At 38.1% G+C, this 576,716-nt stretch overlaps 8 protein-coding genes and 1 long non-coding RNA gene across 33 annotated transcripts; 4 read left to right on the top strand and 5 right to left on the bottom strand.

Moving 5' to 3' along the window:
- Nucleotides 1-14,549: 14,549 nt before the first annotated feature.
- TTC6 (tetratricopeptide repeat domain 6) lies at nucleotides 14,550-74,413 on the bottom strand. 8 transcript variants are annotated; one of them, XM_090141355.1, is made up of 32 exons: nucleotides 74,299-74,413; nucleotides 73,063-73,947; nucleotides 67,075-67,158; nucleotides 66,181-66,270; nucleotides 63,105-63,244; nucleotides 59,594-59,803; nucleotides 53,389-53,545; nucleotides 52,830-52,934; nucleotides 51,770-51,871; nucleotides 50,928-50,990; nucleotides 48,990-49,417; nucleotides 47,169-47,652; nucleotides 45,751-45,880; nucleotides 42,953-43,128; nucleotides 42,437-42,573; nucleotides 41,089-41,276; nucleotides 40,529-40,649; nucleotides 39,068-39,218; nucleotides 37,739-37,821; nucleotides 37,196-37,272; nucleotides 36,184-36,338; nucleotides 34,921-35,055; nucleotides 33,523-33,672; nucleotides 33,164-33,304; nucleotides 31,925-32,038; nucleotides 31,376-31,495; nucleotides 28,631-28,704; nucleotides 27,047-27,257; nucleotides 20,710-20,862; nucleotides 20,346-20,516; nucleotides 18,172-18,397; nucleotides 14,551-16,057 (listed from the first exon to the last, which is right to left on the bottom strand). In XM_090141355.1, exons 2-32 carry the CDS (start codon nucleotides 73,621-73,623, stop codon nucleotides 15,921-15,923), a joined length of 5,274 nt encoding a protein of 1,757 aa, XP_089997481.1. In that variant the 5' UTR covers nucleotides 73,624-73,947; nucleotides 74,299-74,413; the 3' UTR covers nucleotides 14,551-15,920. The 8 variants fall into 8 exon arrangements, with proteins under 8 accessions (XP_089997486.1, XP_089997481.1, XP_089997480.1 ...); XM_090141354.1 differs by having other exon boundaries at nucleotides 73,063-73,940; XM_090141356.1 differs by having other exon boundaries at nucleotides 14,552-16,057; nucleotides 41,107-41,276; nucleotides 73,063-73,940.
- On the bottom strand, nucleotides 25,404-26,514 carry LOC149917865 (uncharacterized). Its single transcript, XM_090141353.1, has one exon. It carries the CDS (start codon nucleotides 26,478-26,480, stop codon nucleotides 25,404-25,406), a length of 1,077 nt encoding a protein of 358 aa, XP_089997479.1. The 5' UTR covers nucleotides 26,481-26,514.
- A 5,300-nt stretch (nucleotides 74,414-79,713) lies between the features above and the next one.
- Nucleotides 79,714-84,403, bottom strand: LOC149917864 (uncharacterized). Of its 3 annotated transcripts, none has more exons than XM_090141352.1 (8): nucleotides 84,311-84,403; nucleotides 83,625-83,734; nucleotides 82,128-82,534; nucleotides 81,818-82,022; nucleotides 81,611-81,703; nucleotides 81,321-81,474; nucleotides 80,662-80,832; nucleotides 79,714-80,253 (listed from the first exon to the last, which is right to left on the bottom strand). In XM_090141352.1, exons 4-7 carry the CDS (start codon nucleotides 81,931-81,933, stop codon nucleotides 80,734-80,736), a joined length of 462 nt encoding a protein of 153 aa, XP_089997478.1. In that variant the 5' UTR covers nucleotides 81,934-82,022; nucleotides 82,128-82,534; nucleotides 83,625-83,734; nucleotides 84,311-84,403; the 3' UTR covers nucleotides 79,714-80,253; nucleotides 80,662-80,733. The 3 variants fall into 3 exon arrangements, 2 of the variants coding, with proteins under 2 accessions (XP_089997478.1, XP_089997477.1); XM_090141351.1 differs by lacking the exon at nucleotides 84,311-84,403 and adding an exon at nucleotides 84,012-84,144; XR_016466973.1 differs by lacking the exon at nucleotides 84,311-84,403 and having other exon boundaries at nucleotides 80,974-81,703; nucleotides 83,625-83,959.
- Nucleotides 84,404-84,459: 56 nt separating this feature from the next.
- On the top strand, nucleotides 84,460-88,007 carry FOXA1 (forkhead box A1). 2 transcript variants are annotated; one of them, XM_090141349.1, is made up of 3 exons: nucleotides 84,460-84,592; nucleotides 86,492-87,715; nucleotides 87,948-88,007. In XM_090141349.1, exons 1-3 carry the CDS (start codon nucleotides 84,521-84,523, stop codon nucleotides 88,005-88,007), a joined length of 1,356 nt encoding a protein of 451 aa, XP_089997475.1. In that variant the 5' UTR covers nucleotides 84,460-84,520. The 2 variants fall into 2 exon arrangements, with proteins under 2 accessions (XP_089997475.1, XP_031449105.1); XM_031593245.2 differs by having other exon boundaries at nucleotides 86,492-87,957.
- A 2,068-nt stretch (nucleotides 88,008-90,075) lies between these two features.
- Nucleotides 90,076-91,876, top strand: LOC149917863 (uncharacterized). Its single transcript, XM_090141350.1, has 2 exons — nucleotides 90,076-91,037; nucleotides 91,636-91,876. Exons 1-2 carry the CDS (start codon nucleotides 90,415-90,417, stop codon nucleotides 91,769-91,771), a joined length of 759 nt encoding a protein of 252 aa, XP_089997476.1. The 5' UTR covers nucleotides 90,076-90,414; the 3' UTR covers nucleotides 91,772-91,876.
- Nucleotides 91,877-107,657: 15,781 nt separating this feature from the next.
- Nucleotides 107,658-288,208, bottom strand: MIPOL1 (mirror-image polydactyly 1). Of its 8 annotated transcripts, none has more exons than XR_016466972.1 (13): nucleotides 284,826-284,959; nucleotides 257,943-258,022; nucleotides 243,349-243,541; nucleotides 240,009-240,141; nucleotides 238,369-238,474; nucleotides 226,207-226,336; nucleotides 221,949-221,982; nucleotides 221,519-221,689; nucleotides 199,772-199,879; nucleotides 157,212-157,306; nucleotides 130,077-130,307; nucleotides 111,304-112,444; nucleotides 107,658-110,297 (listed from the first exon to the last, which is right to left on the bottom strand). XR_016466972.1 is itself a non-coding variant. In XM_090141337.1 (13 exons), exons 3-13 carry the CDS (start codon nucleotides 257,959-257,961, stop codon nucleotides 112,378-112,380), a joined length of 1,287 nt encoding a protein of 428 aa, XP_089997463.1. In that variant the 5' UTR covers nucleotides 257,962-258,022; nucleotides 267,692-267,791; nucleotides 284,826-284,959; the 3' UTR covers nucleotides 107,658-112,377. The 8 variants fall into 8 exon arrangements, 7 of the variants coding, with proteins under 7 accessions (XP_089997463.1, XP_089997464.1, XP_089997465.1 ...); XM_090141337.1 differs by adding an exon at nucleotides 267,692-267,791 and having other exon boundaries at nucleotides 107,658-112,444; XM_090141338.1 differs by adding an exon at nucleotides 267,698-267,791 and having other exon boundaries at nucleotides 107,658-112,444.
- SLC25A21 (solute carrier family 25 member 21) lies at nucleotides 287,532-518,874 on the top strand. Of its 7 annotated transcripts, XM_090141346.1 has the most exons (11): nucleotides 287,975-288,097; nucleotides 322,665-322,762; nucleotides 419,226-419,274; nucleotides 462,009-462,092; nucleotides 495,635-495,701; nucleotides 500,395-500,454; nucleotides 502,098-502,205; nucleotides 505,831-505,995; nucleotides 515,189-515,370; nucleotides 516,149-516,201; nucleotides 518,730-518,874. In XM_090141346.1, exons 3-11 carry the CDS (start codon nucleotides 419,246-419,248, stop codon nucleotides 518,798-518,800), a joined length of 819 nt encoding a protein of 272 aa, XP_089997472.1. In that variant the 5' UTR covers nucleotides 287,975-288,097; nucleotides 322,665-322,762; nucleotides 419,226-419,245; the 3' UTR covers nucleotides 518,801-518,874. The 7 variants fall into 7 exon arrangements, with proteins under 7 accessions (XP_089997473.1, XP_089997471.1, XP_089997469.1 ...); XM_031593833.2 differs by lacking the exon at nucleotides 322,665-322,762 and having other exon boundaries at nucleotides 287,912-288,097; XM_090141343.1 differs by lacking the exons at nucleotides 322,665-322,762; nucleotides 419,226-419,274 and having other exon boundaries at nucleotides 287,538-288,097; nucleotides 505,858-505,995.
- A 4,472-nt stretch (nucleotides 518,875-523,346) lies between these two features.
- PAX9 (paired box 9) lies at nucleotides 523,347-541,064 on the bottom strand. 2 transcript variants are annotated; one of them, XM_090141348.1, is made up of 5 exons: nucleotides 540,895-541,064; nucleotides 539,405-540,031; nucleotides 537,320-537,459; nucleotides 532,432-532,584; nucleotides 523,347-523,601 (listed from the first exon to the last, which is right to left on the bottom strand). In XM_090141348.1, exons 1-5 carry the CDS (start codon nucleotides 540,896-540,898, stop codon nucleotides 523,347-523,349), a joined length of 1,179 nt encoding a protein of 392 aa, XP_089997474.1. In that variant the 5' UTR covers nucleotides 540,899-541,064. The 2 variants fall into 2 exon arrangements, with proteins under 2 accessions (XP_089997474.1, XP_031449692.2); XM_031593832.2 differs by lacking the exon at nucleotides 532,432-532,584.
- Nucleotides 541,065-541,207: 143 nt separating this feature from the next.
- On the top strand, nucleotides 541,208-542,612 carry LOC149917862 (uncharacterized). The gene is made up of 3 exons (XR_016467304.1): nucleotides 541,208-541,507; nucleotides 541,998-542,104; nucleotides 542,398-542,612. It is a non-coding gene; the product is annotated as an uncharacterized LOC149917862 (long non-coding RNA).
- The last annotated feature ends 34,104 nt before the right edge of the window (nucleotides 542,613-576,716 follow it).

Genomic DNA, 576,716 nt, shown 5'->3' with positions numbered 1-576,716 from the left:
CTGTATCAACAAACCTCTTCTGAGCCATGCAGATGATGCTAGCTGAGTTGGGCTTTGTTAGGATATTTAGTATTTACAGCTCAGATTTTCCACTTCTTGTTCTTTTTAACATTAAACATCATCTATGATGAAATTTAGTTTTACTTTAGGTACTATTTCACTCTGCTTCCTGATACTCCTTGGTGAGTACAATTTCCAAGAAGTATGCATCTCCATTTGTCATTTCTATTTCTGTACAAACCACTATGTAATTTCTCTAACTTGCCATGTATTTCTACATTAGGCATATCTGCGAATACATTTAACCCTTGAAGGATAAGACAAATGAGCATGTTTACAAACAACAGTGCAGGAAAATGCCAAACAAGTTCCTGTGTCCCCAGCCAATCCTTAAATAGCCGAGGATGTTTACAAAGCACAGCATAGGCACAGTGGAAGGATACTTGAACCATGAAATACCCATGTGCCTCTTGTCCTATGACTAATTAAACAGAGCACACTGTTGCCTGGAGGAAACTTGTCCAATGTTTACTCAGGGAGCTCAAGATCCTGCTGCAGAGCCTTAGCCCAGTTGTAGCTCATGGCCATAAGAAAACAGAGGAAATATTTGCACTTACTGAATAACATTCACACTTACTGCCATCTGCTTTTTATGGGTCATGCTGAATTTCACAAGAAAAAAGAATTTATGCTGGTAGGAATAGTACAAATTTTTACTTTGTGGTTTCATGTTCTATGAGAAGTACAGTAGAAAAACATTGCCACAGGCTGCAAACAACTCTAAAAAGCAATGCCATTCTAAATCAAAATTGGCGAAGTAGCTGAAACAATGTGCCCTGCAGTGGAGTCCTCATGGCTACATATTTGGTTGATCACTAAGGTGGATGCCATCACCCACAAGTTTGACCCAAGAGAGAATGGAGATGGCACTAAGTGGGAAACATATCAACTGAAAAGCCAAGAGTGAAACCATGCAATGATAATGAATGCACTCAGAAGGCAAAGTTTATGGATCTGAGGTCAGAGCTTCATTTTAAAAGTTCCAGACAAAGAAAAGTGCATGAGGAAATGGACAGCTCCATTGTGAAAAATAAAGGTTTTTCACTTTAGGCCATGCTGGAACTCACATTTTGCAGGAGGTCAGCACATCCATGTGAGCAATTGAAGCACTTTGCTGTTCATTGTTAAATTCACAGACTGTCAAAGAATTTGATGCGAATGTCTGCACTTCAAAGTGCTTTACACACTAAGTTTATCTCCCAGAGAAGTACTAGTTTTACCCTACTCTGAGCTAGGTTTTGTTACTGAGTTTCAAAATACCTACTTTTTTTCCTGTCCTTTTTTTCCCCAGCCAAAACCATCTTTGGCATAGTTGAAGGCCAATTGATTTGCTATCTCACAAAAAGAAGCATGTTCCACTGAAAGGTTTTTGTGGGGTACAGTTTACTAATGACACTTCTAGGGAGTAATTGCCTAAACATCTTCACCACTAAAACTATTAAGAACATGAGTAAAGGCAATTTTACTCATGCTGCTATGTGTAGCTAATTGCAAATAGAAAAAGGTTCTTCACACCACAACTCAGGTCTCTGTTTTAGAAGTGAAAATAAAATGGGGAAAGTGTGTTAATCTCATATAGAGCAGTGCCACTCTAGCAGCTCCATAGCAACCCTTTTCCTAGGTCCTATGTGGGGAAAAATGAACAACTCAGTATGGATCTGTATGAAGGAATAAGTCTCTGGCTGGCTGCTATATGCAAAAGCTTTTCAAAGACAACAGCTCTAAATGTGCAGCTAGAACAGTCCATTATTGCTTATATGCACTTTTACTGAACATTTATGATTTGTGTTATGGAGGATGTTAACTAATGTCATGCCAGTTTTGGTGTTTCAGTTGAAAATTCTATTATATATTAAGCTAACCTAGAAAAGATGGCTACTGGCTTCCCAAGAAGGATAGCTAATGACATAAAACCAAGTAAAAGGCTGCTTTACAGTGGAAGTAGTTTCAGTCATACCGATGGCAAAGAATTAAGAACCAGAAAAGAGACACACAGGAACAATTGCTCAGTTGATGCCAAGTAAATCTGCACTTACCTCTGCAGAATATAAAATATTTTCCAGGAGAACTAACAATTTTAACTTGAAACTTGTGTAATTCTTGTGTTCTACATGATCATCCACAGGATGATATAGAACAGGATGGCTTACTAATTCTTGGTTAGTTCCTTGCCTGTTAATGACTTCACGCTTTTCCCTCCCTCAAAAAGATTATTACAATAACTTTTACCTATATATTAACTTTTTATTTATATTAGCTCTATTTCCTGTGCTGGTTCTGCACAATAATTATCTGTAGGGTAATTCATAACAGTTCTAAGTCTACAGCGTAGCAATGGATATCGATCTGGACACCTCCATCTGTCTGCCTTAATCCCCCCTCTGGATCAAACACACTTAATCGGTCCCCCTTTATAGCTCATAATCCTTCAGCACTGGGCAAATACAACTCTCCAAATTTGCTTATAAAAAATATCCTGAGTCCTGATCCTGTGAGGACACCTAGTGAGCAATTTCATACCAAAACAAAAAATAACTTCCTATAGCATATGTTACGAATGCACACTCAAACCTTTTACTGCAGACATAATTACTGTTGAATTGCAGCAGCTTCTACAGCCAGGCAGTAGTTGCAGTTTCCCTATTAATTGCACATAAAAGAAAAAGTTATGTCCCAAAAGCTTACAGACTAATCTAGCTCACACATTTTTGCAAATACTTATACTGTCTCCAAAATGATAAATTCACTCTGTTTTAAATATCCTAATCTTAGGACTGTTGGCTTCAGCTGGAGCAGGAGCCTTCTGGAGGGGCGCTGCAGTGGCAGATGGCGGTGTTGGCTCCACACTCCCAAGAGCATGGCCCCAAGCTCTGCTCTACCATGGGTGCCTCAGGCAACAGGAGTCCTCTGTGCAGACACAGTAGGGAGAAGAGGTGACATGAAGAAACAGGTCACATATGTTTCACACATACTACATGAGATTTCATAGAATGGTTTGGGTTGGAAGGAACAAGTTTCTGTTTATGGAGGGAAGGAAAACGCAAGTGAGACCCAGAGCTTAACGGAGTAACCCTCTGGGTTCAATCAACAGCAAGGCATGGTACAAAGAAAGGCTCGCTCTCGCTGTCTGGTTTGGCTTGTTTTACTTTGCTCCTGGGTAAATTGATTCTCCCACTCACTGCCGTGCTGTAATTTGTTCACAGTATTTCAGTATGATTGCAATCGCTATTAGACTGAAAAAGTGAAAAAGACTGAAAAAAAAAAAAAAAAACCTGTCAAAGCTTGCAGAAATTTGATTAATCATTCTGATGATTGTCCTTTATCCAAAATATGTGCCAAATTTTTTATCAGAATAGAAATAAAGAAATGATTAGCAATAGATAACTTTAACTAGAAAATATTCCATAATAACTCAGTGAAGTTTTAATGAAAGGAAATCCACATTTCAAGGAAGATCTATTATAATGTGTCTAATTATAACATCTGAAAATTTAGAAAAGGCTCTGGAGAGACTGGAGGTAACCTTTCAATATCTAAAGCGGGGCTATAAGTAAGAAGCAGTCTCCTTAGAGGGGTCTGTTGTGATAGGAAAAGGGGAAATTGTTTCAATCTAAGAGAGTCCCCTCAGATATAGACTGGATATAAGGAAGAAATTTTTTTTTACAATAACGTGAGTGAGTGCTACGGAACAAGTTGCCCAGAGAGGTGGTGGATGTTCCATTCCTGGTGACAGTTAAGGCCAGGCTGGACCAGGCTCTGAGCAGCCTGATTTAGCTGTGGATGTCCCTGTTCATTGCAAGGGATTTGGACTAGATGACCTTTAAGTGTCCCTTCCATTTCAAATGATCTCAAACAATCTCAAACGATGATTCTATGATTTTAACTGGCAAGATTTAGAAGAATATCACATTCAGCTTCCAAAGACAAAATTTCCTCTTGTACAGCACAGCACACAAATAATATTTATTGAATTGTACATTGTACTTCCCCAGGGTTTGTTTTGTTCTCTATAAAGGTAGTGACTCTCCCCTGGAAAGATGTAAATAAAAGACAGAGGCTATGAATCAGCAATGCCCTAAACACTGTTTATGGCAGATGTATTAAGCACTAAGACTGCCAATTTTCACCTAATTAGTGCACTAGTGGATTTCCCCAGATCCTCACCATTGTGTAAGAAGCTGCCACGTAATACAATAAGCTTAACGAAAAACACAAATTAACCTCTGGAAGAATTTTAGCTACATCTCATGGCATAAGCGTAGGGAATCCAAAAAGAAAAAAAGACTGAAAATCTTGCGAAAAGAAGAGCACAAGTAGATAAAAGCTGTGGTAAATTAATTAGTCCTGACTCATGCCAAGGTTTTGTATGCCTGCCCTTTTTGAGTCATCCAGACAAATTTACACTTTCAAGAATCTTCCAGTCTACTCTGTGGTAACTCTGTCTTTCCACTGAAAATCACCCTCCTATGTTAGCAGAGTTGTCAGAGATCATACAAATTAATTTCATATATTTCAAAAAGGCAATTAGGTATTGTAAGAGAAATACATTTCTTAGTCTTTTGTGAAAGCCATTCACAGAATAAACATTGAAGTCTGTATATTCAAGTAAGCAAGATTTTAGAATGGGCATGGAAATTCAGAAAGTACACTTTTTTTCTTTTATATAGGCATTGAATATTGAGTAGTTCTTACTGAAGTGATGGACAGAAAATATTCTCAGAAACTTCAGAAGGAAGACTCGATGCTGACCTGATTTGTGGAGTTATGTTAAACATCTAGTAACAATTGCCATGTTATTTGATCAGTTATTTTGCAAGCAACAAAAAAAAAGCTTATTGTTTCTGGTTTTTTTTTGTATGTTTGTTTGTTTGTTTTTTGTTTGTTTTTTTTTTTTAATTATCTATGAACGATTTGTCGTTCCTTGAGAAAACTAACACTTGGGAAATAAAAGCATCTACAAAAATTGCCACAAGGGTATCTTGGGCACGAATTTCTGTGCTAGTGGTTGTGAAGAGTGAGACCACCTAGAAATGGTAATATTATATTAACTCAAGTGAGTAAAAAGCAAACAGTAAGAAGAATGGTGGAGACAAAGTCAATTAATTCAAATAAATCTCCAGTACCCAACATCTGCTTGTGGGAGGAAGTCAAATCACTGGCAATCACCAAAGCGCTGTTCATTCTGGCTTTTGCAAAACCTACAGCACCCAAAAGGAATCTCCCAGCCTTGATCAGTTACTCAAGACAAGAACAACACTCATAAAATTCATGTCTCCTAAATGGCTTTGAAAATCTTACCCTGGACAATTGTTATACAAAATGCATAAAATGCAAAGAGCTGCACATAAAAACGATAATGACTTATTTTATTCTACAGGAAAGGTTAAAATATGACCTCTCATGTAGCATAACATCATTCTCAAAACTGTTATTTGATTAAAGGACTACTTAACATTGTCTGCGTCCAATTTAGCGGCAGTGCCAGAGCAGATCCCAGAAACTCTGTGCAGTTCAGTGCTCAGAGCTCTTGGAGTGCTGGGAAGCACGGTGTGGGAGGTCGGCATCAGGTGCCCGAGGTCAGCTGGGGGTTCTAAAATCAGCCACCTCACTTCTCAGGTGGGGGCTTTCAAAGCTTCTGGTTCTTCATGCTGTTCCTTTACAGTCCTGATCCAAGGGTTTACCAAAGCAGGTGGGAACCCGTATGTCTGGTTTTCGACATCTGGTGTTCTGCTTTCATTTATTTTGCTGTTTCCCCAGATTTCACTTGAGTTTAAAAAAAGACCATAAAAAACCCCATGCATTTACCATTATGGTACCAAAGACAATTAGGCTCCTTTTAACTCTTTTTTGTGCAATCATAGAAATGCATCATTTCCATACTATAAATCTTACTAAATTATGGCACAAGTAAAATGAGGGGCAAAACCAACATTCAGTGGTCTTTGCAATCATCATTTATGTGTATAATGATCTTAGATTTTCATTAATTTAAACAAAAATAACTTCCACTGAGGAAACAAAAGCTATACAGAAACTTTAAATTGTTCATTGCCAAGTCCTAATCAGATCTTAATATGAACTGCAGCTGAAATTAAGCATGCAAAATTCAATTAAGAAGGAAAATAGCCATGCTATATTCTGAAGTATTTTTTCTAATGTTCATAAATAAAAATATTTTCATTACCATAAAAATGTAACGGGTTTATCTCAACTTAATTAGTTTGTTTTTATTCTCTTATGGATATTTCTCCCTATGAAGTGAGATTCTCACTGTTTGATTTGTTTCTGTTACTACGTCTTTTCTTTTACTTTTTTCTCCAGAAAACTAATGTAAGAATTTTTTTTGCCTCACTACAATTTCTTATCTTTCTTAGCTTACAGTTTTGTTTATGCTTGTAGTTTTAGACAAAAATCTGCCTCACAAGTCCAGAGAAACAAAATATGAGGATGAAAGGGAAAAACTATGAGCTTTCTGAAACTTCACACAGGGTCTTACTTTACTTTTTTTCCACCAAAGCTACCTTCTGCTGCAGAGAAACAAAATGCACAGAGAAAAACAGAAATGATAAGAACACAGAATTTTAAACATTACAAATAGATTCCAAAGCATACAAAAAACATTCAGAAAACAGAGTCAGGAAACCTAAGCCTTCTGTTACTGACTGGAAATATAGAACAAGAAAGATCTCAAGTTTGGTTTAAATTTTCAAAAGTTAGTATTCTCACACTGACTGGGAAGAGAATTAGACTTTTTTGGTATTAGAGAAAGTAAAATGAGTCTGAAATCTTTATATGGTTCAGAGAGGAAGTGTAAGTCCCCTCTGGAACTAATACTCCAGACGAAATTTCATTTTTGGTAGACTAAGATTTTCTTTGGGGCTAATTAAAATGTTATCAACTCATATATATTCCTTTCAACCTTATTAGTAAAGCAAATACAGCTTTTCAAAAAAGAAAAGCATTGTTTTGAAGCAAAAGTCAAAGATGTAAACATCAAAATAGAAAGTCAAAGGGGTATTTTATTTCAACGGGCTTCCATCTAAACAAGAATACTGAGACAGGGACATGCTTTCAAAGACTATCTAAGTTGTGACAGAAAAACCTTCTGTCAAAAAACACTAGTCATACAGTCTTTCAACAAATGTTAAAGTAGCATCACTGATTTTCAGATTTATGTGGGCACCTAAACATGCAGATAGTTCTTAACTGGAATATTTTAGAGTGCCGGAATATATATACATCACTTTTGAAAATGAGAAATAAACTTCTGACACATTTGGGTATTTTTGGAAAATTGATTTAAATCTAATTTTATTATCACATTTTGAATTACCCTTGTTTCCTTCTCTTTCAGAGAACATACAGAAAATAGTCATTTTAAGCTCAACTGTTTAATTTTGTAATTATATTTTGCTGAAAAAAAAAAAATGTTTTGGGAAATCCTGGCCACTGCGCTCCAGAACAGAAGGCAGGAAAGCTCCACCATTCATGTTGGACTGTGTTTTGTAATTTCCTGCTCGACAACACAAAGTCACATCAGTCGCAGGACTAATGGATCATTAGGGAACGATTAGGATACCAGCACAGTTGGCTCTGCTCTACTGTTGGCTTTCTTGTGTGTTCTAAACAAGTAATCCATCTGTTGTTATTTTCCAGAAGTTAAAGGAGAAACTAATAACCGGAACTTGAGAGCTATGGTAGCTGTGTGCCCTCCAACTGGACTGAGCTGGCAGCTCTGCAAGTCATCCTCATTCCTGGCAACTGATGGAGGATACTGCCAGCATTTCTAGAACAGTGAGCTCTGTTCATCTATCCAGGTCCAGCTCTCATTTCCGCAGTGTTTGAGATTACCTCAGTACTTTTGAATGCTGTAAGAGGACACTACCTTACACAAAACCTTTGCTACAGCATAATGAATATCAGAGAAATCAGCACAGAACAGCAGAACAGGGGAAAGAAAGAAGTGTTCATCCACTACAACCAAGTTGCAGGAAGAAGCAGCCTCCTGCAACTGAACGGGCACGATTACCTCACTGACCTGTATATCTTACAATACATACATACTGTTCACAAAAAATTGTCTTCCTTTTCGTTCTGCTGGTCTGTCCAGCCTCATGGTACGGGCAGTCTTGTTCCAGATAGTCACAGTAGTGCACTTATTAACACACACACCAACCTTTGTAACCCAATATTTCTGCACAGAGCCTGCACAATTTTATCAGAGGAATGTTACCACCTCAAGATGACACTCCACTTGGGTGCTTTCCTTGGCATTCACTTGCCTTTCTGAAGATAAGAGGTATACTGTCTCCAGCAATAGGAATAAGCCTTCTGTGCATCTCTTCTATTTGGGGCAGAATCTTTGAATTGCCACACCTTGCTGTGCCATGCCAGAAAGACTTCTGTTTACTGAATTCATGAATTCATTCATGTACTGAATCACTTCTGCAAATGGGCTAGCAATGGACAGCTGTTCTTCCAGAATGCGCTGTTAAATATTTCAATGAGAAAGACTGCTAAAGAAGTGCTAAGGACTGCATTTCCATTGTGAATGCACTTCCACCCTTATGGCTCAATACTGCAGATGCTCACTCTCCCAAAGCCCATGTAATAATATAGCAAGGAGAGTAAAAAACAGTTTGCCAGAAATTATGAGTTATAACTTGGGCATTAAAAGCTGGCTGTAACCACTAGAAGCCTTCAAGTGCCATGGGGATGTCTGCGAGGCTGCGCGGTTTCATCTCCAACTGGCTGCAACCACTTCCTTATCTTAGTACACCAGCTACACCAGGACCTGCAGACCATTTAAGCCTTTAGAAGATAGTACCAGCTCTCCTCTACATCTGCAGCCAAGAGTAGCCTCTCCTTGTCAGAAATAGGGCTGCTAGGTTGCCTTTGCACAGACCCAGTCCTTTTGCACAAAACGCTGCAAAGCCAGAACCCCATACTGTGACTAACAGCTGAAGAAGGGTTTATTGCATAAATACTGCACAGTCATACCCACATTGCTTAGGGCGATTAATTTATCATGGGATTTATATCTCCAAAAAGCCAATTCTCTATCTTCTACCCTTTTCTATACTCACATCCTGCTTACTGTTTTGTTGTTGCTTTTTAAATGCACATACCAAATGTTTCACATGTATGTTTTAACACCTGAAAATTGGCAGTGTCCCCTGATACAGAAATAACACTATTACTTAATAAGATTAAGCAAGGCAGCAAGTTTACAACACTGTTAGAAAATAAAATGTACTTTCTCCCCACGAGCTCATGAAAACAACCAGAAGGGAAGGCTGGCATATTAGATAATGCTACTATTAGAAAAAAAGGCTGATGGCTCTTGAGTTAATTAGCTCCCTATTGATACTACCTTAGCACATTAGATACTAAAGTATCAAGTAGAACCAAAGAGCTAATCTTTAATGATGCAGGTTTTTTCTTTCTTCATGGCTTCTGAATAACACTAATCAGAGTTAAAATACTATTTGGAGGGCCTGAAAATAGGTGAAAATTACTTACCTAAAGACAACTGGTTATTTAAAAACACGCATAAGCATTTCACATTAAAACCCAGCTTACAGTTGCTAACTGTATGGACAGGCTTTCTCAGATTCAACATGTTAACTAGGGCCAAGCAAAAGCCTTACTAAACACACAAATAAGATACTATTCCCACTTTTTAAGTAAGTGAAAATGTGACTTAGTTGGATTTTTTGAGTTGTCCTGATAGAGACTGGCTGTGAAGACTATGTAGACTCCTTCCAGTGTAATTAATATTCCACACTGGCTGTCATAGTTTTATGAAATAAGGCACTGGAGGAATACATTACAGATTTCATTTTGCAAGCAATAAATTAGAATTTATCTCACTGTGAACAAGCAGATCAGAAAGGGCAATGCTATAAACACAAAGCTTAGAAGAATTTGTGTGAAAGAACTCTGATATGAAGTCTGGGAAAGTGCTGCCACATGACCTACATCAAGTCTGCTTACTACACGGATTTTCAAAATAAGTAACATCACCATGACAAATAATTTTCTTAAAGCTTTATCACTCATTGTACCACTGTTGTATTCAGTTAGCGTTCTCCCAAAGGCAGTTTCATCGCCCGGAGCGCACAAAGAGATACTGATTTATTCCAAATTTGCACAAGTTTTAGTTTTAGGTTGTCTCCCAAAGCGTTAGCACAAACTAAGATTTTCACAGTGCTTTTTAATCAGTTAATAAACTTTCATCTCCTGATCATTTCTCCAATACAGCCTCCAGCCGGTCTGTTAAAGACAGGGCTCTTCTCTCTCCCTGCAGGCCAACTAGGCATTCTAATTAACTGCATGTTGTCTCAAGATGCTTCTGTCTTCAAAGACAAGCTTAGTCATAGCATTGCGGGTAAGGATTCCTCTAGTTAACTGCTTTCTCAATTTTAAGGATGATCATCTCAACATGGAAAAAGGTACATACTTGCTATATCTAAGGATACACATATAAACACTTACTAGCTCTTCCTCGACTGACAACGTTAGGATAGAAGATCACTGGAAAAGGGTCTGTGACTAGGCATATGGATGAAGGATACACAGAATAGCTCCCACACTCATTGCCACCTGGTATTTTTGAGGAAAAGGGATCTCTAAGAGTAGCAGAAGCCCAATTTGCTATGTCCAATACAAGCTTTTCATCAGTTTCTACCAGACTTCTCTTTTTAGCAAGACTAGAGTTAAATCACAGCATCACAGAATCAGGGGTTGGAAGGGACCTCCAGAGATCGAGTCCAACCCCCCTGCCAAAGCAGGTTCCCTACACCAGGTCCTTTTCAAATTGAACAATTCCATGAATCTACCACTGAGACAAGACACTGAGGTGCAAACGCATCTTCTGTCATGCATTCCACTGCAATCTGAGACCCCATTTGGTTTCCAACCCACATCATGCTTCCCACAACTTTGCCAGCATCCGTCACTCCCATTCTGCAACAACCAGCCCCTACTCCAGAACATGGTGACATCCTTTACACTACAGCAGCCTGCCTGGGGAAGCTACTCTCAAGTAATATGGCATATGCATTTCCAGTGCATTTTTTGCACTGCAGACTTTGCACATTATCTCCCCATGTGAACAAAGTCAGTAAACAGTATGCTTAAGAGACTGCAAAATGAAGTTGCACACACTACTTGATAAAACTATTTTGCACAATATAAGCTTGTTTATACACTAAAATGTAAATTTATAGGAGTTGTAAATAAGCTGTTTGCCACACTGCTGTTAAACTTGTCTGTTGCATTGTTGGTTTTGTTTGTTGGTTGGTTTGGTTGGGCTTGGCTTTTGTTTTTCTTTCAGGGAGAAAGCACTTCATTTTCACTTTCTGCAAATGAAACGTTGTGCTCATTTTGAGAATGAAAAAAAAAAAGAGAGAGAGAGAGAAAGAGAGAGTCTCACGAAGGTCACTTTTCCCTTTGCAACAAAACTAAATTACAGACTTGGTATAGCAAATAAGAAGTGACATACAATCCAAAGCAACCTGCTGTAAAATATAACAGCTGGGAGCAGTTAAAAGCTTCCACGCTGTTTCCCTTTCTTTTCTGAATACCTCATTTTGTAGAAATGCATCTCAAAATTGGAGAGAAAAAAACAGCACACAAATGGAGCTGTTATTCAAGACTTGTGCTGTTTATTGCTTGCATTACTCTCTATGTCTGCATACAGGCATGCACACATGTAAATATATGTTTAAACTCTAAATATTATGTTATTATAATATATAACTAATGCAGAACATTAACATTGTATATTATTTAAAATCTTGCGAGGTAGTTATTTTATTGTAAAATAACTGTATATAGCATTTCAAAAAGGAAGAGAATGATACTGTCAATTAAGCAGTAGACCCAGCACACATCAATCAGTTATACAGTAATCCCTCCTCAGAACAAGGGGCAGCAGATGCCAGTATAACTAATCTGTCCTCGCTCTCCCATTCCCAGCAAAGTTCTCCCACTTAAGATTACAGGCTGCCATCTGCTGGTGCTCTTACATAAATTCTTCTTTTGAAAAAAGGTTACTTAAGACATCGTCTTTTTCGCAGTTTCTTTCAGAGCACATAGGATCACAGAAAGGCTTGGGTTGGAAGTGACCTTGAAGCCCACCCAGTCCCACCCCCTGCCATGTGCAGGGCTGCCCCCCACCAGCTCAGGCTGCCGAGGGCCCCATCCAGCCTGGCCTTCAGCACCTCCAGGGATGGGGAACCCACAGCTTCTGGGCAGCTGTGCCAGGGTCTCAGCACTCAAGACTGAAAATTTTTCTCCTAACATCTAACCTTAAGCCATTTCCCCTTCTGCTATCACTATTAGACTGTGCAAAAGACACCACAATTTCCCCAAATATAATCTCCCATTTTATTTCAGAAAGTATTTATTATACTTTCCATTACTTTTCAATGGATATAATGAATGATCCATTTGATGACCATTATCAAATGTATCCCATTAACAACAAAGAGAGATAGAATGGATCTCTGTTCTTCTGCCCTCCTTTTTTGATTAAAAAAAAAAAAAAAACTGAATGTTTTTTCTAACACAACAATCAAATAATTATCAAAGCAAGTCAAGTTTCCTTGAAATAGTATTTCTTATTTGAAATAATTACCAGTGCCTGAATTACTTAAATAACTTGTATATAAAATGGTCATTCTGTATATGGGAAGACATGAATAGGAAGACTGATATTACAGCTAAACTAGTTCAGCAAAGCAGAGCTCTGTTGGATCACAGGTAGTGCAATCCTTAACAGTAAAGCATAACACATACAAATGCAATACGAAAGCAAGAGAGATGTTCCATTCCTTATGTATTTTGTCCTTCATTACATAAACCTGATCTAGCAGTGCACATCCCTGTTCATGGCAGGGAGATGGAAAAGATGGCTTTTCTATGTCCCTTCAAGTAAGGATTCTATGGTAAAATGGATTTGTTTGGGGCAAAATAAAAAAAATACAGAAAAAAATTAAGCTCCATTGAAAATATTGTAAACACAAGAAGAACTATTACTGCTATATAACAACGGATAAGAACTTCTCTTAAAATGAGTTTGGAAAGCAAATTTGCTTTGGTAGTACCAAGTATTAAAATTCACTGGATCTATTATTAGCAGTGGAAGAAATCTCAGACTTCAGTAACTGTCCCACTTTGAATTGGGCAAATCTAGGCTGCAGCAATCCTATCATAGTGCCTTCCAACATAGAAGCTCAAGTGTTACTGTTCAGCCTGCAAAATACAATTGTAATTTAGGGGAACAGTGGTCTTTAGAATCACTATTATCCTTACCAGCAACTTTATTTTAAATGACAAGGAAGTACTATTACACAAAACACTTCCACTGACTTTTAGAAAGGTTTAGAAAATATTTTTTGTTATAAAGAAAACTTAGAAGAACTATTTGAAGAAAAGAGATAGTGATACATTTTTCAAAGAAATTACATTTTTTTTTTATCATGCAACTTGAACCCTTCTTATTATATTGTGCAAATATATTTTTCATCCACAGCATCTTTCACATGCATCTAGCACGCTCCCTGAGTTGTGAATGAGTGTGATGCTAAATTATGAAATCAGAAATACAGTGGGTCACCACCAAGCATTGTGCAACAGATGAAAAACTCTGAAAAAAACCCCAAACCTCCATGCAGCCACCCACAGAATTACACAATTTTTTACATTTTAAGAATTGGAAATACCATCCAGAATATAAAATCAGAACAAATAGAAGAGAGAAAACAATAGCTCGTGTCATTTAAGTTATTCTGCCAATAGTGAGTCATAACTGATTGTCCTTGGTTTCAGGTTTTAAATGTGAAGATAAAAATCTTATAAATGTCCATTTATGTTTGACATTCAAGAGGGGTTAAGCTAAAGAAAATCGGCACTAAATACTGCAAGAAAAGGATCTAAGGGAAAAGTTTGACCTCTTCATTCTGATTTAACTTTGATGATGTTCTATACATGATGAGGGCATTGCTATCTCACAACCCATCAGCAGGTAATTCATAAGGAGATCAAAGAAAGGAAAATGCCATAGAATCATGCATAATTTAACAATTTCATCAATAAACAATTCTTTAGATAATAAAGGGAACTGAGAGAAATGTGGAGAAGGAGAAAGGGAAAGGAGACCCTATTTTTGCATCACATTGAAACCACTTTGCAAGAAAACTCTGGATTTGTGCACATACAGGAAATGAGGTAAATAGTTTCCCAATTTCCATCAACAACCACGATAATCATGCACTTAAATATAGATATATGTAAATGTATACACTGTAAATTATACTTGATCTTCTTGTGTAGGTCGCAATACCCCACGTTATAATACCAAACAAATATTAATGTATCATCATAGAACATCTGTACCTGTTTTAATTTAGCTTATAAACATCTGTTTTTAAACGAAGACTAATCACAAATAAAGAAAAATTAAATATAGAATGCTTGGGGATTCTTTTTTTCTCAACTTCTATGCATTTTAATTTTGCTTCATCTATTCCAGTCTACCATAGCATAAGAGATCTTACAAAGGACAAAGTCTCATCACTGTAGGTGTTAAGCAGCAAGATAAGAGGGCAATCAAGGAGAGCAGGGATAGAGTCAAATGCTTTTCTGAATTAAGACATTAGTTGTGATACTCAATTTCCAGTACTTCTTTTTTTCCAGCCTAAACATCATAAGTATGACAAGTATAAAAATGTTTACAATGTAATGTGATATTACAAATGCAAAATTTAGCTGCCAGAACAAAGCTAAACTTCTTGTCTATTATATTGACGACATAATTACCACATAGGTATTAAGAACAGGGACTATACAAAAAGAGTGTAAAGCATTGGTTAAGAACTCAGAAAATAAAATGTGATTTATTATTTTTTTTTTTAATGAAAAATCAATGACAATGTTTTTTACTTTCATCTCAACAATACAACTTAAAAATCACTTTTGGAGTGAAAAAAAAGGTTAATTCTTCACTTTTCTAGGGAAAGACAACTATTTAGCTCCATCCTTTCACTGTCTTCTCCACAGTATGCCAAAACTGGGGGCTTTAATTTAGCGCGTGAGTAGAGCCTGGCAGTTTTTTAATGTTGATCACACTGATTCATACTTACATCTCCATATTCAGATGAGGTGATTCTTACAAGTTTAGAACAAAACCATAGTCTATTACTCGGGCTTTTTATATGCCTCTTCAAAGCTGATACATTGTACCACATTTACACAGAAGAAAGTGACCTCAACATTTGCTCTCAGGATGAATTACACCTTCCTCTCCAATTCAAGTTCTTGGAGTAGTTCTCATGCACCTCAATGGCGTATGTTGCACATTGTCCACTGCCAGTGGCAGGGAACAGGGAATATTATGAAGAGGTGTAGAAGGACAATAAGGTAAAAAGTGAGGCCTAGCTAGCAGTTACCAGCATTTGATAGCCATCGACCTTAAAGCTATTTCTTCTTAGATGGTCCAGGCAACATATAACTCCCATCACTGTAAGCATTTATACTGTTTGGTAGCATGTATCTCTCATCCTTCAGTCATCACTATCTTCCAAGCTTTTTGTTTATCATTACTACTACTTTCATTTACCAAATGGTTCAATCTGTTTTTTCAACACTAAGAAATAAAGAACAATTTATAACTCATAACAATTAAAATATGGCATTCTGCTCTCATAACTTTGGCTAGTTCAGGACTGAAACAAAGTAATTATATTAGTTAGGAAAATACAATGTGTATAAAATATATTAAGATAAAGATATTTCTTGCACATTGGACTTTTTAATTAAAGTGTGAGAAATGTGTAAATAGAACCAATATCTTTTCACATGTAGTCAGTCTGTTCTTGTATGCTGATTGCTTGCTTGTAGTCTTCTACAGCTTCTCTACTGAAACCCAATTTAGCACGAATATCAGCTCTAAGTCTGTACATCGTGGCATCATTAGGCTGAATTGACAATGCTGTAAAAATCAGAAATAGAATGTTAGGTAAAGAGAATCACAGAATTGCAGGGATTGGAAGGGACCTCAGAGATCGTTGAGTCCAACCCCCTGCTAATGTAGGCAAAAAAAACATTATCAAAAAGTTTGTCTGTGTTCTCATTCTTCTCCAAGCATGTTTTCATAACAGAAAACATTACCTGTACTAAAGTTCCATGCAAAGGTAGGCAACTTTGTCACAACACTTATTTCTTAGATTTTATTTTCTTTTTGATGCAACCTATACATCTCACCTTCAACACTGCCCCAATAGCAGAAACTATGCTGTCCTCTGTAAAATGAGCAAAATCTAAAAAAGGAAACACTCTCAGCATCCACATTCTACAACATGGCAAGGAAACCAATATCCTACTCAGTTTCTCTATTATATAAGAAATACTTGGGAAATTGATGGGAAGTTTCATCTACTGTTTTAAAATTCTGCTTTAAAGAGAAAATTAGTAGTCTAGTCAATTTTCATTATCAAAACACTATGAAATAGTCATTAAAGCCAAGATGTAATTATTATTAGTCACAAAAACCAAGATAATTTTGATAAATCTTACTGTAAAAATAACTGATTTTTCAAAAAGAAAATCTACAACTTGCAGTTATTCTTTCTGAAAAGTTCACTTTTTGTGCAAACAAACGTTGTCAAATTAAAGTCTATTATTAAATTTTGTTCCATAAAATTAATACAAACTAAATATAGCTTCAGTTTCCTGGAAGAAGTGGCCTGTGTGTCCAGAGTTGCTGGATTTCTGGTTAGTACCCAGGATAGCAGTAGCAAGGGAGTAATATGGTTCAGCTGTTCTGAACCTAAACAAAATGTTTCTATTTTATAAAGATCAAGATAAATCATAGAATGATTTGGGTTGGAAGGGACCTTTAAGATCTATTTCCAACCCCCTTGGTATAGGCAGAGACATCTTCCTCTAGACTAGGTTGCTCAAAGCCCCATCCAGCCTGGTCTTGAATGCTTCCAGGGAGGTGGCATCCACAACCTTGCTGAGCAACCCATCCCAGTGTCTCATAGGCCTCACAGTAAAGAATTTCTTCCTAATACCTAGTCTGAATCTACCCTCTTCCAGATTAGAACTATTTCCCCTTGTCCTGTCACTACATGACCTTATAAGAAGTCCCTCACAAGCTTTCCTGTAGGCCCCGTTCAGGTACTGGAAGGCTGCCATAAGGTCCCGTAGGAGCCTTCTCTTCTTCAGTCTGATGTTCTCTCAGTTTGTCCTCAAAGGGAAGGTGCTCCAGCCCTTCGATCATTTTCATGGCTTTCCTCTGGATCTGCTCCACATCTCCATGTCCTTCTTCTGTTGGGGTCCCCAGAAGTGGACTGAGGTGGGGTCTCACAAGAGCAGAGTAAAGGGGTAGAATCACCTCCCTCAACCTGCTGGTCACACTTCTCTTGATGTAACCCAGGATACAGTTGGCTTTCGGGGCTGCAAGTGCACATTGCCATTTCACATTGAATCTTTCATCAACCAGCACGCCCCAGAAATCCTTCTTCTCAGGGCTGCTCTCAAGCCGTTCTCCACCTAACCTGTATCTGTGCTTGAAATTGCCCCAAGCCAGGTGCTGGACCTTGATAAAAACTTGATTCAGCTCCTCTTCTCTATGAACCATGCTATTCTCCCACAAAATCTTATGGAAGACTAATACCATTTCAAAACTTGGTCTAGGATAAGCACATACTGAATTTCTTGCTAATACATGAAATAAGATACATGAAACCCTTGTTCATGTCACCTAGATTCCTCATCACATACAAAACTTTTGGTATATACAGTATTTTCCTGCACTTCTTCCAGCAATTTTGTTTAGAACAGGGTTCCGAACAGGTTCAGCTGCTATGACACAATATGAAACAGTTTTTCCTTCTAATCTACATAATTCTTTTAGTTATAAGATTGGAAGAAAGTCTGAAAATAATCAGTCTTCCTCTTTCTAGTCATGTCATAATACCTGATCAAATTAGTTAGAAAGCATTAGCAAAAATACATATGCAGTTGCTGAGTTATGAAATAAAACCAAGTTGCTTATCTTAATTTTTAGTATGCTACTATACAGTAGGTAAAAAAGATTACCTGTTGAAATGTCTTTCTCAGCTAGTTCATACTGCTTTAATGCATTATAGAAATTTGCCCTGTTAAAATACACTGCTGCAGATAATGGACAGAGGCAAACTGCCTTCTCAAAGTCTTCTTTTGCCTCTTCAAAATTTTTTAATATTGTATTTGTAACAGCACGATTCATGATAGCAGATTCATTTCTTGGTTCAAGCTTTAGTACCTCTGAATAATAGCAATAAGCCTATAAAAAACATGAATTGGAGATGAAATAGACTGAATAAACATTCCTCAAATTTTAACATTCTGTTTAGCATTATTTGCACATAGAATAGAAGCACACACAGTACCCACACATCCAGAACAGCTGGCCCTAACTGATCAAAGTGATATTTCACACCATGTTTGGCATGGTGGTGGTGAGTAGATGGTTGGACTAGATGCTCTTTGTGGTCTTTTCCAACCTTAATGATTCTGTACAACATCGAGCTCGTCAAAATCTGGGAGAAAGAACTAGGGAGGAGATAAATTTAAACTGATGGTGTCTGTCTTGTCAATGTATGTACAATGAAGCTATGTTTTCCTGAAAACAGTTAAATATATGCATGTTAATGGGAAGTAGTGAATTAATCCCTTGTTTTGCTTTGCTTGTACACACAGCCTTTGGTTTACATATTAAACTGTCTTTATCTCAACTCACAGGTTTTCTCACTTTTCCCCATCGCACCGGTAGGGACAGAGTGAATGGCTACATGGAGCTTAGCTGCCTACCAGTGTTAACCTACAACATCCAACGTGGGGTCAACAGCCACCTAGACAGACTTCTGAAAAAGAAACAGCTGGCTTCACTAAATTTTAAGTATAGCACAGAAGAAATGAACCACACACTAGGGACAGTTTGGATTAACATACAAAGTAGTTTATAGTCCAACTCCTTGTTTCTCCATAAAGAAACAGCTTCTGGGAGACAGAGTAAGGAATCACAGAAATATAGAAAAGATTAAGAACAACCCTTCCAAGACCAGTCTTGGTGAATTATTCCAGATGCAGATAAAGAGTACAAGATCACAGAAGAAGCCACATGCAGGACACTGGCCTTGTAGTCTTAAGGAATTTATTATCTAAGTCTGACTAATTCTATTGACTGAGCAACAGGGAGTCTAACTCAGAGAAACAAACAGAAACATTAAATTGCTTTCGGACATCATTGATTTCTTGTGCTGTATGAAGTACAACTTCAAACCATATGCCACGTCTGTACTATACATGATGAATTTCTCAACATGTGAATTACAAGCTGAAGTGTTTACAGATGCAATTCTAGCAGGGGATTAATTCAAGTCGATCAGAAGTGCTGAAGCATCTTTACTGGTTCTGCATTCCTACAGCAGCTGGACTATAACGTTCTAATCAAAAGCCTGATTTTGCCCATGAAATGTGATAAGCAGCATAACAGGAAGCCAAAAGGGGAAGAAAAAAAAAAAAAAAATCAGTGTAAGGGCCCTCCTCAGAGAGAGAAAAATAAATGGTTCTTGCCTTCAAGTTTTGAATACTCTCAAGAGGAATTTAAATATTTCCTCTGTATTTGGAAGACACATACTGTATTTTAGCAGAAATAGGTGATTTAAAGTTCTTAAGTTTCTGTAGTAACAGATGTAAGATCTGACTTCTTGATCAAAACTCATCAGCAGAAGATTCTCTTTATTTTACTCCTAATGGTGTTATGGTGAATCTGGGCGAGTTATTTAACACACAGCAATTAGGCTTGAGGGAGCTTACTTAACATCAGTGAGATTTTGGTACCATGCTCCATCACAAGTTTTTGTGACGGGTGTCATGGTTTTATGTTTTTTGATTTTCAGCATTCCACATCAAAACATCATGTACTGGAATTAAAGTGCCCCCTGTCACGGGCATAAACTGATCTAGTTAACTCCGTGACAGACAGATATCTTACTGTCATGAATCTCAGTTCATATCAATGCTGCAATAAATAGTAGTAGGGCAATTATTACTAATTACTACAGCATAATTAATCCTCCTGTTAGAGGATCATTAAAAAAACAGTGTAAAAAAGTTTCAAGTTAAGCATATTAGAAGACATTAATAAATATTGTGGGTACAAAGATAAGTCAAATAAAAAAGTTTTCTGAAGACACCATAGAGACAGTACAAATTTTCTGAAGACTTACCTGTGAAAACTGATGATTATGGAAGTAGATATTTGCTGCACTGAAATAAGCTAATGCGTAGGTGGGGTCAACAGAAATTGCTTGTTGATAGTCCTTCATGGCACAGGACAAGTACCCCATTAACTGATTGATGACACCCCGATTTGTTAGCAGTGGAGCAGTAGTAGTGAGCTAGAAGGAAACAGCAGAAGCATCCTTATTCAGGGAAAATTTACACTTACATAGTAATTCATTGCTTTTTAAAAATACTTTTATTTAAAGTAGAATAGCACTTTCTAATCCAAATCAATTGCTCGTGTGCAGTATTGGCTGGCTTCATAGAAGCAGGTTAATCTTAGTGAAACCACTTTAATCTAAGACCTACCTTTAATGCGGCATTTATGTCTTGAAGCGCAGAAAAAATTTCACCCATCTGAAGAGAGATCGAAGCTCGTCCTTCATATGCAGCATCACATTTTGTATCAATAGCAATGACAACTGTTAACTGGTTCCAAGCACTCTGAAGCTTTCCAAGGGTCTAAAATGAATTGCAATATGCCCGCAATAAGAAATCTACAAAATATCAAAAACCCTACTAATGGTCCAACTTAAAAAAACTACAGTAGAATATGGAAGCATGCTTATATTTACTAAAGCAGTTACCTAAATTGAAAAAAAAAAAAAAAAAAAAAATTACAAGGCTTTGTTAATTATGCAATAATCATTGGCTTTATAACTATGCAATATATCAGCCATACATGTTTTACCTGCAAGTATTTTCCCTTTTTTTATCATAGATTAACTGAATAGTTGAGGTTGGAAGGCTATTCTAACTCCTTGCTGAAAACAGGATCACTCAGTATCATGTCCAGCTGTGTTTTGAACAACTCCAAGGATGGAGATTTCACAGCCTGTGTGTAATTACTCTCAGCGTTTGGTCATCCTCACAGTAAAAATAATAATGATAATCTGATTAAATCTTTTCAATTGAATTTTCTCTATTTTAGTTACTGCCCTTTTATTCCTGTCCTATCGCTAGGCACCATTAAGAAAATCAGACTCCTCTTTCCTCTGTGCTCCTCCATTATGTATTTATATACATTGATTAAAAAAAAAAAACCCTTATACTTTCAGATCTCCCTTTCCCTGTGGCAATAATATGGACTAATTATGTAAAGGTGGAAAACTAAATATCTAGTTCCCCACATCAAAATACTCGCACATGTGTATGTTTAAGTTCTACAGGTATGATCAGGCTGAAGAAAAGGCATTTAGTGAGATTTAGGCCTCTTAAAATTAAGCACCTACCATTACATGAACTTTCTGGGTTTCCTCCTGCCTCTGAGATATCTAATTTCTAACTGTGTAGTCCTCCCAAGTTTTTTCTCACACAGTATTTCACAGAGCACTGTGAAAGTATTAGTTACAAGTCAACTGTACTAGTAAATCTGTATGGTAAAGGAAATTTTTGACAGTTGTGCCAAAAGATCTGACCCAAGCAATTAGTCCCTCAGCTACATTGGTAAAAATAACTCCCAGCAAGATTCATGACAGTTCAAGACATTTCAGATAAGTGGATATAATAAATCAGAGTACGTAAATCACAGGAATTAGACCCAGAGGAAGGAAAACTGTCAAGTCATATTTTATATCCCTTTGCTAATATAGAATTACATTTTCTATGTAGTTAAGTATCTTTCAGTGATCATAAGTTCTTTTCCAAGGGATATTAGTAGATTTGCTAACACTATTATAGATAACTGGAAAGATAAGATTGTTTTACACTGATTTCCTTTTTTGCCACTACTTAAATCTGTAAACAGCTCATACACACAAAATATACAAGTTCTTAATGTTCATTTATTAGATAATCAAATATGCAAGTCAAAGGTAAGGTTACTTGCTATTTCATTAAGAAGAGATGTACAAGATGACTAGGTACAAATGTGGGGAAAAGAGTGGCCTATCCATTGATTTAAAAAGAAAACACACTACAATCTGTCTTAAGTACAGATTGTTCTATTTTTCGCATGGACAGGGTTGCCAGTCTAGGGTTGGAACTAGGTGATATTTAAGGTCCCTTTCAACATAAGCCATTCTATGATTCTATAGAAATAAGACACAATATTACAGAATCACAGAATCACACAGAATCACTAAGGTTGGAAAAGACCTATAAGATCATCCAGTCCAACCATCCACCTGTCACCAATGGTTCTCATTAAACCATATCCCTCAACACAACATCCAAACGTTCTTTGAACACCTCCAGGGTCGGTGACTCCACCACCTCCCTGGGCAGCCCATTCCAGTGCCTGACCACCCTTTCAGAGAAGTAGTATTTCCTAATATCCAGCCTGAATCTTCCCTGGCGAAGCTTGAAACCATTCCCTCTAGTCCTATCACCAGTTACACGAGAGAAGAGGCCGACCCCCAGCTCGTTACAACCTCCCTTCAGGTAGTTATAGAGAGCAATAAGGTCTCCCCTGAGCCTCCTCTTCTCCAGACTGAACAATCCCAGCTCCCTCAGCCGCTCCTCATAAGGCCTGTGCTCCAGACCCCTCACCAGCTTTGTTGCCCTTCTTTGAACACGCTCCAGGGCCTCAATGTCTTTCTTGCAGTGAGGGGCCCAGAACTGGACACAATACTCAAGGTGCGGCCTCACCAGAGCTGAGTACAGGGGAACAATTACTTCCCTACTCCTGCTGGTCACACTGCTTCTGATACAAGCCAGAATGCCATTGGCCTTCTTGGCCACCCGGGCACACTGCTGGCTCATGTTTAGCCGAGCGTCAACCAACACCCCCAGGTCCATTTCCTCTACACAGTCTTCAAGCCATTCCACCCCAAGCCTGTAGCGTTGCTTGGGGTTGCTGTGGCCAAAGTGTAGAACCCGGCATTTGGTCTTATTAAACCTCATCCCATTGGCTTCAGCCCAGCTCTCCAGCCTGTCCAGATCTCTCTGTAGGGCCTCGCTACCCCCAGGCAGATCGACACTTCCAGCCAACTTGGTGTCATCTGCAAACTTACTGAGGGTGCACTCAATGCCCTCATCCAGGTCATCAATAAAAATATTGAAAAGGACAGGCCCCAGCACCGACCCCTGGGGAACACCACTCGTGACCGGTCGCCAGCTGGATTTAGCTCCATTGACCACCACTCTCTGGGCTCGACCCTCCAGCCAGTTCCTTACCCAGCCAAGAGTGTACCTGTCCAAGCCACGGGCTGCCAGCTTCTGCAGGAGAATACTGTGGGAGACAGTGTCAAAGGCCTTGCTGAAGTCTAGGTAGACTACATCAACAGCCTTTCCCTCATCCACCAGGCGGGTCACTAGATCATAGAAGGAGATCAGGTTGGTCAAGCAGGACCTACCCTTCGTGAACCCATGCTGGCTAGACCTGATGCTCCAGTTGTCCCGCACTTGCCGCGTGATCTCCCTCAAGACAATCTGCTCCATAACCTTCCCTGGCACCGAGGTCAGGCTAACAGGCCTGTAGTTCCCCGGGTCCTCCTTACAGCCCTTCTTGTAGATGGGAGTCACATTGGCAAGCCTCCAGTCTTCTGGTACCTCACCAGTCAACAAGGAGCGCTGATAGATGATGGAAAGCGGCTCGGCTATCACCTCCGCCAGTTCCCTCAGCACTCTCGGGTGAATCTCATCCGGCCCCATGGACTTGTGACAGTCCAGTTGGAGTAGAAGGTCTCTGACCGTTTCCTTCTGAATCATGGGTGGTTTAGTCTGGTCTCCAGCCGAGACCACCTGGTCGAAAAGTGGAATATCCTGAGGATAACTGGTCTGACCTTTAAAGACAGACGTAAAGAAGGCATTCAGGACCTCTGCCTTTTCTTTATCCTCAGTAGTCACATTCCCGGCTTCATCCAGTAAAGAATGGAGATTCTCCTTAGTCCTCCTCTTACTGTTGATATATTTGTAAAAGGATTTCTTGTTTCTTTTTATTCCAGTGGCCAGGTCGAGCTCGAGCTGGGCTTTCGCCTTTCTGATTTTCTCCCTGCATATTTTAACAACTTCTCTGTATTCTTTCTGAGTTGCCCGTCCCTTCTTCCACAGGAGGTAGATTCTCTTTTTCTCCCGGAGCTTCAAGAATAGTTGCTTATTCATCCACGCCGGTCTCCTTCCCCGCCGGCTCATTTTGCAGCTCAGGGGGACAGCCCGCTCCTGCGCCTGTAAGACTACCTTCTTGAAGAGCAACCAGTTGTCTTGGACCCCTTTACCCTCTAAGACTGAATCCCAGGGGACTCCCCCTACTAGTCTTCTAAACAGTTCAAAGTCCGCCCTCCGGAAGTCCAAGGTAACAGTTTTGCTGTTCTTCCTCCTGGCTCCACCAAGAATCGAGAACTCTACCATCTCATGGTCACTCTGTCCAAGACAGCCCCCAACCTCCACATCTTCCACCAGACCTTCTCTGTTTGTGAACAGCAGGTCTAGCGGGGCAGCTCCTCTCGTAGGCTCTCTCACCAGCTGCATCAGAAAGTTATCCTCTATACACTCCAGAAACCTCCTAGACTGCTTCTTCTGCGCTGCGTTGAATTCCCAGCATATGTCAGGGAAGTTGAAGTCCCCCATGAGGACAAGGGCTGGCGACCTCGCAGCTTCTGCCAGCTGCTCATAGAACACCTCATCTGTCTCCTCATCCTGGTTCGGCGGTCTATAGCAGACACCCACCAATACATCTGCCTTGTCAGCCCTTCCCCTGATCTTTACCCATAGGGATTCAACCTTATCATCCCCAGCCACAAGCTCAGTAACATCAAAACACTCCCTAACATACAGAGCCACACCACCACCCCTTCTTTCTTGCCTATCCTTCCTGAAGAGCTTGTAGCCATCCATTGCAGCACTCCAGTCATGGGAGCAGTCCCACCATGTTTCCGTAATGGCGACTAGGTCATAGTTTGCCTGCCGCACCATGGCTTCCAACTCTTCTTGTTTGTTGCCCATGCTGCGTGCATTGGTGTAGATGCACTTCAGCCGAGCCCCTCGCCTCATCCCTAATCCCATTGCCGCTCCCCCAGGCTCATCTCTAGCAGGCCTGGTTTTATCCCCTACCCCCTTCATATCTAGTTTAAAGCCCTCTCTACAAGTCCTGCCAGCTCTTGGGCAAGGATCCGTTTCCCCCTTCGAGACAGGTGAGACCCATCAGCAGACCCCAGGCCAGGAGCCGAGTAGACCGCCCCATGATCAAAGAACCCAAAATTCTTACTTTTGCACCATCCTTTCAGCCATGTGTTTATAAGGTGTGTTCTTCTGGTCGTCTCAGCGTCCTTCCCTGCCACTGTAGGAATACAGGCAAATACTACCTGTACGCCTGTTCCTTCAACTAACCTCCCCAGTCTCCTGAAGTCATTTTTCATAGTTCTCAGGCTTCCGTCAGTGACCTCATCACTGCCAGCCTGGACTATCAATAAGGGATAATAATCGGAGTTGCGAATCAAACTAGGAAGTTTCCTGGAAATATCCCTGACTCGGGCCCCAGGGAGGCAGCACACTTCCCTGCGGGTGGGGGCAGGCCGACATATTGGGCCTTCTGTTCCTTCTAGAAGGGAGTCTCCTATGACTATTACCCTCCTTTCTTTTCTGGAGGAGGCAGTTATTAAGCGTGGAGCTGGATGCCTCCTCTTGGGAACACTTGGAGGCAGTTCTCCCACTTCACCCTCAACCACCGCACCCTCCAGTTTCAGGGCTTCAAACCTATTACATAGAGGCACCTGGGGAACCGAGGTAGGTCGGGATGGGGGTCGCCCGCATCGCCGAGCTGGGACCTGATGCCATTCCTCCTCTGCCCTCAAATTAGCTCTCTCATTTCGATCGTGGCAAGGGAGAGGGTCCACTGCTGTTTGGGGGGTGCAATCTCTCTGTCTTTCACGCAGAGAGTCACACCACCAGTCTATCTCCCGCTCGCACTCTCTGATGGCTCTTAATCTCCCTACCTCCTCCCTAAGCTCCACCACCAGGCTGAGAAGCTCGTCCACCTGCTCGCACCTTGCACAAGTGGCATCCTTCCCATTCTCCCCTGGCAGCAGCAGGCTCAGGCACTCCCTACAGCCAGAGACCTGAACTGCTACATTTCTTGGCAGGCCCTCTGTCTGGGTCGCCACAGTCCTCTTGGGGGAAGCCCGCCGCCTGGTAGAGACCATGTTTGAACCTGCGGTCTCGATGTCTGTCAGTAGGAGAGCTGATCACCTGAACAAAGACAAGGACAAGGCACTGATGTGTCCTGCCACAAGTCACAACTCCCACACCAGCTACTGCAGTAACGTATGAGCAGTGTGGGCTGCGTTCACACTCTGACCACCCTCTCCGGTGTCAAAGGCGGGTAACACCTCGTTCTCACCTGGAGCGATATGTGGGCAGGAGCCGGCTCCTGCCCTCCCAAGAGCTGCTTTTAAATTCCCAATGAGCAGTCAAGGTCAGGTACAAGAGATAAGGGCCAGCTGTTTAAATTATACCGCGATTTGGGCCAGCTCCACCCCTGCTGCCTCAGCAGCCCGCCCACAAGCTGCCAGCTCCCGGCGCCGACCACGTGCTTTTTGCTGCCTTCAAAACCAGCCCTAAAAAGAGCTTTTTCGTCGGCTTCTTTGCTATAGATCCCTTCCCCAGCGCAGTCTTACCTGCTCTGAAGCTGGTCTCCTCAGCAATGACCTAATATTAATTTATTATGTTAGATTATATATCATATTGACAATTAATTTTGGTGTGTTACCTGCAAGTTGTATCCTAAGCAAATTCTGGCTTTCATACACATTGGATTCAGGTGAATTGCTTTCAAGAAATCTTTCTGTGCTTGTTCAAGATCAGCCTCATGTCCTTTTTTCATATATGAATTTCCTCGTCCAATATAGGCTTCCACAGAAATGGGTTCTAGTCTGAGAACCTGATTAAATGACCTCACAGCATCTTCAAACTCATTAAGTCTAAAAAAAGATTAATATTAACTCTGTTTAATGCTTAGAAAATTCATAAACAAGACTGCCATCATGCCTTCAAAAAGTAGTTCAGCTCTGACTGAAGGGAATATTCTATTTCTTAACTTTGCTTTCTATATGTGCACCTTCATGGTTATTATAAACAGAAGATAGTAAACAGTTTAGATGGTAATCAGTTTAAATTCCCTGACGTGAAGAAGAAAGCAGCAAAACTCATTAAACTTTTGCTGGGCAAAGATTTCACTTTTCACTGTTTGTACTGAGCAGAGTCTAATACAGACTTCATCTGAGTCATTCATGCTATCCAAATCTCATGACCAAACATACTTTTGGCATTCTGCTCAGGCAGAGCTTTTTCAGTCATAAATCATCTACATCTGATATAAGATTATCTGGCTTTCCTCATATCGATTCTTAAAACTATCCAAACTATGTTAAAATGGCAGGGCAAAAAAGAGCCAATACTCAGGCTATTGACAACAGCCAATTCTAATTTTAGGAGTAGGCCAAATGTGGAATTCCACTGTTAAATAACATTTGATATATCTGGGGAGTATTCCAAGTAGAAACAGAATTCCAGAAATGCCTGACATGTCAACGAGTGCTAGTAGATGTCTTTACATAAAAAGCAAAAATTTCAACGTGTCAAAATAACCATTTCACTGAGACAAAACTGAAAGATGCTCTTTGATTATAAGCTACCTGTTTTGAATCTACCTGAAGAACAGCCTGAAAAAAAAGGTAAGATTAGACAAAGATAACAAAGAAACATAGGGATATAGACCAAATGTTGTGGATTTTCTTTCAAGTAGAACAACTGGTGCAAAAACAAACTTTTGCTTCATCTCAACCCTGTTTGATAGGATCCCAAATGCATCTTAAACGTTTATAATAGACAACTTGCCAGTGAATCTTTTTGGTAGTTATATATAAACACAACAAAAAAAATTCATTTAGAAACAGGACTCAGCACTGTTAATTCAGCATCATTCAGACACGGAAAGATGGAGCCAGCAGTGCTTTAACTACAAGCACAGTAACACAAGAAGTTCTAATGCTACATGTCCACTTCCAGACTACCTCAGAAGAAATAAGGTTATACAGTGATAGATGACAGAGTAACCTTAGGGGAAAAAAAATTGACTAATAGGCAGAGAATTGTGAAAATTTCCTTTTTACCCTAGGTGATATTTGTGTGAAATGGGAATGACTGACTCCATGTGTCACTATGATAAGCAGTCCTCTCTACCACTTTTCCTTCTCTCCATTCTCAGTGCCCTCAATATGAAAAAAGTACAAGCAAAAGTAAATTCTAGGAATTATTTCATTTTTCTACTCTGCACCAAAGTTATGTACCTTACCGATAATGGCAGGTTCCAATAGCTTGAAAGATCTGGCTGTCACCTGGACTAAGCAGCGCTGCTTCTTTCAAGTCCTGAAATGAACAGATTCAAAATGAAATTTACATTGTTTCACATCATCTACAACTGTGGTCTCAATTGAACAGTTCTACACCACCACAGGAAAAGGGAGATAACTTCTGATGTTGGTGCATATCAGAAGTACTGCATAACTATTTAACTGTCTTGTTTTATGACTCATGCTCTGATAGAATGAAGCATCATATCATGGTATTTCTCATAAAGCTGGAAGTAGTTACTTCCCAGGGGACGGAAAAAAGCTTCCCAGAGGGATATTGTTTTTAATAGAAATGATAGCAATTCTTAAATACATATATATATTGAAAGTATGTTTTGCTACATGCATTTTCAACAGATAATCTTTTCTTCTTTTAGTAAGAAAATTATTAAATTACTACTTTTTCAAGTTACAGTAAACCAAATTCATATTTGCATTTCTACTCACAATGTTCTAGTGAAGGACATTCTATAAATTATTATAAGTCATTGTTCCAGGGCTTTTAACTTTTCCTTTTTACTAAAACTCAGAGCATTGACAAAATGCTTGTGGTTTTCATAGACCATAGAATCACTAACACTGGAAAAGCCCTCTAAAATCTCATATTGTCATCCCCCTACCTCCCATGTAGCCCACTAAACCAGTTTCCTTAGTACTCACTGCTTAGTGAGTTCAACTGTACAATTGAACTATAATGTACTCAATTGTAAAAACTGTACAAGTGATTTAAAAATCAAATGCAATCATTTTGGTTATGATATAAGGAAGCACTTCAGGACTTTTTACAGGAAAGAAATCAGTAGGCCATAAGAGTGGTTTAGCTGATGTATCCACTGAATTACAAGTCAGAAAGCATTTTCTAGCAAATTTAAGAATGTGGAAGATTTCAGTACTATTAGAATTACAAAAGTGGCAAAATACTTTATATATATGGAAATATATATATATGGAAATATACATATATATATATATATACATATACATACATATATATATATATATATACACATATGTATGTCAGTTCTTTGTTAAAATAAAACCTTTCTTTCAGTAAACATGAAATGCTATCATAAAATTATATCACAAAAACTCTAAAAAATAAAAAATCACTATTGAGCAGCAATGTTCCAACCTACCAAGCCCTCTCAGTGAATTCCCAACAAAGCTAACGTGATTCTCTTCGTGTGTATAGTTTGAACTTTACACTCTGCTGCATTCATGGAGCACAGCAAATGCAGGATCATTCCAAGGACTAGGTTTGGCTTACTTAAACCAGAAGTCCTACCCTCAAACATCACCACACACTCTTCATAGAATCATGTAGAAAAGACAGACACTTCTATGCATCAATTCAGATCTTTCATAAACTGAATTGCAACTTTTTGTCTTTCTTCCAGTGTACATAATTCAGAAATACATTCACTTTGAGTAGAGGTAAAATAATTACATCTTATTTCAGCATTATTTCACTATACATGTATACAGGTATACCTGCAATGAAATGACAGAAGTGATACAGCTCTAACACATTTATAATCACTGATTCTTCTCTTAAATTAGCTAATGTAATTTTGTGCCTGTTTTTCAATTGCCTTTTTAAGATTCGTCTTTCCTATAATCAAATAACTTTTTGCTCATCCTGCTGGTTCTGATCCATTTCCCAATCTCCTTTTACTCTCAGCATCTTTCCTGAACTACATTGATCAATTTCATCCTGAAGCATGAGACCAATTATGCAATGTTTCTACTTATTTCTAAATAAGGTCCAAGGTCCACCAACTGAAAAGAGCTTTTGGCAGACACTTCCAGATATTTTTGGCTTAATTGAAAGGGATTCATATTCTTTCCTCAATATCTGTTTGGAAATAAGAAATGTTACTCATTACTCAATTTTTAGAATGCTTATGTTGACATCATTGCTATCATGTGACAAAGATAATGAAGTTTAAAGCTAACGGTCCACAACAGAGTCAATGAATGCACCAACTACTGCTGAAAAAAATACATATACATATATTACTTCACATGCATAAAAAAAAGTTTTAGAAAACTTGCAAACTATCTAGAATTCAAAAATAAAAGCCTCGTGTTTGAAAGAGTAATTTTTAATACTTAGGTTTTAAGCCTGCTACTACAATACCAGGTGGAGTCCCACTGAATGAGTCATCTGCGCTGTGTCAGATATTTCTTTCTTACATGAGATCTGACCCTCCCTGTCTTTCAATAAAAGTCATTTACACCCAAACATAGAGGAAGAGAAAACAAGCTCACACAGTCAGATCCCTCCATTTACTTAGGATTCTGCAATCAATCAGTACTCATTTAGACCCAAAATAAATGACAAAGTTGCACTTTGTTTTTTTTTTTTGTTGGTGGTTTGGTTTTTTGTTTTTGTTTTTGTTTTTTTACAAAAAGGACAAGTCAGTTCTCATTACATTAATTTTGTACAACTTTTATGCTCAACTCCAGGCTGTATAAAATTGTAAAATGGCTAGAACTGCCTTTTATTTGCAAATTCATTTCCCAGTTTGGTATTAGATGCTATGCAAATTTTAAAAAGGGAACCTTAACTATTTTAGAAATACTAAACCTGGCAAATTAATCTTTATGTAACCAAGGGCTCATAATTAAGAGAAACTCTAGATTTGGTCTACACAAAGGGGGATTCATTTATTTATTTATTTTACCTCACAGGCATTAGCATAATCACCAAGTTCCATGTAGAGTAGCCCACGATTGATGAACACTTTTAAAACTATTTCCTTACTCTCCTCATATAGAAGAAAAATTCCGTAATCTTTCAAGGCCTGTTAAAAAAAGGCATTTTACTCAACTATTTATTCAGAGAGATATATACATTGCCTTCCATAATTACATAGATATCCAAACCCAGAGTAGAAAATCAAAGACAATATAGATATATTAAACAGGCTTCATTAAAACTCATTTTGTTATTTCAATTTTTTTTATTTTACCAACTGAAATTCATAATGGCTACTACTACTGAATTTTTTGTCCATATTCTTATTTTATTTTTAATACTATAAATGCAATATTCTTGATTTATTATTGAAATAAGGTACTTTTAAAACTATTTTCAAATAGTTTTATTTTTACTGAAAAGACTAAGCACTACTTGCATTAAGTGAATTTTTCTTTTAATTCTGTGAAGTAGTGTTATGACTAGGCATTAACAACAGAGTGATCGTGTGATGTTGTAAAATTGTGTATTGTACCTTTCTGAAATTCTTTATTTGATGATAACAGATTGCTCTGTTATAATATGCCAAAATACAGGTATTGTCAAGGCCAATCGTTTTTGAGAGATCTTCAATTGCAGCTTTAAATGTCTGGAAATGAAAAAACATCATGTACAAATTATAATTCACAGCATCATATATTCCTCCTGAAATAGAATTTGATTTCATAGTTTTCCATACTTGTTTCTTCATTAGTACTGGAAAGTATCATTTCATCAGAAATGAGTTTATGTAAAGGGAATGCTTCTTCAGAAGCTCTATATGGACAGTCAGGACATCCAAATATTTTTTACTGATTGCTTAGAAAATATTAATATGTTGCAACACATAATCAACCTTTAGTTTTTCTGGTTTATCTTTTGTTTCTAACACTAACCTAAAAAGTATATATTGTGCCTATTACCAAGTGAGAATCTATGCCGTAGAACTTAAGAGAATATGCAGATAGATGCCCAGTAGCTTGCTCAATTCATCATTAAAACTACACAGATCAGAGTGGCTTCAAGCAGGAAAGCAACATAATCATCAGGTTCCGTATGCAACACTGGTTTCCAAAAGTTTTACCATTATTTTACCATTATAAAGTGATAAGTAATATATGAGGGCTACTCCAAAAGTAATGCCTCCTATCTTTTTCCATGAATATTACAACAGTGTTATAGTGCTCTCCATAGCTATTTCATTAACAAAAATCTGATTTACAAAACACTTTTTTTTTTCCCCCCAACATAAGCACCACCATTAGCTGTGCATTTTTGCCAGCATTGTACAAGAGCTTGAATGCCACACTCACAGCAGTCTGCCTGCCTGTCTGGACATGGGTATTCTTTCATATAAACATTGCCACTGCTGAAGCATACCACTCACTGCCTCACTGTGCACACATCCTCTCTTTGGTCTCTTCAACAAGAATTGATGATTGTCAACAAATGCAATTTTTTTCCACACGGAAGTATTCAATTCCACACCTTTTCTTCATACACACTTTCATGTCAGACATCACTGTGTCAGAGTTCCCCTCTGCTGCTACCTGTCACACAGCGACAACATGTAATGAATACTGGCAGAGGGTTCAACCTCTACTGCCATACCACTAACAGCTGCCTCTGATTTTGTGGCCCACCATAATAAAATAGGAAGGATTACTTCCAGCATGGCGCTCATACACTACGTTCTAAGGGAGAAAGCAGCAGTACAGCAACAAGAGATACCTACCTTATTTTGATACTTGAGTATTCCTCGGTAAAAATAAGCTTTTACACTGTTAGGATGAATTTTGATTGCCTCATTACAATTCATAATTGCCTTAGAATATCTGCCTTTACTTCCATAGTAAGCAGCACGACCCATATATGCCTACAGAGTTGAAGACAGAATAATGCTAAAAGAAAAAAAAGCTACTTATTTAAGACAAGGGTTAAATAAAAGAAATAACAAAGCTTTATAAAAATATCCATCATTGTGCTTGCTGGCAGATTACAAGGCAACACATCCATAAATGCAGAACCAGTCATACTCTGAACCCATCCTAAACATGCCTCAAGGAAACAAACCATCAGGAGTTTTTATATTACCTGGAAATGTGATGGACAAAGTTCAAGTGTATGATTGAAGTCTTGGATGCACTTTGTTTGTCTGAGTTGCATTCGACACAGCCCTCGTTGATAAAAAGCATCAGGGTAACTTGAATGTAGTCTGATAGCCATATTAAAAGCATCACAGGCCTAAAAGAATTACATATCATCCGACTTAAACAGTTGGTTTGTACAGCCGAAACCACAGGCTGTACATAGCAATTAACTGATTCATTTTTACAGGGAGATTATATTCCAAATGCATAAATAATTTATATACATATCCACTTTTTTATTGTTTTTGTCCACTGCAACTTAAAATGTCCTAATAGTACAATCATAACCACAGGGAGGTACAATCTAACTCATTTTATGATCTTCAGTAAAACTTATAAAGCATATGGTCTTCTGTCTGTAAAAGCTGAAACTGTACAGTTATTTATGACAGTGGTTGACATGACACTCCTTCATAATTCATCCACGCATTTTTTTCTTCCACATTGCTCTGTACACAGTCATGGGCTTTTCCAGGATGTACAGCTATAGTATCAGATGTGCAATGGCATAGTTAACTTCATCAGTTGTCTGAATTATCTGGTGTGGTAACATATGACAATTTTGAAAGCCTTCTACCAAAAGAATATCACTTTGACTTACAACAATTCAGATCAGAGGCAGACATGAAAAGACACTGTGTCCTGTGAAAATTTGATGTTTCAAATGATCCTAGTTCAGTCTTGAGCCTTTAGTAAATTAGCTACTGACACATATTTACTAAAATATCAACACAGAAAACATTTTCAAGAACCCACCCTAAGCCTGCTGCAAAGCTCACAGATAGACTTTAATACCATTACTGCTTTTTTCAGGAAGACTTTAATTTTTTTTTTTCAATACCTCTAATGTGTGGCATTGATTTTATTGAAAAAGTTTATTATCACTATTTGTTTTGTTAAGTATCATATATAAGTTAAGTGCCAAACAGAACCATCTAGGGGGTGTTTTGAGGTACAGTAATACAAAAAAAAAACAGACAAAATACAAACTCCATAATTAATAGAATAATCTAGGATTTCCTTTGTCTAAGTTCAGTACCTACTGACAAAGCCACTAATTGCTACATGAGTATTTGTAAGATCTGTGAAAGTATTGATTAGCAGGTAAGAAATTAGTGTCACTTTTCAATGACATCAGAATATGATTTTCATACATTAAAAATCAGAACATTAACACTGAAAAATGATTCACAAGTTCACAAGACAATCTAATGTACATCATAAGTTAAAAAAAATTAAGGCAGTTAAGGCTGTTGAAAATACTGAAGTTACTCATTTAGTTATCACTTTTGTCTATAGGCACTGGAGCCAAAGGAGTCAAATATATATAACTAATACCAACCTCTAATAGATTTTTTTGTTCCATATAACACAGGCCCATGAGATAATACATTTCTGCAGCCTCAAATGTAGGAGGCAGGATTTTTTCTGAGGTCATCAGGAGATTTATAGCTTGTTTAAAACTTCCCACAGCATCCTACAATACAGGGAATATTAAGAATTTTAAAGTAATCGAGTGAAATTTTGAAATGTTTTAGTCTTTGAAACATAAATGCAAAAATGAGAAGTACAGAGTTCCTTAATGCTGGAGCAGCATAGCCTGATGTCTGGTTATTTACTCATATTAGAAGAATTATCTAATTCCTGTCCAGCAGTGAGGCCCCCTCCCTCGGACTAATACTCTGAGGAATCAGGGTAGGACTCTAACATACATTTCTTAACTGTGACAGCTGAAATGAATTGGATCAGATGGTACGAACAATTGCCATCTTTCATCAGCATTCTATCAAAGACAGCAGAAATAATATTGCTCCATTATGATTTGAGACTAACAGAACACAAAAGCTTAAAAAAAGTTGAATGTGTCAAGATGTTTCAATTGATACAAGCACGGAGAACAGGACTGCAGTCTTTGCATAGAGTATACCTAACATTCATTTAAAAAAAAAATGCACAAACAAACCTAAAATGAAACAGGAGGACCATGCACGTCAAATAGAGAACTCAATAGATAGGTAGATTCAAGGCACTCTTGAGCTACCTGTTGCTTGCCACTTTCATTTAAGGAAACAAGACTCTGTACATTCTGCATAAATAAATAGTACTGTACAAAAAGAAATTGTATATCCATACTGCTGATTTCAACAATTCTGCAGGCCTCAAGCATTAGCTAACTACATGAGCCAGAGAAGTGACAGTATTAGTTAAATCCTATGACATATAAGTATTCAAAAAGTTGAAAAACACTTGCAATAAAATATATTTACTTCATGTACATTAACGAAATATTTGTACAGTAATTAGAGAACACAAGATATTATAGTTATTTCACAAAAAAGAAAAATTGATACATACAGTTATAGACTAAGATCAGTTGTATCTTTTAACTTATTTATTTTAACAAAAATGTGTTAAAATTCAAATTGCCAAAATTATGCTGAACTGCAGTTTTGCTGTTGTTGAAAAGTTTTACACAGGTCTTCTTGAATTTTAAGCAATAAGGTGCACCAAAGATTTATTTATATATTAAGATATAAAATATTAAAAGAATAAAGAAAAAACATTGTCTTGCTTCACATAGATGTATAACGTAAATGTTTCTAACCTCTGTTTTCTCAGCTTTCATTTGTATTTTTCCTAAGAGAACAAACACTGAAGGCTCAGGTTGAGTTGTAGCAGCTTCATGTAAGCACTCTATGGCTTTACTGTGATTTTGACAAAATGACTGTATGAGTGCTTGCTGAACTGGCTGAAACGACACTGGAAGAAAACCACCACAGAAAATTATAATCTTTTACTTCAACATGTGTTTTCCAGTATAAAATCTCTTTAAATTATATGCAAATTTCAGAATGCTGTTAAAATATTTTGTTTCAAAAAGACCAAACAAAATTCCATATAAAAATCTCAAGCTGAACAACTATCAGTAAGTGTAGCTCAACGGCTAAACACCCCAAATGTGGGGGGAGGAGGGTTTGTAGAAGTCTGTGCTATGCTGAAGTATCACCACACGCTTGCATTGTTTCTATATTATTATACTCTGTGCGTCCACAGTTCATCCCTACTAGAGACAGATAGTTCATCTTGAGCAAAATAGGTATTCATATGGATTCATGAATAACTGTAAGGATGCATTGTACACTGCCACTTTATGCTCATCACATAAAAAGGAACTTCTATACTGCAACATTTTTACTGTTCAAATGTGTTGCAAAGGCTCAGACCTGGAACTCTGTAGTATTTTATTAGGAAGGACTGTAAAGAAGCACAGTACAGAATCCTTATTCAATATTCCTTTTAAAGCAGAAGTTACTAAAATTGAATGGAAGAAAAAGCACCACAAAAAACAACAACAACAAAAAAAAAAAAAAAAAAAAAAAAAAAAACACCACTCAAATTCAAAACTCAAAAAAACCCAGAACTCAAAAGAAAGAAATTCTGAAATCACAAGTGGTGATCAGGAAATAATGTAGACTTAGCATCTTTAAAAGTTATCCTATATATTGTAGCTGATTCATGGTAACTAACTTAGTAGAGTACTTGAACATTTTTTTTTAACGTAAACTTGAAATTCCTTGATTAGAGATCACACAACAACACAGGCAAATTGACATTACCTTCATTCATTTTTGCAAGTTGGTGAATACATAAGCTTGCCAGCTCATATTTCTTCAATTCCATTAAATACTGTCCCCTGTAAGGAAATATTTGTTGGATGCAATTAGTAAAGTTCTTCCCAGGTATTTCTGTCAAAATGCAAATGCTTCTGCAATTTATTTTCTTTTATAGAAAAGGAGAAAAACAATGAAAAACAATGCATTCCAATAAAAACATTTGAATTTTTTCCTCTTTATGACCATCAGAAGTATATATTCAATTTTATTTTTTTTTCTCTAACATAAAAGCACCAAGAATCAATATGCTTACTTCTTTGCAGATTGTAGGAATTATAAAACTACATTTCCTTTGAGATTATATTAATAGGATGACATTATACAGATATAAAGTTCCTATGGTTTGAAAATGCCATTAAAGTACATTTTTTTAAACCTATTGAGAGCAAGGTTCAAAGCATACGAAGCATCTACCAAAATATTTCCAATGGGAAATGCTATTGAGAATAAGGTACATGTGAAGACTTCCACTAAACACTTTCCTACCTTAGTATCTGTAGCTCTGACTTATCTGGATAAAGATGAATGGCTCGATTTATATCTTTCACAGCATTTGATAAATTATGAATCTGTAATTTAAAACAAACAAAAAACCTACTATTTAACTGGTATTATGAACACAATTTGGAGACAATTATTTCTGTAAATGTGGTCCTACAGGACATAGTACCCACATAATAACAACTCATGAGGGACACACATTCTAAAGGGCTCAACACTTTTAAATTAAAAGGTCTGCCACCTACAGATTTCCATACTCTCCCACAGGGCAGACTTGAACAGCAGACATTTTCGTTATTTTTCGAAAATCCAAATAAGATTCTGGACTACTGGGAAGAAGAGTAGGTCATGAGATCCCCATGCACATATGTCCTGATTAATTTTAAATGCAAATCATTACAGCAATGATTTGTCAAGATTGTGTCTGTGGTCCAATTCACTGTTTTTCAGAAGGGGAGGAGAAATGGCAGGAATCATTGCAGAGAAGATCCCAAGGACCGATCTATCCAGATGGCTAGGAGTCAGCTGGAACTGCCATCAAATAGTAGTGCTGGAATTCACATACTAACCTTACCTTAGCTACTCTACATATTTCAAAAAACTACAGAAGCAACCTGAGCATTAGTAGAAGACATTCCATGTCAACTATCAGACAAGTCAGTATCGTATCTTTAAATTTTAATTTTTTAATAAGAGTCCATCCAAATGAATTGATGAGTTAAAAGTAGTTTTCTTCAGACAAATACAATGAACAGTGTTAAATAATCTCTCAAAACACTTAAATGAGAAATAATTCTTTCCATCTTTGCAATGACAGTCCACAGAAATTAAGTCACACTACATTCCTCAAGCTCCTGAGAAGTCCACAAAAAACAACTGCTAGCAGAAGCTATTCTCTCATCTACACAGATGTAAAATATATTCATGGGAAATTAAAACTTTAAAACAGCTCCCAGTTTCCTGAAAAACAAAAGTTTCAGGAATCCTATGTCTAGAAAAAAAAAAAGTATTTCATTTTCTTTTTATTTATTTCAAATATATTTTATTAAAGCCCAGGCTAAATGAACACTGATATAGAAAAAAAAAAAATTGAATGAAATTTGGAATATTTTATGTTGTTGCATCACATGCCAGTTTTGTTTAATAGTATTTGAAATGTATGTAATTCTATTATGGTGATGAGGACTACTTGAAGTGTATAGCTAGAAACAGGTTATAACAATGTAACATCAAGGTGTAAGTATTAAAATACTTGCAACAATGCCAAATATAGAGCTTTATAAGTGACAATCAAAAACTAAAGGGGGGTATTACCTTGTGATATGCCTGTGCTCTACACAAGTAGGCTTGAACATTGAGAGGATCAATTTTTATAGCATTAGTAAACTGTTGAATAGCTTCATAGTATTGATCCAGATGCAACAGCAGTATCAAACCAATATTTAGGTAAGCAAAGATGATAGAGCTAAAAAAAAAAAAAATTTTCTCTTTTGTTATTTCATGAAATACATAACTGTATAAATTCTGCAACAGACTTAATTCGCTATTATGACATTTACAACATATTGTGATCACACTGAGCAAAATAATATTGATTTCCAGCTGAGGAGATAGCTGCTATGCATAGAATAGATTAGCAATAGACCTAGATGGTAATTCAAATATACTGAATACACCAAGAAACACTGAACTCTCCAACACAAAAGCATAAAAGTTCACTTATAAAAGACTCCAACAAAACATACATGTCTCCCATTTAGCCTGCTCCTTTACTTTTTTGGCTAGCAGTGTGAAAGATCAGAGATTCCAGGATTTACAATATCTTGTGCAGCCATCTCTTGGAGAAACTTCCTAGGCATGTTCTAGATTCCCAACAAAAGAGCCAAAAAAAAGAAAAGGAGAGCTGCGAGGTACATCTGCCCAAGACTGGAATGGAAGCCTTTGCTCAAAACAAGACTGTTGAAATATTTTATGTCGTTGCATCACATGCCAATTTTGTTTTATAGTATTTGAAATGTATATAATTCTATTATGGTGATGACTGTACTGAAAGAACTCTATCTTAAAAGAATGGGTAACTAATCTAAATAACTGGAATAGGAAGCTTTGTTCAATTTGCAAGACTGTCTGCAGAAGCCCTACCATGCAAACAGCCTGTTTATAGAGTACAGGCGGCAGGAAGAAGTCCTATTCACAAAAACAGGATGAGCTTTAGTCACCAACTGTAACAGATCACAAGCAGTTTTGTTTCATTTTGTGTTATCAGGAATTTTTTGTTTTAATTTATTTCATGGACACTACCGATTTTGCTAAGCAAAATATTGTGGCATAGCTTTTTTGGAGAAAAAGGTGCTTTCACCTGCATTGTACGCAAAATTTCCTTTCAGAAGATCTGTGAAATAATTCTGGCAAGAATGATCACCTTAATTAAGATTTCAATTTCATTTGCCAAATAGCAATTTGTTTGCCAAGTTGCCATGTAAAGTAAAATAAAATTTAAATCCAAAACAAATAAATAATTATTTTTATTATATTTGTGCTAGGGTAAAAGAGAAGGAAGATACTGTGAAAAGACAACATTGTGTTTCAGTATGTCTTAATTTCAATCTCTTTTCTGATTAAGTAGTGACTCCCCACTTTCCTTTATTAGTACTTATTTCCTTGTTTGTTTTTTGTTTGTTTGTGGGTTTTTTTGTTTGTTTTTTTTTAGTATTTTTATGCTTTCAAGTAATACGAATATAAACAAAATATGTTGAAATTCTCAAGTCCAATTACCTGTCCAAAGCTATGACGCTTTCAAAATCACGGACTGCAAATGACCATTGCTGCTGCTTTGAGTAAATGATCCCACGATGAAGAAAAGAAGAAAAATTCTCCTGAGTGTCATTGATGAGTACTGTGAGAAAGAAGAAATGAGAAATCAGTAGTTCAAATATTCTCATTTACTTCTGTTACTCCACTCAACTTACCTGCAGTTCACTCTTTACTCTGGCTTTCCAAGAGTTTCATAAAATATAATTGTTTAACAAGTTCGTAACATAACATATTACATATGGTTTTAATAGTGCTTCAAATATGTATAGAATTCTCATTTACATTCAAACTGTTAGAATTAAAATCAAAAAGGCATAGGAATCAGAGTGAAAATACCTGAGGAGTAGCAACAGCAGCAACAGTTGATGTAATGAACTTAATAGAAATGAAAAGGAACAAATTATTAGCATATACTGAAAAACAACTATATTTTTCAGAAACTGAACAGGAAATAATTTTGCTGTACTATAATATAGTAATTAATGGCTGATGATCATTTCTCTTTTTAAACAAACGTGCACCTTTAGAAGTAACAATACCAGAAACACTGAAGTCCTGCAAAGCTCTTTTTGGATCGATCTCCCGTAAGATGCAACCTCTATAGTAGAATGCTAACCAACAAGAGGGGTCTAGACGAATTGCTGCTGCCAAGTCTTGTATTGCATTTCTATACTGCTTCTGTTTAGCATATGCTCTTCCTCGATATAGCCTAATAAAGAAGAAACAATTTGAGTCAACTTAATACCAACTATTCTTCCTTTAATGCCACGCAAATTTGAAGCACTTACTTAGGAGGAAAAATGTTGAAGAATAAAAGAAAATGGTTATTCTGTTTCTCAGTGCATTAAAACAAGCCTAAAGGAAGAAGGTCCTACAACCTATTCCATATAGGCAGATTATTGCACTTCAATAATCCAAGCTCAATATAACACAGCACTGTCAGTTTAGAGATGAGTTGAATGGGAGACTCTGAGTTCCACAGTGTATTGGTGCAGCAGTTTGAGTACGGAAAATGCTAATTTTCCTCAACTCTTACATAAACAAGAAATAAAAGCAGTCTCATTAGTATGTTAAAGCTTTCTGAAAACATCCATCCTATTCTTCAATATTTCTTTAAAGCAGCCAAGTTTACAGTCTATTATACTACTCCTCAACAAAATTCAAAATTCTGCATCCCAAGGAAACAGCACTTGCATCTAAATTCAAGTGGCATCATATGGCATTGCACCTTTGTAATTATTTCACAGGTTACAGTATAGAAATAATGTAAAACTTGGTAGGAACTTGAATAAAAATTGGACGTTTTCCAATGAAAAAACAAGAAAAAAAAATCAGTCTTTTAAAGTCAAAACTCAAATACATTGTTGTAATTTAAAAATAAAGATTATTCTCATTCATATATTTGGATTTTTTTCCCCTGCAGAAAGCATTAACTAAGCATAATGCTAAGAAGTGTCAAGAAAACAAATTGAAATTCAGCATAGATCTACGCAATACTGAAGATACTCTTCACTTTAAGCATTTATTTAAATCCAGTTCTTTACAGAAGAGCACAATCCAACCTACTCTATATTTGCAATACTTCAGATGACACTGAATACATGGTTCTATGCTTAGTTAAATTAAGTTTTAAGTACTAATACAAAGTCACTAAAGCAATACAAAGATTCTCCAATGAGTATCATGGCCTAATAGTCTTACTCTATTTCTGACATACACCTCTTTGAAAATGCAATTGCTTTATTACTGTATAATACATTTTAATTGGATTATTAAAACATTAATATGCAAAAGATATTAATGTTTGCATATTAATGTTTTAATAATCCAATTAAAATCCAAATTCTTATGTCATATTCTATATTATACCTTGCTTGAGCATTGCTAGGGTCTTCTCTAATCACAGCTGTAAAATCCTGAATAGCTGTAGTCAAAATTGAATGATCAAAGAAATATATTCCATGTTTCATAAGTGCATCTGTTCTTTTCGGGTTATATTGAAAACACTATAATAAAAAAATAAAGAATTACATAATGCTATAAAAATAATGTTATAAAATTACATTTCATCATTCTCTTTTTTTTTTTTTTTTTCCTAATTCTCTTCTCTGCTATCATTTCCATTAATGGCACAGTGAGATAGAGAAGCAGTGATGCAAACTTATCAGTGCTTGAGAACATGTAGACATTCAGTAATTTACTGAATTACCAGACAGGAATGACAGAAATAAGTAATTTTTATGACACTGATTTCTTTTAAAACATCATTCATCAGAAAGAATATCTGTGCTCAAAGCTACTTTCCAGATATATCCACATACAATTTACTTTCAAAGTTAACAAGAACTACAACATTATTGCAACAATACAAAAAAGTTAACTTACTTTGGCATAATCATCTACAGCCAACAACAATTGATTTTCTTCAAAATACAACTCAGCTCTTCTGAAATAAATGTCATCATCTGTAGAGTTGCATTGTATTGCAGAGCTGTAATTGATGATTGCCATTGTATTATCACCTTGCTTTCTGTAAATTTCAGCCTTTGACAGGTATGCATCTGAAATAATCCCACAGAACAGAAAAGGCACTATTTAGCAGTCCAAAATAACGTCATCTCCTTCTTACATAATATTAGAAACAAGCAGTAGAAATTAAACCAAAAAGTCTAGAAGTTGTTTGAGCTGAGCAAGAGATCTCAGAAATTTAGAGCTGTGTGCTCTGTCCTCAAGCCCATATAGATGGAAACTGATAGTACCCGTGAATCCCACAAGAGCTATAGAATTTCTTCGCTCTCTTCAGAGCTCAGTAGAAATGTCCCATCAAGCCATTTGAATTAGTCCTGTTGACCACAAACAGACAAAGAATAGATTTGCTTTTCAATAACTGTAAATAGTTACTGATCCTGGTTGAAATAGAGGTAGCTTTCTTCTTAACTGCCCATGTGGTGCTATGTTTTGAATTTGGGCTAAAAGTAGGGGTATCAATCCTGCATGTGTGAAGTGGTGAGTGATTGTATCTTTCCTTTTTGTTTGTTAAAGTGTCAGCACCTCGAGTTTTCTCTCTTTTGATCTACCTATTTTCTCCCGTCCTGCCAGGCGTGGGGTAGAGCAAGGGAGCATCTATGCAGATCCTTAGGCGCTGGTTTGAGTCAACTCACCCCAAATGTTCACTTCCATGCCACAAATGACTGAACAGTTCCCACTGCCTTATAATAAATTCTAGTGAAAAAAATTCGAGGAAAAAATTGTAATAGAGCACAGAGGACAGTGGCACCAGAGCAGCAGAAAACAAAGGCACCAATAATCTTTTAAGCCTCCACACTAGCAAGTAATACAAAACTTCCAAACGATCCTCAGAAGTACAATGTTCTCATTTTTGTGTTCTGCAGCAGACCTCAACCACAATACCAAATATAACAAAACAGAACTCTCCAGTAGACACTGACAACCTGATGAAGGAGTAAAATAGCTTCTCCTAGCCTTAAGCACGGCTGGCCTCTGATCAGTTAAAACTGATCACAAGTAGAGTATAAGCAAGATATTTGAATGTGAGGGTGGAGAAAAAAAAAAGAAAAAAGAAAACCACACCACCCCCTCGTCCTTACAGATAGCTTAGCTAAAGCTCTGAGTAACACGTAATAGATGTAATGCAAAAAACAGCAAGTCACCTTTCCCTCACTTCCAATAAAGTAAAGGACCTGACAACCAAAGACCAGTATGAATTTACATCTCTATAACCACTGTTAAATACTGTTATAAAATTCATTTCACTTTATCGAGCTCTGCTTTAAAATCCTCACTGAACTACATTACTCAATTTAGAAAGCAACTCCAGAGCTTCACTCCTAAGATGGTTAGAAATCCCCTCTAATTCACAACTCAACATTTATCCATGAAAAGTGTACAATTACCTATCTTGCACTGTTATCCTTCAATTTAAAGCTTTTCTCCTCATGAAAATTACTTCCCACACCTACTTGCAGTATAAATACAGATGTTTATCATCAAATGTAGACAGTTGTTGATCAACTCTAACAATTTAAACTACACAATGAGATCATATAATGAATGTATTGTGTTCAAAACAACAATACAGTGACTTTAAAATTTAGCATATTTCTTACCTATCCTTTCGATGTTCTGCACAGAGAAATAGTTTCAGCAAATTAAAATCATCTGAGTTATTTGAAGAAGCATTAAAGAAAGAAAAAAAAAAAGGGTAGATCACAAAGGAGCTTTCAACTCCCCTAGTCCAGGGGCTTAATTCAGGGCTAAGTTTTAAGTCAAGCAATGCAGGGCCTTGTCCAGGTTTTAAATCTCCAAGAAGTATCTGCTTCAATATTTCACCATTCCTACAGTGAATATTATCATGCCCAAAGATCTCCGTTGTTGCAACTTATGCATAGTATCTCCCATTTGACTGAGCATCTCAAAGAAAAGTCTGATTCTGTTTGCTCTATTACTACGCATCACATAGCTGAGGATATATTTACCTATTAGCCTCACTTTCTCAAGGCTAAATCAGCTTCCTCAGCCTTTCTGTACAAAAGGGTATGTTTCAGGCACCTGACCATCTTAAAAGATTTCCAAAGGACTCTCCAGTTTCCCTCTCTCATATCAAGCACAGTACTGGAGATGCAACACCACAATCAGGCAGGGGAGAATCACTTTACCTCACCTGCAGGGCCACACTCTCTCAATGCATAGCTAGCCTCCCCTGCTGCAAGGCTGCACTGATGATTCACATAATTTGTTCTGGAGAGCTGCTACTCAGCCACCAGTATTCCCAATCCATACAGATTACATGCACTTAAAAAACTTATGCCAATTCTTCCTTAGAACACACAGACCAAACTTGACTCTTTATTCTTCTGGCCAACACGTGACACATTTTCCTTTTAAGGTCCTCCTTCATAGTATAAAGCTCACAGTAGAACAAGTCTGGTTGAATGCACAATAGCATGTTTTTTTGTTTTTTTTTGTTTTTGTTTTTAAGTACAATAAAATTAAGTACTTATTTTTTTTCTTAGAAATCAATTTCCTGTCCCAAATACTTGAAGATGTCAGCTTCATAGTTTTCCTATTACAGGAATAAAGAATAAACCAACAGAAGTTAGTTAAATATCTACTTTGGATGAAAAGTGAGCTGCTTAGAAAGTTACACTTCAGTAGATACTTACCTGCTTTATTTTTGTTCCATTTAGTTATGAAATTCAGGTCATTTAAAGCAGCAGAAAATTTGTCTTGAAAGAGGTAAATCAAATGTCTATGCCAGTAAGCATCAAGTAGTAGCGGTTCTAAGCTTATAGCCTACAAACAAAATAAGAATAATATTTTGTTTTGCAGAAGAAACTTCTCAAATGTGCTAACAATAGCATATGGGAAATGAAATCTTTTTGTACCAAACTGATTTTTAATAAATTTTAGACAACTTCTATTTAACCCATAAATCTGAAGAGTTTGACTGATGCACCCATTTAAAAGCAATATATGCTTACAAATATGCAGAATCAGAAATCAGACTACCAGAATTCAGTATAAAACAGATCAGTTGTGATATTACCATATTTATTTCTTTCGTAGTTACCTAAACTATTTCTAAAACCTAAATTATTTCTAAAAACTCTGAATGCTTAGAAACATTGCTCATGTATTTGAAAGTAAGAAATAAACATGTCTCTGTGAAAAAGGTATCCGTTTTTCAAACTACACTGTCATGATTCCTATAAAAGTACTTTACATTTCCTAATACATCCTAATATTCCTATATTCCTAATATCCTAAGATATTATTTGATAGATATATATATGGATAATATCTATCAAATTTTTTTTTTTTCATTGTACAGATAATACAAACTTAACAGCCATATGGAAATAAATATAGAGACAGATACACATCCAAGACTGGTCTGCTACAAAAACAATTCTCAGATTTGGGTCTGTAAGCCATTTCTATGATCCATTAACTACACAGAGATTGCATTTGTGTACCATGAAAATAATAATCAATGTTTTCACTAAATTATGCAGTAGCTTAGCAAGCAGTTAATAGGGGCCCACTGGTCAATGGGTCATTCTGTCAGTGTGGAATTTTTGGCCTTTTCAGACACTTGACTGCCCATTTCTGAAGTTCAAGGTAAAAATTCTTTTCTTTTTTTTTCCTTTTTGTCAGTGTTTTTATTCTGTTGGATTACTTCTGACTAGTTGTGCAGGGTATTTAGCAGAATTAACAGCAGGTTTTGTAGCCCTATAGAGGAAACAAAGGTATATAAAACAAATATGCATAGAAAGCCACTAATACTACTGTATAAAACATCAGTGTTAAACAATAGCTCAATCATAAAAAGAAAGTGCATTACTTTCCATTTCAATTTCTCACTATGCTTTTGCAGAAATTAAAAATGTTTGTCAGCAGCATTACTTAAAGCAAATAGCCTCTGTCCTTTCCATCTATCCACTCTCCAACATACATCATATCACTTCAGGTCTTAAGTGCTGTATCCTGAGCAAGGGTCATAAGTTCAGTTTAAAAAAAAATGTAGGGGGGGTGGGCAAGGGGGTTCTGACACAGTAGGAAAGCTTGGCATTAAGCTTACTTTTTCCAAGTCATCCATAGCTGATTTTAGCTTGCCTAACTTTCTTCGTATTGCTCCACGCCTGCAATATTGAAAAGCTGAAGGATGCTCAACTTTTTCTATCTGATCAGTCAGTCTTCTTACTTCTTCTTCTAAATCTTCAGTACTAACTACTGCATCATCAAGCAGAACAGGTTGTACTGAGTCAACTAGTTCTATTTGTAGATTTGTTTCTTTAGAGCCCACTGCCTTAGCTCCTTCTAGCAACTCAGTACCCTTCTCAGGAACAGTCCCACAAGCAGGGAATGTTTCATCAAACCAGCAGCTCCAGATTCCACTGACCCACGCACGAGCAGAAGTTTCTTTTGGAATTCCACCCCTCACTTTAGCAAACTTTTCAAAATCCAACAAACAAGGCATGCTTGGGCTCTGATATAGTTTGATCGCTGGCGACACCTTGATAATGAATTTATTATGAATAAGAAGTCTTCCTAGAGACACAGACCTAAGGAAAGAAATATATTAAAATTAACTAAATATTTCCAGCTATATTAATAATACTAAATTACAGTCCGCCAGTCAATAATTAACAAGAGAGTTGACAATACATTTATGAATAATAATGACTTTTAAACATCAGCCACTTATAAAGAATACTATTGAATTTATGAGGTAAGCAGAATCCTGAATGATCCACGATCCCAAGTAGTTCAGTGCTTATTCGCAATTTCATGCTAACTTCTTCAAAAAAGCTTCTAACTTCAGTTTACAATGAGAGTGCTAAATTTAAGAAAGGACAATATTTCAGTTTGGCTAAATATGCAGATGACAAACCCTAGATGGATGAATATATTGATGATAGATAAATATGATACAGATATATCTCTATCTATATGGATGATAGAAATTCAAAGGAGGCCATGAAAATATAAGAATTAGCAATCAAAGTTAAGCAACTACAAGACCACGTGAACTTGAAAAGACACTTCCAAAATTGTAAGCTAAGAAAACTTGTCTGTTCTAAAAAGAGCCTCCACAAAGGATCACAATTAACATCTGCTTGGGAACTTGAAGTAAAAGAAACAAATCTTTAACAGACACATTTAATATTTTTCACAAAGAATACTAGCCTTGCTAACACAGAATGAAATACTAGGAGAGAATCCTAAGAAACTATAATGCTTTTATATAAAAAGATATGTAATTATAATATTCATAATATTTTAAATTTGAAGATCCCACTGAGAAAAAGGGAAATTGAAGGAAAAATAAAGCAATCTTGTGCATGAATATGTACAATAATACAAAGATGAAAGCTCCATGGATTAAAGAAACTGATATGAAATACTTAACAACTACGTAGTACTGTCTAAAACAGAACTTTGGAGAAAGGCCACCATCTCCCTAAGTTTCCTCTTACTATAGCAGTATATCAGTCAGTAATTTCAGTATATTGATTTTCTTAACAATAAACATACAGAAAGGTGTAAAGGCAGAAAAAGGAGAACCTGAATGTGAGACTGGCCTGAAAGACCAGGCCTAAGCATTAATATAAGTTACAATGGGGACACACAACATGACTGCACACAAAACAAGAGCAACTTTGGGAGGTTTTTTCACCTTACACTTTAAGCACCTGAATTTAAAAAGTATCATTCTGCTAAAGTCAAAACTACAGCTTGGATATTTTCTAAAGGTAACCCATATATAAATAATAAGCATTCACTAGAACAATGTTTTAGATCAATACTTAATATGTAAAAAGATAAAACCTGTAATGAGATAATACAGCTAAAAATTAAAATACATTCTTTAGAACAGCAAAACAGTAAAAAAAAAAACCTTTTAAGAATTCTTGGAGGTTGATTTAATTTCTTAATCACAGCTTCTAATTTTCTAGTATTTATTGTTTTCCTTGATTTCTTCTTCTTCTTCTTTCCTTTTGGGACAATAACACATTTAATTCCAGCCTTTTGAGCTCTCTTTGCAAGTACAGTATTCTCACTATCCTCTTGTCCAGTCAAAGTAGGCATTTTTTCCACTGGTGCATTTGTCTCCTTTGAGTGGCAATCATCACAGATTTGACTCAAAAGATGCTTGGCAGGGGAGCTTTTTGCAGTCCTGGTCTCAACCTTTGGCTCAGCTATTTGTTGCTTCATAAACTCCAACTCTTTCATGCTGGTTTTGAAATTAGCTGACATCTTTAATATAGTTTCATGTTTGAAAGCAGTCATCTCCGGAGCAGAGACTGACCTTTTAATCAAATTTATCTGGTTTAAAAAAAAAAAAAAAAAAAGGAAATTTATTTTTCATTTAAATGTTCATTTGAATTAATATTTATGTATCATATTTGCTTGGTTTGAATAAACTGGATTTTATTTTGAATAGAATTATAAAGAATATCAACAAGGATATGTTGAAAAACACATAGTATTGAATGGGACAAAAGAGCCACACAACTCCAGATATGCATCAAAACAAAGACATCTGAAACATTAAGTGAAAGTTATTTGAAGCACATATAAGGCTAAAATCAATTTTCTCTAGAATGTTATCATGAGAAATTTGAAGTAGATAATCCTCTCCCTGTAGGAATGGAAATTTTAAAGAGAAAAATGTTCACCACTGATGGTAACATTAAAAAAAAGATGAACAGATATATTCATAACATTAGAACAAAAGATGGGACAACTGTAAAGTTCAGAAATACGATTGTACCATCTAGAAATAGAGTTGAAATCTGAATTGAATTAGGCATCCTTATATTTTGTGTTCCAATTTCCAAATCACCTGACAAAAATAAAAAATAAAAAAGAATAATAGTTATGATCTGGTGTTTAATTGTAGTCATTATATAACATCTGCAATTTAAAAGCATATTGCATCCTACTCTTTTAGTTAACTCCATTTCATTTGTCTTACACTATAATATAAGGCATAACACAAATTTGTTAAAGAAATTAAAATGTAATTTCATATCCACTATCTGAAAGTTAGAGAGAAAAGAAAACATTTGTTAATCTGAAAAAAACAAATGTAGCATTCAACAAGACTATCTGTATTTGAACAGGAAACTCTGATGCTTTAAAAAAAAAAAAGCATCAATGCTCAGTTCAAACTGCAGACATAGTGTTTAAGTTACTCAATTTATTATTACATACACTTTGAACTGCTACCATGCTTCCTATCCCTCTTAAAAATAAAATGGCCATAACACTTTAAGCAGGATTTTATGAGCTATCCAGAAGTTTTAAATATAGCCTCTGCAAATTCTTACTCAAAATCAAATTTCTCAATTAAACACTATCTACATAAACTATAAACCTCCTTGTTGCATAGGTGTAAAACGTGCATGATTTACTGCAGTTTAATGTATTTCATGAAACACCTAACATTACTTCAACAGACATCTCAGAAGACATCACCTTACGGATTGTAAACTTAATGTTGACATCACTATACGTCTGAAATCCAAACCAGATACTGCAAATCATTACTGGTCCACTGGCCCACTTATATCACGTTGAAGGAGTACAGACTCCTCTCACTTACCTCTCTCCAAGTGCTTGTAAAGTTAATGGGAGGTTCCCATTACAAAGCTATGTTCTCCTAATAGGAAACTGAAAGGTTTAGCTTAACCAATGCACTTGAAAAAGATCTTTGAAGTGCTCACTTTTCATTTAATATGAAAATGTTAAGTTCAGTTTAGCTCAGCATAAGAATTTCTTCTACGAATAGAAAATCACAGTTAGGGAACAAATAAAAGTAAATATAAAATACCTTTGAGTTCTCCCTGTCAGAAAAATGTGAGAAAGACTGGCATCTTCTCAGCAGATTTTCTGTCTATAAGTAAAACAAAAAGTGAAAGTAAATCATATCATAATAAACCAGGTTTCAGTTGTTTCAGATACACAAATACTCAGTTGTACCTCACATCCTTTGGTAAGGAAAGATTTTCCTGTGGGATCTGGGTAAGCTTTTACCTACTTCTGCCTCTCAGATCCATTCACTGAAATATGTTTACATAGAGTTAGCACTTTGAAGTGAATAGCATCATTTGGCACTTCAGGCTCTCTGTGAAGCTCATGGCTCTCATTGCTGCATTGCCGCCAAAGACCAAAGGCATTTAAGATGTGCATGATTTTATAAATGGACAGACTCACACTACAACTTACATTTGTAGTTCTCACGAATCACTCACCTGCACAGAATTTCTTGACTATTCTTTAACATTTATAATACCTTTGGAGAAATTCTACATAAAAAAATTCACATTTCCTCACAAGAGGAAATATTCCTCTTCCCCTGTTCTCCTCCTTGCCTCTCGCTGTTTTTTTAGATGGCTGTATGTAGTGGAACATCCAGCAACCTTCCCTGTCGTGCCCCCCAGAAATCTCTTATTTACATTATAGCTCCTACTCCTGAAGCAACTAAGAATAGACTCGGGTTCTAAAACATGAAATTTAGCATTTTCTATATATTCAAAAAATGAACCAAATTTAAATACTGTATTTCATTTGCACACATTTTAGCAGTCAACTATACATATATCGCTTTATGACTTCAAACTAAGAATTGTTTTGCTAAGCTTAATTACATTCAAAAAATACCACAATACACACCAGTAAATAATCACAGAAATCGAGATCAGCTTGCTCAGCTTCTAACTCTTCTTCATATTCAATTAAAAAGTCTTCATACGTGATATCTTCAATAACGTTGCTCTGAAATATTAATATATTCACATATTTAAATAAGTACAACATTATTATTTGTCAGCCCTGGTAACAAGTCAAGCCTATTACATATTTGAGCTAAAGAGATATGATGATCAAGATGAACATCACAGGAGCCATTTATCTTAAGCTACTGAAGGACAGGCAGTGGAACACATTTAATAAGATCAAGAATGATACGGTGCAAAAGGGGCATATAACCTGAAATAAACAATTATTGCTACCTGATTCCCTAAAGTTTTTATCTGTAGCCTTCGTAATTTATGTCAGCTCACAGCAGTCCATATAATAACTAACACATATAATAACTAACACAGCTTTCAGTTCAGGTAACAGTAAGGCTAGGAAATAGCAAATAACATCAAGTTTATTCCTGCTGTTAATTAATCCAGATGTGCATTTCATATCTTGCACAGGGGTGTGGACTGGTTGTGAAAGGCTGTTTTTTCTGTAACCTTTGCCACAGGAAGGTGCAATGTACCATGAATATGGAATTCCAGTAGGCGTGGCTAATCTCTTGCAACAGGATAACCATAGAGGAGTTTTCACATTCAAGAAATTTCAAAATTCAAAAATATTGGCAACTGACAAAATAGACTTTATATAATAGATATTGTAATTTTATTAAATTTTTATATATACCTCAGCCAGTACAGCAGAAGAAAGCCTGTGCAAAAATATCTTAACATTTATGTTGAAAGCCAGTAAGAAAGATAGAGTAGCAATTAGCAGTTAAGAACAACTACTACCAGAAACTTTCTTATTGTTAAAATGGAAATTAAATATACTATTTAGTGCATATTAATACAAACTGTACATTGAATTATATACCATAAATAGTGAAGCATTACTATAATAGCAGTTCAAAATGCAACTATGACATTTAACAAATATAACATTAGAAAATCAAATATTTTTGCAAAAGGTATATTTTCAGAATATTTACCTCATATTTAGGAAATAAAATTTCCTTCATAGAAGAAATTGGAGCAAAGAACTTTGGTGGAACAGGAGCCCAAAACATTTTCAAAGCTTCTGGATAAATGGAAACCTTCAAAACCAATGGAATTCAGTTATCAGCTAACACGAAACAAGTTTATTACTGTCAGTATTGAGTCTGAACTATTAGGTGATAAAATATGATTTTGTAAAAAAAAACACTTTAAAGTGCATCAAATACAATGAAATTTTGTGACCTACAGGGCTCTGCCACCTGAAAGAACTACACGGTTTGTAGTTTTCTTTGTTATTAGCAAATAAGCATAATATTATTACAGACGAGAACTGGGTCATGAGATTTTAGAACAACAGAATAACTCTCCCCATCAGTAAAAACTTCAAATATCGTTACACTGCAACTTGTCAAATGTCAAAAAAAAAGATCTTTACTTCTAGGCATTTCATACAACAAAAGAAAAAAGCAATTAAAAAATACTTCCAAAATATTGTGCTTCAGTTGCAGAATTGCACAATTACGTGACATAATTATTAAAATTATTTCTTACTTTCTCTCCTACCAGTTGAAGCTGTGCTTTTTTAAGACTATGATCAGCTTTTTGCCACTCAGCCAGAGTTTTTGATGTATGAGGTGGAAGAGAGCGAATCCCATCTTTCTGATTATTCTGAAACAGTTCTGATGCAGGAACTCCTTCATAACAAATTCTGCAGCAACACAGAAGAGGATTTAAGTTATTTGGATGCTGTCATGTTTGAAATAAGAAAAATAGAAAAGTAGGTAATTTTTAATCAAACTAGAAAAGCTTTTATTTTTTTCTCAGAAGGAAACAGCTGAAGTTTGAAATGACTCATTTAAGAAACCTGCTGCTAAGCCTCTAATTTTAAGACTTCCACAATTAGGTCTATGGTGGATATTACTTGTAAATGAAGTCACAATATAACAGTAACCTCCAAGTATGAAGTGCATTGTATAAAATAAGTAACTTTATGCAAATATACAATTCAATACTGTGGTTATGGTCAGAGAGACTTAAATGCCCAAGAGAAATTATTTCAGCAGGAATGTTGGGCTGGTTTTAGCAGTATTTTTAGTCATTACTTTGGGATAGGATTCTGATTATTGTTTGCTTGCCCTTTATTATTTAAAATAAGTTTACCTATGGCAACCAACTTGGAAAAAAAAATCACTTCAGAAAGTTGCTGTAGTAAGTAATTATGCATCTTAATTCCTGTCAAAGTTTCAATTTCAAAAATAGTAAACACTTAAGCAACACAATGCAACTCATACTTATCTACATAAGTCTATATATACATATGATCCTATAATAACTTATCTTTATTTCCTTTGTTTCTCACACCTGAAAAGCCAGATTTAGATCTGAAGAACATATTACTTCTAAGAAACTAGTAAAACTATTTTAGAGAATAGCAGTAATCACTATTCCAGGTCTGCTATCATTCATCACTTAAACATATATTTTATAGGATTTATGTAAAAAATGATAACATATATTTTTTAATTAAGAGTAGAAAATACATCTGTATATTTAGCTATTCTTGTTGCTTGCTTGACAGTACAATAATTACTCCTGTTGTCACTTATATAATTATTCAGTACCAGAATTACAAGCACAAAATATATTAAATGTTTCATCTATTGTAAGTACAGAGGAACAAGAAAAATATAACTACGTATATGCATGCAAACTGCATATAAAGTGCTTACAACACGAACACAATTTTTCTTAACATATTGGCACCTTGGCATATGCCAACACTGACATCTACTGGTGTTAATCAGATCTGGGGTAGTTTGCAAACACTAAATAATGAAGTCTCCTTGTGTTTTCGTGGAATTAAAGTGCTTGATTCCTGTTACCCGCAATGCCACCACCAGGTGTCTTATCTGCTGCAGTGGGCTTCATTCTCACTTAAAATAGAAATATGTTGCATTTAATTTAAGACTTATCAAAACCCTGTGTAAATGGGAGCAACAGGGAGGTCTCACTGTAACTAAGAACCAGCCATTTGATTTAGCAAACAAAATGCCTCTGAAGTACAACCCCACATTGAAAAGGAATCTTTAAAATGCAGCACTAGTGCAAAGAAAGATTGTAGACCTGAGAGTACTTCTTGAACTCTTTCTGGAATGTTCCTTTCTTGAAGTGGAAGCTTTGAAAAAAGACCTGTTTCTTGTAAAACGAACTGAAAGCCTAACTTTTGGTGAGTGTTTGGCCTTCCTAGTTTTTGTTTCCATTTAAGTAGTCAATGGTTTTGACTCTTCAAGGTGAGAGTCTGCATAAAAGGTATGTCAAGAAGTTATACAAGATAGAGAAAGGTATAAAACAATCAAAAGATTCTTTAGCATTTGACCATCTTAAGTGAACAGTGTAAGAGTTGTTACTCTTTTAGGGCACTTTCGTCATAAATAGTTCTCAATTCAGTGAGTTTATACCAAGTAATAAAATGTGAGTTAATGTGAAACAACGTTCAGGCTTCTCATTTCTGGAAGACAGCAACAACATGAAGGAAAGCAGCTCAGTGCAATAATAATAAATTCTAATAATATTCTTATTCCACCTGTTGGTTAATAAATAAGAATTCAATCAGAACATTTCCAGGAGATAAAGCATTCCTGCTTGAAGGAACTTTAACAAAGATAAGATGAAGCTAAAAACCATGTTAAAGTATTTGCAAGATTTCTGCCAGGAATGGATCTGACCATCCCCATATAATGTTCATTCTGATTAACTCTTAAGTCTTTATGGCTAGAAAATAGCATTTTTAACTCTCAAACAACTGATACTTGCAGAGTATGTCAAGATTAAGCAGGACATAGAAAGCAAGGGACCTTTGTCATATATGAAATAAACACAATGCAGTCAGTCCTAGGTTATAGCTGACCTGGAGATGTATATGTACTGATAAGTAATACTCTGCTCTGTTGTTTTCTCACAGATGTGAATGAAAAGTTTGTTGTTTTCGAAACCTCCAGATATTTTTCACAATGAAGATAAGGCTTGAAAACAAAATAATTATTGCTTTATTAATCTGATCCGCTATAAGAATCATACAATTGTAACGTGCCTGACAAAGTCATTTAAATTTCACTATGAACTGCATAGAAATCATGCTTATTCTCAGTTAGTTTATTTGTATTTGTGAAATTAGACAAGTTCCAGGAATTTGTCAGCAATAGATGTGAGCAGTGTAAATCAACTTAAATTAGTACCATATAAATGATATCTGTTATGTTCAAGGCTCACTTAAGTCAACCAGTTCTTAGAAATAGTAACAGACTGTGGCAGATTACGCCACTAGATGGCAGTGCTCCAAAGAGTTAAGTTTTCTCGTTTTTCCAGATCAAACAAATTTGAGCAAGGATTTTTTTTATATATATATATTTTTTTTTTTTAAGAAAACAGGCATCTTTTAAAATTTCTCATCTGTTGGAATATAGATCTGCATTGAAACCTTTCTTCTGACACATAAAGCTCAGGCTCATCCTTCGCTCATCAGCTACCCCTTGAAAACAAAACCATTGTCACCTTCAAGACCCACCTTCACATAGCTTCCACAGTTCTTAGTTTCATTAGCATCTCTTTACATTACAGCATCCTGTCCTCTACTCACTTCCTCTATTCCTAGTAAGGTGTACAAATAAACACATTGTACAAGTTGCCTATCCAAAGTAATGAATCAGTATGATTCATAACTATTCTGCACCAACAAAAATATCAGACTACCTACCTCCTAGAGATTCCAGTGCTAGCTCAGCAAGTCTGAAGTTCAAGGATCTTACAAGACTTTGCAGTATTCATGGTTTCCCCACTACTTGCTTTCATCACTATGGGGAGCACTCCCATCGTTCAACAGGTAACATTCACAACATACTAAAATTAAAGCTTTCTTTTCATCTCCCTAATAAGCTATTTGTCTGGTATTTAATATCATATCTCAGTTGCTGCAGCATCTGTTTCTTTAACCCAGATAAGCACCACCTTGTTCTATTCGCTCTTTTTGTTGTTCTGTTCTTTTTCATTTAAAGTGCTACTGCAAAGATCATATAGCTCCTTGCTTTGAATGTTATGCTATTCTTTGAAATAAGAAAAAAAAAAGAGTGCTAATTCAAACATGAGATGCTCCTCTGCTTTCAAAGCACTCAAAGACCTTCCTTCTTCTGTTATCTCTAGATTAGTAAAGCTGTGCCAACTGCTATTTCTACACAACTTCTGACTCTATCACTGGCTTCTTAAGGGTTTATTTTCCCCCTTTATGAACACTTTTTTTTGCCCACACTTAAATTGCCTCCCATGCTTGAGAAAAGATCACAGCCATTAGCTTATTTTCTCAGAACTTCCTTAATGACTCTTTCCTCATGACCTGCAAAACAATTAATGGCCAGGCTTCTGGCCACTCCAGCAGAAGCTGATACAAACCTATCGGAAGGATCAGGGCCTAATCTGAAGTAATGCCATACTTGATGGTTGGGACAAACTTGACTGCATCAAAAGAATTCAAGATCTAGAAGTTTTCATACAACAATTTTATGGATTCAGATTTTATGGTAAAAGAAACATCATGACAAACCCATCCTGGTCCTCCAAACAGTACAAATAATGCAACTTCCTCAATATTCCTGCTCATTAATTAAGTTCATAGTTCCCTCGGTGAAACTCAGCATACAACTTAAATAAAGTCTTGATATAAAGGCTGCAATCAGTGAGTAGTTTCATAAGGTACTTTCATTGCTATACACTGAGGTCTTACAGCTACTCTCAAATTTGTCTAGACTGAAATGTCAGCTACTGAGTCTGTTAAGTTTTCATTTATGCAAGTTCTCTTACAACAGAAACTATGCCGCTTAGATTAAAAACATCTCTTATTTCTTACACAAAGACCAACATAATGATCTTTATAAGTGTCTTCACACAGAACAGGCATTCAAGTAAGAGAGAGATCACATACAGGAATCCAGATTTCTGTTTGCTCCCCAAGAACAATATTTGGAACTCACTGCTAAGTGCATTAAGTGCACACCATTCCTACAAACCTGCATAAGGAAGAACAGCAGACACCTACAGGAAACCTATTGACCCTTTCTTAAACTTAGATTTCTCAGAGACTGCAGGCAGAAATTTTCCACCATTTCAAATCCAGAACACCGAGCCCTTTTCTCAGGGTATTCTTTTCTTTTCCCCCAATGAAGGGGAGATATAGTGGGGTTTTTTTCTTTTATAAGACAGCAATGGGAAAATATGCAACAACTGACAATTTCTATCTCTTCATGACAATTTGCTATTGAAGCATAGAGCCAGGATATGAGAATTCTCTGCTTATCTGAGGATTCAAACCTCACTCACTGTTACATGATTTGACTGTTCTGGGTGCAGGAAGCTGTGCTGCTGAACAGAGAAGAATGCAAGAATCATGTAGCCAGGAGAAAAAACAAGTGGTGACATGATTGCCTCAGTTGTAAGAGCACTTACCTGGAACAAAAAAAAAAAAAAAAAAAAAAAAGCTCTGTATAAGATTTCTAACCCCAAAACTATTACTTTCTATATATCATTCAAAATGTCTCATCTCCATTTTAACATACATGCTTGAAGGTTTGAATCTATTACATAGCCATCTTCAGTTACTTATCTTTCAAGAGTGCAAAGCTCTGCTCAGAATTACTGTTTTTCAGGATACAATCTCCCCTCCTACAAACAATTACTTCTATTCCCTATTCCTAGCCTTGTGACCTTGCATTTGGCTGCACTAAAATGCATGTTTTTCAAGGGAGCCCAAGTTAACAAGCTACACAAATTGCCCTGTAAAACTGACCTGTCCTTATCCTTATTTACCTCTCTATCATTCTTTAGATCACTACAAACTTTACAAGCAATAATTTTATATTTCTGGAACTGATGCAGTACAGAAACTCAGACACAAGTTGTCAGTCTGAAAAATCTTCAGGGAAAACTGGAGTGTAAAGGTTCTAGTTCTAAGATCTTCATCCAGAAAGACACAGAAAAAGGAAAAAAACATAACTGAAATAATATGGAATGAAAAATGAATATTCTTCATGTTGTTTGGTTTTATTTCACATTATTTTAGCGTAAAATACATTAAGAAAACAGCAAGTAAGGATTTAGTAATTCAACCAAATGTAAAAAATGATAATAGTTATCATGAGTACCTCTTACATATACAATTAGTATTGTTGACTACAGCTCTATCCAAGGTTTTATACGCGCTTAACTTTGTATGTGTTGAACTCAACAGAACTTCATTAAATTACTTGAAGTTATGCTTGATGCTAAGTGCTTGAAGAATCAGGATCAATAAGATTGCCCATTTGATAAAAGGTTAGTGACTGCACGCTTCATACACACCTCCTACTCTTGCAGAATTTTACATTCATAGGAAGCCTACTCTAAGTGCTCAACATCGCTTGTTATTTCAGTGGGACCCCTCATTAGTAGAGCTAAATATAAAAACTCATTCATAACATAAAGTGAATTTCATTCTTAAAAATTAACACCACCTTTTACATTCTAAGCAAGATAAGACTTAAGACCTTTGGGCTATATAATTTTAAGCAGACCTTACAAACAAGGTAAAAAAAAAAAAAACCATCAAGCCTTTTTATTTGCCACTTCTGTGAAACTACTAAATACTGAAACACCACTAAATTATTTCTCAAAAAATAATGCCTTAATTTACAAAATTAATTAAATCATAGTAACATCAATAATAAGTTCATACCTTTTCTTTTCAGCTTGTTCTTTCAAGTAAATATATTCAGAACATATGGATTCTTTCTGCCTATTGTCTATATCCTCTGCCGTAAACAAGATATTGTGACCTCTTCTGTCTGAAGTATGATAAATTCTTGAAGCCATTTGTAGATACGGAGGCAACATAAATCCGGGAAAAGCAGTACATAGATGATGAATGCTTGAATAATTTTGCTGTCTAGAAAGGGAAAAAAATAAAAAGTTTTAATAACCATTCTTTGAATTGTAAAAGTATGCAACTTATCTAAACATTACGTTCTGACATTACAGACCATAGGATACAAACTGCTAATATAAATACATGGCAAAATTTGCCTGGTAATCCAGATGACTTCTACTGAAAGCAGAGTTAATAACACTTGGAGTAGGGGTAGAGGTGAGGAGACCCACAGGTAAAAGCAAAAACGGTGGTAATAATCTTAAAATTAAAGAATAACTGCAGTAGTCACACTTCTACTTTCCCAAAGTAGAGCTTTCACGCTGTCTGTCCTGAAAACTTAAAGTGTCTAAGTAGCATATATTTATAGCCTAAATTGGTATTGAATAAATGTTATGTTAAAATGTTATGTGTACATTTATCTGTGCATTCTCTCTCATGACAGAACACCACGTAACTACTCTTAAATCTTGGAATTAGTTCTTTTATATGCTATCATTTGAACTTTTTTCATAAAGTTTCAATTCAGCTGTTGATTTTAGAGGAAACACGGCACCTTTGACTATCTTTAAAAAGTTAATAACTAAAAAAAAAAAAAAATCTACCATTTAAGCCTCCAATCTAAGTTGTGCTAAAAGTGATGAAAGTCTATTGACTTCTACAGGCCATGGATCAAGCTCTAAAAACAGTCTGCAGCTACTGTATGAACTCCACAAAGTTAATAAGTATCTAAAGGTGCAGACAGCTACAACGTGACAAACAATATAGAGAAAATATCTGAGCTTTGAAACGGCTCCCCAAACGCATGCTACTTTTAATTACAGTTCACAAATATCGTCGTATTTAAAAGAAATTTTTAAATGAAAATGGTTAAAACTCCACTTTGAGAAAATACTAATTAGCTTTCAGGTATAACTTTTTTTTTTTTTTAGTTCTTCAACAAGTAGTCTATTTTACTGATACCTATGGCTTTTTTTTTTTTTAATAAAGAGACTATAAAAGGGAAATTAGTAAGATCTACAAAACAGGGAAAAAAATACAAGATCAGTCTAATCATGCAATACATATTTATGCTAATATATTTTTTTATGTACTTACCATTCCTGAACAGCAATAACAGCAAAAAAGTTTAAAGAAATCACACATGTAAAAAAAACAGTGTAATATAAAATCAATTTGACTCGCAATTAAGAGATGACCACATCAGTTATATTATTCTCAACTGAGTCCTGATGTTTACAGGCTCATGACAACAAAATATAAATGAGTGGCAACGAAATAACATTTTAATTTTAATTAAAATATTTTAATATTTTTTTTGTCAAGCCATAATGTTTTATGCAATATATGTAATATATAGAAATAACATATAGAAGAAAGCCTAGCCATTTCATGCTTCAACAAGACATTTTTACCATAAACTATAATCCAAAGTTTCTACTCAAATTTGTGATTCTTTTTCCTAACAGAAAACAGGAATTGAATAAGATTTTGAAGTTAAACATTTAAAATGAAATATCGAGTTGGAAAAGCAACACAGAATATATAATACTGATTAGAATTTAAGGCTTACAGCAGTTCCATATAATGAAATTGATAGGGTTGGGTTTTTCTGGAACTAAATTCATACATTTCACAGCACAAATTTCACAGTGTGTGATACCAGAGATCAGTGTTTTAAGAAGATCGTGCTAATTTAAAATAAAAAGAAATATTCCATGATACTTTAACTGAAGAAAGAACACCTAATAAGAAATATTTTATTTCAGCATTCTCTAACAGTTCACTTGCTCTGCAAATCAATACATATTCATTTAAAAATAAAAATAGGCAAACAATTCAACTTTGAACTTAAAACAGTTGGAGTAAAGTATGTAAACAAAAGTAAGCAAAATTATTTTAAAATAATCTGGGAACTTTTTCACATAGATTTTGTAATTTATTTAAAATCAATAAAAACAGCTTGAATGATATCTTAATGTAGTATAATTACTTTTATTTTATTGAATTTATCATTTCATTGAATTATCTAACTGAATGCTTCATGAATGTAAACTAAAATATTCAGGGCATGCCTCAGGTGAAGGTGAATGTTTTTACAACACACACTCTTAAAACAGACTATTTATCATTCTTTGAAAAAGTGGACATGAAGAAACAATACTATGTGTGTGGCCTACATTACCCTCATTTAATGCACTAAATACAGGTTTTTTAGAAAATCATGCAGTTTCTGCACCATTGATAATCTGACAGTAAGTATTTATTGAAGGTAAAACACTCATTGTCTGTTGTCACTATTTGTTTTAATATATAATCTTGCTAACCAAATGATCTTTAAGCAATGCAGATAAGCAATGGCATGCAAAGGGTCACTTAAATGCCAATTTGACTGTTTCATAAACTTAAGCATTCTTTTCCCATGACTATTCTCAGCTACTTAATTGAAAGTATTATCCATTTACAAACTTCAGACCTCCCATAAAAAGGCTCTCTCTTCTGTATCCAACAGACCATTCAAGACCCTAAGAACAACAAAAGCTAATAATTAAAGCTGCTTCTCTCACTCTTAAAAAAAAAAAAACCTCAAAAGAAAGAAGTGAAGAAGCAACTTATGGTATATGTAAAAAAGCTAGCCATAAAGATCTTAGTAGTGAACACCATAAAACTGAGGAGTCTCACTCGACATGGGACAAGACGAGATCAGTTAAATCAGGACACAGGCTGTACTACTTTTGTAATCTGCACTCCTACTAGAGAATGACAGATGCCACCTATGACAACAGCAAGGTAATAAGCAGTTGTCCTTAAATTACTGCTCTGCGCAAAATCTCCTGAATTTCAGACAAGCACTGACTGTAATACAAATTCAAGTTAATGAATTTTTAATACATCTTCTCTATTTAAAGATGATGACTTACAGCTGGCACTGCTTATATTAAATTTGTGGTATGTTCCATTGTTTGTTTTTAATTATTTTGATTAGATTACGCTTGGAATTGTATGGACAAATTCAACCCTTGCATAAGCAACTTCAGTCTCTGCTGCAGTCAAGAAAAGTTTCATCTGCATACAGCAGGAATGAGCAGGCCCTCTAGATTTTAAAAACTGTAAATCAAATCCATTTCAAGGAGGTAAGTAGCAAACAAACCACCAACCTAAACTTGAGAGATCAGAAATTGCTCAGAACTGCACGTTTCAGATCCAGATTCTGGGAGGTAGCATTATTTCTTCTCCATACTTATCTGCCATTGTATGTATTTATAACTTAACACATTTTCAATATTAATTTCATTATAATGAAGTAAGATTAAAGTATTACTTGACATTTGAAGCATGAGTGGGCAGGAAAGTCAAACACTCTTGCAAGTTGTGTTCCTCTTGTAGATCTTTCTGAACCTCATCTGGTTTAATTTTTGATATCGCTTTTCCTTCCACCCATAGCACATCTGTGGATGGAGCCTAAGATGTTCACAAGCAAAAGATAAGCACAGTGTTATAGACTGTAAGCTATACAGATATTTTCATACTCCAGCGAAGAACAAGAAGCAACGGTACACAAGAAACCCTGACTAACAGAAAACAAAATTCAGTTAAATAAGAGTAGCATATAACTACTGTCACTGAGCAGATCACAGTAACACCCACAGCTATTCAGGGCATAGGATGTGCAGAAAAGTGTAGTAAAACAAAATACCCAACGTGCCCTATGATAAATAATAGAATAATCAAAAGAGCATCAGAATTGTCGCAATTCAGAACTACTACTCTTAGAAGTGCATGAGTACATCTAAAATTTGTATTTTTATGCAAATTAAGATAGACAAATGTGGTTTAAAGGATAAAACTTTTAGAAGTTTATTCAAGGTTATGCTTATTCAGTACAGCAACTTAAAAGGAATTGCTACTGTTTCCACCCACAGCTGATCATTCCAATTTATTAAGGCCAATAATTTTTTTTTTCCCACATAGTTAAAACAGACCAGATAACTGTTGAAAAAAAAAGTAAAAAGCATGCAAGGAGAAGGCAGAAATTAATCCAGATCTTTGATCCCTGTCCCACCCAAAAATTTTGTCATGGAGCAGCTCACTGAAGTCCAGGAGCAAAGGCAAACAGCAAGGGGAAGGAACCTCTTAAGATATTATTACTTCTTAAGATATTACTACTTCCAAGGCACCTACACCTTTCATAAACTTGAACTTCAAAATCTACAGAATATGCTGGAGGCCATCATAGCCTAGAAGAAACAGAAGCCCCTTCCAACCTGAAGCATTTGACAATTCTGTTTCCTGCAAGATGTTAAACATCTTCATAAAACAGACTAACTGCAACCAACAAAAAGGATTCATCTGAGCTCCCCTGAAAAGTTACCATACATAACACAGCAAAGCAGGTTCAAGAAAATTAAAAGCTATAATGAAAGCAATATGAAAGATAGAAACAGAACACTGTGGAAAACCAATTGTAAAAAAATAAAACACATTTAAATTCTGCAGTACTTACATCAAGTAGAACCAAATGTATTTTATCTTTCCAGGTGCCTATCTTGGAAACTGCTTTTTGTTGTAACCTCACTAAACATACATTTGATGGGTCTTGTTACAACAGCACTGCTAGAGCATTACAGAAGTAGCATGCTGCCCAAAATAATACTGTCTAAAAACCATCACAGTACCCCAGTACTGTTTAACTAACTGTGAAAGTACTCTGTTAGCCAACAGTATGTAAGTTAGAATATGTAATTTTAGTATTTTTTTAGATATTATAAAAATTACATTGACATTGTATTGTACATTGTTTACACATCATTCAGTAAATATTTCTGTAACAAACCGGTCTATATATATATATATATATATATATATATATATATATATATATATATATAAGGGGATGATTGTAGAGTAATTTCTTACAACTACCTATGGCAAGCATCATTGTTAATTATCTAAAGTCAAGAACAGACAGTATGAATGATTAGAAAAATTTTTGACCTATAGACAGACAAATATTCTAAGGACAATGTCAAAAGAATATTATATCTAATTTAGAAGAATTTTTTTTAATTATTGTTTTCATTCATGCTCTTCAGCAGTAGCTGAAATCTACTGTCTAAAATCTAATCTGTCTAACAGAAATTATTATGGTTCCACAAGAACTGATACAGCCAAATCCTTGGCTGTAGAAGAACGCCAGTCAACTGGAACTACTCAGACCATTTAGGGTTTTACTTCACATTCACTATAGCTCCAAAACAAAACACAGCACCAGGAATGGTGGGGAGTTTGTTATGTCCCTGTAACTCACTCTCAGAGTAGCCCATATCCTTTAGCTCTTCAGAACAGGTTCTTAGCTATCCTAAAACTGATGAGGAAAATTGATCGCTACTATTCTGGGTTCCTAAGGGTATGACTACCACTCTCTCTGCCTTTCTCCATACCTTTTGACAAGACACAACCACAGCCAAACTACAGTCAATGGGAGGAGCTGAAGAAACAGCTGACACAAGGCCCTTAGGCATGCAGAAATTTTCTCGTTTTGATTAGACCTGTCTTATGACTGGACCTAGAAACAATCTGCTCTCCAATAATATGGATTTCTTGTTGATAGGAATCTCTCTCTCTCTTGTCCCCTTTTCATTTTGTTCCCTTTTATCTCCTCCATTTCAATACCTGCATCTGTCTTCATGTACCATATCAAAACTTGTGTTCATCTCTATAAGTTTTGGCCAAGGCTACTCAGTATTTTTTGCACATAAAACTGTCTAGTGGAAACACCCCCAATCTTGGCTGTTCTTCACATAATACATTGAGCAAATGTAGTAATTTTAAGGCAAAGTAATCATTCATATAGAAGCAGCAGAAGGAAGCACATTAAGGTTCTATCCTCAAAATACCAGAATGATTAAAACTGGCAACATATGGCCAAAGACACTTTGTGGTCTTTGTAACAAATTTGTCCTGCCTCTGTAAACTTGGTATATGTTCTTTACTAGAAAAGCTGTAAGGGGTTGATATCAAATGAAAGCTCTTGTCATGTGTGAAACATCACATAACCAAAAGGATGTTGATCATTATGCTATTTTCCAGGAAGGCACACAGTTGTTAAATGTAAATGAGGATTCTATTTATACGCTGTTTCATTCCTAATCTTCTCAATCTCATAATGAAAAGCCTAACCCAACATATGACCGAATGAACCTTAATTTATTTTTTCCTCTAACGTTAAGCTGCAAGACCAGTATGGAGACCTGTATTATAGAAGAGTCTTTTAAATGGCAGGTGGTTAAAAAAAAAAAAAAAAAAAAAAGCTTACAAATCTCTATATGCTCTAAAACATCAACACCTCAAGCATAGGAAAACTAATACTATCTCACAACAGTACTAAGCCTGCTTACCTGCTTCACCTGCTTATTATATGTTAACAGCTCATCTATAGGCTGAGATTCATTTTCTGCTGCTTGAGATTCTTTTTGAACAACTGGTGTCTTTTAAGGGAAAGGGAAAATCCATTTAGGAGATGAACATACAGTATTTTCTTAAAAACATTATTATGCTCCCTGACAAATAATTTGTTACAATATTTATTATTTTCAATTATTCTTTCATTGTACATGCATTTTATGAAGCACCTGGATCACTGTATCTGTTTTATCTTAAGCCAAATATTTCTTCAATTGAGAACTGGATTTACAAAATTAGTATACTAACAGGCAAAGGGTTTACAATGATTAACACTAAATAACAACACAGAGATTTCTTCTAAAAAGCTTCTTCTACAAATTATACTTCAAAAATGTAAGAATTAATGTACATCAGAAATGTGTATCACTATATATAGATCCTTTAAAACAAATAAATTGTTAACACCTCTAAACATTAAGCAACATCTCCAAACACATCTAAACTTACAAATTTAAATTTTAAAAACAGTTTGAATGCAAGACATAAAGTGATGAGCATTAATATACATGAATATCAATGAATGCTTTGCAAGTTCATTGCCCTAATCCTCATGCTACTTAGTAAGAGGGAAATTCTGTATATCCAATAGCTAAAGAATCAAACTCCCAAAGAAAATAAAGAAAAAAAGAGACCCAAAAGGGATAGACATAAGAATAAAAGTATATTTATGATTTATGAAGTACCAAAATGTTTTCAAGCACTATTTCCTTTCCTTCCCTGTTTTATCAGTTTAAAATAAGATCTACCTATCTTAACAACTCTACAAGCAAATAGAAGTACAATTAACTTATTATATTTCAACATTCCTAGATAATGTAGAATGTTACCAGGCTTGCTTGGTGAAAACTTGGCAGGACTTCCTTGCTAGCTTGAGAATCAGTTTTTATTTCTTTACATTCAACTGGGAACTCCTGCACAAACCAGAAGGAAAAATAAATATATAGTGCAATTTTCACTACCTAATAGAATAAAACATCAAATCAATATTCATGCACAAATTAAAGGCTGGGTCTTTATTATATATATATTTGAAATATACTTGAAATCATCATACACATGCAGAAACAAACTTAGGGTGATCTTTTGAAAAGGTTTCTACACATTTCACTCCTTATTTTGTGCACTGTCCAACCAGTAATCTAAAAGTGTATTTTTAATGCCTAGGATTTTTTTGCATGCCATACTCAATTCAGTTTTAACAAAACATGTAATAAGTGTAGTGTGAGTTGCAACATTGTTTTGCTCGCTTAGTAGAAAATGAAGATGATACCAAAGGAGTTTTCAAGCAAGGAAAAAAAAAGCACCAAAAAGTGAATAGTAAAAAGGAAAAAATTTTTAGTTGCAGAATATTGCGGGCATTGGTGATTTTATTTTTAGACAAATAGCTACTTCTGACAGAAAATGCAGAGCTTAATTTAAAAAAAATCCTATTACATATACTTTTCATAACTATGAGGGTAAGAGAAAACATAAAGGAATGAAACATCCTAGATTAAAATACAGATTCAGCAATACCTTCCCAAGCTACACCAAATAATCCTTTTTTTTTTTTTTTTTTTTTTGCAACATGTGCACATTTTCAGACACAGTGACTACAATGGACTATTAATTAGACTCCATCTTACCTAAGTGGAATTCTTTCCCCACACAATTTATTATCTAATGCATGAATTCAAAAAGAATTTTTCACATATCCTTTCATTCAAACAGGCTGGATCAAAACTGATAGAATAGGTATATTAGTTTTATATACTAATTTCCTTATCAAAATTATATGAACAAAGAGTACCTTCATGCTACTTTAGACACCTGTACATGTGATGCGACTGCTTTTCTTTGCTGGGTGTGGTGTTTTCTCTTTTGTTCACTCCCCATGGGAGAACTGCAGGCACAATGCTGTTCTGGTACTTTAATGTAATGTATACCATGTATATACATACTATGGGTTGTGTGTTTGTATTAACAAAAACTAAGCCAATTTTATTTAGAAATAAAAGCATTGAGACCATGGCAACTCTTAACTCCTGTGGGTCCATTCTCAAGCATTCTGCTGATTCTTCCCGCACTGATATTTTGTGACAGAAAATGTTATTGTGCCTTTAAAAAAAACAATACTGTTTTACTGGTCATAGCCTTCCACCTCACTGTAAAAAACAGTTCATGGATTTAAGTACCTTCATAATTAACTAAAAATGTTGAAACAGTTTCCAGTGATTTTGATACGTCTTTGGTATCCTTGGTTGCTGAAAAAAACACTTTGAGACTCTTGACATACAGAAAATTAAGACTTTTTAGTGTTTTTAATAACTATCTCTAAATTCATCTTACTAAAAATTTTCAACTTCTCCTTTAATTGTTAAAGGCTTTTAAAATAAATTATTTTCATAGAATTCTAGAATGGTTTTGGTTGGAAAGTACCTTAAAGACCATCTAGTTCCAATGCCCCTGCCATGGGTAGGGGCACCTTCCACAACAGCAGGTTGCTCAAAGCCACATCTAACTTGGCCTCAAACACCTCTAGGGACAGGACATCTTTTCCAGGCAGCCTATGCTGGTGTCTCAGCACCACTATGTTAATAATTTCTATATATTTAATCTAAACTTACCCTTTTTCAGTTTAAAATTATTAGCCTTTGTCTTGTCACTACACTTTCTGATAAGGAGTTCCTTCCCATCTTTACTATAGGCTCCCTTTCAGTACTGAAAAGCTGCAATGAGGTCTCTCCAGCACTTTTTCTAGGCCAAATAACCCCAGCTCCCTCAGCCTGTCTTCACAGAAGAGGTGCTCCAACACCTTGATCATCTTCATAGCCTTGCTCTGCATTCACTGCAATTGATTCCTCTCTTTTGATGATAGAAAGCAATCACCAGTGTAGAAAAGACCCTGATAAATGGCAGAATAAATGTAGTCTTCATGTGTGATCATGCAAATATTCTAAAACATTCTTTTAGCTTGGTGAACTTGTACAGATTATTTATACAGGCATTGGTAATCATCCTGTATCCCTCTGACAAATCTTGGAACTCTATGAAATTACAGTTTATCAGATTAAAATCAGTTTGTTCTCATAACAGCAGCTCACCAGACTAATCAGGAGTATTCTCTCCTTTTGTTAGGCTTCAGGGTAAAAAGACAGTCCATGAAGCCTGCAGCATTTCTTGCAACAAGAGGTGATTATGTGGTAACTGTGCTAATAAGCATAAAGAACCAGGATACTGGAAAGCGATTGCTGAAACAAATCTCACAAATTACACAACTGGATTATTTTTAGTCAGTTACTTGTATTAGTAACTCTGAAGAGATAAACAGATTAGATTCCAGATGTTCCCACATGTATATCATATAATAAGCACTTCTCAATAGGCAGTTTCTTGTAACATCATTAAAACTGTAAATCTTAAAAAAAACACTAACATTTGAAGTAGTACAGGTCAACTATTCCACAGGAAAGAAAAAAAAAAAAAAGAAGAAAAATCAAACATCTCCAGGATCAGTAATGTCTATTGTTGAAGACTGACTCCCTTACACAAGGGTAGGCAATAACATTGCCTTTGCTATGCCATGATTAACCTTATTGAGTATAATCAATAATATGCAGTTACAGAATTAATAATACAGAAGAAAAATCATAATATAAAGCTTCATTATCATGATTCACAATCTTTTTATACAGCTAAATAAATAGAAGTCTCATTCATTTCCAAGAAAAGAACACACCTTACAGCACTTCAGAAAAATATTTTCAGTGAGTCTCCTATGTTTTAGTTAAAAAAAAAAAAAAAAATCAATACATGATCTGATGTATAATTTTCATGTCAGCTGAAATATAAAGAACCTATACAGTAAATACTTAAGATGCTATAAAGTGATGAGCAAATACTTGTTTATATTTGCTTGTAGCTAAAGCAAACAAAACTGTACTTCTGAGAGAGTACTAATACTTCACTGAGAAAGGCTCCTCAAGGCCTCACTTTCTGTTGAATAGCTGATGAGCTAGAGACATGTACAAAAGCAGAAGTATATTCTATGTTTGTTCTTTGATGACATGGTACACTGCATCGTCATCCTTTAATAGAAGCATTCAGATCTGATTCTATTTTTCCAGAGGGGAAAAAATTGTGTTTTCTTTTAGTTACCACCTTCTCATGCTCATCTGAGATACCAAACAATTGATCTGCTGAAAACAATAAGCCAACTAAAGAAGATGAGTTGCAAACTCATCACTAAGAAAGCTGAACACCAACAAAATGTATTTCCAGAATGAATATAAACACCCTCCTACGGATACTAAATCCAACATATAACTTGATAACAAGATACTTCAGGGGTAGCAACATGCCCTAAGGCAACAAAGTGACTCCAGGCATTGGAAATGATATTCTGATTATAATAAGCATTTCACTTTTTAACAGAAAACGTGGTAGGAATAATTATTTATAACCGATTTCCTGCAAGCAAACAGGGAAAAGTACTAATGTCCCACAGAGCTGGCATCCCATTTCCCATGTAATGTTCTTTGTAACACCGTGGAAAAAAAAAAAAAAAACAATGCTCAGACTCCACAGAAACAGCACAAACTATCAATAATAACCAGTCATTAATTCAAAATGAAAAATAAGATAAAGAGAGTAAAATACTTTTTTTTTTTTTAGGGAATAAAAATCACATTTAATTCTGAAAGCTTGTTTTCATTGTAGTAGTTCTGTTCCATTTCATTTAAAATAATATATTCCTTACTTCATTAGAGAAGACAAATCTTGAAGCTCAGTCTAAAGCAAACAAACCACACATAATAATAATAAAGTATTGCTAGAGTCCTCATCCTATTTGTAAGGTCACTTCAGTTCATAAGATGCCAGCTGTAAATGCCTTTGATTTAAAAAGTGCGATCAGTGAGAATCTCATTCATCTTCATTTTCCATAAATCCATATCTAAAAAAAAAAAACATTAAACAACTAACAACTGGACCAGAAAGTCATCACCAAGTTTCAACTTTTGTTTTACTTTGAATTTGATTGATATATTTAGTTATCACAGTACTCCAGAGATCACTTTCAAAGCTCAGAGCACAGTAACTCCCAACACAAACAACAGAGAACTCAGTTCACTTCAAATCAAGAACACTAGGACCTGATAGAGGCCAGATTTTGAAAATCTTACCTATAACACATAAAACATGTTTGTTAATGAGTAAGATAGGACAAGCAATGCAACACAATTACCACAACACTAATGACTTTTTTTTTTTTTTGGTAAATTGAACAAGAAATGGTTTTCCGTGTCTGGGATTTTCTTTAGTTTTCTTCATTTCCCAATCTCCTCTGATACCTTTTGGCAAACTTCAACCAGACTTAACAAGAGAACAGACTCAAATGATTACGTTCCTAAAATCAGAGTAAAGCAATGAAGAGGGATCATATCAATGCTGCCACACTGAGGAAAGGCTTCTCTTATTTCAACCCCAAATAAACACCAGAAAATATACAGAGTAAAAGACATTCTGATTACCTGAGCCACACAAACAGCTCTGAGAACAAAAGTAAATCATAGGACATAAATCTATCAGAAATGCAGTTTCAGACTATTGCTGCTCATAGACATAATTAAATTAAATCAGTTCTGCATTTTTTTTTTTTGTCTTAATTTTTTCTTAATCTAACCAATGACAATCAATCTCACATTAAAGGAACATTAAGGTACTACACTTACATTCTGTGCAAGATAATCTGTAATCATAAAAGGTAGCATTTTAATAGCTGTAGGAAACAATTTTCATCATAATTTCCTAAAACATGAACACATCAGTCTTTCATATGATTCCCTGCAATGGCAGTTCCTGCTTATAAGTATTGCATCCTTTATGGGTGCATTCATTCCACAGCACCCCTCACAAAAAAAGCTAGCATGCATACAAAGTATGACAGCCATGTTCATAACATGAGCTTCAGCCCTTGTGAAATGGCACATTCTAACAAAACCATTATTACTCTTGCTCAGAGAAGACAAAGAGCTGAGAGTAATTTACTAGTGAATCTAAGCTACTAGTTAACAAATAAACCAGCAACAACAAAAGAGGCTACCCTCTGGTGAGAATCCAGGAAAATCTTCTATGATTGATGTTACTGGTAGCTCTTATTGTAAGCGAAGGGACTCTTACAACAGCTGATACATTCTACCTAACTACAATCACGAAATTGTTTTCTTGAGACTTCATATGCCAAACTGAAATGAACAATGCTTCAGGTATACTTAGTGCACTTCATCCTCTCTTAGACTGGCATATGCCATCTTAAAAAGGGGGGAAGAGCAGAAAGAAAAAGCTGTACTAATCTATAAATAGACTAACACAATTCTCACCCCAAAGGGTTTATGTTTTAATAAATTTTGATATTGACTCATTTTCATATGTTAAGGGAATTAAAGATCTGGCAGAAGAAACAGTGAAGAATATTCTATGGTACATTAGTGTTTGTGTCTGTTTGTTTTGTCTGGCTTTTGTGTTGTAAGAGCTGGAAAAAAAATATACAACTCCTATAAAAGTAATATTTACCTAAGACAAAAATATTGCTCTTGTTCTGGTTCACCTACTTCCATTTTTATGTTGCATTTCTGGCCAAGAACACTCTCCAGGAGTTCTTTGATCGTCTGTTCTGAGGAAGATGGAGAAGTAGACTGCAGGGAAGCAATTATTTCAACAACAGACCTTGCAACCACTTTCACAGGCAATGCTGCTGTGGAAGTAGGCTCTTCAGGTTTGCTCTGCTGGAAGTTCTCATATATTTTTGAAGTGTCTAGTCTAGTCACATCTCTTACCTCTTCCAACTGTTCCTGAGCAGACCTCACACTTGGCTGCTTGCTTCCTTTTCTCAGCACTCGTCCCAATTCAACACGTAAATCTTGCTGCTTTAGTTTTGAAATCTCTTTGCTTCTCTTCTTACAGCTTTCGCTGGTTAATTTTTCCTTCCTGGGAATGTTTTCATTTCTCACTAAATCTGCAGAGCTAAACTCATCGCTATCTTTAATCACAGTACCTATTTCTTCAGCTTTATCATTCCTTAAGTTGTAGGGATTCACCTGTAGCATACGCACTCTATCCTTTACTTTACTAACAGCTTTTGTCTTTTCTAACAAGGCCGAGGAGTTACTGGTGCGAAAATTAGATCTGCCATGTCTTGGCTTCTGAGGTAGAATTTTTTTAGCAGTACCTGCAAATGATGCTATCACTGGCAGTTTTACAACGCAACTTTCATGACTACGAGTGGCATTTTCACTGTTAACTTTTTCAGAGCAACTTTGGTTTTTGTCATCACTGTCTTCTCCCAGAGTTCTATTTCTGTGGTTCATTACCCTGTGATCAGAAGCTTGTTTTTTCATTTTTCTTCAGAGGATATCCTTACTTTCAGAGCAATTAATTAATCAGGACTATTTTTATTTATACTCATGGCAGGCTTATGTGAGCTCTTTGACCTTGGAGAGGATAATATTCTTAAACAGTGCAATTGACCTGGTGTTAAATCTTGCACATGCTCACATTTCTAGGAGCAGTAACTATTGCTAATCTGATCTTCAGGCTGCCCCGCTGAGATTCCCTGCACACAGCCTGGTGTCCTGTAAGCACAGCCAGCTCTTCCAGATAACTCAGTTCAAAAAGTGCTCATGTTTTCCAGCAATTCTCTCCTGCAGTACACAGCCTGTAAACTCAAACAGAAATGAGCTTTTATACTTCATACACCAGTGCAGAACCCAAACCTTTTAAGACGACTGCATTTTGCTGAGGTCCCCGTGGATTTCATCAAGACCACCACGGATGCATATAACTAAGCACCAGTGACAGTTAGTACCATTTTACCGAGGGAAACAACTGAACTGTTGCTGTCTTTGGGAGCATAAACCAGAAGTCGCACAGAAACTCCCGGCAGAGGAAGAAATGAGGCAGGCTGAAGCTCCGCGCTTACTAAAATAACTACAAAGGCTTTCCACCTACAAAAACAAGTGACCTCAGGCCCCTGCCAGTCTCCCTCCTCCTCCCCCCCACTGCAGGAAAAGTACCTCCCGCCAGCAGTCGCGACACCTCAAACACATCCAGCAGGCACAGCGCGGCCCCCGACCCCTAAGACCCCGCCGCCCGCCTCTCCCCGTCCAGCGCCGCGGACGGGGCCACGCAGCTCCCGTCGCACGGAAGGACGCGCTCCGTAACCAAGCAACCGGGAGGCAAGAGGGCCAGCAGGGGGCGAGCGCCCCCTACCGGAGGGGAGGACACCTGCGTGTGCCACGCAGCAGCGCACACTCCTGCTGTCAGAGGCTCAGCCGGGGCGCAAAAGATAAACCCGGCTGCGTGTGCCTGGTTAACCATCGCCAATAGCTTTGTCAGTTATTAGCAGAATAGGCTCCTTGCAGATCTTACGCAGCGTTAATGTGTCTGGAAGTCTGAAACAGTTCTCTTAGGGGAATTGCGGGAATTAAAGTGTGAAAAGTACAGGTCTACAAGGTCCCCAAAGGGGCCCTTAGACAGTTCACAGCTCATAAGTAGGGAAAATGGGCTTCACAGAGCCATGGATGTCTTGGGTTGGAGGGGACCTTTAACAATCACCTCAAAGCACTGACTGCTTTTCAGAAGTCCCTGGGCTGTAACACTTCACAAAATGAAGTTTGCAACCAGTGTATGCCTTTTTTGGTGGGTAAAAAATAAAATTTTGGTTTGTTTGTTTGGATCACCAAATACCTCCATGTTAACAAGGGGATGTCACAACTATTGGCACAGATTGGATTGAAATAAGCCATGCAACTGATTAAAAGCCTCCACTGATCTAATGAAAAAAGTGTCTTCCATTGTCCTCTCCTTTGTTTGTGGCTTTCAGCTACAGCTTTTTTCCTTCTTAATTGCATTCCTGGAACCCAAGGGGGTGGCCAATGCACTTCCTGCAGACAACACGCCTTGCACCAGGTTTGGTGACCAAATTTTGGCTTCCTGAGGCAACTAAGGACTTGTTAAAGATTAAAAACTCATTAGCCAGTCACATTAAAAACAAATTAAACATAGATTTTCTTCTTTTTATAGGTAGATAACTGATGAAAGCCATGTAACACACCCTAGGAACACTGTCTATTTAGTATTACTTAGCTTCTCCTGCTCTCTAGCAGCAATACCAGAATAGCAGGAGGAGGAGTAGGTGGAATAGAAAGCAGTTGTTCTGTGTGGAAGGATTCCCACTGCCTGTCCAAGCCATTGGAGATGTTCTAAACAGGAATGAAAGTGTTTAGTTCCCTCATTGAAGATAAACCCAATCAGCAGTTTAATGTAGTTCTGAATCGAGAGAGAAGGTCAATTCCAAACTAGTTACATAGCCAGTGAAGCCCCAGCAATTTGGTTTACTGAGAGCAGCTCCTCTCTGCAGGAGTCACAGTGGGACATGGAAGGAAAAGCCCTGCATGTGAAGAGGTATTTGCATCAGGAAGTTCCAGTAAGGAGCTGCTGAATGGCAAGAAGTATTTGCATCAAAAGAAATGTTAGGAAGGAGGAAAAAATCCTTAGGCATGGATTTCTTCTTTAGGTTAATAGCTGTGGTAAAGTGGTGGTGTCCAGCTGGAAAACGAGTCTGCTGTATTATCTTACTGTGTCTGCTATTCATCAGCTCTGCTCATAGTAAAGCGTGGACTGGCTACAGGAGGATGCAGTTAAGTTGCATGAAAGGCTCAAGCAGTAGTTCAAAAATGTTTCCTGTGCTACAGCATTGAGGTTCTCAGTTTTGTAGCAAAGGGATTAGCACCCAAGGGTGGCTGATGACAAGTTATATCTAAAATGTGATGTATTTCACCTACTAAGCCCCACATGTTTCTTAGCATTCAACCCTGGAGTAAGTATATCCTCTAGACCCTCAGCTTGAGCTCTGGAGATGACAATGGGCCCCACTACAGAGGAATTCATGGAAATCTTTCTCCCATTTCCCCAGGTATTATTAGTTTTCTCCTTTCATAACCACAGTGCCACTTGAGGCCATCAGTTTCTCTTTTTTTTTTTTTTTATTAAGTATTTATTTAAACAGGTTAAGCCTCATCTATGTAGCATGCAAAGTCCAAAATTTAATGAGCAGATGCATCCTTATACTGAGCAAATGGATCTAGCTTTGGAAAACTTTGTGCAATTTTATTCCCTTGGTACACATTATTATTATTTATTTCAATTAGGCCTTACCAGATCACTAAGCTTTCTAATATCACATACATTTTGCCATCTAGGTTGTTCATCCATAAATGTTACAGGGAAGGTTTGGTTTTTTTGATGTTTTTTGTTTGTTTGTTTGTTTGTTTTTTCTAGGAAGAAAAGCAGTTATTAAAAATTGTTTTTGTTGGTTGGAAAAAGGTCAGAAAGTGCAGCTTCTTTTCTCATTTATCATCTGAGTCCACACCTTGGTGCCCATATTTGCCATGATACAATTTCAAGCTGGAGTGAGACACTGATGGCATCGTCCCCCAGGCTTTGGAAGGACGCAAACATGAAATCAGGAGTAAGCACTGTGCTCTCTGGAAGCCATCTTGATCTAGGCAGTTGTGAATCAGGGCAGCAGAAAGCACATGAAATATGCACAGCCTGGCATGTGCTGCCCTGCAATGCCAGAAAGAGTTCCTGTGAAGCTAAAGAGCAATCACTTAAAGGAAAGGCAAGTAAGGGCAGAACTACATTGTCAGTTCTGTGGCTTACACCCAGATAGCCACTAGAGGCTGAGCCTCACCTTAGCATCCAGCTGCAGCTGGCTGTGAAAACCTTTTCACCTGAAAACGTATAAATCCTCAGCAGGTCTGCTGAGTGCTCTTGATCTCCCTTTGGTACAACCAAAGCATGCCCTGCTTCAAAATAGGACTCACTCATTCAAGGCTGTTTATCAGTGTCCAGTATACCATTTCAGAGACCAGGAACTAGAACATGTAGAATTTGAATGACTTTCCAAAGTTCCCTTGTAGAACAGGTGGCTGAGCCATAACTGAGTCTGCATTTCTGATTAACTGGTAAATCAAAGGTACGTATCCTCAGATTATGGGTTATGCTTGCTCTTTAAGGGCATTAACATCTTTGTTTTAATGTTTCCGACACATATATTTATAAAATGGCCATAAATACTCAGAGAAAATCAAATGATAATCAGCTAAAATGCCGATCAGTGAAGTATTGCCACTGTGGACACAGAACGAACTTTTCTGAAAATTACACTGTGGGAACAATAATCTGCAGCAGAACAATGGAGTAAACAGGTAGGTGGCAAATAATCTCTTAGATCATACAATGTCAATACTGAAAAGGCTTTTGATTAGTTGCAAGAGTTTGATCCAGCTGAGCTGAAGAAAACACCTTTTTTTTTCCAGTGATCAATCCATGCTGAATCCCTTGAGCAGTAAGCACAAGCACAGAAAGGTTTTGCAGAATTAGTATTATAAATCATACATTCAATCCCTCTGTGAGTGTTGAAAGCATCGTCATGCTTCTAATCACTATATCCTCTCTTTGACGCATTACAAATACTCACACCCAGCCCCTACTAATCTCCATTGTGATTGTGTGATATCTGTACTTGCTGGTACTAAGCCAGAAGAAGTAGTTAAATTTTTTCTTCCTCCTATGATTTTGAGCTTTGTTTCCCCCACACAATTGAAAGACTTTATTTAAATAACGATGTTTCCCTTATAATTCAAAATAAAATGCAATAAGAAGATGGAAACAAGATGGACCCTTTTCATTTTCAACTATGCTTGAAATGATAAAATCAGGTCATCCTGAGTGATCATGAATCCCAGGTTTATTTTTTGGTAAGATGATACTGTAATATTTTCAGTTATGTGCCATTTTATTATAGAGCCCAAGAGAAATTACATGAGTTTCTTCTAGCAGCCCATCACTCACAGCCTTTATTATAGGCACAAGGTCAGAGGCACTCCTGGCTTTAAAAAGGGCTGTAAGCAATAAACGGAGAAATTACAGCAAAGCACCTGCCAAAGTCTTTGTAGGGTTCAGCCCTCTACTTGTTTTAGTTCTAAAATTTGATCATATTATCTCTGTTCTCCACTGTCTTTCAGTTAATACTAGAAAACAGCAGGTTTTCCAGTCCCCCATTCCTGTCCAACTCCTCTTTTCTCTTAGGACAGCAGCTTGACTGTGGATATATAGAAAGATACATGTCTGTGTGTTTGTAGATCTCGTAGGTTTCACAGCTGGAGTGTCAGCACTGGAGAACATAGAAATCCCATTTAATCACAAGAAAAATTTTCACATCTGCTCAGTTTCTTCAGTAAAAGGACATGTCCTGTAAGGGTTGAAAAGAGAGATCTGCAGAGGCAGAAATTTCTGTTGTGTCTAAAGGAAAGGTTAAAAAAGAACACAGAGTGAGTAGTGAACAGAATATTCCTTGGTATTGATCCTGAAAAAAAGGCAAAAGACTGTAAGTTCAACAGATAACAGGAAAGCCACCTTCATCTAGCAATGAAATTGATGGTCTGGAAGACTAAGTTTCTCTTTGGAGGAGATGAAGGAAAGCAGTGCTAGATTCTCTCCCAGTCATCTCACCTTAAGTCACTACCTAAAAAGGAGTAACCCTGAAACCACATGAACTTCAGGAATATTCAGATACCTGCCTCATTGCCTGGGGAAGGGTGGAGGAGGAATGAATTGCATCTGCCCAACCTGGCTCTCCTTGTCTCGCCAGTAGTTGCACACAGAGCAGAGTCTGTGTGGAGGCAGAAGGGAAGGCATGTGGTGAGCAAAGTGACCTTCCTGTTGCCATTCCTTTCAATCTGCTCAGCAGGGAGATTCACCCCCGAAATGCCTGAAGCAGCAGCTGAAGCTCAGACCGACTGCTGGGTGAGCCAGCCACTCTCCAAAATGCTGAACAACCGCTGCCCCTGAGGAGTCCCAAAATGCTCCTGAATCCAGATCGCCCTCTACTTTCCCACAGAAGTGAGTTGACTGTCTTATTTTACAAGTCTTGCTTTTGGTTTCAGGCTGTTTCCAGTCTCACTTTCAATGTACAATGTACAACTATGGGACATTGTTACATAGGGCCTCTGTGCATCCTTTTCCAGGATATCATGCATGTCCCATGATGGAGAAAATGGCCAAAGTGTTTCTGTATGCATGTGATCACACACTGCCACATATCCCACAGTTTCTGGGTGTCCTTGTTAATGCAGCTCAAAAAAAGTGCAGTTAATACAGATAGAATTAATTTGTGTTCTAAGAAGTGCAAGCCAAGTAACACTGCAGAACTGCTCCCTGGGGAGGACTTTAAGTAAGCCAGCCTTGATTTTATACATTTGATTCTTCAGAGCTGAAGGCAGTCAAGGAAGCTATTTATAGTGGATACTGCTCTCTATCTTCTGTAAAACTGCTGTAGACACAGAGAAGGGAAAACAATCTTTTATTTCATTTATTTATTTTTAGGTAAGGAAAACAAGGAGGAAAAAAAAAAAAATGTGGCTCTAAATCCAAGTTGCCAATTCAATCTTCTGCATAGGGAGGTCAGTTCACAGAAGAACTGATGTGTTTCTGTTGACATGAATATCCCAAGTCGCTGATCAGCTCTGCATCAGTTGACCAGTACAGCAATATTTGGCTTATATCAGGGAAACAGATATTCTCCCAGAGAACTCATTGCAGTGTTTGAAGATTCCTGGGGTATGAAAATACTTTTTGTTCAATCAGCAGATAATATTGGAAAAGCTGGACAGACAGTGGTCCACAAAGTCTCTCTCTCAGCTCTAGGTTCTACACAAAAGTGTGTCTCCTCCCAAGGTTTGTTTCTGATACTGGTTTATGTAGATTAACTGCGCAGACTTCAATTTCTTTATTCCTTATATGTGCGTTGCAGAAGTCTGTGTATGTTTTATTTTAGAAAATTATTTTAAAATTTCATTTTTCTATTCAGGTGAAACTCTACAAACTGGGTGCCACTGAAGTATATTTGTGTGTAGTCCCATCTCCTCTGGTACTGCTTCTTCTGTGCTGTATTACTGCAGTTACTGTGAAACAAAACACAGTTTTTAAAAAATTTGCTAACCAAACTTTCAAAAAGGGACAGTGGCTGCATCAGAATTGGCACACCAATTGAAATAAGCATCAGAAGCATTGCCACTCATGTTTCAGGAAATATAACATAAATAATACACCCACTAATTGAAATGCATACAATATGGCTGTTCTTGATTCAAGTGAGAAGCGTGAAATGCATTTATTTTATGAAGAGTAAAACAGACTTTGCCAACAACACACAGCAGGGTGGGCATCCTGCTGGCTCGAGTTCTGCAAGCCCACAGCCAGCCCTATTACTAAAAATGAAGTGACTGAATACACCGGGGCGTGATTTACCTGCATAAGAACTATATTGTTGCACTGAAGAAAAAGTAAACCAAACCCAGGGGCTTCCTTACTCTGATTTCTGTGGCCGTCGGACAGTAGGTTATATGTAGCTTTTCATTTCGTTATTTGTGCCTCTTTCTCTCTTAATCGGGCTGTGATATGTGAGGGTTTTCGGGTGTAGGCAACGTATTTTTTTCTGTGTCAGGAGCATAGCAAGTCGCTACCTGTGTGCTGAACGATGCCTGAAAAAAAGAAATGTAATGAATTATAAGGAAATGTAAAGAAAAATAAAAAGAGAGAGAAATGGAAAGAAATGAAATAAATTGAAACAGAGTAATAAAATAATAGATAACAAAGATAAATAAAATGAAATAAAACAAAACCCGGCAGTGTCAAGTCGCTGCTGCAAAGTCCTCGGGGCCTCATGGAAGGCTACGTGCTCCATGCATGAGACCCCGGGCGGCCCCGGTACGAGTGGGAGCTCCGTGCCGGCAGGGTTGTGGCCGGAGGGCGGCCGGAGGGCGGCCCCGCGGCTCAGGGAGGACGAAGAAGGGGAGGCAGAGCCCGGCAGGAGCTGCACGGTGCGTCTCTCGGTGCGGGGCTGCCCCCGGCCGCCGCTGACAGCGTCCCGGGGCTTCCACCCGGCTGCGGGTACCAGCGCGGCTCGCACGCGATTCCTGTGTTCAGTTTAACGTGGGGGTCAGAAACGGGTGGAATGGGAGTTTCCTACCGCCGGGAGGGATGGTTGGGCAGGAGTCAGAGCCGGGGAAATGGAAAGGCGGCCGGACAGCGATGAACAGGGAAGGCATTCTGATGCAGTCTCGCGGTTCCTTCCCGAGGTTGAAACCTGCCCCGCACGGACGCTGCCGAGAGGTTCCCGTCCACTGGAAATAATCAAACAAGACCCTACAAGTTGACCCGAACAGCTGCCTCTTCCAGAGGAAAAGGAGCTCTTACGCAGGAGCGGATTGAAGTAGCGCTGTCCCATCCGCCCCTTGAAGTCAAAATGATCGCTCTCGCCTTTTCCATCTCCCATCCCACGAGAGGGTCGGTGCCCGAGCAGCGCGGGGCCGGGGCTCCCGGTTTGTGCGGAGTTCCCGCGCGGTGCCGGCCCTGGTGCCATCCCACGGGCGAAAAAAAAGATGTAGCAGGTACAGCTTGATGAGAAACCGGCAAAACGGCACTGCTCTAACGAGATTCGGGAAAAGGCTCTGGGGCCGGGATTACCGTTCTGGTAATGGCAGAAGTCTTTCTATGTCCTCCATCCCCGCAGAGCCCTGCTCTCCTCTCCCCTCGGGGGATGCGGAAGGACACGGTCCCGTCGCTTCGGTTTCCCCGCGCATCCCTCACAGCGTTGAGCCCCGGCCCGACGGGAAGCACCGCACCGCCGCGCTCCGCCGCTGCGCACACGGGAGGCTTCCGGCCGCCGGGGCTGGAGGGGGATTTCCAGGAGCGGCTGTCAGCGACTGATCCATCTGTGCAACGAGCTGAAACGCTCTCTTCTAAGAAGATAACAGACCGCCTGCCCGAATCTCACCTTCAGGGGCAACGTTAGGAGCAGGAAGCCGCGGCCGGACAACAGGAGGCGCTGCGGCTTTGCACAACCCCGGCTTCCGCGCACCGCTCGGCACGGCTCAGCACGGCTCAGCACGGCGCTGTCAGCGCGACTCAGCGTGTGCCCCCGCATAGAGCTACGTGCCGCTCGTGGGGTCCGTGCCTGCTCCCCTCCCGGCACACGGTGAGCCCTGAGCAGGATGCCCGCGTCCCGCCGGGCGTTGCTCCCGCGGGGCCGTACTGGGAAGCGGCAGCACCACCCCGCGGTCACCCTATGGCGGGCAGCGGGCTGCCGGAGCCCTCCCTCCCTCTGGGAGGCTTTTAACGGAGCCGGAGCACCGGGCTGAGCGAGCCCGGTACCGAAGGGTCTCTGTGTTCAGATTGTTTCCACTAGGGAAAGAGAGAGGGTGCATACATAAAGACCGCAATTTGAGTATCTGTCAGATTTTCCTCTGGGTTTTGATCCAATTTCCATTTGTGTAGTTTGACCACTTGAGAGGAGAAGTTTAACTCAATGCTTTTATCTTTTTAATTTTGTTTCCTTTAAGACACATTCTCATCCCTTTTTTTTTCTCGCTGGATTATTCCAGGTTTGCGTCTGTTTCAGGGATTTGACTTAATTCTGTTCCCAGATTTAAAGAAAAAAAAAAGGGGGGGGGGGGGGGGGGGAGGGCAGGAGGGAAAGAACAAAGAAAGGGAGAGCAGAAAACTCAGAGGACAAGTTAAAACATTGTTCTCGACGAGGAGATAACCTATAACTTGGAATTTCGGTCCCGGGTCTCTGTATGATAAACTTCTTTTTAAAAAACGTTTTTGTGGCGGTGACGTCCTCGCAGAGCCTTGGAGGACACACTGGTGTGGGAGCACCGGGAGCTGGGTGATAAACACGCCAGGAACAAATTCGGATTCAGGCATTGTATTTTGTGTCATATGGTACGCCTAAGGTTTTCAAAATCCCAACAACCTTTATTTCCACTTCAAATCGCCATTCCACGAATAACTACTTGAGGTTGGGGTTTTATGTTTTGCTTCGTTGGCGTGTGTGTGTGTACATGCTTTATTTTTGTTTCTGAGTTTGTTTACTCTTTTTTTTTTTTTTTCTTTCCGCTATCAGATGATAAATGTCTCTGGGAACGAAAAAGCACAAGGCGAGAAACCCAGGAACTGTCGGCGGTCTTGGCATAAGCTCGAAGAGCCGGACAGGGCAGAATAGGAGCATGTTAGATCCGTTTGTGAACACTGAAGTTCCCTACATCCATACTTTAAAGAGCTTTGTCCAGTGTCCATTTACTTTACCTCCGCAGCCCCTTTTCGCCCTGCAGCCTATGCAGATTCTCCTTCTTCCACAAGAGAAGCTGGGAAGAAGGCAGTGGTACTTCCTGGGTGCCCGGCCCCAGAGAAGGCTCCCCAAGGCTTTCAAACAGCCTTCTGGCCTGGAGGCTTTCGCCAGAAAAGAAATAAAATGGTTCCAGTGACTCACCTGGTGTTTTTCAGGCGGAGGCTGACCTCGGTGGATCCGCATTCGAGTCTCTGTCCGCATTTATTGGGTGTCTGGAGTGTTACAGCTCAGCGCGGTGACTCATAGGGTTTCTAAAAGTAAGACACCAAGAAAGAGGTATCATCACCAACACCATCACCGTCACACTCCCGGGTGGAAGGCTCCGCGGGGCTGAGGGCTCGGGGACCCGGATCGAGCCCCGGTGCCTCGACGGGAGGAATATGGGGAGCATGCGAGGACTTCCCTGCCATTTGGTTAGAGAAGCATCTACTGGACTTCAGTAAATATGGCTCCTAATCTCGGAGTTTTAGGGCTGGATGGCCTTTAGCATTCTATTCAAACAGAGGGGGCTGCCCTTCCCTTATCTACCTCATTTCATTTCCAGTGAGCCCTCCTAGAGCTTGTCCTGTCCGTCTGCGAGGGGGGACTTCCTCCCTCCCCTCTCCCACCTCCGTCTCTCCTTCTTTCCCCGCAAGCTTAAACCAATTACGCCGCTTTGCAAATAAAGTGCCGCCCCGAGGGGAGCCGCAGGCGAGGGGAGCTGCCTCGCTGGCAGGTGCATCTCCGGCTTTGTAGGTGCGAACGCCTTTGTGAGGCGGACAAATGGGGAGAGGAGGAGGAGGGTACTTTGTGCGACGTAAGATCCACATCAGCTCAACTCCACTCACATCCCAGCCGGCACTTCCTCACTTTCTCGACTGTCTCGCCCCGCACCGCTCCCTGCCTCCTTTTTGACTTCATTATAGAGGAGATTTCGGCACTCCCGCCCCTCCTGGGAGCTGGCTTCCTGCTAGGTCGGCCTCCTGGGCTCTTTTCCTGCCACCCGTCGCTCGCTTGCAAGAGGGCTGGATGGTTACACCGGGCAGGTTGGTTCCATAATGTTAGGGACTGTGAAAATGGAAGGGCATGAGACCAGCGACTGGAACAGCTACTACGCCGACACGCAGGAGGTGAGCGAGCCCCGGGTCTGCTGTCCCTCCGAGGGGGAGGAGAGGGGCCGGGGGAGGGCCGGGGTGCGGAGGGGGGCAGCGAGAGGGGGGATCGCTTCGCGCTGCGGCTCCCGCCAGCGCCATCGTGTCTCTCCTGGCCAAGCCGCCCCGAGGAGCTCCGCACCGCCCGCAGGAGAACCGGAGGGGCCGGGGGCAGCGCGGAGCTCACCCCAGAGAACTCCTGGCTCGGAGCAGGGGACCGCCGCGTTGCCGTCCCGCTCCCCACTGCATATGGCACGGGCACAGGGCGCGCCGGGCTGAGGGCAGCACACTCCCCACGCCCCCCCCTCCCCACCCTCCCTTGGGGCCCCACGCTGCTGGCTGCCGCCGGGGCCTCACCTGTTAGAGCCGAGAGAAAAGAAAGGAAGAAAAAAAGAATAAATCGCCGTTTGTTCGGATCTTGCGAGACAGCCCGCCCGCGGTGGGCTCTGCTGCCCAGATACCGGCGGGCGGCGCTGCGGAGAGCGGCCGGGGAACCCGGAGGGGGCCCGGCCCGGCCGCCCGCCGCCGACCCGCGGCACCCGGCAGCCGCTTCCGGGCCCCCCCTGTGCTCCGGCGTGGTGCGAGAGGAGCGGCCCGAAGGCCGTTAGGAGAGGGCCGGGGTGCGCCGTGATCCAGGCCCCGATACAGCCTGGCCTCTGCGGGGGTTCGCGGGGGAAGGCAGCGGGGCACCACCGCGGAAGAACCGGGAGCGGTGCCCGGGCAGGAGCCGCTTTAAGGAAGTGCGAGAGCCGCGAGGTGCACACCGGCATTGCATCAGCGCACCCGGACACGGCGCCGTCCCCACGCCTGCAGGGCCGCACAGCGCTGTGTCACCCCACGGCCACCCCGTTGCCACGCCACTGTCACCTCGCTGCCACCCCCTCAGCGGGGAGAGCTCAGAGCAAAGGGGGGCATCCCCGTGGGGTGTCAGCACCGAGCTCGTTTTTCCTTGCCACGCTCATTGTCCACACACCTTAAGTTACACGACCTGCCCTTTTGCTGTTTTTTAGCCCCGCTCTTTTCTCCTCCAGTGCTATTGAACTGGAATCTCTGTTTGGGTGAGAGGTGGGAGCCCCGACGCTTTGAGCCCTCTCGGATAGTTACTGAGATCCTTCAAATTCAAACCGCATTGAGAAGTTCGCAGAATTTGTAGGGAATAATGGGGAATGTTACAGAGCGCTTAACCCGCGCCTAACAACCTTTCCTCGGCCGCGTTGCCTTTGTTCGAGGTGAACGGGAACGCGTTTCGCAGAGCCCTTCTCCCTCGTGTGAAATCAGATGCGGGCCCGGAACATTTTGGGGCTCCAGGTTCTGCATTTTGTGAGAGCGGTGAGGAGGGATCGGGCTGCAATACCCCACGTTGGGGGCTACAGAGAATCCCGTGCAGCGGGAGCCGGAGCTTGGCGTGCTTCGGAAAGGCTGGGGTGGTGGGTTTGAACTTTAAGCCCGACTCGGAAATGCGAACAGGGGCAGCTTTCCACAGGTACGATGTGCAGACAGAGCTGATGATTTTTTTTCCTAATATTTTTATTTTTATTTGTGACAAGACACTATCTGTAGGAACAGAAATATACATCAGCGCGGAGGGAAAGGTTCGTGCGGTTATTCCGGGAAAGTTTTCCCTGGCACACCGGCGTGCGCCTGTAGATTGCAGTAATCGGACGGATTCAAACACGGGACACGGAGCCCGCAGAGCCTCGCAGCACTCGGGGCGGCCGAGCTGGGGCTCCGCGGTGCCGGGGCTGGGCTCGGCGGCACCGAGCGGTCTCTCCCCGTTCCCGTCACGAGGATTCGGGCTCTCGGCGATCGTCCTGGGCGGGTTCGGAGGCTCTGCAGTGCCGGGCTCCATGCTAACCCTCTCTCGTCTCGCTGCCCTAGGCCTATTCCTCGGTGCCCGTGAGCAACATGAACTCGGGGCTGGGCTCCATGAACACCATGAACACCTACATGAGCATGAACACCATGACGACCAGCGGCAACATGACCTCCGGCTCCTTCAACATGTCCTACGCCAACACGGGGCTGGGAGCCGGGCTGAGCCCCGGAGCGGTGGCCGCCATGCCGGCGGGCTCTGCGGGCGCAGTGAACGGGATGACGGCCGGCGTGGCGGCCATGGGCGCGGCGCTGAGCCCCGGAGGGCTGGGTGCCATGTCGGGGCAGCCGGCCGCCATGAACGGACTGGGCCCCTACGGCGGCATGAACCCCTGCGTCAGCCCCATGGCCTACTCGCAGTCCAACCTCGGCCGCACGCGGGACGCCAAGAGCTTCAAGCGGAGCTACCCGCACGCCAAGCCGCCCTACTCGTACATCTCGCTCATCACCATGGCCATCCAGCAGGCGCCCAGCAAGATGCTGACGCTGAGCGAGATCTACCAGTGGATCATGGACCTCTTCCCCTACTACCGACAGAACCAGCAGCGCTGGCAGAATAGCATCCGCCACTCGCTCTCCTTCAACGATTGCTTCGTCAAGGTGGCCCGCTCCCCCGATAAGCCCGGCAAGGGCTCCTACTGGACCCTGCACCCCGACTCCGGCAACATGTTCGAGAACGGCTGCTACCTCCGCCGCCAGAAGCGCTTCAAGTGCGAGAAGCCGGCGGGCGGCAAGGCCCCGTCGGAGGGCCGCAAGGACCAGACGTCCGCCTCGGGCTCCGGCTCTCCCCTGCCCCGCGCCCACGGAAAAGCGGCGCAGCCCGACGCCGCCGCCTCCCTGCCCGGCCCCAACCCGGCCGCCAGCCCCCAGCCCATGGACCACAGCGGCCCGAGCGCCGAACTGAAGCCCTCGGCCCCGGCCGCCGCCTCCTCGCTCGGCTCCGTGCCCGCCCTGGCATCCGTCCCGCACCCCCCGCACTCCCTGGCCCACGAACCCCAGCTGCACCTCAAAGGGGACCCCCACTACTCTTTCAACCACCCGTTCTCCATCAACAACCTCATGTCCTCCTCGGAGCAGCAGCACAAGCTGGACTTCAAAGCCTACGAGCAGGCGCTGCAGTACTCCTCGTACGGGGCCGGCATCCCCGGCGGGCTGCCCCTGGGCGGTGGCTCCATGGCGGCCCGCGGCAGCATCGAGCCCTCGGCGCTGGAGCCCTCCTACTACCAGGGGGTGTACTCCAGACCCGTGCTCAACACCTCGTAGCTCGCTGTCTCGGGGCGCACGCCGTGCACAGGACTGTTACTTCCCGATGGCCGTGCGCTGTCCCTGTCCCGCACCCCCCCCCGCTGTACATATGCCCCGCACCCCGCAGGGTGTCATTGAAAAGGAGAAAAATGGGTGAGCTTGTAAACTACTCGTTGTGCTTTCCGCCCCCCCGCCCCGCTCTATAATCTCATGTAAGTTTACAGGTATGTGGCAATACTTTACCAATACGGAGATGAAGAAGCGAGTAGAGATTTAAGGCTTTTTTTTTTTTTTTTTTTTTTTTTTTTTTTTTTTAATTAAGAAGGCTTTGAAGGACAATACTGCTGTGAAGTAGCAACACACTAAGAGAATCTCTAAGCAACAAGAGGACTGTTTGCTCTCTCGGATCATCCTTTTGATACTTGCAAAACAAACCTCCGGCTCGGACAGCCGCACCCCGCACCCGGCCCAGCTGCAGCCCGGGGTCGGGACAGACCCCCCCCAAACCCTCCTATATTTTTTTCCAAGTGTTACCTGTCTTGGGATGTAATATAACGTTACAAGAGGTCACAGCCAGTTGGATTTTTTTCTTTCCCATCTGTTACTGAAGGTTCTCGTTCCTCAGGCACTCTCGCCGACGTGTGGATGACATGCTTATTTAATTTAAGGTCTCTTCGTCGCGTACCAGCGGAGCTATGGACTGAAAACAAGGTTATCCGCTTCCCGGGAGGCGCTGGCCCTCACACCAGCGCCAGGAACAGAGGAGAGCCCTTCCTCTCCCCTTTCCCACCTCGTTTAATACATTACACACCCATCATTTTTGTGGCCGTTTAATTATCGCCATCATTAGCTTGTTTCATCCAGTGTTAATGCACTTTCCACAGTTTTACACGGTGTTAGCATAGCCAGACGGGTTTTATTATTATTCCTGTTCGCTGTCTCAATGTTCTTAATTTATTGCATGGTTTATATTTTTTTTCTTTCTTTACAGCTGGAAATTGCTTTAAATGACAGTAAAAAGAATTACACGTGAATTTAAGAATTTTTTGTTAATTTTATAAATGTGATTGTAATTGAAAAAAAAAATATTTTGATTTAAAACGATAACTGAGAATTTAACGCGTGAAGTATGGTTTTTTGATCATTTGCAGTTAAGGACTTTAAATAAATCAAATGTTAACAATGAACAACTGCCACCGTTTCCTTCCGAAATTTCTGCTGCGGGCGCCGGAGCGCGGAGCCACGCGCGGTGCGGGCGGACGCGGCCGTGGGAGCGGGTGCGGAGGGGCACCGTCCGTGCGGGGATCGGTGCGGGCCACGGGAGCGCGAGGCTTTGCGGGACGCGCAGCTTGCGCCGGTTCGTCTGGATTTTCGAGCTCCTTTTGTAGAGCTCGCACACGCACTGGGCAGGGGGTGCGTGCGCCTGGGTTGGTATCATATATATTTATGTATACATACATATATACCTTTTGTTGTTGTTGTTGTTAACATGCCGGTGGCGGGAAGAAGGCACGGAGCTCACTGAGGGAGATGCCCCGTCGCTGTGTCGGCTCGGGCTGACCGCGGGAATCCCAACAGCAGCGCCGATCCCCCACGAGAGGCACCGCTGCAGATCTCCCTGCGCTCAGCCCCCTCGGGCCAGACGGCCCGATGAAAGCTCTGTGTCATTCTCGTAATTATCGCATAATTGCCTCCTGATGGGTTAGGGACAGCGGCGACAAACTACATTTAGAAGGTGATGTATGGAGAGGGGGGGAGGAGATGGGGAGAGAGAAGAAAAAAACAAAAGAGCAAGCTTCCCAAAAATCTCCTAAGCCAACCCAATTATTCCAACGCTGTTACTCGGCGAAAAAGGAGAGAAAATTATTTTAAAGTCCTTCTGCTTTGCTACGGTCTAGTATTAAATGGGGAGGTTGGTGGCCCCGCATGTGGCAGGGGGGTTGGAGATTCATGATCCTTGAAGTCCCTTCCAACCCTGGCCATTCTGTGATTCTGTGATACTGGCAGGCACACGAAGCGGGGGGCCCTGGCTCAGCCCTCCGCCCGGCGCGTCCCCACAGCCACGGCAGCGCGGCCCCGGATCCGGGCAGGTGGATGCTATTCAAAGTGCCAATTCTGCTGCTGCCAGGAGCTGCTCGGTGAGACACCGCGGCAGGACGGAGCCCGTCCTCGGCAGGACCTCGCTTGTCTCCCACAGACCGCTCTATGGAGAACATGCCGCTTCGAAGCGGAGACATTGATTTAATGCCTTGGGCTTGTGCACAGAAAATATCAATCGACCGACAGCGATAAGGCAGCGGGTTTCGCATATCAGCTGAGGAGCACAGACCGTGTGTAATGGAAATATTCGGGGCGTGGGTAGTAAAAGGGCTTAAGCGGAGCGCCGCGGCTCCCAGCCTCTCAGAGATAAGGAGCGGAGCCCGTCACAGAGACTGCCTGTGCCCCACCGCCACCGAGAGCTTGTTCTTTCCTTTTCTCGCTGCAGGCGAATGGTGGGCAGTGACCCGCTGACACTGCAGGCATATGGCTCCGGGCAAAAATCGGGGTCCTTGCCTCAGCGGGCACTGCAGAGTGCAGTGTAATGGTCGGGATCCAACAGAGGGAAGAAGGAGCCTCGTACTTTCTGTCCCATTTTAAGCCCATGCTCAAGTAGCACCCGGCAACAGTATGAAAATAAGCTGGAAATGTGTTCGATAAGAAATAGGGCGAATCCCGAATGCCCCCCATTCCATCAGCGTGCGAGCATCTCCCTTCGGCCGGATCGGTTCGCTGATGGAGGGAGGCGGAGGGAGGTGCGGGGATGTTTCCGTGCCAGGGGTGGGCTCGGCCATGAGCATAGCAAAGCGGGACCCACCGGGCTACAACCTCCACGGCCAGCGCCGTTCACAGGGGCTTTTCGCCTTTTGCTTCACGGCGATTACTTCTGCCACGTGCGAGGCAAAGAGACAGGCTCACGGAGTGCAGCAGAGCGGGGAGAGATGTGGGGCAGTGGGGATCGCTGCGCACCCACGCAGAGCACGGGCACTGAATGCCGCGCACAGAGCGGGGGCTGGCAGCGATCCCCGTCGTTCTGTGGGGCCGGCGCTGCCCCCCGGCTCCGCTCTCCCCCCGGGCACTACGAGGCCCCCGCGGCGCTGTCCGGGTCCCTCCGACCCGATGCTCCCCTTCCCCCCCCCACGGGGCTCGCTAGGATAAAAGCTCTTCCATCACCCAAATCGGGGATGGGAATAAAGGCACATGAACGTCTCGGTCTGGTGTCGGGGTCCGGAGGGACAATACTGGCACATACATCGGCGCACAGCCGCGGGTGTGTATTTATTGGAAAGAATTAATTTAAAATTTTCGGGACTGAAAGATGGGGAAAAATATTTCCCAGTCAGTTTTTCCCTTTGAAACTGAGTCGCGTCGATAAAAGTGACTCGTAAAGGGTCTGCGCAAGAAAACACTTCAGCCTTTGGCGTGGTTTCAGATATTGGTTTGGATGGTGGAGTTGATGCTGAAGACTTGGATGGCTAAACCAGAAATAGAGGCATCCTCTGGCTGCAACTCCAAGTCTCCTTTAAGAAGAAATAGAATTTCTTCTAATTTTACAGAGATACTGTAGCTAAAACGCTTGGTTGCGATAGTAGCGCACCTAGTATTTAATCTTCTCCGCTGGGATAAAGCGGGATCCGGACACATAGGTGTGCCTATACGTGTTCGGTCACTCTAAAAAAGAGAAAAACGGTTTTAAACAGACATTTAATGAATTGACATTTCTCGTGTGCATTCAGAGTGAGCATCTTAATTCATAGAGAAGTTAATTATCCTCATAAAACATGGGATGAAAAGTTCTCTCGGGAGGCTCATAGGTGCATATATTGAATGTATTAACATATAGATAATTAATATGTATTTGTTTCCAGGGGGACAAGTGGAAATATACACAGCACACAATGGCCGGGAGAAAATCACCGCACAAAGGGGCGCGGAGCGGCCGCGGAGAGGAATGTGGGCGCCGCACTCCCACGCTGCGGTGCCGGGTTCGGAAATGCGGGATAACGGCTAGCAGCTGAAATCAAAACGCAATTAGTTTGATTTTTTAAATGCCGAGGGCGGCACTGTGAAAAGGAGTCATTTTTTATCTTAACGCAAACCCATCCACCAGCAAATGCAGAGTAAAAGCTCATTAAAAAAAAATAATAAGAAGAAATGGAATGTGCTTTTTCTGCGCTTTGCGGATCATTACTGGGGGAGAAACAAATGAGTGAAGAGTGGAAAATGGGAGGCGATAAGAAGAAAACCTGCCTTTGTTCTCCCTGGTCATTTTCTGCTAATTATTCTGCCCATTGTGACAAAGTCGCAGTTAAGGGCAGATTAGTGTACATAACACCGCGTTTCGCCCCGCACCGCGCAGCGCCCGGCCCGAGCCGCGCCGCCGTGTTTGTGTTCCTCCCCTTCACCTCCAACAGAAACGCTTTGAGATTTCAGATCTTTGAACTTTGGACGGATCAAACTGCCAGCGCTCACCTTTGTCTCCGGGCAGTAGGATTTAAAACACATGTAGCCTCATGACGGGACCCATCGGTCTCCTCGAGAGGCAAAAATGTGCTGTTCCCCCCGCCCCAAAACTCCCACATGAACACTGAATTCCCGCATGGCGTCTCCGCTGCGGGTGTGCTGCTCGAACGGGCTGTGCCCAGGAGGGTTCTGTTAGCGGCAAACCCCTCTCTGCCTTTTATCGTTATTTTGCCACGACTGATTTACTATCGTTGCTATAATTTACCCATCAAAGCTCTTACACCTGCTCCTCATTCCAAGGGGAACCTACCAGAGAACGGAATTTTTTTTATTAATGGTGATGATGACTATTGCGTTCAGCTCCGAGCCCGAGCCTTGCCGTGCTCCCACCGCCTGGCCGATCTCCGGGGTCCCGAAGCAGGCGTGAGGTCAGACCGGGACCAGCTGCGGAGCCGCCGGGGCCGGACAGCGGCACCTTCCCACCTGCAGCGTGATCAGGGCTGGGGCTTCGCGCCCTGTGGACCAGAAAGAGCTGCGGGGGGGTGAGGGGGGACAGTATCTGTAGGCTGATCGTGCTTATGATCTGAGAGAAATCAGCTTCATTTGAACATCTCCCGGCTATGAAAGGGTGCGGGGTTGCCCGGGGGGAAGGGACGCTCCCTTCTCGGGTAGCCGGAGGGGTGCGGAGCTCCCATGCCGTCGCGCGTGGGTCCCGCGGGGATCGCCCAACGCCCGGGGAATGGTTCGGACGGTAGCTGCCACCCATCCCGCAGCACACACCGCCCCGCTGCCCTCTGCTCCGGGGGCTGCCGGCTCATCACCTCCATCTGCGAGCTACTGCGCAGAAATCTCTTTTTCCTCTTTATTCCTTCTTTACACCCAGCCTGCCCGGCAGGTTGCTAACACGCATTTCCTCCGGTTTTGACCGGCGGAAAATGTAAACAGGTCGGTAACCAGGAGGTGGGCCCCACTCTGCACACCGACATCTCTCCATTGCGATTCCCAGTAATGACCTCTTTAGCATAATAAAGACCCCGGGGCGGGGAATCTCTGAACTGAGGGGCAGGAGATGGGAATAACAGCGCGTTCGAACTCATTCGTATGTCTGCAACAAGTTTTCCAGTTCTGAGGTCATCTGATAGTACCAACAGACGTTCTCCCTCTGCCCTTTTTTCCTTGCTTGGCTGCTTTATCTGAGGAAGTACTTTGCAGACTTCAGGTATTTCATTAAGCTGTAAAAACAGAAAGGGGAAAAAAACCCAGACAAACGAGGAAACAAAAGGAAGTCTCAAGTACACATTTAGTAAAAAATTAAAAATGTTTAAAAAAGAGAGAGAGACAGAGAGAGACCCCTGTTCGGAAGGGGTGTGCCCAAGCTCAGCATCGCTCCCAGAAGCATCACCCAGGCAGAGGCTGTGGGAGAGGGGGGTGCCATGTCCTCCTCAAAGGCCCCTCCCAACCCCCCGTGCCCCAGTGCGGTGCCCGCCGCGGAGCCCCGAACGGCTTCCCCCTCCCCGCCTCTCTCCATCTCTCCCTTAAGCACAGAGGAAAGGGGAAAAGGGGCCGTGAGGCGGTGCACGGCTCTGTCCACCCCACCCCCCAGCAATTGTTCCCCCGAGTCCCTATTAATGCGGGACATATGTTATCCACAGGCAGCGGGCAGCGGTGAGGCTCCGCCATCGAACTTGTTGCTCAACTTACGAGGCGGTTCTCATCTCCTCATCAAAAGCCGCCGGGCTTTCTTCAGCCGTATGGACAAAAATGTGAACAACAATGCCCGCCTCCCCTCACTTCAAAAGCGGCCATCGCGGAGGCTACCCAGAGAATTTTCTCTCTGCCTTTCATTCCCTGTTTGAAAAAAGGCACTACAGGGCCAAGGCGCTCCTAATACTCTTTGATGGGGATTGAATTCATTATCTCCAATAACACAATTGTGCTTGGCCAACGAAAAGAGCAAAGTAATACTCATCTAGAATTAGAGAGCGGGGCTCAGAAGAAAGGGAGCGAGAGGGTGGGGGGGTGGGGGCATTTCAAAGGGAAAGGGGGGATGAGAAAACACCTATACCGAAAATCGGCTTGGAAGGACAGGGTCCCCGGCAGTTTAAATTACAGAAGTGCATTAAGTGGTGCATTGTACGGATCAAGGCGCGTTGGTGGTCCGACTGCGAATTCCTCCCTTTGCCGGCCGAGTCGGCACCCACCGAGTTAGAGACTCCTGACACGTCTCCCTCCAGGACGGCCACGGCCACCTCTGCCCTCGGCTGCCACTACCTGCCCTGCTCTGCCCTGATGTCCCCGCACTTATCCCCGCGGCGGCCGGGCTGCGGGCGGGCACGGGGCGCTCCCTGCCTTTGGACACACCGTGTGCCGTCGGGGCATCCACGGTCCCCTAAACAGCCGGGGACATCGCCTCGAATTAGTCGCAGTGAACGGGACCGGCGAGCACCAGTGGGCGAGCAGATCCCTTCGCCCAGAAGCACCTGCAGGGAGCGGGTGGACCCCCGGAGTGTATCTTAATAGGGGTCGGGGAGGAGTCTTCGGCACCGAGCGCACCCCGACGCCGGGTCCTGTCAAGTCGGTGAAGTGCGTAGGGTGGCCGGGAAGTGGGCAAGTGAACGGCAGGGTGGATGAATGAACGAGCGGAGTAGATGAATGAATAACACGCGCACAAATAAATAAATAATCGGGCGCAAAACCCGACCGATCGGAAACCCGCTGTGTTCATAGGAGAGATCAAAATATTTGCCTGCTTGGCTTCCAGCGTCAGTGTTTTCTATCGGGTGTTATCCAAACAGGCTAATTTTCAAAGCCAAGCGAAATATCCCAAGGAGCGGCTAAAGGCGTCGCACGTGGGGCGGGAGGCTGCGGGGGGCCCTGTGCTTGGGGTGCGTGAGGTCCCACGCGTGTGCGCGGTGGGCTGAGATTCGGCTCTGTGCTTCCGTCCCATCGCGGCACCCTTCACGTTTCCCGGGGGAAGGGGCCCCAAACAGCATCTCGACGACTCAGAGGACTCCTTCGGGGAGCACGAATTCTCCCACCCTGCACTGGGAGCCAGAAGACCCAAACCGGGTGTATGAGGGGTTCCCATCTGTCCGGCCCCCGAATAGGGGCGCATTGGCATTTGGGAGAAAGAAGGAGAGAGAGATGATTTCTTCCATCTCCGTGGGGATTTCCTCATGTGCAATAATGCTGACCCTGTCGCCTTTCCTTTCACAAGGCAAAGCTGACCTTGACAGCGCTGGTTTATATGGATCCTCACCGCTTTTAAACACTCCCCGGGCAGGGAGAGATTTTTTTTCCCCTAATGAGTATGGACCCAGATTGCACTGACCTCAGCAGAGTCCGAGGTTCAAGGATCTCAGAAAATGTCCCACTTTGTAAAGTGCCCTGGGGCTTAATTTTATTTGAGGATTTTGTGTGTTTCTTTACTTAAGAAATAATAATAATAATTTAAAAAATAGAGAATAATGTGGATGCTCTCAGGGAAAACAGTGGCAAAATATCTTCTGCAGAAATGGAAGCAAACCTCACTTTCTTTCTGCTGAGGTCTATGCAGACCAAGCACACATGTCAGCTAACCGAGAGCTTTGCTGTTTGTAGCTTATCTCCCTGAACTTCTCCACATTATCCATTCAATGACCACACCATGCCCAAAGATTGCTTTTTACAGCTCACCTTCCCTTAAGGATCAAGGCGCCATTTATACTTTTACACAATAGACTTTAATTGTTACAAGGGAGCTCTTTGGTCGATGAGAAATAATTTGTTCTGTGCTGCAGCACAAACAGAGGATTAGGGCTTCAGGTAAGGAATAAGCAGCAGAAACAACTTAATTCCTAGGCAACAAGGGTCCCGCTGTCACGCCGGACTCCGTCCGGGTAGGAGGAGAACCCGAACCTCTGCATCCTGCAGACACCGCTCAGCGCCATCCGCTGCCCTGAATCTGCCCTTCACACAACCCAGGGCCAAAAGCTGCGTGTAAGGCATGCAGTGCTAAGCAAAAATAAACGCAAGAGATACGCCAAATCAAACAGAATTCTCTCTCCCTCTCTCTTTTTTTCCCCCCCAAATATCACGATTTAACTGCCGAATTGAAGTGAGCTCCGTGCATTTCACTGTGCAGTCCGCATTTCCAGTGAAACAGATGCAATGGCGATTGGATTTACAGTAGCAGTTCCATTTGCGTTGATCGCCGATTTCTTCATTTCTTGCAGTTGGCGGCAATTTGGAAGAAAAGCGCAGCAACGAGCGGACCCCAAACCGCGACCCACCGCCCTCAGTCTGCCCTGAGAGCGCCGCTCCATGGGCTCGAGGATGCTCCCCCGGGTCCCCACCGCCGCCCTGGGACAGAGTGGACGCGGGGGCAGCGGCAAGGGCCCGGCCCCTTCGCCCTTTGTGCTTCAGCTTCGCCCCATCACTGCCGTTTGGCAACAATGAGGTGGGAACGGACCGTGATCTCCTAGAAGAAACAAATATCTGAACGATCGAACGAATGAATAAATGAATGGATGAATCAATCAACAAATTAACAAACAAATAAACCAAAACAGGGACATGCAAGTTGGTTCAGTAAAAATTGGGAAAAAAGATGGGTAGGAATGACAGCCCCGAGAGATATTTGCAGTGCCCCTCTACATGAAAGACATGTCCGACTGGTCCGTCTCTCCTCGAAACCATCCTGCTCTAAGCTCGAGGCCAACTGAGGTCTTAAAACCTCTAAGGAAAGACAAGGGTGCTTAAGTATGCCAGGGGCTCAGTGTTGCTGGTGGTTTCCACTTTCCCTCTCTCTGAGGGGTACCTGTAGGTGCCTGGGGGAGCGCTGGGATACACCTTGCCGCGGAGGCCCTCAGCTACAGAGCGCAGAGCAGCTCGTGTCCTATGGGAATGCCATAAGCCAGTAACGCACAGTTAAATGACAGTGATTTGGGGCGCTTCCACAAGTTGCACAGCGCTCTGCAGGACAGCCCTGCGAGGGTTTTCAAAGCTTAGAGAAATGATGTGCGTTTCCAGTCTCATCTTAATGGTCTTTCACTAAAAGTAAAAACTGGATGGGATATTATTGTGCGTATTATCTGATAATGAGATTTCTTCACATAGCAGTTCTGAACTTTGTAACAAATACATCTTTATCCGAGAAACCAGAACACCTTAGTTGTTATGCTGGCATGCCTGGTAGTATCTCCTAGTCATGGTATACATGCAAAGCTTCAACGTGCATTAATCAGTTTTCTGAGTGTAATTGGTTTCCCACTCTATGTACTGTCACCATCCTAGAAATACAGGAACAGAATAAAAGCTGCAGTGTGCATTAACCAGGACAGCCATTCATGGAAACGAGTCCTTCCTTCTCAAATTTGTCATTTCAGAGAAAGGAGTATCACTGTACCTAACCGGGTACATTGTCTGTAGCAGGGCAACAGCCAGCCAGTGTATACATGTTGGATGGAAAATTTCTAACAGCCTTCAGACTGCAGCCAGCACACAGTGCTGGGGGTGCAGTGCAGCAGTCCTCTCCATGGCGATGGGAATAGAATAGAAGTGGGGAAACTAAACACTAACGTTAATACCAAACACCCGTACCAATACCCATACAAATACCAATACCATTAAATCTTTTTCTCACTTTTTCCCTCTAAGTAGCAGTAACGACTTTCAGTACTGAGATGCCAAGCAGAGATAGAGCCTTACATAACTGGTCAATACACAGACACATGAGGACACAGAGCTCCTCAATTCCCACAGTCGTAGCCTCGAGCCTTCCATATCTGCAAGGAGCTGTGCTCCGTGGGCTCTGCGTCTCGGCGCTTGCGGCGGCGTCAGCTCAGCGGGGTACTGGAAAACGGGAGGAGGGAAAAAAAAAAAAAAGGTGAAAAGCAGGGTATACAGAATAACACCGGTTTAAATTATAAACGGATCGCTCAGGTTACTAAACACGTGGCACCTCCCAGCGATGGCATTTAGCAGGGTGCTTTGAAGGAACGGAGTGAGGCTTTGGGACCGGGAGGGGGATTCCGAACCGCAGCCCTCACCCTCTGCGGGGCACAGACACTTCCCCTCCCCCGCCCAACGAGCGCGGTGCGGGCACCGCCGAGCCCGGGAAGAGCGGGGAGGGGCAGCGGTCGGAGCGCCGCCGTACGGGGATTTCCCAACCTCCTCCTCCCGCCGCCGGCCGAGCCCCGGAGGAAGCCGTGGAAGGCGGCTCCAGGGGCTACGGTTGCTTTGCCAGGGAGCCTCCCGGCCCGCCCCCTGCAGCTCCCCTCCGGGGGACCGCCCCAGCCGCCCATCTGCCCGCACCTGTGGTTTCTTTGCTTTAAGCATAACCGTTCTTCTGATCAGCGGTTACCTTAAAACACCAAAAAACATCAACTCGTGTAAATTTGGCTGAAACATGTGCCGATGACTCCATGCTAACCACTAGACTCCGTGCCCGTGGGTTTGAAGGGTGTGAGAACGCTTCATCGAGGGTAGAAGTGAAACGTGATCTCACCCCAGGCTCAATCGAGAACCTGAAATGATTCACGCTGACCATGTCTCCCTGATATTTATTTTTTTTCCTGCTTCCTCCCTCTAACTTCCAGTGCACACTCCTTTCGAGGGGTCCTTCAAATGCTCAAAGAGCACGAGAACAATGCCACATGCCGTGTTTTCTTGAAGGGTTTTATTGCATTCGATCTGAAACAAAACCTAACAGCATTTTGCAAAACTTCCCCTTGGAAGAAAAGCAGCCGGCAGTCGTTAAAAAGGGGAGGACTCGTGGCAAAGTGCTCTGCATTGATAGGCATCCTCCTTTCCATGTGAGCTGCATGATATGGTAATAGTGGTGATGGGTCAGTGATCAGACTGGATTATATTAGTGGTCTTTTCCAACCTTAATGATTCCACGATTCTATAACTGTGATATTGGGGGTCTTTATTTTGAATAGTTACTGTGCGTGCCTGATTCTTGCCCTCACATTTAAAGCATTTGCTCCACAGAGGAAAGTGCGGGTGAGGGGAGGCAGCACTAGGCCCAAAGAGCTGTGGGACTGGAAAAGCAGAGCCTGGAGGACAGCAAGAATGAAGCAGGAGGAAGCAGGACACGGAGGGACGGATATCAAGCAGCAGGCATGCAGGGACAGGAGAGTTCCAAGGAGGAGCAGGGAGCGGGAGGTGACTGCAGGGAGCAGGTGGTTGGCAGGAGTTGTGGACGGTGTAAATGTGGACCACACCTGGAGCAGCTGCCTGCCTTCTCTAGGAAGTGAGAAGAGATAGGAAGGCAATACACGGGCTGTTCCCCCAGCCCAGACGATAGGAGACGTACAGTGGAAGTCCGCCTCTGAACAGCAAACAAGGAAGCTTGCTGGTTTATGTGTGTGCTTAAGGTTGAATTTTGACCTCGAGCTGACGTCATGCAATACAAGGGTTGTCTGCCTCTCTGAAGGCAGAAGAAATCCAAGAAGCTGGGTTAAACCCAAGAGTTACAAATGTTTTAAATCCCCTGGTTCGGGGTGCAGGCGGGGGCTGACCCCAGGCTGCATGCCCTGCTCCCAGGCCCCTGTATGCTCTCAGAGGTGCAGTGCTGTGCAGTCTGGGGATGAGCAAAATGGGATCACTCAGTGTTTCTTGCTATTGCAATGCCACCCTGTCTCCAAGCCTGCTTTAAAGCATGTAAGAGCATGTGGAGCTCCTGCTGCAGAAGTTACAAAGCTGTGGGCAATAGAGACTCAGGTTAGATAAGGGGCTGGCTGGGTGGAGCTGCCGAACAATGCACGAAAGTGCTTTTCTTTCACTGATCTTGGTTCAAATTAAGGTTAAATTCCAAGGGGAGTGTATTTTTTTCTCTCAGTCTCTCTCCCTCCCTCCCTCTCTCTCTCTCCAGGAAGAAGTTTTAAAGGACATCATTTTCAGTTCTGAAAAAAAAAAAAAAGAAAGAAAAAAAAAAGTCACAAAGGGAGATACATGTTAATACAAATGTAGCATTCCACAGAACGGAGCTCAGAGCTGTGGTGTCGCACCCACAGCCACGGCAGCAGCGGCTGCTCAGCACCTGGCAGCACCTGGCAGGAAACGCTATAGAAAGTCGGACCTTATAGAAGCCACAGGGTCTATACAGAAAAAATGCTGATGTACAGGAATGGGAGAGGGGATTATGAAAATAATATGTGGAGCTCAAGTCATTTTTCTTAAAATGTCACAGTTCTTACTTTCCAGTGCTTGAAAATCTGAAGGCAACTTAAAATCTCAACTGTACATGTATGTAACAGAAATAAATTGAATATGGAATGTGCTATTAAATCTATAACATTAGGTGCTGTATTGAAGGGAAAAAGGTAGCGAGGCTTCTAGCTGTCCCTCTGAGACAGTTTTTGTTGTGAAAAAAAAAAAAAAAAAAGTTGGATCAGCTTCTTCACAAAGAAAACCTCATGGCGTTTGTTTTGCAACCTGTCCATCACTGGTGCTCTGCTTTGAAGCAGTGTTCAGGGCACTGTAAGGAAGTGCAAGAGATTCTGTGTCTGGCTAAAATCTGCAGTCAAAATGCAGTTTCTCCTGTGATAAGAGCTCCCCAAAGTTCAGGGACAAAGGTGGCATGCATTTAATGTTGTCTTTTCTTTGGTATGAAAAGGGCTCTTGAGAAATCAAAGGGGAAATCTGTGGGCTCGATCCCTGAGGCAGTAAGGGTTTGCTGAAGGGGAGTTCCTGGCTCTCAGAGGAGCCCCAGGACCTCTGCTAGCACTGCTCTGTCAGCCAGCCCTGTTCCTACGGCTGTTTTGTCTTCTAATATGAGGCCTCTAGATATGCTGCATGCCAGCACAAACTGCCATGTCTTGCCTCTGTAATATTTGCCACATGCACAGTATATACTGCAGAAACACAAATTCATTTCAATTTTCATTTTTCTGATCAATATCAAGTATCACTGAAATGAATGCTCTTAATATTCACTGTCAGCACCTTGTTACTGTAAGAAGCCTGGAGCACAAACTGAAGGAGTGAAAGTTCAGTGCATTCTTTGCATCTTTAGAGCCCACAGTGGTTATGCCAACTATATTTCAACCAGAGTTAATGTTCCTAGGAATATGTTGGTCAAAAATTCTTGCCAATCCATGCCAGTTGACTTACATGATCTTTCTTAGAATTGTTGCAGAGCATACATTCCTGATGGCATCTCTCAATTTAGCAGCAGTCATCTATGGTTTGTCAGTGCCATAAGAATGACAGAAGGCAGCTGCTGCTGATGGACCTGGGCACTCGGTCACTCCTGGAGGCTGGGTACCCCTTCTGTTATGAAGGGCAGGCCTTGCTGTAAGCTAAAGCAAAACTCAAGAGAACTCAAGGTATGGCCTCAGATATTCTGTGTGGTGCCTGCCTGGGTTGGTGGATTCCCCATGCTGCCATTCTTGTGATATCCCTTCTCACAGCCCCGAGTCCTTCTAACTTCCTCCTAAACACTCAAACAAATCAGTGCTGTGTTTCTCCCCTGCTAAGGTCAGCACCATGTTACCATATCATCATGTCACCTGTAAGTGGCTGCCACCCCCACCACCAGCCCTGCCTGCGCCAGAGCCAATCACCCCCTTTTCATGCCATGCCCCCCTAAAAGCCTTCAGATCTTGCCTGGCAGATCCACCCCAGCACTGACACCAACACCAGCACCACTGCTGCTCATGCACATTCCACCAGCCTCTGCCCAGCCATCCTTCTTGCCATCCTTTGGCTTAGCTCAAATTACAGTGCAATTAAAATCACCATGGAACACAACTAAACCAACAAGACTAACTGCATGATCACTTCAGGTTTTCTTTTCTTTTCTTTTCTTTTCTTTTCTTTCCTTTCCTTTCCTTTCCTTTCCTTTCCTTTCCTTTCCTTTCCTTTCCTTTCCTTTCCTTTCCTTTCCTTTCCTTTCCTTTCCTTTCCTTTCCTTTCCTTTCCTTTCCTTTCCTTTCCTTTCCTTTCCTTTCCTTTCCTTCTCTTTCCTTCTCTTTCCTTCTCTTTCCTTCTCTTTCCTTCTCTTTCCTTCTCTTTCCTTTTTTCTTTTCTTTTCTCTTTTCTTTTCTCTTTTCTTTTCTTTTCTTTTCTTTTCTTTTCTTTTCTTTTCTTTTCTTTTCTTTTCTTTCTTTTCTTTTCTTTTCTTTTCTTTTCTTTTCTTTTCTTTTCTTTTCTTTTCTTTTCTTTTCTTTTCTTTTCTTTTCTTTTCTTTTCTTTTCTTTTCTTTTCTTTTCTTTTCTTTTCTTTTCTTTTCTTTTCTTTTCTTTTCTTTTCTTTTCTTTTCTTTCCTTTTCCTTTTCCTTTTCCTTTTCCTTTCTTTTCCTTTTTCCTCTCCCCTCCTCTCCCCTCCTCTCCCCTCCTCTCCCCTCCTCTCCCCTCCTCTCCCCTCCTCTCCCCTCCTCTCCTCTCCTCTCCTCTCCTCTCCTCTCCTCTCCTCTCCTCTCCTCTCCTCTCCTCTCCTCTCCTCTCCTCTCCTCTCCTCTCCTCTCCTCTCCTCTCCTCTCCTCTCCTCTCCTCTCTTTTTTTTCTCCTGTCTGGCAGCCTTATCAGACATCTTCCTGGCTTCACCTCTTGTGACTTTCAAACAGCTGTGACAGGGACTTACTTCTTATTGGGACATATTGGGACCATTCATGGCCCAGTAATAAAAATACAGGACATGCGGGGGATTGGCATCAATGACACAGTGCTTGATAACATGAACTCCTATTTCATCATATTTCCCTCAGCTTACCTTTTCACTATTGTCTTGCACCTCCATCCTCACGCAGTATCTCCCCCCTCTCTCTTTCATTGATCCGTCTTCCACCTGCTCTTCCTACAGTGTCTGCACTTTCTTCTTATTTTCCTCTTCACCTCCCTCCAACCTCACTTCCATCACAGCAGTTTAGTTTGACTACAGAGACATTCCAGCCTGAATTGAAGGCAAGTTCCTTTATCATCAAGGTCACCAAGGACACAGGACACCCAAGCAGGACCAGAGGCTGCACTGCTGGTTGGCTGTGACAGGTGATCCACCAGGCCCTGGGTGACACTGAGCCTTAGTGGTGAGCATGGTTCTGGGGTTAAGTGGAACATATGGTGAGAGAATGGGGATGGGCTCTGTACAGCCCAGGTCTGAGACAGGGAAGGAGTACTGGATTCTGCTCAAGCATCCTCACATCCAAGAGTTAGAACTCAGGAATGCTGTAATGTTTGAGCTAGTATCTAGTATCAGAAACTCTCCTTAGTCAGTTTGTCCAAGGGAAGGTTAGGCCATTCAGGGTGTCCAGTTAACAAAACAGGGAAGGATTTGAGAGATTAATTTCCTCTTTAACACCACAGGCAAAAAGCAGGATATTGAGACCTTCTGGTCTGAAGGTGACAGAAGACAGACCAGAAAGCAAGTCCAATTACAGCAGTGGGTTCTCTGTGCAGCCCTTCAGAGGGATCCAAAACTTCATGGCTGTGGTTCCATGTGAAGACCTAGGCCAGCTATAGGGTGGCCTCTTTGTGAAAAGCTGAGGGGTGGTGGGTTAACTTCAGCTCTGTAGGCAACCTGTGTTCCTGGAAAGCAACAGGAAATCAAGGAACTGGGGGGTTGACCTGTTGAACCATTCTATCAGGGTGTTTCCCACCTTTATGGAGAGTAGCAGCAATGTTTTTCCTTGAGGAGAACTATGCTACGTGGACGTTATAATCCCCAAAAACCAACATGGCAGCTAGCTAGACATGTGTTGTGCATGAATTACTTGGGTAGAAGAGAAACTGAACAGGAACCAAAGACATAATTTACAGGTTTGACAAGTGGGGGGTGGGGTGAAGTAGGGAACAGGACATGTTGGTGACAGGTGGTGGTGTAACTCCTGCACATCCTGGGTCAGGAGGGCAGTGTGCGGTGCAGCTTGCCAGGCCCTGGCTCAACTCACTGCTGGTGAGAAGTCACAGTAACTGCTCCCAGCAGGTACCTGCAGCAGGTGGCCTTAAGGAGAGAAAATGAAAACAGTGCTGAAAAAAAGAAATTGGACATTTAATGAGATAGTAGGCAGCAGGTCACCCGATAACAAATGGTCGGTGATACAGGAAATCAGTCTGTGCAAGGGTGAAGTTTTGCATGAAACACCTCGTAATGTGCAGTGTTTGTCGCCTGCAGATCAAATCTCAACGTATGGAAAATTACAAGAATACTACTGAAAATCAGAGTAGGCAGCCACCACAGGCAGCGGTGGCTTTGCTATATAGGAATGCTGAGAACAGTCCTGTGGGAACTCACAAAAACACATGTGATGAAAGCATATTTTCTTTAGGCAGAGGCAGTTCAGATTTGTAAGAGTCTTACTCTTGTGGCTGTTAGAGCTCTTGGGAAATACAGTTATCATGAACAGACAAGCAAAATGCAGAGGAAGTGGGGCATTTAGCTGCTTGGAAACCAATTGAAGTGAGTTTCACCATTATGTGATCAAAGCAGGGCAAAACTGTGAAGCTTTCTGGCCTCTCTTCCAGTGCATGCTACAGCAGCACTGCTGTACTCAGATATTTGATGCTGTATGTGTGAAGATAAGAGCTGTCTCTCACACTCTGCACACATCTCCCTGCATGCTGGTACGTCTTTGCTCAACACAGAGCACAACACAAGTTTGCACATCTCTGACCCTCTCCTGCACTTCAAGCTACCAGTACAAAATTACCACACACGGGAGCAGCACATAAGCAATGCCTCTGGGTCAGAATGGAGAACTTCTCTATGGGACAGATGAAGCTGTGATTCTGAAAGGCAGAGTGTCACCTGTTAGAAACGTGACAAAGAGCTGTGGGTGATGGCCAGAGATGGCATTTCACACACCTAAGCCACAGTAAAACTGACATATGGACACACAATACCTGCAATAGAGGTTTTAAAATCTGCTTGGAACATCCTCCATCCATTGTGACCAACTCTGATCATCGCCCATGTGAAGAAACCCATCACTGGGAGAAAGTGCTACTGTTTTTCACTTTTTTAAATATGTATGCTGGGATTTCTTAATGAAAACCTTAAGAGGGTTCAATATTTATTATTTTGGTGATATTAAATTTATGCTTGATTATAACAAAAAAGCTTTAGCGAAAGGACAGGTGTGATTTCTATTGCTCAACCTGAGAGAAGCAGGGGGGACACTGCCAACTGTACATATTAGCTACACAGTGACCAAACCAGCATTCAGTGAACAAACTGAACACAACCAAATTTCAGCGGATTTCTTATCCTCACACTCTCACATCAACTTCAGCTTCAGCGAGACACCCACATTCAAAGACTTCAGAATCCGTGTTGTGCTATCACATCATGACATTTACAACACTTCTATGTGTCTGCAAAGTGAAGTATTTCTGTTGCTTATTGTAATAAATTTTTCTCCTTTTTTTTTCCATCTGAAGCAGACTATGCTTCCACACTCACGCAATTTTTTTTTTTTTCATACCACTCCTTTCTGCTGTTCTGCTCAAAATGTAATTTCTGCCTTGCGCTTTGCTATTATGCAGCTTTAGCAATGACCAGTCCTGGTGTCCTGATGAATGCCTTCCCTGTCCCTGTAGGGAGTAGCATCCAAGTAAATCACAGCTTTTACTTGGATTCTGCTTACTTGGATTTACCTACATCTTTCTCAGTATCACACATTGAGAACTCATAACTCCAGATATGAAAATCATGATATGCTGTTTTGGAGCCCCACAGCTCCATATCCTATGACACTGATACAGAGCTCTATATTTTTGACCTGTGTGCAAGGCTGGTGTCCCCACAAGAGAGAATACAGTTAAGTGGTAGAACTGGTCTGCCAGTCTGGAGGTCATAGCTTCAAGTGTTTCATTTGCTGCACCTCCATTTCAAAGCATGCTGATATAACAAATGCCATAGCAGATCACATTCCAAATTTTATCTCTTGTGTCTTCCTCTTTTGCTTAAGTCTACCACTAACGTTTGGAAACCATGTGTTGATAGAAAATCCTACCGTTTCTTATTCTATTTCTACTCTAGTATACTTTCACATAGGCTGCATCTGAGCTGTGTATGTTCTCTCAATAATCCAAATATCCAAGTGAAGATATTAGTTAACTTTTTGAAAAGCTGATTGTCACTTAGAAGTATGTGAAGTCTTGCTTGATTTCAACTTAGACACCAGGAACCTCATTTCTCATAGACTGATTTTTGAAAACAGTTTACCTATTTGAAAAGAAAAAATTTGTGAAATAGTGGCACTACTTCAGTGAAAGTCAAAAATTGTGTGCAAAGGGCTTGAGGTTACAGACAATTAATTAGAATAGCACCAAACTAGATTTTCATTTTTGCATCTTAAGCTTTTGTATTTTTCTCTTATGAGTTTAGCTTTGGAAGTAGTTCTAGTAACATTTACTATATCAAAACCAAACCAAAACAAAAAACCTCAAACCCACAGCTTCCACCTTTTGAATTCTTTGGGAAATCATTTCATTGTTCAGTTGTATGTGAAATACAGTATTCATATTCATGTATGAGTAGTAATCATCTTAAATTCATGTAATGTATTCTGCAAGGTTTATCAGGTGTGGCGAATTCTGCCAGGCACGTTGCTATTTCACTATATGACAATGGATCTGCCATAGCACGTTCAGAAGCCATTCAAATGCTTAGGAACTCCTGTGAATGTGGCACTGTTTGGACCTTTGGCCCCAGGTAACCATGGAGGAAACACGCCAAACTCCTCCTGATGACAGCTTTGCAGAAAGGCGTGTGACCCTTTGCAGTTGGCTGTTGACTGGGCAACGCACCAAAGCACGTGTATAATTGTAGTGGTATGCTCAAGTGTTTGTTGAACTGGGAATCTGGCAGGATTTATAGAAAATACATTGTTTTCAATTGATATGTTCTCACTTTTTTAAGATTCAGTACAACTTTCAGGTTAAAACCTATGGGAAAATCAAAGGTGGAAGTTGTTTTTAAAATAAAAATTTAGGCTAAACATTGCAGCCCCTCCCCCAGCCAAGGGAGGGAAAGACCGAAACGAAAAACAACTCCATGCAAAAGGTTTTCTTTTTCCCTGAGCTATTCTATTTTATCAGTTCAGTACTCATTCAACCTGCTCTCTTTATTGTCTGGCCCTGCACCCCCAACATCAGGGTTAGTACTTATTTATCTCAGCATTCAGAATGACTAAGTGTGAAGCTCTGCAGGATTTGGCCAGAATTCCTGTATTTGACTAATTTTATAAACATGCCTTGGACACTCACATGAAGATCTAAATTCTGAAAGCATTTCTGTACTCCCATTTCTGAAGTTTAGTTGAATAGAGTTACCAGGTAAATGTTACCTTAAAAACTGATTAAGGTAAAGGCAATATTTTACAATTTAGAAAAACCAACCAAACAAAAAACCTCTCCCCAAAAAATGAACTTCTTTTGCAAAGACTATTTTAATAAAAGGATTACAAAATACAAAAGAGAGAGAGAGACAGGTAATCTGAGATGTAATTTTGGAATGCAAACTTTTTGTTGAAATGTGCAAGCTTGAACTTAACAAATGTTTAAAATATTTGAGTTTTTCAAATGGTGCCAAAATAAACTATGTCTTTTCTAAAGACTACATATTTAGCTAGGCACCAGCAATGTAAATCTTTCAACCATTTCAAGCATTTGTTTAAAAGCCTCCCAGAACACGTGTGCTCCCAACAAAACTGAAGAATGAAATGTTTAGACCAGTGAAGCTCAACAGCTGACTTATAATCAACCTAATATGAGAACACTGCTTTGTTTTTTGGACTCGTGAATGCATTTTATTTACCAATGCATGAGAAGAACAAACAAGGGAAGTCCAGCTCTGTAGACCTGATGTGAAATGGTACAATGATAAGAGTCAGCACATTAACACTGTGATCATAGTGAAATATGAGAGAAATTGTCAGTCAGAGACTTAATGCGTCTTGCAGCTTATTCCTGTATGTGACAAAAATCTTGTGGTGTACAAGTTGAAAAGAAGAAGAAAATGCTAGAATCATCAGGAAGTGTTCTAAATGAAGAAAATGATAGCACAGAAGAATCTCGACATTTAGATAGCAAGTTCATTTGTATACGTGGATTAAGAATGTTATAATTCTTGACCGTTTGATAAGAAAATTTATAAAGCCATTTAATTTGAAAATACAGGTGAATATCTGTAAAGTGTCCTGTGATTTGGAATAAATTGATAAACAAGTGCGCCAGTGACAACATATTGACATTACTAAACTATTTAAATATGATGGCTTATTCATAAGAGCTGTTTTCATGTTCCTCTATATTAATGGTTAACTAGTGAATCTTGCGTTATTGTGAATACATTTAAAGGACAATCAAACTGACTTCATCTATGGGATTCTGCAAACATGACTGATCTGGCTCTGAACTTTGCAAGTATCAGTAGTTTTCCTGGCACTCGTGCAGAAAACCACGCTATTCATTTTGGGTTATGGGCTGAATGAAAACAGTACTAATTGACTAAAGGTCCACAGTTCTTTTCTGTTAAAGTTGATTTGTCATAATATTGTTAATTAGTGTGGGCTTAGGGAAGGCTTACTATGAATATAATTACAGTGCCGAAAAGCATTAATAACGCTTTTATCCCAAGCCAACATGATGCTATTTACATATTTTAGCCTGGCATATTGCAGAAATGGCTCCCAATGCAAGCATGCTGCAGGATCATCAAGAGAAACACAGGAAATCTCACAAGGGTTGAGTATTCCTGAACATCTCAGTGCTCTTTGAAACAACAGGGACACTAATTTGACCAATAATTACAACTGTCACCATAAGCATTGCCCATGGTGAGCCACCTTTCATCACCAGGAGGAAAACAAATTGCTATTTCTGTTACTTAATCTGATGGAAGCTCATCTTTCTTCACAAGTTAGGACAGAAGTGACTTCTCCATGTCTGCTATATAGGGCAGGCTTTCTCTGCCTTCAGAGCATTTCACAGACATCAATCACTTCTCACTGAATAAACTGCACAACAAAAGCCAATTAATCTGTGTTATCATTATTGCCTATTTCTACATGCCAGATCAGAGTTCCTGCCCTCATTACACTGAAAGACAAAACTCAGACTGAGTTCACTGAGGCCAGAAATCCACCTGAAGGCACCAAGGGCTGGGCCTCTATTTCTGGAACTGCCCAACCTTTGTCATTCACTGCAGTGGGTGAAGAAGTGAAAGTGTTTTGCCATTAACCCACAGAGGTGCCTCTCGAGGGTCTTCATGCCTTTTACAACAGTCACTGCAGGATTTGCTGAGGACCACACACCAGGCTATGAGCAAGGAGGAGGTAGAGCCCAACTGCTTCAGAATCTTTGCTTGCCAGCACAGCCAATTTCTCAAGGCCTTTTCCAAAAGAAAGCAAACTTTTCTATCTGAATTTTGAAAATTGATACCTAATTTAATTATGATTCAAAGTAATATATGTGCAGGGTGATATAAAAAAAAAGCTATCTTAAAAGCTCATTACATCTCATGGTGACTTGGTACAAGATGTAAGACAGAATCAGGAAATATTTTTTTACCTTAGGTACAACATGTCAAAAAGAAAATAATGAAGGAAATCTACCACATAAATGTACAGAAACAAGTGTTACCCACAATAAGAAGTATGCTGATGCTACGTTCCTAAACAAAGCCAGCTGAAGCAAGGGGAGGGAGGGCAAACAGCTGTGCTGTACGGAGCCTGCACTCACACAGTAATTGGAGAGGAGGAAGGACTTGGGACAAGGTGAGGAATTCTGATACAAATGGGGAGGAGGAGCCTAGTACATTCATGCATGGAAAACAAGCCGTGATTAAGTAAATTTGCATTTCCCAAGCAGCAAACAAGCTCCCTCAACACAGATGCCAAAAGAGTAAGATGGAAAATCTTCACATGGAAAAACACGTAGTTAAAAGTTAGCTTAAAACAACAGCTAACAACAAATGTATCATTTTCACAGTGAAGGTAAACTACCTTACTGTCCTATAGGGATCTTTGCCAGACACCATGCTGTTCAACTTACTTCAAGGCCGTAAGAAATTGCCTTGAAAAGGGAGAGAATCTGGAGATATTTCCTGATGGTACACTGTTCCTGTAGCAGTAAGGATGAGCTGTGGAATAGGAACAAGTGGTAATCAGTCAGGGAATGTAACACAGCAGCTGAACGTCCAGAAAATGATTCTGATTTGTTCTGATCTTACACACCCCATGATGAATCCTGAACTGGATATTATAACTGAAGAATGAGATCTAAAGTTATTATTATTCTTATTAGAGAAGTACTAACTTAAAAGACATAAGCTTTCCTAAAGAAATTTTAATGCTTAAACAATTACAAATATCTTGCAGAATAAAACAGAAAACATAATTATGACATCTGTTAAAATCACAGCTTGAATACCATGCTCAAATCCTACTCTATCTTGGTAAAAACACAGAAGAACTAGAAAAAAATACATTAGCATGACAAGGCAAGTTGAAAACATGAGATAGCTCCTTTATGAGAGACTCAGGCTTCTGTCTGGAAGATGGTGAGTGAATGATGCAAAATACATAAAATCATAAGGGATGAAAAAATGGTATGAACAGGAAATGGCTGTTCAACGTTTTTGTAGTAGAAAAATTAGGTTATAGCATTTCCTGAAGCAGAACTGGCTCAACATTGCTCACAGCTCAGGTGATCTTTTCTTTCAATTAGTGATCCAAGATTCAATAAAGGCAATGGAAAAAAGAGTTGTCTGAATGCAAATTGGGAGCACTCCAGAGAGGTGGAAGGGGCTGGGTGCTGGGTTGATGGACTTCTGGTCTGGAAGCATGAAACTTTCATCCCATTGAATAAATGTTGTGGAGAGACTTCAGTCTCACTGGCTATCTCAGGATTGAACAAGGGTCAAAAAGGAGCTCATCAGGAGTTTCTGAAGTGACACTGAATAAATTTGGCTTGAAGGAATGCTACTCATTTCCCTGCAAGGGGCCAGATTTGTTGGGCAGCTGCCTTGAGCTGACTCTTCAGTTCGCCTTTAGTTGTGTGATAAAAACATGCAGAATATGTTCCCGAACATATATCTAGAGCCAACTCTCCTATATCGTTGGGTAATGTCTACAATGACTGTGTACCTGCAATTTTTTTCCCCACTCCTCTGTTTCCTCCCTCTTTGTAGGATTTTATCCTTCAACCTTCAAGTTCTCTCCCAGGGCACTTTGGGAGTCAGCAAAGCGGAGGGCTGGCATTCTGGCCCCCAATCCAACCCGGATGGTACTCCTGCACTGCAGAGCAATCAGAGGTCAAAATAAAACTGGGAAAACATCCTTGCAGAAAATGTGTGAGCCACTCACCTTATACCACATAGATGCGTTTTGACTATAAGGTGATTTCTGAACATCTAAAGGATCTACCCTATAGGGAAGGACAGAGGAGTAACCAACAACAAACCAGGAAACCTTCCCCACTGTCTGAGATACCCCACAATGTCACCAGGCTTTCACACGGCAATTTATGATTATTTATGCAGTTGTTCCTCCAGTGAAACCTAACTGTACATTTCTTTTGAAGGTATGCTGAAAATACCATGTACTTCAGTAGTTATTCAAGTGTTGTATAAAGCTATAAAAGTGCATCCTTCCTTTAGATGTAGCTACGGTTATTAGCTGCAATGGGCTATAAGTAAGGAGGAAAAAACTCTCCCACACAGTGGACAGAGCTATTTCTTGAATGTAAACTTACTTTATCAATTACTGTATTTAATATACAAATACCAGACTGTTTGCAGTTTCATAAATAACACAAAAAATTCAAATTTTGAAGCTGCTTTCCAGGATTTTGCACCTGAAGCTGGTGGTATTTAAACACACGGTCAAACTGTGCCTTGCTTGCAGCAGACTGTAGTCTAGTAACACTGATGGAACAGACTGTTAAAATAAGCATCTACATCATTTTTCACAGTACACAGAGCCACAATGCATCTGCTTAAAAACAAATATATGTTTGCAGTGAAACATTTCAACAAATCACAGAACTCAGCAGCAAAGTAGTTAAACATTTATGATTTGATTTTATCTCAGCTTGGAATGTCGCTGGAGTGTCCCACTTCTAACAACTGTTTGCTAAGTTAAGGCTTTAGTGTTTACACAGTGCTGAATGAAGCAGCCTGGTCACCAGATGTGAATGCTTCCTTAGACTGAAGCTTTCAATCAGATCACGGTCCTAATGGTCCCTGCTCCAACCTTCTTCCTCAGGACGTCCACCAGCCTTTCCAACCTGAGAGGGGGCAGGGGAGAGGGAGAGGAGAAAAAAAAGGAAGCTAATGTTAGGAATGTTCTGGCTGAAAGAGACAGTGTTTGCACTGAACCAAGCTGTCCTGGTGGTGGTCACGCTCAGAAACAAAGCACTACTGTAAAGGAGAGACATTAAGGGAAAACGCAGACAACTTACAGAAAACTTTTTAACCTAAAACCCAACCCATCTGCAGTCAGTGATACATAGCAACTTGCTTTTCTTTTATAGTATATGGAGTATGTGAATGCCCACAAGGAACAAACACAAAACTTTGTACAGCAATTGTGGCAAACATACTCTTTGGTGTTAGCACAATGTTCAGTTCTTGCACTTTTAAAAATTTGGCCAGTTCATACCTCTTCTTAAACTTAACACTTAGCTGTTGTTTCCCTTTAAAAAACACCCTGCTGTTACCCAGCAGTGCAAGATATTTTTATTGTTCAATTTATAAATTTATGCCCAAATCCCATGTGTTTTATGTCAGAAGCTTTCTCAAAGTAACGGCAAGCCAAGTCTCTGATGTGCACAATGATATTTGAAGGTGGCCTGTATGACTGTTATGGAGACTACAGAAAAATTAACAGCCAAAATAAGTGGGTCAGAGAGGCATCTAATCCTTAATTTTAATGGACAGGACATAAGCACGTCCAGCATCTTGGTGGTTTAATTTGTTCTTTTCTTTTGTAGGTAGGGAAACACAAAGAGCTATAAATGTGTTCAGGGTTTTTCCATTTGCATGCATTTATTTTCAGCATTCCAGTAATCTTGCATTTCAGCTATTTCTTCAACTTTACGGAATTCTTCCATGAAAGCTATCCCACAAATAAACTATCTATACAGAGCTAGGCACTGCAAGTAGTGGAACACTTTCAGAGCAGTAACCAGCATATTATGCACACATCTTCTATAATGGATAAAAAAGAACCACAAGTTCAAGTAGCTATATTCACTACTGCAAAGTTGACCATTGCTTCTTATCTGAAAAAGACAGGGTTTTTTTTTTTTTTTTAATATTGTATATCATAAGGAATGTAGATAGGAAGTAAAAAATAACACCACTTTATCAAAACTGTAAAACGTATTTTATCTAATGGCTGTATCAGAGCAGGAAAACTAGTTAACACATTTTGGATTGAATGCCACAAGTCGTGACTAACACGCATGGTACGTACTGAAACACTCTTGTTTTCCAGGAACCACAAAGTGACATGAAACTACACCTCTTATTGTACTCACCAGATGACTTAATTCCTGAAACTTGATTAAGAATTCACCACCCTAACGCCATTATCAGACACCAGGAAATATATGTGGAAAGTTCACCTGGTTCTAGTTGTTTCATAGGGACTTTAAAGAATCAGCTTTTAATGACTTCAATTTCACTTTTTAAGTATAGGTAAAGAGTTACTGCTTAGCCACGCCTCTCCCTCCTATTGTCCATGTATTGATTTTCCCTTTTTTAACCAATGAGTGCATTTTTTCCTGTTTTGTCACATAAATCTATGGCACTTTGTCTTTCTGAAGGTGCTACCCAGACAGTCCTAAAACACTACAGTTTGTTCACACAAGTACAAAGTCAGGGGTTTTCCAGCATATTTACTCCTTACAGTGGATGAATCTATGCTTTCTGGGTTCTAAGAGTTCTACCTCATAGTTATTTATAGGTCACACTTTCCTCAGCTCCTCCTCCTGAGATGTTTCCCTGTTAAATCAACTCTCAGTCCACGTGCAACTTGAGAAAACAATGACAGATCGTCCCTCTATATCAACAGCAACGAGGACTTTCTACCCTCTACTTTCAGAAGCACCACTGCAGCTTTCTTACCACTTTAAACATCACTGGAGGTTCCTCCCTCCCCCCACTCTCTCTCACTAAAACCTTCTTTAATATGCTTCAGGACATAAAGGAAAGGAGTAACATTTAAAACAGAAGGTTTGGATTGCCAATTGTTTCTTGATAAAGAGCAGAAACAGCAAAATCCCAAACCAGAGCTTATTAATATTTCTGCTCAGTCAAAAGGAAATCACATAGCTTACAGAAGAGGGGTAAAAATGTATTTAATGATTGAGGTTTCCTTCAGAGATGCAGGTTAGGGGTCCTACAGTCAGGCTCAGCTGTGCTCCACACTGGGATCAGCCAATGGCACTGCACATGGCAGCATGCAAGTCAGTGAGGAGCTGCCCTTGTTTGAACAGAAATGCCACTGGGATGAAAGTAGATGTCTTCTGTTTAACCTTGAAACTGTCAGGCTTCATAGAAAATAATGAGGCTTAACAAACATAGCTTCTGGTTTTCGAATGAATGATGACTGAAATCATCAAAATGAAGTATCCAGCACCAAATTCAAACGGTGCAGGGCTTATTTGCCTTTTGTTTCAGTCATGTGTGGATTTGCAAATTTATTTATTCTTTATTAGAGGAAAGAAAAAAAATGCAGCAGGGGATTAAGAAACTGTACCTTTGAAAGAGATTTAAACAATAATGTAAAAGAGAAACAGTAACAGATATTTATAAGATAAAAAAAACAGAGGGCAAAATTCACCCCTACACAGACACAAGACCCAATATACCACTGAAATCCCTCTTAAGCCTACAAAATAATGCTATGGGCTGAATCAGTGCTTAATAACTCTTGATACAGGCCTCAGGGGGCTTTTCGGAACGATAATCCTGGACTCTTTGTTCACCCAGGGCCCAACTCTGCCATTCTGACTCACACTAAGCAACATTTTTCTTTGTGAGTAATAAAAGACAGCTAATAAGGCCATTTGTGTAAGCGAGGCACTACCTGTGAGGGGTGAGGATGACAGAATCACCCCTTCTTGGCCAGGCTTTGCACCAAGCCTGGTGGATTACTGCAGGCAGCTCCTTTTGGAAAGTGAGCATCTTAATCTGCAATAAACTAAAGGAATAGCGCGATGCCTCAAAATCAAAACTAACTGAAATGTCTCAGCAGCCAAATGAGACATGCTAGGAACTACCCTGAAAGTCTAGAGGTCTGTAGAGTTTGATTCAAAATACAGAGGGCAGTGACCTGAAGAAAGCATCTTCTATTGCTTATTGCAATCATGATTCATCTACCAGTACATACTTACTATATTTTACTTCACTGAAAGCAGCACTGACTACACTTGATGGTATGCTAAGACACAGATTTAACAAATGAAGGTTTCTTTTCCTTGTGAATCAACACTTCTCGTAGTATAAGTGCAATGTGCAATATGCTGCTTGGAAGAACTGAGCAAAAATACATCATTGTGAAGAGTCTTGAAATGTTGCCTGAACATGAATATTGTCAGCTATGTTTTTCTCAAGACAGATTCTCCATCATTCTTAGCTCCTCTTTCAATGATTTTAAATTGCATTCTCTTACCATCTATGCAACTGACAAGAACCTATATAGACTGCATTATGTTACACGGAATACTCTTACATAGTTCCTAAACAGACTGACAAAATAATTTGACCTTTAGCAGACCTTCATAGAGTTTTATTCCCTTGAGTATAACCATTTTGATCCTAGAATCAGCTTCAATAAGACTTAAAATTCTTACTGCCAGAGAAGTTTGTTTAAGGAGCCCAGAAGCTGGATGTAGAGTTGAAAAAACAGTATCTACGGGTGTAACCACACTCTCTACTGCTGACTGCTGAAGAAATCCAGCTTTAAACTGGAGCTTGGGATCAGGAAAAAATCTGAAACCGTGTAAATCCACATAACTTCTCCCACACTGCTACATTTTTGACCAAAAGAACTCACTCCAAATGAAAGCAGTGGCTTTTATCCACAAGTTCTGTACAGAGTTGCATTGTCACAGAACGATCTTCCAGGGCATCGTGCCCTAGAAGTGACCAAAATGTATGTTCAAATGAAAAGAAACCCAACGAAAGCATCCTTCAAGTAGCCTATGCCCTAATCTGCAAAGCAATGTACAGACTAGCAGAAAACAATAGCTTCTACCTGCATACGGGGGGTTAAGTGATAAAAGCAAAACCCTCCTGGATTTTGAAATGCTATATAAAGGCTTATAAACCTAAACTACAACCCTTAGTTATCTTTCCAATAGATAAGATTAGGTTTAGGCTATGAAGATGGCCTTACTTGCATGACATCTGGCTTCTTCTGGAATGTGTTTTGCTAACACAAACTCCCTTTAGAAACCAAGCATTTAAAAATATATTAGATAAATACAATGCATTGGACAGAAGCACTGCAAGCAACCTAGCAGCTAAGCTCAGTGAATAACTGACTGCTCACAGAGTGGTCACACGAAAAAATTCACTTAATTTCACCTCAGTATGAAAAAAAAACCAAAACTTTTTTCTCTCCTTTCCTTTGGTTTTCCTCCTGGATATGTTTCATTGAACCCTACAGAGTATTTTTTCTCAGAAGTCAAAGAAACTAGTGACACAGAGAGGAGAGGCTGCTTTGAGACAAGCACCTTCCTCGAGCCAGGTGCTTGGTCAGTGCCTCATTTAATCTAGAGGTGAGAGGAAACTGGTTCAGATCTGGGTTTTGTAGAAGTGAGCCAGACTCCAGTGGCTTCCCTCTTCAGGAAGCAGCTCTGTGCTAACATTGGGTTCTGAAGAATTGTTTTCAGTTTCAGTTTGTGGAAGCTGTTCTCTTTGAATAAAATGTTTAAATATTTGCAGCACCAAAGCCTGGAACGTACAGGTAAGGCCTTGCAGTATGTGGCCTGCCATGTACAGAGGCATCTCTCTCTTTCCCTCTGGGTGGGTGAATGAAACTTCTACTCTTACTCCGAAATTTAAATATTATTTTTGTCACCATAAAAACCCGCCTTTAGAAAAACAGTAAGTTCCAACTGATTTACTAAAAAACATAACATGGCTGCATGTAATGGGTCATATACCAGACTGCAACAATTCCTTCGTAAACCATCATTCTGTTAACGACTACACTGCCTCAGAAGAACCAGCTTCCTAACTGCCTAACCAAGTTTCCTCTCACCTTTTGCATTGGACTCTGGGTATTCAGCAGTGGTTTTAAACCTGATGCCAGAATTACTGGATAGAATTCTGTGCCCTGTGGTAGACAGGTGGCTGGACTGACAAATATAAATAGTCTTAAAAGATAAGTTTTAGAGACTGATTTAGCAGCATCAGCAAACTCTAAACTGTGGTACACCACAGTGTTGAATCTAATTACTCCAGACACTGCAGCCAATTCCTGCCTGACCAACACTGGTTGTAATGTCACTCCAAAATGTATGTTCAATTATACTTACAGACCTTAAATTTGGCTGGACAAGCCATTCTGTCTCTGAAAAGCCCTGTCACAAAACAAGCATTCCTATTAAATCCCTTTCTCAGCTCATCTTCTCAGCTCAAAAGAGTAATTCTGTATGTGATTAAACTTAGAAGCAAATACAGCCAGTTGGGCTCCTGACAGCAGACATATTTCAAAATAAACCAGGCTTACACAGGCCTTGGCTAAAATATTAAGCCTTTATCTGTGGTCCACAATAACTAATCTTGTCACATTGTTTGCTCTCTACCTTCTGTTTGGAAGATTATGAGCTAGCTCACCATTACTATTCACCTTGTGTCATCACCAGCAGCAGGAAAAGTGAGTGATAAACACAGTTGGTCTGTTTTTACAGTATTTCACTCTACTTTGCATTAATGTAGACTGTTACACAGAATATTGTGTACAGAATGTACAGAATAATACAGAATCAGCACTTCTGCATCTGTGCCGGATTGAATGCCACCTTGTGAAAGGTATTGCTCCTTTGCTTTCAAATGCTTTCTCAGGACAGCACACACCAATTGTCTAAAATACATGAGCTTATAAGAAAGAAAAAGAAACCCTGAAATCATTATGCTATGGCAACATCTGCTTCAGTAAACTGAAATCTACAGTATACTTGCCCTTTAGACCAGAGACCTGTAGTGCTGGATCCAACTTTCAGATCTAAGCACATGCCTGGCATTAAAGAGTTAAGAAACAAAAAGTAATTGAAATAGAGAATACATTGGCATACTGCAGGCCAAATGATACTCATCACATTGTTTAATCAGATCACAGAACTTCACCTAATTAACACCAGCTTCAGTCCCACAGTTTATATACTGGTTTTATGCAAAGTTTACTACTTTTACTTGTGCAAGAAAACCCTTTTCCATACCTCCTTCCACAAGCTTGAAATACTTTTAGTACTGATAGTTATTGTTTCCACTCTCTTTGTGTGACAGTCTCTTTCTAGAAGAAATCTTGACACATAAGCCTACTCTTCACTGTGACAGCACTTCCACATAGTTTGTGCTGATATGACTAGGATCCTAGATCCTAGATCTCCTAGATTTTCTTGTGGGAACTCTCCATCATCTGCCTAAGAAAAGCTAGCAGTTTTACTTTATTGCTAATGTATCTTCACCACTGAAAGTATTCTGTCACAGTATTTATTCATCTGGAAGGAGGAAAGAAAGCTGATACTTCCTATCAACTCCTGAAGAGCACTAGTCCTGCCCTTTGGTAATAATGAAAAGTATGACTAGAGAGCCATGATTTACAGGCACGCTTATTCTGTCTCTGAACAGTTCCCCACCTTCTTTTTTCAGAGCAATACAGTCTCAAGAAAGCAAATATTCTTTCATTTGAACACTCACAATCTGGAAGGATGGTCAGAAATGTTATGTATTTAAAAGGCAGACACCAAGCCTATTTTGCATCATGCGCATTTTGCATGTGGCAAAAACAGCATGTGGACAAGGGAAATGACCTGCTGAAGCTCAGCCAGCCAAGAAGACGGAAAAGATCTGCAATTTATTTTTCTCTTTTTTTTTTCTCCTAGTTTATATACAAGTAATTTTGAGCTGGACTGGATTCCTCATGTGTGTGCATGCATGCACACACATTTAAGAAGTACGGGCATAAATGCCTGCAGAATTAAGAGTCTAAAATTGCTGGATACAGAGCATGGTTCTCTTGGCTACTTTACCCTCTTATTCCACATTCAGCTGAGACATACTTCAGTAAATGCAGATAGGACCTTCTTTGAAGCAAGTTTTTTTTTGTTGTAAATTCTTCTTCAGGAATATTAAAAAAAGGTCAAAAATCTAATGCCAAAACAACTAATATGCTCAAAACAAAGAGTTAGGATTTCTGATGCAGGAACAGTAGTTTGATAATACTTATAATAATCTATATAGGAAATGGGGTTACTAAGAGACTCTAAACTTTAAAAGGATCAGTACGAGATAAGTCACCATATTATACTGTTATGTGTATTTCTAATAAGCTTTCCTTGTAGGGCCAGGTCTAAACCTTTCAGTTGCCAGTCTCACCACTTTTGAGCATGTTCTAGTTAAGCGCTGCTTACAACGAGTTCATAAAATCTTAAACACTGATGCATTGCTCAGGCTGTTTCCCAAGTTCACCCCACCCCACAACTTTGGCCGACCCCCCTTGATATCATAAACAATGAAGACATCATTAGCTTTTCACGATTCCACAAACATTTCACAAAACCTGATGCAGACTTGCTGGCTCTAGGCAGCACTCAACTATGTTCTGTCTCCCTGAGGTGGTCCCATCCTTGTGACCAAGAGCAATCTGAAACTTGTGGCAAGAAAATTCCTTCCCATAAAATACTGTCAAATTTCTGCCCTATACATTCAAAGAATCACATTTAAATAGGTTTGATGTATTTCAATAGACATTCTCTCTTGTGTAACTCACGTGATGCTGTCCACGTTGGAAAGATTTCTGTGGAACTGGAGAGATCAAAGAACAATAGGAAAGGGGTTGGATCCAAGAAGAAAGGATTTAGTGGAGCTCCCAGTCGTGATAAGCCCTTCATAACGGGCTCAGACTGGTAGCTGAGCTTCCCACCAGTCTGTCTGAAAACAAGGATGCCCACAGACTTCTCCTGGATGCATGGCAGCTCACACTTAAGTCATCCTCCTAAAAAATATTTCTAGAGAAAATAAGAGCAGTCTTTGCTCAATAATGGATCAGCAAAAAACAAAACAAAACAAAACAAAACAAAAAAAGCCAAACACACATGAAACATCCTCTCCTTCTCTTAGTATGACAGATAGATGTAATCAGCATGAAGGTTATTGCAGTGATGTTACAATGGAGTCCTACGTGTAGGGACAAAACCAGAAAAAAAGCCTCACTGCTCATTCACACTTAAAAAATGGGATTTTAAAATATTAGCTGAGAATCAGCATCACAGACTAAAGTGTCTTCTACAAATGTGTAGTGTTCCTTAAAGCACGTCCGAGACCTTCCACCGTGTTACCAACCATATGAAGCCATGTAAAGTAAGTAAAGAAGTAAGTAAAGTAGTAAAATCAAGTCTTCCCACTTTTAAGCCTCAATAAGCTATATGCAGAAGCAGGCAACCTAAAAGGTCTCCAGCAGTCTCCTGCAAGACAATTTACGTGATATTTTTTTTGCACTGGCTTTCTAGGCCCATTTTGCTACATGTTCCATGCAACTGGAAATGAGTTTCAGTGTCACATTTCTGTTCTCCTGCTTCCGGGAGATGAGAGAATTCATGAGCGAGGATGAATTAGGAAAGAATCAGTGCTCCTGAAGCTAATTTTGAACACAGTTTTAATTTTTCTCAACTAGTGAGCTTCCAGACTCTAACCTTGCTACCAATTCTGCCTGGTGATGACATGAATGAGACTGAATTAGGAAACAAAGGCTTTTAATTTCTGCTGATGCAAGCATAAAAATTTGGCTTTACATCAAAACTTCTAAAATTCTTGAGAAGCATTAGTGTTTAAAATCAGAGTGCTTTCAAATGTCTTTTGTGTAGTTTTCTGTTTAGGATATTCCTTTCATTATGTATAGATGTGCACTTATTACATCCTTCAAATCATTTATATAATTATATTGCTAAATAAAAGTATAAGGTAATAGAAACTGATGTATGGAATAAAGTGCAAAATATAGTCATTTTATTATTCATATCTCCAATATCTGCAGTGTCTTCCATCCAAAGGATGAATTCTGATACTTTCTAGAGGTAAAAATTCCATAATCTGAAAGAGAAATGATAAAATTTGGTCCTAAAGATTTATGTCTTATGACAACTCAGTCTTTAGTGATGTGTTCTTATATTTAACCCATGTATGGCAAAAAACTAGAACAGGCAATTATGGGATTAAAGCTGTTGCTGGTGCTCATGTCTAGAAACACAATTAATATTGCATTCAAAAAAAAAAATCTTGCTTAAAAAATTAAAAGGCTTTTGAAACATCTGGCTATTACTTAGATGACTTAGTATTAGATTAGAAACATGAACAGTTTCTATATTCAAATACATATATACATACATACACACACACATATACTCATTAAAGAACTAGTACCTGCTTCAATAAAGTACACTTAATTTTAAGTAGTGGGAGAATATTCAGTGATTTCAATCTTGCTTAAAATTAAATACTTTGCTGGTTTGAGCCTTCTCCATTATTTCTATTTGATGGCGACTAATCCAGCAATTCTCCAAAAGTTTATATGTATTTCAGAAGCTTCAGTAAGCCTGGTATTTCTTGTTCAGCTTCTGCACATAGATTTACAGTATTCAGTCTTTTGCATATGTTAGGAAACAGTATGAGTATTAACAGAAAGTACCGCAAATTTATTTTTATTCCCTCAGCCAAGCCACAAATAAATGACTCTTGCAAACAAACTAAATACTATTTAGTAACGGCAATGCAAATGCCATTAATTTATTTTATTTGGATATAAAATATTAAAGAAAATGATTATTTGCTGTGATAGTCATTTTATCATCTTGGTAGAAAAGCAACTCTGAGAAAAAAATTCTCTTTCCTTTCTTCAAGGAGAACTCAATCTGTTTCTCAAAGTTATTAACTTTTTTTTTTTTTCATAGAATAGTTATCTATAAACTTACAAATACTATGTCAGAATGCTTCCTCCTATTGGGCAAAATCTAATTTGTTTGTGTTATTGGCCTTACTAAATATTGGTCTTTGCAAGTCTGGTTTATACCATTTATGTTAAATATGCCAACACTCTGATTTTGCACTGAAGTATTCCACAACAAGCTGATATTATACAATACAAACCCAAGAGCTAGCCAATCCAGTTTACTGAGAGTACTTAGTGTATTTTGCTACTGATAAATCAATAAAACCATGTTGTAATCTACAAACTTCCATCTCTGTGAAGCAGCTATAAGCAAACTGTAAATGAACACACAGGTCAAAAACTAGGATGCAGTGATTATGTTGACTCTGAAAACATTTGACTTTCATAGAATACATTTTAGTGTTTGAGAGAATGAAGTTTCAGCACTGCTTGTATTTTCCTGAAAGACAGATGATAAATATTCAAATGATGATAAATATTTGTGCTTATATTGTAACTACCCATACTTTAAGAAAAGTATTGCACTGCAATCCACAATTTACAGAGGTTAAGTAAATGTAAATCATAGCTACACGAAGAAAATAAACACTTCACTTAGACTGTACGCTCAGTTTTGTGTTCTTCATCCATGTGAAAGTCCCTGCAGTCAATGGACATCTTGGTTGTGCAAGGAATGCAGGAAAGACTTCTCTGTAATTCTATTTTGTTTAGGATTTTTTTTGCCTTTATTCTGCTAGGTGCACACTGTTCATGATCGATGCCAGGATAACGTTCAGTCAGATGCTAAAGACCTCACAATTACTTATGACACACAAAGCATCCATTAAATTCACATTCCACAACCTACTGTGGCAGTACCACAGACTATAACTTTTGGTATCGAAACCACAATACGACCTACAAAGGGCCATCCTCCAACAAAAAGGAGATGACAGAAGACATTGTGAATCATTAGTATATTCAACCTCCAGACTGCAGAGAGAGCCTGGCAATAACTTGGATGGGATTGGTAACAACAGCTATAAGGGAAGGCTGCTTCTAAACCAGCCAAAGAGTTTTTGTGTTACTCAGTCAGAAGTTTTTTACTTATGATAACAGAAGCCTTCTCTTCTCTGAGCTGGGAAGCTATCAGTATTAGAGACACTTAGAATCTGCAGCTCCCTCCATCCCAGTCTTCAAATACTAACTGGACTGCAATAGGGAACATGTAATTCAAAAACTGGCAAGAAAAGTGCCATCCAATTAAGATAGTATCATTCAATGCTGAACACACATTTCACTCCAGCTCTGCAGAAGCGATGTATTTCCTTTTGAACTGCATGAACAATACCTTAGGCACACCAAGGTAAACAAGATCCACTTGGTGATACTGAAACACAGCATATCAAGAAACGTGGAGAATATGCCATGAGTGACTGAATTTGTTCAGCTCACCTTAGATTTCACTACTAGTTCAATAATTTATTTCCTCAAAACCGAGTGAATTTTAAACTGATTTTACTCTATGCTGAATTTCTCTAAAGTTGAGCACAACCTCACTGGCTTACTAGATGGTTTTATTACAGCAAGTAGGTACCTCTATCAGACTTTTCAATTCATCATTTCACCAGGCATATTAGTGTAGTCTGAGGGGAATTTTTCTGAGAGAATTCTCTGATGTTAGTGCAGAATTCCAAGTATTTAAATAAATTCTGTCCCTGCCATGTACTGTTTTCAGTTAGATCACACATGACTTTTTAAATATGTTTCAATTAGTTTTAATTCCTCACTAAACCTAATTCCTTAAGCAGACCACTTCCAAGCCTATTACTCCTAAACCTGATAATTTCACGCTGCCTGTTTTTGCTACTCTTGTTAATGGTGATATTTTCATATAAGACATGATATGCTTGTTACTACATTTTGCATTTCAGACTCTCTTAGGTTCCTTTTCATGCCTTGCATGCTAAACAAACTTTACATCAGCTCTGCTGCACTGCAGAATTCTTTGGGGTATGTGGTAGTTTTGCGTGTCTGGGAATCTTCCATCTGGCTAGTGTGGGTTTCCTAAACACTATAAAACCCCGCCTGTGGAGATTGTATATCTCTTATGGGCCCCATGGAGTTTATAATCTGCTTTTAATCATTGCACAAAGCAGCCAACACATCAGTCCTCATCAAGCATTTTTTTCCACTCTGAATATCCTTTAATGACTTTTGATCCAGTTCTGAGAGTCCAGAGCTATTGCTGATTTTCACTGGTATCCTGACTGCTACAAGACTTTCCTCCCTCGACTCCTTCCATGCGAACTCTCATAACAATTGACTTCTACTGCTTGTTACAGTAAGCAGCAGATTCATAACACTTTACTCTCACTTACTGGTCTTTTGAATGTAGCCACCAGCATCTGTTTCACAGCAAACTAGAAGTCAGATCCCTGGTCAGGACAAATGAATGCAACTCAGTGCAACAGAGCTAAGCCCATTTACTCTAACTAAGAAACTACCTCTATGTTTACATTCTTCAACAAGTCACCAGAACTTCCTTTACCTTTCAAAATCCCAGCATCAATTAAATTCCCTATATGATATTAAAAGATTACCAACTATTCAATCCCAGCAGAAATTCACAGTAGCAGACAACGTGGTGGTTTCATTAAAAGCAAAATCATTTTTGAAACAAATCAGTGAAACTGTTAATACCTATAAAGTTGTACTTCTCATTGCCAGTAGTTGACATGATCTCACATTCACCAGAATGTATTTTTGTAAGTTAAAAAAAATAGCAGTCTAGCATGGACATGGGAGTCTGAACATCTAAATGTATCATCTTGATAAAATAAGAAATCAAATCATATTAATTCTTTTGAAGGATGAAAATAAAAGACATGTATCTTCAAAATTTAAAATAAAACCAATCAAGTTATCTGGCATTTGCTGTTACATCCAAAACAAATAGCTCTAAGTCTGGATGAATGTGCAACTTGTTTCCTTTGTGTAGCGCTTCTTCCTGCAATTTCTAATTAACTAGCTCTATTCTCATCTACAACAGGAGACTGAAAGCATACAAGCCACAATATAGACTTCAACTAAATATATGTAGGTATGATTTTAAAAGGAAGATAACTAGTTAACAACATTTGCATGTAGCAAGGAGGCTCAATTGGTATAATAAATCAGAACTGCTTGCTTTTAGCCTGCTCCCTGCATAGCTGTGCTGTACTGAATACAATCTGTACATTAAAGATACCATGTTTGCTGTTAAAAATCTCCAGGGACCTTAGACCTATACATAAAGATACTTATTTTACTCTTTTCTGAGACACTGACCTGTATCCTCATTTAAAAATGAACACTCCATCTTTATGTTATTAAATCTTTGTTTTGATCTATTAGTATTCACCAAAGTGCCATTTTACACAACCCCACACTGAATAGGCAAGGCTGGAGGTAACCATCTGCAGCTTTAGAGGCTGCGTTTGAATTGATGAAAAGAGCTTTGTGTTTTCATTGCCAAGTTTGATTCTTCCAGTCATTAGACATTCCCCTCAGATCGCATCAATGAAGCGGACTCTCTTACACCCATGTGTTAAATTCTCTTCTCCTCATGGTTTCCTTTGCCAGCTATACTCCAGAAAGACTACTGGGTCTTAGCCACATTCTTCTCACAGCTGTGTTAAAAAAGAGCATCAGAGCGTCTTCCCAAAATCCATATGTGTATCTGGTCAGTCCCCTGTCGGAAGGTCACCTCGCATTGTGGTGTGATTATTCAAATATTCATTCTTGTTCTTGAACTGCACTGCTCCGATCATTCTGGGAGAGATTAGGCCCTCCAGTGAGTACTGGAGAATGTCCTGGACATCCATGTGAAATGCACACGGCTCCTGTACTGGCAGGGCAGATTAGCTTCACTTGTAGAAGAAGGGGACTCCAATCACTTAGTAAATGCTCAGCCCTAATTTTTTCATTTTTATACTCTGGCAAATGCTGGTAAGAACTGTTTCTGCTGTCTTACTGACAGATTTATCAGCATCAGCTAAAAAGCAGAACAATGTGAATAACTCTAATAACAGAGAAATCATGTTCAGAAATGCTAGATGGAAACCCGGGACCACTCATATATGGGTGCATTCCAACAGCAATGAAAGCTAGGTGGCCATATGGCACACCTTAGGAGGTAAAGCAAATCAATTTTATTAAAGATTGTGGGTTTTTTTTGGTGAGAGGCAGTAATTTCTTTTACTAAAACCACCTGCCTATTTAGAACTCAGTTTATTTTTTTCTTGTATTCAAAATATTGATGAATTTTATCCAATCTGTAATTAACTTTCCTGAGCTCCTCCTTAAAAGGAAGAAAAAAACCCGACAGTTTCTTTAATAGTCAGTTATGGACAAAACAAGCAAGAATTTCTGCTTTATATTTTAGCACTGCACCGTTACTGCATGGTTGTGTATTTACTTTTAGAGGACTACATAGAAATTCTACACGCATACCCTCCACTGCCATCTCCTGCACACAGCTATATGAGCGTGCAAAGGCTGTGTTCACAGATGCAGAGCTGCACTTTCCTGAGCTAGAATCATTAAACTGTGAGAAAAAGAATAAAAGCCTCGATAGATAAATTGCATTAAAATTCACTCTAGCTGCAAAGCCATTGCAGAAAAATTTCCTGGAAAAAAAAATGCATCAAAAATGGCCTCAACCTTTAGTGATAATTGGCTCACATTGATTTGCTACTACACTATGGCCTCCTCTGATCTTACTGACACTGGTAGCCACTCCTCGATCCCAGAGAATCCAGTGGGAAGGGCAGTTTTAAAACACCTCTCTTCCCTTGCTGGCAGAGGCATTAATGAATTTGCCAGGTTTTATGGCCACCTTCTCCACCTTCTCCACCCACTGCTGAAGCTGCAGCAGCTGACTCCTGACTCCGGCAAGACGCACTTGCAAAGCTGTGGCACTGTGCCAGCGCTCCTGGGGGTCCTGTGCCTCTGTCCTTGTCCTTTGTAAACGTTAATGACACAGTGAAAATCAGAGTATAGCATCAGTTAAAAATCTTTAGAGTCCTGCAGATTTTTTGTAATTTCCAACTGAAAAAATATGTACTATGTTATGCGCACATAAACATGTATTTATTTACACACGCAGCACAATTCAAACGTGTATTTGATTTATAAACCAGAATAATACTTTCTTCAAAGTCTAATATATATCTTGTTAGTGTTTCAAAACCAAATACATTCAAACAAATGCTACTAAATCTGTGCAGCCGCTCTCCAACCATCACTACTTTCTGTTTCATACCACCCCTGTCTGCTTCACAGGCAAGAGCACACATCCATCACACTGCTGCGAGCTGATGGGAGATGTTTACCCTTTTTCAGTGTCAACAGAATTTGACTACATCTAAGTTCACTATAAGCAGATTCCAGTATATTCCCCTTCTGGTTCCCAGCTGCTGTTTCATGTGGGACAGGATCCAGAAATTTTTTAGATGCTTTGTGTCCTGATCACAGAAAGCCCAGGACCACTATTCTGACTTGGATCTTGCACTTAGAAAGCAACAATTGCAAGTAAGGACACAAATTAATGAAATTAAGGACCGAGAATCAATTAGCAAAGACACAGTGAGCATTAATAAATTACAGGATACAAAGATACAAAGCACACCCTTTTTCGGCATTAATTACTCTAGTTATATTCTTTTTTAGGGAAGCTCATAATTATTTTACTTGTCTAATTTTTAACTGTAGTTATTACTTATTCAGATATTTTACTTATTAACACCGAGAAACTATTGTGTATAGTTGCTAAATGTGTGTCTCATGTCAGAATTAAATGCTACTTAGGCATTTACAAGAACAAGAAGTCAGATAAACAGACATTTAAAAACCCTGCTTAGGTGATGAATTTTAGCATCACATTTCCAATTACAATAAGCATGCTCTTATGACTGCTAATAATTAATACCAGTGCAATTAATATCATGAAGCCTTTCAGCTGACAGGTTTATAAATGCTAGTTCCTTTTTGAAATGTAGAGCATCCTACATCTTGGAAATAAAAAGCTAACAAATGAGTTCCTGCCTAATTGCCAAACACTGATTTGTATGAAGCAGTTGAGGCTACAAAGGAATTGGGAATTCTCAGCCTGGTTTCCCTGCTGATGAGTAAGAACTGTCTGTGTAGTTCTCCCAGAGGTGTCAGAGGAATCTCTATAGTGTCACACAAGGGTTCTTAGCTCAAAGTAAACACACTTTCCACAAACTCAGCTGCTTAATCTGTTTGCAGGTTGAATTATAAGATGGGGGTGGATGACTCTGGGTGCTGGGAAGACGCACAGAGCATTTCCACAGTTTCTTGGTAAAAAGGGCATGCTATTGTCATCAAAAGACTTCACCCAATTGTTTAATTTTGCTATAGGCTCAGTGGCCTGATCTCAACAATAATGAAAACTAACCTGATCAAAAATTTCCCAAGTACTTGAGCATGTTAAATTGCATAAATTCTTTTCACTATAGCAGTGCATCAGTGCAACTTTAGTTCAGGTTGTGTCTGCACTTCTGCTCCATGCACTCTGGTTACACAGGATTTAATAAGACTTCTCCAAAACAAAAACAAAGCAAAAACCTTCACTTAAATGTAGATTGCCAGTAAGTATTTATAAATAAAAAGAAATGCAACAGCAACTTTAAAATTACACACTGCACAGAAAGGCACAACCACTACTCACTTTTAGGTGCTGTAGTTATTTTTCATAGGTTTATTTTCAGCAAGCACATTTAATAAATCTGTTGAAGTTTCAAATGCTTCTAAGTATTGATACTAAAGACCTGAATAATTCTCAGTCACAGGTTTTAAAGTGATGACTGAAAATAAGAATTTTCATATAAAAATTAATGAAAAATACTAATAGTAATTAATTTTTAGGTAGATAAAAATACACTAAAAATAATGATATAATTTGTATTTTTTAAAATAGGAGAACTCAGCATGATTTCTTACTTACTCAAGAAGAACTCTCATTAGGTCCCTGCAATATATTATCAGCCAATTCCTAGCTGCTCTTAAAATACACTGCAGACATGGAAGTTGAAGACAAATACAGACTGATGAGAAAATTTGCATCAGTTCAGCCTTGACAACCTTGGAAGGGTGTTTTGAGGCTAAGGAGTGGAATAAAGATAAGTGCCAGACTGTGAGGAGGCACTGCCTACACATTTTCCTGTTTCCAAGAAATCATTCTGTCAAAAACTTACTAGCAATAACTATCCTCACAATAACAACTTCAGTAGAAATGAACTTTGAGAATTACACATTGGGAAAGAGAATATCACCACTGCTCACCCATTCAGAGACTTCCTGCTGATTTCGGTGAGATTTTGAAGCCACTCCTAACCAAATCCATCACCATTTCCTGTTGAATGAATCCTTCCCCATATGTAACAGACAAGAAATCATGAGAGAGCCTTAAGATTCCACCATGCAGTTTTAAAGGTAAATGCTCTGTTGTCATAGGAGTGCCATGGGTGTAAATCAGTCAGTGGAAATGGAAACATTTTCCCTGTGCACTGCACATGCAGAAAGCAGTTTCTGTAACACAGGTGACAGGCATCCTAACTGCCACAGCACTGTTAAAATCATCAGCTTCGTTATGAGTAGCATCATACTTTCATTCAAGAAAAAATACGAGAAGAAACAATATTTTCTCTTGGTTTTCCATTGCAGTTTTTCCTGAAAGAAGGCAAGTGACTTACTTCTGGACCTTCTCATTGGCCTCCTTCAAAGCCTCCAAGGCCTTCTGAAGCTTCAGCTTGGTGTCCTGATGTTCGGACTGAGCTTGCAGCAGCTGAGCTCCCAGGTCCTTAAGCTGGCCATAGGTAATGGTCACAATGTCCTCCCTGTCTTTCAGGCCACCTTCAGAAGTAATGAAAGCACAGCGAAGCCAGTCATTCAGGCTCACTCCTTGAGACAAAGGTTTGTGTAAACTGGGGAAACAAAAGCATACACTTCCTTAGGTTTCAGCATAAGAATAGTATACTCAGTTTAATTAATATTATCACATATGAATCTAGATGCCAAATAAGTTCTGTTATGTATAAATTATATATGGATATTATCTATATATACTGAAGTAAGTTCTGCTTCAAAGGTGAAGTAAAACAAAAAGAACATTCGATTTCCACAAGGGTCTTCTAAATGTGTGTAACAATTAGCAGATGTTTAAAAAGCAAAAAGGCTATTACACAAAAACTTAAAAAGTATTTTTCAGCTGCAACATCTTCCCAATCACTTCATGACCTACAGGAACAAGTTGTTACTGTGATTTACATAAAGTTGAATTAATCAGTGAATATTACTGCTGTGTTATTAACTCATGTTGCACAGCCCTTTCTTTTAGGAGGCAGACAGATCAACTACAGAGGGTTTATTTGAGAATTGCAGGTTTTTCAATATAATGAAAGGAATAAAAGTGCTACGATGTACAAACAAATAATTAAGATAGAAGGACTATTCAGAAATATGAATCATTTGTGAATGCTAACCAATGCTAAAGCTATCAATAACTAAAGATGATAAGCAAAAAGGATGTTGGACAGGCAGGTTACATGTAAGTCAAAAAAGAAGAATGAAGAAGACTGTGTACTGGAAAAAAAATTGGGAGCCTGTTAGATTGTGAATTATTTTCCAAGGAAGCAGCAGGTGCCCAACTGCCTGAGTTATTAAGGTACAATGGCAGAAATCATATTAATAACTGATTCCTAGTGAAGAAGCCTGCACCAGAAGGCTCTTTGTGGAACTGCCAGTGATTTTTTCCCTCCTCTTCATAGTTCCATTTTTATGATGAATCTCCCACCAGTTAAAATGATAATGGTAGTACAAGAAACTCATGGAGTTTCTTGTTCTTATAACAAAAGCAATGGCAGCAGGATATCATAATGAGCACTGTGTTTAGATAAATAATGTAAGTAATTTCAAAACAACTTTACAGACATCAGAAGCTGTTGCTGTATTGATGAGTATGACCTGATATCATCCTTTTGACTAATGACCATGCACACATCAAACGATATTTCTGTGTGAATTTCTAGTAGCCATGCAGACTAATTGCACTATTTGAGACATTCTGCATGTCAGCAGCTAGTATGCAATAGCATACTTTCTTCCTTCCCAAGGTGTTCATACTGAAAACACCCTTCTTTCTGTCAATCCATAGATGAAAATCATATACAAACTAAAATATAATACACACAGACAAGCAAAATGTGAATAAGCTAATGGAAATCTAGAAGCTAAAAGGTCAGAGTGTTGGTATGTCATTACGTCTACTACCTGAGGTTGTCTGAAAATAAAGTGAAGAACCTTTTCAATTAAATGAAGACATATTGAAAATATAAATATTTATAAAGGGATATTAAAATCCCTAGAACAGCCTCACTAAAAATAAAATTACTTTTACAGTTGCACATAAAATTTATTGACTGAAGTTCTACTACAGTTGAGCACTGATCACCATGGAAAAATACAAAGATATGCAAATAATGCTGAAATCTGGGTAATGAAAAACCACTGATGTCCAATTCTTAAACACCTGGTATAAGAACAAAATGAAAACAAACAAACAAACAAAAAAATCGCTGAGAGGGTAAACCATTCAGTGAATGGATCTCTCGTTCTCTCTCTCACACACACAAAAAAAAAAAAAGAAAAAAGAAAAAAAAGAGAGAATCCAAACCTAAAAATCCTAACATTTTCACACCAAATGTGAGTTGTTTTTATTTTTTGGTTATTTTTTCCTCTTTCTAGAACATAGGAAAAAATAGAGCCTTTTATTTATATTCAAAATACTGTCTGTGTCTGACTACAACTGGGCCCCTTCTGAAAGACTGGCTTTGAGCAGTACAGCATGCATAACACAGTTACATGTTTTAACTTTTAATGTTTGCACCTGAGAGACCAATAGAGTTTGATACGTACATGATATACACATATTTTGTAAGCCAGTACGGCACCATGGTTGATAATCTTTTAAACCTTTTTTTCAAAAGCATAAACCTGTCAAATTTTCAAGAATATGTACTTTGCTAAAATGCTTTAGTCCTGGTTGATAATACTAATTTGAAATTCTTTCATTAATCTCCAGAGGATTATTTCTTCAAAAAACATTGATGTTATGAATCAAAAATAAATGAGATTTCTATGCCTGGGGGTGGTTTACAAAAGCATTCAAACAGTTACTTGATTTAAGTAATTCACATTTTGATTATACAAAACCTTTTTGCTTACTCTGACATAACTGTTCTTATTCAAGCTAGGTCTGAGAGCTTCAATTAATGGGCTGCCTTTTCTGTGTCCAGGAGGAAGAAGAAGTCAAATGTGATGCTGTCACTTACGCAACTCCAAAAGATAGCATGAGGTCCTCCCAAAGTCAGAGCAGTTTCAAGCCTGCTACAAATTGCACCAATTATAACTGTTCCCAAAGGGCCTTAATACTGGCTGAAAGTCAACGGCATGAAGTGCTGCTCTTAAAACACTTCTCTCTTTTTGCCAGGCATACTTTTGCTGCAAGGTGAGAAATGCTTTTCCACCTGAAGCAATTACTGAATAACACATAGAAACCTTCTATCTAAACGGAAAAAAAAAAAAGTAGAAACCAAACATGCTCAATTTGTCCTCTCCTTCCTCCTCATCCCCAATGATAAACATCTCTAGTGTCCCCAAGCACACGCAGATCTATCTGTGGTGTTTTCACCACAAGTATTTCTGACACTCAGGTTCTGTAGACCCCTCAGCAGCCAGCCCGCACTCAGGTTGGCTTGGAAGAGGTCTATTCATTGTGCTGCAAGCTTTCAAGGGTTGGGCAGCATAGAAATCTGGGAAATACCACCTCTGAGGTACTCATGGGAAACAATGCAATAAGACAAGATTTAAGAAGTCTATAACATCTAGAAGGACTTTGACATTTTGCTGCAAGACAGGATATAAAATGATCAAGTTTGCATAACACATGAGTCAGGAGCCTGACAGCTGGTAGACAGGTAGCTAGATGGCATTGCCCTACCATAGACAAATATTTTATCAGCCTTCCTTCCTCTGCAATTAAAAGAGTTAAGAGTACTGTTTTCTCTCCACTATAACCATCTAAACATCTTTCACTAGCTTAATCAATGGCACCAGCTTTGTTAGCACAGACCATGTTGTGCACGTTATGTACAACGCAGACTGCATTTTGTGCATTCTTATGATCCATCACAGAGTGTCACTATTTTAACTCTAGCATGAGCTCAGGCATCCTCTTTATATTACGTTTTCTCATCAAACTCAAGAATAAGCACTTGTAGGACAGAGCCCACTACTGATGTTCTTCCCTGTGTTGGCTGTTGATATAACCTTAAGTTTTACAGGATAACATCTCAACAAATTACCACTGATCATGCTTGCCCATGCCACCAAAATTAACTGCTTGTTAATCTGGATCCTAGGAGAACAGTAGGCTGAGTTTTATCCTTCTCTGCTGAATTCATCAAGAGAAACTTGTGACCTGTACAAGGGTCCAAATAATGGGGCTGCTGTATGATTGAAGTATGGGCTTGTTATCTAATGACCGCCCATCTTCGACCTTCCATTTTTTAACAAATACAAATCATTGTGCCCCCTTGGATCTCAATCTTTTCACCTTTCAGTAAGAGCAACTGCCTTAACTCGATGATCTGTGGAGGTCCCTTCCAACCCCTGCAATTCTGTGATTCATTGCTGAAAAGAGACTTGTCATTGTTGAAACTGAAGTCAGATGCAGCACAGTTTGAATTCAGGAAAAACTAAATCCAGCACAATTTGATTTTAGGAAAAGTTAAATCTTCTGAAGACATCAAGCAGCATTCTCTTTTGGATCTGATTTTCATTCTCCAGAACACCTCTAGTACCCACACCATGTCCAAGTGTAGACTAGTCTGCGAGAGGTAGCAAAGACCTAAGGCTCAAATGATTAAATAAGGTGTCCTTCTCAAGCTTGAAGGATTGCTGAGACATGTTCTCAACAAGAAATAATTGGAAGCCATACTTTCATTACAAACCCTTCATTTATGTAGTTGCATGGTAATCAGAAATCACCTCATGCAGCCAATGGGCAAACTGCTCAGATAGCACTGACTCACATGCCAGCAATATGCACATGAGATCCAATATTACCCATTATTCCTCACATTTACTATAGTATTGAATGGTCCAGGAAACCCGTAAAAAAAGCTTATGGGTGACTAATGCTTGGTTAAAACAGAATCCAAGCAAAACATCCATACATAAAGGGGTATCCATAAGCAGTAGAAAGCATTCTAAAGATTTTTGCAGACCTTCAGATAGATGCAAACCATAGTTACTAGCTTGTGTCCAAGAAATGCTCCCGAATTTCCTGAGCTCATGATGCTCTCTCGCAGCAGCACATGGAGCAGGGCCCTCTATTTTAGTGACAACTGTTGGTAATAGATGGACAGTTGGACTGTATGATCTTTTCCAACCTTGGTGATTCTATGATTATCTCTGATTGATTAATGAAAGTCTGGCAGTTGATAACTTAGCACTAGCTTTTTTCACACATACATCAAATCTCAAATAGAGTACATCTGAATTTACAGAAGAGACTTGGATATGTTCTATGCTTTAATCCTGAATATTACTTGATACATGTTAACATGAATTATACAACACCAAGATTTCACAACAAATCTGTATTAATTGCAAGACACATATCCACAGGCTATCATTTTTTTCCCCATGAATTAGGGGATTGTGTTTTCAACATAATAGCAGCAAACTACGATCTACATCAGTAGATACTCCTCAAAGTTTTATTCAGCTATATGTTATTCCTACAATCAGTCTCGCCATAAAATGCTCCTGTCATGTTTTGACAGTGAATTAGCTGCATTAGTACATTTTAGCCTTGCATTTACTGAGAGAGACTATTCATCTGTGAAGCCTAAGATCACTGTGAAATTGATCTGAAATTTTATAAATAATTTTATTCTGTATAGTGCTTAGCCATACTAGAAGTTACAAGAAATCATTTTGCTATCTTTTATCTGCTCTTTATTTCCAATTTATATGCTTTGGCCATTCTTAAATATTTGCCAATGGCTTTAGTTAACAAAATAACATTAACATTGTATTTGTAATACTGTAGTTATTCCCCACAGTAATAGATTGTTTAGGTAACACTGCAAATACAGAGGGAACCTTATCTATTAATCGAAGACAGAACTGGCATCAAGTCATCGGGAGTGACCTCAGTATTTGAATATAAAGGATGTTTAAGATGATGCCAAAAGCTCCATGCTTCACAGCATGCTGCAGAACCCTGACCACTTCCATGGCAAGTGCTCACCCCATGGTTGTGATGCACTGGGCCTGGAGGTGGGCAGAGAAGCCCCAGAGACATGAGTTGCTTTCACCCTCCCAACTCCGGGGCCCTCCAATGGCTGCTGGAGGCTGCTCCACCGGTGGCTGAAGAGGTGTGCGAGAGGTGGTACAAAGCCAGCAGTGTTGGCCAGTAGAGAAATGGCCTATGTCAGAGATTTGCACGGAACCTTGGTGGAATACGGATGGAGGATTATGGCTTAACTCCTGATTGGAGTGGTTTGCTTTTCATGCTTTGAGTTTGTTTTTGATCACGTCAGTTTTAAGAATGGTCTAATTTTCTTCCAAAGCTAGAAGTAATTAAGAAAGCAGTAATTCTGGTTACATGTAGAAATAACAGAGCTTTTGGTACCTCAACTAAAACAGGTAGAAAACAGACACAGTAGGTATTGTTTGTCTCTTTTTTGATCATCTTTGCCAAGAGCTCCATTCTGAGCACTCTCCCTTATGTGGTTTTGTGGGATAAATGGACACAGGTCTTCAGAGCAAGCCTGTCAGGACCAGCTTGTACAGCTCTGTGCATCTAACCCCAGCCAGGTCTGGCAGGCAGCCCCTGGGCTCTCGCTGACTTCACTGCACTTGGCAGAAGTGTGTGGCTGGCCTGAGCCGGCCTAAACCTCCTGTCTCCAAAATGCCAACCATGGAAATCTTTCCTATTGACAAAGAATGTGCACATTCAAGGGTCAGGCATTTCAGCTCCAAGACTTAAATAACATGCCACTATAGTTTGAATTCTGATTTGCCTGCATAACTAACAAAATCTAATAGAGATTTCTTTGTTAGGTGTTATGCATGTAGCTAGGGCTAATTTGGTTTGTGCCTTTAGTTTCCTTTACAGCTTCTCATTGGTAAGGATAATGGCTTCTGATTTCCATTTTATCTGAGTGACTACACATGTTATGTTATTTGGAATAGACAAAATCCTTCTGCAAAAAGTACTAATATTGGTGTATCCCCCTTGAATTAGATAAACTGCAGCAATTCAGATGGAACAAAACAAATAAGAATCCTGACTCTGAAAACTGACATAATCAGTGGAGCCCCCATTTAGTAGAAAGTGATACTTCATATATACATCTACCAATATACCTATAAATATATATATATACATAAAATAAATCTGATAGCACTGGTATAGACCATAACAAGGCATCGGAATCACCTGAAAACAAGCTCAGTGTAATGACTTTGTGCTGTTGACTTTTATTTTTGTCTCCAGGGAATATTGTTTACTTTGCTTTAAAATTTATATGAGTCATTTTGTTATGTGCCTTTTTTTAATTAGTTTGAAGGAAACAGTCATTTGAGAAAGAGAGCGGAAATCAATTCTGATTCGATACTGATAGCTACTGTGCGATGTAAACTGTGTGTTCTTTTTAATTAAATGTAAACACGTTCGGTTCTAAAGTCCAGCAGTGATGACAACAACTACTAGAAAGGATTGCTTAAGCCCTGGTCAACTGATTCTTGTGAACCTTTTGTTCATACCGTAGGTAAGCTTGTGCAATCTGTCGCAGAATGAACGCCAGTTGTAACTGACTTTATTTTAGGTCATCTTCAGAGAAAAGACTTGACAAGAATGTGGAGCGCTCTGTAATACCTCAAGTTACTCATTAACTATGTCCTTCTGATAGCTAATCAATAGCTCTGCATGGAGCCAAACACACTGCACCGAACTGCCCCTCTTCCAAAAGCCAAGTCTTGGTAAATATTTAATGGCAGTAAAGGTGTTTTTACTGTTATCAATCTGATATGTTAAAGAACTCTTGAAAGAAACTCTATCTTGTTTCTTTCTGCATAAATAATTTGTTCAGTTAAAATTTTAGTTTTATACAAAAGTACTTAAATGCTTTTAAATCAAGACTTCGAACACAGAATTTGTAGTTTCAATCCCCATGTCAAAAAAAAAAAAAAAAAAGAAAGAAGGAAAAATAAAAATCAAAGTTTATTTCCTTGATAAAATGCCAACTAGAAATATTCATCAAGGAACCCAGCCCTTTATACTGTAGCAGTAAATACTGCGCCAGACTCTCTCAAAACCTTTTATACTAATGCACATTTAAGATTTTCTTACAAGGCTTCAGTTTCTGTAAAATTCCTAGCTCTCGCTTACATCAAGAAGACCTTCAATTTTTAGACTCTTTTCACCAGGGAGAAACCCAGCTCTTTAAGATAGATTCAGAGACTTTTTGTTCCCCTACAGTGAATATTCCCATCTTGAAGTGGATATAGACTCAGCTAATGAGTTTTATTAGGTGTTTTTTCCATTTTGTATTTTTCTGTGCAGAGCAGCTTGTCCTGATAATAGATAAACACTTTCATCCTGATACTTTAACACCTAATGTGTGTACCCCTTACTTTAACACTTAATGTGTGTACCCCTCTGCCCCAGTCCGGGACGATCCAAATGTCTCCCAAGGGACTTAGGTAGGATTAGTCCATGCCTAATGTCACAGGACAGAGGAGTCCAGTCTTCCAGACTTTTCTGCGTGATTCAACTACACTATGAGCATAAGTATTTTGAAGAAACTGATTCAGCATTGCATCCAAGCTTTTTCTTGGAAAATAATCTGGGAATAAAACATTGATAGCATTTCAGCTTCCAAAATGTGAATCACCATAAATGTTTTCCCAGAAGTATAAGCACTATTATTTTCCCTGGTGTTTAAATGGCCTCTTTAGTGCCTATGATGCTATTCAATGGATTTTCAAAAAAAAGATCAGAAGAATAATTCCCTAATGCTGGCATGGATAAATTGGACAGCTAGGAGTTTTCAAATCAATACTACTTGTCTCTGATGAAAACAGCATTAATTAAAATCATAAAGGCAAATAAATCAATCTGAAGTAAAGTGCATGGTACCATTCAGAAATGACCAGCTGAAGAGAGCCTGTTACTAATAACATTAGGAAATATCTGTATTTAATACAATGTTATCTTCATAAATCAGACATGATTGTGAATTTTATAGCTGTCCTGATTTGCTATTGTGATCACATGGCTTAACTCCCCCACTGAACCAGAAAACTAAGATGCAAGTCTGTTTCGGACACAGGGCAGAAAGCCAGTCCTGCCTTCCAGCATAGCCAGGAACATCCAGCTGAGTAGATGGAAGAGAAGTGTCTCTCCAGGAGAAGGCAATTAAAAGAAATAAAAAGAATGGAAACGTGTTTCAAAGATGGAATAACTAAACACATTTGGAATTTGAGAGAGTGATGATCTAATGGATGAGCTGAGTAGCCCTAAAGCTAGAAACTCACACTGTAACTGACCCGGGAAGGGGACGCACACAGGGTTTGTCCTCTTATCATTACTTTTCTGGTGAATGATTCAGCTGGTGAAAGATCTTTGAATGTCATTTTAAAAAAATTGAATAAATGCATGTTTTTGCTTGTTTGTTTTTCTTTTTGTTCTGAGTATACTTCCCTGCTGCCCCAGAAAAATAGAGTGTATTTAAACAGTTTTGTCTGATTTTTCTCACAAGAGTTACTGAAAAACATGAAGCAACTCTAAACATAGCGGAACAAAACGTTCTGTGCTCCAACACATGCCTGGCTGTGGGAACCAATGTGCCAGGAAATGAAGTATGCCAATGAACTCTACATGACTGTGCCCAGCACATGGCTTCCCCACTCTCTTGGTACTTACACCTTTCTGAAATGGCTGCTGAGTCACCAGGGAACTGGTGCTGCAGGCTGAGCGCCTTCATCCAGACTGGCACTGACTGCTGTCTACCTTAAAACTATTGCAGCTTGTACAAAAATGAGATCGGTCTGGGGACAGCAATGTAGAAATACACCTAGCAAGTTTGCCTCCTGAAAGCCACATAAATGACATAACAGCAGTGTATTGCTACCCAGTAAGCCATGCCTTGCCTAGCTGCAGCTGCCAAACCCTTGTTCATGTATAAATCATATAGCTCCTTGGGCAGTCAAGAACTATGAAACAAAGCAGTTAAAACGATGGTTTAAATGATAAAGGGAACGCCTGAGAAATTTAATACAGGGGAAGTCTGCTTCTCTATTGTACCAGTGCTTACTGGGGTGATGGGGCAGGCTTGTCTGGGCCATTCCCCCTAGTACAAAACAAGGACAGGTTGTGGAATGATTTAGTAGATTGGAGATCAGAGCTCTCTTGAGTTCCCTCTTCTGTTTCACGTCTTCTGTGTGGCGCAGAACAAGTCACAACATGCTCACCTCAGTCTGCCATGTTGAAACTGGGATGTAAGTGCCTTTCCCTCACTTCTTGTCCTAGTTAAATTCTAAGCTTGTGGGCCCAGGATTGCTTCCTGTTCAGCTTCCATCTTATACATTTATGTACCACATTTGGAAACCTGATGCCTTAATCTTGGTTCAAGTCTCAGCACAAATTTACAGTATTCATGGGAAGATGCAAAAGAGCTAATTAACGCTATGTGCATGTTGGCAATGCACATCAGTCTGGTTAACCTTAGGAAACAGATCCAGGTTTGGGACCTGCACAGAGAACCTCTGCAGCTTCTCATAAGGACACAGCTCCTGCCTTCCTGTTGTGGCTTAAGCAGCCAATGCCACCATGAGGTGTGAGCAGTGACAGCAGTCTCCCATCTGCTGTGAGCCCCAAAACTGTGTTACCCAAGGATGTCTCTTGCATCCTCCCAGGTGAAAGACCATTGGCAGGGAGGGCCATCAGATGGAAACTGAACAGTGTCATTCTTGAAATGTGAGGGATGAGACTGGATGCTGCTAGAGAATGATCACTGAAGAGGAAGCTCAAAAGAGTAAGGTTTAGAAAAATACTAAAAAGTGATGCTGAGTTGATTTCTTTATCCTACAACTCTTAAATCTGCTTCCTCACTTCTCTCTTCCTCAGTCCTCACCACTGGGCTATTGAAATAAAATCTGTGAAAGAATAACATTTTTGTGCCCTTTAACTCAGTCTGAGCAAAGATGAAAACACCAGTGGTAACTTCATGAGGCAGAAGTTCATGAGAAAAACTGCAGCTTTTTCTTTTTGCCAGCATATAATTTTCCCATAGCCAGCAGGTAAAAGTGAATAATTGTAGCAGGAAACAAATTGGCTGCACTAAACCAAAGATCTAATTATTTTCTCAGGACTTGACAAGGAAAATGAATGAGTATGAAAGCTCTTGTGAAATCTAGCCAGCACTGAATTCAACAATGTTTGATTCATATTTTCATTTTTTTGGACAGGACAAGATAATGCACTATACTAATACGTGTACATTGAGTAGCCTGTTCTTCTCTGATAGGAGCAGTAACACTACTCAAGAAAGAGAACAAAATTCTTACATCCCAAAGACAGTAGTTCTTGTTTTACTGTCACAACAGTAGAAGTATATGACTCTCTTGGTTAAAGGAAGAAGAGCTAAATGGAAGAACAGGTAAAGCTTTAACTCATCCAATTGACTTTAGGCTCAGACTCTACAATCTTACAGAATCTGATTGAAATAAATAGATTGCAATTAGTTAGACAAACCTAGATAAAATAAAGATCCTGTCTAGCTCAGAAGAACAAGGAAAAAAGCCAATCTGAACAGTATTACAGTATTACCTATCCTTCTCCCCACTCCCTTTCTGTAAGGGACAAGCGAGGGAGAAATTCACAGCACTACTCCCTGGTGAGTCCTCCCACCAGTTCAATCCTTTCAGTGACAGTGGAAGTCATTAGTACATTTCCTGTTGAGGACTACGATGTAGCCTAGTAAAGAAAGACTTGAATTTATTGTATCAAGAAGCTAAAGGCTGAGGCCAACATTAAGTGCCTACACCATTCTCCACATCTATTACAAAATACTTCCTGAAAATCTTATACCTTTCTCCTAATGTACAGAAATGGAACACTAGAAGAGGAAGAACACAAGAAAATATTGCTTTGTACATTCAAAAAGAGGCCCTGAGGTGTTCAAGAAACATTTAGATGTTGTGATGAGGGACGTGGTTTAATGGGGAAATATTGGTGATGGGTGGATGATTGGACTGGATGATCTTGGAGGTCTTTTCCAACCTTGGTGACTCTGTGATTCTATGATTCTATGATTCCTTCAATAGTTAATGAAACAAACAAACAAAAAACCAACAACCACCAAAAACAAAACAAACAAAAACAAACAAGCAAGCAACAATAACAACAAGTAATCTAGATATTTGAAATTTTGGCCTGAAATTTGCTTACCTCACTGACCATGAAATAGGTATGAAACAAACCATTCACGATAAACTGTGAATGCATAGTACACAATTTTTACCTTAACGAGATACATAAGACCACAGCTTCTGAATCAAACCTATGATATGCCTCTAAGTTATTTTCTCATGGACAGTGGGTGAGAGGATGTCATTCCTCTGTTTAATCAGGAGTTAAAGCCTGTACAGTAATTCCTTATTTTCACAATATTCCTTCTGACAAAGATAACAACCGTAAGAATGGTTCCCAGCTGGCTAAACCTGACATACAGGTTTTGTTAATAAAAAAATGCATGACTTAATTAATGAAACGGATCTATTAAGACTGTCCCCCAATCTACTACAGTGGCCCCACCTACAGCTGAACTTCATATGACCTATCTTATGCAAAAAGTATTGTAATAACTTGCACAGGAAGTTGTGATAGAGGAAAGGTTGCTATGAAGAAAAACTATGACTCAGAGATGCATACAATGCCCCTGCAGGAGAAAGCTTAGTATTTCCACTTTTACTCAATGTTTTCTTTTACAATGAATAAATAATTGAAACGATTTTGTTAAGCTGTGTAAAATTATTTCATCAGGAGTAATTACGTTTGATCTATTAGCACCTGATACTATCTATTGTCTAAATTGCCTGCATTCAATCCACGAATAAAGTCAACAGTATTAACGTCCATTATTGAAGCATTAGTTGAGCAAAAATCATTTTGAAGTATTTTACATTATTGTAACCTTCCTTCTGGGTAATGTTTGGAAGAATTATCATTCTTCTCAACCTTTTTTCAGAGGCGTGTTTTAAGATTAGTTTGCAAACTCAGGATCTTTAAACTCACAGTTTACCTGTTATGTTCTGGCAAGCATAAATCTGCAGCAATCTACTCATTTTACATGCTTCTCTGTTCCTGTCTAGCTGTCCCACACTAAATGGCTATCCAAATTCAACTCCATCAACTTTGGCAGGCTCAACACCTTCTTTGCTAAACCAGTTTTTTTTTTTTTCCCTTAATCATAAAGAGCTGCAGTGTTACAAACAGAAAGAAGGAACTCTGCAACACTTCTAAAGCAAAGTTATGTATGTATATTCATTGATTTCACCAAAAAGATCCTTAAATGTGAAATAACACAACTGTATTCACCTATCTAGAAAGCAGATATATTTTTTCTGTCTTGCAGCATCATCATTTCAAAGGATTTCAAATACTTTCTGCCTTTTAGTAGAGGAAATATTATGAACTATTTGAGATCACATTCTCACTCGAAGCAATGAATGCCACAGTCTTCTCCAGAATAAAAAGCTACTTTCTCTCCTTGGAATAGTAACTTTACAGTAATTTAGAGGAAGCAGGAGAAACAGTTGGTCATTAAACATTAAATGTATTAATGAGGCACTCACAGTATATCGTTTGTCTGGAAAAGGCAGATCTGTACTTGCATTTTAGAAGGACTGCTGGAATACAATAGCTACTGTGATAAATTTAGGTTTCCCTCACTTAACTTTTAGCAGAATCTAATAAAGAAAACTTAAATCGATGTATTTTCCAAAAATGTATGAGTAGCACTATTCACATCTTACAGCTAGGGTAACCGAGAGGCAAAGAAAAAACATTCTAAAAGAGGCCCTTCATTTTCACTACCCAAAAGGAGACCTTTAGGATTTACTATTTATGGGTTTCAGGACCTGCAGCTCCAGATAAAAACAATGCTAAATCCCAAAACTCAAAACAGAATCCCCCCAAAAAACTTTGGCAGCATGTAAAAATCACCCACTACTCCAGACTCATGTCACTCTGGACGTCCTGCTCAGTTCCTGGAATTCTCAGGCCTGAGTATTTATGCACATGGAGCACTCTGAGGCATTTTCTCATTACCTTGTATTTGGAAAAAGCTCCTGTAGGGCTCAGAAAAATGATCCGAAAGTGTTCACAGGCTATGTGGGACGTTGGTTTGCTTAATACAAGGGTTCATATGATTCCCTGGAGTACAGGGAAAAGTGACCAATAAGATGTATGGTTCCCAGGAGATATGAGGGCTGCTCCAAAAGTAATGCCTCCTACTTTATTTTGTTGGTCCACAATGTCAGAGGTGGTGGTATGGCAGTAGAGGTTGAACCTTTCCACCATTACATTTTGTTGTTGTCATGTGACAGATAGCAGCGGAGGGGCAACCTGACAAAATGGCATCAGACAAGAAGCAAAGGTGTGCCACTGAATTCCTCCATGCAGAAGACATGGCACCTGTTGTCATTCACTGATACTTGCTGAAGATTTTCGGAGACCAAACAATGGATGTGAGTGCACTGTGGTGATTGGGTGGTGCATTTCAGCTGTGGTGACAGTGGCATGAAAACCAAGCCATGTTCCATACAGCCGTTAAGATTTTTATGAGTGTGGCATGCAGGCTCTTGTTCATTGCTGGTGAAAATCCACAATTAATGGTAGTGACTATGTTAAAAAACAGTAATTTATAGCTCAGAATTTGCTCTATCCATCAATATCCATCAGTGTTATTGTGCTCTTTGTATCTGCTGCAATTTCTATGGACATAAATAGGAGGTATTGCTTTTGGAGTGACCTATGTAGAAATGAGAGACAATTTCTACACAGGAAAATTAACTGTCTTCTCCCAGTGCACTATGAATCTCTTCTTTTTAGTTTCCTTTCCTAGTTCTTCAGGATCTATCAAACCTCAAAAAAAAATTTTTTTTTTTTTGATGAAGGCTTTGTGCACCTCCTTATCCTGAAGATCTGACTTGTTTAAGTGGTTAAGTCAACTCTGTAAATTTTAGGAGGCACAATCAAATAATAAGAGAAAGTATCAGAAGCGTGCCAGAACACAAAATATTGCAAGAAAGTCCAGGGTAAATATATCTGTTTTTAAGGAACTCCAGAAAGAGAGACATCAAGAGAAAGAGCTTTTAGTACGTCCTTTTGTCTTCTGTGACCTACAGAAAACGACAGGAAAAACAACCTCTTACTTTTGTCTGGAAAAAAAAAAAGTTCATACAAATTTCGAAGAAGAAAAAACTATGCCTACAACTGTATGTTTTCCAGCAAGAAAATGATTCAGTTCAGATGCTATTTCTAAGTATGTATATGATGGGATTGTTTTGACAGGCAAAAGCTTTGGAAAACACATGGCAAGTACTTTACAATAAATGGGAAAAAAAATAGCAGCCCGATAAAATAATCAGAATCCAAAATCTGCTGTATGCTTACAGAAAACAGTAACACTTTGCCTGTAGTTATGACAAGAAAAAAAAATCACTGGTTGTTAATGCTGAAGCAGAGAAAAACCTTCAGACTATGGGAATGCAAAATGGAGTATGACATTCTCCAAGTAACTGTGTGTGTCTGGGGGTAGAACTTCAGTCACCAGCCCCATCAAGTACTGACAAAAGGAATGTGAGAACTGTTCCCAAGGTGAAAGAAGACAGGCTGAACAATCTGACTAATGGGATCACACTGAAGCTAATGAGATCACTGAGACTTGCTTTGCTTCCGTTGGTGTATGTAAAAACTGACCTCCCCCCCCCAAAAAAAAATCTTTTAGCCATTAGTGGGCTAAATCTTGAGGGGTTTTTGAGAGATTGGGAAAATAAGTGTATCTTCAGATTTTCACGTAGAAAGAGTCTATGAGGGAAGAGCACTTTAAGTTCCGAAGTTTACAAATGGTGAGAGGGGTCTTTATTGGAGAGAGAGGAAAAAAAAAAGAAACAGAAGGCTTGGACTTGTTAATACCTTATTGAACAGACATTTATTGCTACTGCCCTGACATACATATGCAGAGGTTACAGACACTCTGCATTTGCACAAGCCCCCAGTTGCTCTCTCTCATAACCCTGCTGCAGACAATAGAAAAAACCCGACTGCACTGAAGCACCAAACCATCCATGGCACATTCATAATTTACAAGCACTGACAAGACTCAGGGATGCTGTAAATAATATTACTGACTTCTAGAAGCAGTAGAAAATTTGCTTAATGAATTAGTATCTTGGTTATGGCATGCTGAAGGTATCCTGGAGACAATGCTAGACCAGCTCACAAGGTTTTAAAAATAAAATAGAACAGGTCCAAATGGCCAACCATTGGTGGTGTCATTTAATCCAGTAAGTGACTGGCAATCCAAGGTAGCACTCGCAGGTCCCTTCCCAGCTTCCTAAAGGCAAACTCAGGTGCCTGAGCTTATGTATTCTACACCAAAAATTTTGGCCCCACTATTTAATACGCAGATCTGCTGGGAGGCCTCTTGTAACTGGATTTTTTTTTAAAGCCTTATATTATTGAATAGATACTGGCCCAAGTCCAATCTACAACTGCAAATCCAAAGAAACAGCTCAGAGCAAACCAGCAGCCTTATTAGCTTTTAAAGATTTCATTTTCAAGAACTCAAGACCCTTTATTGACTAATGAAAGGTTGGGTCCCCAAGCCCGCAGACTGATGTTGCTTGGAACATATTTTAATCATTTTGGAGTGCTAGCAGCCATCTGTCTAAAGAGCTTTCATTGCAGAAATGCACTCTGAACTGCAGCTTCTTCTGACTCCAAACCCTTTCTGAAAGCCAAACGGAACCCACAGGCAATGCAACTTCGAGATACAATTCAAGGCCTTGTGATGTGATAAGACTGCTTTTATTATTTAGCACATCATTCAGTTTAATGATACCACAGATAACAGATACACTAAAAAGATACTATTGTCATCTCCTATCTTGTAACAGTAAAATCCAACTGTGAGCTCTCTTTGTTTCTACCCGACACTTCTTTCTTTCTATGTTACTTTCAAAGAACAAAATGAAGGTAAATGAAATAAAAAAGTTTTTTTTAATTTTTATTTTTTCCCTGCCTCAAGCACCAAAACAAATACCTAATAACTAAATGATTAAAAAAAATCACATACAAGCACTCTTTATTTTTTCACTACTTTTCTCCTTTGTTTTGAAAAAAATATACAGAAGGGAAGCAAACATATCCCAAATAACTTACTGTATTTACAGTATTGTCTTTTGGCTTTTGGGCAGATAATATTTTCACACAGTAGTCTAGTCTGGCCAGCACTGAATACAAATTTACATGGAAAGAGAGAGATCCTCTACAGTTACAGCTTTCATGATAGCCTTTGCAAACATTTTGCACAGTTACCCTAATTATTTCTTATACAAATTCTTAAAACAATTTGGGCACCTCATAGCCTACTCTGTGGTGACCAATTTTTTCATACTGGTGTCACCAGTTGCCACAGATACATGCTGTGAACTCCACAAGCTCAGAAGCAAAAATGTCAAGCATAAAACAAAAATCTTGAAATTGTCAGAGCCAAGAAATTGTTTTCAAATACGAAAGCAGCATTCCTAAGAACTGCATAAAAATGCCTCTCCTGAAAACAGAATAGACACAGAGGTAGGTTCCGTGCGGCAGTCCATGACTTCATTTGATTTAATTATGAGCAGTGCCATTGGTTTGCACCTTGAGATTACAGGACATGCTGAGATTAGATTCTTTTACTCCCTTAGGACACAAGTCACCAGGTACCAAAAGAACATGGTGTTACCACATACTGCAATACTGTATGTCTCACTTCAGTAGCCCTAGTACTAGTTTTATTCACTGTGCCCTCAGGCTTCATAGGGGCTTTGTTTCAGTTAGTGGAGTGAAGAATGGGAAATTAAGAAACAAAGTCCCTATCAAGCCTGAGGGTGCAGTGAAAAAAATTTCTTTGTGATCCCCAAACATGCTTTCAAACCCACTGCAACTTAAAAAGTAAGTTCAATTATGTTAGCTAAAGGCAGCAAAGTTTTCAACTGCAGATGGGAGAGCAGAGCCTATGTGCTCACTGCCTGGGATTTTTCAGACTGCAGTATGACAAGACGTTGTCCTTCAACAGTTTATAGTCTCTCACCTGTTAGTGCTTGCTGCTGCTTCTGTGTCACTGTTAACTACCACATCTGTGTTGCCAGTGAATACACTTCTGGGTGGTCATGTCCAATCTGCATCATTGGTATAATACAGGTGAAGGCAAGATAAAATCAAGATATGAAGTGTCTCCAGTTGGGAAGGAAATGTAAAGTCACTTGGAAGCTGACTGTATGCTTGGCCTAACTTCCTCCTTGCCCCTGTGTTGCTCTTTTTGCCTAGCTCACAGCCCCTCTGTCAGGAGACAGTGATGCTGCATCACTGCATACATATGTTCTTGATAGTGGTGGAAAAAGCTATCAGTGTGTTCTGGGCCAGTTTTCCTTCCTCTCAAGACAGTCTGAACTGCAGCTTTGAATTGAAAAGCATTATGGATATACTGTATTTTATTCAAATATTTCAAAGGCTTAGAATTGTGCAAATCACAGCAGAGCCATTTCTTCACTGGAAAACTGACTGAAATCATCAAGTCCATCCCTATTCCTACAATTAAAAATGACAACCATCACACCTGTGCTGGAAGAATTATCTGTACTGGAGGAGCAACACAGCATTATGTAATTTTGGACACAATATTAAAAGCCTTCTATTTCCAAAGCACAGACCCCTGTCTCATTAGTTAGCAAAGCAGCTTGTGGATGGAGTGTAAAAACTGGACACCTTCTAGGGAGAATAAAACCTCTAACTTTCAACAAACAAACAAACAAACAAACAACAACAACAAAAACAAAACAAAAAAAAAACCCAGCTGAATAGAAACAATATCTTGCTCTCAGCTTCTCAGCATTGCAGGTGAGCAGTCCTGTAGCTTACATTCTGCAACAGGCAGAGAGAGCACTTCTTTTCACACCTGAATTCTGACTTGTTTCCTAAATGAAGTTTTCCACTGACTCAACTGGGAGCAGGGCTAAGCCCAAGAAGTAATGTTATGTCTAGCACTGCCTAAAAATTTTTCATGTGGAAAGTCTTCTCAACAAACAAATGTTTTTCTATTGGAAGAGGTAAATTCCAGTGAAAAAAATATGTTGGCTTCCTGTGGCAAATTTCTGAGAGAAAGTTTTCCTTTCACCTTCAGACTTCAACTTCAAATGCTATTTTGTTTCAGTTCTTCAACAGAAGAGAACTGAACCGGAACACAAGTCAAAATGATCTTTTTTTCCCACTGAATTGAAATTTTAGCATAAAAACATGTCATGTGAAAAATCAACAGAAAATTAATGGCATTTAAAGTCCTTCTGACAATGTTATGACTTTATTTCTAAATACCATATTTATAACAAAAGAAATTCCCTTTAATACACCATTTGCAGGGCAAGCTAAATTCTCTTTGTTGTAGTTTTAGATTTTTTTCTAAACTTCTCATGGGAAAATTTGTCTTCCAAACAGCTCTGACTACATATACTTTTCTGTATTTCTTGCTTTAAAGAAGGCTCTTTTTTTTTTTTTTTTAAAATATCGTGTCTGTTTTCTTTCTCTGGCTTTAAAATAAGAGCATTGATAGACTATACATATCTAAAAGTATGACAGAAAATGGTAATACTTTGTTTTGTACAAATAAAGCAGCTGAAGAAATTAGGGAGTTGGACTAGATGGTCTTTAAAGGTCCCTTCCAACCTGAACCGTTCTGTGATTCTGATTAGTGATGTGATTCATCAATATTCACCCGGTGTTTAAATTGCACAATCAGAACATTTAGCCTCCAGTCACACACCCTTTCTATCAAGGAAAAGATTTCACCATCCTACAAATGCTCTGTGTACATTTTGAACATTCTTTTTCAAGTATATACTTGAAAAGAAGTATATACTTCTGATTAACACAGAATTGATATTAACCTCACTGAGCTCAATACCCTAATTTTTACAAGTATGTCTACAGTAGTATATTTTGTATTAACAGTTAGCTCCAAACTATCAGCTGGTTGCTTGCAGATAGTTATTCCACAGCCTTTAAATCTTCCTTCCAGCAATTCCACTTTATTAAGTTTTAACAAATTTGAAAAACAATTCCTAGAAACTGCTAGTTATGCACTTATTCCAAAAAGCACAGAATGAAATTACACTTCTTTTACTTTTCAGCTCACTGCGAAACCAAGAAGGTAGAGCAGAAAACCACAGAGAACCCAGGTGAAACAGAGGGGGAAGAGAATCAGCCTGAACAAGAAGAGCTGCTAACAGAAAATCAGCCGCGCGGTGCATGCAGAGTCACAGGACCATGGCAGCGTCCACTGGCAAGGAATTCCTTTCTGTCAAGCAAATCTGTGCTCTTAGAGAACAGCAGAAAGTTGTCTAAAGAAGTCTATCATAGCAAAACTGACAAGGTAATTGTTCTTTCAGTTCAAGTTACCCCACAGAAGTAGATAGGAAGAAGTCTGTGCAAGTCTGGTGAAATACACCATAATCCAGTGTGCAGTGCTTCTAGCTTTAATGTTTTTGGCACAACATGGGGCTGATCAGTCCACAAAAAATTTAAAAACCTGGAGAAAGTTTGCCAGTATAACACACCCACTGACAGAAGCAGTAGCAGACTCAGCCCAGGGCACAATACGAGTTAAAACTGCATTAGAGAGCATGTAAAGCACTTCAGTCCATACTCATGCTGCCCACATTCCTCCTCAGATTTGCTGCTTAGTGTTTCCTATTGGCAAAGCGCCTCTGAAGGCCAAGAGCCAGCCAGTGGAAAAATAAGGCGCAAAGTTTTCATTAAATGTAGGTCAGACCAATCCATGCCTGAGTCAACAGCAGCATAAGGCAAAGCGAATGCTTGACGTCCACTCCAGGCTGCAGGGATGGCATGGGCTAACTTGTTCCACCCGCAGTGGTCATCTGTGGCAGTGCAGTGCTTCCTCTCCTTCTCCATTTTTATAAATCATGAAAGCTGAGAAGGAAATTATTTTTCCATGCTGCAACGTTTTTTCCCAGTGATGGGAAAATCTTCAAAATCATGTCAGGGAAAAAACAGAAACTCTCAAAACTTTTCTGTGTGTGCGCGCGTGTGTGTGTGTCTGAATGAATGAGAGAGCATGCTGATGGCTAAAATATTCCATTGGGAGGCAAAAAAAGAAAAACACCATCCTTCCAAACAGGCTCAGACACTGCTCTACTTTTTCACTGCCTGCCACATAGGTGCTGTAAAGACCAAGCTTATGATCCATGCTGGAGTCTCTCTTTACCATTCCTCTATTGGGCAAATGGTCAAGTGTTAAATGGAGTATACACGAGGATCTGGTCTGCCACACTTCCAAGGAACTGCTTATCTACTGATTATTAAAGTCAGACTCTCTGGCAATCATTGCTAGAAAATGAAGCAACTACAGATGGAAAGAATAACCAATTGCAGGCTAGAGAACATGAAGTCTGAGGACGAGATGAAGGGAAGAGGACAATAAACCCAATAAAATGTGAAATACATATGGATAACAAAGCAGGACTCTGTTGTCTGCTAACCTGCACCCATTCAGGTTATAGGCATCTCAGCAGCCCTGGTAACAATTTACATAACTGCTTTGTCAAAGCAGAGCAGCCAACTGATCCACTTTCCTCTCTTCAGTTATCTGATACAGTTTGTGAAACAGCCCTCTAAACTTGGGAGTTTTATTTCCTCTACCACTAACGAGAACTATGACAGCACATGCAATAAGGAGACACAGAAAAAGAAAAAAATAGAGGTTTATGAGTATGATTTTGCTTGACAAAGAACATACCAATCCCAAAGAGCAATACTTTGGGGGCTGCAGCACTCCACTGGAAAGTGGTACAATAACATAGCAGGAACTTGAACCCACAGTTCACACAGTCTAAATTCCAGCTCATAAATACCAGGGTGCTGGCTCCTCTTGCCCCTGCAAGTTGACTAAAATTCTCTGAAAGCCTCACAGGTTGCCTAGAGAAGGTGGGATTTTAACCGGTCTGATAAAAGTAATAAAAGAAAAAAAAAAAGCCAACATTCTCAACCAATTTCAGAACTCAGATTCAATAAACAGGAAGAACACACACACAAAAAAACAAAGCTAAATTGTCATTCAGTGCATATCCAAATCTCCCACAGAAATCAGTGGGACCACGTAGAGAATAAACTAAAAAATATAGCTTGGGTAGTACATGAGTTTGTTTTTTTATACAGTAACAAAAGACAAACAAAAGCTTAGCTTTCCCTTACAGAGACATTGTTTTCTGTATGTTGAGCCATATCACATTGCAGAGAGTCAGGTTTCTTCTCACAAGAAGACATACCACACTGTCCCTCACTGTACAATGCATGCAAGCATCTCATCTCTGGTATAAAGAAATAACCTCTCCTCCTCTTGGAAGTGGGAAATTTGCTTAGCTCAAGATTTACTTTTGAAGATGGATGTCTGAAACTCCTGGATAAATGGAAGTTATTGCTGCACACAGAATACTGCAAACACAACTATCATCATCTCCTCTGATCTCCCCAAAATTCCTCTGTAAAAACAACACTCTTCTTAATGACTACAGCTAGCCACATTATGACGTCTGAATCAACTAACACTGAGACTACAGTGCCAGAATAACACTGAGCAGACAGGTTGAAAAGAGCAGGAAAATGAGTCAACTAATGTAACTGAAAAAATGAGATGAAGACTAGCAATGAAAAGAGCAGTTCTTCGAGGTAAGCTGCAGTGGCAGGTGCTCAAGGTATCCTGCTTCAGCTGCAGTGGAAGAACTGAGATCACTACTCTGAGCTAACTGCTGCAGCCTCACTCATCCCAGTGTGAATGGGTTTCAGTTCATTTGGAGTGGGAAGCTGGGCAGTAGAGCAGCCCCATCTCCTGCTACACATCCTGTAAGCATGAGATAAATCCGGCCTGGATGAATCTCTGAAAAAGAGATGGCAAAACAAAGAGGCTGAAATATTTGTGCAGGGGTCATTTGAAGACTAAATAGGCAGTTGTATTCTGACTTGCCACCACAGTGCCTGTGAAGCTGAATTCTGAATATAAAAGAATGATTACTGGTGTTAGGTAGAATATTTTATAACAGCTTATAACAGACCTTATTACCTGAACAAGAAGACAGTATAATAGTAATTATTATGTCACTAACTATCCATGTGCAGAACCCATGGAAAAGTGCAAAAGAGAGGCTGTGGATGCCCCATCCCTGAAGGCATTCAAGGCCAGGCTGGATGTAGCTCTGGGCAGCCTGGTCTGCTGGTTGGCAACCCTGTCTACAATGGGGGGGGGTTGAAACTAGATGATCTTTGAGGTCCTTTTCAACCCAGGCCATTCTATGATTCTTTGATTCTAAAATGGCATCATTTAAGCACTATAATCCATTAAATTGGCCAGGAATCTATAGAATGGAAATAAATTAAACACGCACCACTGTATTCAGAACTAGAATAGGATACAGCCTTTTTTTTTTTTTCACCAGAAGTGCAGATATTGCCTTGCAAAGCAGCCTTCTTCATTTATTTCTCCTGTTATATGCTGATTTACTACTGTAATTAAAATGAAAATTGAGTTTGTGTTTATATGTCTTTTATCTGAGGAAATCATAAAAACCTCTCAATTCTCTTTCAACTCTATCAATTTCCATCTCTAAAAAGATCAACCCGCACATCAGTTTACGACACACTTTGTGAGAAAAATCTACATACCTCTGCAAAATCAATTGTTTTTTCAACTCTTTGCTTGTGCTACTTAAATCATGAATTCTAGGCTAACTGAAGGAGCCAAAGCACCAGCAGCTTTTGGATTGAAATCTTATTAAATCTCTTCAATAGTTTATAACTTCTAAAAGTGATACAACTGGTTAGGTAGCAAGAACAGCTGCCCATACTGACTGAATGCCTGATTCTGAAAGTATTTATTTCAGATCATACTACTCACTATTACAAGGGATCTCACTGAAGTTTGACTTCTATCTCATTATCGAAAATTGTCACATAATTGTAAAATAAAAAGAGTTTTCTTTCATGCTGGTTATACCTAATCAATTCTAATTACCCTTCTACATGCAACTCCCGAGACTTGCATCTACCCTTAAAACTTCAATTTTTCACAAGACAAATTATGATTTCATTTTAACATTGCGAGTTAGAAAGAAATGCCCATTCAATAGGAAACTTGCTGCAATAAATGTAAGTTTCTTCCTATTGTAACTTCCAACCTGTAGCTATTACTGCATCTTACACATTTCAACAGCAAACTGGAAGAAGCTCTGGGTAAATATTTTTTCCAAAGTTCTTCCTGTCCCTCCTCCCCTGTGAACTTAGACTTGGTAAATATATGGCTTTTAAGTGCTTGATTAAATCACAAATGAAACTCATACCTATCATTGAAATAACTACTCACACTCCTAATAGCATTCCTAAATTCTACCTTACAGCCCTAATTAACTCCTATTGCTGGACATAAGCATTATGTTCTTTAGCAGTTTCACGCAAAGGTGTGTAAACACAAGTGTGCATTTCTTACACAGCTGTGGAGCAAAAAATTACAGTTTTTCTGACCTGAGCAACCCTACATCTGACCCCAACATGAAACCTACAAAAACATACTTCTAAGCAGAGACAGTCCTATATTTATGTTTTGCTCTCTCATCTTTCTTGGCAATTGAGGTTAAATCCAATTCAAAGTCAGAGACATCATTTTGTTCTACTACTTATAATCTGTTCAAATTATTTATCTATGAAAACTCCCAGTCCCAGAGCTTTTGAGTGAAGTATTTTATTTATTTATTTATTTATTTATTAAATTTGGAAAAATATATATGTACTTCCCTCTATAGAAATATAGTCCTCATTCACAGTCATACTGCTGTATCTAATATGTGAAAAAATAATCAGTATGCAACAGCATATGTCTATGCCAGCATTTTATATGTTGGAGAAGTACACTTCTGAAGCATTACTGAAATAGAAGGAAACTGATTATAGAAACGGGTAGTCCATAACTGAAAACTATGCAAATGAAATACTTATGATGACATTCAAACAACAGAAATATGTGAGAAAGTGGCAGTGGGATTAACACTCCCACACAATTCAAAACTGATTATTTGGATATAGCCTCTTTCGGTCACTGATGATTATGATTTGCATTAATCCCCAGCTTAAAGAGCATTGTGGTGAAACAATTACCCTAGTAAGCTAGAAACTCTATACAGTTCCTAACTGTTATGCAAATTTTCATTTCTGATAAGCATTTTCAGGTTACATTCCAGAAAATTCAACTTTCCTTTTGAGACATGACATAGGAACAATATAGGAGGAGTAAACAGAAGTGCTGAACTTGCCCAACTTTACTATGAGCCAACTTCCTCTCCCTTCTCTATCTGAATTAGATTCCTCCACCTTTTCTTTTCCCTCATTTTTATTTGTCATTCTCTTCAAAGAAGATTGTAATAGTTCTGGGACCTGGTCTCTCTTTAAAAAAAGTCAGAATTCATATGAAAATCAGTATTTCATGATGTATTCCCTCAAAGTTCATTTTCATTTTAACTTTGGTTTGGATCTTGCAAATCCTGCTCCTATTTTTCTCAAAACTTCTCTTCAAGCTAGCAGTCTTCTACTTCATTAGCCCAGGTTACTCTGAACTTGGTATCAAGTCCATTGTTGGAAATGACCAACATATGAAACAGAGAATAAGTTTTCACTCATTTGAGATGGCCTGAGAAAATACATTGCTTTGCTATTTATGGTTTTTGTGACCAATCCCGTATTGGTCTGATATGGTTTTTCACATACATGCCATATATTCTTATCTTCATCTGTCTTACTTGGTATGGGAACTACTCAGTGACTCCCTAAGGACAGTGACAAGAGAGAGAAAATCATTTTTGATGTTATGAATTATCATATAACTTGAATAACTAAGTAATGAAAAAACATTCTTGTCCCAAAGGATATTCAGGTGACTACTGTCACAACTTATAAGTAAATCCTGTAGAAGATCATAACCAAATTTACAATGAAATTCTGCTTGTTCAAAGTAAGAGCCAAAAGATATTAACATGCTACATTCTAATGGTGATTCCTGCAAGTCATTATTATTTTCTGAGATTTAAATTATTTACAAGAGTAAATTGCAGCTGCTGTCTACTGCATTTGTTAAATATAGTCTCAGGCTTGCTGTAATATCTCAACTGTCAAACTCAAAAGTCAATGAAAAATCCTCTACGATGTGCAGATCAACACAAGCAAAGTCTTTATTTCTGAAATATCAATATAAAAATTGCATTTCTCTTTTAAAATTATTCTACAAATCCCATTTAAGTGAGTAATAAGGGCACTATAATAAATTCTTTCTAGCTTGGTAAATCATACCATAATTTGTGCACACACTAAATGCTGACCAAATTCATTAAAAGCAATAATCACAAATTGCTTGGGGTTTCTATTCACTATTAACAGGTTTTAAATAAATGCCTGTGAGATTTAGGAACAGAAGTTGTTTTTGAAACTTCCCTCCCAGGTTTTAATAAACTTAATGAGAAGGGGAAACTCTAAAAACCTCTGGAAACCTGAGTATTTTTCACTTGTAAATGCTGAAACACTGAGAACACAGTTCTGCAACTGCTTTTTTTTTTAGTTATAACTAACTAGTTCCCTTTATTTCCAATGAACGTAATATTCACACTACATTTATTATTTACCTCTGCAGCCCACATCCCTCATCACAGACATTCAGCCTTCAGATTCACAATTTTCTGCTGTGTTGATGCCAATTCTCCTGCCTCTAACCTGCTGGCAGCTCTGTATCCCCTCTCACATAGGAGGTCAGGATGAAATGAGAGCTGTAACCCAACATCACTCCATAAAACAACCTAACTCCTTCACTGGACCACACAGAGCTCTTCCTTAGGGATTGCCATCCACTGATCCATGCAAATGTTCAGTGCAGCCCACCTAAATTAATGAGAGAATGGCTATTTCTCTTATTCTATGTACTGCTACAGAACATAAGGGATTAAAACACATACATGATGTTGGAAGTTAGAAAACAGGCTTTAAAAATTACTGATTATTTTAAAATCTACGTTGATAAGGTTATGTATGTATGTGCAAACAGGGAAGGAATAAGCGTTTATGACTACTGGTTCTTTTGCCCTGGTATTTTTAAGTGAATGAATCGTTATTAGACAGGTTTTTCATTCTTATGAGAATTAACTGCCAGCAACCTTCCCCTTCTCTTAGAAGAAACTAATACAATATTTAGGTTACAAGAGAAGGATTTCTATTTCAAAGAGGTGGTTGGCGAGCAGCAAAGCAGAAATGCAGCTTTGATTCATTGATGTATTCACATTTCCAACAAATACCTACTTGATAAAGCTATTTCCTTACTTAGAGTCAGACACCATACAGAAAATTTCCCCTATGAGTCACCGACTTGTTTTGGTATTAATTATTTTACCTGTAATGTACACGCAATCTCTGGATTTCTTCTTCTAACTTTCTGCACTGCTGAAGAGTGGCTTCTTTTTCTTGTTGCAGGGCTATCATTTCTGCCTGCAGAATGGTAAGCAAAGGATAAACAATTTATTCAGAATATCTATAACTCCTTGAAAACACTGCAATCATGCATTCATTTCATTCGTTTTATTGTAAGACAAGTACTTAGTTATACTATTCCATAACATTGCCTATGCCATTTTTAGAAAAAATATTTATTTCTTGTAGCATTATAACTGTCTCTAATTCCTTTTCACAGCAGGATGATGTTTTGAAGGGTTTCCTTTGCATACACAGTAAACTTTTTGAATGGGTAAGGTCAGCCATACTCAGTTGAGCCAAGTGTTTCTCAAGAAACACATGTCACAGTTACATAACATTCTCACTGCAAAATTCTGTAAGCGACACACTCTGTAATGAGTGAAACAAAGTACTCAATCTTCAGCTACTGATGTGCACCCCTTGGCCAGCATGTGGCCATGTTGCAGCTCCTGCCCTAAGAGCCATCTGACGTTCCTGGTGAAGTCTGCTGTGACCGGCAGTGCTGAATTGCCCCAGGAGCTGGCTGCAATCCCATCCAGAACCTGGTTTATAGTGGGGTGAGGGACTCCCTGAGCAGCCACTGCCATCTCCCACCTGTGCATCATCCCGGATGTTCCCCTGCCTTTGTTTGCTGGCGTGGAGCTGAGCAGCCTGTGACTCACAGCCATGGTGGAGACTGCGGTGCGTGGCTGGTAGGTCAGGAAGGCAGCCAGCCCCAACATGGCGCTACGGGTAGCGAGGAGGAAGGAGAAATAGCACTCGTGCATATTTAATAAGGCTTTACAGCTTAATCACCATTAATTTTAAAATGTCCAATTTCAATAGCACTGCAGAACTCCCTTGAGGGCCCAGATACCATATAAATTACCTGATAATCATTGGATGATTAATTGTTGTAACAACAAATAAGACTGGGCTTGCACAGCAATTCCTTGACACACGAGCCTGAGCGTTGGGCTGGTTTCCAATGTTTCTAATTCATGGTGTAAGTTATTAGTTGTACAAATTGTAGAGCCTCAAACCAAGGGGTACGTGTGAGAGAAATGCTGAGGTGAATTCTGCCAACTTCTCAGGACAGTGTTGCGGAACAGTTTCTTGGTAAATTAAAGACTTGTTACATGAGCTACGAACACACTAAGGGAATGGCAGAGAATTCAGCTCTGAGCTCTGCCAGACTCACTGCATAATCATCAGCAAATCAGTCTGTGCCTCACAGTCTCTCTCTTGAAACAGGGCTCATGCTTGCTTCTGTTTCCTGATTGTCTGTTAAGACTGTAAGTCTTCAACGCAGGTGTTTTACTGTTTACTGTCAACTCCCAGTCAACTATAGACAATTTATCCTGCTGGCTGATTAATCATGTCCTGGATACATGGCTGACTACTGGCAGATTTTACTGAGCGCTGCTCTGCGCAAATGCAGCCACACAGCCAGTCAGCACTGTGCTGACCAGAGGATCACGCTGTGCCCAGGACTTTGTGTCACTGGGGTTCAGGACCCACTGCTGCAGCTGCTCCTGTAACAGACATACATAAAATTTTAACAGAGGGCTCCCTGGAGAATAAAAACAAACTTTCTTACTGTATAGAGCATTCCTGCAGCTTGAAAGGCAAAAAGCGTTAATGTTTAACCTTCAAGTGACAGTAGAATAGAGCTTCTGATATCAAAAACAATGTACTGGATGCTGGCAAGCCCTAACTCTGCCAGCAAGAGGTTAAAATCCTCTGCAGGTGAGCTGCTTGCCTGGTGCTGCTTGCTGCCTTGCAAGCAGAATGCACAGAACACAGGAATGTCAGCCAAACCAAGCTATTTTCTATAATTATACTGTACTGTAGGTGAAACAACATTCTTAAAAATTGGAAAACATGCTTGAATCAAAGTAGGTGGTTTGTTCTAGAGGCCAATAATTAAAATCCTTGCCAATTTTCAGTGTACTGTGAAGTGTGATTGAAATGGGAGACTGGAAGGAAATGTTTGCAGCTGACACACCTACTCACAGGGAGATTAACGGCTAGTCTCTTTGGAGAACTATCATAAAAAATACATCTCATGTTCCACTCACTTTTCAGGACAAAAGTCAGAAGGCATTGGAGTCTGAAGACTCTTATTTATGTCCACTTTCATCAGACAAACTGTACTGTTTTGACTGGGTTCTCATCTAATTTATGCCAGCAAAATTAACAGTAGAGAATCAGGTGCTCTGCATTAAAGATTAAAAAAGAAAGCAATACCAAAAAACACCTAAAAAAAGGAAGAAAATAAGGCATTTGCTAACCTGAGTGCGTTGATACTAGGGAGCTAAATGAGATCAACGAAAATTCCAGCACAGGTGTTTTGGTGCACAGTATGATAGCATGCAACATAATGGCCATCATTCACAGCCTGAAGAGTGGTGAACACAAACAAATGACTGAAGTATCCTTACTAGGAGGAGGAAAGCAGAACAACGCACATAACAACGTTATGCTAACTGCTAACTACAACAATGGCACTTGCACAACTATAAAATATTTGAAGACTTCTATAATGTATATTGAAATCCATCCACAGTGCACATGGCAGAAGTCCTATATGACCTCACCTCCAGTAATAACAATAGCTTTATGGGAACTTTTAAACAAAATATTATTTCTTTGGAAAATGTCACAATGTGGAAATCAGAACTTCTCACCAAAATGTATCAGTTTTGATTATTATTATTATTATTATTATTATTTTGAAAGTAGGGGAAAGAAGGAGCACTGACAACCAAAAGAATTACACTCAGATTCCTCTGGTGGAGGTTTTCCCTAAAAAAAACCCACTTAGTAGTGAAGTTGGTCACCACCTTGGTATATGGGACGCTCTCAGTGAAGTTTCTGTTAAACTCAGAAACAGTATTTGGATATGGTCTCTTTCTCAGAACTTTTGTTTGACTGCAAATTCTAAAGCTTTCATATATGGTTTAATATGGATAAATCCTTCTCTTTTCTCTGCCTCCCAGCCCAATTTCTGTCAAAAGAAAAACAGTATCCTTGTTTCCACAGTTATCCCATTTTGCATTTTAATAGTTACTTATAGAAAACCTGTATTTTCAAATTAAATTAGATCTAAAAGTTAATTGCTACATATGAAACATAAAATAGTCATGTCTTGAATAAGAAAACGCCATTAGTGATCTCACTGCTGTTGCTTTTATTTGAAAATATTTAAAGCACAATCCTATATGCAAACTAAAGCAATGGAAAAGAGAGTTTTTATCCTTTTCCTACTCCCCAAGGGCAAACACAAGCACCCTAAACTCTAATCTAAATTGAAACTTGCTATATGTAAGCTGACACAGATCTAAAGCTTCTGATGCGGTGCCACATGGAAAATTATTAATTAAAAAAATGTTGAATGTGTACGTTGTCAGAGTTCCTATGGATGGAAGATGACTTTTACAATGTTTTTCTGCAGCCAACAGAAGGAAAAAATGTTCAATGAACCCGAATAGAAAAATTTAATAGTATGACTGTCTTACTGATGGTTTCTTCTTCTCATGCACTTATAGGGAGCATTTATATTTTCACCTTTATATATTTACAGACAGAATATACATTTTCTTCATTATGTGGGTTAAACGTAGCTTCTTCTCAGCTTATGTCTCAGTCAGTAGGCTCTCCAGTCCCTCAGTCTTTCTAAACCTATCTCTCATGCATGCACTGGTGACAGTGCTACCTAACTCCAATGGACACAGTTTACCTGATATGTTCTTGCACTCCTTTTGCTCACAGTCACCATCCTATATGATCTGTCTGCCTGTCCACTGGTACGATCCAGCCAATAGTAAAAATTCTTGGTGCCACTGAACATCATCCACAGTTATTTTCTTTTTCTCCAGTACTTGAGACCATTCCAATCATTCTGCAAGACAGCCTGAACTTACTTTATACTAGTAACATCTCCTAGCTCTGCAGCATCAAGCTATTTCATTAGTACACTTCTGTTCTTCATACCAAATGTTACTAATGAAAACATTAAAGGAAATTGGTTCAGCACCAACTGGTGAGAAACTATGTAGAAACTGCACAGCAGAAATCCTTGGACTTTAACACTACTCCTTTCAAAGCCGTTTGCTGTTGCCTTTCTGCTGACTAGTTCCTTATTGCCTTTAAGTAATCTCTCACCACCTTCATGGGTGCATGATATTTTGCAGATGGAGCTCAACTTGCCCATCCTTCCAAACAAGGGATGCTAGCTGAACCCAGTTAATAGCAAGAGGATTTCCTATACTAAGCTTGTGCCTGCTTGTAAAATAACAGCATACACAAGCTCCATCTTTTTAATTAATAATTTTCCATGTGGTACCAGATCAGAAACTCTACTTTTTTGTCAGCTTATACATAACAAGTTTCCTTGTCTATTGTGTCTAAGAATTCTTGCATGAATTCACTTGAGTGAACAGTGTTCTTCAATCTACTGCTGATAGATTCTCGCTTTAAGTATTTTCCTTCCAAATTTACTCTTAAGATTCAAAATAAATACTAACTGGTGTATAACTGTCAGGATTACTTCTTGTTTGTTTGTTTTCTAAATGTAGGTGCTGCCTCCGCTAATTGTCAAATCAGATCACCCAGAGCCTCATAGGATTTATTAAAGCACTTTACTAACAGTTCTGCAATTTTAGTTTGGAGCTCTTTTGGAATTTTGGATAGAGGCAACCATTATCCCAACTTGAGCACAATAACTCACTCAACAGCAGTGATAAACTCAATTTCCATACCTGCAGTTCTCTTAACCCTTTTCCTAATATTTAACATCATCATCTCTCAGTGATGATAGAAAAACAAAGATTACAGAGTTTTGGATCTAATACAGATTATCCTTGATCTCTATGTCATTCTCAGAATGGTAGCACATTTCCTTTTTCCTTGTTCTCATTTTGGTCGTTACACTATTGTTGAACTCTCTTCCTATGGGCCAATTAACTTAACCTAGCAATCTTTATTAATTCTTATATCTTCTATTTTCTACAATTCAACTTTGTTGGTTAATAAGTACTCCTCCTTGTAGAAGCTCAGTTTATTCTCATCAAGATCATAATTCACCCAATTAGAACTGACCTCCTTTCCTCCAAACATTTTCCCCTGGTTTAATGGATAGAGTTATTAATGGGTAGGTATTACCTAAATTAAGTAATGGCTGCTACCAACTGCATTCCTTCCACTGATCGGGGATACTCCTCTGGAGTAGAGGAAGGCTAGATAATAAGTCTCAACAGTCATTTCTGCAATTTATGGGCTCAATCATTTAAATTTGTTAGAGCTGTGTAATGAGGAGAGAGAGCAGTAAAGTGCCATTCTGCTCCTTTGGTCTTATGCTACCTGGGGTCTGAGATGGAATCTAGCCATAAGTGCTCAACTGAGAATTACCCCAATTTCTCCTGGGGACAGAATTATGTTTCTGGTGATATTAGTTGGCTAGGGAAGCAGTAAAAGGTCAGTTGTGTTCTGACAGCAGGAAATGGTTAGGGCAGCAAAGATTTCTTTCACTTTGAATTAGAATGAGTAAGGAAATTTTTTTTTTTTTTAAATAAATTAAAAATATTAAGGCTTATTTATATTTTACACTTTCACATTTTACATCTCCTGTCAATTACAGTAACACGTACTGCATGACAGAGCAGGTCATGTTGTGACACATTATGACATCCAACTTCTAACCATTCTGTTATTTTTACATTAGCAGCTGCTACTTAGTGCAGATTACAACATCTCATCTTGTTTTCTATTTCAAAGTGTCAACACATCAAATTGTTCCCCGACAGAAGCAGATGATACTTTGATCTGGGAAAGAATATGAGCACTTGTCTTATTAATTAGGGGATCAGAGGTTTTCAGGGTCAAGAACAAGACTCCAGCTAACAGGAGGGAACTGAAAATGGCTGGCTCCCTACTAACAGCTAAGTGATCACCTTCCTTTTTAACTCACAGAGTTAGTGTGTCAAACCGTTTCATTACAGTGCAAACAGGGGACAGTTTGACCTAGAACATTAGATAAAATATTGCAACGTGTGTTCAAGTAGCAGCTGGCTTGGATGATTTTAAAAATGAAAAGTGAAAATTGGAACTGAACGGTGATAGATGTTATAAATTATTGACATGCCATGTAATATATAAGTAAATAAAAAATCCAAATTTAAAACAAATTAAAACTTGAAAATGCAGATGCAAAAATGAAATAATCATGAAAATTCTGGGAAATAAACTTGAGATGAAAAAGCTTGGAGTGCTAACTGAAATTTTTAGAAATTCAAGGAAGTTTAGTTTCTCAACACATCATTCTCCAGTGGAAATAGTTTTTATTAAGTTACATTAACTTGAACTAAATTAAGGAGCTGTAATACTGTTTTCTGATAGATCTGTGTTGTTCTGAAGGATCAGTACAGTTAGAAAACTACCCTAAAGAACTAACTGAGGACTGTTTGTGCACATGACTTTTGGAAGTACGGCAGTGGCAGTGAGAACCACAATAGCCTTCCAGCTACAGATTTCCGAGCACCCTGCCACACTCACATCCAGGTGGACAGTCCCTTTGTTGAATGAGATCTCACAGCAAACACAACCTTCACGAGCATCAGGACTCATTAATAATAATAAGATATTACTCCGTCATTTAATGCTATTGTTGGTCAAATTAAGTATAAGATTCTGTCTTCATCACAACAAAAACTCCCAGTAAGAATACATGATCATGTTCTAAGAATATTGCTTGCATGGTCCCTTATCCTGAGAGGTTCCGTTGCAGTTTTGAATGATAGGAACAAGCCATAACAAATATTACGCAGATTGTGCAATCAGAAAAAAAAAAAAATATTACCAAAGAACTTCTTACTGTTCTGTCAAGGAAAATTAAAGGATCCAATAACATTTTCTACTAGACTAGGCACATACCTGGTTCATTAAGTTACAAGGAGAACAAACTTAGTATCTGTGAGCTATCCCAAAGGAAAAAACATTTGAATCATTATGTCTGAGAGGTGGATATCTCATTCTTGTACTGCACGGTCACATCACACTGCTGCAGAAGAATTTGACAAGCAGTGTACTCTTTTACCTAGTGATGTGTCCACATTAGCACATAATAGACAGATTCAGTCCATTATCACATTATACAAGAAAAATTCTATATGAAATTTCAATTATATTTTTCAATGAGAATTTGCTTACCTAAACTTAGGTACTACATTTATGCAAATTTCCTCACCATTCACAGTATTATTTTGTAATACTTTCTATCTTTTTTCTTAGCAATATACAGCATACTGAAATTGCAGGAAGTATTAGCTGTTCAGAGGACAATCCTACGCACATGATGAGTCTGTAAGACTAACACCCGGAACTACTTTACTGTACAGAATGATTCACAGCGAGGAAGATTAATTGGAAAGTCTGCCCGTGAGGTTGACCCCAAACTGTAATTGACTTCATGGGGTCAAGACTTCATTTATGGTTTCCATTTGTTGGAGTACAAAGCTACAAAACACAGAGATACCATCACAGATATCTACTCCATGCTTATGGAGAACCACTATGGATACTGTGAAGTCTAAAAACTTCCAAGAATGACAGCACCAGAAATGTACATTCATAGCTGCATTAGGCTTTGCATGCAAACAATGTCATGTACAGGGATGCAGATTTTTTGGCAGGAGATATTTTAATAAGAACACAAGATGGAGGTAATTTAAAATACCAAGTAGCTGAGACTCCATATGTAGATAGGTAGATGCTTGTCTTGCTATTAAACTATGATGCACACAGTGAGAATAAAATCAAAAGAAATGACCAAGAAGCCTTCATCTTACAACAGAGCAAATAGCCATTCACAACAGTTATATTTGCAGGGTATCTATGGCTTTAGAATTAATTTATAGGAAAATGCAAATTTAAAAAATTACAGTAAATTCCTTTACTTCCCAGATTAAAGAATGCCTTCAGCTCTGGGCATGTGGAAAGGGCACATTTCTCTATGATCTGTAATTAAAGTTTGGCCATAGTGATATCACATACTTTGTTTCTGATCTAAAAATACAGTTTCAAATAATGGAGACATATGAGTAATACAGAGAAACTTGAATTTAATCACATTGCTTTGGGTAAGATGTGTTTAAAGTAGAAAATATTTTCTGTAGAATTTAAAATATACTGGTTATCTGAGGAAGCCTTCTTATGCCCCATTCATGGCTGCTTAGGTAACTGGACTAGAAAACACACATATTCCTTTCACAGACAGAGAGAATTATCAAATGTAAGTTTAAAACAAAGAAGGAAAAATCTCTCTAATCTGCTTTAATAACAGGCATCTTTCCTTCAACTCCAAGAGATCTCACTTGCTTCACATGCACCGTGAAGACTATTACACTTTATAGCAATCTTTACCAGCAGTCTACTTAGAGGAAATTAAGGAGGAAACGACCATGTAGACTACAGTAAGCTGGATAGCCTGCAAGCAGCTCTCCAGGTTGTCTACTGGCAGGCTGCTATGGGAAAGCTTCAAATGTCAGTACCCATGATAAACCCGTTGTCCACATAAATGACTTGAGCCACTAGGATATCAAGTCAATATCTGCTACAAACAGTAAGTCGTCAGCACAGGATCCAAAAGGTAGTGTTGTAATGTTGTCTCAGAAGCTTTACAATAACAAAGACCCTATTCAATAAAAAACACATTCCCCTCAGCCCCAGAAGTGTCCTATCCAGTTTGGGGCGGAACTGTGCTGGCAGAAGAACAGAAGAAAGTTCATATTACACCTAGACACATTTTAGGTGAGCTGCAGGCAGAAACAGTGTGTACTTTCAGGACTCAGTCTGGTACATTTTCAGGCTCTGCTAACAAAACCTGAACACAGCAGCACCCCTCTATTACTAAAAAGAACCACCCAGGAACCATTTTCTGCTTCGAGACCTTCTGGCATGGCTTGGGTTCATACACCAAAACTTCTTCTCCCAACCCCCAAAAAGCAGGGCTGCCAATACCAGGTTGCCTAAGGGAACAGGCCCTGGTATACAGTTATCTTTCAAAGGCTTTGTCTGGGATTACAGGTTAAAACCATGCCAGGGAGCTTTCAAACAAAAAGCATAGATGATTGTGTGACATTCTGCAAATCCATGTCCTGATCCTATTTTAGTTACTAGAGTAGACACAGATAGTCTTGCCAACTAATAGGGACTTAAACTTAGACAAGCTTGATAAGCCTTATATTTGAATTTGACTGATAAATTACTTCTCTCTCCTGGTAGGTAGATGAGGCACTCCTGATTATCAGGTCTCACCTGCAGCTCCAGAGATACAGGAGTAATTCTTGCTCCTATTTCACTACCTAGCCTTTATTGTGGACTCCACCTTACAGTAAAGTTCTTGTCTTTGACCTATGACCAGCTATTGACCATGCCCTTCCAGAACAATTTGGACTTGGTTATCCTTTGGTTTCTGCATCGAGACATTCACTTACTAGAGTTCCCTATCCTTGATTTCAGCACGACAGCAGTTCCTTAGTGAGACACTGACATTTCACAAATCCCTCTTCCGTAAGAAAATATGTACATTGAAATCATCCATGCCTCATTAAAGTGACAGAAAAAAACACACGAGGCAGTAACTTGAGCAAAAAAGCGGTTGACAATTTACGCTCGAAGGCTCATAACTGGTGCCAAGTGACAATATATCCCAAATTGTAACCTATGCAAGGAGACAGAGCGACTATTACCTCTTGACAGAAAGTACTTTTGCATGAGGCAGCAGAGTCAGAATCCGACCGCTACAATCAAACTATGAAACTTCCATAAAGGCCGTGAGTCTGTACAGGATCATAAAAATGAATTGTCCCACTGGCTACATTCTGACTGTGTCCATACTTCTTGCAGGATTTGGAATGAAAGTTAAGAAAAAGCTTGAGGTTGTATTTACTACTTCACCTTAGCTTTCATTTCTGGAAAAAAACCTAGTAGGAGGAGTACACCCTCAGATTTATCTGATATTTTCATACATACAACACAGAAACATCATGCTGAGTTTGACAGAACAGCTAAACTTAAAAAAGAATAAATAATTACTAAATAAATGTTTCTGTTGTCATGAAAGGTAGGTATAAGAAGGAATCAGTGACCATATGCCCCACACAGACTTGTCCAGACTTTAAGTAACCCAGACATTCTTAAATTGACTTTGAATCTGGCGCGTCTGTTAATATTCCTCCTTTGATACCTGAAGTTCTCAGATTACCTAGAGGAACAATTTGGGCTCTTTCTCCAGCTGGATCAGTTTTGTAGCTAGCTTTTCTGGGCAAAAGCCACATGCCTGTTCCTGAAGCCGATGGCAGCCTTTATTACCTTGAGCCGCCAGTGCATCTGGGATGGCTGTGAACTGCTGAGTCACTGTGAGCAAGACAGCACCATGTCTCCTGTGATGAGGGGATCCCCAAGAGGCACTTTAAAAGAGCTTCAATATCTGTGTAGTCCTTGGCGTGTAAAAGAGATCAGATATTCTAAATCTGAGTACCCGGTACTGATTTTGATCATATTTATACAGAACAAGTCCTTGAATCTTTTTTTTTCCCACATTCTCACAAAAGTAGAACTTCGACTCAGGAATTTAAATTATATTAACAAAGGCAAATATAGGCGTTTGTGAGAACATACATATACATTCAAGTCGTATAGGAACGACTGATCTGCTGGAAAAAATGCAGGAGAGAATTCAATAGATAGCACTTTCCCATGGAATTAGCAGGGGACAGACATCTCCACTGACTGTTAAGAATTGTATACTTTTGGATGAGACCTTTTGATGTAGGTAAGTTACATTAAATCAGAACTCAAAAGCTTGATAAAAAGATGTCTGATCCTTTCTACTAAATGAATCTATTTACTACATTTTATATGAGGTAATTATGCTTGTCACTATTGCATGTCTACTTGATTTGATTCTATCAAATCTCTGCCTCAGGCAAAAGCATTCATTTCATTTTCTACTGAAGTTTAGGTGCACGGTTGCAGAACACTTCAAAATTCTGTCACAGTTCACTCAGACTCAACCACATTTCACCTGGAAAAAAAAAATGGGGCTCCTGCGTTTCTCACAATACTTGAAATAATTTGAGGAAGGAAAATGGAAGGGAAGGAGAAGCATATGCATCATCTGCAGTCATGTTCTTTAAAATCATAGTTGGCAAAATGAAACAAAATAACCCAGAGAAAAGAAACATTTCAAATGCTTTAGCTGTCAAATTCTGCAGCAAATTTTCCATAATATAATGTGATGCAGAAGGTATATTTCTCCCATCTTATTTGTGCAAGGCAAACAAGACCATTTCAATCACCACAGATTGTGATGTGCAGAAATCATGTTCCAGCAAAAGCAGACAGCAAACACTTCTCTGTGTCACTGTCCTACAACTAGAATTTCAACCAGTTCTTTTGTTTTCACTTGTTCAAAGCATATCTTACACTTTTTCACTGCACCTATTATACATTTCTTCACTTGAACACCTGTTGAACTAAACTTGTCTTGCCAGAATATTTTTAATTATGCAATCTGTATTCTGTCAATGGCAAGCACTTGTAGGTAGAATTTCTTATATACCTTTCAACATATCCAGAAGACAATTAAAGAACTCAATGTACAGAAATATTTGCCAACTGAAATGCTAGTGCAGCAAGTTTAATCAAGTGATCTTGACTAACTTTTAGCAAAGAATCACAATTTTTCATCATCAGTTTAGCCACTTTAAATGCTATGTCTTAGAAAATTGTATAGACTCAGTCATTTTCACAGTCTGCAATACACGCCTGACTTGCATAATACTCCAGGCAATCGTTCCATTAATACTTGAGCACTTTCTTTTCATGTGCAGTGTGATGAATGCCAAATTTGTCTTTAGCTTTTAAGAAAATTTAGTTTTGCACAGAAAGTCCTGACCCATTGAAACCAACAGAAGTTTGCTATTGACTTCCATGGGATTAACGTTTCCCCGTGTTTGTATACATGCATTCTATTTAGTGCTGAGTATTCCAATTATATGTGTGTTGTATACAAGGCTAACCCACAAAATAAACCTAACCAAGAGCAATGTCTTTGAGTCTGTTGCTGATCAATACTATAAATGTAGATATGTAGGCAAGTGTTGTGTACAACTCTCTCCAATTTGGTACGGATACAATGGTGACATTTATGAAGGGTGAGGTACCACTTGATACTAACTTTTAAGCGAACAAATATAGTAGGTTTCATCCGTGCAACCGGGTTTGTGAAATATCTTAACAGCAACGATAAAATTTTTCAAAGAGCCACCACTTTTAGAACGAAGAAACCTTTTTTGTGGAAGGTTGCAAGGCTATTACATTCATACAGAGAGGGAAAAACCCATTACTTTCTTTTGGGAGCTGTTGGATTGGCAGCCCTATTCCTAGGCATACTGTTGCGGATTGTATCTGTTGTATGAAACTCCACAAAATGCTTTTGATCCATTTTATCTTGCAACTTAGCAAAGAAATGTTGCAGCAAGAAACACCAACAAAGATCTGAAAAACTTAAGCTCTGGATTACCATATTGTGTTCTCCTGCCATTCAATGTGTCAGACAAAGGCAGTGGTGTTCAAAGTAGAAAAAGAAACCCGTCAAAGACAGTGCAAAGCACAGAGTAAATAATATTCCTCCACATCCCTACTCTTTCATAGATTTGTTGTTAAAAGAGTTGCAGCAATTAGGCTTTTGTTAATTACCAGCTGTTGAAACAGATGTGTTGACTGTCCTTATTAGCCAACAGCTGGGACAGGAGAACAATTGATGCTCTCTAAAACCAACAGCCAGCTGCTTTGCAGTAATTATCTCCAATCGATAATACAGGTGATAAAGGCAGCAAAAAGGTTATGAGCTTCAATAACCAAGGTACTGTTATTGAATATCACTGGATTTTCTGTTTAATTTCAGAAAATGAATAGAACAGTAAGCTGCTGCAGGCTGCTTTGCCTGCTTTTTGTCTGTGCCATGTCAAGGTCAAGCAACATGCAAGTAACAGGGGAAATACAAACAGAAAAGAACCACAACTTTTTTTCTAACCCTCTTGCTATGTTTCAAATATCTCGCTGATCTTCAAGGAATGCATTTTCTTTCAGGTGAATGCCATCCATCATTAGCTCAATTTCCCTCTTTCCTTGCACTCAATTTTACAATAAGTGACTTTTTGGAATGTGTAAAATGGTTAACTGTACCTACTGGAAAATTTTATCGTATAATATGTAATAAGATATGATACACAAATGCTTAAAGAGGGAGCTATCCCTCTTGAAAATTAGGCTGTAGTCTTAGGCGTGCTGTCAATTCTTAAACAAATTTACTTCACTTCTTGGAATTTGGTTGCAGTGCTGCTAACTGGGAGAACTGTATTTATCTTGATTGATTACTTTGTGATTGATGACTTTAACATAGTATTGAAATGTAAAGTAATGCTTGTATAACATTACTGTAACAGGGAAAAAATTACACGCTTTTCTAGTATCAATACATGTCGAAGTTGATAAAATGAATAGTTATTTTAGCACTGGGCCAGACTTCATCGAGTGGGAGTCACAAGTGTAATTGCTAATATCTAAACAAAATGTATCAACATAGGTAGTCAGATAGTTTCTACCTACTTTTGTTCCTGCTTTGATTTATATTTCCTCATCTCCATATCCTATTAAAGTGCATTTAAAAAAAAAAGCAAAGCAGAGATTTTAAACCATTTCTATTAGCTGCTCAGTTCATCTCAGGCCAACAAAAGCCATGACTACAAGAACTACAACCATGTCTATTCACTAATTAGTCGGCACTTAAAGACACTGCCTTACTGAAAACAAGGATTAAAACTGGTTGAATACTCTCCCTTTCATAGACCTCCCTCATGTCTCTGCTGGGTCATCGTAAGCAGCTTGTTCTCTGGACTTTAAGTAGGGAAGCTTGACAATCAGCTCTGGGCTCATCAGTAGGCACTGGACAATTAACAGAAGCTACCAACATTTCAACAGACATGTAAAGAAACCAAATAGCAAAAATGTTTCAGCCAGAGAGATGAGTAAAAGTATATCATACTGCTATGGCAGTGATGTTTTAAGAGAGACAAATAGAAGGATATTGGTATATAATTTTGAAATAAAGGAAAGCAACTATACTTCAGTGTTTCCACTTCAGACTCAAGAGAAAAAAAAAAAAAACACATATCGTTACAGCAACAAAATTGGAATGCATCCTTGTACACAAAATCTTACATCTATTAGCAGGATTATACAGCATGCTGTAAAAACAAATAGCTGCCAGTTCAGAGCCTAGTTGTGTTTTTTACTCTTAGAAGAACGCTAAAGTGGGAAAAGGAAAGAAGATGGAATGGTTTTAAGCAACGGCTTCACATTTGTGTTTCACTCCTTCCTTCTCTCTCCAGCTGCTTCCCTCTGTTCTTACAGTGCGTTTAGGCCACTGCACTGGGTTTTCCCCTGGAGAACAAAAATTGGCTCTGCTTTTTGCTTGTTATCCATTAATGAGCTATGGGGGCTGGGAGAGGGGGAAAGGGGGAAAATGGTTAAGTTTTGGTCTCGCTCTGCTGTGGTCAACCAATGAAAAGTTAACATTTGGACAGTGCCAGCTGGGAGCTCTTCAGAGTGATGGGCAGACCCTCTGCCTTAGGAAGAGATCTGAAGAGGGATTTATAAGCTATATGAAAAGATATTAACTAAAATCAGGATAGAAGCAAGAAAATTCTTCTGAGCTGGTGACCTGCAGGGGTTTCCATGGCAGAATCACCACAAAGAAGAAGAAACTACCCTGTCAGAAAAAAAAAAAAACAAAAAAATTTTGTAGTGGATGTTGTTTCATCACAGCCAAGACACTCTGGAAATCTTTCAAATTGCATGCATGTGGTGAGGGCCTCAGATACCCAAACCCTGCAGCTGTGTGACCCATTCCTGCCTGCAAGCTGATCAGAAGGGACACTACCGTGTGTGTGGCACAGCCTCAGTCCCAGTACCAACAGCAGAGCACGGCAGGGTGTGTGCTGTTTGGCCTCGGCCATTCTGTCAGGGAACTAAAAGCACCTGGACTTTGGTCTCAGGTTTTGCAACAGCCACAGTCCCGCAATGCACAGCACGACTGGATTCCCTACATAATTACAGTTACACTTCCCAGCCAAGAAACGGGCCTGCAAAGATCTGAATTAACAAATAAAGCAGGCACACTCTGTCTCCTGACAGTCTCAAACTCCACTATGCCAGACTACAGCAAATCCGTCCCATTTAACTAAATCCTATACATTTTCACCTGGTGGAACAAAGTCTAGAATGCATGGGCTGGAATCAACCCACAGCACGCTTCCTTTTGCATTTTGCTTTCAGAGAAAACGTCTATAAACAGCCAGGCTGTTCTGTAAGAAGAAAGTAAACCTGAAGACTGCTGCCTGAAACATACCTTTTCAGCTATCTCACAAAATCTAAGTGTGACAACCAAGCTCTCAAGAAAATTCACCTGGCAACAGCTGCATTGAAACAAAGTTACTGCAGCAACAAATAACGTCAGAGTGTTAATAATTGACAGGAGAAGAATGAAAAGGTGAGTAAGGGATAAAGAGGACAAAGGAAAGATTTTAGTATAAACTTCTGCTGGTAAGTAATCAATCAAAATTAAGATTGAACGAGTCAGTACAAACGTTACAGTTAAAGCTGAAGTGAGTTTGGTATCTGGGGCTCCTGAGCAGGGTTTGCAAAACTCCATTTTCTGGAACATGATTTGCAAAATTTGACAAACAAATCCCCTGCTGATTTGAATTTATTTTTATGCAATTCCCCCAAGAAACTAAAGCAAATGCAGGAACAGTAGCTTCTAATATTTACTGCATGAAGGAAAAAGTGTTGCTCGATCCCTGGTTCTACAGGTTACGGCAGGAGTTATTAATGCGGTGATAATGAATGAGTTTCATGACTTACATAATCCAACAAAAGACCACTCCCCTTCAAGGGAGGAACTACATCCTAGTGACACTGTTTAGAAGAAGCTGTTTCGGATGACTAAATTATCAACAGCCTCGGGTGAAATGAAATACTGTATGAATATCTGTGCTACTACGGCTAGAGGTCAAAACAGTAGGAAAAACTTAACAGAATATGAAGTTAAATATTAAGAAATCAAGATTTGTTTCTTCAAATCACATACTTTTTTTTTTTTCTTCTGTATTTCACAATATGACTGAATTTACATTTTTATAAGGAAGAATGTAAGTTATCAGTTTCATTTATGGCAGTATTATTGCCCAGAATCCTGGCAGATGGTAAAATGTAATTGTTTTCAATAAAAGATATCCCCTAAACTCAGTTCAACTATCAGAGTTAATACAATGAATGATCTATACAGTGAAATCAAATACCCCAAAAGACTGTACTCACAAAATTAAGGAATTTCCAAGTTCAGGCCCCAAAAATAGTGTTTTCAGATCATCATTTGTGAAGATATACTGAAATCCTACCATTTCATCCCATGGAAATCCTGGACCTCTTGAGGGGATGCAAAGTACTGTCACATTCGTACCAAGTCTTAAGGATATATTACCAGCAGCTGAATGGAGAAGCCATTAACAGATCATGGTTTTTCAAAACACCAAATAAAGTCTTTAGCAAAGAGTTAGAAATAACTCATGAAATGTAAATAATTAAAGATGGACTGTAGCAGTGAATATTATTTCATATGTATATTTACAGTTCACTGGACCTATTTACACAGGGCCCAACACTGCTGCCACTTAAGTTGATAAAAGATGTCACAATATCTCAGAAGGGGCAAGGGGCTTCTTTCTGTTCTAGTCAGTAACAACTTGTCACTGTTGTCAAGAATTAATTAACTTCTTAATTCCTACAAAGATTAATTAATATTTCAGGCTTCAAGAAAATGATACTTCTCCACTCAAAGAAACATTATTCAATACCAAATGTCTGCTGAGGCTTCAAGGTATGAGATAAATTTAGAATGCAACACAGTGTAAAATTTAATATTTTCTTTTTAATTTACTGCACTGTGGTACTCTGAAAAAATCTGAAATCTACATCATTAGCTGTGTGATATATAACTTTTCACAAAAACTTTTAACATCAACCAGACTGCAGTAAAATTACCCATTTCTCTGAAAACAAATCTTTCTATAAACAAAATTTGTATCTGTACTAGATGAACTGCCAACTTAGTCGTTAATCAGCAATGGTTTTTTAACTTCAGGTGACCAGTCTTGTGGCTGAGTTGCTACCATTCCCCATTGCTTGTTTTACGTTATTCTCAGCTCAGTAGAAAAAAATCCCGCCTAAGTATAAACTGATTGACAAAGTCAAATTATATTTGCTAATACAAGGATCTTGATATTTCATTATTACTGCACTCAACCGATTTTTTAAAAAACAAAACAATAAAAAACAAGAAACCAAACACCTACCTGACCCAAAGTTTGTAACCCCCCCAAAAAACAAACAAACAAACAAAAAAACAATAAAAAAACCCCAATAATTTAAACTAACCCTTCATAATCTTTCCAGCAGCAGATAAATATTTTGTAGTTATTATTTCACAAGAAAAAAAGTAAGCAACATTAGTAAGAACAAAAATTAAATCAAGAATACTGACTGGAAAAAGCTATGCCAACATACATTTTAGGAACTTAATACAAAGAAGAGCTTGTTAAAATGACATGTAATGGCTTTATATTTGATATTTTTACCTAAAAGAGAGGAGAGCACAACGTTAGGGAACATGTCTCAGGGTTAGGCTGATCTCCTAAATGTATATCTTTAAAAATATCAGATATCATTAGCAACTGATTAAAGAAAAAAATAACATACCACTGGATTTCCAGTGAACACATCTTTAATCTATTTCATTATAGACAATGAAGGACAAAAGTCAGACAACCTCGTGCTGCTTAATGTGTTATCAAGATTTAGATGGAAGCCCATTAAATGCTTGAGAAGTTCTCAGCTCATTCAAAGCTGTTCTTTAAGAACTAGAGTAACCTCTTACCATCTCTTACCATAACTAAAATCAGGATAGAAGCAAGAAAATTCTTCTGAACTGGTGACCTGCAGGGGTAAGAGGTTGGTAAGAGATTACTCTGGTTGGACTTAAATGAGGGAGTGAATCATCCTTGCCCAGGGAAGGAGCTGTTACCTGCTTATTCCTGTTCCTTTTGTTGGAGCCATAGGATCGGTACTGAGCAAATACACTTCATATTTAAAGGAAGCAAGTGCTGCTGGGCATTAGCGGAATCCGTCCAAGCTTTGGTCAAGATACCTCAGCACTGCTTAACTGAAAGTTTTCAGAGGGGTTCACAGTATGTCACCCATTTTCTAACTGTGCAAGACAAATCTCCTGTGTCTAATCTGCAGAAGTACTGTACAATCACAGCTGCAACTGAAGTCTATGGGGGACAGAACATAAATACTATATGATGTCCACACATCAGGCCTGATAGGAAATTACTGAAGGCTTGATCTACACTAAAAACAATTAAGAGGCAAATTAAAACGTAACTGGCTATCTACGGATATCAAAAGTGAGAAAGTTTATTTCCAGTATTATCTGCCTGTCATCCAGGACTGAAAAGAAACAGATTTTGATCTGTGAAACAGTCCATCAATGAAGGGAGGGACTGTATGAACGGGATGGCCCACACCACACAAGTAGGAGGCTAATCTTCTCAGTTGGAAACTAGCTGGAGCAGCCAGGATATTAAGTCAGCAACACAAGAGGAGGTTATTTGGAAGGCAAATGAGGTACATGATCAAATTCAGCACCTAACAAGAAAGTTGAACCAATGTGGCAAAGAATATAATGAAAATAATCTCTTCATTTGTGTTTATGTATTGATCCTAGGAATCTAGATAAGAAGAGGAAATTCTCATTGATGGGAATAAATTTATGTAACCAGCATTACTAAAATCATCTGATGAACAACTAGAGAAGTAGTAAAAAAAAAAACCCCGATGCCTTAAAAAACAAGACCCATACCTTTATTCTTTCTACAATGATCCGTAACAGAGAACCACAGTTCTTGAATATATACAGGTCAATATGCTAACTAATACAAATAGAGACTTGCTGGCTAGCTAATCTAATTAGGGAATGGAACAAGCTTTTCTTCAGCACCTACCTATAATGTTTGAAAAGAAAACTAATGACACTATAGGGGACTTTGATTTAGGAGACATAAGCTGAAAGTATTTGGTGGTCAACTATAGTATAATGTTATACTGTTTCAAAAATCATACATTATTTATCAGCATGACACAATCTGTACCTCCTTACAACACAAGAGATGTTAATCACTGTACTGGAAATTTACACAAGTCACTCCAAAAGTAATGCCTCCTCCTTATTTCCATGAAATCTATAACAGCTCCTAAAAGCACAATAACACTATTTGTCAGCTAATTCTCAGCTACAAAGATCTGTTTTTCAACACAGCCACTACCATTAGCCTGCATGCAGCACTTCTAAATATCTGCACCAGTGGAGGTGAGCACTACTACTACTGAAATGCAACACCCACTGCATCACTGTGCTCACATCCACTGGTTGGTTTCCATCAATGTTCAGCAAGCATTGATGAATGTCAATGGGTGCCTTTTTTCTGTGTGGAAGAATTCAATTGCACACCTTTGCTACATCCGCAGTCCCATGTCAGACACCATTTTGTCAGACTGCCCCTCTGCTGCCATCTGTTGCACGGCAACAAGTAATGGAATATTGGTGGGAAGATTCAACCTCTACTACCATACCACCATCTGCCTCTGATGTCACGAGCCAGCATCACAAAACAAAAGCCATACGTAGCTATGTACATTTTTATGCAGAATTAATAAGCACTTTTCACTTCCCTAGCTATCTATCTAAGAAGGAAAATTTTTACAGATTATGACAGTTTTCAATTCAGGTGTTGGAGGGTTGTGTTAGAGAAGATGCCTGTTTGGATAATGTTTGGTTTTAATCAATTTTAAAATACTAAGACATTCCTGGGGGGGGGGAGGGGAGGAGCGGGGTGAATAGATGAGTGGGATAAAAACTGGGCCAAATATTTGAAAACACTGGATTCAACTAATACAGAATTTAATGAAAGAATATAATTACTCCCAATCAACATATTTTTGTGTAAATTAGGCCCTGTCAAATAAATCTGATTTCTCCCTTCGATGAGATTAGAAGCAAATATCATAAAAAGATTTGTCAGGCTTTGACTTATTATCACATAGCTGTCTGATTAAAAAAAAGAAGAGCAGCAATATGCATCATCAACAAAACTTTCTCTAAGTGGATTCAGAGTGGGCCAACAGTTAAAAAAAGAAAACACCAAAACTCTATGTTCCAAGATGCATTCATCACTGAATAATATGAAAATATCTGTAAGATTGCACAGGTATCGGTACTAGGCATACACATATTCAACGTATTCTTCAATAACTTGGAACCAGATAAACATGGCTACTAATGTTAATGAACAAAAAAGTAAGCAAATAACGATGAAGGAATGTTCTGGGTCACTTCATAATGAGGTGTATTCAAATTGAACGTATTTTAATAAAACCCAATACAAAATTCTCAGTCTAAGAATGGTGGACACAGGGCACACTTATGAAAAAGGGAATCGCATTCTGAAAAGCACTGACAATGAATAAGATCTTGGGCTTTGGTATGAGGTGACAATGTAATGTTGTGGAAAAAGTGGTACAGATGCAACCTTCAGGTATATGTATAGCGAAACAGCAATTATGTCTCTGAGGGAAAATAGGGTGATTTTACTATATGCATTGCTCTGAGGAACAATGCCACAAAATGCATCTTCTTTTTCTTAGAAATGGGTTCTGGGATTGGCCTTAAATGCTAGGAATTTATGAATTATAAATGTTCCAGAAGGTAACATCTTGTATGTCTCAAAAAGTTATGAAAGCTCTGGATAGTTTTGACCTTAATTATTTCACACCTTGGCTTCTGCAAGAAACACAAATAAAATGTTCCTACAGGAATACAAGGTATAGTTGATTATTAAACCTTTCATTCTTATAACACCGAATATTACAGAAAATCCCCATGATCGTTACTCAAAATTCTGTTTTCAGGGAAAGGTTTGAACAGTATCCAGTAAACAAGAGATTGGCACACATAATGAACAAAGAAGATAAAAAAACATATACTGATTGGCTGTTCTCTGAATATGGTGTGAAGCAGGAATGCTGTGAAATAAAGCACACATGATCCTGTAATGAAAAATGTTAACACAGTTTCTGGGGAAAGGGAAGTAAATGAAGATGCTCGCTTTAGAAATGCCAGAACTGCTGTTAACTCCTCATTAACTGACTACCTCAGTGTAACTGTTGGCATGCATAGCAAACAACATACTAGAATTGTACGTGTATAAAATATTCATAACAATTGTCTAAACTGTTCCTAAAAGGACAAATGTTCTGACAAACAACTTTGTGGAAAGCCAGACCATTTGCTTGCCCTATCATGCACTCCTTAAATCCCCTGCAATTTGTCAACTTTGAATGCAATACTTCTCCAGGGGCTACCAATGAGCTTTTCACATCTTGCTCATGTCATCCATTTTCCGCTTGATTAGTGGGGACCTGAAGTAATCTTTCTGCTTCACAGAACAACTAAAGCCAACATACACGAAAATACCAGTATCTTAGGTACAGCTCTTAGCACTCTTAGCATGGGACAAAGGTCTTTGAGGATGTTCGGGCTCTTGTTGGTGCAATGAAGTGGCTGAGACAGATGAGGAAGAAACAAACATCCAGGCTGAAAAAAGGGAAGGGTAAGTCAGGAGAACAATGAGGGAAGACAAAGGAAAACATTTTTGACACTAGGGAAAAAGAAGAAAGCTGAAGGTACGGTGTAAGATGTGAGAAAGGAGAATTGATAACTTGTATGGAAAAATAGAAAAGAAGAACATGAAGCTCAATGTATTCTTTGGATTTAAGACAAAAGATAGAAGGAGCAGAATATAATATGAAAATAAAAATTAAATGAAATATTCTTTATGTCCTATTTTCTTTTATCAAATTTTCTGTGATTTTTAAAATCTTTTTTTTAAGCTTTCAGTTTTGAAGTATTTGCATAAAGAAAATACATCTGAAAAGCTTTTAATATTGAGATACTAAAATGATTATTCTCCTAAGGATAAGCAACTCAAAATATTCCAAGTATCAGAAAATAATTTTTTTTTAACTGTTGTAAAAATAAAAAAAAAATCTTAAATAATTACACTGAATGAGTCTTTGAGCGTAGAAGTGAATGAGTTTAAAACTATGAGAGGTGGCTTTGGTGCCAGCATCTTTTCAACATCCATCAACTTAATTCTAGTACCGCCACTTAATCTCTGCTACTCCCCACAAAACTGCCAGAGGTCAGCTGACATTCATGCTATTAAAAATTAATGAGAAGTGTAGATTTTAATTTGATAAGTTAAAAACTCTTCATGTCTTAACACCATCACTTTAAATGTAGCATAAAAAGAGCAGCAGAGATAAATGATTGAAGCTCTGCACTGTGCTCGATAGATAGTTGTACTGTTATATACAGCACTTTGAAATACAGAATACTAAAAACCTGACATTAGAATGTTTATAATTCACTGGAGGAAAAGGACCTCTTTACAGATATGCAAACCAAGTCAGTTCTGTACCTGCAATACTAAGGAAGCCTTGTCCAATATTTCAAACTCTCTTATGCTTTCCTTATATTATCTTTCCTCATAATAACATCCCCATATTCCTTCCAATATTCTCATAGAATTCTTGGATTTTACCTGTATATAGCATTTTATTATGTACCTCCAGCTCAGCCTACAACTCCTACTTAACCCCTACTTACCTTTTTCTTTCACAGTTTATATAGTAGTTACCTATTACTGCACAGCTGGCTCCTGCTAAATGGTTATAACTGCTGATAAAGTTCTTCCCATGTCTTCCTTGAGCGGGACAGAGAGAGAGAATCCTCTTAGGGTTCAACCATTATTCCTCTGTCAAGTTTGGCTGAAGAAAGCTAAAAATCCTATCATAAAAACTGAAGACTGCATAATCATATATGCCTCATTTTCCTAGGAAACAGCTAAATACAGCCTGCTTCACTGAAAATCCTTTATCTTTTTTCCCCTACTTAAGGTAGTGCATTCTCATGAAGTACACTCTTGAGAAATCATTTCTATCTAAGAGGCTGTGATCTAAAAGCCACAGATGGCTTCCAGTCACATTGGTACACATGAAAAGAAAAGAACAATGAAAGGTCATCAAGAAGATGAAGATGAGCCTCACATTTGCAAACTTGGACATATTTAAACAATTGTTTCACATATACTGTATAAACAGTTGCTGCAAACACAGACATAAGTGTAGAGCATATGTGAAACTCTACCTCATTTTCTTCTTGTTCAGAGTTTTCTGACTGAAAAACGAATAATGCAGATTTTTTGTTTTTGAGTTTTTACAGTGAGTGAAAGACCAATAGCTTTTAGAAATTACATATATATACACATGTAATTCTGCAGGTGGCAACCGCCCGGAGAAGATCAGATATAGGAGATGATGTATCAGGTGGCTAAGAAAGCAGCTTTCCCAAATCAAGGAATGAATGTAGAAACCAAATGACATTTACAAATAAGAATGAAGTGCTTTGCAAATCTCAGATATTTTAGAATATTTTAGAAACAAGACAAATAAATTGGTTTATCTTAGACTGCACCTTCAAAAAGAACAGATAAAACAACACCCATAGTCCAAGCTGAACTAGATACACAAAGCTTCTGCTATGTTGCCTGATATCTGCACACTCTTCTGAAGATATGATATCTACAAGAAAGGCAGAAAGAGATGATGCCAAGGCTGACAAATATGTATCTTACCTACAAGATTCCCAACCTGGACCAGTAAGGAATAAAGCGACTTAAGCAAAATGTTTACAGCAATCTTGCTAGCACACCTGCCTTGACTAAACTGAAGGGTAATCCATGATATTTAGGTTCTAGCCATACATCCAAAATCTGTGATATCAAAGCCTGTACCAAATCAAACCTGCATTAGGTCACTCAAGCAAATTTAAAAAAAAATCATTTTAGGAAAGGAGGACCATGAAGGGTGTCTTGCTTGGTGCAGATATTTATTGAAAGAACAATCTCTCCCTGAAATACTCCCATAAACCATAGCCAATTAATTATAGTGACTGAAATTCTGTGTGGAATACTTGCCCTTGGTTTTTCAGAATCAGCTCTAGACAACCCAAAAATGTCATTAGGCTTTTGGATGAAACTGTTTGATTCAAGTCTTGAAACAAATTCTACAATAAATTTAGGCATAACACAAGGAGCAAGCAAAGGATGCACTGTTGAGTAAGAAACAAAACAAAACTGCACTGTGCAACTTCTGTATTTTGCCTGTATTTGGCTCTTTTAGGCCTCATTTTCTTCAGACAGATGACCTTCTCAACATTGATGTGATCCAGAATAAGTGACAGGAAAAGTGCAAAGCCCAGTAGATTTAAGAAGGACCCCAGGAAACTGCTTTGTGGATTCACTACAACTGCCCAGACAGGCTCTTCTTGAGATACATTCCCAAAGATGACAATTGGTCTATTGCTTAAATAATCATAGCTTTTCTTTGATGGTTGATTCTGTCTTATATCTGTAATGACTCTGTGGCATTTCACAGATATTTTAATGTCATAAAACCTTGAATGAAAAACTAGAATGACTTATTAGACAGAATCCACCCTAAGCCACTAGGAGGAAACAATAAATAGTTTTTGACCTTTCTAATTCTAGGTAGGACAATTTCCTGACTGTGATACAGATGGAGCAGAAGGTTAGGAAACTTCTGTACCAGAATCTCACAACAGTACCTGAAGTGATGGGGGAGAGTAAATTCTGAGTACACTAACAACTCAGAAGCCTGAATTACACTGAATAAAAAGGGAAGTTAGTGAAAAAGAAGAAAAAGAAGAAGAAAAGGCAGAATAATTGAATAAATCACTTAAGACTGCATTCTTCAGCTGTGTACTAGATTCCTATCACCAAAATCGAGAGATGCACATGTAGACTTCACAACCAGACTGAGTCTACAGACTGAAGTGATGCACAGCTACAACGTGACAGACTTAACAAGCCATGGTTTTATTCTGTTTTGACATCAGTTTTATAAAGCTTCCTCCTCTCTGTAGTTTCTAAGAACAAATCAATGGCAAGATGAAGCACAAACTGAATACATGTATTTTTAAAGCCACTCAAGTTTTTAACTGATAGGAAACTGCAGTCTTTAATTTTGCTCCTATTTAAATATTAGCTTTTACAAGGAGCAGGAAGTAATCTTACGAGGTCAAAAAATGACCAGCCAATTTTTAGAAGTGCTGAGGCAGCTCAAGATGGGTACTTAGTGAGATTCAACAGATGTGAGTTAGGTGCTACTAAAACTCATAAGAAAGAGGCATCTAAACCACGGAGACTCATTTTGAATATTAGCTCCCCATCTACTCTCTTATCAAGACAGTAGAGGTGGCTGCTCTGCTGCACAGCACAAAGGAGTTCATTTTAGTGCAATCTCTCGGTTTAATCAAAGTGCCCAATCCAGAGAGAACTGGCCCGTTCCCACTTTGCTCTGTTGAGATGTTGTATGAAATCAACAGTAAAAAAGTAATTTTGCTCTGGTTAGATTCGGTGTCTTAGGTAAAGGTAGTTGCTCACCCCCTACACTGACCTCAAATTCTAAGAAGGAATTAATCTAAGGGAGGAATCACCTGTGCCTTTGTATCAGTACTGTTCACTGTTCTCATTCGCTCTTTCCTTCTATGTCAGGAAAACAAAACCCAAGTTTTGTGTGGAGTTCCACAAAAAAGCCCACAACATAGCAATTATGAGGCAGACATTTCTACAAACAAGAATGTCATACGTAACGCTTGGAGCAGAAAGGCAGACGAGGTGCTAAATCAGTTGAAAATATTTCCAAATGCTGGAATGAGATATTTCTTTGCAAGAAAATTAGTATTTTTTTGGTATTATTTTTACAACTAAAACTAATAGTAATTTAAAAACTCCAGTGAGTTAACTCTATTTTTGTTAGGAAATAATGAGCAACGAGATTAAAAAAAAAAAAAAAAGCTTAATAGGTAAGGAAAAAAAGTATAAGCACAATCTGATAGACTAGAAAATTTAGAAAAGTTTCATATGTTTTCAGCTAGGCACAAAAATGCAGTTAATGATTACCTGCATAACGAGATTTATCTGTCTTTTTTTGCTTTTTTTTTTTCTGCATGCGTGTTGCAAAGGCACCACAGCCACACTGCAGGTCTGTCTGTGCCATTCTTAGGCCACTTTCAGGCCGATTGAGAAAAGCTGGAAGGTAAACACAGGTGTTCTAAGACCGGAGCCGCTGTCATGGACAACCACAAACACCCTTAACTCTGATGTGGCAACGCCTCTTTCCCGCCCTCTTTTTTTTAATGCATTGCCCCAAAAGAACACGTCAAATGTTTCACCTTTCACCACCTCAAAATTACTTGGAGCTTATAGCATTGTTTGGAAAGTCTCGAGCAGAGAGGTCATTTTTTCATTCCTCCTCAGATGTAGCCAACTACAGATCAACCACATAGAAAATAGCCATTCTATTTCTAATTATTTTATTTTCAGTGTCCACTGATTTACCTGTAAACGCCGTGTTTCAAGTTGAACATTTCCTTCCTCAAAATGTAATTCAGACTCCCCAATTTCATGATTCAGGTTCAACGAAAGGCAGCTGTGGGATTTTGCAATAGCTAAACAAGAGATTTAATCCAGTGGATAAGAGGATAAAAAAACGAAAACAAAGCAAAACAACAACAAAAAAACCCACCAAAAAAACCAACCAACAAACAAAAAAACCTCAAATCCTCTAAACGGAAAGAATGAACCTTGATTTTTTTTGTTATTGTGCAAGAATACATACAGAACTGAAAAAGCACTCGCTTTAAAATTAGCTATTCCAGGAAACGGCACATCCTGTTCAGCAGCCTTGAACTACTGACTAAGGAAAAACCATGGAAAGCAAAAGTGACCTAATTCCCAAAAATTATGTAGTTAGTCCTCACACATGCAGCCTATGTGAAAAGAAAAAAGGAAGAAAATAGTAATCAAAAAAGAAATGTCTGCTAACAGTCATAGTAGCATCCCTAGTGAACAAAAGAGAGATGGTGACAGCTGGACTGAACCTACAGCCCCAAGAACACTCCTTGCCTCAAAACACCAAACTGTTTCCCAATCTAAATATCACAATCTAAATCCAGAAAAAAATACTAATGGTTTATATGGAAAACTAGGCGAGCTTCACAGCTATGTCAACAGTGAGTGCGCTGCAGACATATATTATCTTTCAACAATAATATATGTCAAAATCAGGTCTTATTTATTGCAAAGAATGATTTTTCCTGTCAGTCTCAGCTTTCAGATTCCTGAACGATTTTCTTTTTGACATAGATGCTTACAACACCCCTGCTTCAAAAGCCAGACACCAGACTGTCTGCGTGTCCTGCACTCTAACTTAAACAAACATGAACTACTCTGTAAGATAGACAGCGCTCATGCACACATTTATTTATGTTAGGATGCAAATAGGATTTTTCTTTTTTCCAGATTTTGTCCAATATGGCAGAGTCAGTATTATTTATCAAAGGATCTCTCTGAAAGGCCCTGAGCCACCTCATCCCTTGTTAACTTCCCTAGGCACTCAAAACCACTCAGTCTCACAGAACAGTCCTCAAAAGATGACCTGCAAAATTAAATTCTACATGAAAAAACAGACACTGTTATTCCTCATAGGGTATTTTATGTTCAAATTAGGCACTAGTTTGTATACTTTATTATTAAAAGTTTAACCAAGAATACATACAAAGTGTTTACTGCATCCAGCCAACATAACACAACTGTAATAGTACATTTCTGTACCAACCAGTGTAACTCACAGTGCTGTGCATCACCTAACAAATAATTAAATTGCACACTTAAGCACACTTCTTAACCTACATCTGCTAAGACTGCTGTAAAAGCCATAAAAAGCAAGTACATTCACAATTTAGCCTCATTTGTTGCTATTTCTAGCCTCTGCATTAAGCATGTATGACTTGAAAATCATATACCGTTGAGACTATTGCACATAATGGACAAATTAGACTGAACAACACTGTGTATAAATTAGCCTGTTTATTGGTTTGCATTGGAAATACTTTTCCATTAAAATTGGAAGGATTTATGCTTGGCTGTAATATGAAGCAATAGGGTTTAATTTGATCCATTAAAAAAAAAAGTGCATGAATACACTAATGGAGAAAGCCATTAAACATTCTGAAAGCAACAACTCACAGACAGCTGAAGACAAAAGAAGAAAAAGAAGCTTGTTGAAATAACCTTTCTAAGGGCAGAAACTTCACCCCTTACATAGATGCAGCAATAATGGCATTATTTACCTGCAGATCTGGGAAGCCTCAGGAAGCAAGTTTTAAGCTAACAAGCTGGAGTTAGGCAAATTTTATCAAACCACTGACTATCATTAAACAGCAATGATAGATTTATCCCTCAGCACTAAAGTGACCTCCTGGCTATAAACTAATTTCTCATTCTTCCAGCCTTTTGTATTTGAAGTTATTACATGGTCACAAAAGGGGCTGATTTTTGAAGCAAGGAACACACACTCACGTTTTGAGAGGCAAGAGACGCTTTCAACTACACCTAATTTCAGGAGAAATCACAGACACTCAGCTTTGAGATTTATTATTTGATGCAGCTCTCAAGAACAACTTATTTTTTTCTATGCATCCTGAAGAACTGGCAGGAGTTGGATAGTAAGACTGTAAAAATGTACTAGTAAGCTTTTAACTGTAAAAAATAAGCATTAGTAAGTGAAATAAACAACTTGAGAAGCTGGCCTTATCTTTGAAGAAATGGGGAAAGAAACCTCTGATTAAGGAATGGGGCCCTGATCCTACAAGTTTTACTGTGACAAGTAATACATACTCACAGAAGTAGCTTCCGGAGTGAGGCTTACTGGATTAGGCCCCAATTTGTGAAAATGTTGTTTCTGGACTGAGGCATGCTATTTTAACTCTCAGGCTGGAATGAGATTTTCAGAATGGAGCTCTTAAGCTCTAAAGATAGGGGCTAGAATGGGAACAACGCAAGGGTGTGAAATAAGCTGCTGCAGCTACAACGTCAACTTTGCTTGGTAATTTTTTTTAAATTACTAAAGAAAGGAAATATGGAGTCTGATGTCATTTTCTTCAAACATAAACACATCTCAGCAAGACTACAGCCTTTTTCTCTTGAAGGATAACTGAAAAAACAAAAATATGAGAAGCAGACATTCCTTCCTGAGGACAAAGTTAATAAAACATTTTATTTGGGAAGTAGACATGATATAATTGGAGTTCGAAGGTGTAGTTAGTTCTTCTGCTCTGATGTTTCCAAAAATTTGACAACACTTGTCAAAAGATGTTAGAAATTGTTGTGTGGTTCAACAAGTCACTCAACAAGAATAATTTTTAAGCGGCTTTTCCTTTTGTTTCAGTTAAAATTAAAATCCATGCTGTGTAATCCTTAGAGTCAATCTGTAATTAAGGGGATTTGAAGAGAGACCACGCACTGCATTAATGATAAAATTTAATATCTGTTTTAATACTCTAACATAAGAAAAAACCCTAAGCAACATACAAAAGAGCCATCATTTCCCTGTTTTCTGTGAATATAGCATATGCACACCATTACTATGTCTAGCTGCAATGCTATATTTGATGTCAGCTTATTGTTTATAGACCAAATGTTTCAGGATTTAGCATCTACAGTGCTTATAACTGCATCTGCTTGAAAGTTGGCACCTACATTTAATAGGGTAGGTAAACAGATTTTATTTTATCTAGTTTAGAAAATGAGCGACTTTGCAATTACTGTTGTACTGCAACTCCAAATGGAAGTAGCTAGAAGCAGTATTCTTCTCTCAGACTGTCTCCTCCAACATCTACTACTCAGCTCAATTGTAAGAAACAAAAATGGATAACTAACTAAACCAATTTAAGAATATCTCATAAAGTAAATATTGGCACAGAATGGTCTCCTGGTAGACAGGTTGGTGATGAACCAGCAGTGTGCCTTGGTGGCCAAAAAGGTCAATGGGATCCTGAGATGAGTTAAAAGGAGCATGGCCAGCTGGTCAAGGGAGGTGATCCTCCCCCTATACTCTGCCCTGGTCAGGCCTCATCTGAAATACTGTATCCCAGTTCTGGGCTCCCTGGTGTAAAAAAGACAGGGATCTCCTGGAGACAGTCCAGTGATGATAAAGGGCCTGGAGCATCTACCCTATAAGGAAAGGCTGAGAGAACTGGGTCTGTTCAGCCTTTAGAAAAGAAGACTCAGAGGCGATCTTATTAATGTTTATAAATATTTTAAGTTTGGGAGTCAAAGGGACATGGCCAACCTCTTTTCAGTGATCCATGGGGAAAGGACAAGGGGAAACAGGCATAAACTTGAGCATAAGAAGTTCTGTACCAATATATGAAGGAACTTCTTTACGGTAAGAATGATAGAGCACTGGAACAGGCTGCTCAGGTGCATTGTGGATTCTCTTTCTCTGGAGACGTTCAAGACCTGCCTGGATGCCTACATGTGCAGCCTGCTGTAGGGAGTCTGCTTTGCAGTGGGGTTGGACTCAACGATGTCTAGAGGTCCCTTCTAACCCCTACAATTCTGTGACAATTAATACTTAACAGGCTAATGAAAAGTCCAGTTACAAAAAAGCAAATAGTATTTGGTATACTGTCTCCTCTATAGATGACATGCTCCTTTTCCAGGGAAAAAGTTTGAAACCTGCCTCTCTTCAAAATGCAGCTACTTGAAACCAAGTGTATTCAAATTGCTCACTTAGTTGTTGAAGATTGGAGGCAAACACAGTTTCATTTTTTAAACTAGAAACTGGTATTAAATAGTTCCCTCTTTTTAGGAGATGGAGTAAAGGATTAAAGTACCAGGACAATAAGGTATTTTAAGATGTGTTCTGGTTTGTTTTTTTTTTTCCCCAGAGTACTCAGTTGTTAGAAGCATGGTTAAAGCCCAGGTGTTCTTAATGAGACTTTGGTTTTGAAAGGTTCTGAAGAGATGTGATAGCTTTCACTGAGAAAGCAAAATAGATTCTTCTAGTGTAGACATCTTTTTCCTACTATGTCTTCTGATCTGAGCTTTTCTAAAAGAACTAGTAAAATACCAGCAAATCTTTACCAGATCACCTTGTATCTTGCAAAATATATAGTTTATGAAAACAAATTTTGACAGTTTCCACTAATCTCAAAGTACTGTTCCAACAGCCTAAAGACATGTGGCACCACCTTTAAGGCTCCACTCGTTTGGGACCTAGTCCCATTAATGTTCAAGTGCATGTGAAACTCACAAGCTTCTAAATCAAAGCCAGAAAGGGTTTTATTCTCAGAATTTAGTTATAGTAGTTACAATACTAATGTCAGGAGGACTGCTCTCCAGCAAGTCACTGCTACATAATCAGAATCAAGGCTTAATCTACAAGATTACCTTCATTGTTTGAAAGCCTTGTTCAAATAGTGCTTTTAATGTAAATAATAGTTTAAATTGTATTGATTTTTTAAATTAAGTTCTCGTGATTCTTCAGAGTGTGTGGACAAGATGCACTGAAAGAAAAAACTCCATGCAAAAATCACAATGCCTTAATAACCCATCCAGCATTACAAGTATTTCTCTAATAAACATACAAACAAGCACTGAAATAAGCAAATTGACTGTGATCCATAAGGAAATGGCAAACTTGTAACACTGAATAGAATCTGAATATTACTAGAAAAACTAGGAAAGATAACCTCTGTTCTTGAGCAGAGAAGTAACTTTGGACATGGAAAATCCAGTACAGACCAACCTCAAAAAATAAAGTCCTAATAGGTTTCTTTATTTATTGAATTTAACTGCATGGAATTTGGGTCTTTGGGTTTAAATTTAAAGTTGCAAATTTGTCTGCTTAGAAGTTTAATAAAATCACTAGTTAATTAATATCATTAAAACTACGTTTAAGAAATGTGATATGCGCTTATTTACTATTACACAATAACATTTCTTACTTCAGCCAAAATTTTAAGGCAGCTCTCTTCTAATTTTACCTTTTCATTGCTTTTACTTTGTAAGAAATATTTACCTTATTACAAATGAAAGCTGAATCTTGGAAATAAGAATTCTGTCCGAATTCTGGAGGCATAAGATACTGAAGTGTTAATTGAAAAAGTATTTTACAGGAGAAATCAAACTTTTCAAGTGAATACCTCATTTTTTTTTTCTTAGTGTAATGTAGCATGATTCAGCTACATGACAGAGGTAGCAATGCATGCAGTGTTTCTAAATATGAAGGTCAAGATAACATATATTGAATTGAAATCTTAATGCATTGATATACTTCTGCTGATGTGAATCTTGCTTTATGTTTTTGAAATCTTATGAACAATATAAAATGAGGTTAAGTACGTCATATGCCAAAATTCTATCTGCACTATATTAGTAAAGACCATATCACTGTCTGAATAGGTGGAACACTGCTGTGCCCGCATAGGTCTTTAATACAGTTAAGGTTTGGAAACTCAGAATTACTGATTAGTACTATCAAACTTGTACTAAACCCCTAGTGTATAACTTAGAAAAGCTTATACATGAAGCTTTCTCCTATAGAAAAGCCAAAGCACAGCTGCCAGTCCATCTCATCAGAGAAGCTACAGATGTCTACCAGGAAAGAAATAAATAATATTTTACTTCACAGAAGAAGAATAAAAAGATATCCAAGTTCATTTGTTCTTTCTGCTCTTCAAGTAGTTCTTGTAATGACCTGTGTTGGCCAGAATAGAAATACACATCTACTGTACACAAGGAGCACATCTCTTCTCCTTTGCAGCCTGAACATGTGAACAGAAAAGTCCATTTCTCCTTTACACCTCTGCACAACCACACACTTAAAAGGGAAAACAGGATTTTGCTCTTATTTGTGGGGAAAAGAATAAGACCTCTACTATCATAAATGCACTTCTGCAACAGACCAAATAAATGATAATTTAAAAAAAGCGAAATAAAATCCTGAGTAAGGATCAAGTAAATGATAGCTATGAACAAACTGCACTTTCTGGACATGAGTTCATATCATTCTAAAACCTAAAGAAGCTTCTAATCCGGAAAAGACTAGGAAGATTTACATATTGTAGAAGACAGACAGACAAAGAGGAGTAAACATGCAGCATCCTGGGACTTCTGAATCAAATTTAGTCTACGAAAACATATTTGGATCCAATGCTTCAGTATCTTTCTTTAACATTTATTTCTCCTTCTGCTCTGACCAGTACTTTACATGATCACTTGCTAGTCGCCTAGTTCTGAACAGAAACTTGGATAAATTTAAAAATACAAAAGACCACCTCTGAGTAAGTACATAATTTTCTAAAATATTTATACTGATCCATTGTCAAACTCCTGGTTTCCTCTAGCCAAGATCTAAAGTAGATTCTATCAATTCTAAGAGGCGTTTGAGATAAGAGGGTCATGGATGGGTCAGAGCAAGACCTTTGCTATTTGATGACCCTGTAGCTTGCCTTTTGCACAAGAGCTTAGGTTACTACCTTTTATACATTTTATTGAGACAAATAACTAACATGTCATCATGCACTCAGGCTCATGATTTTGTTTACAGTTGTTGTTCAAACAAAAGAAGATCGTTTTCCTGTGCAGCATATTAAAAAAAAAAAAAGACTGTTCAGTAAGACAATGAAAAAGTGGTCGAAAATTAAGATTTATCATACTTTCTGCATGCACGAATATGGTTTCATAAGGAAATAATTTTCACAAAATAAAAAATTACACATGACAATATCACTGCTCCTCTTCATTCAATGAATCTAGTATCTTGCCCCCAGCATCTTTTAATTCTCAGATCTTCTGAAAAGGGAAAATAATAACAATTGCTAAATATTTTCAGTTCTTGCTTTGATTTATGACAGTACTGCACTGATACATCTTTGAAAACTTTACCAATGTAAGTCTTAAGATGAGATGTTGGGAGCATTTCTTTTACTCTTTCACACCATAAAGCCACAAGGTGCTGTTACTCACAGAACTAAAAGTCAACTGAAAGTTAAAGAGTATATTAAGAGAAACCAATGCTAAAAGGTTCTTTAAACACTGCAGAAAACAGTTACTAATTTATATATGAAATAGCTTCAGATTAAGAATCTCTCAACTAAGGAGATTGAGTAGAATGTACAGGACTAGCACAAAACTGCACAAGAGGATGTTCAGACTGGACATCAGGAAATATTTGTTCACCATGTGAGTGGTCAGACACTGTGCCTCATGGCCCAGTCCTGTCAGTATTCATCAAGAGGCATTTGGACAATTCCCTCAATAATTTAACAGTGCTGCTTAACTTTTGTTTGGCCATGAAATAGTCAGGTAGTTGAACCAGACGATCTCTGAAGGTCCCCTCCAACTATTCTATTCTATTCCATGTTAGGGAATTCATTTTATAGTATTGGAAAGTGGCAAATGAAGGAGGAAGACTAGTTTCCTAACAAAAAGTCTGACATTGCAGGCCTCGTGACTGCTTTACAATTAGATTAACATATGCCTTTCATTTTTGATCCATGTAATCTTGAAATGAAGCTCCATGCAAGAGAGAAAGTGAAAGATTTTTTTTTTTTTTTTTTTTTTACAGCTGTTCGAAGTATGGCAATATGATGCTGACTCAGTCATTAAAAACATTCATAGTAGTACTACTGTTGGTGTATTTTTGGGAGAATGAAAGAAAAATGAACCCATGACTAGAGTGAATGACTATGCCACTGATGGATATGAAGCTTATTGTTACAGTTTTGGAATTTTTGTTTTTGTAACAACTCACCTTTCCATATGAGTAGCTTTTCTAACATTTGTGGTTTCTACGGCATCTGTTTTGGTTATGTATCAGATTCTCTGATTCTAATTTACAAGACACTGATGAATTTTGTTGTATTTTAGAACACGTTATTTTATTGTCATGGATTTAAGGCATGAGTGTCACTTTGATGGAGATAAGAAGTGAAAGGCCATGCAGCTAGCTGTCTTGAAGATGCTTCACAGAATCGCAGAATTGTAGGGCTTGGAAGGGATCTCAAGAAATTATCAAGTCCTAGCCTTAATTTGTTCCATCTTCAACAACTTCAGAAGGTCAGTTTATTTCAATACAAATATTTCTGGAATACATATACTTGACATCCGTCCCAGATGCATATAATACTTGAGTTTTGAGGTACTTTGACACAGTTTAGAAAACGATCTAAGAATGCAGCAAAAGATTTAGAATTGGAGAAAAAAAAGAAAAAAACAAACATTTTGGATCTTACCGTACTGCAAGACCAAGTGCTGCATAATTGAGCAAGGATGAAACTTCTAGGAAGGTGATAATTATCAAGAGAATCAACATCAGAAAATGGAACCCATTCCTATAGCAGGAAAAACAGGTATCTGAAGGGGCAAATTATTTGTAAAATACTAAGTTAATATAAAATGTGCAGATGCACAAATACAGAATGGTTAAATGAAATGAAAACCATGGATGAGAGGGCTTTGTCATTAATAGTCACAAAAGTCAACTGTCATGAATGAGATGATTTTTTGTACACAAGAAGTGAGGACATGGAAGCACTCTAGATGAATGGGAGAATGATCATCCAGATATAGAATAACATAAAGCCTATATATTGCATAGTAAGTACCTGCTGCATTCATCAGAAATAAATAATACTGATTGACCTAATGGGAAGACAATTTCCACCTGTAAGATGAAACACTCCTCCCCCAAAAAAGATTCAGCCAAGAGATTTGAATGACCACATAATTCCCCAATGACAAAGGGACATTTATAGTGTATACAAACAGTTTGTTGATGTTTAAGATTGTCAAGGATAATCTGATACCAAGACAGATTTGAAGTCCATAAAATAAAAGGCAACAGAATTCCAAGGAATTCTAGTGGAGCAGATGAAAGCTGACCCCAAACACAGCGTAAACAAGTAATGAATTCCTTAATGCTTAGAACTAAATCAAAGTTCAATAAACATATCTGCTTTGGTTAGAGATGTTCAGTATCCGCTAACAGAAAATAAGGAAGAAAAACTCACCAGGTAAGGTGAACAAACTCTTTTAGCCGAGATGCTATTTGTTCAGTTTGTCAAGACACACTCAGTGCCACTTTTGTGCTGCTGCTTACAGGCAATAAGAAGCATTCTAAAATTACATAAGATATACAGTGCTTTTAAAAAGTATAACTAAATTAGATGAAACTTTTCTCAGGATCACTTTCCAAACAAATATTATTTTCCCAAAAAACATCCACTCTAATCCATGTGCTCCTTTGCTTTAAAACAGTTGTGACAGACTTGAAATCACAGTAAGAAACAGTACTGCTTGGTCTTTTTTTCATTTGAAAAGAGTCCAAGAAATCCTTAGTTACTGCTGTGAAGAGAACAAAGTACACACATGCTACCTTGCTACACAGTGCTGTCTGGGAAAGGACAGCCTTACAGATACAGAGCAGTGGCACAACCAGTGCAGCTGATGAAGCAAAGAGAACTCTGGTACATCTGCTTGTTTCCTACAGTTTGGAAACAATCCAACACTTGAACAGGTTCAAAATTTTGTTCCATAGTGCACTGCTGGACTTTAAATATACAACACTAGATGAAGGAAAAATATCTGGCTGAGGATCTCAGGACCTGAGTTGATCAGAAGATGACTGGATTACTCAGATGCATATTGATGAGTTGTTTCATTAAAAACAAACAAACAAACAAAAAACAATAACAACAACAAAAAAACCCCAACAAACCAACAACACTGAGACAAATACAACATTTTAAATCATCTTTTTGTCATATAGCAGACTAAGAGTAACAGCAGGACAAGAGGAAGATTAACTGTAAGTAAGTTTTAAATTCTTGGAGAGAAAGATCTAGTTACACTGTAGACTACATTCTGGACAAAGATCTTCGCTAGTAGATAATGGAGCTATTCATCTGCTAAGTGTAAAACGTTGGCAATCAACAATTGGTTTTTATCACTCAAACAGCATTCAAGTTAATAATGGCACGACAATCAAAAATGGCTGAAATCAGCAGAAAAGTGTTCTGGATGATGCTGGGTCTTGCTATGTTCACAGGTTTCTAATAAATCAACAAGATCTCTACTGCCTTTTATAAAATGATTTTGAAAGTATTTAAAGGCTTTTCTCTCAGTCTTCTAGGATGTAATTAATTACTATTTGCACTCTACAACTTCCTGAAGGGAGACTGTGATGAGGAGGGGTTTGGCTTCTTCTCCCAGGCAACAAACAGGACCCAAGGAAATGGCCATAAGTTGTACCAGAGGAAGTTTAGGTTAGACATGAGGAAGAATTTTTTCTCTCAGAGGGTGGTCAGGCACTGGAATGGCTGCCCAGGGAGGTGGTGGAGTCGCCGTCCCTGGCAGTGTTCAAGAGGTGCCCGGATGAGGAGCTGTGAGATCTGCTTTAGTAGCTTGTGGTTGCAATAGTAATGGGAAGACAGTTGGACTAGATGATCTTGCAGGTCATTTCCAACCTTGTGATTCTATGAGCCTATGATTCTTTGACTATAATAAATGTAAAAAAAAAAATGTATGTTGAATTGAAATTTGAAGAGATGTTAGAAGATTTCAGTCTCCCAGTTTCCCATCACTGGTTCAGGCAAGTTTCTCTGGATAACAGAATATTTCAAAAGCGTTCTGTAGGAAGCAAATCAGATGTCTTATAGACATGAATCAGCTCTGAACACATTAAAACGAAGCTCTAAAACTTCAGCCCTAAAGCTCTAAACATAAAAACAGTATTAGAATGATTTAGGTTTTACAGATATAGGCCACATATACAACTTCTGAAAGCAGGACTTTACTCCATAACCAATACGATATTTCTAAATAGCATGGATATTCCATGCACTTCAACAGTAGGAAATATTTTTAAACTTCATATTCAAGCTTTTGTAAAAAATGACAGATTCTTCTGGGATTGAGCTCTTCATCAGCTCACACGTTTACCAGATTTATTCCTGTGTCTGGCAAAGTAAAGCAGACACAGAAAAAATGGTTTCCACTCTAAGAACCCTGAAAATTCTGTGAATCAAAATGGAGCTTAAAACAATTTATGAAAGGCATAAGGAAGCACTTCCAGAACGTTTATTTCATGGGCATCCTCACTGCATTATCTAACAAACTGCTACGCATTTTGTGATATGCTATAGGATATGCTATCCTGCCCTTGACACAATTCTTATTTGTCAGCAGAAAGCACATGACAATAGCTATAAGTGCTTTATGACCCCAAAGTAAATATCTGACAGCTCCATCAGACCAGTTTCTTGCAAATTACTCTGAATTACAATATATTAATAAGAAAGCCATGGAAACACTTAGTATTTCACAGAAAATGACAACTAAAAATATTAATCAGAACACAAAAAATTATTTTTAAAGAAAAGTCAATCATAACTAAAGATTAACATACTAACAGTTCTGAAGTAGATTAATTACCTTTACAAATTCTAATGACATCATACTTGGCTGGAGTAAACTCATTAAGTCATTAAAGAGCACCTGATATGTACATCATGAAACAGCCTCTCCTCCATGTTGAGAGTTTAGCTGAAAAGTAAATTACTATGTCTCTTTGGTGTTCAAAGCAGATTAATAGCTGATTCAAGAAGAATGTGCCACCTAATTAAAAGCTACAAAATAAATCAGTCCTGTGAAAAGAGTCACCTCTCCCTACATTTCATTCAAATTCAGTTAAACATGTTCCATGAATTTTCACCTTAAATTATTTGATCCACAAGACTTATTTCCTATTCTTTTTCAATAGAGTAAAGAGGACTTTCACACTGGCAAAATCTTTATTTTTCTTAATGAAAATGCATTATTTAAAGCTCTGCATTTCAAAACTACACACTACAAAGCCAACAATAACAAAATGATCCACAAAAATATTTAATACAAAAAAAATCAAATGAAAAAAAATCAATTCTTCAACTTTTCTATGTTTAATTTAATCTGATATCTCAGTGCATTGTGGGAATACGTTTATCAGAATCAGCAGAGACCAAATGTTAATTATGAAGGCCAAGCAGAAATGAATAATCTCACGTATAGACCCTGACACATTAGAACTGCAAAGTACTCTGCAGATCTTATTTTATGAAAATGTACTAAGAGCGTAAATGTATAGGCCCTTAGGAAGCAATTATCCCTAAAAGATTTAGGTATAATTCAATCTGAAATATGATAAGATTTTTTAAATGGTTTCACAAAGAAGAGGATTATTTTACTTTAGTGATGAATATAGGTGTCCACACCCTTCCCTGAATGACCTCTGTGCAGTTACGCGCATTACTTGGAGGAAAGATTTGACATCAGTCTTGTCATTCAATTAATATATACTCTGATGATCAATAAGAATAATATAAAAATTAGGATTAGAATTTGGCATTGTGGGACTGAACGGCCCACAACACTAAGAGATGTTCTATCCCATCCATACATTAAATGCAGAAATTTCAAATTACACAGCACTAATATGTCTGATAGAGATTACTTAAAAACATCTTAACAAAGATGAATATATGTAAAATCACAGTATAGATCTATACACGGTGCATTATATGTCAAATGTCTTATCTGAAAGATGATCCTCAGGTGTGACAAGAGATCTAAAAGTATGTAAAACCAAAAGTAAGCAGAAGTGCTTACACCACTTTTACTATCCCTACATCCTGCCTGAGTCTGGCCATTTTACTGTCAGCACCCCTCCTTTCTGGTGAAAAGTCTCTTTGCTGCTTTATCTGTGTACTGCTGCAGCCTCAAACAAGGCTGGAAGCAGCTTTGTGAGCTAAAATAGCTAAAAATAAAACAAAAAGCTTGCAGTTTATCTCACCTGTTAGACTACACCATCTGTGAAATGAAATATGTTTTTTTCTGGATGGTCTTATGCCATTTCTTCCTTCAGAGCAACTCATTATAGTAAGATAATTAATAAAAAAAAAATAAGGAAGAATTAATAATCTGTAGGTCTCGTTAAGAATATTTCAGGACCCTGCAAGGCAATGATCTCATTATTTGTCACAAATTTTTATGCCATCCTTAATCCAGTTGATCCTGATTACTGTATTTTTACCCAGATAAGATTGCAAGTATCCTTACACTGCCTTTGATGTTTGCACTTCCATTGCTCCCTGCAGCAAATCTGAAGCTGGTCAAATTTCTTATCTGTCCCCTAGCACCAAAATGCATATTTTGCCAAACTAAGTCACCAGCATCAATTATATTTAAGGGATTATTATTTTATTTTAAGATAGGTTCTTTTTTTAATCTTTCCTAATCAAATTTGTTCAGGATGGATATGGTATCTGAACATCTCCCACAGGATACCTGTTCGTATTTGAATTAACATTACTCGATGCAGCACTGCAATCAACTGGCAGACAGGCCCACCCCGGTTGAAGACATCTCTGACCTGACTCCCATCCCTACCAGCAACTTTGTACCTTGCTGGCTATAGCTGCACTAAAAAGAGCTGATAAACTTTCCATTTTGATGACTGCTTAGGGCAGAACAAGTGTTGATAAGTTGCATAACAATGCTGACCACTTTTGCTGAAATTTCATACATGCATTTCATTGGTTTTAAGGTTAGGAATTCAACCTAAGCAAGTGGCCTCCTAAGAAGTGCTCAGATGGCCCTACCCTCACCGTAGACAACAGTAATAAGAACTGAAACAAACTCAAGAGAGGTATAATATTAAGAAAGTACAACTTTACCAAAAATTGAAAAGCATTCCTTTTTTTCCTCTCATCTCTAAAAGACAATGACCAATTAACCTCTAACTCTGAAAATATCAAAAAATGCCTGTGACAGACAGAAATTAAATTCTTTAAAGACTATGTGCTGTGAGAGCAATATCAGGCTTAGGATGAAATCCTAGTAACACTCTGAACTATTAAGTCACTTCTTGCTCTGAAAATATAATTATCCTGCGAGCATTATGTCAGACAATATTATATGTAAAAAACGTACTCTCAATAAAACATTGATGCTTTCTAAAGAAAAGTGCCTGTGCATAACGGTTTCAATGACAGAAAAAACAAGTCAGCATGCAATTAATGAAAGACAATACTACTTATTATAAACAATGTGCCTGCCAAGCAGTAACTTTCAATGATCTCAGATTCAAAACAATAGCATTAGCATAGTCAGAAACAGCCCTGAGTGTTTACAATCTCTATTACCAGACATCTGAGGTTAGATTGCTTTCAATATTGCTCGCTTGATTTTGTAAAAATCACCATAGATTCTGATGGGAATTGTAAGCCCATAAAACACACTGCGTTTGTATGCCATGCAGCCTCTTTCCGTTTATTCATTACACTTTCTTTTTTTTTTTTTTTTAAACTGAGAAATGTCAAACTACACAAGGATTTGCCTTAACTCCTTTACTTTGCATTGGTCAAGATGTAGCACGAATAATGATGTTTTCCTAACGCCCGCACACAGAGCAAAATCTGCCTACAAACGAGATCCACTTGGATCTTACTACCTACATCAGGCGGTTTTAAAATGACAACACAGTTTCAACAGAGAAACTTCTGCCTTTACACTCTTTCCATTACCGATCAAAGAGCTTTTTATGAATACAGCAGCTAAATAGGCGTGCGTGACACTTGCACATCTTACCTGGCTTTTGCTCTTATTCTGGCTAGTGGTGAGATGGCTGGTGATGTAGCTGTCAATTTCACTGACGTTACAATTTCCCATTCTCAATGCAGCAATAACCTGTCACTTTATACTGTCCTTTCTCTGACCCTCTCCTGCCTCTCTGCTCATTTTTATTCTTATTGACAAGACTTATTATTCCTCCTCCCAATTCCAACTAGCTACCCTTTTGCAAATAGTAGTATCAACTATGTGGTCACTAGTAGTATAGGTCAACAATGTTATTAATATAGCACACACTGCTAGGAGCAGATCAAACAGCCATACTTTAAAATATTAGTTTTGCAAAGGTACTGTGAAGCAAATAGTTGCAGTTTTCTTCACGTTATAAAATGTAATCCAAGGACAGTCTCCAAGAATTCAGTATAAATTTCCAGCCCAATAATTTGGAGTGGATGTTATTTTTTTCTTGTTGTTTTCATACACAAAATAAAATAAAACCATAACAGAAGGGTGCTGTATCTGTGTTTAAAGAAGGGGTTGTTGGCAAACACCATAGCTCACTTCTGCTGAAATGTACACAACTGATATATGCAGCCCAGAAAGCTGGCACCAGGGGCTTACAACCTTAATTTGCCTGCAAGAAGAAATGGAGATTTACCTTCAGAGCACGTTCTTGATTGTTTTCAGCAGTCAGATGTCTCGTGTTGTTTGCTGAAGTCTGGTTCTGCTCTTTCAGATGATGAAGCTCCTGCTCTAACCGTTTGCACTGCAACGAGGAAAGAATCCCATTAAGTAGAGGAGTGTGAGCATATTTTTTTTTCAACAAGCCAAATGAATTAACGTAAATAACCCCATCACCATTTCTGCAAGTAGAGAAAGCATCAGACAAAAGCATGTTACAATTCCTAAACAGTATTAGAGCTGTTTTTAAAACATGCAGCGTTATTTAGTTTCCTCCTGGTCCAACTGTATGCCAAAACAAAGCTAAGTTTATTATCAGATAAAGAAATTTTGCAGAACATTTTAAGAAGTCTTAAAAATTACAAAGATATTGAGATGAAATTCTACTCATACCCATATAATGCCAAATTTTGTCGTATTAAGTATGTATCAAGGAAGCAATATATGCTTTTAGGAAAATGAGCAAATTAAACATACTCCAACTTAATCAGCCTTTCAAAAGAAAATATATGTGTAGTTTTTATTCTTTTTTTTTCTTTTATGTTGAGATTACTTTAATTCCCAAGCACATACTGCAGCTTGGAAGAAAATAAGTTTTAAGATTATTATGTTTAAATATTAATTTAATGACAAAGAATGAAAAATTTAACATTTGCTATTGTGTGCATACATACATGTACTTACTGCTGTAACCCGAACACCTATTCTAAAGATTAAAGATCTGCAAATTGTGTAGTGAATAAATTATATTTTACTATTTTTTACATTAACCATAAGAAACCTTGCCTCTTTTTAACATTGGTTAAAAAGAGCAATTAGTTGCCAACAAACAATGCACTGTTTCATGAAAAATAACCCTTAAAAAAAAACCAAACCAACAAAACAGATTAAGGACCAGGAAGACATAGGGGAACAATTGTTGGACAGATCTAGGTAAAATTACAACATTAACAAGAACATTTTTGAACAGCATATTACAAGGAAATAGTTCAGATATCATCACTAAAAAAACTAAGCTAGTAGATCCTGTTGGGACATTAGACAATTCACTGAGAAAGAAGATTTTAATAAACACCTTCTGAAAACACCAGTAAGAAAGAAATGAGAATTGTGATTTAATGCTCACATAAGCACTGTTGTCTCAAATAAAAGGCTTGAATATTTCAGTCTCTTCTGCTACCTTGCTGGTTTGGAAGGCACAGAACAGAGCTTCCTATCAAATGCATACAATTTATTCCAATGCAGTTCTTACTGGAGTCAATTCCGAACAGAGAAAAAGTGTGAAATAGAGAGCTGTACTATAACTGAATTATATATATAAACTACAACTGAAGCCTAAGGAAAATAGAGTTCCAAAGTAGTTTGAGACAGGAATTTTAAATAAAACACACCAACATAGTCCCAAACACAAAATACTTAATTTTCTCTCCTGAATAATGTACTGCAAGTCAAGATAATCCAACTTAGTATATAAAACAAAATTATCTGATCCTATATATAAATAAATTTAAAATAATTGTAGGTGTCCAACAGTGATATTAAAATATCTGATTTTATATCAGTTGTGGTATCAGCATGTCTCCCTGGAGTAGTGCGTACTGTCAATGAGAGTCATAAAGTTTGTTAAAGCACAGTTTCAATTTTACACCAGTAAGATGAGAAAAAAACATTTTCTCATAATATAGGAAAATGCAGAAAAAAAATGCTAAAATAAATTTGACTGCAAATGTTTTTCTAAACTTTAGACATTTAATGTCTATCTCACATAAAAGTCATAAATCACACCTGTAATTCTTCTTCTGTCAGGAATAAAAATTGTGTGTCTAAGCATCTGAGAAACAGGAGCTCAGAAAACTACTAAAAAGTGAATCCACAGTATGCTGTTTTTTCTCTGAATTTTTTGTTTGTTTTCTGCACCATACAAGATCTAAACATTATCTTAAAAAACTACTACTACTTTAGGCATTATTCATGGTGCTTCTGTTGCCATGTAATATCAGCAGGCATCTTGCTTTTCTGTTTTGCAGACACTCTTTAAAACATTGCTCTGCAATTCCCAGTTCGAATCGGGTTTCTTAAAGGAAATATATAGAAGGCAAAAATCTCAACCTACCTTTAAAACAAGAATTTTTTATTAATGCTATTCTCTTAACTAGAAATAAATAAATAAAATAAAAAAAGAAAGAAAGAAAAGTGAAAATATGCTAAGAGTAACAGTGTAGCTCCAGGAGAAAACAGTAAAAGATCCTGATGTACAGAGCTGGTTGCACAATGAAGAGTGTGGGTGCTGTATTATCCTGCTCTCTGTTCTCCTCTTGTGAAGTCAAAATACTGAAACAAGCAGGGATCCCTGAGCCACACAGCGGATCCAACACACGGGATAAAGATGCAACACAAGTAACGTAAAACGCATCTCTATCAACTCAGCATCAGAACATCAGCCTTGGTGGCATATCATCATTCATGTTTAACTTCATTTTCAGTAAGAATGTTAATATTAAAAAAAAAAAAAAAAGGCATATTAAATCTGTATATAGCTTGAATCCATTTTGAGAATACCACTGAAAGAAGTGATGATCTAATTTGACCTTTGCACATAAGTGTCTTAATATGTTTGAAACAATGTTATTTACAGAAGATGTTTTGAATGAATTACAAACCCAAATGTATTCTTAGCTGCCCAGGAAATGTCTAGGAAATAAGATCTTTAAATACTCTGCACGGGGAAATATTATAATAATCTTCAATGGCAATATTTTGTATGTCTTACTAACATTTTATAATCTGCAACACATTTACACCTGAACTATTTTTCAACCATTAAAAACTGCATTCCAAAAACAAGTAATCTTGCACAAGAACGAGAGCATATGAAATTTCTGTGTAGTTTTGCTATAAAGAAAAGTTTTAAAAATATAATTTAAAACAATACAGCCTTTCTCTTCATTTCAGCCAACATTTTTTGAATTCTGTGTCATTGGTCATTAGCAAGGTCCAGTAAAAATAGGTGTTCTTTAAAAGAACATGTGTTTTTATTGGTTCAGTCCAAGGCTCTAAAATGTCAACAGCTGCAAGTAAGGAACTGGATTTCCTTCTAAAAACATATATAAAAATACTTTTTGGAATACAGTGAGGAGAAGACAACGTCTGGTTCAGTACTGGCAAAAAGGAAATGTCAGTTGTATCCTTTTGAGAAAGCTGAATTCTAAAGCAAGTGTTTTCTTTTAATTATAACAAATTTGAATCCTCTTAAAGACAGAGATAAAATATTCTGTGCAGCACAGGTTGCTTAATATTCTGAAGTGCAATTGTACACTTAAAAGACAGGGCCATAACCGAGAAAACATCTTTTATATCTCAGACACTGGATACTTCAAAGAATATGAAAGCAACGTAGACAGATGTCAAGGAGAATGTGCCTTGATCAGAGCACTAAACACTTTGCCAAGAAAAGGATTTTAAAGCCTTGGAAATGGTAGCATGTCATTTTATAAGGCTTCACACAATTCACTAAGGATCAGCTTCATCACATAGACCACTGTGTTTATTCGGAGGCAATGCTCATGGAGGAAAAACAAAAAACAACAACAGAAAAAATATCATCCCCTCTTCTTTCAAATCCTACCATTTGTTCCCCTCTCTGAAAATACACTTTCTCTCTACAAGTTTCCCACCTCAGCTAGCCTCATTCAAGCAGTAACATACATGCCAGACAATGCCCATACATACAGATTCCACTAGAATATCATCTATTCCCATCAAGAGGCACTCAATCTTTTCTTTAGCCATATTTTCACATTAAAACCAGTTTCGCTTTTCTAAATGCACCCAGTCTTTTCAAAGAAACACTCTTGTACCCAACACAGGATATATCATGAGCAATTAAATATAAAATGAAAAGCAAACAGCTGATGTATCAAAAGGAAAAGAAGAGATTCAGACAGGAAAGAAAGAACAGACAGTAAGAACACCTCCCACTAGACAAGCCTTCTTTTTAACAAACATCAGCTAACATGACTCAGCAGAACAAGCATGTTCAAGATGAACACCAGTTCAACCCTCAGCAGGTGCTGACCTCTTTCAGTGGTGATGTAGCAAAAGGCTTCAGAACACCATGAGGGAAAAATGCAGATAAACTCCAAAAAATGAGCACCTCATAGGGGAACACTGATGGAGAGTTCAAAAAGTGGACCAGCTGAATATAAAGTTCTGGAGGCTCACCCAGGAAGAGGCTTTTAAAAGATGGCCATATTTCCAGGTACACAAAAGGAATAAAGATGGAAGACAGAAAAATCAGTGCAGATAACCACTTAATGCTGTTTGGCCTTTACTAAAAAAATGAAATTGCATTAACATATCAAACATAACTTTAGCACTTGTATTAACAAATCATTTCAAACATGCTGTCAGCTTACCAGTATCTTCTTCCTCAACTTGTACCTACAACATGTTAACATGGTGATAAAGAGCCTGTCAAGTCTACGCAAATTGATGAACAATTTTTGGTCATGGATTCTTCAGTGATGTATTCTAATACTAGAAAATTAAGAGATTACACAACAGCAAAGAAAAATCTGCAAGCAATTGGAGAAATAAAAACTACAGGGAAAAAGAGTAGATAAAAGTGATGATATTCAGCAGAGAAACCCTCTCACAGCCATAGGTTACTGCCCAGTTTGTTTCTATGAAGACATTACCTATCTCTACAGACCTCAAGCAGAAGCATTTCTAACAGTGAATTACTCAGGACAATCCAGCCATTCAGGTGCTTTGAAATAGGCTTGTGTACTTTGTTACATATGCAACCCAGTGAACAAGACAGTATTGTTGGGTGGGTTACTCATTTTATGTTTCAGTGTAGATGTGACCACTCCTTGGATAAGAAAATCCACAGAATGCTTGTGAAGTGCAGAATAAGCTGAATAAAACAGAACTGTACTACCAACTTACTGCAAATGCTATCTTGGTGGTCATGTAATACTGTTGTATCTATTCTTGATTTTAATATTACTACATAACATACTATGTTTTCCATAATTTTTTTTTGCCCTTCCTGAAGTTATAACAATATGCTAGAGGAAAAAAAAAGGTTCGACATATTATGTCATTTTTATGCTAGCAATAAAAAATTAATACAGTCTTAGTTAATACTGATTTGAAAGTCAAAGTCTACTGAAATAAGTGCACTCAAACTACGATGAAGTCAAATTTTGCGGAGATCGTTCCTAATTCTGAATTACATTTGATGTCTAATTCCATTAATACATTCAAAAGATCATTTTTTCTGAAAATATTTTTTCTTATTTATCATCCTTATCAAAAGCTGCAATGCTAATAAACTTACAGATCAGCACTTGTATAAAGACACACAACTCCAATGATGAGAAGGCTGAAAAAAGGAATGAAATGGTAATGTAACATGCCTGTCTTGTTTTCCTTAAGTCTCCCTTGGCTGAGATTAGGGTCATAGTAGTGAGCTGGGAGGATCTTGGTATAATCTCATCCAATCCAGTCAGTTTTACATAGTTTCTTACTTTAATTATAGATCTTGTATATATCCACAGCATCCCATAAATAGTTTCACACTCTCACTGAATTTAAAGTAACATTTTAATTCAAATTAGACACAAATCAAAAGAATGTACAGTCACCTACAATAGGTCAGCTGGTGCATACTTGAGTGCATACTGAACTCCTCATTTTAAGCAGTGAGTAATCCATTACATTCCATAGATATTTATGCATGAAGACCTTCCTGAATTGGAATCTCAGTTAGTGAGGTAGTGAGAAAGAAAAACATACTAATTCTTACTAAAAGAATGAATTACTTGGGAAAATGGTTTCTGTCCTCCAAATTACAGTAAAGCAGAAGTTAATTTTAGAGGCAGATCAACTACTTTCCAAGATTCATTTTTCCAAAGATGTATTTTCCCTTTCATGTATTTTAAACAAAACACTTCCAACAAAGTACACAATATCTTCATGGAAACTCCACATCTACCAATAAACAATGTGCTTGTGGGATACCAATATCCTACAACACATCATAATACTTTTGGAAAGAATACATTTCAGATATATTTTGAAATTAGGTAATGCATATTCACATCAATGAAAACTGAAGAACAAATAATTAACCTATATACCAAACACATTAAAAACATGAAGAAACATGACTATATTTTCACCTGTTATTTTTAAGCTGTTGTCTGTGGAAACATAAATACAATAAATAATAGCATGAAGTGAACAAAAATGATTAAACTGACTGTACTCTTAGTTTATTACCCTGTTTTCCTTTCCTTATTTTGTTTATAGTGACCTACACTTTAGAGTACCTCCCAGCTCAAGGATGCCCAATGGAATGCAAGTGTACTCAGTTTGACAGTCCTTTCCTTCTTCCTTTGGTATGCTTTTTTTTTTTTTTTTTAAAAACAGTCTACCCCTTGTCCCAAATTCATCACGATTTCTTGAGAGGCAAACATCTTGCACCACTTGGATGCTACTCCACTCTTTCCTTTGCAGACAAAAATAATACCAAAGTCATCCAGTCAAAACACAAGCCAACCTTTGGTGTCACTGTGAATTATGTACTTTGAACTGCAGATGTTTGGAAGCACTTATGTTTATACAAACACATTTTTTATCCTTTTTTCTTCTAAAATAATCATTTAAAGAGAAATAAAGAAATAAAGGAGTCTCTACATAATAATCACTAGAAGAATTTTTCCATTTAATTATAATGTTAAGATTTTCAAACCTCCAAAAGACAAGACATTTCTTCAAAGTTCTGGCCAAATATCAACAAATGTGTTTAAATGATTATTTATACAATGCCCAACAGCTTAGAACTATTTGAATTACAGGAAAGAAAAGTGCTTTTGTAGCGCTTAGGCCTTAGAAACATATTTTATTAGTAAAAGAAACACTTAAAAGTAACTTTTTTTTTTTTTTTTTTTTTTTTTGCAGTACTGCAATGGTGTTTTGCTCCATCAGAGGAAATGCATTAAAATACAAATGAAACATTTTTTCTTGTTAGCATGAGTCAATTGGAACCTGCAGCATTAAGGCAGATAACATGCTATACACGACTTGGTTTCTTCCTACCATTTCTCTCCATTTCTACTTCTGAACACTTGAAAACGTAGAAAAGCAAGCTTTCACTTTCATTTGAACAGCTAAAGGAACTCTTAAAGGAACCAGATTAAAGTGCACAGACATCAGAAAATTTTGATAATTCTATTGCTCTTTCAATGATACATTTCAAAGAATAAGACAAGTTGGATCCACTTCTCCAAGAGTTCAGTGCACACCGACTTTTCTAATCAATGATGCTACATAAAAGATGATGGAAAAAAAAAAGAAAAGAAAAACCTGATGTTTTTGAGATGTATGCAATTCACTGATCATTCAAGCAGGATCCCTGTGCTGGCTGTGCCACTGACCCAACACAGTTCTACAAACGTAGGGTTGTGGGTTGACTGCTCATTTACAGGAGGAAACAACAGTAGAGTTCTTGAAGCTATACAAGTTGATCACCTTCATAGCTTGCTGTATCACCCTACATCAAGGCTGTTATAAGGAACTTGTCTCATATTGGAAATCTTAGGTTCACTGGGAAGCCTTAGGTTACCTGAAGCATCTATGCAGGCCTGACAGACATAGGAAAGCCTCCAGGAGAACCAAACCAAGTTGTTTTACTTTAATCTTAATTGTGTAGAACAGTAAAGTTCTGAGCATAAAATCAGGCCTCTGTCCTCAGAATTTATGAACATACCTTCATCTAAACATGTTACTGGTCTAACCAAAGCAAAGCTATGGCACAGAAAATGAAGCCATGGAAGTACTTTAAAATGTATTTGTTTACAGTTCTTCATGCAGAACACACTTCTACATACACAGCATATACCTTTTAAACTGTTTTCTTTTTACCTGGTATCTTGTATTTGGTAGCAAGGTATTACATATTTCCTCCTTCCAAAGTATAATTAGTCACATTCAACGGAGCTGAATACTTAAGTGTAAGTATTTTAAACTCACTAAATGCTATAGTTCCAGGTTCTCACACAGGTCCTCATACAGCTTACCCTTACTCATAACACCTAGAACACTGCAGACAACCCCCATATCTCAGAGGAAAAAAGAAACTAGAAACTTCACTAAATGAAGCTGGAATAAATGTATACTTTACCTGTTGTATATTAAGTAACCGATCTTTTTATTTTGTCTTTATTTCTTATTTTTAATTTGTCACATTCTTTTTTTCCATTCAACACCTCATATATAATGAATTCTTCATAGTCATTTCTAATCTGAACTAAATCCAGTAACTCAGAGTCAAACATTTACTTCTGTTGCTGTACTGGGTTTTAAGTAAAAATGCTTTCAACCAACCTAGTAGTGTTTTTCCTAATTACCTGTCATATATAAATAAATGTGACTTCTTTAACACAAAGTTGGCACATTACTAATCTTTTTTTTTTATTTCAGATTTATAATTCTAATAAATAATGTATAAACTAAGCATGCAAGCTGATCAGTAGTATGCAAGGTTATGCTTGCTCACCCTTTTGTCTTTAGATAATATCTCACAGCAGAGTTGTTGAAAAACCAGTAACAGGCATGATACAATGAACTTCAAATTGTTCACAGGTCAGTTTGTTCAGATACAAAGAAAATGAACAACATTGCCAAATAAGGAAAATACTAGTTAAAAACTGAGAGGAAAAATCATGAAGATTTTGAAGATTCTCATTCAAAAACGATGTCAAAAACATCACACACACACACACACAAAAGTAAAACTTCATTAGTTAAATTCTAAATCACTGAATAAATAAGTACAATAATTTTAAGAATAAGATCTGCTTTACTTTCAATGCATGGCAACAATTCCAGCACGTAGTTTCAGTATATAGACTGAATAGAAAATAGTTCAGTATAGCTAACCACAACATCTTGAGGAATTCTTAAAGAATAAAACTACACAAAAATGTCTCGGAGTAAATGACCTTAGTTGCACGTTGCATATCACACTACTTACAAGAGAACTAGGACTGAAATAGTCTACCTGAAATCATTTCTGTCCTGACTGTGTATCATCTAACACTACAGCAAAGGTCCTACTGAACCCAGTCAGAGCTGCTGAATAGTAAAATATTACACTGATATTATTTTACTACACAGTCTCAGCGTCTGCAGTCCAAGTCACAGCACTCCTACATATTTGTTCACAGACTATTTTGAAAGGCAGTGCTAACTGCTGTGTGATTTGTTAGCATGATGAGTTGTAATGTTATGAAATGGGCCACTGAAGTCACAATGTTCAGAAACTGCAGATAACCAAATATACTGTTGGTTTTTTGTCTTCACTTACATGGGGAAAAATTCCAGAGTGGATAACCACCTCTTCATCACACGGAGTCAGGAAATAATATTATATTCCTACAGATTCAAAGGTCCTATATACATTCCTTTAAAGATGAAAAAACAATAAAATGAAGGCAAAATACAAAAAGATATGAACCTTTTCTTTACTAGCTATTTTACTTTTTGTTCTACTTGTTGTTTCTTCCTTCAACAACAAAAAACAAGTCACCTCTCTTCAAGAAGTCATCCTCATTTGAACGCAGCAACTTCCCTCTGCACTGCACACTTCAATTCTCAGTTCTCATTTTAGCCTGTGTGATATCCATTCCACAGCACTGTATCACTGGTCTACCTTTTTTTTTTGGTTTTTTTTTTTTGCTTCATTTGATTAGAGATGCAACGTTATGCAAATTTTATCAATAGCTCTACTTGTTTAATAATATGAGCGTTTGGTGATAAAGCTTGATGAATACTGACTGGTCAGTTTTTCCATCACTTTTATGACATTAGTAAATAGGTTCTTCTGGTTTCATGGGATGAGAAATTAGCATAGGAACTTTAAGAAAGTTAAACATACCTACAGGATTATATCAGAACTAGCATTACTACACCTAAAGCCTTGGCTTTGGTGATTTGACTAAATGATCTTAAGATCATTACGATCAGCCGCATCTTGCTGGCTCCTCAGCAGCGTAGCCAGATCCATGAGAACCAGACAGCCCAGGAGACAGCTTGTCAAACATCTGACACAACATGCCATGACAGATAATTGGTGGTTTTTTTTTAAAACCTTTCCTGCATCCCCAGTTAATAAACCACAGTAACAGAGGTCAATAATATATACGGTACAGTAGAGACAGGTAGTGCTGCCTGATACACCTGAGTTTTTAGTCATATCAGCTAGTAAAAGCGTATAAAAGAAATTTTAGAAACTGATCCTCCACCAAATTCTAGAAATCAGGAATGAATCTGATTCTCAGATATATGCAAGGCACTCAGTTACCAACTGAGTAACCAAAGGCATGTTTTCAGAAAGCATAACCCTGTTCAGTTGTACATAACCAATATTAGTTGACAAGAAAACAAGATCTGGTAAACAATCTGTCATTCTAATGAGGTGGTTTTCAAATAATCTTCAATGGATTTTCTTAAAATCCATATGCAAACAAGACTATTGTCTAAACCTTAAGTTGGCATTTACAGCATAAAAGGACAGGAACACTTCTGGTCCATTTTTAAATATCATCAATTTATTTCAGAAAACAGTATCATAGACCACTGCACAGAAGCCGTAATTTTTTTAATCCCTATATTCAGACACAGTTATCATGGGATTGTAGATTTTCTTGGTAGTACATGCTCTGTTTGTCCTGATAAATACTGTACTCTTAATTAAGCCAACAGTTGCTAGAGTGGCAATTCTTCAGTTTTTCTGTTGTGTAATGTGTTATTCTTAACCATATAATAATAAAAAAAAAAGTTAAACTAGAGATGATGCAAAAGCCATATAACCAGGTAGGTGAGAGCACAAGACTATAGATATGTCAAGGACAATAATTACTCTCTGAACAAATGACCTGCATCAGTAGTAGTTGCTCTTTTCTCCAAGAAACCAACATGCTGTTTCAGGAAACTGTAACAGTGAAGATGACAATTATCTGAAAGCAAGACTAGCATCAATGCTTTACTATCCTGTGAAAGAATGGTAAGTGTGAAATCAGATTATTTCTCACCAATGCTGATATCTCGTTATCAGCAAATCTGTAAGACTCACATTTTAGGCATCTTTTTCAAATTTGCTTAATTGCACTGCAAAGTGAAATAAAAATATGTTTTTAAAAATCAAGAAATTAATCAGCTTTGCACAAGGTAAATTTGATTCATACTTCGTAGACCTCCTATGGGAATACAGATACCTCACAAAGAAATGTTTAAGAAAGTAAATAAAAGCTCTGCAAAACTGAAGCAAAACCATAAGGTATATAATACACAGTTTCAATCACACTGAGAAACGTCTATATTATTTTGCTATGTGTAAAAGATTTTCAAGTATTAAGTAGTGGCTGAATCTAAAAATTTTGCCTCTGAAACAGAAAGTATTTTAACTTTCACCAAAGTGTTTTACAGGGACTGATGGAACTAGGTCCCTGTAAACTCATGCTAAAAACCAATCTATACCTTGATTATGCAGCTTTAAATTGGCAGCCACTTAACAATATTCAGATATGTTACTGAAAAGTAAGCATGCTAAAACCTTAAATCAGCTGTCTTTGACGTGTATAATTACCAATTATGAGGGTGAGTCACCCTCATCCAACCCCTTGTATCCCTCACGTATAGAGGATAAGACAACCTAAGTAGAGAAATTTTAAGAAAAACATAAAGATAGAAGAATGTTATGACAAATGTTGAAAGTAAAGAGATGGAACTGACTGCCAAAACAAACAAAATGGATAAATGCACAACTACCGCTGAGAAGTGTCTGGATACCATAGAAGACAAGACACACAAGATAAAGAGAACATGTAATGAGATGCACAGCTGCTGGCTAGCCCTACTGTAGAACGTAGGCTGACGACTATTTAATAGAAGGGATTAACAAGCATTTTATTGTTTCTTCTGGGAGGCTGGTACTGGACACTTTCATCTTTGTGCAAGACTTCAGGACTAGTTTTGCAAACTGAGATTCAGTCAGAATCCTAACATTTTGACTGTGAACAGAACCTCTAACAGTAAAGCTGCATGCAAAAACGCTTTTGCAAATTGAGAAACAAAGCTTTGTCTCAAAGCTACAGGAGATGAAGGAAAAACTCACAGGATGGCTGATGTTCACACTTGTCTTGAACACACGAACAGATTTTTTAGACAGAAAGAGTAAAAGCTATTCATGCAATCTCTGAGGTATGAAATTATGATCAGAAAATTATTTGGAAGGAAACCTAACTGATGATTTGCCACCATCAAGTGAGACAATTGGTAGGAAAGTGGTCATAACCATTTCTCAAACATAGATCTTCACACTTCTTTTGAGTTTCATCTAAACTTTGGTGGTGCTGATCATGACCAAAGATCAACAGTATTGCAATAGAACTTTGCTTAATATTCTTAGATTTCTATGTTTAGAACAGATAATTTATTAGTTAGAGGTAACGTTAAAACTCTCCCCCAACAAAAGACATCAACTCTATGTTATCAATGATTAAAAAAAGGAACAATACTCAGAATCACAGAATCACTAAGGTTGGAAAAGATCTATAAGATCATCCAGTCCAACCATCCAGAAGTATTACTGTTTCTGTGTTTTGCATTATCTTGCATCAGTACAATACAAAAATGTAGTATACTGCAGCAAGCAACTGATCAGGAATATAAATTTTGTATTTCTGATAACTGTAAAAAGTTGTCATTTTTTTAATGGTTTAATACTGTTCTGCAGTTAGTTTATTTTGGAGAGGTATATCCAAAATTTGATGCTTTTTACAAAATCTCAGCTTTATGAATGGCCTTCAAATAAATATTTCTACATACCTGGATTGGGTAATTTTAAAACTATTTTCAATAGAAATGTAAATCGTAAATGAGAATATGATGTTTTTAAACTCTGCATACCTACAACACACTCAATAATAAATACTTTAAAAACACTACTGAACAGAATGGAAATAAAACAACATCAGAAAGCATGAAGAAGTTCCCTGACAACAGCATCTCACAATCACAAACACTCCATGTGCAAAAGAAAAATCTGTCCTTCATTTGCAACAGAGGGTAATGGAAGCTAAATTTTTCTTCTCAAAGCAACTCTGCTTGAAAAATAATTAACAGTGAATAAACAGAACATGGAAAAGAGGGCAAATCTTAGATACTCTCCATCTGAAGCACGAAACAGTAAAGCCATACAACAAACAGATCTAGGCATACTTGGTGAATGAGACATAGATAAACAACGCTAATGTGAATCTTTCTTTCACAAAGAGAATATTCATGGATTTTCTTGCTCCACTTTTCTGCCTGGGCCACAAAACAATGCAGATCAGAATACTTAAGTTGACTTTAGCAAGTCTGAGAGCTTCCAGAAACTGCCTTTGCAATCAAAAAAAATTCACAATATTCAGACCAAAGAAAGCAGGGAAATTTCCCTTGTGACAATCGTTTCCTGTTCATTTTAAAATGACTAAAATGCGTAGAGAGAAATTTAAATAAATATAATGGTCATTGAGACTTACATTTCATCTGTAGTCTACCATTCTGCTAAAAATGAGTAACCAGATTAGCACAATTACCATCACATCTCCTTACATTCTCTGTTACTATTGGACATAAATTTCCTTAATCAACCTCAATCAGTGATGATTAAGGTTTCTGAAAACACATCCTGAATACTAAGGATGACTGAGGATGACAGCAGTTCTAGAAAGTTAGAATGAAATGAACTTTAGGGACTCTAGGAAAAAATATATGAAGTCAACAAAAAGCAGTTCTATTCATTTACCATGGCTCCATATCCACAAAATTCTCAGTCAACTACTGATGTTGTTGTAGTGGCATAATTTTCACTATATTCTAGGAAGATATCTTTCCTTCCTATTTAAAACCTAACTTTACGTTCTTCATGTCAATCTACTTCTGATACTTGCTAGTATTTCAATAACCTATTTCGCATTGAAGGAACAAAGCTGATTTATGTGCTGTGGACTGGTCCAAAATCTTCATTAGACAAGTCTGCATATAAAGTAACTAGTAATTTTCAAAGCAAGAGGAGTGCATATAACATAGTGGGATACTATTTCCTTTTTCCTAGATATTTTTTAAAATACTTTTTAAAGATCTTATTCTCCTTCCTGAAGTCACCTCTTGCACATTTAAATTAATACTCTATCAGAGCACTAACGTAGCTAATTTTAAAAATATTTGCTTCAATCAAAAGGATTCATTCTTCCTTTTTATACTTATAAATAAGGAAGTCTTAAACTTTAGATAAAAGTTCTCAATGGCCTTCAGAGATTTTCACTGAAAAAGTACATTTTGCATGCTACCTTACACTGGAGGTTCAATCTGGACTTTCTTTAAATTGTCTCTATTCCTTATGCTCAGTCTGCACCACAGAGTGCTCTCTGACAGCGTGAAATGGATTCCTTCTTTGATTAAAGCAAACTCAAAGATGCACTCCAGGAATGCACTCGGTGCACTCTGACAAAAATGAGCATTCAGTTCACAGGACTAGGCTACAGCCAGCCCAAAGTAAAAAACAAAACCAACCAACCCCTCACCTCTGCATAAACAAAACCAACCCAATCTGACAAGAGCCCCCTCCCCACAGCACACCCAGAAACACATTCATGTGGATGGCAGATGGTGGAAACTATTTCCTACTTCAGATTCATTCCTGTTTGTTCAAACCACTTGCTCATAGAGACATAACTGACATCAGCATTGTAACTGTGAACATTCAACAAGTAGTAAGAGAGTAACAAAAAGAAGGGAAATGAATGCAGAGGTCAGACATCATCCTTCCAAGACACCACATTAAATATAAATATCAAGCACAGAAATCTTGCGTGTCATCTATCAGAGGGAATTTTTATGCAAACTCAGTTTGAGTGCCCAAAATAATAAAGTGCTTTTGCAGTGAGATTTCTCAGAATGTTGCCTAAGAAAACTTGCTTAAAATGTGAGACATATAGATGGACATTTTTAACTCCCAAGAAAATCAGAGCTGTTTCAGCCAACAGGTAAGCCGCCCAAAATCCAGATTAACACTGAGCACCTAACTTGCCCCACAGAAAACTTTCTTTCTGTACCTCTAAACAGTTCTGGTACCTATAGAGTTTACTACACACACAGTGATTCAGTCCCGTCTTCAGAGGGAATACTGTTTGAACTCTGCTTGTGTCACATTGGAAATTTCCTCCACAGATTTCTGTTACTGAATCAGACGATCAATAAGCATACAAAACATTTTTCTATGTCAACCTAGAGTTTCATAAAATATTTAAATTAATTCTCGACATTGTTTTGGAAATTAAGCTGTGTGAACCTATAGCTTAGCACCATGATAGAAGTGTCAAATAGCAATTAATCAAACAAGCTTGCAAGAAAATTTACTATAATTTTCAGAGGGGCAGGATTTTCTAGGTACTGGAAAAAAGATGAATATTCTATTGGAAGTTCATTAAAGTTTACAATTAAAGGCACAAAGCTTGATCATGCTCTCAAACACCATTCAGATATGCACTCTCTGAATTCTGCACAACACACTGTTTGCAGAGGAACAACAGGTGATTTAGCAATGCAAACAATCATGTGTCTCAGGGCATCATTCAACCAAAACCTTATGTGTGTAAAAAGAGGAAATGTAGTAGCAATTAAAAATTTGCTTCGCAAGTTCAAAAAGACTAACTGTAATCCCTCTCTTCAAGGAAACACTGCATTAACATTTACAAATTTACCCATGCTTAGCATTCATGGGCTAAATACAAAAGTTAGGTATAAGAGCTCTTTAGGGTAATTTCCTCCAGATCCTCCACTCTCCCCCACTGGTGTCCTGCCAGCTGACCTGCACTCGCAGTTGTGAGCAGCATTAACTTAAAAACTACACCACTTTATGCTATCAAAACCTTGCTGAAGTCAAACTAAGGTATAAGCTGCAAGACGCTTGCTTTTACTATTGAAATTCTGGCTTCAGTGAAGTCAAAGTGAGTTTCATTCACAACTAACAAAAACCTGCCAACAAAAAGCTTGTAATCTCTGCTATATCAGGAAACTGACATCGCACACAGATGTATGATGTCACCAAAACTTCTCTATCTGACCTTCTATTATTCTGCCTGAATGTCTCACCTCACTTTTCTTAATGCTCTGAGAACTGTTTCATATACAGCAATTAACCAGAAGAAAGGAGAATTACAATGAAAGCTTAAACAGACATCATTCTTTTCAGGAGAATGCTACACAAATAAAAATTCCTAAAAATTCCCAATGAAAGTCATCAAGAGGATTTCAGCCAGTTTCCCCTACATTGGGTTCTCGTGGACTGAAATAGCTACTTCAGAAGAGAAAGATTACTTCATACAACTTCTGAATGTAGCCAAATATTTAACTGAGTTTTCCCCTAGAAAACACTCATACTCCAAGTAGCAGAAATATATCTTAAGTAGAGAGTCAGGGTGTACCTATCATTTCAGAATGTAAATAATTACCTTCTTTATCCAGCTTGGTTTATCTTTAGAAGAATAAAGCAGCTATGTAGGGAAGAAACTGTGCAGCAAAAGGAGCATCTTGAAATGCAGCTCCCTTCCTCTGCTTTATCCATCCTGCAAGCGATTTCCCCTTGCCTACTCATCCGCTACCTCTCATTGCAAATGAGGCAACAGGAACTTGCCATTGCATGCCCAAAGCAAATCAGCCGCAAGTGGGAACCAGTATGGCCCTTGGATCCTCAAATTACAATCACAGCCCCTTTAACTTCTCTCTCCTCCTGAAATAAGCCTGTGACCAAAAATCATCTATAATCCACACCAGCTGTCTTGTTCACAAACAACGGTGAATTCATTCTACCTTTTCTTTTCTTGCATTTCCCAACTATCAGATACAAAGTGGTAAGATAGAAGAGCAGCTAGGACACAAAACATGTTTGTACAAACAAGAACTCCTTCATTATTCCTATTTGGGAAACATCTAAATGCACCAAAACACAGAATGTAAAACTGAACTACTAGTTACTAATATATTTAATATCCCAAATTGTGCTTTGGGTTGCAAAGGAATTATCTTTTTCTTCAGGCAAGAGTCATGTAACATTGTAACCCTTCACCAATTAAGGATCCAAGATATGTAATCCATTTCTTTTTCATTTACATATGCTTTTGCTGTTTTTACATATATTACAACTCTTGAGTTTATTACTTCAGTAAGACCAGTTCACTGAGGTGTGCTGAGAATGCCTTAAACAGAAAATAGAGTTGTACACCTTATTTGGTACAAAAGCAGGGAAATTGCTTGAGCAGGATGTAACAAAAAAGCAGCAAGAAGCTGACTTATAACAGCGGACATTTATTAGCCATTAGCTGCAGCTGATAATGATGGGCAGTCAAGTGCAATGCTTCTCGCCTTTGTTTTCAATGACGCTAAACTCCTGCTTGTTGCCAAACAGTTCCCCAAAATGGAGGAAGGTACTTAACTTGCTCCAGATGAGCAACTGGGTGCATGCCAATTTTTTTACATGAGCAGTCATAAGCATGTTCCTGCACAGCAGGATGTGATCAAACTATTCAAAGCTGTAAAACCAGGTCTGCTTGCCAGTTACGTTATTGCTTCAAGAGCAGGGTATTACAGATGATACTTTGCCAACCATGAAACCTATCGGTTTTCTGTTTGTTTTTGTTAAATAGAAAACTCAACATCTTTAATATTTAAAATTCTGTTTAGAACTGACTTGCCAATTAAAAATTATCTACAGAATGAAAGTTAGGATGAAAAGCATATCACACGCACAACATTCGGAACAATAAGTCCTCTCTTATTTTGTTTTTTAAAATCATTTATTGCAAGCTGTACCAACTGAAAGGTCCCCTTTCTTCTCTAAACCATAAGGAAAGTGATTGTAATGACTTACTCAAGTCACTGGCTCCAGCTGCAAACTCTGTAATCATATTAACATTCCTGTCCATAAGGTATGATCTGGTTAATAGGTGACTGCTTGTCTGAGATATTGCACTGTATTGCCTCCTGCTGGAAACCACTTTCTTTAAATTATTTTATGAAGATTCCACAATGTGACTGTGGCCATACGTGAGCTTTACTGAATGTCTGTCACTAATTGTATTGATCAATCAATCAAGAAAGACTCTGGAAGAAAGGCAGAATTATAGTATAACCAACTGGGAAAGTAAGATTTTTCCTTGAACTGGTTAAGACAAAACTGAACGTTTAAGACAAGAAACTTGTGTTTTATTTCTCATAACAGTCAGCATCTTTCTCCATTTTCTTTTCAGAGGATCAGTCATAAAACAGACACAAGCTCCCAGTACAACACAATATCTGTTCACTAACAAATATATCTTAGCAAACACAACCAAACAGTTGAGTGTGTTTTTTTAAGGAGGTTGGTACAAGAGAAGATGGATGTCAATGTTTAGCCACGCTTTAGTTGTTTGTTTTTTATTCACTTGAAAATACATACTAAAAGTAGTATCAAATATTTGAGTTTATACCATTTTATTTGTTTTCACACACACAAAAAGTAGTTTGCATATTTGCTCAGCAATCTAGTGAATGATCTAAGATTACATACACATGTGCAGCTCAATACAGTGATAGCAGTGCCTCTATTTGCTTCCTAATGAGAAGTAACATTCACATTTAAAATGTCAAAAAAGATGCAGAGGTGCTTGGGTGTAAAGATTCAAAGAATTTTTTCATGCGCTAACATTTTGGCAGTTCCTTTTAAGAATAAAAAAATTATTCCAGTGAAATTCCAATATAAAAATGACAACTAGCTAACCATTACCAAGAATGCACGCAGTCACAGTCCAGTAAAGAGTACCTTCACAGTATAACTACCAGGAAGGCACTGTAAAACTTCTAGTTTTTGCTAAGCTACTGAAAGATGAGTTGAAATCAGACAGCATATATTTGGTCAAAAGAAATGCATAGATTACAGATTGCCCATTCTCTAGGAGCTTACTTGAAATCAAAGCAACAAGACTGAGAGGGAAAACTTCTGTGTTATTCTCTCTTACCGAGAAAAATCAGAAATCCTACATGTAAAACTCCAGATGTTGCTTATATTTATGGTGTTTAATTGTCAGCTGTCACAGTATTGCGAAGAAATCCATTACAAAGGATAATAGATGTGGCTTTATTAAACTTCTGTCCCAACATTAATTCTCAGATAGGCAGTCTTCTCTTATATGGAACTGGCTATGGTGGTCACTGAAATGACACTGCAGTATCCAGTGCTGCACCAGAGCAAGCAGAAACAGAGCAACGCAGCCTTCAAATAAAGTGTCAGGAAGTATTTAGCCTCCTCCATTGCCAATGGCCTCTGAACTTTAAAAGTGCTTTTTCCAGAAGAGAGGCACAGCATACTAATGGCTTACTCTATTTCTGCTTTGCCTTGGTCTGTTCTCATCAATCCACCCTTATATTTGATGTCACTTTCACTGAAAAGAAAAAGATTTTAACTTGGAGATGTTATGAACACCTGAGGCGACCTCAGATCTAACTTCTAATAATTTGCGTTTGTTATGCTAAGCATATACATCCCCTGAATTATTCCTAGTCCCTTTGCGGTCTAATGTAGGAATCCCTCTCCTACTGTTCTTGCTGTTAGCACTGTAATAACTACTGCTATTGCAATGTTAACAAAAGACTACTAATAATTCAAGTACTGTGCGAATTCCCAGGGAATCATCAAGTAAGAAATGCAAGTTGAAACGACAGGATCTATTTTCTAGCTTTGATAGCTACAGTCATAAAAGAATCACAGATATGGAAGCACAATATATGAGTAATGAAGTTCTATTAACAATAATAACTAATTTTTAAAAAATTGTATTGTAAATTGCAAACACTATCACAGTATTACAGCTTAACACCAAATACTGAAAATTTTCGGGAGTGTGTGTTTTGCTTTATTCATTTATTTATTTTTCAGCTGCACTACCTACTAACATTACCTGTGCTTTCTGCTGTCAGGCCTAAAGACAGCTTTGCTAGCTGTGGCAATTAACCCATTATTATATAAAATAATGACCTTTATTAAGTTCCAATTTGATTACCTGGAAGCAAGACTTGTATAAATGTCTGTATATTATTCCTTGAACAGGTAACTTAAAAATCAACTCAATTAAAATGTATATTATAACACCCCGCAATGACATTCTTCTGATATCCTTCATAAAATATTTAAAGTCCAAGTGTGTCTGAAAAGTTTACTTCACCAAAGAAGCAAAATCTCGCAGAAGAAAAATAAAACTATCTAAATATCCTTCCCTTGAGCTGACAGCTTTTTTTCTTATAAGCTGCCCACTTTCCAAATGCCCTGAGCAAAGAAGAAATCCAATCATAATTAAAAAATAAAGAGCATAAACTTTTTGGCAGAACAGTTGAGTAGCTATGCTGCTCCTCATTAATATAAAAGTAAAAGAAAGTACTGTGAAAAAGTGAACTTCCAACATTAACATCATCAACATTAACATCCTTTGTAGTGCACATAGGATACAGACATAAAATATATTAGGAACCAAGAAGATACGTCTTTCAAGGCTGCAGGAGGACAGATAACAAAGACAACGATTGCAAAAAAAACAACAATAAAAAAACCCGTGAGAATTACAGAGTGAGTGGAAGAGTATCTTTTACAGAAAAACATGTCAATGCAAAATAAATTCAATCATCATAATACTAGTCAAGATCACAAATTTGACTTTAAATCTAATTTTGTTAGAATTAAAGAATTATTTAGGTATAGGCTCACATTCAGTGGACATTGAAATTTTCAATATTGGAACAAGACATAGATGAAATTTCTTGTCTTGCATGAAAGCATAAGGACGTTCATCCAGTCTACAATTCTGTGAGATGTAGCCCCCTGCTTAGTATTCCTCTTTCTACAGACTACTCCTATTGAGTTTAATCTAGGTTAAAAAAAAAAACAGGAAAGAAGGCTGTGGAAAAAAAAAAAAAAACAAACATAACAACTCTTCTATGTGATAGGAAAAATAAGGAGACATTCTCCAGGGTGAAGAGAATGAAGATAATATTCTTCTTTGAAGATAGGAAAGCAAAGAGAATGATTGATCTGAACAGAAGAGAATACACAGGTTGTTTTAAGCTAAGTAGCAGAAGTGTTAAACATCGAGAGTCAAGGACCACATGCCAATTTTCAGCTTCTGAATGTAAAGCAATAAAGGGAAGAATTGCTTGCTTCGTCACATGCAGCAGTCTTATCTTCCTTCAGTGTACGTTTCTGTCACTTATACTCTTTACAAATCCTTGAGTCCCAGTCACAGACTGTTTTATACAGCTACAGAATACTGGAAAATTAAGATCTTAACACCTTTTTAGATTACTCAGTATAATGAATATTATATTTATTTATTTTTAAATTGTGTCAGCTAGTGACCAGGTAGAAAGAATACACAATCCCTCCTGTGAAATAGATTGGTGTCATTCCAATAACCACTACTGCCTTGAAGAAACTGTTGCTTGTTAATCAGCCATGTACTATAAGGACTGTTACTGAGATTTTCAACTGAAGAAAGTTAACAAAGTAAATGTATTCCCCAAAAGTTAAAAAAAATAAAAAATAAAAAAAATGGTATTCAGTGATTACATACTTGTAGAGACTTACTTGAGACAAAGCAGCATCCCGTTGTTCTATCACTGCATTCATTTCCTCAGCTATTATTTTCTTTTTACGTTCTTTGGTCCTGTGTATTCGATTCAGAATTATAGCTCCATTCTTGAGTATATCTATCCCTGTGTCTGCATTGTTTATTCTGTTCAGTAATTCCTGTAATGTCTACCAACAGCATTATATGTTAGTCAGACATGAAGTTTTAATATATTTTATTTAATATAGGGTTTTAATTAATAGGCACATGTGAATTGTAAATTGACTGAGTGAAGTTATTGAATTTTCATATTGCAGCAAAGATGTACATTATTAGTGTGTCAATTCTTCTTTTTCCCACATCTTAGTTCTTGAAACCCACTCAATTGAACTTAAGCCTCTAAGATATAAGACTGACATCAAGAAATCTCCTCAGAGAATGGCTTACCATGTCATTTTCTTCAGGGTTAATATTTTCTAGCCTAGAAAAAAGGGACACAGAAAGCCTGATCAGTAGCATTTCCTTAGTGCAGCAAAATGAGTTCGCTTTTTAAATCTTTAGAACCTCAAGTAATTTCATTCTACTAGTCTTTAGAGTCAACCATGACACTGAACATATTAAAGTGCCACCTGCTCGACTCCATCTTTCAATAATGCTCCATATCTTCAGCACTGACTTCAGACTGTTAAGTTATTAATGTTTACTGCTATATATGACTACAAGGATCAATTGTTCATATGTGCTTAGATGAAGAAAGTTCCCCAGTGATAGAAATGACTGATGCTCTTATTTTATTTATTTCTGGACTTACAACTTTTACCCAACACTGTATTTTTGTTGTTTTCAGTACATCATAAATGTAACAGGACAAGACTTTTGTAAAGATTGTTTGTTTTGTGGTTTGTTTTTCTTCTTCATTTTTATGCAATTATTTTCCCACCTCTCTTCCAAAAGGAGGAAATGAACTAGTTGAAGTTTCCCTGAAAATGTTTTGCTTTTGTATCTTGCACAAAATAGCAAGTTAGGACAACCCCCTGCAAAGTCCTTATTTAAGCACATAAGCTGTTTCTACTTTCCCCCATTTCATTTCATAGTACATATTTTAATCTGTCAAATATAAAAATGATACGAGGAATTTAGTTATACACAGTAGAATATTGTGCAAAAGCAGTGAGTGATAGTGCAAAGATCTAACAAATGGGGTCTAACAATCTCTGTATTTTACTTTACTTAAGCTTAATTATATGGAGAGCATAGTATTTACAGCATTTATATGTATTTTAAAATGGAGGAGACCTCTATTCTGGAAAAATGAGTATATTACAATTACACCACTTCATTGCTACTTATTTAATGGTCGCTTTTATAAAAAAAATATTTCTGTCACTTGTATACTATTTAAAATGACAAATAGTAGCCACTAAACATCTGCTATAAAGCAATGCATACTTTTTCAGTGCTGTGACAGATGCTGCTCTAAGGCCAAGACTTTAGCTAGCAAACATCATAGAGTACTTGACAGAACATTAGCATCTTTTACCTTAAAGAATTAGTTTTACATATAATGCATGGTAAATCAACCATACAAAATTAACTGTTTAAATAAAAAAGAAACAGTTCAGAATGTACTATTATGTACAGTAGCTAGTATGTTCATATGGAGTTTAAAAGCAGTAATTACTCTAACACCTACAGTCAGCATCAGAATGGAACAACGAAAAAAAAAGTAAAAGCTAATCTTTGCTGGGTTATAGATGTACTCATAAAGTAACATAAATCATAAAATCAGATCTGGCTCCTGGAGTTGGCTTCTCATAGAGTTTCTACTTTTGGTTTCATAATTAATGCTGCAAGTTTCACTTCATGAGAGACTTAAAAATGGATCTTAAGCTAGTTTGTATTCAAGATGACAGGAACAGTATTTGCCAAAGTAAATTGGCAGGACTGATCTGCTTCTCTAGAGGACTTCTATCCTGCTAAAAGTATGGGTCAACAAATCACCCAGCCAACCATAAGGCTGGGTAAGCAGGACACCTTAGACTGGAAATGGGGGGTGGGAAAACGAACATAAACTTCCACCATAAGGGTGGCTTTTTCAGCATACTGCTGTCACAGAGGATGCATTCTTCTAAGATGACAGTATTTTTTAAAAATACTGAGCATCCAGAGCTGAGTATTTGCCTTCATGTCTCTCTTGATTTTAAACATCAATAATCAAGGGTTCCTTCTTCCCCCATCTCTGTACACATTACACTAATATGTACCCTAGGGCTAACAGAACGGAAAGAATTTCAGTTGCTACAGTTAAATGATGACAATAGAATTGCTATAGCACATAATTTAAAGCGAGCACTAAAGCATTTGATAAGGGTTGGCAGCCTGTTCAGTATTGCCCTCTTGTAGAAATCTCTCATTGGAACAAGTCCAAAGCAGATGGAGGGAATGACTTGTGCTCTAAAATTTGATGCTTGTGGCACAAGTAGCCTAAAAACATTACAAAAAATACTCTATAGGCTTCACCTCTCAGTCAGAAAGCTTGGTATTTTAAACAACTGCATGAAGAATGTATGAAGGGTGGTAGTTAGAAAAAATACAACGTTTTTGGAAAGAAACCACAAACTAAGTTTCTTGTGGCTCATCTTATCATCACTGCTCCTACTCAAGGATTAGTGGCAAGGTGAATGCTCCCCAGAATTTCCATTCAGCCACAGTATTAAACTATTTAGAATGAAGAAGCTGAGCAAAGTAAGTTCCTTGTGTGGTTAACTACAAAGGAAGCATGTAAGAATGAGACTTATTGAAGCTATATAGTGAGGTAACATTTACTGGTAAATTAGGAGCGAAGTCTAAATCACTCTACTTTTGTGAATACTGCAGAGAGCATCTGAGCCTTAACCACTTCAATTCAACTCTTTTCAGCACCACCCTGGCTTTCTCCTCTCACTGCAACATGCTGTAAGTCCAATATAAAGTATATTTTGTCACCTCAGGTAAGCATTACACAGTTAGTAAAGATGCTTAATGTGCTGAAAAACTGCCGTGCTTGAGCCAGGCTGGTTGTCCAGCAAGAATCTTGGCTCCACTTGACTGCTTCCTGCTTCCAAGGTGTACAGCTGCATGAATAAGCATCCTGTAAGCTTAGTGCATGTGGACTTCTGGAGTTTGTAATCCCCAAAGGCTTCACCGAAAAAGAATGCAGCCTCCTTCCCCGGATTCCAAACCAGCAACCACAACAAGCAATGATTCTCTTTATGACAGTATTACTCTTTTAGGAAGAAACATCACATTACTGAGAAGGTGCTGTTTCAGAGCTGAGTGACAAGGGTCAAGGAAGGGTTGTTGTCAGCTTGTAGATAGTCAGGTTGTGGGAATGGTTGTGGTCAAACTGGACTGAGGTAGTACTATGTGTAAATTGGTGGAACAGGGCAAGGAACCTTTTTGTATATTGTCTGACATAGTTAAAGTTTACAACATTCCTATCAAAACTGCTGTTTGACGTAATAGGTAAAAAAGATCAGGAAAGAGGCAAATATTAAGAAAGCTGATACAGAAAACATGATTGCTACTGGATGTTACTCAGTATACTAATTTTTCTCCCTCAGTCCTCCTATCTTGCTTGCCCTTCCCCTCTTGCATATCTCTGCCTTTCACATTTTCATCTAGCTACTACTATTTTAATTTTGCTCTGCAGTCTTCTTTGACTGAAGAAGTGATAAAGAAGTGGAATTAAAAGACAGAGAAGGAAAGTGGGAAGAAGTAGATAAGCAATAGAAGTGTAACTACAGAATTGTAATGCAAAGAAGGAGAATGAAAATTTGAAATGAAAAACAAGCAAAACAGATTCCACAGGGAATTGTGAGATTGAAGGTCATTTTAGCCTACACTGAACATAGAGCAAGTACTGTGGTGAAAGGATCTCAGGGAACAGACAAATATTCACAAGGATACATGTAGATAAGTTCATGTACATGAAGTTCCACAAACATTTATGCATATTTTCCAGGAGAGGTACTAACTTTCTCTCAGTTACTCATTTTCTTATTTATGTTTTTCCATTTTTCTTGGCAAGGAAATTTCTCAGCTAGTGGAGGGTTACCACTGAATGGTAACCAAGATGATTGGAGGAGGGTTACACGATGAAGCAAGCTGTAGCTTCAAGGCTACCTATATATCCCAAAGTCAGAAAAGTCTTCCTCTCCTGACTTAATAGTTTTCATTATCAATTGATTGACTATTTCTGTTAGGTTAGCATGGCATACACAAATTTCTAGAAAGCATTAAGTATACCCTTCATGTATTAAAACTGCTTCTACACTAAAGATATGGAAGAAAACATATTTTTGCCAAATCATCCACATAATTACTAAAAGTTTTGCAGTAGGAAATATCTCCTGGGCTTAAAGGCTTGATTGATTTTCTATACATTGCAACTTCTGACTGACGTTCTTGTACTTCATGTTAAAAGATCCTCGTAAAATGTCACATTACTCTTATTTATCTCTGAATAAATCAATACCAAAGCTCTTGATTATATTTTTGTAATCAAATTGCTCAACTTGTACTTAGTATCTAGAGAAAAATATGGTCTCATAAGATGGCTAAAAAAGTAAGGTAAGATTTTCTGCGTAACTGCTGTCAAACAATTTATGACCTTTACAGATCCACACAACAGCCTGCCTGCACAGGACAGGAAGTAAAGACTTACTCTTTCAGTGACTCTTCTAAACGCCGGACTCGTAGAAATGCTTCATCTCTCTCTTCGTTGGCTAATCTAAGCCTTGCCATGACCGCCTTGTCACGTTCCCGTTGAGCAGAATAAACTTCTTCCACCAGAGCTGCAAAAGTAACCAGTATGTTTAGCATACAGTAACAGTTTGGCAGGGAAGTACACCATTATGTACACTTACATGGGCCATTGTCAGCATCTCCATAAATCAACCTTTTTTCACCAACCTCTGCTCTCTATTACTCTCCAGACACAACAATAAATAGCTATTGACTGCTGAAATGAAATCTTTTAAGAATTAAATTAAGCTATGGGTTTTCAAATTCACCCTTGAAACAGGGCAAGGAATTGATTTGCTTTGCATTCTCAACACTTGCTTCACGGAAAAGTAATTTTTAAATCTCCAGACCATATGAGGTACCAATAGGTTTCTTCTACAATACATAGAATTAAGAGTAATGACCCATTGAAAGTACATCTATCATCACACTGCTTCATATCACAATGACACACTGACATAAATACTAAAAATGTTAATATTTTCACAGCATGTCTATCTCTAGTATCACAGAAGTGGCACAGCTGGCATGTTTCCTACCCTGCCAAGCCTTTGCTTTATTGTGTAATATACTGTTATATTATCTGTTACTGCATACATGGACCTTGGAGCATTAGGTACCAATAAACTAAGATTTACTGTCTATCCTTGGGAGCAAACTAACACCTTCTAGTCATTCCTCATCCCGAGCTTATGCTTTCTTCCTGCCTCTCCCCTGTCAATATGTCTAACACCATCCCTGGCACACTGCCAGAATCCTTACCCCCACCCTGCCTTCACTAAAATCTTTATTCATACTTTCATCATTTCCCTCTGCAATACTGCAAATCTCCTCACAGCCATCATAAAACCCCGCAGCCTGAATGTCTAGGGACTTCTGGGATGCCAAAGAAAAAAGGCTGCTGCCGGTCCCAGAAAGAGGGACTGTATCCTCCCTGATTGTCCCAGGCACCTCTACCAAAAACTGTAAGGGAGGTCTGCAGATCCCAGAATTCTCAATGCTTCTCTTCTAGTGTGTTGAGCTTCTGTTTAACTACAGGCTCCTGATACCATAACTAGAGTCACTTTAGAAGTTTGGCAACGTTTACTACCCTTCTCAAGACTCTTCTGTATTAAGCCACTGCTGATGGACCTCCTTACTCCTGTCAGAACTCTCAGCTCCACTATGAGCCGCTGCTGAAATCATTATGTGAAGACTGCAGAGGAAGCCTTCCTCTTCATTTGGAGCTACTATGCCTCCACTCTTACCTCAATCAAGATTAACTTCATTGCCTTTATAATTACTTTTCTGTACTCTTACTTTGCCTTTGTACATTATTGCACAAGACCTTCACAGTGGAAAATAAAATACTTTGTTGCTCTTTACTAAAAAGAAGTATAAGAAAACAGGAGTTTTCGGTAGCAGCTATATGGGCACAAAATACTTACATGTTATCAGTACTGAGGAAAAAGAATAAAACAAGTGAATATAAGAAGCTCAAATAACGAGTGAAGTAAAGTGGGTGTGAAGACGAACTGAAAAAGAATGCTGGGAGACAAATTAGGAAGATGTTCAAGGTAAGAGAGAAGTGTGTTAACAGAGAAGTAAAGAAGTGTTTTTGCACTCAAGCAAAAAGGGAAAAGGTTGTGCAGTAACAGCAGACTGGACAAAAGCAGATAAAGAAGGCCTAAATGCTACTTCTGGGGGTGCAGTCCTATCTCTCACAAAAATCTTTAATAAGATGCATCCTCACCCCTCCAGCCTGTACACCCCAAAAGAAATCAGCATCAGCAGCCTGAATTTTGATAACGTACACAAAATTTATGAAACATTGATCTAATTCTCTCCCATTTAAGTATTTTCTTCTTCCACATGAACAGTATTATTTTTTAGAAGATTTATTTGCCATTCACAACAAGACTGTCCTTGATACGGAATGACAAAACTTAGGCATGAATAAAGCAGCTGCAAAACCGCATGTACACGTTTTAGTAGTCAGGAACAAATCTGTAGCACTTGCAGGAGTCCAATGCCTGCAAAGGTAGGTGGCTCAGCAAGAAGAAGAACAAACTGTATGGAGCAGACTATGCATTTCAGATCGTCAGACTTCCATTTAGCTTGCTGAGATCAGTGCTAGTAGGGAGACTAGTGCTTCATCTCTGAGGCACATCACAGTGCAACCACTATGTCCTGGCTGGATCTGGAACATACAATTAGTTTTATTGTCTATGATAATTATTACCTATCTGTACCTTAAAGTATTCATTTACTATAGTTTTTTTTCCAGTAAATTATGTCATTTTATCTACTGTTATGCCAGTGACACTGCACAGAGAATCCTTTCCATAAAGCTGCAACTGAAAATACTATGCAATTTTCAGTATGAAAATAATTGCTGGAATGAGTACAAAGCTGTCTAAAATAGCTGCAGATTTGGCACTTATTCTGGCATTAATTAATTATGTTTCTTTTGTTGTTCTTTTTTTGGGGGAGGGCGAGGGGGGAGTAGGGAGGTTATTTATTAATTGATTGACTGTACTCCTTCTATCATACCTTATTCATCTCTTATGTCAGCATGCAAAACTCTCATTTGCTAAATGCTAAAATGAGTCTTGAGCACGTGAGTACACTTAGCAGGACTGTGTTTTGGCATACGTAATTTCCTCTCTGAGGAATAATAAATAGTGGTAATAAATGACTACACAGGCTTTTAAAGGCTGTATTACTGCTTATTCATCTTGAAACCAAAGACATGTATATATAGAGTATGAAGCAGCAGTATATAATAGCAGTATTTTATATATAGTGGTATGAAAACATTCAGAGATTTTTCAAGTGACGTAAGCATCCTGCCTATCTCAAATCTCACCATCCCTGATAACAACCAAGAGGCGGGTTGCCTTGAACAGTGAACTCTTCTCTCACCCAAAGATTCATCATTACAAAATACTGTCTTTTAGCTGTTGGCTACAAAATAGTGACTTAACTTTCACAAGTTGCTTTATTGTTTTTTTAAAAGGTACTTAGCATAGTCATTTTAATACCAGGTAATAATTCTGACATTGACCACAGGAAATAACAAAAAAATACTTAGAAATAGTTAAGCCTTCATCAAACTCATTTCAGTTGTCTACAGAACCTCCTATTCCTTCAGTAGTCACAGCTTCTGCTGAACTTAAGTTAGACGTTTTTGTTATCCAATGCCTGCACATTTCTTATTGTACTTAATATTTTTAAAATTCCTTTTTAAAAATATTGTATGGAATATTGTAGTAGCTATATAATTTCAGGTCAGCAGAAGTATGCTACTGTTCAACAACGTTCAACATTCAGACTGAACTAATGGATGAGTCACAGGTAGAAGTTGGGTTTGATTCCTGAATGCTAATTTGAGATGGACTTCCATACAGAGTGCTATGCCTTCAACTGCAACTTAAATACTACTTAAAAAAAAAAAAAATAATAAGGACTAATTGGAAAATTGGGCAAAGAACATGGGATAAAGAACACTTCTGAACATTTTCAAACAAGGATTCAGCATTACATTAGTCTCCGTGACTTTGAGGAAACTGACTGCAGAATGCTGCACTTTCCTTGTGGACACAACTCATCCAAATCATGAGCTTCACAAGATTCTTCAAATAAGCCACCGAAATGCATACACCTCTGGGTTTCAGTATAGCAGTAAAACAAAACATTTGATGAAATATTTCAGAAAGCATGTGACACGTAAAGTCACATAATTTAACGTGTATGAAAGAGACATAAAAATCCCCCATAATAAAAACAGCCCAAAATATCCAGATTACTAACCAAAATCTTCTTTCAAATGCCAGGCAAAAAGTAATTGAAAGTAACAAGGCAGGTTCCAAAGTCTCATTCAAGGTATGGTACATCCAAGTAAACCACTAGCCCCATACTGGCATACTGACTTGATGCCTGATCCAGCTACTTAGTCACCCACTGCTCTGGTCGGCACCATGAGGTTTTTCTTGGATAGCTTCCAACAGCACACCAACCAACCCTATCCTGTTTATCTTGAGGCCTGACCAACAAGAAACGCAAATTCCTATAGCACTTATGTTTCAAGCACGAAAATGACATACAAAATGAAGTATGAATGGGGCAAATGTTAAGCTAAAATGAATTGTGTCATTTTCAAATTCATATACATATGATAATCAAGAGTTAAAATGTTCAATTCCTATAGTGATAAATTAAGAAAAAAGATTATTTTCCAATGCTTGTAAAATATGCAAGTATGACTACTATTTAGTTGAATAAACTTTATTTGCTTTGGAATAATTTAATAACATCTTTCTCCTTGTAACTAAAATTCATGCATACTCTAAAAGAGCTCTTTATTTTAAAAGAATCATTATGCTAAACTCATCAATTCTAAAACATTTTTAGTTTTTAGTAAAGAAAACAATTGTAAACAGAGAGCTTTTGTAAGGTAGATAGCTATTACAAAGTTCACTTAGAAAATCAATATAGCATTTTAGCTGGAATTTGCTCATTAAACACCCACAGCTCTAATGCAAATTATGATGGAATGAATAAAGCAAATACATATGCTTCTTTCTTTTTATTAAATGTAAAATCTACTGTTAATTGCATCTGGTATGTCATATAAACTTTTCTCCTTAACTATTAAATGGAAGCTTTTACAAAAGTCATTAGAGATTCTCTTTCTTTGACTTGTATAAATTTCAATATTTGTTCAGTAAAGGTTCACAGCAGTTAAATTACATTAACAAATATTATTAGCTACTATGTAAGCCAACTAAGTAAAATACTTATATTGCAGGTAAAACAAATCAATGGGTGTTTACAATAATATTTGGATATGTCCATTTTTAAACAAGCTTATCAAAATTCATGTAATTCTTAGTCAAATGAGAGAGACTCAAAGTAGATATTTTCTTCCCAAATACTCAAATTTGTTTAGTAAGCTAATTGTTTTCTAATATGGGCAAAAGTAAATATGAAGAAGATGAACCATACAGAGTATGAGTTTATTGAGTCAAAGCAGTGTACATATTTTCTTAGTTGAACCTGATTCTTTGGCAAACCTGTCTTCCACACTTTTTAAGCTACCTTTAAAACACAGCAGGAGTGAGAAGGCATGTTGGAAATCATTCTAGTTTAAACAGTGGTTCACATTTTCCAAACAACAAATCTCTGGGAGAAGAGAGGTAAGCTCAGTTCCTAGGAAAAAACTGTTTGCTGATTTCCTAGAGGTCATCTATGTAAATAATAAAAATTAAAACAAGATAAGAAAGGAGAAGTAAGAAACAAGAACTTGTTAGGATTTAAAATATCTACATCAGTAGAAATCACTTAAGAGTACTCATATCTATATTTAAAAGCAAGAATACAGGCACGACATTACAAGAAAATGATCAGAGCAATATCCACACCACAACACCACTGGTGTATAAGATACATTAAATACTATAATAATATAACAATTGGCTTTAAAAGTAAATAAAGCCTATAGAAATGATAATATTTTGGACTTTGCCAAGTATTCGACATTAACTGATGTTATACAATAATTACTTTTGCTTTGGATTACTTGAAAACAAAGCAATCCCTGAAATACTACAGTTAAAAATCTGCTAAGTGCTTTTCTAACACTAGCTTTAGTGATCAGTTGCTTTCAAGAAAATACATGGTGGGCAAGTTTTTCTGTTAATATATTGATGCAGAATACAAAAATTCTGCAATTTAATATTTAACATTCGTGGTCAGTGATTGCTGAAAAATAAGTGACTTGGGATTTTCTTTAGCATAGATTCTGGTACAACCAAGATAATTGACCTGGTTACTCCCACCAGTACAGAAACAAAAAATACATAAGCGAGAATATTTTTATAAAAAATGCGCAAGACATCTTCAAGAATTTCTGGAAATAATCGTAAGTAATTATGTCAAACTTTTTGCTGTATGATCCAAATTCTGTCTCAAACAGGCATATATCTCTAAGAGGAGAGTGAAGGTTGATTTCACAAGAAAAATGAAGCAAAAAACTATTTTGTTTTCTACCATTTGAGGATATATGTTATTTTAAAGAAAAAGAAGAAACACAAAACAACTTACTTGGCCAAATATTACTTAGAATTCAAGATTTCTGTAATAAGCTTCTTGTTTACCCTTCTCTGTCGTTTCTATAAAAGAACTGTCAGTTGAAATTTATTGTGCAGAAACTTTTAAATGAAGCTTTTTAGGGATTTTTGTTGCTGTGCTTTCACTTCGTATTTCTGAAGATCAGCTAGATGATGTGAGGAATTAGGGAAGTAAATTAGGGTGAAATGGAGTACAATAAATACTTGCATTTTCCTTTTCGTCAGCCATCGCATTTTTATCCTACATTACCTGGTCTCTGTCTATCTAATCACAGAAGGACCTGGAAGTATCCTTGCCATTGTTAGATGGGCCAATATTATTACATTTCATTTAACCATGTAGATATATGCTTGATCGTCTTATAAAAATACAAATGCCTGCATTTGTTATTCAGTCAATTTAGAAATTAAAATCCTCTGAGACTTCTTTTTCTACTAGGTTTAATGACTGCGCGCACAATTCTTAAATAAGAAGTCATTCTTATCATAGGCAAATAAACTGAAAAACAGATTTACTGCATTGCTATGAAAGCCTTTAAAATGTGTCACTAATTGGTCTGTGCATACATGTTGCAAAATGCAGATAATCCCTAGAAACGTTCAAAGCCTAAGGCCCTGATGCTGTTCTCATTCAGGTTAATGGCAAACTACCACGAGCTCTGGGGCTGACTGTTGACTTAAAAACAGTGCTGAAATGTTCTATTATGAAACAGACAACTTAAGTTGCTTGCTGTTGTTTTTTGAAAACCGCCATTCATTTACCTTCAGTTATAACCTATAATTGGCAAAATAAAAGCAAAATAGTGATAAGATGATCACAGGAAAACTGAGTAAGAGTTTTCACTGGTCTATACCAGGAATTATAGACTACAAGTTGTTTACACCTAAATGTGACTTTACAGATAAAGCAATCTGAACAAACATTGATAGAACACACTGACTTCTTTATTGCTTTGTGTTTGTTGTACGTATTTAGTGCACAGCATTCATTTGCTCCTACATTTCCAATGATATAAACACAGCGTTCCTAATAAAAGGCTAAAGTTGCTTAGTGGCAGTTCTGTATAGAGTTTTCTTTGTGTACTCAGATCCTAGTTCAATTAAAAAAAAAATAAAGTGGGTAAAGAATAGGAGGGAGTATTATACACAGACCCCAGGGCAGTTCTTGTGAAAGGCAATCCTTAAGCCTCTGCTTCTAGTACACTAAACACAGCTGACTTCAAAACTCAAACAATAATGCTGTTAAACTTTTTTTTTCCAGTGAATAATTGCTGATGTCTGAATATTTACTTCAGGGGGAAAACAATAAATATTGCAATGAAGTTTGCAAGTTACGATTTGAAAAGTAAGAGTTTCTGTAATGTCCCAAAAATATCATGAATAAACCCCAATTCTTTACGTTCATCTAGCACGATGCAGAGGGGAACAAAGAAGGGGCCAGACTAATCACGTAATTTGCAGAACATACTGCAAATTGCTTTTTACAAAAAAAAAAAAACTTTACCCCATCAATAGCTTAATAGTTTATATTTTTAACCTATTTGCTTATTTTATATTGCTAAAGATCTGCATGCTACTTTTTTTGACAGTTGATGATTCTGACAACTCAAAGCTAAAATTAAATTGTTTCAAATTGAGCTCTCAAAAATTAAGATATCATCACTCGCAACACTCCTATCTTGAATTTTTTTTTTTCTGTTCTTTAAATAAATAGATCTCCCCATATAGAGGATTCAAATCATACAGCTAGCTTCAAAATTCCCTTATATATCAGTAAATATTTTGAAAAAAAAAAGTAACTGCATAAGGAGGCATGAATAGAACAACATCAAGAAAAGCTCAGAATCATATAAATACATATAGAAATGAATATAGCTAAAAACAAGTTAGGAAAGTGCATGCATTACCTACTTAAACTGTAAAATGTCATTCATATTTAGGTTTATAAACACAAGGGTTGGGGAACTACTGAGTTCTTTTGGCTAAAGCCCAATATTGGCCTTATTTCGCTTTAATTGGAAGAGGATCTTGAATTCATCTTCTCCATGAGCTATCAGGAACCTGGATTTCTGTTTGTACCAAAGGTTAATAAGAAATGTGTCTGCAAAAGTCAAACAGCATTAAATACCAAAAACTGATTATTATTCTGCAGGAGTTGTTCTTCCACTCATAATCTCTCCATGCTCCAGCCTTCCACGGCTAATCTTTAATGGATGACATGCAAGAAAAAAAAATAACATCTAAAAAGGGACTCTAAATTGAGCTTTGAAGAAATGGAAAATACTTCTGTGCTGGAAGTTATCACCACCCTAAGTTTATTACTAGCAAGATTACTTACTTCCTCTTACTTTATGGGATACTATATCAAACTTGAAGATAATAGTCATTTGGATTTTTGTTTTCATTTTTACTATTAAAACTATTACTTTTGCACATTCATTCAGTAAATATTTTCCAAGTTAAATCAGGAAACACTAAATAACACCCATGAACATTCCCACAACAGGCTCAAGAATTCCAAAATATCACAAATGTTAATTCTCGGCATTTTTGTATAAACTGATCTTTCTTGCTGAGTTGACTCTGATTAAGAATAGTATTAGATCCTGGTAGCATTACTATCAGATACTACTAAAAATGTAAGCAAACAAATAAACAAATAGCCCCTTGTTACAGAAAGATTTGATACGAAGTATTTCTGACCATATTTTCCTTCAGAATTATTCTTAATCCCAATACACTGGAGCATGATAGCAACATGAAAACAAACAGAGAGCTCTGCTGTCAACTATAGTTTATCTTCTTGAGGTGAGGTATGGTGGAAGTAGCTGTCAGCAGTTCAGGGCTTAGATAGCTTTCCAAGACTATAGACACTACCATTGTGCTTGACAACTGTCACACACAAGCATCTCTCTCCTCTAAAAATTTCTATATATGCCCTGTATAATTCTTGTTAGGCAAAAATGAAGTCATCTATCGTATCTGTTCAAAGTGAGATCTATTCTCTCTGCTGGCTGTAGACTTTGTAACACCTCCATCCTTAACTTTCAGTCTGTGCACAGAGTATGTGTGCTCCTCCTCCCTTTGCCCTCCCACAGAGGGCACTCATTCCCTTTTCTGTTTAACAGACAAAAGTTCTGCAGTCCAATATTTCACTGTTTCCTTTTCTGTTCTTCATGACCACTTCACATTTGGTGTTGTGTTTTTTCTTTACATTATTCTAGTCCCAGTTCCTTTATAAAGTGCTCTTCCTTTGATTTTTGTAGCGTTGCCTCCTTCTCATTTTTCTAATCTTCAAGATAAGTAAGGAAACTAATTGTACCTTCTGGCAATGCCTCGTATGAGAGGAAATCTAACAGGCTAGTGAAGAAACAGTTGTAATCTGTGGCAAATATGTCCACCAGAAATAACACCTCTAGTGGTCAAGCGTCTGCAAACAGAACTGCAAATTCCCTCATGAACTGTAAACGCCAGCCTAGTAACATCTTAAAATAAAAATCTTCTGAAAATAAGCCATTTATTGCACATGGTAAACATTCTCTTCCACCATATCCCTCTTCTGCATTTATTATTTACTTTTTTATTCTCTCATAAGCCATCTCACAAATTTGCACTTCTCTTTACATTTTCCTCTGAACAAAGTAAAAATCACAAAATGACAAGCTTTAGGTATTTGCTTCTGAAGACCATTGTACTAAAATTTTAAGATGGCCTCTGTCTTCAGCTTTTCTGTTCTTGCCAAAGGGCACATTTAGGTAAAGCCCACCAATTAGAGTTTCATTTAAAAATAGAATGTTAATATTCCTCAAAGTAGATAACATTTTATGGTGTACCTTTCTGATGTTTTTTGCAGTATAATTTTGTGGAGTCATTTTCTTATCATAAAGTCAGTACAAAGTAATAATAAAAATGCAAACACCCATATTTACAAGCTTCACTCTACCATGTGTTATATGCTGCGGTAATTAAACATTAACTAGTAACATGAAATCACAGCAGCATGTGCTCTCCTTTCCACAAAGGACTTAAAACAAGGGAAAAAAGTTTTTCCTGAGACACAGAGTCTTTATAATGTTCTGCTTGTCCATTAGAATTCTCCCCAAGGCTTTTACGACAGACAAGTACAGACCTCCACAAAGACACATACGGACCTCCATAAATTCAGTTTAGTTCAGTTCATTCCATATTTCAAAATGTTTATTCTAACTTGGGAGGAGTCTTAGAACAGTAAAATGGGAAGCAAAAATGATAGACGTTAACAAGGCTACTACTGTTACTTTTTTTCTTTTTCCAAACAGCTTAAGTACTAAGACTTTTAGCCTCTCTCACAGCATTTAAAGAATTTTATACTTCCTGAACCAGTGAAAGGATCAAAAAGATTCTCTTTTTAAAAGACAATCCTTATTACTCATTGCAGCTCTCATTAAAATGTGCCATACTCTTTTTAATTGTAATAACTATGATAATTATTCTATCAGTATACCTGCCATATTGTTTTAGGGTGAACATCATGCTTAGGACATAATTAGAAAATTTAAACAGTAATGCAGGAGAAAACAATTTACTAACAAATATTTCAAATGTTTCCATAACAGGAAGACTAAATAGCATTTTGACAGTCATATATTCATTTCCAGGTTTTAACGAGGCTTTAACACCTATATCAAATAGAGTATTTATGTGCTACAGGTGCACAGAGGTAAAACACTGTGCAAACATCCAAGAACAAACACAAAACTTGGAATTCAACCCAAACAATTTGCATTAGCATTTGGCTGATGGATACAACTATGATACGCAGTGCAGCCTTCTTTTGTCTTCTGAAAATACAGAAAACAAGACTATTTAGGGTGATAGAAAAGTAAAATTCTGCCTGTATTTCACTTAAACTTGACTTCTAATATCCACTTTCTCCTTTCTCATTCTCTGCCACAGAAAATTTAGCAATTTTCTACTTGTGGTATACACAGACTTACGTACTCTCAGGAGTTTCACGTTAAGTGGAAAGTCAGCCATCTGTTTTTTCAGTTTATTTTCATTGCTGTTTTCCTAGTTACTCCCTACTCCAGTACTGATATTTTGGGGACAGGTATTATTACTATCAATATTATTTGAATATTTATCCTCCACAAGGACACAACTTTACACAGCTTACACTGTATTTATGAACAAATAATACGATTAATTCAGAAAAGTACTCTCATTAATTTATTTGAAACACCTGAAGGAAAACCTCACAGAATATTTCATCCACTGAGTACAAGATACACACTGTCACTTTTCAATAATAATAAAAATGCTCACCTTCATTACTTCAGAAATTTCTGAAACCACAGAATGCAAACTGTTTCCAGTCTTGTATGTATACCAAAGGATGATTAACAACAGATATAAGCATGTATCCACTCTTAACTATAAACTTAAAAACCTTAAAGTCTCTTTCACTGTAGACATAACATAATCAGAGAAAAATTCATTAATTGCCAGAAGAGCACATTTTCAAGAAAGTGCAGGTCTCTAGCTGAGGTGAATGTGCAACTACCTTCATACTCCGGGAGAGGGGTAGTATTGCTCTGAATGAGCTAAAACAATAAGTGGTATTTGAACTGCTGGTTGAAAGGTAGAGGCACTGGTAATCATTATTTCCCCTTGTTTGTTCAGGACCTTCCAACAAAACAAACAACCTTTTTGTGATTGGATTGACATGGTGTTAACAATGCATTTAATGCCCAAATCAGTATGAATACAGGTAAAGCTCCTGCTAATACCAGTACCAGGATGTTAAAGCCACCTATTTTCTAAGCAACTCTAAACAGCCACATACGCACAAAAAAAAAAAAAAAAAAGGAAAAAAAAAGTCAAATCTTCCCTCCTTTAGCAAATAAAGCTAACACTCACTAGGCCACGTCATATATCAACCTCGTGTACTGTATGAGCCATATAGCCATCTGTTAAACGCTTGCCTACCGTACCTGCAATCTTTTCTGCAATCTTAGCTTCTGTAGCTCTCTCTTGCAGTTCTAAGTCCAGTTTTATTGTCTTCAACTCCTTGTCCTTTTCCAACACCTCATCTTGAAGCTGAATTGAACAAGTGTAACAAAATATTAAATTAAATTACAGTTTTCTTACCCCCAAAATACAAATATAGGGAACACCACAAATTCAATTTATTTTATATATTTATTTAAAGGACAAATTTAAGATCAATTGTTTTATCTTGCTCTTGGAAAAAAGCAGCAATGTGTATGCCATTTGTTTTCATTTGAGAATCCCCTCTTATGATAACACTGTCTGTGGTCATTCTTGCTAAGGAAGTTCAGTTACTTGGAATATAATGTAGGTGGTGACTGCATAAGTAGCCTATTACCCATCAAGAGTACTGACATAATTTATGTCTGAAGAGCTGTAAATGTATCATTTTCCATGTGCATCACCTGATAGAAAACTGATATTCTTTTACATGCTGAGGTCTTTCTTTTAATTGGGAATTCACTAGCTCTGCTTATGGAGAAATAACTGAGCTTGCCATTGAACAGTCAGTGACATTCCACATAATAACAGAATGGTTGAGGTTGGCAGGCCCTCTGGGTCCAACTGCTCTATCCCCTGCTCAAGCAGGTTGCCCAACACCACATTCAGGCAGCTTTTGGAGATTTCCATGCAAGATGCATCACAGCCTCTATGTAGCTTGTGCCAGTGCTCAGCCATCCACACAGTAAAGAAGCGCTTCCTTCCTGATTAGACAGAATCTCCTATGTTCCAGTTTGTTCTCACTGCCTCTTGTCCCCGCACTGGGGAGCATTTAGTGAAAAGGTTATACACTTTTCTGTTGTTTATGCAGATACAACCATTCCTAATGGTAGAAACAACACAGAGGCACCCAGGTGAGGTCGCTATATGGATCTCATGTACAGTAGTATGAGTTCCAGATTCTGTTCATGAAACAATGGCCTAAGTTTTGGTAATTTTTTTGCATCTAAGAGCTCAAAAGCTCATAATGAAATGCTTGAGCCACCTAAGATTAGGTATGGAGTTTAATAGATCATATGTACTGCAGAACGTAAGTTTCAGATTTTGAATTGTGTCATAGTGTCATCATTTGAACTACTCTATTATAATAGAGAAGCTACAGTCCTGTCTTTATTATATCAAAAGTACAAGAGAGACAAGGGGTAGCAGAAGCAAAACATACTCAAATGACATATATAAAATACACTGTCTGCTCTGATAACATGAATAGGATGCCAGTCATCACTACAAAGTGTTCTATTGTAAATAATTCCACACATAATAAATATGTTTCATGTGGAGACTCCAGTCCACAAGCTTTTTCAAGCCAAAGAAAACTTTTCCATTAGCGTCAGTAGGTTTTTTTTATCCATGATGCAGGAACTTAGGTCACTGATTAAAAAGGTCAAAGAGCAGGATGAAAGATTTTTTAATTCTGGAAAAGCAGTTGTTAACCAGGCACTAACAATCTAAAATGACTAGAAAGTTATTGTTTGGAGTGCTTAAATAAATAACAAAACTAAATTAGGAACAGTTTAAAATTTATGCTTTCTGAGACAATTGTAAAATAATAAATTCTGTGATCTGAGAATCTAAATTGTACCTTTTTATTTTTGGCCCTTAGAGTGTCCAATTCTTTTAAGAGGAATGAAGTTTCTGTCTTTCCACCAAAACCTGTGGCATCTTCCCATGAGGATATAAATTCAGGGAGCATTTTCCCTCTTCTTTCTACAGCACTACATATAGGAGAAAGAAAAAAAAAGTGAATGCAAAGAACACTTCACCCTCCCAAAATGTACGCAAAAATAAATTAACAAAATTTGTTAACTGTTATAAATGTGTTCAGAAGCAATAACCAGAATGTCTTTCTGTTACATCTTAAACCTTTAAATCTAAAAGAAAACTTTTAAGTATGGAAATAATAAGCAAATATACTACAGTGCTAATGCATAAAACTGATTAATAGGAAGTGACTATAAACAGAAAATGCTTATGAGAAGCAAATATTAATTTGGAAAAACAAAGCAGTGAAACATTTGGGGATCAAATTGATGCTCAGATTAAAAGAAACCAAATTCTTCAGGAAGAACAATTTCACATGAAGTGAAATGAGAAGACAAGATCTAGAAGTTAGTATTGCAGAAAACTATAAAATTATAGGGCTATTCTAAATAGTTGGCAAGAACTTGATGGCAAGAATTCCAGTTTTAAGATTACTTTATTTAGCCAGAGACAGCAAAAAATGAGAAGAGATTCAATTACATATTTTTGTTAGAAAAAATGATGGATTTAGCAATTGAAGCCTTGTAACAATTATCTTTTAATCAATAGATAGACTCTCTGTTGTGCTGACAACATGAAATCCCAAACTGACTACAACATTAATTTTTCACTGTTTGTAATTAAAATGCAAACTTCAGAAACAGCAATACAAAGATGACTGGAAAAAATCTGTCTTGAGACTTTAATAAAACTCCTTGTTTATCCCTTGAAAGTTATAGATAATCCAGATCTCACTCCCAGGATGGGAGCAAAATACATAGATTCATGGATTAGATGGGCATATCAGCCATAAAAAGTAGCCACAGAAAACCTGTACCTTCTGAACTCCCATTTCTACTGTATATATTAATCTCTTTATTTCACTTGCATGCATAATTCCTATCCTAGAAAGAAAAGTTATCTACAGCTCCAAAGAGTCATCCACTTAGATAATCACTTGTTTAAACTCAGCTACCTTCTCTTCATCTACTTCCATTGGATTTCCTTTCTCTATGATTTTTTTAAGAAGAAATTTAAGATCTGTACTCTGCAGGTAAAGTATGATACACCCAAAGCACTTTAAACAGACAGTAGGGAGATTCACATGAAAAAAAAAACCAACCACCGGAGATCTTGCTTAGTGTATTATTCTGTAATTTAAATGAGGTGGAAGTGTGCTTATACTGCTATGTTCACTTTCAAAGTTTTTCAAAATTATGTCAACTTTGCTAGGTGTAGCTAATTTCACTTTCATTCAGTATTGTTTTGGATTGAAAGTGATAAATACCTCTGGAGACTATTAGCTAGCCATTACAAACATCAAGCTTTCATGGTGCATTTTCCATGTTCAGGAAATGCATCTCATTAATAACTATGACCATACCTCTTCACCATATTTTAGTCCCCGCTTCAATTTTCTCATCCTTTGTCTAACAGAAAACTTCATAAGTCACTTTGATGGCATACTAACACAATCACCTATAGTGCAAATTAACACTGACTCAGTATCTCCTGGGTCTATTTGTATGAAGACATTTTCTCACCGTATATTCTAATTGCAAATTATTTGGGGAAGGACAGGTTTTGTGCAATTTATACAGTACCTATCTCAGTGAGGTCTTGGCCTATAGCTTTGGGGTCCTACATGCAGGTAAGATGGCTCAATAAGCTGACTGCTGTGGGAGGTTAATTTCAATGTATAAGAGCAGTCTGACTGACAGTGTAAGCAATACTGGGGAGGGTAGGAACAACAGACTTTGGCTGACTCTGAATTGGGGTTTACATAAGCATTAAATACATTAGGGTTTTAGAGCAGGGGGCATTGTCCAAACAGCACATCTCAGGCTTTATGAAAATAAATAAAAGCAACAAGCCAGATGGAAAAGTACTATGGACTGGTTTTAGTTCAAAGGATCTCCACTGGATCATACTGAAGATAGGAAAAACAAGTGCAGAGTCTGCCACTAAACAGACGGAGAGCTAGAACGGGCTTTTATGTTCAAAAGTATTTTACAGGGCCCTGCAGAACTAATCTTATTTTTAAAAGCAGTTCTGTAACTATTAGTTAAGAGTTAGGCTTCAGACTACCTTTGTCACTCAAAACTGGTAAAATTCCATGATCAGTTGGTTGTGCCTACCTATCATAGAATCACAGAATGGCTTGGATTGGAAGGGACACCAAGGATCATCAAGTTCCAACCCCGTGCCACATGCAGGGCCACCAACCTTCAGATCTGGTACTAGTCCAGGCTGTCCAGGGCTCCATCCAATCTGGTCTTGAATACTTCCAGTGATGGAGGTATTCAACCTCTCTGGACAGTCTATTGCAGCACCTCTCCACTCTCTCTGTAAAGAACTTCTCCCTGATATCCAATCTAAACCCTCCCTCCTTGAGCTTAAGATATATTACATTTATATATTTTATATATATATGTAATATATATATATATACTACTATATTATATTATATATTTTTACATTATAGTGCATATATTAAATCACTTTAAGATGTGCGTGTATGTTTCTTAGGATTGCAATATAGGGCTATAGCTTAGTACAAAACTTAATGACAGAACAGAATCGTCAGATTTTGTATTACACTCTTCAACCATATTTGCTCTTCTCCAGATTCCTGTCACAGACCCTGCCTACAAAGTATTACAACTCCTCATCTTTAGTCTTCTGACTTCACCTAGATTTCACCCTGATTCATTCTTGCTTCCTAGCTTATGCCATCTAATTACCTAATCAGTCATCATACTTAGGGTACATTTATGGTGTAAAGCCACACATACTACTAGATTTTAGATCACCCTTTCTAAATCTGTACAATATGCATTTTTTAAATTATCTGAAGAGACATACAATTACAATTAATTGAAGTACCTACAGTGTGCAGATAAGCCACTGCCATGAACATATTCTTTATAAGTGCTGGAGGAGACAGTGGTAAAATGCTGCATTCCATCAGGAAAGAAGGACAGATATGGTGGTCATAGTTACATGTATAAGCTATCAACTAGTACACAGCGCCTAGACAGATCAGTTTTCCTAGTCTAAGTAAAAAAGTAGATTTCCTGATTCTCAGCTTCCCTGACATTATAAAATATTATAGCTACACTGTCTGCATTATGAGTTTTAGAAAAAAAAAATAATCAACATAATTTGAGGTATTTCTGTACCTTGATTCTCCAGGACTGGAACTGAACTGAGCACACATATTTGGAGGTCTTCCTTGACTGGTTACTAACAAATCTGAAAATTTCAGCACTTCATCTTCTGCTTGGATGAAGAAATCCGCTTTTTTGGAGGAGTTTGGATGAAGCTGAAATTCTGCACAGAAGTCTTCTTTTTTCTGTCCCAGGTTGTGGGTTTCTAATTGGAAACAGATATGAATTTTATTTTATTTTTTTATTTAGAGAAAAAGCACACATTTTTTACCATTTAAAAATGGTTTGCTACATTGTTATTTGTAGCAAAAGTTTAGTTTTCCACGCACACTTTCTTCATTCCACTGAGGAATGAGCACTGTGCTGCTTCAGGCACTGATGTAGCAGTTACTACCTACTTACCAGACTTTTCTCACGGAGTCCTGAAAAATTCACTACCATTTTCCAATCCTTCTTCCACTTCAATGACTGCTTAAAATGACCTTACAAATCATCCACCTATCTTTTTGGAAAAAAATAATCTCTATCCTAATGAGGCATGATGAATTTCCACTCTACACAAGTGAATTTTCAGATTTTGAACTGCAGTTTCACTTATATTGAGGTTTTTTTCAAATGCATTTTGGTTACAAAAGGAGTATTAACAAGTTGTAATTAGCAACAAACAACTTAAGGTCCCAATGGTCACTTCCAGAACGTGTGAGCTAGAGACTCATACAACTAAAGAATCCAGAGAACGCAAAGCACAAATTGTGTCAAAGGGAAAAATCATCTGATTATAGCATTGTGTATGATAGGCAATTCTCCTAAGCCTGGCTACTAGATATTTTTAGGATGTATTTCTGATATCAAGGTACTTAAATAAAAGAAGGATCTACATACCAAGAATATTCTTTCATAAAGCAAGAACAAGTTTTAATTATAGAACTATATTAAAAAATGATGAGGAAGACATTAAAAAAAACTGAAAATGGAAAAAAAAAAAAAGTATTTTTCTCAAGTAGGGAACACATAGTGAAGCTTTTGCTTATTTAATAAAGTTAGCATTTCCAGTCATTTTGGATAAATTGTACTTTAAATACTCATTGATCCAACTTATTACTTCCACCTCAAAAAAATAAGAAATTGACATCTACAAATTGCCTGAAAATGTACATCAATCAGCACCAAGGTGTCATGCTGCATATAAAACAGAAAAGCAGAAATTCCAAGTGAGAAAATATTAAAGCACGTCTGTAAAATCAGCTGCAAGAGATTCTTCTTTCTTTGAGGAAGGAAAGGCACAGACAATGGCACAGGTAAGATCCTGAGAGCGAAAAGAGAATCTTCTTGTGGATTGGCCGAAGATGGTTTAACAAGCCTCCACAAAAACCTGTGCATTACCATCATGTAGAAGTTTTCATATGTGCAACTCATCCATATTCTCTTGATCTACAAGTTCTCTTGAATCCACTCTCAGCATTCCTCTAAACTACAACCACTGATTTTCATACAAGAGAAACAACAGACAACAGTGCAGCAGAATCCTTGTTTCTGAATAACAATAAGCATGAGGGGATCATAACCTGATAAGACACTAATTAACAGATACAATCTACTACTGTTTCCAGTACTGTGATTGAAATGTATTCCTTGTATCAGATCGTTTTGCAGCTAATGCTAAAGTTGAACATAGCCACCTACATTCTGAGCAAATGTACACTGTTCACTGGCTCAGAATCCTGTAGGCTTGTGAACAGAGATTCCTTTAAGGTCCTGCTATATTTAAAAACCACATTCAAACTCTCATTCTCCCTTACTGTATATAGAATTAATTATTTCTAAAGAAATTTCTAAAGAAATCAACTGCTAAGAAATTATCCCAACATGGGAACGGCAAAGTTCTGAATCCTCTCCAATTAATCTACATGAAAAACAACTGTCTGTAGTCTGAATTTTGATTATTGCAAAGCCTTTTATGGGAGGCATACTTGGTTGTGTTTCCTATTTGATTTCCAGTATAAAGAACTGCCAGTCAAACACGTCATCCTGTCCACTTCTTCCATTTCAGTCACAGTGACCTGTGTAGATATATTTATATATAAATATTGCAAATTACGCTGTCACATTCTGAAGGAGGGGTGCAATGCTTCAACTGCCTTAACAACCTTTTCCTCTCTTTCTTCTTTGGGCATCAACATTTTCACCAAGGCTGTCATCCCTATTGCATGCTGTGCTGGTCTCAGTTGGGTGGGATTCCTAAAGGCAGATCTTACCAGTAAAGACTGAGGTGAAGACAGTGAGCAACGTAGTCCTTTCTCATCACAGCCTCTGCTGCATTTAAGCACTGGTGCAACATTTCTACACAGTTCCTTTTACACTTTATATATCCGTAGAACCCTTTTTTGCTTCTCTTCTCATCTGTTTTAAGATTAAATTCCAGATGGGCTTTGGCTTTCCAAACCCCATCCCTGCACAAAGAATATCTCTGCATTTTTCCTGTTCCTGTTTCCACATCTTCTATGCCTTCATTTTACACCTGAGTTCAGTCAGGAGCAAAAGGCATTTGGCTGCCTTTGCTTGTCAGGATAGACCATTTTTTAGCTTGCAGTAGGCAAATCTTGAATACCAGTGAGCTCTCTTGAATACTTCATCACACCCAGGACTGAATCTTATATAATTCTTTCAAACAGTTCACAGAGGAGTATCTACTCTCCTGAAGCCCAAGGCTGAGGTTCTGCTTCTGCCCTGCACCCTCCCCTCAGGATCCAGAACTCTACCATTTCATAACAACTGCAGCCAACGCTGTCTCCCAGTCCGATATCTCCAGCCAGTACTTCCTTGTTTCTAAGTACTGGATCTGACAAAGCACCCCTCCTTGTTGTCTCAGCAATCACTTTCTTCGGCAGTTGTCAACAAAGGACTCTAGAAATCTTCTACACTGTGTCCCACTGTGTTGACCTTCCAGCGGATTACCAGCATCACTGAAGTCCCCTACGAGGACCACGGCCTGCGAACATAAAGCTGCTGCTTCTTATCTGCAGGAGGAGGTAAATATCTGCAGATTAACTCCTGATTAAATTGTGGGCCAAACTGAAGATTGGGATACTTCATATGTCCTTTTATTAGTAAACGAAACCTTGTGGAAACAAGAAAAGAATTTAGCCTGGGTCTAGACCTGTTTTGACATTTATTACTGCTAATGTTGCTTCTTTAAGCAATTTATATTTGCTACACACCTTTCATCCATATTCAGTTCTCTCAAGTGCATGGGTAAGACTGAGCACCATACAGCAAACCTGCAAGTGGCATTCCTGGATATATAAGATGAAACACAGAGGAACCATCTTTCCCCCTCTTGGCACTGTAAAAGAGAACAAGACAGCAGCCTTCTCCACTCAGAATCAGAAGCACTCTGCTCAAGGGCATTAAGGTTAGAAGTTTCCTCACTTGTTTTAATAAAGCTTCAATTGTTTTGTTATTTTCTTTTGTCGACTTGCTAAATTTGTCATTAGAATGCTTTGAGGAAGTCATTTTGAACGTTGTCAGATCAATAAGAACAGTGAATTTTTTATTTCTACAAACACTTCCTTATTTAGTCTGTGACACTGCTCCCCACCCCAAGTAATTTAGGCCTTGGTACATGGCAGATTCTTGTCTTCCCTTTAAACCAAGCAGCAACGTTAATCAATGCACTTCTGTGCTTTTCTTCATGCCTCCTGCAAATTGTATTATGCACTAATTACCAATGCTGGAGAGACACACTGGGGAGTAAGTAGCATTTGCAATAATCAGGCTGCACAAAGAATATCAGAGAAAGCATACAACAGCCTTGAAATCTTCAGGAAAAATGGTGTAGTTTTCATTAAGTGGTATCACCACCATTGATTCTGGTTCTTAAGTACACTAAACAACTTATTTTCCATATAGAATAGAACAAGTTCAGTAGCTCAGATTAATATTTCACTATAGGGAGAAGCAGAACAGCTGATCTTCTGTTTTATGTATTTATCTTGAATGAATAGCTCATTCACATTAAAGGAAAGAAAGGCAAATGTTAGGAAGAAGAAATATAAAGACACTAGAAATAAAGCTAGGAATTGATTATAGGGGAAGTAGGGAGAAGATAATGTCGTCATAGCTTGCAATAGTAAAGGTAAAACAGAATTCAATGTTGGTAAGCTAGAAATGGTTAAAAAGTCAAAGTAAAAATATTAAACCTAAAGCAATTGGAAGGCAGCTGCAATTTCTCAGAGCTTTTCCTCAGAAAGGGGGGACTGGAAGTAACAGAGGTGAAAGAGCATCAGAGAATCCTGTAATATGGAAACTGGTAATACAGAAAGAAGCATTGAAGATGCAAGTGCACAGAAGGCAGAGTTTTGCCTTCAAGGCCAAGGAGGCAGCAACCTCTTTTATACACAGCTGGTGAGATGCATTCACCATTCCACCATCCAGCAAAGTGGATCTATTTCTGTCTGTGATTTTTAGCACCCCACCATCCAAACTGCTCTGATCACCTCTGAGATTTGCAGGGGGGTCTCTGAGGAACCACAACAAAAGGAAAAAACAGCGGCAACAACAACAAACCTAGAACATGCACACAGCACTGTAGAATCTATGCTTGGCTACAATCCACCCTGCAGAGGATGATGGGGACACCAAAAGTCCCAAACCAGCTTCAAATGTAACAATAGTTACCTACAGCTTTCAAGTATGTAAGCCAGTCTGTAGCACAGATAAAGCATGTTCTTGTCTGCCTGCAAAAGACTGCACGAATGAACCCATAAATGAATGGGAGTAAGAATAGAAAACGGAGTAAAATGCGGAAGGAAAAGAACAACCATATGCATTTCGGGGAAAAAAAATGCAGAACAAAACATGTTGCTGTACTTGAAGAACTGACTACAACCTTAATGACTAAATCCCTCCCAAATCCACTTGTTAACAAACTAATAAGGACACGTACTCCTTTTTCCCCACCTCTCTCCTGGGGCATTGGTGTGTGGGTCCCCCCACCCCATTAGTCATGGAACCAGGCCAAATCGGCCCATAAACCATTTTCAGTTTGACACTGTTTCCCATAGTATTCCCGTGGAGAAGCTGGCAGCCCATAGCGTGGGCAGATACGCTCTCTGCTGGGTAAAGAACTGGCTGTATGACCAGGCCCAGAGTATGGTAGTGGTCACACCCAGTGGGTGACCAGCCATGAGTGGCATTCCCCAGGGGTTGGTACTGGGACCTGTCCTATTCAATATTTTTACTGATGACCTGATGAGGGGATTGAGTGCACCTTCAGTAAGTTTTCAGATGACACTTGGGAGGAAGTGCCGATCTGCCAGGGTAGGAAGTCCCTACAGAGGGATCTGGACAGCAGGGCTGAGGTCAGCGGAATGAAGTTTAACGACTCCAAGTGCCAAGTCTCGCACTTCAGCCACAACAAACCCAGACAACTCTACAGGATTATGACAGAGTGGCTGGAAGACCACATAGAGAAACAGACCTGGGGTATTGACTGATGCTCAGTTGAACACGAGCAAGCAACGTGCCAGCAAGAAGGCCATCCTGGCATCCTGGCTTATATCAGAAACAGTGTTGCCAGCAGGAGCAGGGATCATCCTCTCTACTTGGCACTAGTGAGGCCACACCTCAAGTACTGTGTACAGTTTTGGGACCATCACTACAGGAAAGAGTGCTCAGAAAAATCAACAAAGCTGGTGAGCCATCTGGAGCACAAGCCTTATGAGGAGTGGCCAAGGAACCTGGAATTGTTTAGTCTTGAGAAGAGGAGGCTCAGGAGAAACTTCATTGCTCTCTACAACTACCTGAAAGGAGGTTGTGGTGAGGTGGGAATCAGCCTCTTCTCCCATGTAACTAGAGACAGGACTAGAGGGAACGGCCTTAGGCTGCACCAGGGAAGATTCAGGTTGTACATTAGGAAATAATTATCTGAGAGAGGGGGGTAGGCACTGGAACAGGTGGTGGCATCACTGTCCCTGAAAGTATTCTAGAAATATTTAGATGTTGTACTGAGGGACATGGTTTAGTGGGAAATACTGGTGATAGGTGCATGGTTGGACTAGATGATCTTAGAGGTCTTTTCCAACCTTGGTGATTCTATGAACATTCTATGATTCCAACTTTCCCAGCCATGGTAGTTAAATTAGTACTCTGCCTGAATATTCATTCATGAGCTGAAAATGACAACTAAAGTCTTTCTGACAAAGACAAATGTTCATTCACGTTAACCACTGCAACTTCTACCAAACAGAATGCTTGTGAAAGGCTCAGATAACAATTCACCTCATACTGAATGATTAAGAGGCATAAATCCTGAAAATGAGTGGGAAACACAAAACTAAAGGATTTTATAGGTATAGATATGCAAGAAAAGAAATTGAGGCTGGTGGAAGAAATCTGATCCTACTGCTTGGCATACGTGGAAAAAGTAAGAGTTGGGTTAGGATTTGTGCACTTTCAGAGCGTCTGTCCTTTCCTTTTTCATTTCTATTGGAGTTAACACAGACACAGCATGTATGATTAACATGCATATCTCAAAGAGCGTTATATTATTTTTACCTTTTTCTCACAATTTTATTTTTTCCAAAATCTGTGAGCTTGTATTCCCAAGAAAAGATACAGTTCTTATTTTTCAAGAAGAAGGTAATTCCTGTTTCTGGAAAATAATTACAAAAGCTCTATACAAAAACTTTAAGCTCAAGATACATTTTCTTGAAAAAAAAAAAACCAACAAAAAAAACCAAAAAGCCGTAACTAAAACAAACAAGTGCAGCTTTACTCACCTTGGGTTTACTACAGATATACTTAAAATATAGTTACTTAGTCCCCTTCAGTATCATGTAGTTCACTGAGAACCAGTAACTTTCAATTACAAATAAATCACTGATATTTTATGACACCCTTCCTATCATTCAAAGAAGACTGGACAACATTTAAGACAGTTATTCAGTAAGACTCAAAGATCTCACTAAATCACTTGCGCAGCAAGACAGAATGGCTGTTACAGGAAACCTGATAACATCAAGGCTGAGCTCTGAATAGTTTTGTAATATAAAACTAATTCCTTTTAATTTCTCAGTGCTCTGCATAGCCAAAAATATCACATAAAGAAGTGCCAAGGCATTGGTGCTTATGAAGAGGAAATAGCCACAAAGATGCATTGTATGTTCAGTGTCCCAACAATCATCAAGTGAAAAGGATGAGGCAAGTCTGAGATGGAGTATGTGATCTTATAGTAAGAGACAACTGACAGAGGTTCATTTCAAATCCTGAAAGCAACATTTTCTCAAGATATTCACATGACAGACTACAGTATTTCTACATTAGAAGACTGACATGCTGTGTACATGTATAGAAACTTCTTGTAAACTTCTTGTAATTTCAGTAGAATGCAGAAGAAATGAAACCATTTTTCTTTTTTACATTGACTATAGTTTTAATACAGAAAACATGAATAATTAAAACTGTCAGTTAACCTTTTTTGGAATTCAGATTTATAAAACAGTAAAACTCTAATGAATGATCATTGGCTATGGTTGTACTTATTACACCCAAAATCCCAATCAAATATACCAATGTATTCTTATCAGAATTTTATTGAAAAAGTTCTCTGCAAATTAAGTAAAAATAACTTAAGCTGTATTTGGAATTAAAGCTTGTTGTATATCCCATAACATAAACACACACACAGAAAAAAGAGGCTTGAAAATAACTTTTTGTCAGCTAAAATACAGACAAAAGCCAGAAGTTTAATGATTCATTTTTAATTTCTTAAAGGAATCTGAAGAGAACACTGAATTCATTCTGCATTAGCAACTTAAGCACGGGGTGACACCTGTGTTACTTTGAGTGCTTCTTTATTCACCTGTACTTGCATGGAACACTGGCAACACCCTTCTTAAAAAAATAAATTGAGGAGATTAAGAACAACTGGAGTTACTCTGGCAAAGGCTATTTTTACAATTCTCTGAAGACTGATTATTTTTGTAATGATGCTTCCCTTGTCTGTCTCTCATCAAGTCTTTTGCTCTCCTATTTTGCATCCAAGCAGCAATTGAAGAAAGTACCATTAGAAAAGGTAGAAAAATGCTTCCAAGTCTTTTAAAAAAAAGTGACCAACCATTATTTCAGTAGTCACTGCTGTTAAATTGTGATGCACTTATTAATGTGCAAATATCACACATTTCCTTTGGCATTCCACTCTCTATTTGCAATTCATTAACACACTGTTCTTTTAAAATATTAGTCTCTGAGAAGACACCAGATTTTCACTGGATTGGTCTCATACTTGAAAAAAGCATTTTTATACTCTGAATGCATCAAAACAGCAGAATCTTTAAACAGATACTAAGTGGGATTCACAGCAACACAATGTTAGTTCTAATGGATGGATGATTGTGTTTGGTCTTTTGAAACTTTGAAGTATAGGTAAGTCTTGATCACACAAATTAATAAATCCTAAAGCTGGAGTTAACAATAACCATTACACCCAAATTCTGCAGCTTAGCCCAGCCAATTTTTCAAAAGGTCAGGTTGTGAACTGGAGAAGATCAGGGAGGTCCACCGCATAGCTTTGTTGCCAGGCATCTCTCGTCTGGATTGTTGCAGGCATTTATTAGTATTCGTCAGCAGACTCAACAAAGCAAACAAGAAATTCAAGCACGAATAATAAAATGAAATGCTGCTATATAACCCTTTGTCATTCAGCAAATACGGGACTTTTTAGCTACATTGTTCCTAAACCTGGGTTACTACTTTAATTTTTCTCCACAGTGCTGACTGAATGAGTATGCATGTGTGTTAAATGCAGAGCTCCCTTAACAACTGCAGGACTGCCATTTAATCTGTTGGTAGATGGACCATTTCCTGTGGGAACTCTAGCTATGATTTCCAGATCCACCAAATAAATCTCAGATTAAGATTCCAAATGAAACCTGCCTTTGGCAGATAAAAAATGTCAAGATGGATATAAACAGTAAAATTATAAATTATCTAGGTGTTGCACGATGACTTGATGTGCGTTTTTTGTTTACACTTTCCCCGATATCACAACTATACAAGGCATTCATCAAATGTCACACTTTCATAATATTGGAGGCATCATTAAAACTGTTTGGCTAAGGACCTTGAAGTGTTTAAGCAGTAGCTCAAAAGTATATTTGTGCAAAGTAGAAGAATAAATTTACATATCAGCAGCAGCTCATAAGGGATGGGTAAATATTCTGTTTATCTCTCATTGTAATTCAGGTTAGTTTAAATACAGGGTTTCAGGATATCATTACAGCCTATATGGAGTTATTACATAATTTCCAAACATAGTGTGTGCTAGAGTTTTACTAAGCATGCTGTGTTTATATTTTCTAAAACAGCTGAAAACAAAGTAAACTCTTCTATCCCATTTTTCTTTTGCTATTGTGATCCCAGACAATTGCTTTTCACATATAGCCTCTTTCATTATCTAAATCTTAATGATCCAGAACTCCCTTTTATCTAGGGAGGGTCATGTTTCCTGATGCCCATTAATTATAGTGGAAATTCTCTTATCCAAATGTACTCAACCTCCCCTACCACAAACAACTACGGCTTTGCTGAATTTCGTGTTCCAAGATATGTCCCAGAAAACGACAGCCTTACAATTATTTAAGAAAAAATACTGTGACTTTAAATGTCCAACATAAGAGAAAGGTCACTGTGTGAAGTGACCGGAAGACACCTCATCCACACACCCTGATACCCGCATACCTCTACTAAAAACACACGTGAACTCTCAGAAGTGAATCTCCAAGGTGCACTAGAGATCCAGGGCATGCTTATTTATTAAATAAAATCCTTTGTTACACCTTCATGCTGAACTTAAACATCATTCTAGTTAATAAAGTACTAGCAGCAAAAGTTTCTAAAGAAAAAATAACCATATTTCTGCACTTTTGCCAAGTCTTCTAAAGGTCTTCCTGATGCACCACGTAACAATCACTGTGGAATAACTGCTGCTCCTTCCTGAAGCACATTTCAAGACATTCTGAAGTAAGCTGCACTCAAATATTAAACACTAAGGAGATTCTAAGTGCAATACTTCAAGGTGTTCCCTCTCCCCACCTGCAGTGCTTGCAGGACTTGGTGCAGGTCGGGCACTACATATTTTCAGTTTTTTAACAAAATCATATCACAGCATTTGAATGAGTCAGGCAGATACTGAAGACTTACTTGTGCTTCTTATGACGTCTTTCTCCACTCGACCTGTGCTATATTTAACCATTCAAAATGTATAAGAAAAGAAAGGGGTAGGAAAAGGAAACATGAGAATTTATATATATGAAAGAGGGATTACATTTATAGGAAAGATTAGACAGCAGCAGATCTTCACATCTTATACTCTGCAGAGAAACCTGCCACCATTCTTACCACTTTAAAATGGGCAGCTAGCATGCAGCAAGTTTGAGGCTGAAAGTACAACACCCATGCAAGACACAAATTGAGTCACATGTTGAAGAGAATATTGTCTCCCTGTGTATCATGTGGATTCCTCTGCATAAATACACACACAGCATTCAGGTCTTCCTCCTTTTCCAGGTAAGCAGCATTCCTTACTGCTAAAAACAGGGAAGGAAAGGAAGAACTCACTCACAATATCTCATCTTGAGGCATGTGAAAAAAGAAACAGACTTCAATATGACAATTGTTGTTTATTCTGCTTCTACTGCAGCCTTGGAAGAAAAACTTTTACTCTAATTAACCTGCAGCTGTAACTGATGTATTCTGGAGAAAGAGGAAGCAACTCCTCTACCACCAATTGCATTCTGACCTAGCTAGATCATCAGACAAAAAAATGAGTAAAATCTTTACAACATTTCAGCACTTTTAAAGCTTCCTTTACCCCTTCATCTTGGTGGGTGGGTGTTAAAGTCACACAACAGTAATTCCAGACAAGTTCTTGTAATTACTATAAAATCATGCCCTCCTTCCCCCCCCCCCAAAAAAAAAGAAATTAAATAACTGTACAGCTTGAAAAATTAGCTTTTTCTAATGACAATTTACAAATCCATGGTGAGGGGCAGAAGTTTCATTTCTAGGAAATTAGTGAAAAAAGATGATAGATTTTACTCAGCCTATGCATATGACTGTCGCTGCCTCAATTACCATGAACACAAAAGTAATGGCTGCTGATGAAGAGCATTTATAGATGGCAGTAAATAAACGCACAAAATATTCTAGTGAGTTTTTATTCCCTGAAATATTATTCATTACACAGCAAAAGAATGCAGAAGTATTTTTCTAAACAACACGGACACACACACATCATGACCATGACAATACAAGGAAAGCTATGGCTAGATTCTTAACCGAAAACACCATGCACTCATGCAACACGAATGCACAAACACACAATGCAATGAAAACTACTGTCTACAAATAAGCCTGTGGCATGCATTTGTGTCTGAGCAGTTCTATATACAGATAATTTGTTCATTAACTTTGCATAGTTGTTCTCCTCTCTTTCTCCTGGATGAAGCAAAACTAGAAAGCAACAGCTCACCACCTGATACAACACTTTTCAGACTTCCCTGCACCATCTGATTCTGCAATCCCATTCCAATCTACATTTCCATGTGTCTTTCATACTGGAATCTCCTCTGAACTGGAGTTTCCAGGCAGGCAATTTTAAAGTATTTTTATGAGTCATGCAAGCATTCTCTTGCAGGACAACAAGCTACAGTGAAAGTGTCCATGTTTACCATAACTTAGAGCTGACACAAATTCTTAAGGGTGAAACTGGTTCATTGACACATATTTCTGTAGATGCTTTAAGTAGCGATTTAGAAATGTGCATTATTCCACTGCTTGAAAAATATAACATCTTTTAAAAGAAGTCAACCGTTTCCCATTAAAAATAAACATCTTATGAATTTTAACTAATAATTACACAATGCATTTTATTCTAGAGTCAGCAACATTGTCAAGCTGTCGTCAAAACAGACCAAACAGTATTCTGTATTCTAAGACTTCATCTAATTTCTGCCTTGTCCTTAAAAAACATGTTCACTCAGAAATATGACCGAAGTAAAACACTACAGCAGTGAGAAACAAGTATACTTCACTCATTCAAATCCCGTACATGGCAAGAGTCAAATGAAACACAATTTCCAGTATTTCAACACTTACTGCTTCACTATCGTTATAACTCTTTTGTAAAATTGACATATCAGGTCATGAACATATATCTAAGGACAGAAAGAATCCTCTTATGTTTTGATGTTATTAATGATTCTGCATGTTTTTTCATGCATGTAAACCCTGAAGAAGTAAGAATGCAATCCAGGTGCAGAGCGTACCTACAGCCCTACAACATTAAGTGATGCAGCTATTTGCTAATACAAGTTTATTTTTATAATAAACTAGGCTTTATAGTTTCTATTCTGAATATTTTTTCCTTTGGAAATTACAGAATCTGTACTGGCCTGCTGCCAACATCCCTAACACATTCCCTCAAGTATTGTTAGAAATGAGAAAAGTCACTATCCTTTTAAAAACTGAGTCCTATGGTAATAAACAGTACATTTCATCAGATACAAACCCAAAATAATAAACCTTGGACTTATTGATCCAAACAATCCAGAATGCTAAAAACAAATTATCAACTTTCAAACACTTCAGATATATTAAACATAGACTTTTTTTTTCAAATATTTTATAACACCTATTAACAGGCTACGTATTAACCCACATAGCCACCACAAACCTACCACTTCTCAGTACCTAGCATTTAAAAAAAGATAACTCTCGTTGCTTAACTGCATTTTCATCAAGCCAGCTAAATTCAATCTCAATTTATTCAGTACGTTATTAAAAATGAATATTATTAGTTTTTTTTTCTAAAAACAGCTTTTGAACTTCCAAGTTATGAGGCAGGAACAGCCAGTACAGTACCCACTGCAAAAAGGAAAGATGTCGCAGATAAGGAAAGTAGAACACAGAACGGTACACAATTCAACTTCAGACATTTAAACAGAAAACTTAAAGTTGCTCTTGTTTTTTTAAACTTCCCTAAGAGTACAAACAAAGACATGTGATTAATGATACAAAAAAAAGAGAGATAATAGGGTATTCATTTTTTTTTCCAGTTTTTCTATGACCATATGAAAAATTCTATTAGATTCACAAATACGTAAGTGGTAGCTTAGAAGAAATAGCTTTCTTAACAGCACAAAATATTAATTTAAGGCATCAGAAAAATAATGCCTGTGACACTCAGCAAATATCCCATTTTTAAAGTACCTAAGAGCTGCAGAACAGCTTTTCTCACAAATGGATAGAAAATATTTCACGGAGAATCAGTTTATAGTATTCACTTGCAGCCTACTTTGGAAAGTTAACCTTTTGAACCATTCTTAGGGTATGCTGACCCCTAAAGGTCTAAAAATACTAAATCTGATTAAGCCATAACACACTGAAAGCATAAATTCTCAGAATACAGTTCTCCATAAGTTGATAGAACATTACTATTTCTGTTTTCAGTGCATTTGATTCTAAAACATTTTAAAGTTATCTCAGTAATAGCCCAAAATACCATGATTAAATTGGTCTTAACTTGGTCTACAAGAAGTTTGTCATAAACAATATAGATAGGAATTCCTGTAAATACTAAGAAATGCATAATCTCCAAGAAGTGTTTCTACTCTCTTCCAAGCATCAGACTCTCCTCATGGAAAAACTCATCATTTATTACGGCTTCTGAAAGAAAACATACAATAAAATTCCAAAAAAGAAATACACGAAATACTGTCTCCCATACAGGCATCTTTGATGTCAACACACCTGGTTCCATATTTTTTCAATCTACATAAAGCCACTTCCTGGAAAAAATCCACCCTTCTACGACATACTGCATGTCTCCTTCCTGTGTGTTTGCTTTCTTCAATCTTTGTATTGTTATCTAGATACAGGTCACTTTCTGACACTTCTGTAAAGTCAGTCACATAGCATGCTCTCAAACTCAGCTTTTTAAAAACTTTCTTTCACAAAGCATAGAAAAAATATCTGAGAGCAACACTGTGATCATCCAAATACAAAAATATCCTTCCATCCTGATGAAGTTTAAAACTTTAGTAACCACAGAAGTGGTGAAGATCCTCCCTTCCAAGCAAACCAAAGCCCTCTCAACCCCATTACTGCCTATATGTGGTTGAGGTAGTAGAAACAGACTACTAAATATTAGTGGATGTCTTAACTGTACTCTAGCCAGGTGTGAATAGACAAGAAAGTTAAAGATAGCCTTCATGTTTGTTGTTTACTTCCCCACATTTTCAGTAAGTGCAATATACAGGCTAAGAATTAAAATTATACTTCTCACAATTTTAATGAAGTAGTTTCAATAACTCAAAGTTAAGCTGATAAACAACATTTGTTACTTTGCATGCACATATACAGAAGTCTGGGAAGAATCATATTTGTAGTTAACTCAAGCACTTTCAAGAGGCGGTGTATTTTTTCTTTCCTTTTTTTCCTTTACTTCCAAAGCCAGCTATGTATCGGCAAGAACAAATACATTCCAGTCACTGCCTAGCACTGGTAAAACACCTGAGGTTCCTTATTAATATCTTAGAAGTCCTTACCTTTTGACAAGTTCTCCATTTGTTCTTCTCAAGTTGTTTGATCTGGCACTAGCTCCAGTTTTTCCTCCAACATTTCAGAGCTAAAATAAAGCAAACCCTAGATAAATAAACTTGAAACAATACGTTATAACACACCTATACTTTGCTTTCATTTGACATAAAATTTACAAGACAAATGATTTTAGGATATTTATAATAGCACAACAAAGTCCACATACTCTAAAAGTGAGAATTTATTTTTCTCAGTAAAATATATATTTTTTTCTCTTCACATATCTATTTTTTCTACTAATTTGCTTCAGCTTTCTACTGTATGCAATGCCTTCATGGCAAAATTTATGTTTGTCTTCTTGTTCTAGAGTCTGGTCTTGGAAGGACATGCTACTGAGCAACAGCACAAACCAGACTTGAGGCAATGAGATTTTGGCATTTACTACAGATGGCAGAATGTGCTTCAATTCTTTCACCTGTTTGAATTTCCTGGATAAAACAGAGGTGAAGTAGTCCTTGACCACTGCACCTCTGAATTTGCAGACTTTTTAAAACAGCTAAATAATTTAACCCATCTTACTATGGGTTACATATTGCTTCAGACTATACAGTTAATAATATCATTGCAAAAAGCAATCCTTATCACTCAAAAATAAGCCCTTCAATATAAAGTTAGACTTACTACGTAATAGTTTTAATGTTAAAATATATTTTCTCTTATAGGATAAAAATAAAATTATATTTTCATGAAATACGTAATATAAATAAATTAGTAAATTAGTAATCTTATTAATATAGTAACAATTTTATTATTTGCTCAAGCATCTCCTTCAGAATGTGTTATACAAAGAATAATTTTTCATCTTCTACTGCATCATTATGCTTATTTTGTATGCATTCTCATGATTTTTTTTCTTAAATTTATTACAAGATAGAACACATTACTTGAAGAAGCAGTGACTCAATCATGAAAATACCCAGAGTTGCCATTGTGCTGATAAGTATAATAATTAAAACAGCAACAATAAAATTAACAAAATATTTGAAAATTCAAGCAAGTTTCACCAGGACATACATTTTTACAAATACAGCAGGAGAAGAAATTGTTTTTTTTTTTTTTAGATTATACACAAAAGATAAATAGATGTTTTCATTTTATCTTTCAGATAATTTAAAAAAGTATAACACTTCTGCAAACACTCATGATTCAAGACTCACACTTTTTCCAGAAATATATATCTAGCCCATATTGCGACTATTTATAATTAATAACAAATAAGAAAGTGTTGATTTGATGTGGTTAAGTCCTAACAAAAAAATAACTTCACTCTAAATTGCAGAACTCTGAGCTCCTTACAGAAGTTCCTCAAATGAAGCTGTACACTTCTTTTTCAATTCTGTATAACTGTGTTGATTTGGAGTTGTCAATCTTTTCCTAAGTTCCTCATTTACTTTTGGATTAGCTTAAAATTTAGAAGGTTATTAATATCAAGCAGTAGGTTTCTGTCAATGAAGCCATTTCCTGACATATTGCACAAAAAGGTTCATAATAATTGCAGTAGTTTAATAAGACAGTCATATAGCAAGACATGAAGAAAATACGGTATTTAATAACCTCTGGAGTATTTTAAAACATGTCTTAGGGCCTTAATGTGCCTAGTAATATACTATTTAAAACCATAATTTTATCCCTCCACAATATACAGTCATTCTTCCTCGCCATTTACCCAGCTAATGAATGCCAGCAATTAGTAAAATGTAATCCCATTGCACAATCATTTTAATGCTTTTAGCACTCAGAAAAGTAAACACCAAATTAATACTGCTCAAGCCATATCAGATCCTAGTTGGAAGCAAGCAATTATAGTTCAGCTCCTCAGGTGTAATTAAATGATTGGAATGATTTAGTTCCATAAATGCAAGTTAATTCATAAGCAAGCAACAAATATACTGGGAGTAATTACAAGAAACATTGACAGTCTGATCAGGGCATGTTCTTTCAAGGACCTGATGTAGAAAAATGCTGCCCTCTCCTGGAAATTATGGAGCATATGAAACGCATATTGGAGAAAGAAGTCAGGAGACTTTAAGGTACTCTCTCTTCAGTAGCAGAAATATGTTCTGCTAACTAGTACGAATGAATTGTTTTTAGGTCAGGGAAAATAAAAATATTTTGATACCATACTAATGTAAACTTTTGGTTAAAGAGAAACAAAGATCTTTTGCCACTCCCTAAGATTCTCAGTACAATTTCCCCACTGTTAGAAAGAAATTGATGGTAAATAAGAACAAATGTTCCGTACACAAAGTAAACTGGTTGTTCTGAACACATATACAGACACTCCAACACGTATCTAACTTATACACAACACTCATGTATCATTCAAGATAAAGCTTTGCAGAGCATATTTCAAAGGTCAAGTATCTTTAGAACCCAAACTTACAAAACATTATTGAATCCTAGAATTGTTTGAGTTGGAAGGGATGCTTAAAGGCCATCTAGTCCAAACCCCTGCAATGAACAGGGACACAAACAGCTCAATGAGGATGCCCAGAGCCTCTTCCAGCCTGAGCTTGAACGTCTCCAGGGACGGGGCTCCCACCTCTGGGCAACCTGTTCCAGTGCCTCACAACCCCTATCATAAAAAAACTTTTTACCTTATGTCCAGTCTAAATCTCCCCTCATTTAGTTTGAAACCACTTCCCCCTGTCCTACCTAAACAGACCCCACTAAAGGGTCTGTCCCCTTCTATCCCACAGTGAGTGCCCTGTTAGATGCTGAAAGGCTGCTCCCAGGTCTCCCTCAGCAGAGCCTCTTATTATTCAGTGTTAAACTTCAAGCCAACAACAATCAGCAGCTGGCTACAACTGTGAAGGTTTTCTCAGCAAAAATCGTCATCATTAAATAAAATAAATAAAATGCACTTATTTTCAGGCTTTTCTTCACTTTCATTTGAATACAATGTTAATGATCTATATAATAATAAAAAGAAATTTAAGGTGAAGATTAAAGTATATCGCTGGACCCAAACAAAATGGAAAATACAAAATGAAACTGTAACCCCAAATCTAGAGTTAAAATTAACTACTAACTTCCTTCACTTCAATCTGTGTTAGTTAAGACTACTCCTTCATCAAGAAACCTGAAGGTACTTATCTGTTGAATATAACAGGCACTGATCAAGTGAAATTCACTCTAAATAATTAAGTACAAAACTATTTACATATATGAATATAAATTAACCAACGTCTTCCCACTAAATAGAAGAAATCATAGATCTGCCTATTTGGTCCCCTATAGAAATAACGAACGCTTTTCCAGCGCAGCACACAGCAGCATGTGAGAAAAATCATACGCTGTGGTCAGTATCCATTTTCCACAAACACAAATGAAAAAAAAGTAAAAAGAGCTTTCTTCAAAAAGGTATGATCAGTGTTAAGACCTGAAATTCTGTACCAGTAGCACTTCAGCATCAAAATATGTCTTTGTTTCACATCTCTGTGTATTTCAAAAGAAACCAAAGCTGAACACAAATATCATCACTGCTACTACACCTACGGTGGAAATGAAATAAATCAGTTTAAGAAATCATATTATTAAAAGTTTAAAATGTACAGCACATTTGCTTTGCCCTTTTGTGTCACAGTCCTATTTTTCTATTCAAATCTTGTACACTGTAAGTTAATTGCTTTTGGAAACTACTTATTATTCATGTAAAAATTAATGTGCCAATGTGTTTAAATCCTTTTAAATGACCATTCATGCATCTTTCTTCTTTAAGTGCCAATGAAATCTGTCAAAGATATCAATGCAAGATGGTCTTAGAGAAAGTTCTAATAAAGATTTTTTCTGCTAACATAAGATTTTCATTTTCGTCAACTTTACTTAAATTCCATTAATTTTTTAAGCTGCTTTTAATAAATTCACAAGTAAAAAATTTTAGGCTCCATAGTCTGTCATTTGTGTTCCAGCTGACTTTATGAATATTAATAGCAGTGTTATCCTGATTAAATAGGCTTCATATAAAATCCCTGTGAATCCTATAGCTCAGACATCTCATTTTTCCAACTCTTTATGAATTTGGATTCAGACATTAAAGTGGAAAAAAACTTAAAAACCAGATTCAGTAGTACATTCATGTACCCTTAGGCAAAAAAAAAAAACAACCCACCCTCATGTTCTAATGAGTCAAATAATTAGAATTGATAGGTTCGCATATTGAGATTTCAGGCTTTCAATAAACATTCAACACATTTTAAGTCTAATGAAAACATCAACACTTCTCAGAACAAAGGATTAAGCATCTAATATAAAATAATAATGTCTATCTTTATCTTAAACAACAGATGATATCTCCTTAACTCTTCATATTGGAGTGCTGATTTGCAGAAGTATTTTCCAGAGAGAAAGAAATCAGTACATGCCTAATTACATAAGCGTGCGTATGAAATAGATGAACATTCTCATTTATTATAGGTGCCCGGTGAAAAACAGCATTAACATCTAACAGGGGTATACTTGAGCAAAACCAGCCTTTTCTAAAGAATGTTGAATTGAAACTCAAAGGAAACGTTAACATGATCCAACAAGGGTCAAGCAGTCACACTTGCAAACTCCCAACTTCTTTTCATACTTGTGTGTTTGAATTCACACCTGTGAGAAACAAACAAGGAAAACTAAGCTAACTTCACTGTCCTTACTTTTTTTTTTTTTAAATACACTAGTGCTAAAATTACTACTTCCTCATTCATTCAGGGATATCTTCTGAAAAGATGGTAATCAAACTATTTCAACTTTCATTATATTGCAATGTGAATGGATTTTACAAGAAAAAAGCTAAACAAAATGACTTATTTAGAGGGAACGTATTCCAATACTCATCATGACAAACACTCAGCAGAAATTAAAAACAAGAGGTATAGAAAAACAACAAGTCTACAAAGTTTGAAGCGTACATGTTTGACTTTTGCAGTTCTGAGTAGTCTTTATGACAGCTGTGGAGGTAAGCCTGCTTTCAGAGGAAAGAGCTTCTGCAACATACAGACAACACAAGTGAACACCACACAAAATCTCAAACTTTCAGCAACCTGACTCTCTAGACACTGAGATCACTGCCAGGCTACTGCAACCCCAGCAAAATCCTCCATTCAGCTGCTCAGATCCAGAGCAACTACCGTTCCTAGAAACTAAACGGTTGCTGAGGCCCTTCTATTGAAATCCGTGATGGTTGTAAAGCCCACGTTCCTTCTACTTGCCTTAACAGGTGTTTTGATCATGGCCTTTGCTCCTGCAACAGGAAACAAGTGCTTGACGGTGACAATGGAATTCACCTCTTAATGAAAAATCCTTGGGAGCATTTATCACAAAGGATGGCTACCCTATCCACGGCTGGCAGAACGAGACACCAGATCCCACTGCCCTTTGGAATGGCTCCACGCCAGTCATTGTTCTGCTCAGTGATGCACCTGAGTTGCCACTGACAGCGTGGGGACAGAGCTATTAAGGAGAGGTGACACCACATACTTCATGGACAAGGAAATAAAGAATACCTTTTTGTATTATTATTGTAAGATTAATTAGATTACCAGGATCTCCTAAAATATCCTGAAACGTTTTGCCTCAGGCCAAGCTAAGCTAACAAACTTAATTTAAGAGGGTATACCGCATAAGAAATAAAGCTGCCTTCTAGAAGCACTTTGCAAAAGAACAGACTGCTTTCTTTAGCTTTAGGAGCTTGCCAAGTTTTGATATATTCCTCCACAAAAAAAAAAAAAAGAAAAAAATCACATTTCCTCACTACTGTGCAAAACGTTATATAAAATCAGAAATCTAATCCAGCCCAACATTAATTAAAATTTCTTTGGGGCAGTTAGAAAATTATCAAAGAATAACTGAAATAGCCACTTCAAATATTTTTCAAAGAATAAAAACAATTTTAGACACTCAATAACCATGAAATACAAGCTACTACAGAAATGTGACAATAATGTTGCCTTCTGAATTATATTTTATTACTCCTACTTGCTTTTAAATATAAATATTTCATGCAAAATATTATGTTTCTTTTTAAGAAAAATATAAGACAAATGCAAGTGTATTAAACCTTTAAGTGGATGAATGCAGCTTAAGCAGTACTTCAAACACAGAACTCCATTACTGCCACAAGGTCTTCAAGATTTTACTTACAGAAGTAATTGCATTATTTGGAAGCTTGATAAAAACACTGTTCTAGAGGATAGAATCATATAATAATCCCTAACTTTTCTCCCCTCATAATTCTTGGCCCAAAAAGAGATGAGGCACTTGCATTAAATTCCAAGCAAGTTGTGTAAATCAGAAAAATACAAAGAACTGGGGCACAGATATTTTTTATTCTTCTGCTGCAGCAACTCCTTTTCATTTTCTCTGAAGACTTTGCATCTGATGCTTTAATGAAGACATATACTAAATCACAGAACACTTGTCCTCTACGTTGTGCTTTTCTAAGTTGTTGCAATTTTCAACTGTTGTAGAGTTTTTACCTACTTAAACTTATTTGGATAGAGGATTTGTCTTTTTCTTTATTTTTTCCTCCCTAATTTCTGCTCTTAGTTCAATTTTCTCTTTACACATAACAAAAAGCGTTTCATTTGCACATTAAATCACTAATAGCCAACATCCCCGTATCTTTTCAACCCTATTATATTCTCTCCCCCATTAACAACTAAAATACCAACTTTGTATTTTATTTAGTAATTTTCAGTCTGTTCTGTCCTCTTCTTCTCCAGTATTTAACTGTCTTTTTTTTTCCCCTTTCTTTTTTTTTCTAGCTTTTGTCTTTTCCTTAACAATATGTCTTTTTCCCCTATGACACCTTTTTAAAATTTAAAGTAAACTGTGCAAGATCTTGTCAAAGTTTGACAAAGTTTGACTTTGACAAGACCTTGCACAGTTTGTCTCTACTCTTTTTGTCACTTTTGAGACAGTACTGAAGTTATGTGTCTAGTCTGAGGCTCTTTGTCTGGCACAAAGAGAAAAAGGCAGAAAGCCAATAAGGAGGTAACAACAAAACACCAGCATCAGCATAGCATTTTGAGCATTACTTGTCTAGAGCACCACATTTTTTTCAGTTTCCTACAAGACTGGACAACATAGTATTAGGCTTAATTTAGAATTCTGACTTACACACTAACCTTCAATAAACTGAAATTGGAGCACTGTTATGTAGGTATTTCAACTGACTTTCTGAAAGCTCAAACCGCACAAATCCCCAGCCTTTTACATCCCCCAAGAAAGAAGTTGCTTAAGAAAAAGTCACTGCAACTAAAGTAGTTCCAAAGCTAGCTATGGAAATAATGAGAAACATTCGAAGATATAGTTCATACTTGCTATTTGAAATTGCACATATATTCAATACCTCAAAATTTCCAAATCCCTAGTCATGATTTCTTTTAACACAGAAACAGTTTACTAGCTTACGTTATACCATAAACGCAAAAATAAAATAACAGACTATTATGAGGGTGTAAAAATGAAAGGCGATAACTTTGTGTGCCATAAATGCAAACCACTAGTAGTAGTATCACCAAACAGAAATGACATTCCTTCTGTCCAAAGCATCCCAATTTAATTACTGAGCTGACTTTGCAGAATGAAGAAAGTTTGAACAGGGTCTTTGAAAAGGATGGGAGGCAACAAACAAAACTGAAGAAACTCTCAGTTTATCCAGCGAACTCACATTTCTCAAAGTACCTTCAATTTTTTTTTTCTGACAGCAAATGCATTAAAAAGCTGAAGCATAAAGGCTACAAAATAGTGTAGATATTGGAGCCTGATCAAGAACTGTCATTAGCTAAACATGTAAAGGCCTGCTAGAAATGTGCCAACCCTCCAAGTTCCACTACTGAGCAATGCTTGCAGTCCTCTCAAAGAGATACAGCTGCACCAGTTACTTACGTCAGACTTTGGGGCAACATGAGAACACAAATACACCTCCACTACTGTCACAAGCCAAAATAATAAGTGCATTGAATATACCCCAAATTATCTACACACTCAAATTCAAGAGCATGCACTCAAGTTGATGAGAATCACAGCACCTGAAATCTCACAAACTAAAACGAGCAGAGAAATAAAACACCACTCACTACAGATCACCTGGTTTTGTTCTTTAAGAGAATTAAGCTGTCATTTTTTCAAATGAATATCTGATGAGAAAGCTGTCCTTTAACTAAGAGCATAATTGTTCCCTAAACTGTGCTTGCACAATATTAAGATTACTGAAACAGAGTTGCCCAGGTGTGAACATAGACATACTTCTGCCTGCAGCTGAAAAACACACAACGCCTCTTCATTTCTTTTTAAATCTATCAACTAGAACCAGTACAGTGTCTTCATTTACTACTAGTGAGCTACTAATTGTAGTTAAGTGAGAAGCTCAAGACCAGTGATGAGAAGTACCCCTCAGGGGTACGTCTGTACAGGGATCTGCATAACTGAACATCTTTGTCAGCAACATGGACAGTGGGATTGAATGTACACTCAACACATTTGTGGATGACTCCAAGCTGAGTGGCAGGGTGGACACGCTGGAGAGAAGGATTGCCATCTAGATGGAATGTGACAGGCTTGAGAGGTGGGCACGTACAAACCTCATGAATTTCAACACAGCCAAGTGCAACAGGCTGTTCTTGGGTCAAGGCAATCCCAAACATGAATACAAGCTGGGTGATGAGTGTATTGATGTCAGCCCTGAAAAGGACTTGGTGGTACTGGTTGATGAGCTCAACACGAGCAAGCAATGTGCACTTGCAGTCAGAAAGCAACTATCCTGGGCTACATCAACAGCAGGCAACCAAATGAGGTGATTCTCCATCCATATCCTGCTCTCATAAGACCCCACATGAGTACTGTATTTAGCTCTAGTGCCCCCAGCATAAGGACACAGATCTTTTAGAGTGGGTCCAGAGGATGGCCGTGAGAATGATCAGTGGGCTTTAGCACCTCTCTTGTGAAGAATAACTGAGGGAATTGGAGTTGTTCATCCTGGAGAAGGCTCCAGGGAGATTCTAGGGGCCTTCCAGTACCTAGAAGGAGCCTACAAGATGGGAAGAGACTTTGTCAGGAATTGCAGTGATGGGACAAGGGGTAACGGCACTAAACTAAAAGAGATTTAGATTAAATAAAAGGAATAAATTATTTACAGTGAGGTAGCGAGGCACGGAACAGCTTGCCCAAAGAAGTTGTAGATGCTCCATCCTCCCAGAAACATTCAAAGCCAGACAGAATGGGACTTTGAACAACATGATTTAGTTTTAGGTGTCCCTGCCCATGGAAATAGATTGTCTGTAGTATCCCTTCCAACCATTCTATGAAAGAACACACTTCAAAATTCGTTTGTTATACTCCGCTGACATCAGTTGAAGCTTTTCTAGTGACTATGCATTGACTGTGTGTTTAACAACATATTTAATGTGTAAGATACAGCACACGACCTATTCAGCGTTATTGCCTATTTAGTTACAGCTGGCAAGCTAGTGTTTTTAATAACTTAAGCCATATGCTTCCCTGAGACTTAATGGAGCATCAAAGGATGCTGAAGTCCAGTAGCATTTAAAAGAGCAAGCTACATATCCAGAAATAATCTGGGATAATCAAGTATTCTGAGGTGGGCCAAAACTCCATGAGAATGGGAGATGGGTGCAACAGGTAAGGCAGTGAAGTCCATTGAGAATGCTTAGAATTCAAATGGAAGCTAAGAAAAACAGAGTAAACTCACACACACTTGGTAGTTTGTCCTGATCTTGCACCAACAAAGGAAGGTTAAAGGGAGAGTCTCTATGGACTCCAAATCAGTGCCATGCAGTTGAGAAAAGAAACTAATGAGGAAAGAAAAAAAAAAAAAGAGGTATTAGCAAAACACAAAGATGTTTAGAACATCAGTCACATTATTGCAGAAATTTCTGATATTCGGACGACCTCCCTGCCAAATTTTAAGAAAACAACCTAAAACATGACCACATGCTTAATTCCCAATCAAACTGCTGCAATATTTTTGTTTACTCTGGGGAAAACAATATATTTATCTTTAATCAAAGCTACACTGGAAAACACTCAAAACTTTATTGCAACTAAAAACAATAAACAAATAAAAGAGTTATTTTCACTCAGTATAAAGGAAATGTTTAAGGCTTCCATCTAAAATGTTAAAGGTACGAATGACAGAAAACTGAAGGAAAAAGGTCTCCCAAAGAAAGGCGCAGTACAACTTAGAAAACAGACAAAACAGTCAGATTCTCCATAGAATGTAAGCTCTGCCATTTCTGCTCTTTTGCAATCAATGAAATATTTCTGCCAATGAAATATTTCAGCAGTTTTGGAAATAACACATTTGAATACTTAGATCATTGAGAAACTAGAGTTCCTCAATCTTGTCATCATTTATGACGACATGAAGCACAGGGAATAAAGAACTTAGATTTATTTAAAGTCATATTTAAAGTGTTAATAAGAACATTATTTAGAAAAAAACCTATGAAAATAATTTACAGTGAAGAAGCCCTCAAGAATTCCTTTCAGACTATAAATTACAAAAAGGTTCAGATAAGTTGAAGGTTATACAGCAGACAAAAATAATTTTTAGGACTTCTGAGCCTCAAGTCAGATTCTTTCCACAAAGACAAATGACTGGGAAAAAAGAACAACACAAACAAAACAAAAAATAAAAAAAAGCAACAAAACCTTCCTAGAAAAACTTCAGACCTAGAATTATCTAGCCATTTTCAGTAAGATTATTCTTTTTTTTTTTTTTTTTTTTTTTTTCCAGAAAGCAACAGATGGATGTTTTTTCTTTCAACTTCATCACAAATTCAGATACCTAGCATTCATTATTCCATGATTCATTAAGCTACGTTCACTTTTTAATTGCTAAAACACTTGACATCAGAGGCGAAAAGAAGAAATTAGGTTCAGTTCCAGAAAGTTGAGACAGTAGCTGGATGTTGGCCCCACAACAGTTATTCCTGGGTGGAGCAAAAGTGCTCTAAAACCACTTACAAGACAAAGGAGACAAAATCCTTACTTAGCACTTCTGAAACCCAGGCTTATTTTGATGACTGCTTTCTCATGCACAAAATCTCACTGAAAATTTTGAGGCTTGCTTCTCAGATGTTCTGGGCATGACAAGTTGTACTGCTTGGCATCACTAAAAAGCAACAAAAAAGGACCTGATAGAAACAGAAGTATAAATGAAACACAAGATTTAAAAAAAAAAGAGAGAGAAAAATATAGTCAGCAGCTCCAATAAAACAATTCTGCAAGATATTCTCAAACGTTCTGAATACTTTGAGATTCCAGAGATTTATCTTGCCTTTCATATTGAAAGAACAGCTGACAGGAAGGTTAGGTATTAGCACTAGGATGGCTTCTGTGCTATCATAGCATTAGAAAAACTCCTCCTAAATAGCTTTCTATTTCACAGTCAAACTGTGAGAAAAGATGGGGAAAGTAATCTGAAATAGTTCTTAAACACTTCATGACCAAAGGCAACTTTTCTTGATTGTTATGTTTTCTTGACTCTTTGCTGTCAAAGGCAAATCTTAACATGACTTCTTGATGTCAAGAGCAAATCCTGACATGTTCAGGCTTTAATATAAAAAAGTATAGCTTTTCTGATTAAGTTATGCCACTTTGACACTGTTTTCATATTATAGTTCAACATTCTCTTAATTTCTTCAAGACTTCAAAGCTACAGCATCTAATAGGTTATTACCCTTTGTGAAAGTACAAAGATTTAACATTAGTCAGAATGAATTTCTATAGTAACTGGAACAAATTTTTGCTTTTTCTCACAATAACTGATTCCTCACCCGTACATGGTGATAAATTATACGATGATGGATTATAGGTTTTTTTTTTTTTAAATACACACACATATACAGATATGAATGCATCCACCACTGCATTATTTCTGTTACATGTGGGATAACTAGAGATATACAGTTAATTTTTAATTTCTGTTAACTTTACCTTAATTTCTAACAGGCTGGATGACTGAATTACAGAAAAGAAAATGTAATCTGTAGCACTAAATGAGTTCTCTTCTTCAATTTATAAGATAAATTCAGCAAGCGTGCAGTACACTAAGCAGGAAACAAGCTACTGGGCAGACAATAACTGGAGGGGAACCTCGGCATGATAGCAGTACATGCTATTATTAGTAAGTTTTCTCTGCTATGTAGAAGAAAGCGAATGTTTGCCAAAAGAATTTTACATCCAGGAGGGTTTTTGAAATATGAAAGATACTTTTAAACTATGAAGAGAATTATAATTTTTGCCTAATATTTAGTAACCTTCACACACTGTAATTCCACTTCAGATCCTGGAAAAACATTCTGGAGACAAATATTAGTCTACCACTGGATAGTGAAGAGGAAGAACAAAATTACATTTCAAGGGGAAACTGTTTTAATTAGAGTTACCTTGTACAGCTGCACAGCAGTCACCTTCAGTATAGTGTGAGAAAAAGTGTTACACCCCACAACCATGTTTACTTACGCTATGATCAAATTCTGAGTTCTTAAAGCAAGAACGTAAATTTTGCTCCCAGCCATATTTATGTCACCTTACTTTTCACTGCTCTAGTGAAGAAAAGTAACTTAACCATCCAATGACTGTACATCCCAGAATAGAAGAGTCTCTTGACACATTACAACCTAATAGAAAACCTTTATGATAAAAGGAACTTTTCATAGGTGTCCCATTTTTCTATACCTTCGTGGTACCACAGACTAGTGGACTGGGTCTCTAACAAGTAACTGATGTAAAAAAATGACCATTTCTATACAACAAGATCAATACATGTCTCAGAAGCCAACACTTCTTAAAACATCCAGCCTGATGAGGTAACCTGGCAGGTCTACTAACAATTTTTGCAAGGCAGACGATTATCTTGAGACTACTTTCTTATATTCTAGGATTCAGCAGCTTTAATTCATTACATATGAAATCATGTTGTCAGTCAATGTTTCAGGTTAGCTATCCAACCCATTTAGTAAGACGAGAACTAAGTCATTTCAGTTAGCCATCCACATTTCCAAGGACTGACTGCAGCATGGTTATTTGGAGTGCGTCCTCCTTCAGGTCATTCTGACATAAACAGCTGAGCTATGTAAGACAGAGTCACCTTACAGGATAAAAGCATCAACAGAGTATATTCTTCTCTGCGGGGACTTAGAATTCATTTTATTATCCTGCCAAATCTGAAAAATAGTTAAATTTATTTGTCTTCAGGACACAGTGAAGAGCTGATTCTGAATAAAATAATCTGTACTGATGGAAAGCAATTTATTACAGAAAAAAATACTTCAGTCATGGCTCTGTCACCTACCCAGCATTTGGATCCCATCAACTAGATCTCTAGTACACACAAGGTTGCTTGAACTAGGCCAGTCTAATTTCTTAGTGTTATTACAACAACAGTTTCATTCTCAGCCATAGAACTCAAAACAACATTTACACTTAAATCTTTTTAATAAAGATGTTACTTTTGGACCATGTAACATATGGGAGGATATTGAGAGAGTTTATATATATTCACTGATTTGAAAAAAAAAAGTCCATATTGCTAACATTATAAAGCAAGTGAAGAAAACATACTAGGAAGGACAGTGCTTATCGGTTTCATTTTACTCAGTTGGAATTCCAAGACTTCATCTGATCTTATAAATAAATGTAAAATACATAAAACAATGATCTTAGCGTAAAATTGAATTTTATCTGTCTAGAATCAGTTTTTGTCTATACTACATATTTCTATTTTTGAATGCAAATAAAAATTAATAATAGGTATAATTTATTTTCCAACTATTTGCTATCTTGATATATTAATGATTTTTTTTTTTTTAATGCACTCAGGCTTTAAATTTATCTGGGGTTTCAACTACACAGTTGATTTTAGACACATACAGTTTGTGGAACTGTGGAAAGGAATAAGCCTCCTAAAAGAACGCATTTACTATTTAACAAATCAAAATACAATATAAAAACTCCAGTAATTTACAACAAAGAAAACCATCTGATTGGGAGAGAAAACGTAGCACTGTATGTAAAGGACAGAAAAAAATCATCACATATTTGAATAAATCACAAGTTCCAGTGAAGAAGTAGAAAGTGGAGTTAAATTCTGAAATTGGTGGCTGTGGACAATTAACACAGATTAAGTTTTTCTTATTGTTGATAAAGGTAACCAAGGCAGTTTCCTTCTCTACAAAAGGGCATTCATAAAGGCCTCCTTACAATGAATGTCATAGCATTAGCAGTTTGATACAGAGATCAATCTAACCTGGACATGTGCCGTTCATGAAAACTCATTTCACTGAACAATTTTTGGAGCTTGTATGAATCGCACAAATACTGTAACCTAGTAGTTTATAGGGTTGGTTTTTTTAGTGCAAATTAATAAGCATTGCTTCGATTAATCATTCCTAGTGCCTTACTACTTGTGCATCTTGATTTTAAAGAAAGCCAACTGTGCCTCAAGACAAGTTCTCACTACTGTGCAGGCTCAACTACTTTGTGTGCAAGCGATACAAATTTATCTAGAAGCTTTCTTTTAAGCAAAATAGAAGACTCACAAGAAGGGATGGAAAAAAAAAACACAAGAAAAACGTCTTCCATCGAAGGCTGCAGATCTGAAGCAGAAGCAAGGAGCCCAACTCAGCCACACCATGTGTGTGCAAACCTGCCCAGTAAAGCATAAAAAAAATTCCAAAGAGATTCTGATGAATAAATAGGGAGAATGCCATAACCATTTGGTCTGGTAACAAAATTTTGACTTCTCATATGGTCAGAACTCCACCACCACCAAGTGCCACAAAGCAGGACTGACTGTACAAGGACCTCGTGCACAGCAGCAGTGGCATTTCTTCACATATGCAGGAAATGAAGCTGCTCACTGGACCTCTGTGATTATAGGAGGAATGTCATAAGCACGGTGGTCTAGACTGCTATGAGTAAAAACAACACATCCACAAACAATGGCCCTTGGCCTGAACTGGGTATGGTCAGGATGAGGCACGTTTAGAAAGTAGCTCCTTCAATGCCTTCTGATAAACAGATGGAGAGAAAATAACATGAGAGAACAGTTTAGTTATCTGAATAAAATGTTAAAGAAAATAAACAACATTTTTGTAGCTTAGCATTTATTTGTGAACTGCTGGTGCAACTATATGCTTGACAGAAATGCTATGAAGCTTTTGGTAGCTTGACAAGACAATCTACAAGCTTGAATGAAATGTTCAGCTTAAGGAATTAGAATAAATCTGATGACTGATATGCTACTGAACGTGACAGGCTGTCATCCGTTTTAAACAGGATCTCTGCTAGGATGTACTGAAAGCAATTTTTTTTTTTTCCATTACCTGAAACATACTAAGACTTTTTCGAATGAATTCTGGCTAATCTATTAAGACAAAAGATCTTCTCAAGCTATTGCCATTTAAATAAAATAATGAAATAGCCAAACGGCTTACTTGCATAATTAATTCATGCTGACACTGTACTTCTGTAATTAATTTACATCCAGCTCACAAAAGCATACAACAAAAATGATTACTCTTACTTCCCAAGTTAACTATAAAAATCACAGAATATGAGCAAATAAGTGATTAAAGCATTTTGTCAAGGCCCTATTTGTATAGGCAATTTCATGTACGTAAATATCAAGTTGTTCATCTGGTATTAAAGCAGTTAAGTACATTAAAAAAATTGAATTGGATAGCATCTTTTTCATATTGTCATTAGATTTTATACAAAAAGAGGTACAGGGGTTCTCCAATAGCTTTTTCAAACTAAGAAAAACTGATCAAAGTCCTTCAGTAAAACCACACTGCAACAGATAGCTAGAGACATTTTTAAAAAGACTATAGTTTTAACACGGCCAGATTATAGAAAATAAACAGTTACAAATCCTAATATTGGCATATTTAAAATTACTTTCAATATATATATGGATAGAAACATACACATATATATAGCGTAAAATAAGTTTAAAATATTTTGAAGGCAAGTTACACTAAGAAAAGATACAAGCACCAAAAACTTTTGATCCAAGCTCAAATGGGAATATTCATCCCACATCAGACTGCAAGCAGTTCCTGCAGGAACAACTGGAAGCATCACCGTTTCCTTCTGGAAATTCAGATATATTCTACAAACAAGAGAATGAGGAAGAAGGGGTTCTGCAACATTCATCTGCCTTAGCAGAAGGAGTAGGGAGAGCTGCTCATTGCTGGATGAGAAGTGATAACGGCAGTTGGAATCACACTGACTTTAAAAAGCTAAGCAAGGAAGTAAGCACGATTTCCAACCTCATATGATCTACTTCCAAAGGGAAATAAGAAAAAAAATCTCCCTCAAAGTCACTCAGCATTGAGAAAAGGCTGTGACAGATGCACGCAATTTAAAATATTTTAGCTATCGGCTGATTTTCCCTCTTAGCTGCCTGATGCACTTTTCAACTAAAGTCTGGGACACCTCCATGAATAGTATAGTCTGTATTGTTTACCTCATAAATGTCAGTACTGTTCCAGTTTATCCTGCTGGTTTACCTTATTGTTAAACAAAAGTACCACAAATAGGGATAATTAGCCCACATGGCATGGGCCAGATTCTCAGTATACAGCACATATATTTTACTGACAGAACAGAAAAATGAGTATTTCACAAGATGCTTTGCATTAGATCTAGCAAGCTTCTTTGTCTGAATGAACATTAAACCCCAAATATTAAGTCTGCTCTGTCCTACTGCTGAGATGCAAATTTAAGCCACAGAAAGTTCAAGAATCTCATGCAAAATATTTTTTTGCATAAGACTGCAGTAGTCTAAGTGTTCTGTATCCCCTCATTTGCACTCAGAAACCCCTCAGACGACCTTTATCTGTCAGTTGCTGTATCACATCTGGTCAGTGCAGAGGATCAGAGGTCTCTGCACAGCACTGTACTTTGTTCTGCTTTCCAAAGGGTGCTCAGCTACCCTGAACTCATCCCCCACTTCAGTGTCACCTGTTAAATGAAGCGAAATCTCATATTACTTTACGGGCAATCTTTTACAGTTGAGATGCTCCTGACTATCAGGAGAAAAATCTATTATTTCTGCTTCTATCATAATTCAGAATTACCATGTTCAGTTACCACCTGAGATCTTTTGGATTAAAAGAGATGAAACCAAACCCCAGAAGGCCTGGATCTTCCCAGAGTTTTCCACAACTACTAGCTCTACATTTCCATCATCTTCCTTCAAGATCTGCTATTGAACATTTGTTGTATTTCTCTGCTAATGCTTCAGGCACTCTGTAAAATCTGTATGGCTCTCAAAAGAAGCAGGTGCTGATACATGAGGAATGCTGAACACACAGATTTAGTCTTCGCTTTCTTCAGGGCAACTGCCAAATTCTGCTGATGCAAGGAGCATAGAAAAACATTTGTTATCAGTCACCTCATCATGATTTTCACTGTGCACTGGCAGGTGGGTTTGGAGTTTTTGTTTTTTCTTTTTAATATCAAAAACATTTTAAGGCCAAGAAGTTTAATGAAGGCTTGTCTTTCCCTCCCCCCCACCTTTAGCAACCACTAAACCTCATCTTGATTCTGTCACTCATTTCACGTTTCATACAAGATTATGAAGAAGCTCTTTTTTTTTTTTTTTTTGCTTCTAAGAGCCAACACTTGTTAGCATGTCATTTTCTGGACTATTTGTCTCCTCAGCTCTATCCTGTATCTCACTGAAAATTTTACTAACTATTCCCTATAAAGTCCCCTCCATCCCCAAAAGAAAGTAGTCCTTTACCAAGAACACGAGCTAAAACTTAGCAAATCTTCCCTTAATAATTGTAAGATTACTACATAAACATACACTTGAATGTAAATACATGTGTTTTCTGTAGCTTATATTTTGTGCTAACATCCCAGCCTCTGGCACCACACTGGTTTTCACAATTGTGCTGTCCAAACGATATAACCGCTTGGCTTCAGATAAATGGTTTCTGCCTCTACATCACACTATCCAGGGTAATATCCTCAGAACTGAATGTACATACCATCATCCTCATCACAATGTTTGGATCTTTTGCTGATATTGAAGAGGGATAACAGATATTGCTGGACACTTGGACTTCTGATGTTTTATACTACAGACTATTAGCACAAGATTATTTCTGCTTTTCTCTCTAGGAGGAAAGGGATTGAAGGAGTTCTCTCTTTTCTTCCTGATCTCTGGCCCAATGGGATCTTCAGCTGCACTTCCCATTCCCACCAAAACTTAAGGCCAGCTGCCCAACATGATCTTTGTTGGTTGAATTCTAACTGCTTAGAAAATATTAGCAAAGCAACTGACAAAGTGTTTTGCCCAGATGTCTGATGCAATCCAATCTCTTCAAAACTGCTGCTAGCCCAAATGCAAACTCTTCAGTGTTTCCACAGATTTTATTTTTTTAAAACTACTCTTAAAAAACACATCACTGATGTGTTTCAGGGACAGATTTCAGATCTCCTTGCACATTATCACAATGTTCTGGAAAGTCTAACATTATCACAATGATCTGGAAAGTCTAACATTATCACAATGATCTGGAAAGCCTAATTATACACAGTAGGCTGAAAATAAGTGCTACCTTAAAAACTTCAGAAAACTTTAAGAAAGAAAAAGAATACTGTTTTTGAACAAGCTCATCTTCTAGTTGTCTTCATTTTTTACTAGCATTTATTGATGGCAGATACAAAAAGAAGTGAGAAGCTTTATGTGTATGTTTCACAGACTCACGTTTTGTTGCACTTGGGGAGTGTGATCCAAGCAGGACTGACACTTCAGTGTTGTATCACAGTTTGCTAATGTGCCATATTAAAAAAAAACGAAGAACAACACAATTTCCTTTTCCCAAACCAAAAGTGATTATTAACCATCAAAGCAAATAAAGCTAACAAATGACAGCATTTTAGTACAATTCTAAGTCCATAATCGCTCTGACAAACGTTTTCACAATCTCTTCTACCCTCATTCCCTAGCAGCTGAATGCAGGTTTCACGTGTGTGATAATCAGCACATAGAAACATATTCCCAAAGGTTATTTCAGCTTGCAGCTCAGCCTGGTGTTCCTGCAGCCACCAAACAACCCTGCAGTCGGTGGGACGGCTGTATTTCTCTGTCAGGCTGTAAGGCATAGGGGTGCTACTGCACAGACATATGCCAGAGCTAGAGCACCATGACACACACACAACCTCAGCATTGTTTTGAAATGTAAACATCAGTCCATCAGTTTCAAATAAGGAGTGCAGGATATGCATTACACAGAGCAGGCGCAACCCTAATCCAGCAGGTTTTGAAGTACATACTAATTGACAGCAAAAAAAGACCCCCCCAAAAAAACCTCAAAGAAAAAAAGCCCTCAAAAAAAGCATGCAGAAAAAAAAAAACCAAACAAACCAACAACAAAAAACCCTAAAGCAAAACAATACCAAACAAACAACAAAATTACTACCTCTAAAACATTATCCTGCACTGTCACTTTAAGAGCTGTACCTCATCTCTTTAATTAAGTAACCCTTCCCACATTAGAGCAGTAATGAGTCTGCCTACAGGGCTGCATCTAGTAAACTTATTTCTAAAGAAATGTTTGCAGTTCAGATATTCTTGAGTTTTACAAGCGACCCCACAGACGTCAGCAAACCTCGTCCACTGCAGCAACGAGCGGAGCAGTGAACCGCAGCGCCGGCACCGCGCCGCAGGTGGGACGTGTCCAAGAGCTACAGCCGCTTAGCAGGGGCCGGCGGGTGCCCATGTGGCGCTCAGAGCCGCCCGAGGCTCCGCTTGCCGGCCCCGGCACGCAGCGCACAGCGCCACCTGCTGGCGAAAGCCGTGTACTCAAGCTTGGCTGCTGCTGCTCCGTACGCGTGTAAGTGTAGGAAAATTTTAGATTACCTGTATTTCTGCATGGTTTGGGATATGAGTAACAGGAGGCCTTCATTTCTGCGATTCTACTCATTGCCTTGCTGACTCTAGTCTGCTTTCCATTCCCGTTGGTCTCCCTGCCAGCAGAGTTGCTCACAGGCTGACAGGGAGTTGCTCTCCCCTCCAATGCTGCCTGGGAAGGCCTGCAGCTCACCGACGACTTGATGCAAGAAAAGAGATGGCACACAGAAAGGACTGTGGGCTCCACACCTTGTCCCTGCCTCCTCCTTTGTTATTAAACATGTAAGTCAGCAAAGAGGGACCAACCGTTGCAGGACAGTGAGGTCAGATAATAGAAACAGGGGAAGACCTGTATCCCCCTCCATCATAACACCTCCCCAGAAAAAGAGGAGAAAAAGAGGAGACTACTTCAGCCAGGAACACTGGGAACAGCCAACACACAGCAGCAAGAAGGCAGGGATGCAGTGGTGAGCGACAAAATCCAGGCACTATGGGACATCTCACAGAGGCAATGAGCAGTGGTGAAGGAAGACAGACAACAAGCACACAGCCCTGCCTAGGGCCCAGCTCTCCCCACGTAGCTTGTCTCCCTAAAGATATCTGAAGACACTCATGGACAAAATCTACGCTGAACTCAGCTGTAAGCACTACAGAATCAGACTGGAATGCTTCCTTGCCTTTTTTTTTTTTTTTTAATTGGAAGGAAAAGCATAATCTGAACCTGAAAGGTGAATTTTCATTTGCCAAATCTGAATTTTAATCCAAATGCATTTTAACATATAACTAAGCACAACTATGGGGTGGCTGAGGTCTCTTTAAGGAACAGTGACATAGTAAGAAGGATGTAGGTGTGGAACCACATCCTTCTTCATCATATGTAATCAGGTGCAAAAGGAAAAGTTTAACTTCAGGATTCCTGTGGTCTAATGAAAATAAATGCCATAACAAACAGATCCACACATACAGATCTATTAATAAGTGTTTATTTTCCCTTAGACATAGATCATGCAAACTAAGTATTTAACTGCTTCAAGACTCATTTTTATTCTATCTTAAGTGTTTACACCGACAGCAAGCTCATGTTTACACTGACAATTAGCAGCAAAATAATAATAAAAAATTATTAAGTGGAATAAAAATCAGTCGACATATGTGAAAGCAGATGCTAATTGAATTCTGACTATTGATTCTACTTTGCTTACACTGAATGTCTTTGATACCACCTCTGTCAATCATCTAGTAATAATCTGAATAAAGAAATCCACTACCAGGAAACATTTCTGTATGAAGTACCACACTCCAAAACACTACATAAAACATTTTCAGCTATTGACTAATTACAACTGCATAACTTTCCCATAACTTTGAATCAGCTGCCCAGTAGACAGAATCATGCATATTTTTGTTTTATTTAGTTTGTTACCAGATGGCATACCGAAAGTATGGCTGAGATTCAGACTGAAGTCAGTCCTTCCCATCTTTCACGTTTATTTATTTTTAAGAAAGCTACATCCAATAGATCTTAAAGCTGTGGTAGATGTTTCATAGTACTATTTTCCTCTTTACAAGGAAGGTACAAAGGAGCAAACATGTAGTGTTTGTGTCAACCTCTTCAGACAAGCTGTTACAGTTGGTGTTACAGCTGGAAAGATTATCATGGTGGAAATGGGTAAAGAAACAAACAGGGAAGGAATGCTTACCTGTATCCAAAGATCTAGGTTCACAGGAAAGACTCCACAGAGGGATCTCCAGAAAGAGATCCTTCCCCGGTGCCAGTCAGCCCTTAAATGGGGTCTAGAAGAGATGCAGCTAGGCTCTACCCCTTCTGGTCACACAGGTGAATTGCCTTCACCTGTGCTCCCACAGCTGACTTAGTTCTTCCTTCAGGTGATCAATTAGTGGTTCAGGCTGTGACTCAATGGTTCCCATACACAAGAGAAGCCACAACCTTACAATGGCAAATGGCAGAACTGCCTCCATCTGTGCACATATACACACATTACAGCTAACCACAATGAAGATACTGCTTTGTTTCTCATGCTTGTATCTTAGAATTGACATAAACAAGTTAACACATTCTCACCTATCAAGAACTTAATGCTGAAAAATCCTATAGAAGCAGAAGTTTCTGCTTACTTGAATGCAAATCACAAAGACACCACACTGAGAAACAGAATCCTAAAGCAAGTGCAGCTGTAGATCATAAAAATCAGAAATTCAGAACTGTACTTGAGAAAATAAACACACCTTTCTAAAAGTAATACTAATAACTTTACCAGAGGATTAATACAATTTATGCAGTGACAGCGATAAAAAATGACAACGTTCAGACAGGATACTCCATGAGGATACATATCTCCTCTACATGTCACCAGCCAATCTCTTTCACATAAGACTAGCTGTACATTTAAAAAAAACATATACAGCTTTTTATAAAATTTGTATCTACAAATGCCATTACTGAGAGAACGGAATGCTTAAAATGAAAGCACTTAAATTTGCATAACTGCCTTCAATAGCATTTAAATCACCACTAGAAAGTCCTAGAGCAATTTCCCAATTATGCTCAGTCAGCAGTTTCGCATCTCTAGGGACAGTCAGCTTGAAGTTGAGTTACCATTTCCTTTGGGAAGTATGCTTACCTTTCTACACATCAATTAAGCTTCTAAATCTAAAAACATGGGGGAACAAAAAAAGAAAAACATTACACAAACTGGTATTTACTATCAGATGTAATGTGTAAGCAGCAAGACGACTTTCACTTTCTCACCTGTTGGTATGTTAGAATTAACAGAGAGAGAAGGCAAATACATGATTTGGAAACAGTGTAAAGAAAGCAAGTTAAAGCAGAGCTGATGACTCCCAGAGGAAACAAACCACAGACACATAAAAGAGCAGTCAATATTCATTATACAAATATTTATATACATTTAATTTGTTCATTAGAAACTGAAATGAGGAATAATAATGTTTTCCATTGTGCTCTGCCAAAATAAAAAATAAGTAATACTTTTCATTTACAAACATATGCCATGCCCTATTTCCTTTCCTCAAGCCAATCTGTTTTTTAGTACTGTTTTTTAGATTTATGGTTAAAAACAGAAGTTATGGGTTTGGTCCCACAAAGTGAAATCCACACGTATATCCAACCATGAAGCAGTTCTTCAGCACTTAGCCCTCTTTACAAATGGACACTGTTATTTATAAACTAAAAATACAAATCACCATACATCACTGGATTTTTACATTTTAAAAAGACCATTAAAAATGCAATGTGTTGGCTTCAAGTGCAGCAATCCTTGATCCTTTATTAAGCTTCCTCATGGCAGAGCATAACAGAATCTCCAGTTTATATTCCCACACAACCGTGCTCTCCTTCCATGAATTCTGACAGGAACTGCCACCCCCTTCCTCCACAGAACTAATCGACAACCAAACATTTTAATCTTTCTTTGTCCCAGTGTTACACTACTGAGGCAGATTAGATTTTTCTAATTTATTTCACACTTAACATTTAAATTAGAGCATAGCTGGCTGAAATATTACAACTTAAATGAATGTGTAACTTAAAGATCAAATTCTATCCTCAACAGATTTACATAAAAGGACAGAAAGGATAACATTTGTCTACCAGCATGTCATGTGGATCTCTTAACTCAATTTACTATGGATTTCATGGTGCAAGAATTAATGCCCCTCCAGGAACTGAAGTCATTGCCAATTACTTCTTCCACACCTACAACATAATCCTATTTCCCTGCAACTAGTGGAAGTTTTGCCACTCGCCTGAAGGCAAGTTGTGTTTGTTCCTTGATTTGCTGCTCTAGCAAATGGTACTCGAGCTAAACGATGTCATAGATGTGGGCTTCTTTCTAATAAGAAAATAACATTAAGAACCAGTGTCACGTAATTTATTCCCTGCTAAAATTGTGATCCCCATACATATTGATAATTTTAACTATGCAAAAAGTTGCCAACAGAAATATGTTTGTCAACATGAACTTCTTGTATAAATTTTAGCAACAACAAGCATAGATTCTTTTTTGCGTTCTGCCTTCTTTCTTTAGACAATTCCCTAAAAACCAAAATCAATGTCCTACAGGTCAAAGCTCCTTCTTTTATATCTTCTCAAGTCTCTTTTTTGTTACAGCCCTGCCCAACAGGCTGATGCTGACCAACACTGTCAGATGGACTCTCACTCTAAATGGATTCCCATACATATAGAAACACTTTTCTTTTTAAGAATTACCTAAACAAGAAAATGCGTATCTGCCGGCCTACAGATAGATTTGTTTTTATTTTTTGACTTGTTAAAATTACGTTACTGCTGTGTCGCATGGCAGACTCACTCACACAAAAGAGGAAGCCAGATGCTAGATGATCTTATGATGTTAGGCTGTATGTTCACATGGGGACTCCACCACTCATCCACTTCCCTACGGAAACACACATGTAACTGGTGTGCAACCTATGCCATCACTCTGCAGTAATTACTATTTTCCATTTTAACCTGTTGTTGTTTTTTTTTTTTACCTGTCCTTAACAAACATGTAAAAGTCTATGTTAAGTGCCACCATGGCAAACAGAAGTCTGCTGCTATAGTTTCATACCATGGACCACAATGCCAGCAGGGAGCACGCAAACTGTCCTACCATGTAACAAATTGGTGGATCAAAGCAGCACAGATCCCTCTCACTAAATGAACGTGCACACTGGCTCCTTTCACGGCTGAATCTGTTCCTTCAAAAGGAGAGGGCCAGTGCCACAGATGATACTTCCAGGAGTTGCAAAATTACCATGTGCCAAAGTTTGTTAACACTGGAGCCCAGAAGCTTTTGTGGTTTTCTTTCTTTCTTTCTTTTAAATAAGTTTTTAAACATTTATTGCCCTTTACTCGCAGCTCATGTCTATCTTCCTTCTTTTGATTCTTGTGATCAATTAATAACTAAACGATTATTTCCACATACCAGCATCAAAACTATGTTTTCACCCTTCTGGCACTTTCTATCAAGCTCTGAATGTTTCTTTGTGTTTCTACCAACTTCATGACTCTCAAAAACACAATGTGCTAAAGACCAGGGCTGGGTCAGAGGGTATTAACTCCACACTCCTGTAACTGCCAGAAACCCAACTGCCTAGCTGTAAGGAGAGCCCAACAAAATTGTTGTTTTGTTTTGTTTTGGTCAAGTGAATCAATTAACACTCTAATCAGGTATTTCTAATTTAGCACAGAATGACTTCTAAAAATGGATAGAGAATAACAGAATGCAAAGAACAAGAGTAACACTTCCTTCTCCAAAAGGAGAAAAGTAATAATTTAAACAAACTAACCATATCAAGAAGTCTAGTTAGTACTGAAAACTGGGGATGAATGTTTTTTAAAGTTTCATTTTCTACCCACTAAGATGGGAGAGTTGTTTTCATTGCGAACTGTGATGGGGATCAGAAATAGACTATTAAAAGAAATGTGGTGTTGCTGCATGAAAAACTAACAATTTCAAAAAGGGTAGACAAAAAATGCACACAATAAGGAGTTGTTCATTAAATATAAGAGACTACATCACCTTCTTGACCACGAGATCCATTAGCTTGGTTTGAGGCTTACCAGTCTGAGCATTTAGAATAAACTATGCAAAACAAGAAACGGGCAGGAGGGTGCTCTGCTCCCGTCCGTTCTTGCCACAGGCAAGCAAAGTTCTGGGAAGGACTGCAGTCCTTTCAGTAATGCTGTCACTGTTCAGATGCAGTGCTTTACAGCTCCACCTCTTTCCCCCAAGCCTGCAGCAGAAGTTGTCCCTTCTGAAATACGGTACGCGATACTGCTCAGCCCTTCCATTCACATACTGTACTGCACCTAGTGCTGCAGTCACTTATCCTCAGCTGGACAGGTAAGGCAAACGCATCACTTCCAAGAGAATGAAATCGGTGATGGGCAGAAGAGCTGCTTCCCAGCACGCTCACGGAACTGCCCGCGCGCAAGGCTCAGCTTCACACCTCTGCCCAACGGCTGAAGGGCCTCATTGTGCACGGCTACCTTTTGTCATGCAAACAAAACCAAAATAAAAACAGAACGGCCAGCCACTTCACACAGTATGTTTGTCTTAACAATTTAGGCTTCGTTTTAACTTTCTCTAAAAGTTTAGGAAATATTTAAGTCAGTGACACAGCGTGTTTAAATGAACAAAGAAGATAAAAACGGTGGTTTCCTGTCGATCCGAGGGTGCGCACTGCCGTAGTAAAACATGTCCTCGAGGACAGACAGAAACAATCCTGCAAATTGCTCTCACTCAATAAATATTGTTCCTTGTTTCAAACGAAACAGACCTTTACAGCATCGTTAAGGAAACAGGCTCGTATGAAGCTTACTTGAAGTACAAAACGGATGGGAACTTCTTAAAGATGTTTTTTTAAGTCATGAATTTTCAAAACAGAAGCACCGACTTACAAGCTTTACTTTGGTATTTGTTAATGCGTGGGGTGGTTTTTTGTCTGTTTTGTTTTTCTTCTCTTTTTAACGCATCACAATTCTGAGTGCCGCCCGCAACCTGCTTGACTACAGCACCCAACTCTGACCTCCCCGGTTGGCTCGGGGAGGAGTAACCCCGAGCTCCCGCCGTGACTTTTCCCCCCGGAGGAGCAGCTGCCCGCGGTGCCGTCTCCCACCGAGCTGACACCATTTCGCGCTCCGAGCCGCGTACCGCTGCGCGGCCAACTCGCTTCCCACTTTCCCAGCCGTACGGGGAACGACCAGCGCTTCTCCAACGCCTCGCACCCTCCTCCCGCACAGCCGCTGCCCCGGTGGCAGAGCAGGCCCGGCGGGAGGCGGGGAGGGCCGAGGGGGCGGAGAAGCGCCGCGGGCACAATGCGGGGCCCCGCCGCGGGAGAGGGGCCAAGCTGGAACCCGAGCGCCGCGGAGCAGCCGAAGGAAGCGCCCCGCCAGCCCCGTTACCTGCGCGCTCCTCCCCCGCGGGCAAGCTGCCGGCGTGCAGCCTTCACAACAAAGCCCGAGAGCCGCGGCCGCGGCAGGAGGAGGGCCGAACGCACCACCCCCACGAGCGCGCAGCGTGCAAGGGCCGGCGGTGGGGCCGCGGTCTGAGGGCGGGGCGCGGCGGCGCGGCGCGGCTGCGGGGGTGGCTGCGGACTCGGGCCGGGCGATGCAGGGCAGCCGGCGCCGCCGTGCGGGCGGGAGAGGTGACGCAAGGCTGAGGTCTGCGGGGGGGTGTGCGGACACAGCTGGCGTCTGGCCGGCCTGTCCTCCCGTGCACGGGAAAAAGTTGTTTTCTGTTGGAGGGGTTAGCGCTGGAGTGCTGCCCAGACTGGCGAAGAGCGGTATTCCCCGCCTATGGAGAGAGAAGCGCCGCCAAGGCGATGGAGAGCCGCGTCGGTTTGGGAAGAGGCCACGTGGAAATGGGATTAAGCCTGGAAGTGCTTTGGGAAACGTACATAACGGGAACGCTGCCTATTGAGGGCCGTAGGGAGGGAGAAGTGCAATATATGCGAGAATTTAACGGTGCTGGGATCAACAGATTTGTGTTTTAAATACAAGCAAATTTTTATGTAAACCTTTTTGTTGCAGTGACACCTCGTGCAGACAACAAACCAAACAGCTTCTTCATCTGGTCAACTCCAAATCTTCTTGACTGTCAAACAACTCCAACAAGTCTAGCTTAATACCGGATTTGCTATTTCTATTAAAGAAGCATTGCATAGTGAGACCTACATCCCTGCAATAAGTGAAGTTGTGATGTTTCAGCATCTGCTTTTTGTTGATACCAGACACTGGAGATCCTGCTGTATTTAATTGAGCAGCAGCCTCAAAGAGCAAAACCACGGGAACTGATGCTAATGTTAATGAAACATTGAAGTTGAGATTTCAATTACTTAAATGTCAACACATTAGAAGTTCTTTAATTTTAGGAAGTTATTCTGCATTCCCACAGCAATTCCCACTCTGCTCTTACGTATATCAAAGAATTCAAGTTACTGTTTGTTTGCTGATGCATGCAAATTATCTAACTGAATATTATAGCTCAGTTTTATTGTTTTATTAACTCTTTTGTGTATATTTTGTGTGTTCTTGTGTTTTACAGTAACAATAAAAACTTCCCTCTTCTCTTTGTTCTAAATTGTCAAAGGCTGCATTTCATTTTATCCTTGGAACTTCCAGTCACTTAGCAACATTTGTTGCTAAACTATCACAACACACACACAGGCACTCTACAAACTAACTTATCAAAACAACACTTCAAGAGCAGACTTCATGGAAGCATTTTCCAAATATATTTTAATTAAGTTTTATTTAAGTTTTGACTTCCAAATCCTAAGGTACCTGCAATTGCTTCTCAAAACAGGAAAACGTTTGGAAAGGTTTGGCAAATGATTCTCAGAAAGGTGAATGGAGGGGATGAAAGTACTGCAGTTTCAAGACCATATGCACAAAACCCACTTGTAGGCTGTTAAAGAATCCTCCCTTCTCAAATTGCACCTCATCACGGAACATTATGGTTGTTGTGTGTACACAGGTTATTTCTCAGTGAATGAGGTGGACTGCAGATCCCTTTTCTAACAGAAAAAGAACATGTTCCAACATTTGCTTTTAGTAGCTGTGCTGCAGGAATATATAATATGCACCTTGTTACAAATAATGCTTTTAAAAGACTCCAAACTGTTGAGTTGGTGAGATAACAGCAAACTGTGGTGGCGTTGTTTGTCTTCTTTTTTGTTTCTTTGTTTTTGTTTTCCCTGTAGTGAAGAAAAAAAATAAGGATGCAAAAACTATTTTTTTTTTCCTGTTCTTTTGGAGATGTGCCAGCAAATCTAGTCTCCTAGTTTTATTTCATAAAGTTCAAGGTCATTAATGGAATCACTTTGAAGATAATGTGAAGGATTTCTGAATAAAATCTGAATAAACTCTGAATAAATATTCTTGTCTGTGTTAACATTGTAAAGCTCTTAGCAAGACAACAAATTAAACCTGAGTTATCCATGTGAGTGGTTAACAACAATCTAGAATCTTATTCAAGAGACATTTCCTTTAAAATCTATGTTCTTAACTCTAATAAATGTACCATTGAGATCAATACTAGCTCTGTTCTTTCCTCAAAACCAATGTAACCATGCTTGTATGCATCTTCTCACTGTTAGAAAAGGACTGAGCTTGAGCTGAATGGACAAGCCTTCTGTTGGCTTAAGAAAAATTCACAGTATTAGGGGAAAAAATGGAGAGAACTATGAGAAACCACAGTGCTACTCAGAGTTAGGGAAGAGACAGCAAACAACAGACATGTTGACATGTATACCTATGCCCAACGTCCAGCCCTGAGAATAAACGCCCTTGGCTGCTCCACATCCACACAGGTGATCTGTCCTCCCCTCCAGCAGCGTAGCCCTGCCCACCCAGACTCCGGGGAAGAGCCTCTGGCCGATATCACTCCCTGCATTGTATCCTGGCATCTTCTGAAAAGCACCGGTTGGCCTTGGCAGGAATAACGCTGGGGACTGTCAGAACCAGGGCTGACTGTCACAGTGCTCAAGGCCAGGGAGCTTTAGCTGAGCCTGTGGGCTTGCATGACGCGTGCACCGTCCACCCCAAATCCCCGTGTCCTTTGACCACCAAAGAGCTGCAGCCATAGTCCAAAGGTTTTTACAGCACAGTGCGCTTCAGGAAGACGGTGAGCGAGCCAAATGGCACCGCCGACGCCTCCTGAAAGCGGAACAGTGAGCGACCGGTGGGCGTTCGCTGGGTCTCGGCCCCGGCGGGGACCGGGACAGCAGGAAGCGCGTGCAGCGCGGCACGAACCCCACAAAGCAGTAAATGCGCCGAGGCGGTGGAGGTGGCAGCCCCTCCGCCTGCGCGCTAACAGGACACGGCCGCTCTCCCAGCGGTGCACGGGGCTGCCGGGCTCGCGGCCGGCAGCGGCTCGGAGCCAGAGTTCAGCCGCCAGCCCGAGCCCCGCGCTGCGGCCGTCAGGGGCCGGCGGGCAGAGGGCAGGGCTCGGCTCTGCCCGGGCCGTGCCGCGGCCCCCCCGCAGATAACCGCGGCTCCCGCCTCCCCCCGGCTCCAGCGGGACGGCTCTGCCCCCCTCCCGCCCCGCGCGGCCCCAACCCCGGCTCGCAGCCGCTCTCCGGCAGCCGACCTCCTCGGCGCGGTCAGCATGGCTCGGCAGCGCGGCGGCTTTCTGCAGGAGGCCTCTCACCAGATCGCCGCCGGCGGCTCGGCGGGTAAGTGCACGCTCCCTTCGCGCGGGCCCACGGCGGGGAAGCTGCCCGTCCCGCCGCGCCGCGCTCCTACAGCGCACGAGGCGCTGGGGAACGGCTCCGCGAGGCGGCGGCTCCTCCCCCGGAGGGAGCGGGAAGGGCGGGCGGCCCGTCGGGCGGCGCGGGGGGTCTCGAGGGTCCCGCTGCCTTGGGCAGAGCTGCCGGATCGCTGCGGTAACTTCTGGAAGCGTGCTGCCCCCCCGGGGGCGGGCATCTGCGGCGTATCGCCCTCAGCACACTCCGCAGCCCCCCAGGCGATAAGGTCACCGTTCAACCGCTCAGCCCTCGTGGGACGCGGTGGCGTGTAGGAAAAGTCCCTCTCGGTTTGCAGAAAAGGTCCCTCTCGGTTTGTAGGAAAGCTGTAGTTACGTTACGTTACTTGGACTGGGAAATACAAACGTCAAAGCCTCCCACATCACTCTGTGTAACAGCGAAAGCATTCCTGGGTCATTACTTTAGTCTGCTTCCCCTACGTAATAATAAATTTAAAGTGTTTGTGTTAGCTGTGGGGAGTGCTGATACCAGGTCCTGCTGTTTCAGCGTGTGTTTGTAAATCCTGTTGGCATCTCAGCTATGCATTGTGTTTTTAATTGGTTTTTAGTATCGCCTTCAGTCAGCATGCTGTTTGCCATGTTATGTTTTAACGGAGAGAGGAAAACTGTGTTTTATGTATTGTTTTGATGGTGTTGTGCTTCTTTTTTGGGGGGGGATTTAGGTTGGACGTCAGGGGGAAATTCTTTACAGAGAGAGTGGTGAGGTACTGGAACAGGCTGCCCAGAGAGGTTGTGGGTGCCCCGTCCCTGGAGGTGTTCAAGGCCAGATTAGATGGGGCCCTGGGCAGCCTGGTCTAGCATTAGATGGGAAGGTTGGTGGCCCTGCGTGTGGCAGGGGGGTTGGAGATTCATGATCTTTGAGGTCCCTTCAAACCCTGGTCATTCTGTGATTCTGTGATTCTGTTTTTTGTGCCCCTGACTCTGTAGTCCTTCATGTTCAGCCCTCAGCTTTGACAAAGAGATGTCAGAACAGAGCTGTGCTGTCCTGGCCCTTTCCATGTGCTGGATTTACACAGCTCTTCTGAGGCTCTGGAAATCCTAAAATGTTTTCAGGCTCTGCTTGATACCCACCCCCTCTTTCCCCATGGAAGAAGAAGGATTTAATCAGTGCCAGCCTGTTGAAGGCTCTTCAAACCTGATGAGATACCAAGATGTTTTGGCAGCAGTTGTTCTGCAAGATGACATATTTCTTTGCCCATAGCTGAGGGTCTGTATGTAACTGATTCAGACTGATTGATTTCCGTACTCTAAAGTCAGTCTGCTTTCTTTAATGAAATTGCTCTTGTTTGCAGAAGGATAGTTTGGCTAACCTAATGAAAATTGTCACAGAGCTGAAGGGAGAGTCTTAGCGAAGGACTGTAATTGGAAAACAGAAGTATGTGTGAGGGTGGTGTAGGGAGGAGGTGGACTAAAAACTCTGCTCATCCAGCAGGCATAAATGTTAAGGTGAGCGCCTTTCAAGGAGAGATCTAATCTGCACCTAACACTTTTTAAAGTATAATAAGGAAAGTCTATTGCATTTAATCCAGAGGCATACTGCTAAAGTGCTTGCAACAATTTGTGTGGTCTCTTGTCAGGCATGTTCCTTAACTCCATCACTGACCTTGAATCTGTGCAGAGATCTCTACTCATTGGGTTTGAAGTAAATAAGGACTGTTCCTTAAATCCTTAAATAACAGCAGCATCATGACAGAGGAGTTTTCAGGTATTGGAGGGAAATGGATGAAACTTGAATACTAGCACTCATGACACATGCTTAGAAACTCAGTGGAATTCTGGTGATTTATAGAGAAGATAGGAGAGGAAGGCCTTAGCTTTGAGGTCTTCAGTCCAATTGTTAAATTTCAGGCAAGTGTGGATCCAACAGGGAGAAGATGAAAGCAGAAAGGAAAGGATGGTGGGTGTGAATTGCTGAGAGTGCACTTAGTATTTCATCCATGCAGGGGACTTGGTTTCCTGAATTTAGTTTTCCAGTATCACTTTTTGACAACCCATATTGCTTTTGGCTGCCTCTGCAGAAGGACATGGGGTTTTTGTAGGCCCTTTGTTGTATTTACTAGTGTGCAAATACCACAAATACCATAGGGTGTCTGTGCTACCTGTACCACAGCCTGGTATTTAGTGGGAAACTGGAAAAAAAATCATGATGTGAATGAATGCATAGATTTTATGAAGTTCTGATCATCTTATCTCATGCAGTTAAGCAAAAGGAGCGTGGGAAGGAAGCTCTAAGAAAGTTGCCCTACTTTGGTGTGTTTGTCAAAACAGTGGTAGGAAAGTAGCAAGGTAAGTCAGAGAACAAACTGTACACCAGAGTGGGTGTAATGAATGTCTGCATAAGTAAAATGAGTAGTTAGCATCTGCATGTCTGATGCAAAAGGATCTGATAAGATGTGGTTTTGCTAAGTCAAGTGGAAAATGATTAGAGATAAGTCTAAGCTGTCAGAACAGGAAGAAAGGGATTTTTGGAGCTTTATGGAAGGGCCAGGACTTGTTCATGTACTTGATAAAGAGAGAGGAAGGGGGAAAAGAAATCAAGCTTGACACCTAGTCTACAAGCCTGATAGAATGGAAGATACTGGCATGCTGAAGTAAAGAGAAATGCAAGCATTTGGTGTTGTAAAAGAGAAGACTTTAGCATACTGTTGTTGTGTGTTTCAGACATTTCTGAGTTAAAGATAAACTCAGTCAGTGCTCTGATACCACTGAACTGTAACACTCAGGCATGAACAGAATCTCAGACCTTCTTGATGTCTATGGCAAAGAGTGCATCTGCTTCTGTGGAGTTCGGAGTTTGACATCATGTTAGGCTGAAAGCACTGAGGGTGACCTCAGATCTTAAATATGAAGTTTTACTTAGTCTTGATGTATGTTCTTCCTGCTGGTTTTCAGTTTGTTCTCATCTTTTGGATTCCTGGATTGATCAACTATAATAGAGAATAATTTGATTTTGTTTGCTTGCCCTGGTGTATAGAGTTGAGCAGGAGTTTGACTGAAATGCAATTGGGGCACATGATTGCTAAGTTTTGCTCCTTCCAGTGTAGTGAATTGATGGTGTACTCCTTTTCTCTTGTGGGTAATTAGTACACTAAGGCACGTGTGGAAAACTTACAGGAAAAAATAAACAGAAAATAAACCCTTTAAACTGTAAAAATCATTGTGAAAAAAAAAAAATCATTGTTTTATATTTAGGAAGGCAAAATGGTTATTTCAGCAACCCTGTACATGCAGAGTTAAAATAATGGGAAGAATAATTTATTTCTCTGTTTCATAAGGATCAGAAACTGATTATTTTTTCTGCCAGTATAGAAGAGGCAGAAATTAAAGCGATAAATAGTCTTGCATGCAAAATCAACGGAGATTTCATTCCATAGGAAAAGGAATCAAATACTGCTAGTTACGTTCTGTGATACCTGAGTAGGTTTGCCAAGACATTCAGAGAGAAGGCTCTTGAGTCAGTTTGAAAGATTGAGTGAAATGTCATCTTAAACAATTGCATAGATGACCATTGGCTGAGTGAAGTGGCTGAATTTGGCTGAAGGTTTTGAATTTGGCTACCCTGAATGTTTTAGCATGTTACTGCTTGGTATAGGTGTGTGTTCATTTTTATTTTTATTTTTAAATGGTAATAAGATTGCAGATGGAAACAGTTAGCTAAAACCACAGGTAATGTAAATACAAAGTAAATACAACTGAGATTTTATGTTCATTTCTTTTGCTTCCATTCACCTTCACATAAACATGATTATCATCTTTAATTTTGAAATAAAAATGTTGAAAGGTTTATTTACTATACGTAGTAGGTGATAAATACAAAAGATTGTCTTTTAAATCTGTAATATTTATCTCATCTTTAAATACTTTCCTACTATAATTCAGTCTTTTTAGTTTCCTAATTCTGTTTAATAAACGATCATGAACTATTGGCTTTCTATTATTGCCTAATGAATATGAGAAAGTCAGAATGAGCTGTTTCTGTGTTTTTTTTGTTTATTTGTTTTTAATAAAGGTATTTACTTTCTGTGTAAGAATAACTGTAGCTGGTCTTTTTTCCCCCCTCATTCTCCATATCTTCATGAAACAGCAGGATTTCTGCCTGTCTAGACTTCTGGGCTTTGATTTTTTTTGAAAGAGTTAGGTTTCCAGCAGCATTGAAATCTAATAGGATTTGGGAGTCTAATTCTCTTAAGCTCCTTTGAAAGTCCAAACCTTGTCTTTTGAGAGGTGTTTTATTTCAAGAGTAAGCAGAGTTGATTATCCTGGATTGCAGCAACTCCTTTGAACCAGATCTATAACAGGAAAACCAATCATCAGAGTAAGAGTGTTGGATGCAATATTAAAAGCAGTTTTTGGTCCTCCTATCACTAGAGGCATTAAGCTGGCAAAAATCACTGCAAGGTATGCCAGCCATCATAATCTGTGAAACACCTGAGGTTGTTTGGCCTATACAAAGGGGAGAAGGAGCATAATGGAAGAATAGGAAGCACTTTCAAGTAGCAGGAAAATTTGGCTAATTCTCCACTCCCCCCCACCCTCCCCCAGGTGTTGCCTTGATTATTTTGCTGACTCTTTTCTTTTTCTCCTTTCTTTCTTTTTCTCCTTTCTTTCTTTTTCTCCTTTCTTTCTTTTTCTCCTTTCTTTCTTTTTCTCCTTTCTTTCTTTTTCTCCTTTCTTTCTTTTTCTCCTTTCTTTCTTTTTCTCCTTTCTTTCTTTTTCTCCTTTCTTTCTTTTTCTCCTTTCTTTCTTTTTCTCCTTTCTTTCTTTTTCTCCTTTCTTTCTTTTTCTCCTTTCTTTCTTTTTCTCCTTTCTTTCTTTTTCTCCTTTCTTTCTTTTTCTCCTTTCTTTCTTTTTCTCCTTTCTTTCTTTTTCTCCTTTCTTTCTTTTTCTCCTTTCTTTCTTTTTCTCCTTTCTTTCTTTTTCTCCTTTCTTTCTTTTTCTCCTTTCTTTCTTTTTCTCCTTTCTTTCTTTTTCTCCTTTCTTTCTTTTTCTCCTTTCTTTCTTTTTCTCCTTTCTTTCTTTTTCTCCTTTCTTTCTTTTTCTCCTTTCTTTCTTTTTCTCCTTTCTTTCTTTTTCTCCTTTCTTTCTTTTTCTCCTTTCTTTCTTTTTCTCCTTTCTTTCTTTTTCTCCTTTCTTTCTTTTTCTCCTTTCTTTCTTTTTCTCCTTTCTTTCTTTTTCTCCTTTCTTTCTTTTTCTCCTTTCTTTCTTTTTCTCCTTTCTTTCTTTTTCTCCTTTCTTTCTTTTTCTCCTTTCTTTCTTTTTCTCCTTTCTTTCTTTTTCTCCTTTCTTTCTTTTTCTCCTTTCTTTCTTTTTCTCCTTTCTTTCTTTTTCTCCTTTCTTTCTTTTTCTCCTTTCTTTCTTTTTCTCCTTTCTTTCTTTTTCTCCTTTCTTTCTTTTTCTCCTTTCTTTCTTTTTCTCCTTTCTTTCTTTTTCTCCTTTCTTTCTTTTTCTCCTTTCTTTCTTTTTCTCCTTTCTTTCTTTTTCTCCTTTCTTTCTTTTTCTCCTTTCTTTCTTTTTCTCCTTTCTTTCTTTTTCTCCTTTCTTTCTTTTTCTCCTTTCTTTCTTTTTCTCCTTTCTTTCTTTTTCTCCTTTCTTTCTTTTTCTCCTTTCTTTGCAACTAAATTTAGGATGACCATTTTGTGTCCTCCTCATTGCTTTTTTCTTGTTTTTATGTCATACTCTTGGCATTCACATATTACTAAAATAATCACTTAATGCTCAGAGGTAGTTTCAGATAGCTAAGTATAAAGCTAAAGCTGCTAAATATCTTGACATGAAACCATACGATTTTAAAGTGCTCAAACTTTATTGTTTCTGAAGTCTGTTAAGGTTGAAATATTATTTGAGTATGTTTTAGTTGTTTTTCACTGCCTCTACTAAACTGGCATTTTGGACATTAACAGAAACTGTTTATATTAACGAACGAAGAGTAGGAAGCAATTAAATAGAACCAATTTCAGGAAAAAAGTCTTGCAAGCTAAAGTATTAGAAGGGAATGAACTTGTTCCTAGCAGTAAAGCTAATTTTCTCTGCTGGGCTGAGAATTGGTGATTTTCTATGACATGCTGGGCTTACTGTTTCAGAGAGGAATTTCTTCTTTGGAAGCAGGGTGAGAAGAAGTTTGGGTGGAGAGAAAATGAAAAAGGTCACGGTTTTGTAGGCAGAAATATAATATATCCCAAATTTCCTCAAGCATAAAAAAAAAAAAAAAAAAAGCTGGCTGAACTTTTGAGTGGTATGTGGTGTGCAGTAAACATTTATCCTTAAGATTTTGTACATATAAGACTCAGGGCTTTGAGAAAGGTTATATATTTTCTACTGTGAGTTTCTAATACAATAGATTTTATCTCAAAAACACACAACACCGACCTCACAAAAACCCAGATGCTCAAAACCTGAAGAGTAATGATGGTAATCTTAACTCATTTGTTCTATTACCCACGAGGTGGCAGTGTAGTATTACAATAAGATGCTAAATATGTCATACGCTATGGTAGAATGTGATTAAAAAGGTATGTTGAGGTTGGTGCTGGTGAGAAGATTAGGATACGGGAATTTGGATTAGAATTTCTGAAAGTAAAACTTATAAACATAAAACAATTCACGATCAGTGAATACTTATTTCAAGTGCACTGCAAAGCCAATGATACTGAATTTGACTTTCAGTTATAAAGAGAAACCTACAGAGAATTACAATCAGAATGTTATATCACTGATTAAGGTCCAAGGGTGGTGGTAAGGCAGAGATATCACATATAAGTCAGAAAACTTGGGATAAACTTTTGGCCCAATTGAATCAATGTGCAACTAGCTACTGATTTTCGTGGAGAGGAATTTGCCTGATGATTATTTTATTTTTACCATAGATTTCATGTTTTGTAGCTGAAATCTCTTCAAACTCTCATTGCCCATTTATAAACAATTAAGACAGAGACACAACAAGCTGCTTTAGGTTAAATTAATGTCTTTTAAATATTAGCAAGAACACAACCTACAGTGATGTGTAAATACTTGCAGATAAGTGTTTCTTCAGAACTGTAGCTTCAGAACTGTGGCATTCCCTTGGATGTCCCTATTAGTTTGCAATCATTTGTTCTTATTCTAATTATTTTTCTACTTCAAGCTAGCACAACAGTGGAATTGGAAGAGCTCATCAGGTGTGATATGTCAGACAGTCAATACTTTCCCTTAAAAATGGTTATCTTATTAACCTTAATTAATCTTATTTGTAATCAAGAGTTCTCGCTCTCTGATGCTCCGTTATGGATTTTACAAGAAGGTTAAACTTCATTCACTATAAAATAGTAGTTCCTGTACTGAGGGTCTGCAATTAGTGACAATGGTTTCTTTTGTAATAGAAGTTAAAAGCTGCATAGTTGCAGGAAAAGTGCCTTCCATTTTTCAACAGCAGGTCTTGTCCTGAGGACTCATTACTTTTAAATATAACATCACTGATAGCTGGAATACCTAAGGATGAATTACCTATAGCAGAAGTGTCCTGATGGGACAATGGAGTTATATCTCAAAGACTCTTAAGGCTGTTGAGAAGTCAAAACCTGTACAGTGGGAAAGGAAATACAGGAGTAATTGGCCTTTAGATCTGCTTTTCAATTGTTAAACTACACTGTTAACCGTTTTTTCCCCCTCCTTCCCTCTGGATCCTTTTCATTCTGCTACATTTAGGCAGGAAGCATAGTTTATGGGTCATCTTTCAGCCTTTAGTCAATGGATCATTTCTCATTTTGTGATCCTAGTTTCCCGGGACTTCTGCTGCTTTTGTTGTGCTGAAGTATAGTGTGTAGCTGCTGTCTCCAGACACAGCCCAAAAGCAAAATGAGAGCCTTAGTATCTTCAGTTTGGAAAAATTTTTCGTTGCTTGATATATTTCACTTCCCATTACAGCAGATTGCAAGTGTTTTTGTGACAGAGTTTTAAATATTTTTCTGTTGTCCGTATTTAATTAAAGATTCTTAATAAAGATTTACTAAAGATACATATGCAGTTTGGATGTGTAGTCATGGTTGTTCAGCTTTGCTCTTACCATCTATGTCAGTGTTGCAGCACGGAAGCAAAGAATGGTAAGTTGCAAAGATCTGAAAACAAACATAATTTAAAGGCAGTTCCCATGATTTTTAGATTAATTTGGGATCTGAGTCATGAGGTTATGAATGCTAGGTGTTGGTGATGATAAACCAGCCTTATGTGTGTGTTCTCTTCAGGCTGGTTTGCAGTTCTGCCTTGCCTAGGACATAAATTCATGCTTAACCTTGTGGAGACAAGTACAAAACAAAGCATCACACTGCTTATAGGTTATTAGAAGAATTTGGTTTTCAAAAGACTTTCTTGCAATAAATGCTGACAAGTGTCAGCATGATCTTGTACGTGTATATACACTCCAGTTTTGTCAGACTTGCTAAATGTGTGAACAAGAATGGTTGCCTTGTTCATGCTGCATGCTCTAAACACAATGTCCAGCACACTTTTTATATTTCTATGAGTATATCTTAGGTAACATCTGTTTCTCCTGGATTGTTGTACTAGTTCATATTTGGAACAGTTCCTCATCAAAAACAGTTCTCCATTCAGACAAAGCAATTTGAAGAGGAAAAGACTTCTGGAAGAACTTGAGAGCTTTGAGAGTCTTCATAGTCCTGCTCCTCGCACTCATTTTATGATCTGTGGTTATAGAACCAAAATAACTTAAGGACCAAGATAGTATTTTGTCTTTTGGATGAGTGCTTTGTTCTCTTCTCGGAAATGGAGTTAGGATTTGAAATGGAATTAGGCATTCCCCTGAATTAAGCAGGAGAGGCTCTACTCATTACTCATTCTACCTGTTAGTAAAAATAAAATAAACAGCAAAACTGGAATGCTAGGTGAGCAGTAAGATGGTCTTTACTTAAAACAGCCTCTCCTGTTTTTTGTTTTTTTAAGTAATGATGAAAATACATATCAATATGCAATACATTACATCTGGCATGTTCTTCCTTAGTATAAAATGTGATGATATTCTACATGATAAAAACAGAGCAAATCAACCTCTTTTTTCTTGATTTGTCAACAAGGTTTTCTCCTTTCTGCAAAATAACGATTCTTAGCTCAAGAAGAAATACAGCATTATTGATTAGATGCTTCTAAAGGGGGTAAAGAAAGCACTTGGGCTGCCTTTCTGCAAATATTAAACAATGAATATTGTTAGAGACTACACTAAATGGAAAAAAAAATGTTTTATTTGGAATATGAAACTCTTCTAGGTTAATGTCCATAAAGTTTAAATTAGTTCAGACTTTTCTTATTAGAATAAATGTTTCCTTTTAAAAAGCATGATAATCATAATCAAGACTAAATTTGTTCTGTTATTTATTTTCGAAATGATTGTACATGTTTAGCAGACTTTTGATTTAAATCCCTAGGGATATATTGCAGACAGATGTTTAGATGACCTCATGTTGAAAGTAAAGTTATACTTGGACACTACATTAAATTTTCCCTAAAATCTTTCCTTATATGTTAGACTGTGGAGCAGTGCAGAAAGTATCAAATGATGTATGTTGAAAAGATACTGCTTTATTTTAAAAATAAGTTATTAAAATTCTGCAGATTTTATTTTGAGGGTCCCTCAAAAGCACAAAATGCCTGATTATGAAAGAGTATGTTTATAAATGAAAATATTGTTTCTGGTTTGAGATTTAAATGGGAAACAGACTTTTAAAAAAGTTCCTTGAACTCAAATATAAATTTACCATGTCATCTATACCTTCCCCCATAGCTTGTTAAAGACTACAGTAGAATGTGTGCATTCTTCAACTAATATTACATTATAATAGGACCTAACAGTAGTCAGTATTTTTATTGTGTTCTGGCTTTAAAGGGCTAAGTAATAGTTTCTTCTCAAGCTGCAGCTGACATCATGGTGTAGATGCTTGTGATGGTTCCATATGTGACATTGAACAACATTTTGGGAATGCTCTTCAGTATTTCATCAAGTCATAATTATCAAAATTGGTCTGTTTAAAATAGATTTATTGATTGACAGATAAATACAAGTTTCTTCAGTCTTTTGAAGTTTATATGGGCAACACTTGCAGCTAATGTGTTTGGTTAGATAAACAAGTTACTGAGTTGTTGGAATTCTGCCATTTGGAATAGTAACTGAAGTATTGTACTAATAGATGTACAACTAATCTTGCCTCTGCTAAATATTTTTCTTCCTAATTGCTACTTTCCTATCTGTAGTCTGATGCAAAGGTAACACAAAAGCAGTAATTAGATGCATGGCACTTGGACTGCAAATACCCTTTGCCCAGGTCTCACGTGAACACTTCTGTAGGACAGCCTTTTTTATGGTTTTCTGTCATTTGGGCTGATTATGAAGATAGATGTAGCCAGCAGAGCTGGAAGCCTATGTTGGGCTGGGAAGACCTTGATAAATTCATGCAGAAGCTGCAATATTTTTCAATCAACTCATCCAGGTCCACTGCTTTAGAATCTTTCCTGGAAGAAACGAATCATCTTGCAGTAGTTGAAGGCTCTTCTTTCTTAAAAGAGTGGATATTGAAGGGAGTAAAATAAGAGACTTCATCCCTCTCTTGAAAAATGAAGTTTCAGTCTGCCTTGTCTATCTAAAGTTCATTGCTGTTAGGCTAATGCATACAGAAAAAGATAAGTCAGGCATGGATAATTACTGTTCTGCATAACATGGATTTAATTAAAGACTAGCAAAGGAATGTGGGTACCCATGTGATGCAATTACTGTAAGCAAATAGTATTTTGTTTCTCTTTTTCTTCCTGAATAAAGATTTGGGCTTTAGCTTGTAACTGTGGAAAGTAATGGCAAATATTCTTCTAAATGACAATTAGATATTTTGCATAAAAACCAGGATGGCATCTGGTATTTCACACATGAACTAAGAGAAAATATAACCAATTTTTGAATTAGTACATCAGTGTAACTCCTTTTCTATATCAATCTGCATAAGAATTCAAGCTATGTTCATTGTTTTGGAAAACTTGAAAAATGTATAATTTACTGTATATTTTAACATTACTCTTTAGTATCATTTCTTTTGTAACATTGTACTTACCTGGAATTCAAATATTTCTGGCAACTGAAGAATAAACAGCAAGATCATCAGAAAAAGTACTTTCTGGAAATAGGGAAAAATAAGTTTATTTAATATTGAACTGAAGTGAAGTGAAGACTTATGAAAAGCAAGAAGTGCCAATAAAATTGGAGCAGGTAGTCCTTAAACATTTACTAGAAATGTCACTTACCAAACTTCTTGGCATGAAGCTAAGAGGCAGTATATAATGAATTTTCAAAAAAAAAAATTCTGGATAAAGCAGTTTCACGGTGTCTTGGTTAGCTATTGTTCACACACAGATTTTGTGCATTCGTGAATGTCCTTCAGAATCATTATGAACAGTCTGATCATCAGAGACTCGCCATAACACTTTACGTGGACTAGTAGTTTGCTCCATCTTGTAGCCCAACAGTGAATGCTTGGAATTATGCTGAAGTAACAGGCAACAATTCTTGTGCTTGTGTAGCTTGATTCCACTTTTCCTACCTTTTCTCGTTTCTATGTATCAATGTAAAAGGAATAAATAATGGCTGTTCTACTTAAATATCCATTATCTTTGCACTTAATATACTGTTACTTGCATATGCATTCGACTGTGCATTATGCCTGTATTTTTTATTGTATTTGAGTAGTTCCACTGAAGACTTCAGATGGTGTTCTGAGATTTGCAAGAATCACGTTTTCTCTGGTGCCTCAGGAAAAATGAGCACTTGCAAGTAAATCAGACACATTCACTGGCATGCTGCTAAAATTTTGTACAACCTGTAGAAAAGCACGGATATCATCCTCGACGAAAGTAGATGGAGATGATTTGTACTGCCTGAACTGTGATTTTATTGTTATTTAATTTTTCTTCTTGTCTGTAGTCCTTTGTGTCCTTATCTGTGCATCTTCCAACTCTTTTTAAGAATGAGGAGGGATCCTAAGGTAGCATGCTGTTGTGATGCTTGGGCTGAGTCATGTGCAATCTGTGTACTGAGTGAGGGCAGCATCTTTCAGAGAAAAGCAGCAGTCAAGTAAAGATAGATTCTCATTTATTGCAAGCTCAGTTTTAAATTGGTCGTCTTCTGTTCTGTCTTATTCCTTGTTTTCTACACTTCAATTTGTGGTTATAACTGCACCTAGAACCTTGTTTGCAAAATCTGTGAAGAACTGAAAACTCTGAAGAGAGGTTCAGCCATGTTTAATGAATCTCTTTTTCAGAGGACCTAAAGAGGGCTGGAACCTTACTTAGCTCAACTGGAATAAGAATAGCTTTATTTATCTTTATTTTGGCTACAAACTCTGTAGTTAGGAAATTAAATTCAGCCAGGAATAAATCATTCTATTGCATTTTGTATTATCATTGGATTGTTTGTAAAACTTGAACATATTTTATATTTATGTTTGCTAATTGTTTTGTAAACCCTTCAGTATTCAGATTTGTAATATAAATAGTTTTGACTAAGGGCAAAATTTAGACTGCCTGCACTCTGCTTAAGCAAAAATTTGATGCCTGTGGCTTACAGAGCAATTCAGAACAGGCCTGAGGGCAGGGAAGAAGATGGGACCTTCCTTGGATTATCTTGTGACCCAGGATACTGAGGAACCAAGAAAACACCGTTTTCTGGGTCTTTTTAACTGGTCTACAAAACTGGGTTCATTCTTGCTTTTCTGGAGGGTGTTTATATCTTGCAGTTTTTACACAGTGGTGCAGGTTCAACAGGAGGGTAGCTGCATATGCAGCAGCCAGGGTAGGGAGTCAAATCTCCTGAGAAATGACATGTTGGTGTTAATTTTTTTAAGCTTAGTAGTGCCTCAAACACAACTGCCCTACTCTCAGGGCCCTATTGCATTTACTTTTTGTGTGCACTTTTGGGAAAATGGGCATTCCTCAGTGTTAGAGGCACAGAGGTGTTCAATCCAAGTTTCTATCTCACCTAAATCACTTGTTCTAACTCGAGTGCGGATGCTATTTGGTGTTAAAAAAAAAAAAAAGTAGTTGTAAATGTGTGACAATCTAGTAAACTGTTTGTTGGGAACCCTGCACAAGACTTTAACTGATATCCACATCTGTAGTTGGTCATCTTAAAAAATTTGCTGCCCTTTAATAATAATAATAAAAAATTGTCTCCTGCAGGAAAATAGTTTTATGGTAGTCAATCACATCTCTCTTACAGATCATAGTCTCAGTATATATCTGTGGTGAAAGAAATGGTTTCTAAAACAGGCTGTGTAGCTCATACCCAGGGAGCTTGAAAGATCCAATCAGCTCTGACTGTGCTTCTAAAACGTGCAACCCGCTGCGAGGTACTGCTGGATCAGATGCATTGTGTTTAGTGAAAATCGCTGTGTGATGCACAGAAAAGTGCCTTAAATCTCTTTTGGAGAAGTGGTCACCCTAGGGCTTTGTATAAAGGCACATTTGCTCCTCAACAAATTGAAGCCGCCTTTGTTGCAGATAAAGAGGAAAGCTCTTTTGATCTACCACTGCGATAGCCATCTGTGGCACACACTAGTCTACTACTTGCTGCCACTGCTCAGTGGCACCAGATTATCACATCTCTCAAACTTATTCTCGAACTTGAAGGAAAATAATTCTTTTTAGTGCTTGATTTCCCTTGCTCCAAGTTAGAAATGTAAAGTCACATTGATATTGGCATATTTTGGAAGTGGTTCTATTGCCTTTTTCTAAAGGCTCTGGGATGCATATCTGGAGATATTTTCTCTCTGATTTGTATTTAGTCTGCACATGACTGTCTTGCTGAGTGAGAAGCATGGCTCCCATGGGCTCTTAGACAGTACAGTAAAGTCAGCACAGGTTTTTAATAAGTGAGCTAGAAGAAAAGCAGCCTTCCCTGTCTGAGCCTATTTACTCTCAGTTATCTGATAGCATTGCTGTTCCATCTTGACTTCCTGGGTTACACTTTGAAAGTGTTAGATAAGAGGAATGTCAATATTTGCCTTAGCAACTTCTCCGGACAACTTACTTCTTCTTTCAGTCAGAGCTGGGACCTGTTTGACTTCTCATGTTTTCTACTGAGATTTGCATCCCATCTCTGTTGATCACCTTCTACAGCTTTGAGCTGGAGACTCAGCTCCAGCTTCTGGGCCTGAACCAAGCATATGTCTCCTCTGCCATTGTACATGCTGCATTTATTTATCTTTCTCCTTTATCTGTTGCTGGATGGATGTAGATAATGGTCTGACAGATTGGCAGAGATTCTTGCATTCAATCAAAATTCCGTTTGGGTTTGCTTAGCTTAGAGCTGCTCATCATCTCTAGTTTCCCTAAAAGTCTTTTCCCCAGATCAGATCATTGTATGTAGAACATCATGTGTCTGAGGTATTTTTCTAGTGCATGTCTTGTGCCAAGCAGGACCTAAATGGCAGTGTGCTCTGAATGTATGCAGATTGTGCTTCATTCTTGCCAGAATCCTAGTGGTATCAAACTTCTAATGGGGAAAATATTTGCCATTAGCAATCTCTCCTAACATTTCTTTTCTCATGTATAATTTAAATATATTTTTTCCATACCTACAGACAAACTGGGTAAATAAATGAAGACCCCCTGCTTTTTTCCTATCTAATGCAGTTCATTTATTCACTCTCTTCCTGCCTGCAATAAACTCAATCTTTAGAGACTGTCTCTTGGAGAAAGTTCTCTATTTACTGAGCGTCAGCTGTAGGAAGGAAGAAATAAACTCTTCATGTTTCTTCTGCATGTAGAACTTTCTGGCAATTTGTCTTAAGCAGATCCTTTCCTGGTTTAGCCCCACATTTCAGCTGACTTTTCCTTATCATATTCCAATGTTTTGCAAAAATCCAGTACCAGAAAGAGTTCAGTATTTTGGATTTTTTCCATTTGCTATTTGTCTTTACGGTCAGCTCCAATGTTGCTGTTAGGGATGATGCTCGTGTCAGCTCTGTTTCTCTCATGAACTGAGTGCTAGCTACAATGAGAGCACTTTCTTTCATTGAGGTTTTTGGTTTCTTTTTTCTATTGTTTCTTCCATCTCAGTGGATTTTATTAATGTCTAGGTTAAAGTTAGCACAAATTCTGGGTATATTTAAGTTAACCATATGTGGCTCTTCTGTTACAAGACTTTCACTGACCTGTAAAGAAGAGAGGTGTGCTATTATCTGCGCTTGCTTTTACAGTGTTAGAAATCTCTTTGAAATGATGCTCGCCTTTTAGAGAACTGATCCAAGGAGCTTAGGTGACAAACCTAATTGGTTTTGGTAGAGATTGCTTTCTGTTAGTTTATTTTCCTGATCTGGGAGAGCTGGTAGGAATACCCAGGCAGGGGAGGAGAAGCAGGGCCTGGTTTGGGTGGCAGCTGGCTCCTTAGATTGCTGACTTGTTTTATAGGCTGTGGGTGAGTGCCAAGAATGCTTCAGCTTCTGAGCGTCACTCACAGCTTAACAGATATCAGCAATTTAACTTGCTCTATTGTAGTACTGATGAAGCTGTTTGTCACCTTCCATATATTCACTTGTCAGACCTGCTTCTCAGGTAACCCAAAGCCTTAACAAATACCATTCAAGGAAAATGCGTATTCAAATAATCCACACGAGGAAAAAGGACTTTGTTCAGCTTTGTGTGAGGATTAAGAGGGAAAGAAGGTTTCATTCCGCTTTTTAGGAAAGAGTTCAAGAAACTCTTGTTTGTAGTAATGGTACACTAATGAACACGTACTAATTCTGAACTGAGGTTAGAGTCTGGCAAGTGAATTTTAGGCTTTGTATTACACTTTGCTCAGTGCATAACTTGTGTGATTTTATGTGTGGAAAAAACAGTGAGTTGCAGCTATGGTGATTGAGTTGCTTCTCTTATTCTTCCCAGTGCAAGCCAATTTCTAGAGAAACCCATCACTACTGGTGGCATTATCTGGAAAAGTGACAGATAAACCAAGGCATAGAAAGACTTTCAGAAATGTCTTTCCCTGGCTGATGCATTTCACTTGAAGGCAGGGGCTGAAGCTGGAAGCATGAGGGACTTTACCTTTTCAGCTCACTTGCTCTAAGGCAAGTCTTTCTACTACGTTACCCTGGTTTGTTAACTGTATTTTTATGCCTGACAATGTTCTTCTTAATTTGCTTATAAATCATTAGAGGATTTTACTTATGTTATTTACAGTATTCTGTAATCTTTTTGTGTATCATAGTTGTACTTCAACATTTAAGGTGGAGATGGCAGTGTTGTGCTTCTTCGCTGTCTTGCTTTGAGTTTTGCAGACTATTTGATGATGGCTCACTCACTTTTGTCTCTATGGACTCTAAGCCTAACAGTGCAGAAGGTTTTGCTGTGTGCAAGTTTTCCTGTAGGGAGTTGAATTCATCTTTCATATGAAACAAAATCTTGAAATTAAGCTAAGCAGGTAGATAAAGATCAGTCAGTAAGTGTTGCAGGTAAGTGTGGTTCTAACTGAAAAATTGTAATATAAAAGACTTAATTGAAAAACCTTTAAATTGAGAATAGTTTTATTTCACACAAAGCATTGGCTTTGTTAGTTCCACTTACAATGGAAGAACTATGGATTTTGAGCTGTTCATCATCCAGAACTTACAAAGTTTCACAGTATTTATGGAAGTTTTATAAAAGCTCTTGGAAACTATAAGATTCTTTTCAGAAAACAAACAAACAAACAACAAACAAAAACCAAACCAACCAAACAAACAAAAAAAACCCCACATTGTCCCTAGGGTGTTAAAGATGTCTGGGCAAAAACTCATTGGCTTGAATAAGATCCCAGTTCTGTGTTCAGAAGACTGATAGTTTGTGTTCTTAGTGGAAACAAAGCAGTGTATCGGAACATCTGGGATTTTGGCTTAGCATCTGGAAAGCAGCCAGATGCTGAGCTTGGTGGTCCTGCACCTGTGGGCACCGTGCCCAGCCCAGTCCCATGGAGCTCTCAGATACCCTCACCCTGCGCAGCGTCTTGCACGATGATGTCTGAAGAGCTAAACTCTGCTGATTACTTCTGTCTCAGGTCTCTTGTTCTCATATCATGACGTTAACTATATAAGCAAATACTTTTTGAGTCTGTTGCTAACAGAGGCTTGCAGATGATGGATGTCTCTGTTATTCCATGATTCTTTTATATTTAATCCTCTAATTTCACTCCTTGTCTCTTCACTGATTCATCAACCACTTTCTGGTTGAATAGTTTCACTGTACATTTTTATTCTACCTCTGCCATCAAGAATGTGCATCTGTTGGTAAACTGCTGTGTCTGAACGCAGCTATTAAGAGAATTCAGTAGCAACTGTGTAAATATTTTTGGAAATATGAAGTCATATAGTATGAAAGTATAATGTACTGTGTATCGGCAGCATAGGCATTTTTAGTTCTTTATTACTCTTGAAACTCACATTGATAGTGGAAGTTTTAAGAGCATAGTCCTGTATGTGGTAGAGTTTGTTTTGCTACCAAAACTTACCTTTTATATCTTACAAGTAAAGCCTTTGACACTTAAGACATTTGAATAACCTTCACAGAAAGAAATGTGAAACAACATTAGAAGAGGGGTTAGAAGGTTAGAAGAGGGGCCCTATACGACACGTTTGTGTTCTGCATCCACAATGTATCTGTTTCTTCAATGGCTCTGGTTGTATTTAGCACTAGAAATCTATCCGCAATTTGCTGCTTAAAAAACTGATATTTTAAAGGTGACATCATTCGTATCTTCTAGTCCTGACTGTCTGTCCGAGTCCTATTTCACTGCTATAATTTCTATTCCTCTGAAACAGAAATTACCTGAAAAAATGACTCCAGACCAAGGTGCATCATTATGCTTAAAACATGAATAATATAGTCTACATTATGATAGAAGTGTTGTGTGTTTGAAATCTGTCCATTTGTATCTATGGTGATTTTCAGAGTTATCATAAAATAGACCATTGTTCTCTGTCTTCAGTGCTTTGCCTTTTTTTTTTTTCTTTTTTTTAGTGAATGCTGAAGCTATTTCATGGGGGTACTCAGCACCACATTGTTCCTGTATACTACTATTATTACATAATTACATATATATTGCAATACCATTATTGCCTCTGTTTTTGTTTTCTATTTCAAACTCTCATATATTAGTTGCAAAAGGCTACAACTTATTTGAAAATTCTGATACATGGATATATTTCCTCAGGTTTCTACAATAGTGACTGCTATGTACTGAATATACCCACATTAAAAAGAAAATAAAGGGGGTGAATTATGGCTTAAAACATTCACGTAGCTTATGCAATTAAAAGTAACTTCCCACTAAAGTTAATGATTGGAATCATGTCTCATGTAAAATGAGGAGATCAAAATCAATCAAGAAAACCCCAGCTCTGTATCTTCTTCTTCTGCAGCCAGGCTGTTGCTGCATATGAAACCCTGAAGATTAAAATCAACCATAACCAGTGTAGTGCTAAGTTTTCAGAAGATTAGAGATGGTTGTTTGTGGGCATGAACTGCTCCTTTCACTGTGTGCTAATCTATTTTAATGATGATACTTACAAATGCTAACAATTTTGTTGCTCATCAAAGCATGCAGAAAAATGAGGGGAAGTATCATGTTATGGGGACATGTGCCAGCATTTTCTGCAGCTCGTGTGTGTCTGCAATGACCTGGTAGCCATGGACTGCAGTAAGTCTCTAAAGATGACTGGATTATTTTTTTTACAGTTTGTGCTAGGGCTTTGGAGTCACTTGTCCTTATTTTGAAAAAGTGTCCAGAAGTCTGAAGTGCTGCATTTAAAACATGCATCTTAAATAGCATCTTACTATTCGTCTCTTTGCTAAGCCTGCTCCCATACTGTATCCTTGTCCCTTCTCATAAAAATGTTGCTAGCGAAGAGGAATATGTAAGTAGTGTGTCCCCTCAGCACTCTCTGTCCATTTTGTTTCCCTGTGTAAACAAGCATTTACTGCTTATACTGATGTGTGGTGGCCTGACCATTCTGCATTTGAAGCTGTATGCTGTCGTTTGGGTAGAAGGGTCAAAGTGTTTAATATTTGAGCCAGAACAATTTCCAATCTGCAGCTGGTGTGGATTTTCTTATATAAGAGTATTTCCATAAGCAAATGTACTTAAATTGACTTCACTCTTGTGAATTTCTGCTATAAGCATAAACACTAATATAAGTATTGAATATTTGCAGATCAATGGAAGGTGAGGGGATTAGTTAAAAAAAAAAAGAAAAAGTGGATGTACATAACCTTAATTGTTTAAAAGTCTTTTCTTTTAGAATACTGTGCCTGTTTAGATCACTAATATATTTTAATTGTTTCCATCTTTCAAAATATATCTAACAAGTTCATTTTTTAGTTGTTGTTACACAAATAAACTGGTATTAAATGCACTGCTTTCTTTCTTTCAAACATACTTTCAAAATTCTGCTTAATGTGGTTTGAAGATTTTGCCAACATAATCTTCCAGATCCTTCTCTTGTATGAGGGTGGTTGATTACATCTATCTTTTCGTTTACAAATGCCAATTTATTCCAAAGAATGCAAACCCTGGGACCATTTGTCATCACACTTTGATTGTAGTTCACTTCATTATTCTATGTAGGAGGAAAAGCAAACAATTAGATGCCTGAAAAGGGGAGGGGTGTGAGGGGGAACTTGAGCATCAGAGTATGCTAAACATTCTTATTACATTGCATACTTTAACCTCCTATTGATTTCCCATTGCTTTTAACACTTACCTGCCTGGCTGTGACAAATTACATATGGGGGGAGGAGGGAAGCAAACAAAAAACAACCAACCAAACGAAAAAAAACCAGCTGTACCAAAGAAATCCCAATCCACAAAATCAGAAGCCTTTGTCTGAAGGCTAATATATGTCAAGGTTCTAAAAACAGACCAAGGGTTACAGTCCTTTAGGACTTAAATTTTGTAGAGTAGGTGACTGATCTTTTGATTATTAAAAGTTCTTTCAGTTTTCATTTGAATTAGAGTTCAGGTTTCAAAATCTGATTCGCTAGGCATAAACATTCAGTTTGTAGACTTACTCAATTCCAAGCCATGCTGTTACCAACAGTGTTGGCATCCTATTTCTCTGCAGGACTGCACTCAGCAGCTGTATAATACAGCATTGTTGGATCACTGTTGTATAAACCATCACAGAGTAGAAGGATAGTTCCCACCAGTTTTGTCCTGCTTCTGCTCTTCTCACTTCTCCAGCATTAGATTGCTTGGCCATGATGCAAGAGACTTGTGTTCAGCTCCTCTGCCAACCAAGAAGCTGGTATTACTCACTGCATGGGGGGAGCAGGGTGCCCACTTCAAGCTGTTGGGAACAGTTCATGCTCTAAGCTGTTTTAAGCACTATTCCATGAAAGATTTAAGGGCTGAGAGGGATGGTATGCTTGTTATACCAACCATGACTGTGGAACTAGCAGGGAAGGAGGCTTCAATTGAAGTGTTAAATATTTCCTCAAAGCTGGGATTGTAATCCTGACTTCCTGCCTCCCACCTGAGTGCTTCTTCCACCAGGCCAGTGCATAGCCTTTGATCCCAAGGATCTTTAATTATGCAAAGTGCGCCAGGCTGAACCAGAGAGAATGAATGCACTCACCTTCTACTGTTACTCTGTTCTATTACTGCATTTAGGGCAGTCTCCCAGGAGCTGACAAAGTCAGGTTAAATCCCTTTTGGTAAAGACAGACAAGGAAACTGTTTCCTTTGCCTCAATGCTATTAATTTGTTTACTTGTTAGTTTTGCAGGTACAATCTCCATCATTGCCCTTTCAAAGGAAGAACAAACCTTCATGCATCTAATTCAAGGGTGAAGCTGCAGGTTGAAAACACCAGGCCGAAAGAGCTTAAACCTGCTAGAAATTTGGGCATCTGAGAGCGAGGGGAAGGCTCTCACTGCTTGGCATTTCTCAAAGCTGCTCTTCAGGTGGTTGCTTAGGGGTTTGGCTCTTTACAGGAATCCTGCAAATAGTCACCATGTATGTGAATTAGGCATTTGGGCATCCTGCCTAACACTGAGTGGATTGCACAAACGAGGCAGAGAACTTGATGGAGGTACAACAGCATTCAACATTTTTTAGTGTGTTTTATAGTTTTAGTCTCAAGGCAGCCATTTCAGACTTTGAGGGTGTCAAGAGTATGTGTGAGGGGTACAGTAGAGGGAAGGGAGACTGAGACTGAGATTGGAATAAATACCCATTCCTGCAATAATAATAGCAAAATAGGTTGAAAAGGAGTTGAGTGTAGCATGCATTTTAGTAGTTCAGACAGCAATTATTCTGTTCTTCAGTTGTGTGTCCTGAAACACGCTACTTAACTATAGCGTCACTAAAATGTGCAGTAAAGCAAGATGCTGTACATTCTATTGTATTCTTCCTTCTGGTGTGCCTTTTTTGAAATGACACTTAGAATGCTGTAAAAGTGAAGAACAGCAAATTTTGATTAAAAATTTCAGAAGAAAGTGTGTTCTATTAAAGTGTAGCTGTGCAAAGGAGAGGAACTGAAGCTGCAGCTGCTGTGGAAACATTTTCTGAGTGTCTGTGGGATACCTGTACAGGCTGTTAGTGACTACTTCTATTTGACAGTTAAGGCTTCATGACTATTGTCATATTCTTAATTTTCTTTAAGAAGATTAATGTCCCATTTAAGAAGTGAATGTCCCTTGTTTCAAGAATAATTGTTTTTTTCTGCCAATGACTTGCAATTTTGCATTACAGTGACTTTGGGAACAGTATTTTCATCATTTTCATTATGGATTATGTGGAGATATGGGGATATCCTGGCTGCTGAGTGGCTGGTTTTTGGAGACATGTTGTATGTCAAACTTCAAACGAGAGAGAAATATGTTAGACAACAGAGGATGCATAGGTTTTGAGTCTCTCTACTGCTTCATTGATGAGTCAACAGAAACTCAGAACATAACTTTCAGGCACCTGGAGTTCCTTGCTATTTGCTTGTTTTTAACTATTAGTCTTTCATTAATAATTTTTTTAACCAACATTCACTACCCAAAGTGCTTAAACTACCCCCAAAAGGAACATCCACATACATGTGAAGATCTGTTAATAACAAGTTTGTGGATTTGAAGCAAAACCTGTACACTTACTCAAGGCTCCAAAACTGACATCTGTTATGGGTGTATGTGTCTGAGGGAGTCCATCAGTGCTGGTAACTTATAGGAATTGAAATTTTAGGAAAAGCAGCCATTGAATCATCTGACAGCTTGGTTTGATGCAGCCCTTACATGAACTCAGTAGGAAGACTCCCATTCATGTCCCTGTTCATTAGGGAGCCCTTTAATGCATGAGCAGGCATTTCCCTAGTTCAAAGCATGTCTGTCAGCTTCGGTGGAATTGCAAACAGACTTTGGCCTGAGCCCATCTCCCCCGCTCCTGTTTTGTTTTTTAGAATGCAAATAAAAGTGGTTTTAGTTCAGTTTTTAGAAGCTGGACTAGGGCCTGCCTTCCCACCCATGACTTTTTAAATAAAAATGATATTTTTTTCAAGTTGTGTAGGCTCAACAAGGGAGGTGAGCTGGATTGAGAATCAGAGCTTTCATAGCCTGGAAAGCATTTGCATGAGCTGACAGATCTTTGTGCCTGACCCTAGCTTTTGGCAACCCCACAGTTCCTGACCAAAGAGCAGGAATGCTTTGGCAGCTTTCTGGATTTTCTTGATGTTCCCTTAAGGTACAGGGCTTCCATCTGCTTTTTCAGAGGCTCGAGAAACCTAGAAGGCACAGATTTTCTGTTCTGGATCGCCTCACTTGGTTTTAGGACAGAAAAAGCTGTAGAGTTTTCTTCCTTAATTATTCTTCTAAATAATGTCTCTTCAGTCTGGTTTAATACAATGAGAGAATAATTTATTCATGTTAAGATTGCTTTGTATGGGGATGATGCATGTTAAGGGAACACAGTGAATCTGCACACAAACTATCAAGCTATCTTTCTCTAATAGACTTAAAGGAAAAAAAAATGTTGTTACTTGTTTGGTTTCTACCACTAATGAATATCATTTAAAGAGTTAAAAACAAAGCTTCAAAGATGTCTCATCCATCTTCCTTACCAGGATTATTCTAGAATGCTTTTTGCCCTCCCCTAGTAATATCTCATGCTCTGATAATCTTCATTATGTCTGTTTTGACTGTAGTTTATACTCAGTCATAATCAAGTAAAATCAAGGCATGTAACAATACAGCAATCCATTTCAAACAAAATTATCAATAATTTTATTGCAAGTATTTAAAAGCCACAGAAGAGATTATTTAGATTCAGGGAAAGAAAATGACTAATTAGCATTGAATGTAAGAATAAGATATGATATCCTTTGATTTTTGTGCCCATAAATAAAACAAATTTGGAATGTGAACATTGAAAAAGACAAGTTGACACAAATAACATAGCATACAAACACAAACTATGCAGGAACAACAAGTTCTAAGAATATTTATCGAAAATTGAAAAAAAACAAGATAAAGTCAACTCGTTGGGGACCACATTGATGCTAAAAGGCAGAAAACATCAGATATTTTTTGTTTCTGCTTTTGCTCTGCTTGGGAAACTCCTTCGTTACATGCTTCCTCTATGTCTTTAACAACAGTTAAAATATTTGAAAATCAGTATATGGTAGCAATATTGGAGACTAGTTAGAAGTCAAGGATCCATGTCATCCAGTCTTCATCTTTTATTAATAGAGGTTCCTTTCATGTTAAATATTCAACTGTAGTTTTTAGGACCAACAGAATAAGCTGTATGCAATCTTACATATTGGGCAATGTTTTTAATACACAGAATGCTAACCCTCTGTTTATATAATGTGAAAATAAAATGCATGGTGCGGTTCATAGAAATCTTACTGCTAGCAGACTTTCAGAGCATGCAAGATGTTCTTCTGGAGTGCAACTGGAGGGCTGATTTGTGAGAGCATAGTTAACTGGCATTTTTAGTTGGCCTGTTTTTCCTACATTTGCAAAGTCAAATCTTGGTACGAGAACAATGAAGTGAAATGAAAGTAGCTTGCAAGCTTAACATGTATGCTATGTTATTTGTGTTAACTTGTCTTTTTCAGTGTTCACATTCCAAATTTGTTTTATTTATGGGCACAAAAATCAAAGGATATCATATCTTATCCTTACATTTAATGCTAATCCCCTGAATCTAAGTAATCTCTTTTATGGCTTTTAAATACTTGCAGTAAAAGTATTGATAATTTTGTTTGAAATTAATAAGGACAGAAAAATTTAGTGTCTTATATTGTGTGTGTATTTTTCAGAGAATAAAAAACTAAGCAACACTGAATAGCTTCAACTTGCTAGTAGCTATACTGATAATCCATTGGGGTACATATTAGGAAGATTTTACACAAGATAAATGTTAGGGTACTGTTCTATAAAAGGTTTTCTGAAGTTAAATTAAATTCTGATCTGACATGGCTGAGAGTAGAGGTCCTACTTCCTGCACAGAGGCAATGTAGTTAACAATGAAGTTATCTGGACTACTTGCATTGAAACCTGGACTGTTCTCAGAGCATTACAGATAATGTTTCAACATCGAAGATGCTGTCCTTGCATAAACTTGCATAAACAAAAATCTGGAAGACAGGTTAATTGTGAGGAATGTAAATAAGAATCAGTTGAAATAGTATTTTAAGCATCTAGTAATTCATTTCATTCATAGTGATTTTCATTTATTTCATGTTCTGCAGCGTTTAGCATGAAGCCAGTTTATACTTTTCCCATGAAGTCTCTTCACTGCTCAGAGAAAATATCTTTGAAAACATGTGTTCTTACATAAGAGTCTGTTTGTGGGAACTTCAGGGAACTAGTGCAGACTTGCTTAATCATCCTCTGGAGTGCAGCAATGCTTATTTCCTGTCTGCTTCTATTACTTGATGCCGTGCCTTAAAAAGGCACTGCAACCAGGAAGAAAACAGTTTCTGAGTCAAAAGAAAACACTTGAAAGTATAAGGAAAAATGGAAGAAACAGCTGCGTGAAAGCAACTCGGTGTAAATAAACAATTAATTCTTGAATGTTGCACATTTGATATACATAACTTAAAAGCCACCGTACTGTGTTCAAGTTCTGAAAATCTGATTCCAGTTTTGAAGTAGTTTCAATATATATAATTTAATATTTATTTTCTTTGGCTTTACAGCAGTCATTGTGTTCACGTACCTTTAACTTCCTAAAAATAAGGATAACATTGCAGCTGTTAGGATAGCAATTAAACTGGGAAGATGATATCAATGTGTTCGTATACACAAGATGCTCTTTAGATGAGAATATGTAAAATATGTGTGGGTTTGTTTTCCTCAGCTCAGCCCTTAGATAGGTGAACTGGACAGTGCACCTTGGTATTTAGGTAGCATACCATATCTGTTTTCTTTCCAGTAATCTAGCAAAAAACAACAACAACAACAACAACTTTGAGACTGTCCTATTTAAAATAAAATTTAGAAAGTATTTTTTTCTAGCAGAAAGTATACTATTGATCTTTTGACATTTTCCTTGCTGCATCTGTGGTGTACCTCTTGTTTCTGCTTTAATGCAGAGAAGACTTCAGCGATTCTCTGTCCCTTTGTGATTGTTTTCATGCCCGTGTTTCTGGAGTTGAGTGATTCATGTTTTTCTTTGTTTCTCTGGGAATAAAACTAGAAAGGCGCAGTAGCAAAGGTAGAATCCTAAAACTTCTGTCATGTTTTTATCGTAGTTGTTGGTGTTCTGTTTTGGGTTTTTTTTTTTTTTTTTGGTTGTTGTTGTTTTTTGTATTCTTGTATAACCAAAGGCAGATACTTTTAGTTTTTTCCTTCATTTCAGCCCTTTGATATTCTGATGAGACTTTCTTCTTTCTTATCCTGCTTTTTTCATACTTTGCACCTAGCTTTTGAGCAGCCTTATCCGTAAACATGAGTTCAAGTGCTGTTTCTCTGCTGTTGCTTGTATTACTTTTACTCCAGACCTCAAGTGTTTCTGTCTAGATGAAAATCTTTGACATGTCAGTTCACATTCAGGAGATCCATAACAGGTTTGAAGCCTTCTTACTGTGGATTTGATAAAGAGGTGTTACGTTACTGACTGTTGGTCAGTCAGATCTTTAGCTATGCTGTCACAGGGAGGAAACTTTGATGCTCATTGTCAAATCTCACTAGCCTGTGTGCATAAGTTTTCTTGGATCAGGTTATCTGAACTACACTAATATGTAAAATGCTTTTTGAGGTGGCTGCCGTATTTTATCTTTGTTAATGCAGGATCCTTTTCTTTGGAAGCAAGAAATGTGATCTTGCTTGTGTCAGTTCACGAAGAGGATCTCCAGTGGCAGGATGAAGTGTGTATCAGTGTGTATATGGACCTCATATCTCAAATCCTTTTCATTCTCATATCATTCCTCCAAACCTAGGAAGTTCTGTATCCAAGAGGAAAAAGCAATTGTGTTTGCAACCTGTAATGAAGGCCAAATCAGGACATTAAAAGAAGATCCTCCTTCCTCGTTTCACCCAAAGAATAAGTAAAATTAAATTCTGACAATGCATTTTAGGCACACAGGTCACAAAGCCAGTACTGTTGGTTTCAGTAACTTCCTCAGAAGAAAACAATTGGGAAGAAGATTATTATTATTAAACAAACAAACAAACAAACAAACAAAAAACCTATGATGCATTGCAAGTAATTCCGACAAAACAAAATTAGAGTTAGGAAGAAATAGCAAAGTAGAGTAATGGGAGGAAATCAAATAAGAAATGACAGGAAAGTCTACCCCTTTTAATTCACAAAGTGGCAGTCTTATGTTTTGCTGTTTTAAGGGAAGCAAAGAAATAAGTAGGTTTTTTAAAAAATTATTTTTATTTTTATAGAGCTAAAACAAAAGCCCAGACCCTCTAACCCAGTTAGGAAATAGCTCTTTACCACTGATTATTTCAAGTATCTTTGAAGTTCCTAGACTATATTTGCTAGAATGTGTATTTCTAGAAAACAGTGTAGGATGTTTCCTAATTTTGCAGTATTTTACTGGAAAAGGCTTATGCTTGCTTATGCAGAAAATCTCAAATACCTGTGAGGCAGGAAGGTCAAGGACAACGTTTATGTTTACTTTCACCAGATAGTCATCAATTTTACTGAAGTGATTGAAAGTGTCTTAGGTATGGTATGGGGAACGAGTTTAGCTTCTTCCGCATTTTGGAGAACAGGCAGAAGAAAGTATTTCAGTCTCGTTTTGACTTTTAAAGTATAACAGAGCTAGCAGGACCAAAGAAGAGCCCAGCTTGGCAAATCCCCCGGTCCTCTTGTAGCTCAAAGAGCTGACCTGGTATTTGTGTCACCTCTGGAGAAGCATAAGTGGAGCTCAGGCTGACGGCAGCTCCCCACCACAGTCCTGTGACAGCATCACCACCTCGGCCTGCTCTGAGCTGTGAGTCCATGATTGCAGCCAGCCTTGTCACAGCTGTTGCCTTCTACTCTGAGCAGGAAGATGCTGAACGTGCGATTCCAAAATGAAACCTGAGATTTGAGTTGTACCCAAGTAATAATTAATAGCTCCACTTGTAGGTGCAGAATGCTAATTGGCTGCTATTGATAGCGCTGTAAGCCAACATGCATCGTTGAGGTCTGTCGTGGCATCGCTTTGTTTAACCCACACTGCATTGCCAGCAGCAGTATGCTGACGGAAAACTGTCACAACAGCCATCACTGCAATCTAGGAGTTAAGTTTGACTGAAACATATGTCTTCAATTTTAATAGCTCAGCTTCCCAGATGCCCTAGAGGAGAATATTGCCTGAGAAGGAGCTTTTCATGTAGGAATAATTTGTGTTAAGTAGCTCAGTGATCTGTTTGTTAGGTTAGAGCTGACAGTTTGTTTATATTTCTAAAGGGGTATGATGAATGGGGGAGAAGTTGATGCTAATTAGCCTAAATTGTTCCTAAGAATGCAGAGCACTTTGCCAGTTTCATTGTTTCTGTTTCTTTGCACATTTTCAATAATTGAATGGAGCTCAGACCATTCATCATAATTTTAGGTAAGATGGAAATAAACGAACGTAGCACGGGCTGGCCTGTACAATGGAAGATGTCACTTTAAGGGTCAATTAGGTAAGACATCAAACTCGGACTAACGCAGCGTTCTCTAATCCGATTGTATAAATATGGCAAATGTGAGTGTTTTCATCTAAAAAATTAATTCTCTCTGTCATTATACTAGTATTTAGGTTTTTTTTCTTGAAAAGCAGCTTTTGCTTATTAGCATAATGTTTTTACCTTAGGCTTTAGCTGCTACCTTGAGGTGTGGACCTCTGACACTATGAGCAAATGTGCTACTTTTCAGTATACTGTGTATCAGATAAAATTAATCTAAAAATTCTGCTCTTGGGAGAAAAAAAGCATTGGTCAGGTGTGATTGCAAGCAGTGTTAGCAAATGTGGCTGAAATGCATCGGATGTATAGCAGTGTATAACAGTGGAAAAGCTTTTAATATTATCTGCTTGACTTTGCACAGCATGTTGTATTACCCTTTGTTTTAGGCTTGGGAAATAAAACTCTGCTCAAATTCAAAACATCCTGTGCATATGCAGAAGGCTAATTTTGTAAGAATGTATATTTTGTATTTTATTCCTTGATAAATTGAACTTAGATTTGGGGGGTGGGGACCTGGAATGTTTTTAGGCCTTATACAAGACCATTCTTTTTTAATTTATGCACATATAATACCACAGGAAGAGATGGTATAAATTTGTGGACTGTGGAGAATGAGTGAACATTTTTGAATCAGGATCTTTAAAAGGGGTGAAATTTGAGTATGATTAAGTTAGGAAAAAGGCTCGCTTACGGCGGAAGTCAAAGACTCTGTATACATTATAGGCATGTCATGGCTTTTAAAAAGTTATGTTAGACTTCTATACAAATTGTGAAGGAATTTGTATAACCCCAAACAAAATTCTGTGTGGTTCTGAACTCTTTCAAAGTACAAAACAAAGTAAAATAAAATAAAAAGGAGTGAAATAATAATAGTAGTTAGTATTCCGGTCAGGAGTGAGTGTTGCTGTAGGGCAGGCTGGTAGTTTACACTGCATGGGTGTTTTGTTGGTCACTAATTTTCTTGGAAGGAAATGATCCCATGGCTTATGCTATCCGCGTTTGTGCATATTTGCCCTATAATTGGCATTTACTAAGGGGACTTTTGGTTTGATGGATGACTGTCAGGGTATAGCCTGCTACCTTTGATGCGGACTGCTTTTGTATGAGGTTTTTTTTTACATTAACTCATTAGAAACTCTGCTCTGCTTCAACATGCTTTTTATTTGCCTTCTGAAAATGTGAGACTTTACAGCCCACGTTTCAAGGGATTTACTGAGGTGTTATTTGCATACCAGTATTTTCATTTGCACAGAAGAAGAAAAGTACATTGCAGAAAAATATTAAATTGTCAACCTGTGAATCTTAAAACTTATAGAAGGCTCATCTAATCAACTTAATTTTTCAACTGCTAGGCCACTAGCAAAGTATCTTTAGAGTATAGCGTTAATTTTGGTGTTCCTAAACTTTTTGTTTGTTTTTTAAGGGGAAAAAAAAAAGGCAATCAAAACCCAGCCCCCCAAAAGCAGCATGTATAGTAATACTGTCACAGCACATCAATATTCAATGAATTTTCAACAAATAAAGGATTGGTATCTAAGATATATTAGTGGTTTCTCGGTCTTTTCTTGATTTGGTCTTTTCCCGTAATGCATGTGGGACTGTTAATTAGATAATTACCTGTAATATGATTTATAATGCAGTTATAAATCTAAAATCATAAAACTATGATTACCTACCAATATATTTTAATCCCATTGCCATGTTTTGATTTGACATTTGGAAAAGCATATGAAAGAAATGGAAATTGTGCGTGCTGGCACTGTTACTTCATAAAAGTTCATTTAATAAAACATTTTATCTACAAATAGTTGTGCGAAGGAGAACCATAACTTCTATACTGAGCAATACTTCTCTTAGCATGAAGAAATAATTGGAATGAGCAGCAGGTTAAATTCTTCCTCTGGGTTCACAGAGCCAGAAGGACATTTGATAGAGGACTTCCTACTTTTTTGTTTCCTTTTATTTATTGCCTTGATTTTTTATTTTATTTTTTTTAATATAGCACTGCAAGTGTTTGCCATGCTTTAAAAACAACAACCAAAAAAAAAAAAACCAAACAGAAATGGAAAACATTCATTTATAAACTCCTGAACTGTTTTGTTGTTGTTGCTTGTTTTTTTTTTCTCTTTTTTTCCTTTGTTTGTTTTTAGTTGATGGATGGATACAGTGTAATATGTCTAGTGTACATAGTAAATGCAACTAAAGAATAAAAAACACCACTGAAGTTCCAAGTTGTTTAGGTCTGAAGATTTGCGCTAGACAGTTGACAAAGGAACACGACATATATCCTCCTTTTTTGCAATTCAAGACATTTCTGAAGGATCTGAAATTTACTTGGGTTGATCTCAAAATGAAATCATTAATTTGTTCAAAGTCCCGTAAATTATTTGTGCATGTTTTTAACTTGCTTGAACAGATTCTCTGGGCCAACTGACACACTCAAGTCTAATCATTTTTTCAGTGGTTTGCAAGCTCACATCTCTCTTGCCTGTACATTCTGGTTGCTGTAATTAGCTGTTGCTGTCTGAAATCTGTTTGAATGGGACTTTTTTGTTAATTATAAGTAATCCTGACTCTGTCATGAGGAACTAATCTCTGGTTCTAGTAGAAAACTTTGATGAGTATATAAAGTACATATCAACCACATATAATTCTATTCTTATGAATTTGTGAATTAAAAGACCTATTAACCTCATTGAACTGGAAAAAAAGTTCACTGACAGTGTTTGAAATGTTCAGCTCCCTTTTATTTATTTTTCATGGCTTGGTACAGTACCACAAGATATCAATGCCAAAAGAAACTGAAACTAAGTGATCAAATATTTTGTTTGTTTAATTTTAAAAATTAACTCCATCTTTTACTTTTGCCTAGGGGTAACAGAGAATGGGGAGCTAAAGATTTGGAAGAATATTTACCCATGATTTAAGCTTTTAATTTCCATCTTGAGAGAGACTTAAAATAAAAACTTGTGTTTGAATAACATTGCTGTGGTTATGATGCCAGTATAAGACAAGCAAGGTTTATGCAGTCATCAAACTCAAGCAAGGGAAAACAAATGATCAGTTGCTTATTTCATGCTTGTTTTGAATAAAAATCCAATGTTTGATTTTACCAACAAGCAACACACACACACACAGACACACACAATTGCTGTTCAAAGGGGTTTTTATTTTGCCCACAAGAAAAAATCAAGTGGTTCGTTACTCAACTTGACCAGCCACAAGTAGCTGTTCCAGTAGTGGTGAGGTATCCCCTCACTTACACATAATGAATAAACAAATGAAGAGGAGGACAATATTTATTTACATTCATTTCTGTGTCTTATTTGATTAAGGAGACTTGTCTGATAATAAATGCAGAGAACTGCAAGCCATATTTTCCTGGTTCTGTTGCTGGTTTAGCTGCTGATCTTTTTTTGGCTGTTTAAGCATTTGTACTGCCAGTTAGAGTGGACATTAGATAAGAGTGGCAGTGGGAAAAAATAAGGTTTTGAGGAGGGCCATACAGTATGAAAACTGGTCTATTTCTACCTTAAAACATTTCTCAAGGTCCATCTCAAAGACTAGGGAGCTTTTAAATGGTATGTTCTGCAAGCTGTCTGATATACAAGTTTCTAATGGTTGATCATCCTGTTCTTTAGTGCTCAATAGTAATTTTTCAAAGCTGAGACACTGTAGTTTATATCTGACTTTCTGTCTACCATCTCTTCTACTTCTGTCTCCATGTGTTTTCTGCTGGATGCTAGATTTTTTCAGCTCTATCCTCTCTCATCATTTCTTCTTTTCTCTGCATGGACTAACGTAGAGAGTGATTCATACAGGCAGCTGAGGGAAACTGGAGCTGGGCTATTTGCAGTAATCATCTGAGTACAGGGTTGAGAAATCTTTAGTGGTAGCTGTAATTGTAGTGCCCAAGAACAGTGTATAGCTCCAGAAGATCTCTTCCTAAGTTGAAACATTAGTAGATTTGAGTTGTCTCCATTACCCTTGCTGAAGCTTAGAACTTGATATTTGTTCCAGAAATCCCAAGCTATCTCCATTTCTTCAGCCTACTGCATTGCATTTATACCTGCTCACGTCCACTCCTGTGACTTATTTGGAGAACAAGAAGGCTGATCAATTATATCACAGAAGGGTGAGGTTTTAAATGTCACAGCTCTCCTGGCTAGATATTATGCTGCGTGTTGAGTCAGACCAAAATCTGAAGAATCAGGGCTGTTTTAGATAACAGCTGTGGCAAAAAAGAGGATAAATGCCTGAAATGCATGTCTCACTCAATGATCTTTTTCTCTACTTTAAAAAAATTTCTCCTAAATCTTTTGACTCCCTGCAAAAGGTGTCAAAGGGCATGATCTCACAAACATGAGGATCACAAATCCTGTTGAACATCACAGCGTTGAAATGATTTGGGATATTCATTGAGTACACTGGTACATATGGAAGTAGAGAGGACTTCTGCCATCTGCTCGTCAGGTAGACACTGGCAGGCTTAGCAACTCTGCTCGCTCAAGAATTTGCTTCTGGCCCTGCTGGCTTCAGCAAGCACCTTATCCATGACTAAAGGCAAGAGGGTTATTCTGCAGTTGACTCTCCTTTCAAATATTTGACATATTATTTGTTTTAAAACTGACAAAGACGGCCCATATCCACAAAAAAAAGATGGTGCTACGTCCTGGCACTAGGATCTGTGCTTTTGAATCAGGTACTTTTATTCTCAATAAAAAGATCAGAGAACACTCTAGGTGAAAATGCAGAGGATGAGACTTATATCTTTTGATCCTATCGTAGAACAAGGCACCCTCTAACTATTCAAACAGCTTCAAACAGCTTGGCAGTGGCCAGGGAGGATAAACACTGAAGAACATGGCTTTTCAACCTTCTAACTAAGGCAAGATGTTGGCAAGAGTCATGGATTCCAGATCCTGTTTTAATGGGTGTTTGTTGTAACATGTATCAAAAATGCTGAAACTACTGGATCTGGAAATGAATTCCACACCTTTTTGTTTTTGGAGAAGTGCCTCAAGCATCAGCAGTCTTGAGGATACTCTCTGTTTTATAGTCTTTGCCTAAAATGTTCCAAGCTGAAGTGTTGTGAATGGGGAACTGGAGTCTATAGATAGGTGGGTGGTAAGGGATGTTAGAGCATTATATTTAGGGAATGCAGAAGATTTCATCTGCCCAAGAAGCCTGGAACATATTAAACATGTAGATTCTAGTGTCTTGTCAGATGTTTCAGGCAAAAAGTATGAAGCATTTCTGAGAATCTAAATTTTGACTTTGTTCCTATATCTTTCTTAACTGGGGCAAAGGACTTCCCTAACAGTCACTGAAATTAATAGCATTTGAGTACCCAGGAGGGAGCAGGTCTCCTGTTTGCTTCTTGGGGCTTTAAATGCAAATTACTGGGTAAGTCTAACTCTCAAACTATTGTGCCAACAATTCTATAACAGTGGGTTGGATTTCATTTTAAAGTCTCTAGTGTTCAGGTAACCTGCTGCCATTGTAACTTGGGAAACCAAAATATTAACTGTACCCATTGGTACCTGTATGTGTGAAAATTCACCTTAGAACTTAGAGCTTAGATATTGCTAAATCTAATACTACATGGGAGTCATTTAGAAAAGACTTATTGAAATACTGCTTTTTTTTTTTTTAACTTCTAAAAATGCATTTTTAAAAAAGTCCGAGCGTTTCACAAGTTTCGTTGAGGTGAAAGGAATCCAGTATGCCTGCCAAGCCTTGAAAAATGATTAAAAAGGAAATTTTGGGATGCAGATTTGAATTTGATAAAAGATCACCCAGTACGCATGAGCTCAGCCTGAGCTGGCCAGATGGGTTCCACCTACTCTCTGCTGTAAATCAATGCATTACAAAGCCTACAGCTGTGCATCTACCAGTCGCAAACCTCATGTTCCAGTGTCTACTCCAGACATAGGGATGAAGAATAATGGCTTTAGGAGGAAAGTCACAGGTAAAACTAACCATTTTGTTGTTGTTGTTGCAAAATTAGTAAGAAATGAGAAGCATCGTTGCTACACAGCTCTTTACAACACAGCAACACCCTTTTGCTTATTCAGACACTACACAGGAAATTTTTCTGTTTTCACTGCCTTTGCTTGTCAGGCACACAGAAGCTGTGTTTAGGCCACTACCTGGAAGCATTTCCAACCTTTGGGGCCTGGGCATGTCCGACTGTGACCTCATCTCATATTGCAACAAAATGGGAGCACGAAGAGAGCCTTCTTGCCTCACCCTGCAGCCATGTACCTCAATAGCGGTCCAAGACACAACCTTCCACCAGTTCCTTTCTTCCTGCTGTCCCCCCAGGTGCTACTGATTGATGGGAGGGAAACCTGAGCATGACGCCAGATGGGAGCCAGACCATTCAATAGCTGAATAGCCTGATTGGAGAGCAAGAGACCAAGGTACACTGCAGCAAAATGTGCCCTAGTAGGTGCCCTATGTTCTAGCCCATGTGCAGCCACAAAGTGACTCATGAGCAGCAATGGCTTCTCTACCTGGAATCTAAGCAGGCAAAGGAAGTTACTTGGATCGTAAGGTGTATTTATCGAAGAACATGTGATGGTGTACTTGAAGGCTTTTGAAATGACTTCTGATTGAATGACAAAGAACTTTGATTTTTTTAATGCAGAAGAGAATCAATAAAGATATATGCAATAGTACATCTTCATACACTTTCATAGTAAAGTGTTAAAGTGATACACATGCATTTTATACAGTTTAATGTCCTAGGATTACAGGCAGCACCCTTTCTTATTGATGGAGAAAATGTTAAAGGAGAAGTTCTTTTGTTGTAGAAAATTGTAGCCATTTCTCCTAGAACAAGAAGAGAACTGTGTTTGTAGAAAAGAATGCTTTTTCCAGTGGAAATTACTGTAGGTTACACCCAATTGGGGACAGTAGAATGAATAAACAGTGTGAAATCTGATTTAAAAGAGGCAGTGTACATAGGGAAATCATAATGATGGAAGAATTTCAGTCATCTGAGGGAAGAGTAATTCCTAGCAGGTTTCTAATGTGCTTATTTAAAATCTAAGTTATGGTAACTAGTATTTATTACTGTTACAAAGCAGCGAAGATTTTTGTATGGCTGTGTTCATGCACAAAAAAATGGAAAATTGTGGAAGTTAAAAAATAGTATGAACACTTTCAAATTTGGGACCAGACAGAAGACAAGAGTTACCCATTTGAAATCCAGAGAACTTTACAATGCTGCAAGTAAGTAAAAGCAGATGTTGTAAAGTTTAGAAAATCAAGACATTATTTTCCTGTTTCCACTGAATATTTCTAAACACATTATAAATAAGCTTTGAAGTAATACAAAGTACTGTGTTTATTTTGCTGATAGCATCTTTTTATAAAAAACTTTATCAATGCTTGTTTAAGTTATAGACCAAATGATATCTCTGTGGTTAAACTGGCTGTATCTCTGCAAATACAATGCTAAACTACTTGCAGTGTCTGAGCTCTTCAAAAGCCTATCTGATCTTTTGAGCTTAATTTTAAACAGATTAAATATTGTCTGTTTACCAAATGCAAAAATTAAACTAAAATCTTTTCCAAGTTCCTCAAAATAATATGATTTTCTTATGTTACCCTAAGATGTAGTTTTAAATCAATAAATCATTCTAAAATATTCAGTTATCTAAGTCAGTAAAACACTCTTTTTTTGTGTCTGGCTTGTCTCTAGGTATATGCTTTATTTTGGGTAAATATTTAGAGACTTTAATAAGCAAATAAATTGATCTTGATCTGTATTTGTCTGTGATTCTAAATGGCACATACTAAATATCACATGTATTAAATCTCTTCTGAGAGTCTATTAAAGACTAGCCACTGAATAGTGATTTTGCAAGGGCTGCATCTGATAAATGAAGCAAAGTGTTTCCAAGCAGCAGTCTTGTATTGTGCGTCGGAGCAACAGGAGGATTAAAGGCAGACTGCGACTGCAACTTAATCGAATCATGTCCTATAAGTAGCCAGTTTTATTTTGAAAATCAATCCCAATGACAGTATTGTCATTCTTGAGCTAGTGGGTCCTGAGAAGACTGCCTGTTGAGAATGACAAAGCAACAAACCATCTTGGTATTTGTCATGCTATGTTAGCATTTATGATGCTGTATTAATAATCCTCCATACTGTGAATTCTCCGTGTGTAGGAATTCTCACATCAATGGGTCCTGAGTTCAAGGAGAGGAAGAAGCATTTTCTCAGGCTTTGCCATGCCCAGTGCAAGTTTCCTGGTGGGCGGACTGGTATGTGAACTGCAACCAGTGGTTGTTGAGTGGCTGACCATGCAAGAACAGAATTCACCTTCTTTAGTTACCCACTTGGTTAGGCTAATGTCAGAAACTATGATCTTCCAAGATCTCTTACATGACTGTGGAGCTAATATGTGAATATATTAACTGAAATGAACCAGAAATTTGTCTAGTCTCTGTAAAATTATCATGTACATGGACTCATTTTGCATACCTAAATGACAGACAAGTATCTTTATTCACTGATGGTATATCCCAAGAACATGTATGCAGGTGCAACATGCAAACAAATTAATCCCAGATAATTTTAGACACTTATATTTGTTTCAGTCATTCTGGGCTCTGCCTATATGCCTTAGATATAAGTAAGTCTCTGTAGGGTATGCTTCATCTGACTTGTGTTAGACATGTTTCTTAGACTGAGTCAAAGCATGCAAAACAGTGCTTGTTTCTGTGTTACACTATACAGGGAGTCTGAATGATTAGCTCACTAATAGACATGTCTGTTGGTTCAGAGGAGTTTTCATAAATGAATCCATGGTTGGAATAGCTAGTTTCCTCTACATCATCTACTTTTCTGAATTTCTGTAGTTTTAGAGCAAGGAAATACTACTCTTTTGTAACTTATTTCATCTGTTCAAGTTACTTGAAAGTAAATTGTACTAGCAGAAGTTAATCATCATAGAATCATAGAATGGCCTGGGTTGAACCACAATGATCATCTAGTTTCAACCCCCTTACTATGTGCAGGGTCGCCAACCACTAGACCAGGCTGCCCAGAGCCACATCCAGCCTGGTCTTGATGCCCAAGGATGGGGCATCCACAACCGCCTTGGGCAACCTGTTCCAGTGCTTCACCACCCTCTGTGTGTAAAAACTTCCTCCTAATATCCAACCTAAATTTTCCCTTCTCTTAGTTTAAAACCATTCCCCCTTGTCCTATCACTATCCACCCTTGTAAACAGCCGTTGCCCCTCCTGTGTATATGCTCCCTTCAAGTACTTGAGATACTAAGCTCAGAATTTGAGACATCTCACTTCCCTGAAGAAAGTGCAACTATATGTAAACTTTTCTTTTGCGGCCAGAGCGATTCATGTTTTGGTGTCTAATCAGCTCTTATGTACCATGGGTAAGTCTTGAAATAAGCCCAGTGAAAAACCTCAGGAATTAGAAAGTTAAACCATAGGAATGTGCAATGAAGGGTCAGTGAAACAATGAAGAAAATTTTTGTGTTTGTGACATTACATAAAGAATGGGTGACCTACAGATGAGGCAGAGATCTGCACTAACTCAACTCTTCTGTGTTAAGGCTGCCTCTGGACCTAAAGTGGCTCACACCTAAATTAGTTTGGGGTTGGTGCACTTCTGCATACATGAAACAGCTCCTACATGAGGGACTATTAATTATGCTTTGTGTATTGTTTCATCTACAATACTGCATGTATTGTGCAAGTGAGAATGCAATGATGGAGGATTTAAAAAGGAAAAAATACTATATTTCCTTTTCTTTCCATTCATGAAATTATCACTTGAGTATTCCTGCAGCTGACAGCGTTTCTGAAATCACTTTTCTTCAGTCAGGACAACTGTGATGTGTCTGCACACTTCATTTTACTTCCTTTTATATTTTTTAATTAAATTATGTATTTTTCTGAAGTACACCATCCTCCAAGCTGCAGGATCTTTCATTCATAGCATTACTGGCACTCCACCACTCACCCTGTACTGTTTCTGTAATTTCTATTTCCATTCACTCTTTGACCATGGTTATAAGAGAACCTTACTGACACTTGAGGTAGGTCAAATCATGGCAAGTGGTTGCCTGAACTTGTTACAGTCCTTTTTTCCAGTTGTCTGTAGGCCACTTAGCAGCAGGACCCCTAGGTTTTGTTTTTGTTTGCTTTTTACTCTAATGCATAAGTACTGGTGTAATGAAAGTAGTACAACTACATGAGTGGACGGAGGACTTGAATAAAGCACAATTTGTATGAAATGTGCCAATTTTCAGTGATCTAAAGGTCATTTAATTTGGCTTTCCAAGAAAATACATTTTTGTTATGAAGACATAGGTTGGGTCTAAAGGAAGAGTGTTCATCATATTGATGAGAACCATGCACCAATAGGAAAATCTTCTTCATTGTTTTGTACATGATTTTTTTGAAACTGGAAAAGTTGTATAAGCAATTTGATTGTAATTTTTAATGAATAAGTTTTATTAGCATTCCTTGCTTTTTCTTGCCTGAATTAGTTCCTTGCATGATTTACTCTTGTTTTCAGAAACTCAGAATTCACTTAAATGAAAAAATACATAGTACACATGTATGGTATTAATAGGTCTTTTCTCACCTTTCATCTTCAAAAAGGAATGCATGGGCACTGAATAATCAATGCTTTGACGGGATGTTTCAGATATATCTATATACACATATAGCTGTTGTGCAGTAATGTGTTTTAAAGATAATAAAATGTTTGGGGGTTATCTTAAGAGCACTGTTGCTACATAATTCTGAGTTGACACTGAAGACATTTGCAGAGTCAATCTCACTGTAAGTTATTTTATACTTCAGTGTTTTCCATTTCATAAATAAATAAAGCTAAGACATCATCTAGCATCTCTTTCAAATCTTTGGAAGGGTCACCTCTCAAGTCCTGTTTGGAGCAGTGTAAAAATAGCTTTGAGAGTAAGCACACAGTCTGAACACTGCAACTGTTTTGCTCCTTCTCTGAGATACAATTGCCTATGCCTTTCTGCTCAAAGTCCTATGAAACCATGTCATGTAGACATACTTATGAAATGCCTTGTCCTTTAGCTAATCTGCATATAATAGTGGTGCTTTCATACTTCACTATTTCTGTTCAATTTTATTTTATCCTTATAGTAAAACAAGTCAATGTAGCATTACTTTTGCATATGTATTTCTTGTTTGTCACATGTGAGAAAAATCCTATAAAATAATTCTATAATCTTTTTATCCATTAATGAAAAATAATGGCAAAGTCAAGACTGCACTTATGGGTAGATTGTCTGAATTAAAAAAAAAAAAAAAAAAAAAACAACCCACAACACCCCAATTTAGGAAGCTCTTAGTTACATTACCAGTTCCAACATGTCCATGTATATATATATATATATATGGATATTCTTTTCTGCCTATGTCTTTGCATACTCAACTGCACACTTCAGTTTCCTCACAGAAGTCAAATGTATCACCAATCTTGAAATTTGTTTTTCCAATTTGTGATATATGTTCAACTGCCTCCTGGCCAGGAGCCAGGGCTCCAGGTAATGTGTATATACACTGCTTGATGCTGATATTCTCTTGAAGGGAAGGGAATTGGAGGGAAACTTCCAGTCGTAACTGAATTATCTTATTGATGCTATAGCATTTCAACACAAAACAGTATCATATGGCTTTATTCATAATATGAATAAAATAGTGTTAGGGTTGTAACAGTAAATCAGACTAATCAGGTGCTTTGAGTAAGAGACAGACTTTAGTGTTTCCTAGGTTGTTCTGAAAATTTTAATTTATTCACTTCCCAGGGAGACAGTTTAAGTGGAGACCCACATTTGTTACTATCAGGTATGTGAGAGAACTGATCTTGTGATCTTTTTTTTTTTTTTTTGTATATATATGATTTTTTTATATGTTTTACTGAGTATTTATTATATGGAAAAGAGGATCAAAGGCCTATACCTAACATTTGGTGTGGCAGTTGATATTTACCTTGTTTAGTTTGCCAGTTGAGGAAAAGCATGTGTTTTTTTTTGTTTGTTTTTGTTTTCCTTCTAGTAGAATGCCTGTTCTACTCTCTAAGAGCAACGATAGATACCATAGACTTCTTATGAACTAACAAGTAATTTTTTCTAGAATTTTCTTGTTTAGTTTAGTGATAACATGGTGGTTTGCTGTACAATTCATCTTGAACTACACTGAGGGGAGGACTGATACTCATTCTTTGTTGCCAAAGCTTTTACACATGCCACATGCTCAGTGGTGATACCAATGTGACAAATTGCAGAATAATCTGATAAATTGTATTTTCCATCCACCTTTGACCACCTCACCTGCTTTCTGCTACTAATCTGTCTCCACTGGGATTTATTCAACATTCCAAACCTTGGAGCAGCTTCTAACATCTGCTAATAAAAAAAAAAAAAAAAACCTGCCTAAGAAAAATTTCCTGCTTTTCTACTAGCCAGTGAAATTTCTCTACCTAAAATATGCTGGCCTGTGTGAAAAACTGGGCAATAATGAGCTATACACCCATCTTAAAGCTTAGTACTTTGCAAGCCTTCACATTTTGGACACTTCTGACTTGAGTAAGATAGGATACCTGGAGTTGTCCTGAGATTCTCAGCTTAAACTTGGATGTGTTTACTTATAAAATTCTGTTGGAAGACAGGTATTAGTTCACACGTGAGAGGACAGCCTGTACGCACGCCTCTCTCAGTAGAAACAGTGTTGTACTGCTGTGAAAAAAAATCTTCACACATGGTACAAGAATTTCTGCTGGAAGCCCTGCCCTTTCAGTACTTTGTGTATCATTGTTATATTGGTATTCCTTATTAGCATTTCCAAAAGAATTTATCACTATTCTGACTTTGGAAGACCATATCTTTATTCTAACAGGACATTTCATTGACACTGTATTTAAACTTTGAACTGCCTCACGTGCTTAATCATAGACCTATATTTAATCTTGGTGTTTTACATTTACTTCAAAACTGCCCTCTGAATCAAGATGCTAGTTAGCTTTTGAGCAACTTCCTCAGCCTAAGTCACGGGCCATTTAGTCCCTCTTAATGGTGGATCTTATGGGGAGCATGAAACAAGTGGCTTCACAAAGCAGTTAGCTATTTGCAGCTGCACTTTATGAACTGCTTGGTTAATGCTACTAAGGAGAGCAGCTAAATATGGGACTTCTAATATGAAAAAATGAGAGCACCAGTAAATATGTGCAGTGGTTTGGGACAGCAGCCCGACATCTGTGGTATGAAGAGCTGGCCAGGGAATATGCTGCAACAGGCTGTGCTTTACAGTCTGCAGTATTCTTGGCTCCAGGACCTTATTCAACAGTAAAAATTAATGTGCAATATAATGTATTATAGTCACCATTATTGTGAAAATATGATCACATGTGGAAGTATTTCATAACTCTCTGTAAACATATATTTGCTTTTAAATATGTACTTATGCACTGGTGTAAAATATTTCTTACTGCCTAGCAGAAAATGTACTTCTGAATATTTTTCTTTCAAAAATATTTGCCTTATCTCTTCAAACAAATTTTGAAGAGATCACCATTTTGTGACTCAACCAAAGTGGAACCTCTCGAGCTGCATCAAGCTGTTAGACAAGCCTCTTGCCAGCTGCCAACATTCTTTTTAAAATTGTTGGAGATACGAGGACATACAGAGAAGTAAACAAGAGTAAACATCTTTAATTAATAGTAGGAATACTCAACACACGATTGCCAAGTAGTCACTGGGGGGAAAACACATTTTTTCCACAATAAAATTTAGTTACTGAGCTAAATGGCAGACCAATAAAATTAGAAACTGATGTTTTCTAATTGATTTATGAGAGCATACTGAGAAACACTAGAAATTACTCATTATTATTGCTAAATACATACAAAATTATAACCAAGACCACCAATAAATACAATTCATGCTTTTAGCAGTGATATTTCAATTTTGTTTTTGGAGTTAGTTTCAGTATATGGCAATACAATTACTGTTGTGGCAAGAATAGGACTCATTAATAAGACTCTGGAAATCTGATTTTATTTTATTTATTTATTAAATACTGGCATACAGTGATATTCCTGTTTGTGACATCTCACAAAGCGTCTGTGTTATTTAAACTTTGTTTTAATGTAATGAATTGTGCTTAAGAGAGTAGAGTCTTGCATGGATGAATGTGGCAAACACAGATTAATTAATCAACTGATCAGTTTTTCTTCCTGTGAAAAGAAGACGTGGGGAATATGGAGGCATAGAGTGGAGGAAATGGAAGAAAATAATTCAAATGTTTGCAGGTGAAATAGGAACTGAGTACAGAATTTATTTTTTTTTTTCTTCTACATCTGTTGGTGTAAGGTCTCCTGGGGTTTAAGTATCTTTTAAATCTATTTTAGTCAGGGATGAAATCTTCCTAATTTTAACATGACGGAGTAACTGGCATACGTAAAGAACCACTTCCTTGTGTAGAAAACATGTTTATTTATCTTTTCAGTATTTGACAATATGGTTGGTGTTTTTCTCAAACTTTTCTCTAATCCTTGCTCTGCTTCTTGCATTAAGTAAAAACCATCTGGGAAGGTATATTGCACTATGCTATACAGGGATGTGGTATTTTACAGCAGTGCCAGAATTTCTAAATATTGTGCTTCCCTATTTAATGAACATTTTGAAAAATGGAACAGATATTTCTTAAGTGACCGTACAGTGTCTATGTGACCCTACTGTTGCTATGATGTTGAGTTGGTGGTGGTTTTTTTGTTTGTTTGTTTTGTTTTGTTTTGTTTTTTGCTTTTATGTTTAATATAATATTTCTGCTTTTCCTGGAAATCAGGGGAAGCACTTAGTTATTTACTTAATTGTGCTTTTAACCTACCATGTGGCAGCAAAAGCAAGGAAATTTCACATTCTGCACTCTGCTGTCAGCTTTAAAAGCAAATGAACGAGTACGGGGTATCAAATTCACACATCTGTTTTTCCATGGCAAACAGGAGTTACCCAGGATATAACAGTAAAGGAAAAACAAGATGGTCAAATCTGTTTTGAAAATAAGCTACTTCTAGTATTGACTTTTCTGCAGATAACTACTTTAATTGCCACTTCCTTATTTATTATGTATGAAAGTAATTTAGATTGCTTCAGATAAGATACCCAAAAATCTTCTGAGCTCTCTCCTAACTAATAAGTCTCCTGTAGGATATTGACCATCTCTTCTATCTGGATTGCCTGTAATGTAGCTAAGAGTGTCACGCTGTGCATCACTGTCATCAGTGTTGTCTGTCAGACATGCACATGCTTAGCACTTTCTCATTTGTCTTTTAGCACTGTCTTGAATCATTTTGGCTCATTTGCTCTTCAGCAGTTTTTCCATCAGGGTTTGTCTATAATTCTGTGAGCAGGTTGGCAAAACTGTGAATTACCTGTTTGAAGGTGGTGTACTATCTTCTGTGAAGCTGGATGGCTTTAAACATGCTACAGCTTTGCTCATCTGCAGCTTGATGTTAAATGGACAGGAAAAGTACGTCTGGTCTAGAAACAAATAGGGAAAACACAACTGAGTAGGAACCCCCCCATACACTAAATACTGGGTTTCTTTGAATTATTTGTTAATTTTTATTGCATATTGATCCAGCCTCCACTGAAATTAATTTAGAGTTACTGGAACTGGATTCAGCTGTCACTTGCTAAACTGCACTTATTTTCAAATGCCTTCAATATTTTCAAACAACTTTAATGTCTTTTGGGATTGCAAAATAATTGATAATTGTTGAATAAAGTTGTTGGGATACTGTCAATGTTAAATAGTATTCTTTACAAATGTCAAGACTTTCATTTACTTTAAATTATTATGATATATTTAAAAACATTATACTTCAGGCTGCTATTATTTACTGAATTGTTGATATTTTTCTCAAGTAGCAAATGCCAAAGGATCTAGTTTTGTTTTTTCTGTAGTCTGCTTTAATCTCAATGTTTAAATGCCATAATAATAAAAACTGTGCAGAAGTCTTAACACAAATTCCATATTCCATTATTTGTTTATGGAAAAAGAACATTCTGATTATACATTTTGAAAAACCTTGGTTTTGCATGTATACATTTATGGCCATAACCAGAGAGTCCTCCTCTTTTAATTTTATTAGTAAATATATCTATATATTTTCAATACACTATATGCTGATTACTTTGCCTTGAATTAGTACTCAGGTTAAAAAAAATATCAAAAATATTTTCTTAATGTAACATATTGTGGCTTTGGACAAAGAGAATGGAGGTGTTTTGACATCAAAATGTTTGGCATTTCCTGTTGGTTGAAATTTTGGTTTGCTTACTAAGTTAATATTTAATGTTATCATTGGCAAGGCAAACTTCTGTAGGAAAATATCAGTGTGAATTTTACTAGTGAGATGGGAGTACAGGCCATAAAAATTCTCAGTTTCCCTTTTAAAAACTTAATCCATTTGTCCAACAGGAATGAATACAGAAGGAGTAGAGGTTTTGAACTTCCCTCACATCTGGGTAAAGGAGTGTATTTTGACTCCAAGCACAATAAAACAATCGTACTTGCTGGTGGTATATGACATAATGACCCAAATATGTTTTTAAAAAATCATTTATTGCTGTACATAAACAGCTAAGTTAGCACAAGGGATGATAAAATAACATTGGTAATTCTTCCTTTAGCTGGGAACCATTGGTGGCCCATTAGGATTCCAGATGTAGCCATGTGTGCTTTTCCATTTGTTTTCTAATGTCTAGTGCTTGGACCCTTGGTACCTTGGCTGTGGTTGTCAAGCATGTTGGCTTTTCAGCTTGAGGTCTTCCTGGAGAAACACACTGGCCTGGCTAATAGCTATAAAGCAGCTTATTGTCTTGGGCCCAGTTTGTTGGGACTAGCTGGAGTGAGGGCAGCTTTATGTCAAAGGTCAAACACCGGCTTGACCCAGTTTTCTACAGAAAACACTTGCAACTGGACCTCAAAATCTAGGCATTAAAGTATAAGTAACAAGATGTTTTAAAACACTTTTTAAAAGAACAATTTGTGACAACTTCTGTCTATTAAGAGTGCATTGGATTGCATTCAAGTATTCAAGTTATATGTGGAAAACATTTTCTAATTTCTTTTGCAGGCAGTAACTTGAAATACTAAAATGGAATAATGAAAGAGGGAAAAAATTGCTAGGAAAAAAAAAAGAAGTACCAGTGATGCTCTCTCCTTCTACTAAAGCTCAAAGTAAACCTTCACTTTTCTTTGCATGAGTTAGGAGTCACAGCTGTCTTTGGCTAATGGTATTTTTGTGATGTTGTTGATTTAAGACAAAATACTTAGAACAGCAGATTTATATTAAGCAAAAGCATGGTAAGGACAGAATTCCTGTTAAATTAAGGTCAGTGTGTTGGTACTTGTTTATATAAGGCCAGACTGTCAAATTGTTGACTTGCTTAGTCCAGCTGAGTTCCCTGGGACTGCTTATGAGAGTAGTTCTCATCTTGGACTAATTGTTTATCATTCTCTCTACGTGATTTCAAGGATAGTATTTGAATAAGCACTGTCATTACAGTGTACAGTGATATGAACACTTCTGTTGAAATAGAAATATAGTGGCCATGTAAAAAAGTTTATATTGAAAAATATTGTGTTTTTTTTTTTTAAAAAAACCTTTTTAATACATGTATTTGAATACAACTGAGCCCAAAGCAAAGCAGTCTGGACAGCCTTAAACTATTTGTATGTGCATGCACATCCTCATTTTGTATGTGTATATATTTTACATAATTACCTACCATTACAATATAAACTGATCTGAATTTACTACTCTTAAAAATCAGTTACATCATAAAATTCTATTAATTTGTACTGTTTATACTAACCGTATTGACTGACATTAAGAACATTCAGATTTTTTTAGCTTTACATCCATCAATTTTAAATACCCGTGGGAGCATTTTGGAAATGTAAACAGGTTTAAACAAAAGCTAGTCTCAAGCTTTCCAATACAATTAAATTAAGCAATATAGATGCAATAACAAAGTTAGGTGTCTAGCCCCACCACCCCATGTAAATACAGGACACACAAACAGGAATAAACAGGATTCCTCATTCAAGATGCAAAGCACAAAATCATAACCAGAGACTAGCTATATCCATGTGTCTGAGGAAGTGCTGGTGGCAACTGCTTTCTCGTGACAGTCCAGATGTACACTACTTTTAAAGCAGAGCAGAGGAACACTGGTGGGAAGTTTTTGGCATAAACAGTGCACACGAAGTCACAAAGACCAGCTGTGTGTCTTTGTGTCTTCTGGAAGATTATTTTGAGAAATTTGGGATCTGTGTCAACTGCAAGACTGAGGGCTTAACGGTGTGAAGACCCTTCCTGTCCCCCGACAAAACTTCTTGAGCAGCAGAGTACAAGATTCCTGAGTCCACAGCTTGCAAGAAGATGGTTGCTGGTGAGTGGTTAGGATCATCCTGTGCAATTGGAAATGGCGGTTTTTGTTTGTTTTCCTCTCTTGCTTTCTCAAAATAGAATAATATATAATTTATAGATAGGGGGCAGTGAAGCAGAAGTCCCAAGTAGATGATAATGTAGCCTCATCTTGTGTCGTAGTCACCTGAGTAACGAAGATAATTATCTGGATGTAAAGATTTTTTTTAACAGAACTGAACAGAGTTCCTGGATTTGTAGCTCATGCCTAACTTCTCCCCTGAGCCCTGTGCATTTTCATTACGTATCATATTGTTAACTTGTACCATTTACCATGTTTATGTTCCAAATAACTTGTCAAAAGAGGGTTTAATTTTCAAATTATAAAACTATCAGAAGTCTCTGAAGTCTGTTTTGTCAGCAGATCAAAACTAAATATAGAGAGATCTATTTTGGAAGTTATAACAGTACCAACTTTTGTGTGTATGTCTGGCTTTATTTTTTAGTACGCTTCTCTGTTAGGTGTCTGCTATACTGTTAGGTTTCTGTAGGAAAGCCTGTAGTGAGCTTTGGTGGAGTGTTACTTTTTTACTTTTCCTCTGCTTTAAGCATGCTAAGTATGAAACTGCAATTGATACAGAATTTTTCTCAAAGAGATTATTTAATATATATGTATTAAATGTAGTGCAATTTAATCCACTTTAGTAGCTTATTCCTTTGTTTGAGTACTCTCCTCCAGTGTTGTTGCTACACAGTTTCAGAACAAAATAACTTTTTCAGCACGTAAGAGATTGACAATTGGCTAAATCTCAGCCCTTTGATGGCTTTGCAAATTGGAAGTCATGTACCTATCAGTAAAATGTTACTTGAGAACCCACTGAGACTGCTAGGTCAGCGGAGGTCTTTGTAGATATTCCCATGTCTTTGTCAAGGTAGGCTACCGAAATCTGCTTGTTTAGAGGCCTCTGTTTCATGCACAGTGGCATCCAGTCTGCAGATGTTTTGAACTGCTTCTCATAGGAGACAAAGACATTAAATCATTTAAGAAATCCTAAGTGAAGGAAAATGTTTGTTTTCTTTTTTTGCCATTTGCACTCTCTGGCCGTCAAAGATCACCATGATGAGCCAGCAGTACTTTGAGGATTTGTGTCACCCTCGACCTTTCACGGGCTTAGTGTGAGCCAGCTGCTGTACAGCTGGGCAGTGATTTGCACTGTGTGCAAGGACACTTACAATTTGACATTGCTGATAGCCACATAATGAAATATAGACAGTAGTATAACACATTTTTTGTAACATAGCCCAGGATTTATTCCCTCTTTATGAATCATCTGTGGAAGTTGAAGAGAAATTTAGAACAGATTTTACTAAAACTTACTGGTGAAGAGTTTTGAAGAAGCCACCTCTCCCCTGGATCTTTTTACAAGAGAAGCTTTAGAAGCATTGCAGTGCTGAACACTGTGCTCCAAATGTGTGCTGGAGGAGGGAGAACTCTGTGATAAGAATGTCAAAATGGAAAAAGAATCCTGTATTTGCCTCTGTTCATTGTCACAGTGGCTCCTCTTTTATTACTGCTATCCCTAGTTTAGGCACAAGAAATAATGCAGATTGCAGTGCATACAAACTGTCAACAAATAGAACTCGTGTGTTGCTGGATCCTGTCATCACTGTTTAAGACTGTCATTTGAAACTTCAAAATATTATTGTAAAATTCATCGCATACTGACTGCAGAGGTAGTAGCATTTTGATGTTGGATGATCTCCTCTCTATGTGTATCATGTATGTGAAAGTGAAATGGAGAAGGAATCATTGATCTTGAAATTAAAAACACTATGTAAACACAGGATCCCAGCAGATTGTCACTACTCCTTCATCTTCACAACCTGTTCTTTCTGTTTCACATTTGAAAAATAAATATTCTAAATGTAGAAAAGAGGAACATTCTGGGGAACTAATTTGTGTTTCCTTCTGAATGAAATAGAGAAAATATTGGTTTTCTCAGGGAAAAATGTAAATACATGTTTTAAAGAATTAACAGTCTACTTCATTGCAGTTAACAGAATTAAGAGCTTTTGTATGAGACATTTTTTACAAGAAACAATATCTATCTAGCAATAGATAGACAAATCATAGCTCTCCTTTTATTTTTATTTTTTCTTTTATCCCCATAAGGAGAGATGAGATTGCATATGCAATTGCAAAAAAGATGTTCTTGATACATAGGCCATGTATTCCAGACTTTATAAAGGCATGATATAGCTACTGTCTGAAAAAGAACAGAGTCCATTGAATCTACTGCTATGATAACCACTGTTGAGAAATGATCAATTTTATCATGTTTCAGAAGAGATGATTGCCTTGATATTAGGGCATTCCTTACGGTTGCCTTGTAGAACTGTTTCAAGGAATTTTCAAAACTGTATCTCTCTACAATATACACCAATTAACAGTTGAACTTTGTGGGACATGTTTCAGAATAGTCATGTTAAAGACCTTTTCTGTATTCCTGGGTGGTGATTAGATCCAAAGAAGGCTAGATCACATTTTAGGATATGAAGTATTCTGGATTGATGCTCTTCATACCAGCACATACCACATACTACTTTACTCTAAGTTCTCCTGTTGAAGAAAGGAGGAATGATGGGCTGGGGGTGGGGAATGGTGAGGTTCAATATTACCAATACTTCCTTTAATAGTAGTTATTCAAAAACATCCTAAGTTGTATTTCCACAAGGTGCTGATTAGTGTCTCCACATCAGTTATGTTGTAGGTTTGCATACTGCACTGGGCCTGCTTTACCTAAGTTTTGAAACCCAAACAGGCTTAAGAAGTTAATTTATCTGTGACAGATCTTGATGAGCACATTAAGATTAGATGTTTGCCTTCAGTGTTAGGCAGCTCCTGAATAGAACTGTTTGGAAATGAGCTCATAAAGCTGTCCCAAATCTTATTATGTTATTTTAGAAATTTACATTCTCTACCAGATGTTTCATGTTTTGTTTTGTTTGTTGCTGTTGTTTGTTCTTTTTTTTTTTTTTTTTTTTCCCCCATGGAAATCAGCAGTAAATATCATAAATTAAAATCAACAGTAAATAAATTAAGTCAGCTTTATTGAACCAAAATGTCAATGAAAGACTTCTGTTACTTCCATTTGGAGTAAGCCTGCCTCACAATCTATTTAATGATATGAAAATTAAAATGTTCTATTTTCACTCTCCTCACGTATGCTTTCTTAAAGGGAATAATTGTTTCACACTTCTATGAATGGAATTGCAAGAATAGGAGTCCTTTAATACACAGCAAATATTTGACTTCTAGCTGTGTCAGCACATGCTGTCATTCATGTATCCAGAGTGTGTTTGACATAAGAAAGCGTTATGCAGTAGGTGATGCAATTGACATCAGATGCTGGAACTTAAGAATGACTTCTGGATGACCAAATATTTCTTTGGGTCTAGCCTGTATTTGCTAGTAAAGCCAAAATGCAAAATGTAGACAGGTCTGTACTTCATTCAGAGTAAGAAGTAGATAGAAAAGTGTAACCTAAAAGGATACCAGGGGAAATCCCTAAAAACATGCAAGCTTTGCTTTTAAGTCTTCTGCTTCCAGTCCTGTTACAGTCAGGGCTGGAGCTCACTGCATTCTGGTTAGTTAGCTAGTACTTATTTCTGACATTGCCTTAAGTACAAAGCAGCTTAAGATCAGCAAATAAAAAATTAGAATTAATATGCCCTTGTATTTTCCTTTCCTCCTTCAGTTCATCTGCTTCTGTCACGGGCACTTCATTCAAAACAGAGTGCAAACTTCATTTGTTTCCAGCTGTTTGTTCTGAAATGCTGCTAGGGAGCTTTGTGCGGATGTACGTATTGATGCTTTTCATAGCCAACGTGCCCTTGTTGGCCTCTATCGTATGTGTATTTAAACAGTGTCAATATGGAAATTGCTCCTTGGCAAAGAATATACAGAAGAGATTTCAGATTGATATTTGTTGTCCAGTTATGTTGGCATAAAAAAATGCATTAACACTGTTTTCAAAAGTAAGTTTTTGTGGCATGTACTCAGCATTTATCACATTTTTAGACTGTATATATGCAAATTTTGTTCTGGCAAAAAGTTTTATTTGCACATATTTCAACCAAGGAAATAGGAAACAGAAAAAGAGAATGGTGTTCTGGGTAACATGAGGACACTCTTAAAATACCTGTTTGCAGTTAATCTGTGTTAAATGACCCTCCATTTCCATCTTTTTCCTGCTAATAATTTACTGAGCTGAATTCAGTATTTACTTGGAGCTGACCTTAAAGCACCTGAATCACTTGATTTGAGACTTCTTAAAAGAAAGGTTCAGAAAGAATAATCATTTTGATTTATAGTCATTTGCCAGAGATATATTATTGTTTAATAAAATATTTTTCAGTATTGCTCTCTTGTTGTTAGAATTGTATATTCAATCCAGTAATGTACAATAATCAGTACTGACTCAAAAATTGCAGCTAGTATGTGAGGGATAACCAGACTTTTTGCTGACTTTCTGAAAATTGTAATTGTAGCAGAAATGCTAAGTCATGGCCTGAAACAGTGATTAAGCACCTGGTGGGAAGGGAAGGCAGGGCCAACCAAGGGGAGCTCAGGTGCATGCAATGTACCTGAGTGATCAGAAGGGGTGGAGCCAGGATCCACCCCTTATCAGATCTCATTTAATGGTTGGCAATGGAGGGGAGGGCATCTCTTGCTGGAGATCCTTTGCTACCTAGGGCCTTCTGAAGGTAAGCAGCTGTATATGTGGTTGCTGTGTTTAGGCTTATTCTTATTTGCTGTAGACAGAGGCTTTGCTATCCTCTCTTATTGTGGTACTTTCCATCTTGTAATGTCATAATAATAGCATGCTGTTTATAGAATGCATATGGTGTTCTTCATTTTATAGATCTTAAAATGATGTTATGGGTAGTAAATGTGTACTTGAACACTACTTGGTGCCCAACAGGCTGACCAAGAATATTATAGTAATTAAATTATTAACATAGGTTTTTCATTCATTTTTGCTAGGCATTAATGACATTCTTGTAACTAAGAAAGCCACGAAGTATGCTGGAGTTAATAGGAGATAAAGCATAGTTTGAGTGACTTCAACTTAGATTAACCAAATGTCTATCGTGATTTCTTTAAGAAGTTTTCAACTTCAGAAAATTAAATTTAATCATTATCTATTGTGTGCTGCTATTGGTGTGAAAATCACTTCAGAGAAAGTGAATAAATAAGGAATAAATAAGGAATAAATAAGGAATAAATAAGGAATAAATAAGGAATAAATAAGGAATAAATAAGGAATAAATAAGGAATAAATAAGGAATAAATAAGGAATAAATAAGGAATAGTAATTCTGCATGATAAGTTAGTATGGTAGTTTAGGGAGTAGGCAATTAAGCCAAGATGATTTATTACTGACTCTGTAATTACAAAGTTATTTTATTTTTTTTTTCAATGCATCTATGTGAAAACACATTTGGAGTGACTAGAGTGAAATATCACTTGGTTGAAATAAGTATTTTAGTTTTATTTTAATTTTCATATAATTATGTGCAAGATGAACAAATAATCGTTTGAAACACTTATAGGTAAGTTTTTAGATGGCTACTTTTCCACCGTTTTTTTTATACAGTGGAATATATGATGCTACAGTAAATTAAGAAGCTGGAAGATTTTCATATGATATCCTGTTTCACTAATACGGAATAACCTTGAACCACAGTAGGGTAATAATTACCAAATTTAAAGACAAACTCAGCCAAACAGCTGTTTTCAGTTTGTTAGGAGATCCATTTGATTTATTCCTTTGGTCAACTTTCATTACTCTATAAGACAAAATTTCACTGGATATTTAACCCTGAATTCCCAGTCTTGTTTGCTGCCTGCTATAAAATTGCATGCTTGAACTGTCACAGCCACCCAACATGTGGGGGAGCTACTGTTTTACACTGATCCCAGTTTTCAGTGTAAGTAGTTTCAAATATGAAGTTCATGTATCATGTCATCCTGTGTGTGTATCTACATGCCTATCCTGTCCCCTTCCATGGAAGTAGAGGGGAAAATACCTTAAATACAATTTGAATGGCTCTTTGTCAGCAAACATGGTGGATGGATCATTGTGAATGTGTGGCGTACAAAGTGTTTGACGCACAAACTGTCAGTATTGTACAAGGTCAACACATCTCTGCTGCCTGAAGTTTCCTATAATTCCCAGGTTTTGTTGCTATGAAGTTTGATATAATGTTATCCCCGATCTAGCACTTGGCAGGACGTCAGACAACCACATCTGTAGTGTTAATTTGGCATCAGTGTGATGTATCAATAATACAGGGAGACAGAAAGAGTTTGAATCTAGGGACTTAAAATTATTGGGTTCTTTTCCTTGTTTTGTATATCTTTTTCTTACTCTTATTCCAGTTGATAGATTCTCTGGCTTTTCTGCCTGCTGTACGAACATAGAAGCGTATCTGTAAGATTATAGATTTATTTTTTTTGTGCCTGGAGCAGTTAACAAAATCAAGAAGTTTCTGATAAGTTTGTTTACAGCATGAGTTCCATTCTTGCAGTCTGTTTTTTTATGGTAGTCAAAAAGCAGACATGGGAAAGGGGAACTGTTAAACATATCTCACATCTTTGGAACTAGTTTAAAATTTGTTTTTATATACAATTGTTGATTTATATAAATACATGAAAGTAATATTTTCAGTAATTACATTTCCTGCCCTTTCTGGTTATGTTTTTCCATTTAGGGAAGATAGTAACTCATTAGTTGTATTCCTCATCAAGTACACTTAGCATTTCTGTACTCTATCTCTCCCTCTACTGCTTCAGAAAAGTCAACCCCTTGGAAAATGGGGGTGAGAAATATTGCACTTCCTGTGGTGACTACCTATCTGTGACATAGGAAATTAATACTATAGTTTTTTTGCTTGGCTTTTCTTGCCTTCAGAGTGATAATTATGTATTAAGTAGAATTTTAGTCTCATCATATTATGTACATATTTCATGCAAAAATCAGCTTGGGAGTTTGAAGTTGTCAAGGTATCTGCATTGTAACTTTTAAGTCAATGGAGTTCATGTATAGGAAACAAACTTCTGATTGTTCAAACTACTGGTCCTCTCCACCTCCAGTGGTATTAGGTTTTATCCTGATATATATGGGTTGTTTTTTCTTTTTGTGGGTAGACTTCATGTAGTGTAAATACTAGGATGTTAGTGATGCTCTTGCTCTTAGGTTACACGTGAATACTTAAATGATAAACTAATTGCGTAGTTAAAATGTGTGGCATTCAAACTGCTGTTCTGAAAAACCCATGTGCAGTATCAAATGACAGAAACAACATATGTAAAGACTGAAGTTGATCAATACTTAGGCACCTCCTGGGAAGGCTATTCTTGACATTTTCTTATTAAATTGTTATGGTGGTTTGTTATTAAGACTGGTTCTCGGAAATTTCGCTCAAGCAAATTCTATGTGTTGTGGTTTAAAATAAAAAGAAAAAATAAAGATAGAACATTGGAATTGTTTTTTTATTTTTATGAATGCTTTCAGCCTAGAAAAAGTGAAAGCAAAGAAACTGGGTTTTGATCCTTTGGCTCTGAAACCCTGGTGTCTCTCTGAGTGTAAGCAAAGTGTCAAGCTGGCCACAGAACAGCTATCCTTTGCTGGCTCTTTCTAGAGTTTTTTGTACAGAAGACAAACAGGGTGGACTGATATAAAGACTCTTCTATTTTTAGTGCTTCTATGTGATTTTCCTGCATCTGAGAAGGCTTCTTGGGGGGGTGCTTTTTCTCTCCTATTTAAATTATAAACTGCAAGTTGAAAGTAGCTGTTCTCTTGTTCCAAGCCTTTAAGTCGTAAGCTCTTTTTAAGTTTCTTAGTGCTGTCTTTCCCTAGTGGTTGTTCCTAGGGTCTCCTGAGACTGTTCAGCATCCTCAGACTAACTTGTGTATGCCAAGAGGGAGCTTAAACTCAGGTTTTTCTCTTTCTGTGAAATGTTTTCATTCTTTCTGCCTACATTTGACTCAGTCAGGACCTGGGTTCTTTCTTAGCTTCAATACGTAGCCTTTCATACTGCAAATAACCCCCCAGACTGTTGTCTACTTTTACTTATACAGGATACATGGTGTTTTAGAGTTTGTCTGCCTAGATCCAGGAAGGAAAAAAAAAAAAAGCCAATATCACTTGGGATCCAAAAGGGCTAAAAAGGAATTTTTTTAAGGAATTTTTTTGGTGTTTTTTTCTTCAACAGGTCTGATAGTGATCTAATATTGAAAGACTCGCAGAAATATTTTTAGGGAGATATGGACATATTCAACTAATGTTATAGGATAAAGAATTCCTGAAGTTTAACTGGTAATTCTCAGTAAACAACAATAAAATGGTTACACTATTTCTGTAAGTTTTCAACTCATCAGAAGGTTATATTCTTTCTTCCTTTCATCTCAGGCAGAAAAACCTATGGTTTTTTGTCAGTTTAGTATTGAGCTCACTTCCACTGAGACAGGTGAAAACTTCACCAATTCATCATCATTACTTAAGGCAATGAACCAAATAAATGCTCTTTTGAGTTCAAAAAATAAGTGTGAAAAAAAATTCAACATGGAAAAGTTGGAGAGGGAGCTTTGTGAGAGTATCCCCAGTGGGTACTGAGTGTTCTCCTGGCTTTCAGACCTTAAGCAGAAAGTGAGAAGACAAATGTTTGTGTTGTTACAGCTGACACACTGATAGCATGGTATTTGGTTAGTGGAGAGATAATTTATGTTTTAGCAACAGCACTGTGCCAAAGCTGCTTTATGAGCCTCAAGATCTATGTAATATTGTGTTCTATCACGTAATCACGGTAAACTTTGTCTCTGTAGCAGATACTTATGCTTTGTGAAGATTGTAGGCTAACATAACTTCATACACAAAACTAAAGCTAGTGAGCATTTGAGCATGGAAGAAGGACACAGAACACTAATATATGCTCATTTAAATTGCTTAATGATGCCCATGCAAAGATGGAACTTCTTGGGGACATTGATAAATAGAGTAATGAAAATTATGAATTGAATCCATACACTAGTTTCTGGATTCTGAGGGAAGTAACTGAGCTATGACTTGCTGAGGATTCATTTCAGTGAAGGAACTATTTCTCTAAACACTAGTCTTGGAGCAAGGCTCAATGAACTTCTGCTCAACTGGTTGGAAAAGTCACTTTTTTTTAGCTTTTATGATACATTTATATTACATGAGCTGTAAACATATGGAAGACAACAGTGCTTCATTAAAATATTTTGTGACAATGATAGGAACAGATCTAGAAAAGATATTTTGAAAAGGATTTGATGTCTGAAGCAAGAATATCTTATGCCTGCATCACAATGTTTTGCTGTGGATTTCATGGTAGGAAATAAGCTTTGAAGCATATTTTGATGTTCTTGAGGACCAGGTTTCTGCATACTGTATGTGATAATGTGTTCTTAGTGTTTGCATACTTAGTATAGTTCAGTCACATAATAGCCAGGACTGATGGGAGATCTTGCAGCTGCTGGTTTTGGATCATGTCTACAAAGGACTGTGTTTGCATACTCAACATTTTCCTAGTCATTCAGTTTTGGTTTTTAGAGTTTTCCCATTGATGCTGCTCATTCCACCTTTCCTGTATGACATAAACTAAATAGTACAATTTTACTGTTACTAATGTATGATATAAAGCTGGCAAAACCAGTGATAATCAGCTAGGCACTCTCCCCTTTTTTGATTAAGAGGGCTGAATGCATAAAAACACGCTTCACAAACAAGATTATGTGAATCAATCAATTCCTTGTTCATTTGACAGGAATGTCCACACAATTTTATGACTGTGGAGCCTCTTTCATGCAACAAATAAGTGGGGGGGAGTGGGAAATCACAACTGGAGAATAAATATAAATGGCTGATAGGGAGGGTGAAGAATTAAACTTCATATGAATGATGTTCTAATGATGATTACTGATCCCTTTTACTTCAGGGTGCCTCCTGCCTTTTGAAGTAGATGAGACTTCTCTGAATACCATCAGGCTTGAGTCAATTACATAAAATCCTATGTAATAGTACTTGGATGGAACAAAAAATACTCAAAAGGCAATGCAAGAAATTTTATTTAGATTCTACTGACTAAGGACCATAAGTTCTTCTGGATTCCTATCTGAAAAAAGCCTGCACCAAAAAAATTAAACAGTCAACAAAATGAGAAAGCTAACAATACTGTAGGTTGAAAATATCACAAATTAGGAAATGAAGTTTTTTAAAAAATGAGTGTTATTAACAGAGTTTTCTGAAATGCAGTAATATGTATAAACATCCTTTAATTTGGTATTAGGTAACACTTGGAAGAGAATTCACAATTCCTACCATTTTACATGTCAGTGGAACTTTAATATATTAGATACCTTTACTTTCTGTGGAGAAAGTAATAAATGAATTTGTTCTTATTCAGCAGGAATGTCCAAAACCACTTAACTGTTTATCAAATATTTAGTAATCACAGAATGGCAATAAAACTTAATCAGCAATGCTTCTGTTTTTCTCAGTTTAAATAGTTCTATGTACTCAAGAATTCAGACCTTACTATTTTCTTCCTCACTTCAATAGTTTACACGTATATTATGGTTCACACTGGAAAGGTAAGCCTGCTACTGACAGCTGGAGAATGGGGATGTGTAAAAGCTTTTCACATGTGTAAAAAAAATTTTGCATGCTAATCAAAACAGTAACAAAAAAAAAAATTTGGATCATATTCTGCTGCTCTCAATAAAACTTTTTTCCATAAATATCATCTTTGTAGGATAAGAAATATGGAAACTTTTTTTTCCATCTTCATGTTAAGTATGGTACAGTTATAACTGTAAGAGAGAATTTTCATGGTATATAATTTCTTCCTGAAACATAAGTTATTAGTTATATCACCATTTCAATAAGAACTGTTATGCAAGTATTATTATGAGTTCCCTTTTGTGAGTGAAATGTCTAGGACTTCTGCTTTAAGAATTACATTTTTTTTTCTGTAATATTTTACTAGAATTACTTGTTGGCCAGCAGATTTATCTGATTTCTTCACAGATAATCAGCAAATGTAGTAGATTACAGATTTTAATTGAGAAGAAGGGCAATGGCAACTAAGTTCTGTGCAAAGTACATTAATCACTGCTTGCAAGTTGAAGTGGTATATTTATATACATGTGTAAAAGTCTGTGTGCATATGTAGTACACAATGTAGATAGCATGGTCGACAAAGAAATAAATGACCTTAAGAAATATATAGCTAAAGATATAAATTTGTTAAATCATACATTTTTGTATATATCCATAGTTCTGCACTGCTTGGGAACATGATGAAAGACTATGTTAAATAAACTTATTTCAGTTTTTCATTTAACCTGTGGGTTATTGTATGATCAATCTGTTCTATGTCCTCAATCAACAGATGATTGTATTTGGTAATAATTTATCAAGAATAGAAATCTGTTTTTGGAACTAATCACCTCATGTTAGGTCTGCCCTTTTTCAAAGCCACCATCTGATATTCATTTTGTCTGCAAGACTAACATTCTGATGAAAATGCATCTGCCACAGGATATAGTCACTGGAATTAAGCAGTTCTACTCTTTGTGTATATTCAGAATATTTTGTTTTATCAACAGATGGACTAAATTTTAGTATTAAAGGAGAAAAATCAATTTTACAGTTACATAAACAATTTTGACTAAACCTGTTGTGTTTCTGATTTGTTTGTAGCAAAATATTGCAAGAAATTCAAGGGTCAACATGGGTCATAGCTGAGATAAAAAGATTTGAAAGGTTACTTGAACTGTTTTCTGCATTTGACGTGACAAAGCTGTGTCTTCTCAGAGAGAATCCTGAGCATGTCTTTGAGTTTGACCAACTGAGCTTAAATGCTGAGGTTTTCTCTTGAACATCAGTTTTTAGCTAAAATTCTTAGTATGAACTACTCCTTGAAAAGAGGTTGGAAGAACAGATGAATTCATGCACTACATGACTTCTGTACCACAAAGGCCTTCTCTGCTTAGTTGAACTGTTTTGGCCATGGCCTGCCCTGACATGTTCTTCCTTTAGCTTGGCAGCTGTGTCTTGCAGTTGTTTCTTGGATCTTTCTTGATCAAAGCTCCCTGTAATTCTAAAATATAGGCTTGATCAAGCCAGCATGCGTGCAAGCCACATACATGGAGAACAAGGAATATGAAGCACTACCATCATTTTACTGTATATATTATATAAATATATATATATATATATATAAAAGTAGTTTTGTCACATTAACTTTCCTCTCAGGAGGTCTGAACACAAACCAAGAATTCAGATTCATTTAAACTTGTGTTGCCAGCTAGATTTAGACTTTTTGACCCCAAATTCTACCTAGATTTTTATAGTGCAACAAAATTATTGAATTTTGAAGTAAATCTCAAAATAACCAATAAACCATTAATAAGTCATGAAATTATTTTATTTTTAATTTTAAGGACTGCATGCACTGCATCTGGAGTTATTCCAGTGTTCATTTTTTCCATCTGCTTTATAAAACAAATCTGAACTGTCTCCCAAGGAAGTTATAAATTGTTATCAAAATTAGGAAGCAAGGAATCCTATGGTGTCATGTTTGTATGATGGCATGTACATTGTAGATGTGAGTAATTCAATGTTTTGACTTGAAATCACAGCAATACTTGCAATTTAAAGTATGTTATGAAGTCAATATTATGCCTAGGGACAAACTAGTCTTACTCATTCTTTTCATGTTATGTATTTACAAACTTCAACCAAGGGGCTTTCCATTCCCCTATAGCTCTCCTCCTTCCTCCACTCTGATTTCACTAGTGCATTGGCCACTGTGACAACAGGGATTTTATCTGACAAAAAGTTAAAAAGCTTCAAAAAAACCGAAGAGGCTAAAAAATGAAATACAGCTGTTTGCACACAAATACAAAACAGAAGGCCTAAAATCCTTTCTACTGATTGGCTGGATTACTTGAAATAGGTTTCATAATAATCAGCCGTTATTTTTTCCCTATTAAAATATACACTGAAGTATTGAAAACAGCTTTTCCAATCCATTTCTATAAGGAACTGGGAATATAAAGTACATATATAACTTTTACTGCCTATATATTAAGGGACCTATCAAAACAAAGCAGTATGCACTCAAAATTTATGTATACATGCATATTAAAAATGAATATATACTTTTTCAGTACCAAGGAATACAAAAATCTTACAAAGTAACACTTTTGGTTATTGGTGATGCAGTGAGTGAGCATGTGGGGCATCATGGCTCTTGCATATCATTAGAAGTATTAAGATCCTATTTTATTGAGAAAGGAAATATTGGCCAGGATTCTGGAAGCATACGCAACCTTTAAGGAAAAATTACATCAAATCAATTTTTAGTTGGTCAGTAACCAAAGACAGGCAGATTTCCAGCTGCTTTGTATATTGTGTCAGAGCAGGCTGAGGTCTGTTCACCCAGTCCTCGTGCTCAGTATGTGTTTTTTTTTTCTAAGCAATATTTCACCTATGCTTAATTGTAGTGTTTAGATTTCTTAATTTCAACTAATACCACTGTAGTATCAGAGCATCCAGAGAAATGAAATTAGGTGACAGTATTAAAAAAAAAAAAAAGGCAAATTCTGCCTGCTACCAGTAAGGTGTGATGACATGCCAGGAAAATAAGCATGTCTGCCCACTGCCTAACCAGTGAAGGGGGGATGTAGTATGTATAGTGTGTGGCAAATATTCAGCCTGTTACGTAGCTAATTTGGTGTTCCATGCCAAGGTCCCTTAACTGTGGCTCCAAGCGAAGAAGCACTGATCTTCTGCAGTTATTAATTCTAGGATGTCCTCCAGTGGAAAACTGCTGGTATGAACAGATTTGTTGTAGATCTATTGAAATGTTTGTTTTTTTAAAAAAACACTTCACTCTGATTTCAAAAGCTAAAATCAAGCTACTGAAATGTTTAAAAAAAAAAAACAAAAAACTATACTTCTGTTTTGAGAAGTCATCTCTGCTTTTTCCTATTCAGATGAAGACTGGAAGACTGAAATGATATTTTCAAGGAAGAACTAATTACTTAGATTTCTTTTGAACTTTAAATAATTGACAGCATGCAGAAGCACAACTCTTAAGCTTAAGCCAATATAGCAGAAGCTGACAGAGCTGTTCAGATGAATCACTGGCTGATTTGCCAACTCTGGAGTGTCACTCACTACTTAAGGATTTGCAGAATTATCTTCATTTTAGAGTAATAATCTGTCTCTTTCTGGAAGTATTTACAATTAAACTGCTGAGACCACCTTCTTAGTGATGCTTCTGTTGTGCAGTGGGTTCTTGTGGTGAACAACAGATAATAGGATAAAACAGCACTGTTAAGATAGGTTTGTTTGTATTCTAGTATTGTTCTCAAAGCACATGAACAAATAATGTGTCTTTGTTACATACAGAATAGTAGTAAATAGCATAGTACATAGCTGCTAGGTATGTACTATTATCACAAGTAAATATCACATGCATATTCCTTTTTATACATTTGTACTTGTATATGCATGATTCATGTTAATTTGCATGCTGATTCTTGTACATGAACTGATTTTATAAAACAAAATATAAAGACAAAGTTGTCTTAATTTTAGCATGTACAAATTCTGTCTAGTTTCAGCTAGTTGTCTAAGCTTCCTCTGTTAATAAAGAGTACAGTGAGACATCTTGTCCAAAGCTTTCCTAAGACTTGTGTCTAAAGTTGGGACAAGTGTAATCCTGGGGCTCTTATCTCTCACTGCTGAGTGGGAAGCCATTTCCATAGATTAAATGCCTGACTTGTTGCCTAAGGTGGTAGATTACACCTTCTGTGATAAAGAAAGGCTTTCATAGTGCAGGCAGAAGAGAACAGTGATCTTGACCTGTAAGTGACACCCCCCACGTGAGCTGTCCTTCTCATTAATTTAAACCTAAGCATGTGATCGAATTCATGTAAAACTGGAAGTCAAAGCAATAAGTCAGGAAAGGAAGCTGATTTGTTTACTTCAGAGTAATTTTGGAGTTCTTAACTGTATATTCATCAAATATTTCAAGTATCATATAGAAGCATTGACGGAGCAAGTACAAATATGGTACATTCTCTGTCACCTCATGAGCATCTTAGAACTGACTGACAAAATGGGGAGAGAGGGAACCTCCACTTTAATTTTCGTTTTACCTATGAAGGCTCAACATGAAGCAAGTTCTATTATGGCTTTATGATTTCACAGAATCATAGAATCCTTTAGAATTGGAAGGGACCTTTAAAGGTCATCTAGTCCAACTCCTTTGCAATGAGCTGGGACATGGACAGCTAGCTCAGGTTCCCTGGGACCAGATTCAGCCTTGCCTTGAAAGTCTCCAGGAACAGAGCATCAACTATGTCTCTGGGCTGCCTCTTCCAGTACCTCACCACCCTCACTGTAAAAGACTTTTTCCTTATATCCAGCAGAAATCTATGCTCTTTAAGCTTGAAGCTATTTCCTCTTTCTCTATCATTGCAGAGAGTCTGTCCCCTTCTTTCCTGTAGCTCTGTTTTAGATATTAAAAGGTTGTTATTGGATCACCTTGAAGCCTTCTATTCTCCAGTCTGAACAGCCCCAGCTCTTTCATCTTGTCTGTGTAGGAGAGGTGTTCCAGTCCTTTGATAATTTTTGTGGCCCTCCTCTGAGTGCATTCTAACAGGTCCATGTCTCTCCTGTACTGAGCATTCCACATCTGGATGCAGTACTCCAGATGAAGCAATGAAGCCTCACCAGTGCAGAGGGACAGGATCATCTCCCTCAACCCACTGGCAATGTTTCTTTTGATGCAGCCTAGGGTACGTTTGCCTTTCTGGGCTGTGAGGGTGCATTGCTGATTCATGTCAAGCTTTCCATTCACTAGTACCCCAAGCTCTTTTCTGGCAGAGCTGTGCTCAGTGTTTTGTCCCTCAGCTAGTATTTGTGGTGAGGGTTGCCTCTACCCAAGTGCAAGATCTTGCTTTTAGATTTGTTTAACCTCAAATTTAGCCTTCTGTCTATAGTTTAGCGTGTAAATTACAGCAATATGTATTCCTAGGGCTTGGAGTGGGTATGAAGGCAGTTAGTATGGTACAGCTGACCCATGTTAACTAGCAAAATTGAGATAACTGGACTGTATGTCTGGGGCCTTATAATTCCCCTCGGGAAGTTGCATAGCATCTCTGTTTCTGTCTTGCTTATAGCCAAAGGAAATAGAGGTAGAGGCTGAGGCAGACTAGAAATTATAATCTTGGCAGTGCGCAGAAATTCATCTATTTAAGTACAAATGTACTATGTAACAGTTGCTCTCAACATAATTTGAGGCAGATGCCCTCAGTCTGTCCCTCTTAAAACTCAGTTTATAGTTCTCACTATTTCCAGCTGTAGGAGAAGTAAAAAATGATCTTAAGGGTTCAGTATTCCCATTTTCCTTAGAAATATAGGTGAAAATCTTATTTACATCTAGGAAGCAGTCTATTTAGCCTACTTTCACATGTATTAGCTGCAGCTTGTTATACAGTCTATTACTTTACTTTTAATATTATGTTCTAACTTGTAATGCTCTGAATTCAAATATGCCTGTCTCTATAATCCTGCTAGGAGGGTGATGAGCTGACTGCATCTCAGATAATTTGACTCAGTAGGAAACATTCCTCCCTTACCCTCCAAAAGCATACAGCTGATTAGCCTCAACACATTCTTGTAACTTGGATCAAAGTCCACAGACTTGGGCAGAATGAGTGGGGTGTCTGAAATGATGTGAAGCTTGAATGGTACAGGAAAACATTTGAGTTTTTCAGTGAGCATCTAGAAGCAGGCCAGTTGTGGCCAGTTGCCTTGTTTACTTTTTTCAAAATGGATAGAAATGGATTGGTCCTGTTGGAAAAGAGTATCTGTACTAGTAAGCTGCAAATACTAGTGAGCTTATGTATTTCAATTTGGGGCTCTGTATGTCTTTGCATAATTTTACTAGGATTCGGAAATTCCAGTGTGACTGCAAGGTCTCTACTTAACTAGCAACAGGGGTAGGCGTTCTGAATACCTTCAGCTCTCATTAAAATTAATTGGAATTGAGAGCTCTTAACATCTGATGTCATTGGGTCCATCCTTACCACCTTTGTGGAGGGTCATTTTAAATAACATCTTTTACAAATAAAGTATACAAAAATACATAACATTGAGGGTATATATTGTATTTAGTGACTGAAAAGAGAATTAATCATTAGGCTTCTTTATATCAACAGTTATTTCATACAGAAGTTTACTTTTTCAATTATCCCTTTTTCATATGCTTTGGCAATTATTGTATTAACAGACAAATATTCACACTCAGACTAAATCTAAAAAAAATATGACTATGCTGAACCCCAGTAATGACTCCTCCTGTGAGAGGAGAAGGTGTTATATGATAGAGTCATGCAGAAGTTGGAAAGTGTGACATTGGCTGTGTCTCTCTTAACTATGTGAGTAAGCTGGCAATTGAGGAAAGATGTGCTGCTAGCTGAGAAATAACTGGACAGAAAAGAACACTCAGCCAAGCTTTATGAAAAGCCACTAGAGAAAATGTTCTGTGGCAGGTTCTTTGGAAGTGAATTTTTAGATCTTTGGAACAAGTTTATTCTGGCTAAGCTGGAAGTTCTCTTTAATTATTTGAGTGCCAGAGGTTGAGCTACAGTTTGTAATTGCCCTAGGAGTAGACAATGAATAAAGTAGCCATGTACATGTGCTTTCTTTTCCTATGTTGCTGTTACTACAAAATGCTACTTACCTTGTTCTTACCTTGTTCTGAGGCACTTCTTCTAGCAGATCCTGTGGATGGGCATTACAGCTGGAACTGGACATTGTCAGCTTTGTATAGCTTTAACATCATTAAGACTGAGAAAAGCAACATCTCAGCATTCATGTAGCAGACTAATGCTCAGATCACCTACCAGATGCCTTCAATTTGAGGATCACAATACTTAAAGAACAGGTGTTTGTGTATTGCAAGAGGATGGAATGAGAATTAAGCAGCTAGGCAGTCAGTGGGGAGAAGTGGGCACATCTGGAGGGGAAGCCAATACAGAACAGGTATCACATTATTATTATTATTATTATTTTTATTAGATTTCTGATACTACTTTCCGATGAGTTGTTTGTTCTAGAGTGCACAGTGAGTTCTTCGTCTAGCAAGCTCCTGGGAAGCAGGTCCATATTAATAAGGCAGATAGCCTTTGACTGTCTATTTTATCTCCTTGTTTTGGCTGTGGTGCTAATGCAGAGTGGATTATAACTGTTTTTAAGAATGAATTCTTGCTTGTGGAAAGCCAGCTACTGGCAGCAGCATCTGCCTTCGTGGTAGATTCTGAAGGCAGTTTTCCCGATGGCTCCTAACTTCCTCTGGGGTCTGTAACTTGATTATACTGCTGTGGGGCTGGCTAGACAATTCTTCCTCTGGGAGCAGTTTAACCTTTAATTTAGAGGAATTTGTGCTGTTACATATCTGTGTATGAAGGTAATATATTGTGGTTTGTGCTTTGGATGTACACTGTCTATTTCCACATATATTTAAATTGAATCTGTGTTATGTGAAATCAACATTGCCTTCAAAGACCACCTACCACCAAGTTCCTTACATCATGTTTTTCTTGAGAAAACAGTGTGGCAAATTGTAGAGATCATGCTTTCCAGCCTTCACTATTCTTCAGTTTCCTAATCAGACAGCAGTAATACTTGAAGCACTCTTCTTTTTAATATAAATATGTTCATGTTTTACATATGTTTTTTCCATTCTTTTTTTTCACATGTGCAGTTGGGATTTTTGCAATGTTCTCAATCCCCTCTGGCCCTATTGACTTTACAATGATTTAAAGATTTTAAGGATTTTAATTCTCGTAGTCCTTTCCCTCTCCACTCTTAACATTTCTACCTTTAGATTTTATTGGTCTCAGGAAAAGTTACAAATCAGTAGCTATTTTTAATCTTTTTGTTTTATTTCTATTGCTTCTCTTCTCTTCAGTATGAAGCAAAATGTTAGGATAAACACTTTTTTTTTGCATTTTTTGTTCCTTCGGCTATTGGTATTAACTATCCAAATTCTGTAAGTGTTAAAGTGTCATGAAAACAGAATTCCTAATCATCTATTTCACTAATTACTTAGCAATGATGTAATAATAATAGAATTTGGAGCACTAATGTGCCTTTTGTTGCATTTTCTTTCTGGCTTTGTATTGATTATATTCCCCTAAACCTTTTAGCAAACTTAATCCAAACAATTTTCGGACCTTTTATATTTTCCAAAGCTTTATATTTGGAAAGAGAGTCAGAAACGTTTCATATACAAGTAATCTTTACATTTGAATTCATAGAATCATGATGTAAAGGAAATCTTGAGATGTTTTATTTACATAATATACATGTTTATAAGAAATTTTCTGATGTATTACCTTACTTAGTGTACATATTTATTTGGAGCTTTTGTCTTGTAGACTCATTTGGTGTTAATATTATTATTGGTACTAAAATTATTGTTAGAATCATATAGGTGCTAAGGGACCCCTGGAGGTCATCTGGTTTTGGGACAGAGTTAAATGGGATTGCTCTGCCCATGTTTAGTCAAGTTGTCACATCTCTGAGAGTGGAGATTCCAGAATCCACTTAGGCATCTTGTTCCAGTGCTTGACAACACCATCTGTAAAAAAAAAAAATAAATAAAATTTTAAAAAATCATAGAATTGTGGTGCTGTATTGCACTCAAATCAAGATCTGAGACTCTAGGGTTAGCATTGCACTTTAAAAATGTAGGATGAGTTTTACATTGTTTGACAGAAATAAAAACAACTATGAAAATAATATTTAGTACCAGAATGCTAGGTTGATGCCTCATCTGCAAGGAGTGTGCACCTTCCCAATGTTAAATGTTTGAATTCAGTGAATTCACAAAGAAGAAATTACAATCACCAAGGTTGGAAAAGATCTCAGAGATCATCCAGTCCAATTGCCCATCTGTCACCAGTATTTCCCACTAAACCATGTCCCTGAGTAGAACATCTAAAAGTTGCTTGAACACCTCCAAGGCCTGTGACTCCACCACCTCCCTGGGCAGCCCATTTCTGCCCACTCTTTAGGGGAAGTATTTCCTGATGTACAACCTAAGCTTCCCTTGCGTCATTTTTTACATCTTAGCTGTTTACAGAACTTGATCTCACTCGGTAGATATGTGACAAAAACACCACTGTAAAGTTATAGAATTTTTTACTGATGACACATGAACCAGATTTATTTAAAGGTGAGATGTATCTGACGTAACATACGGTCCTACTTGTTTACACAGTGGACTACACTGCAGTAGTGATGAAAGGGAATATTTAGTAAACTCAAGTATTTATGTCATTGTTTATGTCACCTGGAAGAAATAATAGATCTGACCCTGCTCTGTGTTATCTAGACTGATGAAAATAAAATTTACTGTCATTGACAAGCCCTACTAAAGCTACTGATAGAAAATGTCCTCTTGTAACTTTAAAGACAGCATGGATTGCACATTATATAATAATTTACAGCAGTTTTTCACTGAGTTTTTTCTTATTGTAATTCTATAATCTTTTTAAGTTGAATGAAAATCTCTGTGCAGTTAGACTGTTTCCTTGTGCTCATTCTTAAGGGCGTATCAATCATTGCACTGGGATATCAGGAATCCTGAGTCTTTCAATGTTTTTTTTAAATTTGAAATTGCTTTGCTCTTTATAGCTGCAGCTATTATAATAAATCTTTTCAGTCAATACCATGATAGTTTTAAAATTCATTAGGGAAATGGCTGGATTTTCTACAGGTAAAAAGTATCCACCAGCATCTAGTGGGAGATGTATTTCACAGTCTCACTGTCATACTTAGCAGGTTGGGTCTTTTCTCCTAGCAGCTATTTGAAGCTGCTCAGGAGTTTGGAATGTTAGACTAACTTCTAGGGAGCTGGATTAGCAGGCAGGTGATGCAGTCGTGGATATGACATACCTCTCCAATTTTTCACTTGGATATTACCTGTGTGTATACAGAACATGTGTGCTACATACGTATATCTTCCAGAAAGTCCAGACAGCTGTATTTTTGTATACAAAACAACATCACAGTCAGGTGGCGCGAAAAATAGTGCATTTCATGAATTTATAAAATACAGTATAAGTATCCATTTACATTCTAACTATGACAACATAGTTCTGAAATTTCTACTGTTTCCTCATAAAATTATCCTTTCTACAAAGAACGAACATTTAGTTCTGAAAACAAGGGGGAAAAAAAGGCATATATTCATAACAGTATGACAAGAAGGTATTACAGTGTGCAAGAACAGGAATGTGATGAATGCCATTTACTTTTGCCCCAAATGTCCTGGGTCTAGCAATTAGAGATAGCAGTGGCAGCCCACACTAGCACATAGGAAACAAATTTTCAGACTACCTGCATGGGTGTGCACACAGACCATATGATGTCAGAGGATCTCTGTTGTCTCCCTCGTGCATTGTAGGGGGCCTTTTGTGAGGAGTCAAAGCTGTTAATGTGCTATTTCTGCGACACAGAGCAGAAGCTTTCTGTAGCTGTGTTACTGTTCTATCTCACACGAAGAGGCTGCTGTACAAAAATGAATGTGAGGAGAGCAACATGAGCATACAGTTTTGTAGGCCATACATGTGTTGGAAGGACTGCTCTAAAAGGCTCAGATAGAAATCTAGAGTCCTTTGCACCTGGAAAATTATTTCTGGGCTTCAAATGTTGTTCTAAATGTCCACAATCCCAATTACATGATTCAAGTGCCCGTTAAGAGAGGAACCTAGACTCATCACTGTTGATCTTTAACTCTTTTGCATTCTTATGGCATACAATGGGATAGTAGGTAGACCTCTGTGTTCAATGAGGATTTATTCAGTACCGTTCTGAAAAACAGGCTGCTACTGTTCAGTGTATTAAGTTACGAGCCTAGGAAGTATGGGATCCAAAGTTATAGTCAGTTTTATAAAGATAATTAGCATCAGTTAAATTAATTCCAGCCACAAATTACTGCATGTAAATGATGTAAGAATACTTCAGTAAAATTTTGTGCCTGCTTCAAGAATAATGAAACATTCTTAAACAAACTATCTTGCATTCAAAGTTTTCCTATTTTTTTTTTTAATTATTGAAATAATAAAATGGTAGCTGTCTATATGTGTATAGAGAAGAATCAGGTATCTAGCTAGCACTGGCATAGAAAACATGAATGCACTGTAACTTGTGTTGTATAAATTGCTTTAGTCAATGTACCTTTAGTAAAGTCAAGTACTTTATTACAACTGTGGTTTTTTCAGTGACAAACAATGAATTTACTGATATGGAATTCAGATTACCTGCAGTGTTGATACTCTTGATTTCAGGAATCTTGCTAAATAGTAAGTCTAGATATTCACAAGGTATGTTTTGATGGAGATCTTGTAAAATTCCTCATCAGTTGAGCCAGTTAAAAAAAAATAAAATAAAAAAAGTTACATCATATATGTGATGCATTTAGAAGGCCTAAAAGTTCCTGTAGATTAGTTCAGTCTGGTGAACTTACTCATTCGAGGCCCATTCATATGAAATAAGTTTGTTTGTAACCCTCTTTTCTCTTTACCATATGATGTAGCAGTAACTTGATTCTGAAATTGCTCTCTACCTACTGGAGAACTTGTGGGAGGCACAGAAGAGATTCTGTGACCTGCACAAATCTTTATAGGAAAAAATAGTTGCGTGCTGACTTAGAGGCAGTACAAAAGAACTGTAAAAATCTTTGATTGCTGCTTAAACCCAAACAGGGACATATAAAAACAATAATACATATGTATGCAGCCCTCTAATATGCTTGGTTGCACAATTTTGACTGAAAAAGCATAAGTGAGTAATTAGATAATTGCTACCTTGATTGAGCTTAATAGGAAACATTTCAATTAGGCTAAAACTACACAGAAAGGAAGTAGGCTTTTACAAAGGGAAACATTCCATGTCATGCAACTGTCAGCTTTTGCCCACAGTAAGAGATGGGATTAAGTGGATCTATGCACAGGAAACAAAAAGAAGGGAAGAAAAAGAAAAAATGATTGCAGCAATTAGATTTGTACTTAAACAGTGTCTTCTGATACAATTTCTTGACTATTCTAGTTCTGATAACATAGTTAATACAAACCCCGTGGTTGCAACAAATTACGATGTTGAAACCATGGGAGGGGTAACATTTCTGCTTTTAAAACAGATACAAAAGAGAGAAAACTGTTCATATTCTGCATTAACTTTTTCTTTTCGGATTATCCTAAATTGCCAGAAGTTTAGTGAAGCCTGATACTCTTTTTTAATTTGGAAGGTTTCCATGCACTATCCAGAATATGACAATTTGTCTGCAGGGTTACTTGCTTGTTTTTGCTAGGAATTTGTTCCCTCTCAGCGGTGAAAGAGTAAATACCTAAGCCAAGTTTGTGAGAAAGCTGAGGCCCATTTTCTCCTGGGTGGTTTCAGAGACCCAGCTGTACCCACTGCCACGTGCTGCAGTCCACCTTAACAGATGTTGTCAATGTTAGTGCCATTCTGGCTTCATAGCAGCAACCTGGAAGGAAGTTTCTTCCACGATTGGCTGCTGTATTGAAAGTAAGCTGAACAGATACCCTGCTTCTTTCTGCTCTTATCTCCCTTTCTCCCTCCCCCCCACCCCTCCTCCATGCTGCACTGTTTCATGAAATCATAGAATCATTGTATCATTAGGGCTGGAAAAGGCCTCTAAGGTCATCTAGTCCAAAGGTCAGCCCATCACTAACTTGCCCACTAACCATGCCCTTCAGTGCCACATCTACACATTTCTTGGGACACTTCCAGGGACAGTGACTCCGACACCTTCCTGTCATCCAGGAGAATGCTGTAGGAGACAGCATCAAAGACTTCACTGAAGTCTAGACTACATTCTTTCATCCAGTAAGTGGTTATGGAAGGTTGGTCAAGCAGGAAATGCCTTTCATGAACACATGCTGGTTCGGCCTGATCCCTTGGTTGTCCCACACATGCTGTGTGATCACGCTCAAGGTGACCTACTCTATGTCCTTTCCTGATATCAAGGTCAAGCTGACAGACCTGTAGCTCCCCGGGTCGTTCTTCCAGTCCTTCTTGTAGATGAACAACTCTCCAGTCATCTGGGACCTCCCGGTTTGACCAGGACTGCTGATAAACAATGGAAATTGCCTTGGCAAGTACTTCCAATAGCTTCCTCAGTACCATAAGGTGGATCCAATCCAGCCCCATAGATTTATGATAGCCTAGATGGAATAGCAGATCACTGTTTCCTCCTGAATTGTGGGTGGTTTATTCTGCTCCCCCAGCACATCTTCCAGCTCAGGGGGCTGAGTACCTCAAGGATAACTGTTCTGACTATTAAAGACAGAAGCAAAGAAGACGTTGAGTGCTTCAGTCTTTTCTTCATCCTTGGTGGTAACTTTCCCCACTACATCCAGTAAAGGATGGGAATTTTCCTTGGCCTTACTTTTGTTGCATTTGTAAGAATACTTTTTAAATCTTTTGCAGTGGTCCTTTGGGAGCAATTCCTAATACTGATACCAAATATTTGTTTGTTAAAGATGCCGCAGAAATCTATGGCTGTGCAGTTTCCCATTGTGGTATTTTATAATACAGGTTTGAGCATTTCAATGACAAATGAAGGAATTTCATCTGTCTTTGAGGTTTAACAAAAGCAAGTGTAAAGTCTTGCATCTAGGGAGGAATAATTGCATGCACTGTACAGGCTGGGGGATGACCTGCTGGAGAGGAGCTCTGCAGAGAGGGACCTGGGTGTCCTGGTGGACGACAAGTTGGCCATGAGCCAGCAGTGTGCCCTTGTGGCCAAAAAGGCATTCTGGGGTGCATTAAAAAGAGCGTGGCCAGCAGGTTGAGAGAGGTGATCCTCCCCCTCTACTCTGCCCTGGTAAGGCCTCATCTGGAGTACTGTGTCCAGTTCTGGGCTCCCCAGTACAAAAAATACAGGGGTCTCTTGGAAAGAGTCCAGCGGAGAGCCACAAAGATGGTGAAGGGCCTGGAGCATCTTTTCACTATGAAGAAAGACTAAGTGAACTGGGTCTGTTTAGCCTTGAGAAAAGAAGACTGAGAGGGGACCTGATCCAGGTCTACAAATATCTAAGGTGTGGGAGGCAGAGTGGTGAGGCCAGACTGTTTTCAGCAGTGTGTGGAGACAGGACAAGGGGAAATGGCCAAAAACTGGAGCATAGGAAGTTCTGCACAAATGTGTGCAAGAACTTCTTTACGGTGAGGGTGATGGAGCACTGGAAAAGGCTGCCCAGGGAGGTTGTGGAGTCTCCTTCTCTGGAGATATTCTAGATCTGCCTGGACACCTACTTGGGTGACCTGGTGTAGGGAACCTGCTTTGGCTTTGGACTCGATGATCTCTGGAGGTCCCTTCCAACCCCTATGATTCTGTGATTCTGTCTTTGAGTTGTGTGTGGGGAGAGAAGGGGGGCTGTAATTAATCAGTCAGTTTTTTGCAGTTTAGTATTTAATTTAGGTCTGAAAATCTGAAGTGTTTGTGTACTTTACTAGCAAAAAAGTTATGTACTCATTTGGTAAGATGTATGTATATATCAAAATTGTAAACTTTTGCACATATTTAAAGAAAAAAAACCTTCTAGTAAGTTTAAAATACAATCTTGTATTTGGATACCAGGAGAGGACGAAGAGGATTCTGAGCTCTATTAGGTGTGGACTGCTGATTTCAGAGTGAGATTTGCTTTATACATTGAAGATAAGAACGAAGCTATCATGTGTATAAGCTCATCAGTGATTGCAAGATGGCAACATTTTCCATTTATGTGCACCAAAGTTTAGCATATAGCACGTTGCAGAAAGATTAATAGAAGCAAACAATAACTTTGTATTTTTATATACTTTTTTCATGCAAAAGTTTAGCAAAAATAAAGTTCCTTTTTCATGCACTAAAAATTAGATAGAATTTGCATATTTTCACATGGTACAGCCACTAATTCTCTTGAGATCCTTGTGGAATTGTTACTATTGCTGCTGAAGCCTGGTGTCAAGTTTGTTTAGCCTAGAAATAGTTGGCCTGAGGTAAAGAACCATTGGAGGCTTGCACATTTGCAGTTAGAATTTAGTAATTTATGTTTGCCTGATGTATGACAAATTGACTAATGACTGCCCTAAAGAGAAATGCCAGCCTGGCATTTCATATGCAGAAATTGTAAGGCAGTATCAGGTGTACTGTCTACTCTACAGGGCAGAAATAACTCTACTGCTTCATTCTTATGTTTTATATTTTAGTTATAGTTCCTTGTACAGTCTATTCTTCCAGGATCTGCTGTTAAATGGAGTTCTGCATTGTGACAGAAGCTTGACAGTCTGCCAGAAAAGCTGGAAATGAAGGCAACTTAAAATAAATACTGGTGATATTTCTTTTTCTCTCTGCCTTTCTCCTTCTCTTTTTCTCTTTCCCTTTCTTAAGGAAAGGCATATGTTCTTATCCTAACTTCTCCCAGTAGAGGGTCAATTACAACCAGTTGGCTACAAATCTAATCCAAGAAAAATACCGAGAACAGAAACTTCAGCAACAGGTACCAAGGGCCTCTAATACAGTCAGTCATTCTCAGTGCATGTGAAATGTGAACATAAAGCCTATGGGTAAGATATTTTTAGGCCCTAAGTTTCCCATGATGGTCCAAAATGAATCAATAAATTAAAGCAGACATTTTTGTACAGTTAGGTATTTTCCTGGATAACTCTTTAAATGTCCACAATAGTATGAGATCTTTTATGTGAATCGTGAGAATAGAACAATGTCTTATTTAGAAAAATACTCCTAGCCAAATGTTCACATATAGGCAATACATTCTGTAACTTGCTCAAGTAAGCATTAAGCCATGAACTAAATTAAAAAATACAAGTATGTATGAATAATAATAGATAGGCATCAGAATAATAATTTGCATGATCTACTTTGTTGATGTCAGTCCTCAATTCTCACGCTGTATCCTGGAGCCATTTTGCAGTAGTGGAGTTCATCTGTGGTGAAATAAATCTATCAGTAAAGTAAGCACTGTGATATTGAATGTCAGAGCTCTGCCATATTGGCACGAGCTCTGGCCTCCAGACAGGTAAAACAGTGTTGAGACCAAGGCCAACTAGACTGTTTAGCAGTATATTTGGACAAGAGCACTAAAAGATTGGGCTAAGTTTCTACTCAAAGATATGTAGTTGTCAACTGTTTATGGGCTGGAAATTTATTCCATAGGCAAGATAAAGGAGGAGAAGTGAATGTTACTGTGTTACCCTTTTTTTTTTTTTTTAATTAAATGGAAGTTTTTTGTTAAGTTGGCATCATTTACAGAATGAGGAGGAAATATAACTGCTGACTTCATGCCTGTCAATTTGATTTAGGCAGATAAGGTAGCAACATAAATTTGAAATGGTACTGTTTCACCCTTGTCTTTGTTTGGTAGGCCTTCTATCTCAACCTTTGCATGACTTTCCTTTCTGTGGTTTGTCACCTGTATGCTCTCAGTATGTAGCTCACTGTTGTTCTCAGTCTCTTGGCTCCAGATGCATGTGATGGATGGCACACAGATCATCCTGTTGGTAAACAAGGAATAGAAACCAAAATTTAAACCTTTAAAAGATTCAGGGCTTCCCAGCCACAGTTAACAATCATTCATATCCTCTGCAGGCTCTGTAACACATGAGCAGATTACACGTGCTCATCTACTTCCAGACTGACTAGCACTGGTTAAAGTATTTTTAATGTAACTTTTTGTATAAAAAATTTACATGCGGTTTTAGTGCAGTGAAAAAGTTTTGTAGAAACAAGTCTTTTTGCCAACTTATCAGGAATAAAAATAGAAATGAGAGAGTGCAACAATTTTCTGACATAATTAAATTATATTAAAAAAAGGTTTTATGTGGTAGAATATTTTATTGCAATCACTTTAATCAGAATGGTTTATTACTTTGTATAGTGAACATATATATATATACACATCACTTATATTTTTTAGCTTATGAAATTATTTGATTTTTAACCTTATAAGTTTTTAAAAAACAATAAAGCAGGAATTCTAGGAGATTATGCATATTTTTTTCAACTGAAAAAGGTGAAAATCTCAATACCGCCAGAAGAAATATTGGCAGTAAGAATAGCTCATACTGCAGCAATAGCTCAGTCATGGTGATATTTTTCTATCTTTAAATTTTATGCTATGGAAATTGCTAAATTGTTCCTCTTCTTGTTTTGACTTTTTTTCCTTGTCTCAGAAGTATCAAGTTTGCAACATAATGAAAACTCCAATTAAACTATTTCTAGTGCCAAATTGCAAGAATTCTGTACAGTCTTAAAGTTTGCTATCAGGTTGTTCATGGTGATATTGGCTATTTCCATTAGTCTGTGGCTCTGACTGGCTAGTTTTCCATTTTTCAATGGTGTGTTAGACCAGCTCTTTTGGGCAGTTCTTCTGTAGGATTTCCTGTTGGATTTGTCTATTGTTTAGCAGTTGCTGATTTGATATATGATGCTAGCAAAAATAATTAAGTAATCTGTTGTGTGACACTTCCCATAAAGTGCTAAGAAAAAGTTAAAAAGAAAAAAAGTAAAAAAAAAAAAAAAAAAAGTGCCTTTTCTTCACCGTTGCTTTCCTTTAAATTAGTTATGCTAGTAGGGCTGATAAATAACTGTAATGTGAAAGAAAGCATAGGATATTTGAAGATTTCAATCATTAATCAGGTTAAATGTGTTTATCTTGCTAAGGAAAGCTATATCGTGAGTTTTTGAAATTCACAGTGTGCAAATACAACATTTGAAAAGCATTATTTTCTCATTTCACCCATGAGAGAGAAGTTTGACAGTCACTTAACACATGTAGACAAGAGGATGTGTTGACAGCAACAGATAAGGAATTTTTTCATGCCACTATGTTACCCCAAGGAAAAGAGGCCAAAAGAATGATCAAGGTGGTTTGAACCGGAAGAGTAATGGTCATGAACTGCAGAATGGAAATACTGTCTGTCAGTGTGACTTAGAATCCTCTTATTAGCCAGATCCATGCCTGTGCTGCTTATGGAGAAGCAGATGGCAGCAGCATAACAAATTCAGAATCTCTGCTGAAAAAGTCCCTCACAGATTCCACAGTTGCGTAGGAAAGTAATCTGAATTGTGGGGTCCATACTGCATGCTGGGGAGCCTCGTGAAGCATTTTTCAATGGCATTTGCTCATATAAAGTAAATTGGTCTGAAGAGCGTGGGAAAAGTTCTTTACATAGTCATGAGGATGGTGGCTATAAAATTATTTTCTGTTACCTCAGCATAGTGCTACATTCTAACTACTTACTGATTGTGGTTGAGAACTTCTATTTCCATGTGCCTCCATGAAAAATAGTGTTCTATGCACAAGATGTCTTGTGTGATTTATTTCTCATTCGTCCTTTTTGTGGGCATTCCTTCATCTGAAGAAGAAAATAGGAATTTTGGGAGAGGTATATTTGTTACTCAAATATTACATTTCAGTTGAAGATTTCTTTTTCAAAGGAGATACTGTAGATTGGACTCACACAGTGCAGGCAAATAGCTTTAAATAATCTGTTGGCTATCATCTTTATGAGTCTGTACTTTCCTAAACTTTGTGTGTACGCCATTTCCTGGGCATCTTTTCATTATCTTTTCAGGTTACACAGCTTAATTTCTTGAATTCTGTTTCTTCTGTGTAACATGAAATATTTTTGTAAAGAATGAGAAATAGGAAAGTCTGCATACATTGCAGAGCCATGTAGAATCTAAGCTGCTTTTTCTCCCTTACTGTCATAGTTCTACATTAGGGAGGAGAATGGAAAAAGAAGTAAGGTATCCCACAGAAAGGGTGCTTGTGGATACAGTGTGATTTATGGTCTGTTGGGTTAAGGATCAGAGCTATGACTAACGTTTGCTTATATAGAGGGAGAATGTCATAGAATCACAGATTCAGAAGGTTGGAAATGACCTGCAGGATCATCTAGTCCAACCGTCTTCTCATTACAATTGCTACCACAAACTAACCCATATCTCATAGCTCCTCATCCAGATGCCTCTTGAACACTGCCAGGGATGGCGACTCCACCACCTCCCTTGGCAGGCCATTCCAGTGCCTGACCACTCTCTGAGAGAAGTTTTTCCTCATGTCCAACCTAAACCTCCTCTGGTACAACTTGCAGCCATTTCCCTGGGTCCTGTTTGTTGCCTGGGAGAAGAGGCCAAACCCCTCATCACCACAACCTCCCTTCAGGAAGTTGTAGAGTGTGATGATGTTTCCCCTGAGCCTCCTCTCCTCCAGACTAAACAATCCCAGCTCCCTCAGCCGCTCCTCATAGGACTTGTGCTCCAGACCCCTCACCAGTTTCGTTGCCCTTCTCTGGACACGCTCCAGGGCCTCAATGTCTTTCTTGTAGGAGGGGCCCAAAACTGAACACAATACTTGAGATGCGGCCTCACCAGTGCTGAGTACAGGGGGATGATCACCTCCCTGCTCCTGCTGGCCACACTATTTCTAATGCAGACCAGGATGCCGTTGGCCCTCTTGGCCACCTGGGCACACTGTGGGCTCATGTTCAGCTGAGCATCAACCAACACGCCCAGGTCCCTTTCCTCTTCACAATCAGCCAGCCACTCGTCCCCAAGCCTATAACACTGCATGGGGGTGTTGTGGCCAAAATGCAGGACCCGGCACTTGGCCTTGTTGAACCTCATCCCGTTCACCTCAGTGTGGGACATACTAGCAAAATGCTAAGGGGAATTAAAAGAATTGTGTTAAAATTAAGTCACAGTCATGCAAAGATGAGGGAGCAAATGAGGATATATATATATTTTTTACTTTAGACAGAGTTTTCAAAGATAGAGTTTAGGGTAAAAAAAGAAGGCTTCAGAATATGAAACAGAGTTAGGTGGGATATGTGCTGAGAAAAAGGATGTGTTAAATCCAGCTGGTTGTAACACCATTTTAGTGTTTGTCTAAACTACTTTGTGAAACAGTTTTGATTATCACAACCATTGAAAGAAGTCAAGGTAACTTTTGAATGAATTGCAAATCTAACTAATTGATCATGTTTACTTCTCAACAAGCTGCCTACAGTAACCCCGAGAGTCAAGTGTGCCTTATGTTGTTAGTCTGTACTGCACAATGGGTGGTCATTCAATGCACCTGACTTCCAATACTGTGGATGTATGGAAGATCTATTTACAGTTATGGATGTGTTTGAAAGCTAAAAACTGATAGCATTCCAATGTTTTTATCTTATTTACTGAACTTCAGTGTACTTATCATTAAAATCTCTGACTCAACTCCTTAACCAGCAAGTTTTGTAGGAAGTATATTTTCAAGAATTGCAAGGTTTGTACATCAAACAATTTTTTTTAAAATCAAAATTCTTAAGGAAAATATGTACTATTTGGTTACCAAAGTTGGAGAGGCAAGAAATTATAAAACCAGATGGAACTCTTTACAAAGCTAGACACATTCATCATCTGCTCACAGTGTGCTGACTTCTTATTCAGCTTCATTGTCTCTCACTTGCTTACAGGCATAAGAAGCATGCTGTTTCACAAACAAAAATCCTCATGAATTTAAAGTTCTGGGCACAGTCCAGTATTCTGTACCTCTTCTGGCAGCCTTCATGGATAAGGAACAAGATAGTATGTGGTCAATTTAATTCGAACAGAATTTATGATATTGCATTTTAGTGCCCATTATATGATTAATTTCTTGGTAAAATATTGCATTGAAACATGCAGCTTGGATCTCAGATCTTAAAAACAGTCAGCAACCTCACATTTTCTTTTGGTAGATACAAGTTAGGGTAGTATAAACATCTAAAGTAGTACTTTTAAAACCACTTATCTTATTTCAATTACAAATTAGTACAGATAAAAATAATGTGAAAGAATAAGAATTCTGCTTAAAGACATTCTGAGATGAATTTTCATTTGTAATTGATTTATTTTTCTGGTCAGGATGGGACTGGGTGGGGTTCTGAGTAACCTCATTTAGATGTAGGTGTCCTGTTCATTGCAGGGAGTTTGTCTAGATGGCCTTTTAATAGCCTTTTAGGGTCCCTTCCAATTCAAATGATTTTTTGATTATCTTATTCTATGAAACCCACAAAACTCCTTACCAGCAATAATACTTTAGTAGTTGTCTTTCTGACCCCACTGAATACTTTCTAATGTGTGCAAGCAGCGCTGCTTTTGTAGCATGACCAGAAATAAATACTTCAGAAGACAGAGAAAGAGAAAATAATTATTCTTTGACCTATTTGATGTTTGGAATCAAAAGAGGATCATCCAAGATTAAAGTGGTAAAAGCATTAGATCTGTGCCAAGTGACATAATATGAATCTCACTGTAGAAATCAATAATATTGAAGTTCTCCCATTAATTTATTATCTTTGTCTGCATTTTTGAAGTAGCAACATACTTTACTGTCATATTGAGAATAACCATTGGGAAATCAGTTGTTCTGCATCTCCTGATAATACATGTCCATTTTTAGAGTCCATTGCAGAGATATATTTTCTATCCCTATGGGATAAGTGTAATCACTGATAGGATAATGGCAATAATTGTCTCCAGCTGTAATCACTTGAGAAAAGCTTTTGTCCTTTCAACATATTTTGTCAATACAAACATATTCTGGAGCAAAGAGTCATTTTTATTTTTTTTTTATCTCTTATCCCCACCTGAAGTAAGTCTTCTGATGTGAAAATGTCAAACTTGCAAGTGGAAGTAGTATATAAATCTAAAACAGGCATGGTGTGTTTAATTGCAATAGAAGATGTGGATATGTGAACCAGCCTGAACAGTCTGTTGTCATGCTCTTGATATCAATTAATTGATCATACAATGCACAAGTAAACAATTATTTGTGGTAATACAATATGAAATACTTTTTAGCTTCAAACATTTGCAGAAATAATACTACTTGAGATCTGAAAATTTAGACAAAAGTGCAGCAGACAAAAAATTACTATGAGCATGTAAGTTCTACTATCTTACCTAAGGTTTTGAAAAAAATACTATATTTAAAATTTTACATACCTGCATTTATCTTAAAGATCTAGTTTTGCCAATGAACAGCTAATTTAAGGGAAATTTTAATGGCAAAATTGGATGAAATAGCTTTTAATCACACATAAGCATTCATTTAGTCACCAGTTAAACTGCAGTATTTTTAGCATGTTGGTCTCTCAGTGGATGTTACTAGAACTTGGTGCTGCTGAGATTATGTGGTTTTTAATACTAATTACAGAATGGTTGTCTCTTGTTGCCTCTTATCCATCCCCTTATTTCTACACTATAGATGATGACTAAACCTTCAAATAGAATTTAGAAAGGAGTTTTCTGACTGTCAAATAACTAGGCTCTGGATATACGAGTAAGAAACTCTCACTTTTACACAAATATTTATCATGTTCTGTTGTCATGCTGATTTGTTTTAATTTGTATCACTAGAGAAGAGAAGGAGAAATAAAGATAGAAAGAAAAGAGAGAAATAGTAAGCAGAAAAAGAAAAGGGGAAGAAAAAAGGTACCAAAATGCATAAAGAGGAAATGTTGCTGTAATAAATCAGCATACATTGTTTCTTATTCATCATACTGGATCTGGATAGAAAGATGTGTGTACATGTTGCTGTGCTTCCTATTTGAAGGATTGCCACATCTATCCATGTCAGGTCTTTCAGAAACTCACAGATGGTAGCCATCTGAAACTAAGTTGGGCCAAAATAATTTCCAGACTTCTCAAAGTCACTTCTGTGCTTTCAGTGCCTTAAAATGAGTATAATTTCTTCTGCAGATCCAGATTCATGTGTCTCTAAGAGCTGAACTGCCTGTGATGTTTTTTACACAGAAATGCATAGCTAGCTGTTAATACAGTTACAGAGCTACTTCTCAGTCATTTGTAAGACAAATTCAAGCCTTTGGGAACAAGCTGTATATTTATAAATTTTCTAAAATATAGTTTCAATACTTCCAAAAGCTTATGCTTTTCTCAACGACTCAAAGGGATTGTAAGGTTCTAGGGATAGTTCATTAGACATCTTGGGGAATATCATTAAGGAGGGAATTATCAGGAAATAATTCTCACCAACAGCATTTTTTGTTTATCAAGGAAAAGTGGTTAAAGAGGTAATCTTGACATATTCACATTTTCTATTCAGCCTTAATTCAGGTGAGGTCTTACTCCATCAATTCATGAAATGGAAGATTGTGTATGTGTAAGGTGTAGAGTCCACATGAACAACCCTATAGAAATACTGAGTAGGTTCAAACTGCATGAGAAGTTAGGAATGTCTGCACAAGACATGTCGTGTTAAATTCTTCTGAGAATGATTAACATAGGCTGATTGAGGAACACATTCAGAAAAAAAATCTGACACCTTTTTTATTTGAACCGTTTGTATCAGAAAGCCAATGGTATCCTGTTGCCAGCAGGGAGTGGGATATTGATCCCTTTCCTCTCTTCAGAACTGATGAGGCCATATCTACAGTTCCTACCAATCTCAGTCACTCTGTGATCACATAATATTGAATTATGAAAAAGATTGACAATCTTTCTACTCGGAATTATGGGGATATCCACACTGAGGAGGAAATAAGTAAAACATGTAGTGTTTGCATTAATGAATATGTAACGGGAAATAAGCTAAGGCAGTTACCTTGTATGCATGAATTTCATATTCATTGTATAGATCGCTGGCTTTCTGAAAATTCCACTTGCCCAATTTGTCGGCAGCCTGTATTGGGGTCTAATGCCACAGACAACGGCTAAAATCATTTGTACTATTCAGTATTTAAGGATCTACTTCTGCTCTGTTTATGATGAGCCAGAGCAAATGAATTGACTTGCATAGGGGTCCATTTGTGTGGGGAATTTTGTTAGATTTCTTTAAAAATAATAGACTTGTCTAAATCTAGCAATGTAAATAACTATTTTTCTCCAACTGCAGATCTAGGAGTACACAAAAAAAAAAAAAATTATGGCATTCTGGCTTGTATCAGAAGCAGTGTGACCAGCAGGAGTAGGGAAGTAATTGTTCCCCTGTACTCAGCTCTGGTGAGGCCGCACCTTGAGTATTGTGTCCAGTTCTGGGCCCCTCACTGCAAGAAAGACATTGAGGCCCTGGAGCGTGTTCAAAGAAGGGCAACAAAGCTGGTGAGGGGTCTGGAGCACAGGCCTTATGAGGAGCGGCTGAGGGAGCTGGGATTGTTCAGTCTGGAGAAGAGGAGGCTCAGGGGAGACCTTATTGCTCTCTATAACTACCTGAAGGGAGGTTGTAACGAGCTGGGGGTCGGCCTCTTCTCTCGTGTAACTGGTGATAGGACTAGAGGGAATGGTTTCAAGCTTCGCCAGGGAAGATTCAGGCTGGATATTAGGAAATACTACTTCTCTGAAAGGGTGGTCAGGCACTGGAATGGGCTGCCCAGGGAGGTGGTGGAGTCACCGACCCTGGAGGTGTTCAAAGAACGTTTGGATGTTGTGTTGAGGGATATGGTTTAATGAGAACCATTGGTGACAGGTGGATGGTTGGACTGGATGATCTTATAGGTCTTTTCCAACCTTAGTGATTCTGTGATTCTGTGATTCTGTGAAAGATCATGTAGCAGTGTCCCATTCCTTTGCTTTGCTGGTGAAATCATGCGTAGTCCTCATTGCTACCATTTCAAATTTAAAACTAAAGCACTTCTTTGGGAGTGGGGAAGGTGGGGGGGTAATTTCAGTGGAAACTGTAGCAGAAATGCTAAGTCATGGCCTGAAACAGTGGCTGAGCACCTGGTGAAAAGGCAACGCCAACCCAGGGGGGCTCAGGTGTGTGCAGTGCATGTGAGTGACCACAAGGGGCGGAGCCAGGATCCACCCCTTCCTAGACCTGGCAGTGGCAGTGAGGGCATCTTTTACTGGAGATCCCTGCCTACCTGAGGCCTTCTGAAGCTAAGAAGATCTTTTCCTTCATTTCTGCTGTTGCTGCATTTGGGATTGTTTGCATTTGCTGTAGCGAACGGTTTTGCCACCTACTATTATCTCAGTATTTTCCATCCCATTGTTGCATTACAGAAATATGAAATGTGGAGTAGCTCTTTATAGAACTATAGATACAGGGTATCTATATATGTAATGGAAGAGGGGTTAACTTTCTTGATTAATTAACTTATTAAAATGTGAGATTGTGAGATCAAGAGAAAGAAACAATTCGCTATGATGGCTCTACTGTTATAAAAATAATATCATTCTTTATGCAGGCTTTTCTTCAGTCATTTTGCAATGATGCTTATCATCCTCTCTAACTTATTTCATAACTTTTTAATAGTGTATAATTTCTTAACTGCAATTGTATGCTGTGCAAATACATCAATCCTTTTAAAGTGTTCTGCCATTGTTTTTTTAAAATTCTATTTAGAAAAACTACTTACCTAATCTCACAACTGTCTAGAATGCTTTTTGTTATGGTGTATATATTTTTAGACTGGTCTATGTGTTGGTAGTGTATTTTAATATCATCTCTGAAGGAACTGTGGAACTGGTGAATGTGCCCTCATAAAACAGCCAAGCTACATATAAGACGGTAAATATGCTTTGTATCTTCTTTCTATGGTACACTAATGGTGTCTGTCTCCTACAGTAATTAGATTGTACCATAATATCTTAGTGCCTATGAATTTACTGTGTTTTTATTGTTGAATGGTTCATCAGAACATACTAGGTTACAAAAATAGTTGCTGGAGTATCAGTGACTATAATTCTCTAATAAAGAAAGGCAGTAGTGAGGGGTTACTTAATTTAAGCAAGCTAGGCTCTTCATATTGTTGAAGATTTCACATTTTTAAAAGAAGTTTTAGAAATGTGGGTAGTGAGTAATTTCTCCATCCATAATGATAAATACACTACCATGTTCTTACTGTGCTAGGTGGGACATATGCATATAGAAAGAGAGGAAGGAGTAAGTCATTCTCATAGCATGCCTTACAGATTCCTTAGCACATTCTTTGTAGTATTTGGCTTCACTACACACACAGTGTCTCGCATGATACAAGTCTGATGGGTGAGAAGTCTGGCTTTCTCCTGCTGAGTAATGAAAGAAAAAGACAATCAGTGAGTGGTTATACATATGTATACATATGGAGGTTATGCCACACCATGGGGTGCCTGTCTCTGACCTAGTCTTAGATGAGTTTGAATTGTTCCAACCCTTTCTCCCCTCCTCTCTTGGCTTTCCTGTGCTTCACTACTGGTGGTCTGCTGTATTCCATGCAGATGTTTTCCCTGTGTTATTTCATGGTTATTTTTCAAGTGACTTCTTAATAGAAGGGATTTGCACATGGGAATATGTGCTCTAACAATTTTTCAAAGCAAACAGCAGATGGCATTGCTGCTTCCTCTTGATCTTGCAAAAAAAAGTCCCATACCAATGCTGTTTTACTTTCAGACTATGCAGTATTGGTGTACACAAGAATTTTCTTATCCCTGTTCTCTCAACAGTAGCACTACACACAGATGTTTTCTCTGCAGTTTTCTTCATCAGCTTTTCTTTTTTTGTGACCTAACCCCCTACTAGGTGTCCTGAGTTTTTGCTTTTTTTTTTTTGCTTTTTTTTTTTTTTTTTTTTTCTCTTTTTTCCAGTTTTCTCCCTCATGGGATATTATGGCATTAATTATATTATTTATTTATTTATTTATTACATTTCTCTTTCTCTATTCATATACTAACTGTCAGGAAATAGATGGTTCACGCTATTCTTCACCTTTGGTTATTTCCATGGTTCAGCCTCTATATATATTGAATTTTGAAATCTATATCCATCTCTTCCAGTACATACTTTTTAAAAGAAGTTTTATTTCATATGGCATTTTACTGATTTCAAACTAGCTTTTTCTTTAGCTTAAATTTTGACAATCAGACTTCAGTACTTAAGCATGCATGACCTTTGCAACGTTAAGTAAATTTGTAGACTCTTTTGTTGTTCTATTTTTTAATTGAGTTTTTAAGGCCTTTGCAATGCAGACTCAAGTTTTATTACCCCAAGAAATTGATGTCGCATCCTCAGGTGGGACCAAAAGGTTTGGTGGTAATTCCATCTGAGTATTTTCATTCAAAACCGAGCTTACTTTTTTACTCTACCACACTTACTGAGAATTTCCTGAGATACTTCAGAGCAATTCAACTCTTGAATGTACTTTCAAAACTGCTTTCTAAAGTTGATGTTACCAAATTAGTCTTAATTCATTCTGGAAGCTGTTTTAATCTGAGTTCACATATTCCTTCTTCTCCCTGATGGAGACCGTACCCTGTTTACTTTAAATGGAGCTTTTATTATATTCCAGAATTTTAAAGATTCCAGATTTGTTTCATGCAAGCAACAAAGCTGTTACAATACTTGGCAAATCACAGGCCTTTAGAAGCATTCCTTGTGTTACATTTTATCTAACTCAAAACTTTCAGTTCAGAATTCTCTTCATAAATCCTGCCTGGTTTGTATGTTCATAATACAGAAAGCAAAGAAAGCCCTGCAAAGTGTTTTTTTGTTTTTTTTTCTTTTGCCAAATTAATTCCTGCTGTGCTATCTGGTACAAGTGTGCTTCTTTTCATTGTGATTGGTACTGTGTTATTGACAACATGCAAACATTCTGATATGTGCTTTGCAGCTGGTTAGGACCTACCATGAATTTATCACCCAAGTGTATGCCCCATTTCTCAAATGGGCATTTGTAATTTGCTCTGAGATGGGCATAATCACAGGTAAAAGATAATAACATAACGAAGTAGAAAAAAATTTAAAAAAACAAAACAAAACAACACTTGCCAATAACAAGTTTGCTTGTTTGGGCATTTCTTTTCCATGATTTTTCCAGAAAAAAATATTTTTACACCATTTTCTCCAATTTTGGTACTTACTGAAGATATTGCTTTCCTTGAGCAACTCAGTACATCCCAAGACTGTGTGTATTTACAATTTTGTTTCTAATTTTGCTTTATTTAGAATCTTAAAAACTACAAGTGGGGGTGAGTTTTTCCCTATTTCAGAGCATTGTGAGATCTTATTTTCAAAGCCTAATGAGTATGTTATTGTTGCCTGGCTTTCAGGTCGCTCTATAACACATTCAGTGTTTGTATGCTGGATTTTCATGAATATAAGTTTAGCTATACAAATCATTCTGTCAGATTTCTACTTTAATCTTTATTTCTCCTGCTCATTCACAATGTTTCTAAAAGAGGAAACACAATGAAATTTTCTCATGAAGCAATGCTTTTACTTGTTTATTTAGAAATCTTCACATAGAGTGGTGCATAAGGGACAACATGAACGTGCATTATCTCAAAGTCATAAATTCCGATTCCACATAACAATTTTTTTTTTTCTTTTGTTTTGGTTAGATGTGTTTATACTGCTAGCAATTTAATTTCATTCTGCATTTATTTTCTAACTTCATTGTTACACTTCCAATAGAGGCAAATATTCTTCTGCTCTCCTACCTGATCTCCTGTTGTTTGGGAACAGATGATCTTGGAATGAATATTCTTTCAGTCATTATGTGGCTTTCAATTTATGAGGAACTAAGGAAGATGTACAATCCCTTTATTATGCATGTAAAGAACAAATGGTGATCATGCAATGCCACAGTACTGTAGTGTACTAATGTTCTATTTTTGGTGTTAAACACAATTTGATTTAGCAGCATTCTGTACAGAAGAGCTAACCTTGAACATTAACAGAATAGCTGGATCTCCAACACTAACATAAGCCTGCCAAGCATTTATACTGGGCTAGATTACTCACCACTGTTGAAGTTAAATAAAACTTGTATTCTCTATCTAATCCATGTGAAAAATGACTAAGAAATCAGAGGCACATGAAAATAGGAAAATTTACCAATAGCCTGGTTTGCAAAATTTATGGAAAAGAATGGACTATCTTACAAATATGTGATTTTTTGCTTTTGTTACAATATATTTTTTGGAGATGAAAGATTTATGCACATACAGTATTACTGTGGAATGCAAAGATACATATCTTACTGCTATCGATATAGGAAACAAAAAAAAAAAGTCAGCATTAAGAAAAATAAGAGGACAGCAATCCACAGGAAACAGACAGGGAGCAGGAATAGGGTGTCAGAGAGGACAGGAGAAGGAAAGATTTAAGAATAAATTAAATAGAACAAGTAATTTCCTCGTACTGCGACCACAGAAGTTGGATTGAGAAAAAAAATGCAGGAGTGCATTTGATTAGGAAGCCATGACTAAATATGCATTGTGAGGCTTAACTGATTTGTTGAATACAGTTAGGATCCTGTACTTCGCTGTTCTTTATAATTGCATATTAATATTTAATTTCACCATTTTGGTGCATACAGCAGACTTGAACTATTACATGCTTAAGGCTTAATAAATAAGATATAGCACTTGGTGTCATCGCAGAGTCTTAATTTCTGTGCTAAGAATCTAACATTTTGTTTTTCTTAGGTTCTGTACGTTACACATGTACAATGTAATGCCATCCTCTAAAGTAGTCTCTGTTCTGAGAGGAGAAAAGTTTCTCTATAGGTAAATATAACAGCATCATGTTTCTCTGCTAGTGCTGTATGGAAAAGACAACATCCCTGAAAGCTTTACATTCTCACATTGTTGGAGCTTCTAAGTTTTGTCAGGTGTTTGTGACTTGGACCTAACACTAAGTTGTAAGTCAGGAGACAAAACAGTTGGAGAACTTGGAGAAAGGCTCTAAGGGTCAGCGAAATTTACTATGGGCAGCTGCTGCTTCAAAGCAGCTCTCTATGCAGAAGCCTATTAAGAAGTAGTAGGTTACTTTCCTGCCGTTTCCCCAGCATGATGGATGACATTCTGAAAAGGGAAAGGACTTCCTGTGCCACAGAGGCTTTCCCTGTCACTTCTTCCCCTGACCCAGTTGCTTTCAATGTACTGAATACACTTCTCTCTAATTACTACTATGGATCTCTCTAAATAAAGTGCTTTCTACAATGATGCAAAATAAATTTGTTTTCACCTATGATGGGTACTTGAATACCATTATATACAGATGGTCCTATTTATACTCCAGATAGCTCATTTACAATTCAAAATAGCAATAAATTCCTATTAGAAATAGGTTCATGCTAGAGAACTGCAATTTCATTTTTTGAGAGTTATAGTGTGTTTAGATTTTATTTAATATTTTAACTACTTACTTGATAACATGAACCAACAGCAGAGCTTAGAATAGTTTTGATTTTCATTGTATTCATATGTTCAAATATGTCCTAATAAATAATTTAAACCTATTAAATCAGAGTAAATTTAATGTAGAGTAGGATAAATTCTTTGCTTTTTTGATAACAATGTTATTTAGTGAGTTTTTAAAAAAATTGAAAAATGTGAAACTACAGTAAAGTCATTAGGTCATTAAATACATTAAGTCAGCTAAGATAGTGTACCTAATTGGCTAAACTGCTCAATAGCCTTAATTAAGATATTTGCTCACTTAAAATAGAGAAATGTAAACGCTAATGTATCAGCAAGGACACTGTGATTGCATATGTTTGGAACCTTTAATTCATATGTATCACAGAAAATGGAACATATTACTAAAAGAAAATGAATTCCAAGAAATGCTCTCCATGGGGTTCTTATCATTAAATCTAAATACATTTGTGGATAGTATAAAATGACAGTATAAAATGCCCTTTTGAATTTTGGATACTACTGAAGTCTTAATGTTTCAAGACAAAAACTGTGGCCAAGTCTTCAGCAGAAGCTGTTACTGGAATTGTTTAGGAATGCAAGGAAAGGAGGCTCATGTAATCCTGCTGTGTCTCCCTTTTGTTGCCTTTTGCTCCTTCCCCTTAACTTTTTCACTCTTTTGCCAGTTTTAACCAGGTTTAGCAGAGGGGCTAAAGCCTCAGAACTATTAAGTTTCTATAAATTCTGTGCAATATCATGAGATAGGAATGTTTGCACTGGCTCAGAGCAAATGTCCAGTAAGCATCTTCATGACAATGGCCACAAGAAAATGGTTAGGAAAATAATTCAAGAACAGAGCAAGTGAAGACTGATATTTCTTCCAGTATATTTCCCCAGCTTCTGGCTATCATGTTATGTGCTTCCTGCACCCCATCTTTATCAATCAGTTCAGTCTCACTTATTTGCTGGCAACAGGCATTATTTGAAGCAGCCTTGTGAGATATGACTTCCCTTTATGAAAGATTCCTCCTTTTATTGAATCAGTAGCACATGCACAAATATTTCAGGTATTGTTCCTGGTACAGAGATTAGACTTCATAATTTTAAGGCACAGAGGAGAAAAACTGTGTGTCCCCTCTTCTCTCTCACTCATGTGATTGCTGCTTTGTACTGCCTCACCAAAAAGAACAGAGCCTCCTGAATTTGAAAAAGCAGTATCATTACATACCTGTTCAGTATTGCTTTGTTACTTTCTCAATAATTTTTTTCTAGGCTTTTTGTCACAATTTTATTGATGGACAAACACACGTAGCCAAACATCTCTGCCCAAATTTGGTTGTACCTGCTTGTATCTGGGTGAAGACTGTTTTCATTTCAACTGTCTAGCTACTTAAGAGAACTTAAGGATTCCCTTTACATTTATACTGAAAAAAAAATAGCTATTACAGAAAATCCACTTCAGTAATGTTTATCCTAAGCCATAATATCAGCTTGGCAAGTGACACTTAGGTTTAGCCTGAAAATTTTTTTGCATTCAGTTGTGCCAGTTATATATCACTGTCTGAGGTTCTCCACTGCACATTTGCTATATGGTGGCTCACCTGCACTCTTCATTGGAAATCAACCAAGTTTCTTTAAACTATTTATACAGACTGTAGTGTCTCAGCTGACAAACAGCTAGCTGTTATGGAAAAAGATAGTCATATTCTCTTTTCTCTCTTACATATGTCATAGAAATTGTAGAATGACTAGGATTGGAAAGGATGTAAAGGATCAAATTCCAATCCCTCTGCCACAGGCAGGGTTGCCAAATGCTTAGATCAAACACTAGGTCAGATTATCCAGGACTCTTTCCAACCTGGCCTTGAACACCTCCAGGAACCCAGCATTCACAACCTCTCTGGGTAGCCTGTTCCAGCACCTCACCACTCTCTCAGTGAAGAAATTCCCCAGTATCTAATCTAAATCTCCCTTCCTTTAGTTTAAAATCATGCTGCCTTGTCCTATCACTATCTACCCTTGTAAAAAGTTGATTTCTCTCATGTTTGACTCCCTTTGAATACTGGAAGGCCACAATGAGGTTTCCCCATAGTTTTCTCTTTTACAGGCTGAACAAGCCCAATTTCTTCAGCTTACCTTCACAGAAGTGGTGCTCCAGCCCTCACATCCTTCTCACAGCCCTCCTCTGTATTCTCTCCAAAAGCTTCACATCTTCCCTGCATTGGGGACCCCAGACTTGGACGCAGTACTCCAGCTGAGGCTTCACAAGAATAGAGTACAGGGGAACAGTTGCCTTCCTTGCACTGCTGGCCATCTCTCTTCTGAGGGAACCTGGAATACCACTGGCCATCTGGGCTGCAAGCACACACTGCTGGCTCATGTTAAGCTTTTCATCCACCAGGGCCTCTAAGGGCTTCTCAGCAGGGTTACTCTCAATGAATTCTTTTCCCAGTTTGTATACATATCTGAGATTACCTTAAGTACTGTACAATCAGTGAATAAACAGGTGTAATAGTATACCAAAGAGCTTGGCTACGTAGTTACTACACTAAAGAAGAAAAGATAGGACACTTACCTGTGTCCTGGGCTCAGTTGTGAAACTCCAGCAGAGTGGATCTCCAGAAGAGATCCTTCCCCACTGGTAGTCAGCTCTTAAATGGGTCTAGGAGAGGTGGAGCCTTCACCCATGGCTGACTCATTGCTTGCCTCAAGTGATCAATCAGAGGTTCAGGCAGTGATTCAGCAGTTCCCATACACTCCACCCCTTCATGGTATGAACCAATGATCAGGGTGACTAAAGGGTAAGCTTCTCCTAATACAGAGATCCAATATATCGCAACACTTACACAACTTCCATCACGACACATGTTGGTACAATTCAAGATGAGTGATAATCTGTGAATGTTCATATTCTTTTATGGGCCAGTGCTCGATGATGTTACTGGTGGCATGCAGTTGTGAGGTGCAGGTCTATCCTGTGTTCCATCAGTCCCATGTAGCTCATCACCAGGTATTGCACATGATCTGATAGTAATGCTGGAACATTTTGATGACATTTCATTCCTTCTGGGGATCCTGAAGGCTCAAAGACTCACAGGGAGTAATACAGATGTTTCAGGGGTACCAGAAGGGGAAGGTCTGCTCTCCAGGGCAAGATACAGGCTGTATTTCTATCCTGGGTCAACATTTCAGCTTGTATTGGGGCATGTCCCAGCCACCTGTACCACACCTTCTGGCCAGATGTCTGTGGCTGCATAATTATATCAGGCACCATGCAGAATGGGGAAATATTCCCCATAGTATGCAGGGGACCCCATTTCTCAACTATAGTTGCTAATTGGTAATAAGGAGAACCCAGAAACCCTGGGATCTGTCCCAGGGGATCATTTTATCTAAGGGGGTGATGCTCTTCCCCCAACCCATCTATGGGAAATTTCTATATTTGGCCCGCCTGGCTCACCAAGTGTACAATCAATGAATATGCAGATGTTATAGTATACCAAAGAGCTTGGCTACATAGTATTACACTAAAGCAGAAAAGATAGGATGCTTACCCATATCCTGGGCTCAGTCGTGAAACTCCAGCAGAGTGGATCTCCAGAAGAGATCCTTCCCCACTGGTAGTCAGCTCTTAAATGGGTCTAGGAGAGGTGAAGCCAGGCTCCACCCCTTCTGGCAGCACAGGTGAATTGCCTTCACCTGTGCTCTGTGGCTGACTCATCGCTCACTTCAGGTGATCAATTAGAGGTTCAGGCCATGATCTAACAGCTCCCATACAAGTGCAAAACCCTGCACTTTACTTTGTTGAACCTCATTAAGTTCACAAGGGCCCAACTTTTGAGTTGACCAAGGTTTCTCTGCATGAAATCCCTTTGTTTTGCTATATCAATAGCAGTGCTTAACTTTGTGTTATCAGCAAACTTGTGGATGCGCTCAATCCCATCATCTACATAATTGATAAATATAGTACTGGTCCCATGCCTGACCCCTGAGGGACACCACTCATTACTAGTCTCTACCTGGGGAAAGATTGACCACAACCCTCTGGCTTTGACTTTCGTGTGAATTCCTTATTCACTGAATAGTTTACCCTTCAAAGCCATATCCCTCCAATTTTGTAAATAATGATGTGGTTGGGGGCCACATGAAAGGCCTCGCAGAAGTCCAGGTAGATGACATCAGTTGCCTTCCCTTTGTTCTTGTGCCAGTGCTCATAGGAGGCAACCAGACTGGTCAGACATGACCTTCCCTTGGTGAAGCTGTAATGGCTGTCTTGATTTCCCACTCTCCCCTCATGTGCCTTAACATGTCTTCCAGGAGGATCTGCTCTATGATCTTTCCAGGCACAGAGGTGAGGCTTACCAGGCCTGTAGTTGCTTGGGTCCTTCTTTTCTCCTTTCTTGTAAGTATGAGCAATGTTTTCCTTTTTCCAGTCCCTGGAGAATCTCCATCCCTTGTTGGATGCCAAGGGCAACTTGGTAACCAAGAATCAGGGTAAGGCTGAGGTACTTAATGCCTTCTTTGCCTCAGTCATTAATAGTAAGACTTGTTACTCCCTGGGAACACAGCCTCCCTGAGGGGGAACAGAATAAGTCCTGCATGATCCATAATAAGGTAGTTTTGGACCTGCTCTGAAAGCTGGGTGCTCACAAGTCCATGGGGTTGGATGGATTGCACCCTAGAGTGCTGAGGGAGCTGGCAGATGTGTCTGTCAAGACACTCCATCATTCTTCGGCAGTCCTTGCTAACTGGGGATGTCCTGGTGGACTGGAGGCAAACATGACACTCATCTTCAAAAAGGGACAGAAAGATGATCCTGGTAGCTACAGACCTATCAATCTCACCTCAGTACCCAGGAAGGTTATGGAATGGATAATCTCCAGAGCATAGGCTCTCCTGGGTAAAACACTGGCTGGATCTAAAGAGTTGTGGTCAATGGAGTTAAATCCAGTTGGCTGCCAGTCATGAGCAGTGTCCCCCAGGGCTCGGTACTGGAGCTGCTTCTATTTAACATCTTTATTAATGATCTTGATGAGGGGATTGAGTGCACCCTCAGTAAGTTTGTAGATGACACCAAGTTGGGAGGGAGTGTTGATCTGTCTGAGGGGAGAAGAGCACTACAGAGGGACCTGGATAGACTGGATTGATGGGTGTATAATCAAAGAAAATTGTATAAAGGAATATTGTGTAATCAAATAATATTAAGAGGTTATAATAATGAAATAAACAAGAGAATTAGGCAAAAGTTAGCAAAGCAAGACAAAGAGAATAGATAGGATGCTTACCTGTATTGTGGGCTTGCTCAGGAAACTCCAGTGGAGTGAATCTTCAGAAGAGAGATCCTTCCCTGTTGGTAGTCAGCTCTTAAATGGGTCTAGGAGGGGTGGAGCCAGGCTCCACCCCTTCCTGCAGCACAGGTGAATTGCTTTCACCTGTGCTCCCCTGGCTGACTCATTGCTCGCCTCAGGTGATTAATCAGAGGTTCAGGCCATCACTTAGCAGTTTCCATACAATGGGCCAAGGCAAACTGTATGAGTTTCAATAGGGCCAAGTGTCGGGTCCTGCGTTTTGGTCACAGCAACCCCAGGCAACCCTACAGGCTTGGGGAGGAGTGGCTGGAAAGCTGCCTGATGGAAAGGGACCTTGGTGTGCTGATGGACAGTGGGCTGAATGTGAGCCAGCAGTGTGCCCTGGTGGCTAAGAAGACCTATGGCATCCTTGCTTGTATTAGGACAAGCTGAGCAAGACTAGGGAAGTAATCCTGCCCCTGTACTTGACATTAGTGAGGCCTCACCTCGAGTACTGTGTTCAGTTTTGGGCACCTCAGTACAGAAAGGACATTGAGGTGCTGGAGCAGGTCCAAAGGAGGGCAATGAGGCTTGTGAAGGGTTTGGAGAATGTGTCCTATGAGAGACTGAAAGAACTGGGGCTGTTCAGTCTGGGGAAAAGGAGGCTCAGGGGAGACCTTATTGCTCTCTTCCAATATCTGAAAGGTGCTTACAGTGGGAGTGAGGTTGGTCTTTTCTCACTGGTGATAGGTGACAGGATGAGGGGAAATGGCCTCAACTTGCGCCAGTGTAAGTTTAGGTTGGATATTAGGAAACTCTTCTTTACAGAAAGGGTTGTTAAGCACAGGAATAGGCTCCCCAGGGAGGTGGTTGAGTCACCATCCCTGGATGTGTTTAAAAACTGTTTGGATGTGATGCTCAGGGACAGGATTTAGTGGAGGGTTGTTAGTTAGGGTAGTACGGTTGGGTTGTGATTGGACTTGATGATCTTTAAGGTCTTTTTCAACCTGAGTGATTCTATGATCACTGGATCATAGACCTGCTAGGCTCCATGGTAAGCCAGCCACGGAACTAAGCCAGAATACCATTCTGTTGTTTTGTTAAGATTAATGGTTCTGTCATTTTCTCTTTTTATCTTTATTTGCCCATTGCTTCCCCTCTGCCCAGCCCCCTATTTTTGCTTACAAACTAACAACTCTGCATGCTTCTCATGTTCATCTCTAGTGCTCAGAATAGAATAGCAGAATTATGACTGGATTTATGGGTTTGTAACACTAGTATACATAATGGACAGAATGTAAACTTTTTATACAACAGTGGTAGCAGTGGTCACATAACAGATCTAAAAGTGATTCAGCACACCTAAACTCATCCCAATTCAGGCTTCATGCAATGCGCATGGAATCAGCAGTCTACAGGACTTCTTCATTCCCAGATGTGCTTTTGTGCTTTTCTATCCATAGTCTTGCTGTCTTCCAAACTAGAAGAGGATCTGCAGCACATATGGTTCCAGAAACTGTGTCAAGATATGATGAATTAATACAACATTCCTTTCTGATTAGGAAAACTGCTTCCAATGAACTATCTGCTTGAATATTTTTATCAGACATTGTGACTACTGACTGTGCTTTCAAATGCCTCTTTTCATGACTGTATGCTACCTCGTTTAGACATGTCATACAAGGAGATTAATTCTGAACTTGTGGAACACTGATTTAAAACCATCCCCTCTGTACATTAAGCAGAGAGAACTGCTCATAAATTAACACTTACTTTGTACTATAATCACTGTTCTCAGTGCCTTGAATGTTTTGACCTGCTTTGGTACAAATTAACCACATTAAATGCACTTATCCATGAAATGCATATGATGATCAGTCTTTTGTTCAGGAAGAGCACACAATCTATTACAGTTCTAACATATTAAGCAAAAGAATGAAATAACTGAATCTTAGAAGTATAAGGCAATAGAATTAATTCAAAGAACTATACCAACAGTGCAGCTGGAGATTCTCTTCAGTATTGATCCCAGTCTTCTAGCTTTTCAGGAGAATAGTTTTGCTCCTTATCCTATCTCAATCTGAAGCTATCCTTCCTATAATCTTTTATTTCTTTCTCTCCATCTTTTCTTCCCAGCAAAGCTGATCTCAAATAGCATAAGACTGCAAAACCTCGACATTGCTCTCCCTTGACACATGGCAAATGCTGAATGTAACATTAGTCCCACAGGCACAGGTCTTGATTTGTTTTTATTACCCTTCTCTACAAAAGTCCAGTGTACAGTTAGTTTTTAAAAGCAGGCTCACGTGGAGTACATTATAATAGCTTGGTCTAAAGTTTAACTGGTTGAATGTGTTACTGATGTGGAAAGCTTTCATTACAGACATGAAAATAAGTTTGTTTAAAATTGGGTCCATCCGTTGAATTAAAATACTTTGTAGAGTTAGCAAATCTTTTATTTGGTAACCATTCATTTCTTTTTCCTTCTTGCCTTGTGAAAAAAAAATGGCAGAAGAGGTTGATTCAATCTCATCCAGATTTTCACATGCATTCTCTCAGAAATCTTCACATTTACCCCCCTTCATCCTGCTCCTGCAATATTACCAGCAAAGACATAGGCATTTCATTCACACCAGGGAGAGTACATAAGATGATTCACCCTTGGATTAACACCAGACTCTTCAATGCAAAGTGATGAATTTCAATCACTGACTTTAATTTATCAGCCATTTTTGTAGAAACACTAGAAGCCAGCACAGCATGTGAGTAATATAATATGCAACTCTGCTAGTATAAATGATAGCTCAGCTGTAGTGTTGGTGGACAAATGATTTGTGAAGGTAACCTAATGCCTTCAGTCTAATTTGATGCTGTGAGTCACAGGGACTGAAAAGAGGCACAAATGAAAGATGTTAATTTCTGTTTAATGCAGGGCTTGATAGCTGCAGACTATCAGAAAAGGTCAAAGTATAAAGAAACAGTAACTTCACAAAGTAGAAATATTTTGTATATTTGTTACTGTGTAAAACAAAGAATGCAGGAGCCCAGACAAAGTGATGAGTTTGGAAGCATGGGAGAGGTGAACAGATTGTTTTATAATGTATGAAATTTATCCTAATTCAGATGCAGTGCCTTGAAGAGAATCTCAGTCTGTGTTTTTACGAAGGTTGTAAACATTTGTAATTATGAATATCCTGCAATTTTCTTTGTGTAGCCAACTATATTCATTCATCCTGAAATGCTTAACAAGTTTTAAATCAAGTAGCCTAGTACATCTTCGTTCCATAGTTTCTGAGAATCTACAGGAATTCAGCTCTGTAGTTACTTCCCAGCTTCTTCAGAATGTAACTCAGTCATGCTCTGTGAGTGGAGTTACCCAAAGTACTGGTTGATGCTTTCCCCATTTCTGGCCTTTTTGAATGGTGTGATTTCCCAGTAGTCAGGAGAGGAAAATGCTCCTATTTGTCCTGCTTAGAGTCATCTTCTCAGGGAACTCAGTGACTGCAGAGCTCTGTTAATTATATCCCTTCAAGAACACGTGAGGAGTCTTCTGGCTGCCTGGCATTCATTCATTAGTGTTTATAGGGATCAATCTCTTAATGTAAAGGTGCTAAGAGATGACCAAATGCCTAAATCTGTAAGTGAACAAAGAAATATTGGTTCCTTTCCAAGCCCTCTGAATCAAACTGCAGGGGTTCATTTTGTGAACTGAACCCTGCAGGATTCACACAGCTGTAGAGAGAAATCTAATACCCGGTCCAAATGAAACAATTCCAGGATCCAGCAAAGAATTCCTAAGCCACATGAGCCAAAAAACTTTCTTTGTGAAAGTCTTGTTTTCTATTTTTAATATCTGTGTAATGTATTCATGAGTTGTCTGCGTCCTTACTATCAGTGAGTGACATTTCTTCACATCAGGACAAGCCATTAAACATACAGCAAGGTTTTCTTCAGGCAAACTGTTCTTGAAGTCTATAGAAACTGGAATTTTTCTTGCTTCAGTAAAATCTGGGTGAGGGTCTCATAATATGACCTTCAGTGACTTTTACTGCCTTTTTCATCTTAATAAAATCAGTAGAGCTGTGACCTGGATCACCACTCATTTCTTCATTGATTCTGCTTTGTTCATAGTGACAGTCTTTTAGGTACAAATGAAGACTGAAGAAATTTTAGATAGTTGAATTGTGCCAGAGCAAATTATTGAATCAGTGGTGTAAAGAAAAACACAAATAAAAAATCTAGCTAGATTACAGAAAATTAGACACACTACCTTTATGCACTTGGAGAATGTATTCTTTACACTGCATATGTAATGAGGAAGTTGAGAAGTACAGTTTTAGTTTCAGAAAGTCAAATGGACATTCCAAAATGCATAATGTCCCAAGCATACTGTTATCCTGTTCCTACCTTTATATGTACAATGGATAAACACAAATCAAGTGGGTTGCTCTCAAAATCATGCACATGTTTGTATATGTTTTTTGAAAAACTACTCTTTTCTTTGAAACACTATTTTCTGTCCCAACCTGAAAGTTGCTTTCTTACCTTGTGGCAAATCAGTGTTAGCCTGTTACTATCATGTATTTGCTATAGATCTCTCAAATGTTGTGCTCATGAGCAGTATACTCAATGTTAAGTCAGTGTTTGTGGAAATCAGAAAAGCACTATTTTGCAGTAGGGTTCTCTGATGTAAGAGGCATTGCACATCTTCCCTTACTTAGCTGTTGTTTAAACTAACCTATATATTTTTAAAAATCATAAAACCTTGTGGCAAAGAATACAGAGGAACTAGGAAATCTTTTGAAGACTAACCAATATTGCTGTTAAGTGTTTTATTTCTAGTTTTAATTGTCTAGCTATGCCTAGCAACCTTTTTATACTATTATATCTTTGTCTAAATGAAGGGTATTTTGTTATCAAACATACCATCCTAAATGTACAAATTGAATCTCTGAATTTACTTCTCATAAAATTATTTGAAGGCAAAAACAAAATCACGTCACATGTGAAACCCAACAAAGTTCTAACATCTCCATAGAAATGACATACAGCACAACGGGTGTTCTACCTCATATTTTCATATAATTGGCAGTTTTTTTTCTTTGTTTTAATTTGGAGCATCTTAGATTTGGAGGTCATTACTAACTTTGTTCAAAAAACTATGCAAATAATGGTTGTGGGTGTTTTTGTTTTTTTTTTTTGTCACCATTTTATAGCAAAGTAAATGAGACATGTGCTATGCAGTTCCACCAGACCTAGAGCAGACTGGAAAAGATATAAATATGTCAGTATTATAGGAGGGAAAATACATAAATGCACATGGTGACTCTCTTAAGTCTTGGGCTCAGTGTGATAATAATTCATTTCTGTGACATTTGGAATACTTCTCCCAACATTAATAGTAAGTTTATAGTGGGGGGTAATTCTAACAGACACAGTGTTGAAATAAAAACTTGAAAGAATGTCCATCAGATTATACAGGTGCATAGAACATGCATTTGCAGTGATTGATGATCTTTTTGTTAAAGGTTGACATAATGTTGAATGGAATGTTTTGTTTATATGTGGTGGTCTGGTTTATTGACCGGTACCAAAATGTATGACCAATGTGGGACTTTGTATAGTGTCTCTTTTTCTCTTCATTTTTTTTCTGGATAAAAAACCTGTATTGACCTTTTCTCCCCTATCATCAGTACAGGGATGACCTTTGATTATTTTATAACTACTATTTTTCTTAATCTTTCCTTTTAAAAATACTCCATTGAACTGAAAATTTCAGACGAATATTTAAAGAATATTTAGAGAAAGGATTCTAGGATTGACCTGAGTAAATGTTATAGAATTTTGTTTACCTTCATTTTCTTACTGAAGGCAAAAATAACTATTGATATACAATTCAAATACATCTGTCTTCAATTTGGAAGATTATTTCTGTTGAATTTCATGTAAAGAAAAAAAATCTAAGAAAATGTGAGGATGTCAGCTCCTAACAATTGCAAGTGGATGAACTGGAAGATCATGTCACTATTAATAAATTAATTATTTTTTCTCTTTTATAAAATCAACTCAGTAGAATAATGGACATCTCTGCTTACAGCTCAGAATACTACACTTTAAATTGCACCAGCCTGTTATCTGAACACAGAATTTAAAACTGTGAATATATGTATATCCAAAACCATTCTTTAAATTCATGTAAAACTTAAGTTTCACTCTGGAAGCAGAACTTCATATTTTAGGGTACTTTCTGATATCCCAAATGCTAAAGAACAAACAAAAAAAAATTGGCAAGGTATATTAAAAACATTATCACAAGAAGAGCAGTATATACACTGCTCTTAGTTGAAATAAATGTGAAATGAGAACTTTTTCAGCCCTTCAGTCCAAAAAAATAGGCTCAATATCTCTTCATATAGAGAGGGTACTTTATATGTTGTTTGGTTTTCACCTGGCCTTAAGATAAGAATATCAAGAAAATTAGTAGTACTCAAATGGACCAGGTTGTCTTGGCTCATGGATATCTTCAGAGATGCAAGGAGAGTGTAGTCTTTATCTGTGTCTTTTCACCCTCACAGTGAGCATCTGACTTATGAAAAATCATGGAAAGTACTCCAGGGCTCTCCAGCCATCTCATTTTTTTAATATCTTATCTGTATAGGAAGAGAATCTCCTTCATCTGTTAGTCTGAACAACCATTTCTGTCTGATGGTCACTGTATAGATTCTGCTATATAAAATGGCTAGCATTACAGTTCTTAGATTTTCCACAGGTACTGCAGAAAAGTGAACTGATTTTAGTTCTGAAGAAACTCAGTTCAGAATCTTTTGTAGTTGTGGTCAAGCCATTTTAACCAGGAAATAGTTCCTTCTTTCAGTCGTCTGATTGTCTCTCCAAATTTGTAAGGGTGTAAGCTTGATGCATTGCATCTTTAGGGCTCTGTAATTTATTTTTTTATTTTTTATTTTTTTCTCTCTTACCCTGTTAACTACAGAAGTAGGAGGTACTTGGATGTAGAGGTCAGATAGCAGTATTGAAAGAGTGACAAAACACTCTTTACCACTCACACGAAGATATTCTTTTCCTTGTGAGAAGGAAGTTAAAGAACTGGGTAGAATTACAGACATCAACTGAAGGTGTATCAAGGGAGGAGTAAATAAAGGAAGCTAAGCTTCACAAAGCACAGTGAAAGGAAGTTCCTGTGCACAACAAAATTTTGAAGTGACAATTCTGTGAGATTAGGGACAAGTAAACTTCAGTACAACTAGAAGAATATTAGAGTATGGTCTGTCTTAAAAGAATTCAGTGATTAAAAATAACTTATTTTTGAAAAACAACTTATCATTTATGAATGCTCAGTGGACTCCTTTGCATTTTGGATATCATAGACAGTGCTTACAATATCTAGGAAGCCTTAGACAGTGCTAACTACTTTGCTTAATGCTGCGTAGAATTTACCATGATTGATTCAGTAGGGACTGAATGAAAAGGCATTTCACTGTTCTTTCTTCTGTATTGTCACTGGATTCACATTTGCTTTGTAAATGGAACTAAGAATAATCATCGGGCTAATCAACTAAATCATGTTAGTTTCTATCTGCAAAAACAGGTAAACTGCAAATAACTGTGTAGCTATCAAACTGACAGCTGTTAAATGTTGCCAGTGAATATTCTTCATTTTGTGATTTTCTTCCATTTACTATTTTGATTTTAATTAGCACTTTGAAAAGCTTAGTTTGGCATATAAATCCCAAATTCAGGAACAGTTGTGTGTAAAGTTGCTGCTTATCACAGTGTAATATTAGGAGAAACATCAATTCTATTTTTTCCTTTTTTTGTTATTCACAAATGTAAATCCAATAGTGTGTAAATATTATATAGCATGCAATTTGAGAGTATGGAATCTGATGTTTTAGCACCAAAATTAAGCTCCCATGCTGTACTGAAGTAAGCACCTGCAGGAAATAAGACTTTGTCTGAAATAAAATTACTGATGAAAAACAGGATTGTATTGTAATACTGTTTCAAATAACGTGACACCTAAAAATGTATTTTCTGTATAAGTTTAAAGAAAAAGTACATGCAGGTAGATATTCAGGTCTGACTATACAAGGGAAGTTAAACATACATCAGGTGTATATGTCAGAGCCTGTTGGAAAACTCTATGTCATGCAATTCAGAGCAGACTTGGGAAATCTATTCATCATGAGCTGCAGACCACCACCGTGTTTGCAGTGCAAAAAGCTAGCCTTTCTTTTCTGGATAATAAATGATCACAGAACTGGAAATGAGTCAGACCTTTCAGACCAGCCAAAGACAAACTATCTTTGATTCCAATACTCTTGATTCACCTGTGCATATTCCATGTATTACTCAGGTGCTAAGCAGAAGTGCTTTTTGTCTTCAGGCCTGAAAGACCCTTTAGTTTAAATTAAGGACGTTCACTGGTCTTCCCTGAGAAAGTAAAATAAATTTGCTAGTGGTTACTAGTTGTAAAAAGCTGTTAAAATACACAAGTTCTGCCTCATTTCCAGTGAAATGCTGTGACTTAAGAACACTCGTTTATTGTTACACAGTGTGCTGCCAGACAGTTCAGGTAGATGAAACCCGATTCTCTCTCTCACTGCTTTAAGCATTTCATTATCACTTGTGGGTTGTTTCAAAAGACAAGGAAAATATAAAACTGCATAGAGTGAAGTAGTAACTTGCAGCTGAGACTTTTTAGTGTTTCGTTGTTGTTGTTTTTTTAATAAATTGACTGCATTTGACCTTTGACTCAGAAGGACCTGATGGTTTTCTATTGCTGAAGAAGCAGGTTTTCTTAATGATGGTGCTATCAGAAGTGAGATGAGTAAAGGAAGCTGTAACATTAAGAGATGCACAAGAAGTGTTAAAAGCTTGACTGGGCAAGTCAGCCTGTGTCAACAGTCATGCTAAGAATATCTGTCACAACAGAAGCTGTGCCCAGTCTGTGATACCCTGACTGCAAGCTAGGTATGTAGTTAGATTGCTGAAGTGTAGCCCTTTTTCATTGACCTGTTACAGTGATATGAAGTGTTAAATGTATTTTTAGGTAAGCTGTCTCTGCTAAATCTAGACAGCAAACTGCTTTTGATTTATTCCTGCTATTGCTTTTTCTAAGCACTTTTTGTGATTTCTTATGAATGTGTACGTTAATTATATACCTTTGAATTTTAGACCTTTTAGTTTCTTGTTCTAATCATAATGTTCAAATGTAAGCATTAATACTGGATGAAAATAGCAAAAAATGCACATTTAAATGGAGTTAAATAAATTTGTCATGTCCCTTTGATGCATAAGAATTTGTGTCCGTGTTGAAACAAATCATAGAAAAGTTGTTTTCTTAACTATATTTGCTTGGCATCCTTGCCTGTCTTCTCCTAAAGCAATGATGCTTCCATTTCCCGGGCTACAACTGCTTTTAGAAAACAGTAGAAAAGCCTTGCAGGCATCTGCTGTTTACTGGATTGCTAATTCTTATTTAAAGCTCTTAACACTAGTCTTTTATGACATTATATTTTAGAACTTAAAAAATACAAGTGCATTTGAACAAGTGTTACAGTTCATTGTTAAAATTATTATAGGTTAATTCTGGAATTAACCTACTTGCAGAAAGTAATTTTGCATTTACAACTTCCTGTTCTATATGTAAACAGTTTGTATAATTATCAGCCTGTTAACAGGTTGTGGAATTTTTTTTCTTCCTTTTTTTTTTTTCTTTTTAAGTTGATATAGGAAGATTTAAAAATTATTTGGGTCATAAATCCTTCTACTTTCAAAATCCTTATTTCTATTTTCAAATGTGTTAAACGCTGCAACACTTACTGCCATAATTTCTTTTTAGGAATCTACTTATGTAAGTTTCTTAACTATACTAATAGAAAACCTATTATTTCTTAATTTTATCCTCAACAGAGCACTCTAAGACAGAGAAGTATTAGCTTAATTAGATAGGCAAGGAATTATAACATCAGATAGATTGAATGGCACACATAGGTCACTCAAGGGAAGCCTGTGGTTGGGCTGACAATTGAAACAAGGTCTCTTGAGTCTTGATCTAGTCTAATCTTTTGTTTACAGCTATACATTAATCCGTTTGTTATTTTAATTCTCATTTAGTACTTATGTTAGTCTGGGATTCTCTATTTAAAAATAGAACTTTCTATAAATCCTTAGAGTAATCCCTAAATCTTCATTGAAATGAAACTCAAACCAAAGCTGCATTTTTCTTTTGGAATTTTTTTCTTAACTTTCTTTAAGAGTTGGGGTTGTTTGGTTTTTTTTAACCTTTTTTTCCCTGAATGTCCTGCTTTTGCTGAGATGAGAAATAGAAGAAACTGCAACATCTTCAACCTTGCAGAACTCAAGACTAGCAGAAAAACTCAGCAGAAAGTTTTGCCTCATGGTGTTGCCCCTTTAGTCAGATATGAAAGAAAAGAAATGTACAAGAGGTCAACTTAATAACTCATAAACAAGATGCAGTTAAGAACCTTGGAGAGGTGGTGTCAGTTTTCTGCTCTCAGAGGCTTTGGAGGATATGGATGTTGATAACTCGTGCAGCCTTCCACAACCATCCTACTTTAATTAGGTAGCGAAGGAAGCAGATGACCAGTGATACAAAAACCCACTGACCAAATTTTTCTGCTCACCACAGGCAAATTCTGCCTAATCTCTATTGCTATATCTGCTTCACTAAGTAGTTCCACAATTCTTGCACTGTCCTCAGCCTTAACATGGGTTATTAGCACACACACATTTTGAGTTTGGATGGTTTGCTAACACATGCTCTGGCAAAATTAAAAATGTTTTTGCAAATCATCATGTTGCTATACTGTGCATATCAGAGAGATTATCAAGTTTGTGCAAAGTAACCAATTTTCCTTTTATACCTTGTAAAGAAGGTGCAGAGAATGAAAATGAAGCCCCCACCTCCATAGCTGTGAAACTTTTTAGTCTCTGGTTTCTATAGGTGAAACATTATTAGAGCTCAGGTAGTTCTTGAATTTAAATTATTTATCATTTATTTATCAGTAGGGGTATCTTTTCATGTTATAATGCCACTTAAAGAGCTGTAATGTCCATACGCAATAACACTGAATATTGCAAATATTGTAACGTTTGAAAAGGTATTGCATTCTAGGAAGGAACTTGTAAAATGCTTTTCCAAACCGTTTTTTTTTTAATTGCTATGATGGATCATGCCCTTTGATGTTTGCTTTCCAGCATGAGTACTCTAACAAACATGTTTACTTGTAAGAACATTCACTGAAAGAACAAACTGAAAGCGTATACTGCTGACTACTTGCAGAACAAGAATTAGGAATCTGTGTTGCACATAATTATAGTGAACACTGAGTTCAGGCAAAATTCTCACACGCTAAGGACAACCCAGTATATCATATTATTTGCCATTCAAAATATGCTTTTAAAGTGCAGATATTCTTACTGAAGTCATTTACCTCTACCTGTGCTCTACAGTTACACTCCTAAGAATTTGTTCAGTGCAGAAAATTGACTGTTTATTCCAAGCTGTGTATTTGCAATGTGTAGCCATCACTTCCCATATAAGGAATGTGTAAGGAAAAAATATACTTTTCACTGGAAAACAGCTCCTAGTATAGTGCATATGACCGAAATCTACAAATGTTTAATTGGTTGGTTGACTATTTGCTTGTTTGAACTTTTGAAGATAGAATGTATCACATAGAAAGAGTGTTGGTGTTTTTCAAATTCTCTGGTGCTAAGAAGCTTTATACTTCAGCTTTTAAGACTTCTGATAAGTGTAATATAAGGTAGGATAGGCTGCCTTTTTTTTTTTTTTTTTTTTGTCTTCTTTCTCCTTAATGTGAACCTTGGTTGAATGAATTAGCCTTCAGACCAGAGCATTAAGAACAAGTAAATCTGTTTGCTTCGCTGAAGGCAAACAAGGGTGAAATGATTTAAAGTCAGGTAATACAACACCATGAGGGCGTCTCTTAGTGAGTTCCTGTGCATGTGCCTTACTTCTTATGATAATAATGGTCTGTGGTAACGTGTTCTAATACATGTTCCCACAGAACTGCATAACTGTTGCAAAACGAATATGGATTAAAAAAAAAAAAAATCATAAAAATGGTCATCCAGGAGAAATCAACGTTTGCTACGTTCTTCTAGGATTCCTCAATCCATGGACAAGGACGTAGTGGTTATAAAAAACAAAAACAAAAAAACTTCAGGGAATGTTTCAAGTGCTGGAATAGAATAGAATAGAATAATTTTCCTGAAGCTGTGACTAGGGATGTGAGTAGAAGATATTACCTTTAATCATTTCAATAAGATATACTACTTTCCCATATAAGTCCTTTATCTTAGTCAGTGAAATGACCATTCCCAAAATCCTTTTCCTCTCCTATGGTACTACAGGATGTGGAGGGAAGCCCCCTCAGATGTCTGGCATTGGCACCTCGCTGCCACATTTCTGCAGAAGGAGAATGGCAGTGGGAAGACTGGCATCATTGATTTAGCTTGAGTTCTGACACCTGTGTTCTGCAGCAAATGTGGTTTTTTTAGTCCTAAATCCCAAATTCTAGTGTAATAAGTTTTGGCAAAATTTCAGCAGAATCTTTGCCTGCTCCTATATTATGAAATTATCTATGGAAAAAAAATAAATAAATGGAAACTAAGTGAGTGGTCTAACCTATGCGTATCGTTACACTGAATTATTCATTGAATTTGGTTTCTTAAATTTTTTTAGTGTCAGTGCTTTCTTGTGTCTCAGAAACGTTGCTCCTATAGTTTTTCTTTGTCAAGCTTTCCTTGAAGACATATTATGGCAGCAACACAAAACTAAGAAGGTATATTCAGAGCAGAAGGCAGAGAGAAAGGTCACTGTTTTTTAGCCTTATTCTAAGTGTTGTCCACGCTACCAGTCAGCCTCTTCATCCGAGACTTTTCTCCTACATCTGAAGATATTAAAAATGCAAAGTTTTCATTCAGATTTAGAGTGTAATGTTCCACATTACAGTGAATCAATTAAAAAGTGTATTCAGAGCCAAAGGATCTGTAGGGGTGTCATTTCAATACGGATTGGACTTCTGACAGCAGTACATCCAATTCGTGCTGTTTACTCATCCCCTCCAGGAAATCAATTTAAAAAAATAAAAATATTTTAAGGTTGTTAAAATAGCAAGTAGCTTAAAAGTAATCCTAGGTGTACTTGTCTGCTACCTTTATCCACTAGGTGACAGTACAGCTCTTTTACCTTTTTATCTTTGTCCATAGGTGTTTTTTAAAAAGTCCTGCTATACACACTTAAGAACATGCTGTTTTCAACTGAGAAAGAAGTATGTGCTGTGTGATTTTTTTTTTTTTTTTAATGAGAAAAAATTCTATACAGAATTTTTTATCACTATAGTTAATTAGTATAAACAACATTTCTCATCACTGGGCAAGCATGTTTGCTTTTAACTGTGAAAGGCACTACCAAGTGCCTTAGCTGTGGTTTGATGAATAGCTATCGAAAAAGTAAACACTGGAAGTAACTGAAAAAAAATTCAGTTTGCAGCCCCAAGGTAAGATATGCAAAACAGTTATGTTTTTATTTGTCTATGAGAAGAGAGCTTAAATTAGTAAAACTGTATTTTAAATAAAGAATAGATTGCACAGTGTAACTGACCCTTGTTTAGATGGCTTGTTACAGCTATTGATCAAAAATGAGTTACACACTTTCTGAACTTCTACTGTTCTATGTCCCAGGGCTACTAATATGAAAGAACTGTGTTTAAAATATAGTTGTCTTTTACTTCAGCAGTTATTTACTCCTTACTTCTGGTACATTTTTTTAGAAGCCCAAACACTGGAAAGTAGAAGGTAGAACTATATTTTTTTGTAAAGCTGCATGCATTTTGGAAAATGACCCTGCTAATGTTCATTTCTCTGGTGCTCTAGACTTCAGTAACTTAAATCTGAAAGTGTCTGTAGACAAATTCCCTCTTCCACTGTCCCTGCACAAGATAAAACTTACTGTAAAAATTAATTTCAGTACAGATATATACCATTTAAATGTATAATAAATCAAACTGATCATTTTTGAGGGATACAAGAAACAGATGAAAGTATTTTAAAAGCCCAGGAGTGTAATACTTTTGTTAATAATAAACAAGTTTTTGAATGTATTTGATAATGGTACATCTTTTCAATGAATTTTTTTTTTACACTTTCAATTTGGGTATTTCTTGTATTTTGTGTAACTGTATATTCTCACTATATTGATGTGATTCTTTTTAAAGAAAAGAACTTCGTTACACAGTAGAATTATTTGCTTTTATCCTTGCAGTGCTACATTCTGAAAATAAATCTTTAAAATGAAAATCTAAATATTAGATAGACGAATTAGATAAACAGAGTAAACATTGCATATTAATTGTAAAACATGCTAGTCAGCAAATAAAAAAATGAAATATATTTACTCACTTGATGAGCACCTTCAATGTGAACCTTTTTAGGTTTATTTTGAATATTTAGGAAAAAAAAAAAAAGACTTGTAATAGTTTCCTCACTACTCCTTGACAGAATTTCAGTATGATTTACAGTACTAATTGTTAGCTGAAATTTTGACAGGATTTATGCTCTGGTTACAAACATTATTCCCCGAAATGGTGCAAGTTGGAATAGAATTTGGCCCATTTCTGTTTAATGGCTGAGGATCATGTGTGGCTTGCACATTGAAAATTTATGATAGAGCATTACAAAGGATCGCCTTGTACGTTGATTTAGAATTTCTAGTGACGTTAAAGGCTGGTTTATTTCAGTGCTTCGAGTGAAATGCTGTGGTTCACCTTTGAGACATCATTTAATATATATGTATATAACTGCTATTTGGTTTTTTGTTTGTGGTTTGTTTTTTTTTTTTACTACAACATGAAGTAAGAATACTTCACTTTTTAAAGAGTTCATCCACAACTTGCATCATTTTCCTGCTTTTTTTTTCCTCAGACAATCAAGTTCTAATACCTTTTACGTTGTCAAATGCATGCTCATTATGGTAATTGATCATATTTCTTTCAGGCAGACACCATCTTTTTGCTTTGCAACATAAGAAGCATTTCTGAACCATTCAGTTTAATACTAGTACAGTGAAATAAGAAAATCTACATATGTGATGTTAATTAGTTATACAAATAATAGGCACTAATGTTAAACAAAATTTACTGAGCTTTTAACTGAGAAATGATAAAAATTGCAAAAAAATTGTAGTTGCAAAAATGCTGCAATTTTTTACAATAATTTAGGAATCAGAAAGGCATGCTAACAATATATAATTTCCACAAGCAAGTTGTAGTTAAGGGTGTTTATAACCAAACTCAGCCATTACAAAAAAAAAAAGAAGTTATAAAATATTTTTGTCAGTGATTTTTTTTAAATATGTATCTGAAAAAGTTTTATTTTCTTGAGGTGTGCATAAATCAAAGTTAATGTTTTTCTGACAGAGTTAAACTTGTGAGCAAAAGAACATGTTATCTTACAAGATGTAATTTCAGAAACCTAAAAATATTAGTGTTAACATAATATTAATTTTTGAGAGGAATTAGCTGCCTTTTGTGTATGTTTTCCCAAAGCAAAACCCGAGCTCTATCATAATTTGCAAGCAGATGCTGTAAGCAGTTTGTAAGCACAACAAAAGTAACCAGAGATTGCTTTTGAAGGGCATCTGGTGCAGTCTGTTTCTTACCTTCCTCATATTACACTAATGACTCTAGTTATTTGTGATTTATAGCAATGCAAGAGAAGTGTCAGATCAGTCATGGTCTTAGCAGCTCCCTCTGCAAAATAGGGTATGAAACAATACCTTTGCTGCTGATGTTTGATCATCTTTATTCCATGTTTCACATGGAAAGGAAAAAAAAAAAGAGATGGTTTGATTCTGAACTTGCTGAAATCTGTAAAAGCAAAGCTTTCTGTCAGCTTCAGCAGGTATTGGGTCAAGTCCTGTATTCTGATCCTGCAAGGATCTAAATGCCTTCTCTTATAAATCCATTAACTTCACATAAACAAAGTCATTGGTAATCTCGGTGCCTTGAATTTTAGCATTAGTTGTACTTTTATTTACTTTGTTCTGTTATAAGTTGTAGTTGCATCATTCACAGTTGAAGTGTTTTCTTTTTATTTGAATTTTTTGGTGTTTATTTCTTTACATATTTTCATCTAGACAATATTGGAAATTTGCAAAAGAAAGTTCTCTTAGCTTAAGGAACATACGATAGATGGAAGATGAGGTTTAAGAACTATTGTCATTCAAATAAAATGAAAAATTGAAATGTTACCACAGACTGTAGTAGTTGAAAGGATAGCATCTGGCTTTTGTCTTTTCAGTTGCAAGAACTGCCTTTCCTATTAAAAATGGCTAAGAACCTCACAGTATTCGGTGTTTTACAGCAGAATGCATAGAGTCTAAATGTAAAGTTGTCAGCATTATTTCAGAAACTTTGAAAACGTATAAGCCTCTAGACAGTAGATAAACCATAGCATCATCTGTCAATCCTTAGATGAATAGTTTATGGCTAACATTAGGATACTGCTATCTTTTTGCAGCACAAGCAAGAAGGCAAGGCTTTTTCTCCCATTCCAAGTAACAAAAATAGACTCAGAAGTGACATTCACTGTTATCTGTTTCATTTGAAGTAATTTGTAATAATGTATTCATTATCTGTGAATAGCAGGTTTTTCAGTACTTTCTTCATGCTTTGGGATACTCTGTGTTTCTCCTCAGTTCTTTCCTAATATCTTCCCGTAATCTTGTTACCTGGCTAGCACCCATGTGATTTTACTGTTAGGCAAAGTCAGCATGAGCTATGGCTAGTTTGGTGCAGTGGCTGTATAATTAGACTCATAATTAATGGCTGCAACTAGATACATGACTGTTGAAGGCATAATTATTAATTTATTATTTTCCTTTAAATAAAATATTTATTTCTTTTTAAATAAAAGCAGATAAGACTATTAGGCTGAAAACCTGTCTAGCTTTCTTCCCAGCAGCTGATTTAAATAATAATAATAATAATAATTTAAAACATCTTTAGGATATCTATCTCTGTGATAGCTTTAATTGAAATTGGTCAGTGAGTTAATCACGACATCCCGATACCTGAGGTTAGAAGGGATCTCTGGAGGCAGTGTCCAGAGAAGTCTCAGGAATGATCAGAAGTCAAAGAAGTCTCAGGAAGGATCGATTGCTCCAGGCTATGCCCACTTAGGTTCTGAGTAACTTCACAACTTGTCTGGGCAACCTGTTCAGTCACCTTTGTGAAAAGAGTTTTTCTATGTTGAAACAGTATCCTTTATTTCAGTTTTTCAGCTTGCTTCTTGTCCTGTCTCTGGGTGCCAATGCGAATGAGCAGTCTGGCTTGGTCAGCCGCAGCCCACACATGAGGTTTTCACATATAGTGACAAGATCTCCCTGAGCCTTCCCTTCTCTGCGCAGGGCAGTGCCAGATCCCAGACTGTCCTTAACTGTCAGAAGTTCCCATCCCTTTTGAGCCCTTTGTTGGACTTGCTCCATTTTGTCCACGTCCCTTCTGTTCATGCACAAGACAGTACATGCTGCCGTTCCTACCATTTCGTCCTGCAGAATGTATGTATGAAAGCTGCACTTAGTGAGCAACCAGAGGTGATTATTTTTTTGTGCATCAGTTCAAAAACTTTCAGGCAATAGGATTAAAAGTATACTTGAGTTGATTTTTTTCCCTGTATGTAAAATAATCAGAAGCACAGAAGTTACAGTAGGGAATACTTGCAGAATTCTTCACAGCAAAAAAGCAGTATCTTTACTGTAGCCAACAGTACTGCTTTGTTCAGGATAAAAAAAACTTTGATAAAATAATCTGGTACACTGAGGAAAATAATGCCTCAATCCCACCTGCTGCTTGCACTTCAATTTTTAATGACTTTTATGTAGATTATATAAACATATAAGTGATCTGCAAAAAGTACTTGAATCTTCCCATTTTGATGTGCTCTCCAAGACAATTTGTTTTCAAAGAAGCCACTTTAGCTGGCAGCTGTGAATTCTGGAAATTGCTCTGTAATATGGGCATACCATTCTTTTTACTGATTTCAGTAGTTAAGACTTGGACTAAAAATTTGCCTATGAATTCTACATGTTTTTAGATAGTTACACTGTAGAATAGCCATGTTCTTGTTAAGTGTTACATGTGCTTGCACCTGATCAAATTTGTTTGGTTTTTTTTATATCACTATTTGTATTCCTGCTTTGAGTTACCTGTCATTTGGATAAAGAAACGTGATGTATTCAAATACAGAAGTGACAGTTAGGAGAAAAGCCTAGAAAACAGGCATAGCAAAGTGAGACAGACACATGGGAAAAAGCAATTCTAACTTGCCAAGAAAATTGCCTGCAAGGCTTTCTCCATTTTTGAGTTAAAGCATTTCAAAAGAATAAAATGCTATTTATTATAATAGCATTACACATAAAATAGCATTTTATTATCTCTCTAAAAACAAAAGGAATTTTAAAAGTAATGCTCTACAGGATGCTTTTGTGTCAGGATTTTTGCTGATTCATAATATGCTTTGATATGCAAGCAGTGATGGAAGAATTGTCCTCAGTCAGAAAGATATTTAGCGAGCCTACAATTAGTGACATCAATTAATAAAGGTTATTGTGACCTTTATGAATATTTAGATAAATTAATTGAAGAAAATAACAGATTCTAAATCTCTAATTACTGATTCTCTAATTTAAATTTGCAAATAGAAAATATGTTTTTTAAACAATATCCACAATTCCATGTCTTTTTGCTATTATTTTTATAGTATACCAAATTACTTCCTCATCCTGAAAACTTTTATGCATTCTCTTTCTGAATTACATATGAACCTGAAGGACAAGTTATTTAGGAAAACTGAGCACCAAAATTTTCAGATCACTGCTTAAGACCATACACTGATGTAGAACACCAAATGAGAGTTACTTACTTGAGATCTCTTTTGTCCCTTGCTTTTAAAGTAATATTAGCAACAAACACACAGCAAATTAGTTTTCCAGCTTTACTCAGAGAGATAATTCTGATTACCAGTAGTAGTTTTTAAAGAGTACCTGCCATTAAGGGGCTCAAATAGAGTAGGAAAGGAAACATCAGGGCAAGAATGGATAGAAGAGCTTTCATTGGAAAAGCATGTCCTGCAACTTAGCTCACAAATCTCCAAGAAAAAATTGTTCATAAGTCAAAACTTCAGCTCCTCCCCAATGTCTTTTCTGAGCAGTAGCTAAAAACTTATTTGATGAAGGATCATAGTAGAAGGAGAATGTTTGTGATTCAGCTTGGTAAATCAAATGCAAATTAACTCGTGGCATTTGGGATTTACTAATATTGGCCCCTATTGATTTGTTGGATTTTTCAGTTGTGATTCATGAGGTTGTGAACTGAGAAGATGCAGATCACTGACCTGATACTGGTGAAGCTCATGCGGATAAAAACTCAGAAGCAAAAAGCTGCTGGGATTTTTTCAAGCTAGAAATGCAAGTGGTTGTGATACCTTAGCTAAATCAAATCTTTTCCCACCACATTGTGGAAGTGCTTTGGCTAATTATTTGAATTAAGGTATTTCTCATGCTTGGCTTTTAGTCTAAGAATTTACTCAGGCAGCATATACTGAAGAAAATAATTCTTACATCAGTGTGTGAAGACAAAGTAAACAGTGTATGCTTTCCTAGTTTTATAGATACATGATGATATTCCCTGCTCAGGATTTCCCAAGGTATGCATCAGAGTTCATTCTGATGCATTCAGATGTTAGAGGAAATCTCATGTTCTGCTTGCACAAGGGGCCTCTTCTGCTACATTATTTCTGTTTCTTCTAAAGTTGAGAGATGTGTACTACCCAGCATTTGTCAGAGTGAAGGTTCTGTCCTGTACTGTATGCAGGGCTCAGCTTAACAAGCTTGTTCTTCATGCTTTTTTTTTTTTTAACATTTCTAGATAAGTTTAATGGATCTGTTCCATTAAAAATACAGCTACAGAATGCCTATACGTTAGGGAGATTTCATATGACTCTTATTGCACCTGAAAAAATAGTTTCGTTTTCAGCCCTAAATAGTGAGAGAACAGCATCAATGTTTCATGGTTTTACATTTTAATATACCAGGTGAGAGAGCTACTCTTCAGAATGGTTGTCATGCTAGTTTGAAAAAAAACACAAAAACTTGTGAGCTTTCAGGAATTGAACAGTCTGTGCTGGCTGAGTGCCAGAGTAAGTAAAATGTGCAGAAATGTAATGGCCTGGAGCAAACTAACAAATGAGTCTCTTGCATGAGGTTAGAATTGAGATCTGGGAAAAACAAGAAAATGCATGTCATCAATATTTATTTGTGCTTTTGGAGGATTCTAACAGGGAAAACAAATATGTTTCATTTTAAAAGAAAACATTAAGGTAAAAGATGAAAAGTTGGAAAATGCTGTATATTCAGATGTAACAGCATTAGCAAATCATGTGCTCTGTGAGTTGACTAGGGCTCCTACTGCTAGGCTGTGTCTATACAGGTGCTTGCAACTGACAGAAATGGCAAGATACAACAGGTGGATGGCAGTGATAAATTAAGATGAAAGGGAGAAGAATAATGCAGTGACAGAGCAATGTGTGCAAAGTTGGATATAGCTGTAACTATCTGGATTCAGCAGATTAAACTATCATTATTTAAGTTTTACCTTCTGTGTTGCCATTGTATAGTGTGTGCATCATCAGATGCATACAAGGATTATCCTTGAATGTCTGCTGATGTGATTTCATCTGATCCATTCACTCAGATGAACAAGGAATTCTATTTTGATAGCATTTGTGTTCTGTGCATATGTCTCTTATAATAGCAAAGGCTCAACATAGATTTACAGAGATGCAAACCTTCTTATCAGATGGACTTTAATTCTGAAGCATGATGGTGATGCCCATGGCAAATTGATATTCAAAAACTAATGAGAAATGTCCAGGTGGTGTAGTCTGTAAAAGAGAAAAAAAAATTACATGTGTTGTGAGTAGCAATTCTGAGAGCTGAAGGTCATTGGAAGATACACTGTGTTTGTTAGTAGAAAGACTGCTGTATATGTTTGAAGCTACTTTGTTACTTCAAAATTCATATAATTTTTTAAGTGTTTAGATTGTTGTTTCTTTTCCTAAAAAAAGAGTGTTTTAATTCTAGATTAAGTGAAGGATAGCAATTATTTAACACAACCTGTACTGGTTCAGAGAACTGACTGTTTCTTCAGAACAATTTTCTGTTTCACACAAAAAAAAGAAAAAAAACAGGAAACATCAAAAAAAAAAAAAATCAAAATCATTTTTTCCTACATTTGTAGGTCAGGTATGGAGTGCTTCCCAGTACAGACTTGTACAATGATTGCAAGCTGTCTAATCCAGAGGTACCAGCTGCTATTTTCAAGGAAAACTGAAGTATCGTAGTAATCTTCTGAAGGACTTCGATGTTTTCTGCAGGAATGAATTCTCAGAAATAATTCTGAATGAATGGAGTAATTTTATACTGAAAGGCTATCCAAGGTAGTCATTCCAAGGAAGTCATAATCTGGAAATTAAGTATGTGAGTACTTACAGTATCTGAGGCATGAAGTTTCATCTGTGGCATATAAGGAATATTAAAAAAGTCTTTCTGGCTGTTATTGCCAAGGCTTCCAACTAGCACAATTGACTTTCTAAGTCTCAGGGGACTTTCATTATTTTTGTAACTTGATGTTACTCTTTACCTGGATCTTAGATAGCCTATGAGATGCTTAAAAAAAGCAAATTATTAATTATTAACTAAATAATTAATTATTAAGTAATTAAGTGATAGTTTAATTTGGCATATTTTTTACATTTTGTGAACTGAGGTTATTATTTGTGTTTTCAGGATTTATTGAAACAACTTTGTTTTCCTCTGTGTTCTTACTGAGTATTTATCAATCTTGATTTCTAGCATTCATATTTCAATAACATAAGTGTCTGTTAGAGAAACTTGTCTTAAAATTTGTTGTTGAAAATTATAAGATGTAAATTGAATAATCCAAGAGGCTCAAGGTAAATTATTGATGATTATTATTTATTTCTTAAATTTATATGCTTTATCTGTAAGCTCATGGCATTTTCTAAGCTTCTACAAGCAATTACAGTCATTATTCTAGCATCTTAGAAATAGAAAATACGCAATACTTATTCTGTGCAGTACTCAGTTAATCCAGAAAGCATCTTGATTCTTGGAGTCAGAGCTAGAAGGTTTACACTTGAGATGATTTCACATAGTTTAGGAACAGATCTAGAATCTTGAGATGAAATGCTTGCATGAGTTTTGAGGGAAAGTCTGTTATTTTGTGAAATAAAGACTTCTGAAAGCTTGTGAGATCTCTTAATTCTGCTCTTATAAATACAGAAAAAATAATGTAGGATGATTTCCTATCTGTAGCTCTAGTAACTTGATTTCAGTTAAGCTTATGGGCCATTGTCAGCTGTTCTGCCTTTTGTGCTGAGCTGTGGACCAAACCAAGGAAATATGCCTGTGGGTCTCTTCCTGCTGGAAGCACCAACTGAAATTAGGGGAATATTGACAGGAGTAGGAAGACAAGCTGTTAGGGTAGCATATTCCTTAATTAGGGAAAAGTCCACCATTCTGATGGCAACATGCCACCAGCTGGACCATGCATTTGAGGGTTTGCAAAAGAATTAAAATAATGTTGCCTTGTCTGTATGCAGATGATAAGGAACATTGGCCTCTCACAACGCTGTAAAACACGTGATTGTGCATATAAATATGCAAGCATGCAAACAGATATTTGCTTCTGTGTGTATGCATGCACACATACTAACTATTCAGTTCAGAGTGATTCATTTTGATTTGGAAGGTTCCCATCTCAATCTTCAATAAATGTAGGGATACCTCAGAATTCAGACTTTTGCACACATTGTGCATGCTTGGAATAAACACTAAAGTCTGGAGAAATTGTGTAATTAAACAGAAGTCAATTTAATAAAGTTAGCTGTTCAGTTTAGATCAAACTGTACAAATACAAGTTTTTTGCTCTAAAGGGCAGACTCAAATCTGGTGGCCATTCCTGCTTTGGAATAAATCACTGTAAATAAGGTATTATTTTCTGAGATTACAGTAACATCTAAAAAACAATAGACGAAAGAATTGGCCACAGTATTGGCATCCTAAAATGACAAAGAAAGATGACGATGAGTATGCACTATTCATCACCTTTAAAAATATCACTGTGGAAGCCATCCGACAAGTAGCTTTAAGCCATCTTTGTTTATTTATAATAAGCCATCCTAACAGTGTTGACAACAAAGAATTTACATACTTAACTCTTCTTTAACCCAATTCTTTTGTTCTTAGTGAGGTCAGATAAGGTAGATGGAGTTTTCCCTTGTCAATACCCCTTCCCTGAAATTATCACTAACAGAACTTATTCTTTCTTTTATCAACTGCGAAAATGATCTGATGTCTCTGTGCTAGGATTACAATTTCATGAATGGATCTCAAAAACCTGTCAGCTCAATGACAGATCGTAGTTGCAATAGTTGCTCAAAATAAAGATCTTACAGATAGGAAAGAATGCCATTTAAAAAATGAAATGAATAAAATATTGTGCCCTTTAAAGCAAATCCAAAACAATTTTTTACAAATTTGTTTGTATAATGTATGTTTTTTGTTAACTATTTAAAGGACAACAACACTAGATGACAGCTTGTTTCTACATCAGCTTATGTAAAGGCTTGAATATGAGAGGCACTGTTCTTGGAAATGTAATGTGGTTTTGTTGATTAGTTTTCTGCATGGTATAACTTGTTTAGAGGCTAGATTTTAATTCTAGGTTTAACTAATCGTCATCAGATAATTTCCCAAACAACTTTCAAGTTTTTGTCTTCAGAAGAAGCTGAATATAGCTTGAGCAACTAGCATTAAAAAAAATCTCTGTGTGATTCAGAGATTATTACTCTGTCAGAAAATTGCACTGGAACATGACTAGCTCTTGAAACTAGTTATTACTGTTATGTAAAGTATGTAAAATTCTCTAACCTATTTTTTTCCTATTTCCTGCAAGCCATTTTTAAAGAATGTATTATATCCATGCTGTTAGTACCACTTTATCTACGTACACTCCAAGTTTTCTGTCTGTTTGCTAAGATGCCATCACTTTTTTTCTTATTAATTCACTATAGTGTATTCAGGTAGGGATATACGTTCACTAATATCAATGTTGCAAGCTTGTATTTGGGGAAAAAAATAATAATAATATAAAAACAGACCTTTAAACTTTGTGTGAATACAACTGTTTGCCTTAACTGGTCAGATGACTGCTGAAATAGGATAATAAAAATATTTCTGGCAATTCATGTTCTGATATTTAACTTCTCATGGTATTTTTAGTAGTAAGCTCTTGAAGATTTGTTGATCAGTGATGTCAAGTCCAACTAGCGGCCAGTAACTAGTGGCATTCTTAGGAACTGATACTGTGAGCAACAACAAATCCAATAGGCTTGATGATGGGATGGAAAGCATTCTCAGCAAGTTTGTGAGTGGCACCAAAGAAAGGGAGTGAAGCAGAAGATCAGAGCTTTCTATTGTCTGACTTAATTACGTAGGGATGTGCATTCCAAACTAAATTATACTGTATTTCATTCATAGCCCATACTGTATTTACAGTGCTCTGTAATACCTATAGTATGAGCTGGTATGCCACTGGTAGATGAGCTGTAAATAGATGAGCTGCAAAAACTCAACCACCGTTTGCCTTCTCTTTCTCTTTCATATCACATCAATACTGTTCAGAGAATTAGTTCTATGACAGATCATCTGTGTTCTTTGGCAGTTAGTTTACAAGTAAAAAACACTTGTCAGTGATTAGAAATTGTATTACAGAAATAAATGGGGATTAGAGAACCCTCCTTTGCTTTTTTGATTATTTTGTTCTGAAAGTAAATTATCTTGTTTTATAAAACTGAGCAGAGAAAAAAGAAAAGAAAGAAAAAACAAGACAGACCCTTAGGAATTCAGAGTTACTTTCAGCACAACAGAATAAGGACATTTTCCACCTTACCTGGGAAAATGCTTTCCACAAAGGAAGAAGTTGAGAATAGCTATCAGTAGTGGTAATAAGTCCTTGTGTTTTCAACAGAAAATGTAGGATACTTTTTCTTGGTGAGTTCAGCATTAGCAGCTTCCTTTTGGAGGATTATTGTTCTATCTTTGTGTTAAATAGAGATACACCTTTTGTCCTTCTTATATGTTTACTTGTTTTTTGTTTTTAAATGCTGGCAAGCTGCTGCTGTGACTGTTTTGGAAAGGGGAGAAGGTGCTAGTGTTTGAAAATGCTGAAGATAGGTTAAAATTCTAGGCATGGCATGTTGACATTTCCCAGTTAACACATGGCTTTGTAGTAGATTTCTCTGAAACTTTGCCATGATATACTGCCAGCAAATGGGAGTGGTGAAAAATACTGGGAAGACCAGTGACTGTTAAAATAACACAAAATAGTGGTGCTGTCATCACCTATTGCCGTAACACAGAATTTAAAAAAAAAAAAAAAAAAAAGCACGCACTAAGAAGAATCTAGAGTATTTTAGTGTTTTGTATAGGAGTCTTACTCAAAAAAGTATTTTATCTTTATTTTATCCAAAGGTACTTGATAATGTGTTCAGCAGCTTTAGCACCAATTGTCCAGTTCCTTGCTGGTATACATTAGCAGACTTCTCTTAAATGCTAGGAAGCTGCATTGCTTTAAGTCAATAAATGTTTACAAGCTTCAGTGGAAATTTTGGACAGAAAAGAATCAAGGATGGGTGTATTTGTGAGGGGGTGTTTTACTGCAAAAGTATTCAGTTTCTACTTACATGAAAGTCTACAAAATGAATGAGCTCTGCCTGCAAATGTTAAGTACAACATCTTTAATGAAAACCTAAATGTTAAAGTGGCACTAGGTCTACCTAATTTTAACAGTAATATTCTTTTGTATTACAATAATTGTTGGTAATGGTAAAACAGAAAAAAAAAAATGTATTTGAAAATTTCAGGAGTATGCAAACACTGGATGAAAACCTAAACTTATGCAGTATTAACTTTTTGTTTTTAATTAAATGAAATATTTACTAGAAAGAGTCTCAACTGTAAAACAGCTAATTTTGGCAGTGTAAAAAAGATTTTCTGTTGTGTAATTGATTTTGATACAGATATATTTGATTATTTCATCATTGTTTTTCCCACTAAAGAGGAAAAGTTTGTGTGAATTTAATCTTTGATATTAAAGATCAGAATAAATGAAGAAAATGTCATTTGAGATTAAAGTTATAGCAATTCGAATGAGGAAAAAACATTGTCTTATAATTGCTTTTATGTAATATTCATTAATAAACAACAGAAAGATCATGTAAGACGTTTTTCAGTAGCCATCTGGAATTAAGTTTTTACATTTGTATAGCAGTAGTATACCTATACTCCTGGATTCTATCCTAAGTACATTTTCACTGGACAGGGAAGATAGAACTTAAAGTGGTTTAGGTTCCCATGGAAGTTTTGTAAAGCGTTATCAGCCATGGAGTTGTTTCACAGCCAATTCAAAAAGTAGGAGTTGTTCAGTTTACATTCCAGTAATTAGTGGAGGATTTTGGGGAAAAGGGGGGGAAGTACAACTTACCCACTTCTTTCAACTGTCTTGATGTATCTTGATATGAACCACATCTTTTTTCATGATCAACAACAATAAAAAATAACCCAAAACATTCAAATACAGATTAGAAGAGAGAGATATTGCTGCAAAAACACTTTCTAAAACTAAGATGAATGCAGTTTGGTATGTTAGGGTGCAGCATTGTCAAATCCTAATTCTGAAAGTTTTGCTTTTTTTCATGATCAGTTGTCTCAATCTCTAGCTGGTCACCCAATACTAAGCTTACCCTAGATGAAAATTACCTATTTTTTTTGTGAAGTGTCATGTATTTTGCTGTACTGCATATGGGGTAGCATCACTGATTTGAAGGTTGTAGTTCAGAAGTAATGGATTACTGTTTATACTCTTTGTTCTTGGGTAGATTTTATTTAAGATTGAGATGTAATCATAGATCTTAAATTAATGATGGGAACAGAAAATATTCTTCTTTGATATTTCTGAAATGTTTCTGTTCACATCAGCACGAAAGTGAAGCTATTGAAATTTTGTGTAGGGAGTGAGGGCGAAAACTCACTCTGGGGTAGTTTCTCACTTTGTGACTAGTTGATTCACCTCAGAGTATATACTTCACACTATGATTTTTGCACTTCTAATTTTTCATAGCACTGTGGAGTTCAGCAGTTGTTTCAAAACAGCCTGCTTTAAAGTTCCTGTTTTCAGCTTGTTCCATAGCTAACCAGTATATTTTTGACAAAATTTGTATGTCTTTAACTACCTGGCATCTTTTTAGTCAGAAGAATGATTTATGTTCACTGATTCCAGAAAAAAATAAGGTTTTACTCTGCTTTATAATATTAATCTTTTAGGAACATTTCCTTCTTGCTATTAGATTTGTTGTTGGAAAAGCTTTAATTTGAACTTTCTTATACCTTGTGTACAGTGTCTTAAACTGAAATTTTTAGGTCAGACATGATACATTTTCAAGGTAACATAGAGTAGGGCATAGAAAATTACTGTTATCTATATTACACTTTTGGCATTGCTATACCCATTTCTATTTGCTTTCTTCAACCTGAACAGCAACTGGCACTGTCATTTTATTATTCGTGCATCTAGATACTTTGTTACGTGATTATACTGATGTTTCAAAACATAATGGAAAAAATCTACATCTCTTTAATAACTATTCAAATATTCTTAACTTCAGGAAGTATTAGGCAAAAATAAGCATGTTGATTTGATTTTTAAACTCAATTTTATTCTATTCTTGCAAATTTCTCCTTTAGTTATATGTGGAAGTAGTTTTGACTCCTGTCTTAAATCAAATCTCTTAAATGATAGGTGAAAGATGCATGCCTCTTGAATTAAGTGACAAATAATTGAAGTTTTCAGCTATATAGTTGGGGTCAGATACTAGAAAAGAAGGTTTGAAGAGTAAAGTTGAGGTGCAACAATAATCTCGTGGTTCCTAGTTTAGGAGAAAGTTCTTACTGCATCCCATTCAGAAGAATTTCTTCAAGAATATAGTTTTGCTTCTCATCACACCAGCATGCTGATTCCAGTATTGATACTATGGCAGGCTTTTTGACTGCTTGTGAACCTTCCCACTATGGCATTTGAAGGAGTCTACAAACAATTTAGCACATGATTAATTAAACTTTCCTAGGGAAGATTACAAGGTTTACATTTTTAAATAGAACGTATGGGTTACAAATTGCTTTTACATACACAGAAGGAGATCTGAGGATCTTTGAGGTCAGTTCCAAATCAAGCCTTTGGTTGATTGCCCTGTTTGTGGCAAGGGGTTGGAACTTGATGATCCTTGGGATCCCTTCCAACCCAAGTCATTCTATGATTCTACAGTTAAGTTAGCAGATTTGATTTGTTAATTCTTCTTATGACCGGACCTAATCCAAAATCCATCCACCTCAGTGTCTTTATATAATGCCTGTGCTGCATAGAGAGACTTCTAAGTAATGGGATCTATGTAAAAAGGGGCATGAGGGAGTGCAGATACGTGACTTTCTTCATAAATATCTCATAGCCTTTGTGTTATAATTATCTGTTGACATCATGAGAAGTGCTTTATTCAAAGCTTATGTATTCAAAAATACTTTTATTGAGGAACATAAAACCTTCACACTGAATTCGGTGTGAAGGTTATCGTATTCCTTTGAACATGTTCTTTAGCTTTCTAGCAATGAAGACAAAGCTGACCTTCTTGAAATGCATGTTAGTAGATCTGAACGTCTCTTAGCATCATTGCCAATTTCAATTATTGTAGCCCTTGTGGAGTATCCTGTGGAAGTGCAGCAGTTCTGTGTCAACAGAGAGGTGCTTGCTTGCTTTTCAGTTTTCTGTGGGATTCCTTGTCAGGTGATATTTATGCACTGCAATATTGAGTAATATACAAAGGAGCATAAATAAATAACTAAATCAAATTTCAAGAATCATTCAATTTTAACACTCCAAATACTGAGTAATTTGTAGCTTTGGCAAGTAAAACCAAAATCCTCAGGTGGCAGTGGTTCCATAGTAAGACCAAGGTTTTTTCAAAATCTTGTATTAAATATTTTAAATTTGTATTTTGTCGAAAGTCATGTAATAATACAATCCTCAAGAACAGGTCAGAAGCCCTATAGACTGTTGAATGTGGGACAAAGAGACCATAAAGAATCTGGTCAGATGTAGCTAATTAAAGGTAAATGAAGGACAGCTGCTTTTTATGTTTCTAGCACATCTTTGATCTGCTCTACCCCTCAGACCTCTGTGGACAAGGCAGTTAAATACAAACTAGGAGGCCTATTTTAAAGACATTAAAACCCTCCGGGGCAATCGAGTGACAGTCCAAGCAGCCATAAGCTGCTTGCTTTATTCATTAGAGAACTTTAAATGTGTCAAGAAATAGAATAATGTTCATGCTCTTAGATCAGCATTAGCAATGAAGATTACAACAGCTTTGGGACATATGAATGGGCAAACTTCTTATGAAAACAAGTTTATTGAGCAGCATTTTACTATAACAGCAAAGAAAATACAGGTTACACATTTTCATTGTGGGAATATTGATTCAATATGCACTGAAAATCTAAGGCTGTGGTGACACGAACATAGAATAACCCAGTGCTGACCTCAGTGGGTCTCTTCGGTTGTGTTTCAAAAAAACTTCCTTTTCAGACACAAGTGATGGAAAGAATGTGTCATCTGTGAGTGACATAATAGTATGTAATGCTTGCCAAAGTACTTATGGAGAATTTACTCGAAATATAGACTTTCACTTGTGTCTAGAGACCCAGACACTTAAGTTTGTAAATTGCAAGTGTTTATTTTATAAGATGAAGCTTTAATGACAATACAAAATCAGTAAAAGATGTACAAAGATTAAATAAAGAAAAAAATAGCAGTTATATGAGCAACTCTATTGCTAATCATTTCAGAAAAAGTGATTTTGTCCAGAATTATTTGTGAGTCTAATATTTTTTTCTTTTTTGAGAATTGGAATAGAAGAGGAAATTAAGATGAAGCAAATTTTTTGCAACATTCTAAATGGTGAATTCTGGAGATGCATGTCATATTACCTCACTAATTTTTAAGAAATCAGAGAAAATATTTTATAGTTTCAGTTTCTTATTTTGATATCTATTCATTTCTTTTGCGGGACCACAATAATTTATACCACCTAAGGATGCAGTATGTTTCTGAGCTTTTCCTGTGTGCTCTGTTGTGTTTTTCTCAATTATCATTTATGCCAGAACCTAAAGATTGCTGATGTTTGCATAATCAAATTTTCCGTAGTATTCAACCTTACTTAGTCAGCTTTGTTCATTTAAAATCAAATAAAATTGTGAGGAATCTGGAATATAAAATATGGTTATGTCTATTGTCTCTTTGAGTATGCCATAAATGCAAATCTTATAGGTCTTACTATATAGAGAGTAATTGATTTACATGGCATTTTACTCAGAAAGGCTCTGTGAGTAGTGCAGTAGGAACTGCTTGCTTATGAAAGTGCAGTGCTACCAGAATCTGGAAGAACTTGTCTTCCAAAGAGATGGAGATGAAGTTAAAGATCATCTTTGAGTAGGCACTGATTTTCTTAGATGTTTTGGCATTTTCTCCTAGCCTTATTATAAAGGCATTTAACTATACATAAAACTAACTTAATCCTCCAAATTTTTGTAGATGTGTTTAAAGGCAATTATATAGGTACTACTTTATTTCTTCATACTCATACATGTGAAGTTAATCAAGCTGGTACATCTATGAACTGAGTATTTATCCATTTTTAAATGAGCAATAAAAATTTCAAATGAAACTGGAAGATTACCTTTGTTTTTTAAAGAGAAAACAGTATTAAAATGAGCACTGACCAGTTAATTTGAAGCACATCTCAAGATTCACTGAGCTCTATTCTAGGCAACAGCGAGTATAAATACGTGGGTATTGCTGGCAGCTTGAGCATAATACACTGATTTAGCTGATAGTGCCAAAAACATTGTGAAAAGCAAACAATGAATAAATTTATGCTAAATTTAGAGTACTTTGCCATGCATACTTTCAACATTATAGCTAGATTTCTTTTTCCACCAGAGCGAAGAAATATATTGGTAATTATTGCAGAATTCTGATCAATGTAAGACAGATGCAGACTGGGGATCTGGTTAAATTACACCTATTTTATTTACAGTTGATTTACATTTATCAGCTTAGCTGTGTGTTAGATTGAAAAAGATGAAAAGCATGTTCTGTGTTAGAATGGCTGTGAAAGAGAAATACAATAGCTTGATAGGACCATTTATCTTCAATTTAGAGATACTATAAAGATAAGTCAAATTGAAATGAGATGAAATAAATAATCTCAGGGATGGTTGGGTTTTTTTGTTTGTTTTTTTAAGGCAACACTTATTTTTTCTTTTTTCCCCACAAATTGTCAGTAATGTGAAGAAAAAGATTAAGATCTTCACTATACATTTCATATTCATATACACACTGACTAATTACTAGAACAACCTCTTGCTACTTATATATGCATGAGACATCACAAGGTGAAATTTGCCATTTCAGAGGCTGTAAGTGCAGATAAATGTTTATGAATTTGTGCCCAGGTATAGTGAAAGCTTAGTTCTGAGTATATTAATTTGTGCTATTGCCATTTCAGAAGATCCATGCTGTTTTCTGTCATTATTCACATAAATGCTGTAACGCAGTTTTTCAAGCTCAGCAAAAATAATAGAATATAATTACTATTCTCTTTTATTTGCAACAAAACTGAACAAGCAGTTCAATATCTGGTAATAGTAATGAATTTTATGCTTTCTTTACCTGGGCACGGACCAGTGAAAATCATGCTGATTCTACCTGAGTATTGTCAGTGCCTGTCAGTGTTGAGCAGTTTAAACTGTCTGTTGTGAGTACCAATATGACCACAGCTCTGGATTAGGATTTCAGAATTGGAGACAGCTGTAAATCCACAGCTGAGCAGCAGCCAGTCCAGAGGACCAAAAAAAACCAAACTTCCCGCTTAGCTTCCTCACATCTAAGATGCAATTCTCCATTAAGTAACTTTTCCTTGAAACTCTGAAGATTAAAATGCTAGTTTACTGCACAACCAAAGAGCCCTTGCTAATTCAACAGAGGCTGAATTGCTTTTGTGAAGAGCGCTCTGAGAACTCCCTATAAACAGACTCTCACCGTTTTCAGCAGAGGTGCTGTGGACCAAATATCAAAAGCTTCTGTCTGCGGCTGAAGTCCTCTGCTTTTCTGAAAGCTGAACACTCTACTGCTCCCCAGGTTTCAGATAGCAGTGCTGCACTGGCAGGCTGCCTCTGTTAAGGAACAAGATGTTGAGCAGGACCCAGCTCATCATGTAGGCATGCAAAAGCCACCTTTTAAGAAGAGCTAGGTAATGATGGCAAACCAGGAGCTCCTGTTGAGAGTATCATCAGCGGCTAACACATATTTAAACATAGGCATCATTGTCTCTGCCAAGAGAAAAATCATATTCAACATCTTGTTTAATTAACATGTTTCTATATTTCTAGCATATTTTCTCAGTGTAGACAAGATCTCTAGGGAAGAATGACTCATGAATGCTGCGTTGCCATTATGGAGTTTTTTTGAGTTAAGGATCCATTTCTCCCTATTTTCTAATGTGAGCATTGATTTGGCTCATTACTTAGTCATTAATTAATGATTTTTGAGAAGCTCCAGGGTATTGTTAGTTAATCTTATACCAAACTGCTAAATAGAATCCTGGGCAAAAGTTAAAACATGCATCACTTTCTTTAGTAACAACTAATGTGTAGATCTTTTTCAGCATATCGCATACTGACTGCTGAAAAGATTTTCTTGTTGAACTACTTAACTCTTACTTTAAATGGGAAGGGCACAATATGTGACCATCTCCCTGGGAAAGGAGTAGAGTGATATATGTATTATGGTGAATCTAGAGTTTTGTTGGGTTTTCTTATGACTCAGATTTACGCTTACAGATCAGGTAAAAGCATTATGTGTCTATGAAAATACAGCAGAACAGCAGGCTAACAAAAATTAGATTGAATGGAATTGACTGCAGGGATGCAGGTTTTTTTTTTTTTTTTACAGTTACTGGTTATTCTTCTAACAATACCATCGTAATCAGGAAGTGCTTCCACTTCATATTGTCAAACCGTTTTAGCTAACAGACAAACGTAAGAATATGTCATTGTTTTTATTAGGATACAAAGAGCAACATAAGATTTTGTCTGTCAGACATATATTCTCAGAAGGAAATGCATAGTATACATAAAATATTTATCATCGTTTCTTACCTTGTAACTATGTCTATGTAAAAGCCAAAATAAATACAGACTGTTCCAACTATACAATGCACAGCGCCTAAAGTGTTTATTGCCACATTTTCTATGACCAGTCTCCTTTCTGTTGTGGTTCTCCAGTGACTGTGTTATTCCAGGGAAATGAGTAACACAAGGGTAGGAGGGTGCATAATGACTTCTGAGCAGTAGGGGGTTGTCTGAACTAACACACATGGATCATGCTCTGCATCTCCTCAGTCTGTACTGGAACACCCTTTCAGGGTGCATTTTGCAGAAAACGTATAGAAGGTCAGCTACTCAGATTTCTATGGAAGACAGGGAAGTGTGTGTATCACAGACACAGGACAAGTCAGTTCATAGGTTCTAAGGAGAGCTGAAAGCAAGGATTTGTCCACTTTGACCAAAACCATAATGATTCTATTCTTATCTGTGCTATTAAGCAAGTATTGTTAGCTACATCTCATTCTTTTTTTCCTATTCAGTGAACGTGCAAGACATGGAATCATTCTTGTTTTGAGGAGTCATAGCATTTTCTGGAAATATTATATGTTCATTGGTACAAGATTTGTGTGTATGATGGAACAGTGGAACGAAGAGCAAAGGAACTTAAAATACCTACCACTCACTGAAATGTTTACTTTGAAGAGAAGACTGCCAATTTGATATTTTAAGTGTGACTCTTGTCGAGGGAAATGTAACGTAATCCATTATGGAAAACAGTTTAAAAACAGGCAGTATTAGCTGGAAAATGTTCTACCTAGGAGAGTTGCTTCGGTGTCAATATTCTCTGACATTTTCTCTCTCTGCAGCCTTAGCTAATCAGCATCATGGTTTACATAATAGAACTGTGGACTTCCCTCCTGGTTGTTGATTTTCCACTTGAGTACATTCAAAATGTTGTCAATGATGACAGCTGGTTATTTCTTCTACACACAGATTTTTATTGTCTTTTTTTATTGTTAGTATCCAGTTTTCACAAAGAACGTTTTCCCACCCAGAAGACAACAAAGGTTGAATTGCTCCAGTTATTGTTCTTTCCTATGTTTCCTTTGGGCTCTTGTTCAGTTTGTTGGATCTGAGTTGCTTTAAACATAATTAGACCATTATAAATCACTCTGAATTAGTTCACTTGTGACATCACCAAGGAGACCCAATGGGACTATTAGAACATGTTTTTGGACAATCTATCTGTGTAGCTATGTTGACTACTTTATCACGAAAATAAAGTTGGTAAACAGTAGTCTTTTCAGTATGACAAATTAAAATATATTGCACCATACCTATTTAACTAATTAGATTTTCATAGTGCTAATAGAATTTGCCACAAACCTGATGAACATTAGCTGAAGAAAGAGCAATATATTTTATTTTATTAGGCACATCTCAGAGTGCTTGTAATTTAGTAAGGCCACCACACTTTCTGGGCAGGCTATCAAGTAGGATGTTGTAATGATCTGCATGACTACTATAGTAGATGGAAAAATGTAGCTTGTGTTTGTAGCTGTTCCATTAACATCTTGCACAGTGTGCACTCCTTTTGTGCTCTTCAGAGAATCTTGTAATAATCTCAAGTAATTATACATTGTTTAAAACCTAGTATGTAATAAATGATGATACAAAAGAAGGACTGAGAAAAACAGATAACCAATAGAATCCTGAAGTTATCAAAACAGATCTCTTGCCAAAAACCTTGGAATTCATCTGATTCAGTTGCTGGAAGAATGCCTGAATTAAAAATTATTCTATGAGGACCAAGAAAACAGAGCCAAATTCTGGCACTATACACTTTTCTCCCAAAATGGACATTAATGCTACAAAAACAGAATAGGGTGAACAGCCCCTGGCCCCATGCTTGCCCTCCTACTGTTGTTTGTGTCTGCCAAAACAAGACAGAAGAGAAGATCTAACATTTGAGAGGTGTGAGAAGTTAGAAAAGGAGGGTCGTTAGAAAAGAAAAAGCTCATAGGCAGTGCCAGCACTGAAACACTTGTCTGTAGCTCTATTTGTAAAGCACCTGTTGGCAGCTGTGGAGTAGTTTATAGGTTTGGGGACAGAATGAGGACAGAAAACTTACAGACCGTGTTCACTTACGTGACATGTGATTTGTTCTTGTTTTAATAAAATATAACTCATTCCTGGGCAATAATTATGGCAATAAATATATCTGTTCAGAAATAAAATCTACACCTCTAACTTTCTAGAAAAAAAAATATTAAAAATATTAAATCACATAATTTTGAATGAATTTCATTAATATTAATATTTATATTAGTTTGATGGCTGATGCCATGTATGTTATCTTCCTTTTTTGCAAAAATTAAATGTTGAGTAGGGTGAAAAGAAAATATGGTAAAATAATAGTCAAATATTACTTTGATAGTTTCATTCAAACACAGCAAGAAGAGGCTGGGTGTAAGGGGTTATCTGGCCAGTTTTATGTTTTGCAAGCATTGTACATTACAGTGTAATTGTAGAAAAGTGGGAAAAATTGTAACTTCCAGTAGATATTTTGTGCAAGTAATTCAATTTAGATATTTTAAGATCTTTGCAAACTTTCATGTAAACTCCTGTTCAAATGCATCTGGTTAAGATTTTAGTATTACAGCATGTACCCTCCTGTTACTAACTTGAAAAACTAATTGTGTAGTCATGTGCAAAAATCTTTGCAGTTTTTTGATGCTTAGAGTATTCTTTCTTAAGATAAATATATAATTATTATGAATAATGTATTCAGTATGTATGGTATGCTAAGCAGAAAACTGATTTTTAAATATAGATATTTATTATAAGTTGAGCTAAAAGCTCTTGCCTTTATTGGCTAACTTTCCTTTGATTATAATGAGAATTTTCACTCCACCAATGCTTTGTTTCAGTGATGGGCTAACTTTTTTCATAAACTTAAAAAAAAAAAAAAAGGCTGAGAGGATTGGGATTGTTCAGCCTAGAGAAGAGAAGGCTCTAGAGAAATCTTATAGTGGCCTTCTCATCTTTAAAGAGAGTCCACAAGAAAGATTATTTATCAAGGTGTGTAAAGCTTAGACAAAGATTAGTGGGTTAAAGCTAAAAGAGGACACATTTAGATTAGATGTTAGAAAGAAATTCTTTACTCAGAGGATGGTGAGGCACTGGCAGGAGCTGCCCAGATAAGCTGTGGATGCCCCATCCCCAGTGGCATTCAAGGCCAGGCTGAATGGGGCTCTGGGCAGCCTGAGCTGGTGGCAGGCAGCCCTGCCCACAGCAAGGGAGATGGAACTAGATGATCTTTAAGGTCCCTTCCAACCTCAGGCATTCTGATTCTTTGATTCTGGAATGTAGTATCCTTGATGCACAGATGTAAATTTGCTCAGTAATTATAAATCCTTAAACATTTATATAGTTGTTTTTTGTCATTTCTGAGTATTGAGATCTCAAAAATGTACTTTTACTGTTATACAGAAAAATACATGTTCTTATATGCTTGCTGTTTGACACGGGAGTGGTATATAAAATGATCAGAGAAATACACCGGTGTAGAAAACATGAGAAAATCTATAGAAAATCTGGAGCTCTCTGAAATAATAAAAGGCAACATATGCCATGGATCAGGGGCAATAAGTGGGTGGTAAAGGTCTGGGCTTTTCATGAGGTGGCAGCTGAGTGGAAAACAGTAATGGAACCAGCTTTGAAGCCAGTGGTTTCAAGTGCATTAGGGATTTTCCAGATCTCTTCTTTTGCCAGAATTTTCCCTGTGCCATCCACACCCTCCACTCTTGGACACGGAAAGTCCCCAGCATGTGAATTTAAGTGTTTTTGATGGCTGGTGGAACAGGAAGGGGGAACACATGGACAGCATTCAGCATTAGCTGAGGAACAGGACATGATGAAGAGCCAATAAGGCCTCAGCTCAAATACCATCTCAAGAATGGCTGGTCATTTTAATACCAGGTTCATCAGAGCCGCCAACACTGTCTTTCTTAATGGCAGTACCTCTAAGGATTAGTCACATATGACAAAGAAGCTTGTGCTAACCTGAACTCCTTCTTTCACTACTTTCTGCGAGAATTAATGTATTTGTTTATGATGGCAGCCAAATATTTCTGGTGATCTTAAGGCAGAGAACTGAGCAGAAATGATGAATAAAGTGATCCCATAGCTAATATGTGCTAGTTTTTCCTCTCTGCAGCAAACAACTATCACTTAGTTTAGTGTCTAAAATCCTCAAAGAAGAGTATGTTGAATATATGAGGTATTTAAGTACTGTAACATTAAGGATACCTTTAGGTTTTCACTTTTCAAAGTTCAAGAACTACCTAAGTTAATGAAAATGAAATTGGTTTGTACAAATGCTTATTAGGCCTTTTTTATTATTATTTTATAGGTCTTGTAGAAATTTGCCTGATGCATCCCCTTGATGTAGTGAAAACAAGGTAAGATTCTGCTCGGACAGGTTTTGTTGACACTGGAAGATATCCAGTTTAGGAGCTGTCAGAAAATAAAAAGCTAGAACTTCTCCAAGATAACTTCTGTCTTTAATGGCATTTGTATTTACTTACCTATATCTACAGCATTTGACAGTTGGAATTTGAATAGCATAACACATTTCTGGTTAGAGGTCACCTAAAGGTGATAAATATATTTTATGACATGTATTTTGAGGTTGTAATGAAATCCTCCTGTATGAAGATGGCTACAATTAAATTTGCTTCCGATATATATTATCTGCAGTAATTTCTTTTTATATAAGTGGGAAATAACACATTGCCTCCAAAGTAATTGTCAGAGATCTCTGAGACCTGACACAAATGATAAAAATGTTGAAATGGGGTGTTTCATGTTTGCTCTGTAAGCTAAGTAACTTCATGCTTTTACCTTTTGCCATTATTTTCTTTTCTGACTACTCATTTATGTGAGTATAAATGATGAAGTGACCTGGAAAATTTGGTTATACATTTTTTTTCAATGTAATTTTTGAGAGGGAAGAATAATAGTTGTGTTCCTAGTTTTTTAAATATATTTTTCCTTTTCCTTTTTCAGTTTGCATACTGATTCTTAAGTGAGTGTTACTATATATGAAAGGCAAACTAGACTGCAGAAGTATACAACAAAGAGGAGAAAAAATGTCACTCCATGCATACTTCATGCAATACCTATACTTACTATATAGGTACCTCTGTGTAGTTTTCACTCATCTAAGTAAAACAGCTTCACTGGAAGTTGAATCAAACCTCTACAAATGAAGAGAACAGTTGTGTTGACTGGAATATGTTTGAAGCTGTCACTGAAGACTTGAGTCATCACTGAGTCCGGTTTGTTAGTCAGCATATTGCTACAGATGTATTTTAGGTTCTTCTGAGGTTTACCTTAGGCTTTGAGATACTTTTCTGTAGCTTGCTTTTTGCGGGAGACCCTCTGTGGTCATTGCTCCAAACAAGAGAACAGCAGTGCAGGCTGCATCCACATCAGTTGCTGACTGGGTGCAGGAGGTGCTCATCAGTGCTCGGAGTTTGCTCAGGAAATTCTTAATCAGGAATAATTTGATTACTCAATAGAGACAGTACACCTAGTAGTTTCAGCTGGGTCCTTTGTAACCCTTCAAGTACGCTGAGACTTTGCAATTACAACAAAATTTACATAGCAAGACAGAAATTAAAGTACAAGCAAAAGAGATACAAGACCAAACGTAAAAGAACAAAAATTTTTATTGCTATTCTATTTCTCTTGTAGTCCTTGTGATTGTACTTTAGTGGCATCATTTTGGCAGACTGTGCTGTAAGAATTCTTAAACTCCCTGGATGAATTATTTCTTCATGTCTTCCTCTTTATACTAAACTAGGTGTTGTATGTCCTTCAGTATAAATGCACCATCAGTATTTTTCTTCTCATGTCTTTGCTGCCCTTGAGATTGTCATCCAATCCATCCATTTTTATTCTAGATTTTACATTTTTATGTGTCATACTGTTAAAAGAGATCATATCTGAGATCTAGAAATGGATAGCATTCAAGAATGCAAGAGGATGTTTGTGAAGCTTTATCAACATTAAAAAAAACCACAAAAATTAGGAGCCTTTTTTAATGTGAAATCTGAGTCAACGAACAATGAAATTAAAAAAGAAGAAAGAGTAAAAGAACAATAGGTGTGTGGGAGAAAGCAGATTACAGTTCAGGGTGAAACGAGGGGCCTGAATCAAGTAAAAAAGCTGCTAAGCAATTTTTTCTCCCATTGTGTTAACTCTGCAGAAGTGAGCAGTACCTAAGCAATAGCTTGTCTTTGTTCTCTTGGTGCAGATGTATTTAAAGATATTACATGGATTTTGATAGTTCTGCTGAGTTTAGCATTTGTCAGTACTTGTAAATATTTACATCTTGAAAGCTAATGGTGAAACCAAGAATGGAATATTCTCTGATCTCAATAACCATTCCGTCCTATGTATATTGTGCCCTTTTCCTTCATTTTGTGATGGCTCAAAATTCTCAAAACTAGAGTAGCTTAATCATTTCATAAAGGTTCAAATGAAACATTGTTTTTAATTATTGACTTTGAATTTAGTATGTTTTGTAATACATTTTCACTTAATTCCTTACTTGCTTGTCTCTGAGCACTGCAGTGCACTCAGTCTTTTCCAACACTGTACTGATAGTCTGTCATTTCTTAATTACTTCCAGCTAATATACGTTGGGGTTTTTTCTTATGGCTAGGTGAAAGGATTTACAAAAGGGCCATTTGTTGCTTATTTTTTATGAAGTTTTGAGTTTCCTGCATTTTTCTATGAAGTGTTTGTTTGGTGGAAACTCCCGTGGCCTTTTCAAATTAGAAGAATCTTATGTGATCAAAGTTAGCGTTCTGAAGTGTAGGGAAGATGCCAGAGGCTCACTTCTAGTGGATTTGTGGCTCAGCATCAGAGCTTAGTTGTTATATTTATTTTGTGTATGCTTTTAATAAAAAATTGGAGAAAAGAAAATTCCTGTCAAAGGTTATTTTGAAACCCTGGAAAATAGTTTGGCTCTTCTGCGACAACATTTTGCAATATTTTTTGTGTTTAGTAATATTCTATTATTCTACAGTAACAATGCTAGAAGAATGCATATATATGGCGGAGAAAAGGGACATGCTTAATAGACTTTTTTTTTTTTTTTTGCTAAATGGAAATTTCAAAACAATTCTCTTCACTGCTGTAGCATCAAACATGACTAGTTTAAGAAATCCATATAAATTACCTGAGTAGAGAGTGCTAAAGTCATTACTTTAACCCAATGAAACTCAATTCTTCTTTGAAATAATGCTTTCTTCTCAAATAAAAAATACACTGGTATAGTTTATGATGATGCACTGCAAAATTTTGTGTTAGATTTGTATATATGTATATAACAGAGACTCTTTTTTTGGCCAGTTACCCTTATGATGAATTTATTCATCTGTGGATTATGTAAAGTACCTTATCTCTGTACCTGTCATCCTAAATATGAGTAAGTTATGCAGAATTTGGTAAGAGTTTATGTGTCTGTCTATGTATGAGCGGAGAGAACAGTAGCAAGGAAGATCTTCCTAGTACAGATGCAGCCAAAACATTGAAGGTTTGTTTTTTTTAATTAAGAAACTTAGAGGATCTACTGTACATCAGACTTACATCTGGATGATAAAATATATGCCAGATCATGATATGTAAGACAAAGCATTGTCTCACATATATTTATATTACATGTATATATTATATTAATATTATATTAATATTAAAATCAGTAGAGTGCTTTTCTACCTATAATTTATGCTTTGTGTCCTAATGACATACATTTTGGTTTAAGCAAATGTACAAAATTCAGAACTGAATAACCATTTATTGCTGAAAAAAATTTATTTTTGTGCAGCAGCTGGTGAGAGTGACTGCAGAGAAGAAGGGAGAGAGTTAAAGGGAGACGTCAGGCTAAAATTAATGCAGTTTGACTGGTCAGCCAGGCAAACCTGAATGATAACTGGAGAATGTCACGGTGATCTGTCAGGATATAGTTTATGCAGTCCCACAGCTTTGAATACCTTGCAGCTTTAAGAAAAATGTTTTTTATATTTTCCTGCTGTTGACATTTCCAGGAGCTAGCTAGCTTCCAAACTACCTCTGTACTGGCAGATAATTTTCCTTTTAATACATCTACATTTTAACACCTCTAATTTTGCAATATCACTCTTGGTTGTGTGCATTTTAGAACTTACAAAATCCATAGTCAAAAATAAGATGTTGGCTGATATCCTCAGATTTATAAATTGATTACACATGAATCCTCTTTTTCATTAATTATCATCAGTATTTTTTTATTTGAGTTTTAGTTATTCCACTATTCTTGAAAGCAACTTTCATAGTTGCTAGTATTCTTTAAAACTATAAAGCAATATCAAAATGGAAATACAAATTTTGGATGCAGCTTGGTATTCTGTAGTTATGAAAATGGAAACCATACTTTGTAACTATTTTTAATAGTTGCATCTATATGATAATTTAATAGAAAAAATGTGAAGAAATGTGATTAAGTGATTTGAAACAATAGGGAAAATTGACAAGTTGTCACAAAAAGCTTTCCAATGCACAATGCATGTAAGATTTTGTGTCTAAAAGTCCTGTGAGTAGGAAAATTGTTACATGAATTAGATTAATTATTTACTTCTTTTTCATTTTGACAGTAATTTGTCATCACTATTATTTTTGAGACAAATATGCAAAAAAAAAGAGATTGTTTCCATCATATTATATTAATAAAAATTTGTGCTCCAAATCTGTGCTGACTTTAGGAGCATTAACTCATATATCCCCTCCTATCTGGAGTATTAAGGGTTCCTAATTCCACATAATGTGGAATCAGAGAGTGGTAAACATTATCACAAACCAACTATCATCTAAAGGACTTGGAGACATTTAGTAACAAACTAGACTGAAGAGAACCATGAGGATAACTTTTGTTTAAACAAATTAATTCAGGAGGCAGTGTTTTAATGCTTCTCTGGTTAATTCACATAATGATAGGTCCAAATCCTTTTAATTTTGTTTTTGTTTTATTCTTTATTTAAACAGTCTCTTCTGTTTTCAGACTTGACTTTGTCTTCATGGGACACATTGGTCTCACATTGGGATGGATATGTGCAATTAGGGAAGCAACGCCCAAGAGAGAAATCTAAGAGGCGTCCTTTCAAAATCTCTGACTCTGGCTGTATTCTGCCTCTTCAGAATCTGGGAAAGATGTGGTACACGTTGCTTCTACTTTAATGCTTTTTTACATAGGTTAGTGTTAGATCAGGACCTTAATGTGAGCCGACTTTTAATCTCTTGTGTGATTCAGAATATCAGCATATAAAGGACAATAATTCACCCTAGAAAATTTTGAGGAAGTTTTCCTCCAGTCAAAAGCGAGATTTTATGGTTTGCTGTTCTTACTGCAACAGTCCAGACCAACATCGTGGATCTAAAGCCCCACATTTAGAAAAGAATTTGGGATCTAAGTCCAAATTTGAACTCTGCATTACAGACCCATTTCTAGTTAGCAACTGTTCTGCTGATTTCTGTGTGTGTTTATCCATTTTGTTCCTTTGTTCCAATTCTGTCATTTTGGTCTTATTAAAAATGTTCAGCTTACTACATATGTTTCCGATCTCATTCCATCTGTTGTTTTGCAAGAGCTACTTCCTTTATATCATTAATTCCTCTTTGATTTCTGGTCTCTTTTTGTTTAAGTGAGCAGTAGTGGAGCCTGTCCCTGAAAAAACATGATTTAAGGAAGAGTTCATTGTCCTTCTACAATGTTACCATTTCCAAATGATCATAAATCATTTGGTTTGCATAAGTTCATATTACTTCATGCAAAATGCTCTGGTTAGATTCATAATAATTTTAAGCAGAAAATAGTCTTCCTATCCTAGGAAAATTATGAGGATACTAAATGTTTCGGCATTCTGTTTTTGGGCCGAACTCCTGGAAGAATGCTAGAAAAACAATGAATTTTGGCCTTTTCTCTTTAACCAGGAAAATAGAATTCTGCTTTGAAAATGTTGAAAATAGATGTTAAGGGATATTTTTCTCTCCAAATATGTAGATATATAGATTTATTGAATCTGATTGTTTCCTGAGAAATTTTTCTTTCATCAGGAAGAAAATACTTAGTAAAAGTAATCCCTGACCAAATCAACTTACTGTCCTTATTTCAACCAAACGTCAAGGCTTTTCCCTGGGATTAGTTTTAGTTGATTTATCAGTAGCCTTCAGCACATTTATTCATTGGGCTTGTTGTAGCTGATACTGTTTTTGGCATTTGAATTTCAGCATTTAAATACTTTGAATATTTCTTTACAGATCCAAGTTTTATAGAATACAAACTTATCTCAAGTTTACAATCTTTTGGTTGTGGATGTGATCCAGAACTCAGTCATTTGCCCTTTGTTTTCCTTCTACATACAATCTGTTAGGAATTAATAAGGGCAAATGGGCTAATAAGCCCAGCTAGATACACTATTCCAATTTAAATCCTTCCCTGAATTAAAGAACAGTATTGATGTGCACTGTTAAACAGATGCTCTGATTTGCAGTGCTAGTCAAAGTGATTTCTGTTGTTCTATTTTTTGTATTTGTAGGCACACCATATGTATATTTTATATAGACTGCTGAGATCCTTCAGGATAAAAATAAACTGTATAAATACAGTTTCATCATCTCCTCGTGTGATACTGTGCCATTCGTGATCAAGCAGCAGTTTAATGGCATCCTTACTTCAAATCAATGTGGATTTCTGTAAAAAGTAACATGGAGTTTCTTGATTTTAGAATGAGCTTATCCCTGCTGTTAGAAACTGAATTTGTTAGTCATCAAAATAGACTGCCAGAGCTCTTTTCTCTAAAGCTTTTCCTTTATTTTCATTGAGTGTTCTGCCATTTACTCTGCCTTTTGAATTGTAGGTGCTTTTTTAAAAAACTGAAACAACTATTTCCAGTTTACAGAGCAGCAAGATGATACTACTCTTTAGGTTATGTGTTATCTGTGCCATTTCTCTGGATGTACAAAAACTATCCTATTTTTTAATTAACTTGGGTAACAATGTGGACCTTCCAACACCCACCTAATAAGCCATGTTTGTCATGCTCAAGAACAATAATCTCACTTGTAAAGAATCCTTTCCCTACTTCTAAGGTTATTAGAGGAACAAAATAAAATAAATGAAATTTTTGGATGCCTAATTAGCAATCTGGATGCTAGAGGTGTGCAGCTGGCCAGCGCCTTACTGTAGGAAGGAAGAGAAGTGGGTCCATTTGCTGGAAGTAAGTGCCAAAGCTGTCTCTGGAAGGGACAAGCAGTGATAGATATGGGATGAGATTCCTCAGAAGAGGAAGTAAATGAATATCTCCCACAGAAGGCAAATGAGAAAGAATGCCTGAGAAAAAGCCAGGGCTGATAAGAGGAAATGTCTGATGGTATATTGCATGTTTGCTTCTCAGTTCATTAGTTGTGGAAGATGTGTTTTTTGATTTCTGGAGGGAAGCTGGATCACAGCAGACTTGGAGTGGCCTTAGTGCTCTTCAAACTGTAGTCTGTATAACTGCTGGGGAGTTTTGCATGAGTGAATCTGTCCTTTTACACACCCCAAGCACAACTCTGTGTAGTAGAACACTTCACAGATGATTCCTTGTGCAGGTAACCTAAAGTACTGTCATATTAAAAGACATACTAAATATTATCTGTCTGGATAGTGTTTTGACTACGAATATTTGCCAAATGTAAAAATGCATTTGTGCTTTCACGATTTTATGCTTTTCATTCCGTTTCAGCTATTAATTAGAATAGTTAATTTCAGATCCCTTTATTGTATGTTTTGATTTTGTTCTAATGCCAAAGCATAATATTCTTTCTGTGTTTGGTCTTCCACTGCTTACCATGATCAGGTTCCGGATTGATGTGTGCAATTCCTGACAACTATGTAAGCAGAACTTATGAAATAGCAAAAAGCCTGAGAGTTTCACTTCTACGATCTACATAAATATGTATTTAAATCTTTTAAAAATAAATGTGTACTGACCCGCTTGGTTCTAGTGATATGATATCTTCCATAGTAGAAAAGATGAAGTTTCTTGATGTTTAAGATCTCTAGCACTGGAAAAAAGCTGCAGCTTATTAGCTGTGTCCTTGTGATGGAGTTGCAAGAGGGTGGGTGTGGGTTGCATTTTATGATTTCTTGGGCTGCACATTGTGCACTCCTTTTTTAAATCCAAGAAAGCTCTGAATTTTTTCCTCCCTTTTGTTGTTGCTGTTGTTGTTGTTGTTGTTGTTGTTTTAATACTTCCTTTCATAGCATAAGACTGCAGATAACACTTGCAGGCAGAGTAAGTGTGACAAAAGAGCTCCAGAACTGTAATGCCATGTCATGAATTATTGATAGGGTGTAATAATTACTTTCTCATAGCACTGTCTGATGGGGAGAGGAAGAGTATCTAGAACAAAATGCCCTCCAAATTACTCTCATCCTACAGTTGGTTGCTTCCCCAGTTAGAGCCTACCAAAGAAGTAAGACAGAGTATAGAGCTGCTTGGATTCTCTTTGTAGTATCTCAAGATTTATGCAGATGTGAGGAGAGAGACATGCATCAGAAACTGTGATGATGAATCATGTTCATGACTAAAAGTGAAATTCAATTTTAAATACTTTGGCTATGTGGGTGAGCTGAGGTCAGGCTAAGAGTTCTGGAACAATATATACATATTTATGCAGAAAATACCCTGTAGTATTATAGTATGTTTTGGTTTTCATTAAACGCAATAGATATGTTTATTTAGTTTATTTATTTAGATTCGCACAGCCTCAGAATATTCCATTTGATTTCTGTTAAAAAAAAAATCTAAATTGTCATAAGATATAGTAATGTACCTTCTTTGAGTTACGTAAATTACCTCACTGCCCACTTATGAATCTGGTTTATTCATTTTGAATGTGGAAGATACAGCTGCCTATTTATCTGTGTGTTTATGGCAATGAGGACTGCCACCAAATCTGCTAATTTCTCACCCAGAACTATACAGAAGGCAGCTTAGAATAGGCCAGTGGAATCAAGGCTTAAACTCGCAGCCAGTTTCCAAGCAAGATTTTACAGCTACGCTCATCCTATCTCTTCTTCCACTGCTGTGGCAGCACTCAGAAATGTGCATCCCAACCCATCCTGGCCTGCCCTCTCCTCTCCTCTCTCTTTTTTCCTCCTGTCCTGTTAAAGAACAGATCCCTGGCATGGAAATGGCTCCCAGGTAGTCTGGAATACTGGCTTTGTTTTGTTCTCCTGGTTTCTTGTGCCTGGTTCTGAGGCAGTTCCTGTTTATCCTCTCCTTGTCCTCTAAGGCAGGACAAGAGGGGAGCTTTCTGTTCCTGTTCAGAGATCCCAACCACTGTTGGCTCCCTGGCTGCAAACCACAGCTGGTGTCCTGTCTATTTTAGGGTGTGCCAGGTGACAAGTGCCCTTTAATTCCCTATGGGGACTCCTTCATAGCCTACCAGCTCTCAGAACCAGAAAGGATTTTCTAATGTTCATATGTTTTTGTAATGCAATTTGATCCCTAACAACAACCAATACCCCTTTACTGTACATTGCTCCTCTTTTCCTTTCTTTATGTTTCCCTTTAGACATGCCCGCATTTTCTTTTCCGAAGTCTAAATTAGGGTAGATAATCAAATAAACTCTTTACATAATCTTCCATCTGCATCAATCCTGTATTTAAAATATAATGAGTCAAGTGAAACCATGAGGGAGAGAGTGGAATGAGAACAGGAACAGAAAGCAGAAAGTGGAGGGCTTGGAGGTGATAAAGTACATGGGATTCTATTTACAAGAAAAATATATGCTGAAAATAAGTATTTAAAATGGGAATTGGGGAGTGGAAATGACCAGATGTTAGCACAGTTTAAATAGTAGTCTGGAGACAAAGAAATGGGATAGTTTTAAATATGCATGCATTTTTAAATGATATTTAAAATAAGGTTTAAGCAGCTGGGAAAGGTTAGGCTACAAGTTGGAGACATCCATGGTATACATCAGATTATTTTAAAACAATATAACAAATCAGTTGGGGTAGTTATTAGCAGATGTTAATGATTTATCCATGGTACAAAAAGTTAAGATCGCATTCAGGGTAGAACATGGTCATGCCTGATTTCAAAAATTTTGCATTAGACAACTGTCATGCCTGATTTCTAACCATGGATGGAACAAACCTAAAATAAAAGAAGCAAAGAATTACTTTGTATTTTAAAAAATAGTTATGTTTACTGCTATTATTATTTAGTCATGAATTAGACTGAGCGGGAGGTAACTGAAGTATGGAAAACCCCCATTTAACATCTTCACTTATAATAAGCTTAAAAGCAATTTTCTGCCTCTTCATGTTTCATTTTTACTTACTTGTATTTGCACTAGCTTTTAGAGAATATGGATACAAGAGAATAGAAGTGTGTGTGTGTTGGAAGCACAGTGTAACTGTAGCAGTGCCAACAATTCTGTCAGAGAAGTTGGCCATTAATACTGTATTTAAGTATGTCCTTAAAATAACTGCATTAGGCTGATATGTGCCAAATGAATCTATAAATAAATAAAAAGAGAGATAATATCTTTATGAACTGTGCTTTTTGTATGTTTTTACAAGCAGATGCATCAGTGTATATTCTGGGTCTGTAGGGGATTTTGAGAAAAAAGTCTCGATGTTGAGTAGGATGGAAGGAAAATACCATCTCCAAAATAATCTTGGCACAAAAGAGCTGTCGTTTGAATTTATTTCTCAGGAGGAAAAAGAAAAGGAGGGGGGGGGGGAGGAGGTGGAGGGGAATAAGGAAATATTTTCAAGGTCTTAACTGCTATGAAGCTGTAGTGATTCGATGATTCCTTGGCGAGAAGACAGAAGGTCAGACTGTACTTTTACAGCCGGAGTCACACACAGGGCAGAGCACAGCGCCAGCAGCTGGGCCTCAGTGTCTGTGGCCTGGCTGGTCCCTGGTCCCTGACAGGTAGTGGCACACTGCTGATCTGCAGCAGTGTTAACTGCTGATAATTGCAAAAGGTTCTGCCATCCCTTCACCTTTATCTATTCCCATGCATTTGAAACAGTGACAAAAGAATATACAACAATCCCATGTACTGGCTGCCATGTGCATGTCTGCAATGGAGTGCTTAGAAAGTGCTGTAGGTGCCCATGTGTATGATGTGCTTCAATGTCTGTAACTATGATAAGGCAGGTGGACTTGTTAGTCGTACATGTGGTACCATCCATCTAGCATCTGTCCAGATTTTAACTTTATCTGCAGCAACTTTGATCGTGTTGGTTTCTCCCAGAATGCAAGTTGGATGCTTCTTTCTTTAGCACATCAGTGAGCTGAATCAGCTCAACTTAGGAGTCAGACATGTGGCAGAGACAGTTTAAGGGAGGAAAAGGATGAGAAAAGTGCCTCTAGGATGGGAAAAGTGCCTGCAGAGAGTAGAAAGTCTTCCTAACAGCCACCTCTACTGCCTCATGACAGTTTCCCTGAGTAAGTCAGCCACAAACTGGAAAGCTTCGATTTAATGGTTCTGAAATTGCTAAAGTGAAATACAAATTAGGAAAGCAAAAAAAAAGTAGAAAAGTTTTTTTGGATATTTTTTTTGTACCTGGAAAGAACTGAGGAAGGGCATATTTCATTTGAAAATGTTATTTCACAAAGGTTAAAGCTCAATCATTTTAGAATTGTGTTTTTCCCCTTGACACTGAGGCTGCCATGCATTGACAGCTCAGTGGAAGATCAATCAATTAATCACCTTTTTTCTTTCTTTTTTTGCTAGCTTTGTTTTCTGAAATGGTTCTTGCATAACAGGCAATACCAGGGCAGAAAAGGGAGCAAACCATACAGATTGTCAGCGGCAATCACCAAACTGCATGCTAATGGTATGCATGAAACACATGCATGTGTACTCTACTGTTATAGTGTAATATTGCATCTAATCTGGTGAAAGGGTGATCTGTTGAACAAGTCAGTCCTACTCATGGATGGGGAACCATGAGCTGCCTACCTCCCTTCACTTCTGTATGTAGTACATCCTTACTGTTTCCCTTAATCAGACCTAGAAAATGCAAAACTTCAGGAAAAATTGATTCAGCTTACTGAGGTGTTAGAAAATTAATCCATAAAAAATGCATGCAGCCACTAGATAACCATGAGATCAGCTCAGTTGAGATGCAAAACTGCATCTTAATCAGAGATGTCTACGCATTTGTTTTGTACATTTCCAAGTTAAATAAGAACTTTATTTTCATTGCCATTTTTTTTCTGTTTTCTGTGAACACATAATGTTGCATCTTCCCTCAGAATACAGAACTCAAGGTGAAAGCAACTGTTGTTCCTCCTAAGGCATAATTTGAGTTTCACTACAAGAGGAATAAAAATAAGGCATGAATGTTAGATAGATAAAAGACTTTCCTAATTTAGTCCCTGGAAGGTGAATTTTTAAATGCATCATTTTCCTTCTCATATATTTTCTCCTTATTCTTTTTTCTTTTTCTGAATTTTTATTGTCTGAGCAATTTGACATACCTAAGAACTGAAACAGCTGACAATTCTGTTCTTATGCAGATCATGTCCCATAGCGCTATAGTATACACCTCATGAAATTGAGGAATATACTGAAATTTAGTATTCAGTTTCATTAGATGAGAAATGCCAAATTTACAGTTGATTGTTGCTAAAGAACAGGGCACATTTTTCCTCCCGTGTCAGCAACGCTCCTTGTGCAAGCTGTAGACCTTATTGTAGTTTCTCCTGGAGCTGTGCAACACACCATGATAGGAGAAGACAAACTTAATGGAAACTGTACTGTTTTTTGATGAATTTCTTATTGAATCAGCTTATTATAGAAGTGTTTAGTGAGTACTAAAATTACCACAGAGGAAGGAGCGGGACCACACAGGAAAAAGAGAGAAGGAGCTGAGGGTGAAATCTCCCTCTTTTTTCTTGTTGTTTTCCTTAAGTGAATTCTTAGATAGTTAAACTGTTTATGGAACAGCTTAAGTGAGAGGCTTGAAACCTTTTAAATCGAGAGTAAATTCCTGTTCTTCAGAGTTCTTATTTATCATTTTGGAATACTTAAATCCTATATCTAAATAGTTTGCCAAATCTGAACGAATAAAAATTCTTGAAGTTGCCTGTTAATAAAATTGCACAATTCTACAATAGTCAGTTGAAGCTTTTGCCATAAGAAATGACTACATGTTACAAAAAGCTGTTGACTTTGTAAAACATGTAATTAAGTTTGAAATTTCATGTTCTAGCTTCTACAGATTACAGCTCATGGCTACTATGAGGAGCCTCACATGCCCTCGTACCAGCCCTGCACTCAGCAGCTTCAGCTCTCTAACTTAACCGAAAATTAATTCAACAAGGACAAAAAGAGAATAAGTATAGTTGCAGAGAGGAACAAGGAAGGAAGTAAACTGAGACCTCTCCCCAGACACTGGTGTGAGTTTTTCAATCAGCTCTACTGAAAAATGTGAAAAACCACAGTACATGGCCTGTCCTGCCTAGGAAGCAAACCTGGCATAGAAATAAGTATGGTATACTGCTGAACTATATTTACAGTGGAGCTTAGTAATTTTCTTGGGAAAGTGACAGAGTGAGCATATGCTGCACGTAACATAGCTGCCTGTAATAACAGGGACTGAATTCATTGACTCAGCCAGTCCCTTGCAAGCTAGTGTTTGATTTGCTTAGTAAATTATAAAAAAGTAACAAAAGAAAGATGATGTCTATATCATGCTTATATGCATTTTGTCCATTTGCAACAAGATAATTTCAGAGAAAATCACACTTGTGGAACCAGGTTAATAGTGCCAAATAACATAGAATCATATAACAGAATCATAGAATGGCCTGGGTTGAAAAGGACTGTAATGATCATCTGCTATGGGCAGGATCACCAACCACTAGACCAGGCTAGAAAATATCTTCAGGTTACTCTGCTACAGAAGCTGCCATATCACAAAACCTTTCCCTGATAAACCAAACAGATAATATTTGTTAAATTGCATGAATCAAAAGTCTAAACACAGTTCAGCAGTGAGATTTATTATTATTTTGAGATTAATTAGATGCACTAATGATGCCCTTTTTACTTATTCACTTTGCAGCCTTTGTTGAAATATATATACTAGAAGTATTTAGAGATGTTGAAAAGAGAGGACAGAGTAATAGTCTTGTCTTTTTATGTTATTCTGACTGCTCAAGGGTCCTTGAGGGAGATTTTGGCACTGGAAAAATTTCCTAATGGAACAGAAATCCTTAGGTGGTATAGAGGTGGATTAATGACTCTACTTCACCTGTTTCTCACAAACTCTTATATGGGAATTGGTAATTCTGGAAAGAAGTCAATAGTCAGAATGTCTTTTATACTCCAGCTTTTTGTGGCTGCCAGGACAGACCCTTGTGACTAATAGGAATTCGGCATCAATTAGAACAACTCCCAAACTTGTGTTATGTGTGCTGGGGCTAACACAGTTCCACTGTTCTTGGCTTGCCCAACTGTAATGGAACTACAAGAAACAACTTTGAAAAGCTTGATCCACAGTCCTTCCTCCCTTCCTCCCACATTGCTTAAGGATAATGTAAACTTCAGTCCAGAGTGACAAATCATAAAACTTGTGCAGCACTAGGCCAATTCACAGGTGCTCTTGGAGGACATAATTTGTGCAGTTGCACCATATTTCAATCAATGTGAATAGCCAGAAGCCTTTACAGTCTATTTTGTTATCTGCAAAATAATAGTATTTTCAAATCTATTTCACACAGTCCTGTGGCTCAGAATAGTGTTACATACAACTGGTATTGGCAGATGATTTGGTGAGAGAAAAGAGATCTGTAATTTCTTGGTGATACATTCTGTATATCCATGCCTTCAAGTTGTTCAGAAAATATTAAACATTTTTAAAGCCGAATTTTACTTTTCTCTGTTGAGTTATCAGAAGACAGCATGGCACCCTTCACACTCCTCTGAGCATTTAAATAGACCTGGAGGTTCTGCTCTGACCATCTGCATAGGCATGACCTCATAACATGGATGTTTATGACAAATTTTGTAAGAAATCATTTTTTCATAAATGCAAATTTCTATATTTTTTTGAATTTTTCTCTAAATTGGCTCTAAATTTACCCCAAATTCTTCTTTCTATGGAAAAAAAAATGTGCTTAACCAGTACATAAGGCAGAGTGCATTAATCTAGGTATTGAATTTTGTCTGGCCATGTCTTTTCTAGTTATGTATTTTGTAGTATTTTAGCATTTATTTTCAATAGTCTTCTCTTGTAATCCAGTGTATTTAAATACTTTTCTTGTCTACTAACCAAGTTGAATACAAGTACTTAGGAGCAGAGAATTTAATTGCACTTTCTGTTGTTATAAATACTCGTGTAATGTAAAAGCATTGCATTGACACTTTAATATGCTGTCACTTTAAGATACTACATGAAGTGTGAACAGAGCACAGGCACTTTTAACAGGTGTCTCTAATTGTTAGTTTGCTTCTTAGAAATAGCCATAATGTAAAATTTGGTGAAACATGTAGATCCAAGGTGTTTGGATCCTGAGACATACTAGCCAGGTTTTCCTTTGGCTGCTGGTAAAACAAATTGGGGTATGTAATTGATTTTTTCTAAGAAAGCTTTTATGTTTGCTTTGAGTTCAAACTCCATCTTTTTCTTGTTATTTTTTGTCCCTTAGGAGGGACTGCAACATGGGCTTTTAGGAGGAAAAAAAAAAAAAAGTTCAGTATTATTCGTTTATTTTAGCAAATAAGATATTTCTATTACTTTCAGATTTTGATGGTCTGTAACTGCAGAAATAATCGAGGAAAAGGTGAAAGGCAGATCAATTACATTAAAAAAAAAAAAAAGTATTATCATTAAATTTTCCTAGTGCCTGTTATGATCAAAGGGAATTCAAGATTGTCTTGTTCACAGAATATTTGAAAAACCTCTTAAAAGAAACTCATACATCTAAGAAAATGCCTGGGTTGTTAGATGAAGAATGCTTTTAGAAAATGGCAAAAGAGCATCAACGTGCATGCAATCAGTTCAGATTTTCAATGTGTTTCCAGACATTGACACAAAAATATCTTTAAATAAGAGAACAGAGTACAAACCTCAAAAGTTAATACTGGATGTTAGAAGGGGGGCTGTGAAGCAAGAGCAAAATAATTCTGTTACAAGGCAAAGGAATGATGAACATGTACCTTCTACAAAGTTTACTTAGTTAATAAGATTTTGTTATAAACTGTTATTCTTTTTCAGTTTGGCAGAAAGATAAACTATATAAGGTCTTCAAATTCATGTGCTTAATTTTTAATGAACATTTCAAGATCAACAGTTTCACTAGTTTTGCAAATACATTTAGATTGATTGCAGAAAATTATGTAAGTCTATTTATTAGTTAAGCTGGAGTTAAAGTAAAGGAATTTTGATCAATTTGCTAAGAATTGCCTCCAGCTGTGCTGGTTTCCGTCATGTAGTTAAACAGAAGCTCACCATAGTTTGATCTATTTGTCCTCATTTTCATGGTCATTGAAGTGAAGTATGATGGGCTGAGATCTTTGAGTACACAGGTGCTAATTCTGACAGTCAATGAAAATCTTCAAAGGCACTTAGGAAATATATAATTTCTGAGATAAATATAAATTAAATGTTCATCAATGAAATATTTGAGCATCAGTGAAGAAACTTAATTTCAGAACAGAATCAACAGATTAACCTCTCATCTAAATAGCCAATTACTTCATAACACAGAACTAAGAAGGGAGAGAACCTTCAAATTCTTCCTCTCCTGGTCAGATTCGTTCTTGACCTTCCCAAAAACTACACAGTGTCTTGACCCCTGAGTCTCTGTGGTATAATTCTTTATTCAAGCCTCAGTAATTCTTCCAGGAAATACTAGAAGTATGAGCTCTAAGACATCCTGCCAGCATGTTCGCTCGCGCAATTGTTCAACTGCACTGTGTAACAAACCAAGGTATTTAGGGTCTATCTGCCAGATCCCAGTACAAGTGCTGCAGCTACTAATATCCTGCTTCTCATTTCTCCTACAGATGCAGCTTCCTTTGATCAAAATAACAAGATAGAAGGGCGCATTTTTGTTCCTCACAGGAATTTAAAAAAGAAAAAAAATCTTATCTGTGTCAAATAGAATCATGTTTATAATCATTGCCACATGTATATTTATGCTGCAGGTGCAGAATTGTGCACACTCAAGGTATAGAATCTTTTTTTAAGTCCACAATGTATTCCTGCATCTCCCATCTGTGTGGCACTTGGAAAATGCCCAGTGCTCTGGCTATGCTGGCACATCCATTGTTCTGTCAGGAGCATTGTTCATATTACTGCTACTCCTGAGGTTTTTCCATCGATCTCATTTAATTAAAGCATAAGAAAAAAAAAAGTATGCAGACATACTGTTTTTGTTCAGCCATTCAAGATGGTATTTTCTTACTGCCTTTGCCACATCTTAAAACAACATCTCCTCTCTGGCTTCAGCTATTTGGCTTTAAACAATATTTGACTTTTTGAAAGTCTGATTCTTATTTTCCATGGTCACACCTACTTCTTCTTGTAAGTACCTAGCAAATTTACCTTATGAGTGCTTAGTAAATATTCCACTTTTACTGATCTTAACCCCAAAAAATCAGAGATCACTCAAAGTATAAGCATACATTCAGTAAACTGTTGCTCTTTACTTAAGACTGATATGATCCCTGATCAAATCTTGCTACACATTATACCAAGAAAACAAAAGACTAGCAGAAGAGCAGCAATGTAGTGCCTATTTTGTGGGTAGCTCATCCATAGACCTAAAGTCAGAAGCGAGTGCTCTTGCTTACAGTAATAGTCAAGCTCTGAGTCTTCCAAGTTTGTGGAAGCTTTTCCAATCTCAGGCTGATTTTGAAGGTTCCGCTCATTATGATTATATTACTCAGCTGCACTCGGATTGTCAAAGGAAAAAGAAAGCTCATACAGCCAGCTGACTCTGGAGGCATAAAGCTATCTTTGTATGCTTCTAGAACTGCCTTTTTCCTTTTCCTGATGTTTCAGGTCATCATGCTACTTTGCTTACAAAGTAATATGTCCCTGAATCTTCTTTTGCCAGAGTCTCTCCTCTCTGTGAATGGTGTTGTTAAGATTAGCTCTCAACCTTGACATTTGCTCAGAAATGTTTGTTGTTCTGTGATAGGGAAGTTATTTAGCCTTTTACCTGTCAGAACTACAAGTTCAGGTACTAAAGTCCATCAATAGTAAGAACAATCTTGAGTCCAATTTCCAAGTTTTTCCTAAGATGAGATTTTGTCTTTGGAGTCTCTGACATAGGTTCCTGATGTAAAAGATATCTTGTGGTAGATTCTTAATCCTGTCTAAGTCATGACATGCTATCCTAGTGCTGAGATCAATAGCTCCATGTAGATTTTAACTCAGCATATCTCATAGTTGTCAATGATCAGTGTTTGCCGTAAAGATAGCTTTTTACCTTTTCTTAAGCTGTGGTGAAAGACTCCATGATTAAGAGAAGTAAACTTGATCTGTCTTACTAGATCAAGAATGTTAGACTTGGATTAGTTGTTCAACTGTTACTCTAATAGATATTCCCTTGGCATTTTGAAGTGAGATCATTCAAGTATTTAATCAGCATGGTACAGTAAGTAATGTATCTAGAAGTGTCGTTGAAGAAGGAATTATCACACCCAACTTAGAGAGATGTGATTGAAATAGAGTCAGTAGAGCTGTGCAGTGTAGATGAAACATAACAGAACATAGTCTACATTCTGCATTTATCACTGTTACAGGAATTTATGAAAAGTAAATCCACTCTGCACAAGCTTACAGAAGTTTCCTGTCTTAGGGAACCTGCCATCTTCTGCAGTTACTTTCATTTGAGTGGAAACAGTCTTCCTGTCTTTTCTTACAGAAGACTTTATCTTTTAAAACAGTAGCTGGAAGTCTGAGCATAGCTGTGTGTGCGTAACTCAGGCATGTGGGAGATGCCTGAAAAGGCTTCTGACAGCCTATTTAATTTGATCTTTTGCTAAAAGTTACTACTACTGAATCAGTTATTCATAGATAAGATGGTAATTAAAGTTGGAAACAGAGATAAGACATAATCTAGATAAAACCTCATGTCTTGTAACGTAAATTCTTCCCCTAGCATTATTTTTAATTCCTATATTATTTCTGTGGACTTTCTGAATCCAAATTAATTTATGTTATGATTAATATATATTTTCTTAAACCTTACCAATTTAAATCCTGACTCCCATTTCTCCCTCTTTTCATTTTACATTATTCTGCTCTGACCTGCCAACAAATCTTTTCCTTCATGCAGAATCTAATACCGTTTCTTTTTCTCTCCTGCAACTGATTTTCATTTGTAGCTGATAAATACTACTGTTCTTCATCTTAAAATTAAACAAAGGGCTGCTAAAGTAAAAAAAATATTATTTTTTTAAACTGTTTTAGGGATGGAGATAATTTTTCTAACCCCTAATCCAAAGCTATTACAAAATGACAATCTCCTTGATCAAGCACAAGGTGAGCCCCTAACACACACACAGCGGTAGTTGCACTTGCTCATGCAGTTCACTGAGAAATACTTTTTACTTATATTTGAAGACATCTTTCAGGCATTCCATATGCAAGCCACACCTCACACCATAACCACTAGGACCTGTCAGGGTGCCCTGAAATATTACCACCCCTGCAGGGGGTGTCTTGTGCTACTGCATGGCTTCATTCTCCATGTGCTAGCACACCTACAAAACAACAGGCTTCTGACCCCGATTTCTCTCCTTTGTGCACTTCATGAAGATATTATCCTTTCCATAATAGAAGCATAGAAACTACAGCCTTCTTGGTACATCAGTGCTAGGAACAGCCATGATTACACTTAACAGTGACCAGTAGTACCATTCATAGTGTCATAGTCCAAGACCTTGAAATTTGTTTATTTTCTGTTTTTATGTTTGTTTCTTGTGCAAGAAAATTGTGAAGATTCGGGTGATTCTAATATCAATTTTTAATTGAATGAACATACTTGTTTTCAGGTTTTAGTGAGCAAAATTTTTTGCAATTTTATATTTTATAGGTGCTTTTCCAGATTTAAGCAGTGTGAAATACATACTGGAGACTGACTTAGTTGCTTTTTTTTTCAGTGAGCACTTTATTTTATCTCTTTTGCATGATATTTTAGATTGCAGACAAGTCCAGTGGTTATATATAAAGCATATGGATTTATACTAACTTCCTGTTCATGTACATGTTTGTGGCTGCTCAAGACACTGAGGTACTGAAACTGGCATCTTTGAACTTCCTTTATTCCTTTTCTCTATTTTAGACCTCTTCCACCTTTCTTTGACATCCTTCAGATTCTGAATTACATCACATATCCAGGGAGTACAACCTTTCCAGACACTGCAGTCTTGGAGACCAAAGGGAGCTTCCTATCCAAAGCTCACCATTAGTGCTCCTGTGGTCACCTACACAAATATTCAGACACCTGCTAGATACCAGATTGCTCTTCCCTGAGGATGTGATTATGAGAATCTGTGCAGAAAACAGGGGCACTTGTTAATAGTCTGCTGACAAGTTTAAGTGACTTGTTGACTATGAAAAGTTGGTTGTGTCTTCATGTGAAATATCTGTTGATTTATAAATAAAGAAAACTAGTCATCTAATAAAGCAAACTATTGACAAGCGTGTGCCCCTTCTTCTAGGATACTTGCTAGAATATGGGCAGTGTACCAAAGGTAGAGAGCTCCATCTATAGTCAAGGGAAAGAGAAGAACAATTATGTAGGACATTTCATTCCATCTATCCTTCATACACAGTTTAGGATTTGGTGATGGATGTGCAAGTCTCTCCATTGACTTTGCAGGGAGCCTATGTGACTGATGTAAAATGGGTGATGACTAAAATTAAACAAGATGAGCCATTCTTAAGCACTTAAAATGTATGCAATAGTTGCTTTAGCGTACAAAACAGGCTGTGCATAGTGACAGGAGTTTGGGCAAGATTCTGACTCTGTACGAACATAGAGCTCTTCTGTGCCACTGGGTTGTCTGAGGTAGGCCTAAGTATCCTTCCCTTGTCCCATTAAATAGGACTTTCTAGATATTGCTTGGTTCTCACATTTGCAGCAGCAGAGATGTTCTCTGCTTGAACGTTTGTGGTAAATAGCTGCATGGGTAGTAGTGTGTCACATAACCACGTCTGCGTCTATACTGGAAACAAATCAGCTGATATCTTCTATCAGGTTACCGTTAGCCAGTGGTTAGAAGTTGCACCAACTGTAAAGCAGAAAATAACCCCACTGTCTTGTTGGCTGTTTTGAGTCATGGCAAATCTCAGTATCTGTAATTTCTAACCATCGCCACTGGGTAAATTGGTACTGATCAGCCAGTGCTGACTTGTTGCTCTCGTATCACCAACAGAGGGATGAGCAGGAGCTGACTAAGAACTTTGCAGCAAATGCAATGCTGAGGCCTTTTCATATGTAAGGTCAGGAACCTGCTTTGACCCACTTGCTAAGATCCCTTTCACCAGCATGTGACTGAGACCATGGAATTTGGGAAAGGCTCTTGTTCTGTTGTGATTTCCTCATCTCCCTTTTGTAAACTAAAGAGAACCCAGGAATAGAATTTCTCTTCTGTCAGTCAGATTGACCATCCAGGTTTTTCACTCAAGAGATGCATAACACATGATTTACAGAACTGCTGACTGCTGTAGTTACAGTTAACACAACACTGCCTTCATAGCTCAAACACTAAGTGCAAACAGGCCGGTAGTTTAATCAATCCACTTTAAAAAGTATTAACTAAACCAGCAGTTTACAGTTCTAGTCAAACACTAAACAACTGTAAATCTTGTTTTCAAAAATGAACCAGAAAAAATGTGACACATTAAAAATGAATTGGACATCACACACCACCCAAAAGCTGTACAATAAACAGATTACAGCCCAATAGTAGTAGTTGTGATTTCTGGCATGTCATTGGAGAAGAACTCGTGGGTTTTCAGAATGACCTGTGTCATAAATCATTGCATTTTCATTTATACTGAGCACATGTATCTAATTTTTCAAGAGCAGCTTCTGAAATCCTGATGAATGGCTTCAGAACTGATTACCGGTATGTAGAAAAAGTGGTGTTGTGAATGCCTAAGTTGAGGAAAGGAAAAAGGGGCTAAAAATACAATCCAGTGAAATCTAAACACACACAAAAAAATAATGTATATTAAGTAACAAATGAATAGCCACCCAGGAGATAAGCCCAAAACATGACAAATGTAAAGTCTGTCTCACTTTTCTTCAAGACAGTATAAATTTTCAGTAGGGTTAAACCTATGTAACCATAAATCATACATGTATTTTTCATCCACAGAGGCATCATTTTCTCGAAATCCAGTTTAATGATATCTGTGTGTGTTAAAATGCATGTTTTCATAATATGGAATGCTTTACATGCTAAAACAAATCAGACATCCTGAACCAGGAAATGTATTCCAACATATTAATGAAATGAGGCATTCTTGTGCATATCTTATCCACTTAATTTATCTACATGATCTTTTTACAGCATGTATGAGATTGCCCTCCACCCCATACCCAAAGCTGAATAAAAAGCTATGCAACCAGTAAACCGAAATTCATATGCCTTGGCTCTCTACAGTTGTATGTAGATACCATAGGCATACCATCAAACATGGGATTTTCTCAGTTTTGTCTTTAAAGTAACAAGCAAAAGTATAACTGGTGAAACCAGTTATAGCGTTTGTGTAAAAGGCTGCACATTCAACACATGCTGAAAAATAATGTAGAACACTTTTATGCCTTGCTCACCTTTAAAGATTTATCTGTGTCAGCAGCTGGGGCACATGGACTGAAGTTGAATGTGTCACATGATTGTAGCATGTAGATTCTGATTTGGTGTTGAAAGAAACTCCTTGGCCGATAAGTAATGAAATGAAATGGCAAACATGCCATCACCTAATAAAAACATCAATTCATGAGAAACATTAACTGCCTTTTCTGAATACTCCCTTTTTTAATTGATATATTTGATTTTGTAATAAGAAAATAAATTAATGTCGCTTTAATGATATGTAACTGAGCTGAGCAGTAACTATAGAGAGGGGAAATTTTATAAGGAAGCTATTACCTTTTGTCCAGTCTCTATTTGCAAGGTTCAAAATGGCCAGCATTCGTTAAACTTTATTACTGAGGTTCATGAAAGTTTCTTTGGATTAGAAAGGCATAACCTTCTGTCCCGGTTTAGAATGGTGTTGCAGCTTTTCATTAACCTGGAAACCTCCTATTTACATGGTTCACAGCCTGGTCTCAGCTCACTTGGAGGTAACAAAGGGTGTCGGGACAAGAGTGCAGCAGGGGGCTCATCCTTTAGGGCTGCCATCTGAGTTTGATCAGGTCAACTGCTTTAACTCCTACCTCATTAGGCAAAATAAAATGGAGATTATGGTGTGTGGAAGGATCAGATTGCAGACAGCAAGCTCTGCCTCCTGACACTCACTGCTGATTTTGCATTTTGACAAGACCTTGCTCACTGTTTTCAGATCTGTGTTACAGCAGGATTTAAATTATTTTGAAGTCAAGGCAATTTGTGTCTGCCTGCATTTCAGGCAGCCAAAGAGGGGTGAAGTAGTAAGTGAAGACGCATTAGTCTCAAAGGCAAGTTATCTACTAGAGAGATGTCACTGTGTAGTATTGGCTTTATGCTGATAGACACATTAATTCAGCTTGTCAAGCAGTGCCTTGCTCTTCTCTTTTACAGTTTAGGCTAGCAGTAAATTTGAACAAATCTGACAAAAAAAAAAAAAAAAAGGTTAGGCAGATTATTATTACTACTACTGCACATAAGATTAAATAATTTATTTTGATTACTGATAATTAACTTTTCTGTTCAGTTTTTTCTTTTTTTAGTTACTGCTTTTAGTGTTTATGGATTGTAAAAGTTGTTTAAAATTCAATGTGTTTTTGACATTATAATGCCTTTTTGGGTAGAGGTCAGTATATATCAGTATAATAATGAAATTAATAATGAAAATCTTTGCTGCTTGGCTGTCTGCTGGAAGCGCTTCCCAACAGATCTCACCTGTATCTGCCATATATTAGCAGGAAGTTCATAAATGGCAAAAAGTGGACCAAGATATCAGTTTAGTCTGTTAACAACTACTTGGCAAATCTCTTACAAAGATGATGGTTCTCATCCCTCACGCTCAGCTTGATTTTCTTTAGTACAAACTGGTAATAAAAGCAGGTGGTGTTTAGCAATTAGGTGGATCTCTTTTTTCTCTTGCTTCATTTGTTAGTAGGATTTTCTTTAAATTCCTCCTCCTTATTCTAAGAGTAACAACTCTTAGCCAGTGAAGAGGAAGTGGAAATATCAAACTTAGATGTAAATTTACGTTATTTTTGCAATTATTCCTTTATAAATCAAGAGTTAGCCAGAAGTAAAGACACTAACATGTTGCCAAAACAAGAAGCTCCCTTCAGGGAAAGGGGCAAAGAGGCAACAAGTAATATGCAACAGATGTGAACATATATAGATTATTTAATGCAAAGTAGAATGTATATTATTCTATGATTAGAAGTGTAGCATAAAATTGTTTTAAGCTGACTTAAGATTTGTTATTGTAGTAAAAAGCAACTGAGAAGTACGCAGTACTGTTATATTCTAAGTGAACAATTTGTCTGAATTTGAAGTCATTAGCTTTCAGAAAACTACAAGTTGCACAATCCATAATAACTCTTTAGTGACATGGGCTGCATGACAATATTTAATTTCTTCTGCACATTATACACCAACTTCAACATCTTTGTTGCTAATGCAAGCCGATTCATTTGCAGACTCTAATTTATCCTGTGGATTTAATGAGGAAGGTGCCTCAAAAAATAAATGTCTTCTTACACATTTTTGTAACCAGAAAGTATATTTTGTGAAGATGTTTGAAATTTTCCTCTAAGAATTTTCACAAGAAAAGCTTGCCAGCTCCAAAAACAAGCCACAGAGAGGTAGAAAACATATATTTTTTATGAAACAATTCCCTTCAATGAAAATGCTGAAAAGATTTTTGTTTAAGGAATGCATCATAAGGCATGTGCACAAATTCTTGCAGACTCTTGAGGCCCAGATAATTTCAGTCTTCCTATGTTCCCATCTACTTTTGCTGCCAGCCTCCCATTTCTCCTTAGCCTTCTTTTCAGTTTCTAACATTCTGTCTCTTTTTCCACTCACCACCAGTGGCTGTTTTTTTTTTTCCTTCAAATCCACATGTATCTCACCTGTACTCTCTCTTGTTCTTTGCATTGTCCAACTCCCAGTTTATTCCTCTGAGTTTGTCTCCCCTTCACTTGAATGCAGTCTTTGCTTGCTCTGTTTTCTTTCAATTCCTTTAGATGAAGGCATCACTTTCTGCTACAAACACAGCACTTTTTGAGATCTCATACCATGCTGAGCATCTATGAAACACTCTGCTATAAAACAGAACAGACTGCATCAGTAAAAATGAAAGTATTTTAAGCAAAACTATGTTAATTTTGGTGTGAATTCTATGTAGGCACTCAAAAGCAGCTTCATGATGAAAAATAACACACAGTTTTTGCTCGGCTGCATGATCTCATCAGTAAAACAGAAAGTCTGACAACAAACAGTGATGGAGATAGGAACTTCTTCAGTTGGCTTTGCCATTAGCAGAACCATTCACCAAATTACATTCTGAGAGGAAAGTGCAAAATGTTAATCACACATTTCTGTCTTCCCAAAGAAGGCCACCTGAATCCTAGCAGTCCAATCTGTAGCACCTCAAATCCTGGAAAAGATGGAGTGCTCTTTGAGCTGCCACAGGACTCATTACACTATCCAAGTATTCCTTTATGATAATGTTTAGTTGCCACTTTAATAGGCCTGTTCCCACTTGGATGCAGAGCAAGCTCAGCTGCCTACTGTTACACATTGCCAAGGACTCAGAATGGCAAGTTCTCAGAATTGAGGCATTCATTACTCTGTATAATCAGCTTCCTAAAACAGTGGCATTACTACCTGTCCTGTTAGAAAGCTGAGGAAGATGCAGCAACTACGCTCTTGCTGAAGTAATATAAGAAAGTCATGCTGATACATGGTGAGAAAACAAAATTTGTCTTTGTTTTGGTCACGTGAGAGCAACTGCAGCCATGCAGCTGGTTTGAGTCATCTGGCAGAGCTCAGAGTGATTCATGGAGGCTGGGAGAGGTGGGTGAAGGCTGTTCCCCAAAGAGCAGCAAACCAAAACCACAGCAACAGAGCAGAGCTCACTGGTCTCATGCTTGAGGGTGAATAGACAAAACTTTTCCAACATAATAAACTCACACTTTCTGAATCGAGGGACACCCTCCCAGATCATATTCTCTCCGAGTGTTTAAGGGAGCAATAGCAAAGGGTCCTGCCCAGACCATTTGACAAGAGGAGTAAAAGGGAGCACTGCCCATGTCTTTGACAATCCGCCACAAGGAATAAATTGCAGAACAGTTTAACACAATAATTTGTGGTGGTTAGAAGAGATGTGGTGCTACACCCTGGAGATGGTTTGTCTCAAAGGCAGCTTTGGCTTCCAATGGATGAGAAAGCAAAACGAGTGCAGAAAAATGCTGTCTGTTGTTCTGTTCAAATGCTCTGAAATCCGTAGAAGGGAAGTTACACTGCTAGAACCTTGCTTGTTTTTTGTTGTTGTTTTTTTCCCCCAAGTGTGTCTCCCTTTAGGAATCATTGGCAATAGTACTACCATCTCTAGAACTCTGGGAATGATGTCCTAAGCCAATTCAGGTCAACAAGAGACGTTTCAGGGACTAGACCTCTTTCTTTCCATTCTTGCCATTTTATTTGTATGGTAGTGTGTAAATATTGTTCAGGATCCAGTTCATGATGCCAGATTTCTACTTTAACATTGTAATGTTATGCAGTTTCACTGTGCATGCCAGTCAAGCTGAACATGAATTGTCTAGAACCTGACCTGTTTTCTACAGGAAAAAGAACAGAAGTGTGAAGTTTTGCAAAAAAAGAAAGGAGAAAAGAATCAAATACACAAGGCATCTAGATTTGCATCAGTTATTCTAACTGATCATTTATGCCTTTAACTGAGGCATAAAATCATTACTGAAAATAAAATAGATATGATAAATTGTGTTGTAGTTCTTTAGTAAATCCAGTGTACACAGTGATACCAAGTAATAAGCATCTTTCCATAGATTTATCTATTTATGGTAGATTAATTACCCCTAAGATTCTCTCTGCTTCAATTTTGCACTTAATTTCTGCGATTTCTCCATAAGCAATTTTACACTATATCAGCAATCTCAACAGATTTTACATACAAATGTTTCTCTGCTTCTTGGAGAGATCTTTGAGAACAAATCTTATGTTCTCACTTCAAGAGGTCTGGATTTTTCCACCAAATTTAATAGCCATTTATGCCTTGAGAAGATCTTATCTAATGTGCTATTGGTCCAGGGTCATTCACAGCCTCACATTGTATTGAAACATGGACAGAGTGTAATTTGTTAATGTCATGAAGGATGAAGTTGGTTAGAAAGGGAAGTGTACACGATTTATAATAACACAAGTGTTTCCTTGCTAATCCCTTGGCAGGTTCATTATCTGTAGAGCCCCAGGCAATTGTTGGCCTATCGTGAGAGTGAAATTTAACCCACAGCATGAAATTAATCCTCAAAGACTTTTGTCTACTCTTTCTAGAAATAATAAATTCTCCTCTCTAACTTTATGTGGAGGTGTTAAATTGGTATCTAAACTCTACAGCATATGTCAGCCTATTGATTTATATTTTGTTAAGTAACATGGAAGTGTATAACAACAAGAACAAGAAATTTTAAGATGTGAATTTGTGCTACATTCATTGTTTCTTCCTATAAGCCTTAATCCTTTTTATTTCTTACAATTAGAGGGAAGACAAGAAGTGTGTATGTGTACATATGTATGTATATAATCTTTCAGATGATTGTATATGAACTTCCTAGAGCTTCTGGTTTTATAGTTGAAACAATTGGTGGATGTTTTTAACTTCCTGTTTTTGTTTTTGTTTTAAAGCTTCTTAAAATTCTGATGAGGTCTTGTGTCTGCTAGAAAGGATGGATTTATATTAGAGTTTTGGAAAGTGCTTCTTGATTTAGCTACATAAATATGAATAGATCAGCTGGCTTGATGTTTTGGGGTTTTTTTAGAAAATGGTTTAATTTTTTTTACATTTACTAAGGGAGAATAGTGGAAACTGATTTGTTCCTCCGCATTGTTTAGAATTGTATTCCTTATTCATAGCACAATTTAATCTATACATCAGTGAGCAGTTCTAGGCACTTTCATATCTAGACACTATCTAGGTACAGGGGTAGGATTTTTAGCCTATGTTTATTCAATATATATCCATTGACACTTCATATTTTTTCGGGTTCATTTTTAGAGAAATTTTCCACTTTTGGGGGTAGCAAGTACTATTTAATCGATGTTTGCTATTGTCCATATCATCTACACAGAAGAGCTTCTTCAAGATACTCATCAAAAAAACACAAATTCATAGCTCTCACGGCAAGAAATGAAGCAACTAAAGTGCTCCTTAGTGCACAGTCCTGACCTGGGCAGAAAGTTTGCAGGCTTCCTGGAGGCCATCTTATGACCAGATCTGGAAAGATGTTACTTTTCCGATCATTCTTATTCTTCAGACATAATTTATAACAGTGGTGCATAAACTGAACCTTTCTCACTTCACACATTCCTTAAAAGATAATTAGTTCCTCAAGTAATATCATGTTTCCACAGCATATTTTAGGAAAGCTACACTTGTGCACACATATAGTCCAGTGGCAGGGAGGGAAACAGCACTTTCTGAAGAACGTTGAACACAGTGGTGATCAGAGTGTCTTTGATCCTAAAAGAGACTTTAAGACATATTAAAGATGCCAGTTGAAATTAAGAAGAGATGAGATATGGTGTAGATGTAGGGAACATCTAAAAACTTCATACCTTGTGATATTTATTGTTCAGGATAGAAATTCCTATAGAAGTTTCTCATATAAAGTTAAAACATCCGATTCTAATGTATTTTTTAAGCTGCTCTTACTATTGATGGAAGCTGATGGCTTTAAGCATTGTAATTTGATATAGTACGGTATAATAAAACTATATCATATAGTAATTCAGATATCATTTATGTCTACATTATGACTGTACATTCCATAAGTAGTAGAGAAAAAAAGTGAAATTTCAGAATTGCAGTGCTTGGTTATGGGTATTAGAGATGACATACAAGGAGCAGAAGTGGTGATACGTTGATCATATTTTGACCAATTATTGTCTGAAGGTGCAATCTGCTCTCTCTATATTGTGTTCTTTGGACCACACTCTTTTCTGTCCTACCAGTTTTCATAATTTTTTTCACTCCCTGTGCATCTTTCAGTCATTTCCCCTACGACTGACTTTCCCTATTTGCCCTTTTCCTGGCCCACAGAATCATAGTGAAAACTTCTTACAACAAAAGCAGCAGTGTTTGTTGTTCGTGAGTCTGTGGTTTTGCAAACACTTCCAATGATGAGTTGGCATCTTGTGATCTCTAAAAACAGCAGGGTTAGTAGGTGATATGTCTCTTAGCTGGTAGGCAGGCTGGCTATTTGCATTTTCAAGAGAGTCTTGAAACAGAAAAAGGCTAAAAACTACCTAGCATGTAATGAAACTGGAAATTCTCTTCTGCAGACCGTTAAGGTCAAGTTTGTTATCAGAGAGATGGTTTATTCTTGCCCTATATGGCGATCTCTTTGGAAGAAGCAGAGTACAGCTTCCCTTCTCTGTAGTCGCTTCCGCCATTAACATAGAGGCTAAGAAAAAGAGGAGAAAATGTGGTATGGCCAACATGTTGTACTTTGTTTTTTATTTATTGCACTCTTATTCAGTTTGGCCTTAAACAGCAAATAGCAATTTATGGACCAACAAAGATGTAACCCTACTTGTAATCTTGCTTGTTATATATAATTTTATACATAGTAATTATCTTCAAATTCTGTATGAAACATCATCTTTTTAGTCATATTTCAGCAAGCCCATTGTATTTGTCAGTAGGCATTCAATAAAACAATAAATCAATTAGCTTTATCTCTAAGGCCATGTACTGCTACAAAAAACTTGACTAAGTGGGTGTGTGGAAGATGTGCTGAACATGACAAGGAAACACAGAAGTAGTCCCTTGGAGATACTGCATGACAACATCACTCTTAGGGTTCAGTAGCTGAGCAGATCAACTATGTTAGCATAGTCTGCCTGGAGAACGTAAGCAAATTTTCTTAAAAAGTCTTCTGTGAGTGGAGAAATTTTTCTAGTTTCCAGCTGATGATTAACGGAACATTTTGTTTTCTCAAGTCATTGTAGCAGGATCTTCAAATCTTTCTTTGAAGTTTTTCATGAAATCAAAAGCAGTCATTTAACTTTTTTTTTTTCTTTATTTCTTTCATTTCTTTTTGAAAGCATTACATAAAAGACACATGACTGCAAATATTCAGTGAAATCTGTTGAGAAGTTTATCCTCCAGCTACTGTACTGCCTGCTTCCCAGGAAGACTTCACTGCAATTCTCTCTTTTTTTCAGATGTTTCCCTGTTTTGTACCTTTAAAATTATCAGCACTTGGAAAAGTCTTGTTAAATCTGAAAGAAATCCTGTTTTTCCTTAAACTAAACAATGTTTCAGATATTGATTAAAAAGAAAATTCTCCCTTTATTCCTTAAGTCAGTAAGAAATATTATGGAAAATTGCGTTAACTCTTGCAAATCCCTCTACAACTATAAAAGTACAAATGAGATCGTCCCTGCTGTTTCAGTCAGGCCTATGAACCTCAGAGCAATAGGATATTTATAAGAAAATTCCAGACATAGCAGTGGTGCCGTGATCCATATGACCCAGTTTCCAGTCTTTGTCTATCCTCCTGTCTTTAAGGAAAAACAGAGGGGCATAAAATGAAAACTTGGAAGATCACAAATCATTGTTATGACTCATTATAATGAATGATTTGTGCATTACTTTATGGAGTAGTTAGGTTGGTACGGGGCAAAAAAAGGATACCCTACTTTCTAATTTTCACCACTTTATGCCAGTTTTCAAGCAATTCTCTTTTCTAAAACAGTAGTACTCTTCTTTCCACATGTCTTAGATAACTACTCAGTTTTTTCAGCTGGGAGAGTGTGTTGTGATACAGAGGTGCACTCTTGCACTGCTGTTGTTAAGAGCCTGTTAGTGTTTCCATTATGCATTAAATCTTGTTTTCTGGTGTTTATAACCAGGCCATAAAATAGTTGAAGTTAAACTTTGATAATTCTCAAAATGTATTTACAAATAAGATGAATCATCTGACTGGGAGAATCTTATTAGTTTTGCAAAAAAATATATGTATGTATATATATATATATATATACACATACATATCCTGACTCCTTTGCAGCAATTGCGATTCACAGTTTTGGATATTCATAATAAGTCTTCTGGCCACAGCATACAGCCTGTATTCTAGATTCTCCCAAGTTTTGTTTAACATTATTTTTTTGTTGTTACCTATTGACATATATAAGTGTTACAAGAGAAATAAAAATAAACCTACTGAAGGGTGAAAATAGATGCTATTGCTGCTCCTACAGAGTAGTTTACTATACTGCATTAGGGAGAACTCTCTTTCTTTATCTTCATGCTGTGAGTTAGTAGGGTATATTCCAAAGTGTCAAAGTTTTCACATCCTAGGATTTAGTTTAACGTGTCAGACAGAGATTTGCTTGAAGTGTGGCTATATATCCATTGAGTCTAAAAGATACCGGCATGCTACCATTTCAACATGCAGCAAACTTAAACTCCTGGGATCACGTTTTTGTTTTTCTTGCTACAAAGAGGGAAGTGTACTCTTTCAGATAAATTGTGTTAACAGAAAGCAAAATTTTACTAGTTTTACTTTAAGTTAAAACAGCAGAAATTCATAGCACTTCAGAGGCAATTTCATCCTTAATTCGCCTTGTTGTACCCTACTGTATGTTAAGAGTTGCTGAGGTCGCTAAGCACTGCCTGATAATGAATTCCATATAAGCTGCAATATTGGAGCGCAGCTGGGTGGGTAAGAATTGAGTTTCAGTCTTTAATTCAGAATTTCCTCATTTTACTAGTTATATTTCAAACTGTAGCGTTGCTTGAAGCATGTGGGCTTTCTGTTGCTTAGCTATACAAATTAATAGAAAAAATGACGTTTTAACCTGGAATCAACATATGCATAGAATGTAATGCTCATGTTACATGTATTCGTCATCAGTCTTTTTAAAATGTTTTTCTGTTAATAAGAAAAGTTATATAACGTAAGGTTTTCAAATACAGAGCATTTTGCTATGTTTTTCAGGAGGGTAAACTGGGTTATATCCCTTTCAGTATTTTCAAAACCTCAGCCACAATGTCTTAATCAAATCTTAAATGTATTCCAGTACAAGCATGGGAGGTTGGGTGAGCACTCAAAACTAACACTTCTTTCAGCAACTCACAATTTGATTTTGGCTCTTTTCCACTGAAAATGAGTTTGGATTTCTGTATTTCTTTCCTTTCCTCTGAGAAAAAAGATATTTTTGGTTATCTTTACTACTTTGGCCATAGGGAACAAGTGTAATGTATATTTTGTTGTGTTTTGCAAATTTTCTGTGATAAATCATTTTAATACACATACAAAAAAAGAATACCCTAAGCTGGGTATCTCATCAAAAAACTTAAAGTGCTAATGAATCCTGAAGAAAATTAAACAACCTTTCAAAAATGTCTCCCCCAAAAGAAATAAAGCTGCAACAATTTTCCTGCCTTCTCAGAAGGAAAAGTGCTGTGTGATTACCAGAAGGGAAACTGAAATCAAAGCTTTGTTTAAAAAAAAAAAAAAAAAAAAAAAAAAGTGGAAATACTTGGCTCCTTCTGTAGAAATTGTTGAAGAAAAAAGTATCTTTTTCCTGTGGGATATATATTTTCCTAAGTGCATATTATTTCAATATTTAAACTGGAAGGGTTTATGAATAATGATTACTGTTCATATTTAAGAGTAATTATTCCTTTGAATCCTTCCTGTGGCTTATCAGATACATGTTTTGTTTTACAAAGCTGCTTGAAGATTTGCCTTTGTATCTTTTTGAGGTAATAAAGAATAACTTTACTTTTTATAAGCAGCTAAATTAGTCTTCTTATCTGATATAATTGATCTCATAACAATTTTAGATGATTGATAAAATTTTCATACTTAGTTTTAAATTTTCAAAGGCTGTAATTTGCAGAGGCTCAGTAACAGATTCCTTGATCTTAGTAATGGCACAGGGCACAAGAATGACTCTTCTGGATTAGGCTAAATTCCATCTAATCCAACTGAGAAAGGTCAAAATTTTTATAATAGCAATTCAACTAAGATAAGGAACTGGACATTTTTGTTAAGCAGGCACATGTTACACACACAAATCAGCCAAACCACATTTTCATTTTACCCTGAATTGGGACTGTTTCCTGGAGCTTTTATGTAATATAATCCAATATCTGACTTCTTGTGAAATCTTTTCTAGTTGTTAGTTTGTATTCCTCATCACTTTGTCTGTTGTTCATCTATAAGCTGCTTTGAAGGAAAACATTCTAGACTTGATCCAAAAGTAATGAAAGCCAGATTTCTGTTGATGTATTAGGCCATCGGTAATTACCCACATGTAAAATCACAAGAAGAAACTTCATCATCTCTGACAATGCAAAATTATTCCTCATGCTGCCAATTTCAGTGCTTTGTTCTGCTTAGATAAATGACAAAAATCTTCCATAAATTTTAGGAAGTAGAGATTACAAGAGATTTCAGAATAAAGTACCATTCTTAAAAACAAAATGCTGTTTTTGCTGTTCCTAGTTTCTGCACATTTGCCAGCATAACTAAACTTCATATGCAATAAGATATAGACAAAAAAAAAAAAAAAAAAAAAAAACCCACAAGTCTTTAAATTTACATATCACATTCACAGTTGTCACTTCTTAGCCAGTCTTATCTTCATGAGATCATAATCTTAACCGAGTGGAAGGGCTGGTACTCTGGGAGGACTGTGTAGGAGCTCAGAGCTGCCAGTTGTGCCTGCGCAGCCAGGAACAAGAGCATAGCAGAGCTTGGAGGCTGGCAGCTGAAGCCAAGCAATAGGTGGGGAGGACATCTGCACTGAGCCCCTTTTATAGGTTCACCCTGATAGGGATTACATAACAGTGTCAGTACAGGAAATCGGAAGAAGATAGAATTTTCTTTGAACATAAAATATACTGGACTCAGAAATCAACTGGGTCTGAGGCCTTGCTCCTTCAAATGTGCTTGCACTTCCAATGCCAAGCTTCAGTGAACAAAACAAAGGTTTTTCTGTTACCTGGGCAGCACTGCACTGAGCACTGCCAGTGTTGTCACAGAATCACAGAATCACAGAATGACCTGGGTTGGAGGGGACCTCAAGGATCATGTAGTTCCAACCCCCCTGCCTAGCAGGGCCACCAAACATACACCTTTACTAGATCAGGTTGCCCAGAGCCTCGTCCAACCTGGTCTTGAACACCTCCAAGGACGGGGCATCCACAACATCCCTGGGCAGCCTGTTCCAGGACCTAACCACCCTCCTAGTAAAAAACTTCCCCCTAACATCCAACCTAAATCTTCCCTCTTTTAACTTAAAACCATTTCCCCGTGTCCTGCTATTATCAGCCCTTATGAAGAGTTTACTCCCCTCCTGGGAGTAAGTTCCCTTCAGATATTGAAAGGCTGCAATGAGGTCGCCCCGCAACCTTCTCTTCTCCAGGCTGAACAAACCCAACTCCCTCAGCCTGTCCTCATAGGGGAGGTGCTCCAGCCCCCTGATCATCTTCGTGGCCCTCCTCTGGACCCTTTCCAAAATCTCCATGTCTTTTTTGTACTGAGGGCTCCACACCTGAACACAGTACTCCAGATGGGGCCTCACAAGAGCAGAGTAGAGAGGGACAATCACCTCCCTATCCCTGCTGACCACCCCTCTCCTGATGGAGCCCAGGATCCCATTTGCTTTCCGGGCTGCCAGAGCGCACTGCTGGCTCATGTTAAGTTTCTCATCTATCAGGACCCCTAGGTCTTTCTCTGCCGAGCTGCTCTCAAGGACAACTCCCCCCAGCCTGTACAGGTGCCTGGGGTTCTTCCGGCCCAAGTGCAAAACCTTGCACTTTGCCTTATTGAACCTCATTAGGTTCACCCGAGCCCAGCTTTCAAGCCTGTCAAGGTCCCTCTGAATGGCCTCCATTCCCTCCACCGTATCGACTGCACCACTCAGCTTGGTGTCATCAGCAAACTTGCTGAGGGTGCACTCCATTCCCTCATCGATGTCATTAATAAAGATGTTAAAGAGCACCGGTCCCAAGACAGACCCTTGAGGGACACCGCTCGTTACCGGCCTCCACCTGGACATAGAGCCATTGACCACCACCCTCTGTCTGCGGCCTTTCAACCAATTGCTTATCCATCTAGTTGTCCACCCGTCAAATCCACTTCCCTCCAGTTTGGAGATGAGGATGTGATGGGGGACCATGTCAAAGGCCTTGCTCAGGTCCAGGTAAATGACATCAGTTGCCTTCCCTTCGTCCACCAATGCCGTCACTCCATCATAGAAGGCCACAAGATTAGTTAAGCATGACCTTCCCCTGGTGAAGCCATGCTGGCTATCTAGGATCACGTGCTCGTTCTTTATGTGATCAAGCATATTGTCCAGGAGGATCTGTTCCATAATCTTCCCAGGCACGGAGGTGAGACTCACCGGCCTGTAGTTACCCGGGTCCTCCCTGCTCCCCTTCTTGTAAATGGGAGTGACGTGACCCTTCCTCCAATCGTCCGGGACCTCACCTGACAGCCACGACTTCTCAAATATGATGGAGAGCGGCTCAGCAACCACCCCAGCCAGCTCCTTCAGGACCCTGGGATGCACGCCATCTGGCCCCATAGACTTATACTCATTCAGTCTAAGGAGGCACTCTCGGACTTGCTCAACCCTTACAGTGGGGAGGGATTTACCTCCTTGGTCCCCACATAGAGGTATGGGGGTGCAAGACTTAGGGACATGAAAAAGACTAGAATCCTGGCCACCAGTGAAGACCGAGGTGAAGAACTCATTCAGCACCTCAGCTTTCTCTTCATCTGTTGAAGCCATTTCTCCTTTTAAATTTACCAAAGTAGGTATGCCCGTTTTGGCCTGTCTCTTCTGGCCAATGTACCTGTAGAAGGTTTTCTTATTGTTTTTCACGTCCCTGGCCAAGTTCAGTTCTGCCTGCGCCTTGGCTTTCCTGATCCCACGTCTGCAAGTCCGGACGGCATCCCTGTATTCTTCCCAGGTGACACAGCCTTGTTTCCAGAGCTTGTACACCCCTTTCTTCACCCTCAGTTCTCTTAGCAGGTCCTTGCTGAGCCATGCCGGTTTTCTACCTCTCCTGCCCACTTTCTTAATCAGGGGAATGGAGACCTCTTGTGCTGCCAGGAGGGCATCCTTGAAGAGCAGCCAGCTCTCCTCAACGTCCTTATCTTTGAGGGCAGCGCGCCAGGGGATCTTGGCCAGCATTCCATTGAGTAGCTTGAAGTCTGCTCTTCTAAAGTTCAGCGTCCTGGTCCTGCTCTTTACCAGGCCCACATCGCTTGAGATCACAAACTCAACCAGGGCATGATCGCTGGAGCCTAGGCATCCTCCAACCTTGACGCCTTTGATGATCTCCTCAGCGTTGGTGAGCAGCAGGTCCAGCAACGCTTGACCTCTGGTCGGTCTGTCCAATACCTGAACCAGAAAGCTATCATCAATGGATTCCAAGAGCCTTCTGGAGCTCTTGCAGCTCGCCGTGTGGTTTTTCCAACAAATGTCACTGTTTTAATCTTTCAAGCAAAAGCAAACTTGAACAACACTGTTTCTCTGACCAACTTTTAATGAGCAATGAAAGAATGGTAGTTTTTGGTTTGGGTTTTTTGTTTGTTTGTTTGTTCTGTTTTGAACTCTCCTACACATGTGCACGTGCATTTATGGAATCTGATTGCTAGAAATATTTAGGACTTGATCTTAATTTCCGTTATATTTCTTGCTCAGAAAAACATTAAATAATTTCTGTTTGACTAGTATAATTAGTTATTTTTGTTATTAGGAGAGTTATCAGAGGAGATTTGCATTAAACATGACATGGGTTAATCTGACCTGCTTCTGGTAACATTTGTTTTCACTAAATCTTCTCTTCTAAAGCTGTATATTGAGGAAAATGTTTTTCTATCACCGTAACTTCTGCAACTTTGTCCCATATACGTAATGGAAAAATCAATGCAGAGAAGAAAGAGAAGAAAGTAGTTTTTGTTAGTAACTGACAAAATACAGCTCTTATTTCTAAAATGCTTTATTTCACTCTAGTGATACACATAGTGCTGCTTTCTTTTTCCCAGTGATATATTTGGTACGTTATTTGATAAATAAATCAGTACATATGAGAATTCATCAGCTTGTGTTTGGTAACTTTATTTTACCTTTATATCCAATGACTGATGCTCTAACTTGCATGAAAGTCATCTCTGCAGAGGATTTTGAGTATCTTTATCATTATTTCCATTATTACTACTTCTTTCTTCTCCAAAAATAAATGTTCTTCCAAAACACATAGTGGTAAATAAAGTGAAAAGCATCATGAATTGCATCTAAGTGAATAAAATTTTCATGTAGGTAAATTTTGAAATCTGTTTTAATAATACTTCTCTGGCAACAATTCTGATAGAATAAATGTGTACTGTATGAAAGTAGACAAATTATATGGTTAGATGGAGGCCATTCAACATCTGCAATAGAGAAAGACTGTGGTAAGGTCTGTTCTTCACCTGTTTTCTGTGTTACTACTTTATAGTTCACGTAAAAGTTTTTTCCAATTGAATAATCATCAAAGTAATACTAGAATGCTTAAAATATGACCTGTGCAATGGCATAATTTATATCTTTGCCTTTAAGTAATTGGGTTGTTTGTTTTGAAATCTCATATTTAGTTCTTCAACAACTCATATGATTTACTATTAAAATAAGTGTCTGAATTATACTCTCAATTTAGTTATTATCCTGTAAGTAACATATGCAATGCAAAGAACCTGAGCCAGAAAAACAAAATAAAATATATTATCAAGGTCCATTTTGTAGTGCAAGGTTTTGCATGAAATCTAAGCATCTGTAGATAGCTCTAACCAGTAGTAGCACCTGAATAAATGTTTAAGTTAGCATAGGGAAATGTTTTTAAATTATGATGCAGTTATTTTTATTATAGATGTGAACTATTAAATGATGTGTATTTATATAGAGCTTCAGGCTATACATTCTTGATCAATTTATTGTACTAGGAATAAGTACAGAGTGTATCTGGAATCATGGGTATTACTGAAAGTGCTGGAAAACTGTAAATGTTTTCAGCTTTCAGAATGCTATACATTTGTTTAAAATTTGTTTTAAATTTAACATCGCACAGATCATTTAATTTGTTTTGTTGTTATGCCACATGACTCTCTTCTTTATATCAGCTGAACAGCTCAGTAAGTGAGATTATTTGCTTTGGTCTCAATCATGAGAGAAAAACATTAGGAGCTTTATTCAAAATAGAGTAGAGCATACGATAAAATCCTAACAAGATGTAAAGAGAGGGGAAAATACAGCTAAGTCTGCCACTCGTTGGCAAGCACTGTGATGTGATATAAAGTCTGCTTCTCTGAATAAATGTTTTTCTTTCCCCCGAACTTCGTGGTTGAGAAACTTGTGAGCAGCGCCGTATACAAGCATCAAGAAATTTTAGGATTTATGAATGAGGATGGGCTTTGTAATCACAGTGGTGAGTCTGGTCCATATCACAGAATTCAGTGAGTCTGCTACATATCACACTGTAATTCTTCTATGTTGCTGGGACTAGCAGCTCACTTGAATATAGATATGAAAATAACAGTTATTTCCTTTTAGATTTTAGTGTCACTCAGAAAATTTCAGCATGGATTTATAACTTTTATGCAGCCCAGAGCAGTAAATAGAAGGTTGAGGACTGCCAGGTAACATTGTGATGAACAACGTTTGAATGCTACACGTACAGATAATTTGGTGGCAAAGTCCACAACATGTTTTTGATGAGATGTTCAGCAAGCATGAACAAAAAATTCATTGAGTGACAGAGGGAGAGAGAAATGTGTATAGGTATTTATTTATTTATTTGTTTTCCAGAAGGAATACACATCTCCTCTTGTAGATACAGATTGTGTCAGAAAAGACTTCAAGGATTTTAGCAATACGATGCTTTTGCAGGAATGCTACATTTAAAACAACTTTTAAACTTTTGTAGGAAAGCATCCTACGGAATGAGGATTTTCTAAAACTTGGAATAAAATACTGGCCATTATAAAGCCAACAAGAGCTGTAAATTAGGCATTGGAAACAGATACATGTGTTTGTGTAGAGAGGAGTCGTTTCACAATATGCACTACCTACTGTTAAAGGCCAGGTTACTCAGAGAACTGGTGAAAGGAGTCGAGCAACACAACTGGTAGGGAGAGTGCTGACTAATGTAGATAAGCTAAAATATATTCAGGGTTTTTGATCATAGTTCTCAATGCATACACTGCATTTTGAGCAGGCCCAAGACTTCAAATGAGTTCACGTGATTTTCACTTTTTAATCCCAACCACATCTCTTCTGGGGGAAGCAGGGAAGGACATTGATGTTCTCTTTCAAAACAGTATCAAGACACTTCGATATCAAACGTAGTTACCACAAAGGTGGTGTTCAGACTTGAGGGCATAAAAGACCAAGTCCCAAGACTGTTGCTGTGACTCAGGAGACTGTGAGGTCCCCCGGGGCCTGAGGGACCAGAGATGGGAACAGTGAGGTGAAGCCTGGGCACTGGCAGCAAGTCCAGGTAGGAGGAAGTTACCTGGGACCTAACACATTCCCATGGCTCTGCCAGCTATGCCAAGGTGGGACCTCACTGGACAGCCTAAAAAGAGAAGAAGGAGAGGGAAGGAAGGCTGTCTAATGGTAGTTTTTAGGGTGAGAATGCTCTCAGTATAGACATACAGTGACTTGTGATGCTGGTGGTAGCAGTAAGCAGTCTGCCTCGCCATCTGTTCAGCACATCACTGATCAATGACTGCACATAGTGCCTTTCAGACACCAAAATAATAACTTAGATCAGAAGTTAGTGCTCTGATTATATATTAGTTTATCATTTTTGTTCTAGCAAAGCTGGTATCTTGCAAGGCAGGCATCCAGTTTTCAAAAAATGCATGAAATCCAAAGGATTTTAGAAAGAAATGGATGTGAAGCAGAGAAAGCCATTATGAATCCCCCGGTTGTAATCATTCCTCTAAATAATCATTAAAAACAGGCCAGATTGTTTTCTAAAGTGAATGTTTTCACTCTTTTGTATTAATAAGATTACTAATACAGGCTGCTGCCTCCAGAAAAACTAACAGACATTTTTTCAAATCCTCCTTGAGCTTCTTATAACAACTGCTGGTGAACAATTAGCTAGTTCATTAAGAAGTTACACATGATTTTATTGAGGCAAACAATTCTGAATCAAAGAATGCAATTCGCAGATCTAGGTTGAAGCACATAATTGGCATGTATTTTAGGATTGCTGTTAAAGCTATAAAAAAGATTTACTAGGGAAGGAATGGATCCAAAAACCCTAAAGGAGGGAATATGTTACTCATGCAACTCAGTGTTACAAATGGACTCATTTAATACTAAATTCTTATCTACTTTAAAACAAAAGGAAAGAAAATAAAAATACATGCAAATCCCTTTTATTTAACTTTTTAGTGAGAAATAGACCTTGTGTTTCTCCGTCCGAAACAAAGAAATTACTTATTTTATTTTTTTCCTATATTTTGTTTCCTATATTATTTTTTTCTATTTTTTTCTATTTTTTTCCTATATATTATTTTTTTCCTATATTTTTTGTATTTTCCTATATTATGTTATGTTTTCAGTATTGCTGTCAAAGATGTATTTTTTAAGAAATCATTTTAAATTTTGTTGAGAAATTGATAAAGTACAATTGTAAAGCCAAATTATATAATATACTTTCACTGTGTTGTTGAGGTGCACAGCAAGTGATTAATGCTGCCATTCTACAAGCACTTGTGCATGCACACATAACTGGGAAGCTTGCATATGTTCTGGAAGGATAAGCTTGAGCATTTGCAGAGCAAGAGAGAAGGAAGGTACGCTGTTCTGAGGATGCTTTATAAACAGTAATGCTTTGTTCTGAATTTACAAGTCAGCCAAATCTTGAAACTTGAGAAAAGCTTTGGGTTAAGGAAGCTTTCCTTTTGAAATGTGTACATGAAAACAACTAATTTACTGGTGAATTTCTGCAAGATGTCCTGAAATAAAGACATTTTTGGTTTTGAAATGAGAGGTATAAATAATCAAGTTCTAAATATATTCATAATTGATTAGATTCTACTTTCAATGATGATGTTAGTTGTTTGATTACTGCAGTGTAAAAGCTTCTGTAGCTGATATTACTGTTGGACTCGGTGCAATGACACTGAGTAATTTTCAACTATTAGCCTTCCCCAGAGTTCTTTTCAGACAAAATGTTATGCATCAGCTCTTATTTGAGCGTAAGCCTATTGAATAGCATTCTCCTCTCTGCCAACTTGGCAGCACATTCTCCTGCTAATAAAAGAGGTTACCCCAGATAGAGATCCCAGATGTGCCTGAACTACTTTTATTAGGGCTACGGAGGGGCTCCGTGTTTCCTTCTGACTGTTTTCAAAAAAGGTGCGGGCTTGCTTTCATAACTACCCAAAGAATTGTATTACATCATTGGATTTTTTTTTCCTCAAAGTGAATAAAACTTTAGATGTGTTAGCACAGAACACAGCTTAGGAAATACTGATGTTAAAAAGAATAAATGTCTTTTGTCCCAGTATAAGCATTGATTTGATCCTACTCAATTCTGGTGAGAAAGAAAACACTGCTTTAACACTGAGTTAAAAATATCTTCATACCTCTGTATTTTAATGAGAGCTAGTGTGATAATAATTAACAATAAATGTTTCTAAGAGCAATGGTTATTACTTTTTCAAAAATAAATGTATATACGTAGAAAACATTTGCTGATTAGAATTCTTATTATAGTGATAAAGCCAATTTACCAATTGCCTGATAGAAGGCTCTTGCAGACTGGAATTGATTATATCGGTGTTTGCTTTGTTGGTTGGTTGGTTTGAATTCTATGTAGTAATCTCAACAGTTATAAAAGACATTTTACTGCAAAAGATGTATTCAAATTTTATCCATACTTTTTCACTGAATGTTTTGTCTGCAGTTTTAAAACTGCAAGAAGTTGGATAATCTAACTGGGATACTGAGTAAAATAATATACTACAAATATATTTGTTACTCTTATTGTTGCTATTCAAAAATTGTAAATAAAAATACGTTTACAACAGTCAATCAAAAGCTTGATTTTTCTTTCCATGCCTTTCTGTTGAAATTTTTATTGTCAAAATATGAATGGAGAAAACAGTTTTAATTAAAATAATCCCTTGCTTTGTTTTATTATTTGTCTTCTTCATAAATTGCTAAAAATGGGCATTTCTCGGATTGATTTTTATTGTAACTGCATCAGATATAAAAAAAAGGAAACTGCACAGTGGATTCACACGACAGTGTTCCATTTCAGATTTTCAAAAACAGGGTTTGATTCAAAGGCTCCCATTAGTTTCAGTGGGCTTTGGATCAGGCACAGGGTTAACAGCTTATTTTTCAAACAACTAGAAAGAGGTGTAAATGTCAAAGGTGATAGTTATACTGCGAGTTCCATAAACTACAAAAAAAGTTACTACTAAAGCTCTATTTTTCCTTAGTTTAACAGCTTCTATGAAAACAGTGTTAATAAGTATATCAGGAACAGTATATAATAATGAATCAGATATGTAAAAAGACCTTTAAAACTCCTTTTATATAATAATTGGAAAGTTAAAAGTGACTTAAAATCCCTAACTTCTCATGCTGTGATGTAAATTGTATTTTTTTTAGGTTCCAAATTCAAAGAGGGAAAACTGATCCTACCAGTTACAAGAACCTGGGGGACTGTTTTAGGACTATTTTCCAGAGAGAAGGGTAAGAGTATATGTTTTTAAAATTGTCAATTTTATGTGACCTTTTTTAATCACCCATTTTCCAGACATTAGATCCTCTTTATATTCCACTCTTTATGCAACTGCCAGAATTCAGCCAGCATTTAGTCTTACATAATGATCATAACGTAAAAAGCCCTACCATTGCTTATACTCTCAATCCCAAATTTTGCCAGTAGGATATGTTTAAAGACTGTGATGAACAGCTGTGCAGAGATACTTGAGTAAACTGCTTCAGTGCTGGAGCTGGAAAGCCACAGCAGTGCATTTCAGTGTCTAGGCTCTTATATCCTGTTTTCCTGGTTTTCTGAACTAGCTCTGCCTGAGCTTCAGTTGAGTGAAGTGCTTGTTTCCAAGCTCTGATGAACAGGTATTCCCAGTTAGCTGTGGTATGCAGTGATTCCAAGACCTCTGTGAGTAAAATTCCACAAGTTTTCAATCGGACAGAACATAGAAGAGGATTTATGGGCCTTAGTCACCTGAATCGAACTGGCTTCAGAAGGTACCACTGCTCCCTGAGCCACAGCTCCTCTGAGGGATGTGGGCTCTGATCCAGCGGCATTTAAATATATGCTTAATTTTATGGCAGTCCTGTTAAAGCCAGTGAATGTAATGGGACTGATCACATGCTTAGTTAAGCCTGTTATCCACAGGAGCTCTTCAGGAGCTAGCCTTTAATCAAGGTGGCTCTAATTAGTCAATCCCAGTTTTGAGTAGCTGGTAGACTTTCCGTAAGAACTTTGCAAACATAATTGCAACCTTTTTTTCGTCCAAATATCGATCAAAATGGAGTTGTGCTCATAAAGAACACTATAGATACCATATGTGGAGGCAGCATAAGTGCAGCAGGGCACAGATTTCTTGTGTCCAGAAGTTGCACTGGAAAAGCAGAGGCAAAAGTAGCAGTGAAAATGAAGAACTAGATCCATTTTTTTTCTTGTAGTGATAATTAGCTAAATTACATTACATGCATACATAGATATAGAATTAGATTTGAATTGCTAAGGAGAGATGTAGAGATGTTTCTCTAAGGTGTTAAGGGGGGGGGGAGGAATTGTCACATTTGCCCTTATCAGTGGTAGATTTATTTCTGATGAAACACTAATGCTATGCATTATACCTATGAGGTGCTGAAAAGTCCCAAAGCTACAAGGATCACAAAAATTATAATCTGTGGCTTCTGGGGTTTTCTAAATTGAGTACTCCTTCTAGAAAGATTTTTTTTAAATGTTTTCTCTATAGAAAAGTAGTAATATTTATTTTCATGTCAATCTAATTTTTTTTTTTTCAGAAATAGATTCAAAATTAAAACAGTGAGCATTAAGTCAAACTCACTATTATTTCTTATATTACTGACAAGTCTCAAAATGTAAAATTAGCGATAGGGAGACGTGTCTGGAGAAAGAGTCTAAATCAAGGGACTGCTTCCAAGATAATTTATTTAGGATCTTGCTTTATTGCCTTCATGATTATATTGTGTAATTAAATATTTGTAAAACCCACATGCATAAAATACTAGTGAGATGCTGCAAGTTTCAATGTACCATGTAAGACATAATTGCCTTATTATTAATTTTGGGGGGAAATAAATGCTTTATCTTTCTTTTTTTTTTTTAATATATGTTCTGCCTCCCAAATGCTTCTCAGAGATATAGCTATGTCCATTCAATGGATTTGATTTTGTTTTTACTTTCCCAATGGTCAATGTGATGTGTCAGTATGCTACATAACACACATTAACTTTTTGACTATGGAGAAATGTTGAAGGGTCTTAGTACAGTAATCATCTGTGAATGAGCTTTAGAGAGGAAAGATGAATGCTGTGGGCTTTTTTTCTGTGGAATGCTTATGCCTCAATACTTGAACAAAGCTAGAATTTTTTTAAATAAATTTATGAGTATCAACACTTGAAACTTTAACCAGGAATGAAAGATAATTACATGAAATTATTATAGATTTAAATAGCAACTGAGCAGGGGCTTGCACTCAACTTCCATCAGGGTAGAGCTAATGGAGATTTTTACCTACCAATTGCAATGTAGACTATACTGATGTAAACAATAGGCAAATTCTTCTGAGCAGCTACTTTTGTCCAGAAAGTTAGAGACAGAAAGTTACATAAAATTAGTTATCAGTAGTCAGCACAAGGCAAAAAATAGGAGATCTCAGATACAATATAGTCTTAAAACTGGCTAACAAAAAACAAAAGTAATCAACTAATCCTAACATACTTGTCTGAATCCTCGAGTCCATTATTCCCACCTGTGCAAGTTGTCCGGATTCTGAAGCTTGGTGATTGTGACACTTCAAGGGAAATGAGAGAGATTAGTTTAAATCTTTAAGTTAGTGAAAACCTTAAACCCAAATATCCTCTCCTTGTCCGGCCACTAAATTATACAGAAGAGAGCACCAGAAAGGGGTTCATATTCAGATATCAAGCAAACAAAAACAACATGTGAGGTATCCAGATTTGAGTGTGTAAATCTGGATCAGATGAAATGATGCCCCATGTCAGTTCCATAATAACTGCAACTTCATAATTTTTATCAGAGTAACAAACTCATATTTTCATTTCTGGTGGCCAGGATTTCTTTAACCATCGCTATGATTTCCTCCGTGTTGTAATGAAAAGGGCAGAGAAAATGTTTCCAGTCCAACCACTAGTGAAATAGTGTCCTTTCCAAAGATTCTGAAGATTCCTTTTTTTTTTTTTTTTTTTTCCACAAAACATTAGAAATTTCTTAAAGAAAAAAATACAGGGAAAAAAACAAACAAACAAAAAAAAACCCTACAGAAGCTCTCTTCCCGCAGCTGCTAAACTTTGGTGAGCTCTTTGAATGGAAGTAAATCTCCTCCATGGGGATCCATCCCTTGAAACTCTTTTCTTGTCTTACAAGAAAATGGGGGCCACAAAACATAAAATTTAATTGAGACTCACTGAAGGAAAGCTGGACAACAGCTCCATGAATCCTCTCTGAGCAACCTCTGCTCAGCTATATTCACTAGGAGCCTTTCCTCTGCATTTCTCTGGTTTCACTTACGAGATGCTGCACGTATTGACAGATCTTTGACAGCAGAGGTAAAACCACCAGGAGTATATCTGTTTATTGAGGGGTGACAGCTTTATAGCCAACATAAAAATAATCTGATGTTTATTGAGGAAAATGTTTGGATAGAGGATTAACTGAAACCATTAATACTGAAAACTTTTCATTCTTTTTAGTCCTTCAAATAAGAGATAGATCATGTTAAATGACTGATTACTGTATTGTATTGTTGACATTTTCACTACATTTGTATTCACTCATTTCTTTGATAATGACTTAGAAATGAATATGAAATGTAAGAATAAGCCAACAGTATAGCTTTATATTAAAGACACATGGTGTTGTGTCTTGTATTAGGAATGGAAAACTATGCCCATCAGCACTATCTTAATTTAGAGTAGCACTAAAATGATAGATGCCGTTATTCCGGGTCTGTAAAAACTTTGTTCATATAAACTTAAATTTTCATGGGCTCATAATTTTAACAGTAAATGTTCTGGCTTACAGTTGGCTTTTTTGATAGGCACTTAGTAAGGAAACTTGTTACTTTTCTCATACGTTGGTTAGCTTGCCTGAAACAGAAAGGGTAGTAGTGTCCTGGTCTCTAGTTTCATAACTCAGTATTTTAGTAAGTTTACAGCGCTGTTAGCGCTTTTCTTAAGACTAAGATGGTCCTGGGAAACTACAAAACACTATAATTATTGATCATTTGAGATCTCATTACTTCTGCTGAGTTATTTGATTATTCATGTTGAATTTGGTTTGGGAAGGAACCTCCCAATAAAACAACAACAACAAGCCCAATAAGCTTTACAACTATTTCTCTTTTCAGAGTGGTCCCACCACTCAGTTATACCTATAAGTGCCTATATGACTGCACACCTTTCTTTTACTAAGCAGCACCCTGACTCATACATTAGTGGGATTAGGCTTTAAAGCTGCATGAAACTTGTTAGCTATGGGTGGAGCAGGTGGGAGAACAGCCAAGGCTAAGCAGGAGCTGAATGAATGCTAAGTTGTCAGCAAACATGCAGAAGCTGGAGGATTCCTGGCTTATGTGTTACCAGCAATAATTCATTGATTAAGGAATTTGCTAGCACTCCCATTTGTCCCATCACTACCCCTTGGATATCTATTGTGGTGACAAGTGCTGAAGCCCTGCTCCTGCGGGTGGTGGATGATACTCTGCTGCTTCTAATTGTGAGCAGGCGGGGAAGGAGGGGTTGCAGGACTGTCAGTTCTGCAAACCAGCTCTGGTCCATGATACTCACCAGCACTCATCGTTGCCCGTTCCTGGGGCCCAGCTGTATGTCTGCTCTTCCAGCTGGGCTGAGGAGGCATATCAAGAGGCTGCCAAATAAATGTTATACAACATACAAATGCTTAGCTACTTTGTGCATGAATCCTTCAATTAAATTACCTACCAGGGAAGTGTGATGTAGTTAATCATGCCAAAAATCCCTTTTCGCATCTAGCAGTTATGAAGCAGAAATCCATTTCTACTTACTGGAGGCATAAATTCCTGTGGTATCAAAAGACCAGACTTCAGACTGTGACTGAAGTGCTCTGAAGCAAACAGAAGTGGTAGATTAAGGTGTTTCCTGCCGCAGATATCTGCCCCACTCTTTGGTTTCATTTTAACACCTATACCATGAGGAGCAGAGGTGAACTGGGACTTGTGCTTGATCACTGCTTTCTGGAACTTGATTCCTTCACACAGACCCACCTGCATCAGCACTTTTGAAGACTGTATTCTTGCCAGCTGAAGGCACATTTTCTCTACTGCCCCCTACTACAGGGACAGAAACTTCCACATGAACGCTTAGCAAGGCCTGCTAGCACTTACATTTCAGAAATATATACACATACATGAATCTCTTTTCTAGTCTTACATGTCTGCCCTAGAAACATATAATAATATGATTGCTAAAGTGACAGTGAAGATATAAAAAAGGGCACTACAGTATCAAAATGTCTATCTGTACCTATTCTGAGTCCACTTAGTCCATAGTCAGTAGTATATCTCTCTTTATCCTGCAGTATGCATACAGGCACCATATACAACACAGCTGTTTCCAGTGCCATTTACTCTCACTTCACCCCTACTCTTATTTCATTTAGACCTATGTGTAATATCATACTTATCTGATCTTACTGTTTTCAGTTTCATTTGATTGTCTATAGTTTGTTTGCACTTGCATCTTAAAACCATCATTTGTGTTTTTACCTTGAATGGGCATCAAGCCATAAAATTTAAATGATGGAACAACCTTGGGTAAAACTACCATTAAGATTGCTTTTAAGTTTGGGAAAGAGAAAGACAGAAATGTTAGCTGACAGATTTTTCAGATTATTTGCTTTAAGACTGTGATTTATATTATGCTTGCAAGGTTTTAGATTGAGCATTGCTACAAAGGAGAATCTTTTGGCTATTTGAAGGTGATGTGTACTGTGCTTTCTTCTGTAAATTAACATTCACATTTGATATTGAAATTTTGTCTCATTTCCCAGTAAAAACAGCAAAAATTATAGGAAATTTTGATCCCTGGTAATGTTTTAAAATGTATATACACTTATATGCATACCTATTTGTAAAATATTCATACATTCTTTTAATCTCTTAGTAGATAAAAATGACCCTGTTCATAATTCAGTGAAGTTTTGCCAACTGTCCCAAGTGACTGGATGCTTTTGCAACACTGGTCAGTCATGAAACAAAGCTGAAAACCATTCTTCTAATCTACACATCTCAAAACACCTTGCTGAAAAAGGAAGCATCTTCATCTTATTTGCACAGTTGGAAATACGGGGGTGTAAAGTGCGAGGTAGTAGGATAGACGTGGACAGGAGCATGAATAAAGATGTTTCTCATGAAGCAGCCTGACACCATGTAATTTGTTTGCCCCATAGTAACATTTTAATATCTGAGCACTTCAGAATGTCTGAGTTGGACAAATAATTCATAAGTCTGATCACTTTTGGGGCAGTCTGTTTTCTGGCTTTCTGTGGAGCTGTATGCAGTTTGTAGCTTGTAGCCAGATATCCTGACAGCGAACCCAGTGCCCTGCCGGATGGGCTGCACTGTCTGCAGGCAGCCAGAGCACTAACGCCAATGTTGCTGTCAGCAGGTTTTCATCATCCTGCTCATGCAGCAATTCTCTGTTCCTCACCATCAGTTCCCTACCCCCATCTTCATATGTTAACACTTGAAAACATAAGAAATGGCTCTGGAATGTGAAAAACTTTTATTCCCAGTTTTATGTGTGTAGTTTTCTGGAATACAATGAGGTTGCACTGGTGTAACTGCAAGCAGCATTTGGCCAACCACATTTTTATTACTGATGGACAGACGTTTTACTTGCTAAACCTGATCTGGTATATATAGCAACGCAGTAAACAGGGACACTTTTAGAGAATCACTTCTGAGGATCAGATGCCTTAGAGATGAAGCACATACTCCTTTATTTCCCATAGGAAAAGAACATGATAAAATTATGTAAATCTTACAAGCACCTTAGATGTGAAAAGGCCAGGCCTTAACTGGTTTTACTTGTTACTGTTTGCTAAGGCCAGTTTATACTGGATATCTGTTTTGTATTTCTAAAGGTTCAAGTCATATTTTTTTAGATATTCAAATATTTTCAGATTGTTTTAACCTTAGAGTTACAGTTCCTTATGTGTCTCTGTGTTTTACTAATATCACATAAATATAGCTCTTTAGATGATTATATGTGTAGCAGTAATTTCTGTAGGGTTTGGCTGTATTGTAAGATTAGAGTAGTAAGGAGATACCAAGGATTGTTTACAATCTGCCTTTATGTACTTTAGTTAGCAAAATACAAGCAGAGCTTTAATTTTTAGTCTTATGAAGTGAACATTCAAAAATATTTATCATTTCACCCTATTCGTTTTGTGCTGGATTCAGGTGTATTTGTCGTATTGCTTAAAGAAATCAATGTGATAATTACACTTATTTTAAAACACATTTGAGTCTAGAATATGGAAAATATTATACTTCCTGCAACATCATATTCTCTGAGGGTGAAGAACATCAGTGCCAAATGCTCCTCCAGGCAGGAGCTCGCACCTGGGACCTCAGTGGCGACAATTTTGCCCCACTTGGTGCTGTGATGTAGTGCCGAGCCCAGAGCCAGCAGCGCTCAGTGGAGAGCAGGCAGCTGAGATGCTAAGCAGAGCCATCTAGAGTTGGGAAGCTGGGAAGGCTCACACCCTCCCCATCATGTCACCCTTCTCCAGGGCTTCTTTGGCTCGCCTGGGGCTGTGAGAAAATTCCCAGCTAGTGAGCTAAGAGCTTTCAGGTCAGAAACTGAGGCACTGCTAGCAGTGGTCACAGGCAGGCTGCATGTCCTCGGAGCAAAGATGTAATGAATTGCTGTTTCAGGATTGAGAGGCTGGTTTCTGCATAAGTCCTATTTCTGGATCATGCTGCTTCAGGGGGCTCTATCCCTGTGTGGCTTTTCATTTCTTAAATGGCATACGTATATTCTGCCACCAGAATTAAAACTTTATTTATAAAGACTACAACTGCTTCTAGCCCTGACAGAGGGATGGGGGATCTCTCTAACCCAGTCCTGTGCAGTGCTGTCAGGTTCAGCTGCAGGTAGAGGAAAGGAGCTGAAATCCACACTCTGCCCTCTTTCCTGTGAAAGGTAATAGCTCCAAAATCTGAGTGTGACATTGTCAATAGCTATCAAAATTCAGTGTGTCTCCTAGGTAAATCTAGCCATTACTGGTTAACATTTCATAAATGCAATCACAATCATATATGCATCTGGAAATGCACAATTACTTTCAGTTATGCACTGCAGTTCTTTTAGAGGCAAACTGTTTACTTCTCTGTGATTTGTGATTCTAGTAGCAATGAATTGTTAACCTATTCCTTAAAAGAAAAATTCCACTGTACCAAGGGAAAAACAGTGACCAGAGAACAGATAAATCACTTTTATATCCTTGGAACAGCTGACTTTACACTTTTATTGCAGTGTTTGAAAAAGCATCTTTTCATCTGGAAGGAATCAGTTTAAAATGTGATTGTCAACACAACTAAAGCAGCTTTCTGTTTAAAATGGCTGCTCTCAAAGATTAGAACTGTAGTTTTGCCAGGATTTTCTTTACAGACATTAGTTACTAGGACCAAGAGATTTTAGATGGGATGTTCACAGGAAATACCTGGCAGACAGCATAAAATGCAAAGTAAAGCATTTTTATTTGGATTGTAGGAAGCATGTATGTGAAAATGAGCAACAGTTTTTCAGGTCAAAAGCCTTCTTTTTAAAGTACAAGTCTGTAAGTTGTAAACTGAAGAGGAAAAAATTAAAAATCTGGATTATTTTTTTTACATCTAGACCTAACAAATCAGACAACGTACAGTTAGCACATTTCTTTCATATTTATTTATAATGATGCTGTTATACTGTTCTTTAATTTGCATATGTTTAGTTCATCTAACATCATTTTCTTCACTTGTTACATCTGAAAACAAAGCTTTGTCTCTTTTATGTCAGTCATTTTGGTTACCGTAGTCCTCAGTTCTTTATTTATGTATAGCTCTGATTCACTTCAATCCCTTAAATATTTAATCTCTAAAAGATGCAGGTGAAAATCCTATGCAAAATGAAGCATTGCATTCACTGATAAAACATTTTCACTTCAGGAATAATTTGAGCTTTACACTATACAATTTGCTCATCACTTTAGTTATAAATTATGAAGACGTAATAAGATTATATTTATAAGATTACTTATTTAATAAGGTTGGTTTTTTTTTCAATATACATCATGTTCATGTTTTCAAGGCAGATTAATTATATGTTATCTTTAGCTTTTTTATTAACAACTTCTTATTACTCCATATGCTGAAAATACATTTTCTCTTTTTTTTTCCAATTTTTTTTTAACACTCGTTACTTTAGCATCTTCTTAAGTGCATAAGATGAATATGATTGTATGATAAAATTTTAAAATGTATCTTCATTAGGAGAATGTTTTACAGAGATGTAAGGCTGCCAATGCAGCTGTCAGTACTGCGTGTGCTGATCAGACCCTCTAACACCATCACCAATTGCTCTTCTGTTTGCAACATTCATTACCCCAGTTGATGGTTTTCTGCGTATTACGCTTCACATTCCAAAAGAAATCCAGTAAACTAGATGCTGAGAATATCTGTGCTTGATCATGGAGGAAAAAATATTCATCTAAATAAATACAAAAGAAAAATAGTAGTAATAATAATCCAGGTGAAAAGGCAATGTAAATCTATGAATATCTGACAGTTTTGTGTAGTTTTTTTTTAATGTATCTTAAATAAAACAAGGTAAAATGAAGAATTAGCATTACATATGGAAATATTTTTGAAAAGTATATTTTCTGTAGAATGCTAATTCATATTTCAAGGCGCATTGCATTCCGTATGACTCAGTGAGAATTAAACTATGAGAATCAAACTGAAAAACAAATAGTTGACTTGCCTGTCATGCCAATCACCTCTCTGAAAGACATAAAATTCTAAATACGTATTATGTGGGGATTTTTAACTTTCACATTCTTAGTTTATGCAGTCTGTTGTTGTTCTTTGCTGTACAAATAAAAATAATAACTTTAATGTAGTAAAAATAGCATCTTCTTAAAGGAATGCATGCATATAAGCACAGAAAAACGCTGTTGCGTTCTGTCTTTCTGCCTAGCGTAGAAAGTTTCTTTCACGGTTAGCAAGCTGACACTCCATAGTAAATTTCTGAAGCTTTAATACAGAGTATGGGGCAGTAAATCTCACTGAAAGATTGGCTCCAGTTATGAATACAAGATCAATTCCCATCTGGGCAGAAATGCATTTTTTTTACAGCTTGCCTTCACTGTTTGTGTATTTTTGCATATTTTGGCTTTGCCTGAACTTGTGTATCCACTGCTCTGTAGCTGACTGTCATGCATTCGGCGTCTCAAGTACAGCAAGATTTTGGAAGGTTCTTTTAATCTGATAAATTGGATTTTCCATAAAAAGTAGACACTTTTGCATTATAGGAATTTGGTAGCGATAACCCAATACATCTAATTGTTATATTCTGCAGCAGTTGAACTCCACAACAGGAACGAATACTTCTATGCACCAGATGCTTCCTAGTGTAGATATGGGTTCAGTTTACTTACTGATAGAGCATTTCTTAATGAAATTCATTTTGTCATTATTTGCGTCCTTCTTAAAAAGTATATATATATATATATATATATATATATATTCTGGCTTAACAGGATTTTTTTTTTATTTGCAAAACTCTGTTTTATAAGAAAGTTTGTTTACAAGATATACTTGTTTTTTGAAGTAAAAATAGAAGTGTAAATAGCTATCTGCATTAAATACTTCATAATTTCAAAAAAATTCCATAGCTAAGCTGACTTTTACATAATTTTTATTTGGAAATGTCTAGAATTTGCCATTTTAACTGTGATTTAGAAGAATCAATTTTGTGGATTAAAGTAAAATACTAACATGTATTTGAGCCTTTGTTTTAATGTAGCCCTACATAACGTCTTTACTTTTGAACGTACAAAGAAAAATTGCTTTGACAGTCTTCAGATTTGCATGCTTATTAGTTTGCTACATATTAAACTATTTCATCTCCTTTTAAAATGTTTTCTTAATAAATTGGTAATTTAATTACAAATTCATAAGAAAAATTACAGTTTTTTTCTAAAGACATACATAAAAGGCAAGCGAGAACTTTCGTGTACATTACAAAAAATTCACATTGAAATTAAATATATTGTTAAATTTTAAGAAAAATAAAATATCTCCATCAGTATTTCAACAGCTCATGTTAATAAATTGTAAATAATATTTTTTCAAATTTCTAATAGTTATTTTTATACTTCATGGTTATATTTTTATACCTCAAAAAATTTTACACAAGAAAAATAACTATGCTTTTATAAAAATTACAATTTTCATAAGCTGTCTCAGAAAATTTTAGAAATTTTATCTAGTGAAAGAGGAAGCGGCAGTGGGATATGATGTACTCATGGGAACAATTATAGTGGTTTAAAAGGTGAAAAAATGACCAGCGAACAGTGTCATCTGAGAAGAGTTAGCAGTCTTTGCAAAACGCTCAGAATTAATTGCAAGAAAGTTGTCTTATTTATCCCATTGAAAGGTTTGGGAAAATGCAGCTTGAGAAGTAGGTCTTTCTCAGTTACTGTGAGGGAATGCTTGGAATTTTGTCTTTCTACCAAAAAGGATTGGCTTTCCCTTGATTGTCATCAGTTTGCTTGGTTGTCCTGCTATTTAAGCTATTAGAGACTGGTGTGCTGCTTGGTCTCAGGTGATCCATAAAAAGGAATGAAGCCTTGGGAAGGTAAACCATCACCAGACTGGCTCGGTGTCTCAGCCTTCCATGACGGAAGCTCTTTGTTGAGAGTTGTTGGCAATTACAGCAGTTTCCAACTGAAGATAAAGAGCCAGAGTTCTCAGATAATGCCCTCGATCACACACCTGATGACAGACTTCTGCGTGCAAGTTTTTTCAGGTGCTATGTTTGCTCAGTAATCCTTCAGTGCCAATCTTTTCTAAATGGTGAGCAAGTCCCGTCAGTAATGGACATCAGCCATTGAGCTTGTAATATTTGTCATATATCAGGTTACGGCTTTGTTACTGCAGCCTGATGAATGGATGCTGTTATGCTTAGAGAAAATAAAGAAGTGCTATAAATTTAGCAGTCAGTAGTAAATGAGTTGCTACTTTAAGGGCCTGATCCTTCTAAAGTCAATGGAAAGTATGCTGTTGACTTTATGGTCTTCATATCAGTCCTTTAATTTTCTTTGTCTTTTAAGACATGGAATTCAAGCCTGTCATGAAAATATTTTCCCATTTCTCACTATATATGATTTTACACCTAAGTAGTAACATTACTATAAATCTTACTTTATGTCTTAAAGTTTGTGTCCTGCACAAGTGGTTTGATTAAAGATGGAGCCAAACAGAGAGCTGATCATAGAACCTGATAGATTTCACATGAAAGAATCAAAACTTGATTGAGGCTTGAGGTGTTAAATATTAACACAGTATTTCTTCTTATTTTTTTTTCTTTTTTCCATGATACTTCTCATCCCTATAATAGATTTTGAAAACTGTACTCTGATTTTATAGTTTATTTACTTATGGGCATTATTCTGGAAGTTGTTCTGACGAAGACAGAGTTAAAAATTTTTGTAGGCTGTTAAAATCTGCCCTTGACCAAAATCTGTTTCATGCAGATTTTGTCACAAGTTCAGATGGTGGCCAAAGCATTTATAATTCATTAAAATTTTTTCTGATGTCATATAAATAATGAATTTCCTTTTTATATTCTGCTACATAAGTAAAGGTAGTACATATTAAAGAAAAGAGTGTTTTAAGCCAAAATCTCTTCAAGTGTCAGACCTTATTTTTTACTAACCCTGTATGCACAACAGTTTATAATGGCTAGAGGGTAGTAGGGTGTTAATTCTAATTACAGCCATAAAGGTTCCACGTAACTGCTTACTTACTAGGTAGTATGTTTTCTATAGCATCTCCTATTTCAAATGACATAATAAACAGAATTCTTTGGGGAGATAAACTGTCATGATGATGTAGACAATGATATAATACTAATAAAACTAATAATCCCCTGAAGTCCACCCAAAACTGCCAGACAACACCCATTTTCATGCTCCAGCTAGTGATAGTATTATACAGATACACTTCTTCTCATCATTTTTATATATTTTCCATCTGCATTATATGCTCTCCTTTGTGCTATCACCTCTAAATCTCTAAAACAAAGCAGTGAGTGAGTACTGAGCACACAGGGAAAGAAAAAAAGAAAAAAAAAAAAAAAACAGTAGAAAAGGGGGAAGGCAGGAGAAAGATGCTGAAATATCCATAGTTTTGTGTGTTAATTCTTGGGATATTTCCTCAAAGAAATACGTTGTTAGCATGTATCTGACATAGACAGAATCTGGGGAGCTGTTGTAGCCAGAGAAAAGGGAAGAGATCCATACCAGAAGGTGACAAAAAGACAGGTGAGGAAGAACAAAAATTTCCAAAAGTAGTTCTGAAAGGGTACAATGTAAGATTAAGGCAATCTGAAAACTGGAATGTGTACTTTCAAGTTCATGTCAGCAACGAGATTTGGTTTTCAGTAGAGGAAAAGACTGAATTTAAATGCAGATTACTCAAAGTGCACAAGTTCAGGTTCTTATTTTTTAAAACTAAAAAGAAATCTGGGATCTTTGTTGCTGCTTTCCTACTTCTTAGAAGATTCCTTGATTCCTTCTGTGCTGAGTAGGTTATTTCATTCAAAATGAAACTCATATTGCCTTTCAGAGCATAGCACGTAAATTTTCTTCTGTCCTGCTGTGTGTTCATTACAGTCTACAGTGCCATGGGCTCCATATAAACACTGTACTCTTTCTACATTCACCCTCAATATTGCAGATTATTTGCCAAATTATTTTGCATCTCTCTATAAGTCTTTTCTGTTTTATTTCCCAAACTTGTGTTTAAGACACCATAGTAAATTATAAAATCATTAATTTTATGATTGCCCAAGGTTTTGAGATATCCAGTGTGGAAAGCAGAGTTTAGATACTGATAATTCTGTCATGTAAGTAATATACATGTAGTATAGCAACAGGTGTCTAACAGGCATTTCTAAAAATCATGAGAATTGTATAAAATTTGAATTCAGATGAAATTGTTTAGGCAATAACTGAAATGTATAGACCAGGCATCATCTGTTACACTTTTTTTCCTAACTATTTGTTTTCTAGAAATTGTAATACTTTTGATTTATGAAAGATCTTGTTTTTAATCTTAAAGTTCTGTTTGTCTCAGCAAATGTTGCAGAAAGCAGTGATGAAATGTTGGGAGGTACTAGAAAGCTACAATGTGAATTGCTTATAATAAAGCTACTTTGGAGAGGTTGAGAGGTAACCAATACCTCCCACTGTTTTCCCTGCAAGATAGTAGGTGCTTATCTTCTCGACTGTAAGAGAAACAGGAGTCTCCCCCTGAGGAATGGTTGTGAACCATGGGTCATAAATGAAAGGGGCTGTTTCCCATGGAGCCACATCACAGCAGTAAAAGCTGGGACATTAAAGCTTCTGTAGACACAGTGAGTGTTCACTCTGCAGAGTGAATCTGAGCCTTGCAGTATCACATGCTGAGAAGCTTTTAATATGCTTCACCATTTCTGCTCATGAAACCTAGTTCTCTGCTTGTGTGAAAAAACTTAAGTCTGGGGAATTTCATCAACCTGTTTCTCAGTCAGTATTGCAATACCTCAAGTACCTGGAGTTACTGCACCTTCATATTTACAGCATCTTGAATTAGATATTGCATCCTCACTTCTCTCTCCAGCATTCCCAGTGTACCCTGGGGAGTTGGCCACTGTAAAAGCTCAAGTGTGCAAGTGTGTAACAAAACGTGTACCCAAAGCTGCAGAGAGCAATTGCGATTAGAAATCAGGCAGAATGTGTTGCTGCAGATCTGCTTTGAGAGACTATGGCATGTTATTTTTTCATTGTATGTGATTCTGTGATTCTGTGATTGTATGCTTTATATATATAATATTTACTATATTGTCCCATTAAGTGTTTCAATGTTGAACTCAGGTTCTCTTCGACCCAGTGAGGCATTTTAAGCCTGTAGTTGGTGAATCACATCACAAGGCATTGAGTCTTTAAGTGCTGAGGTTTGGGGTGCTGAGAGTGTACTCTTGAGTAATGTGGGACATGAGAGGGGAAAGTCTTGCAAACCAAGCTGGCAGAACTGCAGGAGATGGCAGTGGGAACTGCTTCAGCACGGGAAGCATTTACAGCCTCCGAAGAGTAATTTCTGTTTTTGCTGGGAAAGAAAACACACTGTAAAAGCAGATCTGCGCTGCAGGGATAGCACTGACTGTAGAAGTAAAGAGCAGGGCCTCTTGCCAAGTTTTTGTAGACATCATTGCTGAGGCAGTGCAGCAGCATCTCTGCTTATTTTGTTAGCTTATGCATGCAGCTTGGCACGGTTTTCAAAGGATACAGGGCTTTAGTTCCTGCATTAGCATCCCTTAGGACAGGGCCAGCTCTTGTACAACATAATGGGTACAGTCCACCAATGTACAACTTGACCCTATTTCATCAGAGTTCCATCTGCTGTAGTATCTTTGCTGAGATACATAGTTGAGGTCTACAAAACTGTTAAGTTAACGTTTTATTGTTCTGAAAAAGAGGAAGAGCTTCCCTGAAATTGGGCTCAGAGGCATATGTTTTGAAGTCTCTTAGGCATCAAGTAGTAAATTGGAATTCAAGAAAGCTATTTGAGACAATTTCTGTTTCCTGTTTTTTTCTTGTTTGACCTGACTTATGGAGAACAATTAAATTTGAAACAGGCATTTATTACTGATACAATCTACTTGTAAGTGCTTTTTGGAACAATTTTGTCTTTCTTTTACAGTAACTTGCTGGTATTTATGCTTGTGTTTTATTATTGGAAAAAGGATTTGAGACATGCCTGATAAGAATATGATCATTGGTGTTTTGAGTACTCACAGGAAAAACATTCAATTAATTGGGAGAAAAGAGAATTAAAAAGTTTGAACTTTTCTATAATTGATTATTTATGCATTTTTTCACTAGAAGCTAACCACAATCTTTTTTTCAAAAGTATTTTGTTCTGAGATTTATTTACTTAGCTGCAGGATTTCCTTAGGCATCTAGATTTTGAACCAGATATTTAACTTTGCCCGTGTATTGCCAGCAATGATTACATCGGTCACTGAAGGATAGCTAAAATGCTAAGGCAGGGCTACTGAGAGAGAGAGAGAAAGAGTATTTGCATGAACGAACAAGGTTGTTGCTAGTTCTTGTCAAAAGAGGAATTGTGTGCAAAAGGCAAATCCTCAGAGATGACAACAAATGAGTGCTGAGTATTCACCAGCTTTCCAAACTCACAACAGAAGTACTTCAGATAGAATCTGATATTTATAAATATTTCATTCAATTACTAACTATACCAAAACAAAATTTTGATTCATAATTTAATGTATATCTTTATTTTAAAATGCAGCCTACATTGTTCTTCATGGTCTAGTACTGTAATGTCATGACATAACCACAGTGACATTTCTTTTACTGGAGGAATGTATATTTTACTGTAAAGAAATCAATTATTATTGCTTACAGAGTTACAAACTGCATGTTCTTGTGATTAGTCATTCTTAAAACAAGGTGCTGTCAACAGACACCAAAAGGATATCCAATAGATACGGCTTCTTTTTACAGACCAAACATTCCTTCTGAAATCCCAGAAAAGGAAGATTCCTTTAAAAATTCCCAGTAATCTAGGAGTAAATCACTGTAAAGCTCAGTTTTCAATGTCTGGAATAGAAAGAGTCCTGAGGTCACACCTGAAACAGAAATTTGGAGAGTAACATATTGCATTACTACCTGAGTCACTAGGCCAGCTGTGTTTATGTATATTGTGCAATTAAAATTTGGTGATCCTTCTCCCGATAGCAATGGAGTATGCTGTACTGTGAATTCATGAGTCACATGGAAAAAAAAATCCACTCTTTGGCAATTATCCAAAAATGACAATGACAAGTACATGAGCAAGTGGTGATTTGTCCTGCTCAGTCCCTGGAAAACTTCTTTTTTTGAGTTCTGTTATTTACAAAGTAATAGAATTGTTGGGCAATAATCAAGCATAGAGAGCTGATGGTATTAATATAGCACTGATGGACTGGAAACCAGATGGTCTGTCAGATAATGAAGTATTATCTGGCAAGAGACTGTTCCTGAAAGCCAACATCCTCACCTATTTAGCACTCTGGAATGTCAACATATCAGTTACCACGTTCATGAGGTGGTATGTGTTGTACTTTAGAAGCCATCCCTAAAAGAGGCTTTTAAATTCAAAATTACTGCCTGATGAGAGGGTAAAAGTGCCATTATTGCAACACAGCTGGATGAGTATAATATACAGCAACATGTAAGCCTTACATTAAAAAATTGAGTTCAAGAAGATGACAGAATAGCTACATCCTGATTTCTGCCTAACCAAAGCCATAGTTTCATGGATATTTTAAACCAGCTCTGCCTCCAGAAGAAGCAAGCACTTATGTTGTGTGCCCAGAGCTGTATGCTCTTGATTTTGTGCCTTTCTTCGTGCATTTCTGCACCTGTCTGTGGGCCATGAATTGGTTTACTGAGTGGGGCAGACACCTTGCAGAAATTCTTTGTGTAATAAGTATTGAACATTATAGCACCAAAAAAGCAAAAGAAAAGGTGCTCTTTTTGTTGATTTATATTACTTTGGTAAATTATTTTCAAGATTTTGTAATCAAATAATGCTAACAAATCCTTTTAGACAGTTGTTATCAGACATCTTCAAAATACATATTACATATCTTGACATATCTAGACTATCTTCCTTCTGTCCAGTATTATCATATACCACTTTTTCTCCCTCAGGTGAACAAATGGCTTCCTTGTCATGATTACAGAAAATGCATTGTGAAAGTAATACCGTCTACAATGCCTGGAGTTTAAGAGCTAGTGGTCAGTTTGAATGGTCATGAAGGCAGTGGAAATGGCTTATTGAATTCAAGCTCAAGTTGTAAACTACAATCTTACTGATGACAGACTTAGCAATTCCCTGGCATATTCTCTTTAGTAAGCCAGTCTGTCTTGTTCTTCTTAATTTTGCATTCCACTTGATGTCATAATCCTAGCCACTGTGGCTAGGGAATATCTCCACACCCTAGGCCCAGTCCCCACAAGTCATCCATCTGTTTGCCTCCAATAGCTCTGGCTACTCTTAAGCTCTGTTTTCACCTACATTTGACATAAACTACTTAGAAGAGGAAATAATTCCTTTACCAGTCACTCTGTCTTGGCTACACATTGTCCCTTCCTTTCATCTGGCAAAAAGTCTGTGCCCTTACATGATGCAGCTGAGAGGTAGAGCCCTTCTAGATTACTACCTTTTGTTTGTTGTTATTTTGTTGTTGTTGTTTTTTATGCCTATGTGAAAACAAGCACAGTCATTTTTCCACAATACAGAATGGAGCTTCAGATGGGCTAAAGTAGATTTGTGGTATCACCAGGCCCTGCTATCTTGGCAGGGTGAATTTTCTGTCTGCCAAACAGATGACAAAATTCAGAATTTCACTGATGTGAAACTAATGCTCTCACATTTTCTGAAATATTATCAGTTATAGCCTTTCTTTTCCCAAGCTTGGTTTGGGATTGCTTCAAAGCCATTGTTATCTCTGGAATCAAATCTATAATTCAGTCCAGCCTTTCTGAATCAAGAAAGAGAACAGTAATTAAGAGTGGGAAAAGTTTGGGTTAAATAAAAACAAATAAGTCACATACAGAAAGCAGGAATTAAAATATGCATTAAAATGCATCAATATTGTGATTTTTTCTTGATGAACATTTAAATGGTAACATGGTGGTAAATGATTCAATTTACACAATTGCTGTTTTGCTGGATAAGCAAATTGAATGTAGAATTGCACCCAATTACACGGTCACCATTCAACTAAGTGTCTTTTTACATAGCCAAATACAAAATAATTTGTGGAGGAATCAGAATTCATATTACATTTGTTATATCAAAAACATAAAGAGCATTGTCTTGGGTAGTATTAGCACCAAAAGAATTAAAACTTACAAATAATTGCTTTAGCATGAGCTTACAGAGCATTGTAGCAAAAATGATCATACAATCCTAAGACAAAAAGAAGAGAAATGCCGAGTGCAACTTTGGTAAGACAACTCAATTAAAGTTCTGAATACTGAATTAAATCAATGCTTCAAAGAAAATGTAGAGATTCTAAATTAAATGATACTTAATTTAATTAACACTTCAAAGAAAATAGATGCTGAAGAAATTTGAGAGCACCATAGAACTGCTTTAGGAGTACAATACACTTTGTGTCACAAAATTCAAGGGTTACATTTTTCTGGTAGTAAAAGAGAACATTGAGAAGTTACTTGATAACTATACATAGACATATTTTTCATCTGCAGAAAATGTTTTCTGACACCAGTGAATTCAAGGCTTTTCAATATTGCTCAGCATAAACAGTACCTGGGAATCTGAAATTAGGGAAATTCAGCCTTCAAATATTTTCTCTGAATTTATAAAAGCACCAGACCAATCAGATAGAGGGCTTTTTCTTAAGGGCTTTTGTTGGAGGGCTGTTACTGGAGTCTTCGCAATTTAAAGTACTATTTAATGTACTACTATTTAATGTCGTTTCTAGATGAAAATATGAACTAAAATATGAATTAAAGTGATAGATCCTAATGGATTCTTTCTTATTTTGTCCTCCATTTTCCCAGCTCATCCCCTTCCTGAATGAAGCTTTGTGAACAAGAGCTCTTGCATTTCCCTGAAACTGCCATAAACTTGCAGGTTTGCATTATAGTAATGATGGCACTTACATCATGCTTCAGAGCTTCAGCAAGTCACTGTCAGGGATCAAGAGGGATTATTTTTCTTAATGCACAATTGACTAGATGCAAGATAGAGAGGATTTTTTTTTCCTTTCTTTTAAGGAAGATTGGACACAGATGACGATGAGATAGTACAGATTTGTCCTTTGAGGTGAAAAGGAAATCCTTTAGAGGAGGACAGTTTGTTTCTGAAGATCAGTCTCACCTATTTACTGTTTGGGAGTGAGGAAGGAATTTCTGAATTTCTACCTCAGTTTGGCAGGGGATATCATAACTTTCCTGTTCAGGCATCCTTTCCTGCTCTTTCTGTCTGTTTTCTACATTCCACCTAGTCTGCTGCCTAGATTCCCTATATTGAAGATCAGTGTCATCTTTAATCTGCATGAGAACAAATATAGCACATTGAAAAGTCTTTCAGCCAGGCCAAACAGAATTTCAAGCCATAAATGTTCAGTGTTACTCATCCATCATGGCTCTGCCATTTCAGCTTCTTTTACTATCAGCTGTTTACTATCAGCTATTTACTGTCATCTCCACATTTTTTTCTTTCTTTTGGAAGAAAATTTCCATTTCAGAAGACTTTCACTGTTTCTAGTCACCTTGCATTTCCTTTTTAGAATTCTTCTTCAGTGATCTTGTATACAGTGTGGTCATAACATTTAGCATGACAAAAACATTAGCAGTGAGTGTGAGAGACTATGATACACATATAGAAACAAGCACCTGGGAAAAGCTGTGTTAGGAACGTGTAGGCATTTCTTAAATCAGGTACATTGCTGAAGTGAACTTGCCCTATAACAAGCAATTACTATATGTAGACATTAAATGTGTTCTAAATCTTCCTGACCATGTATTCAGACACAGATTCTCCCTCCTATGGTAGGCATCCTTATGCTTTCCCACACTGCTCTAACCACACATATACGTTCTCCAGTTTTTCACTCCTTGTATTTATTATTGCTCCTCATCATCCTTGTTATCACTACGAATAATCCTCCTGGTGTGCATTTTTATTTTCCTTTTGTAAAATCGCTCTCAAAGTCCTGTTTGAGGCTGGAAGAACTCTGTAGGCTAAGATACTGTAGCTCTAGCATTATTGCCTTTGGTATCTTTACTATATTTCTTAAGAATTAGAGTTTAATTCAGACTAGGATTTAGGCTGAAATTTAGATGAAGTCCTATCCTGTCCAATGATTCACTCTGAGCAATCCAAGTATATGCAGCGAGAACCACCTGATTCAGCCAGTGACAATTTTACTTTAGTCCTCTGGTGGCTTAGTCAGTGGTGTGCTCCTGGAAAGAGAACTGGTGCTAGGATCTTCTATTTCTTTTTCTTTTTTCTTTTTCTTTTTTCTTTTTCTTCTTTCTTTTTCTTTCTTTTTCTTGTTTCTTCTTCTTTTTCATTTCCTTTTTCTTTTTCGTTTCCTTTTCCTTTTTCATTTCCTTTTCCTTTTTCGTTTCCTTTTCCTTTTCCAAGGGAAATAATTGGATCAAGTCCATGCATTTGTAATATGCTGATTTATACCTAACTAGCTGGCAGGAATACTTCAGTGTCTGAGGAGTAAAAGCTGTTTATTCCAGCACACTCATTCTCAAAAACCTTTCTTCATAGCAAGTAATAGTTTTAGTCCATCAATTTAAAGTGCACAATATTTCATCATTTTAACTGCACAATATACATACAAAATGATTGATATTTAGATTATGTTATAATACCATTAAAAGAACGTTAACAAAAAAGGTTTTAGTATACAAATGGTAGACACGTGGCAGTGCTCCAATTTTTAATTTTTATTTTTTATCTTTGAAGAAATTACTATTATGCCTGGTATTCATTGAGAGAATCCATTGTTAAGTTTCTCCTCTTATTCTCTTCAGCTCTCGTAGCCTATGCTTTATTTGCAGTACTCAACATCCCCTATGGCAGTGGGTCGGTTTCACATTGAATCAGTCCTCCTACTTACAAGAAAATGTTTCCAAATGCTGTGTGTTCTGAAAACATGAAGGCTGAGGCACTGGTTCTTTAATAACTGATGAAAATAAAATGTTAGTGATTAGGATCTCTGTGCTTTTACTTAATTTGGACATATCCTACAAAAGTTTTTTAAAAAAATGCCAGAAGATAATCCATTATGGGTGGGTGATTTCCCGGACACTGACATGTGAAATGTCCAAAAACATTCTACACACCTCACAATTCTGTATGTGTAGAACTGTGTGCAACTACAGATGTTTCCACTGCCACAGAATTCACTAAAAACTGCCAGGGAATTTGGCCCAGATGTGCTATAGAATTACAATGACTCTGGTAATAGTGAAACTGTAGGCAGCAAACACCAGATGTCCAGTAAAATGGTTAACACTGAGATCCAAGGCATCGTCACAAACAAGTATGGAGTGAATAAACTGAAAATGTGCAGTAATACTTCATTATTCATCAACTCTAATCTGATTTTATGTGTTTGACTTGTTGTGATGCAACACTGCTCCAGTATAACATCCTGTAGAAAGGCTGCATTTCAGAGGCTTAAATAATTTTTTAAAAAGAATTAATTAGATAGGTACATCCATCAAACTTAATACAAGGCTGCATTTTTCTCCTTACCTCCTTTCTCTTCTCATTTTGCTTGAAAAGTGATTCTGCCTGTGCGCTGTGTGCTGTGATGGCTTGCCCACAGAAAGGATAAATGAATAGCTGCTAGTGCCAACTTGTGTAGTTCTGCTTTAGCTCAAATGGTAGCAGGCTCGAGCTGCAGTACCAGGGCTCCGTACACTGCTACATCCTGCATCTGTCTGTCTGTGGAGCGACTTTTCCTGCAAAGTACAGGTATTCATTACATTATGAGGCACTGCTTTATGCTTTGTGGTTTCTGAGGGATCCACGTGCAGGGCAGACCCCAGAGACGGCAGAAAGCATTATATTTCTCTTTCCACTTACAGTTGATTATTTATGATTTCTTATATCCTCAAGTGTAAGTTTTACACAGTCATTATCAGAACAGACATTTAGCCATTTTTCAAATATCTCTAAACAAAACAAAATAAAAGTTTCTATTATAAATTTTGAATCAAAATGTACAATGTTTTTCATGGGAGCCTGTTTGTATTTGTTAGTGATGTACGTATGTATTTATATATTTGTACATATGAGGCAATAGACCTATGTGAGTATTCGTATGTCAAATTCATTGAAGTATTTTTGCTCAAGGCTTGAATGTAGCAGTTAATCTACTCTGCTTTATCTCTGAATGACTTGCAGTACCAAACATTTTCTTCACTCGTGGGCTTCATAGACAAAAACAGAAGAAAAGCAGAGATGGAATGGCAGGTACAAGAAGCTGCAGGGATCTTGAATGCTTAGAGAAAAGCTAAGGAAGGTATAGTCTTTGAAAGAAAAGTTGTCATATTTTGTAACCTTCCTTAAAGCTTTTTCGCTAAAGATGTGGTATAAACTCCATTAAAACACAGAGGATTTGATTTCAATGAGAATTGAAGGGAAGAATCTCTGTTATTATCACTCACTTTTACGCATGAAAATATAAAAACTTACTCAAAAGTGTGGTCATCCCAGGAAACAAAAATTATCCTGAGCCAACCAGTGCACCATCACACAAAGAAAGTTAGGTTGAGCTGCTTTCAGAATTACTGCTGCTCAGGAATTTATGACTTCTTTTTCTTCTTAGTCGCAGAGCTATTTAAATAATTTTCATTTGGTCTCGGGTGATGTCCTTGTGTGAATTTTCATAACCCAAAGGAGAACACAAGGCAGTTGTCAAGACTGCTAAATTTCTCTGCCTTTTTTCTGCATTGCCAGTTTCACATGGTTTCAGTACAAAATCATAAATCGTGTAGTTTTTTCTTGCACTGCAGACATATTTTATTAAAGCATACTGACACTTGAGGGCTTTTCAGTATTATTAACTTATAGTAAAGCATGGCCTGTAAAAGGATCTGCCATGTTGCATGTCAGTACTGCCAGTATTTCCACCTAGCGTTTCCTCTGGATCTCAAGAGCTCACAACCACTTCAACACCTGTTTCTCCAGCACCAGTTGCAGCTGCAGCACAACCATTGCAGCCTGAGCTCCCTGCCCACCCTTGCCATGCAAATCTGCTCAGAGCAGACTCTTTCTTCAACAGCAGTTTGCCAGATGCAGGTTCGCAATGAAGCTGCGGCTGCTTGTTGCTCTGCTTAAAACAAGATAAATGTCTTGTGTCCTTTCTGGTTTTACTGTGTGGAGGGATGGTTTTCACATGTTTCTAAGTTAAGTCTCTATAATACCAGGTGGTAGTTTGTTCATGGCTACTGAACTGTTATCTCTATTCACTTTGTAATGATCTCTGATGATGGTGAGCTGGGAAGAAGTGTGGTTGCAATTTGCAGTTACACTTGCAAACTGTGATTGCTGCAAGCCACACTGCTGCAGCAATAAGGGCAGTGGTAGTCACCAATTAATGCAGCTGAGTCCTAAGCCCTTAGGCTGATTGTGGAGCAAGCCCAATGGCATGCTGGTAAGCTGTGCAAGAAAAAAGATTTCTCTTTGGCAATTCAGAGAAAAACAGATCTAAAAGAAAAATGTTTGATCCAAACTTATTTACTTTTTAGGTATTGTTGGTTGTAAGGGTATCACTATGTTAAGTCATAAAATGCTGAAAAAATTTACTAAACTAATCGCACTGTGTGCTCTTAAATAGCTTGCGTTATATTTACTGGGATTGCTGTGTGAAACTTGTTCATCTGTAAAGTGAAATACTTTGCATGCTTTTAAAAGTAATTTAGGAGACAAGGTTGGCTTGTTTTGTTCATTCAATGCCAAAGTGGCAAAATTTCTTTTCTGCAGAAGGGTTCAAGTTGAGGAGGGTACTGGATCAGAGGAGTATATTGAGAAAAAGAAAACATTTCAAAAGAGATGTTCAAGTTAAACCTGCTGAGGCAGGTATGCTGTTCAGAGAACAAGATGCAAGTTTTTTTTTTTTTTAAATAAATAATTCAGTAGAAACTGCCACATCATTGAGACACAATGAAACACCATTGCTTTCTTTATTTAATAAAGTGTTGATTTCTTTATAGACAGCCATGCAGCTGAAGGGACTACTGGCAGGTGGGGCATGGCTATAGAAAACATGAATATACCGCTAAAAAATAAATAGCAATAATATTAATTAGGACAGCTGCTTCTACTCAGCTCTTTCCTTCACACATTTGTCTTCCTATAGATTTGATCTCAGAAGCTATTTACATATCTCTGCACCATGACCTCGTAGCAGTTTTTTTATCAGTAACTACACTGAGGGAAAGAGCTTGTCTAAAGCCTTGCAAAATCTTTCCAGTCATTCAGATTGAATGGCTTTGGCTGAATTTCTATGGTGACTCTTCTCTAAGACTTCAGTGTTTCTCAGTCACTTAACCTTACCTTTTCTGTCCTTTTTCCCTCTGAAAAAATCAGAGTGAAGTTTGGTCACCTCTCCAGACAAACTAGCAGTGTGACACTTTGGTGCTTTACCTTAACATTTGTGTGAGAAGCACAAGAAGAATGCCTATACAGCATAGGAGGTATTGGAAGTGGAATAAATTTGGAAGCATTACCTCACATGATCTGGAAAGGGAGCTTTCATATTCAGAATGCATTGTGCTAAAAAGTGAAAATATGTTTGTTTCTATTAACTGTCAACGCTGTTTGTTTTTAGATTGGGATAACATTAAGGAAAAGCTATTAATCCTCGTGGTATTTGTAGGGCATTTGCACGTGGTGCTTGAACAACTGGAGATTGCTTTTGGGCATGGTTCCAGCATCCATGGCAGTCAGTGTGGAACAGAGGCCTTCGTGTGGCAGTTTTCTTAGAAGCATAACATGGGCTGGAGCAAAAGCCTGAGACTGTCACTACCTGATCAGTGCTCCAAATACCGCACGCTTTTGCTCTCGGCACATGCAGGACTGTTGCACTCTGCTGGTGCACCCATCAGTGGTATTCCTGTTACAAAGTCATGAATCTTTTATGATTTCCTGCTAGAGGCGTTGTAAAGCGAGTAACAAAAATACACAGGTCAAGGTGTTAAAAGATGGAATCAAATTATTTGTTATATACAAGTTCGTATATTTTTGATGATACCTTTTTCTTTTTAACACTAAAAACTGCTGCTCTGAGGTTTTGTAAGAAACAGGAAAAATAAGTGTGCCTTTTAGTTTGTTAAAAACACTGTAAAACTATTACTGGCTTAGTTTTACCTTTAAATTCAGAAAATCAATATGTTTATGAATCCAAATTATTTTGCACCTGCAGTAATTGTTGCCTGCTGTTCGGTTTATTTAAGTATTTACATCACTGATTGCATCTGAAAATTAAAAACATCTAAGTAACCTAAATTACAAGCACAAATAATTGCAGGTGCAAAACCCATGCACAGACAAAATGATCTCTGAAAGTTGGTCTTCCAAATCTCATTGGAAGTTATTCAGTGTATCATGAACCTAGAGTCCTCCTGGGAGAGTCACTAATCTCTATAATGACACTGAAAGCCTCTTGACTCTCATATTTATCTCACAGATGGGAAAGAATACATGTAGTCAGATAACTCCCTAGAGATTGCACATGTGGATTTTGAAGAGTATAACTTATTCTAGTGAAGGCTAACATTAACTTGCAATCAAAAATTTCCTTCCTGAGCCACATTCTTTCTGATGAAATTAAAATGATGTATTTTTATTAAGTCACTACTGATCTAAGTAGGACAAACTCCCAGGGCAAGTACAGAAAATTTTGCTAATCTCATGAATTTTCCTTTAATGACTCATAGCATCAGTTTAACACAGACAAATGCTGTCAGCCTCTTCCAGAAAATTCACCTAGTTATCCTTTCTATGATTTTATTAGCGTTAAAAATAGATTTCTAAGCATGGTGCTAGAAAAGCCTATTTTTTAACCTGATTCAAAACTGAAAATGAATCATTTTCTTGCATTCTTTAGCTTCAATAGATATAGGTGTGGAGCTGCTTTAAGGCAGTGACTGCTTCCTGTCGTACCAGTTATGGCAGTGCTGTTAGCAAAAGAGGGGGGGGAGTTAAATTCTCTTCTAGTGTTTGAACAACTAAAACTTCTACTGAACAAATGAAGCATTCTGCCAGTTCTGACAATCCAAAATACAATGAAGAATTTTTCTGTTTCAGAAGCTCTAGGCAAAGCTGTTTTGGCATGTCTGTAGCTTATTTCAACTGCAAACAAAGGGGCAGTTACAGGGAAAGTCTTTTGGAGAAGAAAATGCTGTCAGTTTTAAGAAATAAGACATGTAGAACCATTCTGCAGCCCAGCGGTTTTGTAAAGAATAGAGCAGCTGCCAGAGATAATGCTTCCATTTGCGCCAATTTCAAAAGGAATTGCATCAAACAGACAAAATTGGTACTTCATTCATTGGTGATGGGGGGCAGAATGCAAAAAAAGTGGTAAGAAAGAAGAGGAAAGGCAGCACCAAGCCCCATGGGGTGTGCTTTGCTGCTTCTCCTGCAGATGCAGAGACGAGAAGCACTTTGTGCAGCTGGCAGTCACAGCCAACATTATCCCATATGGCCCAAATCCTCTTCATTCTAGCTTTCCAGCCCTGGCACTTGCATTGTGCTCTCCCCAACTAAACATTTCAGAAGGAGGCCCCCAGCTCCCTGCCAATGGGTGCTGGGTGGTGGTTGCACCATCTGAGTACTCTGCCTAAAGGTATGGCGAGTCATGGCACAGCCTGAGGACAGTCACCTCTTTAATTAAGCACACTATCAATTAGTTGTTCTATCTGATTTTAGTACTCACGTTTTTAAAGATCTGGCTTACTTTAAGTGAGTCTGTTACTCAGGCAGGACATGGTAAAAATATCCCACTTACTTGATTGATACTCACCTTCCAAACAAAAAGTCAGAACAAGATGTTCTTTTTTATGTGCATGGAGAACTATTGAGGCTATGTTGTCCATTACAATGCAGGGCTCTCACTTCTACTTCCAAGATGCTTTTTGCTAACTGCTTAGGTATTCTGAAATACAAAGAGAATACAGGAATAAGTTTTAGAGAGTAGAATCATTAGAATAGTGAAAAATTCTAACAAAGATCCCTTTTTTTACTCCCAGTTTTTGCTGCCATAGGCACAAGAAGGTTTCATCTTTCCCCCTCTTGAGGGATTGACATGCAAGTGTGTCCTGTAGCTCATTTAGGTTCAGCGCAGACCAGAAAGCCAAAAATTACCAAGGATTTTGACCAAGGGATTGAGAGGTGATTAAAACTCATGAAAGAAAGACTCATTTCTCAGTAAGAATAACAAAGACACATGGATGATGGATCATAATAACTTCATAATCTGACCCACATGCAGCAAATATGGGTATGACTGTCATTTTAAATAAGTGAGGTAGGTTGATGCTGATTATTAATCCATTTCTTGGCCTGTCTGATTGTTTCTAAGCCAATTCCTCCACTTTTTAGTATTTTTCTGAAGTATCTTAAGAGCACCTTTCACTGAAAATCTCTTCCTTTTTAGCCAGTTACTTTTCAGACCGTTACCTGAATTTATCTGGGAGATTTCTTTCCTGAGTCAGCCTGCTTCTAGTATTCTTGTAGCTGGACTTTTAGTATTCTAATACATAGTACAGTGTTTCTTCAACCCCATGATAAAATATAATTCTGTACTACTTCTACTTCACATGACATGTAGTGTCATGTGCTTAACATTTACAGTAGGATAATATACTTCAGAAGAAAAAAGATTTTTGGATAGCAACAGAGTGTTGACACCTGGTTTTCTATGAATGTGTCTAACTTTTAATATGTTTTCAAGTATGTCCAGCTCCTTGCCTATTCCTGCTGAAGGACATCTGGATTTCCCTATAGGATGCCCCTTCAGCTGGGCAAATGGGTGTAGGCATGGTTATTTGAGTGAACTACATGTGTGACTATTGGCTGGTGGTTGCTACTCTCAAAATAAATGGCTAAATTATTCTTCCCTTTTTCTCACCAGGAAGTACTAATTTGCATCTGTCTTCACTAAACACTTGCTAGTTTTCCTGAAACTTCTGGGAATTCAGAATCTTTGAAATCTCCAGCTAGGTCAACATAGAGATTACCTCACACTAGTGCATATATTAAAGGCATATTGCTCCAATTTCAGATGATTTACCGTCTGATAGTAATAAGTTCACAATATGCTACATACCATGAAATAAAAAAATATCTTTTCCCTGGTGTAAAAAAATTTAAGTAAATTTTGTTACATTCAGATACGTATTCTTTCTGTCTTTTTGAAGAATAGCCACTCTTCTGCCAAGTATGTCTTTAGAATTCCTTCTCTTTGTTGAAAGAAAAATCCTTGTAAAAACAGAAAGTTGCACATTCCATTTAGTATAAGTGACATGATCATGAAACCCAGGTCTTTTATTTATACTTGGGATAATATAGAGGTAATGAAAGTAGTATTGGACCTAAGAGGTGTTTTGTTTCAATTATAAAACAGTGTGGGTAAGAAACTTCAATTTGACAGCAATATAAGAAAAGCAATATTGTGTTCATGCCTTCAATCAGCTTTATTAGATCCTTAAAGAGAAAATTATGTGAAAGAGAGAAAGAAAACAACAAACTAAGCAAGATCACAATTTCAGCATAGTTTGGAGAAAATAACTGATTTGGGTTAGTTGTCTTGCCAGGATGAATGACTCAAGGCTTCCAAAGAAGAAATGGAAACCAGAAGGATAGCTAAAGCCTAAAAGAACAAATTGAGAATACATGATTGACTGTAATGTTTCAAAATCAACTTCTGCAAAGATGAGTTTGGGCTGTTGCCCAGAATACAATTGAATGGTGGTATTCATTTAGACCATTATTGCTGAAACAAAATAAGATGTTGCTGTATTTCTGTTAGAGATTTACTTGGTCTTTCCAATGTTTCTAGCTAGGAATATGATGTCACACCCTCTCTCCTATCACAGGCTGCAGTGACTGCTGCTGTTCCACAGTTTTTCTGAACACTGGTTTTTTGAAGAGAGTTCTGAATCCAGGTGATAACATCTTTCAAATGTGAAATGTCATCACCATTCATTAGTTTACTTTGAAAAATTTTGTGCACTGTGAGCAAGTAGGCTAACTCGTTGTTATTGACTAAAGAGAAAAGAAGTATAATATTTTTGTGTGTGGATGCACGTTCTTGCTGGCATGGGAGCCATTTAAGTTTCTGTTATCATCATGCTAGTGTTTAAAAATAAATGAATGGTTCATTCTGCAAAGATTTCAAATAATGAAATCTTTAATGGACATGATTTGTAAAGCATTACTTGAAAAATGTGGTGGCAGCTGCTCAGCTCATCTCAGGAACAGAAGAGTCTCTGCTTCATGCAAAAATGTGTTCAATTGATAAGAGATGGTGATGAGATGGGACTATTTTAGTTTTTTAGTTCCTGCCATCATTCATTTCATCTCAATAACTGTGTTTTCTAACCTTTTTTTTTTTTTTTTTCAGTTTCTATTTCAAACAAGGAAAAAGAAACCAAACAAACCACATTTTGTAATTAAATACTGAGCTAGTTCTTACCATGTTTACTGAATTACATATTGCCTATATGTATATATATCCTAAAGTTTTCATGTGTTTTTAGATTTCTTAATATGTTCCATAGGAATAGATCTTAACTCCTTCCTCTCTGTTTTTGTGTGGTAAAATTTGCCTCCACAAAAGAGAAGAGGATTAAAACAGTGAAGCCCACTTGTAGGGACATGAATATAGCTGCTGAACTCTGCAGATTTTCCTCGCTCACAGTAGAGAAAGGAGAAAGCCATCAGTGTTGGCCTTACAGCAGATTGGCTTCACGTATTGTGCCCAGGACGGCTGTCCTGGTGAGAACTTTAAACCAGGAAAAACAGGTGAGGGTGAGAGTTACCAGTAGCCTTGTCATGGAGCAATGGACAGGGCTGACAAAGGGCATGGGTAGTGGGAACCGAAGGGAACACACCATCCACAGCTCAGCTGTCACCTTCAGCTGTCACCTCAAGCAAATTCAAGCATTTGCATTTAAACAAATAAATGCCCGAAGCAAGAAAAGCATTATGAGGACTATTGGCAGCAGGTGAAGGGAGCTGATCCTTCTCTTCTGATCAGCTCTGATGAAGCCACATCTGGAGTGCTGTGCTGAGTTCTGAGCTCCTCCATACAAAACAGTTGGGCACACTGGAGAAAGTCCAGCAAAGAGCCACAAAAATGAGTACGTGGCTGAAACATCTCTTCTATGGAAGAAAAGCTGGGAGAGCTGGAACTGTTCCGCCTGGAAAGAGAAGGCTTAAGGGGCTCTTATCAATGTGTATAAATATGTGAAGAGAAGGCACAAAGAGGATGAGGCCAGGCTCCTGTCAGTCGTGCCCAGTAAGAGGACAAGAGCCTATGGGCACAAACAAGAGTACCAAAGGTGTGATCAGTACATCAGAAAGCACTCTTGTATTGTGAGAAGGATTGAACAGGGTAACCAGAGATATTGTGGAGTCTGCCTCCTTAGAGGTATTGTGACTGGTCACAGTCCTGAGCACCCTAGTCTGTTTGCCCCTGCTATAGGAGGGGTTGAAGCAGATGGACTTGGAAGTACCTGCCAGCCTCAACCCTTCTGTGATTCAGGAGTAATGGATAATTGCTTTTAGTGTTTTCAGTTCTCACTTTTCTAGAATTTTCAAACAGCCCAAAACTTGCCCTACTAGTCATCTGAATAGCTGGTATTTCAATATTGAAATGTGGCAGAATTTTGGATTTCTTTTTAGAAGCAATTTTTTGTCTACCGATATTGCTGAGATTGTGAATGTGTTGCTCAGTTCAGGTTATTCTTCCCCTCTACAATTTCTCTGAAGAGTTTTCCTGATATATTCATAGCCCACAGGAATGTTATGTAACTTATATTTTCAATAGGTACATCTATTTTAACATGCATGAAGGCTACTCTAAAAAAGCAACCTGAACCGCTGTGTAAGTCCAGGTAATGCTGTTGTGGGAATTAGAACTAACAGAGTTATCTCGCCATTTATACATATTTTTGTAATGAGAAAATCTGGATAAAGTTTAGGTCTCACTTCTCATTAGTTAGAACTACACCTGTGTGTAGAGCAGTGGAGCATATTCCACTTTCCATTTCCAATCATGCTGGAGTACTAGAAATTCTAAATGTGATGCTTGTTGTAAATACACTTACAGTGTTTTAGATTGAACTGTAAGGAAGAAGGTGTTTATAGGAATTTGAGTTCTTTTTTGCTGATCCTTCTTGGACCATGATTTCAGTTTGAACTCATGTTAAACTATATGAATCACATGCATAAAGTTGTTCCATGTTTCAATAGCTTGCTGAATCAGCAAGAGTATACTGTGAATATATATAAACTGTTAAAAGCTAAAACTGTAGTCACTCTATTTATACCTATATTGTTTTGTCAATATCTATGGTTATGTATATCTATATGTCTGGTTATATCTATATCTACATCTGTAGAGCAATACATGTAGGTATAGATGTATGTTTGTGTATCTATATTTTTTTCTGTTCCTAAACTGAGACTTGGAAGAAATTCAAACATCTGACTCCTCCAATGAATTCCTGAAATCTCTTAGCTAGGGACGTTCAGGGTTTTGTCATGAAACCATCAATGTATAAAATGATCAAAGTTTCTTTTCATAGTAGACTGGAATCTATATCTTCAGAGGAACTATAAGTGATATTCCCACTCTGGAAACTCTTCAAAACCTAAATATTTTATTTACAGTGGAGTAGCTTAGTAACAGAACTTCAAAGAAATGTTAGAAGGAGGGTGAAAAAGATGGTACAGCATTTGTAGCTTTTTACAGTTGGATGAGGATTGTGAATTTAATTGTTTTTCTTTGATGTGCATAAGATAGCTATAGAAGATTCTGTTGATGTGATTACTGTTTTACACCCTGCAAAAATATCCTGTATAGTGGGCAGTTTTATAAAGATGAATCACCTTTAAACATTTCTAAAAGTGATTTCTTCTGTAGACTGTTTTCCTCCTACAGTCTTTAAAGAAGCATAAGATATCTGAAGATGGATAAGTGTTAAGATATACTCTTGTTAGCTGATAAGGTAGCTTTTTGCTAATTGCTAAGCACTACCTCTGTAATGTGGAGGCCTAGCAGTCACAAACAATGTCTACTTTTACCTCAGTTGGGGATTCTGAGAACTATCTGATGTATTCCCAAGATCCAACCTTGTCTAGTAAGTGGAACTCAGGCTGCCTTCAAATACCTAAATTATATATATATATAAAATTTAGGTAATGCAAAGTATTGCAATAGATCGACACTTGGCTTCAGCCGAACTCCAGAAGACTACATCTACTGTAAATCCCTTGACCATTTATGGGGCCAGGCCTGGAGAAGGGCAAAGTCCTGAATGAGTACAGTAGCAAGACATTACTACTTTTTTTTTTTTTAGTTTTTTTCCAAGATGAAATCCATGTATTGTCTCTGTGAATACCTAACTTGTATTGAAAACTGAATTGTCCAAAAAAGTCATTTCATGTATTTTCAAGCATGTAAAAACCAAAATTTTAAAAGATGCCTTAACCTAGTATCTGAAATGAGCATGCAGATTTTTGTATGCAGCTTGCTTAAATCAAGGTTTTTTTCAAATTTGTATTTTGTTACTTCAATTTTAAATATCATTATTGCTACATCAAAAAAACACATACGATGAAATAGTACTTCATCATCACTGTCAAAATTGTTCCTCTTCTTTTAAATATAATTTCTTGTCTACTCTGGAAAATTTTTACTTTTTAATTCCTGACTTTTGATTGTCTTTTCACTAGCACATAATAGATTAGGTAATACATTAATTAGTAAAGAAAAGAAAAAGCATTACTATTATGTGTTTGTATGTTTGGAAAGGTTAATTGCTTTGGCTGAAAGGGAAAATTGAATTGGCAATATGGCAATGATCTGCTGTTTATCCATACGAAAAATGATGTTTTTTTCTTCAATAGATTGCTTGGTTTCTACAAAGGAATACTCCCTCCCATCTTGGCTGAGACACCCAAAAGGGCAGTGAAGGTAAAAAAATTAATCAACGTACTTTTCCCTTTAAAAACATAAGCAAGAAGAAGAACAGCTCTAATATATTGTGTTTCTTCCACACTGATTGACATTTGATTCTTAAGATTCTTTGGCATGTTGATCTGATTTTTACAAGGAGGAAACTTTTCTGTTGAATAAAAACTCTACTTGATTAAGAAGTGTAGGATAATGCTTTTAAAAGCTAGGACATTTTTTATCTGAATATATCGTGAATATAATGTTACTAAAAAACAAATTGTGATTAGTTTATACAAACAAAGTTTATAATAAAATACTGGAAGCCAGATTTTAGCTTCACAATTACCTCTGCTTTAAACTTTAATTGGAAACACCTACCAATTTACAAAGCAACTAATACTGTGCATGGCTTAATAAATGAGCACAAGAACAATTAAGGAAGCCACTCCTAGTAAGTATTTACTAAGAAAATTGAAGTACTGTATCTGTAGGTTTTAAGTGCTGCCTGAGATTTTTCATATACTTCAAAGAACACCCTTGTCTGTATTGTTGCTTTTTTCCAGATTGAGTATATATGTGGGTACAACTTCCTATCATGCAAAGAATGTTTTACTCCAGCTCTTTTAAACTTGAAATGGATGCTAGCCTATAAGAATGTATTCAGTGTCAAATGTTGATCTGATTTCCTTTTATTATCCCCTATGTCAGTTTGTAGATCATAGTTTTAGTACAACTCCTATGCAAATATATATCATTACACCAAATTTTGTTCAGTTATACCATACAATCCCTTTTATCAAAATCTACTTTAAAAAAGTCACCTCATCTTACAGTTCTAAATCTATCAAAGAGTCCATTTTGTCTTTCACTTCACAACTTTGAAGTTTTCTATAGTTGCATCAAGTATGTTTAAAAGCAGTTACTATACAGAACATCTTGATTTTCCTTTCTTTCTTTTTTTGTTTCATTCTAAAAAACTGCACATGGTCCTGAGCCTTAGCCTGCTATTAATCATTCATGTTCCAATTCCTTTATAGAGGAAGAATATTAGAATTAAGTGCCAGGATGTGACCTTGTAATAGGAATTCTGCTAATGTTATCTTCTTGTTTGCACTAGCATTTTAGATGCAAATGATGTCGTCTATCTCAAAATTATTTGATACACAACTAAGCAAACTGAAGTTCAATTTAATGGCAAAGTGGCAGTGAAGAAAAATGGATGATATTTAAAAGCTTCCTAATAACTTGTTTTCTTCAGACTGATGTTTTGGCTGTGTCTTTATTTCATTGCAGTACAAATGACTTAAAGTTCATCTGATCATGCATTTCAGATTCCAGCATATATTTAGTTAAAATACAAACCCAAGTTTGATTTCTCTCCTACCAGCCTGAGTCATTCAAAAATGACAAATCACTTTCTCTTAGTCCTGTGGCTTAGTCTCCACAATATTAAATATAGTTATAAAATAATAAAAACATTTAAATTGGGAGAAATCTCTGTGGGTCATCTGATGACCTACTACCCAAAGCATTTCTGACTTCATAGTTAGAACCCTGAGTTCTCAAAATTTTCCAGGATGAAGACTGCAGCCTGTCTGTGTTCTTGCTTCAGTGCTCAATTGCTCTCACTATAAAGAATTTTACCTTATATTCAATCCAAATTTTCTCTGTTGTAGCTTTGCGTCTTGCTTCTTTTTTTGTTGTTGTTTTTGTGAACCTCTGAGAACAGTCTGAGTGTCTTCTCTTTAACCTTTCTCTAGACAGTATAAGACAGGAAGTAGATTCCCTTAGCCTTCATAACTTCAGGGTAAACAAACTCAGTTGTCTCAGCCTCCTTTTGTACATCATAAACTTCTTATATATTTTACTGCTGCTACTTAGTGAGATGCTTTCTACATACTTCTTGGGCATCAATGTGAGAGCCCAGTGTGGTTTCTGAAACTTTGAGAAACAGGTCTAAATGCTAAATGTGCTTTTTAATTAAATCATCAATTTCTTAATTCTTAGCACTATTCCTATAAACTTTTTGCTGTTCCAAGGACACCAACAGAGCATTAAGTTATCTTGAGATAGCAGCTCTGTTCTGCACTGGAAGAATAGGGCAGTACAGTGATGTACTTGTAAGATCTTGGAGACTGAAGCTATTTAATGTCAGATGTTATCTGCCAGCACAACTTCTAACGTCCAAGTAGGGTTTGAATCTATGCTTTGGCCCAAAGAGAATTAAGCTTGGCTTAATTTCTCTTCTCCTAATTTCCACTAAACTTGTTTGGATATAAATGTAAAACACTAATGGAAACTCACTGCTTCCTTTGGCTCATTCTCCACCTTTTATTCCTCTGAAGGTGTTCCATATTTCAAGAGGCCTAAATATGTCCCTTGCCCATTGCCAAACTGGCTAGGGTCATGAAGATCTGCGTCAATGCCTATTGAGGTCATAGAAAGCACAAAAGATAGAAGGGCAATTTTTTTGCCTTGTTTGGGTTTGTAATGAACTTTTTTGAAAACTTCTGAGTAAGGTGTCTTTTATATCTCATAAAAGTGTATAGAGACTGAGCTAAGCAGATTTTGTACTAAGAAGAAATTTAATTTTGCTGTGGATTTAATTTTGCTACTGAAATATGTTTACCTGAAATGATTATTTGCTAAAAAATATAAAGCTGCTAAAACAAAGTTATTTAGCCACAGCTTTCATGTTGTGTCAAAGATGCAGGTTCAATTTATGCAAGTAGATTCTCATGTCTGTCTTGCTATTTCTTTTTATTCTTTCTCTTTATTTCCCTTCCTAAGAAGGAAAATAGGTATTTCTGTAAGATGAAAAGTCAAAGTTTATAAATTTATGTTAGATTAAACTTGGAGAAAAGAAGTGATGATGCCAATAGAATGGTTAACAGATGAACTTTTGGGGCGATTTATATTGTTCGTGCATTCCCAGACATCTTGTTTTAAGCATGTATTTTTACCTTAGTGTTATTGAGACATCTGGTAAGTACTTTGACTATTTTCTGTGAATTAAAGTGTATCTTTGCCAGATGGACAATATTGGTTATTATATACACAAAAGCATGCATTAAATACGTTTATTGTGGGATTTTTTTTTGCACAAGGCTATTAACTTAATACAACCGTAGAGAGAAAGACAAATTACTCTTTTTTTAAAAACAACTAGGGTAGATATAGATAATATAAATCCATATGATATAGTTGGATACTTTTAGCAAAACTGTATGTATACTAGCTCTATTATATCCAGAAACATTTAGATTGGGTTTTACTGGTATTTATTTATTTTCTTTCAAAAATGATATGAAACATAGTTACTATTAAGTACTTATTTTATTTATGACTGTAGGAAGCGATTGATTTTTAAGGTAAAAATTTTAAGACCAAAAAATTGCTATCAATGTATTTCTGCCTTTATTACAACCATTTTACAGATCTGTGACACTATGGAAAACATTAAGGAATACCAGAAATTCCATTAAAGGTTAGGAGGGCAGCAATGAGTAGGAAGATGCTGGAGAGTGAATAAAGCAAACTTTTATTGCAGTAAGAATTGAATTTAGTTCTGAGAAGTAACTATCCTACAACTGACACTTTCTCAAAGATTTCCTTTTCCCTATAAGTAAAACGATATCTTCAGTTATCCAATAAGACAGACCTACAGTCTAAGAAAATCTTCTGTCTTTTCTGATTGTTGTCAAAGTACAATGATTTTAAATATATTTGCAGGATGTTTGCAAAATGAATGTGAGATCTGTACACTATTTGGATTGCAGTTGTAATCAAGGCTCTGTTTATAGGGCCTTTTCTGCAAAACACTGTAATCCTTTTTGATAATAAAAAAGAACATTTATCCACTGGCTAGAATATTCAGTCCTTCAGCTTTCTGTATTTAAAATCTTAATTTTGTGTTATAGAAGTGTAATACATGTCCTACTTTTGTAAATATGGTCTTATTATTAACACCTGTATCTCTGTTGTATTCAGTGAGATCCTAGCATCTTTTTAGATTAAGCAGGTCTTAACTGAAGAACATTGGTGCAGGTGAAAAAAGGTTCTCATTTCTTTCTTGAAGTTCAAACACAAAAGAACTTAGCATTTTAAACTCAGGAACTTCAGATGATCAGAACTTCTGAGCACCACTGCCACTGACTGACACTTATTTATAAAGAGCAAGAACTATAAGAGATGTGTCTCTTGAAAATTAGAAACTATAATAACCTACTCACTTTCCATCTTAAAAATGTGCAATTACATCTTTCTGTTGAGAAGTAGATCAATATATAAGATATAGGAAGGTGACTGCAATATGTTATATTAAATACAAGGATGATTTCTTGTGGGATGTAGTATCTGCTACTACATTTAAACCAGTATAAGAAAATTAGATGATAGAGGAAAAATAATAAACTGAAAACAAAAACTGTGTTTTAAGTGAACTCTTATATGAAATATTAATTGCATTTATGCTGATGTTGTGCATGTTATACTTCGGTTTTGAAGCCTAGTTATCTTCATTTGCACATTAAACACTGATAGAGTGAGCATGAAACTCATTGAAAAATGAAAAATAGCTTGTGTTTATTTTTCAGCTCTGCATGTGACTACTTAAGATATGAGGTAGTGAAATATTGTAATTTGGTTTACTATCTTGTGTAATTGACTCACAATTTCTTCCATGCAATTTCAGTCTAACTTTTCTTTATAGTTCTTCACCTTTGAACAATACAAGAAGCTACTAGGATATTCATCTTTATCACCAGGACTGGTATGTATGATAACACTTCATGTTCTATTTTCAGACATATACATTGAACAATCCCATCTGTTTCCTTCCATATTGGAAGCCCAAATTTTAAGGGGTACACAAAATGATTTTATACTGAATGTGGCTAGCATGCTAGTCTGCCTGCTCATGTATAGGGCTTAATTCTATGGTATCTTTTAGAATAAGTTTTGTATTACTACTTTCTATAAATGATAGTTAATGCATATTTTTCACAATAATGGCATGACAATTATATGAAAGAACTGATATTCTAGACACGCTACATAGGTTAGGGTAGTGAAAAATTCCCAATACCAACTGTGTTAAAATTTTCAGGAAAATCTTGAGAAAATTGCCCATAAAAAATAAACACGTCATTGCTGACCAAAAGCTGCTCCAATTCATACAGCAGGTAAAACAGCTACCAGCCATCCCAATGTTCTTGCACATTTTTGGTGCATTTTTGATTACCATAGAGGCATTTTTGCTCTTTTTTGAGGTAGGCATGATAGAGAGAGAAAAAACAACTGAGAGAGATTCTGGCTTAAGCTACACAGAATGTCCAGAAGTGCCTCCACAGAATTCTTTCTGAGAGAAAAATTACTGTCAAAAGAGAGATGTATACATTAGCATCATATTCCTGCTAGTTGATGGTGAAAGGGATAGATTATGTTCCTATTTTACATTGAAAAAATTGGTGTGTTGGTAATATGGTAGTATGGCTGGAGGCAAAGGCACTACGGATAATGCCTGCCACTACCCTCCCAGTTTACCATTCTCTTTCTTGAGCTCCCTAGAGTCCTGGCTCAAAACCTTCTGTATTGAATGAATTATTTTTCTCACTATTGTTTTTTCCTCACCACTGTTTTTCCTTGAATTTTGACAGATATACTCAACATATTGTATTATGGTCCTGGGACTCTTTTCAGCCACTCAAAAGTTTAGAGACAAGAAATGGAAGCAATAGAAGTGCAAAGTGATCACAAAAATTAATCACTGATTTTTCTTAAGAGATCTGAATATTTAAATTATTTTTCTGTTACTAGAAGCAAAAACAAAAACCAACAAAAAAAAAACAACCCATATTTCTAATTCTGTTTCCTGAGGAAAGCAAAGTAGTGAATATCACCATTTCTGTGGCTGTAATTACCATCAGCTTCTAAATAAATGGAAATAATTCACCCTCTGAAAGAGCGCTGACATTTCCATGTGTGCCACTTATTCCCATCCAAACCTTTTCAAGTTGGGTGTTTGCTTAGGGGGACTTTTCTTCTCTTTGCACAGTTTGACTAATTACCTCACTTCTAGCTTTTTTCCTTGCTGTGTGACTGCATTTATATTTGTATTTTTATTCAGGCTCCACCCAAAGCTGATAGGAGGGCATTGTTTTTCCATGTTTTCATCATAAATCAATACCACAGAGCGCTATGACACTTTATTTTGCATTTTTTGGAATGTGGTTTGTGGCTATTGTCATATTGTCTTCAAGAACTGTCAGCATCCGATCAAGGTCTAGCTTTTTTTTTTTTTTTGTAGTAGAACACTGACGCATAGCTGAAGTCTTTCATTGTATTCTCTCATTCCGTTTCATAATCTGAATATATTTTACTACTTCATTTTTACATATTGATTAACTTTCCTAGGCGTTTGCAGTTGCTGGCTTGGGATCTGGACTAACGGAGGCAGTTGTGGTCAACCCTTTTGAAGTAGTAAAGGTTACCTTGCAGGCAAATCGAAACAGTTTCACAGAGGTATGAGAATTGCACCGCTGTTTGTTTTGCTTTATTAAGTGTTGTGCACTTGAAAGTTCATGTTTAAACCAAAATATCTGTACTGTAGTGGGTTGATGCAATTGATTTTCCCACAAGCCTAGTGGAAAAGGAAAAATGAGATAAAAGATTCATTAAATTATGCTGTCAGACGTGCATCAAGATGCATACAGTACTGTCCTCTGTGTCAGTATTTCCACTGCAGATATTCAGCGCACCTCTTTACTCCCACAGCTGCCAGTAGTACAGTGAAGAATTCTTATCCTGAAGTACAAATCTGAGACTCTTACGTACGTTTACCCTGGCAGGCTCCAGACCTCTAGTGAGAACAGAGGGTTGGCATAAGATACTGAGGTACAATGCCCTGGGCAGGGTCCAGCTGGTGTCTTTTATGTTGAAATGTAGCTGATAGATTTCATGATCTTGGATGAATTTATTGATGTTAAAAGTAGCTGTTATGGACTCTGTAATTCATTCAGAGAAGCACTCCCCTAGAGAATAAATTTTATAACATTTGATAAATTTTTGTTACATTCTCAATGCATACCAGAGATGTCAGGTTGCCCAGGGTCTCTGGCCTAGACATTTTTTAACTATGAGCAGTAAAACCACTGAAACAAATTGTTCATACTGTACAGGAAAAAAAAAGGGTTGAGTTACTGCAAGGAGAAAGCAGTGCATGGGAGGATTTCTATCTCAGGAAGGTACCTAATTTACACTTAAAATAGGATTGAAAGTATCTATTTGCCCAGATATTAAATACTCTAGGGGTCTTAAGTTCTTAAATCACAGATATCCATTTTAAATATCTATTTTTAAAAGGATTATAATTTTAGAATTTGTAAATCAGAAAAACTAGTGGCTTCAGTACCACAATCTCAAGTTCTCATTAAGAACATGTTAAAAGACATTCCATACAAAGCATGTAAACTCAAGCCTACTGGAAGAAGCACATGCACGTTATTACAGAGTGTAGGGTAATGGTACACTCACTTCATTACCATGCACTGTTTTTCTAAAAGGTTTAGGTAAGGTATGTACCTATCCCATTGTGTAGCTTTCATATTATATGATGAAACCTAATGCAGGTCACATATTTCTTTGACTACTGTATTGAAATAATAAATACATCTTGTTTAAAGGAACAAGGAAGAGCATGAACACATACACCCACACCCAGACTCCTGCACACCCCCAAAACAAATATTCACACAGTACAGTGACAGTTGAATTATTCAGTGGTACCAGATCATCTTTCTAGGGCTGATAGGTTTAAAGAGGAAGGCTGCAATAAATCACACATTGGCACTATTGTCATTTGGATTGCTGCAGGTAAAAATATTGCAATTTTTTTTTAGATAGAAGTCCCTATTTTTTTTGTTTGTCTTTTCCCTGTAGCCATGGAAAACTCATTGGCTATAGATGCTGATGTGATTATAAAAGTCTTCTCACTTGATTTTACAAGTTTGTGCTCTAAGATGAGATGACAGTCTCATCTTGCTGTCTAGGTCTCTATTAAGTACAAGTCAGCAATTGTCTGGAGTGAGTCAAACTCTGGTTGTTTATACAGCAAATTTCTCCAGATTAGTTATCCTCAGGTCCTTTTGTCATTAGCATAGAATTTAGAACTTCTGTGTCTTGATCAGCTGACATTTTAAATGTCTAGGGTAGCCCTCCTTATTGCTAAAGGACTAAAAAAGGAGTCTTTTTTAGTAGCTCAGTTGTAGATATAGAGTTTGCAGATATAGACATTAGGACTGATGAATCTCATCTCGGGTGTTCAGCAACTGGCAGGCATTCTTTGTGAGTCAGAAGTAAATCTGTATTCAGTATAAGACCAAGGGATACCTTACTATTGAAAGCTGCTCTCTTCAGCTTAAATCACTTTATTCCAGACAACTAGTATTTTTTGTTTGTTTTTGTTCTTTTTTTAAAGGTCTAATCTTCATTTTTTGTGCATGAGAAAAGGTGCTATTGCAAGTATCTGGACCACATTCCATATTGGGAATCTACATTTTTTAATAGATTCTGATTTGAATCCTGGTAGTAGTTAGGAAAGTGAATTTAGTAAAATGTGTTCAAAGCATTAACAGGATAATATTGGTTGCTAAATATGAAAAAACAGAATGAAACCTAGTATTAAAGACCAGATCTGTCAGTCACCTAAATAAGCAGTGATATGCTGTGTCAGTTATAACAGGGATAATTTGGCTGATGGTGTTGATCACTACAGTGATATTTTGAAATGGGAAGGCAATAAACAAGCACATTGAAATTAGCAATGTTCACAGCACTGTAGTCAAAATTCTTCTGTATTTTCATGTTTGACCAGCCTAGTGGAAGTCATCTTTTCCCTTATAATTAAATGTTTGATTACCTAGAGCTGGTTTTATGCTTTGGAAAAAACAAACTCACAACAACAGTTTTTTGAGAGGAGCTTTTCCATAATTCTGCTAAAAAGAGATCTAATACTTCAGAAGTATCATCAGTAGTATCACAGTATATTGTGGTACAGATCAAACGGGTATTTAGTCAGGCAGATAGCGTCTGTGGAACTCATTGTTATATAAGGGGATCCTGAGGAAGTTTTGTCCTCTCTGTTTCTTATTAGGTAGCAGTTGGCTGGCTAAGAGGATTTCTATGCCTTTTGGACATTATTTTCAAAACAGGATTTCTAAAGTCAATTTCCTAAATCTATACCTTGGTGATTGTGATACCTCGGTGTTGTGATTTTCAAAGTCTAACTACACCTTTTACCTCAAGTTATTCAGCCGGAGTGCAGAACAGGATTTCCAGTTGGATGCTTACGAGAAAAAAAAAATTGTGCCTTCTTTTCTAGAGTTTTACCACAATATTAAAGTTAGTTGCCTGCCTCAATGACAGAAAATCATTTAATGTATGGTCTAGTTTTAAAAAGTTCTGTGTACTCAGTAACTCCTTCAAAAGTCAGTGTTATAAAATTAAACATTCTGAGATAGCATATATGCCTTTTGTCATCTTCCAATTTTATTTCTAACACTGAATCTGGAACTGCCAAACTGCTCAACACAGATATTTATATTGTCCTTTGCGGCTCCAATCTGTGGCTCCCAACAACTTGCTATCCTATCCATAATGGCTCAACTTATTTCCTGTTCTAATTCTGTTCTTTCATCATTCCCTTGTAGTGCATGCCCCTGTGCCACTGGTTTTACTTTAGAAGCTTTTTTTCTAATCTTCTAATTGTCCAGAATTATTGTTGTATACTCTAGTTGTGCAAGGGTTTCATCTGTCATAATCTTAACAGCACACACTGTGATTTAAAAAAAAAAGCAAACTCTTGCCAAATTCACACATCTGATGCCATGAGTTTCTCTATAAAATTTAACTAACCTTTGAAATGATGATTTTAAGATTGCTTTCTTTGCTTTAGGGATGTTTTCATCTTTTTTTCTGCAATCAGAAAAATGAGGAATATTTTTTGTAATGAAAAAAAATATGGCGATACTTAAGATAAAATGACAGGAGCTGGCAACACTGTGTTTGTCAACGGGATTGAAATGAGGCAGAGGTTATTGTTTTCTTTTTCTAAAGATGATCTCTTCCTTCCTTTACTTAACTTGTGAAGCAACCATCTAGCTTTGTTCAAGCTCAGCAGATCATCAGAACTGATGGTTTGGGCCTCCATGGACTCAACAAAGGTCTTACTGCAACACTGGGCCGTCACGGAGTTTTTAACATGGTTTACTTTGGATTCTACTTCAATGTGAAAAACATTCTTCCGGTCAATAAAGTAAGTTTCTCATACAATGGAGTAGACAAGCAGGTAAGAGGTTTGACAGTTTTATTAACACTGTATTTTACAGTACAAAGCTGTGCTGTGACTAACTACTGACTAACATAACTCCCTGTTTTGCAGAAAATGCTATAGCATTTTCATGGCAAAATTTGTGAATGAAATTAAGGTTCTGCCTTTTTAAGAAAAGCTGAGTATAAACAAAGTAATCACGTTTGAAATCACAATTTTATGAATATTTCTTTATACCACAGTAGCAAAGTGAAAAGGCAGAAACAAGGTGCAAGTATGTTATGCTCATGCTAGGTATGTATGTGCATTACTGTTGTTTTGTTTGTTTGCTTGCTTGTGGTAAACTGGACTAGGAAAGAGATATCAGTTTCTAGAAAATTTCTAAGTTCTCACAAAGCAAGGCGCCGAGCTTGATGAGCAAACAGGGCTGCAGTACGGAGGTATCCTGACCATGTACAGATCTATTTACTGAAGGCAGTTCAACCTAGTCTTGAGAGATGACAGGACAGATTTACCCACGTGAGAGGGAACCAGCCCAGAACAGGACTTACACAGTTATACACGGAGACTTTATGTAGAATAACCTATGAGTAAGCTGAGAAAAAGAATAAAGCTGTAATTGTCCTTGAAGAAATTTTAGTCAGTAGTCTCGTATGATTTTATATAAAGTCGGCATTTCCCTTTATAACAAAAGGAAATTTTATGAATGAAAATGTACTAATACTGGAAACTTTCTAAATGGCTGTGTGAACCACGACTAATGGTTTATTAATGACTCCAGTGCATTACTTACTGAAGTGTGTTTTCACTAATGTGATTTTTAGATGATGACAGTTAAACAGTCACAGGTGTAATATGTAGGGATATTCATATAAGAAGCTGCAATTTACATCAAAAGGGATCAGTTTCTATTCCCATATGAAGCAACACCTCTTTTTTTCTGCACTTCTGAGTAGCTTGGTATTTTTGTTGGCAAGACTGTATAAATGGAGAAAAGCTCCACTTCTTATTTGCAGATCATTACAGTAAATTGAATTGTTAAAGAGCAGCTAACCCACAAGTTTCTACAAGTTTATTTTAGTGTATTTAAGCATACATTGCAATGTACTTTAATCATACATTCTAAAAACTCAAGACACAAGGGTAGCTTGAAACATAGATAGGAGTAAAAACATTTATTCTGATGAAAAGATGGAAAATTGTAGTTACTATGGAGAATACTCAGAACCATGTGCATGTAAGGGCAGAAACTTATGCACAACTTCTATGGAAATGCTGTACTTTACCTGCATAGTAATGGAAGAATAGTAATAGTATTTGGCATAAGCATGCTTTCCTAGCATTTCAATTTAAATATGTATGTATAGCACATGATTAGAAAGATTCAGGGCTTTATGACCTGTGAGAAATTAGCTCTTTGTACAGATTCTGTATGACAAAGAGAATTGTTAACATCTAGAACATAAATTTAAATAAATGCAGACAGTGAAAGAAAAATGACTTCAGTGGTGTCACCTGGTGACATAGGCGTCCTGTATATGCTATCTGTGATCTTTGTACAACAAGAATGTATTAATTACGAGTGGAGAGGTTTTTATTGTGCGTAGAAGTTGTGAAGTGGCTTGCACAGTGGCTTGCAGTGGCTACATCTCAGCTAGTAGATTGAGCAGTATAACTGAAACTCAGCTGTGTGTGCTGCTCAGCGTGCCCTGGCCCTAAACAGCTAGCACTGTTCCTGGGTATGGCTTGGGAGTCTGTGCAGGCAAGGAGTTTAATAGGCAGATTTCCTGCAGGATCTCTGATTTAGGTGGTGATAGCACTTAGTAGCATCAATGAAGTTAATAGGACACTGTAGGCCAGCTGGCAGCCATGCCATAGACAGTTGTGTACATACAGATGTAGCCAATAATTCTGATCAAACTCCCATTAAAATTGATTCAAGTCTTACCCTGAGTTTAACCGGGTGTAGATCAGGCCTCATCTTGCTTGTGCTAGCCAACAGTATGTCAAATATGTTTATATACATTGAACTTTGCTTCAGTGATTGGAAAATACCAGCATTCGACAATATGTTGTCATAAATATTTTCTAAACATTTTCTAAATATTTTCTGTCAGTAGGCAAGTAATAGAAGGCTGAGTTATCAATCCTGTACAATAAATTTGGTAGAAGCTGTTAGGCAGTTAGTCTGAAAAATTAGTTGTAGCTTTTCATGCTTTCTCACGTTTGATTTCATTATAAAACCTAATTTGTTCACTTTGTGCATTTCATATAAAATCTTGTAAGTCAGTCTTGTGATACTGACAAGCATTTAAAACTGTGAAATAAGAATACTACACTTGAAATAATTGTGGCTCTTGACTATGTATTTGCTGTTCACCTTCTGTAGCGTAAGTGGAAAAATGTATGGAAATGTCCATATGAGCCTTTTAGCTGTCAACAGTGCTAAACTGTGCATTAAATTTGCATCCCAATTAAGGATGTTTGCAGCTTATTTTGCCAAAAACAATAAACTTTTTATGTTGAGTGGTCAAATGATATAAATGACATGTGTGGGTTGTAAATGTTCATAATGAATAATTTTTCATATGTTCAGTCTATTCTGCTAAGCAGACCATTTGCAGCCAACCTCATGCTCAGTTTACTGAACGTGGAATAAGCTAGTCTTGTTTCAATTGCCGCTAATGTATCACCCATAGAGCATTAACGGCTATGCATCTGCACTAGCAATCAAATTAGTCTGAAAATTTATATCGTCTCAGTTTTATGGCACATGCTTTTATAGCATGCTTCATAGGCTTCCAGCAGTTCTTGCTTTTTTTATTTTATCATAGTTTGGTTTGATGGCAAACATTAGTTTCATTAAAACCATTGCTCACTACCACCTCCAAGTGGCTATCATATTTGTTAACAATATGAAAACAGTGCCTGGTGAAAGCTGCCTTTGAATCATGGCCAGCTGCAAAACTCATTTCAAGTCAGACACTGCCTGCTGCAGCTGCCTCCTGTTAAAAGGGAGCTGCACTGGGCAGCAGTAGCTGAGCAGTCTTGTTTCGCCAGAGAAAGGGCCCTAAACTCCTATAGGCAAGGAAATGGACTACTCAGTTTGGCAAATAAATAAGATTGTAGAGAACAGATTTATTTCCAGTTGTTTTCAGATCTACATCTATATGTAGAAACAGAGTGCAATGGGGACATGGTGCAACTCAGTTGAATAAGTAGTGAAACAAGGTGGTTTAGGAGAAGGCTGGATCAGAGTGGAAGACAGAACAACCTTGGAGATACTGTGCAATCTCAAGTTGCAGGATGTCCTATCAGCTAAACAAAATCGCAGTGCTGTACCCAGTAAAACGTCACAAGCCACCCACTGATCATAGCTCTCCAGCTGAGGTGTCCTGAGGCTGTTGAAATGATAACCAGTGTTGTTTAAAGGCTTCTTCCCTGGCCATTGTCACCACACGTTGTATCATAGGGGGAGTGTCCTTTGCTATCTTACCTTCTCCTGGTCTGTGGTATTCCTATAGAGGCACACTTGTAGCTAAGTTCTTACAAGACAAAACAGGAAGAGAGATCCTACAAGCATCCCAGCTAAGGGAAATTTTCAGTGGGAGCTTGCACTTTGTTAAAGACTGAACTTTATAGGAAACAAAGGCCATGTAAATCTTAGTCTGAGTCTAGAAAAGATACAGAATCAGTCAGCCATGAGACAAGAATTCATAGGACATCAGCCTTTTTTAGTTCTGATATTTATGGTGCTTCTGTTTTGGTTTTTTTTTCCTGTTTCATAACTAATTTCGTAACTGAAGCTGATGATGGATAACAGATGGACGCAAAGGGCGAGCAAAAAGATGTCCATTCCAGAGTGCCAGTTTCTGCTTCAAGGAATTTTAAGGGACTCATAGTTGATGTCTAAATGATGCTTTGAAGATGTGACCTGCTTGTAGCCCCACAGATCATGAACAATCTGATGATCTGTGTAGACTTGACTCTATGTGGGAGAGCTGATTGGGTTCATGAACAGAAGTTTCATGTGAAATTGGCTGACTGGTTCTGTTTTTAGCAGTGTAGGTGATAGTCTTCCAGCTATTTGTTCCCTAGGAAGTGTAACATCAAGCACTAAATATTGAATGACAGGAATATTAAGTACTCTCTTTTGGATAAACAGAGCATCCCTGGTATGGGACCAGTGCAGAAGGTGATGGAAAGATACAGTCAATAAAGAGTTTGTGAGGAGACAAAGGGGTTGAGTTTCTTTTGTCTCTTTGGTGTTCTATTTTCAGTGTTCTGACAGTAATCTACAACAATGTAATGTTCATTAAGAGGAACAAGTACGGATCAGTCTGCCTCTTCTCTTGCTGACTGCACAGAGCTTCCAGAATTCTGTGTATTTTGTATTCAGTGACCACATTTTTATCATCTCCTGGATTTTAACTATTTATTTATTTATATCAAAAGTTCTTTGGTGCAGTTGTTTGTTTTAGGATTAAGTGGAGAGGAGTCCCGGCTTTGCCTGAGAGATCTGAAAGATTATGGCAAAAGAGTAGATAATAGGTAATAATCTGCAACTAAAGATTAATAGTTGTATCAGGAAATTGTATTGTGAGGGGGGAAAAAAAGGTCACTGATAGGGTTGCAAACTGTTTGAAAATGCCTGCCCTGTACAGCAGACAGTCACCTCACTCTGGAGAATAGCCAGGATACTTATCCTAGTAGCTGTCATTCCTTTTATTATGCTGTTGGCCATCCGACAGATGGAGTTTAAAAACTTAAATAAATGTCTACTACACTGAGATTGCTTTCAAGGAGGAATAGGAGATAATACCAGTGTGAAAAGGCACATTTAATTCAAACAAAACACAGCTGTGACTGTGTGTTTTGGAATGCCTCTCATGAATATGTTTGTTGTTGTTATTATTTGAGCATTTCCTATGCATCTTGACAAAGATTGGAACATGATTATACTAATCAGACAGCAAGCTATAGTTTACAGTGAGGAGTTTACTATGTAAATGCACGAGATGTTCAGAAGTTCAGGGTAAATAAGAACATGAAGCTGTTTGTAAAACTGTGGTCAAGTGTTGAGTAAGTTGCAAACAGAAATTATGACTATTCTTTAATAGAATCACAGCATGATATTACCACAACAGTGACAAGACTAGTTTTCACTTCTCGTTTTCACACTCTCTGGAGCCTTGCAGTGAATCTACATTAAATTCTCTTCATTTCTGTTGATTTCTACCCAGTCTGTGTGCCTCCATACCACCTGACCACACCGGTACCAGCTCCTCCCTCCCTGCTAGTAGAGTATGACAGCATTTCTTCCCAGCTCTCCTCTGAGACTCGGTCTATCCAAAATCATAGTGGCCAAATCACAGTCTTCCATCTTTTAATGTCTTCCTTGTTATACACAGGAAGATGGATGTGCAGCCTAAAGTGCAAAGCCTCTCAGTTCTGTTCACTGCTTCTCGCTGACCTATTATGTCATGTTGAGCAGATGTACTTAGTTATAGCAGTTATTTCACACTTTTATGCATGCCACCATATATGTTCACACTATTTGTCTCTACCATCTACCTTATATACTTTGAGCTGTTCCTTTGGAAATACTTTCTTCACTGTATATAGGGAGTGTAGTATTCCACCTTTCATCCATTGAATTGCATCTGAGATAAGTATCTAAATCAGTACACGTGTATCTACTATGGTGAGTATATTATCTATTCTAAAATTAATTTTCAGTTTTTCTGGTAGGGAGCCAGAGGTCAACCTTCTGATCATGCTCCATCAATTATGCACTTGGATTCACAATGATCTTATCAATGACCTAAATTAACTGAATTCCAAGCATATATGGCTTTACCAAATAGTTATATCACTGTTGGATTAATATCTGTGTTGCTTATGGATTTCAGTGACCTTCCTTCAGTATTGATGAAGATAGTATGGAAGCTTTTGACTTATATTAAAGATATAAACAGAAGTTTTGACAAAGTACCTAGCTAATATGCATGTGAATAAAGAGTAGTTATAGGAGAGCCTGAGACTTTGGAGTCTGAAACTGATAAGTGAAGCGTCTCCAGTGGGAGACAGTATTGTACTTGGGTGTATATGTGCTAGGTTCAGAGTTAGAATGTTCTGTTACTAGAAATTATAGTATATAAAAGAAGAAATTAAGCAGCATCTGATCTAGGTGGAAGTTATGGAGTCTCCATTTTGTTTACAATATTATAATAGTAATGAAGTATAACAAGTAGAAATGCAATATCTCAATTGTTTTTCTCCCAAAGAAAGTAGGGTTGCTCAGCATGGGATGCATTTGTTAGTATCACCTACTTTTCTCTGTTTATGCTCACATGGCAGGGAATGCGGTGTACAGGAGATGTGATCGTGAAGGATGTGCTAAAAAGAGGATCAAAGTTTACATATCCAACCACACCAAAGTTATTGTATTATGAATAAGAAAAATGTTAACTTTCATGAGGTACACTATATGGCACCATATAAAATCATGTTTCTGCTCTAATTCATGTTTTGCTCATATTACAGAAAAGTTACTTTTGCTTAAAAACAGTCATATGTCTTCCTGAGCTATGCCATTCACAAAAGCAATGGGAGATATTGTCAAAATCTTTTTCTCTCATGTACCAAATATAAAATATATAATATGCAATCAGTGAAATGTATGAAGTTAGTGACAATAACATGATCATAATTTTCTCTGCTAACCAGTTCCAGCATTAGCACTAGGCAGATGTATTACCTCCTCTTTCCGTGGGGTCTGAGACTGCTAGGAATATTTTGGCATTGTCCATCAAGTAGAAAAGGTTGGATTTCAGTGTAAAAAGAAAGTGTTTCGTGACAGCACCAGCTTGGACATGCACGAGAGATAACCAATGTTCTTTTGTCCATATAAATTTTGTAGGCAGAAGCATGAGTTGTATTTAGAAATCTCTTTTTTTATATGTGGAAGTAGTAGCACACTAAAAAGAAACTACTCTGTGCTTTTAGAAAAAAACTTTGTAATTATTTTAAATTAATGTGGAATCCATTGTATTAATGAAATGGCTTACATATTACAGTGATGAATATCACAGAAAAACATTTCTCATAAAGTATGTAATAAAAACTGAAGTTACAGAGCAAAGTTAGTGTATATTGTAGCAAATTTGGTTATAATCCAGTTTTGTGAATAAGCAAAATGCTGCCTTCCAACATTTTTTATGTCACAAATACTGAAATAGAAATGAAGCAGTTTGTTTTAATTTCCCTTTAATTATGTTGGTGCAATGTTACGTTTCAAAAGAAGCTGCCTAGTGGGACTCTCCTGCATATACAGTACTCTGTTGCACTGCCAGGTTCAAAGCAAGTGACGCTGACATCGAGAATTCATCAAAATATGAAAATGAACAATCATTCAAATATAAGCAGCAAGGCTTGAAATTCACTGTTTAAGAAGTAAATACTTTTGCCTGATACGTATTGCCTAGTCCAGAGTATAACCCAGTGTGCTTGGTACTACAGAAAAATTGTTCTTGCGTTTGAAAAGTGTATTTTAGATCATTCCAGCCTTGCAGGCTGGCCTGAGGAGTTACCTCAGTTCCCAGGTGCAGATGTGATCATATGGCTGTGGGATGGGCACCTTGCTGTAAAGGGGCTGCTGTGCCTGGGTTTCCAAGGGGTTCTTTTTCTTTCCTGGTACCAGAAAAATAGGCTTTGTTTTATTTCCATTTAAACCAGTGGCAGTATGTACAGAACAAACAGAGGTCTGCTGCTAAATTTTTTACTAATAAGGCTGTGCAATTTGTTGGGTAAAAACAAATGGGTATTAGCTATTCTAAATTTTAAAATGTATTATCAGTACTCTTCATGTTTTGTGAAATCAAAGTGTTGAGTAATAAAATGCCCTGCTGATTTTGATATCCACACACCTGTATGAACTTCCACCAATGCATACTGTGCAGATTTTGACGTATGTTCTTGTTGCTGATCTGGAAAGGAAACCTTCATTGTTCTTGTTTTCACTTTCAAATTTACAGATTTAGCAAACTGAAGACTTCTAATATACTGACATTATGACATGGAAGATCATCTATTATTTTACTGATGGTTTTCTATAACTGAAGTGACTTAAAGAAAAAATAGAACTGCACATATGGAGTTTGATACAGTACAAAAGTGTCCTTGTTTTGGAACATCAATAGCAAAGAATCACATGCATAGGAAAGGCACTGGTGGATGTTTCCCTTAACTTTCACTACTTATAAAAGTAGAATTAGGCTTGCTTCAAGAGTCTTTGACTGCCAGATAGATTTGAATTCTTAGATGTCATAGAAAATGGCAAGGTAGGAGATCTTCCTAAATGACCAAATAAAACCCAGTCAGATCATGAGCCTAGAGAGAGCAAAAAACTTTAGATGCACTTGTGACCTGCTTCTAACTTGCATCCTGAGTATAAAGTAGGGTTCAGAAGCAATCTGTTGTGAATTCTTCAGCCAATTAGTTGAGTGAGTTACCACTGCTTATAATGCACAGAACGTGGAGGCTCCCTTGCCGTTGCACCGAGCTGGATTGTTAATAGCAGGAAGCTAGCACTTCTCAGTACAGTGGATCAGCTACATGTGAAAATAAATGTAAAAAACCTGGAGGGGAATGGCAGCAGACTGAGATTAGCCTTTATTTAATTTAGCATTTGGGGGTCCAACACACAAATGAGCATTTTAGTAGGCTTCATGGTGGAAGTTGCTGTCATTTGTAAAATATTCTGGCCAATTAGCTAATAGTGTGCTTGGATTTCTCCTGTTTTGATACAGTAATACTAAGTACATTGTGAAGCCCAATTATACAAATCATCCCCATATGCCATACCAGTCTTTCTTTATGAACTGTGTTTATAAATCCTGTGTGAGGAAATGTGTACTTCAGCAATTTAGACCATGTGTAAAAACATAGCCAATAGGATTGTCAAGAAAACAAGTTCCAGCATAGGAAATCCTAATGTGTTCCGCTAAAATAACATGAGTGTGTTGTGTTGTGTGAGTTTTCTGATTAAATGCATATTACTTTATAGTGCTTAACCTGCATAGGTCCTTCCGTTTCCCTTCCTTTCTTATTTCTTCTTTCTCTCTCTCTCTCTCTCCTTTTTTTTTTTTTCCTTTTTTTTTTTTTTTTTTTTTTTCAGGATCCGAATTTGGAGTTTTTGAGGAAATTTGGAATTGGGCTAGTCTCAGGAACAATAGCCTCAATTATTAACATTCCTTTTGATGTTGCAAAAAGTAGGATTCAAGGACCACAGCCAGTTCCTGGAGAGATCAAGTACAGAACCTGTCTTAAAACTATGGCAACAGTCTATAAAGAGGAAGGGTAAAAATTCTTATTTTAATAAATGTCCAGACCTCTTTTTTAGTTCATATGGGTCCATAAAACTATGTTGTTATATTTCAGATTTCACAAGGACATTAAGCCTCCTTGAACTCACATATCAAAAGAACACAGTGTTAAGCATCAAAAATGTATTTTAAAATTAAAGGAAACGTCTTCCTATTTCACGTGAACTTTTACAGAAGGCTTACTGGGCTGTCAGAATTTATGGTCCACAAATAAATGCTTTGTATATCTCGTGTGTAATTTTTTCAACTCTTTATTTTGTAAAAGGAAAATATCACTAGAAAACAGAGTATTTCACAATTTAACTCTACTTCTAAAATGGCTGAAATAATTCAATTAGGGACAGATCTTTGTGGCAGTAACATTTTCCAACTTTTTAAAATATTTCTCAAGTGAGGACTGAGTTGTAGCTTTGATATTCAATGATAGCAGTCATTTTGTCCATGTATGCAGCTGTTGTTAACAGAACTTGCTTGAAAGTAAAACCATCTCACTGATTAAAGTCATATTTTTGATTGGCTGCACTCACAACATAGCTTTTGTGACTGAACATTGATTAACTTTTTCTCTTCATCTAATCTGCCTCTGTAAAATGTTAAAATCCAGATACTGCCTGCTATTGAACATGTGTAATTTCAAATAATTGCTTCTAAGTGCTCTGCCAGCATTTTAACAAACACATGCTAAAATTCCATTCTTCTTTTACAGCAAGAATATTGTTTGAAATTCTTTGTTTGTTTTTCTTCTGTTGCAGATTTCTGGCTCTGTACAAAGGCTTGATTCCCAAGATCATGAGGCTTGGTCCAGGTAGTTTTTCCTCTCTCATTTCTCTGTTGTTTTCATTCTTCTTTCGTCTTCCTCTTTTTCAATTTCTTGAAAAAATTTAGTGAGTGTCAAACAACTTAATGAGACACTGTACCATCTTTGAATGATTCCTTTGGATAATATCATCTAATAGCATCATATAAGAATTTGGCTAAAATATCTAAAAAAAATCACTTGTACATACAGATGGGATGATCACAGTTCCAAGTAACTTCTAGTTGGTGAAATTACTTTATTTGTGAATAAGCCAGAGTGCATCTTTGCAAATACCAGAGATAAAAAAGCTTTTGAAGTGCTTCCTAAAGCTTATTGTATTCTCTGGTATGATTCTGTACCAATTCTGTAATGTCCCCTTAAAACACAGGTTAGAGTCTCTCCAGCATAAATGCTCTCAGCCAGTTGAGCCCAAGCATATCACATTCCATTTACTTTCTGCTTCCCATGCTCTGCTGGGTCTGTAAGGAATGTACTCATAAGAGCCAATAACATGGGCTAGAAGGAGACTGCAGGATACTAGCAGACCAAGAGGACATGGATAGCTTCAGACTCAGTTGTTGACCCTTCTCACTAGCTGTTGCTCCACATGCAAAGGCACAGTGCTTGACTCCCCTGCACATAGCAGGGGGTTTGAAACTTGATGATCATCGTGGTCCTTTTCAATCCAGCCCATTCTATAATTCTGTGGTTCTGTGATTCTATGATTCTATGATCTTCTTCGACTTCTAGACTGTTGTTCTCAAACTGCTTTTGATTAATGATGAAAGCAAAGCAACAGGCCTTCAGACTTCGTCAGCCCACAGCGGCAGCCTGTGTGAAAAGGAGCAGAAGCCCCAGTTTGAACAGTATCCTGCTCCCATGAAATTGTAGTTCCAATTGTGCAAGGTGGTTTAATAGGCGAGAGCACATATGGTTAAAAGAAAGTAGGTACAGGTCTGCTCTGCAGAACAAAGGAGGCATTAGATTTGTCTGTATATGTTTGTATATCCAATCCTTCTGACTAAGTACAAGACCATGCCTGGTTATGGTGCAGGACAAAGGAAGAAGATGGGGAGGGGAAAAAAGGCAGCTAAGCATAACTGCAGCTGAAAGCCTTTTCCCTCAGATACTAAATTACATACAGGACAAGGAGCCATCAGGGCTTCACTTCCCCAGTACACTTTAGCATAGCTGACTTTGGAATTAAACTTTTCATCTCACAAGTGACAATGCATTCTGGCTCGGATCCAGCAAATCAGTTAAGCGTGAGCTTCATTTGAAACACCTTTTAGTCTCATTAACTGGTAAGAAGATTTGGATTTCTGATGAAACAATGACATAATCTTTATTGTGACTGGAAAGGTAATTCCTTCTTTCAACATGTGAAAACTTTCGGGAAAAGAGATACACAAACATCACACAGTATAAGAGCTGGAATTAGCCCTGATTGGAGCTCAAATCACATCTTCAAGACACTGTGTCTATGATTTGTTTGTTGGTCAAACTGTTGCAAACTTCTGCTATGTCTAGCTGTCTGGTAGTTACTGTTCACAGATTTCAAGTCTGTTTTTGGTTCATAAGGATAAATAACTGAGAAAATTCACATGGTATCTCTCTGCTCCTGATTGAGCCTATCCATCCATGTGCAAGGGTCAGACCAGTTCAGTAGCACTTGTTTGTTAGAAGTGCCTCTGCAGCCTGCTAAATGAGCCAACAGGCAAAAGGCAAAGGAAGGAGAATGTTTGTGCCCCTGTGCTGGCACCTGCAAGTAGTACATTGTAACACACTATTGCAGCCCTTAACCTGGTTCTATTTCCCATCTTGGACTCCAACTAGCAGCTTCTTTCTGTATGTTTAGTTATATGTACACCTTCTGAAATGTTCCCTTCTTCAGCTGATACAGCAACAGCAGGGCTTAAGTCTGGCTTCACTTATTTATTGAGCTTAAGGTGTGATTTTGTACTGTTAACCATTAGCTAGCAGATAACACCCCTTCATCAAATCAACATTTCAGCAGTGAATTCATAGTTAGATAAACCCACAGGAAGACTATAATCATTTAAATACTGCAATCTTCTAATTTAGGTGTGATAAATAAACAGTAGAAAACCTTCCATGAATCTTACCTTTTGTGTATTTTTGTCATTCCATTATTTAAGTTGTTCTTTCATGGCCAAATCCAACTCCAAACAGACACACAAATATACATACATTCACAGATGAAAACAATGACTTGTAAAAGAATGAACACAAATTAATCTTGCAAAAATATTACAAAAAATATCAGAAGTGCACTGTGGATGAGCTTACTTTAATATGCAATCTTTTCACATTAATTTTATGGTCTAACATCAGGTAAAATACATATGGTCCAAGAATTAGTGAATTTTTCTTGAATTAGGAAATTGCTAGAATTAACTGTTTTTCAAATAAGGCTTTGCCATATTCTGTCTCACGTTACACACTTTAAATACTCTGCAAAAACTTGAAAGTGCTGAATTTTGTACATAGTAAATTAATATATTTTCTTCCAGGTGGTGCAGTGATGCTTTTGGTTTATGAATACGTTTATGCATGGCTTCAGGACACAGTTGATCCCAAGTAGTGCTTCTGAAAAATGTACTCCTTAAAACCATATGCATTCTAAAATACATTTTAATAAAGTGAAACTGATTCTCAGCTGTTACGGTTTTGAATGTACTCAGATTACTGGTGATACAAGAAAATATTCAAGTAGATACCTGTCTAAAAATGTGTAAAGTAAATAACCAAATTGATATCTGTAATTTCTTTGTCTGTGTGAAGAGAAAACATAAAGGAGACATGAGGTAGTTTTTCAAACTGAAAATTCTGGACACTAAATTGTACTATGAAGACAATACTTTAAAAAGTGCAGCTGAAATGATAAAATAATGACCTTCAGAGAGTTTTCAAAAAGAAAACTGGAGTAATTCCTTAGCACCAGATACTGAGATCGTGTAAAATGACAGCTTGGGATTAAGGACATAAGCCAAACTCTAGAAACTCATGTGTCAAAATTGGGTCCTGTTTCCATTCCAGTTGTACCATGTTTGGTATAATTTCAGCAGTGACAGAATTGTTTCTTAAGTTGTTGAGAGTTAGGACAGAAATAGTACAGCAAGGCTAGCCACAGCCTTAGAAATAATCATAGTATTAAATGTCCTACTTTTTCATAAGCCATATATATCATATAAAGCTCACGCAGGTCACAGAAGATACTAAACACAATTACTCTAACCAAGTTAGATTCAGATACAAAGCAATTATGGAAATCATACAAGAATTGCACAAATAACAAGGAAATACTTTTAGATGTACAAGATCTTACTGCGATTTTTTCATCCACTTTCATATCCTAAAAATTCTCAGGGTATCTTGACTACCTTTTTGCCTTCTGTCACCACCCCAAGGTGGAAGAATGGTGTTCAGTTAACCTCTCTTTTCTCTTTATTTGACAACAGCAACTTCTCATTCATATGTTACTTTGTAGCTAAAACCAATAAAATTAGCTCTGTTGCAGTTTATAATTTTAAGGCAAATGTTCCCTCTCAGTACTTAGCCAAAGAGAAGACGCTACTATGATCATTTCAAAAGTGAAAAGCAAAATGCTTCATAATTAGTCTTTTATTAATTTAGGGCATTCAAAATATAAAAAATAAAAGACTTTAAACATACTGCATATACATATAGCCTTAGGTTTTACATCCTTTCCAATGTTATTTTTTTTTTCCATTTAATAGCTCACCCTGATCTTTAATGAAAAAAGAGAACCATTCAAAAGAAAGAAAAAAAAGAAAAAACATGGCATTCATTTAGAAAACAAACCAATCGATACACCCTTTTTTTAATGCCTTTTCCAGGCCAGTCCTTCCTGGTGTAATATGGTGTCAGATTCAGTTTTACCACAGGACCATGCAAACGCAGTGAGTCTGTCAATGGGAGTATTAGGCTTCACTGATTTCTTTGAAAACGTTCAAACATTTGATGCTCTAGAAATGGAGCCTAGGCTTTTCATACCAAAAACTTAAATTCTGCACTCACACTGTTTGCACATCTCCCAAATTAACCCCTTCACCTAAGTGGTTTCACTCTAGGTTTGTACCCCTGTATCTAATAGCAACAGTTGAATCCTATTTGTAGTTTGAAAAACAATTCCTTTTTTTTTTTTTTTCATCCATATATCATAAAATGGCTTAAAGTTCTATGGGTAATAAGCTAGCATGTTGTGGTTTTCTGTTTACCAGTGAGTATAAGCAGTAAGGAAAATCCTTAGGCAAAAAAGTGTTCTGTATCATATGTTTATATTTAAAAAAAAAATAGTTGTGAAATTTGACCGAAAAATACCTGCAAGCCAATCACCAAGGGCCAAGGTCAGGCCCCTTCATTCATGCTGAGCAATGCTTCCCACACGGCCCTGCTGCTTTTCCACATGGAGTCAGGTATTATTTACACCAGGCAAATGCATGAAGAGCTACAGTAAAGGAAACATGGCTCTTGTTGCTGTGTGTGTTCCAAAGCAAGGATTAATTGATGTCATGTCTTGGCTTGGCTTTAAAAATTAGCCCAGTTAAGATTAAGACAAGATAATTCAAGCAATTCATGCAAGCTAAGGTTCTGTTTCTCTAGGTATCTTCTGAAACACACCAATAATTGATGGAAATCTCAGAAGACTTCTATTCCAGAAATTTCCTTGTTGCACTCTGGTACAGACTTGTGAATCCTTGGAACTCAAAAAGCTGTCATTTGGAAGACTGCTCTTCCTTTACCTTTTTATGTCTTCTTCCTTTGATGTGCATTGTGTTGTGTGGGTAACAATCAGTACACTTGCTCAATAATTTTATAAACCAGGAAAAAAATGGTTGAAAACTGAAGTCCCATTGTCAACTAAATCATTTATTGGCATGATCTTTTTCCTTCATTTTAATTCTCATTTTATTTTTAGTTAAGAGCTCATCTGGAAAGAAATCTATTTCCTTTTTTGTGGTTTTGTTTTGTTTGTTGTTTATATTTTTTGCATAGACCTTCACCTTATTTCAGCTATGGCTGTGTAAAGACGGAACAGTTAGTCACCTCACTAACAGCATGGCAATGTAGAAATGCACTTTGTGTGCACATTTTGTTGCATGTGGTGGTTTCCAACAAACAGAGTATTTTTTTTTTTAATGTTCTACTGAAAGGCAATGGCTTAAGCATCTCGTTAAAGCTAACCAGCTGTCAAATTCCTTGGCTGTACTGAGGCCTGAGAGTATGGAAACATATCCGAGATCAGATCTTTCTTTCCTTAGGGCCATGATACAATACCTGTGTTCTTTATAGAAATGCTATTCAGTTAAATGTTTTTTAATGCAAAAAGCAAAGGTGGCAGCAGCCAGTTGCGTACATCTGTATTTTTGTGGATTTACTGTGCGCAGCATTTGTACTGGTTACTTCTATTGTTAGGAAACTTTGCCCATGGCCAAGTTTCAGTGGTGAGACTTGGAAATCCACAAAGAGAGGACTGTATTTCAAGAGAGGACTGTATATTTTACCTTCCCACTGAATTAATGTTTAATGTGGTATGCAGATAGAGCAATATTTGAAGAATGATGTTTTCTCCTTGGTTTTAACCATCTCTGAAGTAATTTAATATATTGCACATCTATTAAAAAATCACAATATATTAATATTCTATGAATGATATGAAATCTCACACCAATCTTAATTTCTCTTTTCATATTCATATTCTGAACATACCTACAGCATGTGGAAAGCATTCTGGAATAATATTCAGAACTTTATTATTGCCCAAAGAAAACAGGTAAATCTTCAAAGATCGGAACGTTAGCTCTCTTGGGATTCAAGTCAAGAAGTTTAAAGCAAAATAACTGGGACAGAGTACTTGCCACTGGTTACAGAAATCTAGAAAGAGAATTCATTAATATTAAATATCTGTGTTTGTAGCACCACCACCAGTATACCTATAAGGAAAAAAATGCTTCAGAACAACAATGTAAACCTTACCAAGAACCATATTTTACATTCATTAAAGCATTAAAGACAACTTCCTCTTTAAAAAAAATTACAGGATAATCTTGGGGCCAAAAATTCTGGACATGAGTGAGCTGACAATGACAGTACAATTCTATTTCACAGTGGTTTTGCTAACTTACATGGCTTTGTAAGCATCTTTGCACATTTTACACTAACAGCACTTTTTCTCTCCAGTTTTCATCTCTGTTTTCAGATATTTCCCACCTATTTCTGTTTGTTTCTTAACACAGAATTGGTGTTTTGTGAACCTGGAAGGCTGAGGGCATCTGGGGAAAGTTTTGGCCTTTGAATCTTCTGCTAAAGAAATAACTGTATTTCGTGAGATGCTGAATTGTACACTGTAGACAAAAAAAAAAAAAAAAAAAAAAAGATGAAAGAAGCATCCCTAAACCTCATCACCTGAAGCTATTTCTGCACCATGCAAATAGCCAGAAAGTCACCTTTTTAATTTCCAAGGAAAGAGAAAAAAAAAAAAAAGAAGAAGAAAGTGCACTGAGAAATAAAGACAAATGCTGTTGAAAGCCTATATTTACAAATGGATAAAAATACAAACATATGACTGCCTGATGACGACGAAATGCCAGAAGAATCTGAAAGCCACACATTGTCTTGGTTCTGTATTTGACTACCAAAACTCAACAAAATGACAAAAAAAGTGATCTCAATAGCAGTGGATCGTATAACCTTATTTGTTCTCTAGAGACAGGTTATTGGCAAATACCTTTGATTTAACCACCTTTGCTGATTTGAGGCGTGGCAGAATTTCCTGTGATTATTTTTCTTTATTGGTTTCTACACAAATCTTAACAACAATTGCACATTTAACAACTCTGTGGTGATTAAGAATAAATATGTGTGGTTTGACCAGAGGAGTGTTAGACAAGTTTCCACGGGCCCTTTGAGGGACACAAGATCTTTACTTAGAGAGTGCAAGGGCATCGGCACGCTCTCCTCTGCTTCTGATGCGGCCTTCAGCTCTTTCAGTCCCGAAAAGTCCTGCAGGAGACAAGTCAGGAAAAGAAAGACCGGGTTCCGCCAGCATGTGGAGAGCAGTCTGTGAGCCCGGTGCTGGGGACACTTGGCCTGGAGCAGCTCCTGCATCAGAGAGCGGAAGCCGTGACTGAGTGGCTGCCTTCCCTGGCTGTCTGCATGCCCTTGAAGGCCAGCGAGGCAGGGAGGTCACAGCCATGAGGCGAGAGCGGCGTGCCCGCAGCGTGCTGCCAACCATGGCCTGCCATGTAGCTGGAGGGAGCTGCGCTGTACGGCATGTAGGGCGACACCTGAGCCGACGTGGCGTAGGGAGACATGGCTGGTGCTGATACGAAGCTTCCAACTGCTGGGAGGCCGTTGTGTGCCTGAAAGGAAAGGGAGACACGTTTCTATGGGAGAAAGACATTTTAGACATAAAGGAAAAATTATTCACACTGAGGTTGGTCAGGCACTGAAACAGGTTGCCCAGAGAGGGTATGGATGCCCCATCCCTGGAGGTGTTCAGTGCTAGGTTGAACGGGACCTTGAGCTGCCAGATCTAAGTGTCCCTGCTCGTGGCAGGGAGTTGGAGCCAGATAATGTCTATTTAATGTCCCTTCCAACTGAGTTTATGATTCTAGGACAAAGCCTCTCTGCCCATAAGGAAAGCTGCTGAGGCTTTGTGCAGGAGCCAGGACCAATGATGGCCATGTGAGAACTGGACACAGACACCTGGGAGAGCCACTTGCCGTCATTCTCCTGGATGTCCACTGTGCAGAGGTGCCTTTGTGTTTTGCTTTTAAGACCAGCTATCTGCATCAGGCCCACACACCTCTCCCAGGAGCCTATCCATGGCCATAACCAGCTGCTTAAGGACACATAAGGAGCAAACATCAAGAGCAAGACAAGGAACAACATGTATTATTCTGTGATTCTGTTATGATTTGATGTTTAGGCAGTCCTTTGCGGAGCTAGGAATTGAACTCATTGATCCTTTGTGTCCCTTCCAACTCCTGATATTCTATGATTCAATGAGTATGGCCTCTTTGTATTTCCCCCTGCAATGCCAGGGATTTCTGCAGCCCATGGTTGCATCTAATGCAGATGTTCAAGACCTAATGCTACTGCTATCTGTGATGGATCCATCTCAGCACCTCACCTGCTCCAGCCCCAGCAGGCTCAGCCCTGAGCTACAACAGTCAGGCTTGGGCACAGATCCTGACATAAGGCTTCCCAGAGTGAAAGGTAACAAGTAGCTGGGGAATTGAAACTCTTTGGTAACTATTTGCACAGAGCATGAGTCAGAACTGTAGTATTATTACTGTTGATGTCTTTTAAAATCTGTTTTCTAGGTGTCTCTATTATAACCTTGCAAATGTTCTTTGCTCATGGCTTCTCCTGGTTTCAATAGCACTTCTGTGCACAAAGCAATTACAGGGCTAGGTCTTTTCCTGCAAGCTATTTTCTTAGGTCCTACTGTGGGCTAGGGAGAAGGGTTTCTATTTAAATAAAGAAGGGAGAGTCCTTCAGTCTGCTGGGATAGGATTTCACAATGAATGACTCCTTATTTAAATAAAAAAGTTCAGTGTTTTACTTCACGCCCTGTAAATGCTTCTTCAGCAGAACAGGAACAAAACAGGATCATTTATCTTGCTTAGGTTTTGATTTGTGTAGTGTTTATGTTTTAGTATCTGTGGTGGTATTTTTTTTTTTTTTTTTTTTACCAAAAAGGTTTTCTGAGTATGAAAGAGTGGATATTGATTCAGCAGAGCATGTAATGTAATGCCAATTTTTCAAAGATTTAATCACCTTGTAAAACTGGACCTACTCTGGACAATGCAGAGCTGAAAAGCAAAACAGACTTTTGTTGCTGCTGAAATTTCAGGTGCTGTTAATATTTCACTTGATCAATCTCTGTCCAAATTGCACCTGTCCAAATTTCCAGTATTTATCCCCATAAATGGCACTGTCCTCATTTCAGGTTTATGTTTCCTACCAGTGTAACTCAGTTCCAGTGGCTGGACTGTCTTCTCATAGCTGCTTGGGAAAACAAGCAGTAATCCTGCTGGAGTCAATATAAATGTGTGCAACAATCTAAAACAGCAGGAGACAGTGAGGGGATTCCAGCCATAGGTCTCAAATAGGGGTATTAATTAGTGCAAAACATACAGCTGCAGCAGCAACATAATTGTCATTCCAAATCCATAAACACTTTGTTGAGGCTGCACGCACCTTATTCTTTTGAAAATCCAAACATGCGACCTGACCTTCAACTCCAATTACATGTCTCCTACTGTGTCTCAGAATTACACTTTAGCCTTGGTTCTAAATATCAGCATTTTCAGCAATACTAATTAATACAAACCCTCAAATAATTGCACTGTAAATTACTATACTTCTTAAATCACATGGAAAATTATTTCACTGGATTTATTGAAGGTAAAAAGCATGACAGGTCCAAAATAGCTGCTGCTCCCCAAGCTCCATGCTGCTTCCACCATGTAGAAGTGTGAAACAAGAAAAGAGAATACCTCTGGTTTTCCCAACAGCAACAAAAAGCTTTTCATGAGGCCAGCAGAGCCATAGAGGCAGATTGTAACACAGACATCAAGGCCCACAACCCAGTGGAATCCTGCAGGAAGAATGGCAGAAACCCTGCTGGGGGCTGGAAGGAGACCTGGAGCCAGTCCCTGGGGAGTCCCATTACTGCTGTGGCAACATGGGGCAGGCAAACTGCCAGCCTAGAGACTCAGAAGAGGTTCTTTGGATGGTCATGTACTCCCCCAGGCTTGCCCACTCTCAAGCAGGTTGGTGCCCAGCAGCAGGCTAGAGGCTGGAAGTTCCTTTTTAAGTAAGGTGCTTCAGCATGAATCGTGATGTCCTATGAACATTTGGCTGTGCCTTTATAAGATTTCTCCTAAGCTACAGAGGAGGCACGTGTCCTTCCATCCTCCTGCCTTGCCACTGCTACCCCCTAACACGTGGCTCTGGGAAAAGCCAGCCTCCTTCTTTGCTGTAGAGAATATGTATGCTGTATAGACCGCTGTGTTGTAGAATGCTCTCTAACCACTGGTGCTTCCCTCTAAAACTCTTTAGAAGAGACAGATGCTCTAACATCTCATCTGAGTAGAATAAGTGTTCATTCTTAGGCTACGAATACATCCTTCAAAGCTGTGTGCAGTGCTTCATCATGCCAAATTGAAATATCACTTGGTGCGATTGCACTGCCACACACCTGTCTCCATCCCACCATCACAGGCCAAGAGTCTGTTGGTGGGAAAGGTAACTTTCAGCCCTCAAGAAATTACTTCCTGCTATGTACAAAACTAAACTCTGCATCCAGGCAAAAAAACAAAAAACAAAAAACACTTTCTAGAAATGATGACTATGTTTATATATGTAAATAAAATACATCAGGGCCAATTCTTCAACACTGAGGATGATCAGCATTGTACATACCCAGCCCTACAGCTCAGTTTCCTCTGACCAGAAACAGGGTGGCCTCATCCACAGCCTTTGGGAGGGCTCTCTGGCCCGTGCCCTGCCTGACCCCATGCTGGTGATCATGTTTTCCTTAACGTACTGCCATGAGAACTGATGTTCTCATGCTGTCTAATGTTTTGAGTGTGAGAAAGATCTTGCCCTAAACATTTGGTGCAGAACATGGAGACACATATGTAGAGACTTGAAGGGACCTGTCAGATGCTTCAAGGCTGTTGTCTCTTCCTCACTGAATAAATTAATCCCTTGTATTTTAGTGGCAGTGCTACCAAGATTTGAAGACTGAGTGATGTGAATGTCAATAAGCGTCTGAGAAAAGCAGGCAGCACTGGGGTGAACCAGAGCAGTTTCCACATGGAGCAGGGTTCTGCTTCAGTGGGAGATCGTGCCATCCTCACAAAGCAGCTCCTCTAGTCCCAATTCAAACTGAGGGGATGAAAGAAACCTCCCTTATGTGACTTAAAACTGTGCCATTCAGAAAGAAATCACTAATTTTCATCTCTGACTTTCAACATTGAGGGATTTGGTGCAGTGATTTTAACCACAAGGACTTTTCTGCTAAACAGCTGTAGACAGAGCATGCAGGTTATCAGAAGGGTTGACTCTTGTCTGTCAATCCAGCACTTTTTACAAACATGACATTCACTTAAAATAAATGGAGAGGATTAAGTTCCATGAGCCTGTACATAGTGGATGAATTATTCATCCTGCAGTATTTCAGTCAGGGGAAATGAGCACCAAAATCCAAACATTCATAATTATGAGTGTGAGAACCCCATGGTGATTATTGATTTTTAAAGCTGTTGGAACTTGTTTTAAATGAAGAGCCTCTTGAACCTTGTTTTTAAGTTTTATATTTTCCTTGATTCAAACCATTGATTTTTAAGGGAAATAATTTAAAAACAAATAGACTAACATGTAATTCTTACTGAGGGAGAACATCTCCTGTGCCAACGATCAGAGCTCCTGCTTCACTGGCTGGCTTCTACAGAGAGTGGAGGGAAACAATTGCTCTGCATTGCTGCCTCTACTGATGTTTGGAAGCAACTGATGGAATAACTGCTTCCAAATTTCAGGGCTGTGTAGTCAACCTAGAACACGTGATTTGTCAATTCAGTGAAACATGTTCTCACAAAGGCTGCAAACAACAGCCGAGTCAGGATTACTAGTTCAGTCTCGTGCCGTCCTACTGAGTTACCATGATACGTGCCAGCACAAGTGAAAGGATTATCCAGGAGGAGTCAAAGCCACAGAGACTTAAAATGTCACTTCATGTGATATAAAATGATGATGCTGTGTGCATTTTCACCAGGGAAGGAGTTGACTCAGTAGTTTTTATAGAAGGACTTGTAGTTTTAGACACTCAGTACGGTGCATTGCTTTCGGTCTGTTTGGGATTTGGGACATAAAGTGGCGAGTGGATTGTGCAGGATTGTTGTTGGAACAAATAACTTCCACCAGCTGTTTAGATTCCTACAAGTGAAAACCTAAGATTGCCATGCACAGCTCAGTTTCTGCTACGGAACATGTGCTGGTGTAACGCCATACAGCTCAGCCTTGGCCTCATCTTTCCTGCATTTCAGGTCACAAAATTTCTGCACAGGCTTCCCCATTAATCCATGTCAGACAAGCAGTGTGACTTTTTTTTCTGCTTTGGCTATGTTAATACCAGGAAAAACACAAGCTAGATTCCACTTCCAGGCATTAATTCAACTTACATCCAGAAACTGAGCTATACTGTTTTATTTCACCCTTTTCTCTGCTCTTCTTTCTCAGTGTTTTGCTTGCTATATATGTTCTCTGTGAATCAAAATTAGATCCACTCCATGTGATCCCTTCATGTGTAGCTTCTAAATGTTTCCAAAAATGACCCAGAGTTATCTGCAGTTTCTCAGAAATAGCATTCAAAACTGCAAGTCTGCATTTAGGCTAACTAATATTGATAGCAATCATGCAAAGAATCTCATTCCAAGTTTACACGGTACAAATGAGAGATGAATGCCACCTCAGTTTCACAGTCTGACTCTGAAGTAGAGGGTTGATTCTGTCCACAAGAATGTAGATGATTCTTCTTACGTTAGAGTAATTGTTTCCAATGGTTTTGAGTCTGTCCATTGTAACATATTTGCTACAGTATTGTTTTGTAGGGGTAATGTATTATGTAGATGCAGCATTTGTTTTGTGGAAGCATTCTAAATGTGTAGGAAGCATTTCTTGAGAAATTACACTGGCTTCAAGACCAAGCTAGCTGATATGACAGCTGTGATGAGCTTGGACATGACTCAGCCCAAGCTCCCCTGTCAGAGCAGCAGAAGCTGTGCCTGTGCCACCGCTTCAGGAACGCACTTCTGGTTGCTGCTTTGCATTTCTAACACTTCCTTGGGTGGAAGGAAGCCTCCCCTGTCATTGGATCAGTGAACTCAGCAATTGCCTTTATCCTCCAGCCCAGGGCCTTTCCCCAAAAGCAAATGAAACAGCTTCATGGAGGTGTGAGCAGCAGCTCACAGCAAACAGAGCGGCCTTGGCTACAGAGCATCACAGACACTCACACGGCTCATTTCTCAAAACAAAAAGCTTTAACAATTCCTGGAATTCCTGAATGTCCTGAAAACACAGGCACAAGTAGCTACTAGAGGAGCCATTTTTTCCACAGCAAGGGAAAAGCATAGCAAGAAGCCAAGCTGAGTTCTCATCCTTCAGTCAGAAGAGCAGATGACTTTAAAAACCCAGAGGATAGCTGATGTCCTTTGTGACGTGCACATCATCAGTCAAAAAAGTGATGGAAAGGATACTAGGAGCAATCAGTGCAAACTGAAAGCATAAAGGAAGCAAATATACTAAGTCTCACTTTTTAATTGGAGGTTAAATGTGATTTATACATCAAAGCAACACATGGGATCCCAAGGGAAGAGTAAACAAATTTTCGAAGTAAAACATCATCAGCAGGCATGCAATGGAAATCTCATTTTAGAAAACAGCATTACCTAAAGATGTAAAAGTACACCTATGTTACTTTTAAGCTTTTAAAATAAAATATTTTGGTGCATACTGTCGTTAACAAAATTAGAGCTAAATTCTGAAGCTGCTATTCAGTACGTCAGCATCAATGAGAAAAATTACATGGTCCTAAAAGCACCCATTCAAAATCAGCATCCCCCTAAAATTAACATCCTACAGAGGTAAGTCAAAGTTACCTAAAAAATAAACACTACAAAAGTGAGCAGTGATTTCATTTATGCAATTTATTTTATCTTTGTATTAAGAAACTTTTGAAGAAAAATGTAATAAAATTGCTAAGATGGCAAGATGTATTGATAACCCAGTCAAAGCTGATCCTGCAAATAAGTTTTGCTGTCTTTTCCTTATATTGGAAATTTTTCTGCAAAAATATGTTCATAGCTCATGTTAGACCATGTCCATATTTTTATATGAAGACCTTCTTTTACTGAATATGTGGGAACACTTTCATTTTCTGCTAATGGAAGCAGAAGAATAGAATGGATAGATTCTGAAAAGTGAAAACATCTTCATTAAATGGTTTTGAAGTCCAAAAAGCCTTGAACGAAGTGGGAACATTTTGTAGGTAGGATACTATTTTGAAACATGTGCCTTAATTTTCAATAAGAACTGGAGAGGTAATACACAGAAATTGAGGAGCTTCTAAAATAGCACATGGGCAAGATGTTTGCAGTCAGTCTGTCTTGCAGCTGAGCTGGGTTGATTCCCAGAACATTAGGCTTTGAAAAATAGGAAGAAAACTTTCAAGGCTGGGAGTTATAGGACTTCTCTTTCTTTCTATGTTGTATAAAGCAATGCTGATATTCTATTCGAAGACACAGTTAAAACAGAATATGCAGCCTCAAGTGCTTTGCAGCAAACATACTCAGTTATCCAATTCTATACCATCTCTCTTACTCTGATGCTTTTATCTTTACATCTGTTTTCCCCGTTATTAAATTCAATAGTCCTTGCATTACTCTGTACCACATGAGCAAATCACGCTAATTCTAAAATAAAGTTCATCTGCTTAATAATAAGCAGATCCTATTCCCTGTGCTTAATATGCTTTTTTATTAACTTAAAGTTCCTTCCTTCACTTGTAGGCATCCCCAGCTGCACTGAATAACACAGAAATCAGATAGGATCAATTGAGTGTTTTAACTGAAGTTGTGACATGCATCAAGATCACTCTTAATTATATTTTCTTATCAAATTTTGAATCTTAGCCTCTTCAGGGAAATAAAAACACTTTTTTGGAAATAGTATTAACTGGAATTTACACACCATCACCGATGCTTTCCTAGAGCCATGGGCATTTTACATCTTTTCCAAAACCAACTACAACAGAAACAAAAGAAAATAAAAATAAAAAACCTCTTTCACAGAGACTTAAACGGGTAAAAACAATCTGAGAAATCCTCTACAAAAACAGCAGAGGGAAGAAGAGATGGGAGAAAAAAGGCTGAGACAAGGTGGACCAAGGTAAAACGGAGTACTCTCCAAGGAAAAAGGGTGAGCAAGTATTTTGGACGCTTGCTCAGAACAGAATGATTGTAGGTGATTTTCACTGTGAAATTATTTCTATCACATAGGACACATCAGGTACGTACTAATAAGTCTGCCTAAAATGTTTCCCAAATTTGAGTATAGTGCAAGTGCTGTAGGTTCACTGAATGGTTGTTTTCCATTCACGCTCCGGTTTAGGAAGAAGATGCGTAAATGGAACTCACCACCTTTCCAATGAAAGTGTTGGCTCTTGGGTTATTTTCTATTAATTTATAAACCTCACAATTGTATTTACTCTGAGTACAAAGTTTGATTTCAATTGCAAAGATGAAACTTGAACTTCCTTTAGACAGATACACTGTCCTTAGTGGACCAAAGGGAAGTTCAGGAAAAGTCATGCCTTGAGAACAAAGTCCCGGGAGTAGGAACTAGCAACACAATCACATTGTTTTAAAACAGATTCTCACAGTAATTCACCCCTAGTATTTTGGCAAAATCTGGAGTTTTGGAGGGCAACAATGGGCATTAAACAAGTAAACACAATGAGTGGAATAGGCATTTGTTCTTCCTACAATGATGTTTTAAACTATGATGTATCAGCAAAAATCTGTATGAAAAAATGCCTTCTTTGTACAGTATATGTAACAATACATTGTAATTTCAATATAGTTTTATTTAAATGAAACTGAAGTTGATGGGAAGAGATATTAAGAGCGCAGAGACATCAAAGGGATTTTTGCTGGTGAAAAGTTGGGTAAATATGGGGTCAAACTGGCCAAACCCTCAGTTTGTCCCCTTTAGGGAAAACCAAAACTGCACTCCCCTTTGTCTAACCAAATCCTGATGCTGTGGAGGCAATTACTGAGCAGCTGGCAAGTTAGGATGGGTAAAATCAGAACCCACTGAACTGACATCATTATGATTAGGCATATATAAAATCCCTAAAAGCTGATAAACTGCCACAACAGGTGAACAAACTACAGCCTTATCTACCTTTCACTCTCCTGCAAGCACCTGAAGACTGAAGAGATCAAGTTCTGTTTGATCTCCTTGCCCCAGCATTGTTTCCTGCTGTGACAGGCATCTCCCACCACTCTTGCCTTCCAGGCCATGAGCCTCTTAGTCACAGTGGAGCTCCTGGCTGCTTGGGGCCTTTGGAGCAGAGGATGCTCAGTGCGCAGTCCGAGTATCATTGTACCATTCACTCACCTCTCTGACTTTCTTTATAAGTTTCATCCGGGTGGAGTGCCCTGTAGCCATGTGGGTTGGTGGGCAGGGCACTGGGTTTTGGCCGTGGAAGCAGGTGGCCAGTAAGAGGCAGGTCTCACAAATGGGGTTCGAATGGGGTGCCATCCAGATCACCTGGGAAGGAATCGGGTGCATGTAGTGGGATCAGCTCATGCCCCTCACCCACAACATGCATTGACATGGATGCCTAGACCTCGAGCAAGCCATCTTAGTGATTGCATTATAAAACAGGCACTGGTCTGGAGATAAGACAGAACTGGAGAGTCTCCAAGCCAAGGTCTGAGCCCTTGTACCAGACAGGAAATCTGCTTACAGTTCTGTTAGGTACTATGGTAAGGAAGCCAAAATGCCCCTCTCTTTAACAGGTATGGGTTGGGAGCTGGTGGTTTGAACCTTTATCATAATGGATTTTGCATGGACCCGGAATAGGAGTTCAGTTCCCTGAATCCTGGTTTAGAATATAAGATGCCAAATAAGCAATCTGCTAATGAAATTTTGCAATTAAAAATCTGTGTAGGAGGGTCATGTCATTTAAAGTTAAGTTTGCATCTAACTCCCAAAGAAGTAACTGTACATTGCAGGTTCTAAGCAGTGCAGATAAAAACAATTACAGATGCTTTGGCCACCACATTCACTGTTCATCTACAATCAATATTCAGGAACTTAAATATTTACATTGCTTACATTTTCTGTGTAAATAATTGCCCAGAATTGCACCCACAATTATTTGCAATCACTTGCCCTAAAATGGAGCCTTCATTTTTATGCTGCAAGCAACGTGGAGGTCAGGATTACCTCATCAGAATGCAGCCAAAGAACAGAACAAGGAGTGTCATCCCAGTGAGCTGAGAAGTCAAGACGGGAAGAGCTGAGGAAGTTTTGCTGAGACAAAGGTGAAAAGTTTGCTACTTTGGGGTCCACCTAACATATTAGAGAAAGACTACCCAACTCATATTCACAAGCCCCTTGTAACTAGGAGTGTTCTCAGCAGCTCCTCTAGGTTTGGAGTCAGACCTCCAAACAGCTCACACTTTTCTCCAGTAAACTCAAAACAACCACTTGCCCTTAGATCCCAGTTACAAACATTTTCCTTTTAGTGAGCATCAGCTCCCTTTGGCAGCATGCACGTCTGCTTCCTGCAATACACACATATTTCAGAAAATAATTCTGAAAAAGATATGTTTCCAAAGCTATTTGCATCTCAACAAATCAGACAGGCGTATGTCAGACCTGTATTTTCATACATGTGCAAATATCAGCTGCAGTTCACTTTACACATCCCTTACATTAGTCCAGAAAGGCACAAGCATGAGATGGATGAAAACTGAATTAGGAATATGAGAAATATTTATTAAACGATTCCACTTCAAAAACAGGGTACAATTGGATTTGTATCCCAATGATTTCAGACTTTATTTTCCCTTATTGCAGCCATTACTATAAGCTGTTTAATGCATTAAAGTACTCAGGATATTCATCCTTTGTGTTAGTAATATGATTATACATAGAAGCCTTCCCCCCAGCACACAATGAAAGTGCCTTTCAGTGTGAATACTGGTATGTAACTGAGATCCTTACAAAACTTTTACAACCTGAAACTGTCAAGCTCTCAGAAAACACTATTTTCCCTTTCATTCCCTTTCATTCAGATTCACAATTGCACTCTTTGCAAAGCTGTATGATAAGAGAAATGTGCAAAAATACTGCAGTGGAAAAACATAATGTGAGTCCTTACACAAAGACAATAACTTGGGACATCAGGTAATTAGAAGTGAGTACAAACTTCACAAGGCATTGCTGTGACTCCCTAAGCAGTTTTGATGCAGAATGATAGCTGTGCAGGCAGTCCTCCAGCTCCCCAGCCCAAACACCAAAGAATATCACAAAGACCCCAGTGACACAGGAAATTAATAACACTTACAGTGAAAAGTGTTCTACATTCAGCCATTCGATTTCATGTTAAACAAGTGGGACTACATATTGCTGAGGCCAAAATTTGAAGTTTTCTTTCCTTTTATGTCCAATCCTCTCTGAGACTGAATTCACACTCACGTGTATGTAAAGGGTAAATGCAACCACCCACATTACTCTCAGATCAGCCCTGGCTGAGCTGAATGGGAGCCCCCCCCCCCCCAAGAACACAAGGCTGCAGAGCCCTATGATAAAACAAATGGGTATCCACTGGAAAGAGGGGGCAGATCAATATAGTTTGAAAGCACGAGTCTGTTCTTCAGGCTCAATTCTTCTAGTCTTGCTCATGCAGAGAGAATATCCGGGGGCTTTCTTGAGAGGTAAAATGTTACCTTCCATGACTGAGATGGGAGGAAGAAGTCCTTCACCCACCCAGTAGCTATGGAGTTCTTTGCAAGTTGCAGGCAGGTGAATCTGTGCCATGAATGCTGTCAATGCTTAAAATATAATGCTGATATTAGGAACAGCAGAATCCGCTATAGGTCCTGCAAGTTTCTTCGTTCATGTGCTTCAGAGTGCATTCCCTCTGCTCCTTTTATGTAACTGGAAGACCTCAGTGAAACACATGCACTGGGTTCTGTGTTGCTCTGCTCCTGTTATGTGCTTCACTGACTTGTTTGTACGGGCATAACACTGGAGCAAGCACTATAGAGCAGCCACCTCTCTTCTGCAGGGGACATCCTTTTTCTGCCTTCGCAAGATTCCGCATTTGCAATGAGCTTTGCACAGAGAAGATGAAAATTCCATTTACCCTGAGGTCCAAACGGAGAGCCTATTGCAATGTAATTCTTCTGGCAAGAAAATTGTCTCTGCAGTTTCTCCCTTTCTCACCACTACAGCTACCTGATTGCTGGATCTGCATAAATGAGCCAATGTTCTCTCCTGTCCTCTGCTCATTTGTTTCCAACTGAAGCAATACATGTGGTAAAAAACAAAACAAAACAAAACGAAGAAGAAAAAAAAACCAACAACAACCACCATGTAAAGATCGAAGGATGCATTTTGCTGAGACCAAATTGTCATGGAACAGCACCCCAGACTTCCTGAGCTTCAGCTAGCTGGCAGCTAAGGCAGTTCTACATGCAGCAAGAGTTTGGCTCATAAATTTCAATTTGTACATTTAGCCAAAAAATATATATAAATAAACAAAAAGGAAGTTGCAAAAAATAAAATATAAAAAAAAACCACTTTTATATCCTTATTTGACATTAATTTTCTTTAAACATATCCTGAATTAGTAAGGTACTGAACTGGTGACATGCAAGCCAACTAATGTACACATGAATGAAATTGCTGGTAACAAGCTGAACACCGCATGAACAGACTGGTCTGTAGTGCAGAAAAGCCCATTAGCACATATTATTGAGGGGAAAAAAAATGGGGGAAATCTCGTCTGTATCTTCTTTCTTTGTGAGCAAAAATCAGAAAGTGACCTTTTGGATAAATACTTTTTAGATTTTCCGTCCTTTTAAACTCTCTGGACAATATATTTTTAATCAATGAATTCCATTTTATTAATTGCAATTTTCTCCATTTTTTAGATAGTGAATATGTTTAGATTACATTTCTCAGATTATCTTTCAGATTGAACAAAACTTCAAAATAGAACTGGTATTGACGATAGAGCAGTAATATATTATGAAGACAAAAGCATAAATGCTGAAAGAATGAAAAAAGGAAATAAAAATATTTTCCAACAGCAGCACTGAAAATCACGCGTTGTACATAGCATTGTTCCTCAGTGCCCATTGGGGTAAATGAGATTTCAGAGGTGTATTCTCCTTGAGCCTCATCCTGTGGCTATTTCAGCAGAATGAATGAATGGCCCAGACTGGCACCTGTGACAACGCAACCCTGGCACAGCCAGCCTCAGCAGAAGATGATATTCCCATAATTTTTAGTAAGATTGCTAATTAGTTGTTTCCTAATAAAATTGTGGAAGGGTGAATATTAACTCTAAGTCCGATTTTATCTTTAATTACACAATCATGGCTATAACACTCTGCACATTTTTCACAATATGCAATGAACAAAATAACAACACGATAAGAGAAAAAATATAATGCAAAACAAATAGAATAGCAGTACGGGCATCACATTTTTGCAAGGCAGAATATGTAACAAAGTGGTTGCTCACTATGATGCATCCCATTCTACCTTGGTCACTACAAGTAGCTGCACAATTTGTACTCAGCAGCTCAGAAGGGTTTGATTCAGCTCCTCTCAGCACCAAACCAATCACAGAGTCCAAAAGCAGACTCAGAACTCAGGACACGTGTCCCAAACCTCTGCCCTTGAGGGGCAGCACACTGAGAACTTTTTAAATATATTCTTTGAATTCATTACAAGTGTGACAAAGAAATCACAGGGAAGGCAACGGGTCTCAGAAGCCGGTCTTATGTTTTGAAATGTTTTCCATTGGATGGAAAAAGTACAGTCAGGTTTTCTTTGTTTGGTTCTGTTTTTCCGAAACCTGCACTGCCCAGCTAACAACAGTTGACTCTTTTAAAGCTTTTCCCCTGGCATAGGATTTGATTAGCAGGCACAAGGATATACACAGATATTTGTTAAGTTGCAATTACACTGTGTTGCAATAAAATTATTGACAGTTCGGAGTCTACTTAAGCGTTAAAAACGCTTAGCGTAGGAAGCAGATACACTTCATTTTCAAATTCTTCCCCTACCTCCCGAGCGCCGCGCACAGCCCACAGCGCGGCCACCAGGGCGGCAGTGGGACGCGCCGAAAGCATCAGGGGCACAGAGCGATTGAAAGCACCGAGCCGACAGCGGGAGCTCAGCCCCGGGAAGGGGCCGCAGCCCCAGGGCGAAGCTCGGAGGCCCCACGTACACCCCCGCCCGGCCGGCCCTCTCCCTTTACCTGGCTGTACTTGGCCTCCTGTTCCAGGGAGCTCTTCTCCAGTCCGTTCACGGCGTGCTGGGCTGCAGGGGGGAAGCTGCTCCGGCCTAGGCTGCTCCACTCCTCCACCTTGGGGCTGGGGTACGAAGAGGTGTCGCTCACTGCGGGAAACACGTGGGCAAGAGGTTAGAGTTAGACCTAAGAGGCAGCCGTCCCTCGCCCCCTGCACTGCGCTGAGCCCCCGCGTCCTCCCTGGAGGGGGAGGCGGCTGTGCCTCCCATCCTTATGAGCAGTCGGTTAGAAGAGCATCGTGCCACCAGGCCCGGAGCTGGCTCGACCCGGTGCTTAGCCCCTCTGGAGTCTGCCAGAGAGACTGACAGGAATCGCTGCCTATGTGCAGCCGTGTAACGCAAGGGGTTCTAAATACGTTTAGGACCAAAACTAAGAAAAAGTAAACAAATCACACACACACAAAAAAAAACAGGAAAAAAAAAGGGGGGGGGGGAGAGATTGAGAGAAAGAGATCTTAAAAGGAAGAAAATAAAAGAAAAACAAACAGAAAGGGTGGAAAGAAGGGGAAAGTGCCCTATCCTTTTCGTGCAGCAGCCGTGGCACGGACACCCGGGCTGTGCGTGCGCTGTGCAGGCGGCTGTCCCAGGGCGCCACGGTTCGCCCACGGCCCCCCCCGGCGGAGCAGCGTGCGGGGCCGCACCCGTCCTGTGAGCGGCTCTGAGCGGCCCTTCGGCCGCTGGAGGGGCACCAACCTGGGGCTGGCTTGAGAAATCGAACCCTCTCGGTGAGTGCCCTTTTCTGCTGATCTCACACTTTCCCATGAATAGGGGCTTCCTTTCCGTGTCAGCGAGGTCAGTTTATCCTATAAATCAAGGGCGAACAGCCCCCATCGGCGGCAGCGGCCGCTCGGCAGCCCCAGCACGGCGCTGGGAAGGAGAGGAGGGAGAGGCGGGGGAAGGTTACACCGCGGAAAGACGCGTGCGGCTCCGCGCTGAGAGACGGGAAGAGGCGAGAGGCGGCCGTGCGGGCAGAGGCCTGTACCTGCGGGGGGCAGGAATATGAGGGCTCGCTACACAATTCCGACTCGAGTATGATCGTACAGTTTGCATTTTTTTAATGCTTACTGCCAACATCACCTCCCCCGGCCCAGAGCCGGCGCTGCCAGGAGGATGTTGTTAAGGCCGACTCAGACACATCTGTTTGTGACAGCGCTGAGGAGAGAAGCAGTTCGTAAAGCAAAGGGCGAATAAGTGCTAAAACACTATTCATGCGTACTTCTAAATAAAAGAGTTGTGTGCATATGTATTGCTTGGAAAAAAAAAAAAAAAAAAAAACCTGTTATCTCAAAGTCGGTATAAGATAATTAATCTGCAATGCATAAAGGATCACTTCGCATTAGAAGTGCTTCTGGAAGCGGACTGCCGCCGTTAAAAAACGCAATGAGAGCAAAAACTCCCCCCCCTCCTCCCCTCCGCTCACTGGGAGGGCAGAATGGGACTCGGGGAGCGCTGGAGGCGGCGGTTCTTCCCGACTGTTGCTGGAACTACAGCCGCCCCCTGGCACCAACCGACATGGAAAAAATGTCCCTTTCTCGGCGGCAAAGCGCAGTGAGCGGCCGGGAAATGCGGCGCGGTTCCCAGGCGGAGAAACAGACAGAAGGTGGAAGGGATACAGGGAGCAAACCTTCGGGGTTTCGTTTTCCCGGACCACCGCTTCGAAGGAAAATACAGCATCAGAATTAAGGCAATTAGGTGACATTTGAACTTCCTGACTGAGAGCATTTGGCCTGATTGCGAAAAGCAGAGAGAACGGACTGCTCGGTAACGCCGAGGTGGCGCCTACGGCCCGACGGAGGCAACGAACGCCCCAGCCGCACCGGCAACGGCACCGAGGGCAGCCCAGGCCGCTCCCTGCGGTCGCATTTGATACAGCTCGGCCCCGGTGCCACCGGGGACGGTCGATGTTTGCCATCACACCGGCAGGCACCCCCGGACCTCGGCTGCACCCAAATCACAGGACACGTCCCGCGGAAACTCAGTGCTCGGCTCGAGTTGGGGCGCCGCGGAGCTCGCGACCCTCGGGCCCCTTCCTCACCTTGGTCCGTGATGGAGCGGATGCCCAGGATGTCCGTCACCGAGTGGGACGAGGGCCAGGTGCGGGGCATGGCCATGGTGCCAGGGATGGCAGGCACTCCTGGCGGCGTGGGCACCTTTGCTCCCGCGGCAGCGATGGGGCTGGGGTAGGAGTAGATGTGGTTGTAGGGCAGGGCGGGCTGCGGGGGTGGCTGGTGCTGCTTGTAGGAGTCGTAGTGGCCCTGCTGGGACAGGTTCCCGATCTTGTTGCGGAGGATGCGGCTGATGGAGCTGACCGACGGCACGTTGTACTTGTCGCACACGCCGTCGGCCAGCAGGCGATCCCGGATCTCCCAGGCGAAGATGCCCGGATCCCTTTGTTTGTAGGTCCGGATATGTTTAACCACCGTGGGGGTGGTGACCCGCGGCTTGCTGCCTCCGATAGCCCCCGGTAGGATGGAGCCGGTCTCGTTGTAGCGAGCCAGGATTTTGCTGACACAGCCGTGGGAAACGCGGAGCTGGCGGCTGATGTCGCACGGTCTGATCCCCAGCTGTGCCAGTTCCACAATCCGTAGCCGGATGGCGTTGGGCAGGGGCCTTCCGTTGACGAAAACCCCCCCGAGCTGGTTCACCTCCCCGAAGGCGGGTTCTGCAAGCAAGAACACACAGGGCCGTCGGACAGTGCGCGGTACTGGGGAGGGCATCCGCGAGCCGATGCCACTGCACGAGGTCTGCCCGGACACGGTGTTCCCAAATAGAGGAATATCACCGAAATTAAAAAGAAGGGGAAAAAAAGAAGAAAAAAAAGAAAAAAAAAAAAAAAAAGGAAAAAAAAAAAGAAGAAGAAGAAGAAACGAGAAGAAGAAGAAAAGCACCGGAAAAAAACCGTGGCAACAAATGTCGGATTTCTCCGGACCGTGCACTGAGCATATTCCAAGAAAGCACATTCCAGAGATGAAAAAATGAGATCGCCCTGACAGAAAGTTCAGCTCTGTTGCCACAGGAAGAGGAACACGAAGAAAAGAAAAAGAAAAGAAAAGAGAAAAGAAAAACATTTTCAGAGACGTGGGGGAGGGGGAGGAAGGAAAAGTAGTTGAGGAAATTCTTTCAAATCAGGGAGAGGCGGTGGCAGCGCTGCTCCTGCAGCACCGCCCGTGCCCCGCGTTGTACGGAGCGGTTCTGGGGCTGCTCGCGCCTACCAGCACGATTACAGCCGGCTGTAAAACAAACGTGCTAAAACGTTAACCGCTCCGATCGGTGTCAGGAATAATATACAACTTGCCACAGGCTGCGGGCATCCACTCTGCTGCGATCCTGCCTCACAGTCGCATAATAACATTAATAATAAACCGAGCAGTCATTAACTTTTCCTCCTCCCCGCTCTGCCCCTCGGCGCGCTGTCCCGACGTGTAGAAACACGAGTAAAGTCAATAAGGAGCCGCGGTGGCACATGACGGCACGGGCACGGGGCTCCCTCTCTCTTGACAGCCCCCCGCAGATCCCAGCACTCACCCATTCCTCCGAGTGGGACACCTCCGGGGCCGCTCTAAATCCCCACCGCAGCCCCCGGCTCCCGACCTCCTGCTACCCCAACCGCACTCGCCCGCCGGACTCCCTGCTTGCCGCTGAGGAGATAGCAGGGGGGCGAGGAAAAAAGGACTACGAGGAAATCTACTTCCCGGCGAGAGAGCCTTGAGTTCTGCATTTCAACCTCAGGGCAACGTGGGCAGGGCCGGGCTGGGCCGGGAGCCGCAGCCCCCCGCTCCCGAGCCCGCCCCCGGGGGCGGCCCGGCGGCCCTGCAGCCCCGCCAGTGGCCGCGGGAGATGACGGACAGCGCGGGACCGGCGGTCCTTCCGCTGCCTCTCGCGGACGTGCTCAGCACCTGGTCCCTACCACAACAGCAACGCCCGCGTAATACCTGCCAGGCGGTAAGCCGCACGCAAAGAGCAATTAGCGCAATTATGGAGAGGAGCCGGCGCTGTGCTGGGCACCGCGGTGCGGGGCGTCGGAGCCGGGCTCGGTGCACCGCGGGCCCCCCCGCCCCAGAGAGCGGCCGGGTGGAAACCGGACGGTGCCTGGAAACGCACACGGCTCTCCTGTCTTTGCTCTGCTGATTTGGCAGTAGTAGGTCTTTGTTTCCAGCCCTCTTTACAGTAAAGCACTTTTTGACTACTGAACATTTCACGGGTGGTGCAGGAAAGGGTGGCAAACGGCGGCGGTTACGTTATTTTTTGTGGAATCCACGAAGCTGTCGGGAATTCAGCTGCAGCCTCGGGACGAGACGGGCCCCCGGTATCTCCCTGCGTTTTGATTTAATCGCCGCGCTAAACGATACATTGCGCTGAACTGCTCGTCCTGCAGCCCATTCCGACTTTATCAAAGATACTGCTTCGTATTAACAGTTAAAAGAAAAACAGACAAGGCTGGTAGGAATTAAAGCGTGCGTGGGTCACGGCGTGTTTGGTTTGGCAGTGGGTGCTCGGGTCCCCCTTTATGTGCTTCTCTCACGCATCCAACGTCTGTCGCAAATGACGGGCTTCCCAGCCTCGACCAAGAAGTTACCGTAATTTCTTTCACTTTTTCTCTGAGTGATTTTGTTTGTTTGTTTTCATAGACTCCCAAGACCCAGATCCTATAAAGGAAGTAAAACGTGAACAGGAATAATATGGTGATGGCAGTGCACGGAACATCGGCGAGTGAAATATGGATCTGATGTCTCTGGTGTGTATGAACGCTCCTTGTTATGTGAAATAGTTGTAAGAGACTTTAAATATTAAAAAAAAAATCGAGCTAGATTGCAAAGCCTTCGCATATCTCACGGTCGGAAACAGGGCGGATGCTACAGGGATCTCCCAGAAATTCCTGGTGCGTTGCAGACGTTTTGTGGAGGAAAAAAGATGACCGCGGTTATTTCGCACCTCTCTACGTTTGTTCGGAATATCCGCTGTTCCTTCTGTTCACTCTTCGGGTATTCAACTCAACCATTTCCTATGGCAGTTCTGTGTTTGTTTCAGGAACACGCACGGCACCTTCGGAACACCACATGAGTAAACGGTGCTCTTCCAAAAGCCAGATCCATCACCTCTGCCGAAGGGGTCTCCACGCACTCAACCAATTCAACCGCCCGAAATCGATCGCGTTCTTCATTCGCTACAGCCAGAGCCCTCCTCGGCGCAGTGACCTGACCCGCCGCGGCTAGTTTTAGGGCAGGAGGCATTGAATTAGCGGGACACGGATCCAAAATTTAATTAAATTAATTACTTAATTAAACAAAGGAGAGGAGTGCGTGTTCGTGAGCCTGCCGACCTGCATTAGCGGCGTGCCCTCCCCGAAGAACAGCCGCCGGGAGTCCCAGCCGCTCTCTCGCCGCTGCCGCCCGGCCCTGGCTCCATTACCTCCCGCTGCCCCCCTCCCAGGGCCCGATGGCGTGAAGCCGAGGCCGAGCTCCACGCATCCTCTCGGTTTCAGCCCGGCCCCCCGGCTCCCGGACTCGGTGTCCCCGAGGGTCGCCCCTCTGCTCGGATGTGACCCCGCGCCGTTCGCTCACTCTCTTTCTCTCCCATCTGTGCCCATTGTGTTCACAACTGTGTCCTTTTCTTTCATCCCCCCTCCCCCCCGAGTGTCTTCCAACCTGTCTGTTCCCCTCCTTCCCTCTCCCACCCCTCCACCCCGCCTCTGATCTCCGGGATATTTGGTTTCTTTCCCTTTCTCAATGTGTGTTCCTGATGTGGTCCTGTCGGAAAAGCTCGTTTACTCTGCTCGGGTCTCCAGTGGTTTAAGGATAATGTTTATCAGAAGTGAACGTGCTCAGCTTGTTTCCATTCAACTGCTGAGTGTGGGCTGAAATACCAAAGGTCACATCTACAGTGAGTCGGTAGAGGGCAGGGGGAGCCGAGAGGAATATGAAAACATTGTAATATACAACAGCCTGTTGATCGCTTGTGACCCGCCTGGCAAAAAGATTAATTTTTTTCAGGTAGGAAATAATTGAAGAATTGAAGGGGAACAGTGGGACGGAGAGGGGGGTGTGGGGCCGAGAATGCTACAGCACGGGAGGGAGAGGGGTACGCCTGGTGGGGCAGGGGCTCACCCAACGGAGTAGGGGTGGCACCTATGTAACGCCCAGAGCCCCAAAATGCGAAGCAAGGGAAAGGCGGGGACCTCAGATTCCAGTGGGCAGCTCCACTCCCACGCGTGGGAGCCTCAAGGTCGTGGGAAGTGCTCCTAGAGCCCAGCGTGGGGGTCCGAGAGCAGATCCTGGCTCTGAGGGCTTCCTCTGGCCTTTCCTCGGGCCGGGCCGGGGGGGGGAAACGACCAGACTTTGGGGGGCTGCCCAGAGACTCTCTCGGCGGGGGGAACGGGCTCTCGGCCGTTCTCACCTCGGAAGTAGCTAGTGAGGAGCAGAAGGATGCTCACGCAGCACACGCTCTGTGAGCAGAACCTCCAGAAGCCTTTCAGAGGTTGAGCCCGGCAGCCGCACCGCGGTAGGAGGCGCGGGAACGTGCGGGGCTGCTGCGACGGAGCTCAGAGCCTCGCGGACGCGGTGCGGCTGCCATAGGGACTACCGCGGACTGCCCCAGCCCCGGCCCCGGCTATACAGCGAGGAGAGCTCTGCTGGCACCGCTCTCACTTTCTGCGGGGCATTCAAGGAGAGGAATGGAGCGGCCTTTGTGTGCCGTGTCCATGTTAAGAATTTCTCGTCTGCAGATATCGCCTCTGTCGCTGCTGTGTGCTGTCTTACGGTACGGCGCTAAATGCGACACACGTATCTCAGTGCTCAGATAACGTGGCTGTACGGGTGTGAGAACCGCCACGCAGGAGATATTCGGACATCGCGTCAATGAATAAAATGTTCACACGCACGGGAATATCTGCAACAGCGCTGAATCTCCCAGGAAACAACAATTTTTCACTCTGTTCTGTTCCCATGTGCGCTTTAGGGGCAGTCGCGCAGTGCCAAGTGTGTGTGGTTTCAGTGTTAAGGAATCTATTTACATCGAGGACGAGTCAGAGAATGGGAGTTTAACGGGAGGGAGTCTTGTTTAACATCTTTTTTTTTTTTCCGGCAGTTACAAGCAAATGTAACCTTCCCTTACAGCCTTACGAAGCAATGAGGGCAAACCGAAGTTGGTCCCGGGGTCACTGTGCCGGTGACGGAGCCCCGGATCTGAAGGGAAACTAAAGGTGACGGCAGTGAAAGCCCCCCCGTGACAGCGCCGCGAGCACCTCGCTGCCAGGCTGGGACACAGCCCCCTGCGAAACCCCTTCGGGGAGGGAGGGAGCGGGGGAGCCCCGCGTCACCGCGTAGGGAACGGCCGAGGGGCTCTCTCCCGGCAGCACGGGGGGACAGACGGCACAGGTAGCCTCCGACCGACGGACACGGTCCCGCCTCAGTCCGTGGCAGGTTCCCCTCGGTGAAGGCGGTGCGGGCCGCACCGAGGGCACAGGGACAGGTGAAAAAAAAAACCAAACCGCAGTGGTGCCGACCCGGCGACGAGTCGGTGGCCTTTCCGCTGCCCCTATCGGGGGGTGCCCGACCCCTCCTCCAGCCGGCAGATCCCTCTCGGTCAGGGGTGCGTCCCCCCGGCCCCGTCCCGGCCATCGCCCTGCTCCCGCTCTGTGCTCGGGTGTTGGGAGAGACGCTGGGGGGGCCGAGGGGGGGCCTTAATGATGTGTGTGTAACTGGGGCAGGTTTAATAACTTTGCCGCCACTTGTTCTTAGCAGCCCCTCTGGAAACCAGACAGTGTCTCATTAGGGCTTTCCTGGTGCTAACATTTGACTCGAAGGAGCGGTGCAGAGTTAATTTCTCTTTGCGCTAGGATTTGTTTAATGACATAGAGGGAAACAGACAATTCTCGTGTACCAGGCCATAAAGCTACGGAGGGACAGATTTTAAAAGCATATTTTGTTCTAATCGAGCAATCGGGTTTTCATTTGTCACATGTTACATGAATTTTGAGTAAATGAAAAAAATGCCTCTATTGTTCTGCATCAAATTATAGAAACCAATTGGGAATTCCTGGGCAATTTTCTCCATCTCTCCTTCGCTTCCACAACACCTCGTACCAGTGCCACCTACAGGAACACTCGCATTCTCGAGCTTGTTCCGGGTCGGAAAGGAGAAATACCGGCTTCGAACGCTGTTTTCCTTCGCAGCCTTTACGGAGCGTCTCACGTAGCACCGCTGTGCCCGTGTGTGCAGACACGCGGCCGCCCGTTGTGCCAGGCGGGTGGACAGGGATCGGGACGGGGAAGGCGGCCGCTGCCGGCGGAGCCTCTCACATCGCACCGTCCGGAGGACGCAGAGGGTCGCGCAGAGTCAGCGCAGCCTCCCGCCCCACCAGAGCCCGGCGCACCTCCAGGCAGCGCGGGGGCTTTACTAGCGCAGTGTCCCGAATCAATGCCCATCTATATGCTGGCTGCGTTTTACGAGAGGCAGCTCCGAGCCAAGTGCCGCTCCGCCTCAGTCTCCAGCACACCTTTGGGGGCTCTACCTTCGCCCGAATATTTATAACGAATTCCTCAGAAATTCCAAGGGAAAAATAATGTTCCCTCCCCTCGCGGCTTCAGCGAAGGAGGCCCCGGCTGGGAGCCGGGCTGCCCTCGTCGCGGCCTCCCGGAGGGTGCCGGAGCCGGGCCGGGCCGCTCTGCCGCAGGTTGTTCCTCCGGGACGGAGGGGGGCCCTGCTCGGCTCTGTCCCCTGACCTCGTCGTTCGGTTATAGCGACACTGCAGATGTTTGTCCTCGAGAGTTACTGCGTTGGTGATCGTTTCTGATCGATTTTGTACGTGCACCCTTTTCTCTGCCTCCTTTTCCTTTACAAGTTTTCAGTTCCCGCACCCCTTATCCAAAATGCATATACGTATATCTTCGTACCGTATGTATTCGTATTCGTATATTCATATTCATCGTCGATACTATACATCCATTTATGCAGCGCGTGTTGTTGATGCCCTCTGGCTCCGGACAGGAGACACCACCGGGCGAGCCGAGGTGTGCACGCAGTCGGTGCATAGATACAAACCCCGCAGCTCGGTTTTGCTGACAGAGTGAGAAACGCGAGCAGGTTTGTGGAAGAAAGAAACCCATATGACCTACACTGGAAGATTTATGGTCGTTTTAATATTACAAAGCGTAGAGAAAACACTGTCGTTACAGCTTTGAGAGTTTAATTTCGTTGTGAGAAATAATAACCATAAATTAATCATAATCATAATGCGGACATGGGAGGCAGCCGAGTTCCCCTTCTCTTTTCCCTCTGCGGGTTTGCAGCTGCGCCCGACGGCTCCCCGAGGTGGGAACAGCTCCGCTCCGCGCCCCCCATAAAGGACTGGCGGCATGATTAGCGCCGGGGGGCAATCAGCCATTCGCGGCGTGAAGTAGCAAGGACATAATCGAGAGTAGAGTTCATCTCGGTTGCCGTTTTTTAGCGAAGTAAAACAAAATTCTTTTCTCGCTGCTTGAAGTTTGGGCGGTGACACAGCGATGCGTCCCAGCCCAGTGCCCGCCGCAGCCCCGGGGAGCGGAGAGGGGCCGATGTCGCTGCCGAACAGCGGACCCCGCACTGGCACAGACCGTGGCCGGGTTTCGCAGCGACCCGTCCCGATTTCGTTTCAAAATAATTTTTCTCCTGCAGTTGTAGTGTAATAACGGAGAGTCTGAAAGCCACCACATGCATTTACAGCGTCCCTAATTGTGCTGCAAAGTAGCGCTTTAACTACACGTATTTGGAAGAGAAAAAGGCTATTTCAAAGGGAGAAGTCAGTGTTTGGCTGCGGCGTTCTCTCCCTGCCCTACACGACAACTGGAATCCTTCTGTGCAAGCTGCAGGCGCCGCACGTTCCGCAGGGTGCCCGAGGAGGCCGGGGGAGGACGCGGACGGGCCGGGGTGCGGCGGCGGAGCCTGGGGAAAGGAGAGGGAATCGCCTGCCTCGGTCTGCCGCTCGCGGGCTGCGGGAAGCGGCAACCCTGGCCCAGCGCAGGTTATTCTGCCCGGGATGCCGGCGATGCAGAAACGGCTGTTAAGCGCGGCCCCTCCTAACGCGTGCCAAAAAGGCAGCGCGAACAACACAGGGCCGAGCCGAGTGCCGGGGCCAGGTGAGGGACGTCTTGGCTTTCCCCATCGCGCTGTGAGGTTGGAGCCTCCCAGAGCACCCATTTTCCAGAGCCCGGGCGCTGAAGTCTGAGCCCAGAGTCCACCGACGGGACCCCTTTCTGCGGCCCCTTCTGTCCTCGGAAAGAGGCGTACAGCACCGTGCTGGGCACTCGGGCGTCGGCTCGGCCCTGTATTAGAGATTTTCTGCCATTAGGAGCATCAATCAGTCTGCTTTCGTTCGTTGCCGTGAATCGTAAATATCCGTGGGATGTTTGCCCCGTCCCATCGTCATTCTAGTCCCGTAGAAAACTTCTGCACGTCAGGCCACAAGGCATGTAGCATCTCTTCGTTTCAGTGCGGACATCTTCCACTTACAATAGGAGCAATAGGTGAAATGTCACTTAGAAAAGAGCAGGAAGCGCCATCCCGCTGTTCTTTACATTTTCCTTGTACACGAAGAGTTTGTTGCTTGTTCTTTCTGTTCACACGATGTGGGATGAAGACATGGCGATGACAGCTGCCATGGCGTTTGAATAAAGTGCCCCTCTTAGCCTATTGTATTTAATCCTTAAACTCCAGGAGTAGATGTGATCATTAAAAGAAAAAAAATAATAATCTATTATAAATCCCACTCCTGACAAATACAGGCGTGAGACCAAATAACTACGAGGTTCTGAACAGGAAAGTCATTCAGAAGTATCAAATCATCGTAGGTAAATGGGTAACAACAGCCTTGAATTATTAATGTATTGTTCTTATAAATTAACAACCATCGGATATTTGGAGAGCTGCGGGTTGACAGAAGATACAAAATATTATCGGGATCGGCTTTTTATACAGTTTTGCCTACAACTTTCTTAAAAACTGTGAGTGGTTCCTACAGAAATGCTTTAAAACTTCTGAACTCCTTACCTTTCTTTCTTGTTACTGCACTCATGGGCAATAAAATGTAGTTTCCCGTTTACAAACAAATGTGAGCATAATGCTCAGAGAAACGATGTAAAAGAGATGACATTACAATGGAAATTTGTTGCTGATTTAGACAGTAAAAATGAACATTGGCTTGACTTTCAGAAATCTTTTTTAACCGACAGCTGAAACGTTATGACTATGTGATCTGCATTTTCATAGGTGAACAGACGTGCACTGAAATTGTTTTGCATTAGATACAAATGTACACTGTGCATACGAGAGACATCCGAGGGCTTGTTGGACTAAGGGAAGGTTTGGGGCAGACGGGGTGCCCCGGGTCGGTGGCAGCGCGAAAAGGAACGTACATGGGGTACAGCTGCAGGTGGCTCGGTGCCCAAAGCCCCGCGACGGTGATCGGATGGAAAATGCACGAAGCGAGCGGAGGAGGAGGTCCGGCTCCTGCGCTCGTGCTCCCGACTGCGAGCTTGCAAACAACGCGCTTGTTCTTGACCTACTATTTTTGCCTTGGTGGAGTTTCGGACTCCCGAAATAAGCCGCTAATGCCACCTCTAAAGACTGTGGCGTCAGAAGCAAATGCAACAAATGCAGCCGCTTCTGCCTAGCTAGTTATTCATCTCTCCGTGAATACTAGAGCCCGTCGTGGAGGGGGTGAGGAGAGACACCGCAGCAGTCCTTACAGGGCGCTTTTTCTTGAGAGTGCCTTTTTTTTTCCCCGCAGAGCCCCGCAGCCCTCCCTGCCCGCTGGTGCGGGTGCAGCTCCCGCCGTGCCGGTCTGCCGAGGTGGAGGTGATGGGGGTACGCGCCGTTCCTGCGCAATTCCCACACATCGCACGGCAGCAAAGGGATCTGCATTGCGTGAGCCCCGGGAACACCTGGGGCGAGAAATACAATGGCTCTGCCCACGGCCCGCGGTCTTCGTGCTACTCAGATTGCCGGAAGGGGAGGCAAAAGAGTTCCCGTATCTTTGTTTTCCAGAGAAGAGGAATGAGCTTGTATGCTCATTCTCTTGATCTTAAGAACTACTAAGCGATTTGGAGCAGCTCGCGCCTCATCCTGCTCGCTGAGAGCGAAACGCCCCATCTGTGTGGCTGACAATGGGGAGTCCCAGAAGGCTCGGGGTGAGCCCTGTTGCCGTCCCAGAAGGCAGATGTGCCCCCAGCTGTGGTGGCTGTTTGTTATCAAGCCCTGGGAAAGCACCACCACGGGAGAAGGAAACAGAAGAGTAATGAAAGGTGCCTGTCCGAGCATTGAGTTACAGCCAAACTGCTAACCACAGGCCTCTACTTACAGAAAGTAATTAATTATTAAAATTTTAATAACAAGTCACCTCCTGCCTAGTGAGGCACTTCTGAGGTGAAGAGCGCTTTTTCCAGGGAGAGCAGAAGATAGAGAATACGTGGTGGTGTGTGCACAGGGGCAGGTGGGGTAGAGGTGAAGGAATCTGGGCTGCTGTGTGTATGTATACACATCTGTGTCTGTCTCTGTGTTGGATTATACAAGTCTCTGTGTGTGGGACAGCTCTCTGTGCATGAGCTGTCTCCCTTGCCCCAGCTGCCAGGCATAGGCAGGGACTGCAGCATGCCCTGGCCTGCACTGTTCCTGCAGATCTCACCATCAGCCTTCATCTTCTGCCTGTCAACCACCCCCTTGACATGTGCATCCTCATCCCAAATAGAGAAGCAGCTCAGCAGCCTCTTGAAAGATGATTGAAGCATGGTGGCCCCGATGTGTGGTTGGAATAACCCTTACTTGCTGGGGGGTTGGGGTGGATGAAGGTCTCTAAGCTTAACTGTGCTGGGAATTTTCCACTTTTGTTTCAGTCACAGAGACTGGTTGTTTCCAATGTGGAAAGTGCTCCAGGCCTCTCTGTGATTAAACTCATCTGCAGCATTTGGGGTGGATGTTGTAGACACAGAGCTCACTTTCTGTTGGGTCCTGACAGAGCTGCAGGCTCTGCAGTTCAGAAGGGATTCATCTACCAGAGATTTCTTTCTCCCTCTCTCTCTTTCCACATCTCTGCTCGCAGCAAAGGCAATCCTGGGCTCAGTGCCGGGTTATATCCAACATTCCCCTGTACATTTGAATCAGTCACAGTTATAAAAATAACTGGTAACCCATGAATGACAGATTCAGGCACTACCATTCATCCTGCCCTTGGTGGCACGTGCTTGAAAGAAAGTGAATCTCATGTAAAGGTGGTGATAGAGATTGCCTTGTTTGCCATAAAGCAGACTTCGGGAAACAAGGTCAGAACACTTCAAAAATAACAACATTGCTCTCACTGAGTGAGCTGGTTTCTCTTTTTTCACCTTCCTTCCTTCTGCCAGTCCCAAGGTTACCATTTTAACTTCATGCTCTTCCTCTTTCTATGGTACCAACATTTCACTTGAATTCACAACTAAATTAGGATTTGCCTGCTAATGGGCTCTGACCCTGAATTCCCCTTTTACCCTTACCAGCCCATTGATACTGAAAAGGACCAACAACCCTTCCCAAGATCCACTCAGCTGTCTGATTGCTCTCAAAGCAGTTAAGAAATCTCATCTGATTTCCTGTTCTTGTCCTTCAGGTCACTATGGTTGCTTGTCTTTGAGGATACAAACCTGGAAATTTCCCACTGATTTGTGGACAAATGATCCCTTCCAGCCAGCCACAGTGCATTCAAGAGTCTGGAAGTCCTGTCCTCTCAGACACAGTGCTGATCAGCCACCAGCTGGTCTGCTGAGATATGATTGAAGTATTTCTGGGGACAGCTTCCACTGGCTACAGGCTGCAACCATTGAATACAGTGGATGCAGAGAGAGGGAGGACCTTTGTCTGCAGAGTACAAACAGGGAGTGCCCCAGAAGACTGAGGAATGCCTCTCTGCTTCTTGCTGTGCTGAAACTTGGTGTTGCTGCCATGCCCTGATGATGTCATGCCCTGGCAGTGCCATGCCTCAAGGGTGCAATGTCCTGGCGGTGCCATGCACTGATGGGTCTGGTTGCAGTCAGAGCTCAGTCATCCCTGCTGAGCCCAGCTGTCAGCAGACTGGGAGCTGCTGGCACACCTAGCATTTCCCACACACTGCCCAGCGCCTGCACAGTCAAGCCCAGGTTATGAGTATTCTCATTCTGGGCTTAATTGCACTTTTGTGCATCATGTAGTGTCTTACTTGGCAGTAATTCTCATTCAGTCTTAGTCACGAGGATGGAATTGGTCTTATAGCAGTAGTGATAATAGCTCTTCACCCTAAGTCCTTTCCAACACTCCAACACTCCCTGTACTCTCTTCTCATCACAAAAGCAAACAGAAGCTTCCAGGAAAGCATCAGCTGGTTCAAAAGGACCTGTATCCTCATTGATTTGACAGAGAACACAGGATTGTGCCAGGGAGTGCTTACTCCAGGACCATAGCTAGAGCTAAAGCCTAATTTATTCAGATACTGAAGTACTAGGAATCATAGAATGATAGAATGGCTTTGTTTGGAAGGGACCTTAAGAATCATCCACTTCCTACCCACCTTACTCCCCCCCAGTCAGGCTGCCCAGGGCCCCATCCTACCTGGCCTTGAACACCTCTGGGAATGGGACACTGAAGACACTGACTCTGTGCAATGGAGAACTAAACACTTCTTTAAATAAAATTGTCTAGTGGTTAATGGTACTGACTTTCATGTGTCCTACCTCCAGCTTGAATCTACCTGGCTTAATCTACCATGGACCAAAAAATAAATTGACCTTATTTTCCATAGTCAATAGCAAGAGTACCTGACAGCTCTTTGCTCAGTGTCCCTCTCACCCACCTCTCCTGCTCTTGTGTGGAAGGTTTTAAGAGCTGTGTGTGAACTTTGGGAAAGAGGTCTTGTGCCCAGTAACAGCTACAATCACTTGTCCTGCTGCAAGGTGACCCACAGCAGGTCATGAGTGACAGCTGATAGCTGTAGCTCCTCAGCAGCAGCATGATCTATGCACTGTTATTTATCTCAAGTATCTTCAAAATAGTAAAATGGTTTCCTGGTTGTTTTCTTTGTTTGTTTGGTTGGTTTTGGTCACATCCAGCTCTGTATTACAAGATGCAGCGTAACAGTTTATGAACCATACTGAGTAACGTCTCCAGGGCTTGTTTACCAACACCCACCGCAGACTCCAGCTTTCTGCAGAAACAGAAACTGAGCCCAGGCTTATCCAGATATCAAGCTGTCACATTCCTTTGGGCCTGCAGAGCAAACTGGTCTTTGTGAAGAATGTTTACCGTGACTGTAAGGCAGCTGTGTTTAAAGAATCATTTGAGGAAAGTCTAGAAATAGCCAGCTGGATTACCATAACAGATTCTTAGCTAATTGTCAAGGAACAACAGCTGCTCATCAGCTGCAGGTTTGTGCCCATCACAGGTAATGCAGTGGAATGACAGTGGCAAGACTCCAACTCAGAGCCAAACAAGGATGAGGGAGGTCTTCAAGGTTCAAATCCCACCCTCACTCAGCTGTAACTTAGATATTAATTTATTCATAATTTCAATATCTGTTCCTGAAGACGAATAAAGCAGCCTTCATAGCTCATCCTGGTCTCTGTGGCAGCAGTAATTACTTTGCTCAGCTCAGACTATCAGAGAGTTGTACTCTCACTGTGTGAGAGTACATGATTTACAGCTCATTTTTGCAGCAATTAGCTGCTTCCAATTTAGTAGCTGTGGAGAGATACACTGTCAGATTTAGAATACAGGAGAGAGCTGGCCATAGACTGAATTCATCAGTATGCCTGGTTTCTTCAAACAGCCTGAAATGAGACGTACCTAGAAAAACTCCAGAGAAATTTCTCTTATTTTGCCTCATCCTTGCTTCAGTTCTGTAACTTCAAATCTGGCAGACTAGGCAGAGGCTTACTGCTTCTTAAGGCCAAATGCAGGTTTTTACGATAAGAGGAATCCTGACTTTCTTTTTTTTAGCTGCAGCAGCTCTGTATCTCAAACAGCTCCTTTTCTATGCCACAGAACAGAACACAAAACAGGGGCAAGTGAGCACAGCACGTGGAAAAGGATGGAGCAAACCATGAGGGATCTTGTTAAGACCATCAGTTACTTCGTATGTCCATGGAGCACAGACTCTGGGGTACATTGCCTTGAATTTACTCTCTTAAATACTGTTTATCCTGGGCTGGAAAGGTCTTTTAATTGAACATGTAAATAAGCTAGCCGTATTTTTGTTGATTTTTGTTTGCTTTTTTTGTTTTGTTTTTATATACATATATATGCATAGATATTCTAGAAGTATATATTTTTGTCACTGATTCCAATAGATATTATTGCATTTTAATACTTATTTTATTCATCTTCTTTGAAAGGTGAAACTTTCTCAGTCTCCTCTAATGAACCCAAACTTACTTTCTTTCTTTCTTTCTTTCTTTCTTTCTTTCTTTCTTTCTTTCTTTCTTTCTTTCTTTCTTTCTTTCTTTCTTTCTTTTTCAGCAGGAAAGCTGTAGAAATTTCTAAGCTGCAAATTTTCACAATTCCTTGCTTATTCTTTTCCATTTTTCATTTGACTGATAATGAAGATTCTTGTCTCCCTGTGGCTTTATTACCTAGTTTTCCTGCCTGCATTTCTTTATGACTAAAACACTAAAGTTATCATTAGAGTAAAACTGGTAGAACTAGCTACACAAAGGGGTATTTACTAACTGATTGGAATATCAGTGAAATATGATGTTAAACAGATGAAGTAACTCAGATAAAATATATGTGGGTTTTTTTTCCTGTACAACTGTAAAGTTCTTTATTTTAGAAGCTGCACAGTCAAGTTTTGCCTTATGGTTTACCTGCTCTGTTTTCCAGAGAGGGGAGAAGCTTCCAGAACATGTGAAAGAGGCTTTGTACTCTATAGCAGATGACAATCATCCTGTTAACTCAAATTCTAGCAACTTATGCTTTCACTCTGGAGTTCCTCGAGTTGGTTCAGTGATTTATGATGGTCCAGATGGTATCTGGCAAACACACACTTGCAAAGGATCCACAGAAGCCAGAAGCAGCCAGATACACATCTGAATGCAGTAGGTTGTTTATGAAGTAAAACTACAAATTATCTCTGTTTTATTTTATTTTATTTAGCTTTATTTTATTTTATTGTCCTTTAGGTAATTACTCTTCTGAGAAGCGGTAGAAACAAATCTGTCAGCAATAGTTTCTGCAGATTTTCACTACTAGAAGTCATACCAAACGTAATACTCAGAGCTGTATGCAATGAGGTCCCAAGGCAGCATTTTTGCTGTTATCATTTATCTTTCTTATAAAGATGTTTCAAATAGATCCAAAGGTAAATGTGACTTAAGTTACTGCGACCCTTCGATTTCTCAGTGTTACGTTTATAGACTTCGTTCTGCCACCAAGAGGTTAGTAGCTAGAACTACCACATTACACATGCACCATTTATGTAAGATTGTAGTATTTAGTAAAAAAAAAAAAAAAAAAAAGCAACATCTATATCTTCCCATAAATTTTATACAGTACTCACAAGTGATTATTATCCCACCTTGCACTTCAACTGCAGTAGAAAGGATGGCCAATAATAACACAGTGGAGAGTCAGGAGTGGAAGCAGGACTTGTCACTTGAGCTCTACAGCCACACAGTTGTGTTATTTAGGATCTGGGAATGGCACAGAGCCACCCCAGCCCAGGTTGGAAAACACAGACGTAGAAAGGTGAGTAATGAGGCAGGCATCCTTTGGGAGCTGTCTGGGGCCACTAACTTACATGAGCTAGGAATGGAAGCTGGGCAAGCAGCAGATTGGTCCCACAGAGGACCAATCGATACCAGCCTCAGGAGCTCTTGCTGGATCACCTCCACTTACCATAAGGGACTTGGAAATTCCAGTAGGTTCTCCACTTGCATCATTCTGCATTTCTCTGCCATAGATGAACTGATTTAAAACACTGAAGTGCAGACTTCAGTTCTGTACTGTATTAGAGTAAAAACTAGGCTAATAAAATCGTAAGAAAACAAAAAATAAATATCCTGTTTGCACATCTCCAGTGAATAAAAGGCATAAAATTACTTTCATAAATATTGTGAGTCACATCTTTTGCTCTTTGAATTCATTTTTAAAGAAAAAAGAATGCAAGTCTATCTTCATAGAATCATAGAATGACTTGGCTTGGAAGGGTCATTGAAGTCCACCCCGTTCCAGTTCCGTGCTGTGGACAGGGTTGCCCCCCACTAAATCAGGCTGCCCAGGGAAAGTGACATTCAAATATTTTCTTTACAGTGTGCTCCTTGTATATGTAGGCTGGGGCCTAGATGTCATTCAACTTAATCCTACTGTTTTTACTCTGTTCAAAGACTGACTCTATTTAGATTTTTATAAAATTAAGGTGACAGGAATTTCCAGCATCAAAGCAATTGCAAGATATAATATTGCAAGAATATTATTAGTAAGGCTGTGAATCAGTGAATACAGGAGGGACTAGAAAGACTCCTGGGAAGGATTAATCCTAGAGATAGGAAATACATTTGTGTTATTATTTTAGAAAAAGTGTCTTCTATATTGGGAAGATTTACTATTAAATGCAATATTGCACATCTGGTTGGTGGAAAGAAAAGAAATAATGTTTCAAGCTTAAAATGGAAATAGATGAGGATTTACCAGAGTTTTTTTATTATTAATAGAAAACTCTTGAGTTCTCAGCTGAGGTCAGGGTCATGGGTAGAAGTGGATTCCTTTTCTTCCTTTGTTCACCTTTATAGGCAATTAACATCAAGCAAAACTAGGATCACCTAACTGCCAATATAGGGACTGCGTACATTTAGATAATGATAGTTTAATTCATACATAGATGGAAAAGACTGGAGAGAAAAATAAGCACTAATGGTGTATTCCACACCTTAAACTCTTTGGTGAATGTACCTCTCCAGGGATACTACATCTTAAACCCATGGAGTTATCCTGGTTCAGTCTTGCAATAGCTTTGGGCAGCAGAGGTAGGTTATGTACATGCAAAGTCTTAGAGTGACTGTCTATTTGCAAGAGAAGGAAATAGGTATTCCTAAAATAAATGTCTTATAAAATTGTAATTTGAAGGAGGTGGGATTAAAACAGCATTTCCAAATTAGCAAATTGAAGGTAGTTTGAAGACATACACGTAAAATTTCCTGCCTGAGCTACACATAGCACCTTTGCAAAAGAATGTACCTCCAGAAAGCACTGGTTAAACTTTTACAAGTGTCACTGTGAGGTGTTGGAGGGAGCTGCCCAAATCCTTGACCACTCTTTCTCCTAACGTGTCTGAAAGAACTTGTCCTCCTGTTGGGCCAGGGCTATGTTGAATCTTTTGTGGAATTTAAATTAAATTCTTGAGGCAAAGTCTTTATTGAATTTATAATGAAGTCTGACTCATGCTGTGTTTACGTGAGGATGTCCTTTATTTTGTCGGGTTATTGCTTAATTAGTAAATAAAGAAATATTAAGTACAAATTTCATGACATGCAATATTTCAAAATTTGTGTGTACTGTAAAGTCCTGTTTACATCTACCACACCGACATTTAACTCACTTTCTGTTATTCTTAATGCTATTAACGTTGGTAATTACAGGAGGCAACTTGTCTAGTATCAACTGTATTGTGGAATAAAGTGATGCTGAGCTGCTGGAATGTGTTTTATATTAAGTATAAAAAGCTTCTGATATATTTAATATAACTATAAATCTTAACTCAAATGCTTATATGTCTCTTTTACGACCTGAATAAGCTCTGGGGTAGGAGCAGGGCAACTGAATGTCCGCTTGCTGCCAAACCGCATAGTCAGCTGAATATGCACTTACAATATCCTTTTCATATTGAATAGTAGCAGAAGGACAGAAAAATAGGCTGAATATTTTCTCTAAATGAAGTTTGGTTTTTTTTTTTCCAGAACACTGAGTTTAGTGATAAAAAATTCCCTGAATAAAAATGAAATTTAGAATGAAAAATATATAAATTCAACGTAAAACAATCAAAACAGTGTATTTTTCTTCAGTATAAATGCAGTCCATGCTCACGATAAGAAGTACTCTAAAGGTTTTGATGCTTTAACTGTTGAAGACCTCAGAATACTATACAAAACCAAGCACAAAGCTGGGACTGAGGACAAGGTAAGAATCAAGATCCTTCCAGAGGCCACTCTTGGACTTTTCTTCTAAGTATCCTGGCATCCATGTGCCTCAAGGCATCGTATCCAAGTAGGGTTTGCTGAGATTTTGGTCCCAGGTGCCTATATGATATTCTTGAGGATGTGGGAGAGGAAGGACTGCTGCAATGCAACAGCCTGCAGTGGGAATACGGAGTGAAACCAAATTAACTCTCAAAAACAATTAGGTGCCTGTTGCACTGAAAATCACAAAATTAAGCCAAGAGACAGGCTAACTACCAGGATGCACCAGTCCCCACAACAATCAGTTCCCACTGAAGTCAGTTTACTTGAATGGAAATTTTGGGAAAGCGTGACCCTTTAGCATTCAACATGTCAACATTTAAATTGATGATGCTATTTTTTTAGAGCTATTTACAAGCGGAGTATTTCCCTCTGAATTTGTAATAAATCATATAAGACATCTTTTCATTCCATTCCCCTTTAAAAAAAAAGATTTGGTAGTTTAAAAAGTTTAATGTAGTGGAAAATCTAAAGGGAAAAATAAAGCATCAATAGGCTATTTCAGAAGCAGAAACCACCTGGGACCTGCTTACCCTCCTAAGCTCTTCTCCAAATTTATTTGGAAAGGGGCACATAAAGAGCTCATCACTTTCCTTCTCCATTTTCATGTGCAGAGCATACGAAATAGTTTAACTTCATACTCGTACTCTGAGCTGATACGAACAGCAGCTGAAGTAACTTGAGATCACTATTTCTTTCCCCCTTATGACAGTTCTGGAACATTTGGATGACTAATTACCACATTACTAGTCAGCATATTTTTTGATATTTGACTATATTTATGAATGTACATGCCTATAAGGGTAAGAACCACACACATAGGATACCATTTTAAAACAGAGGATTATTATGTCACTATGTTTGTAGGCTTCCCTTGTACTTAGCTCTTGTAGGACAACTGCACAGACAAGAGAAAGTTCGACTCATGTCCAGTACTTCACTCCATCCATCACTCAATGCAGATCAAACTGAAGGAGTGGCACAAACTCATGATCAAGCTCTTCCTCAGCTCAGTGCAAACCTTCTCCTGACTTCAAGAGATCACAGAATCATAGAATCATTAAGGTTGGACAAGACCTCTAAGACCATCTGGTCCAACCATCCACCTACCACCAATATTGACCACTAAAATATGTCCCTCAGTGCCACATCTACAGTTCTTCAGTGCTTCACTGCCAGAGTGATTCCACCACCTCCCTGAGCAGCACTTCCAACACTTCATCAGACAACAGATTGAACTTGAAACCACAAACAGAGGTTATGGGGCATCATGCAGTGTGGGAGAACTCCCCTCTCCTCCTTAGTTCAAAATACATTTGCAGTTAATAAAGCTGTAAGAAAGTGTTTATTATTAGTTCAGCTCTACCCTTCCAACCACACAGATGAATCAGAGACTCAGTATGGCACTGCTATTGCAGACAGCACCCGGAGGCTGTCAGCAGTGACCAACCAAGTGAAAACTGCACATTTAGAATGAAAATGAATTATAAGGATGTGTCAGTGGCTGGCTGTGTGTGTATTTGTATCAGTGTCTCTGTGGGTAGGTATTTATTTACTTATTTATGGTGTTGAATATAAAAGCTTTTAACATATACAAAATTTAAAGCGTTATTTTTGAAGGCTGAGCCCTGTAACAACAGCATGTGCTTTCTTTCCCCCTACTGCTTCTTCCTATTTCTTTCTCTTTAATTTCCAGCAGTATCCAGCTTGCAAGACTTTTGCAGGAGATCTGTTCGGAACTTTTCAGAAGTAGCTCAAAATGAAATCAAGGAGGTGGCCCCAACTCTCTGTCTTCTCTTGCAAACCGTACTGAAAGACCATTAAAATGCTACAGAGTACTGAACACAGCATCAGCATTGAGAACGCGATGTATATAAGCATTCATCCAGCCAGAGAAAAGTAACATTAACCTGACAGACTGCTGCTTAAAAGAGAAGCATGTATGTAAGGGCAAGATGTGTCTTGTTTTTGATAGCAAAAAAGTAAGTGGGCTCTTCTGTAGGGACATAATTAAGAAAACGTAGCAGTGTGCCCTCTGTCCTCTCCACAGAGAAGCTGGCAGTTTTGTGCTGCTACGTTACCCTATTGGTTTAGAGGCCAGAAGCCCTTACAGAGAGGCCAAGAGGTAACCCCACTAGCAGAAGGCATAGAGGTGTTAATATGATGCCACATAATAGAAATTTTGTTTTTCCACTTTGCTTCATTAAGAACCTAGGAAATTACCTACAAACACAGCGTTGAAAGAACTCTATGAGCTGCCAAAACAAGCACTCAGAAGCTGGAAAGTGCCAGATCTGAAGCTATCTGTTCAGCTTTTCCCTGTTTGCATACGTGCTTTGGGAATCTTTATATAAGAAAATATACTCTTCTCCTACAGAAACAGTACAGGTCTGTGTTCAGCCCTAGGTTCTGTCAAGATGAGGCAGTATTGGGTAATGAGAGAAACTATGGTTTGCTCACCCCACCCATCCATTTGCTGAAGGTAGAATGGTATGTTTTGAATACAGTTGAGCAAAATGGAAGAAAAAAAAAGAAAACAGGAGAACTAGCACAGGCTATCTTGCTTACAGCTATTGGATGATGCTAATCTGAAAAGCTAGATACATCCTTTGCTTCTTGTGCCACTTATCTCTTCTAACTAATCAGTTCTTACACCAGTTTTTGCACATGTGGTAACTAATTGCACATTCCCTACTATGTGGATAAATGGCTTAAGACTCCAGAGTCTGATCTGGAGAAGTGCTGAGCACTCGCAGCTGCAGCTCAATGGGAGCTCTGCTCTGAATATTTGAAGGAGTACATAATGGTAAGTAGCCTGGAAAATGAGGACCTGGAATCTTAAATTAAGCACCCAAAATCGCTGTACCTCTCAGCTCTTCTGTTCCCAGCCATAAAATGGCAATGATAATCATAGGGGAGATCTGAAAATAAATACACATTTGTGAGCTTCTTAGAGACTGCAGTCACTAAAACCATGAGAAATTTCCCAAATTAAATTAAAAACTCTTTGTTCAGATCAAGATCATCTAGTCAGTGGTAAACAGTGTTTTAGGCCACATGTTAAACACATGGAGAAAGCAAAATATTTCATGGCTTTTCAATAAATTAATGCCACACATCCTGAGCACTGAAGAGGCAGGGATTCTGCGGGCAAGGCTGAAATGGTCGCATGGTCAAGAATGGCATCATAAACAAACATGTGGAGGGAGTGTATTTAGGCCACATGTTCCTTATAGGTAGCTATTCTGATGGACACTTTATGTCATAAACTGCTAATACTATTTTTGTGTGTTGAGGGATGCTTCAGATTTTTTTTCTTCTTTAGGGGGAGTGATTTTCTGACTGAAATCAAGCTAAACATTACATGTACGTGCTATTAGCCGACCCTAATCCAACTCAAAAAAAGAGTGTGTGTATATAGTGTTACGAAAACCTAATAGGAACTGGGGGACTGCCATATATTACCTGGCACACTGAAACTGTAAAGTCTGCTTTCACCATCAGAGTGTGACTTATCATCTGGAAGTGATTTAGTTGTGTGGTTACCTTTGGACTGCAGCTCTTTTTGGTTCTTTGCTAGCAAGCAAGTAACGATGGTGAATAAGACTTTAGCACTATCAAGTAAACAAATAATTGGGCTAGAGATTTCAAAACCAGAGGTGAGAAGTTATTTCAAAGCTATTCAAAACTCCACAGGTTTTATCCACCATGGTTGTTATTAAAAGTAGTTATAAAATCCAGATCTCTGCCCTCCCTCTCTCCCCAGCCCCTTTCCTTTACTACCTGCTATGTAGGGAACATTGCTCAAAACATACTACCATCAGTTCTGCAAAGTCCATGTCCACAAATGAAGTTTGTTTTCTGAAGTAATTCGCAGAGTATGGATTATTGTATTATAGATGATATCCTCTAAGCATATGTCATTTCCATTATCATCACGAGAATCTACTTGTATGTAAAGAGGCGAAAATATGTGCTGAGTACTTCACAGCAGAATATCCAAATGGGTTCACATCTATTACAAAGGAGGTATCCTTCTGACCAAAAGAGCTGTGGGAACACCTCTGATAAATTTGCTACAACAATTTTACAGAGCAGGGATCCCCCCAGTAGAAATAGGAGAGTTACATCTGATGTCCCTGATATTTCTGAGCTGACAACACAAATTTCAAAAGCACATCCATCAGAAGGCACCATGCTGTGTGGGATCATGGCTTTCACACCTATTGCATCCCCAAATGCTTTTGCAGTGTTAACAGACACTGTTTGTTCACCAGTAAAGAAATACTGAGGAAGAGAGAGCTGAAGAGATTATGATAAGTGAGAAAATATTTTCTTATAGTTGATGCTGGAAAAGGTTGAAATGGAGAAAGGCAGCTCTGGGTGGCAGGAGCTGCAGGGGATTTTGCGAAGTACCAGCTGAGGTGAAATTGTAGGTAGTGGATGCTTATGCAACATTAGCAGAAAGAAGGAAATGAAGAGGGGAGAATGGGATAAAGATGAACAGGTGAGGCTAGAGAGTTCAGCTAATAGTTTTAATTGTGGTGCATCACAAATTTTATTATTTATTGCCTTCATAAACCCTAATTTTCATTTATTTACTGGAAATTGCATGAGAAGAACATCTTAGACTACACAAGGAGAATAAAAAAGTAAAACTTGGAAGATGTTACAGACACACAGTGCTGAGATCATGTTCTGCAAGTACTTCTAATTAGGCAGCAAAGGAAAAAGATAGCTATGTTTCACACTTACTTTTAAAGAAATGGCCAATGAGTGGCACATAGAATAACTTGAAAATTATCAAACTGGCTAAGTTTAGAAAAGTATGGTAAACATTAATGAAGGGGTCCCTGACACTGGAAGCACTTGGAGTGGTAATATCAGCTCTCCTCATACCTAAAAGAGACCATAATAGGCAAAATGATGCTTGATCTGTGAACTCTATGGAACTAACACGTGAGCTGCTTTCTTACAGTAAATGATTTAGCTGTTCCTCATAAATCCTGCCCCATATAATTAATATTAAATGTGAATCTTTTTCAGGACATGTTTTGTTGTTGTTGTTTTTTCCCATAAATTACTTCTATCCTTATATATATTAATGCCTCATATGTCTGTATACACATTTTTTTAGAAACTTACATCACTTTCAATAGGACAAATGGGTGTGGAGCACAGCAGCACATTTTCCACAACAACTTATGTTTTTTGTATCATTTTCTTTACTAACAATCAGACAGTATTTGAGATTGTGCCCAGAGCAATCATCCAGGCAGCAGAACCACTATTAGTGATGCAGTGTCCTGATAAACCCCAGGTTTATAAGGACAATGAGAGATAACAATATTGAATTCATAAAAGCATCTCCAAAGTACCAATAAAAAGAAGTGGCCTGGATTTCTGGTGCCTCTCAAGGCTTATTCTCCTTTTTTTCAAACAACTGATCCCACCCACTGATCACAGGGAAAGCGAGCAAAGAAGGCTGATGTCACAATTCCCTTTGTTACATTAATATCTTAGGGCTAAGGCTGATGCTTACAACATTCTCTCTTATTTACCTCAAGCACCACATTTCCAGGCAGCACTGCATAGGGCTCTGTCTAAAGAACTTCTTGCTGCAGGCAGACACTGGCTGTTACCACAGGAACACCTGTCTGTTGCCAGCTTCAGCACATGTAGTGACCACTGAAACTTCCAGACATGTCTTTTCTGCACCTTTTTATTGGTTAAGTTCACAGAAAACCCACTTAATTATTTCATAACGCCTTCATGAATCAATCTTTTACAGTGTACTTCAAGTTGCAGTAAAATAAGTGTGCTTCATATGGTAACAATTACAGGCTAGATTTATAAAAGTATCACATGCTGCTTGTGTTGACTTTTCTAACTACTTTATTCGTAAAACAGTGTTAATGCACCTAAAATAAATTCACCTTCCTTCTGAAACTCATTAAATTCTTGTGTCTCTACACGGATAATTCTTTGGTCACCACTTATCCCAGGAGTTTGCCATGTGAAATAAGGACGGTGTGTTGCTGCTCACACTTACTGCTCAGCCAACAGGTGTGTGGGTTAGGCACAGGGAGCCAGCTCTGTGCTGCATCTCACTGGGTTTCACATTATAGACATTAGGGATCACCAACAGCAGACTCAGTCCCCCCAGGCAACAGAAGGCTGAGTTACAGCAAGGATCTAACCTACTATAAAAGGAGACCAAGAAGAGCACGGCTTTGAAACTCTAACGCTATCCCATAATTTCTCATCTATACTGCAAGTTCAAGTTTACCTTCTTCCAGTGGCTTCAATTAATGTCAGCTGTACTCACACAGCTGCAAGATATTATTTATACCTGGTGGGGTCAGAGCAACGTAGGAGTGGTATAAGAGAAGCAGTCAGTGCATCACCTTGCTCTGAGTTACTGCAGGGCTGCCTGCAGTGCGAGGAGGCCCATACAACCTTTAGGCTGTGGTACCAGAGGTTTGTTTCTACAAATTGCATTTAATGTGGATGGAAATTCAAACTAGGCTTATTTTGTAAGAAACATTGGTTTTCTTAACTAATGCAGTCTAAACTTAAAAATAATGTATTACTTTACACTAGTAAGATAAAACACTTTATTTATGTTTTCTTGGGTTTTTTTGTTTGTTTGTTTGTTCTGTTTTGCTTTTGCTGTTTTTTCAGTTTGGACATGCACACAATTATGTGTGTAATTTGCTTAATATTTTGTACAGTCATCTTTCTACAAAGAGGTAGTGAGAAAAAAGTTGTGGATGGAGAGCACTCTACATGAGCAGAACATCCCTCCTTTTTGGCTCAGCTTTCCTCTGAAGATCCATAGAAGGTGAAATGTTTCTTACCAAATACTGAGTTTCTTGATTAGAACATGTGATCAGCTTGGAAAAAACATGTTTTTTTGTGCAATCTGTTTCCTGCCCAAGTACAACTTTGCCTTTGGCTAAACTAGCACCACAAGTCATAATCAATTAAAGTTCTTGTTTTTCCTTTTGGTACCAAACACTCATGCTTTTCATGTGAAGGCCTTAATGGTAGGTATATGTGTAAGTGTGAATGTTTTTCTATGTCATTCATATTAATGAAGCCCTGCAGGTGTATTTGGAGCACATTTTTCTTTTCTTTTTCCTTCTGAAGAGTGCTTCCCCTCCCCAACATGTGTGTATAAAATCACATTTTGTGGCCAATCTGGAATTCTGTTACTCTGATCAGACTGTGAACTTGTACCTACTTTAATGTCTTTTCTGGAAAAATGCCCCAGGAAAAGGCTCAAACAATTTATTCTGCATTAGAGAAGAAATACACTACTAAATGGGGCATAGAAATACTCCTTTAGATTGACCTAATCAAAAATAACTTGTTTCATCTTCCTACAGTTGGGTAATGGATGTTGACAAAGCCTGTGAGTTACTTGGCTTCAAGTCTAGCTGAAATTTCTCTTAGTGGTGAATGTGAGATAAATGTTACAAATGTGATTCTGCCTTCAGCAGCAAAAGATGATAGAGCAGTCAGTCACCCTTGTAACCCGAGTTACTGAGGCTTTCTGAAATAAAAGCATAGAAATCTGACAGGAAAATGTGTGATATTTGTTGGAATGAATATTTCCAAGGTACTCACTGAGCCTATTGAGATCAACGGATAGGCTTTTCATCTTTTCCCTGGAATTTGTGTCAGTGTTCAAATGTTCCCAGAAAGTACAGTTGAAAGCCTAAAAAAATCTCTTTCTGGTCTATTATGAAATTGTAATCCAGGAATTTCAAAGGAGTGACACAAAAGTGCTAATTTAGAAAGATTCTTCTGCAGAATGCTGATGAAACAAGACTCTCTGTGTTTCAAACCTACAGGTCAACGAGATATTAAATGCCATTTGGAATCAATATAGCATAATGAATCTCCCTCCAAAAGTCTGAAATTTAATGCTGATTTAACATGGCTTTAACCATGACCTCACAAGGCTGGACATTCTACAAATCCATTGCAGAAACACTCTTACTGGCTCAGGCTGGAGCTCCATGTAAATATGTGCTCTTCTCTTCCTTCAGGGTTGGCTTTGCTGGGACACAAGTTCTTGCTTCCTCTTTTCCAGTTATATTTTAAGGGCATAATGATTTTCTGGTTTCCCAGTACACTGATTCAGTGGCACTACATGTCCAGTGCCACATCTCTGCATTCCTTGAATGCTTCGAGGGATGGTGACTCCACCACCTCCCCAGAGGCCTGTTCCAATGCATCATTGCTCTTTCTGAGAAGAAACTTTTGCTGATATCCATCCTGAAAGATTAAACTTTAGATACCCCAAAATATCATGTCTCCAACGGTGGCCTAAAAATTATATATGTGGAGGAACAGAGCAAGTGAGTGTTCATGTGATAGTATGTATTGAGACTATTCTCCAGATCTTGAGCAATCTTTGGGTTAGGATATCTCCTGCCAGAAATTGTGTCTTGTGCTTAATAATGATCGTAAATTACAATCTAAGAAGGATCTGCAGAATTAGCAAATTCTGCAGATAAGCAGAATAAGCAAAATTTACATCCTCTGTTTCATATTTGGTCTACAAATATGCTGGGCATTGCATTTAAATTTAACGCTTATTTTTCTTGTTCTCCAGTTTGTGCCTATGGCCGCTCGTCCTGGCAATGAACACCACTGAGAAGCACCTGACTCCCTTCTATTTATACGTTCTTTTCAGGTACTAGCAGAATTCAATGAGATTCCCACATAGTGTTCTCTTCTCCAGCCTGAACAGTCCCATGTCTCTCAGCTTCCCTTCATCAGACAAGTGCTTCTGTGATGGTTGGACTGCATTACTCCACATGTGTTTCGGGGAAGGTACTTTATGGAATAAAACATCTTACAGTTTCTTGTGTCTCTAATATTTTCCAGCCCTCCATCTTCAGGTGGGTTTGCAGCAGTCATTTCCACATTTGTACTGGAAATTGTGATATCCACAAATAGTAGTTGGAATAACTGCGGGATTTCTGTGTCCTTGTAGGGCTATTTTCTCCATTTCTTTCTATCTTTTACAGTTTCTTACACCTGAACAAAGGTCTCTGATCTACCTCCGTATTGCAGTGGCCGTGGCTTTATACAAGTGCACAGGGCTTCTACGAGATGGGAAGCGGTGATGATTTGAGCAGCAGAAACGCAGTCTGGACATTAGCCATATCAGTGCTGTGACAGCCAGGAGAGCCTGGATCGCTGCAGCCTCTTCAGAATAACAGTGCTTTTACTCGTACAGAAGATGCTTCAGTCTTCTACCTCTAGAGGGGGATAGAGACCTACATACTGCTTGTAGTGTGAGGGGAAATCCCAGGCCAGATCTTTGCTGACGGTATTTTCTACCAAATTCGCTGTAAATTTTAATGGCAAATACATTACATTTATAGGAGCTGGAGTTGCTTATCTGTGAGAGTATCTTGCAGCAATCCCTGCTGTGAGCTGGGACCCCTTGTTGTGTCTTGATTTTTCTGCTCAGAAACTCCAGGTTTTGAAAATGGGCAGTGAAAGGTACCAAAAATCTGCTCAAGTGCTGTCCTCAGAGCCTCACTGCACCAGCACCAAAGCCAGGAGGTGTAGGGAACTCTCCTGCCATGCCTTCAAGGGCAAGACAAAAAGCAAGGAGGGTGAAACACAGCATTTACCACAGTGCCTGTTTGCACTGTCCTGCTGTTCCAGAGAAGGCTGTTTGGGTCCGAGGCAGATTACAGTGAGCAGTGGAAGCAGAGCAGCAGTGGTCCTGCTCCTGTAGGAATGCCTGTCCCGTAACTCTGCTGAATTTGTGTCAGGATGGCAAATGTCTCTGTATATGCAGAATATAAACAGAAGTAATGAATGTAAATAATTCACCTTGCCTTTCTCATTCCTGTCTGTCAGTCAAGAAAGATAAGGAAAATACATGACAGCTAGCATGAATTTTATGTATAAATGATATCCAGATGGAAAAGGAATTTAGCCCCTTATTTGGAACTTTCAGATGTTGGGAAGCCCAAGACGAATATCGTGTGTGTGTATCACAGTGTGCTTGGAGACATCAGCCCAAGCATGTCCCTGCCACACCATTGTTCTACATACATGTAACAAGTCTGATGCACTCACAGCATGCTGAGGCTGTTGCACAGGGTGCACCTCAGCTGCTGGCAGTGCTGCTCCATCCTAAAGGTGCTGGGCACAAGACACTTCTGCCTGTCGGATGCATCCAGCTTCTGGACCTGGATGTCCCCAAAGAAAATGGAAGTGGTCCTTGCTTTGCAGGTAGTGAAAACAGGAGGTCTCCCAGGGCCTGTCCTGGACTTGGGTAATATGTGCACCTTGCATTTACTTGGGATCCCATCATAGAATTTTGGTGGTAGCAATCAACATCCAACACCAAAGAAATGCAGACAGTTTGAAAACAATAAACAAAACTTCCCCCCACATTTTCTGACCCGAGGAAAAAAGAAAGAAAAAGAAAAGAAAAAAGAAAAAAGAAAAAAGAAAAAAGAAAAAAGAAAAAAGAAAAAAGAAAAAAGAAAAAAGAAAAAAGAAAAAAACTACTTAGAGCAAAATCACTTTTAAAAATTAAAACTAGGATTTTTTTCTGCCTCTTCAAGCACAAAAATTGGATTTCCTATAACTTAGTCAGCATCTAGAAGTTTCTGAAATGTGCAGTTTGAAGGTAAATATTATACAATATGAATCCTCTTGAGGGTATAGAATGAGTCACACTACATTTGATAGTATTTCAGTAAACTATTTCACTATTGACACAACTCTACATTAAGAAAAGTCTTTCAATAGGAAGTAGAAAACCTCTACACCCTGTGCATATAGGAAAATAAGTTTTTGTAATACTCTAAGTCCTGAAATACTGTTTGGAAGACTAAGATGCAGCAAGATTAGAATCAATTTAACATCACAAAATTAAAAAAATATATTTCTGCCCCCCAAAATAGGATATAGAATAGCTTTTTCCTTTTTTTTTTTTTTTTCCCACAGAACTTTCAATATTTTCTGTCCAACTAATGGGAGGACAAAAAAAAAAAAAAAAAAAAAAAAAAAAAAAAGTTTTGTCCATAATATTATCTTTTATTTCTGTGAATCATGAAAAATCAGGTCATACATGTACAGGGTTATATTCTGCATTGCTCTTCTCTGTAATGCCCAGAGTTCAGTACCTCCTGCTTCATTTCAGCAGCCCCCTTTCCTTGTGCAAGCCAGAGCACAGTTCTCTTCTTCAGCCTTCATTTCCCCCTGTCTTAAAGGTTTTGATCCTCTCGCATCAACAAGGAGGGAAGTTTTATGATTTCTGACTTCATTAAGACATGAGCCTAATGAAGGCATTCTCCCTTACTTCAGTACTGAATCTTTCGTATTTAGTAGTTCTCTCACCGCTACAATATGCTTGGCTGGTTTTTGAAATAGTGAGATTTTGAAACAGTGATCTGTATCCACAGCATAAACATTTCTTTCCTTATCTCTGTGTTTGACTCTTCAAGCACTTTCCCTTCCAAAGGTCATGAAATACCTTACTGAAGTCAGAACAGATTTTTGGCTACGTTGACTCCCTTGATCTCAATCACTGTGCTGAAAATCTGTTACAAGTAATGGAATGGCTGTTGAGTTGCAAAAAAAAAATCACAATATCCCTTCTATCTTCATTTTTGTGACCTTGAATGGCCCAGAAAGCCCCATCACTGCTCATTTTGCTGAACATTTTCTGTTCTAAGCCCTATTCTATACTGAAAGGAGTGTGATCCTTCCATGAGGATTAGAATTGAAGATAAATCTCTCAGCTGCAGTGAGTAGTTCTCTTACAGGAGGCTGTCAGTCTATGCATCACACTATGGCCACTGTCTATCAAAAAAGTGCTGGAAGAAGCAACCCTAAGGTATGAGCAACCAGTGGCTGGACAATGCCCATTTTATTAGAAGAAAACCAAATCTGTCATTTCTGTTTCCTTTTCTCTTAAAAAAAAAAAAAAAAAAAAAAAAAAAAAAAAAAAGAAAAGAAAGAAAGAAATCCTGATGTTTAAAAAGAAAAAGCCAAAATTTGTTGTGACTTGAAATACCTCAAAAAGACATTCACTGCAAGCTTCAATCTTTTTGCATTGGCTTCAATGCTTACAGTTTACAATATTTCATTATTTTCCTAAAGTCAAAATATTACAGCTGAACTGAAGTGCTTCAACTGTAGAGAAGCAAAGTACTTCAAGCTGATGAAATGAAATATTCTGATATTTTTCTACTGAGCAATTTAGGTAAGATGTTAGAATCCTAGTGAGTCTCCAGACAACAAAGAGCCAACAGCGGACTGCAAGAGGACGCATGGAGGGAGAGCACATTGTGGAGCCATAGAAATAAATGGAATGGAAGGCTGACAAGAGCTTTTTACTTGCCAGTCTTAAAGGACCTTGTGTGGGAAGAAAAGATACTTTAAAAACAAGCACTGCTGGGATTCCTCTTCTCTGTAGTTGTCTTTATGCTGCTGTGAAATAGTTCAAGTTGTTACAAACAAAGAAATGCAGTAAGGGTGAAAACAGACTGTTCACTTTGTGTGTCCAGGTCCCAACAGCCTAATTCCCTGATGTATGAGCCTCTAATGCCTAGCTGATTTTTTACAGTTTATGCCAGTTGGATTACTTTAGAGAAGACAATGTAATGTTCATGCACAATATTTATGTGCAGTACAAACCTGAATGCATTTCTGTGAACCTTGCTATGAGCTTCCAGCCAGCTTATGATAAGGGGCATTAGACAGTGCTGTATGCATCACTGTCCCCAGTGCTTTCTGACTATTGACCCTCTTTCCTTCAACTCATTTTCTGAATATCCCAGAAAATGTGCTGATTAATTCTGAATTGCTGTCAGACTGGATTGATCCCCTCATTCCAAGTGCAATGGGACGATTATCAGAGGATGCTCAGTGAGCTTCAATCCCTGGAGGATGTGATATTGCTTCTGTAGGTTTAAATCAGCCAGGGAGAACAGATACTCAGCGTATGGTTTTACTGGCCTAAGTATTACCTGATAACAGAATCAAATTGCTAAGTAGCAGGAAAACTTCAGCCAGATTTTTCCTATATGAAAAAGTAGATTCCCATGACAAATCCCTGTCATTTATATTGTTTAGGGTTCAGCCATTTTCTGATTCTCCACTGCCATTTAATTTGAATCCTCCCTGAACAATGTTTACTCTTCAAGGCTGGAATGTGATATTGTCTTACTGTAAAAGATAGAAGTGCAGACTTGTTTAAACTAAGGTCCTCACTTTGCCAATGAACATCACAGTACACTGAAGTGGTTACAAACAATGCAGATGCACTGCAAAAACTTCTTATATTATCAGAGCAAAGGGAAGAGACCTTTGTAGGGTTAGTGAGTCTCATGAAATAATAGCAATTTGATTTTTCTTTAAAGCCCTAAGTGCTGACATCACATGAACGTGACAGAAACTCAGTTTTCAAAAAAGATTCTTTTCTGTCTTTTTTGTTTACAGGATATTATTTCCCAAAATGACATTAGGAGCTGGGTTGTTCATTGCAATTTGAGTATAACTGACTCATGATTAGAGACAAGACTATAGCATGTTTTTTTTGTATTATATCTGAAAAAAAAAAACACATTCAATATATTTTTCTTGTGTAGTGACCTTTAACAAAGATTGCTGTGAGGGTAATATATTGATTCTGATGCAAAATATAACTACCTGTGTAACGCCTCTATGATATTTATGTTGAATGCTAGTTATGATAGTTCTCTTTAATAGGTTGAAGTACATCTGAGATAATGCCCTCCCTAGGTAGAGTTGAACAGAAGGAGATGTTCAAAGCTACAGACATAGAAACTGTGCTGCTTCCTTGCTGTTTGCTGCTTTCTTGGATAAAAGATAATAAAAGGAGAAAAGCCAGGGCCCTGGCAGTGTCTTTGGCTGAGGAGACATTACTTGCCAACACAATGCTCCAGAGGCAAATTCCTACAGGAAACGAATGGAATGGCCAAGCCATAGCTTTTAGTACATTGTCATTCCTGGTTTGGTGCCCAAATTACCAATAGGGACTTGGCCCTTGCCTGCTCAAGTGTATTTATGCCTTTTTAATGGCAATTGTATACTTTAAACATCTCTCTAGAAATGGACAAGCAAAGCAAAGCCTGTGGACCTGTACTATTACATAGGACAATGTAGCTTGGATATAGGAAATGTAGCCTGGCATTTATCAACTGCGTCCAAGCTGCCATGCTGGAGGATGGGCACACTTGGCAGCAGAGGAAAGAAAAAACAACAGAAAATAAAGAAGGGTCCAGGGAAGTTTTCCAAACTAAGAATGGAAACTCCATTTAGAACAATCCTTGCACAAAGTTTCTGCTGTCTAGGTACTGTGGGGCCTGATTCTTGGCTCTGTTACTACCACCTTTTTTTTTTTTATTTTCTGGCCGAGCATCCAGCTTGGCTGGCAGCAGGCAGCTCATGCTGAAGTGCTACTGGACACAACAGGGACAGCTGTAGCTCTCATCTTCCCCACTGCTCCCTGTGTGCAGCCAGTTCCCGTGGCATTATCTGATGCTGGACATGGACATTTATGGTTTACTATTAAAACAATATTTTCAAGCAATTTTCTTCTACTTGTAGCTATAGACCTTTATGCTCCCAATCTAGTGAGGTCTTCCTTCTGTAAATCCACTTGTGTAAGGTTTCCCTTATGTGTGCACACTAAACACAGTGTTAACTTGGACAAGCAATTAAACACTTAACCAGCACTGCAATATTTCAGCTCATTTTCAGGTACTGTAAGCCTTTCATTTCTTGTATCCACTCTGTAAGCTGGCACAGTAAGGCAATAGAAGAAATAATAAAATACCTAGCAACCAGCAACTTAACTGGTTTAAATTAGTGTATCTCCATTAAGTCGATGGATATATATACAAACACTCTATATCTGGATTTATGTGAAAAAGCCCAATATACACTGGCTTTCATAGGTCTATCTATATTTTTCTCTCACCGTTTCTGCAGTGTTTTGTGTATGTGTGTATTTTTTTTTTGCTTTTTTTTTTTTTTCTTTAAGGGAGAACACTAATTTTATTGAAAATAGTATTGACAGTCTATTTGTCAACATTGATTTTTATTGTATTTCAGGTTGGTATAGACACCTTGCATAAATTTAATTATTTTATGCTAATAAAATCTACTTGAGTTGACGCTGTCCAGTAATATAACCTCTTCACAATGGACTACTAATGCAGTGAACTCTGGTTCAGCATTGCACTTCACTGCTTCTAGGTAGTGTAACTCATATGGTTGGCCTGGAGATGTGGGAGAGTAATCTGAAGGTACGCTGAGCCAGGTCCCTGTTGCTGCATTGAGGTCCCCAGAACATAGCACACAGTGCACTGATCAGCATTAGGAAGGTTCTGGACACTGAATTTCTGGACCTGGTAGAGGAAAATGGAAAATGTTGCTGTGGTGTTTACCGCCTAAGTGAAAAACTAAGCAGAGCACATGAGGATCAAAAAATGAAGCAGGAAGAACACAAATTTAAACATTAAGAGTACAAAGATTAACTTCATAAAATAAAATCTGCAAGAAATAAAGGAGTCAAACCAGGCAGCACAGGAAATCTCTCCAAATGTTGCTGTTGACACTAAAGAAAGACAGAGAGTATTCTGGCTGCAGCTGCAATACAGCTGTCACATTCAAATGAATTTAAATCCTCTGAGGACAACAAAACACAATAAACTGCAGCACTGATTAAGTTAAGCTGTGTTTTTTCTCTGTATTCCCAGCTGTATATATACTTAGAGTGTGAAAAAGTAGCCTGGAAGCCCCCAGTGGCACTAAATACCTTTATGGGTGCAGGGAACCCTAAGGTCTGCTTTTGTGGGTTTTTAAACATATCTGCATATCACCCTACTTCTATGCCACAAATAAGACTTCTCTCTTTTTGCCACCTCTGTTTCAAGACCGCAAAGCACAGCTCAAGGCTCCTGATTTTGGTGAGCTAAGCATAGAAGTTGCCTAAACACAGTGCCAAAAGTACTGCTGCAGGACTTCCTGACAGACCATCTCCTGTTGTATTGAAGGAGCAGCTACAGTACTGGTTGCTGCTTGTTGCTGCACTGGAGGACCCCCCCAGCCTCCCAGCACCATCTCAGTTCACTTGGTTACCCACAAAGTTTTTCATGCATTGTAAGATGCTTATGCTGATTCACACGGCCACCGAAAAGCAGGGCCCGAGGTACCTTCCTGACTCAGTGACTCTGCACTCCACTGGTCACAGGCCGAGGTCACCGCTGCAGGTCTCAGCGCACCCTCCCGCTGCAGCGTCACTTTGGGTGGTCGCCTTTCAGCCATTGTGTGCAGCCCCGTGCCGACGGGCAGCTCCGCACTGCCACCTTCCTCCGTCGGTGAAAGGCTCGGTGCCGGGCGCGGCATTGCCCATTGGCCAGGAGCTGGCTGCACATCAGTGTGATTCCTGGAGAAACAGCACCCAAGTGCCTTTTTCAAACATTTCTCTTTTGTGTTTTGATCTATGTTTGCAAGGTAAGGCACTAAAAACAGTGCTTTCTTTTTCTCCTTTGTCGTTCCATTTTTATTTTCTATTTGCAAATGTAATTCCCCTCACGACGCAGCCTAATAGAATGCATAATGCAACCGTTTGAGCACAGATGAACTCTTTTCTACTTTAAAGTAAACATTTGTTACGGACCAAAGCACAGCATAGCTTTACAAAGCACTTCTTGGATTAAATACATAAAATAAAACAGCTGCTGCTCCAGCAAACTTAAAATGTTTATCAAATTAAATATGCATCATACAATCCTGTGCTGTTTAACCATAAATGCCTGTTAAATCAATGCAATAGATCACTGCAAAGTCACAAAAGGAGTCAGGCCAGCGCTACTAAACATTAAATTCTGTGAATCTGCTTGATGTTGGGTGCAGTACAAATGATGATGTGAGCTGGTTTAGCAACTGCGTTGTTAATCCACAGACATTTTTGCTGACTGGATGAGGAATAGAAGGAAAGAAAACATATTAAAAAGAAGGAAAAGATAAAAAAGAAAAACAGAAGATTGGAATGTGTCTGCTCCAGAAAGAGTAAAGTTGCTTTTTTTCACTGTTACAACAAATTCCGTCATATGAAAACTATTATACTAAGGTTACTCTGTACTGTATACTTAGGTCATTAAAGGTATACCACAAGAAGTCATGGTAATAGAGTGCTGTCATGGGATAAATACATCTCATTTTGAAATCTTCTCCATAAATGCCTCGCTCACCACAGCTTCCATTGAGCTGCAGAGGGCTGGCAGGAATGTTTTGTTTTAAAATTAATCATCCACTGTTCTTCCTTCCTGCATGCTTAAGCACTGCAGTATGAGGGAGAAAGTCTCTGAGCTGTGGTTTTATACATCCAATAGCCATGAGCTGAGGCAGGAAGGGATATTCCCAAGCTTGACTTTGGAAATATTATAACTCTGGGAATTTCAGGGAGAACTTTCAGCACCAAAAAAGCCATTCTGACTGACAGAACTGACCAATAGGTCATTAAAGCAGTTGTTATTTGTCATACCAAAAGCTGAGACATTATCACATATGTCTCAGCTAACAAGTATGTTAATATAGGGTGGTTGTCAGCATACAACAAACCAGCAAAAAAGTTATAAGATGCTTCATCAGAGTTTAAGGCTCTGCGTGTGAAGCCAATTAAACTACAGAAAACCAACACCCACCCTTCCTTCGAGATCAGCCTGAAAAGGAGGGCAGAGATGGGAGGGCCGGCAGCCATTTATTCACTATTAGTTATTGTGTGCTCTTCTTGCCTCCTGGCTTTCTGTCCTCCCATTTCCACTGACCCTATGTGTTTAGTAGTTGTTTGATGCCTGAGCCAACTTCTCTAAGGAGACTGCAGAGGGATTTGTCTGTTGCTGCAGAATCAGAGCCAGTCAGATCTGCTCCTGCCCTCAGCAACTTCCAGGGCTGTGCCTGACTCCAATCATCATACAAGTACACTCAAGGCAAAAAAAAACCCCAAAAATAAACAAACAAAAAACTAACCCACTCCAAACTATATGAGATCTCTCCTGCACTTTTTATGGGAACTTCAGCTGTGGCATTTTGAAAGTTGCTACGTAATATTGTGTCACTGTGTTTGCAATTTATTAAAATCCCCAAACACCCAAAGACATTTTCTTCTGAAGCATTCCAGCAGCAGCCACTTCCACTCTATTTGTAACTTCTCTGCCTTAGGGACTGAGGCTGTTCAAATAGCTTTAGTGAACACAAGCACAGTACACACATACATCCAGAACTCAGCACAGATGATTGCAGTAGCATGGATCAGGCAGTGAGTCCATAATGAAATACATCTCCTGAGTGTTCATTTAGAGGTTTTGACAACAATTTAATGATTAGTGCACTGTATGACTACTCACCCATTACGTCATTACAACCACAGAAGTTGTTTGATACACTTCAATAAGATCTGACATTATTTTACATTGCGGAAATAGTTGTAGGGTGAGCTGAGCCAAAATCAGATTTTAGATCTCTTCTGTTCTCTTCTGACCCACACTCTGTCAGACCATGCAGCTAATTTGCTAGTGCCCGACTTTGATAATTACTGCACAAAAGAACCTTTGAGAAAATAACCCAGAGAGACATTTGTATTCTCACCACATCTAGCAAAGGTGTAGCTCTTTCAAATGAAATAAATTTCTTGACCCAAACTGTAGTGCAGTGCTCACCAAGGCTTAACTTTAAGATCCTTTAGATTAAGAATGCATAATGACAGCAGAATCAGACCCGAGGATTTTACTGAACAACCTGAGCACAAGCTTAAAATGAAGCATATCTGAAAACATACTTCTGGTTATCGTTTCCTAATCAGATATTTCAGTCTGGGATTGTCTGGGGATCTTTGCATGCTTTACAGTTCAGTTTAGTGACTAACAGCACTTAAGGAACTGCAATGGGACTGAGAAATTACTACATATCCTCATGGTTTCTTAACACGAGACCTGCTGGTATAGAGTATGTTCAGATGTGCTGTGAGAAAATGACTGCAAATAGGCTTTTAAATGGAAACTGTCAAGAGAGAAAAATGAGGGCAAAAGAGGTAAAACATAAGTGAGAGAAGGGAAGAAAAACAGA

Source organism: Phasianus colchicus, chromosome 5 (genome assembly GCF_987193195.1).
Source record: "Phasianus colchicus chromosome 5, bPhaCol1.hap1.1, whole genome shotgun sequence".
Classification (NCBI taxonomy): domain Eukaryota; kingdom Metazoa; phylum Chordata; class Aves; order Galliformes; family Phasianidae; genus Phasianus; species Phasianus colchicus.
The sequence above is the reverse complement of the archived record's forward strand: the minus strand, read 5'-3'. Positions and strand labels throughout refer to the sequence as shown.

What these genes read in the sequence shown, in the direction of transcription:
- LOC149917865 (XM_090141353.1), bottom strand. Translation starts at nt 26,480, where the DNA reads ATGGTCTCTACCAGGCGGCGGGCTTCCCCCAAGAGGACTGTGGCGACC.
- TTC6 (XM_090141355.1), bottom strand. Translation starts at nt 73,623, where the DNA reads ATGAAAAAACAAGCTTCTGATCACAGGGTAATGAACCACAGAAATAGA. An exon ending in GTTTTCACCAAGCAAGCCTG is followed by an intron (nt 66,271 to 67,074) that starts GTAACATTCTAC and finishes TTCCCTTAAAAG; the next exon opens with ACACCAGTTGTTCAAAAAGA. An exon ending in ACTTGCAAAAATGAATGAAG is followed by an intron (nt 36,339 to 37,195) that starts GTAATGTCAATT and finishes GTTTTCTTCCAG; the next exon opens with TGTCGTTTCAGCCAGTTCAG.
- LOC149917864 (XM_090141352.1), bottom strand. Translation starts at nt 81,933, where the DNA reads ATGCGCGGGGAAACCGAAGCGACGGGACCGTGTCCTTCCGCATCCCCC. An exon ending in TGGGATGGGAGATGGAAAAG is followed by an intron (nt 81,475 to 81,610) that starts GCGAGAGCGATC and finishes GATTATTTCCAG; the next exon opens with TGGACGGGAACCTCTCGGCA. An exon ending in CCCAACCATCCCTCCCGGCG is followed by an intron (nt 80,833 to 81,320) that starts GTAGGAAACTCC and finishes TCTTTTTTTCAG; the next exon opens with GCATCGTTCAGCACACAGGT.
- FOXA1 (XM_090141349.1), top strand. Translation starts at nt 84,521, where the DNA reads ATGTTAGGGACTGTGAAAATGGAAGGGCATGAGACCAGCGACTGGAAC. An exon ending in ACTACGCCGACACGCAGGAG is followed by an intron (nt 84,593 to 86,491) that starts GTGAGCGAGCCC and finishes TCGCTGCCCTAG; the next exon opens with GCCTATTCCTCGGTGCCCGT. An exon ending in AGCCCTCCTACTACCAGGGG is followed by an intron (nt 87,716 to 87,947) that starts GTGTACTCCAGA and finishes ATCTCATGTAAG; the next exon opens with TTTACAGGTATGTGGCAATA.
- LOC149917863 (XM_090141350.1), top strand. Translation starts at nt 90,415, where the DNA reads ATGTGTTCGATAAGAAATAGGGCGAATCCCGAATGCCCCCCATTCCAT. An exon ending in ACATCGGCGCACAGCCGCGG is followed by an intron (nt 91,038 to 91,635) that starts GTGTGTATTTAT and finishes ATTTGTTTCCAG; the next exon opens with GGGGACAAGTGGAAATATAC.
- MIPOL1 (XM_090141339.1), bottom strand. An exon ending in GATTGCAGAAAAGATTGCAG is followed by an intron (nt 226,337 to 238,368) that starts GTACGGTAGGCA and finishes TTACTTTTGCAG; the next exon opens with CTCTGGTGGAAGAAGTTTAT. An exon ending in GGGATGCTGCTTTGTCTCAA is followed by an intron (nt 199,880 to 221,518) that starts GTAAGTCTCTAC and finishes TCCTCGTTGCAG; the next exon opens with TGCAAACGGTTAGAGCAGGA.
- SLC25A21 (XM_090141342.1), top strand. Translation starts at nt 287,691, where the DNA reads ATGCGCCGAGGCGGTGGAGGTGGCAGCCCCTCCGCCTGCGCGCTAACA. An exon ending in ACTATTTTCCAGAGAGAAGG is followed by an intron (nt 462,093 to 495,634) that starts GTAAGAGTATAT and finishes TTTCTTCAATAG; the next exon opens with ATTGCTTGGTTTCTACAAAG. An exon ending in CACCCAAAAGGGCAGTGAAG is followed by an intron (nt 495,702 to 500,394) that starts GTAAAAAAATTA and finishes TTTTCTTTATAG; the next exon opens with TTCTTCACCTTTGAACAATA.
- PAX9 (XM_090141348.1), bottom strand. An exon ending in AGGAGGCCAAGTACAGCCAG is followed by an intron (nt 532,585 to 537,319) that starts GTAAAGGGAGAG and finishes ATTCCTTCCCAG; the next exon opens with GTGATCTGGATGGCACCCCA. An exon ending in TTATAAAGAAAGTCAGAGAG is followed by an intron (nt 523,602 to 532,431) that starts GTGAGTGAATGG and finishes CTTTCCTTTCAG; the next exon opens with GCACACAACGGCCTCCCAGC.